The following is a 572542-nucleotide window of genomic DNA, read 5'->3' on the forward strand; positions in this document are numbered from 1 at the left end:
CCAAGTTTCTTGTTTCTTCTCTCTCTCGTAGCTCTTTTGGTTTGGTTCTGAGCTGCAATTTCTGCCTTTTTTAAATTCGTAATCGATCCAGATCTTCGAAACATCTGACAGTATTTTTACCTATTCTGACACCAAGTTCCTGTAGGCCCTTCAGCCTTCTAACATTGCCATCATTAAATGTTACTACTGCATCCCATATACCCAACTGTAATGTTTTCTTCCCAACAAAAACATTTTTAGGAATACGAGACCACACAACATTGTTAAATGGCTCGTTGGGATTTTGAGTCTTCCCATGTAAGTACATTCTTAACAGTTCTGTTGCTGCCAGATCGTGGTATATTTTATTTTATTGCTTGCATAACAGATTCTGGCAATGCATTCTGTGGTGGTAAGTGTCAATAGTTCCAGCTGCCTCAGCTTTCCTATATTTGCACCAGGTTTCTGGAGGAGAAGGACATAGATGGTGAACTGGATTCTCATCAGAAGAACTCTTATGAAAATACGTGGCCCAAACTGCTCTTCTCATAGCCTGTAAATCATTGCTATTGTCTCTGACTGCTTTTTCATAGAAGTTTTGAAGTTCAACTATAACCTTGTCAGTGAGCCTTCCAGAATGTTTTATGGTTTTACCATGTGACAACTTTTTGTCCCCATATTGTGCTTTCATTTTTTTGTTAGTTGCTTTACGTCGCACCTCTCAGATAGGTCTTATGGCGACGATGTGACAGGGAAGGGCTAGAAGAGGGAAGGAAGCGGCCGTGGCCTTAATTAAGGTACAGCCCCAGCATTTGCCTGGTGTGAAAATGGGAAACCACGGAAAACCATTTTCAGGGCTGCCGACAGTGGGGTTCGAACCTACTCTCTCCCGAATACTGGATACTGGCCGCACTTACGCGACTGCAGCTATCGAGCTCGGTATTGTGCCTTCAGTTTGCGAAGAAGTGTCCCCATTCTCTTTTGGACATGGCCTACACATTCCAACTTAGTAATAACAGCATCACCGTAGGGTTTAGTCTCCATTACTGCCTTGAATGATTTAGAGACTCTATCTCCCAGGTATTGGACATAGCGAGCCCCTCGAGCTTGTTCAGAGCGACTGCAAATAGCTTTCGCTGCAGCTGTCTCCATGCCCCCACTTGTACCTTCATAGTTTTGGTTACACACTGATTGATGGACAGCCTTTTTGTCACCATTGTTGTAGAATATGCGAATCTAAGTAACATGAATATTTCACACCACAAACAAGTAATATTGAAAGTAAAAATACTGGGAAGATGCACAATCTTTACGACAAAAATAAACACATTTCCTCCATTACTGTTTTGGCAATCCTGCCAACCTAAAATAAATGAATATACCATGTCACCTGTTTTGGCAATCCTGCCAACCTAAAATAAATTAAATTACCATGTCACCACCTTTTACATAAAATACTTTCTGAGACAAGCTTTAGAAGAAAGTGTTGCAGTAAGGGTGTGCCTCACAAATAAAAATGAAACAATGTAAGCCGTATTTCAATATTATTTTAAAAATACTTAGAACCATCATAATTTAACAAATGATACACCAAAATGAGCATAGAAGACCATGCTACAACTTGAGGCGAAAAAAGAAAAAGTTATATTTTCACCAAAAGGGTTTTCAATCTCCCCTTAAAGGAATTGTGATATTAACAAAATTTACAATTCATTTGCGGTTATCGTCATTTGGTGTAACGTTCCGACGTGAGACTTTTTCTGAAAACTGTCCAACACGAGAAGGGCCGGCTATCGAAGGAGGGGCCCTTGTAGATTTCTCCAAACCGTTCGTATCCAATCTTGTACGAATGACGTGCCCATCCACACTTTTTCTTGGATATGAATGAACGTGGATCCCTCGTGGAAATTTTACGTTAGGCATTGTTTTTCGTTTTAGAACAACATAAGGTGCAAGCTTTCTGCTATCACCTGTTACATCAAGCATTGCAGTACATAGTTGGTTTTTCGCTTCCGGTAGTGTCCACCATAACACTCGATGTCCCTTTCTTTTCAATCGACTTTGTGGTATATAGAAACTGATTGGCGTCTGACCTGCAGTTCCTATTTTTCACTTTACGCTTCTCAATCACAAAGCGATGAATATCAATTACATTTTGGTTGGAATCATTCGGCACTTTGGCATAATGTTGTTCTTCGTCGAAGAAAAAGTTCCTTTCTCTTCATAAAATGAATCATCCAGCCTTGGCTAACCTTCAAATCCGAGACATGTGCTGCAGCTATTTCTCGTCCTTTAAAATACAACATTTCGTGAGAAACGGCATATCCAACGTTGCGTAAAGAAATTATATTGAAGCAGATCCTCCTCTACTTTCGGAAACTTCCCGCTTTTTGGTCCGCGAAATCCTATGTGAGAATTGTTGGTCGCTTGAAGTGCACCTCCCTGTCACCGCGGTAGTGCACGTTGCATTCGGACACTGAATACTTGCGGCCTGCGGCCCTATTCTCGTACGTTTCAGCATAACTGATCACACCGTGAGTTTATATGATGCAGTATTACTCGAATACTTGTCCATTTTGGACTAAAATAATTTAGAGATCACAGAAAATGCATGTTCCGTACCCGAAACACTTGTAAAATATGTTTGTACCAGACTGGAATATAGAGTCACTAGTTACTTCTGCGCTGATTCTCTCACTGAACATGTGCAGTGGTATCTTAGAGGTGAAGCTTCCACGGTGTATAGAATTAGTTTATTTTCCGGTTGCACCGTGTTGTTGTTATCTGTACATTACGTACAGTTTGCCGACGTTTCGAATACATTGCATTTTTTTTCAAGGCAACTGAAATACCCCTACCTGATCCGAGGTAGTCAATCCCCAGGCAGCAATCACACTATAAGGGTGGTTCCTGACCTTGGTCTTTTATATCCTAGCCTTTCTGACTGACGTAAGCCCCCTGGCTGTCTCGTGAGAATTCTGGGAGGTATGTGTCACAGCCAGGTAGTGGGGCATGCTCGCGCTGTTATGTAATTGAAGGTTCGGACAGCGTGTTAATGTTGCGGTCTGTATGTCGAACTGTGAATGATAGGCATCCAAGAATTACTGATTTTATATCCTTCTTAATTCATATTGTTCGGATGTTTCTTGATTTGGATAGCCTCGCGGATTTTCTATTCCAGATTCCAAGGGAGAGCTGCAAGGATCTTGGTCTTGTCAAATGATATTCCGTGCCTTGTTTCGTAGGAATGCTTGGCTACCGCAGAGATATCTGTGTTTTGGTTCTTGGTGTGACGGATATGTTCTTTTAGGCGGGTGATCAGACGCTTTGATTCACCAACATAACACGCTCCACAGCTACATTTAATGTGGGATACTCCAGGAGCCTGTAATTCTATTGTGTCTTTTACTGGTGGTAGATAACGGGCTAGCTTCCGGTGTGGTTTATAGATGGTTTTTATGTCGTATTTGTCCAGTATCTTGCCGATCCTGTCTGTAGTGTTTTTAATGTATGGCAGTACCGCTGTTTTAGGGTGGTGATGTTCCAACTGTTCTGGTTAAGAGGGCCATAGCGACATCAAACGCAGAACTCCTCGAAGAAGAGAAAGAACACCTCACGAGAACCCTCAAGAAAATGGCTACTCGCTCAATAACACCCGATTAGCCTTTAGAAAATCAGAAGGGAACAATGACAAGGCCGCCGCAGGAGAAAACGACGGGAAAGAAGAGCTAACCTACCCGAAAACAGCGATACTGCCATACATTAAAAACACTACAGACAGGTTCGGCAAGATACTAGACAAAAACCATGTATAAACCACACCGGAAGCTAGCCCGTTATCTACCACCAGTAAAAGACACAATAGAATTACAGTCTCCTGGAGTATCCCACATTAAATGTAGCTGCGGAGCGTGGTATGTTGGTGAATCAAAGCGTCTGATCTCCACCCACCTAAAAGAAGATATCCGTCACACCAAGAACCAAAACACAGATATCTCTGCAGTAGCCAGGCATTCCTACGAAGCAAGGCACGGAATATCATTTGACAAGACCAAGATTCTAGCAGCTATCTCTTGGAATCTGGAAATGAAAATCCGCCAGGCTATCCAAATCAAGAAACATCCGAATAATATGAATTTAGAAGGATGTAAAATCAGTAATTCTTGGCTGCCTATCATTCACAGTTTTACACATACAGACCACAACATTAACACGCAGTCTGAACCTTCAATTACATAACAGCGCGAGCAAGCCCCACTACCTGGCTGTGACACATATCTCCCAGAATTTTCACGAGACAGCCAGGGGGCTTACGTCAGTCAGAAAGGCTAGGATATAAAAGATCAAGGCCAGGAACCACCCTAATAGTGTGACTGCTGCCTGGGGACTGACTACCTCAGATCGAGTAGGGGTATTTCAGTCGCCTTGAAAAAGAATACTGCAATGTATTCGAAACGTCGGCAAACTGTACGTAATGTACAGATAACAACAACACGGTTCAACCCGCAAAATTAACTAAATAATGTGCAGTGGTGTTTCCTACTAGCTGACAACAGCACGTTGCCCAGTATTTAGAATGCCCGGTTTCACAATAGGAAGGCTGCTACCTGAGTATATGACACCTTTATTTTGAAAAGCATCCGAAGTTGCGTGATGGATGTTCGAAAAAGTGGGTGCGTCAAATATGGGAACATTTCTTTTTCTCCACTTTGGACCCAAAAAGTATTGGGATGCGTGAATTATGCAAGGCCGACAATTATGCGAGAAAATAAGGTATATTTTTTGGAAAGGGGGAAAACTAACTTTGATCAGGAATACATCACAACTGCCAACCTTTAGCTAAAAAAGGTGTGGACTGAATATTGTAAGTCAGTAACATGGGCTACACAAATTCTACACTCTTGATCACTACTTTCGGAACAGAGAGTGCAATGATGGTATCCTCTTATCAGTTCTAGTAAGCTTGTAAAACCATAGGAAATGGGTTTGGGATGGATATAGTGTGGTGCTGATTAAATCACACCCTTTGCATTTAGAATATAAAGGAGGTCTTCAAGACTTACAAAAAAGAATACAATATTGTTATTCCGAAGACTTCCCTATGATAATATAATAAATTTGACAGAAAGAGAAATAAAGAACATCTTTTTGAAATAAAATAAGATAATTTATGGATTATCATACAAATAAGTACACATAAATAAGGCAAAATACAATATATTCACAGAGTACATTAGATAAGTTTTAGCTCTCTTCACTCGATGTGCTGTCCTTTCTTTTTGCTCGTTCTTGGATACGAAAACACTTTGGACACTGATGGTTTTTCCTGGTCCAGCAATTTTTGTGAAAAACAGTCAAACATTTCTGACAGCTAACAGCCACGGAATCAAAGGCAAAAATTACATCATCGTCGTCATCACAGAGCTCACAAACGAAACCTCTCCCGTAACACACCTGAAAAATGAAATGCAGACAATTTTACTTTTGTGTAACAATGCATTCAACTGTCAAGTTTAGCCATACATACGGTCACAAATTTTGGCTTAGACTATAGAACCGGTTTTCCAGGTAACGAGCAACCCTTGTGCGTAAGGTTAGTCCTGACCACTGCGTGTTCAACAGTGAAAGAGTGGATCTTGTTTGTTTAAGCATGGAGTGGGGTGGATATGAAAACAGGGAAGCTGCAATTAATTGCCTTGCACGAGGTCGAAAATTCACCAGCTGAAATTTTCTAAACCCTGAAACAGCTGAAAATCAGCGAGAGGTTCGTTTACTGGACAATCCAGAGATTTACTGAAACAAGCAGTGTAAATGATCACACAAGGGTTTGTTGTCCTCGCAGTGAGAACAGTGACACGCCGTATCCATGAAATCCCATCCGGAAGCAGGAGATAATGGCATGGGAGCTCAACATTTCACCGCGGCCAATATCCAGGGTACTTTCTGAAAACATTGGGGTTAGAACTTATCGGCAGAGCACCGGACATTTCCAGACACCGCAGCTGAAGTAGCAGAGCAGACTGGAATAAAGGCAGCTCTTGCAGCAGTACGCCAACACTGGGCATTGGTGAATTATCTTCACCGACGAAGAAGTATTCACCATTGAAGAGAGCTTGAACAGCCACAGCGACAGGGTATATGTGGAAAGCTCTCAGGAAGCTCATGGGAGAGTTCTAAGGTTCAGGAAAGTCACCACCCCTCCCTCATCAGCCATGGTTTGGTGGGAGAGTGAATTTTGAGGACCTCATCAGTGTAATTTTTATGAAAAAGGTGTAAAAAAGAGTGTTAGAGTGTATGGGGAAACTGTTCTGGACCCTCTAGTGAAAGATATGGGTAACATAATGTTCAACAGTGAGCACTGGACCTTTCAGCCAGCTCATAAAACAAGGATGGCTCAAAAGCAGTTGCAGGCTAAAGTATCAGACCACTGGGTAGCCCCAATCTTAATCCTCTGGACTTCAAACTAAGGTCAAGTTAGAAGGAATGGTCCATAAGACAAAGGCACCCTTCGCTTGAAATTTTGGTGTTCCATGGTGGCAGCAGTGGTCAATTTCCCGACTGATACTATATGTTTTGCGATAGATGACTGGCCAAGGAGACTCCAAGCCTGTCTGCATGCTCACGGTGGATATTCTGAAGAATGCCTGATGCAAACTGTGAGTAATGTATGTGTCTGTAACATATTAAAATGAGATTGTTAAATCTCAAACCATATTTCACTTATTCAGAAAACAGTTTGTGACAGTATCTATGCCTAGAATAATTATAGCTGTGTTGAGATGAGAAGTTGTTTCAATGGCTGACAAATACATGCATATTATACAAGATGGGCGAGAAATCCCCGTACCCCCTATCGTATTCACAAAGACGCACACAAGAGATTCTGTCAATTGTGTACACTGTTTTATTTACAAATTATACACATTAATAGTTGCACATCAATTGAACCACCATCTTGAACTCAATCGACTGCCACATTAGTATGTCAACCAACTAGGGAACACACAACATAACCAATTCAACGGCAAACCCACAGCATGAGTTCACATACTTAACTCGTCTAACGAATCTCATTAACAACTCGACTCAACAACGCAAGACTGTACTTATATATACCTTACCTGGGGCTTCCAGAAAAGTATGATACAAAATTATTTCTCGTATCTTCTTGAGTCTCCAATAACCTATATACAAATGAATAGAACATTCTGTAAAACCTGATTTTTTTGCTAGTTGCCTTACGTCGCACCGACACAGATAGATCTTATGGCGACGATGGGACAGGAAAGGGCTAGGAGTGGGAAGGAAGCGGCCGTGGCCTTAATTAAGGTACAGCCCCAGCATTTGCCTGGTGTGAAAATGGGAAACCACGGAAAACCATTTTCAGAGCTGCCGAAAGGGGATTCGAACCTACTATCTCCCGAATACTGGATACTGGCCGCATTTAAGCGACTGCAGCTATCGAGCTCGGTTAAAACTTGAATAACATGATGACAAGGGTGCTTTATTCTAGACTCTTACCCTGTGTTGCACAACATTACATCGAATTTATACATCATATTTACACGTAACAATAAATTATATACTATCAATTATGTGTTCTTACATTAAATAAAGTCGTATTAATGAACATAAGCAGAAGTATCGTGACATAACCTCACATGTTCTGTTACATAAGACAGATCATACATCAAACAAACAAATGATACAATAATAATGTTATTTGTTTTACATCCCACTAACTACTCTTTTACGGTTTTCGGAGACGCCGAGGTGCCGGAATTTAGTTCCAGAGGAGTTCTTTTACGTGCCAGCAAATCTACCGACACGAGGCTGACGTATTTGAGCACCTTCAAATACCACCTGACTGAACCAGGATCGAACCTTCCAAGTTGGGGTCAGAAGACCAGCGCCTTAACCGTCTGAGCCACTCAGCCCGGCAACAAATGATACAACCATGATTTATACGAAATAAAGCCTGTGATGACAACCTATCGTACATAACTAGGTAGATAATAATAATAATAATAATAATAATAATAATAATAATAATAATAATAATAATAATAATACCACCACCTACTAATCGAGCTCTATATTTTCACTATTTACCCATGGGTTTAGAGAATTGTTTCTAAGTTATACTAGCCCATTACACACTTTCATCAATATCCCCCCTATAACATGAAACAGTTTCAACAGTCTATCACACTGGTCGTAGATTATACCTTCCTTCTTCCTCGACGTCGCTGGATGTGCTCTCCGCATCTTGACCGGATCGTGCTGAGTCGGGGGTCAGTGTCCCCTCGCCGCCAGCCTCCTCCTCGGTGGTAGTCGATGCGTTCTCCTCATGACCAGATTGGCCCTGTCATCAGTAGCCTCTCCTCCGGGTGGACCTGTGGTAATACCAGGCTGCTTCTGTATGCGCAGCGGTTGGGCGACTCGCCGCAATTCTAATGCGCGGACCTTGACAGAACGGATGGTCTTTAGTACGTAGACACCATGGCTCAGCTGCTTATTGACCTCGACGGGACCACCCCACTTAGGTACGAGACCTGCGTAAAACCCTTCATTCTTATTACTAACCGAGTGGTTACGTCGCAGTACTTGTAGGCCTGGTAGGAGGATCTGGGTCTCTTCGACATCTTGAGCCTTGGCCTGGGCAAGTGATCTCTTCTCGGCCAATGCTTGCTTTTCCTTTATGTCCTGGTGCTGTTTATGCTGCCACTCTGCTAGGGAAGCAACTGCATTAACTTGACCAGAAGTGGGTGGTGGGCGAATCTCCCAATCCTCGGTGCCGTATAGCTGTCGACCAAGGAAAAGCTCCGCTGTGGAATAGCCAGTAAGATGGGTTATCGCAGGGCAAAGGGTGACTGGTATCTGACGGTCCCACAGTCGATGTTCCTTGTTTATTAGGTGGACCGGTAGCATCGTTTTTAGCTCCTGGTTCCGCGTTAAGTTGGACTGGCCCTTGAGTCGTAGAGAGGGGTGGTCCAGTGTTTCACACCCCATTCAGTCATCATTTGTTGCCACTTCCTTGGCGTGAACTGACTCCCGTTGTCTGATAGAATGCACTGTGGACAACCGTACCGGTTTAATATCTCATCCTGTAGAAGACTGGCAATGCATCTCATCGTGGCTTTTGGTATCGGAAACGCTTCAATCCATCTTGTGAAGAGGCTGGTGATTACTAGGAGTCCTGTTTTACCCCTTGGTGTTCTAGGGTAAGGACCCATCAAGTCCAGGGCTATGACCTCCCAAGGGCGTTGGCCATCCTCCTCGCTGATTGGAATCTGCCACCCTGTTGCTCGCCTTGGTGCAGGCGCAGATGTAGCATCCTTTCACATAGTCAAGGATGTCTTTCCGCATGTTGACCCATAAGAATCTTTGTTGGATAGACTGATATGTCTCTTCTCCCCCTGGATGCCCGGCTTCAGTGCTGTCGTGGTGGAACTTCTCAAGGATGTCCGCCGTGAGCTGTTTAGGGATCACCACTACTGCAGGCGTGTCGGAGAGGTGAGATCTGTACACTGAGTCCTCCATCAACCCGGAAGTTCTTGTGGCACGTCTTGAATTCCCTCAGGACGAGTCGTCTATCGGTGTTCTGTCTCCAAATTCACTGCGTCATGGCCCTACAAGGCTTGTCTTATTCTTGCCATTGCTTGATTACTCCCTGATCAAGTGCCTTCCTGATGATCATAAGAACAGGTTCATTGGGTTCGGTCTGGTGGTTTTGTGGATATTCGCTCTCGACAATGGTGCTCCTAGCTTCAGGATCCATCGCCGGGTGCCTAGATAAACTGTCTGCTCTTATGTTTGTCGATCCTGGGACGTGATACAGATCAAAATCAAATTCTGCTATTAACGATGCCCATCGCATCAGTTTAGATTTTGAGCCAGAGACCGAGTTTAACCATAGGTGTACAGCTGGAACATCCCTCCAAGTAGCCTCTGAATTTGCCTATTGCCCACACCATGGCTAAGGCTTCCTTCTCGGCAGTGCAGTAGCGTTATTTGGTAGGAGATAGCTTTCAAATGGCATACTCGATGATGTCCCTTCCGCCGTCACTCCTCTCCTGGAATAACACTGCTCCTACGCCGGAGTCGCTGGCGTCCATCTGCAGGCACATCTTCCGTTGAGAGTTGGGATGGGCTAGACCGAGAGTGTTGCATATCGCAGCCTTAATGCCTTGGAATGCTGCCCCTTACTTGCTGGTCCATCGGAACCGGCGGTTGTTATGGAGTAGATCGGTGTGGCACGAAGCTGATATACCATCCACACAAGCCAAGGAACTGATGTACTTGTCGCTTGGTCCGCGGGCGTTCAGCATCTTCGATAGCTCCGATTCTTCTCCGGTTGCCTTTCTAAACCTTCAGATGTTAGGACAATGCCAAGATATCCTATGCGGGACTGGGTGAATGACACCTCTCCAGTTGGCAAGTCAGTCCATGAATTTTCAGTCGTTCCAGGACTCTCCTCAGATGTAGCTTAAGACGTCGTCGAGATACACTTGGCAGAAATCTCCAATATATTCTGACAATACCTCATCCATCAGTCGCATGAAGGTTGCAGGAGCATTCTCCAGTCCAAAAGGCATTACTGTAAACTGGTACAATCCTCTCGGTGTCATGAAGGCGGTCAGTGGCCTAGATATTTCCTTGACCTCCACTTGCCAGTATTCGGTGTTGAGATCCAGTGTGCTGAAAATCCTAGATCCACTAACTTGTTTCAATGAGTCTTTCAAGGTCAGGCATTGGGTAGGCGTCACTAACGGTCTTCCCGTTCAACTTACGGAAGTCCACACACAGTCAATGCTACCCATTCTTCTTCTTCTTCTTCTTCTTCTTCTTCGGTAAGACGCTAGGCGAAGCCCAACAGGATGTAGAGGGTTCGATGAGACCTTGTCGTTCTATCTCTTAAATCTTCTGAATGACAAAGTTGCGCTTATCCGGGTTGATTGGATATGGGTGTTGCTTGATGGGTGAGGAAGTGCTGCATTCAATGGTGTGCGTTACAGTATAGTCCGTCCTATTTTATTGGTGATGACTTCTGGAAAGTCCTTTAAGGCGTCTTAGTTCCTCTTCTTCACTTGGCTGAATATTTGTTAACTGGATATCTCGCAGGTCTACGTTGACTTCCACATCATTGCGAGTCCAGACATTTCCATCGTGCCAGGCGACCCTCAGACGTCTGTCTTTTTCCAAAAAGACTTAATGAGCTGCACAGTCTAGGATCACCTTGCATTCTACCAACAAGTCATTACCTAATATAATGTCAGGTATTATTTTCTGAATCACTGCAACATTAACTACAACTGGCAGGTCCTTTAGCGGTTAGGACAGCCTGTCCTTGGATGGAATAGGTTACCCCGTCCGCTGCTCCCATTACCCTTCCGAGATGGTGAGACTTCATAGGCGGTAGTAATCATGCAACAGTCCCATTTACGAATGAGTGGCTTGCTTGGCTGTGGAGTATGGCTGAAAAACTCTCGTTGCCTATCCTCAAGATGATAGTTGGGCAAGGTTGGTATGTTCTGCTCACAATCTGACCAATCCCTTTCCTACTTGTCCAGGGCTGCTTGTCTGTCGGGTCTTGTGGCACATTCCTCTTCCCGGTTCCATCCCCCCTCAATCCAGAATGGGCCGGACCTAGTTTTTCCGACGTCGAAGTTTGGCATGTGTTCTTCAGGTGTCCCGTTTCTCCACACTGGTATAGCTGAGACGGGCTACGCGTACCAAGCGGCATTCAAAGAGTTCGGCAAACGTTTGATCTCCCTGGCAACTCACTTGCCTAGTAGGGGGTGGTTTATGACGGCAGTGGGCTTTAAAACGGAAGTTCGCATTCCCCTTCAGAAATCCTCACAGCTCTGTTGCCAATGCACCTCTTGTTAAACAGACGTAAGTCTCTCTTTTCAGCTCAGACAATTCACACTTGCTTTGTTCGCTGTTTGAAAGTTTTGGATTATTTCTTTGCTTCGTTAATTAATATTTGTGAAGTGTGTTGTTTTTCACTTCGCTTCACGCAGTAATGTGGAGGCCGTGGGAATCACACCTGGGAATTATCGCATCAGAAAATCCTGAATTAAATCCGCCAGTGCAGGCAAAGGATCCTCAACCGAGCACCAGTAACAGTGATATTCGACCGAGTAGTACTGGTTCCGTGTCCGCGAGTGATACTCAGCCGAGCAGCAGTGGTTCCACGCCCGCGAGTGATATTCAGCCGAGCAGCAGTGGTTCCGTGTCCGCGAGTGATACTCAGCCGGGTAGTAGTCGTTCCGCGGAGAAAAGAAAGGCGACTAAAACTTTAAGTAAGCAAAGTCAACGGCAGGTATGTAACGCATACGAATACGTTATGAAGAACAACGTTCGCAAGGGTTATATTTCTGAGACAGCTAAAATGTTGAAACTTAACAGGAAAACTGTAAGTAAAATAGTAAAGAGGGGACCTATAACTCCGAAAAAGTGTGGTAATAATAGGGTTATCTTTAATAAAATTGATATCGTTGCCATAAGACCTATCTGTGTCGGTGCGACGTAAAACCCCTAGCGAAAAAAAATTAAAAAAATAAAATAAAATAGATGATTTTTGCTGTGACTTGGTGAGACGCGAGTTACGTAGCTGCTTTGAAAAGTTCTCGGAATGTACTAGAATTAATTATCTTACCTCGGTGGGACTGCTTTTATTTTTCAACATAGTCTCCCTGTAGACTAATGTATTTGGTCCAGCGATGTTCCAATGCCTTGATCCAATCTCGAAAATGAGATTCCTCCAGGCCTGCAAAATACCTCTCCAATTTGGCTGTCAGTTCTTGTAGAAAATCTCCGTCCACCGAGGAAAATTTTCAGCTTGGGGAATAGATGAAAGTCTGATGGTGCCCAATCAGGTGAATAAGGTGGATGTGGCAACAATTCGTACCCCAGTTCATGAAGTTTTGCCATGGCAATAACACTTGTGTGCGGCGGAGCGATGCCCTGATGAAGGATAACATTTTTCCTTGCCAAACCACGCCTTGTTTCGCGTATCGTTTCCTGTAGTTGTCTAGGAGGTTTGCACAGTATTGCCTCTTAATTCTTTGGCCGGTAGGAAGATAACGTATCAGCAGAATGCCTTTTGCATCCCAGAAAACTGAGGCCATGACCTTTCCGGCCGAACGCACTGCCTTTGCTTTCTGTGGTGGTGGTGAATCAGCATGTTTCCACTGCTTTGACTGCTGTTTTGTCTCTGGGGTATAGTAGTGGACCCAAGTTTCATCTGTAGTCACAAACCTGCGCAAAAAATCTTGTTGGTTGCACTGAAAACGGGCCAGACTTTGTTCGGACATTTCCAATCTGGTGCGTTTATTGTCCAATGTCAAGAGCCGCGGCACCCATCTTGCGGATTATTTTTTCATACCCAATTCTTCGGTTAAAATATAATATACCCGTTCAGAAGACATCCCTACAGCTTCAGCAATCTCCCGCACTTTCAGTCGACGATCCTCCATGACCATTTTATGCACTTTTGCGATAAATTCTGGGGTCGTAACACTTATTGGCCGTCCACTACGCGGATCATCATCCAAGCTCTCCCGACCAAATATAAACTCGCTGGTCCACTTGGGAACAGTTGAAAATGAAGGAGTAGAGTCCCCCAGTGTGTTCTGAAAGTCGGCATGAATTTCCTTTGCTTTCATACCTTTCTTTACAAAGTATTTAATCACTGCTCGAATCTCAGTTTTTTCCACTGTCACAAATCACTACGCGGGAACAACAACAAAGAGTAGTCACAACTACACTCCTGCAGCTAGAGCACTGACGCGCCACGTGTTCACTCACAAAGGATGTGTGATTATTGCGCGGGAACCTCGTTGCTCTAGCACTGACATCTAGCGGTGATTTCGAGAACTTTTCAAACCGTCCTCGTATATGCATTCTTTACTAAAGGTAAGTCACCAACCGTACAGGAACTGTTAAAAAAATTGAAAAAATGTGTGTGGCTTTCCTTATGAAAAAACTACTCTACGACAGCTGTTGAAAAAACTTGGGTTTTGTTTCCGTATTCTGAAGAAAAAACATATTGTAATGGAATCTGCTAGAATAGTAGCTTGGCGATATAAATTCACAGACCGTCTCCGGAAGTTGCGTTCCGAGGGATGCAGATTTGTCTATCTAGATGAAACTTGGTACGATACTCATGACATTGTGAAGAAAGGGTGGGATGATGGAACTTGTAATTGCATACTGAAAGCACCAACATCGCGAGGCAAGCGTATTATGGTATTGCATGCTGGAGGCAGTGAGGGCTGGGTTGAGAATTGCCTTTATTTATCGGCTAAAAACATTGGAGACTGCAAAGCTGATAGCCATGACGAAGTGACAGCTCAAGTTTTCGAAAACTGGTTTAGGTCTCATCTTCTAGAGAACCTACCACGTGACCGAAAATGTGTAATTGTGATGGACAACGCAAGCTATCATTCGCGGCAGCTGGTTAGGTTTCCTTCCATGAACACTAATATTAAGGACATTATTAAGTTTATGGTGTACAATAACATTCCCGTGCCAAAACCTGTACCCATCAAGGCAGTTATGTTGCAGGAAATCAAATCAGCCAATATCAGTAAAAGGTACGCTGTAGAGGAGATCGCAGCCTCACGTGGACACGAAGTTTTGCGACTCCCTCCATATCACTGTATTTTAAACCCCATAGAAATGATTTGGTTTCAGCTGAAGACGTATGTTAGGAAAAATAATGTTACGCAATCGAGATAGGTTTGTAATTCACCTAGCAGACAATGACGAGGACGAGTAATAGAGGTAAGGTAAATACTGCATTTGTTTTAAAAGTAGCTATGTATGCTGGCTATTTTTTGTCCGAACTACATACTCCGATATTTATTATTATTATTATTATTATTATTATTATTATTATTATTATTATTATTATTATTAATCTGCTCACCCTCTAAGGTTGGTTTTTCCCTCTGACTCAGAGGGATCCTACCTCTACCGCCTCAAGGGCAGTGTCCTGGAGCGTGAGACATTTGGTCTGGAGCGTGAGACATTTGTTTGGGGGATACTACCGGGGAGAATGACCAGTACCTCGCCCAGGCGGTCTGACCTGCTATGCTGAACAGGGGCCTTGGGGGGGGGGGATGGGAAGATTGGAAAGGATAGGCAAGGAAGAGGGAAGGAAGTGGCCGTGGCCGTAAGTTAGGTACCATCCCGGCATTTGCCTGGAGAAGAGGGAAAACACGGAAAACCACTTCCAGGATGGCTGAAGTGGGAATCGAACCCACCTCTACTCAATTGACCTCCCGAGGCTGAGTGGATCCCGTTTCAGCCCTCGTACCACTTTTCAAATTTCGTGGCAGAGCTGCGAATCGAACCCGGGCCTCCGGGGATGGCAGCTAATCACACTAACCACTACACCACAGAGGCGGACAATTATTATTATTATTATTATTATTATTATTATCCCAGTCCCTAGTTTGTGATTTTACTTTTCCTTTGCTAGGCGAGTTGGCCGTGCGGTTAGGGGCGCGTAGCTGTGAGCTTGCATCGGGGAGATAATGGGTTCAAGCTCCACTGTCGGCAGCTCTGAAGATGGTTCACCGTGGTTTCCCATTTTCACACCAGGCAAATGCTGGGGAAGTACCTTAATTAAGGCCACGGGCACTTCCTTCCCACTCCTAGACCTTTCCTAGCCCATAGTCGCCATATCACCTATCTGTGTCGGTGCGACATGAAACAAATTGTAAAAAATGGTTGCACTTTTCATTTCTTTACTGAAAGCGAGACACTGATATTAGCAGCATAAAATTAATATTTTAATGGGCCTACTTTGGTATCAATTTAAGTTTAGTCTTTGTCGGGTTTATTTGTCAATGCCCTCTTCCTGTTTTTTCTTTCTTTCTTTCTTTCTTTCTTTCTTTCTTTCTTTCTTTCAACATCTGCGACCACCGCACGGGTTAAGCACGAAACAAATTATTCTGCGATATTGGTTTGTGCTGTGGTTCATTGTCAAGTTTTTATATTTATATTTTGACATCAGAATAAATTAAATGTTAACACGTTTAAATAATCGACGCAAAATATGACAACCTTGCTTTTGACACAGCTCACTTGCCTTTTAAACGACACGCGCCTCTTGTGTCCAGAGGTAAGGAGCCGACTGTCAACCCTCATTATCACTAGGGCGGGCAGACTGACAACCCTCATTATTACCAGGGTGGGCCAAGTTTTGAGATCAGAAGATACCGCTTGCGTATGCGTTGAGCGTCAGGACTATAGCATTTTCTAACCGAGCTGGTCTTTTCCGTGGCTTTACTCTTGTGTTCTTCTTCCAACTGGGTGATGATTCTACGCAGATCATAAAAGGATCTCGGTTGCGATACCTTCCCTAGGGGTCGTGGAGTAGCTCTATAATGTCTGGTAGGATCTCGTTTCCTTCAGAATGCAGCCGCTAGATGAGCTGGTACTTCTGGAGGACGAATGCTCGCATGCCGGTGGGTGTTGCATCAGTCAGTAACTTCCTTTTCCCTTCGGAATTACATCTAGGAAGGGATTCCCTCTTGAAGTCAGCCCAGTTTAAGTGCAAGCCCTTCGAGTTATTCCACCAAGTATCGGCTTGCCCCCTTAACTGCGGTGTGACGAGTTGAAGGAAGATGTCCTCCGGTAGATTAGTCCTCCCTAGTAGACTGACCGATCCCTCGATGAAGCTAGTCAGATTCTCTTCAAGTCTCCCGTGGAATTCTAGAAGGCTCTCCTTAATCCCTAGGGGTTGTAGTAAGGATGTAAAGGAGAGGGCATATAAGTCTCTGGTAAGACCCAAACTAGAGTATGGTTCCAGTGTATGGGACCCTCACCAGGATTACTTGATTCAAGAACTGGAAAAAATCCAAGGAAAAGCAGCTCGATTTGTTCTGGGAGATTTCCGACAAAAGAGTAGCGTTACAAAAATGTTGCACAGTTTGGGCTGGGAAGATTTGGGTGATAGAAGGCGAGCTGCTCGATTAAGTGGTATGTTCCGAGCTGTCAGTGGACAGATGGCGTGGGAGGACATCAATAGACGAATAAGTTTGAGTGGTGTCTTTAAAAGTAGGAAAGATCAAAATATGAAGTTGGAATTCAAGAGGACAAATTGGGGGCAAATATTATTTTATAGGAAGGAGAGTTAGGGATTGGAATAACTTACCAAGGGAAATGTTCAATAATTTTCCAATTTCTTTGCGATCATTTAAGAAAAGGCTAGGAAAACAACAGGTAGGAAACTGCCACCTGGGCGACTGCCCTAAATGCAGAACAGTAGTGACTGATTGACTGAGTGATTGATTCGGGTCTAAGTGTCCTGTATTGCCGGTTAGGTTTGAGGGGGTTGAAGGTGTGGTGAGAGGTCTTGTTCGAATTAATCTATCTTCTACCGCGTGAAGGACGGTCTCTCTCATATTCTGAACATCTCCCTTGATGGTCGAAATCCGTTTTACTAACGTTCCTTCAATGGCAGAAATATGGCTCCCAAAATTTCCATCCACGGCAGAGATACGGCTTCCAACATTTCACTCGAAGGCAGAAATTCTCCCTTCAACCTGTTGTTTGATGTCCGAAACCTGGATTTCCACCTCCCTTGAGGTTCGAGATGTCCCCTTCCAGCTCGCTCACCCTACTATCGAGCTGCTCAACTTGCCCGTTTTGACCTGATGTCCAATATCCGCTGCGTTAATTGGTTGGCGACGTCGCTAATTTGGGATTTGACCCGCGAAATGTTATGTACGTTGGAATTTTTTTATTCTAGGCACAGTTCTACTTTGTAAACCTGCATGTACACTGGAGATATTTGTCCGGTTAAAATTGTATTAGCTTGAGAAATTTCGCCTGAAAGTTATTGACTTTCGAAATGCTGTTCGAAATCTGTTCAGTTAAGGCGGAATTAACTTGCGAAATCTGTTCTGTTAAGGTGGAATTACCTCATGCGATCTTGCTATTGAGTGTCTGTATCATGCTCATTTTGGAACATATTGTGGTCATATTTACCTCATTTTCCGATGACGAGTCCGGCTGTTCGTCCATCTCGATGTAAAACCTTTCGGGATCTTCATTATTTTTAACGAGGTCTTCTCGTAGCCGTGTCTTCAATGATCTCTTACTGCCGTTCGTCGGAAGATTTCGTTTTGCGAGTTCGTCTTGAAGTTGTTTTACAGACATATTTTTCAGTATCGCTTTCATTTTATTCTGATTTCCACTTACACTATTATTCACTACTGAAAATTATTCTCACATCCTGTAACGGTCGTATCTTATCGTATTCACAAAGACGCACACACGAGATGCTGCCAATTGTATACACTTTTTTATTTATAAATTATATACACATTAATAGTTGCACATCAAATGAAACACCATCTTAAACTCAATCGACTGCCACATTAGCATGTCAGTCAACTACGGAACACACAACATAATCACTTCAACGGCAAAAACACAACTTGAGTTCGCATACTTAACTCGACTAACGACTCTCACTAACAACTCGATTCAACAACCCAAGAGTGTCCTTATATATACACCTTGCCGGGCCAGGATTCCAGAAAAGTATGACACGACATGCTTTCTCGTATCTTCGTGAGTCTCCAATAACCTATATACAAATTAATAGAACATTTTTTTAAAATTCAGGTGACATCAGGACAAGGGTGCTTTGTTCTGGACTCTTACCCTGCGTTGCACAACATTACATCAGATTTATACATCATATTTACAGGTAATAATAAATGAAATACTATTAATTACGTGTTCTTACATTAAATAAAGTCGTATTAATAAACATACAGCAGAAGTATCGTGACATAACCTCACACGTTCTGTTACACAAGACAGATCATACAAGACACAACTAAATGATACGACCACGATTTATACCAAATAAAGTCCGTACTGACAACCTGTCGTACATAACTACGTAGATGATAATAATAATAATAATAATAATAATAATAACAACACCCGTGAGGGGATTTACCGGTTACCTCCATCGGGCGCGTCCCATTGGAATTGGGGAAGCTCGCTGGCTCTGCCGCCAGTATCTAGGTGTTAATATAAGGAAAGATCTTCACTGGGGTAATCACATAAATGGGATTGTAAATAAAGGGTACCGATCTCTGCACATGGTTATGAGGGTGTTCAGGGGTTGTAGTAAGGATGTAAAGGAGAGTGCATATAAGTCTCTGGTAAGACCCCAACTAGAGTATGGTTCCAGTGTATGGGACCCTCACCAGGATTACCTGATTCAAGAACTGGAAAAAATCCAAAGAAAAGCAGCTCGATTTGTTCTGAGTGATTTCCGACAAAAGAGTAGCGTTACAAAAATGTTGCAATGTTTGGGTTGGGAAGAATTGAGAGAAAGAAGAAGAGCTGCTCGACTAAGTGGTATGTTCCGAGCTGTCAGCGGAGAGATGGCGTGGAATGACATTAGTAGACGAATAGGTTTGAATGGCGTTTATAAAAGTAGGAAAGATCACAATATGAAGATAAAGTTGGAATTCAAGAGGACAAACTGGGGCAAATATTCATTTATAGGAAGGGGAGTTAGGGATTGGAATAACTTACCAAGGGAGATGTTCAATAAATTTCCAATTTCTTTGAAATCATTTCGGAAAGGGCTAGGAAAGCAACAGATAGGGAATCTGCCACCTGGGCGACTGCCCTAAATGCAGATCAGTATTGATTGATTGATTGATTGATTCGAGCAGAGTCAGAGGGTAGTAGGGAAATAAAATACCACCGGGAAAAAAAACTGGTCCCTCGCCAGGGTTACGGCGAAGACTGGTAAATGACCAGAAGCCAGAAAACATCTTGAGGCAACCTCTAGGGCTAACAACCCTAGCTGTAAAAGGATGGGTACCCGTCCAAAGCAAAGTCAAGTCAAAAAGCATGATGGCACAACATTTCAAGAAACATACCCCAGGGGGTAAATCTTCGGATAAATCCCTCGTCGTGAATGCCACGGCGCACGAGTTTCGTTCGGATTCTGGGGGAGACTCGACATCATGCAAGAGACGAGTTGGAGCGTCTCGGTGTACCCCGAAGAGTCAAAAACTCAGGCCAAAATCTAAAACCTTTCTAGCAACTTTCAACATAAATTCACTTACACAAACTGGCAAGCTGTAAACCCTCACCAAAGCTCTTCACGAATATCAGATATCCATAATGGCCCTACAGGAAACAAGGTACCCAGATGAAGAGATTTTTGAATCCGAAGGCTACCGATTTTTCAAGAGCAAAGCGCAAAGAGGAATCCTCAATGGAGCTGTGATGCTTGGAACCGCGTTTACTGTTAGAACCAAGATCCTTAAATCGGTTGCAAATTTCGAACCTGTGAATGACAGATTGTCTATACTCACAATTAAATGCGCGAACAAAACCTACGCCCTAGTTAACGCACATGCTCCTACAAACGATAAGAACAAGTCTGATCCAGACGAAGTTGATAATTTCTGGGACCTACTGGATGAAAAATTAAACAAAATCCCCAAACACCATGTCAAGCTTCTTTTGGGTGACTTCAATGCCCAACTAGGTCGTGAACAGAAGTACAAGAAAATTATAGGAAATTACCCTGCTCACAAAAGAACCAATCCCAATGGCAAAAGACTGGTGTCCATTTGCGAAAATCACAACCTGCAGGTCATGTCGACCCACTTTCGCCATCTACCCAGAAAGCAAATGACTTGGCGTTCTCCCGTCCAAGCTCTCGGAGAGTTCCAAATTGATCATGTTGCAATCTCCAGAAGAAACAGACCTAAGATTATGAATATCAAGGTAAAGAAAGGCATCAATGTGGCCTCAGATCATTATATGTCTCTTATCAAATTCAAACCAATTCCCGCAAACACAAGGAAGACAACCAAACAGATCACACGCTTCGACAATGATAAACTTCGGCAACGGGTCGAGGAGTTCCAGGAGAAGGCTAGACTAAATTACTGTGACTTTAACAACGCCAAAAGTCTCCTTGTTGAGGCCGCCAAAGACGTTGCAGAAATCAAGAGAAGCAAAAAGCATGCCTGGTGGAATGGTACCTGCGAATCAGTCCTCCAAGAAAGACTCAATGCGTGGAAACAGTACTACTCTACAAAATCAGAAAATGATTGGGAAACCTACAAAACCCAATGTGCCCAAGCAGCTAGGGTGTTCAGAACTGGGAAACGTAAATACGAAAAATCTCTCATTGAAAAGATAGAACAAAACTTTAGGAAGAATGAAAGCAGAGAGTACTACAGAGCCTTCAAACGCAAACTCACTGGCTATAAACTACCATCTCTATGCTTTGAGCGAAAGGAAGGCACACTGGCGACGTCAAATGAAGAAAATTGCAGCATTCTGGCAGATTACTTCAAGAATTTACTCAATTGCTCTAAACCGTAAAGCGCCATTGAGACCAAGGAACCCTTACTCAGGTACCCAGATTCCAGACCACCCGACAGCGATGAAATCAAGCGCCACATTGCCCGTCACAAAAATAACAAAGCGCTGGGGGAAGACTCAGTAGTAGCAGAACTATGGAAATATGCCCCAGGGGAATCACTTGATATCTTGCAAAAGCAAATAGAAGAAATTTGGAACAAGGAGACCCTACCCGAAGATTGGAAAATAGCTTTGATCCATCCATTACACAAAAAAGGCAGCGTGAAGAACATCAACAACTACAGAGGAATATCTTCGCTACCCGTGACTTACAAAATTCTATCACTTGCCATCCTGGAGCGTTTGGAAGCACAAGTCGAACATCAAATAGGTGAATACCAAGGAGGGATCAGAAAAGGTCGCTCAACAGCTGAACAGATCCAAAATCTCAAAACGATCATCAGATATTGTACACTAAGGTCCAAGCAGTATGTGTCTGTCTTTGTGGACTTCAAGAAAACGTACGACTCCATTGACCGGGAAGTCCTGCTAAACACCTTAAATGAATTTAGAGTTGATTTGAAACTGCTGGCATTAATTAGAGCCACCCTGACCGATACAAAATCCAAGGTGAAGTTCCACGGAAGTCTCTCGCATTCCTTTGACATTAAAACAGGAGTCCGACAAGGTGATGGGCTGTCCCCGATACTCTTCAACTGTGTTCTTGAAAAGATCATCAGAACCTGGCGGGTTAGCAGTGGCGGTGGGCTCTCAGGAGCACAGGAGCACGTGAACACCCAGTTTTATTACATATTTACGCATTCATTCTTTTCTTTCGACCTGATTTCGACAATCGATCGAAAGCATTCGACAATCGACTTATATCGAAGCTCCGTTACACCGACAATTGTTCGTTTTGACTGACAGTGCAGCGAGCACACTGGATAATGCGCTATTGTGCTGAAGACTATACGCATGCGCAAAGCAGATGACGTCATGGTTTTCTGCACTGATATTCCCATTAGCGAGGAGCACGGTAAGGTACGTGCCTTGTCGTCTAGAGCCACCCTCAACCCAGTGGCAGTATTACAGTTGACCACAAGGGCCCGCCACCTCCCCTATTATGGTTAGCCACAGCCTCCCAGGAGCTACTATTGCATTACATTACCGGCAGATTTCGCTAGTACCCTAATTCTGAATAGGCATTTTGGTGTCTGTTCAGACTCTTTTCCAGAATGAGAACTGAATACAATGGCGCATATGTATCCCTGCCTAAATAAGATACAGCTGAAGACTGAACTAGAAGTATTGTATATGAGAAATGGCTTTCAGAAAGATGATGGGGCCATTTCCATGTTGCAGTTTCTGCTTGACAATGAACTAGATAGGGACACATTTCCACAAGTATGCGAATTACTCCGAATTGTTGTCACAACCCCAATTACGACAGCGGAGCCTGAGAGGTGTTTTTCTACTTTGAATACGAATTAAAACGTTTCTGAGGAACACCATGACTGGAGAACGACTGTCAGCGCTGGCTATGCTTGCTATTGAGAAGAGATTTGTCAACAACATCAGTGACTTCAATCGTAAAGTGATTGAGAAATTTGCGCGCGATTGAAAGACAGAAGGATTGCTTTCCTGTACAAATAATCAGCATTTACGTGAGTTGCTAATCTAAATCCTATCATTTAAATAAGCATGATCTAGTATTGTTGGTTGTACTGCATGCTAAATTGTTTAGAGTAGTGGCTATAATTTGCAAAACGAGAATAATTACCATTTGATACAGTAGAACCCTAACTAACCGAGATAATGTGGAGACTATTGGGGCCAATTCGGAAATAATTATTTTTAAAAAAATTACCGGTAAATGCGGTACATATTCCTTCTATGCTTCTCGTCATACCCAGGTGAACTTCGTGCTGTTTAAAAACTAGGAATAGTGCTCGCATCCTAAAGTGTTCGCAGTGCAGTAAAGCTATTATGAATTTTACTATTGTTCTACACTAAGACAGCCACACTAAGACAGCCGGCCCGCGGTGTAGGGGTAATATGCCTGCCTCTTACCCGGAGGCCCCGGGTTCGATTCCCGGCCAGGTCAGGGATTTTAACCTGGATCTGAGGGCTGGTTCGAGGTCCACTCAGTCTACGTGATTACAATTGAGGAGCTATCTGACGGTGAGATGGCGGTCAAAAAAGCCAAGAATAACGGCCGAGAGTATTCGTCGTGCTAACCACACGACACCTCGTAATCTGCAGACCAACGGGCTGAGCAGCAGTTGCTTGGTAGGCCATGAGGTTTGGTTTGGTTCTACACTAACACCCAGGTGAAATTCGTGCTGTTTAAAAACCAAGAATAGTGCTCGCATCCTTCAATAATCTCAGTGTAGTAAAGTTATTGTGAATTTTACTTTTGTTCTACACTAACAAATTAATCTCGTATAAAATTTATCCTCGGTTACAGGGGTTCTACCAAAGTATTTGTGAAGAAGGAACCGTACAAGGAACTGTTAGTGAAATGATTTATGTACCTACGTTACTCTTTTGCTGATTTGAGACATGAACAGAAATGTTGTGAACCTCCTAAAAATTTTGTCACGAGCCGCCACTGCGGGTTAGATTACAGGAAACCAACTACAGTCCACTGAGAATAGGAACCAAATCAAACGGGATCGCAACAGACTGCTTAACATTTGCCGATGATATTGCTGTTCTCTCAAACGTCATAGAAACAGCTAGAGCTCAAGTTGAAATTTTAAAGGAAATTGCCGAACAAACTGGTTTGCAGATATCGTTTGAGAAAACAGAAGTAATGACTAACATCAAAGAGGCTCCACCAAAACTCCACACAAAATATGGGTACATCACCCGAGTAGACAAATTCAAATACCTGGGTGAGATCATCATGAAAAATGGACTGGACAAAGAAGCACTTCAGGAGCGAGTACGCAAACTGGAAATAGCCTACCAAACATCCCGCACAATCTACAACAAAAAAATGCCTTTCCCAAAACACCACGATACGTCACTATGAAACAGTTCTGAAGCCAGTAGTTCTATATGCAGCTGAAACCCTGTCTCTAAATGCCAACAAAGGAGTCCTTGAAGAACTGGAGAAAAGAGAACGCAAAATTGTGAGAGGAATCTTGGGATCAAAGTACAGAAATGGAATCCATCAAAAGAGATCCAACAAGGAAGTCTACAGCAAAATAGAGAAAATTACCGACACAATCAGAAAAAAGACGGGCACGGTTTTACGGTCATCTGAAAAGAATGGACGGAAGAAAGTTAACTAAAGAAATCTTTCACTTTTTTGATTCAAACCCCAAAACCACAATTCCCTGGTTTAGAAATACCAAAGAAGACCTGCAAATGCTACATATCTCAGCTGAAGACGCCCTTAACAGAGATCTCTTCCGCAAGAAAATATTGACGAACGGGCTAAACCGAGACGAGCAACCGAAGAGAAGACACGGTGCCCCTTGGACAGAGGAGCGTAAGCAGGCCCACTCACAAAGAATGAGGGAAATTTGGGCTCTAAAGAAGGCCAAGTTCAGTGTCAAATGCAACAAGACTTAACGTGGTCCTTGATGGCCCCAGCGAATCTTATATAATAACAAGACCTACTAATCGAGCTCGATATTTTCATTATTCACCCATTAGTTTAGAGAATTGTTTTCAAATTATACTACTCCATTACACACTTTCATCACCCTGTAACAGTTTAGTATCAAATGTTATTTATGCTAAGTTTATGTGCAGTTTGGTAGCTATATTACGTACGGTATGTTATTTATGCAGGTTAATAGCTATATTACTTCCTGTTAATTGTTGGAATCAAGGGTTGGAATACATACTGTCACAGCCGAGTGGTAGTTTGAAGCCATGGCAGATGTGAACAGTAAGAGTTTCACTATTGAGGAGGGGTTAGTGGCAAATGTGTGGTTGCATGAACAACAGCACACAGGGTAGAAAAATGAGATAGATTATGGGAGCATTCCAGGAAAGATTTGATAAGTTCCACCAAATAAGCAACACTTATTGATTGGGACATGATGATGATGATGATGATGATGATTTTTGTTTAAAGGGGCATAGCATCTAGGTAATCGGCCCCTAATGGTACACAATGAGACTAACTGCAATGACAATTTGAAAGTATTAAATTCAACCACTGACCAGAATTCAAAACATGATGATGAAGTTTGAATGGATGAATGTGAATTTAAAACAATCCGTGGATCCGACCCGCAATGCCTAACCTTACCAGAAACAATATTACTAACCACGGGATTGCTTCGAAAGCACAATCCTGAATCGATGATGCTTGTTGTCTAAAGGGGTTCAATATGCACGTCAACGGTCTGTCATAATGGCACTTATCGCTAGTAAAGTAGAACCGTGGTATTTCTCAAGTTGCGGTACTAATCAAAGGTAGCGCAGCGTAAACTCACGGTGTTATAGATGTTGATTCCCATAGGGAACCTGAAACATTTGTTCCGAATGAGTAAATTTATAATCTATATATATAAAATAAGAGTTTTGTCTGTACATTGCTCAGAATTTGAAAATAATGGTATTTCTATATCGGTCATGTCCATAGTAACAAGAAAATGCACTTTTTGCTTTTCCGTAATTTCTGTCTGTCTGTCTGTCTGTCTATCTGTCTGTATGTATGTACACGCATCACGAGAAAACGGTTGAAGAGAATTTAATGAAAATCGGTATGTGAAGTCGGGGGATGAGCCTCTGCAATCTAGGCTATAAATCGTTTTACTCACGCAGAGTGAAATGGTAGTTTAGGGGAAGGCCTAAAATTGAATTCTCAACTATTTATGTTATTAGTGGTCTAATAAAAATCGGTATGTGAAGTCGGGGGATGAGGCTCTACAATCTAGGCTATAAATCATAAGAAACTACAGTTTACGGTATAAAATATTTTACAAATCACAGAGTCGAAAGAAAACTAAATGTGAAGGCCTACAATATAGAAAGCTCATAACATTGATCAACAATACCATTACATTTACCATTGTTTGTCGTGATGTGCTTTGTATCTTCTGTTGCGCCTCATCTCCGGTAGATAGGATGACTGCTACGTACAGAGTACTTTTTATTTGATTTATGTCGCACCGACATAGATAGGTTTTATGGCGACGATGGGATAGGAAAGGGCTAGGAGTGCCTTAGGTCTTAATTAAGGTACAGGCCCAGCATTTGACTGGTGTGAAAGTGGGAAACCACAGAATACCATCTTCAGCACTGCCGACAATGGGGTTCGAATCCACTATCTCTCGGATGCAAGCTCACAGCTGCGCACCGCTAACCACACGGTCAACTCGCCTGGTCGTACAGAGTGCAACAGCCTGCCTGAATATTGATGGGAAGTAGCTGGGGAGTTAGATAACTTTCATCTTTAGCATGCCATTCCCTGGTTTATAAATTTTCTTATACTACTGGTACGTAACACACTGGATCATCATAGCATTCGGGCTATTCAATCCCTACTCTGAGGCACTGATTGGAATGAACAGTGTGCATATTTAGCGGAATAATGGCAGATGAGTGTTCATGGCAATCTGCGGCCTGGTCATCCCAGCTCTGGAACTTTGGACTATTAGATTGGCACCGCAATCTAACCGCAGCACTGTTCGTTAAAAGTGATAAAACGTGCGGCTTTCCATTTGATCGAGTATTTTATATGATAGCATTGCTTTTAATCGCTACATTCATACTTACGTTTTTGTAATGACCTATGTTGATTTCAGTTAGGAAAACCACAAAGTCAGTCTTTCTGAGAATCCCGTAGCGAAGCACGGGTACATCAGCTAGTACCAATATAAATGGTCCGTTATTGGACATTATAAATTTTCCAGCTAACTCATTCCTGGTTGCCAGCGTTTCGCCCCCGTGTGCTAGGCTGGGCTCATCAGTTGGTACCTAGCACACCTACCAAGATGCATGGCTAGTGCATACCGTGGAGGCCACTGCGTAGGCTAATTGCAGCCACCGGCATGCCAGCCGGCAACCAGGAATGAGTTGATTCTTAGGGTGCCATATATGTTAAGGACACTAGGTTCAGGGCCCTGACCTAACTTTAGGCTAAGATTTATTTTCGGCTGATGATGCTTACGACTGTTAAGCGAAACATGTCCCATCTTACAACTCCTGTTGTAATGTTTATTTCCTAAATATAAGAAAGATAAGTATTGGAAAGGTGGTGTTAACTATTATTCTTGTTTTAAATTGAGATCACCCGCTACGATCACGTTCCTTTCCTTATCGTTTCCCACATAGCTGATTATCTTATCAAATAATTCTGAATCAGTATCTGCACTACCCTTTCCTGGTCTGTACACTCCAAAGACATCCAGTTGCCTATTATCTTTAGAAATGAGCCTTACCCCTAGAATTTCGTGCTTGTCATCTTTTACTTTTTTGTAGCTTAGAAATTCTTCTTTCACGAGAATGAATACTCCCCCTCCTACCTATCCTATCCTATCTCTACGATACACCCTCCAGTTCCGTGAGAAAATTTCTGCATCCATTATATCATTTCCCAGCCATGATTCAACTCCTATTACAATTTCTGGTAAATATATATCTATTAAATTACTTAATTCTATTCCTTTCTTTACAATACTTCTACAGTTGAGCACTAACAATTTTATGTCATCCCTACTGGATTTCCAGTTCCCTGTTCCGTTAACACCGCTGCCTAGCGCACCCTGTTTTCCTGAATGTACCTCCCTATAACCCTTCTAAACAAATTTCCTAACTTATATGTACCACTGCGGTTTAAGTTAAGGCCATCTGAGCGCACATCCCTATCTCGTACCCATCCATTAGGATCTAGAAATTTCACTCCGTTTCCCACATACCCACTCCATAGTCTCATTTAAATCCCCAATCACCTTCCAGTCAGTATCCCTCCTACACAGTATTCCACTGATAACAATCTCCGCTTCCTTAAACTTTATCCATGCTGCATTTACCAGATCCCACACATCCCCAACTATGCTTGTCTTACGTTGTTAGTACCAACGTGAAACACTACCACTTTCTCCTTTCCCTCCTCCTTCTCTTCCACTTTCTTCAACATCTGTCTTAACCTAATTCCTGGATAACACTCTACCCTGGTACCCTTTCCTCCACACACGTTCCCGACATGTCTAACGATAGAATCCCCCATGACCAGAGCCTCAACCCTACCCACCTCATTTGATCCCCTCCCCTCCTGGTCAGTCCTATCTTTCCTGACAGCTGCAGAAGCTACTTCCACCTCCCTTTTCTCCATCCCATGACCCCGTTGCACCTGTCTTTTCCTATCCACTACTCGACATTTCCCTTTCCTACCTCTTCCCTTTCTCCTATTTCCAAACTTCTCGGCAACAGTTCCCTGTTCCTCATCTTCCCTCGGTTGTTCTACCTGCAGTGACTCGTACCGATTTCTCACCGACACCTGTCCTGAATTTTGATCCTGAATGGAACCCTTAGCCTGCAATCTCCTTCCCCTTAAAACATTAGATCACCTGTCTTCCACAATTCCCCCATTTCCTTCCAATCCCTCTATTTCACCTACTGTATCCTGTACATTGTTTGGAGGCCTACTTTCCTCCCTGTCCTCTGAGAGTATCCTAATTATCTCCCTCAAGCTCTCCAACTCCTCCCTCATACTCCTTAATGCCTGGCCACACCCACAGTTCCTACACTCGCACTGCGTAGGCATTTTTTAACAAAATCATGAAAAGAAAAAATAAGATAACTTATTCTGTGCAAAATAAAAATGAAAGGAAAGAAATATTGTCTAGGTTAGTTCACAAAGAACACACGACAGTAAGTTATGTAACATAGGCTACTACTACACTACAATACTACTTAATTGTACTATTTTTATTCCTACAACACGCTAACACAATGAAAATTGCTGTTAATTACTGGAAACAGAGAATAATACACAAGAATTACACAATTCTTAACTGCAGTTAAGTCTACCCTAATTACAACAACAGAATTTTAGTAAGAGAGTTACTACAGATACCACAGAAACGGTACTATACTATACAAATATTTCACAGCAGTAGAATAAACACACTACTTTCTAATAAGATGCTATAATACACTACGATAATCTTAAACTACGTTCAGACTAAGTACAGATACTACAATACACTACAATAATTTTTAAACTACGTTCAGATGTATTCTAATTACAACAGGTTATTACCAAGAAAAAAAAAAAACCCAGAAAATTACCATTAAAGTTCGAAATTCGCAAAACTACTCAAAATTATAGAATAGGCACTCTAATTTCTAATAAGTTACTATACTACACTATAACAAATACAGTAGAGACAATACACGACACTGAGCGAGATATCGAGGGACAGCTATTGGAGCTCACTCTAGCGGATAGACCTGAACAGTACTGATTCTCTCATAAGAGCACGTGTATTTTTGTGTGAAGTTTTTGGTGTTATTTATGCGTTTTCAGTGAGTTGACATAATTAAATAGTAGCGTGTGCCATTCCTTGATATCTCCTCTCAACATGAGGGGAGAGGTATGTGCTATGTTTGGCTGCAGCAATTACGAAGTAGAGAAAAATGCGCGGTCGTTCTTCAGGTTCCCTCGTGACAAGAACATGTAAATAATATTGTGTTTGCATATATATTCTTCCAGTGACAGATATTTTTATAGTAGGCTACTTCATAATCTTCTGACCTGCTCGACCCATATTTTAACTAGCATAAAATGTAATACGCATATTTTATTGTATAGTGCAGCAGTTAACCTTCAATACCGATGTGTTGTTGTAGGTGTGATCTGTGGTTTATGAAATGTCACAGAAGTGATTTGGATAAGGTGTACAAGAAAGAAGACAATACGCTTTAATCTGAGAAGAGGGATTACAGAAAGAAAAGTATGAAAATGTTGTCGATAGTGATGATTTGAGGAATATTTACGCACAATTAGAGTAAAAATGTAACATACCCTTGGCTGTATAGTCGAGGATTTTTAAAGTCGCTGGCCTGGAAATGATCTGAACAGATCTTATAATTCTTACATACATGTAATGTCCCTTCTTTCTTGTACACCTTATCCAAATCACTTCTGTGACATTTCAAAACCCACAGATCACACCTACAACAACACATCGGTATTGAAGGTTAACTGCTGCACTATACAATAAAATATGTGTATTACATTTTATGCTAGTTAAAATATGGGTCGAGCAGGTCAGAAGATTATGAAGTACTATAAAAATCTCTGTCACTGGAAGAATATATATGCAAACACGAGGGAACCTGAAGAACGACCGCGCATTTTTCTCTACTTCGTAATTACTGCAGCCAAACACAGCACGTACCTTTCCCCTCATGTTGAGAGGAGATATCAAGGAATGACACACGCTACTATTTAATTATGTCAGCTCACTGAAAACGCATAAATAACACCAAAAACTTCATACAAAAATACACGTGCTCTTATAAGAGAATCAGTACTGTTCAGGTCTATCCACTAGAGTGAGCTCCAATAGCTGTCCCTCAATATCTCGCTCAGTGTCGCGTATTGTCTCTACTGTATTTGCTAGTAATGATTGGAATAAAAGAATCAGCTGATTTTTATTTATATTTCCTTGATACACTACACCCTTTGTTCACAGACTGTAGCCAACAATGCCAATATTTGAATAAGAAGAACGACAATAATCAATAACAATTACGACTGTTAACTATTTCGCCAGTGAAATACTGTCTATTCTGTTGAAATCCTTTCTTTAAACAAAATTTACAACAGTGTCGCGTTGTTAAAAGAAATTATTACCTTTGTGAGGTGGGACCGTTGAACTGCTATTTGAAATACCCTGTCAAATGCCTGCACTAATAGATATAACCGCTGCCGAAGTTACGACTCTTTTTAATATCCCGTCTTTGTAAGTACCGTATTTTTATCAACAAACCTACTGATATTTTAATAATACTATTAAAAAGAAAGATATATTTCTTCTTTTACACAGACCTAAATTACCGCTTGTAATCTAGTGAACACCTACGGAGCTACTCAGTGTGAAAACTGTAAATAAATGCCACTAATCGCAGATTACTACAAATAAACACTAAACACAATTATTTGTGGAGCTAAATGTGTCGCACGCACACAAAATTTGGTTAATTTCTACAATTATTAACTACGTTATCACTGAGATAACACAGAGCTCTTGGAACAGTCAACCACTCGCTAGCGCATCCAACAATGGAACCCATGCCCTGCTTTGTCAACTAAATTCCCAAATGCAGAGATGTTTTCAGATGAATGTGCTATTTATCGCAGCTTGCATGCTAAAAATGTTGTCATGTGGGCCAAAGGGAATCCTCATTACAGAGTCGAGGTGGAAAGAACCCTCCTCACGTAATGATTTGGGCAGCGATGACATCACAACATCTGTTTGGACCGTACTTTTTGAAACGATTGTGAATGGCACAAATTATTTACACATGTTACAAATATGGTTAATACCCCAGCTTGAGGAAAGGGGCCTCACAGAATGCATATGGTTGCAACAAGACTGAGCACTTGCTCACTACGCTCTTGCAGTGAGCAAGTTCCTAAACCAACATTTCCCAGGACGGTGAACAGGTCATGGTTCACTAGCAACACAAGTCCCCTTGAAATGGCCACCAAGAAGTTCTGACCTCACCATACCTGACAACTCATTATGGGGAGTCATTAAGGTGCATGTATCTGCATGTCGTTATGCTACAAAGGAAGAACTGCGCAACGCTGTTGTGGACACATTTGGGACTATAGCAACGGACATGGTCGGAAATATGTCAAGAAGAACATGGAGGCTTATAGAACTATGTTTACAGCATGAGGAGAACGTTCAGATATATTGGACACTTAATACGAAAGTAACATAAACTAAATAAAATTTGATATTAGGAATTGATGACATTCCCTCTGAATTACTGACTGCCTTAGGAGAAACCAGCATGGCAAGGTTATTTCATTAAGTGTGCAAGATGTATGAGACAGGAGAAGTCCCATCCGATTTTCGGAAGAATGTTGTTATACCTATTCCCAAGAAAGCTGGTGCTGACAGGTGTGAAAACTACCGCACCATTAGTTTAGTATCTCATGCCTGCAAAATTTTAACACGTATTATTTACAGAAGAATGGAAAAACAAGTAGAAGCTGAGTTGGGAGAAGATCAATTTGGCTTCAGAAGAAATGTAGGCACACGTGAAGCAATACTGACTTTGCGTCTGATCTTAGAGGATCGAATCAAGAAGGACAAGCCTACGTACATGGTATTCGTAGATCTAGAAAAGGCATTCGATAATGTTGATTGGACCAAGCTATTTATGATTCTGAAGATGATAGGGATCAGATACCGAGAACGAAGAATTATCTACAATCTGTATAAAAATCAGTCCTCAGTGATAAGAATCGAGGGCTTTGAAAAAGAAACAGCAATCCAGAAAGGAGTGAGGCAAGGCTGCATTTTTCTCCTCTCCTTTTCAATGTTTACATAGAACAGGCAGTAAAGGAAATCAAAGAGAAATTTGGAAATGGAATCACAGTCCAAGGAGAGGAAATCAAAACCTTGAGATTTGCCGATGATATTGTTATTTTATCTGAGACTGCAGAAGATCTCGAGAAGTTGCTGAATGGTATGGATGAAGTCTTGGGTAAGGAGTACAAGATGAAAATAAATAAGTCCAAAACAAACGTAATGGAGTGCAGTCGAACGAAGGCAGGTGATGTAGGAAATATTAGATTAGGAAATGAAGTCTTAAAAGAAGTAGATGAATATTGTTACTTGGGTAGTAAAATAACTAACGATGGCAGAAGTAAGGAGGATATAAAATGCAGACTAGCACAAGCAAGGAAGAGCTTTCTTAAGAAAAGAAATTTGCTCACTTCAAACACTGATATCGGAATTAGAAAGATGTTTTTGAAGACTTTCGTGTGGAGCGTGGCATTGTATGGAAGTGAAACATGGACGATAACTAGCTCAGAAAGAAAGAGAAGAAATGTGGTGTTACAGAAGAATGCTGAAGGTGAGATGGATAGATCGAATCACGAATGAAGAGATACTGAATCGAATTGGTGAGAGGAGATCGATTTGGCTAAATTTGACGAAAAGAAGAGATAGAATGATAGGACACATCTTAAGACACCCAGGACTTGTTCAGTTGGTTTTTGAAGGAAGTGTAGGTGGTAAGAACGGTAGGGGTAGACCAAGGTATGAATATGACAAGCAGATTAGAGCAGATGTAGGATGCAATAGTTACGTAGAAATGAAAAGGTTAGCGCAGGATAGAGTGGCATGGAGAGCTGCATCAAACCAGTCTATGGACTGATGACTCAAACAACAACAACAACATTAAACACTTACATGGGACGAAAGTAACACAACCTAAATCAAATTTGATATTAAACACTTACATGGGTACAGATACTTCTCGCCTGTCCTGTACACACAACATTACAAACAGTTATACATGTTATGTTCACTATATAGTTAGCAAGAATCTGGGAATAGAGTAAGTGGTTTGGTAATCATCTTTCTGCAATATTAGGACTGTGACTTCTGCTTCCATGCTTCAGAACCATATTATCTAACAACTGTCTTCCAGATTTCTGTTTGCTTCTCTTACCCTCAGGGTTCAACTCCATCATTATCCGAGGTAATTTATCCTCATCATTTGTTTCACAAATTCCACCGCAGAAGTCAATGCACGTGCACAGCTTTGTCCAGAATACACTACATTCATGAACTTTTTACTATGAACTTATATCCTTCAATATTTAGTTTGCAAATCTCTAAATGAACTAACAGACTCCTTGATCCTCATTTTGTAGATTACCCCATAGTCTTATCAGCATCCATGTATTTCAAGCTTGAACAGACTCTAACAATGGTCTTCAAGATTCTACATGTCCATTAGTTTCCGGGTAACTTATTTGAATCATATGGTTTCACAATCCAAATGGACTTGTACACACAATTTAATCCAATGTCATAATGTACAGAATAAAAAGTGTAAGCAATGTACAAGTTGCTGTGGTCTGCTGCACAGATGGTACTGCTAACACCAAAGATCTTGTGCGGTGAACAGTGGCATGCATAACATTTTAATCTTTTGCTAGTGGCTTTACGTCACACCAACACAGATAGGTCTTATGGCGATGATGCGATAGGCCTAGGAAGGAAGCAGCCGTGGCCTTAATTAAGGTACAGCCCGAGCATTTGCCTGGTGTGAAAATGGGAAACCACGGAAAACCATCTTCAGGGCTGCTGACAGTGGGATTCGAACCCACTCTTTCCCAGATGCAAGCTCACAGCTGCACCCCGCTAACCACACGGCTAACTCACCCGGTGCATGCATAACCAATGCCAACTTCATAAGGAATAAATATGAAGCCATGTCCGCAAAAATTGACCAACTCTCAATATCAAATTTTTTGGGATATGTGTTGCTATCTCTTGCTTGGGTCAGGAACTAACTATTAATGAATGGTTTAACATCAGAGAACCCCGTGGTGGGTAAATAAACCACCTCAATATTCTCGCTTGCTTGGCAAAATTTAACAGTGGAGCGCAAGAATGGTCTAACCCTACAAGAGATGTAACCAAATGCGTGTGAATATGTCATCTGTAACTGTGATGATAAAAAATTATTCTTGTAGATGAACAATTAGGTTATTGGTAGAGGTTAGTTATTTTAGAAGAATATGATTATTGCAAAACCTGAATATTGCTTGAAAATGCAGCATTCCAGCACAGTAAATCCTATAAAGAGGAATATTTATCTCCAATATTGCCCCACATGACAAGCTTTGTAAACATGGAAATGGCGGCAGTAAACAGTGAGGAGCACATGAGTCATGGTGAAGATACTTGTGGGAATTATTGTAAAAGGAAAAGGAATGAGGTAAAGTGGCATAGAGAAATAATGATAAAGAAGAGAAATAGTAGCGAGGAATACACCATGCACAAAGGTAACATTATTCCGAAGAAAGTTATCAGTGTTGCGTGTTCGTGCCCGCAAAAGTGTTTTGTGAACGTTCCAAAAAATAACAGTGAACAACCTTTTATGGAATTTCGGAACATGGGAAATAATGATTTACAGAATATCTATATAGGCGGCTGTGTAAAAATTTGTAATGTTAAACATCGGTACTCAGGTGTAGGAAACATGAGTAGGAGGCAAGCATCTTTTGTGTACATACACTGAGTAGCCAAAAGTCACGGGAAGGGGTGTCCCATTAGAAAATGTGCTGTGTATGTCCCTTATTAAGCGTTGTGGCTGGCTGCGGCATAGCTGAGCAGTCTGTCACAGACACCAATTGTGAAGATGGCAACACGTCGCAAGTTAACCGGCTTTGAAAGTGGGATGATCATCGGCGCATGGGTCATAGCATTGTGGAGATTACATGTGAATGCAGGTTTCCGAGGTCAACAGTGTCGAGGGTGGATCTTCAATATTGCAGAGAGAATGTTACCACCCATGTAAACCGCCGCACGGGAAGACCACAGGTGTTTAAAAAACTGACATCACATTGCCTCTGCAGAACCATACTGGGCGCTCAACAGGCTACTGTGAGTCAGATCCCTGCCCAGTTGAATGTTGGGGGTCAGGAACTGATTACTACCAGGACTGTAAGGGCAACTGCACCACACAGGCTTCACCAGTCGACGACCAACTCGTGTCCCTTTGCTAACAACTCGACAGAGAATTCAATGATGTGTATGGGCCTGCGAACATCGGCAATGGATCATGGAACAGTGGTGGCATGTGGTATGGTCCTATGAATCCTGGTTCCAGTTGTATTGAGCTGATGGGTGCGCGAGAGTGTGGCATATGCCCCATGAAGCTATGGATCCTGCATGTCAACAAGGTTGTGTCCAGGCGGGAGGTGGCTCAATTCTGGTCTGGGCGGCATTCTCAGAGTCGCAATTAAACCCCATTGACCGGCTGCAGGGAGCGCTGACAGGTGCACATAACGTGGACATTCTTTCACACCATCTACATCCCTTTCTGGCCCTAGAGTACCCTGATGGAGATGCCAGCTTTCAACAGGACAATGCGCCATGTCAGCGCCCTGTGGTGGCACGCAGGTGGTTGGAGGAGCACTTCAGTGAAGTTACGACCATGGACTGGCCCTCCAGATCCCCCGATCTTAATCCAATTGAGCATTTATGGGATGCTGACGATGCTGGTGTATGCTCCATGAATCCCACACCAACTATACAAGACCAATTGTGTGTGGGTAGCAGTGCAAAATGTGTGGGTCCAGATCCCTCCTGAAGGATTCCAACACCTTGTAGAGTCGATGCCTCGCCATATTTCTGCCGTTTTGAGAGCTCCCAGAAGAGCAACTTGTTATTAACATCATATTCAGTACCTTCCCATGATTTTTGGCCACTCAGTGTAGTTGTGGTTGATGGGAGGGAAGTTCAAATGTGCAAGAAGGTATTCCTCGCAATATTCAGAGTGAGCAACAGCAGGCTCGAGGGTGATTCAGCAAAAGAAAACTTCAGGCATTCCCAAGGTAATGATATATCTTTATCTGCATGTGTAATAAAAACTGTGTTCCTTTGCTTTGACACACTGCTCACTGTCTGGTGTTTCCTTTGTAGGTGGACATGACAGGAAACAATAAAAATCATCCTAACAAAACCAATGATGCAAATGTGCAGTTTGTTAGAAATCATATCGCAAGTTTCCTGCCCCAGACCTGCCATTACTCAAGAAAAAAGAAACAGGAAACACCGTATTTACACGAATAATCCCCGTACCCTAACTTTAGGAAGGCTGATTTTGAAAAACAAAAAAATGCCAACATTGATGCAGACAAAACCTGCACCCCACATTCCACTCTAACGAGTCTAGTGTCAGACCTAAGACAAAACGCTGGTTAATAGAGCAAATGCCTGAAAAGCCATACATCTAATTTTTTATATGCTCTATTGGTGGAAAAATATCTAATATCTAATTCCCTCCATGGGAACTTAGAATTTCCATTCGGAATTGCTAGGCGGGCATTAATTCCATTGTGGAGTTTTATCTCCCATATGCAGTTATCAGACTGTGCCTCTTAAATAGGCTTCTGATAAGTTCACCTGCATACACCCCAGCATCAGTGGGTAGGGTCTAACACATCCCACTCTGACGAGTCTAGTGTCAGACCTAAGACGAAACGCTGGTTAATAGAGCAAACGCCTGGAAAGCCATACATCTAATTTTTAAGCGAATGTATATTAATAATCTCAGAGAGGTGACTGATTCAAATTAGGATTGGGGTCTCGATAGGAAACCAACAAATAGGGAATCTGCCACCTGGGCGACTGCCCTAAATACAGATCAGCAGTGATTGATTCTTGATTGATTGATTGATTCAATTGATTGATTGATTGATTGAATGTTCTGCCATATAATTTAAGTTTCATAAGCTTCTGATCCTCTATACAATGCCTGTGTAGTATAATTGATGAATTTTATGCCATGTGCTGAGATCTTGTATGAAATTGTTGGTTGTTTCACTACTTTCTAAACCCTCTGAATTAAAACTCTGATAATATTTTATCCCATTACCAATAGATCTACTGAATAGTCAATCAAATGTTCATTCATTGGAATAAAATAGGTTCCAAATGAGCACATCTATATGATAATTTATGCCATAAGGGCATTTAAGGCACTTCACCAGTTATCCTAAGTGAACATCAGAAGGCAAAGGGAGCAACTCATGATTTAAGAAGTGCCTTTGGGGGACTTTAATCTTAAAAGAAGAAGATTCAAGAGAAACTCACTACTGTATTTCTTCTTTCCTTTTTTTTAGTTCTAGCTCTAGCAATGTTTAGTTTATTCTGGGTTCTGATCAAATTATGTTTTCGATGCTTCAATCTCTTCATTAACAAAGTAATTGGTTTTACTACAATTTACAACATCAGTGGTATCTTAAACTGCTAAGCTGAAGAACTCTTCACTGACACATTCTGATTATTATTATTACATTTATTATATTATTATTATATCGAAAAAAAAAAAAAAAAAACATCATCTGTTTGCAAGATTGCCCTTTCACAGGAGAGTTACGCTTCTTAATTGTTTTTTGTTGTTGCTATTTTACTTTACATCGCACTGACATAGATAGGTCTTAGGGCGACGATGGGACGGGAAAGACCTAGGAATGGGAAGGAAGCGGTCGTGACCTTAATTAAGGAACAGCCCCAGCATTTGCCTGGTGTGAAAATGGGAAACAAGAGAAAACCATCTTTAGGGCTGCTGACAGTGGGGTTCGAACCCACTATCTCCTGGATGACAGCTCACAGCTGCGCGCTCCTAACCGCACGGCCAACTCGCTTGGTCTTAATTTTTTTCAAGTTGCTTTATGTCGCACCAACACAGATAGGCCTTATGGCGACGATGGGACAGGAAAGGGCTAGGAGTGGGAAAGAAGCATCTGTGGCCTTAATTAAGGTACAGCCCCAGCATTTGCTTGGTGTGAAAATGGGAAACCATGGAAAACCATCTTCAGGGCTGCCGACAGTGGGGTTCGAACCCACTATCTCCCGAATACTGGATAGTGGCCGCACTTAAGCGACTGCAGCTATCGAGTTCGGTGCAATTGTCTTTGGAGGATATTCAGTCATATTAGGAAATACATACGGCAGACTACTCCTGGTTTTAATTCCCAGCTCTGTATTAGAATCTCTACTCTTTCATCATTTATCAAGAGTATGTCTACTTTTACTATGAAGTTATCAGAAAAATCAATATCATATCCAGATCTACATCCGGATATGAAACACATGGGCATGTTGCAGTACCTAGCCTTCCCATGTTGCTCTCCTCAAACACAATGCTCACCAACTAATTAAGTAATAAGATGACAACTCTACTGCCTACACTCTTTCGCACTGAAGATGAATAGCAACAAAGTAATCAGTGATTATCACAAAAACTTGAGATAACCATAGCCGCACGCTTATGGCAAAGCTAGCATACTGCCATCACAAGTGACAGTGCTGCAAGTGTGTGGCAGGGCCACGGCGCTCTTCAGTTGGCCAACGGGTAGAAGTGGAATGTAATGTATATGTTGTGCCAATGTATTTATCCTTAACTTACCAGATTTTTTAAATTTCATGGGACAGATATAAACACAAGTAAAAGCTACTTTTGTATTGTGATGTATGTTCTTTTTCCACCAAAAGTATCATTCTACTTACATACTACTCATTTATTTACTTCTTGTTACACCCTTCATAACTCAAAACACTTTCATGCTTTTCTGTTCCCACGTGTTATACAATAGATTCATTTACACCCTGAAGGAGAAAAGGACTCTTCTTCAACGCAGAATAATTCACTAAACTAAAAAATTTACCAAACTTTCGGTTTTTAGACATTTTCAATTTGTATAAACTAATTCTCATAATATTTATCACCATGCAAGTGTACCATGTGGTTACAAACATTGCAAACTCCTACAAACTAAGCAGAAGTTACACACTGGGGAACTGACATTCACACATATGCAAAAAGCAAACTGCATGTGAGTGCAAGAAGCAGACCAGAGAGCACAATGAAGGGAAACAATAAATATTACTCTATTATTTTTATAAAAATGAAGAGTTACCAAGTCACAAAAAGTTACTATTAATGTAAAACCACACTAATAATGAACATTGAACAGCCGAGGATTTCTGGGGTCAAGTGAATAAATCCAAGGACAAAATTCCTCCAGGGTCTAAATGTGAAATTTTGGAACTGGTCCTAGACAACATGGATGTCTGGTAACCTTAGCCTAAGTTAATATTTACCCTTTATTAAGGATTACCTCCCACCATTGCTCCCACAAGTCCTTACCAATAATCGCTCTTGCAACTGAATAGTTAATTACTTCCAAACCTATAAATGTGACATCCTAAATCCATCCAGCTTTTACTACTGTACTGCAGTGTCAGACAAAAAAATAAGCAATGAATGGAAAATTTGGTGAAACACAGTAGACTGCAACTAGCTGCTCACTGCATAAGCTTTCCTACATTATGGGAAAAGGCAAAACTCTAATACTTGAAACTGTTCACTAGCTCTAATTTGGTATCTCCTACCTGGTAATCAATCTCCCTAAATTTTGCCAACTAACAATATTTTCACTATGTTCATCAATGAATAATCCACACCAACAATAAAAAGTGATTTCAATTTTTTTAAATTTGCTTTATGTCACACCGACACAGATAGGAAAGAGCTAGGAGTGGGAAGGAAGCAATCGTGGCTAGCCTTAATTGAGATAGAGCCCCAGTGTCTGCCTTGTGTGAAAATGGGAAACCATGGAAAACTATCTTCAGGGCTGCCAATAGTGGTGCTTAAACTTACTACCTCCTGAATGCAAGCTGACAGTTATGTAACCCAAACCACGAAGCCACTCGCTTGGTACAGTGAAAAAGTACAGTTTGATCACTGACATAACCTGGCTCTACAAACCATGAAGATAATGGTCTATACCTCACATTTAAATCACTTCATGCATACACACAAAGATCTTCATTATACACTGTTATGCCTTTCAGCATTCAGTCTGCAAGCTTCAGTGAACTTACTAACCTCCGCCACAATCCTCTATTTGTAACTAGTTCAGTGGCCTCCTTAATTTCTATACCTCTTATGTTTAAATCGTTAGGAACTGAGTCTAACCATCATTGTCTTGGTCTCCCTCTACTTCTCTTACCCTCCATAACAGAGTCCGTTATTCTCCTAAGTAACCTATCCTCCTCCATTTGCCTCACATGACCAAGCCACCAAAGCCAGTTAATGCATACAGCTTTATCCAGCAAGTTAATTCCTAACTTAGCATTTATCCCCTTATTTGGAGTACTCTCCTGTCATTGTTACCACCCGTTTGTACCATTGATCACTCTTGGTACTTTTGTCTGTTACTTCTAAATAATGAATAGGATATCCTGACTCCACCAAGCTTTCACTCCTGTAAAGCAAAGTTGGTCTGAAAACAAACCGGTGTAAAGACAATTTCATCGACGAGTTAACCTTTGCTTGCACAATAGTGCTGATTGCAACTGCGAGCTCACTGCATTAGCTTTGCTGCACCTTCATTCAATCTCGCTACACTACCATGCTGGGAGAATACACATCCTAAATACTTGGAAATATCTACCTGTTCCAGCTTTGTATCCCCAATCTAACATTCAATTCTGTTGGATTTCTTGCCTACTGGCATCAATTTAGTCTTGGAAAGGCCAATTTACATACCATACTCATTGCACCCATTTTCAAGTTCCAAGATATACTGTAGCCTTTTGGCACAATATGCCATTAAGACAAAGTTGTCAGCATATGCCAAACTGCTTACTACATTTTCACTTAACTGAATCCCTATCTGAAACTTAATACCTTTCAGCAGATGATCCATGCAAACTATGAACAACAAAGGTGAAAGAAACCCTGTAAGTACCTTAAACCAAAAAGTCATTCTGCCATCAATTCTCACTGCAGCCCAATTGTCAAAATAAATGTCTTTAACTGATTTTAATAATCTCCAGATCTACGAAACATTCCTCTATTCCTCTCATAGTATTTTTCAATTACCTGGCACATACTTAACATATGATCCCGACAGCCCATCTGTGGTCTGAAACCGCACCGATTGTCATCCAACTACCTCATAACTACTGATTGCACCCTCTCTTCCAAGATGCCAGTGAACACCTTGCCTGGTATACAGATCAATGAGATACCTCAATAGTTGTTGCAATCCTTCCTGTTTCCTTGCTTATAGATAGGTCCAATTACTGCTTTTGTCCAATCAGAAGGTACTTTACTAACACTCAATGCTAATCTTATTACTTTATGAAGCCATTTCATCCCCGCCATATTTCACCATTTCAGGTCTAATTTCATCTATTCCTGCTGCTTTATGACACTGGAGTATATTTACCATCGTTCCCACTTCCTCAAGCGTTATTTCACAAACATCATTGTCTCCCTCCCCATGAACTTGGTTGTTCGCAACGTCACCAGGAAAATTTCCTTTTATGTTGAGAAGATTTTCAAAATATTCCTTCCACCTGTCCAGTGATTCCTCGGGATCTATTATGAGTTCACCTAATCCTGATTTACCCCAAACGGTATTCCTTTTTTTTTTTTTTTGGTCCCCTTTCTAATATTCTTTATTACTACTCAGAAATGTCTCCCCTGCTGCTTGACCTAGCCCCTTTCCAGGTTATTGCCAAAATCTTCCCACAACTTCATTCTTCTTCTTCTTTTTCTCCTCCTCCTCCTTCTTCTATTCAACAACTATTTGTTTCGCTCTGTTTCTTTCATCTATGTACAATTCCCTGTCTGCATCAGTCCTTGTTTGCAGTCATTTCTGATATGCCTTCTTTTTATGTTTTATAAGCTGCCCTCACTTCATCATTCCACCAGGATGTTTGCTTTTTCCTATCTTTACACACGGTTGTTCCTAGGCATTCCCTTGCTGTTGCTACTACAGCATCCCTGTATGCCACCCATTCTCTTTCTATATCCTGAACCTGCTTACTATCTACTGTTTGGAACTTTTTGCTAATAATATCCATGTACTTCTGTTTCATTTCCTCATCTTAGAGATTTTCTACCCTTATTCATCTGCAGACAGCTTTTGCTTTCTCTGTTCTAGGCCTAGAGGTATTTAGTTCACTACAAATCAGATAGCGGCCCGTATCATCAAAGAATCCCCAGAAAACATGCACATTCCTAACAGATTTATTGATTATTATTGATCTATTATCTATCAACTAGGTGTTCACACTTTGCTCTGCTTATGCCCTCGATGTTAAGCTGGCATATTTTCATTGAAGGGCCAATGTTACGAACTTGAGGGCCCTGAGAAGGGCCTCTAGGTATGATTCTTCTCCATTTTCCTTGACCGGGAGGTCGTATACGACAGTTCGGTCTCATCTTATTCTGATGTTGCTCACTTAGCACCACCCGGGGGACATGTGTAGGGTAATTTAAGGTTAAACCTACGGACATGAGCTTATGGAAAGGCTGATATATAACAGGATTTTTGCGACAATAAACCAGCATATTCCAGTCGAGCAAGCTGGATTTAGACCTGGACGAGGATGTGAAGAACAGGTTTTAGCACTAGTTACCCATATTGAAAATGGATTTGAGAACAAAATGGTAAGCACGGCCGTCTTCTTAGATCTGACAGCTGCATATGACACCATGTGGCAAGATAAGCTCCTTCTCAAATTTATCAGCATCATCCCTTGTCTGAAACTCTCCACATTACTCAGTAACATGCTGAGTAATAGGTACTTCCAGATTTTTTCCGAAGACTCCAGAAGTAAAGTACATAAGATAAATGGTGGACTCCCTCAGGGCTCTGTATTGGCCCCTCTTCTATTCAACCTGTACACACATGACCTTCCTGTAACTAAATCCAGGAAATTCATCTACGCAGATGACATCGCATTGGTTGCCCAACATCAACGCTTCGATGAGTCTGAGTCGACGCTTACATCAGACTTAAAGATTCTAGACAGTTACTTTTATCACAACAACCTTAGACCAAACCCCAAGAAAACTGTTGTGTCTACCTTCCATTTGCGGAATAGAAGTGTTGGGTACAAACCAACCATACCATTCAAAGGAGAGAATCTACAGTATTGTAGTAACCCAAAATACCTGGGAGTCACCCTGGACAGGTCCTTGACCTACAAGAATCACCTCTATAATGTGTCAGCCAAGATCAAGACCAGAAATAACATCCTCCAAAAGCTGGCAGGTACATCCTGGGGTGCTAATGCCCAAGTCCTGAGATCCACTGCTCTTGCACTCTCTTATTCCGCCGCTGAATATTGCTGCTCTACCTGGCTTAACAGTGCTCACACTGGATTAGTAGACACCCAGCTGAACCAAGCAATGCGTATCATTACAGGATGCATCCGACCAACTAACACACACTGGCTTCCCACCCTAAGCCACATACCACCTCCATCCCTAAGAAGATCACAGTCACTGCTTAACTTGTGGAAGAAAATTGAAAACAATCCTCACCTTCCTATTCATTCTGACATAGCAGCTTCCCCAGCTAAACGACTGAAATCCAGACACCCTTCTTGGCGTACTGCAATGAATTTACAGGACACCTCCTTCAATGTATCGGACGCCTGGAAAGAACAATGGCAACAGCAATCCGCATTACCACATCACCACACCATTGAGAACCCATGCAAGTGCCCAGATGGTTTTTCTCTTCCCAGACGGCAGTGGAGGATGCTAAATCGAATTAGAACCGGCCAAGGTAGATGTGGAGCCACTCTCTTCAAATGGGGATGGAAGACATCACCGCAATGTGACTGCGGACAAGGGGAACAGACAGTGGAACACCTTGCATTTGAGTGTCCTTTGCGTAGTTACAGAGGCTCTATTGAGGACTTAAACTGTGTCTCAAACGAAGCTCTTCTCTGGCTATTAAATTTTGACATGGAACTTTAGTTACGAGCTTGAGATGGTAGTTGTATATATTGTAAATAATATTGTATTCATCATACGCTAAATAAATAAATAAATAAATAAATAAATCTATCAACTATTTATTATTGATCTATTACTGATCTGGTGCCTCTACCCTCCCTTGAGTAGCAGTAAACAGCATTATGCTTGACAAATGTATTCACAACTGCTAATCCCACAGCATGCAAGTCCAGCAAGCACTTCCATATTCCCCACATTTGCCAATCACCCTTTTGTATCCTTCAGTTCTATTTCCAACTCTCGCATTGAAATCGCCCATTAGCACTATTCTCATTGTTGCCCTGACTATGATGTCACTCAATGCTTCATAAAACTTGTCAATTTCATCCTCATCTGTATTCTCACATCGTTAATAAACCGAGACAATTGTCGTTCTAATTCCCCCAACTGCCAGATCTACCCACATCACACGCTCATTTACATGCCTAACAGAAAATATGTTGTGTGCAATTCCTGATGAACAATCCTACCCCACACTCTGCCCTTCCCATTTTAACACCCGTCAAGTACACTTTATAATCTCCTATTTCTTCCTCATTATCTTCCTTGTACAAATATCATTAACTCATAATATCAGCCAGTAATACTTTCCTTTTTCCATAAGACCCATCAATATTGATAGCTCCCATCAAATTCCATTTTGTTTGGCAAGTTGTTTCCAAGGAGTCCCTCGCCTGTCAAATGCGAGTGGGATTCCATTACTCCCATACGTCCAAGGCTTGCTTAAAACGTTCTGAGCATGCTCGGAGAAAATTCTGTGAAGCAGGAAACTACCCTTACTTACATATAGTCTTAATGATGATCCCTCTTCTAATGGGTCAGGGACCATCAGCAAATTTTTTAGTCACAGCCACCCGACGAGGGATATCTCTCGGCTCTAACAGGAATTTGTTTTTAAAAATTGGTACATGACCCAACTCATAATTTTAATCGAGCCTTCGAAGGAATTTGATTGTGTTCCAGTCTGGATTGTACACGACAGTGCTTGCACTCTTAGAGGAGGGAGAGTTACAACTTCAGTCAAACAGTTCCCTCAACAAGTAGTTGACGTGTTTACTATGTGTGCATCAGCATTTTCATACAAATACAGCAAAAATGAATGAACCATTAATATTTGGAATGTTTTAAATATTGTGACATACAACTTATGAAGGCCTTACCCAATGGAAGAATGTGTACGACAGGATGATTACATTTTTGCAATGTTTTTGGAGGATTCGATTAGTCAGAAACATGAAAAGTCTTTTGACTGCTCGACTGAAAATACATCGGATAAGATAGTGGACAAAGAAAAAGACTTTGTGGACGATAACGCGATTAGTACTGTTAAAGATTGTAGTGCTAGTGTCAGTTAAAGAAACAGTACTCCTCAAAGAGAAGCTAACAGTGTTAGTGACGATGAACCTTCACAAAGAAAAAATCCAATACTGTTAGTATTTTAGCTAAATATTCAGAAGAACGTCTTGAACGTATTTATGATGTTTATCATACATCTCCACGTAAAGTTTCGACCTACAGCTCGTTATTTAAGGGACATCATCTATGAAAAGCACATCGAACATCAAAGTAATATTTGATTATGGATGAAAACAGGATGTAATTGTTACGGAGTTATCCGTGGTAGTCAGAGGTGAAAGAACGTGCGGGCTGGAATAGGTCTCAACTACAAAATTAAAGTTATTTTAAAACTTTAACAAAGGTTATATTTTCTTTTCAAAATCAACAAATAACAGATAACAACATTTAACAATTTCCACTAGGTGAAATAACAACGAAAGGCAGGTACAAAATAAGTTTTACCCGTTCAGGGTTTATTTTTTATTTTTACAAGATTTTGGGTTTCGAATCTCCCAGTCACAATCCTTGAGCTATTAGCCCAACTTTACCAAGGTACAAAAAAACCCCATCATGCCAAGGAGCACTTGCTCCTAATTACAATGTTAAGCCTCCTAGAGGCACACAGAGATCAAATTTAGGAAAGAGCAGACCTGCTCTCAATAGTTCAAGCCTATCAGAAGGCCATAAACAAACTTTACACTTGACTGCCCTTAAGGCATACTTATAAATAAACATGGGTATCTCGTACCCAATCTACTGGGCCTTAGAGTGGAAAAACCATGTTGATTTAAATGGCCCAACACAAAAGGATGGAGACGTGAATTTGCACTCCTAAATCTACATTTTAAAACCTAAGTGGCTCTAGGCCGATATACAGGGGCTAATCCCAAGCTAGGGAGGTGACTCGTATAAAAAAAAAACTTTAATACATTAAGGGAGAGAAGAAACGGTTATGAAAACATAGTCACCTCAATTTCAAAATGAAGGGGAGCTCGAGAGCGAGAAGCACTTTCTATCCCTGCATTAAAGTTCAAGAAAACTGAAGTTTACCAGGGAAAGGGGTTACATGTTTAATAGGTTACATATTAAAGGTTTCGAACCCTCCCCGAGAGTTAGACTGCTGAGCTAGCAAGAAATTAAGATGTTAAGAGGCCATTACCTTGTAGAAGTACTGCTGTCAGAAGAACGAGGCGCTTCCCGCCCCCTGCTACATATTCACACACTGAGTTAGATGTTATACTAGTGGCCCGGAGACAAGAAAATCAGCAGTTTTTATACCCTCGTGGAAAATTCGAGACCTTTCAAGAATGAGCAGACACACCCCCTCAACTTTATTGGATAGCTTAGAGCTACATATCCATATCGAAGAAGACATACATGATTGGCTGAAAATTAATCAAAGAAATTCGGGATTGACTAAGTTCAAATCTGGCGGAAGGAAGGATTAATATTGCTAACCCAAAAAATAAAAGAACAAAATTTAGTAAAGACAACAACTTTTGAATACAAAATTTCTTCAAGAAGGTTCATTCCATTGCACCAGAGTGTATTACCATAGTTTTTGGTAGAGACATCTGTAAGAGAATGTCCACACTTCTTGATCTATGATAAACAAAAACACATCAAAATTCACACAGAGCCATCTTCGGAGAAACTGTTGAGTTAATACAGTTTTTTAAAGTTCAGGCTTTCTCCTGTAGAGGAGTTCCAATTGGCGCAATATTTGAACTAGCGGCGGGGAGGTGTACCTCCCCCCCAAAAGTCCTTCTAAGGGGTGACACAGAAGAGAAGAGAGAGAAAAAAAATCCCAAAACAAAGTCCAAGTTTGTTGCTGATTAGTAGAAGAAGAATTTAGAAGAGAAAATCTAAATTTTTTTTTGTAGTCTGAGGTCTCTTAAGTAGTTTGATATAGATGGATGTGACTAGTTTAAGTCCAGCTTTAGAGTTTCTTTGTAATAGCAGAATTGCGAAACCAAAACATTACATCAATTTCGAGAAAACAAGGCAATGAAGGAACTAGCAATAAAACAACAGATTCTATCTCAATTTGATATGGCAAGGAATGAAGGAAAATGTGTCCATTACTGGCACCTGAAATTTTGGACAATGCGAAAATCAAGAGAAATGGGGGCACACAAAGTTTAAATGTTCTGCAGCTTCCATAGCACGTCTTAAGAAAGAATACATAACGTGCCATAGACAGATCACTGCTTTCATGACAACCAGAGATATACAAGAAGACCAAGATAATCACCAGTCTGGGGCCCGTGTTTTCAAAGAAGTAAACCAGAAAACTGCAAGTTTCCCAATACAGCCACACTGCATTTGGAACATTGATCAATGTGGAATTAATTAGGAACTAACTTCTAGAGTGTTTTTATCTAAAAAATGGAAAAATGAACAGTTGCCTTGGTTCAGCCTGCACACAATACTACTCATAGTTATACAATAGATGTTGGACTTTCAATGAGTGGACACCTATCCAAAAAATGTATATCTGTCTTTCGGCCCAAAAGTTAAAAATGAATATAGAAGACAATCTTCCACCAAACAAATGAATACGTATTTATTCCACCCAAAACAACAAAATATGTACAGCCTTTGGACGTATATTTCTTCCGGCAATATAAATATATTCAAGAAGGATAACAGACTATATAAGGACTCCCTGCAGTGACTTCGATACTAAATTAAGAAATAGAATTTTCATTATGAAAATGCATTCTATTATTCATAACCAGTTGCCTGTTTCAGTGTATCAGCCTATGCTTCAGTATTCCTGGCAAGCGGCTGGATACAATACTCCTACACATGTTGCTGAATTCAGGAATGTGATTCAAGTGGCATTTGACTTTTCAGTTCAAGAATGTGATTCTGAGCATTGTCAGGATATTGCTTTTGCCAAATGTGCCTACTGTGCATTTCCATATTGTTTCATGCATTTTGTAAAGGAACCTCATACATTTTTAAGGAACCTCATACATTTTTAAAGTCCAATATTGGGTAAACTAAGAGTAACACAATTTAATGCTTTCACCATCCTAATCACAGTGGTCCATAAAACTTCTAAATAAAATGGGACACAAAATTCCTTTTCGAGCCAAGAGACATCCCTTGTGAGCACAAAGAGGGCCATGACTCAGAATATATCCGAGATGCCCATTTCCATTCCATAGCAAATGGTATCCTGACTCTCAGGACCACTTACTAGGCCACCAAGCTGTTGACCATAGTTCATGAACTAGGACATGACTACAGTAACCCACACCACAAACCATCTAAATGACTACATATACACATATTTTTCTCTTTGTTGTACATCACACCGGCATAGATATTATGGCGATGATGGGATAGGACAGGGCTAGGACTGGGAAGGAAGCAACTGTGACCTTATTTAAGGTTCAGCATTAGCATTTGACTGGCGTGAAAATCAGAAACTATGGAAAACCATCTTCAGGACTGCCGACGGTCGGGTTTGAACCCACTATATCCCGAATGCAAGCTGAGAGCTACGTGGACCAAACCATGTAGCCAACTTATTCGATTTCACACACAATTAGAGTATGAACTGGGCCCTGTTTCATAAAACTAACTAATACTATTACCTAATAATATTAGAACTCATAAAAAAAATATTAGTTAACCAAATTCTGTTTCATAAAGATTTACACATGACTAATAAAATATCTTCACTAATAATATTAGTTCATTAGTCAGCTGATACAAATGGAGGTTAGAATCGGTCTGTTGCATATGTTCTTGGTTTGGATTTGTTCCTAGCAGTAGGCTAATACTTGACTACAACTGACTATTCATCCACATGTTCGAGAGGCTCACTTGATATTTTCGTTGTTGTGAATTTGATATGTATGAAAATGGATAAAAGAAGTGAAAATAATGTGAGAGAAGAATGTTTTTCTTTGCGAAAAGTGATTGAGTTAAAGAGTCAACTATTCGCAGCCTTTTGCACACTACAACCCTCCTTGTTCCTTTTACTGTTTTATTTCATATGCTCTTAAAAATCTCTGTTGAGATGGACTAGCAAAATCTTTGTTTATTAACCCCTGTTGGTGGGGGCGGTAGAATAACAGCCACGGCATCCCTGCCTGTTGTAAGAGGTGACTATATGGGGTCCCAGGGCTCTCAACTTGAGAGCGTGGGTTGGCGAACATGGGGCACTGAGATGAGTCCTGCCATTACTTCAATTTACTTGTGCCAGGCTCATTTTCATCTACCTTTCCGACCTCCCTTGTTCAACTCTTGTTCTTTTCCGACCCTAACAGTATTACGTTGCGAGGCCGAGAGAGTCTTTCATTTTCACGCCCTTTGTGCCCCTTCTCTCTTTGGTTGATACTTTCATTTTTCAAAATGTCAGATCCTTTCCATTTTTCTATCTGATTAGTGTTATTATAGATGATGGTTGATTAGTTGTAGCCTACTTCCTCTTAAAACAATAATCATCACCACCATCATCTTGGTTTACTTGTGACATAAGCCAATATTTTAAAGGATACCTGGAGTGTCCGAGCAGAACTGCACTAGAGAAACACAATGATACAGTGTATCACTACCAACCGGTGGAGTGCAATGCAAAGCTGGTACTTTAAGGTTATGCTTCATTCTTTGCAGTGGAATGTTCTATTACCAATCCTGTCAAGCAAATACTCAAAAGTTCTGTAATCTAACCAATATCTCCCATTGTATTCATATGTTTGTTACATGCCAGTACAGGCTGTTTTTGACGTAACATTTACTGAACGGTGAATACCTACACTAATTCCTTATCACTATCTGAATCAGAGTCAACCATTTCAGTGATCTTCATGATTTTATGCCAAAATATTAAATTACCACTCACTTTGGTTTCACTAATAATATGAGTAACTTTTATTAGTCATGTTGTCTATGAAACAATTTACTAATATTATTACGGATATCTACTAATCATTATGACTCAAACTAATTACTAATATTATTAGCTAATAACTCTATGAAACATAATACTAATATTATTGGTTTCTTACTAATAATATTAGTAAAAGTGTTTTATGAAACAGGGTCCTGGGGTAACATACAGGCTACTTACTTTAATGCTGTCTCTAGCGGGGGGGGGGGGGGATTCAGTGAAAAAAAGAAAAAAGTGAAACAGGACAGAAGAAAATGTATGCCTGTGACCCTTAAAAGTGCATATGCTGCCGAAATGGTTGGTCTGATTAAAAATGGAGCCTATCAATGAATTTAGAATTTACATTGCTACAAAAATGAACCTATGCATTTTCTTCCTAACTCTAACAGTTTCCCAGGAAAATGTAATATTATAAGTTTTGGTGCATGTCAGAGGTGTACACATTCTGCTTTTAACTTGCCAATGCTTGCCTGGAGAGCAGGCAAGCTAGTTAGTCGCATCTAAACAACAGCTGTTCTCCTTTCCAGGTCAAGCTCAGCTCAACTTGGGCAGGTTGCAGGTTAACTAGCTAGCTAGCTTGCTTGGTTGCTTTCTTCTTCTTATTACACTATAGTCCTATTAAAACAACGTGCATGTTCCGACAGCTTGCAGCACGTGACACCGAGCAAAGGAGCGGGAGTGCTGTGTTGCCACATGATATGGCTAGAGTTACTACAACTGCAATGAAAGCCTCTTGAACTGTTCTACATGCTGAGAAAATAATATCCATGTATGGGGATCATGAAAGCGTTAGAATAACATTAGATATTGTTGCTATTATTCCAAGGTGGCTCAGCAGTAATTTTATCAGTTCAAATATCGTAAGACATACTCGTAATTTCCCTCCCTCACAGGCTTTTATCAGTCTATCTCCAGACGATGGATTTCATTTTTAGGTACATTCTGCTGAACATTCTGGGTTCAAATCCGGGTGAGGATGAGAGAAATATATAAGATAATTTTTGTATACGTAAAGAAGGGAAATAGCTCGTAACCTGCCATAGGCATTGGCTATAACTGCAACGTGAATTGTGATAGGTAAAAGCCCATCTTTCACTTTGTCATATCGAGCGCCTTTAAACTTGCGATCATTAGTTATGGGACCTATTTTTATTGAAATCCGAAGCAAGGCATTCTAACCACAGGTCGTGATTCTTAATTTCTAAAATCTCACATGCATTGTCCAAAATTCCAAAAATCGAAGCCCATCCACTTTAATGAGAAGGAAGCAAAGAAATAATAATAATAATAATAATAATAATAATAATAATAATAATAATGTATAATTAATATTTTAAGAAACAAAAAAATCATAATTTGGAACGGTGCTAGTAACACCTGTTGTACTTCAATTTAACTATTAACTTTTCATTTTCCAATTTTGGTGACTTAAGGCTAAAACCGGAAAAACTGTATTACCAATTTTGGAGAAAAATCTGAAATTACATTTTATGAATATTATACTATGTAAAATTTACACTGCACTAAAATGCCAGTCTTGATAATGATACACTTATTAACTTATTAAAATGAACACAATAGCACTATAAATATTTAGCTGATTTCAAAAAACACACTATACAGATAAAATTTCAAGATGGCAGCAAGTGAGAGTAACTGTATGTTTTTCCTCTGTGTTCTTTTAGGAGTTTTGGTGTCAAAACAAGTAGTGTGCTCAAAAGAATATAGTGATGTTCATCTAGACGATCCAGCCAGTGATTCCTTGTGTCGTGAAGTGCTCGGAAGTAATTCTGTACAATTTAAACAGCTTTGTTTATATTCCATGGGCTACGGCGGCTGCTGGCGTACCCATGCGTTCCTTGCCGGGAGTATATGACTCGCCGTCTCAAGATTGAATATACCTCAGGTTGAAAACTGGTTGACTCCTGTTCGTGAGTTTCATTTTCCTTCACTGCCGACTGCAAACCTCCCTTGCATTCTTGTAGCACCGGCTTCGATTCCAGCCTCCAGTAAATTATCTCGGTTTTCTACTCGGTCTACTTTAAGTCTGTTGTTGACATTCCTACTGTTAGCTGGAGATATGGAGATAAACCCAGGACCTGCGGCGGATAGTGCGATCTCAGTTTACCATCAGAATATCTGCTCTCTTAAAAACAAAATTACTGACTATGGGCTCTACCTACAAGAACTATCTTCTTTCGATATTGTCACCTTCTCTGAAAGTTGGTTAACTGACTTTGTTTCAGATACAGAAATCCCTCTTTACAAAGAGTTTTCCATTTTCAGAATGGACCGTGAATCTCGGGGCGGGGGAGTTCTCCTGGCCGTTAAATCCAAATGGCACGCTAACCTACGTACTGATTTAAGTAGTGACTGTGAAGCCATTTGGGTAGAAGTGAAATTTCAGCATTCCAAATATCTATTTGCTTATTTTTACAGACCACCTCGATCAACCCTCAATTATTCTGAAAATTTTCTCTCTTCTGTAATGAAAGCCATTAATCTGAATCCTAATGTAATTATACTGGGCGACTTTAATCTCTCTATATCTTGGAATTCCCCTGCGCAAGGTGTCCCTTCTAATAGCCTTGACAAGTGGTATCTTGTATTATTATTTATAAATTTCATTTTCCGTATTGATAGATTCAATGTATAGACAAGAAATGTGTTTTTCCACCAATGCATACTTAATTTATTGTAAATAGATTACACTAGTACCGGTTTCGGCCCTTAGCGGCCATCATCAGCTAGTACATGATTAGTTTCCAGCCATTAGACAAAATCACAAGTTGTTATTGTGTTAGACATCCGGATGTCTAATGGGGGATGGAAATGCAATATACAGTGGCATGAAGTTAAAATATCTGTGGTCAAAGGTAAAAAGTTACAATAAGTTAGAACATGAGTATACAGAACACATTAAAACACATGGGCCACAATATAAAACACTTAAAAAGTTTTTTTTTGCTAGTTGTTTTACGTTGCACCGACACAAATAGGTCTTACGGCGACGATGGGACAGGAAAGGTATAAAAATGGGAAACCACGGAAAACCATTTTCAGGGCTGCCGACAGTGGGATTCGAACCTACTATCTCCCGAATACTGCATACTGCCCGCACTTAAGCGACTGCAGCTATCGAGCTCGGTCTTAAAAATTTTAACACACTAAAATTCGGTATGTACAGGTTAGACACTTATTAAAATTTAAGTTCACGTTGCTTAGATTCCATTCTTCTATCTTCTGTGTTGTTCTCTTGCTTCTATATCATGTTGGTTTAGCTGTGTGAAGTAATCTTCGAGAATGTTCTGAGGCTGATATGTGTCATATTGGTATGGACCTTTGTCATGAAATTTTTTTTGTGTATTATATAATCCAACCGTGATGTACTCCAGTAAAATTTTTAAATATAATAAATTGCAGGTCTTGAGTTTGAATTTAGAAGCTGTTGGTGGCGACACCTCTCTCATCTATGTTCGTTTGTGGTTGTAATTATTGTTGTGGAGGTCTTGTACCAATACGTCTGAAGGCTTGCTGTGTTAGAACACAGAAGCAAGAGAACCACACAGAAGATAGAAGAATGGAATCTAAGCAACGTGAACTTAAATTTTAATAACTGTCTAACCTATACATACCGAATTTTAGTGTGTTAAAACTTTTTAAGTGTTTTATATTGTGGCCCATGTGTTTTAATGTGTTCTGTATACTCATGTTCTAACTTATTGTAACTTTTTACCTTTGACCACAGATATTTTAACTTCATGCCACTGTATATTGCATTTCCATCTCCCATTAGACATCCGGATGTCTAATACAATAACAACTTGTGATTTTGTCTAATGGCTGGAAACTAATCATGTACTAGCTGATGATGGCCGGTAAGGGCCGAAACCGGTACTAGTGTAATCTATTTACAATAAATTAAGTACTGATTGGTGGAAAAACACATTTCTTGTCTATACAAGTGGTACCTCTACCATTATATTACGGGCCTAGGCCTCCAACAGTACGTCCTTGAGAACACCTGTGGGGATAGTCTTCTTGACTACTTGCTCTGCTCCGTTGAGCCTTCAGTTATTTCTGCGAGACGAAATATTTTTAAATCGAACCACATGTCTGTAGAGGCAACATTCTCTATTGCACCTCCTCGGCCCCCCGAAATGTCATCGACCCTATACCAGGAACTGTGTACCCACGTGGAGAAAGGTTGATTGGCAGGCTGTCAATCACACCCTCTCTCTTCTACCCTGGCACTTGCTGCAAGTGGGTGAAGTCCAAGAAGCAGTGGACCTGTTCTATGACTGGACCTGTGCTGTGATCCGTGACCTTGTTCCCACTCGTAAAACATCTGCCAGATGCCCACCTTGGAAGAAAAGTGACACTAAAATTGCAGAAATTAATAAAATGAAAGCATGGAAAGACTGGAAAATGTCACCTTCTGAAGCCAGCTATAAAACTTTTTCTGACCTTTGCAAACACCATAAACAGCTTCTAAAATGGGATTACCAGGACTACATAAACTCTGCCTGTCTAGAAGTGAAAAATAATAGCAAAAGATTCTAGTCTCTGATAAACAGCAGGAAAAATACAAAGCGTGTGCCAGACACAGTGACTTGGGGTGATAATTTAGCCAGTGGTAGTAATAGACCGGAAATTTTCAACGATTACTTTGCGTCCAATTTTGTTTCACCTGTTCAGTTCCCAGATTTTCCGTGTATTGATTCTGTTCCTTCTCATAGTCTCAGTAATCTTTCCACCTCTGAGTCAGAAGTCTATTCTTTACTTTCCTCCCTGCCAGAAAATAAACCTACTGGTCCAGATGGTCTCAGTCCTATCTTTCTTAAGAATACCGCTACGACTCTTGCCCATCCCATTGCTGTTATATTTAACCGTTGCTTCTTAGCCGGCTACTTTCCTGACGACTGGAATATTACTAACATCACTCCGGTTTTAAAAGTGGAAAGAGGTCTGATGTCATAAACTATCGTCCAATTTCTATGTTACCCACCCTGTCACTCATCTGTGAAAAGATCATCCGTCAGCATCTTCTTTCTTTCACATTTCCTTATATATCGTCCCAGCAGCATGGTTTTCTTTCTTGTAGCTCCTGCCCAACTAATCTGGCTGTTCTTCTCCGTCGTGCAACATCTGCTCTTAATGCCGGTTCTCAGCTGGATGTGTGCTACATTGATATTGCAAAGGCTTTTGATACCGTAGTCCACGCACTTCTTTCCTATAAACTCTCAGAACGTTTTAATATCCATGGTCGCTTTCTAACTCTCCTGCAGAGCTTCCTCAATACCAGAACTCAGCATGTGGTTCTTGATGGGTTCAGTTCGACTCTTGTTATGGTACATTCTGGCGTCCCACAGGGCTGTGTCCTAGGTCCGCTTCTCTTTGTCTTATTTATTGACGATCTCATTAATACTATATCCTCCGTTCCCTGTGAAATTCTACTATTTGCAGATGACTGTAAAATATTCAAACAAATCGATTCATTATCAGACGTAAACTCCTTACCAGAGTGGGCTTAACTCACTCTCTGAATGGTGCTCCAAATGGTGTCTTAAGCCTAATCCTACCAAGTGTTCCTCTATTTCGATCACGCTTCGTAAATCCCCAATTCTCAGCAAATACTCCCTCCTCGGTAACCCGTTCCCAACTCTAACAGAACAAAATGACTAAGGAGTGTTGTTTGACAGCAAATTGTTATTTGTCCCCCATATACAAAAGATAACCTCACGAGCAATGTCACTTCTCGGTTTGTTATATAGATTTTCTGACATCACCGATTTAAAGTAATAAACTTCACGGTTTATCAGCGGTCCATGCCCTCCGAGCCTACTATGCATCTTGCATCCTACTGATTATTGAATTCGCATCTCCTATTTGGTCTACCTCTTCACCCACTAATCTGAATCACATAGACCGTGTGCAGTCATTCATCTGTGTCATTGTTAGAGCCAGAGTATCTGATTGTCGAAACTTGAGCAGTAATCAGATACTAGATAAGTTACACCTTCACCTGTTATCTAGTCGCAGGAAAGTAGCCGACCTTAGATTCCCTATATAACGCTGTTAACGGTTTATTTCGTTCTCCCGAACCTGCATCCTTCTTTTCCTTACATGTTCATATTACGTATTCCTGCCTCTCTCTCGTTCAAAGAAGTTTATTTATCTGCATACCAACCCTCCTTAACTCTTTATCTTCTGCCAGGAACATGGACGTTTTTTCTTCGTATGCCTCCTTTAATCGATTCTTAATTAACTTAACCTAGTACATTTTCTTCATATTCCTTTTTCCCTTCTGATTGCTGTCTTCTCTTTTGTACATAATGTAATATTTATTTATTTTTTACTGTACTATACCATTACTTATGTGGTATATCTGTATTTATCTTACTGTGCCTAGCTATAAGTTCTTCTCTTCGTTTTACGTTCAATCTTCAATTTTCCTCGTAGTTTCTTTTGCCTTTATGTTTTGTTCTTAATTGTTGTGTCTCTTGTTATTTTGTTAGTTTTTAATATTTTCCTCTATTTTTATCATTAGATGTTTTTCCCTCATTGTTCTTCCACTTACTTTTTATGTTTGCCTTGTGCTACTCCACTGTAAATATATTTTTCCTTCGCGGAACTCTGTAACTCGGCTTCTTGCTGTTTTGGTTTCCCAAATAATTTTTTTTTTTTTTAAATCACTTAAAACAGACACTGTTATATAGTCTGGCCCGGGTACAGTATAACAATTGGCAATGTGGAACTTAGACCGGCCTCCTCACGGAGCTTTAAGACAGAGAGGGTAGGTAAAGGGTGAGAGCTTATCTAGCTGGAATTGGCTTAAACGGGAGGCATGTACTGGTTGCCATAGTAACTGCCATTCCTTACTACCACGCTGGGAGCTGTCAGAACACACACATTGTTTTAATTGCACTATAGTCAATGTAGCAAACCAAAAACCAAACCCCATGGCGCAAGAGCACCAAAGGGCCATGGCCTACCAAGCGACCGCTGCTCAGCCTGAAGGCCTGCAGATGATGAGGTGCCATGTGGTCGACACGATGAATCCTCTCGGACGTTATTCTTGGCTTTTTAGACCAGGAATCAATGTAGCAGTTTATTTTATTTTTGGTTGCTCATTGTATTGATATGAGACTTGCATGAATGCAAATAAGAAAGGTATTATTTGCCTCAATTTATATAGGATTCGTCAACACAAGTATTCTTTTATTTAGTAATGATCACTTAGTACTATGCTAGTCATTACAAAGTTATGTTTAAATTGATTTCATTATACAGACGTCTTATGTAACTAATTAACAAGTAATATTTCTCTCTGACAAAATAATAAAAACTATGCCCTCTGAATAAAATATTTCAATGTTTAAATATACATAATACAACTGATGTAAGTATAACCATAAATTTAATATACTACGGAATTATTCAAGATGTTTAGAAGGAAAGAGATACATACTGTAGGTGTATGTTTAGTCATCAGTCCGAAGGCTGGTTGGATCCTCAACAGTTTTGCCATGAGCTGTCATAGATGGCCTTGACATCACTGAAAAGGCATACTAGGGAAATGAGGAGTGAGGTAGTTTCCCGCTGCTTTCTTCACCGAGCCAGAAGTTGCTATTACATATCAATCTGCCAAGCCCACTGAAATGCATGCACCAACAGACCCTATGAGCAACAGTTTCACACCATTCATAGCAGGGACTGGCTGCGTAAGGAATGGCATTACTAGCATCGCACGTACCTTAGTCACTTTCATATTGTCAAAGCCAAGGATAAGACAGAGACAGATCAATGAAAGTAACAAAATTGCTCTAGGCCATACCAGAAGACTTAGTGCAGATACTGTAGGTACAAGTGATAAATGTCTCAAAAATAATTTTAACTGTTTGAAATACATTTAATAATTTAGGAACCCCTTTCCCACAAAAACAAATATTTATAAACTTAATCACTCAGTTTAGAAGCGTAATTTTGCCGCTTGCTCTCTTGCATACCAATATTTAACCTCTTCAGTGGCACACCAGAGAAATTCTCATTTAACTGCAGTATTCATTTCGCGATCACCCAATAATTTCTCAGGTATTGTAATCTATGTGGAAAATGTTTTCCAGCATTCTCATGGCAGGAGGGTTTCCAGCAGCATTCATGAAATCTTAGGCCTAAAACATGTCTTATTTCCTTTCCTTGACATACATTTCCTGACCTGCTGACGAGGTAAACATAAATGGCGATAGTGAAACGAAAGAGATGTTCGACTGAAAATAAAGTAAGGGACTACATCAAAGAAGAATCTCTAAGTGATATTAGTATTTCTGCTAGTAGTAATAACGATTCGAATAATTGTTCGGAAGATCTTGTTGGTATTTCTAGTGAAATGAAGAAATTATTAATTATGTTGGAAAAGCAATGGTGATGGTAGGAGATGTAGAACACAACATTGTGTGGAAAAAAATGTTAGCCTGGAAATATGGCACGATCTTATATAATGCCATTTACTGGAAATCCTAGTGTAATGGTTGAATTATTACCAGAAGTGAGCGCGATTAACTGTTTCAAACTATTTATAATGGAAGACAATGTCAGTTTGGTAGTGATCAAAACCAATTCTTATGCTAAAAAGTATGTGTTAAAAAACTTGTATATAAATCTCCACATACAAGGGCATGATTTTAGAAAGAAACCAACTCTTGTGTAATTTGGCAGTTTATTGCATTAGTTTTGTTCAAGGGAATAATTCAAAATCTAGAGATAAATATGTATTGGTTATAAGAAAGTATTTACATAATACCAATAAAATGCCAAAAGAAATGTAAAAAAGTATAACTGAACTGTAGGCCTTTATTAATCATTGAAGAATATATTAAAGTGTTAGCATAATTTTCCCTCAATAACTAACATTAATTCCATGCTTCCTACAAATATATAATTTCTGCTGAAAAAATTTCACCTTTCTGCATACAAGCCCTGTGAGAACCCATCACTAACAGGATTGATGCATGGACACATTACCATGTGTGTGTATTACTATGAGGTCATTAAGTCCTTGTGTATCAAGACGTGAATGTTTTTTGATGGTTAAATTTCCTGAGCAACTAAAGACCCTCTCGCTGGAGGCACTTTTGCTACACAGGTAAATGCCTTTGTGAATTATTTTTTTTACCACTGCAGTATATTTTTGTCACTAATAAATCTTTCTTGCTAGTACCTACTGACCTCATCATGTAAGCATTGCGGAATTTACTGCCCAATCATCAAATTTTGCTTCCTTATGTTGATCTGAACTTGTCTTTTTGGTTGTGTAGCTGTTCTGAAAATACGTATTTTCAAATTATCGACATTTTATGCTAAATTCTAATTCATCACAAATAATAAATTATAATGAAGAAAAACCACAGAATCTTATCTTCAGCACACATTTATTGAGCTGCCTCAAAGACAGACATCTGTTCTCCTACATTTAGTTCACTTCATGCGAGATATTTAGGAATTAAAAAAGTTGTAATTTTGTGTAACAAAGTGACTCCCATTTTCTAGTTGAAAACCTCCAATTGAATGACAAGTGTGTAGTTTGAACATGGTATGGGAACAATGAACGAGCATTTTTACAGGAAATTTATAACTTATTGCTATTACTCCGTGAAACTATGCCACTCAGTAAAGTTAATACTTTAATTATTTTGGCGGTTAAAAGATAGCATTCTTACATATAAACATAGTTGTTTCAAATGCATCAGATACTGAAAATTCTTTTACTATGAAAAAATATTTTCTCTTAAATATATGAGAAGACTGGCATTAAAGTTTAAAAAAGGAACTCTTCATTCTCATCCTGTAGGGTACGATCGGCTTTCACAGCATAAATCCATCGAATGACCACATGTAAAGTCAGCTCCTCATCACCTTCAAGATCAATTATGGCTTCCTTAAATGGCTTAAGAAATGCCAGTAACATCCTGATCATAACTGAGTATTTTATCAGTGACACCTTCATTCTCTGTAACAGTTTTCACAGCACCAGTCTGGGAGTGAAATGAATGCAGCATGCCAAAATAGCTGTTCCACTGAGTGGAAACATGCAACTTCAAAAGATGATTGTAATTTAATTCATAGGCATTTTCTCTCAAAATATGACCAGAGATTTTACTGAAAGTATAACAGCTAAGAGGAACACTTTCTTTCAAAAAGGGTTCGCTCATAAGATGCTTCAAGAACGCCCTAACCCAAACAATGCTAAATCCGTATATATACATTGTGCAATGACGATCTGCCTGTGCTAGACACGTAAATTTAAGTTTCTCTGCAGGCTCACTTTGCTAATCCCATAAAAATACGTGCAGCGACCAATCAGTTGAAATGCTGCGCCAGGAGTTCAGGGAAGTTGTACAGGAAAGACAGTTCAATTTTGCTCATATTTAAGTTAGGATTTTTGTTTTCTAGTAATGATGAAATATATATCATCTGTGCTTCCGACTAGCCCCGTTAATGGAATGGTAGTTTACAGAGCGGAGGCTCTGCGCACTTTTAATCAGTGTCTCTGAAGAGCCTCCAATTGAATGACAAGTGTATAGTTAGAACAGGGTACGGGAACAATGAACGAGCATTTTTACAAGAAATTTATAACTTATCGCTACTACTGGATGAAACTATGCCGCTCCGTAAAGTTAATAATTGAATTAATTTGGTGGTTAAACAGATAGCATTCTTACATATAAACATAGTTATGTATCAGAACCTCCGATTACCGAGCGAGTTGGCCGTGCGGTTACAGTAGCGCATCTGTGAGCTTGCATTCAGGAGATCGTGGGCTCAAATACCACCATTAGCTGTCCTAAGAATGGTTTTCTGTGGTTCTCCATTCTCTTGCACCAAGGTGAATCCCAGAACAGATCCTAGTATAGGCCACAGCCACCAAGCCTTTCACCATCACAGAGCATCTCCTTCATCGTATAAAATTTTCCTGGCCAGAGAGATGGTGATACCGTCTTGGAGGCTCAGCATCCCCATCAGGGACAGAGTGAAAACTTGTGTAGTATTAGTAGTTATATCCTCTTTCATTGAAACTCACGTTCAACCCATATTATTGTGAACAACTGAAAGTTTCTAGTGCTCTCAATTGAGCAGAGATGCACTTTCACTCACAATTTTCCGATTTAATTGTGCCATGTTTAGCAGTGCAGCACTTACAGACTTGGACTTCTCTGTCATCTTGTAACTAATCATCCTAAATTTTTGGTCATGTCTTTTGCATTCTTGACATACATCCAGAAAATAAAAATGAATTGAAATGTAAGTGGAATCTAATGTATTCTGTGCCAATGCAATGGGAATATTTCCATAATAATAATTGAAGGGCCCCTCGGAAGAAGGGTCTAAGCCACATTTTTCAGCAAGTTGAGTTTTTTGCTGAATAAGGGTCTATATCATCTCAGGTTATTGCATGCGAATTATGATAGTCATACCTTTAACAGGAATAGGTCATTTTTCTGTTAAAAAACTTCTTTGCCTGGAAGAAGGGTCTATGCTACTCATTCAAGATGGCTGCCAGTGTGTTGAATGTTTCGTCCAACCAGTTAAAAAACTTGAATAAAACCAGAAAAACTAATTTAAATATGGATAACTGGAAGGATAATGAACGTAAACAGAAACAAAATAGGGGTGAGGCTTATAAGATAACGAAAGGCATTATAAAAGAAGCAAAAATGAGGCCACAACAGGTGAGTGGAATAAGGGTCTATAATAAATAGGTTATGTTGTGCTAAGGAAAGTCCTTAGAATAAATTTGGCCATTGTTTAATACATAATGCATTATACAAATCAATCATTTAATTATCATTACGGTAAAATGGTATAGGGTATAACATTATAATAATTTTCTGCTTCTTCGTTGTTTCGGGGCTGTATGTATGATCCAGAGTTCTGTAACAAGAATGGGTGTATTCAGCTCGCTGACTGTGAAAAGGAGGAGTAGTGTACAGAATAGGCTACTATACCATGGACCTTAATGAGCAGTCTTTGTTTCTTGTGAATAAGTGCCTCAAAATCTCTGAACCGAAAAGGAGGTGTAATCAGAGAACAGATGCCAATCACATCGGAAAGATTCTTTTGAATACCACGTTCCAGCAAAAGGTAGTGACAGTAGTTCACTGCAGGTATGTAAAAGAACTTTTCCAGACATGTTTAGTCTGTCTGCTCAGAGTTCTGACTTCAAAGACGCGAAATGTTGGTCAAAGACCCTAAATTCAAGGTTACTGAAGCAATGTGACTGAAGTTTTCTGTGTTTATGCGAAGATGCCACAATTTGATTGCTCCTCGGGAAAGATATACCTCAGTTAAAGGTGTCAAGAACAAACGGAATCAGCCACTATTCCTCCCTCAAGAATTGCCACAACTCTACGGCTCAACATTGCCCATTAAGAAAGAAAAAAGAATAACCTACTGAATATGTGTGACTATATGTCTCAAGAATTCAGAGGATTCTATAGTGATTTGAAGTGATTCATCTCGCAATAAGTAACACTGTATTAAACTGTGAAAATGTGGTTTAGACCCTTATTCCATGATTTCAAAATGAGAAAGTGCTTTTTTACTACATAAATAAGGTTAATTTGTGATCATTCGGTTTTCAAGTGGTCTTTAAGCATTCTGATTTATTTCAAAATACATATATTTCATTTTCTCATTATTGAGACGTTTTTTCTGTTTCCTGAACATTTTAGTTTTGTGGCATAGACCCTTATTCCGGGGGGACCTTCAATTATTATTATTATTATTATTATCAACTAGGTGTAATAAATATTATACTTTTCACCCATTAGATTGAAACTTTTCAAATCCATAACTACAGAAGATAGTCATATATTATATAGCAGAAAGAAATAGGGAAATAGTATAATAGTGTAAGAGAGGGCCTTAAGCCCTAACTTTGCCACTGTAAAAAGGCACTAATAAATAAATAAATAAATAAATAAATAAATAAATAAATAAATAAATAAATAAATAAATAAATAAATAAATAAATAAATAAATAAATAAATAAATAAATAAATAAATAAATAAATATCATAATCGAGAAATACATCACAATACTTTCAGTGCTTTTGTTTATCGAGGTATATGTGATATTGTTCTTCAGTCTACGATAGGGCACAAAGACACTTATAACATGGCGTTCTGTTACACTCAGCTGACTTCATTCGTATAGCCATACAGTAGGCTACATCATTATTTGGTCAATCATGACGCCAGTCGGAAAAATCAGAACCTTTTCACTGTGTTTTAACCCGAAATGTCAATTTAATGGGATTAAATAGATACATTAAATAATTAAAAGAGAAAACTGTTTACACATTCCACTGAAAAATACAATGAAACTGGATTAATTTACCTCCAATCCATTAAATGAATTACGTTCTTGCATTTAAAAGAAGTTTTTAAAAATATCACAGAATTCTGATTTTTCTTTAGGAAAATTAACTTACAGGCAGTTTCAAATCTACTTGTTCCACTCTCCTAGATACAGTCAGTAATGTGAGATTACACAGATTTATCACGCTGATGCACACACATTGTTGCTGTCGATGACCAGTGTTCACGATTTGTGATAGAAAAGCCAGTTTTTTTTTCCTTCAAGAATATGGATCTCTCAATTTCACACCTCTTGAAACTGAATAAACCTTGAAGACAGAAAGTAGTTTTTCCAGTAAGTTCACTCGACTTATTCCTTTAATTCCTAAGTGGAACAAAGGGCCTCGACAAAATTCTCCAGATGTTCTATCTGCCGCCAATGGTTTCACCCCTCTCCATATCTTGTTGACTCCAGCTATCTCCCTGTCTATGGTTCTCTTCCAGGTGATCCTCGGTCTGTCTTGCCTGCAATTGCCTTGAAGATTCCAGCTCAATGCCTGCCTTATGATATTTTCTTGTGGTCTTCTCTGTGTGCGCCCAATCCATCTCCATTTTCTCATCATCTGTTGACTTGTGGCCTCCCAAAAGTCCTTGCTTGAGATGGTCTTTGGCCACTAAATTCTCATAATGTACCTCATGCAATGATTTATAAAGGTCTGTAACCCTGTGGTAATGTCTTTGGTCACTTTCCAGGTCTCACCTCCATACAGTACCACAGATTTAAAATTTGAGTTGAATATTCTCAGCTTCCTTTTTATGTGAATGTGAAGGGATCTCCATACTGGTCGTAACTGTGCTAAAGCTCTTTTGGATTTATTTATATGATTCACCTTCCTAAGTAGCAAAATTCCTCAACACTTTCTATATCCATTCCAACTAGAGTAAAGCTAGAATTGTTACAATAGTTTATGCGCATTTCCTTAGGTTTTCTGTTATTTTATCTTTAAGCCTACTTCCGTAGCTTCTATTTTTAAGCATTCAGTTTGATTTCCATGTCGCAAAAACATTCTGCAAGAAAACAGAGATCATTTGCATAATCCAGTTCTTCCAATCCGTTATTTAGTCCCCACTGAATGCCACACTTTCTATTCGTTGCCCCCTCTCAACATACAATCTCACATTCAACCAATATTATTGTGAACAGTTGAAAGTTTCTAGTGCTCTTAATGGAGAGGAGGTCATGATAAACAAGACTGGCGACAGTAGACATCCTTGTCTTACTCCAGATTTCACAGAACAAGGTCCCGACAGCTTCCCTTTATGTTCTACCTGACTTTTATATCCATCATACATTGCCTGTGTAAGACAGACTATCTTTTGTGGGATTCCAAACTTTTCCATAGTTCTCCACATTTTCCTGTGGTTGACAGTATGAAAAGCCTTTTCAAAAACAATGAAAAGTAAGGTACATACAAAGATGTCTGATACTCAGCAGTGTGTTAATCTAATCCACAGTAAACCGACCTTCTCTGAAACCTGCTTGTTCTTGACGGAGTCTCTTATCAATGGCACTGCTTATTCAGTTCAATATGACTGTTGACATAACTTTTCCCCCAGATGAGATCACCATTATTCTCCTCCAGTTATTACAATCTGAGGTCACCCTCCTTCCATTCCTCAATAAGGTGTTCTTCGTTCCATATTAGTGTTACAAGTGGCTCCATAATTTCTCCTGTTGAATATGGATCTACCTTTAGGACTCCTGGGATAAAGTTATTTACACTAGATGCTTTCTACCGAGATATCTGGATCCTCCAAAATGGTTTCACGTCCTTTATTTCTTTGTCTCCTGACTGAGATTAGAGTACCGCACGCGCACCTTTTAGCGATACATGGACAGCCTGGTGCTGAATAGGTCGACCTCGGGTATCTTCGAGATTCGTATTGGCAACATTTGAAATACAAACTGTGAATCGCTTATGCAACGCTGTGCGACATCTGGCGTACACTTTACGTACTAGTACTGTTGTTGTTTACACGGCAAAGCCAAACTATAGAATTCATGCTGGGAACAAGATTCGCATCGAGAAATGTTATATAAAGTGTGTATCATACAGTTGTTGGCTTAAGATAATAAAGGTTTAGAAACTTCATATTGATCGATCATATTATCGATTGAATTCAGATTTCATTTTCATTCAGTTGGCAGTATTACTGGAACCATGAGAGCTCCCTCCTTACTCCACCGCCCCGTACAAAGAAATATCGCTAAAAGGTGTGCGGACTATACTTCCATGAAGTGCTGTCTCCATCTTTCCAAATGTTGTATCCAAGATGTCAAGGCTATTCTGTTTGCATTTCTGACTGGCTTCTCCCCTGAAAAGTTCCTCCTAGAAAGCTTTCTTGTAATGGCATATACTTCCTTGCTATTGGTGACCCTTGCTGCTTCTTCTGCTTGTGTTGCCTGTTGGTCTGTAAACACTTGTTTAACTTTCCGCACTCTCTTCTTAACCTCCTTGATGGCCTCCCTGTATTTTGTCATGGCTGCTGCTTTCTGGTTTCTTGTTCTGCTGGAAATGAACAGTACCTTGCAATCTCTTCGCTTTTGGATTAATTCCCAAGTGCCATCCGATATCCATTCTTTCCTGCCTGGTTCTCTGTAGCCCACTATCTCTTCACATGTGTCAAGAAAGAGTTCCTTGACTGTGTTCCATTCAGTATTTACCTCTTCATCTGGTTGTTCAGCGAGGGCCTCAAACCTATTCTGCAATTGTATCTTAAATTCATTTTGCACTTCAAGTTCTCCAAATTACCCTGAGTTGAAATGTTTCATTCGTTTTACTGGTGCTGTCACCTTCAATCAAATATCAGCAATCATAAGATGATGGTCACTCCATACATCTGCTCCAAGTTTATTTCTCACATCCAGGAGTGGAATATCTCCATCTTTTACTTACTGCCAAGTGATCAATTTGGTTTTCTGTCCAGAGACCAGGTGACACCCACAAGATCTTGTGGCAGTTCTTCTGTGGAAATAGTGATCCACCTATAACCAATCCAAAATTACTTCATCCACTTCATCTTCAGCCATGCTCCAATTTGAATACATATGCTGACATATAACCAATAATAAAGTAAACAATCTAGAATGTCACAATTTACAATCCAAATTTAAAACATTGATGACCCAATATAATGGGGTCGAAACTAGTCCCAGTTATATAGGACACTATACAAGCTATATACCCTTTGATACTATAGTACAGAACAATACTTAATGAGTCAACTGTTTATGTCCATAACACATTATTCTACCAAATTCGTATGGGCACATGGGAGTTCATCTCTAATTTCTAGCAACAAATATCATGCTAAGTCACTGTTAATTGCACTAAACATGGGTTGGGGGTACTGTATTCCAGGAGCATTTTGAGATTTGTAACCTTTCACAAGCAGTTTACTGTATAAGTTCTTCACTAGTACACTTTTCTGAGAAACAACTGAACCTATACATACTGCTGGAAGAAAAAGACCCATGCAACATCCTCAAGGAACGTGTTCAGTGGCACCAGGGTATAATATGTGCATACAGATGAGTTGCTGTGTTAGTGATTCATTTGTCACAGACATCAGCGATCAGATAACACTCAGCAGGCCTGTCCGTGCGCACTATATTCTGACTCTGCAGACAGTAACTGTGCTGAGGTTAAAGGTGAACAGTTTTTAGAACATTCCTCCAGGCTACATCCATGCCCTGCCGACAAATGCGTGCTCCTGCTGAACAAGTGCAGCCATTTGAATGGGGTTGTATTTTGGGCCTGCAGGAAGCTGGATGGACGTACCGATGGATTGCTGCACATGTTGGGCACAATATATTGGTAGTGTGTCGCTGCTTTCAGCAGTGGTCTGTGGAGCATTCCCACACCCGTAGACCAGGCTCCGGACGTCCGATTGGTACAGACGCATGTCAAGATCAACGCATTGTGCGAGCAACGGTGGCTAACCAAACATCATCCAAATCCAGTCATGTTGAACCTGTGTGTCACCAAGGACCATTGGGAACCGTCTGCTTGCAGCAAGATTATGATCACGTGTGCCTCTGGCCAGCTACCACTGACACGACGACGCTGCCAAGCTATTCTGGTGTTGTGACAGAGTCAACTGGAGAGAGGAATGGCGCTCTGTTGTCTTCACTGATGAGAGTAGGTTCTGTCTGTATGCAAGTGATGAATGTATATGTGTTTGCATAGTCCTGGTGAGTGGCCTATTCCAGTGTGCATTCGCCCATGACACCCAAGTCCCACCCCAGGCTTCATGGTGTAGGAGGCCATCAGTTACAACTCACAGTCACAGTTGGTGTTTTTGCAGGGTAACGTAACCACTGCCCGCTACATTGCACAGGTTGTTGTCCCTGTGCTACTGTAATTTCTTCAACAGGAAGGTGATGTGCTTTTTCAGCAGGACAATACACATCCACATGCAACTTTTGCGACGCAACGTGCTCTACAACAACCGCCCTGGCCAGCAAGATCACCAGATCTCTCGCCAATTGAACACGTATGGGACATGATGAAGCGAGAACTTATGCATTCTCCAGAGCCTGCAAGAACCATTGCCGAATTTCATCAATAAGTGCAAGATGCTTGGGACAATCTATCGCAGGGTGCCATTCGGCACCTTTATGATCGTTTGCATGTGCGAATACACGCATGCATTGCCACCAGATGGGATACACGATGCAACTGTTTGGGCACCCTTTACTGTGACGTGTTTCATTTGGTCTGAATTTGTAATTATATACTTCTGCAATGATGAACTACCTGTCACATCGCTTGTGAATAAAATGACCTTGTACTTAAGGATGTTGCATGTTTTTTCCTACCAGTGTAGATTGTTGTGGGTATTCACAGGGTCTGTATCTAGCCTACATCAGATAGGAATTGTATTTCGATAAATTAACATTTTTTGATAAAAAATATTAAATGCTTGGATGCATTTATTTTTCTGAATGACTATACGTTTTATGTTAAGTGGTACTCTATGAAATGTCAGTGACGTAGATCAATTTCTGTGTATGTAGGCAACGCTTTATATAAGGTGCCTGCATTCATGGACGTGTGTATGAAATCAAAGCCCAATATGTCCAGACAGTCAGAAGTAGTGCTGTGAACAGGAGGTGGGCCTCGGGTTAACCTCCGAAGTTCCGTAACTGCTTTGTCTCTGTCGGTAGTAGAGGAGACCACCAAAGGAGCACTGTAATCGCATTATACGATTCAATCACCCACATGGCTGCCTCCTTTCCACACCACTACTTACGACCATAACAACAAAAATGGCTGCGCTGTGAAAGAGGAGGTGCTGTGGCAATGATGAAACTGAACAGTTTTTAGTCGATAGTGATGTAGATAATGACTTTCTGGACAATAAAAGTGACAGTGAATGTGATGTTGGAGGTGATGTGATAATAAGAGACTGTGAAGATGCAATAAATAAATAAATAAATAAATAAATAAATAAATAAATAAATAAATAAATAAATAAATAAATAAATAAATAAATAAATAAATAAATAAATAAATAAATAAATAAATAAATAAATAAATAAATAAATAAATAAATAAATAAATAAATAAATAAATAAATAAATAAATAAATAAATAAATAAATAAATAAATAAATAAATAAATAAATAAATAAATAAATAAATAAATAAATAAATAAATAAATAAATAAATAAATAAATAAATAAATAAATAAATAAATAAATAAATAAATAAATAAATAAATAAATAAATAAATAAATAAATAAATAAATAAATAAATAAATACACAAACAAACAAACAAACAAACAAACACACAAACAAATAAATCAATCAATCATAATTTTCTTGGACTGCTGGTCAGTTTACTCCAATACTTCACACTTTCTGTTTATGCAATTCAGGTGTTTTAGACAATATATTACGTAATGGCTCCATGGCTAAATGGTTAGCGTGCTGGCCTTTGGTCACAGAGGTCTCGGGTTTGATTCCCGGCAGGGTTGGAATTTTGCTGGCATGGGTTCTGGGTGTATGTGTCGTCTTCATCATCATTTCATTCTCATCACGACGCACAGGTCGCCTATGGGTGTCAAATCAAAAGACCTGCATTTGGCAAGCCGAATTTATCCCCGGACACTCCCGGCACTAAAAGCCATATGCCATTTCATTTTTCATTTACATGATAAATCTCTGAAAATAGACTTCTTTCTGTGTTTGTTCAGTTCTGGGGCCTGTTTCATAAAACTAACTAATAATATTAGCTAATAATATTAGAACTCATAAAACAAATTATTAGTTGTCAAAATTCTGTTTCATAAAGATGTATGCCTGACTAATAAAATGGCTTCACTAATAATATTAGTTCATTAGTCAGCTGATACAGTTTGAGGTTAGAATCGATTTGTTGCATGTTCTTACAGTAGTTTGTTTTCGTTCCTTGCAGTAGGCTAGCGCTTGACCCACTCATACTCTGTGCTTTTTGTGTTTGACTACATCCGGAACCGGCTATTCAGTGCAGTTTCAGATTCTTGTCAGTTTATATAGGCTACAATGGGTAAAAGAAACGACAATAATGTCAGGAAAGAAAGTTTCCTTAGAAAAGTGCTGGAGTTGAAGGGGCAGTTGTTCGGAGCCTTTTCACTAACCGTGACAAAGGACTCGAAGAGGCAAGCATGGATGGAACTGCGGGATTATGCTGTGGCTATTGGGCTGGTCACAGCCGACAAAGATCACACTTATGTGCGGGATGCTACTTGGCCTAACATGAGGAGCAGAACAGTGGTAAGTTTTAGCTGTTGTTTTTCTCTAAGTTGGAGGTTATGTTAGTGTTTATTTACTAACTTCAAGCCACCCTTTTCTCAACTGGGTGTCGATATTTTTTAAAGGGGGAGAGGGGGAAATAAGGAGACTATTAGCTCCGCAGTATAGTTTACTGTGCTGTATACTACGCATAGTCATTTAATTTTATGCATCATACAGCCATCCTTTGTGTTTTTATGACTGTGACTGAGCAGAACATAACCTGAAATGAATTCCAGTGATATTTATAAATCTTTGTTATAATATGCAAAAAAGCATACAAAAATTATTGTATACAATAGATGTAGGTAGTACTTTACTATAGACAGTTACAACAGGATGTCCTTCTTCTAGACTTACATGGTTTCTTTTATTTACAGGCAAAAGTTGATAATGCTTATCAGACAGGAAGTGGGGGAGGAAGTAGCAAAAAATCAGATGTCATAGACCACCTGGTTCTTGACATTATCGGAAGAGAATCTCCTGTTTTACAGGGATTCGGAACAGAAGATTCTCTTGGAGAAATCGTTCTTCCTACAATGGGACCAACTTCCGCTTCAACCAGTGACTATATAGTGGCGTTGGAAGAAAGTAGGCCTATATCTGCCACTGAAATTGATGGAAGCTGGCAAAATGGAGAGCTCCAGCATCAGCAGGAGACACCTAAGGCTAGAGGTAAGCTGGAAATGATTTAACTTAAGACTGTATTCTGGTATCTAATTCCACCTCTTGACTGCGACTTCTTTGTGTGACTTTAAACTTACAGGCTCAGGCTGCCCGCTAGTAACCAAGATCTGTTTTCCCTGGATTACATTTAGTGGAACACTGTACATAATAATGTGATGCTTGAGCATGTTTATCATACTCTGGTATAGTCATCTTGAAACATATTTTGCATGAACACTAATGGCATAAAGAAGTTGAAATAAATGTATCATATGTCAAAAAAGCTACACTTCATCATAAAATATAAATCTGTGAAGTGGATCATCGGCAATCCCATTGTACACAGCCACTACAACCAACAAAAATTGACTACATTGCTCACAGCAAGCCATCAGTCATTCCTCTAATGCCTGTGCTCATCAGGGACCCTTTCTTGAAATTGGCACGAGTGAGCATGCCAGTTTCAAACATGCTCATAACAGAAACGTGTGGATTATTGTTCAGAAACTTGGGTACGTTCCCAGTTCTTGTTGCAAATGGAAGTGTCGTTAAATATGTAAGCTGATCAACTAGTGTGTACAAAAGAAACACACCACTGACACAGTACTTTATTTGTAGAATTCTTTTCTGTGATAATTTCCTTTTTCTATAATATTTTCTCCTTAATAGCAAGGGAAAATCTGGAACAAATATTCGTTTATAGGAAGGGGAGATGCCTTTGCTGGCAGGACATAGTGTTTACAGTGCACTATGTCTTCTGGTATGGGCTAGAGCAATATTGTTACTTTCATTGATCTGTCTCAGCTTTCCCTTGGCTTTGACAAGATGAAAGTGACTGAGGTATGAGTGATACTAGTAAAGCCATTGCTTATGCAGCCAGTCCCTGTTATGAATGGTGTGAAAATGTTGCTCATAGGGTCAGTTGGTGCATGCATTTCAGTGGGCTTGGCAAACTGATATGTAATAGCAACTTCTGGCTCAGTGAGGAAAGCAACGGGAAACTACCTCACTCCTCATTTCCCTAGTACGCCTCTTCAGTGATGCCTAGGCCATTTATGACAGCTGATGGCGGAGCTGTTGAGGATCCAACCAGCCTTCGGGCTGAGGACTAAACATACAGGAAGGGGAGTTAGGGATTGGAATAACTTACCAAGGGAGATGTTCAATAAATTTCCAATTTCTTTGCAATCATTTAAGAAAAGGCTAGGAAAATAACAGATAGGGAATCTGCCACCTGGGCGACTGCCCTAAGTGCAGATCAGTAGTGATTGATTGATTGACAATACTTGAGCACCTCTACGGTATGTAAATTATATGGGCAGATTTTAAAACATTGGGCGTTTGAAAAAAAAACATTAAGAAGATAAGAGTTATTGTCTTTTTAATCTGTAATATTATAATTTAAATTTTGGTTCAACGATTACAAGGAAATTAGGCCTACAAATTTATATTATTATTCCTAGCATTTACCCGTTGGTGCAAGGTTCGCCATTTTGCACGATCTTGGGCATCGTGTGGTCTTAACATGAGAGTCTTCGTATCATTTACTGTGTCATGCCAGCTTTGCTCTGGACGTTCGTGTGGACGTTGCCCATTAATTTCAAAGGAGTGAGTTAAATTGGCTCCGGGCGAGTTGGCCATGCGGTTAGGGGCGCGCGGCTGTGAGGTTGCATCCGGGAGATAGTAGTTTCGAATCCCACTGCGAAAGCCCTGAAGATGGTTTTCTGTGATTTCCCATTTTCACATCAGGCAAATGCTGGGGCTGTACGTTAATTAAGGCTACGACCACTTTCTTCCAACTCCTAACCCTTTCCTATCCCATCGTCGCCTTAAGACCTATCTGTGTTGGTGCGACATAAAGCCGCTAGCCAAAAAAAAAAAAAAAAAAAGGAACAAACTGTTCCAGATGCGGCACACAGGACATGACCATACCATTTGAGATGCTTTTCCTGTGCTTTCTCAGTGATGGGTGCAATGCTCATTTGCTAGTGAATGGTGTCGTTTTTGACATGATACAAGTGTGATGCCATTTCCATATTATACAATTTATTAACTTCATTATATATACCCGCATTGACTTTTGCTCACCTGTAATGGAGTGTGTTCCACCTTCCAGTACCTATTTTATTGTAGGCCTTTATATGTTTAGGACTAACACATTACACACGGTATTGATAATAATTAGGACAAAAAATAGCTGAAGATGTCTCTAATAGAGACTAAAACATAATAGCCGAATATGTGTCTATTACAGATTATTTATAAAGGCTGGTGTTTAACAATTTATTCCTGTCATTAGTCTTAGGGTACCCATTTTCTGGAAAAATAGGGAAAGCATGGAAAACACAGGGAAATGACTTGTCACATCAAAATTAATCTTTCAGTGTAATACTGTACCCAAACGTAATGATCGAGTGAGACTGATATTAGGCGCGACACGAGCCGAACGCAGTGAGTAGTATTTTGAGAGAGAGATAGAGACAGATAGTGAACACATGCAGTAATGAAGAAGAGTGAATGAAAAAGAGAGACATACTTGCACGAACCGCTCAAATGTTCCATCAGCCGTATTGTTCCAAATACAGTGTGTCCCACTCCCAGCATGGCCGGGAGACTACATGCATGTTCTGAGCGGTATATTCATAACCTTCTACGTATTCTGTGTCCACTATTACTACATTTATTGCTTACTCATGCACCCAACAGCCTTCATCATGAGTACTAACCTCTTTAATTTCACTGTGTATGGAGGATTTTGAGATACCGACTTCTTGTGCAACACATTGTACAGATGTAGTGGGAGATCGTACGAATGATGTGTTCATGTCGATATTTTTTTCTAATAGAATCCCTCGTTTCAGTTTAGGAATCACAACATTAAGTGATCCTCTTAATTTATTCACGAGATATCTGTTTCTTTACCTGGAAGAGGAACCCCGGGAAATCTCTTCTGAAATTGCCTACTCACCTCTTTATGAGTCGGTTTTTACATCTGTGTCATACATAAGAATTCTTTGCTCTAGTATGAATTTAACTGGCATTTCAACATTGTAGTAATGTAATTAATCTAATTAATTCTACTGTAATTCAGCCCCACATGGTCTTGTAACAAATGTATCGCTTCACGGCTTCCCACGACACACAAACTCGAGTACTATACGCGAACTTTTTCTTGAGCCCGATTTTTACGGGGTGAGGGGTAAGGAGGGAGCATTGACGGTTCCGGTTATACTGCCAACTGGATGGAAATGAAATCTGAATTGAATCGATAATATGATCGATCGATATGAATTTTCTAAACATTTATTATCTTACGCCAACAACTCTGTTAAACATACATTATTTAACATTATACAACATTTCTCGATGCAAATCTTGTTCCTAGCATGAATTATTATATAGTTTGGCTTTGCTGTGTAAACAACATCAGTACTAGTTCGTAAAGTATACGCCAGATGTCGCACAGCAATGCATAGTTTGTGTTTCAAAGGTTGCCAATATGGATATCGAAGATAACCGAGGTCTACCGATTCAGCACTAGGGAGCTCAGGGCTCAAGAAAAGGTTTGCGTATAGTAACTGACCTCCTCATGGCAATGCAGTGAGTCAGCATGAGATTATGAATACACCGCCCGGAGTGTGTATGTCGACTACCAGCTCCTCTGGGAGCGAGACACACTGTACCAGCTTCTCCACCGTAGCTACCATTGTGGACTTCACTCATAACCCTGGCTGGGGCCCTCCGTACTTATTTGGGGATGCAGCCTCTGAAGGTTGGCGGGCTCCCCCGAGGCAATCACAAATCAATGGGAAAAAGTTATTATCTATGAACATTTAATTTTTCTATCAAGGTCTGGAATTACGTTTCATTAAGAGTGAATTTTAAGCTACACCACATGTAATACTAGATACATCACACGTCTCTTGCGCTGCCTCCTTTAAGCGGTTACCACAAGTACCGGTATGTCTTTTTCATTAAATGTCTTTCGCTACCACACGTGCGCACTCTATCTGTCTCCATCTCTCTCTCTCTCAAACTACTACTCGCTGCGTATGACTCACGTCGCATCTAATATCAGTCTCTCTCGATCATTGCATCTGGGGTACAGTCTTAAATTGAAAGATTAAATTTGTCCATAAAATGGGTACCCTGAGATCAATAGTGGGAATAAATTATTAAACATTAGCCAATATAAATTAGCTTAACTGTAAGTCTTAACTTTCACCTAATTTTCTCCTTTTTTTATAGGTACTGTCAAGAAGAGGGTACTCTTCCAGCATCCCGAGGAAACTAAAGAAATAGAGTCCCTCAAAAAACGGAAGCTTCAACTTGAAGTCCGGAAGCTGGAGCTGGAGGTGTGGGAGAAGGAAAATTTACTCAATATTGAGCATTCACCCCTCACAAGTGGTGTTCAGGAACGTGGGAAAAAGGAACTTTCTGTACCAAACGAATATTTAATTGTAGAAAACAATGATGGTAACTTTGTTGTAGTTCAGCCTCAGATGTAAAAAGTGTAAATAAAAATCATAAAAAGCACAAAATTACTGTGTTGGGTGTTCATATGATTTGTCTTTTATGCATCACAATGTCTGTTCACACGAAGTGGTCGTAAAGGAATTGAAGTTTTTCTTGAGCCTGGACTGGAACCTCCTCACCCTCCTGAATATCCTCTTGCTCCAAATGATCCTCTTCCATTTCAGGAGCCATGTAGTTATCTAGACGTCTTGACAGGTTACAAAGTACTACACAAGCATTGATAACTTTACAAGCAAAGGTGGGATTTAATCGCATACCAATGCTAAGGACAGGAAATTTTTCTTTAAGGAGTCCTATTGCACACTCTATAACCCTCCTTGTTTTTTTATGTGCTCTTAAAAATCTTTGTTGAGACTGACTAGCAAAATCTCGGATTACTGGTGGTATGAGCCAAGATTTTAAAGGATAGATGGAGTCTCCAAGCAGAACTGCACCAGGGAAAGGTCTCCAGCCATTAGCCATCCTATTGTTCAAGCCACTTAATCTTAGAACCCTAGCATTGCTGACACTGCCAGGCCAGTTTGCACATACATAGTAGAATTCTAAATTTGGCCCACATACTAGCAGAACATTCAAGGAATGTTTCCCATGTCGATCAACAAATGCCGGTTCATATGCACTTGGTGCATCAATTTTGATAAGTGTTCCATCAAGTACTCCACAAATTAAAGGAATACCACCAAGTTCAGTGAATCTGGCAACTACTTCACCACAGTCAGCTGGCCAACGTACAACATCCTGAAGAAGAGTGTTATTTATCGCAGTCACAACTCTGCAGACTGTTGCTTTTGAAACACCATGCATATCAGAAATACAATGATACTGTGCACCACTACCTAACCAGTGTAGTGCAATCTGAAGCTGCTGTTTTGAGGTTAGTGCTTCATTCCTTGCAGTGGGAGATTCTAAGATATTACCAATCCTATCAAGCACATATTCAAATGTTCTGTAATCTAACCTAAATCTCTCATTGTATTCATATGATTGTTCCATACCAGTATAGGCTGTTCTTGGTCTAAAAGTTCTTGGACGGCGAATATAAACTCTCTCCTCATCACTATTTGAATCAGAGTCAACCATTTCACTGATCTTCACAATTTTATGCCAATATATCAATATACCACACACTTTGGTTTCACTAATAATATGAAATATGAGTCAAAATACACCAATAGAAATAATCCCAATAATATGAGTAAATTTTATTAGTTATGTTGTATATGAAACAATTTACTAATATTATTAGGAACATCTACTAATAATTTAGACTCATAAACTAATAACTAATATTATTAACTAATAATTTTATGAAACACAATACTAATATTATTAGTTAATATTATTGGTTTTTACTAATAATATTAGTGAAATATGTTTTATGAAACAGGGCCCTGCACTGGTACGGGTTATTCTGGAGGCTACCAATGAATATTACAAGAAGATCTTAACAGTTTACCCAATTTCTACAAATAGTAGACTTCAGAAGTGGTATGATACGTAGTTGTTGTTGCTATTTTGCTTTACGTCGCACCGACACAGATAGGTCTTATGGTGACGGGGTATGATACGAATGTGAACAGAAATTTGTGTATCTAGCACATAAAGAAGTAATCATTGAGTGAAATTTCAACTCTGTCCAGTGAACGTTTCGGAGTAATGAATATTTTGGTTTTCCTACTGCCTTCCTCACAGCACCAGAAGGTGCTATTACATATCAGACTGCTAAACCCAATGAAACATATACATCATCTGATCCTAAAAGACACAAACCATTCATGGTGTTACTAACATTCCTGAAATCTCTGTCACATTCATACTGTCAAAGCCAAGGACTAGACTTACAAGGGAGGGTAATGATATATTGTTGTGCCAATTATATTAATATACAGGGCAGTTAACAGTGAAACAAAATACACACACACTATATAAATTTTAGCTGTTATATTACAATTAGAGATCATCACAGTGGTGATGAAAATACTATGACTATGGAGGCATCATATGAATTATTATGAAATAAATGAATGACATATGACAAGTAGTCAAAAATATGATATCAAACACTTGACAACAGGGTTTTCTGACCTGACGAGATGATCAGAGACAAAAAATACGCAAGTCAACAACAAAAGTATGGTCCATGCATGCACATTTCTCGCAGTGAACACATCTGAAGAAAGCAGGTTGGTCACATTTCTCACAGAAACACTCTTTTGTTAATCCTCCTCCAAGGCAGTACTTCAGGGGTGTTTGAAAAATGCAGGAAGTCGTTGGTGTGGCTGCAGTGAAAAATAAAAATAAAGAAGAAATGCAAATCTGATTGATATATTACTGCTGAGAACTAGAAAGAGACAAATGATTGAAGGTATAAGAAGTGTTGTCTGTGCCATATGTTAATTGACTATTTTCACCGTTTTGGTCCATATTGACTTATATACAAATTTCTATAAAATAATTTTCTGCCTTGTCAATACTTTATACACTTTTATTCTATTTAATTACCGTACATGTACATGTTTCGAGAGCCTCTGCTCTCTTCCTCAGCAGTGCCAAGTACTAATTATCTTAGGACTATGGTTCATTGTTATCATATTTCAATTATATATTAAAATATATGAATTTTAAATTAGTCACAATATTACTCTAAGTTTTTCTTTTGCCCATTTACATTGTCATTTGTCACATATTTTACCAGAATTTTACCAATCATCAGTGATAAAATCTAATTAAATTAATCTCTCTATGTTAATTTATGTCCTTATTAATATCTGAAAATAGTAACTCTTTCTTCATCTTCTATAAAATCTATCTCTATCCTGAATTATAAAATAACAAATAATAAATAGCCACTTTGTAAATTAAATTAATAAACTACATTTATGAAGTTCGTCATTTTTTAAAAATATTTCTTCTCTCTTCTTTCTTAACGTCTGCTTTAATTTTCTAGACTTCTTATGAATCAAAAATTTTCTCCTCTTACTCTCTTCCAATTCTTCATTCCTTTAATTTATCCGCAAACTGAAATGATGTGATGTCATTGACAAGGTCATTGACAGCAGAGAGTAGAACATGTTTGTTTTCAAACTAGCATAAATATATATTGAGAGCAAGGTTAAAATTTGACATCAAGACGAACTGAATTTGTTTATTTAAGGAATTTGACGGTTAGAAACAACGAGCAGATCATCGCGCAACCAATAGCAAAGTAGCAACAAGGAGGGAAGGAGGACATATTGTTTGGGTTCAGACAAACATCACATCATTTCAATTTGCGGATAAATTAAATGAATGAAGAATTGGAAGAGAGTAAGAGGAGAAAATTTCTGATTCATAAGAAGTCTAGAAAATTAAAGCAGACGTTAAGAAAGAAGAGAGAAGAAATATTTTTAAAAAATGACAAACTTCATAAATGTAGTTTATTAATTTAATTTACAAAGTGGTTATTTATTATTTGTTATTTTATAATTCAGGATAGAGATAGATTTTATAGATTTTGTAGAAGATGAAGAAAGAGTTACTATTTTCAGATATTAATAAGGACATAAATTAACATAGAGAGATTAATTTAATTAGATTTTATCATTGATGATTGGTAAAATTCTGGTAAAATATGTGACAAATGACAATGTAAATGGGCAAAAGAAACACTTAGAGTAATATTGCAACTAATTTAAAATTCATATATTTTAATATGTAATTGAAATATGATAACAATGAACCATAGTCCTAAGATAATTAGTATTTGGCACCGCTGAGGAAGAGAGCAGAGGCTCTCGAAACATGTACATGTACGGTAATTAAATAGAATAAAAGTGTATAAAGTATTGACAAGGCGGAAAATTATTTTATAGAAATTTCCATATGTCAATGTCAGAAGATACCATAACTGCATCGTGATAAATTTCACAATATTTTTGCATGGATGGAAGGGGAAAACTTTGGAAGACTGTATAATGCCTGTACACTTTACTGGAATTAGCTTCTTGATGAATTCAATGCCTTCAGTAACTATGTAGTTACATAGTTCATCACCTCTATTGATTGCCCAGGAGTCAATCAAAAGAAGAATTTAAGTACATGCCTGTATACCTGGACACATTGCTTATTCTAAGAAACCTTTTAAATTTCATTTGGTGACATTATCAGATCTGCTTGCAAACGCTTTGATGTTCAGTAAACTGATGGTCATATTTACTGGAAAATGGTCAGTAGGCTCCAATACAAGGACATACAAAGTAGGTAGCAGCTGACCATCCGCCACAATTCCTGGAATCATCATATGAGTGTGTGTGGTTGCCGCTATGGATCCAACTGCACCAAACATGTGCTTGCTTCCCTTCGCTGCAGAGTTTGTCCAGATAGCAACTATCTATCAAATCTTGATTGTTTGGCATTCACAACTTGATCTAGTGACAAACATTTTTCCTCAAAGAGAGACCTGATTTCTCTCATGAATTCATGAGCTCTTTGTTCAATATCAGCAGTCCCTTCACCTAATCACTTCCCATCTTTGTGGGTTATTTTCCAATGAAAGATCTTATTATGTCATTTAAACTTTTTTTACTCATGAGTTGGAAGCTTTGAACAGCCAGGAATTGTTTGGGTCAATTCTCTTCTTAAATTTCCTTGCCCAGCGTTGCAATGTGTGGTCATCCATCATGGCATTTTCCTGTCTCTCTGCTATAAAATGGTCACGCACTTCACGGTTTAGGCAAGCCATTTGGAGCTGATGAGTACGGTTGTTTGAGTGAGTTTTCGATGTTTTGTAACACAGTTCTACTCTATTTTTCCTTTCTGTACCGAGACTGTTATAGTTTCAGGTTAGGTGTTACATCAACTGCTAATCCAGGATAACATAGATGGTGAGGATCAAAATTTCCATCTTTTTCCCCTTGGTTGTTTTGTGCATATCTTGTATGCATCAGCCAGATATCAATGGAGGTGATGGCTCATAAGGTGAACTGCTGCTTTCCTCGGCACCCACCACAGGTGACTTAACTTCACCACTCACCATCATGACACTATCACTTTCTTCATGCAATGCCTCCTCATCGATTACAAGTGATTATGATTACGATACTTGTTGTTTAAAGGGGCCTAACATCTAGGTCATCGGCCCCTAATGGAACGAAATGAGACGAAATGTAATGACAATTTAAAAGTCCAAAATCATCCACTGACCAGAATTCAAAACATGATGACAAAAAATGAATGCATGAATATGAATGTAAAATAATCAGTGGATCTGACCCGCAATGCCCCACATTCCCACAAACTAGCGTAAAACAATAGTATTACTGACCAAGGCACTGCTTCTAAAGCACAATCCTGAACCGATGATGCTTGTTGGCTAAAGGGGTCAAAAATTCAGGTCATCGGCCCTTCATAATCGTACTTACCGCCCAGTAAAGTAGAACCATGGTATTTGTCATGTTGCAGTACTAATCCGAAGTAGCGCAGACTCATGGTATTCCACACATTATGGTACTACGTTTACTCATGGGTAATGTAATACGCACATGCAACGCAAACCTATGGCATTTCTCACACTGCGGTGCCACTTATTTTGCAATGCAAACCTCTGGTGTTCCTCACATAGGTGTACTAATCACAGGGACTCATACTATCCCGTGGTGTTCCTCACATAGTGGGTACTAATCATAGGCAGTGCAGACCCATGCTGTCACTCATATAGTGGTACTAATCACAGGCAATGCCCAGACCTGTGGTGTTTCTCACATAATGGTACTAATTACAGGCAACGTAAGCCCATGGTGTTTCGCATGTAGTGGTACTAATCATGGGTGCTGTAAAACCCATCCTGATTCACATACTGTTGCTACTAACCACAAACCTACTGTGTACCTAACTTAGTGGTACTACTCGCACGTAAAGGCGACCCATGGTGTTCCCCGCATGATGGTACTAATTAGAAGTAGTCTGATGGTCCTAATTCGATCATCCCTTGGTCGCCCCTTTTAGTGGCCTCTTACGCCAGGCAGGGGATACCATGGGTGTATTCTTCGCCTGCGTCCCCAACCCACAAGGGGTTGTGTGTTTAGTCAACGAGAGCAATTTTATTTCGCTCAAGTCCACCGGCAAGCCGGTTAGGACCCCCCCTATCCGCCACCTGGGAGTATCACCTCGACCCCTGCTACGCCAGCGTAGTAGGTTCGTGGTCGATTATGAGTGTACTCACCTCTGCTATTACAGCTTCTTCTTCTTCTTCTTCTTCTTCTTCTTCTTCTTCTTCTTCTTCTTCTTCTTCTTCTTCTTCTTCTTCTTCTTCTTCTGAGGACAACTGTTTCTTTATTTGTTCACAAATAACATGCTTTTCGCCTGTAGGTGCATCTCCAAAAATACTAAAATAATCCACCAACAGTTTCACAAGTACTGCCACTCTCATTGCCAAGGGTGACCGTAATGTAGAAACTTACTCACACTGTAAACACACTCCCACACCACACAGATGTGATCTACTCTAGTGGACAACACAAATCTGGCTTGCGAGTTGTAACCGCTGTGCTGCTTGCAGGTAGATTAGGAGAAACATACACTGTCCCTCCTATTCCTCTCTCTCCCATCCACAGCATTGCACCACAGCAGTTAAATCTTTGGAAGGAGTTTGTGTTTCTGTTCATTAACAAAACGAAAGTAGTTTTGTTCTATTCTCCTAAACAACTGCCATCACCCTTCCTTGTGCGACATGATGATGAAAGCAACAATCTTGTTCCAGCACACCAGAAAACAGCACATTGTAAGAATTATATATCACCACTGATGTACCGTGACTTAATTTCCCCATATAATCAATGTCGTTATATATTACATAGACAGCTTAAATCCTTCCGATATTATGTATGCCGAAGGTTACGATCCACCAATACATGCTAAGAGCTGTGCACTGGTAGTCTGACACAGAGAAAAGAAGCTACACTAAATATTTTGGAAAGAACTGTCCATGGAGCATAGTAGGAGAATGATGATGATGCTTATTGTTTAAAGGGGCCTAACATCGAGGTCATCGGCCCCTATGGTATCAAATGAGACGAAATGCAATTTAAAAGTACAAAATTCATCCAATAACCAGAATTCAAAACGTGATTATGAAGAATGAATTGGTGAATATGAATTTAAAACAATCAGTGGATCTGACCCGTAATGCCTCAATTCCAGAAACAATATTAATGACCAAGGGACTGCTTCCAAAGCACAATCCTGAATCGATGATGCTTGTCTAAAAGCATTCAATATCCATGTCAATGGTCCCTCATAATTGCACTTCTCGCTAATAAAGCAGAACCACAGTATTTCTCAAGTTGTGGTACTAATCAAAGGTGCGTAAACTCACGGCGTTCCAAACATTATGGTACTACTCACAAATATTGTATGTCGTACAGGTAACGCAGTCCTCTGGGGTTTCTCACATAATGTTGCCACTCATAGGCAACGCAAACCTATAGTGTTCCCTACCTAGGTGTACTAATCACGGGTGCCGGTATTCCCGTGGTGTTCCTCACATAGCGGGTACTAAACATAGGCAACGAAGACCCATGGTGTCGCTCATATTGTGTTACTAACCAGAGGCAATGCCCAGACCTGTGGTGTGTCTCACATAATGGTACTAATCACGGGACGTAAGCCCGTGTTGTTCCGCATTTAGTGGTACTAATCACAGGTACTGGAAACCCACAGTGAACCCCACTGGACTGCTACGAATCACAAAACTATTGAGGACCAAACAGAGAGGTACTACTCGTAAGTAAAGGTGACCTATGGTGTTGCCCGCGTGATGGTACTAATCACAAGTAGTTTCATGGTTCTGAGTCAATCATCCCTTGGTCGCTCCTTTTAGTCTCCTCTTACGACAGGCAGGGGATACCACGGGTGTATTCTTCATCTGCATCCCCCACCCACAGGGGATTAGTAGGAGAATGATAAATGGTGGATCTGGACAAATGCTGAAGTGATGGTTAACAATGGTATCATAGATTCCTTTTTGACCTAACCCTTTCACTAACCAGTTATTTCATTCTTCCTGATTTCTTCATATAGATTGCTTTCTCTTCATTCCCACCTACATTTATGTAAATCTTGTTTTTCTTTGTTTTTACTTTCCATTACATTTTTTCTTCTTTCTGAGTAGTCTGATGACACTATATTCTATGATATTTAATTTCATCTATCCGCCTAACTCACTACCAACACTTCGAGCTACATAACACTTCTGAGTAACATGGTAACAAAAAATAATACTCCATAGTGATGGCATAATCAAATACAAAATAATAGCTTATATGATTATTTCATCTTATTCAATTATTTTTGGTTATTGGTTTCTTTCCATTCAATTATTTTTTCGGCTATTCATTTCAAATTCCCTCAAATGAACAGGGCAATTGAACAGCGAATGCTTTTGAAATAATCAAATGAAAAGTAATCCAAATGTTGTCATCAACTCATCAATCCCATCACAGGGAAATTAAAATTACCTATCTCCAATCCCTTACAGGAAGTGTGCGGGTAGGACAAATGGTCTCTGATAAGCCTTCCGAAAATAATATGTTACGGGCTTTACGTCGCACAGACACAGACAGGTCTTATGGCAACGATGGAACAGGATAGACCTAGGATAATTATTCAATTATTAAAAATATTCAATTATCCCATCACTAATACTCCATATAAAGTGGTACGTAGTGGACAGTCTGGTGATGAACGAGATATATCGGCAAAATTAAATTTATAACATTTAGCACTATAAGTTTAGTCATGGTTTCTTCAGGAAATTATGAAAGTTATTAATAAAAGATCATGTTTACCAGCAGGTTGTTTCATTTCAGATGGCACAAACCTGTAAGACTACCATTTCTAACACAGTTTTTGTATTACAAATAAAGAAAGAAAAAAACCACTGTTGAGGTGGCTAAGACATGTGGACAGGATAATAGAAAAGGGAAGTGAAGACGTTGTTCATCAAATCTGGTGGAAGGAGGAAGATGGGCTGTCCGAGGAAGAAGTGGTTGGAGAACTGGAAGTTGCTTGGTGCGAGGCAATGGATACAAGTGGCAAAAAAATTGCAAGGGGGCTCAAGCTAATTCAAGGGCTGCAGTATCAGGAGGTAAGATAACTATCAACATCTTATTCCATAGCTACACAAAGCCCATTTATTACTATTCTAATCTCTGATAAACCTTGCTAGTGGGGCATCAGACAAACGAGAGAAAGGTAAAAAGGTGCAGTTCCTGAATGCTTCAATGGACCTGAGCACCAACCAGCTGATGTCCCACTTTGGAATCTCTAAGGGTGAAAGTGTGGGAAGTTGGAGGTAAATATTTGAGGATCTTAATTGTGAAACATTAATCAAACATGGTTTGATGGTGCTGGGTGTAAATGGGAAGAGGAAGATCAAATTTTGGGGTTTTGCAAGTATTGCAGTGACTACATATACGTTTAGCTAGTGTGTTGCTAGTTATGCCAATGTAGAAAACAGGACAGAGTCTGTATTGAAGCTGGTAGATGATGCTTAATGAAGTACAGTCAAGACGACCTCGTATGAAGCGAGACTCGTTGGCGATGCTGCTGGTAAAAGTGGTGCTTGGTATGTGTAAACGGCAGGTCTTACAGTGATTGTGGTCACAGGGGACAGAGCAAGAAGGGGTAGATGTTGATATGGGTCCTGTGAACACAGCTGCTGTAAGACCTGCCTTTCTCTTGTCTGTCTTTCCTCCTGCTCCTTTAATCTCGCACAATGTCTACTTGCCAGCAATGACTCTACCATTATTATTCTATCCTCCATTGCTGAAGGCAGCAGCAGAAAATTGTGGACCCATTTTGAGTTTTTACTGTGGTCAACTATCACTGCTAATACACTCATGTTCATAAAAACCAGAACACCTTGAAAGACTAGAGACCGAGCTCGATAGCTGCAGTCGCTTAAGTGCGCCCAGTATCCAGTAATCGGGAGATAGTGGGTTCGAGCCCCACTGTCGGCAGCCCTGAAGATGGTTTTCCGTGGTTTCCCATTTTCACACCAGGCAAATGCCGGGGCTGTACCTTAATTAAGGCCACGGCCGCTTCCTTCCATTTCCTAGGCCTTTCCTACCCCATCGTCGCTGTAAGACATATCTGTGTTGGTGTGACGTAAAGCAAATAATAACAACAACGAAAGACTAGAGATAGGAAGTTTATATTCACAGGACACGTGCAATAGTATATTCTGAAGAAATGATTAGCATTTGAACCACGTTGGCCCTCAGGTTCAAGGTCCACATCGATATCTCAGCGCACTACCACCGACTGGTAAAATGAGCCTGCAGCTCTCGTTGTTGCTATAAACCAAAGGTAATGGATCAGTGTGACTTGAGCAGCCGTGCAGGATGCCTTGCAGATGTATGCGAGAACCGTACCGTCAAATGAGCGAGTTTGAAAGAGGGAGCATTATTGGCATGAGAGAACACGATGCTCGTGTGGGATGAAGTGTGTCGGCAGTGCAACGGGTGTGTACAGAATGGTTCACAAAAGGCCACAGAACACGACGAGATGGGTCTGGTCGCACCACACAGACCACCCCTCGAGAAGATTGACACCTCATCCGAATGGCATTCCAGGACAGATCTGTGTCCTCAGCTCAGGCGCAACAGTGGAACAGTACACTATCAGGAGTGACAGTCCGCCGCCGTATATTACAGTCTCGGTTACTGTCGCGTTGTCCACTTCTCCGCCTATCATTGACTAATGTGCATAAACTTGCTAGACTGCAATAGTGTATGGAACAACGTCAATGAAAACAGAAATGGCAGCAGATAGTGTTTTCGGACGAATCCAAGTTCTGTTTGTTTGAAAACGATGGCCGCATTTTGGTTTTCCGCAGACAAGGGGAGAGACATCACACTGATTGCATTCGCAAAAGACGTACAGCGCCAACTCAAAGCCGTATGTTGTGGAGTGCTATTGGGTAGAACCACAAATCACAGCTGGAGCGTGTCCAGGGCACTGTGACCAGTTTGACCTAGGCTACATGAATGACCTCCTGCGACCCGTAGCCATACCCTTTCTGCACGACACCCATGACACCATATTTCAGCAGGACAATGTGCGACCACATGTTGCTGCATGAACATGTGCCTTCTTGTTGTCACAGGATGTCAGACTGTTGCCCTGGTCCGCCTGATCACTGGACTTGTCACCAATCGAAAATGTGTGGGATATGGTGAAACGACGGGTGCGGTGCTGTGACCCAATGCCACCCACCAAAGATGAACTGTGGAACCAGGTGAATGCAGCATGGATGGCTATACCCCAGGATGTCATTCGCGCCTTTTACGCGTCAATGCCATCAGGTATGAAAAAGGCCAATGGAGGACCCAGTGCCTACTAGGCAACAGGACACATGCTGAACCTAGGTGAGTGAAATGCTAATCGTTTCTGCAGAACATAATAATGAACATGTCCTGTGAATATGAACTTCCTATCTCTAGTCTTTCAAGGTGTTCTGTTTTAATGAACATTAGTATACAAGGCAAGTACTACCAAAGCTCCAATGACTTGGGAAGAAAAAAAGTATTGAGAGTTATTACTTTTAGAGAATGCCGAACCACTTGAAGTCAAAGATCTACCAAATTGCTGTACGTCCAGTGGTGTTATATTGCACGGAACGCTGCCCTGTGATAAAATTAACTAAAGTCGACTTCATGCAATGGAAATGCGCATGGTTCACTGGAAAATGGGCATCTCCCTCTAGGATCACAACCGAAATGATACTCTCACGCAGCAGTCTGGTATCATTCCCATTCCAGATAAAATGTGAGAAGAGCGATTACGATGGTTTGGCCACATCTTACGAGCAGCACCTAGACCAGTTGCCGATACAGCCTATCACTTTTGTGTCGAAGGCCAACTACCACGTGGCAGACCCAAGCAAAGATGGCAGGAAAGTATCAACAAGGACCTGAGAATCTGCAGCACTCATCCAGGTGATGCCCAAGACTGAGTGAAGTAGCAATCGAAGATCCATAAAAGTGGACCCTGCTGCTGTGGGACAACAGATGATGATGATGATGTTTAATTTTAGAATAATTCATATCAGCTAAACCGGAAGTGTTTGCAGGGAAATTTATAAATAATCGTCTATGACGAGAACTTTTCCTTTACCTTCTAATTCTGAGTGTAGCATATAGCATATAAACATTGTTTTAACAAGAAAACATTGTTGTACTGGTAACATTAATAGTCAGCAAATTATTGTTGTTGTTGAAGTGTAAGATTTCTCTAAAGTGAACTGAGTTGAGATGGAATACAGTATTGAAAACAATGTTTCCTGTACCAAAACGTGCTGATTGGTCACCGAGTAAAAGAACTAAGGCAACAACACTCCGTGAAGAAGGTTATACTTACGAAGAAATAGCAAAAAGGTTGGGAGGAGGTGCTACGAAGTCGGGTGTGAGGAAAGTTTGCATCGGCCCTATCTTTACTGACAGCTGCAGAAGCTACTTCCTCTTCCCTTTTCTCCCTCCAATGATCCTGTTCCACCTGTATTTTCCTATCCTCTACTCTACATTTCCCTTTCCTACCTTTTCCCTTCCTCCTACTTACACACTTCTCAGCAACAGTTCCGTGTTCCTCATCTTCCTAATGTCGTTCTACCTGCAGTGACTCATACTGATTTCTCACAGACACCTGTCCTGAATTCTGATCTTGAAAAGAGCCCTTAGCCTGCAATCTCCTTCCCCTTAGAACATTAGAGCACCTGTCTTCTACAATTCCCCTCCTTTCCTTCCCATCCCTCTTTTACACCTACTGTATCCTGTACATTGTTTGAGGGAGGCCTACCTTCCTTCCTAACTTCTGAGAGAATCCTAATTATGTCCCTCAAACTCCCCAACTCCTCCCTCATACTCCTTAGTGCCTGGCCACACTCACAGTTCCTACATTTGTACTCCTTAGCCATTCTTTACAGAAAAATGAAAAGAAAAGGAAAAATAAATAATTTTTATGTGCAAAAAAGAATTGAAAGTAAAGAAATATTGTCTAGGATAGTACACAAAGATCACACGACAATGAGGTAATTAATATACTACTATAGTACAATACCACTTAGTTGTACTGTACTCTATTTTTAACTACAACACCCTAACAGAATAAAAACTGCCGTTAATTACTGAATACCGAAAGGAATACACAAGAATTACACAATTCTAAACTGCAGTTATGCCTATCCATGTTAAGATGTTTATGTGCAATGGATTTTATGTCCCCTGGGAGAAATGAAGAACTAATATTTATCAATGCAATCCACCTTCAGTAAACAAGGCTATCAATCACTCATCCAGTTTTCAAGAACTATCAAACAATGCAGTAAATATTAACTTCCCCAAATAACTGCACTACACAATCTAAAACTAAAAATAGATAACATACATACTTTGCAGTCTTCCTTGATGTGTTTAATAAACACTGATCGAACATTTTCCAGGTACTCCAGAAGTTTCCCAGAATTTACATCAATTAGGTCTTGTAAGCTGTACATATCCATGCCATCTATGAAATGATGATGATCCTTCAAATGCCACAGTAATCGATTTTCAGAAGCATCTTTGCAAGAGACAAAATACTTCTTCATCAACATTATATCCTCTCGAATTTTCTGAAATGAAAAAAAAAAAAAATACAGTGACACATAGTAAATGGATTAATTCCAGTACTTCAGTATCTACCACAACAGATTAAACTATTGGCAAGGACATGCAGTAATTAAAAAAAAAAAACCACCACCACTTTTTTTTTTTTTTTTTTTGCTAGTTGCTTTACGTCGCACGGACACGGATAGGTCTTATGGCAACGATGGGACAGGAAAGGGCTAGGAGTGGGAAGGAAGCGGCCGTGGCCTTAATTAAGGTACAGCCCCAGCATTTGCCTGGTGTGAAAATGGGAAACCACGACCCCCACCACTTCCAATTATATAGTAACATTCTTTAATTAATGACCATTTATTCACAACACAGTGGAATCCGCTGGGCAGAATTCTCATTATCGAAACTGTATTTTCTCAGTTCTCAGTGGACTTTAAAAGCTAGATTTGTGTCATTCAAATACGAGTTATATAGTGACTTTCGTGCACTGTCTTGGATGAGAATTTTTCTTCTGTTTTTCCTTCTCTCACCCAGGGAACCCAGTGATGTTCTATGCAACACTTTACCGTAGGGATAGGAATTCTTGCTAACGAGTCTCGAGACCGGCAAACAAAATATCAAGAATCTCATAACCCCTTATGAATCAAAATGAGAAGTGCTGCGCTCTCTGTGCTATTCGCTGTGAATGGAAGACCAAACACCTCCTATCTCACCCGGTTCACCACGATGTCACTGCTCTTCGTGCATCACGTGAAGTCAGAAGTGTGCTTAGTCTTTTTGAGAGGCTCACGAGACGTGCCTGTCAGCAAAACATTGAAAAGTTCTCAAAGTTCTCAAGCTTCTCAAGACGCACTCTCGTTTCTAAATATCTTCCCTATACTGATACAAAATACTGTATCTAATATCCCCACGGCCATTACTATGACCACCTAACCCCTATGGAGCAGTAGAAGAAATTGCTATTCAAATACAATTCTTTCAGACAGACAGACAGACAGACAGACAGACAGACAGACAGACAGACAGACAGACAGACAGACAGACAGACAGACAAAGTATAACATTTATTTGAACTTATACAAATATTCAGTATACCGGTAGTGTATATTTACTTCTCAACCTAATGAAGATTAATCATATCTGTCAATAATTACACCAAGTTAACATAATTTTGGCACTAATCAATGCTAACAATAGAGCTGTCTTAGGCAGTGGGGAATGAGTACAGAAATGTGGCCAAGTCAACATCAGGAAATAATCCTCATAGCTGGAAATGAATTCCAAGGTATTATCATTATTGTTATTATTATTATTGTCATTAATTTCCTGGTAATGTTTAACCTTGAGATAGTTAACAAAAACTGAAGATATGTCTTGTTAACTTCTTCAATACAATATCCTAAACCCTTCCTCAAAGTAACATGCATCAGATCTCAGCAACGATAGTGACTGGTTTAAAAAGGTAATTATCGTAAGCAGCAGGCTGCAAAGCTCAAGGTTTCATAGTGACGGGCCCAGTTTTTATATCACTTTCAGAAGGTATCTGCAATGATCATACACATGCTTTTAAGTAGCCAGTCAGAGTTCGACAAAGGTAATGATGCATGTCCACAAATTGAAACAACTACTGCTCATATTTGAAATCAGAATTCTAAGGAATTTTTAATGTATACTTGTTAGCAAATGAATTAGAGATAGCTACCACAGTGGAGAAATTATGCTGTAATAATAATGTTACTGATTTTACGTCCCACTAACTACTTTCATGCTTCTCGGAGACACCAAAGTGATAGAATTTTCCCCCGCAGGAGTTACTTTTCATGCCAGTAAATCTACCGACATGAGGCTGAGGTATTTGGGCACCTTCAATTAGCACATTTTATTGTGGCCAGACTATCAGTGCCAGAAGTATGGGCCACTCCACCCGTGGGGGTTTTCTTGCCTGTTCTCCTATCGGGCGCATCCCAGGTGGCAGATAGGGGGGCCCTCCAGACTTGTCTGGAGGATCTGAGGGAAATAAAATACCCTCTCGCGGACCAAACACTGGTATTGCCAGAAAACATCTTGAGGCAGTGTGATTGTTACAAGCCCAAGCAAAGGCTTGGAAGTGCAAACCTCACCCATACATGATAGATAGGCATCCATGTTACCTCCGCATGAGTGATACGGTGGTTCAGGTGAAGTGGGTGCTGCTGATTGAGGTGAAACTGCGGTGTGCTGGAACCAACACATCAGTTTGCCCTACGTAGCCTGAACGAGCCGCGGGTTGGGAACGGGGCGAACCCAACCCAGGGGGAACCCATGGCTGTGAACTCAGTCATGGGAATGCCACGTGGGAACCACGTGAGTAGGTCTAGTGAAGGTGGAACAAACCTGGTCGGGTTCGGGCCAGGGGTGGACTGCTGGAGGAACGGCTGAGGGGCGTGGCGCCTGCTACAGAGAGCCTGAGTTGCGGGAGGACAATGCCTGGCGGAATGCCTCATCACGGATGGTGAGAATGCCGCACAAAACCCTAGAAGGGGCAAACACCCTACGTCATATGGAACCATGAACATTCCAAATGAACCACCTAAACAAATACCAAGGGAAGCTATGGAAGCTCCAGAAGAGCAGAAGAAGCAACAGGAAAGCAGACTTCTGGACGAAAGGAAACAGGAGATTTTACTGAGAAAGACCTGAAGATATCAGCATCGAAACTAAATAGGATGCACTTAGGTAGACCACATCACACAAGTGCTTATTACAAGGAAAAGAAGAATTAAATTGAAAACAAGAAATAAAGTGTTTCAACCTATTCAATAGAAGGAAAATAAGAAATGTAACATTACATTTTCTCATTTTCAATTTAATTGTGATACAGTTCAATAAGGAACATTATGAAATTTCTATCTTTAAAGGAAAAGAAGAAGGCGAGGAAAGAAGCTGAGATAGCGGCTGGGACATGGATGGAGAAGAAGCCAAGGAACAGGGATCGGTGAGATGCTATGCCAATGACTACGCCCAAAAGACGAAGGTCGGAGGAAAGCACGACATCAAGTTCAGCTACAAAACCATCCTCCAAGAATCAGAAGGAAGAAAAAGTCATGTCCTTTTCAGAAAGACTATCCTCAGTTAAGGTCGCAATAATACCTAAGACCTTTCCAGATGGACAACTCAAGGAGGAAGACGTGACTGAATTGTCATCTGCTCTGATAGCACAAATGAAGCCGCTGTCAGATGGATGTCTGCCAGGCTTTCTTGAGTCACCAAGGCTGGAAAGTGGAGCTATGGTACTGATCTGTGCAAATCCAAAAATGAAAAGTTGGCTGGAACACAGTATCAAATTGTAACTCATGGAAAGGGGAGACCCTAGAGGTGGTGAACGCAAAAAAGGTGCTTAACACGACCAAGGTCCTCACCAAGTTCCTATCTCCATTTGACAAGATGGAAGTGGAGGATGTTCTTGTCAGAATCAATCAGCACGATACCAAACTTGTAACATTAGAGTGGAGAGTGCTGAATGCCACTTCAATCGACAAGACAGGAAGGACAGTAGTTTTAGCCCTTGGTGAAAGAGACTTTGAAGAGCTCAAAAAAGAGAAGCCTTGCTTTGAAGAGCTCAAAAAAGAGAAGCCTTAAGGCTAAGCTTGGACTTGGGCAGATCAAGTTTCAGGTCATCAGGGGAGAAACGGAACCCAATGTTGATAAAGATGGTGCTGAAGGTCCTTCAGGCCAATCTTCAACATAAAAAAGCACCTGTGGCCAATTTCGCCTGGATGTTCAAGTCTGGGACTATTGACGTGGCCCTTATTCAAGAGCCTTGAGTAGTCAAGGGCAGAGTAGCAGGACTGGCGGAATCTGGAGGTAAGCTGATGTACGATACAACATTGGAAATACCCAGAACATGTCTTCTTGTGAACATGAAATTAAAATGTCTTATGTTGCAGGAACACTGTTCATGGGACTTAACCGTGGCCAAGATTAAACTTGGAGGGACCCAGAGAAATAACCGTAGGCTCTGCATACCTCCCATATGACTCAACTAATCTGCCCCCATCAAAAGAAGTTGAGAACATAATTTGCAATGCAAAGGGAAAGGTGAACACCTAGTCCTTAGAGCACATACACATTCACACCACACGGCATCGGGCAGCACAAACTGCAATGCAAGAGGTGAGTCTTTACTAGAGTTTATTACTGGAACTGAGTTGACGATACTAAACTTAGGAAAGAAGCCTATATTTATACATAAAAATCATAGGGAGGTAATAGACATTACATATTGCAAACTTTATTAAAGACTGGAAGGTGCTGGAGGAACCATCATTGGCAGATCACCAGCACATCCAATTTGCAATACATGCAAGACTATGTGGGACTGAGATGTACAGAGACCCAAAAAGAACTAACTGGGATACATACAGAGAAGTTCTGGGGAAGGCTGTCAAAAAATTCCAACCAACGTGAGAGGACAGAAAGAATTGGATGAGACAGTGGAACTATTAGCAGAGGCCATTATAGACTCATTCCATGACAACTGTCCTCTCAAAGAAATGAAAAACACCAAAAAAGTAAGGTGGTGGAACAACAAACTAGCCAAAATGAAAAAACAATATGTATAGAATATCATCTAGAAATGGTGTGTGGGACGTATATCATAGGACACTCACTGAGTATAACCTAGAGATATGGAAAGCAAAAAGAAAATCTTGGAGACTGTTCTGTGAGAAAGTGGAATCTCACACTGAAACAGCAAGGCTCCAGAAGGTTCTGAAAGCAACCCATATTAATCAAGTGATCACACTGGAGAAACCAGATGGGTCATTTACTCAGGCGGGGAGGGCCACACTGGACATACTAACGGCGTGTCACTTTCCTGAGGCTGAGGCGATGACAGAAGAAGAAACAGTTGAAACAGAGACCGGAGCTCAAAGAGCAGAGTGGAACTGAGCCAACAAAGTAATAAAACATAACCATGTAAAATGGGCAATCGATACGTTTCATCCTATAAAGGCTCCGGGGCCAGATGAGATACTTCCGATATTCCTACAGGAAGGACGGGAGATACTCGTCAATGCCCTGACAGACCTTTTCAGAGCTAGTCTAGCTTGAGTGTACATGCCGAAATCATGGTCTGAAGCTAAAGCGGTATTCATACCTAAGCCTGGAAGGGAAAATTATGTCCAAGCCAAAGCATGCTGAAAGCAATGGAGAAATTTCTGGATAAATATATCAGAATAACGGTGCAAATGAACTCAACGTTACATGAAAATCAGTCTGCATATAGACCTGGCAGATCCACTGAAGTAGCACTCCACCAGTTGGTTTGTAAACTAGAGGAAAGCCTAGAATATAAAGAAATTGCACTGGCAGCATTTCTAGATATACAGTAGGAGGAGGCTTCAGCAATACAACCTATGACTCCATGATCAAAGCATTGGAAAAGAGCAAGGTGAGTACAACCGTCGTCAAATGGATTAAATCCATGTTAGACGGAAGGAAGATAAAAGCAACCCTGTTTGAAGAAACGCTGACGGGTAGGGCCACCCAAGGCTGTGCTCAGGGAGGAGGTCTTTCGCCTCTGCTGTGGAACCTCGTGGTGAACAAAATCACAGCTTTGCTCAACGAATAGGGTTTTTATACACAAGGATACACAGATGACCTAATGATTGTGGTATGAGGTAAGGTGATGAGTGTCATTCAGGACCTCATGCAAAGATCACTTAACCTTGTGGAGAACTGGTGTCGGGAAGAACAACTTTTTTCTTTTACAACTTGTTTTACGTTGCACCGACGCAGATAGGTCACATCGCGACGATGGGAAAGGAAAGGGCTAGGAAGTGGGAATGACGCGGCCATGGCCTTATTGAAGGTAGAGCCCCAGCATTTGCCTAGTGTGAAAATAGGAAACCACGGAAAACCATCTTCAGGGCTGCCGACGGTGGGGTTCAAACCCACTATCTCCTGAATACTGGATACTGGCCGCACTTACGCGATTGCAGCTATCGAGCTCGGTGGAAGAACAACTATCAGTCAACCTGAACAAGATAACTCTGGCCCCTTTTACAAGAAGGAGAAAATTAGAGGGAAAGAGAGATCACTGAAGCTATTTGGACAAGATATATATATGGAAGAACAGGCACTGCACCTAGGTGTAGTGTTAGATAAAAAACTAACCTCGAATCCACGTACAGAAAGGAACATAACCAGGGCCAAGAACTTGCTGTATGCATGCAAAAAAGCCGTTGGGAAGACATGGGGCGTAAGACCATCAATGGTAATGTGGATATACACAATGATCATTAGACCGTTGATGGCCTATGCTGCAATCATCTGGTGGCAGAAAGTAAGTCAAGGGAAAGTTAGCAGTAGATTGGATAGCCTACAGATAATGGCTTGCATAGCCATAACTGGGGCTATGAGAACTACGCTGACCGAAGCCTTGAATATCTTACTAGACCTCCCATCACTATGCAATTTCATAAAAGGACAGGCTAGAATGAGTTCATATAGATTGGCACAATCAGAGTGCTGGAATGCACAAAGACCCAATCCAGGACACTGTAAAATTAACAGAGTAATAACAGAAGAAGTTCTACACATACCTTCTGATCATATGATACCAAAGTACAATTTTGAAAAACCGTTTGAGACCCAGATATTAAAAAAAGAAGACTGGGATATCAACAAATGGAATACTGAAAAAGAAGATATAGTGTGGTGGACTGATGGCTCAAAGACTATGGATGGCACAGGAGGAGGGATCAACGAAGGAAAATCTGAGAAATCAACCCAGATGAGCCTGGGCGAACACACTACAGTCTTTCAAGCTGAAGTGATAACTATCACATGTCTTGAAGAAAATCTGAAAATGAACTATAGGGATAAGAACATTTTCATTTTTACGGACAGCCAAGCAGCCATTAAGGCACTAGAAGCAGTCCGGATACTATCCAGAATTGTCTGGTATTGCCATTCACTTCTCCTGAAGCTCTCAAAGTTTAACACTGTCAATATAACACGGGTACCAGGGCATGCAGGTATAGAAGGAAATGAAAAGGCAGATAAACTGGCTAGGAAAGGGGTAGAAACATATTTTGTAGGTCCAGAACCTGTATGCGGGATTTCCTATGGACAAGCCTGACAATACATAGGAAAATGTGTACAAAAGAAACAAATGGAGAACTGGAAAAATATTCCAGGATGCAGGCTTGTAAAGGAACTGATAAAAGGACCAAAGCAGCAGCATACTAAAGAACTGTTGAAACTCAGCAGAGAAAATTGTAAGATGGGTATTAGGACTGTTAACAGGACACTGCAATTTGAAAAAAAACCCACCAACATAGAATTGGAGTATTGGGCGAGTTGGCTGTGCGGTTAGGAGCGCGCAGCTGTGAGCTCGCATCCAGGAGATAGTGGGTTCGAACCCCACTGCCGGCAGCCCTGAAGACCTATCTGTGTCAGTGCGACGTAAAACAAATAGCAAAAAAAAAAAGAATTGGAGTAATAAGAGACAATATATGTAGGAAATGCAATGAAGCAGAGGAATCAGCTGAACACATACTTTTCGAATGTAAGGCGCTGGGTAGAATCAGACTCTCCACTCTAGGACTACCAGGTGAAGAGAGAGAAAAAATCCAAGAAGACCCAACAAGAACAACCTGCAGCTTTGTGAAGGAAGCAGGTATATCTAGGTGGGAATGAAGGAAAAACATGGTAGCAAATGATCTTAGAGGTCGACGCTAATTAGGAACTAATATTTAGAGGCCCCATGAAGAAGATGATGATGATGATGGGCCACTCCATCTCTAAAGTTGTGCTGGCCACCGTATCAAGAGTGTACTGCAAGTACACAGATTCGAACAAAACCACAGTCCCCAGGGTCATGTTGTACAACATGTTAATGACAGGGGTCGGCATCAGCTAGGACGGGTTGTAAGAGAGGATAGACGGGCAACAGTGCAGTAGATCACTTGCCAATTCAATGCTGGATGACGACTACTTATGAACAGCCATATCATACAGAATTATCTTCTTACCATGGGGTACGGAAGCAAGTGTCCCACGAGGGTACCTATCCTGAACACCTGTAACAAAGCACAATGACTGACATGGGCAAAGGAACACCATCGGACACTCGAAGCATGGAAAAAGATCAACGGGACAGATGAGTCGAGGTACCATCTCATACATGCTGATGTGGTGGTCTCTTCATATACGTACTGTTCACGTGGAATGAAATGGGACCCCTGGTACATCTGGCAATGGCATTCACCAACAAACGTTACAGGAACCTGCTGGTAGATCATGCTCACCCCTTTGTTCACCTCCAGCATACTGCAGAAGACCTGCACCTACAGTAAGACGATGCTGCAGCCCATCCCGCCCAAAATGTGGCTGACTGGTTCGAAAAGCACTCCACGGATGTGAAGATGCTTGCCTGATGCCTGTGGAGGCCCGATCTCAATCCCACTGAGCACATCTGGAATGCTGACGAGAGGGATGTGCGTACACTGGACCCTGCTCCAACCAATCTTCATGGATTATGGGAGGCTGTGCGGCAATCTTGGACCAGTAGGGGTCTTGTGGAGTCCACGCCACGCCACGCCACGCCACGCCACGCCACGCCACGCCACATCATTGCCATGATCAAGGTGAAAGGGGGTGCTACACGCTACTAACCAGATATCTCTAATTCAATCGCTTATTTTCCTATTACAATCTGCTTTACTTCGCACCAACACAGATAGGTCTTAAGGCGACAATGGGATAGGGAAGGGGTAGGAGTGGGAAGGACGCAGCTCTGGCCATAATTGAGGTACAGCCCCAGCATTTGCCTGGTGTGAAAATGGGAAACCATGAGAAACCATCTTCAGGGCTGCAGACAGTGTTTGAATCCACTATTTCCCCCAATTCAATTGCTCATGAGTGTAGTAATCTAATGTGAAATAAAAATAAAAATAAGAAGATATTTAGTAATACATAAAGATTGATTCTCTGATAATGCACTGAATCTGTTAATAAATAAAACTTCTTGTTTTGTAGACAGGCCTTGGGACATTAGGTCATGTTCCCAGCATGCATGAAATGTTCTAGATATGTTGTGTGACTGTGGGTTTGCCCTAGTGTGTACATTTTATTTTATTTTTAATTCTAGGGAACATCTGACTCCATTGCTAAATGGTTAGCATGCTGGCCTTTGGTTCAAATGGCCTTGGTTTGATTCCCTGGAAAAGTTGGGGGTTATGTTCTTTGGTTAATTCCTCTGGCTCAGGGGAAGTGTGTTTGAGTTGTCTTCAACATTGGAATTCATTTCAGGTAGGTGTGCAGGTCGGCGTAAACTTGAAATAAATAAATCGTTCAATCATCAAAGATCTGCATTTAGGGCTGTCGCCCAGGTGACAGACACCATATCTGTTTTTTACATAGTCTTTTCAAATAATTGCAAAGAATTTGGAGATTTATCAAACATCTCCCTTGATAATTTATTCCAATCCCTTTCTCCTTGTCCTATAATCCGGGAGTGGTGGCGTGGAGTATTTTGTGACATAGCGCAAATTTATTTTGTTAGATTGCGTTTATTTTTAAACTTACAGACCTCGGCTGCGACATATCTCTCTCCACATTCCTTGCCTTTTGTCTGAGGTCAGTGGCATTGTAGTGAAGGGTCTTCATTTTTAGAAACATGGGTTATTGTCAAGCGGTGTAATAAAGTGACTCGTTAGACCCCGCACCACCAGTCCTGTTCGTCAGAAGTAGAACAAGAACAATGTCTAGTGTACCCAGTGAGTTACTTGTGTAATCATGTTAGGAATTCTTTCAGGCAATTCCTTATCGCTGAAATGAGTTATGAAGAGTATTAGGCAAGGGTATAATCTCTTTTACAGTCTGTGGAAGAGGAAGAAGTTTTAGTGAGAGCATGAATTAGAGAAGTAGTAGACTCTAACAGGGATATGGGACAGAGTGCTAATGAAAATGTAAAGGTAGATTAATACTGCCCTGCAGGACCCTTCTCTTAATCATTACAGGATCAGATAACACTTCACCTACTCTAATTCCCCAAGTTCTATTTTTGAGAAATTCAGCCACCCATTCAACCACTCTCTTGTCTAGTCCAATAGCCGAAAGACCTGCACCCGGCCTTTGCAGAGGCCACATGCCATTAATTAATACTAGGGAATAGAAATGGCAAGAAAGAGGCTATGGTCTATATGTTAGATAAAATCCCATGGGGAGAGGTACAAGTTTTCAATGATTCAGATTAACTAACTAACATTTGTACTGCAATAATAATTATATAAATGATTGGCTTAAGGAACAATATTAGTATCTCCTTAGCTTCTAAAAAAAAAAAAATTAAGACACCTCTCTTTTATGAATTAGTATGTTTGAAAATGTACTAGATTAAATTTCCTTTCTGCAACCCTTGGAACCAACTAGGAAAGATGGTGTAAATGAGCAAATTCTACCAATGCAATGCAGAGCACTATCATGGGCTACCAGTTTTCATGTGTTATTACTTATTTCTGTTCAACAAATCTTACCAATTTCTCCAGTTTTACTGTGCTGCAGGAGAATATTAACAGATAACATGACTGGGCAATGTAATTTACATGTTCTTCCATTTACATGTTTCTTTTCTAGTAATAATTGTCTTAATTATTTTTAAATTTGTTTTACATTACACAGACACAGATAAGTCTTACGGTGATGATGGGATACGAAAGGGCTGGGAGTGGACAGGAAGCAACTGTGCCATTAGTTATTAAAATACAGCCCCAACATTTGTCTGGTGTGAAGATGGGAAACGACGGAAGACCACCCTCAAGGCTGCTGACAGTGGAGTTTGAACTCGCTATCTCCATTCAGGAATGCAAGCTGACAGCTACATGAACCAAACCATACAGTTACTCGCTCGGTTTTAATTTAAATTATATTTTTAATGAGCATAAAAATAATAAATTTATCTTATTAAACACCGAAATGAACATATGTATTGCCCCCATTATTGCCGAGCTAAGCCCAGCCAATGAGCGAGAGATCCCGGGGTGGACCATTTGTTCCCGGCTTTCTGTTTTTTTAGAGGCATTTAAGGGAAAAAGGGGTGACGACCAAGCAAAAAAATAAAATTTAAAAACAACACTCTTACATTTATTAACATAAGCATCCAAAACACAAAAATATCCTTGCTAGGATTTCATTACAATAATCTTTCATGTCTGGTCTTCCTATAGCAATTAACAACCAAAATGTAATCCTCGTCCTCCAGTTTTACTGTTCTGGAATGAAAATTAACAAAAGATTAGGCCTTCACTTGCCTTCAAAAATTAAAATATTTAAATGAAAGTATCCAGAGACTTCAATAAGGATTTTCACAAAATTATTAGGCAGCTATCTCGCTTATTATTCCACAATAAAATTAACTTAAGGTTCCATAAATTTATAGTAATCTCAACACATGGTCAATGTTAAATTCTGATGAATTTCAATAACTAAAGTGTGTAACGTTCAAAACACCTTGAGTGCCACGTGAGACCAACGTTGACTCACAGAGCTTAATGCCATTCGGGCCGCGTGAGTCCGCTGTGGACTCACATGCACTCTCCAAGTCTCAGGCCCCGTGGTGCCATACTGTCATCACACTTCACATGTAAACGTATGTTAAATGAAAGTAGGTGGCCAGTACGTCATGAATGTATTCTTGGCCTGTTCATTTGCGAGTCCGATGTGGCACCACGTAGCCTGTACGTCACTGTAATATATCAACCACAACATATAAATTATGATGACTTTTTTTTTCTTCAGATCATGTCATGTGTGCAAATAACAAAAGATTGTATAGTGTTCTCATTATTCATTGTCTCATATCAGGATCTATAGACAAATTTAAAACATAGGGCATAAAATTACATGAACTTTCTAGAAAAAATATTTGTGACTTTGTCTCATTTGCCATCACACCACAAATTGGTACACTTTTTGCATATGAATTTAAAGTATAACAAATGAGACTTTCTGAAGAAATATAATTCAAACTGTGTTTCACAATCACACTACAAATGTGTGCAATTTGAAGAAACAGTCCAAACAAGAATTTTTCACAAGCTGGGCATTTGAACTATGATTGTGGAGTTTTCCTCATGGCATATTGCCTTCCTGATTCCCAATGGATCTCTTCATAACACTTATTGAATCTTCGTCTTCCCTGTCAGCCTACATCCTCCAGTCGGTGGGGTAATACCTGTTCTTCTGGTACTTGTGGGGGAATGTGAAAATCTTTGATACCGGTACTGGTACCTTTTAACTGTTCAACAATGTCCTCTTTGAACTGGGTAACAGATATACTCTCATTCCCAAGTTGATTGTAAATATAGATGGCATTTACTATACTTGTGCCGATCAGTATCTCTATAGCTAGTTTTCTGTACCATTTTACTCCCCGTCTCAGGGAAGTACTATAGCTCTTTTTATGATCTGATAAATCAATGTACGGTTTGCATTTGTTATACTCTATAACACTCCATGGTTTTTGCACTTCACCATCCCTCCTTCCTGATTCCCAATGGATCTCTTCATAACACTTATTGAATCTTCGTCTTCCCTGTCAGCCTACATCCTCCAGTCGGTGGGGTAATACCTGTGTGTTTAGTTGTCTAAATTAACACATCTCTTTTATCATGCCATTTCTGAATAAGCACACCAGTGTTACTTTCATGTGCTCTTGTCTCTCCTCTTGCTAACTTCCTTTTAGTAACATCGGTTGGATTATCCTTCAGATTAGATTTCAATGATCCAAAGATATGAGTTTTATTCTTTAGTAGTTCATGAGCTAATGAGACAGACGTATATCAGTGCGTCAGGAAGGTGAGAACTGTGCTAGGATACGTGGTGACACATTGGTCTCACGCGGCCTATACAGCTGGAAGGTAGTGTCAGTGGCCGTGTGAGACCAATGTGTCACCACAAATTCAACACAATGTTATGGCTACAATTTTGCCCCAAGATGACTAAAAGGTACATTTCTGTAATAAGATGCACTATTTTATACTCTATAGTAAAAAAAAAGAGAATGGCCTGGATGGAAATTCCTTTTACTGAATATGTGGCACTTAAGGTGTTAATAACACCAGTAGAAACTCAAATGGAAAATCAAAATTAATTCCAAAATTTATAATTTATTATTATTATTATTATTATTATTATTATTATTATTATTATTATTAATCTCTAACCTCATCTATGTAGCATTTACTTTTATCATCACACATGTTTGCAAATTAGTGTATCTCACTAAATAATTCTCATGGTAATTATAGTTCACATTTTCCTAATTAAGTATCCTTCCAATTAATTGTGATCATCATTACTCGTTATCGCTAAATTCAAGCTGATTATGCCGTTTGTGAACATTAAATTCATATTTGCATGGTATTTAAAGTTTCAAGTCAGTTGAAAATATTTTCAAATTTTTATATAAATGCATTGAAAATTTTCTCATATCCACTTGTGAGTTAGTTAAAGATTAATTTATAAATCGTTTGCCTTTGTGGAAAAATAACGAGAAGATCTTTCACCTAAATTTTTAGAAAATGTAAATTAAATCTTAGCCTAGTCTTACTTGACACTAATCTCATCAAATTGTTCCTTAAGGTGTGCTAAACAAGTCATCATGGTGGCAAACAACGTTGGACACAATCCGTGCCGTTGCAGTAAATGCACGACCAGATCAAATTACATTAAACAATGGAAAAACATGGAAAATATTCATAATTACAACACACACACACCACATTCACACGTAATTTTTATATACAATATTTACAATGAATCCTGCCAATATAAATCAGTTAATTATTTTTAGCATGGTCACGTCAATAATATCCGGAGGATGAATTTGTGTCTGGAAATATTCTTACTCCAATAGTGGCTAGTGATCAAAATTCGTGGTATCACTTGAATTGAAATGCTCAATAAACAGCGATGGAGATTCATCTAAATTTCTGAAATTAATTTGAAGATTCTAATAGAATTCCATAATCATCACCATCACATGGGTTACAAGTCGCAAATGTAGCGTTCGTGAGCCTTAACACATTATTATTATTCCCTATTCATGAAATGTATTCAACGTCTGCTCCACTTATAATAAATCACATTGTGCTCCCAAAGACACAACAGCAAGTCATTCACTAATAAATCATCCAATTAATAAATTATTCAATTAACATCCTGCAGGACTGCCATATTCCAGGCGCATCATGAACTGAGCACATTAAATCTCACATATAAGGAAACTAAGATAATTTATAGCTCACGACCGTTTAATTCCATTCTTAAGCCGATCTTTACTTAATTTTATTATTATTATTATTTTAAGTGATTATTAGATCTATCAGTCCTCCTGAAATGTCGTGAAAGTAGATGACTCGATCCTACAGAATGCAAGTGATCTGAAATTCGACCCTATCTCACAAATTTTCACATAACTCCAATCCAGATTATTTCCAATATAACAGGTAAACAAATGAGGTTTATCGCGTGGTCAGTGATTTTTAAATCTGTCTAAATCCTATGTAAGAGAACTCATTCAAAGACAGACTACACAGCTAATCTAATAGGTTCCAAAATTCAGTCACACACATGTAACTCGACTACTATGACACCTCAAGAAATGGAAAATGAAATAACTCAATCTACAACAAGAACTAATAGAGCTACGATTTAGAGAAGAAAGATCCTCCAGTTGTACAAAGATGAGACAGAAAATAAAAGGTTAAAATGGTACTCAAGTTTAGCTGAGGTTCGATTCCAGGTTGAAGTCAGTCATTCCGGCATTTCCCCGGTCAGTCACCCTCTCCGACCAGAAGTGCCTTACATGTCTAGAAGGTCATTGAGACATGGCAGTAGACATCCCACGATGAAATTAAGATGCACATTGTAGAGGAAGAATCCATCTTGATGTACACAGCGATTCACTGGGATGAATTCCGTCACGTTCCAGAAGTGTAGGCAGTAACTAATACAACAGATATTAAAATGTGTATACACACGCTGGAATACTAAATGTTCTCATGGAGAAATAAACTTAACTTGGATCGCTAATGTTGAGATTCACTCCATAAGATTTGGAAATCAAATTGCACTAATTTCAGCAGAGCAGATGTCTGCGGGCACGGCAGAATTTTCTTCCCACGTGGTTCCGATTAAAAGTTGCATTGACCAGAGCAGAGTAACAGAGCAGAACACAGCAGAACAAAGCAGCAGCAGCAGAGAGAGTGATTTACTGCGAATATGACATTTTATAGTCTTCGCTCGGGAGGCGTGTACTTTTTAGAGATGATCATTGGTTCATGGGATCTCTTGTAATTGGCTGTGACTGTTTCTCGAAGTTTGCTCGCAGCACAGGTTTTCGGCATGTGGCTCGCTGGGAACACTGATCAATACCTTGTTTGTCTCTCTGAACGACAGAAAAAAACCAGTTTGGTGCTCACACACAGCTTTCCAAATGAGGAATACAACTCCCGGTGAACAATAAAACTTTTAATGTCGGCTCGTCGTAAATAATCTCAAGATAGCCAAATTTGAAGGGGACAATAAATGTACAAATATTAAAAATCTCATGGGATGGTTTTTTTGTAGTACTGAATTTACAATGCATAATTTGTTAGTTGCATTTTAAAAATAGAATATGCCATAGCATCTAGTAGTAACCACATTAAAATGAATATGATTAATGACAGGAATTGATTTGTTCCTTTAGAGCATAGCAACTTCATAATTTCAGTTTAACTGGCTTGTATCTTTCTTTGTTTTTCTTACAAGTTGCATGCATAATTTAATACAACTATTATTTCTACTTTTTTTATTTTTCTTTTCATACATTACTTGTTCAAGGTTATAAACTTCATTATTGGTTCCGTATTGAATTAAGATTACATATAAAATAAAACACAATTTTTTTTTTCCACCTACTCAATACGATACAGTAATTGCAATGTTTATAAATACATTACAATATATTAACAAGGTACTAGTTTCGACTCTATATGGGTCATCATCAGCCTAACTAAGATACTTATGGATATGCCAAAGTCCTAAGACAGAATTACATTGTGGAAATGAGATTTAAAAGAATGAACTGTGTATGTGATGCAATGATGTACATGTAAAATGGTAGATTGATGAACTGTTATAGATGAAATAATGTTGTGCTTATCAGTGACAAATAAAATTTTAGGATTTACGTCAAATACAATTAGACTGTAAGAATAGTTATCATACAATTGTTACAATAATGATTAAAATATGCCCATTGTTGGTGAATGCTCTAAAATTGTACTTTAAAAACGTAATATGCCGGTTGAATGCAAAGTCCAAATGCTTCTACTGAGTTCTAGAATTCCGAGCACGTCTTCAGGTGGAGAATTAAAAGTTGAACATTGGCGTGGAGGGTATCTGTCTTGCTTGAGGTCCAATATATCTAATACAGAAGTTAAACGTAGATAAAACCTTACAACATTCTTGTAATATAATGAATTCTTGCTGTACTGTGAGGAATATTCCCAATCCAAGTGGGAACCAATAGAACCCGATGATGATAACTATTCTTACAGTCTAATTGTATTTGACGTAAATCCTAAAATTTTATTTGTCACTGATAAGCACAACATTATTTCACCTATAACAGTTCATCAATCCACCATTTTACATGTACATCATCGCATCACATACACAGTTCATTCTTTTAAATCTTATTTCCACAATGTAATTCTGTCTTAGGACTTCAGCATATCCATAAGTATCTTAGTTAGGCTCATGATGACCCATATAGGGTTGAAACTAGTACCTTGTTAATATATTGCCGGGCTGAGTGGCTCAGACGGTTGAGACGTTGGCCTTCTGACCTCAACTTGGCAGGTTCGATCCTGGCTCAGTCCGGTGGTATATGAAGGTGCTCAAATACGTCAGCTTCGTGTTGGTAGATTTACGGGCACGTAAAAGAACTCCTGAGGGACTAAATTCCGGCACCTCGGCATCTCTGAAGACCGAAAAAGTAGTTAGTGGGACTAAAGCAATAGCATTATTATTATTATTATTATTATTATTATTATTATTATTATTATTATTATTTGTTAATATATTGTAATGTATTTATAAACATTGCAATTACTGTATAGTATTGAGCGGGTGGAAAAAAAAAAGAAAAAAAAAGTACTTTATTTTATATGTACGTTACTTGTGTCCAATGTGAGATAGTTTACTAAAACTCTTAGAAAAAGGTACCATGAACTTTGCGATAAAAATGAAGTGCATGGACCTCCCTACAAACGTACTATGTTATTTTAGGCATGTACGTACACAGACTATTATCCTGGTATTAGCGTCGAGACGAAAAGGGAAAACTACATTAAACGAATTCTAGGATAGCAACGAAGCACAATTTCAAACCAATTTCATTCTTATTTATGTTACTAAAAGCAATACATGGGGAAGTGGAACATAAAATTATGCATTTTAAAGTATGACTAGCAGAATTGTTTGAATTATGTGACACTTGTATTCAAATAGAAACAGATTATAGAAATCTATCAACGGGACCCAAGATGACAGGTCAACTATCTAAACAAGGCAGTATATGATATTTGATTCATTATTGCTTTTGGGTAGTGTAGCTGCAAAGTTTGCATTTGGAAGATGTTACGTTTGAACCCGACAATTAGCAGCACTAAAGATTGCTTTTCATATTTTTCCATTTTACACCAGATAAATATTGATACTGTATCTTGATTAAGGTCATGATCAAAATCTTATCAGTCCCAGCCTTTTCTTATGCCAGTATTGCAAAAAACTTATCAGTGAAAGGGCTTCATTGAACGTAAGAAACAAAATCAAACAAAGGAATACAAGTCTTACCTAAATAATAATAATAATAATAATAATAATAATAATAATAATGACTTGAACTTGTAAACTTCCAAAGAATTCTGTTTTCTTGCGTTAGATGGCTATACCATTGATTTGTAATTACTTTTTTTTTCTTTCTTTTTTTTTTTTTTTGCTATTTGCTTCACGTCGCACCAACACAGATAGGTCTTATGGCGATTTGTAATTACTTTCTATTTGATTTACGTCGCACCGACACAGATATGTCTTATGGCGACGATGGGACAGGAATGGGTTAGGACTGGGAAGGAAGCGGCCGTGGCCTTAATTAAAGTACAGCCCCAGCATTTGCCTGGTGTGAAAATGGGAAACCACGGAAAACCATCTTCAGGGTTGCCGACAGTGGGGTTTGAACCCACTATCTCCCGAATACTGGATACTGGCCGCATTTAAACGACTGCAGCTATCGAGCTCGGTGATATGTAATTACTTGACAGAGTAATGTTTATTTAAGGAGTTGGTAAAACTGTGTCTTAGGATTGATTTTTTTTTTTTAATGTACCGAAGTTATCAAAACTTCAGCTTGTTCCATCTCGATTGTAATAAATAGGGGGCGGATTTCTATGACAAGTCATATTTTTCCCCTTAACATGATATCTTATAGTTTTGTATTTTCAACACGTTTCCAAGCATGATAATCAAAATTAAACAGGTTTTATTGGGCATATAAATGCATATTTAGGCTTTCTTAAAGTTTTTGGAATATTTTGAACAAAATATCATTATAACGGCATATTTTGGTAATTTTCATTTGAATTTCGTTTTATAAAAATCAGAGTAAGCCCTAGAAATTATTTTTCAGGATAGACTGGAATATACTACTGAAGAACTATTCTAAAGTAGTGTATGGAATGTTTCTAACAGGTAGGAGCTATTGTTTGCTAGCTGGGTCAATTCCTGGAAATCGGGCTATTGTTTACATGGAAGCAGAGGTAATTCTGCAGTTATTTGTCATTGTTCTTATCTCTCCCCTTAGCCCTTCCCTCTTCCACCTTCAACACACTGAACGACCTTGGTCATTAGGGAACTTGTCATTCATTTCCTTTCAATATGCCTAAAACGAGAGTCTCAATTTGTGGGAAGTTGCGATGTTTTGTTCGCGAGTTCGATGAAAACATATTCAGTACGGATGGAGTGATATTATTATGTAAATTGTGTGAGGTAAAAGTTACTGCCGAAAAATGCTTCTTCTGTGTAACAACACTGTAATACTGTAAAACATAAGAATTGTGTAACTGGATATTCTGCACTCAAAAATAGACAACGTCTGCTATTCGAAACCCCGACATCAAGTTCATAGTGTTCACAATTTTCACTAGATCTCTGCAAGATGATGGTTTTGTCTAATATTCCTTTAAAGAAATTAACAGCCGAAGCTTCAGACAGTTTCTTGAAAAATATACAAAGCATCCTGTTCCCAACGAATCTACTCTCAGGAAGGACTATCTGACCCCTTGCTATGAAGAGATGTTGGATATAATAAGGCGTGGCATGGGAGACAGTAAGATATGGGTTTCAATAGATGAGACCACAGATGTGGATGGAAGATATGTAGCAAATGTGATCGTTGGCACGCTGAAGGAAGACCGGCCAGGAGATACGTTTCTTCTGATGTGTGAAGTGCTAGAGAAGACAAACCATTCCACCATTGCAGTTCTCTTCGACAATTCAATGGATCTGTTGTGGCCAAACGGGGCAAAGAGAGAGCACATTTTTTTATTTGTAACTGACGCTGCTCCGTATATGGTGAAGGCAGCCAAGGGACTTAAAATGCTAAACCCGAAAATGATACATGTGACATGTCTTGCACATGCCTTGCATAGAGCAGCTGAAGAAGTTAGAAGTAGCTATCCTGAAGTTGATATGTTAATATCAAACTGTAAGAAAGTGTTTCTCAAAGCTCCACTTTGTGTTCAGAAATTCCAAGGGAGCACCTTCACTACCCCTACTTCCCAAGTCAGTTATAACGTGATGGGGGACTTGGCTTGATGCCGCAGTGTATTATTGCAGTAACTTAGATGTCGTGGAGAAGATCATGAAGTCTTTTGATCCTGCAGAATCGTCCTCCATAAAAACCACTCAAGATTCATTTTCAAGCACTACATTAAAAGCGGACATGGAAAGTCCAATTTTAATTCTTTATCTGGAGCAATCACACAACTGGAAGTTTCAGGTGCAGAACTAAGTGATGCACTGGATGTTGTAAAGTGCACTGAACAGGAATTAAAGCATGCGAAAAGAACAATAGCATCTAGGGTGTGTAGAAAAAAAAAAAAAAAAAAAAAAAAGCGGACTTGTGTACCTGCGTGGAATAAGTGACATTTTGACATTCTTTGTGGAAACCCTTCATCTGCAGATTTTCTCCAAGTGATTTAACTCTATTCAACAAGTTTTCTCGTTGCAACAATTCTTATAACGGAGACTAGATCATCTTTTAAGTTGATTTTGGGTTAAAGATTTCGGAGCTGAATCGACGGACTCTTAGAGCTTTTTTAAGTGTGCATATAATTTGCCACGACTACAACAGTCACTCGTCTGTTATTCAGGATCATATCACGTAGTTGTTCAATATTGGCATCAGTTACAGCTTCTGATGGACACCCGGATCTTTCCTCATCCTTGATGCCCGTGCGACCCCATTTGAACTGTTCAGTCCACTGGTAAACACTTTGCTATGACAAAACACTGTCCCCGTATTGTGCTGAAAGTCTTCTAATGCATTTCTGCTCCTGGTACACCCTCATACCACAAAAAACAGATTATGGAACACTTGTTCTTCCTTTGTGCAAACAGAAAGTGGCATGGCCATCTTTACATCGCAACAGCGCAAGCTGTACTCATCTGGTGACGCTGAAACCTACCACAGACACAGACAACGGTGCCATCTAGCGGCTGGTGAGCAAAACTGCAGATACTTATTGACTTGCCTACGTATTTCTCCTTTAGTCACCCCCGTGTAGTATAGGATTAGCCTCTGTATCTTTGGGCCGTGAGCCCAATTAGGGTTTTAGAGATTTATACAGGGTGGCCCACTTAAACCTTTCACCGCAGATATATCTGGAACAACAAAAGATATTGAAAAATGACTTTCACAGGCATGAAGGCAGAGAAGGGGCTAATTAAAGTAAATACTATGAGCCAGTCTAAAACGTAGGAAAATAGTATTTTCAACATCAACTTACGTTTTTTTAAATGGACACCCTATATTATTTCGTACGCAATCGTCAACATAAAAAATCACATAAGTAATGGTGTTTATTTCATCGCAATAGGTCAATTACATCCCGAGATATTGCAACGTGAAGTTGACGCTTGAGATAAACGAAACGCGCAGCAGTTGCACATCCCAAGATTCCAGCACGAATCTCGCGGTCCTCTTACTCACGATATGACTGCCGTACTACGATGCGACAGGCACTGTACTTGTTACCTCTACTACAGTGGTAACACCAAACAAGGTACAAACAGAGTTAAAAGGGGAAGGTAAGAGCAAACTACACAATATAAGAAAACACTACACACTCGGAAAAACAGTAGCTGGCATTACTCGGATCTCCAACAAAACATGTACGAAATATCAGTAGGGCCAACTAGTGAACAACAAACCAGGAAGATGAAAGGCCTGGGAACCTACCAAAGGCATGGACATGGCTTAGATAGCGGATTCTGAAATGAATCACCGTGATCCTTAGTTTAAAAAAATATTATTTACAAGATAATTTTACAAATACATTCCAAGTTATGAGCTAAAGTTCAGTGATATACATAGGTTATTCGTAGCAATGTAAATTCAAATTTCAAATCCAGTTACCAATGCAGTAGTACAATGCAATTTACAGGTTATCCAAAATCTAGCGTACCTCAAGTGATACAGAACTACCAGAGGCAACCCCCAAGGGAAATAATGTTAAACTACAATATACATATTTTAGTGAAACAAGGAATGGGAATGCCTCGGAAACGAACAGGTAAGTCCAGCTGAAAAACTAAGGCGTCATAAGTAACTAATTTGGTGAATCTAGGCGAGATTAGGGCAGACTCCTGTATGAAAAGCAAATCGGAACATTACGGAAATTTTAGCAGGAAAGGAATTCAAGAATGCTTACCCGAGGAGTGTGCCATCCCGGAAACCGGGGGACGTCAAACAGATAGGCTGCTCGCAGACAGATAAACCGAGACCGACAGAATTCAGGATGCAGAATTCATTCGAACACTGCCTCGCTCACTATATATAGGAATTACTGGCCTTGGAGGCAGCCAATCAGCGTGCACGAGTTCCCTATCACCACCTAGACTCACCAATCACAACCTTACTTTCGATCGCGAACTTTGACTAACATTCTAGAATACGCATGATAGCGAGTCGTATTTTTCCAGAATAGACAGAACACACTTTCTAGAACACATACCAACAAAGTAACACACCCTGTACAAAAGTTATGTAACTTTCTGGATCTTTCCAGGAACTATAGACAGAATTCTACTATTTACAAATGCCTATGTTACAACATTATACAGTACAGGTTAGGTCAATAAAAATAAATCATCATATCGTATTTTTCAAACAAGGTCTTCAAAAAAATACATTCCACTCGCATTACATAGTTCACCTGTAACAGTACTTAATGCTATTTGCACTGTTATCAAGAGGGATGAAAATACGAGAAGGGTTTCCTGCCACAGCAAAAGGATATGTAAATAACGGTTTCTCTCTTGCGTGTTTTATTTACCTACACAGTACAATGCAGTACTCTGTACTGTACTACTTCAGAATGTACATATAATTCGTACAGCAAAGTTACTGTAACGAAATTATCTTATTTTCATCCCTCTTGATAGCAGTGCAAATAGCATTAAGTATAGCGCCTGTCGCATTGTAGTACGGCAATCATACCGTGAGTAAGAGGACCGTGAAGTGCGCGCTGGACTCTCGGGATGTGCAACTGCTGCGCGTTTCGTTTATCTCAAGCATCAACTTCACGTTGCAATATCTCGGGATGTAATTGACCTATTGCGATGAAACAAACACCATTACTTATGTGATTTTTCATATTAACGACTGCTTACAAAACAATACAGGGTGTCCATTTAAAAAAAAATAAGTTGATGTTGAAAATACTATTTTCCTACGTTTTAGACTGGCTCATAGTATTTACTTTAATTAGCCCCTTTCCTGCCTTCATGCCTGTGAAAGTCATTTTTCAATTTCTCCTGTTGTTCCAGATATATCTGCGGTGAAAGGTTTAAGTGGGCCACCTGTATAAGGAGTGCGAGTGTTTCGCCTCCTTTCCTTTTGTTTGTGGCCGGTTATGTGCAACCTTTTCTTTTTACTATTACCAATTTTACCATGAAGGCCATGTAGTATGTGTAATATAACTATATAATTATTATTATTATTATTATTAATATATATATATATATAATTCGCTGGGGCCATCAAGGACCACGTTAAGTCTTGTTGCATTTGACACTGAACTTGGCCTTCTTTAGGGCCCAAATTTCCCTCATTCTTTGTGAGTGGGCCTGCTTACGCTCCTCTGTCCAAGGGGCACCGTGCCTTCTCTTCGGTTGCTCGTCTCGGTTTAGCCCGTTCGTCAATATTTTCTTGCGGAAGAGATCTCTGTTAAGGGCGTCTTCAGCTGAGATATGTAGCATTTGCAGGTCTTCTTTGGTATTTCGAAACCAGGGAATTGTGGTTTTGGGGTTTGAATCAAAAAAGTGAAAGATTTCTTTAGTTAACTTTCTTCCGTCCATTCTTTTCAGACGACCGTAAAATTGTGCCCGTCTTTTTCTGATTGTAATACCAATATAAATGGTCCGTTATTGGACATTATAAATTTTCCAGCTAGCTCATTCTTGGTTGCCAGCGTTTCGCCCTCGTGTGCTAGGGTGGGCTCGTCAGTTGGTACCTAGCACACCTACCAATACGCTGGCTAGTGCATACCGTGGAGGCCACTGCGTAGGCTAACTGGAGCCACCGGCAGTGCCAATGCACTAAGAGACTTTGTCTCATCACTAAAAATTGATGCCTGCTAGGCCATCAGATGATATAGATGTTGATTTCCATAGGGAATCTGAAATATTTGTCCTGAATGAGCAAATTTATAATACCAATATAAATGGTCCGTTATTGGATATTATAAATTTTCCAGCTAGCTCATTCTTGGTTGCCAGCGTTTCGCCCTCGTGTGCTAGGGTGGGCTCGTCAGTTGGTACCTAGCACACCTACCAATACGCTGGCTAGTGCATACCGTGGAGGCCACTGCGTAGGCTAACTGGAGCCACCGGCAGTGCCAATGCACTAAGAGACTTTGTCTCATCACTAAAAATTGATGCCTGCTAGGCCATCAGATGATATAGATGTTGATTCCCATAGGGAATCTGAAATATTTGTCCTGAATGAGCAAATTAATAATACCAATATAAATGGTCCGTTATTGGACATTATAAATTTTGCAGCTAGCTCATTCTTGGCTGCCAGCGTTTCGCCCTCGTGTGCTAGGGTGGGCTCGTCAGTTGGTACCTAGCACACCTACCAATACGCTGGCTAGTGCATACCGTGGAGGCCACTGCGTAGGCTAACTGGAGCCACCGGCAGTGCCAATGCACTAAGAGACTTTGTCTCATCACTAAAAATTGATGCCTGCTAGGCCATCAGATGATATAGATGTTGATTCCCATAGGGAATTTATTTATTTTTACCATTTATATTGGTATTATAAATTTGCTCATTCAGGACAAATATTTCAGATTCCCTATGGGAATCAACATCTATATCATCTGATGGCCTAGCAGGCATCAATTTTTAGTGATGAGACAAAGTCTCTTAGTGCATTGGCACTGCCGGTGGCTCCAGTTAGCCTACGCAGTGGCCTCCACGGTATGCACTAGCCAGCGTATTGGTAGGTGTGCTAGGTACCAACTGACGAGCCCACCCTAGCACACGAGGGCGAAACGCTGGCAACCAAGTATGAGCTAGCTGGAAAATTTATAATGTCCAATAACGGACCATTTATATTGGTATTATAAATTTGCTCATTCAGGACAAATATTTCAGATTCCCTATGGGAATCAACATCTATATCATTTTTCTGATTGTGTCGGTAATTTTCTCTATTTTGCTGTAGACTTCCTTGTTGGACCTCTTTTGATGGATTCCATTTCTGTACTTTGATCCCAAGATTCCTCTCACAATTTTGCGTTCTCTTTTCTCCAGTTCTTCAAGGAGTCCTTTGTTGGCACTTACAGACAGGGTTTCAGCTGCATATAGAACTACTGGCTTCAGAACTGTTTCATAGTGACGTATCTTGGTGTTTTGGGAAAGGCATTTTTTGTTGTAGATTGTGCGGGATGTTTGGTAGGCTATTTCCAGTTTGCGTACTCGCTCCTGAAGTGCTTCTTTGTCCAGTCCATTTTTCATTATGATCTCACCCAGGTATTTGAATTTGTCTACTCGGGTGAAGTACCCATATTTTGTATGGAGTTTTGGTGGAGCCTCTTTGATGTTAGTCATTACTTCTGTTTTCTCAAACGATATCTGCAAACCAGTTTGTTCGGCAATTTCCTTTAAAATTTCAACTTGAGCTCTAGCGGTTTCTATGTCGTTTGAGAGAACAGCAATATCATCGGCAAATGCTAAGCAGCCTGTTGCGATCCCCTTGGATTTGGTTCCTATTCTTAATGGACTGTAGTTGGTGTTTCCTGTAATCTCACCCGCCAGGTTCTGATGATCTTTTCAAGAACACAGTTGAAGAGTATCGGGCATAGCCCATCACCCTGTCGGACTCCTGTTTTGATGTCAAAGGAATGCAAGAGACATCTATGGAACTTCACCTTGGATTTTGTATCGGTCAGGGTGGCTCTAATTAATGCCAGCAGTTTCAAATCAACTCTAAATTCATTTAAGATGTTTAGCAGGACTTCCCGGTCAATGGAGTCGTACGCTTTCTTGAAGTCCACAAAGACAGACACATACTGCTTGGACCTTAGTGTACAATATCTGATGATCGTTTTGAGATTTTGGATCTGTTCAGCTGTTGAGCGACCTTTTCTGTACCCTCCTTGGTATTCACCTATTTGATGTTCGACTTGTGCTTCCAAACGCTCTAGGATGGCAAGTGATAGAATTTTGTAAGTCACGGGTAGCGAAGATATTCCTCTGTAGTTGTTGATGTTCTTCCGCTGCCTTTTTTGTGTAATGGATGGATCAAAGCTATTTTCCAATCTTCGGGTAGGGTCTCCTTGTTCCAAATTTCTTCTATTTGCTTTTGCAAGATATCAAGTGATTCCTCGGGGGCATATTTCCATAGTTCTGCTACTACTGAGTCTTCCCCCAGCGCTTTGTTATTTTTGAGACGGGCAATGTGGCACTTGATTTCATCTCTGTCGGGTGGTCTGGAATCTGGGTACCTGAGTAAGGGTTCCTTGGTCTCAATGGCACTTTGCGGTTTAGAGCAATTAAGTAAATTCTTGAAGTAATCTGCCAGAATGCTGCAATTTTCTTCATTTGACGTCGCCAGTGTGCCGTCCTTTCGCTCAAAGCATAGAGATGGTGGTTCATAGCCAGTGAGTTTGCGTTTGAAATTTCTGTAGTACTCTCTGCTTTCATTCTTCCTAAAGTTTTGTTCTATCTTTTCAATGAGAGATTTTTCGTATTTACGTTTCTCAGTTCTGAACACCCTAGCTGCTTGGGTACGTTGGGTATTGTAGGTTTCCCAATCATTTTCTGATTTCGTAGAGTAGTACTGTTTCCATGCATTGAGTCTTTCTTGGAGGACTGATTTGCAGGTACTATTCCACCAGGCATGCTTTTTGCTTCTCTTGATTTCTGCAACGTCTTTGGCGGCCTCAACAAGGAGACTTTTGGCGTTGTTAAAGTCACAGTCATTTGGTCTAGCCTTCTCCTGGAACTCCTCAACCCTTTGCCGAAGTTTATCATTGTCGAAGCGTGTGATCTGTTTGGTTGTCTTCCTTATGTTTGCGGGAATTGGTTTGAATTTGGTAAGAGACATATAATGATCTGAGGCCACATTGATGCCTTTCTTTACCTTGACATTCATAATCTCAGGGCTGTTTCTCCTGGAGATTGCAACATGATCAATTTCAAACTCTCCGAGAGCTTGGACGGGAGAACGCCAAGTCATTTGCTTTCTGGGTAGATGGCGAAAGTGGGTCGACATGATCTGCAGGTTGTGATTTTCGCAAATGGACACCAGTCTTTTGCCATTGGGATTGGTTCTTTTGTGAGCAGGGTAATTTCCTATAACTTTCTTGTACTTCTGTTCACGACCTAGTTGGGCATTGAAGTCACCCAAAAGAAGCTTGACATGGTGTTTGGGGATTTTGTTTAATTTTTCATCCAGTAGGTCCCAGAAATTATCAACTTCGTCTGGATCAGACTTGTTCTTATCGTTTTGTAGGAGCATGTGCGTTAACTAGGGCGTAGGTTTTGTTCGCGCATTTAATTGGGAGTATAGACAATCTGTCATTCACAGGTTCAAAATTTGCAACTGATTTAAGGATCTTGGTTCTAACAGCAAACGCGGTTCCAAGCATCACAGCTCCATTGAGGATTCCTCTTTGCGCTTTGCTCTTGAAAAATCGGTAGCCTTCAGATTCAAAAATCTCTTCATCTGGGTACCTTGTTTCCTGTAGGGCCATTATGGATATCTGATTTTCGTGAAGAGCTTTGGTGAGGGTTTTCAGCTTGCCAGTTTGTGTAAGTGAATTTATGTTGAAAGTTGCTAGAAAGGTTTTAGATTTTGGCCTGAGTTTTTGACTCTTCGGGGTACACCGAGACGCTCCGACTCGTCTCTTGCATGATGTCGAGTCTCCCCCAGAATCCGAACGAGACTCGTGCACGTGGCGTTCACGACGAGGGATTTATCCGAAGATTTACCCCCTGGGGTATGTTTCTTGAAATGTTGTGCCATCATGCGTTTTGACTTGACTTTGCTCTGGAAGGGTACCCATCCTTTTACAACTAGGGTTGTTAGCCCTAGAGGTTGCCTCAAGATGTTTTCTGGCTTCTGGTCATTTACCAGTCTTCGCCGTAACCCTGGCAAGGGACCATTTTTTTGTTTTTCCCGGTGGTATTTTATTTCCCTACTACCCTCTGACTCTGCTGGCGGTAGAGCCAGCGAGCCTCCCCAATTCCAATGGGACGCGCCCGATGGAGGTAACCGGTAAATCCCCACACGGGTATTATTATTATTATTGTTATTATTGTTATTGTTATTATTGTTATTATTATTATTATTATTATTATTATTATTATTATTATTATTATTATTATTATTATTATTATTATTATTATTATTCTGGAACATGAAGAGGCTGTTGATGCTGATGAAACGGGAGACCCAATTTTGAGGTCAGAGTTTGACAGAGCTGTGAGTGACCTCAAAATAGGAACAAGGCACCTGGAATTGATGACATTCCCACTGAATTATTGACTGCCTTAGGAGAAACCAGCATGGCAAGGTTATTTCATATAGTGTGTATACTGTGTATATAGATGTATGAGGCAGGAGAAGTCCCATCCGATTTTCGGAAGAATGTTGTTATACCTATTCCCAAGAAAGCCGGTGCTGACAGGTGTGAAAACTACCGCACCATTAGTTTAGTATCTCATGCCTGCAAAATTTTAACATGTATTATTTACAGAAGAATGGAAAAACAAGTTGAAGCTGAGTTGGGAGAAGATCAATTTGGCTTCAGAAGAAATGTAGGAACACGTGAAGCAATCCTGACTTTATGTCTGATCTTAGAGGATCGAATCAAGAAGGACAAGCCCACGTACATGGCATTCGTAGATCTAGAAAAGGCATTCGATAATGTTGATTGGACCAAGCTATTTATGATTCTGAAGATGATAGGGATCAGATACCGAGAACGGAGAATTATCTAAAATCTGTATAAAAATCTGTCTGCAGTGATAATAATAAAGGGCTTTGAAAAAGAAGCAGCGATCCAGAAAGGAGTGAGGCAAGGCTGCAGTTTGTCCCCTCTCCTTTTCAATGTTTACATATAACAGGCAGTAAATGAAATCAAAGAGACATTTGGAAAGGGAATCACAGTCCAAGGAGAGGAAATCAAAACCTTGAGATTTGCCGATGATATTGTTATTTTATCTGAGACCGCAGAAGATCTCGAGAAGTTGCTGAATGGTATGGATGAAGTCTTGGGTAAAGAGTACAAGATGAAAATATATAAGTCCAAAACAAAAGTAATGGAGTGCAGTCGAACGAAGGCAGGTGATGTAGGAAATATTACATTAGGAAATGAAGTCTTAAAGGAAGTAGATGAATGTTGTTACTTGGGTAGTAAAATAACTAACGATGGCAGAAGTAAGGAGGACATAAAATGCAGACTAGCACAAGCAAGGAAGAGCTTTCTTAAGAAAAGAAATTTGTTGACTTCAAACATTGATATCGGAATTAGAAAGATGTTTTTGAAGACTTTTGTGTGGAGCGTGGCATTGTATGGAAGTGAAACATGGATGATACCAAGCTCAGAAAGAAAGAGAATAGAAGCTTTTGAAATGTGGTGTTACAGAAGAATGCTGAAGAATGGATAGATCGAATCATGAATGAAGAGATACTGAATCGAATTGGTGAGAGGAGATCGATTTGGCTAAATTTGACGAGAAGAAGAGATAGAATGATAGGACACATTTTAAGACACCCAGGACTTGTTCAGTTGGTTTTTGAAGGAAGTGTAGGTGGTAAGAACGGTAGGGGTAGACCAAGGTATGAATATGACAAGCAGATTAGAGCAGATGTAGGATCCAATAGTTAAGTAGAAATGAAAAGCTTAGCACAGGATAGGGTGGCACGGAGAGCTGCATCAAACCAGTCTATGGACTTATGACTCGAACAACAACAACAACAACAACATTATTATTATTATTGGTTTTACATACACATACACAAATTAAGCCAGTGTTCAATCATCAGAGCCACTCAGCCCAGCAGAGGAGGAATAAAGGTTGTATATATTTCATACTATTCAAACTATTCAGTGTAGCAAGTACCAGGGTTGAAATACTATTTCTAATACAGTATTACAAATATATTAGGTAACTCCATTTTCTAAGAAATTAACAGGAAGAATCTGGGTCTACATGTGAATAATACATTATGGTTTCTCGTAATTATCTCGTAACGTAGAGTATGTGGTCTTAGAAGTGTAAATAACTATGTATATCTTCAAGTTCCGGATTCATATTTGGAGGAAACCTTAAAAGAGTAAAATTAACTCCCTGAACATACAGAAGATCACTTGTCTGTCCACCTATTAGTCCTGTTTCCTGATAGAGCCAAAAATGAAGCGAGATTAAATTAAATGGCATGATTTTAGGACCAAATGCATTCCTGATGCCAGTCTCAGTTGAGGAGCTAATGAAAATGAAATCAATGACTGTAAATGAAATTGAGTAAGGAGATGGAAGGAACTGGCTGTGGGCTGTGAATAGGAAATGTCCCAGCATTTGGCTGGAAGTGAAAATGGGAAACCATAAAAAATAATTCTCAGAACAGCCAACAGTGGGGTTCGAAGTCACTTGTCACCCAAATGCAGAGTTTGGCTACATAGCTGTAGTGTGTTAATACACATGCCCACTCAACTTGGTGTAGAGAACATCAGTTATACGTTGTTTAAATATTTATTTTTATTTATGTTCTGCTTGCTGCAAAAACATATGTTAGAACTCAAATATTTGCTGCAGGCGACTTTTCCTGGTAACCATCCCTTGACGTCAAGAGGGTGATGTCATAGCTTGCCCGAGCAAAGACCTTGAAGATGTTGATGGAATATATTGATGGAATATATTCACAAGTGATGGACAGTCCGAGATGCAAGAAATGTTGAGAGATCTCTATAGCATTGTACCCACTTTGTGTGCGGCAAGCAGCGAGTTGTAGACCTACAGGTAGACGGAGCTGAATGTTGTTTGTGCGGAGTCTGCGAATAGCCAGCCACGGGCCTTCTCCATTCCCTAAATATGTGTCAACAAGAGACAAGGACGTTCATTTCTACCGAGGTCTATTAGTGACACAGTATAACATAATTTAAAAAGATACGCATTCTGGCATTGCATGCAGCCGTAAGTACAGAAATGAGTAGGCAAAGTACAGAAACTGATGACTTTTGTAGGTGTATATCGTTATCTTTTCTTTTTAGTGAGTTGCTTTGTATTGCACTGACACAGATAGGTCTTATCCACTCATAATTTATCAGACCCCGCATTCGATATCCATTTGACCAGTGCTTGTGTTTACTGACATGGTGATGAAGGAAATAATTCCTTACGATGTTATAGAGTATTCATGTTATAATTAGGTACTTCGGTATGTGATGGTGCAATGTGTAATTATGTCTAACTGTACGCGACAATTTTAAGACTACGTCCGAAATGTAACATAAGTCGTGGGCGTGAGATTATTTTGAAGAGATGCCACAAAGCACAGTCCGCTCTGTTGTTTGTTCAAAAGAAGTAACATATACGTCAGCAAAAAATACTTCTGGGATGATCCGGCACTTAGAAACATATCACTGAAGGGGAATCACACAGAGAACACCTCCCGCCTGGTCTATATCACAAGAAGGTACCCTGTTGACAACAATTGCAAGGTATGCAGGTAGGTATATATCCTATCTACAGTCATTAATCAATTATACAGGGTTATTAAGCTAAGATATCCACATCAAGTAACTCGTGAACAGTTTAAGATACTGACATTCTGTTTTTGGTTTCATAATGGTATTAAGGGGCTCACAGTTCAACATGCAGTGCTTTTCCAGGCTTTTGACAAAATTTATCACCACATACATTTCCTTATGACGTTATTTCACGCAATAACTGCTAATGATATACTATCGAGCGTATCGAGCTTACGCTCGATAGTTACTGGGATATCACACAGATTGCAACACAGGAGAATCGGTCTCAAGATCTGTGACATCAGCCTTCAAAGACTCATCACTGCTATTCACTACTCAGCAAGCATGAGTACATAATCTGTTACCACTAATATCATTGTCCGACTCGTTGGCTGAATGGTCAGCGTACTGGCCTTCGGTTCAGAGGGCCCCGGGTTCGATTCCCGGCCGGGTCGGGGATTTTAACCTTCATTGGTTAATTCCAGTGGCCCGGGGGCTGGGTGTTTGTGCTGTCCCCAACATCCCTGCAACTCACACACAACACATAACACTATCCTCCACCACAATAATATGCAGTTACCTACACATGGCAGATGCCGCCCACCCTCATCGGAGGGTCTGCCTTACAAGGGCTGCACTCGGCTAGAAATAGCCACACGAAATTTAATTTTTTACTAATATCATTTACACGTCATTAATTACAATGCATCCGTCGACAACATGAAACAGATATAGATGTTAATTCCCATACGGAACCTGAAATATGTATCCCGATTGAGTAAATTTATAATACCAATATAGTTGGTCTGTTATTGGACATTATAAATTTTCCAGCTAACTCATTTCTGGTTGCCAGCGTTTCACCCCAGTGTGCTTGCTAATTTGGGCTAATCAGTTGGTTAATAGCACACCTACCAAGATGCATTTTTGAAAATGAGACAAAGTCTCTCACAGTGCACTGGCACTGCCGGTGGCTAGAAGTAGCCCACGCAGTGGCCTCCACGGTGCGCTAGCCATGCATGTACACTGTTGTGTGTGTCCTCCGCGCCTACAATCTCCACAGCCTGCCCGACACATGGATGTTTCCAGAGATCACGAGGCATACTGCAGTGCGCTGACGTGATCGTCGGTGACGTCAGCCAGCGCTATAAAAGGAGCACCATTTCTTGCCTCTCCAGGACTACCACAGTGTCCAAAGACCAGACTACACCGCAAGTCAGACACGGAGGCACCCTCTTAAAAATGTGTTCTGAATAGGCCGTGATTCCTGGCCGTGAGGTTTCACCTCTGGACATTGCCTCATTCATCCTGCATCCCGTAGCCACGCCGAGCACTCATCCAAGCATTCTGCTACTCACTCAAGTCCCCTACAGTGCTACAGTTATACGCCTCCTGTTAGCATTCTTCTAATACGAACTCTCTCTACAAGTTCCACTTGTTATTATTCATGACCGATAGTTTTCAACATTCTCTCATTTGAACAGACTGTCTCATCAAGACAAGATTGAATGTATATAGGAATCTCAATTTGTAAATATTATTCAGGCCCTCAGCCTACTACCTTATATTAACATTAAACGTGAGCAACTCCACAAGCTTCAAGAAAAGTTTCATTCTATTTCATGTACATATTGTATAAATGTGTTGAAGCAATAATCTTTTATGTTGTGCCTTGTATACCAAGTTCCTTGTATACAACATAGACCAGACTCAGCATAGATTTTCATGCCACATCAGGCTGGCTGCATTAATTTAAGGTTACACATGGAATCAGCAGCAAGCACGTGTGGTGAAAGTACGACTGTCGACATTAACCCTTTGCCGTACCCCATTTAAAGTCAGATGCCCGGCCGTAATTACCGTGTTTTCTGACAGAGTCCTTTAAATCCCAATAGGCACAGCAGCATAAATACTACCCTTTAAAAGAAAATAACTAGAAGTCAAGTGAATAAAGATATAAATGTAATTTCTTTTGCATTTTGTTCCTAAATGATCAGTGCATACAAATGTATAACTCACCCAATTTTGAACATCCACATTTTGCTCTGGATGGTATTCCAAAAAGCACCCCATGCTGCACTGTTCGCACTGCTTACATTTGAATGTTGTTTATTTGCCTCTCCTAGAAGCTGACCTATTTTTCATTTGTAAACACAAAGCACACACTTCAGCACGATCAGGTACCTTCACAAGAGAATGAAATAATTTAGGGGATGTACAGCCGATGGGTAAACTTCTTTTCCTACCCGTACGTTTGCGAGACATAAAGTTTCCAATCAGCTGTTGCAATCAAGTTGCACCGGAAGTTCAACTGCCTGTTTCCATGAGTTGTGAGAGCTGGTCGGTTACTCATATCATAAAGAATGAAACTGTTCACAATGCACACTTTGATCACAAAATGAAAAATAAATTTCCACCATTTTTTAGATGATTGCCCAACCCTGTAGTATTCTCTTTTCTGATCACTGATGTCCATGCCACCCATATGTTTTGTGTAATTTATGACAGCACGGGGACATGCAATTTCTATTTCTTCATTGCCTTTACCAGTTTTTCATTTCGCTGTACCATCTTTCACAGAATCTGAATTTGTTGACAGCATAAGAACCTTTCAACACAACACTGCGATTAGACGACATGGTGTGAACTTGAATAAGAATGATCTCTAACTAAAGATGATGTTTAAACCCACCAACCTGGGCCCAATGTTTGGGAAGCCAGGCTCTGCCTGTCACAAGTCAGGACAAAGGGCAAGTGATAGAGGAGTAACACCTCTTTAAAAAACCTTGATCCAGCTGACCCAGCTGGTAGTCCCATGTAAGGGTCCCTTGCCAGGGTTACGGTGAAGACCTCAACGGCAGTGAAGACGGAGAAGACGGACTTCGGAATGGTGGAACTGATGGACGAGGCAACCCTCCTATGCGGGGAAAATAGAATAGAAACTGCTGCCTTGTAGTCAGAAGTGGGAACTTCAAAGGCTAAGGGAAGAAACCCTGACAGAAAATCAGTAGGCCTGGCTACTTAGAAGGCAGCCCCTTCACCAGGCTTTGGGTGCTGAAGGCCAATAACCTACACGCCCGAGATTAACTTATTACAGAAACATCAACGAATAGAAGCCGGATGGATAAAATGGATCTGACTTTTAGCATGAAATCGGACACGAGAATTGGAATGTGGAATGTACAGACAATGTGGCAGGCAGGAAGTTTGGCTGAAGTATCTAAGGAGATGAAACGATACAGGTTGGACATACTAGGCTTGAGTGAGACGAGATGGACTGGGTTCGGTGAGATAAAGACCCAGGAAGGGGATAAAGACAACATAGCAAGACAAGCCCTGGAATGGAACCCACAAGGTAGCAGGAGAAGAGGCAGACCAAGAAACACATGGAGGAGGAGCGTAATAGCAGAAGGGATGGAGAAAGGACGGAAGACCTGGACAGAGATCAGGACGAAGGCGCAGAACAGAGTCCGGTGGCGGAAGTTCATTGATGCCCTATGCTCCACTTAGGAGATACAGGAATTAAGTCAAGTTAAGTCAAAGATGATGTTTATAAAGTAGGTCTGCTTGGGAAATATACACAGGAAATGCTGTCAACAAGGTCCTGACAGCTTGCTGAGTCAAGCAAATACAGTATGGTTTCACAAGACCCTTCAATATCTCTCTCAACACACTTTGAATTAATGTGAATGTGACTAGCGCTTTGGAGCGTTCAGCACGGCAGGCGAATGATAATATTTGAGTGCTCTGGAGTGTTAGGGACAGCAAGTCGTTTGAAGGAATTGACATATCAGTATGCCTCCAAAGACATATCTTTATTACAAGTGACGAAATTCATAATCGATTCCATACTGACTTAACAATTCACGACAATAATTCTTCATAAGAATTTATTTATAATGGTGCACTTATTCAATAAAATACAACTATCCACTTAAATTGAAATGGTATATATAGTCATATTAAAAATTATTACATGCCTTGACCTGTGTTAGGTAATTTTGAGCTAATAAACAGTTATGAAAAACATCTTGAAATAGATAAAATATGTTTAACAAGATATATAATGATATTAAATTTTGAAAACATTAACATACTATTATTTAAAAGACAAGATGCAGTGTCTTCCTGGGTCTTGAGTACCTCTTCTTGATTGTGATGATCGATAGTGATGGTGTACCCGTGCTAAGGAGTTAAAGAATAGGCTGGAGGGAAAACTTTCCTTTTTTTTTTTTCGAGGTTGGAACTTAGTACCTGACAGAATGCTTTCAACCATGAAAACATCAAGGCAGGGCATTGAATGTGTTGTCTAGTAGTGGTGACTTAATATTATAGCTCTTCAATGATTTAATATAGATGGCTTAGAAAACTGAAAATAAGTAGTATGCTAATGAAAATATAAATAGCAAGAGTGAAAAGGCAAGCTGAGTAAGTAATAAGGCAAATACTCACTCCTTCTCCTCCAGCCGTACCGAGTGGACTCTGTCAGGTCATGTTGACATTTGAATGAGCACTAGCAGCCTTAAGCTGCTGCTATTGAGGAGAAGCGGCAGCAAAGGGGAAGGAAGGAAGGTTAAAGAAAAGGGAGAGGCTTGCTGTTGTAAATGTATCTTTATTATTTTACTGAAAAGGATATTTACTTTCTCTGAAATTTCTTTGAAGTTGAAGTTAGGATTATTTCTTTGGTCCAAGAGTATGAAATGTCGTATGGCTTTTAGTGCCGGGATATCCCAGGACGGGTTCGGCTCGCCAGGTGCAGGTTTTTCTATTTGACACCCGTAGGTGACCTGCGCGTCGCGATGAGGATGAAATGATGATGAAGACAACACATACACCCAGCCCCCGTGCCATTGGAATTAACCAATTAAGGTTAAAATCCCCGACCCAGCCGGGAATCGAACCCGGGACCCTCTGAACCGAAGGCCAGTACGCTGACCGTTCAGCCAACGATGTGGATACTTTCAAGTATGTTGAGTAAGGTGCCTTTGTTAGCTACATAAGCAATATCCAAATCCTGGTCCATGGAAGAAGATGCCAGTCATATGATCGTTCATCACTAAAAATCTATTATGCTTTTTGTCATTCACATGCTCTTTTACCATCAGCAATTGTTCGATAATAGCAAAAATGTCATTGACATATCATGGACAATGAAAAATCCCATTTATTTTATTGATAATTTTATTTTTTTCCAAATTGTCTACATAAATTTAGACTAAGATTTCCAATGCTGGTCCTTGGGAGTCCTTTTTGCTGGTAAGTAACATTGTTGAAAGTGAAATAATTGTTCTTCAGGACTAATTCCAAAATTCCTCTATTTCTAACTTACTTAGCTTAGTGTGTTTATTTACATTTTCTTTGATAAAATTCACAGTTTCATAATAATAATAATAATAATAATAATAATAATAATAATAATAATAATAATAATAATAATAATAATAATAATAATATTGTTTTTATGTCACACTAACTACTTTTTAACGGTTTTTGGAGGAGCAGAGGTGCCAGAATTTTGTCCCGCACAAGTTCTTTTACATGCTAGTAAATCTACTAACACAAGGCTGACGTATTTGAGCACCTTCAAATACCACTGAACTGAGCCAGGACCGAACCTGCCAAGTTGGGGTCAGGAGGTCAGCGTCTCAACCGTCTGAGCCACTCAGCACACCACTGATGTGTAAGTAAATGATTACATTTACAAGGATCTTTAATGTGTAGAACGTCCATGAGAGTGCATTCATGATGGCACCGTCCTGTTGTTGATAAGTTGTTACCAGTCAGATGCTGTGAGTCAGACAGTTAAGCAAGATGTGCAGAGAGGACAACATGCAGTACAGAGCACCTTCGATGCCTCGCAGATGCGTTAGACAGCCTATCCATCAACTGACAGCATTTGACAAAGGTTGCATTGTGGGACTGCACGAGGCTGGTTGGTCATATCGCGCAATTGCCAGACATGTTGGCCATTCAGATGTCACAGTGGGCCGATGTAGGACTCAATGGGTACATGAGGGCACCCACTCACGTCGTGCAGGTTTGGGTCAACCAAGAAACACCACCCTGAGGGACGACCGTTGTATGGTGCGCCAAGCATTGCGGGATCCCATAACTTTGGTACCCGCCATATGCAACATGTACTGGAGACTCTACAACATCCTGTGAGTTCCCGCAGTGTCTCGACGACTCGCATCTGCCGAATTGGTGTTCTACCACCCCATGCATCGGTTGCCATTGACACCAGAACACCATGGACAGAGGACAACTGGCATCTCATCATGTTCAGTGATGAGTCCCGCTTCTCCATAACCTCCAATGACCATCGTGTGCGGATTTGGCAGCGTCGAGGGCAGATCTTGCCCATATTGTGGAAAGACACACAGGCGTAATCCCTGGCATCCTGGTGTGGGGAGCTATAGGATATGCGGTCAGGTCACCTCCAATAGTGCTTTGGCAGACTTTGATGGCACAGCAATACATCACAGACATTCTGCATCCACACATCCTACCCCTCATGACACAGCATGTGTGTCTATAGATAGCCTAGAGCATGTTGAAGTCCTCCCGTAGCCAGCAAGATCAACGGACCTCTCCATCATTGAACACGTGTGGGATGACATTGGAAGGGGACTCCGTCCCAGTACCAATCTGCGGGACCTGGAGGGACAGCTACAACACCTGTGGATGAACTTGCCTGAGGAGAGGATTCAAAGGCTGTTTGACATCATTCCAAACCACATAAGGGCATGTATTGGGGCCGGAGGGTTGCGAAACCCTACTAACTTGGCGCCAACATTCCACCTGTAACTGCCAATGGCCTTGTCTCTTTCATCCCATATTGTAACCAGTTCAAAAAGGCACAGGGTTTTTCAGCATATGTAATTTCATTCAATTTCAACCACTCCTACTGCGTGCTTAACTTTTCTTTGTCAGGCAGTATAATAAACTACTACAACATCTAGAGTGGCTAAAACACTGTGCACAAATTCAGAGAATTTACTACAGATAAGAATATCCTAACACACATTCCAGACATTTCAGTCAGAGTAACCTCCTGTGGGATATTAAGCACTAATGCAAAAAGTGTGGAATATTGATCAGAAATTAATATGTTGTGTGAAGAAGGGGGAAATTTTTAAATGAGTGTTGTCATTGAGGTTGGCTTGGTTAGCTCTTAATTTTTTTTCGATGTAAATTTTGACAGCTTCCTTCATGTTCAAGGCTTTGCTTTTCTTTTTGATATGTCAGTTTTTAATAGGTATGTTATAGTGTTATAGGTGTTATAATTGGTGTCTGACAGACTGAAATGCAGCCTTAACTGAGTCAAAACTGGAATTTATGGCTTCCTTCTTAACAAATCACAATATCACTCGACTAGAGTGGCCGCCGTGTTGCCTGGACATGAACACTATAGAATATGCCTGGGACACATTAAAGAAGGCTGTTTATGAATGCCATGACCCATCAACCTCTCTGTGAGATATACACTGAAATCACCATTGAGGAGTGGGACAACTGGACCAACAATATCTTGATGAACTAGTGGACAGTATGCCAAAATAAATTCAGGAATGCTATTTGCTTTACGTCGCACCGACACAGATAGGTCTTATGGCAACGATGGGATGGGCAAGGCCAAGGAAGTGGAAGGAAGCGGCCGTGGCCTTAATTAAGGTACAGCCCCGGCATTTGCCTGGTGTGAAAATGGGAAACCACGGAAAACCATCTTCAGGGCTGCCGACAGTGGGGCTCGAACCCACGATCTCCCGATTACTAAATTCAGGAATGCATCAATGCAAGTGGATGTGTTAAAGGTACTGGTGTGAGCTATATTCAGTAACAACAAATGAGAAAGCAAAGTTGTATTGTTGTAGGGGGTCTCATTTGTTGTTTTGTTAGGCAATATATAACAATGATATGGTACCTCTGTATGTCTCTCTTTTTAAAGAGTGCAAGGTGTTGCAAAACTTTTGTTTTGTTGTGTGCAGTATAAAATTTGTTTCCTTCATGGAGTGCAATGAAGTATAATGTATTCATTTAATGCAATAATACACACAGTCCAATGGTAATATCTCTACCCAGTTCACTGCACGTTCAAAAACCTATTGGGATGGATTACTAGGACAAGGTTTCATTTTCTCTGTTCCTGAAACTGTACACAAGTCACTTATAACTGAAAGAGGTTTAATAATCATTTCACATATGAGCCGCTGAGAGCCAAAGTGGTCTAAGTCAAGAAATGTCAGTTTTTGAGTTATAATGCATGAAAATTTGTTGTGAAGAAGTGGTATAACGATAACTCCCATGGGAGACGCTTGAGAGCGCTAGATGCATTCTTTTGTCATAAAAGGAAAAGAAAAACTCCACCTGATCAATACTTTTTATTTGCATGTAATGCAGATTATCACATGTCTAGGACCGGTTTCGACCCTCTATAAGGTCATCCTCAGCTACATTAGAATCTTATTTGCATTTTCACCTTATGCCTCATAAAGATCTTTTTGACATACTCTATTATTTAACAATTTAAAAAAAAAATTATACTCTTGCTAAAAAATGTTACACCATAACTGAAATTGTGACAAACTAACAAGCTTATATCTTAATATACAGATGCGATTGTAGCGGAATGAATTCGTCTTTAAGCTTATTGAGTGTAAATGTTTACCATAGGCGTTTTGCCTATTCAGTTGAAGTAAGCCCCATTTTACAAATGTGTAGTCATATTTGAAATGAGCTTTGTTTATATTCGTGAATGTTATAGCAATAAGCTACCGTACCAGTAAAATATACTAATTAACTAGAGTTGCATGTTGACTTTAATAAAATATTATATTACATATTCACATTAAAATACTGATGTATGACAATGTACTTAATGGACTAGAATTGCGTGTAATATAAGTATATAATTTACATATGTTATTTCACATAGCAACAAGATATTCTTCAACGATCGGCACAAAATAATAATTTTTAATTTAGAAACACCAAAAAAGTATATTCTTATATGTGTATATGTGTATTCATGGAAATTTATGTTTTTTAATAATAGTGATTTTGACTAGAGTCCACAAATTTTAACTCAACATGCATGTGTGATACTATGATCATATGCTTTCAACAGTGAGTTCCTGACTAGCGGTGACAGACAGGATTTTTTTTTGCTAGTTGCTTTACGTCGCACCGACACAGATAGGTCTTGTGGCGACGATGGGACAGGGAAGGGCTAGGAGTGGGAAGGAAGCGGCCGTGGCCTTAATTAAGGTACAGCCCCAGCATTTGCCTGGTGTGAAAATGGGAAACCACGGAAAACCATTTTCAGGGCTGCCGACAGTGGGGTTCGAACCTACTATCTCCCGAATACTGGACACTGGTCGCACTTAAGCGACTGCAGCTATCGAGCTCGGTACAGACAGGATTAGACACCTAAGTAACATTTAGGGTTTTTAAAATTACATATATAGTTGTTTTCATTTTTTGTATTTTGATGGCTGAGGATATCATTTAACCAAGACGAAACATGTACCGTGATTCACTGATGTTATTCTGGAAAGAATAAATTAAATGGTATTGTAAAGGTGGAATTTCCTTAATAACTGAACCATAACACTTGTTAAGACAGATAATACAATAGGGCTAAAAAATTAATTTCTTTTCTTTAAAAGAATAGTGTTACAAAAATGTTGCAAACTTTTAGGCTGGGAGGACTTGGGAATAAGCAGATGAGCTGCCTGACTAACTGGTATGTTCTGAGCTGCCAGTGGAGAGAGGGTGGAATGACATTAGTAGACAAATATGCTTGAGTTAAGCTTTTAAAGGTAGGAATGATCATGATATGAAGATAAAGTTGGTATTCAAGAGGACAGACTGGGGCAGATCTTTATTTATATGAAGAGGAATTAGGGATTGGAATAATTTATCAGGGGAAATAATTGATAAATTTGCTTTGAAATCATTTAAGGGAAGATTAGGTAAACAGCTGATAGGAAATCTGCCCTGAATATAGACGAATGATGATTGATTGATTGATTGATTGATTGATGACTCTCTTCTAAGAAATAATAGAAGGAGGGAGTTATTTTTGCACAAGCCAACATGGAAATAAAGTAATGTGATGGATAATGAAGTCTTTTACACTAACTACTACACAACAACTTCATTACATTATCACAGAAATTTAAACAAATAGTTATATCTATAACTAGGCACATGTTCACTGTTAGCACATAATCAGCATGCCATAGTTCTCCTTTTTTGCCAAAATAAAAAAATCACTAACCTTTATTCCTAAACTTCACCACATACTTCAGCAACTTCAGAAAGCAGCTTTATTTATTTGCAAGCACTAACTTAACTGCAGAACACTCACCTTGACTAAACTTAGTTCCTCCACAAATCCAAACAATCTGGGATTGAGATCTTGCAATTTAAGAATAGGTCTATTTATCATGAGCTGAAGAAGCTGTTTCGATACTTGAGTAACTCTGCGCTCTTCAAAATCCCAGTTGTGCACAACACGAGCAGGTATTACTGCCAACGCATTCCAGTGACAGTTAGGGCAGTAATAATGACCATTATAATCACATAGTCGGGGCTCTACCCAACTGTTCTCTGGGGAATAAGCAAAGAAAAAATTACAAAATGTGAAATGAAACCCAACCACGTCTGCAGAAAACACTTTAATAATAATAATAATAATAATAATAATAATAATAATAATAATAATAATAATAATAATAATAATAAAAACATAATAATAATGTGTATACATTATGACATGCAAGATGTTCATTACTTACAAGTCAATAGCTACTATTTCATATGCATAGTAATTATTGAACTTCTTCAGACTTAATATTACTCATCTTAAATCTCTGTTTAAAAAAAATTGAACAGAGGTCATATACAATACAGATGTTATCCATAACCAAAATAAGGATATAAAACTGAGCTAATAATTAGTAATGAAAAATATTCCAACAGAGAGAACTAACCTATGAATTACACAGCATGCAAAGAGGATCACTGTATTATCTAAAACTGGGAGTAGAGGACACGATGATGAAATTATCAATAAAATATAGAGATTACTCTAAGGGTTACAGAGGAAAAATATAAGTAACAGAAACTGGCAAAATCAATTTAATTTGCCAGCATTTTCATGCAGCAAACAGACATGTGAACAGGACCAGTCCCCATCCAGTAAACGATCTCTTGCTTTTAACATACTAGGCATTTGTTGGTATCAAATACAACTTAAACATGGCATAATTACCTCACAGTCTGTAGTGATATTGTTGAGCCACATAGGGAAGGAAAAGCACATAGATACTGCTGTCATCATTACTAAGTACTGTATGTAGAATGGAGAAACCAGGCAATAACCTCTGTTACTGTGTTGTCAGTGGAAGTGCACATAACTGTTATACCTGGGACTTCTAATGTGGTATTGTATGAGCCAGGCAGAAGCGTAGAAAACATAAGGATAGCCTCCAAATGGACCACAACCTGGGATCAAACTACCTTTCCACCGGGCGAGTTGGCCGTGCGTGTAGAGGCGCGCGGCTGTGAGCTTGTATCTGGGAGATAGGTTCGAATCCCACTATCGGCAGTCCTGAAGATGGTTTTCCGTGGTTTCCCATTTTCACACCAGGCAAATGCTGGGGCTGTACCTTAAGGCCACGGCCGCTTCCTTCCAACTCCAAGGCCTTTCCTATCCCATCGTCGCCATAAGACCTATCTGTGTCGGCGCGACGTACAGCCCCTAGCAAAAAAAAAAAAAAAAAAACCTACCTTTCCAGTCCTATCAGTGAGAGCAACTTGATACACCCAACTTCAAAGGTGGGTCTGTAAATTCATTGAAGAAATTAACAAGAATGTTGTCAGTTCCGATTGTCAAACAAAGAAGAATTGAAGTGCAAATCGAGTTACTTGAAAACTATGATCATATGTTCAAAGAATCCTCTTTGGGCTTGTATGCAGGCTTTACAACTCCGATTTCAGTTGTAATAGACCAATTTTTAGACACAATGGTTGGTCCCCATGTCAACTAATGGTTGGAAAAGAAGTTCCAAGAGGTTAATCATATCAAGACCACATCTCCATGTTTTAAGTGAAAGTACAGCTGTCAAAAAAAAAAAAAAAAAAAAAACCCACAGGCAATGTTACAAGTTGTTGGGCCACAGCATGTCATGACCTGATATCTATTGTTATAATGGACCAGTTCTGCATGCTACTATTGTGGCATAGTGGTAGCGCGTTTGACTGGTATTAAACGTTTGAACAACCTACTGTTTGTTATTTCTTTAAGAGAGAGAAAAAATATAAATGTTCCTGTCTCTTATAACCAGGGCCCGGATTTTGATGACAAGTCATCTTTTAACTGGTGCATCATACACATTGTTATCATATATATAAATCCTGATCATGGCCCCCTGATTACAGAAATGTGTATTTATTAAATCATTTTGTCAAATTTTTTTGCCTGTTTTTACTTTTAGGATTTTTTTTCCAATTCTGTCTCATTTTTTCAGTCTCAGAGATTCATTAAGATGGCGATGGAGTGAATAAGGCAGGTAGGGGAGCTCTGGAAAGTTTATGTACTTCTAAGTGTAATAGTGGAATCAACCTGATTGAAAGTGGCGCAAAGTTTTCCAGTTACACCTTCATTGTGTTGAGTATACTTATTAACCTGTGCTACAAATGCATACATAAATATTTTCAGTTTTGTGCGGAGCCAGAGCTAACCAAAACAAAACATGCCAGGGTGTGCCATTTGCAGTGGCGATCTAAGCAGGAAGAAGGTACAGTGTATACCCTGTGAAAAGTGGAACCACCCCCGAGTGCACTGAGAGTAAGCAAGGCAAGTGTTGTGGAACAGTTAGTGCAGCTGAGCTTCATAAAATTATAGGGATACTACGTGAACTGCAGTCTGAATTCAGGGATTTTAAAAACGAGCGAAGAGAACGTGAAAGGGAGTTGGGTAAATCGTTGGACCTGTGTCACAAGAAACTGGACAGTTATGCCAAATATATGGCTATTCAAGAGGGACAAATAAAATGCCTTAGTGAAAATGTGGAATCGCTAAAACAGGAAAACTTTGATTTGAAGTCCCGTGTTAAGTCTCTTGAGTCCCGAGTTACTGACACTGAACAATACTCAAGGTGAAATACAGTGGAAATATTTGGGATTCCTGAATCGAAAAATGAGGACATCCTTGAGACTGTGAAATTGGTGGGGAAAGCTTTAGATATAAATATCCAGAATGAAACTGTGGACATTTGTCATCGGCTTTCTAAACGTGAGGGCCAGACTAGTGGAGGAATAATTGTGCGTTTTGTCCGAAGAACTGACAAAGAAGCCTTCTTGCAACGTCGGAGAGTGGAGCGCAATTCATCTACACGACATCCTGGCCTTATTACATGTGATATAAATAATTTTTGGTTCCGTATTAATGATATTTGACTTTATATAATAACAATAAGTTATTATTTTATCCACCTAATCAATACATTAAAAGCACATACAATCAGGAGCTTGTTCTTGTTAAATTGTTCGTTGACATATTATTTAAAGATATGGTATATGCTTCGCCTTAATTATGCAGGCATCATCAGTCATGATTTGACCTTAAAATAAAATCAGGCACCTGATTACCATATGAACTATGTTAAAATAGGACAGTATTAAAAAGAATCCTAAAAAGTCGTGTGTGAAAATTGACATAAGACAATAATTTTTTTTTTTAATTAATAGCTTTATCAGGCTTGTAACTATGAATGAGGTGATAACACAACAGTTGATTGTGAACTTGTGATTTAAGGAAGTTGATACATAATAACATTTAACTAGCAAGTGGTTAAAAACGGAAAAACATTCAGAATTATCAAATCAAACGCCGTCTTGTTGAACTGTGATGATAAATATTAACATTTAAAATGTCATTAAATCAAGTGAGACAGTTCAAAGGAGTCCAAATCAAACTTTAATATCAACCAAGAGCTACCAGCTTTCACACCACCAATAAAGTGAAAATATTATACCATATGCTAATAACATTTAGCCTACCATCATTTAATGACCAATGAGATGTCTTTAAGTTGATTTAGGACCTCAGGAAAAGAAGTAAATCTCTAATGTCTGATGTGGAACAAGCACTGACTTGTAGGAGTCAGATTAAAGATCATAACTTTAATTTTTATTATATATAGTTTAATGTTATAATTATTCCTAAAACATTGTCTTTGTCTGGTATACACAAGTTTTAGGTATCACATGATTTGTTTAATTTTTATTTGGCTGAAGATGGGCACTAAGTGGCTAAAACTAATCCCAAGACTTATGTTATATCATTTTCTTGATATACTGTATTGAAATCGTATTGTCAATTTATTCTTATAAAAATGACTTTCTATAGAAAGGTAATACAATAATATTAGGAGACATTAACCTTCCTTTAATTACAGGAAAGAACTTCAATCTGTTGCAAGGAGGTCCTAGGCATAGAGCCCTTTCACATTTCTTACAGTTAAACAGAATATCATTAAATAACATTGAAAATTCTTACAATGTAACATTAGATTTAATTTTGACAAGTTTAAACAAAAGTGTTAAACTGACAAGAGAATCAGAATATCTTGTACCAGAAGATCCTTACTATCGTTCTTTGTCTGTTGAATTAGATGTGAAACAAAATGCAAAATCAATTAAAACTCAGAGAGTTAATAGTTATAATTTTCATAACGCTAACTTTCGTGAAATTTACACCCAGTTATGTGATGAAGATTGGGGTGAATTGGAAAGTTTCAAAGATCTGAATGAGCACTGGTTTGTTTTTATAGGATATTTGATTCAGTAATAGAATCAACGAAAATATTTGAAGAAAACAACGTATCTATGTTGGTTTACTAAATAAATTATTTCCTTAATAAAACTAAAGGAGTATCATAGGAAACGCTCAAAATTTTCTGAATTTAATCTAAATAAATACAATCAGAATCAAGTATTTGCAGTAACCCTAAATCCTTTTGGAATTTTATTAAATGTAGAAAGAAAACCAGTAAACTTACAAGTCCAATGACATTCAATGGAGCTATTTTGAATAATAGTAAAGAGATTGGAGACGGCTTTGCTTCATATTTTAAAGGAGTGTATTCTCAACAGGAACCTTTTTACTCTATTACAGAATCGGATATATTAGAGACACCTCATGTTTTGCCAGTTTTTATTATTGATGAAAATGAATATTCAAAAGCAGTAAAGAAACTAAAGCCTAGTAAATCAAGTGGCCCCGACAGTATACCACTATGTATTGAAGGGTTGTGCTGAAGTACTAATGAAACCTTTATATATCATCTATAATTTAATTATAAAAACTCAAATCCTTCCAGACATTTGGAAACTAAGCAGGGTTTTTCTGGTCCTCAAGTCAGGAGATGACATCAAAGTGGAGAATTATAGACCAATTTCTATAATTAATGCTCCAGCTAAGGTTTGAGCAAATAATATTCTGCAGGATTTTAAGACAGGTTAAAAACATTTCCTTTCATCAGCATGGATTTTATCCAAGAAGGTCCACTGTACCTAACCTTACAAACTTTACCCAAGATATTTATAATGCACTGGACAGTCAAAGGCAGGTAGATGTGATCTATACAGATTTTTCAAAAGCCTTTGACAGACTGGATCGTAATATATTGTTACATAAGCTGTCAAATTATGGGTTATCATATTCCTTTTTGACTCCAGTTTCTTCTCACCTGTCTGGTAGAAAACAGTTTGTAACATGCTTTCAAACCAAATCCTTTGTGTATGCTGTTAATTCCGGTGTACCTCTTTCTTTCACAATCTTTATTAATGACCTCCCACGGGTTATTAAACATTCAAATTGTCTCTTATATGCTGTTGATTTAAAATTATACAAAACTATTACTACTTTCCAAGATTCATTTGAACTGCAAAAAGACATTGACAATATTTATCTCTGGAGCATCAACAATAAAATGAAGTTTAATATTAATAAATGCTTAAGTATAACATTTTCTAGGCAAAACACTCAAATTTTATTTAATTATAAAATGAATAATATAACCCTTCAGAAGACAAACTCAGTAAAGGATCTAGGGCTCATAATGCTCAGTACGATGTCTTTCAAAATGCACATTGAAAAGGTCATTAATGAAGGATACAAGGTCTTTAGGTTTCATAATAAGAAACTCTAGGGAGCTGAAAAACACACGTACTTTTACCGCACTTTATAATACATTTGTTTGAAGCAAACTTGAATCTGGATGTGTTGTGTGGAGTCCGTATTATGAATCCTACAAAAATGATATTGAAAAGGTTCAGAAGAAATTTCTTAGAATTGTATACTATAAAATTCATAAAATTTCAGCTCTACAGGAAAGAGTATCTTATAAAGACTTACTCCAGGAATTTAAATTTTCCACTCTTATTGACTGAAGAGAAGTTAATCAGCAAGTATTTCTGTATAAAATAATAAATGGTATAATAGATGATAGCAATTTACTTGCTTGGGTGAACTTCAGTGTAACGTTAACTAATTTAATTTGAGGACTTGGCGACCATTCTACAGTGGACGTTCCAAGTCAGTTAGTCAAAGAAATTCATCATTGGTTAGAATATGTGAACAGTTTAATCAAATAGCCTTGAATGTTAATAATATTGATTTTGCAATGTCAATTAGTGAATTTCTGTTTCACATTGGTTTACACATATTTGATTCTTGAAGTTTCTTTATGGTCAGTATTGGCTGTTGTTACTAAATATTACCAATATATTTCCAATTGTGTACATCACTTCATTGTAAATTTTGTCTTATGAATAGAATATCTCCTATTACTGTAGTTCTTTTCACTGATAATATTAACAAATGCACTTATTATAACTTAAAAATAATATACTGTACATCACCTCATTGTAAATTTTGTATTACTGGTAGAGTATCTCCTATTAATATAGTTCTTTTTCACTGATAATGAAATATTATATATAATGCACTTATTATAATTTAAAAGCTATATACTATACATCACTTCACTGTAAATTATCTCTTATGAGCAGAATATTTCCTGTTACTGTAGTTCTTTTTTATTTTCACTGATAATATTAATTAATGTACTTACTATATTTTAAAAACAAATTATGGTTGTAAACATAGCTGGTCTGTTTGCCAGCGAGACAGACTCACTTTATTTTGTTTTGTTCGGCTCTCTTTTATTTTATTTTTCTTCAATATTTTTAAACTTTGTATGTTTTTTAAATGTTCTGTGTATGTACTATGTACTGCCTTTTGTAATTGGAGGAAACCTCTATAAAAGGCAATGTTTAAATAAATTACATTCATTTCTTTTTTCAGTTATTTTTCTTTGTTCCATGTCATTATTTAATCATTTTTAAACATTTACTTTGGGTAATCAACATATCCTAATATTGCCTGAGCTTTCAATAAACGAGAATGCTCCAGCATCAAAAGGTTCAGTACTCAATTCAAAAACAGTACAATAAAATAACCTGCTATGCCCCTTATACACACCATTTGGAAATCTACATCCCTAGAGAGCAAAAAAAGAGATTTTTTTTTCAACAATGGTCAGATACCCTTCTGAGAAACATGCAAAGTGAAAGGGGCAGTAGATAAAGATTTACCATTCTGCAACACATGGGTCACAACAAACAAGTGGTATCCAGAATATCAGTGGATCGCAAGGACTGCATAATAATATCCTAATAATGATGAATAGATGCTCAGTTAATTTGCTTAGAAGAAATGTATTTTAAAAATGGACTTAGATATTATTTTCTCAGGTGTTCCTATATTTCTTCTCATTATTATCGACGACAAGGGGGTGTGATTAGTTCAGCGGCTTAGCTGTTGGCTTCCCACCCAGAAGGCCACAGTTCGAATCCTGGTCGATACTGGGTTGAGATTTTCATCTCAAAGATCACATGGCGTCAGGAAGGCCACCTGGTCTTAAACCCCCGACCAAAACCAAAATGAGCCTGGGAGACTCCAGCGACCCGAGAAATAACTGGGACAAGCTGAAGAATGTTTTATTATTATTATTATTGATGACACTTATTAACTGTATTTACCCCATTAGGAGTAAAAAATAATGTGAACAGTGCACATATTTACTATTTTGGGTCATTTTCTAGCTCATTTTAACACATTTCTTGATGATTTTTCAATAATTTTATAGGTCATTTTTTTGGCACTTGTTAGGTCATCACTATACCACAATGCGGCATGAATGGCAGCATATCTGTCAGTGCACTGAGTGCCAGGAGGACAATATACCAAATTGGGTCCTTTCTATGGAGTGGAAAAGGAGACTTAACCAGAAAAGATTACCCTTTACCAAACCCAATCACAATTTCCCACTGCAAAGACTATACACTCGTCTATATACTTAAGAACTTCCCTAGGAATGGCACGTCGAGATCTCAAATTGGCGGTCCTTAAATTATTTCTCATGATCTAGTCATGGTCAGGAAAATTAACAACTGCCTGGAAAAGGGATTCCTTTCAACCTCTGCCACTAATCTGGCATCCTGATGTGAAGCTAAGATTTTCCTTCTATCACTTAGAGCTTTTTGGACAAAAATACCCAAACGTCTACAATTTTTCACCCATCTCCAAGCTGTCCTTTCTGAAACACTGAAACGTCTAGCTGCTTTGGATGCCGAAAAAAACAAGTTCAATAACAGCCCATATTACGCTCTTTTGTCCCCTCACCACTTTGTGGAGCCACGTTGAACAGTCAACTGCAAAGTCTCAGCCAGAAATGGCATCGTTGGTTATCCTGTAGGTCTGAATATAATGGTAAAGTACTCAAAATGATACAAACATAAATAAATTTTGGAATTGAATAATATAAACACACTTGAGTCTTGTTAATTACTACATTAATTGCAGACACAAATTCCAAATATTTAGAAAACAATATAGATCAAAATCTCGACCTCGCAACAGTAATTCGCTTTCTGAAAACCTGCATTGAGAGTAACTGTATCCACAAAATACGAAGGTTTTTTCCGACATCCGATGGGTTATTAAAAAAGGACACATTGACATAACAAAATGATTTTATCTCTAAACGTTTAGTAGTTGCAGACTTATTTTTCAACATAATCACCAAAAAGGTTTAGGCATATGTCGTATTGTGACACCAGCTTTCCGATGCCCTCTGCAAATAACTTTGCCGCCAGTGAGGTAATGTGCGTCTGGATAGCCTCCGGAAGTTCTTTGTTTGTCCGCCACAAGTGGAGGTTTATGATCAGTGAACATTCTACAGTAATCCCAGATATTTCAAGGTCTTTTCTGTACACAATTGTGACTCGACACTTAGGATATTGGAAACTTTGTTCAAGTTGGGTCCCAACAATTTTGACTGATGACCATAAAACTCAGCGAATGACGTCAGCCGTAATGTTTCTCACATGTTACCATAGTGATGGGGAAGATTTAGAGTCTATCATTACTGGCAATGAAAACTGAGTCCTGTATGACACTCCAGAAACCAAAGAACAGTCTAAGTAGTGGATGCATCCGTCTTCTCCAAACAAGCCAAGAAAAGTTTGAACTGACACTGAGTAACAGGAAAACAATGGCTATCGTTTTTTTGGGACCATAAAGTTGTCTTGTTGGTGGACTTCATGGAGCAGGAGGTTGTCCAGACGAACACTACCTCACTGGCGGCAGGCATCTTTGCAGAGGGTATCGGAAAGCTGGTGTCACAATACGACAAATCCCTAAATCATTTTGCCGATTATGTGGAAAAATGAGTATAAAACCACTAAACTTTTAGTGATAAAGTAAATTTTGTTATGTCAATGTGCCTTTTTTTCATAGCACATCAGAGGATGAAAAAATCCATCCCTCTTAATTCCTTAACAATTGCTTTGATTAAGTTAAGGAATACTACTGCAGCTGCTACAACAACTACAAAATAATATTAGTCATAAAATAAACCTATTTGTATTATCAAATAATCAGAATATAATCTAAATGAATATTAAATTGCAGTGGTTCGGTAAATGCACTTAATTGCATCAGTATGACATAAATCCCATATAGCTCAGTCGGAAGAGTGACAGAATTTAGATGGCAACACCTCAGGTTCAAATCTTCATCACTACTTTTCATTTTACTTTGTTAAATTTTAGTACAATGTAATAATATAAGAAAAAACTAACACTAGTATTATGCACCTGTACTGATCTAAAACTCACATTTGTAACATTTATTTCCTAAGAGAAGGAGAAGCAAATGCCGAATGACTCCTCCTTAAAACACCATAGGTCAGCACAGTTCACACTGCTTCTACTGTACATCTACAAGAACGTGTATTGTGTAACAGAACAGGGATTCGAAGTGGAACATAGAATCTATTAACAGTTCAAGCGTGGACACTTGTTTTTTAACAGCTGTACAAATGGAAGGAAGGGGAACAAGGCAGGGTTGCAGATTTCTGGCTTTGGACTCTGGACTACATAACGGTGCACAGTTCTGTTCCAGAACATCGAGTGTTAATTGTTGTGAAACATTCTCCAGCAAGACCGAGATAATGAATCGCTATCCTGTTAGAAGCGCCACTATGCACTGCCCTTCGCCTACTAGCTGACTGTCGATACCGGCTGTGTGCCGCAATGTGTTGGAGTGTTCCGTGTTCTGTCACATCCTCTTTGTTCTGTGAGTTCCGTTGCACCGGCAACGGGCCTTCGGACATGCAAATAACGTAATGAGTTCCGTTTTGTTTTCAACTGTTTTGTAAGTGTTTTCATTGAAGCCTAGTAATATACACACCGGGCGAGTTGGCCGTGCGCGTAGAGGCGCGCGGCTGTGAGCTTGCATCCGGGAGATAGTAGGTTCGAATCCCACTATCGGCAGCCCTGAAAATGGTTTTCCGTGGTTTCCCATTTTCACACCAGGCAAATGCTGGGGCTGTACCTTAATTAAGGCCACGGCCGCTTCCTTCCAACTCCTAGGCCTTTCCTATCCCATCGTCGCCATAAGACCTTTCTGTGTCGGTGCGACGTAAAAGCCCATAGCAGTAATATACACTGACTGACAGAGCAAATGCAACACCAAGAAGGAGTGGTCAGAACTTTATGCCAATTGCAGGGTAGACTGACGTCACTGAGGTATGCTCATGATGTGAAATGCGCCGCTGTGCTGCGCACGTAGCGAACGATAAATGGGACACGGCGTTGGCGAATGGCCCACTTCGTACCGTGATTTCTCAGCCGACAGTCATTGTAGAACGTGTTGTCGTGTGCCACAGGACACGTGTATAGCTAAGAATGCCAGGCTGCCGTCAATGGAGGCATTTCCCGCAGACAGACGACTTTACGAGGGGTATGGTGATCGGGCTGAGAAGGGCAGGTTGGTCGCTTTGTCAAATCGCAGCCGATACCCATAGGGATGTGTCCACGGTGCAGCGCCTGTGGCGAAGATGGTTGGCGCAGGGACATGTGGCACGTGCGAGGGGTCCAAGCGCAGCCCGAGTGACGTCAGCACGCGAGGATCGGCGCATCCGCCGCCAAGCGGTGGCAGCCCCGCACGCCACGTCAACCGCCATTCTTCAGCATGTGCAAGACACCCTGGCTGTTCCAATATCGACCAGAACAATTTCCCGTCGATTGGTTGAAGGAGGCCTGCACTCCCGGCGTCCGCTCAGAAGACTACCATTGACTCCACAGCATAGACCTGCACGCCTGGCATGGTGCCGGGCTAGAGCGACTTGGATGAGGGAATGGCGGAACGTCGTGTTCTCCGATGAGTCACGCTTCTGTTCTGTCAGTGATAGTCACTGCAGACGAGTGTGGCGTCGGCGTGGAGAAAGGTCAAATCCGGCAGTAATTGTGGAGCGCCCTACCGCTAGACAACGTGGCATCATGGTTTGGGGCGCTATTGCGTATGATTCCACGTCACCTCTAGTGCGTATTCAAGGCACGTTAAACGCCCACCGCTACGTGCAGCATGTGCTGCGGCCGGTGGCACTCCCGTACCTTCAGGGGCTGCCCAATGCTCTGTTTCAGCAGGATAATGCCCGCCCACACACTGCTCGCATCTCCCAACAGGCTCTACGAGGTGTACAGATGCTTCCGTGGCCAGCCTACTCTCCGGATCTCTCACCAATCGAACACGTGTGGGATCTCATTGGACGCCATTTGCAAACTCTGCCCCAGCCTCGTACGGACGACCAACTGTGGCAAATGGTTGACAGAGAATGGAGAACCATCCCTCAGGACACCATCCGCACTCTTATTGACTCTGTACCTCGACGTGTTTCTGCGTGCATCGCCGCTCGCGGTGGTCCTACATCCTACTGAGTCGATGCCGTGCGCATTGTGTAACCTGCATATCGGTTTGAAATAAACATCAACTATTCGTCCGTGCCGTCTCTTTTTTTTCCCCCAACTTTCATCCCTTTCGAACCACTCCTTGGTGTTGCATTTGCTCTGTCAGTCAGTGTATACCGTACGAAAGACGGTAAACTTTGCATAATGTCGAACCGGAGTCCTGTTTAGGACTTTCTTACAAGAATAAAACCAGACAGAGTGAAATGCAATTTATGCTCTTCTATTTTGTCTGCAAAGGGATCTTCAACCGGCGCAATGACAAGACAATTCAAACTAAAACATCCCACAATTTTTATTTTCGTGTTCTGCTTGTACAGTTTTGCTTTCAATCTCCTGTTCAGCTTGTATATAGTGTTTAATTTTTATCTTCGTGTTTTGCTTGTATGGGTTAATTTTTAATTTTGTGTTCTGCTTGTATATTGTGTACGTAAATAGAGTATTGTAGAATGTTTCTTCAACTGTGCGAGTAGATTTTTAATTGGTGAAAATAACATTGTGACATTTGTAAACACACCTACTGCCAGTGTAATTGTGACAGGTGTATTTCAGAATGAATGAAAACATTTTAATCCTAAAAACAACATTCTGACATTATTTTTTGGGTGTGTATTTCACAGTTCCGACTGCTTTTTCACGAGCCGTGAACCTTCATCCTGGCCCGAATTACTCACAAATCAGGCCGATACATTCAACTGCCTCCTCTGCGAACCATGTGACCTTGCTGCGGTGGGGAGGCTTGCGTGTCCCAATGACGCAGATAGCCGAGCCGCAGGTACAACCATATCGGATGGGTATCTGTTGAGAGACCAGACTAACAAATGGTTCATCGAATGGGGGGTAGCAGCCTTTCGGTAGTTGCAAGGGCGGCAGTCTAGATGATTGACTGATACGGCCTTGTAATAATACTCAACATGGCTTAGCGGTGTTGATACTGCTACACGGCTGAAAGCAACGGGAAACTACAGCCGTAACTACCTCCCGAGGACATGCAGCTCTCTCTGTATGAATGATGTACTGATGATGGCTTCCTCCCGGGTAAAATATTCCATAGGTAAAATAGTCCCTCATTCGGATCTCCGGGTGGGGACAACATGATAGGGGGCATCATCAGGAAGATGGATACTGACATTCTGCGAGTCGGAGCGTGGAATGTTAGAAGTCTGAATCATTGTGGTAGGTTAGAGAATCTGAAAAGGGAGATGGATAGACTAAATATAGATGTAGTTGGTATAAGTGAAGTACGTTGGCAGGAAGAACAAGATTTTTGGTCAGGCGATTACCGAATTATCAACACAAAATCAAACAGGGGAAATGCAGGAGGTGATTTAATAATGAATAAGAAAATAGGGCAGCGGGTAAGCTACTATGACCAGCATAGTGAAAGAATTATTGTCGTTAAGATAGACACCAAACCAATGCCCACCACAATAGTGCAGGTCTATATGTCTACTAGTTCAGCGGATGATGAAGAAATCGAAGGAATATATGAGGAGATAGAAGATTTAATACAATTTGTAAAAGGTGACGAGAATCGAATTGTGATGGGAGACTGGAATGCAGTGGTAGGCCAAGGAAGAGAAGGTAGTACAGTAGGAGAATTTGGATTGGGACAAAGGAACGAAAGAGGAAGTCGGCTGGTTGAATTCTGCACTGATCATAATTTAGTCCTTGCCAATACCTGGTTCAAACATCACAAACGACGGCTGTATACGTGGACGAGACCAGACCAGGAGACACTGGAAGGTATCAAATAGACTTCATTATGATTAGGCAGAGATTCAGAAACCAGGTGTTGGATTGCAAAACTTTCCCAGGAGCAGACGTGGACTCTCACCACAACTTGTTGGTCATGAAATGCCATCTGAAGTTGAAGAAATTGAAGAAAGGAAAGAATGCAAAAAGACGGGATCTAGACAAGTTGAAAGAAAAGAGTGTGAGGGAGTTTCAAGGAACATGTTGCACAAGGACTAAATGAAAAGGCTGAAGGAAACACAATAGAGGAACATTGGAGAGTCATGAAAAATGACGTCAGTAGGGCTGCTGAAGAAATGTTAGGAAGGAAGAAAAGATCAACTAAGAATCAGTGGATAACTCAGGAGATACTAGACCTGAGTGATGAACGACAAAAATACAAGAATGCTAGAAATAAAGAGGGCAGAAAAGAATGCAGGTGATTAAAGAATCAAGTGGATAGAAAGTGCAAGGTAGCTAAGGAAGAATGGCTGAAGGAGAAGTGCAAGGATGTCGAAGGCTGTATGGTCCTGGGAAAGGTAGATGCTGCATACAGGAAAATCAAGGAAACCTTTGGAGAAAGGAAATCCAGGTGTACGAATGTTAAGCGCTCAGATGGAAAGCCACTTCTAGGGAAAGAAGGCAAAGCAGAAAGATGGCAGGAGCATATCCAACAGTTGTATCAAGGTAAAGATGTAGATAATTTGGTTCTGGAACATGAAGAGGCTGTTGATGCTGATGAAACGGGAGACCCAATTTTGAGGTCAGAGTTTGACAGAGCTGTGAGTGACCTAAATAGGAACAAGGCACCTGGAATTGATGACATTCTCTCTGAATTACTGACTGCCTTAGGAGAAACCAACATGGCAAGGTTATTTCATTTAGTGTGTAAGATGTATGAGACAGGAGAAGTCCCATCCGATTTTTGGCAGAATGTTGTTGTACCTATTCCCAAGAAAGCCGGTGCTGACAGGTGTGAAAACTACCGCACCATTAGTTTAGTATCTCATGCCTGCAAAATTTTAACACGTATTATTTACAGAAGAACGGAAAAACAAGTAGAAGCTGAGTTGGGAGAAGATCAATTTGGCTTCAGAAGAAATGTAGCAACACGTGAAGCAATCCTGACTTTACGTCTGATCTTAGAGGATCGAATCAAGAAGGAGAAGCCCACGTACATGGCATTCGTAGATCTAGAAAAGGCATTCGATAATGTTGATTGGACCAAGCTATTTATGATTCTGAAGATGCTTTTTTTTTTGGTTTGTTTTGTTTTTTTGCTTGTTGTTTAGAGGGGCCTAACATCGAGGTCATTGGCCCCTAATGGTACGAAATGAGATAACAAAAAATGAAAAGCATCCACTGACCAAAATAAAAAATAAAATAAAAAAAATATCATGAAGAATGAATGGATGGACTTGAACAAAAAAAACAACAACAGTGGATCAGACTCAAAAAGGATTGTAAATAATAGTATTAGTGACCAAGGGACCACTTATAAAGCACAATGATGCTAATGGCACTTATCGGTAGTAAAGGAGAACCATTATATTTCTCAAGCTGCGGTACTAATCAAAGGTAGTGTAAACTCACAGTGTTCCATACATTAAGGTACTACTCACAAGTATTGTACGTCGTAAAGGTAACGCAGACCTATGGTGTTTCTCACACAATGGCGCCACTCATAGCCAACGCAAACCGATGAGGTTCCTCACCTAGGTGTACTAATCACGGGCGCCGGTATTCCCGTGGTGTTCCTACAGAGTGGGTACTAATCACTGGCAACGTAGACCTATGGTGTCGCTCGTATAGTGGTACAACTCACAGGCTACGCCCAGACGCGTGGTGTCGCTCACACGGGTACAACTCACAGGCAACGCCCAGACCATCGGTGTTGCACACATGGGCACGACTCACGGGTACTGGAAACCCACACTGAACCCCACTCGAGTGATACGATTCACAAAACTATAGAGCACCTAAAAGAGTGGTACTACTCGCAAGTAAAAGCGACCGATGGTGTTCCGCGCGTGATGGTACTAATCAAAAGTAGTTTCATGGTTCTAATACAATCATTCCTTTGTCTCCCCTTTTAGTCGCCTCTCACGACAGGCAGGGGATACCGTGGGTGTATTATTCGTCAGCCTCCTCCACCCACAGGGGGTGTGTGTTTGGTCCGCGAGAGGTATTTTATTTTCCTCAAGTCCGCCGGCAAGCCGGTTAGGACCCCCCTATGCGCCACCTGGGACGCGCCACGTGGGAGTATCACCTCTCCCCCTGTTACACCTGCGTAGCAGGTTCGTGGATTCTGAAGATGATAGGGATCAGATACCGAGAACGAAGAATTATCTACAATCTGTATAAAAATCAGTCTGCAGTGATGAGAATCAAGGGTTTTGAAAAAGAAGCAGCAATCCAGAAAGGAGTGAGGCAAGGCTGCAGTTTGTCCCCTCTCCTTTTCAATGTTTACATAGAACAGGCAGTAAAGGAAATCAAAGAGAAATTTGGAAAGGGAATCACAGTCCAAGGAGAGGAAATCAAAACCTTGAGATTTGCCGATGATATTTTTATTTTATCTGAGACTGCAGAAGATCGAGAAGTTGCTGAATGGTATGGACGAAGTCTTGGGTAAGGAGTACAAGATGAAAATGTATAAGTCCAAAACAAAAGTAATGGAGTGCAGTCGAACGAAGGCAGGTGATGTAGGAAATATTACATTAGGGAATGAAGTCATAAAGGGAGTAGATGAATGTTGTTACTTGCGTAGTAAAATAACTAACGATGGCAGAAGTAAGGAGGACATAAAATGCAGACTAGCACAAGCAAGGAAGAGCTTTCTTAAGAAAAGAAATTTGCTCACTTCAAACATTGATATAGGAATTAGAAAGATGTTTTTGAAGACTTTTGTGTGGAGCGTGGCATTGTATGGAAGTGAAACATGGACGATAACTAGCTCAGAAAGAAAGAGAATAGAAGCTTTTGAAATGTGGTGTTACAGAAGAATGCTGAAGGTGAAATGGATAGATCGAATCACGAATGAAGAGATACTGAATCGAATTTGTGAGAGGAGATCGATTTGGCTAAATTTGACAAGAAGAAGAGACAGAATGATAGGACACATCTTAAGACACCCAGGACTTGTTCAGTTGGTTTTTGAAGGAAGTGTAGGTGGCAAGAATGGTAGGGGTAGACCAAGGTATGAATATGACAAGCAGATTAGAGCAGATGTAGGATGCAATAGTTACATAGAAATGAAAAGTTTAGCACAGGATAGGGTGGCATGGAGAGCTGCATCAAACCAGTCTATGGACTGATGACTCAAACAACAACATTCAACTGATGAGATTATCCTTGGATTGGTTACTTTTAAACACAACTGTACTGCCATTGTAACCATGTTATGTGTATTTCATTTGACCAAAAAAATCTTAACTTAAAAGCAGCCTTTAAACGTGATTATTGGGCGCGAATTTCGGTGTTTCAAATGTTCCTTGACGCTCCGTGCAGCTTTATGCTGGCTGTAACTACACACAGCACATCCGGTACAGCAGCACTTTCCCGCTGATGTGGAGCATGTCATCTTGCCTCACGAAGTTCTCTCTACTGCACAGTTACAGTCCCGTGTGCCGGCACACTGTACTGAAACGCTCCACCCCAAGCTCCTGATGTTCCGGAACAGCTGACTGTTCTAGTCTGTCCAACCCTACTTTGTAGTCAGTATCAAACCACCTGATGTCTGAGGCATGGTCATTCAGGGTGCTTCAAAGTGCTCCGTAACAACTTCAGGTGCCAATATTCTCGAAAAAGTCAGTCAGTCAGTCAGTCCGTCGGTCAGTCGGCTGGCCAGCCAGCCAGTCCTTCATTATAGACTGTAATACTTTTCAGCGTTCAATCTGCAAGCCTCTGTGAATAAGTAAGTGCCTCCACAGTCCTCTATTTACAAGTAGCTCTGTGGCCTCATTTTGTTCCACACCTCTTATCATTAAATGGTTAAAAAATGAGTCTAACCACCGTTGCCTTGACTTTCCTCTGCTTCTCTTACGCTGTATGACCACGTCCAACGTTCTCCTAGGTGACTCCTCATCCATTTGCCTCCCAAGACCTTGCCACTGAGACCAGTTTATGTGTACAACTTCATCCACCAAGTTCATTTCTAATTTAATCTCCTCATTCTGAGTACCCTCCTGCCATTGCTTCCACTTGTATGTACCAACAGTCAATCTCACTTAAGTTATGGCTTTATTAAGATACAGTACATAATGACTTGTTGTGACAGACAGACAGACAGACAGACAGACAGACAGACAGACAGACAGACAGACAGACAGACAGACAGACAGACAGACAGACAGACAGACAGACAGACAGTAATCCTCAGTGAATTAACTAAAAGTCTCAACAATCCTCTATTTGTAACCAGCTCTGTAGTCAGCCCTTATTGAAGTGCTCATTTAATTAATCAGTCATTTATTCAAATGTACAGAGAATATATCATTTTTATTAAGTCTTGGTAACTGGCAGGGAACATCTACATTCATCAATATATGTCACAATTTCTACAGGAAGCTTGGAGCCCTGGTCTATTTGCTCGCCAACTATGTTTAGCAGGAGGAATTTCGACATGAGGTACACAAAGCAGAACAAGGAAACAATGGAACTCCAACGGCCAGAACCAACGGAAAACATTTTGGAAGCCCAGCAAGAGGCTAGGAAAGCTAGCAAGATATGTTTGAAGTAAGCGTCAGGTACGCGATGTGTGGAGCCAATGATATGATAGCATCACTGTCATTTTGGCTAGGCATTGGTCTATGTAAGTGCCCCGAACGAGCATACAACAGCGTTTGAGAGGACGAATAAATAAAAGCGACTAGCGCGTGGGCTAGCTACCCTTTATTCGGCAAGATTCCGCGCAGGTAACGTGGTGAGTAGAAGTATTATTTATGCGAGTGCAGGTCAGGACTTATGCATCTTGATCATGTGGGGACTTGAACTTTTTTTAAGACGCTCAGTCTGCAGTTAATCTAGTCAAGATTTTAAGCTTTGGGAGAATGGCATTTACCTTTCAATTTCCAGAGGGAAAGAACAGTTTCAGATAATCATTTTAATACATAGTAGCCTGCCTGTGTAAATAGATTTTTCGAGGCCATAAACTTCAGTAATTTCCAGTCCCGCATTTAAATGGGAAATATTTTACCTAGTTACGGGGTTAGATAAGAGTTGTTCCACGAATGAAGCAGGCGGCAAGAGTCAACAAAATAGACGAGTACTAAATTTTCAATGTAATTCTATATGTGTGCACATGGTTTAATGTAGCAAAAGGGGATAGGTTAGTTTTGATATTTAATTTCAGTAAGTTTAGCTTTTGTTCGGAAGGACTACGTCCTATTAAAGTAAATGTTAGGAAGCTTGTAAATGTAAATATTATTGTAACGTAAATGTGGACCGATTGCATGAAGTCGCAGCTTGCTTTCTTTCCATTTTATACAGATTTTTACCCGAGTGATTAACGTTTTTCTTTTTACGAGTAAGTTTCTTGTTTTAGCCTCATAATTTTTTTTATTTGTTTTGCTTTGATGTTTGAGATGCAATGTACATCTCGGGGCTTAAAGATAAATATAAATAAGGATTTAAATTGAAGTCAGGAAGGACTAGATTAAAGTATTATTAATGGGTGCTCAAAGTGTACGGAAACATGCCGTCATGCTTTCTGGGATTTAGTGCATGATGTGTGAACGAGAATGTGTGAGATGATGGAGTCTGAATCCTCAAATTTTGGTAGCGTCATCTTCATGATTATTTGAATATCAAGATGAGTGTAAATTGGATGGAGTTATGCATCAATAGACTAAGCGCTTGAACTACTTATAATAAATTCCCCACTGTCTTACATTACAAGAGGGCATTAGTTGTCAGTAAACTGAAAACCTAAACGACATAGTGGGAAGCAGTTAAACCATAAATTGCATCAGTAGACTATGCCACGTTCCATTTTGCATCATTAGACCAAGCTCCTCATTCCTCACATTGCGTCATGGATGACAGCGAGGGAGCCCGCGTTTTCGATAGTGCTAAGTTATTGACATGTTGATACATTGAGTGGTTTATCCAGTGATGAAGTTCAGCGATGTATCAAGTACTTCCGAAAGTAAGGAGGACAATGCTACTAATGCAGCTTGCTAAAATGGTTACATCGGAGAATCATTCTAGAAGAACATTCTAAGGTTAGTATCAAAATGAGATTGTTGTGCGGTATCTAATACGGTAATCTGCAATGTAAGTAATACTAGGGTTGGGGCAAAAGTCATGGCAACTATTTTTTTTCTTGAAGATACCAGTCCAGTTGGAAAATGTGACATATACAGACGAAAGGACAAGGTGTTAACTACATGTGTGGACAATGAATAGCACTGAAATATCGTAATGACAGGCAACACAGTATACATAAAGTTGACATTATAATCATTATAAAATATTAAAGCCATTTCTTGACAGTGCTGATGTAGTTATTTTTTTATTATTATTATTGATTATATACAGTCGTATCAGCACACACTTTATTCCTAAATTTAAAGGCTTTGGATGTTTCTCGACCAATGAATGACGAATTATAATCATTATAAAATATTAAAGCCATTTCTTGACAGTGCTGATGTAGTTATTTTATTATTATTATTGATTATATACACACTTTGTGTGTGCTGATACGACTGTATATAATCAATAATAATAATACAATAAAGTTGACATGACAAACCCGGTCCTAAAGACCCTCAAAGTACTCCCCTGCTACTGACACCACATGCTGCTAACGATGTGGGAGGTGCTGATTACCATCTGCTTCAGCATTTGCTGCACCATGTGTGAATCGGGTCACCTGCTGGCGCACAGCATTAGCAATGTCCTCTCATGTTGCAAACCGCCTACCACGCAGTGGTGCCTTAATCTTTCGAATGAGATCAAAGTCACAGGGCGAAATGCCGGGAGAGTACAGTGGGTGCTCCAATTCTTCCCATCCCCAACGTCACAGTAGCTGCCCTGCACACTCTGCTTTGTGTAGTTTTGCATTGTTGTGCAGAATTATTGCACTGTCCACAAGATCCGGACATTTCTCCCGAACGCAATGTCGTACCTGTCACACCAACACCAGGAAGTCCCTGTAGTACTGTGCGGTCACTGTTCTTCCATGTGGAACAAAGTGGCAAACAATGACACCCCTGCCGCCGTACGCGACAATCAACATCAATTTGACTGGGGAAGGATTCTGACGGACCTTCTGCCTCCTTAGTGATCCAGTGCGGACCGACGTTTCAGTTCTGGTTCGTATGCCCTGGCCCAAAATTCATTGATGGCGATTATTCGTGACAAGAATTGATCGCCATCCTGTTGCCAGCGTGCAAGGAGGTCGGAGCGTATTGCATAGCGCGCCCACCTTTGAACTTCCGTCAGTGCGTGCGGTACCCACCGCGGAGCAATTTTGCGCAGTGCAGCTCATTACGCAATATTCTGTGGACGGTGCGTTTCTCGATACCACTTGCCCTCTCTAATTCCAGTAGCATCCATCATCTGTCTTCATCCAGGAGCTGCTCAATGACGGCACGTGCCACGTCGGTCCACACACTGAGAGGTCGTCCCGAACGTTGTTCATCACTGGCTGACACACGTCCTTACTGAAACTTTCCTATCCACCGTGCTACTGTACGGTATGGTACAGCATTATTCCCAAGGGCTTCCACTAATTCACTGTCACATTCCATCGCATTTCTGCCTCGGAGAACGGCTATTTTGATGTAAGCGCGCTGCTCAACACGGGTTACTTCTATCTTGCACGACACTCACCAACTGACTGATTTCACAGCCCTCGCTGCGCTACTACCAGCTATCACAGAGCCATCTGTTGTTCTGCATAGACACTATGCCTACAGAACTTCCACATGACACATATACATTTGTGATCCGTTCACATATCTACAAAAAAAAAAAGAGTTGCCATGACTTTTGCCCCAATCCTCGTATTTCTGTATCGATATATTTATTTGAAGGAGCTGCGATCTTCACTGTAACCGTGTTTTAACATGTTATGCTAGGTAATATGCGCTAAATAAGTGAATTCCAGATCAGAATAATGAATGCAGTGGCTCTGCGGATATTTAGCATGCCCTGAAATTTCATCACTGCTTATACACTGCAGAGAACTACGTAAATGTAATGAGAAACTGCAGGTGGAGAAACCTTATTGTAGTTCGCCAGCTAGAAGACACGTCGTTCTTCAGTTCAGCAGAACATGAAAAACTGATCGTGAATCGGGAAACAGATGTCTATGGTTGCAAGATAAACTGGCAAGAACTAAAAGAAATCCAGTTCTTGAAATCACAGCTGTTCAGTATGTATGTCAAAACTAAATTTGATGGTGAATATATAGAAGTAAATCTAAATACGTCAAGACTGGTACAAACACGGGTAACTAGAGTTCCCTTTAATCAGGCATTAATACCTTTGTGGCCAAATGGAATACCTATCTCTGAAGCCAAACTTGGAGACCTTTAGTCAATGATGCACCTAATACTTGCAGATGCCAAACAATTTTACCAGGAACTTTAAGTATATTCTGACATCATGGACAGCATAGATGGATTCAATGGAGATTGTGATTTCGAGATTGAATGTACTGTGAGTAACAATCTTATTACCTGTCTAGTGTTTCATATGAATTTATGGGAGCAACTATTTTAATCTCATTTTCTGTTCCTGTTCTATTTAACTGAGATAAGTAATTCAAATTTTATACTTTCCTTCAGAATCGCTTTATTTTTCTTAGAATAAGGTAATCATAACCGCATATACCGGCCTCCATATCCTTTACTTAGTTTAAGCGACTGCCATTCTGATGATGATGATGATGATGATGCTTGTTAAAAGGGCCTAACATCTAGGTCAACGTCCCCTAATGGTTTGAGAGACTGCCATTCTACTTAGCAACTAATGTGTGCCTAAAGCAGAACAATACTTACCCATAGGCTTGAAAATATTACGTCAGTACTGTATTCTCAGAACATAATAGGCCTATCGTGAAGGAGTATCCATAAAATAATATGTATTGCATTGTATAGACTATAATGGCTCAGTTTTTACCATTTGTATTTGACTCAGATCAGTTGAAATTCGTCAAATCAGCAAGTGGTTATAGCAATGACTTTGCTTGCTTGTTATTTAAAGGGGCCTAACATCGAGGTCATCGGCCCAGCAATAACTTTAGGGAATAGTTCCCCTTCTAAAGTTCCTCTATCTAAAACTTGAATAATGTGCCGGAGTTGTGGCGTGGCTCGCGATGGTTCAAGCACCTTTGGCAGTAGGGGATTCAGGTTTTAATCACGACTGCGGTCACATATTTTCTGAAGTCTTACTCAGTAGATACTCAACAGTAAGGGGTTATTGGTGTAGCATTGTGATGCATTATTCGCAAGAGAGAAATACCTTAAATTGAATCAGTAGACTAAGCACAACTTTTTCAAGAAAATATGTGAACTGTGAGGATAAAAATGTTGAAATTTGGTGAGAAGGTACAATATATTATCCAATAATACCAGGGATACTATGTTCATTAAAATTATGTTTGCTCGAATTTACACCTAAACCTAAAGTTAAACTCAAATATCCCGAAACCAACTTTTGGCGCTTGGTCTAATGACATTACAAAGGTGAAAAATGAGAGTATCCTCCTAATTTAATACAATAAATATTCTGTCATTAGACGGAGTAAACAAATTCAAACATGTTTCGGCTAGTTTGAGCCATCTTCAGTGAAAAATGAGGGGAGTTTGAAATAATTTACATAATATAAGTTAAAAAAATGCTAAAAAACATAATGAAGGAGCAAATGAAAAACAAACAAAAGAGAGCCTAGATGGAAACAAAATCAGCACAAATATACAATATTTTTTAGCATTTTTTCAACTTATATTATGTAAATTATTTCAAACTCCCCTCATTTTTCACTGAAGATGGCTCAAACGAGCCGAAACATGTTTGAATTTGTTTACTCCGTCTAATGACGGAATATTTATTGTACTGAATTAGGAGGATACTCTCATTTTTCACCTTTGTAAAGTGAAAACCGTCAATACGGAATGATTCTAATATCTTGTAATGGTCTAATGATGCATAACGGCATCCAATTAGTGACTGATTTCAAGAGTTCTTCGAACGCAGTTTTGTATTCCAAGTTCCGAATTTTTAGCATAAATTTTCTGTACATTTATTATTATTATTATTATTATTATTATTATTATTATTATTATTATTATTATTAATGCGAGTTTCTTGAGTTGCAAAGATAAGATATTTCAGTAACTTTCAGATGTTCAGACATGATCGATTGTCCATGTGGCAATTTTTTAGTTTCAAGTTATGATGATATTGCAGAGTTGGCCACTTTATTATTCAAGTTTAACTTTACGAGCGGGAGAAGTTTTTAAGTCGTTTTTCAAAGAGTCCCACTGATGAAAACTTGAATTATTATTTTACTGCATATTTAAATTCTAGACGTGTGATGTGTGACATTAGCACTTTGTACTAAATCCTCTAATTTGAAATTATTCATCAACTGAATTAATGACTCAGGAGTTACAGTACTACATCAAAATTCTCAAAGTTCTGTTCAAGAATATTTGGTAAAATTTGGTTACGCTTCTCATAATGATTTTTGGATTCCATGTAAATTGTCACAGAAAAACAGTATAGACTAGATTCCGGTTGCAATATGCAATTAAATGTACTCGATTTCAAATAAGATGGTAGCTAGAGATGAAAATGAATTGTTTACAACAATGCAGTAGGATAAATATTTTGGTATAAAGCTGCTGAGTCACAAAAGTAATCAACAAACAACAAAAATTTCAGCAAGACAGGTGGTTGCTGAACGAAAATTCAACAGTACCATTACTGTAGTTACCACGTAATTTTTGTCAGCAATTTTTTTTTCTATGTCTACAGTTCTCTACTGTTTTGATCCGCAAGACGAATAAACACTAGAGCACTGCAATGTATGTTTTCACTTGCTCGTATTCGTTCAAAGGTCCTGGACTCGAGTGGAGAGCGCTTGAAACTATGTTGACAAGCAAACTATGATCGCGAGAAAGACAATCACAGGAAACAACATGCAATCATTTTAAATTTTATTAGAAAGCGATAAAATAATGACATAACACTTACGTTTGTTTTGAATTGTTTTTTTATTACTTGTAATTTATACTCAGTGCCATCTTCATATTACAGACACTAAATTAATGAGAAATATGCAATTTTTATCTTGTAAACAACACTAAATTTAATTATCATTTTAAACAATACATTTGGATAAAATATATATGAATTAGAACTCTGAACAACGAAATAAAATAGTAAATTGCGTTCCTTCTGTTTATTTAATTGAATTCCTTATATTTTGTTTGCCGTTGAAATTGTTTAACCCTAGATTACTAAGCTCTGCTATGAAGTACGTTATCATTAAGCATTCGTCTACGAGACTACGAAAAAAATCTTCCATAACTCTTACAATTACTATTCTTAAAACTTAATAACTAACCCAGAACATAACACATTCTATGTACAGACAGATTTTTCCATTTTTCACAAACTTGTGCCATTTCAACACTCATCACTTGTTGATCGGTGGTCACCGCACATGGCTCAATAGCAAACAGTACAATAAAACCGTGTCATTCTTTGTAGCTTTGAGGGACAAAATGCACATATTTCCTTTTTGCCAAGTTTTGCTTGGTCTGGCCTGTGTACTATATGGTTTTCATTGAGAATCTCACAGATCATACCACGTAATGACTGCTGCAAAGTGGGTTGCGTAAGGCGGAGCTGGAGGGGAGGTCTAATCAGGTCACCACTTAACTGTTGCATGAATGCCCTTCTCGAGATAGGTTTTTCTCCCTTTCGGAGGATGTTGTGGCAGAAAAAAATATATCCATTCACTAAGAACATATTGATCATAGTGAAGAATACACACAGAGGCCAGCGCTGGGTCTTTTTACTACAGTTCATGCTGCAACACATTTGCATGAAAGAGTCTGTTGCACCTTTTGTTTTATTTAAATCTAAGAATTTCATTTTTGTCCGTATTGAACTGAGAATGGAAGATAGGAAGATAGGTGGACCCTTTTAAGTTTCCTATCTTCAACCTTTTGTTTTGTTATAAAATTTAATTGTTGCACGTTTGCCACTGTTATCCCTTATTATCATGCCCTCGTGAGTAGTGGATAGCAGCAAAACAACTTTCCCCTGCTTTGGTTTGTACGATACAAGAGTTTTGGTTCATCAAAACAAAAATTTGATGTGCCAATTTTTCGCTTCTTCACTTCAAGGAGCACAGGAGGTATCTCGCATTTATTCTTTCTTATTGTTCCTAGAACTGTCAGAGTGCAAGGTGGTTTCAAAATGTCTTCAGCGAGTGGGACAGAGGTAAACCAATTATCCATGGTTACATTCCTATTCAAACCATAGATGGTCACAGTCAGTTCTTAACGAAATAATGAGCGAGAGGTTGACCAGACATATTCGTATTTTCCCCCAAATATGGCTTAGCGTCCATCGTATATTTGGTCCCAATGTCGTTCAACATAACAATCTTAATTCCATATTTTGTGGGTTTGTTGGGGATGTACATCCTGAAAGGACATCGTCCACGAAATCCAATTAGTTGTTTGTCAATGGTTGTGTAACTTCCTGGCTTGTATGAGTCTTGACAGTTCTTGGTAAACTCATCCCACACTTCTCGAATGGCTGCACACTTGTCGCTCGCTCGTCTCTCTACCCTAGTAGATTTATCATCGAATCTAAGACACTTCAACAGAAAATCAAAATGGTCAATTGACATTGTCACCTTAGTTCTGTATCAACAGGAAGTTGGATCAAACAGCTCTCTTGTAGGAAGATGATCGGTTTTCATGGCTGCTGGTAACACATCCATACATCATCATTATAGACTGTTATGCCTTTCAGCGTTCAGTCTGCAAGCCTCTGTGAATTTATTAAACGTCACCACAATCCTCGATTTGCAACTAGCATTGTGGCCTCATTTAGTTCTATACCTCTTATCTTTAAATCGTTAGAAACAGAGTCTAACCATCGTCGCCTTGCTCTACCTCTACTTCTCTTACCCTCCATAGCAGAGTCCCTTATTCTCTTAGGTAAGCTATCTTCCTCCATTCGCCTCACATGACCCCACCACCGAAGCCGGTTTATGCGTACAGCTTCATCCGTCGAGTTTATTCCTAACTTAGCCTTTATCTCCTCATTCTGAGTACCCTCCTGCCATTGTTCCCACCTGTTTGTACCAGCAATCATTCTTGCTACTTTCATGTCTGTTACTTCTAACTTATGAATAAGATATCCTGAGTCCACCCAGCTTTCGCTCCCATAAAGCAAAGTTGGTCTGAAAACAGACCGATGTAAAGATAGTTTCATCTGGGAGCTCACTTCCTTCTTACAGAATACTGCTGATCGCAACTGCGAGCTTACTGCATTAGCTTTACGACACCTTGATTCAATCTCACTTACTATATTACCATCCTGGGAGAACACACAACCTAAATACTTGAAATTATCGACCTGTTCTAGCTTTGTATCACCAATCTGACATTCAATTCTGTTGAATTTCCTATGTACGACATCAATTTAGTCTTCAAGAGGCTAATTTTCATACCATACTCATTTATCTATTTTCAAGTTCCAAGACATTAGACTGCAGGCTTTCGGCACAATCTGCCATTAAGACCAAGTCATCAGCATAGGCCAGACTGCTTACTACATTTCCACCTAACTGAATCCCTCCCTGCCATTTTATACCTTTCAGCAGATTATCCATGTAAACTACGAACAGCAAAGGTGACAGATTACAGACTTGTCCAACCCCTGTAAGTACCCTGATCCAAGAACTCATTCTACCATCAATCCTCACCGAAGCCCAATTGTCAACATAAATGGTTTTGATTGATTTTAACATTCTCTCTCCAGTTACTGCTGTGTTGTCGCCAGTGTCATCTACTTCTGTCAAAAGTTGTAGTATTGTATGTGGGTCATCTCTGATATTCTCTGCCATCTGAAATATATTTCAATTTTCTGGAGTGGATTCCCAATTTCAACACACAGTTACAGTAAATGATAACGTAACAATGAAATTATATATTCCGATGTTAATAATGGAAGTACTCACCGACACAGTGTGCAATAAGCTATTGTTTATTTTCAGAATATAAATAAATAAATAAATAAATAAATAAATAAATAAATAAATAAATAAATAAATGCTCAACTACATATAAAATTTAAAAGTAACGTTGTCACTAAGCATTCGTACCTCAGATGACGGGGGTCCCCGTAGAGATGGAATGAAGCAATGTACGGTGACACAACTGTTCTTTACAAGGTCAGGACTCACACAAAAGGAGCTAGACAGAAAGTGAAGCAAATACCTTTGCAGGAGGGGGAAGGGGGAGCTCTAATATTCATGCACGTCATCTGGCAGACGAAAGCTTAGTAATCCAGGGTTATATATATATATATATATATATATATATATATATATATATATTGTATTTTTGTTCTTGTACACTAGACCAAACATAAATTATGCCTTGAGGTAAAAAGTAACAATGATATGGAATAAATGCATTTTAAAAAATAATTTGACTGAACAAGTTGGCCGTGTGGTTGGGGTCGCACAGCTGTAATCAGGAGACAATGGGTTCAAACCCCACTGTCGGCAGCCCTGTAGATGGTTTTCTATGGTTTCCCATTTTCACACCAGGCAAACGCTGGGGCTATATCTTAATTAAGACCACAGCCGCTTCCTTCTCACTCCTAGCCCTTTGATCTCCCATAGTTGCCATAAGACCTATCTGTCCTGGTGCAACGTAAAACAAATTACAAAAAATAAATAATAATAATTTGCTTACCTACATGAGATTCAAGGGCCTTCAAGATATTTGATCCTCAATCCGACGTGAAACAGATGTCGTGTAAGTTCAGGCTCTATTCCCGGTTTGATGAGTTTGTCTTTGATTTCTTCTCTGACATTTTCTCTAATTTCTTCCCTTGTCTGGGAAAACGGATGTCGTTAACACAAGGCTTTTCACTGTCCATTTAGGATCAACGTAATGAGCATCTTCCCACTTATTTCAGCGGCTATTGTTTGTGTTATGAGAGATGGTTTTAGAAGGGGGTAGAATGTCATCCCCATTTACCTTCCGTACTGTGCACAAATATTTACCATTTGTTGGGACATCTCACGAAAGCCATCACCCGACAGGAAACTAAAAGGACGTAAATCAGAAGTGCACATTTTTACACATTTCTGTGTAAGCAATTTTTAACAGTTTGTGGTATACTGTACTCTGTGTTCTGTCGACACATACTTTACAGACGTGTGACCTCATTGGTAATGTTATTGAATTTACGTCCCTCAGATGTGGTGTTGTAGCCTTATATGTTTACAATGAACAACACTGTTCACAGGATATCATTTACTCGCTTATCATGTTTTTTTTTTAAAAAAATTCATTAAAATGGTATTTGTTCGGGGCGTCGACCTATAGAGATCTTTTGCCCCTACTTGCACCATGTGATATGAACCTGCATGTAATTGGAATGGAGGAAGTGTAGATTGTTGAATGTGAGGAAAGGAACGTTAAGGATGACACAAACACCCAGTCCCCAAGTCCAGGGATATTAATCGTTTACAATTAAAAACCCCTGACCCAGCTGGGAATCAAACCGGAGCCGCCGGGTGACAGGCGGACGCATTGCCCCCTACGTCGCGGAGCTGGACATCATCATGGTTAATTGCTATAGAAAACTTTTCCCACACAACTTATGAAGCCTACTGGCTTCCCTAAACTGTATTCGTGACTTGTAAGTTTATCCTTCACCACCTCTTTAGTTTCCTGTTACATGATGACTAAGCAACTACCACCACGAGTGTTCCTTGCTCATCACTCGCTCCTAGCTCCCCGGCGGGCGAAAAAGCCTTGCAGGTTCACACCATCTAGCGGTGTACTAGTCAACAAACTGATCTCTTGCTCACCCTTGAGAGAAACACGACAATGCAGGGCTCTAATACACTCCTCCCCCAGAATGAGACTGTCAGAAATGACCAACTATACTGAGTCCACAGAAGTAATTTTCATAAGAACTTATTACCTTAATTAAGGCCGCGGCTGCTTCCTTCCCTCTCCTAGCTCTTCCTTATCCCATCGTTGCCATCAGACCTATCTGCGTCAGAGCGACGCAAAGCAACTTGTAAAAAAAAAAATTAGATCTTTCAAAAGAAGTTTGTCATATTTCTTTGACTCCTCTGTAACACTGTGCCAAGGTTTGTGAAGAAACCTGAAGAAGGATTTTAAGCTGCTATGCTATGTGGCTACTTATCGTTGCAAACAGCACCATTAAGAAGCTACAGCATGCTAAAATGTTGAGAATGATTATTCAAGAATAAGGAGATGACTTTAGTTCAGGTTCGTACTACAGGAACTATTTTTATATTGGAATAATAGAGTAGGCACAAATATAATCTTCTGCATAACTTCATCTTTTAGTAAAATATGAAATATCATACGAGATATAAAAAAATTAAAGTAACAAAACTGCAAGTTATAGAAAATACTTGACACGCAAGATTCTGCTAGGAAAGGAAATTTTTTTCAAGATACCGAAAATTTGAGTCACAGACGTTTGACTTGTAGCTGACTGTATATAAATATAAGTATAATTATCACTCCAAAGTTTTGCCTCATTTCTTTTTTTACCTTTAATTATATACACAAAAATAGAAAATAGTTTCAGTTCAATTCTTGTGTGTCTGTCAGTCTATTTGTTCGTTACATCACGGGAAAACATCTGAACAAAATTTCTCAAAATTGAGGTATGTAAGTTTGGGGATAGCCACGTTGTATACTAGACAATATAATATGGCATTTGAATAACACACAGTGTTGTAGCAATATTAAGCAGGACAAGACATGAAATATCTGAATTCTCCATTTATATTAGCTGTACTGAAAATTTGTACAAAAAAAGTCATGCAAATTATAATTTCTAATCATGCATGTTTCATACATCTTTAGTGTGCATGGAAATATTCACTACAGACTTCCAAATATCTCTGGAAATTTAGCTCCTCCAGGGTCACGGTAGAATTGGAGTTTACCGGGCGAGTTGGCCGTGCGCGTAGAGGCGCGCATCTGTGAGATTGCATCCGGGAGGTAGGGGGTTCGAATCCCACTGTCGGCAGCAGCCCTGAAGATGGTTTTCCGTGGTTTCCCATTTTCACACCAGGCAAATGCTGGGCTGTACCTTAATTAAGGCAACGGCCGCTTCCTTCCAACTCCTAGGTCATTCCTATCCCATCGTCGCCATAAGACCTATCTGTGTCGGTGCGACGTAAAGCCCCTAGCAAAAAAAGCATTGGAGTTTAACAACAGTAAGAAATTGAGACGAAGCTCCCTTCTCAATTAGTGAACGGCAATCAGCTTTAAAGTTCCGCATTAAACTCAATTTAAGACGCATTAAGTAAGCTCAAAATAAATAACAGCCAACCTGGAAGGAGTGAAAGAAGTGAATATTCAACAATATTTAGAACAGTGTCAAGGAGTCATACATTTTAAAAAACCTTTTAACTGGAAGACAAACAGATATTTTTTAGTGTAACAGAGTTTGAAACTTTTAACAACAACTATTCAAATGAACAGATATAGTTTTTTTTCAGTAGGCTAACTATATATTCATCCTGTCTCATTTCACCAACCCATTAACCACCACATTGTTTTAATATCATTTTAATTCAATTTATATTCAAATAGTTTTTAAGAGGAACAAGGTACCTGAAAATAATGTACTCAAAAACTCAGTGATTCACCTAAGCTATACAACAGCTGAAGACGTTCTCAAATAAGAACAAAACATGTACTGTTTATAATTAATTAATTTGCTAAAAAGCAAATAAAAGGTATCAAAAAGGTGGAAGATTTTCAATATTGTAAGTCACTGTGAAGTTGCTTTATGTCGCACCAACTCAGATAGGTCTTATGACAATGATGGGACAGGAAAGGGCTAGGAGTGTGAAGGAAGCGGCCGTGGCCTTAATTAAGGTACAGCCCCAGCATTTGCCTGGTGTGAAAATGGGAAACCACGGAAAACCATCTTCAGGACTGCCGACAGTGGGGTTCGAACCAGCTATCTCCCGAATACTGGATAGTGGCCGCACTTAAGCAACTGCAGCTATCAAGCTCTGTATCATGAGAGTAAAAGCAGTGTGCACGTGAGGAGTGGAAACATTTTTATACAGAAAAAGGTCTCAAGCAAGGAAGTGCACTGCCGCCATTATTGTTTATTATATTGATGGATGAAATCATAAACGTGTAAAACAGAGTATCAGTAGTGATGAAGTGAATACTTTGGTATTTGCAGATTATGTGGTGATTTGAGGAAAGGGAGAAAAGGAAGTACAAAGGAGACTGGACGTTTGGAATGAAAATCTGAAGGAGTTTGGAATGGTAATTAGTAAAAAGAAAACTGTAGTCATACACTGTGCAAAAGAGAAAAAGATAAGCCAAGTAAACATAGATGGAGAACGGTTAGAGAATGTAGAACAGTTTATATATCTGGGTAGCATTATTAATGGAAGAAATGAAATCAACCCTGAAATTAATAACAGACTAAGTAAAGGTACAAAATTTTATCATCAAGTCAGAGAGCTTTTATGGGATGACAAAATACCCAAGAGAACGAAATTAACATTATGTAAACAGTATTTCATACCAATTGTAATATACAGACTAGAAACGCTGGTAACTAGTAAGAGCAAAGACAGTAAGATCCAAGCAGTAGAAATGAAATTTTTAACATCAGTTAAAAAGACAAGAAGAGATAGAATTCAAAATATTAAAATCAGGGAAGAGCTAAATATAGAACAGTTAGTACAGAACATACAGAAAGCAAGACTGAGATGGTTCGGACATGTAAAAAGAATGGGAAAGGAACGGGTAGCAAGAAGGGAATTGGAAAGAGAAGTTAAGGGAAAGAGACCAGTTGGAAGACTGAGAAGAAGGTGGATGGATCAGATTTGGAAGGACATTAGAGAAGCTGGATTGGATGTGGTGGAAGTAATGGAGCAGGGAAAGTGGAAGGACAGAAAGGAGTGGAGGAGGCTTGTTAATCACACCTGGGCGACTGGAGTGGGACATTGATGATGATGATGATGATGATGATGAACACTGCACTGACTGACTATTGTTGTTTGTTAAGGTGTGCTCTGTCTTTTCTGCTGTCACTCATCTCTGCTATATACCACTGTTGCTGCAATTACAAAAACACTACCCTGTCAATAATGGGAACATAACAGCTAGAAATTTTTGTATTTATTTATGTAATGAATTGATTCAATTAAAGTAAAAATTCTGAAATATATATACCTGTTTGAATTGATGAGTTACACCCACACAGATGACCAATTTGGATGTGCGCTACAGCCAGTAGCATAAATGATACCAGGACATTAAACAGTAATCTAACAGAAAGGGTATTGTGCTCCATGAAGCCAATGCGAGGGCCATAGACGTTTTTTATCACCCATAGAAAGTAGCATATGAGTGGCCAGGATATCCACAACACTGATTGGATTCTGCACCATTCGCTTTCTGTTTATGTTAGTCTCTACGAAATTCTTCAACTAGGAAATAATTTGCAAACACAACACTGACAAAATCCTCTTTTCCTTTTTTTTCCTTTCCTTCAGCCCACTCTAGTTCTAAGCAGAGAGATATTTACAGTTTCAGAAATATCAACAAAAGCCAAGGAAATAACAAGAAGAATACTCTAATAAAAGGAAGTACCCTTCTTGTTGCCTGGGTAAATCCTTTGGATCCAAACAGCTCCTTCATCGGCTGTCAAATATGCTGAACATCACTCAAGAGGCATACTAAGTAACATGTGTGAGGTAGTTTACCGCTGCTTCTGGACAAAGCTAGAAGTTGCTACTACACATCAATCTACCAACCCTACTGAAATAAATACACCAGCTAACTCTACAAGCAAGTCCTTGGCACCATTCAACACAGGAACAGACAACATTGCTTATAACTCTGCTAATGATGAGATTAAGGCAGATCAATCAAAGTAACAAACTTGTCCTAGCTCACACAAAGAGACATAGTACACTGTAAACACTATAACTTGGCAAAAACACATTTGGCAACAACCTTTTCTCTACCCTAGACTGGGCAAGTTGGTTGTTTTTGCCAACCAGCGCACTATTTTACGCCGTAATTCCTAGAACTGTCAGTCTTTTGCCATCTCGCAACTAATATCTTTGCTCTCACTTTTGACCTTCATTTCAGTCGAGTTTCAACAAGAGTGGAAGTGATACGTGTGTAATTATTTCGAGTAAACTCTTGGAACCTGAAGCTGGTTGACAAAGTCAATCGCGTGCCTGGTCATGTAAGTAAAATTTATTTCTTTAAAATTTCCTTTCCTCTGTACTTTTCAGGTAATTAGGCGAAGTCAGGCATAATTACATGGAGTATATTACTATTTTAGATCTCGTTTTGTCAATGATGAAGACATACCTGACATTTTGAGCGAGTTGTCCGATGAAATAGAGGACTCTGCCTCGGATTTTTTGGATGGGGAGGAGGAAATTATGAACGTATCGGATCAGGATCATAAAAGTGATACGGAGTAGGAGGCCGATTCAGACAGTGAGATCTGTGAATATGATAATGAAATGGAATTTATCTTCGGGAGAGATGGAGGAACAATGTGCTCCATGACGGACTTTTCAAAACTTACTTCGAGGGTAAAAGCAGGGAATATTGTAAAAATACTGCCAGGACCAGAAGGGGAGGCAGAAATTGACTGTTTCATGCAGTTGGTAAACGTTGAGATGGTCGATGAACCATTATACTGGAGTAATTTGTACATTTCTAGGAAGCGGGAGGAAGTGAATTACAGCCGTGAGCGCGATGCTAAATTTGCGAACTGCAGTCAAATTATGGCATTGCTCGGGGATAAGGTGTGAAAGATTTCTTGGACATGGCAACAAAGTTTATTTTTCATCCAGTCATTTTTTTCTATTATATCTGATCATTTCATTGTATAATATTGTGCAAATGTTAAAATATGACCATTACATTAATTTAATTATGTATCTACTGCTTAACTCATTTTAAATAGGCGCAGTATTCATGTCCCTATCTGACCTAGTTCACGTGTTCATAATTATCCATATTAATCACTAATACAAGTTTTTGACTTTATTTGGAGAATAACATTGGAAAAAAAGATAAAACGCTGTCAATTGAAATGTTTATGTAATTGGAAACCTGTAAATGACTGAAAACGTAACTGGTTGACAAAGTCAACCGCGCGCCTGGTAGTATGACAGAAATTGGCACACCCGGTCTAGGGTTAGACACAAAATCTGTTCCATTTCTACTTAAAAGAAATACTCAGAAATTTCCAGACTACCCTGTAAAAGATCATACAAAATATATTATTCTCTATTAGTCACATCACTACCTAAAAAAGATGCACATGAACCACAACTAAATTAAATTGAACACTTTAAAAGTTTTGAGTCATAATTCCAAGGTAAACGGGGTCCTTGGCACATTAGTAGAAATTATTTTAGTGTAAGATTACATCACTCTATTACTTAAATCTCCATCTATAAACTGGCAAACACTTTAAAAGCCTGCCATCACTTAAGTATTAATCATCATTGTACTTTTGCCAGTTTTACAAAAAAAACAACTCATCACATACAAGTACATTGTTACCAGTTAATTCAATGCAAGGCTCAAAAACATGTACATGCTGACACTTTTAGCTAGTTTTTTTCCTAACTGTGGGTTTATGATTAAAATTCAAGATGGGTATATAATACTTTTTCTAATGATGATGATGATGCTTGTTCTTTAAAGGGGCCTAACATCGAGGTCATCGACCTCTAATGGTACGAAATGTTATGACAAATTAAAAGTCCAAAATCCTCCACTGACCAGAATTCAAAGCGTGAGGACGAAGAATGAATGGATGGATGGATATGAATTTAAAACGATCAGTTGAACCAACCCACTGTGCCTCACATGCAGAGAAGCTGGCACAAAACAATAGTATTACTGACCAAGGGGCTGCTTCTATAACACGATGCTGAATCGATTATGCTTGTAGTTAAAACGGGTCCAAAATCCAGCTCATCGGCCCATCATAATGGTACTTATCGCTAGGAAAGTAGAACCATGCTATTTATCATTTAGCGGTACTAATCAAAAGCAGCGTAGACTCGCGGTATTCCACACATTATGGTATTATTCACAGGTAGTGTAATGCGCACATGTAACACAGACCTATGGTGTTTCGCACAGTGCGGCGCTATTTACAGGCATCACAAACCATTAAAGACAACGCAAACCTATGGCGCTCCTCACATAAGTGGACTAACCACAGGGACCTGAAGTATCTCGTGGTATTCCTCACATAGTAGGAACTAAGCATAAGCAAAGTAGAACCATGGTGTCGCTCATCCCATGGTGTTGCTGATATAGGGGTATGAATCACAGGTACTGTAAGACCCTCACCCTGATTCACACACTGTCGCTACTAATCACAAACCTATTGCGTACCTAACATAGTGGTACTATGCGCAAGTAAATGCGACCCATGGTGTTCCCTGCGTGATGGTAATAACTACATGTACCTGTAGTCTCATGATTCTAATTTGATCACCCCTTGGTCGCCCCTTTCAGTCGCCTCTTACGACAGGCAGGGGATACTGCAGGTGTATTCTAAATATGCATCCCCCACCCGCAGGGGGTAATACTTTTTCTAACAGTGGGTTTATCATCATCAACAAAACACGTTACACCATAAATTTCAAATCATCCTTCTGGCAAGTATGAGATTAACTGATACCAAACAAATATGAGGCACACCCAACATCTGAACGATCTCTAGGAACCATTATAAAAGAAATTAGTACATATATAAAGTTTCCACAGTTTCCTTGGATGTTAAACAACTTTCCATATTTTCAGCATAAGATTTACACTGACAAAAGCACATTGTATTGTGAATATTGGCTCTGTGTATAACAAAGTCCTCATTTGTAACTTAACAACATTAAATGCATAATCCAAAAAGCTTTCATTATCTTATAATCAATATTGTATCAGGAAGTACACAAACCAAAACTATAGCTTAAATATTATACCTTTACCATTATTAAAGCGAAAGCCAAGGATATGTTATTTTATGCCATATTTATTCACGTAACACACAACTTTCTCCCAAGTACAGATTTAAAACTTAAAGTGTGTATGCTGTGAAAGGATTTGTTAATTTTTCAAGCACGTAAACTGAATGGCCTTTGTTTCAGTTTACTGTGCCCATCCCATACATTCCATGGTAGGCTGGTGTCTCATAAGAATTGTGTACTTAAAGCTTTTTTGCTCCTCTTAGCATTCTTCAGATTCTGTGGAAAATGATTAAAAATTATGGAGCAAAGACAGAAAACATTTGGAATTCATGGGAAGATTTTATTAATACTGCCATTAAACGTTTGAAAAGATGTAAAACATGCTGATTTTGAGATTTGTCCATTGTCTGCATCAAGGCAGCTTCCAGCAAAGAAAACATAAAGGAAGCATAATTGAATCGATGAGTTTGAAAACCAGTCATCTCCACTATCTTACAAAATCTAGTTCCTTTCACTTTCTAACTCTACTGATGTAAACACACCATTTAGGCTGAAAACAAGTCATCTCTTCCTACTGGGTATAGAAAATATTGAGAAGTAAAATCTCTGTTTAGTTTGAAAACATGCCATATCCTGGAGATGACCTGTTGTCTAACTAAAATGGGAAATATTGAAAATGCTCACATTGTAAAACAAGAAATGAGAACCTGCCATTTCAGGTTTACAGTTACAGCAGTTTTACTCAGAAAAGCACGACAGCAGGTAAAGTTGAAATATCTAATTTCATTGGCAGTTTATGCACATTCATATTTGCTCGGGATAAGAAAAGTGCCCTGAAAGTGGTTCTACTACCAGCAAAGGGAGCCTATTTTGAAAAATTGCCATAAACCAAAAGAAAGTTGCAGACATCAATTAAGTTCTACAATACGTTCCAAATGAATTTTTGTTTTCCTATGAAGAAATTTGTATGTGGCCAACCACAGACTGTCATGCTCTAGAAAAGGATTTCTGAATATAGAAACTTAGTTTGCTACCATAGATTATAACTATGCTCCAACATGGTTTATGACTTAATAGACTTAGTTTGTGTTGATACTATTTCATTGACAAACATCCATACATTGTAGGAGCACTTGGGCATGGTCTGTCAACTGAGTATTTATTCAGAAGATATTTTATTCTACAGCTAATTACTGTGTAAGATTATTAATAGTGCTTTGTAATATGAGATTTATACCAGGTGGTTCACCTGCCCCTTGTGAACTAAATTTATGCAACCTGCTGGGTTTACTAAAAATCTGAAATACACTGCCTGACAAAAAAATTGAAACACCCAGACGAAATGGTCAGATTTCAATATGACTTTGTACATGTATACATTATCGGTAGGTATATAAATGATTAGAGTTGCAATTCTCTGCAAGAGGTAGAACTGCCACCAGAGTGCTTTAATGTTGTTCATGTTTAGTGTTATTTTTTTTTTGCTATGGGCTTTACGTCGCACCGACACAGATAGGTCTTATGGCGACGATGGGATAGGAAAGGCCTAGGAGTTGGAAGGAAGCGGCCGTGGCCTTAATTAAGGTACAGCCCCAGCATTTGCCTGGTGTGAAAATGGGAAACCACGGAAAACCATTTTCAGGGCTGCCGATAGTGGGATTCGAACCTACTATCTCCCGGATGCAAGCTTCACAGCCGCGCGCCTCTACGCGCACGGCCAACTCGCCCGGTTTTAGTGTTATTACCAGGCCTGGTAGGGTATATAAGAGGTGTAAACAGTGTCAGATATTGAGTGATCACTATGAAGGACATGGAAATGCCATGTACTCGTGTGAGACAGCGTTATCAGCACCTGACAGAGTTTGAAAGAAGCCTCATTATGGGTTTCCATTTGGCCGGCTGGTCGAATCATGTAATATCCAGATTTGTGGGGCATTCGGATGTGACAGTGGCCCGATGTTCGACTGCATGGGAACGCAAGGGCAGGCGTACTTGTTTTCAAGGTTCCGGTCAGCCATACCTGACCACCACAAGGGAGGATCGCCATAGTGCACACCAAGCACATCGTAGCCCTTTCACATCTGTGCCTGCCATCCGAGAACAAGTAGTGGACTCCCTGCAACATTCTGTGTCACCCCACACCATTGGTCGGAGACTAGCAGCAACCAGACTAGGGAATTACTGTCTCATGCATAGCCTGCTGTTAACACCACAAAACAAGCGGCTGTTTTTGGAGTGCTGCCGTGACTGGGAAGCATGGACTGCTGATGAATGGCATCACACTGTGTTCAGCGATGAATCGCTGTTCTGCACTACCCCGGATGACCATTATCTGCAAGTATGGCGGCGACCTGGGGAGAGCTTTCATTCTTCCAATGTTTTGGAGAGGCACAGCGGTGTTACTCCTAGTGTCATGGTGTGGGGAGCCATCAGATCTGACTTCAGGTCATGGCTGGTAGTGACTGAGGGAACTCTGAGGGCACAACGGTATGTCACGGACACCCTGTGTCCTCATGTGTTATCTCTCATGCGACAGTATTGTGGTGAAATTTTTAACAGGACAATGCTCGTCCACACATGGCACGTGTCTCTATGAACTGTCTTCGCGACACTGAGGTTCTTCCGTAGCCAACAAGATCCCCAGATCTGTCCTTGATAGAACATGTGTGGGACCAGCTTGGACATCAACTCCGTCCCAGAGACAGCGTCCATGATATCAAGGACCAGTTACAATAGTGGTGGGCCAGCTTGCCTCAGGTAAGGATACAACAGCTTTACGACACCCTTCCCAACTGCATCAGTGCATGCATCCAGACCAGAGGGGATGCAACTTCATACTGATAAGTGGGTGCATACTGTCTTGTTCTTTGTAAATTTGACTTGATTTTGTAATCACTGAAATGACACGACACACCCTCTCAACATGTGAAGTTTCATTTTGTTTCCTCCTCCTCTTCTTGGTGCTTCAAATTTTTTTGTCAGGCAGTGTACATCGATCCCTCTCCCTAATGCGGGGTAATATAACAAGATGTGTCGCTATGGGCTAGAAAACAGCAGCAGGAATAGTGAGCGCCACTGTTAATTCATTATGAGTACCACAAGTGAACCCGTAAAACTAGCACAGATACAAAAAACACGTATGTTATACCAGGAGGAGCGCACACAGATCAGGAACAGGTATTGTATATGCTGGGAAATGTCCACTGCATGCCAAGCCTCCCAATAGCTTGCTTGGCAGTGGGGCAGTTGGAGATCTGAAAGAGAACCGTGCTCGAGGGCTAAGAGGTTCGAATTCCCAAGCAAGTTTTTATTTTTTATTTTTTTTACAGCCAACTGCCTGAGATGTGACAAGGCTGCATACTTAATACTTTCCACAGACTGATTTGTTTATTTGTCTCTGGTATGGTGGCATATGGTATGGAGCTGGGTTGGAAGAGGCTAGGAAACATGCGACAGAATTTCAGTTACCTATGTTGTTTAATGCAGTACCTCCTCGAACTGACGACCACCGAGGTCAATACAGAGCTGCGTGTGATGTTGTAAGGACCATTTGGCACGCTGCAACATCTCCAGCAAAACAGATCGGCATGCCTCGGTGATGAGCTATCTAAGGTACTGGCCTACTCCTGTGCATATTCCAGTTGTTTTATTTGGCCCTGCAGGAAAAAATCCAGGGACATAAGAACAAGCAGGCCAGGGGACAGGTCCCCTTCCTAACCATTTATCAGGATATGTTGCATGCAGATGGTTCCAGTGCGGTGGAGCTACATCATGTTGACACCCCATCCTGCAGTGACAAGGAGTGGCACATGTTCCAAAAACGGTGGTAGTTCATCTTGGAGAAACCTCACATAGCATTCTTCTGTCAGAGGTCCATCAAATAAATGGGGACCAATGAGGCGATGCCACACCATACGTTAATGCCCCACTGTACCTGAAAAGTTGCCTGTTGTACCCAATGAGGATTATCTGCACTCCAGTAATATATACAGTATTATGGTGATTAATGGTTCCATTGTTGTGGAACAGCACTTCGTCTATAAATGTCGCTAAAAAGGCAGCATCAGTGTCCGCATGCTGTAGGGTCCATTAATAGAACACCACCTGGGCTTAGTAATCATGAGCATGGAGCTTCTAGTGAAGTGCAGATAGTACAGACACGGGTGAAATATCCGCAAAACAGACACACGGCTGATGTATCTGTAGAAACTCTCTTACTAAAATTCTGTTGTTGTAATTAGGATAGGCTTAATTGCAGTTTTGATTTGTGTAATTCTTCTATATACCTTTCGGTATTCAGTAATTAACAGGTGTTGTAGGATAAAACTAGAGTTCGACTAAGTAGTATTGGAAATCAAGTAGGGATGACATAAAATTGTTAGTGTTGAACTGTAGAAGTATTGTAAAGAAAGGAATAGAATTAAGTAATTTCATAGATATATATATTTACCAGATATTGTAATAGGAGTTGAATCATGGCTGAGAAATGATATAATGGATGCAGAAATTTTCTCACGGCACTGGAGTATGTATCGTAGAGATAGGATAGGATTGGTGGGAGGGGTAGTGTTCATTTTGATGAAAGAAGAATTTGTAAGCTACGAAAAAGTTAAAGATGAGACACATGAAATTCTAGGTATAAGGCTCATTTCTGAAGATAATAGGCAACTTGATATATTTGGAGTGTACAGATCGGGAAAGGATAGCACTGACGCGGATTCGGAATTATTTGATAGGATAGTCGGCTATGTGGGAAAAGAAATGGAAAGAAATGTGATTGTAGCGGGAGATCTGAATTTGCCAGATGTCAATTGGGAAGGAAATGCGAACGACAGGAAGCATGACCAACAAATGGCAAATAAGTTAATATGGGAAGGACAGCTGATTCAGAAAGTGATGGAACCAACCAGAGGGAAAAATATTCTGGATGTGGTGCTGATAAAACCAGATGAGCTCTATAGGGAAAATGAAGTAATATATGGTATTAGTGACCATGAAGCTGTTTTTGTGGTAGTTAAAAATAAATGTGATAGAAAGGAAGGTCTTAAAAGTAGGACTATTACGCAGTACCATGTGGCTGATAAAGTAGGCACGAGGCAGTTTCTAAAAAGTAACTATGATCGGTGGAAAATGGTAAATAAAAATGTAAACAGACTATGGGATAGGTTTAAAGAAATTGTTGAGGAATGCGAAAACAGGTTTGTACCTTTAAGGGTGGTAAGGAATGGTAAAGACCCACCTTATTATAATAAGGAAATAAAGAGACTAAGAAGGAAATGCAGACTGGAAAGAAACAGAGTTAGAAATGGCTGTGGAAGTAAGGAGAAATTGAAGGAACTTACTAGAAAATTGAATCTAGCAAAGAAGGCAGCTAAGGATAACATGATGGCAAGCATAATTGGTAGTCATACACATTTTAGTGAAAAATGGGAGGGTATGTATAGGTATTTTAAGGCAGAAACAGGTCACAAGAAGGACATTCCAGGAATAATTAATGAACAAGGGGAGTGTGTATGTGAGGATCTTCAAAAGGCAGAAGTATTCAGTCAGCAGTATGTAAAGATTGTTGGTTACAAGGATAATGTCAAGATAGAGGAGGAGACTAAGGCCAAAGAAGTAATAACATTTACATATGATAACAATGACATTTACAATAAGTTACAAAAGTTGAAAACTAGAAAAGCGGCTGGAATTGATAAGATTTCTGGGGATATACTAAAGATAATGGGTTGGGATATAGTACCATATCTGAAGTACTTGTTTGATTATTGTTTGGTCGGAGGAGTTATACCAGATGAATGGAGAGTTGCTATAGTAGCCCCTGTGTATAAAGGAAAGGATGATAGACATAAAGCTGAAAATTACAGGCCAGTAAGTTTGACATGCATTGTATGTAAGATTTGGGAAGGCATTCTTTCTGATTATATTAGACATGTTTGTGAAATTAATAACTGGTTCGATAGAAGGCAATTAGGTTTTAGGAAAAGTTATTCCACTAAAGCTCAACTTGTAGGATTCTAGCAAGATATAGCACACATCTTGGATTCTGGAGGTCAAATGGACTGTATCGCGATTGACCTGTCTAAAGCATTTAATAGGGTGGATCACGGGAGACTACTGGCAAAAATGAGTGCAATTGGACTAGACAAAAGAGTGACTGAATGGGTTGCTATATTTCTAGAAAATAGATCTCAGAGAATTAGAGTAGGTGAAGCTTTATCTGACCCTGTAATAATTAAGAGGGGAATTCCTCAAGGCATTATTATGGGACCTTTATGTTTTCTTGTATATATAAATGATATGAGTAAAGGAGTGGAATCGGAGGTAAGGCTTTTTGCGGATAATGTTATTCTCTATAGAGTGATGAGTTACAAGATTGTGAGCAACTGCAACGTGACCTCGATAATGTTGTGAGATGGACAGCAGGCAATGGTATGTTGATAAACGGGATTAAAAGTCAGATTGTGAGTTTCACAAATAGGAAAAGTCCTCTCAGTTTTAATTACTGCGTTGATGGGGTGAAAGTTCCTTTTGGGGATCATTGTAAGTATCTATGTGTTAATATAAGGAAAGATCTTCAATGGGGTAATCACATAAATATGATTGTAAATAAGGGGTACAGATCTCTGCACATGGTTATGAGGGTGTTTAGGGGTTGTAGTAAGCATGTAAAGGAGAGGGCATGTAAGTCTCTGGTAAGACCCCCAACTAGAGTATGGTTCCAGTGTATGGGAACCTTACCAGGATTACCTGATTCAAGAACTGGAAAAAAATCCAAAGAAAAGCAGCTCGATTTGTTCTGGGTGATTTCCGACAAAAGAGTAGCGTTACAAAAATGTTGCAAAGTTTGGGTTGGGAAGAACTGAGAGAAAGAAGAAGAGCTGCTCGACTAAGTGGTATGTGATGTAGATGTTGATTCCCATAGGGAACCTAAAATATTTGTCCTGAATGAGTAAATTTATAATACCAATATAATGGTCCGTTACTGGACATTATAAATTTTCCAGCTAACTCATTCTTGGTTGCCTGCGTTTCACCCTTGTGTGCTAAGTTAGGCTCGTCAGTTGGGACTTAGCACACCACCCAAGACGCAAGGCTAGTGCATACCGTGGAGGCCACTGTGTAGGCTATTTGAAGCCACCTGCAGTGCCAATGCACTATGAAAGCTATGTCTCATTTCCAAAAATAGATGCCTGTGGTATGTTCTGAGCTGTCAGCGGAGAGATGGCATGGAATGACATTAGTAGACGAATAAGTTTGAATGGCGTTTATAAAAGTAGGAAAGATCACAATATGAAGATAAAATTGGTATTCAAGAGGACAAACTGGGGCAGATATTCTTTTATAGGAAGGGGAGTTAGGGATTGGAATAACTTACCAAGGGAGACGTTCAATAAATTTCCAATTTCTTTGAAATCATTTAGGAAAAGGCTAGGAAAGCAACAGATAGGGAATCTGCCACCTGGGCGACTGCCCTAAATGCAGATCAGTATTGATTGATTGATTGATTGATTGATATTACCTTATTGTCGTGTGATCTTCGAGTACTATCCCAGACAATATATCCCTCTGTTAACTTTTTTTTCTGCACATAAGTTATTTTATTTTTCCTTTTATTTTGATTTTTTTCCCCATAAAGAATGGCTAACGAGTGCAAGTGTAGGGACTGTGGGAGCAGCGAGGCATTGAGGTGTATGAGCGAGGAGTTGGAGTGTTTGAAGGAGATAATTAGGATTCTCACAGAAGAAAGGAAGGAATATAGGCCTCCCCCAAACAATGTACAGGTTACAGTAGGTGTACAAGAGGGAGAGGAAAGAAATGGGGGAAGATGTAGAAGATGTAGGTGGTCTAATGTTCTAAGGGGAAGGAGATTGCAGGCTAAGGCCCTATTGAGGATCGAAATTCAGGTCAGGTGTCTGTGCAAAATCGGTACGTGCCACTCCAGGTAGAGCAACAGAGGGAAGATGAGGAACGGGAAACTGTTGCTGAGATGTGGGGAAGTAGGAGGAAGGGAAAAGGTAGGAATGGGAAATGTAGAGTAGAGGATAGGAAAAGACAGGTGAAACAGGGTCATGGGAAGGAGAAAAGGGAGGAGGAAGTAGCTTCTGCAGCAGTCAGGAAAGATAGGGGTAACCAGGAGGGGAGGGGACCAAATGAGGTGGGTAGGGTTGAGGCTCTGGTAATGGGGGATTCCATCGTTAGACATGTGGGGAAAGTGTGCGGAGGAAAGGGGACCAGGGTAGAGTGTTATCCAGGAATTAGGTTGAGGCAGATGTTGAGGAAAGTAGACGAGAGCGAGGAGGGGAAGGAGAAGGTGGTAGTGCTTCACGTTGGTACCAACAACGTAAGGCAAGCTGATATAAATACCGACATAGTTGGGGATGTGTGGGATCTGGTAAATATCAGCACGGGTGAAGTTTAACGATGCGGAGATTGTTATCAGTGGAATTCTGTGTAGGAGGGATGCTGACTGGAGGGTGATTGGGAATTTAAATGAGACTATGGAGTGGGTATGTGGGAAACTGGGAGTGAAATTTCTAGATCCTAATGGGTGGGTAAGAGATAGGGATCTGCGCTCAGATGGCCTTCACTGAAACCGCAGTGGTACGTGTAAGTTAGGAAATTTGTTTGGAAGGGTAATATGGAGGTACATTTAGGGAAACAGGGTTGTCTAGGGAGCGGTGATAAGGGTACAGAGATCAGGAAGTCAAGTAGGGATGACATAAAAATGTTAGTGTTGAACTGTAGAAGTATTGTAAAGAAAGGAATAGAATTAAGTAATTTCATAGATATATATATTTACCAGATATTGTAATAGGAGTTGAATCATGGCTGAGAAATGATATAATGATGCAGAAATTTTCTCATGGAACTGGAGAGTGTTTCGTAGAGATAGGATAGGAATGGTAGGAGGGGGAGTATTCATTCAGGTGAAAGAAGAATTTGTAAGCTACGAAAAAGTTAAAGATGAGAAACATGAAATTCTAGGTGTAAGGCTCATTTCTAAAGATAATAGGCAACTTGATGTCTTTGGAGTGTACAGACCGGGAAAGGGTAGCACTGACATGGATTCAGAATTATTTGATAGGATAATCAGCTATGTGGGAAACGACATGGAAAGGAATGTGATTGTAGCGGGGGATCTGAATTTACCATATGTCAATTGGGAAGGAAATGCGAACGACAGGAAACATGACCAACAAATGGCAAATAAGCTAATAAGGGAAGGACAGCTGATTCAGAATGTGGTGGAACCAACTAGAGGGAAAAATATCGTGGATGTGGTGCTGGTAAAACCAGATGAGCTCTGTAGAGAAGGCATGAGGCAGTTTTTAGAAAGTAAATATGATTGTTTATATTTTTTTTTTCCGTTTTCCACCAGACTATGGGATGGGTTTAAAGCAATTGTTGAGGAATGTGAAAACAGGTTTGTACCTTAAAGGTGGTAAGAAATGGTAAAGACCCACCTTATTTTATAGTACCATATCTGAAGTACTTATCTGATTATTGTTTGCTTGAAGGAGCTATACCAAATGAATGGAGAGTTGCTATAATAGCCCCCTGTGTATAAAGGAAAGGGTGATAGACATAAAGCTGAAAATTACAGGCCACTAAGTTTGACATGCATTACATGTAAGCTTTGGGAAAGCATTCTTTCTGATTATATTAGACATGTTTTTGAAATTAATAACTGGTTCAATAGAAGGCAGTTCGGGTTTAGGAAAGGTTATTTCACTGAAGCTCAACTTGTAGGATTCCAGCAAGATATAGCAGATATCTTGGATTCAGGAGGTCAAATGGACTGTATTGCGATTGACCTGTCTAAAGCATTTGATAGGGTAGATTATGGGAGACTACTGGCAAAAACGAGTGCAATTGGACTAGACAAAAGAGTGACTGAATGGGTTGCTATATTTCTAGAAAATAGATCTCAGAGAATTAGAGTAGGTGAAGCTTTATCTGACCCTGTAATAATTAAGAGGGGAATTCCTCAGGGCAGTATTATTGCACCTTTATGTTTTCTTATATATATAAATGATATGAGTAAAGAAGTGGAATCAGAGGTAAGGCTTTTTGCAGATGATGTTATTCTGTATAGAATAATAAATAAGTTACAAGATTGTGAGCAACTGCAACGTGACCTCGATAATTTGTGAGATGGACAGCAGGCAATGGTATGTTGATAAACGGGGTTAAAAGTCAGGTTGTAAGTTTCACAAATAGGAAAAGTCCCCTCAGTTTTTTTTTTTTTTTTTTTTTTTTGCTAGTTGTTTTACGTCGCACCGACACAGATAGGTCTTACGGCGACGAAGGGACAGGAAAGGGCTAGGAGTGGGAAGGAAGCGGCCGTGGCCTTAATTAAGGTACAGCCCCAGCATTTGCCTGGTGTGAAAATGGGAAACCACGGAAAACCATTTTCAGGGCTGCCGACAGTGGGGTTCGAACCTACTATCTCCCGAATACTGGATACTGGCCGCACTTAAGTGACTGCAGCTATCGAGCTCGGTCCTTTCAGTTTTAATTACTGCGTTGATGGGGTGAAAGTTCCTTTTGGGGATAATTGTAAGTATCTAGGTGTTAATGTAAGGAAAGATCTTCATTGGGGTAATCACATAAATGGGATTGTAAATAAAGGGTACAGATCTCTGCACATGGTTATGAGGGTATTTAGGGGTTGTAGTAAGGATGTAAAGGAGTGGGGCGTATAAGTCTCTGGCAAGACCCCAACTAGAGTATGGTTCCAGTGTATGGGACCCTCACCAAGATTAGTTGATTCAAGAACTGGAAAAAATCCAAAGAAAAGCAGCTATATTTGTTCTGGGTGATTTCTGACAAAAGAGTAGCGTTACGAAAATGTTGCAAAGTTTGGGCTGGGAAGAATTGGGAGAAAGAAGACGAGCTGCTCGACTAAGTGGTATGTTGCAGGTTATAAATTTCTTTTTTTGTCTGTATTGAAGATTTACTTGTGATACAAATTCTTATAATTTTGTTAAACACCACCTATTCAACACAATAATAACGTAATAAAAACGTACATATTTATTAAGTTGTTAATATGGTACATGTTTCGCTCCTTTTTCATGAGCATCATCAGCCAATTATCATTTACTTAAGGTTATATAAGATTGTGAATCTATTCTATTGGATTAAATTATGCTTGTAAACCTGATTGACAAATCTTATAATATTTTACAAGTTATATAACAATAAAATTATGTCCAAGTTAAAACAAATTTGTCTAAAATCCATCTAAGTATAACATTATATTGACGAAACTCGCCTGGTGAACATCCTTTTATAATTATTTTAAAAACCTTTTGAGATCTAATTGGCTAATTGTATGGATTCAATGTTGCTTGACTTGTATGAATGTCGTTGAAACTTCGTTAACTATATTAACAATTTTCTACAGTTGATAATTGCCCATGTTATGAACATTTAACTTGTTCTCGATGTTGCTGGAGTAACATTTGTACAAAATGTATTGGCATTAATCTTATGTTGTCAGTACGAGAGTACTGTTTATGAACAAACTTGTTGGTGAATAAAAACTTTCAAATGTGGGGTAGAATTTGAATGGTTCTCGTATGTTCCAAACTGGGCTTGTTGGTATATGTGTAATGAAAGAGAAAAAAATATATATTTATGGTTTTGATTATAATTCTGTATAAACTTCTTATCGAAAGAATTGTCACTTACTTTTCTTTCTGCTGCATAATTGTCTGGTATTACTCCTAGCCTCTTAAGAACTACTTGTTGTACTGTATGCATTCCTTGTGTTATATGAGCGAGTGTGGATGAGTTTACGTTTAGGCGGGGAGTTGGAAGGGGAAGTGGAGGTAGGCGGTGCATTGATAGCTGCAGTAGATTGTAGAGGGGACTGCCTAGAAGAAGTAAGGGGAGGAGTTGAGTTTGTTTGTGTCAATAAGCCATTAACTTTTGTTGGATTAAAATGTTTATAGAATTTATTTATATCAGATTTAAGCATTTGTATTAATTCCAGTAATTGTACTAAGATGGGGTTCTTTATTTCAATGTCGTCATTTAGGTTTTAATTTTTGTTGTATTGCTGATCTAAATGAATGTATGTGTTTCCCAATTCCGTCATTTCTTTTCCTTTTTCTACTCTTCTTAAAATTCTTAAATCTCTTTCAATAGTTGTAAAACTGTGTCCAGTTTCTTGCGAGTGTGCCAGATCTCAAAAGGTTTTTAAAATAATTTTATAAGGATGTTCACCAGATGAGTTTCGTCAATAAAATGTTATACTTAGATGGATTTTAGACAAATTTGTTTTAACTTAAAGACATAATTTTATTGTTATATACCTTGTAAAATATTATAAGATTTGTCAATCAGGTTTACAAGCATAATTTAATCCAATAGAATAGATTCACGATCTTATATAACCTTAAGTAAATGATACTTGGCTGATGATACTCACGAAAAAGGAGCGAAACATGTACCATATTAACAACTTAATAAATATGTACTTTTTTATTACGTTATTATTGTATTGAGTGGGTGGTATTTAACAAAATTATAAGAATTTGTATCATAAGTGGTATGTTCCGAGCTGTCAGCGGAGATATGACGTGGAATGACATTAGTAGACTAATAAGTTTGAGTGGCGTCTTTAAAAGTAGGAAAGATCACAATATGAAGTTAAAGTTGGAATTCAAGAGGACAAATTGGGGCAAATATTAATTTACAGGAAGGGGGATTGGAATAACTTACCAAGGGATGTGTTAAATAAATTTCCAATTTCTTTGCAATCTTTTAAGAAAATAATAATAATAATGTTATTTGTTTTACGTCCCACTAACTACTCTTTTACGGTTTTCGGAGACGCCGAGGTGCCGGAATTTAGTCCCGCAGGAGATTTTTTACGTGCCAGTAAATCTACCGACACGAGGCTGACGTATTTGAGCACCTTCAAATACCACCGGACTGAGCCAGGATCGAACCTGCCAAGTTGGGGCCAGAAGGCCAGCGCCTTAACCGTCTGAGCCACTCAGCCCGGCCTTTTAAGAAAAGGCTAGAAAAACAACAGATAGGGAATCTGCCACCTGGGCGACTGCCCTAAATGCAGATCAGTATTGATTGATTGATGTCATCACTTGTGCAATGACTTGTGTGTCAGTATGACGGTTATGCGATATAGTGTCCATGACAACCCCTTGATTGTGAGCAGACATGGGACGATCTCGAACAGGTCGTGTCCTTCCCAAGGAAGCAGTAGCCTGCAGATGTCTTTCCATATACCCGAAATAACATGCCTGTCAGTTGTCGTCTATCAGGATAGCATTCTTGATACAGGCATTGTGCCTGCTATGCATTCAGTCTAGCTTCTCCACAGATGAGTAACATATCCCCATAGTTGTTGCTGGAATACATCATAAGGCAGTGACTAAGCTTTGTGTTGTGTTGTGACTTGCCTTGAAGGAGGGGAGTTTGGACACCTACAGGCCTACCTGCCATCACATGTTATCGTTCCAATGGGGAACACTTTGCTCTACCTGTGGCCTACGAAGCTTGGAATATGTATGACGTAGTTAACTGGTTGCCTCTGTCCCAGCTACAGACCACCACCTCCCCATCTTCATCCAACCCAACTCCATACTCTATGCAATGATACATATGGCCCATTACAAGGCAAATAAACAAATGAGTCTGTGGAAGCTATCAACCTTACAACATCCCAGGCAACTGGCGGTAAAAAAAAAAAAGCATTGTCTACTATCACATTTTCCCCCTGCACTCTTGCCATGCGAGCTACTGAGAGGCTTGACATGAAGCGCACAGTTCCCACTTTATACAATACCTTCTCCTGGTCTGCGAGTGCAGCTCCTGTTGCAAGGTACGTGTTCGTCTTATCTGTGCTCGTCTTACAGGTTCATTTGAGGTACCCATAATGAATTACTAGTGGCGCTCACGATTCCTGCTGTTGCCTAGACTGTAACCACACATCTCATTATATTATCCCGGTTTCGGGAGAGGGACCGATGTGTTTCAGAATTATAGAAAAAGCAGGGGGGGATGCATAAAACTAATCACAATGGGTTGGTGAACCTCCCAGTATAGTCTATTTTTTAAAATAGAATGTAAAGTAAATTTAAAGGTTTTGAACGAAAACAAGTCATCTCCAAATTCTATTGTTTAAAAATATAAAACGATAAATATTATCATCACAATACAGAGATGCCTGCCTCTGTAGCATAATGGTTAGCACTATTAGCTGCCATCATAGGGGACCTGGGTTCGATTCCCGGTACTGCCAGAAATTTCAGAATGGCAGGAGGGCTGGTATGTGGTTAACACGGTACATGCAGCTCACCTCCATTGGGGTGCCTGATAAGAGCTGCACCACCTCAGGACAAGCACTCGAGTTTACACCAAGATGGGATCTTTAATAACAAAGCATACGAACGGGACAGTTACTCTGAGAATGCCAGGCCGTTTTCAGAGAACGACCACCTTCTAAATAGTATTGGAACTTCATTGACGGTTTCCACTAGGTCAATTACAGTTTCTAATGTTATTTGTTTTACTTCCCACTAACTACTCTTTTACGGTTTTCGGAGACGCCGAGGTGCCGGAATTTAGTCCCGCAGGAGTTCTTTTACGTGCCAGTAAATCTACCGACACGAGGCTGACGTATTTGAGCACCTTCAAATACCACCGGACTGAACCAGGATCGAACCTGCCAAGTTGGGGCCAGAAGGCCAGCGCCTTAACCGTCTGAGCCACTCAGCCCGGCGCTTACAGTTTCTTATGCATCTGTCATCTTCTCTAACACACCTTCTCAATTTTTTGTCGTGGCCCTCCCGACCTTTTAAAGTAAGGCAAACAAACCTGCCAACATTGTGAAACAATAATCGAGAACAGGACCGCTAGATTGAGAAGATATTGGGAATGCTGCTGTTCTAAAGTTTTAAATTTCTTCGGCATTTTTTCCATCAGTTGTCACATGCATTTCGCCTGCACGTTATCTCAGGCTTGGTTTCTCAAACTTTTTCACTCCCGCTCCCCTCCTAGCCATTCAATGTGATGGTGTTTCTACAAAGGCAGACATTCGACCTGAATTTTTGACACAGTGATTTCGTCCTGTTTTGAATTGTTATAAAACCAAAATTTTGTAAACTAAGAAGTCCACAACCTCGCAATGTGCACTTACTGATCGTATCCATCTGTATCATTTGTTTTCATTTCTTTTCTTCTTAGGTTAACACAGTTTCTAGATTCACTTATGTTTTATATTGTACCGGGAACACCGCTACGGAAGCGAAGTTCGAAGTATGTTTATTGAACTTTGCGCGAGGCAGAAGATATGCAGCCCGCCAAACTCAATGACGTACGCAGCGAGTGACGTAGCCGCCTCGGGTGTCCTCTACATGACCATATATGGTCGTGTTCCACCCTACCTGCAAAAGTCTATTTTGCGTTAAAATATTGCTATTTTGACACTGCCATCGTAAAGACCATTATAATGGATGCAACCTGTCAACATTTCAAGGGAATCTACCGTATACTTTAAGTTGTAAGGGTCGATAATACCCATGTTCTAAATACTTCCCCACAATCGGGTATAAAAGGAGGACGACCCAGACTACAAATTCAGTATCTGTCACTCCACCGTCTCTGCAGCATGGGTGATGGGAGGAGCGCTGTGAGTGCAGACCGAACCTATAGTTGGAAAAGTCTTTGAAATCCGAGTGTTGGAACTTTGTTATTTTCTTCAAGTGCCACATTGGAACTTTGTTATCCAGTGACTATTGAAGGAACTTAGAATTCTCGCGAGTGTCGTGACTTCTGCAAGTACCATGTTTGAACTTATATTTCGAACTTGTGCTTTCGTGGATGAATTTCAGGAACATAGAAACTCTCCGAGTGTGTAAGTTGGACTTGTGTTCTATGACAAGCTGTGTCAACGTAAACTTTCGTGTGAATGGTATGATTTTTCTTCCAAGTACCACATTGAACTTATGTCTTATGACAAACTGTGGAACTTAAGGTATTTTTAAACATTGCGTTCGATTGTGAAAATATGAAATACTTTCCGAGTACTGCATCAGGACTTGTGTTTAGGCTCGTGTCAACATGATAGACTGTGACAACTTAGAATACACATGCCATGTTCCGAGGGAAAATAGAACTTTCTAGCGTTATAAGTGAACTCACAATTTGCAAAGTTAGACTTTTTCCAAGTACCATTTTTCTTTAATGATTATTTACTTTGCTTGTCGACGGAATAAGACATTTTCCGAGTGCTATTTCATTTACTAAGCTTATTGCAAATGTGCCAATGTGCTCCGAACCTTCATAAACTGTGCATTAAGAACTGTTGTGACTATAAACGGCAATCCTATAGAACATTCTAGTCTACTGTGCCTGTGTTAGTAAGCTCACGTCACGAACTTAACGAACCTGAAAACTATTAACTGGGATGGGAATGCAAACGATAAAAAGCATGACGAACAAATGGTGAATAAGTTATTATGGGGAGGACAGATGAATCGGAAAGTGATTGAACTAATACATACATACATACATACATTATCATTATAGACTGTTATGCCTTTCAGCGTTCAGTCTGCAAACCTCTGTGAATACACCAAACGTCGCCACAATCCTCTATTTGCAACTAGTGCTGTGGCCTCATTTAGTTCTATACCTCTTATCTTTCAATCGTTAGAAACTGAGTCTAACCATCGTTGTCTTGGTCTACCTCTACTTCTCTTACCCTCCATAACAGAGTACATTATTCTCCTAGGTAACCTATCCTCCTCCATTCGCCGCAAATGACGCCACCAACGAAGCTGGTTTATGCATACAGCTTCATCCACTGAGTTCATTCCTAAATTAAACTTTATCTCCTCATTCCGAATACCCTCCTGCCATTGTTCCCACCTGTTTGTACCAGCAATCATTCTCGCTATTTTCATGTCTTTTACTTCTAACTTATGAATAAGATATTCCAAGTCCACCCAGCTTTCGCTCCCGTAAAGCAAACTTGGTCTGAATACAGACCGATGTAAAGATAGTTTCGTCTGGGAGCTGACTTCCTTCTTACAGAATATTGTTGATCGCAACTGTGATCTCACTGCATTAGCTTTACTACACCTTGATTCAATCTCCATTACTAAATTACCACCCTGGGAGAACACATATTCTAATGTAAAAAAAATTACAACCTCTGTATGTCAGATGAGTATTGAAAAATGTAGGTTTTTGTCTCTCACGCACAATTAGTTTAGATGGAGATGACGACTCAGTTATAGCAAATCTTATATTCCACGAGTCAAAATTTTGATCTGAATGGTTCAGGACTCTCATATACTAATGCAATCAAGTTTTTAGCATGGTGGGTTGTTTGCAATGAGACTATGTTGAATTAAGAGTACATTAACTTCCATACAAGCGTCTTCATCATAGACTGTTAAGCCTTTCAGTGTTCAGTCTGCAAGCTTCCATGAATTAACTAAATGCCTACACAGCTCATTATTTCTAACTAATTGTGTGGCCTCATTTAGTTTCACGCCTTTTATCATGAAATCATTAAACGTTACATTAACCAAAGGAAATTCCTGCGTCATCATTCAAGGATCACAGGATAAAAATAAAAATGAATTTCATATTCTGACGATTCTTATACATACAATGTGGATTTTATCAAAGAGATGACAGATGACAGATCTGTAAGATCCCACAGTGTAACATAATTATCTCCACCTTGTCATATGGAGCTTGTCCAAAGGACCTTCTAATGAGGTGAACTGACCGTAACATATGAGCTATTGTCAATTGTATTTGAAGTAAATATCAATCAAACATGTAACAGAGGTAAATATTAGGACATCATACACACAGCACTATCAAATATAGTACGTTGTGTAATAAAAACAAACAACAAACCTGTGGTGCAACAGCCCATTAGAGCCTTGGCCTGACAACATTCTTAGCGATATTGCTTGGCTTTTTTGATAGGATCCGCTGTCTTGCATCAGATGGCTCTTCTGTTGGTCTCACGAGGCTTAGTTAATCCACATTTCAGTCCTCAGTTCAGAATTAAAATTCCTGAAGATGTTGGGAACTGTATCCAGAGTAAGAAGCAAGCATGCAACCCCGAGACCACTGTTGCTGGCTGTGGTGTAATGCATTATTACAACAGAAGGTATAGCTAATCACCTTGTATGCCAAAACTTGGATTATACACGTAAATGTTTTAATGTATGGGTGGAAATGCATTTCTCTTTCAGATATCCTTCAGTTTCTAGTATTTCCTTTGCTTAAATTTTCAAGTCATTTTGTATTTTCAGTTTTAGTCCATTTGTTTTTATTCATTCCCCTTGTTCAGTTTGTAAATATTTGGTACTGTGAAGATCTGCCTCTTAGAGATCATCTTCATTTTCCTGTGTTTCTTCTAGAAGTCTATGTGATTTTTCATTGCATTTATATACTATCAATTAGTCACCTAAGTACCCAGGATCTTAAATTTTATAAGAAATCAATTCACAGGTCCTTATACAGTATCTACTTTATGAACCATGTTCTAAGGGTTGGTGGCGATTATAAAGTATTGCAAAGCACACGTATTGCTTTAACCATATTCTTGTCTCCCCTAAAATTTCCGTAACATTTGTTGTCAGGTGGCCTAATACCTTCCCTTGTAAGCTGTCATTTACAGTACAGTAAATGTTGAGTAATAGAAATCATGAACAAAACTGTGATACAGGTTTTGTGCCATTATTAAGAATTTTTTTTCCTGCTTTATCAACAGTTCTCTTGTAGAAATTCTTAAGTATCTGTTACAACATTCTTATTGTAACAGAATACGAATGTACTTTTCCCTGGTGTGAAAATGGCAGACCATGGAAAACCATCTTCAGGACTGCCAACAGTGAAATTCAAACCCACTATCTCTCAAATGTAAGCTCACAATTTCACAACTGAAACACGTGGCCAATTTGCTCAGAATTTATACTCTGAATAAGGTGGTTGGTAAGTTAAGATTGTGTGTGTGACCTGTTGACTATTCACTTATTTAGTCTTTGACTAGCCTTTAGCTAGTCCTTAATTTGTTCTTGTGCAAATCATGTATGAGCTATTTAAGCAGGTACATCTAAAGATGGTACAGTTCACCCTCAAGAAAATTCAGGCTAACTAGCAATAAGTATGCTCACACTCAAAGTACAGTAGCTTACAAATATCAATAATTATGTTCAAATACTCCAAAAAATGCACAACTGCAACTGACGATGATGCTGCTGCTTGTTTTTTTTTTTTTTGCTTTTTTTTTTTTTGCTATTTGCTTAACATCGCACCGACACAGATAGGTCTTATGGCGACTATGGGATGGGAAAGACCAAGGAATGGGAAGGAAACGGCCGTGGCCTTAATTAAGGTACAGCCCCAGCATTTGCCTGGTGTGAAAATGGGAACCACGGAAAACGATCTTCAGGGCTGCCGACAGTGGGGTTCGAACCCACTATCTTCCGATTACTGGATACTGGCCGCACTTAAGCGACTGCCGCTATCGAGCTCGGTGCTTGTTGTTTAAAGGAGCTTAACATCTAGGTAATCGGCTCCTAATGGTACGAGACGAAATGTACTGACAATTAAAACTCCAAAATTCATCAACCTACCAGAATTCAAAACATGATGATGAAGAATAAATGAATGAATATGAATTTAAAATAATCAGCAAATCCAACTCAATAGTGAAAGTTAAAATAATTCCAAAATCCATCCACTGACTAGAATTTTTTAAAAAAGACAATGAAAAATGATTATGAATCAGTGAATCTGACCTGCAATGCCCGACCTTCCCATAAAATAACTTAAAACAATGGTATAAACTGAACAAAAGACTGCTTCCAAAGCAAAAGCCTAAATCGATGATGCTTATTGTCTAAAGGAGTACAAAATACAGGTCACCTGCACCTCATAATGGTACCAATCGCTGGTAAAGTAGAACGATGGTGTTCTTTATGTAGCAGTACTAATCACAAGTAATGTAGACTCACAGTGTTTCTCACATAGTGGTACTAATCACAGGTAATGTACTACTCACAGATAATGCAGACCTATGGTGTTGTTCACACGATGGCACCACTTATAGGTGATGCAGACTCATAGTGTTCATCACATACTGGTACTAAACATAGGAGCAGCCCAGAACTGTGATGTTATTCACATAGCGGTACATACCACGGGTGATGCAGACCCGTGGTGTTCCTCATATAGTGGTACAAATCACTGGTAATGCAGACTTATAGTGTTCCTCAAATAATGGTACTAATCATAGGTAGCGCTGACTCATGATATTCCTCACAAAGTGGTGCTAATCACGGGTACTGTAAACTCTGATTTATAAATTTCATTTTGTTCCATGTTGATAGCCACCAAAGGTCACAAAAGAAAGAAAAGTTCCACCTGATCAACACTTATTTATTATCACGTGTATGATAGAATTCACATGTATATTAGGACCGGTTTCAACCTCTTACAAGGTCATGGCGTGGAATGACATTAGGAGACGAATAAGTTTGAATGGCGTTTATAAAAGTAGGAAAGATCACAATATGAAGATAAAGTTGGAATTCAAGAGGACAAACTGGGGGAAACATTCCTTTATAGGAAAGGGAGTTAGGGATTGGAATAACTTACCAAGGGAGACGTTCAATAACTTTCCAATTTCTTTGAAATAATTTAGGAAAAGGCTAGGAAAGCAACAGATAGGGAATCTGCCACCTGGGCGACTGCCTTAAATGCAGATCAGTATTGATTGATTGATTGATTGATTGATTGATTGTTTGATCCTCAGCTGCATTAGAATCTTATGTTTGCATTTTGTATTATGCCTCATTCTTGAAAGCTTTATCACATACTCTGAAATTTAACAACATTATGTTGATTACACTTTTGCTAAGAGTTCTAATGTTACAACATAGCGAAGATTATAACATGTTAAAAATACTCTTATTACATAATATAATGACCCAATGTACACATATAATTATAATAAAATGAGTTTGTCTTTTTTCTTTTTCTAATGCGTAATGAGTATGTAGGAATAGTTTACCATAGGCGTTTGCCTATTCAGTTAAAATAAGCACCATTCTTATAAATCTTTAGTCATGCATGAGGCGGGCTTTGTTGATACTTGTGAAGTGATTAATGTTATAGCAGTAAATTAGCAGTAAAATACGCTAACCAAATGGAATTATATGCTGATAGTTCAATAAAACATATTATATATCTACATTAAAATATTAGCAAACATGGTTAAACGTGCTTGAATGCATTTATGAAAGTTTAAAACAGCTGATAACAATAAATCTTGCGTTGTTTTGCAGTACGTGTTACATTGAAATAATGTGAAATTTGCCCATTATACAAACACATAAACACATTAAAATATTAAAACATTGTAAGATATGTATCGACGCGAATGTCTGTTTGTAGTCTAAATTAACAAGTGACAGCACATTCTTATGTTGTTTTAAAAAGATTAATGAACATGCGAGTTACAAGCCTGAATTTGTATAAGCTTAGCCGATACACTTTGTGTATAACTCAACCACTTTATCTTTCTAATTTTGTTTTTGTGACTTGAACATAATCCTGGCTTGTTTGACGTGGCTGATGTTCTGGAAATTGTTCAATTTGAATAACAAAGTCATAATTATTGGTGGCTCTTTCCTTTCTTATGATGTTAGTATTGGTAAATATCTGTAAGTCGAAATGAATGAATTAGAAATTTTTGTTGAATTAAAGTTTGCGTACTATTGTATGAGTTCTGTGATAATCTACTTACTGTTGTGAAGTGGTTGAGATGTATGCTGCTTGGCTGTCTGTTGCGTATTGTATTTCGCACTTCTTGTGTTGGTGTCGCCTGTTGTGAGGGGGTGGAGGGATGAGTGGGGGAAGTTTCGGCGTGTGTATGGGCGGAGCCAGGTATGTCCGCTGTCTGCGCTATAGCTTGCGTATGACGTTGTTTGTTGACTTTTTTTTGCTAGCGGCTTTACGTCGCACCGACACAGATAGGTCTTATGGCGACGATGGGATAGGAAAGGCCTAGGAGTTGGAAGGAATCGGCCGTGGCCTTAATTAAGGTACAGCCCCAGCATTTGCCTGGTGTGAAAATGGGAAACCACGGAAAACCATCTTCAGGGCTGCCGATAGTGGGATTCGAACCTACTATCTCCCGGATGCAAGCTCAGAGCCGCGCGCCTCTACGCGCACGGCCAACTCGCCCGGTGTTTGTTTGTTGACTAATCTGAGGTAATCATTCTTTATGATAGGGATAATCTTATTAAATAAAATATTAGTTTTCTCAGTTATTTCATTAATATTGTAATTGGAGTTTGTATATTGATCAAATGTTATGTATAATTCTTCGTTTATATTAAGCAAGGGACCTTTGGGATTTGTATTTAATATTTTCAAATCATTACCTATATCCGTAAATTTATGCTTGTACTCGTGCATGTGCTGACCTATTGTAGAAAAATGATTATGCCTGATGGCAATGACGTGTTCATTATATCTGATCGTAAAATTTCTACCAGTACGCCCTATGTAACTTGTTAAGCAGTTGTTACAACTAATTCGATAAACTCCGACTGAAGCTATTTATTGTTACTGTTGACTGACTTGGTATTATGTATGCTGTGCCTGCTATTATGTGTAGTTCTGAAAGCTATTTTAAGATTATGCTTCTTAAAGATATTAGTTAGAGAATATATACATGCGTTATTAAAAGTGAAAGTTGCGTAATCTTTCTTGGGTTGATCTAGTTTCACCAGTGTAGTTTTGGGTCGGGATTTGATCTTTCGAATAATGGAATTAACCATTTCTTTTTTATAACCATTTTTTCTGGCTATTTCATGAATTAATTGTAGCTCTTCGTTAAGGTCTGTTTTTGATAACGGTATACTAAATGCTCTATGAATCATGCTATGGTATGCAGATTTTTTATGGGAATTAGGGTGAATGGAGTCCGTTTTTATAGTATTTATTGTATGAGTGGGTTGGCGGTAAATTCTGAAGGTTTAGATCATACCTGAATAAACGATCCCAGTTTGTTGACATTACACATTGTAACAGTAAAGGGCATAATGAGACATATCACTCTCAGGTAAAAAGCATAGACTTAGGTATTCCGCAGGGTAGTATTTTGGGGCCTGTTCTTTTCTTGATCTATGTGAATGACCTTCCTCACAATAATCAAGTAGAAACAGCAGTTCTGTATGCTGATGATACAAACATAATTATTAATAATCCTGACCCTACGTCTATAGAAACTACAGCAAATACAGTCCTGTCTAGGTTAGAATCATGGTTCAGGAAAAACAAATTAACATTGAACTTTAAAAAGACCCAATACATGGAATTCAGGGCATCTAACTACCATGACAAAACTGCAAAAAAACACAACCTTATATTAAATGCAAATGCAATTGAAAATACGTTGACCACAAAATTTTTAGGTGTCCATATAGATGAAAAATTAAGATGGGATTGTCATATTAAAAAAATAGGGAAGTCTCTGAGTTCTGTTTGTTTTGCCTTAAGGATTTTGTCTAATAGTTGTAGTAAAGAATATGTTAGAATGGCATATTTTGGATATTTCCATTCAGTCATCACTTATGCTATTGGTCTCTGGGGCTGTTACAAATCAAATCTTGATGTTATTTTTCGAATACAGAAACGAGCTATCAGAATTATGTTGAGACGTAACAGGTTAGATCATTGCAGACCATTATTTAAGAGACTAAGGATACTCCCAGTACCAAGTATATACATCATGCAATGCATTCTACACGTGAAAAAAAATATTGATCACTTCAGAAAGAATTTTGACAATCACAATTACCAGACGCGAACAAGAAATAATATTTTTATCGAACACAAGAGTAAAACCATTGCCTTGAGACATGTAGACTCTGTTGGAATCAGATTGTATAATAAGCTTCCAAATACGATTAAAGATATGAGTCCCGTCAGTTCATTTACCACAGCTTTAAAAAATCTCCTGCTGAGTAGCTGCTTCTACAGTACAGAAGAATACATGATGAAGTGCTGGTAATAATGCTACTACTTATTAACTTGTAATCTAGTATATAGCCTTAAAAATATGTTAATGTCACATTGACTATGTTCACATTATTAACACCACACCAATATATTTTTATTTTGTCTTGTAAATATTGGTTATTAATATTATTTAAAAAAATTAAGATGTGCTGTCCTAACATTGAGGTATGTGGTGTTTCTGTTCTTCTTCTTTTTCAAAATGTTCATTGTTGTGCATATATTATTGTTAGTATTGGGAAATCACTCGACAACTCCTATACTAAACTGTATATAGGATAATATCTTTTGTTTATTTCCACCTATTCAATACATTACAAGAAGTTGGCATTTATTTTAAACCATTATTCAGATGAGACATGTTTCGCCTCTCACTTTGAGGCATCTTCAGTCATTATCAAAAACCTTATTATTTTACCAGGCATTTGGTTAAAGATATTCAAAAATGTGTTTGATGATTATAAGAGAGGTAAGATTTACGTTAGTTATAAACATGTACATGAAGTAACTAAAAATCCAATATATTGATAAAAACATGTGTAGTTCTTTGTTGAATAGGACTTGTTTGATTCTACTATAGTAAGAGAAGGTGGCTTGAAGCCGTAGTCGTTAATAGATGTCTAATACATAGTGGAAGGCATAAAATATCAGTTCTATGAGAATATACATTACATTCAAAATGATACTAAAAACTAGTGGATTCAAAGGTAGTACATATAAAATGTTCAATGAAATAACTATTGATCTAATAAAATGATAAACACATATGTAGTTCTTTGTTAATTAGGACGTCGTGAGATTGTACGGCTTAAAGCCGTAGTCATTAATAGATGTCTAATACATAGTGGAAGGCATGTGAAATCAGTTCAATGAGAATATATAATACAAACAATTGATACATAAAAAATGGTAGATTCATAAGAGGTACATTTAAAAATGAAGGCGTCATGTGACTATAAAAGACAGTTGATGGCTTAAAGCCGTAGTCAAGGTTTGAAATGTAGGTAAATAACTGCTAAATATATGGTAAAAAGATATAAAGTCAAAATATACAGCTTAGTATAAAAAAATATGAAGGAAAAACATTCCAATTGCTTGACAAAAGTTACTTGACGTTGGCATGTGTATGTCCGTGATATTTATTGGTCAACATATATGATATATATGATATGACCAAATAGTAACATTATTCAATAATGTAAACCTTCAGGACAAAAAGTTTTTTAATATTTTCAAAACAGTATCAACAAACACCCCTACGTCAACAAATACATCATACCCCCCTCCCCCTCCCATCTTACGTAATTCCCCTTCACGCGCCATTCAGAAACCAATAAATGATACACGCCCCTCCGCTTCCCCTACCATTCACAACTCCCTCCCGTTCACGAATCACAAGCCTACCACTCCCTCCCCTCCTACCCACCCCCCTCTAGCCAGACGACATACGTACAACACAAGGAGTAACAACCGTTAGTGACCATTAGTATCCTAATAGCGCCTTACACAGCTTGTTAAATGGGCCTACAACGCCATAGGTAAGCACCAACATTTTCTCACTAACAACACTTAAACAAAACCTTCCCATGTTTTCTTTCATTTTCGTCAAAATTAACTACAGTTTTTTTTTTTTTTTTTTTTCTTCATTTCAGAACCATTCTATAACAACAATAATTCAACAGCTTCATCAAACTTCCATAATACTCTTCAATAGTATAAATTATTTACAATCAACGTTTTATAAAATATATTGTCATCGAAGAAGAACACAACAGCTCTCCAACCTTCACGTCAAACAAACCATACCAACGTTGAGAATTTCCACCCATCATCATCTCTGCAACTTTCTTCTTACAAATTAGGCCAACTATAAACATCTTGAACTTCTTGTCAACGCAATCTTGCCGAATAAATCTAAAATAACCTACGAAATGTTGACCAATAAATATCACGGACATACACATGCCAACGTCAAGTAACTTTTGTCAAGCAATTGGAATGTTTTTCCTTCATATTTTTTATACTAAGCTGTATATTTTGACTTTATATCTTTTTACCATATATTTAGCAGTTATTTACCTACATTTCAAACCTTGACTACGGCTTTAAGCCATCAACTGTCTTTTATAGTCACATGACGCCTTCATTTTTAAATGTACCTCTTATGAATCTACCAGTTTTTATGTATCAATTGTTTGTATTATATATTCTCATTGAACTGATTTCATATGCCTTCCACTATGTATTAGACATCTATTAATGACTACGGCTTTAAGCCGTACAATCTCACGACGTCCTAATTAACAAAGAACTACATATGTGTTTATCATTTTATTAGATCAATAGTTATTTCATTGAACATTTTATATGTACTACCTTTGAATCCACTAGTTTTTAGTATCATTTTGAATGTAATGTATATTCTCATAGAACTGATATTTTATGCCTTCCACTATGTATTAGACATCTATTAACGACTACGGCTTCAAGCCACCTTCTCTTACTATAGTAGAATCAAACAAGTCCTATTCAACAAAGAACTACACATGTTTTTATCAATATATTGGATTTTTAGTTACTTCATGTACATGTTTATAACTAACGTAAATCTTACCTCTCTTATAATCATCAAACACATTTTTGAATATCTTTAACCAAATGCCTGGTAAAATAATAAGGTTTTTGATAATGACTGAAGATGCCTCAAAGTGAGAGGCGAAACATGTCTCATCTGAATAATGGTTTAAAATAAATGCCAACTTCTTGTAATGTATTGAATAGGTGGAAATAAACAAAATATATTATCCTATATACAGTTTATGAAACTTTCAATACGGACGAAAAATGATTTTCATCACTTGTAACTCCTATACTGTTGGCATATTTCAAAATATGTAATTGTACAGTCTATGGAAGCTAAATAAATGAATGAATGAATGAAAGGTCAGGTGTTTTTCGTGCCTAGTAATCTTCAGATCAAGATAGTTTAGCTTACAGTTATTCTCGGATTCTGTAGTAAATTGTATATGCGTGTCTATGGCATTTATTTTGTCCAATACAGTGTTATCGTTAGTTGTTCTGTTGTCGATGACGACAAAAACATCATCGACAAATCTGCACCAGAAAAAAATCACGTCTATTTTGCAAAATGAAGTGTATTCTAGGTGATCTATGTATATTTCTGCTAGTATGCCAGACGCGGGAGACCCCATCGTAAACCTGCTTGCTGATAAATTGTATCATGAAATCAAAAAAAGTTGTTATTAACTGCAAATTCGAGTAATGTCCTGAATTCTTCAATTTCTAAGGTACTTAACCAGCTGTAAGTTTTGAGATTGGTTCTAATTATATTTAAGGTTTTTTTTAGTGGGGATATTTGGATGCATATTAGTTGTATCGTAAGAGGCTATGCAGTGGTATTGTTCTAACTGTAAATCTTTTGTTTTATTACAGAAGTCTATTGAGTTACGTATGCTTTCATTGGCTTGGAAAAAATATTGGTTTTTAACAAATTTTTGAATATATTTGGAAAGCTTATATGTAGGACTAGATCTGTAGTTTACTATGGTTCTCATCGGTGTGTTTTCTTTATGAATTTTAGGAAGAGCTTTTGCAATCGGTAGCTGGGGGTTCATTGATATTAGATAATTTGCTTGTTTCGGTTAGCAAAAAACGTGTGTTTTTGAGTAAGCTTTTTAGGTTTCTTTGTATTGTGTTTGTGGGATCTTTGCGTATAATACCAAACGTATCATTGTTGAAACATTCTTTTGCTTTTAATGTATTCATCCTTGTTAAAAACTACTGTTGTATTTCCTTTGTCAGCTTTTGTTATAAGGAGATTATCTTGCTTGACTTTGTTCTTAGACTATTTATGTGCCTTTTGTTCGCTTTATTGTTATTAGAGATGTTATCTTTACTTTGTTGACGTATTGTGGTGTTTTTTTTGCAATATCGTGCCTGACCTCCTCTCGTATTTCATGTGGGATACTTTGTATAGCTAATTCTGTTTCTGTTACAGCGGTTGTGATGTTCTGTATATTGAGGTGTTGTCCCAATTATGTTTAGGTCTTTTGCTTAATATTTCATTTTAATATATGAAATATATGAATATATATATGATATATATATATATATATGAATATATTTATTGTTATCAGCTGTTTTAAACTTTCATAAATGCATTCAAGCACGTTTAACCATGTTTGTTAATATTTTAATATAGATACATAATATGTTTTATTGAACTATCAGCATATAATTCCATTTGGTTAGCGTATTTTACTGCTAATTTACTGCTATAACATTAATCACTTCACAAGTATCAACAAAGCTTGCCTCATAAATGACTGAACATTTATAAGAATGGAGCTTATTTTAACTGAATAGGCAAACGCCTATGGTAAACTATTCCTACATACTCATTACACATTAGAAAAAGAAAAACTCATTTTATTATAATTATATGTGTACATTGGGTCGTTATATTATGTAATAAGAGTATTTAACATGTTATAATCTTAGCTATGTTGTAACATTAGAACTCTTAGCAAAAGTGTAATCAACATAATGTTGTTAAATTTCAGAGTATGTGATAAAGCTTTCAAGAATGAGGCATAATACAAAATGCAAACATAAGATTCTAATGCAGCTGAGGATGACCTTGTAAGAGGTCAAAACCGGTCCTAATATACATGTGAATTCTATCATACATGTGATAATAAATAAGTATTGATCAGGTGGAACCTTCCTTTCTTTTATGACATTTACTGTAAACCCATAGTGATCCACCCACAATGATACAAATCACAGACCTATGGTGTTCCTCGCATGATGGTACTAATCACAGGTATCTATTGTTCAAAATCCATCATCCCTTGGTCAGTCCTTTTATTCGTCTCATACAATAGGCAGGAGATACCACGAGTGTATTCTTCATCATTGTCCCCCACCCACAGAGGATACTACTGCAACTCTCACTGTATGTTTATATCTGCAAAAAACTGGATTATATGCAATTACAAGGATCTGGATTTTTTTTTTTTTTTTTTTTTTTTAGTAGAGTAATATGTAATAATAATGTTAAGAAAGTTACCAAATAATTCACAAAATATATATAGAAAATATTTAGGTGATATTCTACTAGAATGAGACTTGATTTGAAACTATTTGAAACAAGATTCAGTTTGGCACAACTGAGTCAGTAAGTGCCAAACAAGGACAGTAAAGACAGTATGAAGATCTTAATTGGGGTAACCACATAAATGGGATTGTAAATAAAGGGTGTAGATCTCTGCACATGGCTATGAGGGTGTTTAGGGGTTGTAGTAAGGATGTAAAGGACTGGGTATATAAGTCTCTGGTAAGACCCCAACTAGAGTATGGCTCCAGTGTATGGGACCCTCACCAGGATTACTTGATTCATGAACTGGAAAAAATCCAAAGAAAAGCAGCTCGATTTGTTCTGGGTGATTTCTGACAAAAGAGTAGTGTTACAAAAATGTTGAAAAGTTTGGGCTGGGAAGACTTGGGAGAAAGAAGACGAGCTGCTCAACTAAGTGGTATGTTACACGTAATTAATCTCATAATAGAACCGTATTGAGGATAATATATTAAAATTATAATCCTTTTATTTACAACCACCTACTCAGAATTTTATAATTTTAATAAGTGGTATGTTCCGAGCTGTCAGTGGAGAGATGGCGTGGAATGACATTAGTAGACGAATATGTTTGAGTGGTGTCTTTAAAAGTAGGAAAGATCACAATATGAAGATAAAGTTGGAATTCAAGAGGACAAATTGGGGCAAATATTCGTTTATAGGAAGGGGAGTTAGGGATTGGAATAACTTACCAAGGGAGATGTTCAATAAATTTCCAATTTCCTTGAAATCATTTAAGAAAAGGCTAGGAAACAACAGATAGGGAATCTGGCACCTGGGTGACTGCCGTAAATGCAGATCAGTATTGACTGATTTGATTTTAGAAATCACCGGTATTCGTTCACTTCAGGTGAATCACAAAACTAAAAAGGAGGTCTGAAATATATATGGATTATGGTGACATTACACAGAGTAATTCAATTCAGGTTTGAACACCTGTGGAATCTATGATGAACATACAACATAAATGGAACGCTGCTTCTTTTGACAGACTTTTGTGTTTATGTCGTATGAAAAAATGAGGAACGTAATATCTGGTAATCATGAAAACAATGCTCAGTCGCGATCTATCACACCACATTTCATTTCAGAGAAGAAAATAACCTGATTCAACAAGAATATGGTATCATTTGAGAAATGAAAACAGATATCAAAGCCAGTTCTACAGGAGAGGTTGTGGTCAGTGATGATAACTGAAGATACGTAGAGAGCACAATATAATAGTTACTGAATATCTTATATTTACTACACAAAGAGAAAACATTGTAGAATTAACTTCTGTTAATTACTGTAATGCTGGGCTGCTGAAATGAGAATCTGATTTAAGTGAAATATTTTTTGCAGAAAATTTTACATCTTTCTTTCCTTTGTCATTTGTTTTACATCACACCAACCTGGACATGTTTTATAGCAATGATGGGATAGGATAGGGCACAGATCAGGAAAGAAATGATTGTGGGCTTAATGAATGTATAGCCCCAGCATTTGCCTGGTGTGTAAATGTGAAACCACAGAAAACCATCTTCAGAGCTGCTGACAATGCGGTTTGAACCCACTATCTCCTGAATGCAAGCAAACAGCTACGTGACCCAAACCTCGTAACGAACTTGCTTGGTAATTTGATATCTTATTATACCATGGTCATTAATTACAAGACAAAACAACTATATATCAGTTTTCCCTCAAAACCTCTCCGAAGAAGCTTATATACCGGTAAAAATAGCGGTTACGTGAATAAATACAGTACACAGACAGAAACAGCATGAACTAACTTCCCCATGCAATGACAACTATCAATAAATTTCCACAGTAGCTGTTTTTTAATACCTGAGGTGAATGGGCGTCCAAAACATGATAATCCTTTCGGGAAAGCTAAAGTAACAAAAACATGCATATTTATCAAATCAGTTCATTTCAAATTTATAACTGTATTCTCAGAAATACAAATTATATACACAGATGCTTACTAAAAGTAATATGTGCCTTACATTCTGCACACCTATAAGATTGTGCAGATAATCCAACTTCTGGGCATATGTCGGTAATATACGTAGGGCATTCAGATGCAGTAACGTGGGCACACACTCGACACACCTGTGCAAGGCACTTGACATGACAGCTGTACTGGCAATCTGGAAAAATAAAATTAAAAATTGCAATCATTTAAATTTCAAAGAAGCCAAAATTTAATGTTCTTGCTTCACTATACTCTCCTTATGCGTAAGCAATTTAACATTTGCCAATGATACATTTTGCACTATATTTTCAAAACAGTTTATAGGTTAGGAAGGATAGGAGGGGGAGTGTTTATAATGGCGAAAGAAGAATTTGAAAACTTCAAAAAAGTTAAGGATGAGGAACATGAAACTTTAGGTGTAAGACTCATCTTTAAAGACAATAGACAACTTGATGTTTTTGAGGTGTACAGACATGACAAAGCTAGCACTGATGCAATATTACTTGATAAAATAATCAGCTATGTGGGGAACGACACAGACAGGAATGATTTGAACCTGAAAACTATTAACTGGGATGGGAATGCAAACGATAAAAAGCATGACCAACAAATGGTGAATAAGTTATTATGGGAAGGACAGATGAATCGGAAAGTGATTGAACTAATACATACATACATTATCATTAAAGACTGTTATGCCTTTCAGCATTCATTCTGCAAGCCTCTGTGAATTTACTAAATGTAGCCACAATCCTCTATTTGCAACTAGTGCTGCGGCCTTATTTAGTTCTATTCCTCTCATCTTTAAATCGTTAGAAACTGAGTCTAACCATCGTCGACTTGGCCTCCCTCTACTTCTCTTACCCTCCATAACAGAGTCCATTATTCTCCTAGGAAACCTATCCTCCTCCATCCGCCTCACATGACCCCATCACCGAAGCCGGTTTATGCGTACAGCTTCATCCGTCGAGTTCATTCCTAACTTAGCCTTCATCTCCTTATTCTAAATACCCTCCTGCCATTGTTCCCACCTGTTTATACCAGCAATCATTCTCGCTACTTTCATGTCTGTTACTTCTAACTTATGAATAAGATATCCTCAGTCCACCCAGCTTTCGCTCCCGTAAAGCAAAGTTGGTCTGAAAACAGACCAATGTAAAGATAGTTTCGTCTGGGAGCGAATTTGCAATGTTTCAGATTAGACGGATCCGCTCTTTTTGAAATTATTCCAAAGGAAACATTTGTACCATAGCCACCAGTCATTCAAGGAATGAAATGGCATATGGCTTTTAGTGCCGGGAGTGTCCGAGGACAGGTTCAGCTCGTCAGATGCAGGTCTTTTGATTTGACGCCCGTAACCGACCTGCACGTTGTAATGAGGATGAAATGATGATGAAGACAACACATATACCCAGCCCCCGTCCCAGTGAAATTAACAAATTAAGGTTAAAATTCTCGACCCTGTCGGAAATTGAACATGGGACCTCTGTGACCAAAGGCCAGCACGCTAACCATTTAGCCATGGAGCCAGACATTCAAGAAATGAAGTATGGGTAAGTCATAACTTTTAAATGCATGAATGTGAAATTAGAGTGATTTATTTATTTATTTATTTATTTAGGTGGCGAAGTTAGGGCTCTTGGCCCTCTCTTACACTTAACCACTGTAGTGATACATCATTAAGAGCAGAGTTTGAGTACATAATATTATATAGTAAATAATAACCTACACAAAAATACATTACACTTTTCTAACTCACATTCATTCGATCTTCCAGGCATACAAGTTAGTCAACTGCATTCAGCAGGTATTCTCGGCAAGCAGTCTTAAATTTAAGTAATGAGGTGGAATGGTGGAATTTCTGACACTGACAGGCAGGGAATTCCAAAGTCTAGAACCCGCCACAACAAAGGAATTGTTGTACATAGAGGATCGGTGAACAGGAATAGAAAGGGAGGAACCAGAGCGGGTATTACTGCTGTGAAAGGAGGACAAATACTTAAGCTGGGATGAAATGTATAGTGGTCTGTTTTCAGAGAGCAGTCTGTATATCTGTATCAGTATGTGATACGTTCATCGTTCGTCAGGTTTCAGCCATGAAATAGTGTGATAGTATGGGGTGACATGTGTATCATAACTCAGACTGTATATAAATCTAAGGCAACAATTAAGCGCTCGCTAAAGTTTCGAAGTCTGCCCTTTTGTTGCGTCTACCAGAATGACGTCACAGTAGTCGAGGACGGGAAGCACTAGCGTTTGTATGAGTTTGACTCTCACATTACAAGGTAAAATATCTCTGTTTCTTTTAACCGAATGAAGTATCGAAAATATTTTTTTTTACACACATTCTTAATATATTCAGACCAATTTAAAGTTTCGTTCATTGTCACTCCAAGATTTCTCACAGTTTGGCTGAATGGAATAACTCTACCATTCAGTATAACTGGAGGAATAGTTTCGTATCTTAGTGTGGTCAACAATTTTTGAGAGGCAATAATGATTGCTTGTGTCTTGGAGGGGTTAAGAAGAGGGAATTTTTCAAGGAGTAAGCATTAAGTCACTGAAGGTTGGCACTGATGCCTGTTATGGCATGAGGCAAATCAGAGGTCTTACAGTGACAGTAAATTTGTAAGTCGCCTGCATAAAGATGGTAGCTACAATTCTTTAAATTAGATGAAATGTCGTTTATGTACAGGATAAAGAGCAATGGGCCTAAAACACTACCCTGCGGCATGCCTTCCTTCCTGGTTAGCCAGTGAGAGGTTTGATCAAGGGTTATAAATTTTGCGCGCGATTTTTGAGGTACGATGAAAAGAAATTAATAGTTCGTTGATCGAAGTAGTAAAATTGCATCTTGTTTACTAGAGTCTGAATGTTTATAGTGTCAAATGCGCTACTGAAATAGAGGAGAGTAAGTATTTTTTGATAATTGCTTTACGTCGCACCGACACAGATAGGTCTTATGGCGACGATGGGATAGGAAAGGCCTAGGAGTTGGAAGGAAGCGGCCGTGGCCTTAATTAAGGTACAGCCCCAGGATTTGCCTGGTGTGAAAATGGGAAACCACGGAAAACCATCTTCAGGGCTGCCGACAGTGGGGCTCGAACCCACGATCTCCCGGATGCAAGCCCACAGCCGCGCGCCTCTACGCGCACGGCCAACTCGCCCGGTGAGAGTAAGTATTGTCACCAGTCTTTGGTCCATTACGTGCCGTATGTCATCAGTCACTTTGAGCAGGGCAGTTGCTATGCTGTGTCCCTTCTTGAAGTCAGATTGCAATGGGTCTAGGAGAGAATGGTTGTATAAGTATTCTAACACCTGCTCATGAACCAGACGCTCGAGTGCTTTGGAAATCGCTGGTAAAATAGAAATTAGTCTGTAGTCGGATGGTAGGGAGGGGTCAGGTTTCTTAGGCACAGGGATAACATTAGCTAGTTTCCATAGTGAAGGAAAGGTTCCGTTTTTAAGGCAGTAGTTGAAAATGTGGGTAATAATTGGTAAAACAGCACCAATAATGTTGTGTAAGAAAGTTATAGGGATATCATCCACTCCTCTGGCTTTTGATTTGATAGAATATAATATTTTTTTAACTTTATTAGCAGTAACAGGGTGGAATGTAAAATGTTGTTGGTCAGGTAAAGGGTTCATAACGGAGTTGGGTACTGAGTTTGGGGAATTTAGTATATTAGGGGGTGCTCTTTCTTCAGTAAAAAACTCATTTAACTTATCGAGTGGTATGTCTGGCACACGAGGTTGTTGCCAAGGTTTCCCTATGCCTAAGGAACGAAGCGTGCTCCAAGCACTGCTAGAATTCATGTTTGCAGTCATGTTTTGCAAGTAAGTAAATTTACGGTTTCTAACGAACTGGTTAACTCTATTTCCAAGGACCCGATAATTTTCGAAGTCACTTTGGTCACGAGTTCGTTTAAAGCGTTGGTAAAGTGCATCGCGGTGGGCCATCATGTTTTTAATTTCATTATTTAGCCAGGGACAAGATGGGCGAGTAACTTTTATCTGTCGCTTAGGGGCGTGTTTATCGTACAGAGTGATTACAAGGGAATTGAACTTGTCTACTTTTGTGTCTATATCGTCCAATAGGAGTATGTCATTCCAGGGTAGATTGTAAGCGTCATGTCCTAACTCGTCCATATCCATGTCTTTTGTGTTTCTTAGGTTTATATTTTGGCATTCGAAGGGAGTAGGATAGGTAGATAAGGTCATGAGTGGAGATGGCTGGGACTGGAATCTGGCCGTGAGTTATAACTTTGTTTGGGTTATTTGTCACAATGTGGTCAATGAGCAATGTGTGTTTCGTAGTTTTCTGTGTAAGTGTGATTAGTAGGCTCTAAAAGGAGGATGGTCATATCACAGGAAGAAAACATGTCAATAAATTGTTTAGTTTCGTGCGTTTTAGTACGTAGGTTAATGTTGAAGTCACCTACGGCAATAATATGCTCGTAACTAGGCAGTAGGTCAAGTAAGCGAAATTCGAATTCAGTCATATTTGTTATTTTGGGCGGCTTGTATACAACAACTATAAGGAGTTTCTGTTGGTTAATAATGACTTCAACAAATGACGTAAGAGGGAATATCGGTCACGTTGTACTATACCAGAGGGTATGTTCGGTGTAAGCCAGCTTTCGCTAATAGCAAAAATATGGATATTATTTTCCCTCATTATAGCTTGAATTTCGTCGAAGTGCGCTACCATGGAGAGTGCGTTGACATGGCAGCACTGTACGAGGACGGTTTGAAAAGTTCTCGGAATCACCGCTAGATGTCAGTGCCAGAGCAACGAGATTCCCGCGCAATAATCACACATCCTTTGTGAGTGAACACGTGGCGCGTCAGTGCTCTAGCTGCAGGAGTGTGGTAGTGACGACTCTTTGTTGTTGTTCCCGTATAGTGATTTGTGACAATGGAAAAAACTGAGATTCGTGCAGTGATTAAATACTTTGTAAAGAAAGGTATGAAAGCAAAGGAAATTCATGCAGACTTTCAGAACACACTGGAGGACTCTGCTCCTTCATTTTCAACTGTTGCCAAGTGGACCAGCAAGTTTAAATTTGGTCGGGAGAGCTTGGATGATGATCCACGTAGTGGACGGCCAAAAAGCGTTACGACCCCAGAATTTATCGCAGAAGTGCATAAAATGGTCATGGAGGATCGTCGACTGAAAGTGCGGGAGATTGCTGAAGCTGTAGGGATGTTTTTTGAACAGGTATATTATATTTTAACCGAAGAATTGGGTATGAAAAAATTATCCGCAAGATGGGTGCCGCGGCTCTTGACATTGGACAATACACGCACCAGATTGGAAATGTCCGAACAAAGTCTGGCCCGTTTTCAGTGCAACCAACAAGTTTTTTGCGCCGGTTTGTGACTAAAGATGAAACTTGGGTCCACTACTATACCCCAGAGACAAAACAGCAGTCAAAGCAGTGGAAACATGCTGATTCACCACCACCAAAGAAAGCAAAGGCAGTGCATTCGGCCGGAAAGGTCATGGCCTCAGTTTTCTGGAATGCAAAAGGCATTCTGCTGATAGATTATCTTCCTACTGGCCAAACAATTACTGGGAAATACTATGCAAACTTCCTAGACCAACTACAGGAAAAGATACGCGAAACAAGGCCTGGTTTGGCAAGGAAAAAGGTCATCTTTCATCACGACAACACTCCGCCGCACACAAGTGTTATTGCCATGGCAAAACTTCATGAACTGGGGTATGAATTGTTGCCACATCCACCTTTTTTACTTGATTTGGCACCATCAGACTTTCATCTATTCCCCAAGCTGAAAATTTTCCTCGGTGGACGGAGATTTTCTACAAGGGAAGAACTGACAGCCAAATTGGAGAGGTATTTTGTAGGCCTGGAGGAATCTCATTTTCGAGATGGGATCAAGGCATTGGAACATCGCTGGACCAAATGCATTAGTCTACAGGGAGACTATGTTGAAAAATAAAAGCAGTTCCACTGAGGTAAGATACTTAATTCTAGTACATCCCGAGAACTTTTCAAAGCACCTATGTAAAAAGTTGGTAGAGGGAGATAATGCCTGTTTGAGGAGCAAGCCGGTGGTGAGAGGTGACGGGGTGAGAGGGGGAATGTTGCTAAGGTCAGTGTCAGGTACAAAGCTCTGGATCAGCTGAATAACGGAATTTAACGAAATAGTATCACAGAAATAGCATGCAACTTACCTCGACGTCCTGATATATGCTTACACTGACTACCACTAACACACACACACACACACACACACAGACACACACATAATACACTTACAAAAACACTTATGAATAACAAGCAGATGCACTATCGAGCTGTGCTGTTTCATTTTAATTGTCACAGTTATCTCGCAGATTTTTAATGCTGTCCAGTTCCGCAACAGTGGTGATGGATCTTTTCGTCCCATTAGGAAGGTGAATCACGATGTGTCCGTCTTGGGTCCAGAGACGGGATGGCCCAAAGTGATCCCTAGCAAGGTTTAATATGCACTTTCGAGTTTTGGTGAGGGACTCGGTGATGAGTACCTTTGTGCACTTCAGGAGCCGCTTAGCCTTCCACACTCGGTCACGTTCGTGGTAACGGGTAAATTTAACTATTATAGGGCACCTGCCTGTAGATACCACGTCAGCTGCTGAGCGCTGAGGCCACCCAATCCTGTCGCACTGGTCGAAACTCTCCATTGTGAAATCCCCGTTTAACTTCGTTTGGAAGGTTTCCTTCACTTTTTCGTAAATGTTCTCCCGCGGTTCCTCGGAGACTCCATGGATAAGGAGGCAGTTTCTACGGCTGTACTGCTCTCCTTCGTCAATGAGTGCTTCTTGATGGTCGAGCTGCCGTGCTAACTTGCACAGCTCTTCTTTCAGCACGGCAAGTTCGGAGGAGATGGCGCCTCGAAAGTCTCAAAAATTCTGACTCAGCGAGTCTAGGGACTCTTCCCTGGGGTTGGCAGGGCTGGTTAACAACTGAAGGCGCGCCTCAAAGTCCTTCATCGTTGCTTCAAAAACATTAATCCGTATAGAACTAAATGAGGCCACAACACTAGTTGCAAATCGAGGATTGTGGCGACGTTTAGTAAATTCTCAGAGGCTTGCAGACTGAATGCTGAAAGGCATAACAGTCTATAATGATAATGCATGTATGTATTTATTAACTTTTTGGACGGACATATCTGTTATTATTTATGTCCAACTCGAACCACACTTGTACAAGATCACTTAGTACACACTTGCAGGACAAATATGCTACCAGTTATGCGGCTTCTGCGAGATATAGACAGAACACTCCTACGCGTACGTTACAGTAGACGCCATATTGGTTAGTATTTTATGCATGTTTTATGTGACAGGTACACTCAAACTACTGGTGGGCAAATTAAATCTAATTCCACAGTCAACAATGTGGTCATTATTTTATGACCTGAATGGGTTAATTTTACTGACAAAGCACTTAGAGATTCCCATTGCTTCTGTCATTCTCGCTAGAGCTGACTGCAGTGGTACAGTGAGTCTCTTGCTTGTGCATGCAGCTTTTTATATATTTTCCTTTAGTTTATGTTAGTTGTTTTACGTCGCACCAACACAGATAGGTCTTATGGCGACGATGGGACAGGAAAGGGCTAGGAGTGGGAAGGAAGCGGCCGTGGCCTTAATTAAGGTACAGCCCCAGCATTTGCCTGGTATGAAAATGGGAAACCACGGAAAACCATTTTCAGGGCTGCCGACAGTGGGGTTCGAACCTACTATCTCCCGAATACTGGATACGTCATCTTCAATACGGAACAATAATGAGAGTTGTTACTTGTACTGGATACTGGCCGCACTTAAGCGACTGCAGCTATCAAGCTCGGTTTTTCCTTTTGAGTTCACAGGTTACATTGTCTTACATGTAACTAATATTACAGTCACTAAATCTATTTAACAAACCCACACTAAATGACTTTACTTTTAACACTATCACTTTTCGTAACTCACTAAGAGAAGAACCTCATAGTTTGTCCAGGTTGGCTATAAGTACGTATGTGTACCTAATGCTATGTAAATACTAACGCAGCCTACTTATTTTTCTTTCGGCTACAAATTAATCGTGTATTAATATTATCAGTAAAGCAGGATGAACAAATTTCACATCCTCATCTCCTTGGAAAACAAGTCACTTGAACAAAGCTACAATTACCAGGCATGGTGAATTAGTTTGCTTGTCAACATGCACTGACTCATGCTGGGATAGTGTTCTGCAGCGAGATGTGAATGATTGCAAAGGCTGGCAGAGTGATCACTCAGAGACATACTGAAGTAGAAAAAGTTACGGTGGAGGTGCTTGGTCTTTCACGCATGTGCAGAATCTCTCTGTCTCTTTCTTCAGTCAGCTGTCTCCCTTGCACACTTACCGTGGCCCACCTCTAAAAAAATTGGGCAGGTAGAGAAACAAACAAGTGTGAGACTTAGTGAAGGAGGAACCCATGTAGGAAAGAATTTTAAAAATCCAGATTATAATGGTATGAACACAAAAGAATGAAGAAAGAACACCATGAAAGACATTTTTAAAAACTTGCCAAAGGTACCAAAGTTCTAGAGTTCATGTTTAAAATATTTTCCATCTGATAAATCACTGTTGGTGGCAAGGAAAAGAACAAATGGTTGTATGAAGCAATATGATACCTCTATTCTTCATCCAACCTTAGAAAGACACCTCACAGAAATAAAACCGTGTGTTACACTTCAGCAGAGCCAAGAGTATTAAGAACATTGTTTAATAATATACTACCCTGTGTATATAAATACATTCTTGATTTATCTATTTCCTTTTATTATTTTTATTTAAATAAAGCAACTCTTTATTCAATAACATATAAGGTAATATTTAAACAATGTAAAATAATATGCCAATTGGAGTGGCCTTATGCCCTTCAAATGGTCAGGTACAAATACCGTTATTATGAAAACAAAGCAAGTACAGAAGTAATGCACAAATGCAGAAAATTATTAGAAAAAAAAAAAAAAAAAAAAGGGTCATTAAAAAGGTTTTCAATTTCCATATTTTCTTGCGTAAATTTTGACGAAAAAATGCAGGCGAAAACTTCAGATGCATAACTTATTCAAGGAATTCAGATATTCAAAATATTATTTACAATCCATTTATATTTAAAAGATACATCAAATACAGTATAAACACAATTAGTTCAACTCATTTGCAGTTATCGTAATTTGGCATAAACTTCTGGCGAGATTTTTTCTGAAAAGTCAAAGAGAGTACATCAGGTAAGTTGGACACGTGGGTTTGAAGTACCGACACTGGAAAATATTCTTTCCGTTACGAGATGACAATACGACCTGAAGTGAAATAAACATGAACTCAAGACCAACTACAATATTATCAGACCTGAATGCATATATCGATACAAAAATTAAATTAGCGGCTCCGGTAGCGAATAGAAATTGGTGAGGCTTTGAGAGGATGTTGTTGGGGATGTCCAGAGTAGGGTTCATGATGCGTCACGCATCACAGAGCGACTGCTCCCTTCAGTATTCTAGTGAATAACCGATAAGCAATCTGCCACTTGGGTGACTGTCCTAAATGCAAATCAGTGCTGATTGATTGATTGATTGATTGATTGTGAGAGCGAGGGCCCCACATGCCGGCTAACATGTGAAAAGTTCCAAACAGTAGACAGTAAGCAGGTTCAGGATATAGAAGGAGCATGGGTAACTAACAGGGATGCGGAGGTAAAAACAGCGAGGGAACGTCTAGGAACAACTGTGTGTAAGAATAGAAATAGGCAAACATTTTGATGGAATGATAAAGTGAGAGCAGCTTGAGAAAGTCCATCTCAGACTAAAGTTTGTACATATTTGTAAACAAAAAACAGTCTCTTTTGTAATTTGTGTGCTTGTAATAATGTAGGGATGTTTTTCAGTAATACAGGTGAAGGGAGTTGTTAGTCAATGGGAAGTATAGCCTTGTCATTGTTTCGTGTAAGCTCTTAAAAACCGAACCCAAGTCCCCAGCCTGTCCAGTCCTTAGGTTCACGACAATTCTTTATTATTGGCCAGAAAGGTTTCCCAGATGCCTGACCTGGCCTTTCCAAGTTATTACCAAAATCTTCCCACAACCTCTTCTTGGATTCATCAACTACAGTATTGGTTTTGCTCTGTTTCTTTCCTCTATATACAATTCCCTGTCTGCATTAGTCCTTGTTTGGAGCCATTTCTGGTATGCCTTCTTTTCAAGTTGTCAGGATGAGGATGAAATGATGATGAAGACGACACAAACATCCAGTCCCCGTGCCAGGGGAATTAACCAATTTTGGTTAAAATTCCCGACCCTGCCGAAAATCGAACCCGGGACCCCTGTGACCAAAGGCCAGCATGCTAACCATTTAGCCATGGAGACGGACACAATGATAAATAATACGGGTGACAAAGCACTACCTTGTTGTACTCCCCTTTTTGTCTCAAACCAGTCTGACAGTCCAGAACCGACTTGTATACAGCTTCTGGTTTTCTCATAAAGCACCTTAACTTTTGAAATTAGACTGTCTCGAACTTTGAGCTTTCTCAGGTACTCCCAAATAAGCTCCCTTGGTATGCTCTCACAGGCCTTTTCGATGTCAAGGAAAAGTAGATATAAAGGCTTGTCGTTTTCCCAATGTTTTTCCATTAGCATCCTGACAGCAAATATAAATTCTGTTGTTGATCTTCCATGCCTAAAGCCATATTGTTCCTCTTCTAAAAGTGGTTCTACAATTTCTCATAATCTATCCTTTATAATTTTTTCCAGAATTTTTAGTCCATGAGAGAGTAGAGTGATGCCACAGTAGTTGGTACATTTCCGTCTGCTGCGTTTCCTGAATATAGGTACAATTATACCTTTCTTCCAGTCTGCTTGGGTGGTATTTTGCTGCTATACTACATTTAGGAGTCTATATAGACATTGGATTGCTGGGGTTCCTCCTGCTCTCAACATGTCCACACCTAACTCATCTATTCCTGCAGCTTTCCCTTTCTTTATACTCTTAAGGCTCTTCTCTATCTCCAACCATGTGATTGGTGGCTCCATATTTTTTCTGGGCTCTTCACTTTTTCCAGATTCCTCTCTGTTTTGAATTACATTTGATGCCTCTCCATTCAGGAGCTTGTCAAGGAAGGTCTTGAATTCTCTCCTGATTCCATCTTCCTCTTGTACTACTGATCCATTGTCCTGCTCTATTACCTTGATGTCTTCTAGGTTATTTTGCTTATTTTTAATTACTCTGTAAAGAAGTTCCTTGTTTCCTCTGCTGTCCTCTTCTAACTTTTCTACAAACTCATTCCATCTTTTCTCTTTTTCTTCTCTTACTATCCTCTTAGCTGTAAGTCTTTTTGTCCTGTAGCGTTCCTGTAGTTTAGTCATATCTTGGTCACCGGGATCTTGTGCATCTCTTTGCTTTTCTTTGTCTAGCATCTTTTTTGCCCAATTTCTCTCTTTTATAGCCAATCTGACTCTTCTGTTTCTTTCATGATCGATCCTGTTACTTCACATAGGTCTTTAGCTTCAAGCATCTTTAAAAAATTTCCATTCTTCTTCTACTGTATTCATTTCCCCTTTTGCTAAGTGTCTCTGTATCCTTATTTTATATTCTTCCTTCAGCTTTGCATCTTTTAATTTCCAAGTCTTCTTACATTTTATTTTCATTTTTCTTCGGGGTTGTGTTAGCCCTATATTTTAGGTGTGCAAACAATAATCTATGATCACTGTCCATACTCTCACTGGCTTTGACCAGAGAAACAAGCAGTTCATATAACGCAATATCATCATTGTGCCATTCATAAAGCAATTCTAAATGACACATAAATTGAAATAATTGCAGACATCTTGGAAGTCTGATAGAAATTAGAATTATGCAAAGCAATCTTAAACGAAAATTAATTGTTATAGTATGTTAGAAGGCATTGATATCATTCATATGCTACAGCTGATTCCATCAATGTTTTTAACTTTTGTAATTGAGCAATTCAAGATCCATATGGCTCTCTAAGAAGATATGAGATGGGCTACCTGGATAAACCTGAGCTGGACCAACATTGCAGATGTCCGGCCCCGCAGTGTAGGGGGCAACGCGTCCGCCTGTTACCCGGTGGCCCCGGATTCGATTCTCAGCCGGGTCAACAACATTCCACACTACCGCCATTCCAATTACACACAGGTTCATACAATATGGTGCCTGTAAGGGCAAAAGATTCACATGGGTCGACACCTCGAACAAATATAATTTATAATTAAAAAATAATAAAAAACACTGCAGATGATAACTAGATGACCACCCACGCAAGATGAACGTCACCCACGATTGCGGAGGATAAACGAGCAATGATTTCATTCCAGAAGCGAAGGAAAGAGAGATAAGTTTCTTAAATAAAATGTATATAGATTGGTAGATCAATATCTGCAGTTTCCAGCTGTTGGCCGGGTCTGCTTAGATTGGTAGATGTTAACATGAATTGATGTGTTGTAGTCAAAGCTTCATATATTTTACCGTTATTGTCTTCAAAATAACTTATATTGTGTTAGATTCTCGTGAGTGATTTATTTATTATATCAATATAAAAGGAATAGAAGGGAATAGGTAATCTTCTTAATGTAATATAGTAATGTGATAATAGTATTTCAGTGAAAGCAAAGAATCCAAACATATTATGCCATATCATATTTGAAATTCTTATGAGGAAAATATGTTATTATTAGACTAAGTGATATGTTAATGGGTTTATAGGTGATACGTCATCATAATGAGTTAGAATAGCACTAGATATGGAAATGACAGCAGACAGAAGAAATGTTGACATTATTTAAGAAGATATCCAATGATATGAATATACAAGGATAAGGTTATTTGTGCGTGAAGGAAGGTAAATACGTGAAATATATGGAATAATAAGAAGAGATGTGATTTGAAATGAGTAATGAAGATGATGTAATGTTGTTATATGAAAGAAATGAAAGATGACTTGAAGGAATGTGTGTTGCTACGATGAAATAATAGATGGAAATGGAATATTTGAAGAGAGAGATGAGATAATTCATGCAAATTGGGATCACATATGTCCACGATTTAATCACATTATACTTCGTCGAAAATCCATATATTCTGATAACGATGATGTGTTTTCATTTTCATTGAATATTACGATAGGATAAAATAATCAGTAACATTCCCATAAGATTGAGTATTTGTTCACTTGGACTTTTTAATATGGAATTCCCACTGAAAATCGTATTCTCTTAAACTAATTATGGCATACTTAGATTAATATGGATGATTATTGCTACTTTGTATAGAGGTAACTGAATTTATATCGCACAATGTCTTCGAAGATGATGTTCCCTAGATATTTGATTTGACTCGCGCGAGATCACATGTTGATATTTAAGCACACTTAAGGATCTGAATACATTGTTACACTCAATGATTAATTTATGCTGTAAAAGGAAGTTAATAATAAGACATGAATTTGGATTATATAGTAGCTTTAATTGATCAGAAGCAAACTTTTGCTAGTAAATAAGAAACTTATCGCTTTTCCGGATGCTTATAGTGGGATATTCCAACGATATCTTGAGGTAATCCAACCAGAGATCAATAGATCTTATTTTAATAGATTGTCCTAAGAACAGCTAAGAATGTTAACAGTAATAGAAACTGATGTATATATATACACTGACTGACAGAGCAAATGCAACACCAAGAAGGAGTGGTCAGAACTTTATGCCAATTGCAGGGTAGACTGACGTCACTGAGGTATGCTCATGATGTGAAATGCGCCGCTGTGCTGCGCACGTAGCGAACGATAAATGGGACACGGCGTTGGCGAATGGCCCACTTCGTACCGTGATTTCTCAGCCGACAGTCATTGTAGAACGTGTTGTCGTGTGCCACAGGACACGTGTATAGCTAAGAATGCCAGGCCGCCATCAACGGAGGCATTTCCAGCAGACAGACGACTTTACGAGGGGTATGGTGATCGGGCTGAGAAGGGCAGGTTGGTCGCTTCGTCAAATCGCAGCCGATACCCATAGGGATGTGTCCACGGTGCAGCGCCTGTGGCGAAGATGGTTGGCGCAGGGACATGTGGCACGTGCGAGGGGTCCAGGCGCAGCCCGAGTGACGTCAGCACGCGAGGATCGGCGCATCCGCCGCCAAGCGGTGGCAGCCCCGCACGCCACGTCAACCGCCATTCTTCAGCATGTGCAAGACACCCTGGCTGTTCCAATATCGACCAGAACAATTTCCCGTCGATTGGTTGAAGGAGGCCTGCACTCCCGGCGTCCGCTCAGAAGACTACCATTGACTCCACAGCATAGACCTGCACGCCTGGCATGGTGCCGGGCTAGAGCGACTTGGATGAGGGAATGGCGGAACGTCGTGTTCTCCGATGAGTCACGCTTCTGTTCTGTCAGTGATAGTCACCGCAGACGAGTGTGGCGTCGGCGTGGAGAAAGGTCAAATCCGGCAGTAACTGTGGAGTGCCCTACCGCTAGACAACGCGGCATCATGGTTTGGGGCGCTATTGCGTATGATTCCACGTCACCTCTAGTGCGTATTCAAGGCACGTTAAATGCCCACCGCTACGTGCAGCATGTGCTGCGGCCGGTATCACTCCCGTACCTTCAGGGGCTGCCCAATGCTCTGTTTCAGCAGGATAATGCCCGCCCACACACTGCTCGCATCTCCCAACAGGCTCTACGAGGTGTACAGATGCTTCCGTGGCCAGCGTACTCTCCGGATCTCTCACCAATCGAACACGTGTGGGATCTCATTGGACGCCGTTTGCAAACTCTGCCCCAGCCTCGTACGGACGACCAACTGTGGCAAATGGTTGACAGAGAATGGAGAACCATAGGACACCATCCGCACTCTTATTGACTCTGTACCTCGACGTGTTTCTGCGTGCATCGCCGCTCGCGGTGGTCCTACATCCTACTGAGTCGATGCCGTGCGCATTGTGTAACCTGCATATCGGTTTGAAATAAACATCAATTACTCGCCCGTGCCGTCTCTGTTCTTTCCCCAACTTTCATCCCTTTCGAACCACTCCTTCTTGGTGTTGCATTTGCTCTGTCAGTCAGTGTATATATATTACATTAACGTAACTTATTTCCCATGCAGATTTAGCATATTTTAACAGTTTTCTTTAAGATTATTGTATAAAGATGAAACAATAGCACATTTCAGTTGTGATGAAAAGATGATAAATAATAAAAATGATCATTAACAAATACTTTAAGCCATCAGATCAAGTTAATGAATCATTTTTTATTTTACTGTTGAGATTTCATTTTCCTTTATCAGCGTTTCTATTTTTGAATAAATAATAGTAATTAAGATTTACATGAGGTGTTATTTAAAATTGTCTGCTATGGTGTAAGCTTACTTAGAGTTAAGACGTCGAATTATCGAATATTCTTGCAATCCAATGATACGTCGGATGGTGACGTCCATCAACTCAGCTGATAGATGAAATATTACTTGGCGTATCGGTGTATATTTGATCCCATGTAAAAAAAGTATATTCATGAACCCTGAGAGACTGGTCAGAATTTCTCTTACGTGACCCATCCTGGAAGTGGGAAGGGCGTACTACCAACGTTCCAGAACTAGAGCCACCCTTCCCTCAATATCCCCCTCCCGTACCTTATCTTACCCCTCCTCCTTCCCCCTTCCTCTTCCCCACCAAACCACATCAGCACAGACACGCTGTAAGCTATACACAAGCTTAGTGTCAATGTGAAATGAGACTGACAAGCTCGTACCACTTGAGATGACAGACTTTTAACGAGTAAGTTGATTGAGCCTTTTCTTTTCACGCAATATTTTTGGTTTTGTTTTCATCCATTCGATCTCTTTTTTCCTATTACAGATGATGCACACTTATAAATCCCGTTATTGACGGTCTCACTACGCTGCACAACACAGTGTCTCATTTTTTAAAACAAAATCAGCAAGTTTTATGTCAATCAAACGGTTTTTCAGACAAGAGGATTTTTTACCTCAACATATTTTTACTTAGTCTTTCATGATCTCTGTATTTTAATTCCACTTCATCAGTATTTTTAATTTGTTTGTATAATGGTTTTTTTTTTGCTAGTTGCTTTACGTCGCACCGACACAGATAGGTCTTATGGCGACGATGGGACAGGAGAGGGCTAGGAGTGGGAAAGAAGCGTCTGTGGCCTTAATTAAGGTACAGCCCCAGCATTTGCCTGGTGTGAAAATGGGAAACCACAGAAAACCATCTTCAGGGCTGCTGACAGTGGGGTTCGAACCCACTATCTCCCGAATCCTTTGTATAATGTAATAAGTGAACTTCCACTGAGGATGGCCTTTAGATTAGGCCGAAACATGCATAGATATCGTCCCATCTAATATAGATGGTTGTACTGTATTGAAAAGGAAGATCATATAAATACTTTTTATTTGTAAAGTGATAACCGTCAATACGGAATGAGATTTATAACATGCAATTATACATTATATACAATAAATAAATACAAATCCATACGATACGTCCTTGTTTGAGTACAACATTCTATTTAACAAGATATCACATACAAAATGCTATTGCATCATATTCTTCTTTGTGGACAGCGTTATAGTGACGCTCAGGAATAAATTTCCGGTGTCCACCGATCGTCTGATGGCAAAATAAGCATATAGAATTGGTTCCGTCAAACATGAAAAAGAACTGCAATTCCCAGCCTGTTTTAAAGGACTGCAAATTTTCACCACTTCTTCTGTTTATTGATGTTTTTTCCATAATGCAATGCGTTTGCAACAGCACTTGCAACGAACCGCCATCCTGAACCGTGTATGCTATATTCCCTAATACTCGTACAATACACATGGCTACCTCTACAGTCAGTGCTCCCCACCACATTACGTCTCTCTCTTCCCAAGAGCAGACATGTCTAGCAAGCTCTTCACACATGCAAAGTCAGTGTGCGATAACTGTACACACTGTGAACTGTGTAGCGTTTAGCCACCACTGATGAAAAGTATTCAATTATTCCATCACTAAACTGAATGATATTTGAAACTAATTCAATTATTTTATTCAATTATTTATGGAATTTATTCAGTTATTAAAAGTATTTCTAGAGATAGGATAGGAATGGTAGGAGGGAGAGTATTCATTCTTGTGAAAGAAGAATTTGTAAGCTACAACAAAGTTAAAGATGACATACATGAAATTCTAGGTATTAGGCTCATTAATAAAGATATCATTGAACGTGATGTTTTAGGAGTGTACAGGCCGGGAAAGGGTAGCGCTGATGCTGATTCAGAATTATTTGATGAGATAATCAGCTGTGAGGGAAACGATATGGAAAGGAATGTGATTGTAGCGGGCGATCTCAGTTTTATTACAAGTAATAAATCTCATTGTAGACCGTATTGGACATCAGATTATGAACATTAAAATAAAAATAATAGTTAACACCACCTTTCCAATACTTAACTTTCCATATATTTAGGAAATAAACATTACAACAGGCGTTGTAAGATGGGACATGTTTCGCTTAATTGTCGTAAGCATCATCAGCCGAAAATAAATCTTAGCCTACAGTTAGGTCAGGGCCCCGAACCTAGTGTCCTTAAAATATATGGTACCCTAAGAAACAACATTTATATTTAGAAAATCAAATAGGCTTAAGACTAGTGTGAAAAAAAAAAAGTATTACAACATGGCTAAGAGAAAAACACACAATCGTGTTGAAACAGAGGATAAAAACAGAAAGTACATTACAGAGCTGGTAGTGAAATAATTAAAAACATTAGGGTATCATTGCTACCAGTCGGTCAATCAGAATGTTCAAACATAAAACAAGAGTGAAAATATGTAAGTGTTCATCATGGCTAAGTGAGAAAAAAAACACGTAATCGTGTTGCCAGGGGTTAAAAACATAAGGTACAACACAGAGCTGGCAGTGTAATAATCAAACTCATAGCTGCCAGTCAGTTAATAAGAATGTTCATCACGACAAAAAATGATTATATTCTTTTGAATGAAGAAATAATTAAATCACACTCTTGTATAGATACGTGAGACGGGCAAGAGAAATCACATATTGTAGCAGACATGGAGTAGTAACACTTCAAACAGAAATTGATCACGCCTGAAGCCGCTTCATTTTTACTGGGAGTTCAAGATCGAAACGGAAAAAATAAGATGCCAAGTGCGTGAACTGAAATCTGAAAAATGGAAAAAGGAAAAAGATGCACTTTCTGTTTTTATCCTCTGTTTCAACACGATTGTATGTTTTTCTCTTAGCCATGTTGTAATATTTTATGTTTTTTTTTCACACTAGTCTTAAGCCTATTTGATTTTCTAAATATAAATGTTGTTTCTTAGGGTACCATATATTTTAAGGACACTAGGTTCAGGGCCCTGACCTAACTTTAGGCTACGATTTATTTTTGGCTGATGATGCTTAAGACAGTTAAGCGAAACATGTCCCATCTTACAACGCCTGTTGTAATGTTTATTTCCTAAATATAAGGAAAGTTCAGTATTGGAAAGGTGGTGTTAACTATTATTCTTATTTTAATGTTCATAATAAGATCTCAGTTTACCAAACGTCAATTAGGAAGGTAATGCGAACGACAGGAAGCATGACCAACAATGGCAAATAAGTTAATATGGGGAGGACAGCTGATTCAGAAAGTGATAGAACCAACTAGAGGGAAGAATATTCTCTACGTGATGCTGGTAAAAGCAGATGAGGTCTTAAAAGTAGGACTGTTAGGTAGTACCATATGGCTGATAAAGCAGGCATGAGGGAGTTTTTAAAAGTAACTATGATTGGAGGAAAATGGTAAATAAAAATATAAACAGACTCTGGGATGGGTTTAAAGCAATTGTTGAGTAATGTGAAAACAGGTTTCTGCCTTTAAAGGTGGTAAGGAATGGTAAAGACCTGCTTTATTATAACAGAGAAATAGAGATACTAAGAAGGAGGTGCAGACTGGAAAAAAATAGTTAGAAATGGCTGTGGAAGTAAGGAGAATTTGAAGGAACTTACTAGGAAATTGTATCTAGCAAAGAAGACAGCTAAGGACAACATGATGGCAACATAATTCGCAGTCATACAAATTTTAGTGAGAAATGGAAGGGTATGTATAGACACTTTAAGGCAGAAACAGGTTCGAAGAAGGACATTCCAGAAATCATTAATGAACAAAGGGAGTGTGTATGTGAGGATCTTCAAAAGGCAGAAGTATTCAGTCAGCAGTATTCTAAAGATTGTTGGTTACAAGGATAATGTCCAAATAGAGGAGGTGACTAATACTAAAGTAGTATTAAAATTTACCTATGATATAACAATGACATTTACAATAAAATAGAAAAGTTGAAAACTAGAAAAGCACCTGGAATTGATAAGATTTCTGGGGAAATACTAAAGACTACGGGTTGGGATATAGTACCATATATGTAGTACTTATTCGATTATTGTTTGCATGAAGGAGCTATACCAAATGAATGGAGAATTGCTATAGTATCCTCTGTGTATAAAGGAAAGGGTGACAGACACAATGCTGGAAATTACAGGGCAGTCAGTTTGACATGCATTGCATGTAAGCTTGGGAAAGCATTCTTTCTGATTATGTTAAGCATGTTTGCAAAATTAATAACTGATTCGATAGAAGGTAGTTTGGGTTTAGGAAAGGTTATTCCACTGAAATAGGTAACAGGTAGGGACCCTCTTAGAGGCAGCCATGCCCAGGGAGTGTCTGCTAAAGTGTCTCAGCTCAGGGTAACGAGTGAGGACCTCAACGGCAGCAAAAGCGGAGAATATGATTCGGTATGGTGGAGCTGGCGGAGGAGGCAACTCATCTTCTAGGGGTAATACAGATGGAACCCACTGCCTTGTGGGGTGAGGAGGGATCCTCAAAGGCTAAGGGAGTAAACCCCAAAAGAAAATCCTCAATTACGTTAGGCCTTGCAAGCCAGTAAAAGAGCTTATTTGTAGTTGCTTTCAAAACACATAAGAGCCTCGGAATGCATTTATCAACTAAATTAAGATGTCAGCATCAGCAGACTCATGTCAGGGATGATGGTTTATGTCCTGATGATAGAGTCTTGCAAAAATGCAAAAATCCCGGAGGAGACTAACACGGATTGGGACCATCAACTTACTCTGTCTCACAGGAAAATGTGAAGAACTAATGGACCTCACGGAAAGGAGGAAATTAATGATACTGGGGCTGATTGAAACCAAATGGAGAGGGAAAGGAATGAAGAGATTAAATGACAATGGAAATGACAAAGAGATGAGGAATGGTGTCAGTTTCATCATGAGTAAAGATCTAGAAGGAGTCGCTGACATTCAGTGTGTTAGTGAGAGAATAATACAGGTGACTGTGCATTTAGGGAAAGAAAAACTAACTTTGGTACAGGAGTATGCACCTCAAACTGGATGTTGTCAAGAGGATAAGAACCAGTGTGTTGATGATTTGGAAAAAGTTATTAGGGAGAGAGAGTAATCATTATAGGAGATCTGAATGCACAGATTGGGACAGATAGAACAGGATATGAGAACGTAATGGGACCTCATATTCAGAGATATAAACTTCATTGTTTTTCCATATTGAACTGAGATTACAGAGATAAGTTTTAGTGAGGTTCAACCTTTTCAATATAAACACACAGTAAAAAGAAACTTCTAAATACTTCAACACACTCAAAGCATAAAAATAAAAAGGTTGAAGGTACAGCTAAGCATGTTAAAATTTTTAATCAATGTATTTATTTGGTGAAAAATAGTGTATGAAGATGTGTATCCCTATATGTCACCACGGCTATTTTAATTAATATGTAGTTGCTCAATTTGTGTGATTTGTGTGATTTGTATGATTTAGGCTGATGATGACATTTGTATATGTCAAAACCAGTACCATTATTAAATAAATGTTGTAGGTATCATCTTATACAACTTGTAATTTGTATTGAAAAGGTTGAACCTTACTAAAACTTACCTCTGTAATCTCAGTTCAGTATGGAAAAACAATTAAGTTTATATCTTTGAATAACGAAGCTCATCAGCAAAATTCAAGGCCTGTCAATATAGGAACATTAAAATCAAAATTGCAAAATTGGGTAAGGACATTAATTTTTTGAAACAATGCATAAAACGTAATCTAATGCCTAACTTCCTCGAAGTGAATAAAAAAAGACACCAAAAGTCACCACAACACAAGAGTACTCAAAATAAAGTTAATAGGATATGGATTAGGAATGAAATCAAATTCTTGTACAAGAAAAAATCTTTTCTAAATGACCAACTATATGTGACACACTTTGAGGCAACGTGCCTCCTCTCAAAAGCCCAATGGAACATTTTTCTTGACCAAAATAGAAAATTGTTCGAAGTGTTAGCTCAAAAACAGCTCATATTAGACAAGAAGCCCAACGCACTTAAGGCTAATGCGATGGAAAATAGGAGTACTAAAGGAACAACTAAAAATTTAAAAAAATCGTTACCATTTAGACAACTTGATTGAGAAATTCCACCCTCCCATTATAAATTTGTTAAAAACAGTTTTAACAGAGCAGAACAATATGATAATAGAAAAAGGTCCGAAGCACAACTGGCCGAACAAGAACGTAATCAATGCCATCACCAAACTGGTCACAGAGTTGGAAGTAGCTGTTAATAAAATGCCCGTTAGAAATACAAGATGAGGTTAGATTCGATATTAGGAGAAAACTGAATAAAATCCGTACAACAAAAAGAAATCCATTACCCACTATTAACAATAAAAACCATGAATATTTCGTAGAACGGGAACATGTAGTAAATCTCAAAAAGAAAATTCAAGACGAGAACCTTATTGTCACTAGGGCAGATAAAGGGAATACGACCGTAATAATGGATAAAACAGATTACATTGTAAAAACTGAAGAATTTTTCAGTAAGGGCTCTTTTTTCGGTGATTAAAAAAGATCCAACTTAACAGATACGTCTTTTAAAATCAACCCTAAAAAATACGTCATTCTTGTTTACAGAACAAGAGAAGACAAGCCTAAAAATTATGTACCCCGGACTGCCAATAGCGAAAGCTACGCCCCATCATCAATTATAGGCCATGCCCGTTATATAAATTAGCACAATTTATCCAGAAATTTCTAAGAATGAATTATAATTTTCTGTCGAATAAGTCGGTAAAAATACTACTGTGATAATTAAAAAACTGGATAGCTTCGAAATACAACCTTTCCACTCGTTGCATTCTTTTGATATAACAAATATGTATCCGAGTATCAATACTAACGAAAACCTTTTCCTATTATCTGAAACAATTTAAATAAATATAGCGGCCTCAGTGAGCTCAAGATCCAAGATTTCATGGTAATTTTGAAACTAGTAGTCAAGAAAATTACTTCTCTTTTAATGATTGCATATATCAGGAAGATGGTTCGGCTCAGGGATATTGGCAGAGATATATATTCACTATTTGGAGCATACGGCAATTAATAACAGTAGTGTCATCGCGAACATAAAATTCTGGGCCAGGTATATACATGACACTCTAGTTATTCTCAATGAAAGAATTACTGATGCAATCTCCACTCTTGGTAATTTAAATAATATTGATCTGCAGATAAAGTTCACTCTAGAATCCGAATCAAATGGAAGCATAAATTTTCTAGATCTCACGTTAAACAGACTTCCTCCTTCTATAGAATATAAAAAGTACAGGAAGCCCCAACACAGACAGCCACTACCATTAGGAAAGATTCTTCTCATCCCAAAGCACATAAATGCGTTACCTACAGGAGTATGGTAAACAGGGCATTCAAAATACAGTTAACTAAAGAAAATCTAGATAAGGAATTGAATACAATTCGCGCCATAGCTAAATATAATGGTGATAATGCATTTATAGAGTGCATCATCAATAAACACAAATACTGTTTAAACACAATATTAACTAGAGAAAAAAACAAACCTGATTATTATTCAAACTTTAGTTTGAACCATGCCTGTGGCATGTTCACTTAGGTGACATTTCTCTATGCAAATGGCTTCTATCAGTCTCAATTTCCAATAACTTATGTATCTCTAGTAATGTCCAGTAGAGGGCAGCACCTTCAGTGGTAAAACAGGGAGATCGTTCATTTTACGAGAGCTGTAACATTTTTCTCTTTGAAGCTCATCTTGTCATTCTGTATGTGGCAGATAACAACAATGGGAGCCAAGATGATCGAGGTGGCGTTTCAGTGTCATAAATATTCATTTAACGTCTTCAAGCTTTGGACGTACATGCATTTTTCTTTTAATTTAAACTATTGATAATTACAGGTATGTTGGTTTGTTTTAAATCTTTGGTTTTGCGATGATTCATTGCTTACTTTCACAGTTGGTTGACATACATCTTTTCTACTCCGTTATATGATATGGTTTGTGTGGGTGTGTTTGAAATCATTTAGGAAAAGGCTAGGAAAACAACAAATAGGGAATCTGCCACCTGGGCGACTGCCCTAAATGCAGATCAGTACTGATTGATTGATTGATTGATTGATTGATTGATTGATTGTCTGTTTGTGATCTTGTGATGTTGGCAAATGGGTCTCTGCTTGGCTACGTTTTGGTGCACTGCATGCTTTTATACTTCGTCATCCCAATAATAATCCCTTCGTCTCGACTCGAAGCTACATTCAGTTCGGACAAGGTGCGCAATACTGATGGATTTGAATGAAGTATTCAACCACCCCGGCCATAAAAAATTAATTGCACGGTGCACGCTGATACTTGAAATATGTGAGACCTGTTGGTGATGACCGTGTGGGTCGTAAGTTATGAATCGTATTTGACTTTCTTATCTGAATGGCCGTTCGCATTTTTATTTCCCAATACCCTCATGTGTGTGTGTAAATGCTGGATGTGTGTGCGTGTTAATGAGTGAGGGGAGAGAAAAGGTGATATGTCGGTCGACCTGATTTATTGCTTTCTTTATATCTGTGCCCTATTTTGTTCTCCGTACAGATTTGTTTATTTTTCGTCCCGTAGCGTGTGCTCGCCCGAGTGGCCTGTAGTATTCTTTGATTTATCATCTTTGATTTGGTCCAGGGATGTTTTTCACAGTCTTATACCGATATCTCCATTCTTTTTATCTGCCTTTTGTTCTCCGTGCTGGGCGGATTGTTGACAAGCTATTGAGATTGTTGATTGCATAATGGTGTAAGTAAAGAGGTGCTATGAATGGAAAAGCTTCTCGTTAAAGGGGCGACCTAAATTGAGATGTGAGAATGGTAATTGCGCTGCCCTATGATGTAATGAAGGTGTTCTTGGAAGGCGCTGAGCTTGTTAATATGTGTGATTGAGTATTGACATAAGTGTAATCTTGCGCTCATGCCTTGATATGGAGATATTCATTTTTGAAAGGTACGTTCTTGTTCATAACTGTTACAAACTTTTTTATTTTCAATTATGGGTTCTTGTTTAATATTTGATTTCAATCTTAACCCTAATTTTAATTCATTCTGTTTTTCATTGGTGGTAGTCGTAGTTTTTACCCCTTGTTCACCGACAACGAGGGTCATTTCCAGCTCAGGGCTATGTCTCGGCCTTTCCTAGCCGGGGTCCAAGCCTCAATTATTCCCGATGTATGTGTCACTTTCGGTGTAATATCATCGTATTGATTTTTTTGGGGACAGTATAGGGGGTGGTTTGGCATAAATGGTAGCAGAAGCGTGCTCGACTAGCATACCTCCTCTGAAACGGAATCAGACGAGGTAGAGCTGGAAATGCGCTTTAAGTCAGTTCTGTTTGTCCCTAGTTTAGCCTTATGATGCTGTTATTTTCTGGCCTTAATCTTAAGTTTTATTTGTAGTTTATGTGCATTGTTGTCACCTTGCATATGTGTCTCATGTTTGTTATCTCTAAAACTGTCTACGATATGGAAAATCAAAAAGCTTTAGAAAGGAGTAAAAATAGTGAAAGTTTTACCGGAGATATGTCGAACCTGGAAAATGAAATGAGAAAAGGTATGAATGAACTCGATGGTTCGCCTGTGGGGAGTAGCAATAGTAATAAATGCCCTGATGATAGAAATGCTGTTGCGTGTCGTAATTGTGCTCTCGGCAAGAATTGTGTGGAGCCGATTACCCCCATTTCTAGGCCTATATCTGATCGCAACGCTAACGTAAACCCTGTATGTGATGTGGTGAGGAAATAGAAGTTGAATTTCTCTGGGGAAGGGAATAGCTCCAGTGTAATCGAATTTTTGGAACGGGCTGAAGATATTGCTGAATGCAGCTCGCTACCCCTTGATTTATTTGTCCCTGTTATCCCGAGAATGCTGGAGGGGCCAGCTCTAAAATGGTTCAGGCTTATAAAAACTAGCGTTCTGACGTGGGACAACTTTGCTAACCGCATCAAACAGCGCTTTGGGTTGTCCGACATGGACTATTGTTTGAAACAGGAAATCTTCCGGAGGATGCAAGGAGTAGGGGAAGGAATTGACGATTATGCCATCGGTATTTTAACTTTATTTAACCACGTGTGTTAAGGTGCCTGAATCCGAAGTCTTTCACCAGTTCTACAGAAATCTAGCGCCTGACTATAAACTGCACATTAAACGGTCTCAAGCTGAAAGTGTTGAGGACATTATTAACCTAGGTCGCAAGTTCGAGTCCACTGTGAGTCTAAACACATTGTACCGTCCGCCTGATTGTTCATTTCCTGACGTTGCTTATCGTGCGCCCATCAAATCTGTTACCTTTGGTACCCCCCCTTCTCCATCTCGTCCCGTCCGTAGCCCCGAGTGCAGGTCCAACTTGGAAACTCCGCACCAACGCTACGTTAATGTAATCCAACCTTCTAACTCGCCTACTGTAAGTTACACTAGAGCCAGGTTGTGCTGGAATTGTGGAAAATTAGGGCACGTCTTGAAGAACTGTTGGTCTAAGTCTCCTGTAAAACGCTCCCAGTGTGGTCTTGCTGGTGTCACTCAGCACGTATGTCCTCGGTGCAACTCTCAGAGGGGAAACAAGGGCGCGCCGGCGTGATGGCCTGTTACTGGCGCCTGATGTTGGTGTTAATAGAGGGATCTGGGGCCTTCCCTCGTCTACACCCTGGGCCAAATTTTATATTGGATCTTGCATATTGTATGCCTTATTAGATACCTGTTCGTGTGTTTCCCTTGTGAACTAATCCCTTGTGTCTTCTATGAATTTAGAGTATCTCCAAGACTGTAAGAGCCTGAGAAAGTTCACGTCTGTCGATGGCCGTGAGTTGAACCAAGTGTCATATAAAAATTCATGGTCTTTCGTGGGATTGGACGTTCAATGTTGTACCTGATCTGTCCGTGCCAATCATATTAGGAACTGATTTTGTGCTGGCTACCGGTTTATCTATCAATTTCATCAATCGCACTTTCGCATTTCGCTTTAAATCAGGTGTTAGTTACCCTTTTGAAGCCCCATTTCAGCGTGCCACTATATGCGCCCTGTCAAATTCTCAACTTCCCAATGCCTCGTGTGAACTCACTGATAATCAAAACCTCATGTTAAACAGCTTGTTGTAAGAATTTTCTGATATTTTAACTGATAAGCGTGAGTGTGCTAAAAATTTCTCTTTTTCCATTGAACTCAAAGATGATCTGCCTGTTAGATCCCCTCCGTTCGGTTCTTCCCCCACAAAACTGTCCGCTATGCGAGAATATGTCAACGACCTGTTGGATAAGAAGGTTATCAGTCCCTCCAAGTCTCCTTTCAGGACGGTAGATTCAGGTTTATAGTTGACCATCGAAAGGTGAATAAAAACATAGTCCTTGACAGCTTCCCCTTACCCACCACTGAAAGTGCCTTCCAACATTTTCATGGTGCAAAATACTGTACCGTGTTTGACTTTAATTCGGCATACTACCAAATCCACTTGGATCTCAAAAGTTGCCCTTGTACTGCCTTCGCTACTCCTTTTGGATTATTCGAATTTAATAAAGTACTGATGGGCATTTCAATTGGTGGACAAGCGCTTAGCCGCGCGATGGATTTGATCGTCGGAGACCTGAAATTTTCATGTGTCTTTAATTTTTTGGATGATCTTCTAATTTTTTCACTGAGCTTTGACGAGCACCTGGCTCATCTTTGTGAAGTTCTCAGTCATTTGCGCAAGCACGGTTTCACAATTAACCCTAAGAAGGTGTCTCTTTGTTCCAAACGTCTAAATTTCCTAGGTCACATCATATCCGATTCCCGAATCGCTGTGAACCCCGACAGAGTCAAATGTATCAAGGAGTTTCCTCAGCCTAAGAATGTTCGCGATTTGAGAAGACTCCTAGGTATGGTTGGTTTTTACAGCAGTTTCATCAAAAAAATTCTCAAATTTCGGCCCCCTTAAACCTGCTAAAAAAAAAACTGTCGCTTTGTCTAGAGCCAAGATCAAACCTATGCCTTCGAGCAACTGAAAAAAGCACTTTGTGAAGCCCGTGTCCTGCACAGCCTGGAGTTCTCCCATGATTTTGTCGTGCAATGTGACTCCAGTGAGCTCGCTGTCTCTGCTGTACTTAACCAAGCCGATGAGGAAGGCAGGCTAGTCCCCTTTGCATACTTTAGCAAACTGTTGCATGGAGCTGAACTGAGGTATTCCATTTATGAAAAAGAATGCCTGGCCGTTGTTTTGGGTGTCGAGAAGATTTGCTCGTATTTGGAGCACCGTCATTTCTACGTCCATACGGAAAATCAAGCCCCATCATGGATGAGCGCCAATGTGCAAAGACTTGGCCGAACTGCCAGATGGATCCTCCGGTTGTCTGCTTACAAATACACGGTGGTACATGTTCATGGGAAAGAGAATGTAGTGGCCGACTGTCTGTCGCGTATGTTTGACAGGGTAAAGGAGAGTGAGGTCGAGCCTGGGGAAGACTGTGTTCTGACTGAAGAGGTTGATAGTATTAACATTTTTCAAAATTACCTTTGGTCCTTCACGGACATTTCCGAATACCAGAAGGATGACTCAGAGTGTCAAGAATTGCTGAAAGGTATCGCGGATGGGTCTCTTCAAGACGAGTCGTTTAGTGTCAAACGAGGGTTGTTGGTTCGTCGAAATCGGAAAAACGGTAGAGACAAAATTTACGTTCCTCTCAAATTAAGGTCCATGCTCCTCCAATTTTATCATGACTCTTACCTGGGTGCTCATCTGGGTCAATATAAAACCTTGAATCGTATCTCTCGTGATTTCTTTTGGCCCAACCTCAAAAGGGAAGTTTTAGAATATGTGAAAAGTTGCGACGTTTGTCAAAGGAGTAAAACTATGCTCTGCTACCACTTATGTCAAACCACCCCCTATACTATCCGCCCCCCCAAAAAATAAATACGATGATATTACACCGAAAGTGACACATACATCGTTAAGACGTGGACCCCGGCTAGGAAAGACCGAGACATAGCCCTGAGCTGGAAATGACCCTCATTGTTGGTGAACAAGGGGTAAAAACTATAACTACCAGCAATGAAAAACAGAATGAAAATTAGGGTTTATTAACAACATTGAAATCAAATATTAATCTTTTTTTTTCTAAGGGCTTTACGTCGCACCGACACAGATAGGTCTTATGGTGACGATGGGATAGGAAAGGTCTAGGAGTTGGAAGGAAGCGGTCGTGGCCTTAATTAAGGTACAGCCCCAGCATTCGCCTGGTGTGAAAATGGGAAACCACGGAAAACCATCTTCAGGGCTGCCGATAGTGGGATTTGAACCTATCTCCCGGATGCAAGCTCACAGCCGCGCGCCTCTACGTGCACGGCCAACTCGCCCGGTACAAATATTAAACAAGAAAGGAACCTATAATTGAAAATAAAAAGAATGTAACGGTTATGAACAAGAACGTACCTTCCAGAAATTAATATCTCCATATCAAGGCGTGAGCACAAGATTACACTTATTTCAATACTCAATCACACATATTAACAAGCTCAGCACCTTCCAAGAACACCTTCATTACATCATAGGGCAGCGTAATTACCATTCTCACATCTCAATTTAGGTCGCCCCTTTTACGAGAAGCTTTTCCATTTATAGCACCTCTTTACTTACACCATTATGCAATCAACAATCTCAATAGCTCGTCAACAATCTGCCCAGCACGGAGAACAAAAGGCAGATAAAAAGAATGGAGATATTGGTACGAGACTGAGATAAACATCCCTGGACCAAATCAAAGATGATAGATCAAAGAATACTACAGGCAGGCGCAAAACAGAATACACGCATCAAACATAGCAGCCACTCGGGCGAGCGCACGCCACGGGACGAAAAATAAAAAAACAAATCTGTACGGAGAACAAAATAGGGCTAAACAAAGCAATAAATCAGATCGACCGACATATCACCTTTTCTCTCCCGTCACTCATTAACACGCACACACATCCAGCATTCACACACACACACACGAGGGTATCGGGAAATAAAAATGCGAACGGCCGTTCAGATAAGAAAGTCAAATACGATTCATAGATTACGACCCACACGGTCATCACCAACAGGTCTCACATATTTCAAGTATCAGCGTGCACCGTGCAATTAATTATTTTACGGCCAGGGTGGTTGAATACTTTATTCAAATCCATCAGTATGGTGCGCCTCACGCGACCTGAATGTAGCTTATTATTGGGATGACGAAGTATAAAAAGCATGCAGTGCACCAAAACGTAGCCAAGCAGAGACCCATTTGCCAACATCACAAGATCACAAACAGACACACCCACACAAACCATATCATATAACGGAGTAGAAAAGATGTATGTCCACCAACTGTGAAAGTAAGCAATGAATCATCGCAAAACCAAAGATTTAAAACAAACCAACATACCTGTAATTATCAATAGTTTAAATTAAAAGAAAAGTGCATGTACGTTCAAAGCTTGAAGACATTAAATGAATATTTACGACACAAAAACGCCACCTCGATCATTGTGGCTCCCATTGTTGTTATCTGCCACATACAGATGAGCTTCAAAGAGAAAAACGTTACAGCTCTCGTAAAATGAACGATCTCCCTGTTTTACCACTGAGGGTGCTGCCCTCTACTGGACATTACTAGAGATACATAAGTTATTGGGAAATGAGGCTGATAGAAGCCATTTGCATAGAGAAATGTCACCTATGTGAACATGCCACAGGCATGGTTCATCTTGTGCCAAACCACCCCCTATACTATCCCCCCCCCCCAAAATATCAATATGATGATATTACACCGAAAGTGACACATACATCGGGAATAATTGAGGCGTGGACCCCGGCTAGGAAAGGACAAGACATAGCCCTGAGCTGGAAATGACCCTCGTTGCCAGTGAACAAGGGATATAAACTACAACTACCAGCAGTGAAAAAACAGAATGAATTAAAATTAGGGTTCATTAATAAGATTGAAATCAAATATTAAACAAGAAAAGAACCCATAATTGAAAATAAATAGAATGTAATGATTATGAACAAGAACGTACCTTTCAAAAATGAATATCTCCATATCAAGGCGTGAGCGCAAGATTACACTTATACGAGACTGAGATAAACATCCCTGGACCAAATCAAAGATGATAGATCAAAGAATACTACAGGCAAGCGAAAACAGAATACACGCAGCAAACATGGCGGCCATTCGGGGAGCACACGCCACGGGACGAAAAATAAATAAACAAATCTGTACCGAGAACAAAATAGGGCACAGATATAAACAAAGCAATAAATAAGGTCGACCGACATATCACCTTTTCTCTCCTCTCACTCATTAACACGCACACGCACACACACACACACACACACACACACACACACGAGGGTATCGGGAAATAAAAATGCGAACGGCCGTTCAGATAAAGTCAAATACTATTCATAAATTACGACCCACATGGTCATCACCAACAGGTCTCCCATATTTCAAGTATCAGCGTGCACCGTGCAATTAATTTTTTACCGCCGGGATGGTTGAATACTTTATTCAAATCCACCAGTATGGCGCGCCTCGTGCACCTGAATGTAGCTTCGAGTCGAGACGAAGGGATTATTATTGGGATGACGAAGTATAAAAGCACGCAGTGCACCAAAACGTAGCCACGCAGAGACCCATTCGCCAACATCACAAGATCACAGACACACCCACACAAACCATATCATATAACGGAGTAGAAAAGATGTATGTCAACCAACTGTGAAAGTAAGCAATGAATCATCGCAAAACCAAAGATTTAAAACAAACCAACATACCTGTAATTATCAATAGTTTAAATTAAAAGAAAAATGCATGTACGTCCAAAGCTTGAAGACGTTAAATGAATATTTATGACACAAAAACGCCACCTCGATTATCGTGGCTCCCATTGCTGCCACATACAGAATGACAAGATGAGCTTCAAAGAGAAAAATGTTACAGCTCTCGTAAAATGAACGATCTCCCTGTTTTACCACTGAGGGTGCTGCCCTCTACTGGACATTACTAGAGATACATAACTTATTGGGAAATGAGGCTGATAGAAGCAATTTGCGTAGAGGAATGTCACTTGTGTGAACATGCGACAGGAGACACAATACTAAGACTGCATACACAACTGATAACAGAATTATGGATATCATATATAATACCAGCTCAGTAAATAAAGGTGACATTTATCTAAAGTCGGGCGTCTATATATTCCAATGTAACAGCGGTGAGTCTTCATATATCGGGATGACCGGGAGGAGCTTCAAAATCAGATATATACAGCATGTAAATGCTATAAAATATAGTAGATATTCGGCAGTCGGACAGCATATCCAAGATTCAAAACATAGCTTCAGCAACATAAAACAGGATTTAGAGGTTCTCATGAAGGTAAACAATGGCCCCATTCTCGATGTTACAGAAAGTTGCTTCATTCACTTGGATCAGTTCTTTAACTCCAGTTCAAACCTGAATGAAATCTCAGAGAAAACCAACATTCTCTTTGATTTTTTATTTAGGTGTGTATCTTATGAATAGACGTTCAATATTCTGTGCGATACACAATACTCTATCACGTTACAAACCCCCACCACACTGTTCAGAAGACACGCCTTAAACACTACCCCTCCTCCCACCCCTTCCTTCCCCACACCACTCTCACCCTCAACCCTCACCTCTCCAGCCCAAATCTGCCTCACTACACTCCACATGCTAGCACGTTAGTCCGCACCTTCGTTTCACAGGTCAAACATCTCAGCAAGCTGTCCAAGGTGAGCCACATATACCGTATTTACATACACCATTAGCTTGCCCAGGCCCATTAAACTTTAAAACTTATTTCTCCTTTGCTTTCGTTTCTCTTCAGGCTTCTTTAAATCTTCCTAATTGGACTGAGAAATTTTAGATCACCTGTATTACGCGCAAAGAGAAGAACGGAAGGGCAAACAATTACCGTATTTAGACAACACCGTTTTATACTATACAATTATATACATGTCTCAATTTTAACAAGTGTAACAAGCCTTTCAAAGACAACGTGCTTTATGAGATATACAAACGCATAGTTCCACAAGGTCCATTACACAAGCAATGTGTTATCGACTAAATTTCTCTTCTTACTTGGACGACATTTGAATAACAAGTAGTTTTAATGAATGACAAATAATCACTAAAGATTTTAATAGCAATTGAAAAATGACGTGTGATCATTTGGGTATTTGTACGTAAATAGATCAGCAAGATCAGATTATTATGTATTTGCTATGAGTGTATCAATTTAATCTTAACACACAGTAAAAAGAAACTTCTAAAGACTTTCACACGTTCAAAGCGAAAAATAAAAAGGATGAAGGTACAGCTAAACATGTTAAAACTTTTAATCAATGTATTTATTTGGTGAAAAATAGTGTATGAAGATGTGTATCCCTAATGAAGATGTGTATCCCTATATGTCACCACGGCAATTTTAATTAATATGTACTTGCTTGATTTGTGTGATTTGTATGATTTAGACTGTTGAAACCGGTACCACTGTTAAATAAATGTTGTAGATAACATCTTATACAACTTGTAATTTGTATTGAAAAGGTTGAACCTTACTAAAAATTTATCTCCGTAACCTCATAGATATGGCGGAAGAAGTATAGAAGGTGAACATCTCCTTGACTTCTGTATGAGGAATCGGTTGGTGGTGAAAAATAGTTGGTTCAAGAAGAGACAGAGCCGTAAGATAACACGATACAGTTGGGATGGACTACAAAAGACTATTTGAATATGTCATCTCAGATGAAGAAAGGAGCAGAATGGTAACAGATGTCAGAGTAATACCCAGCGAGAGTCTTGACAGTGACCACCGTCTATTAGTAGCGGACCTGAGAAACTTCTATGTGCCAAAAGTACAGAACAAATCAAAGTATGGGAACTCAGAAAACAGATAAGAGAACTGAGTATCAGAACCGGATAAAAATCCTGTTACCGAGAGATGAAAGGAAAAAATGGAGAGGCAGAATGGACCAGACTAAGGGACACATTGGTTAAGGAAGCAACTTAAGTTTGTGGAAAGACAAGTATGAAGACAAGGGACAAGAAAACGCCTTGGTGGAATGAAAGAGTGAGAGCAGCAATCAGGGAAAGAAATCTCTTGCGGAAAGAATATATTCACTCAGAAACTGGAGGAAGACAGCACAGGCAGTAAGAAACTACTGTATAGTGTTAGCAGAGGTAAAAGGAAGCCAATGAATACCATAAAGGCACTTGAAGATGAAAATAGAAATCTGGTTAGGACAGAAAGTGACATGAGAGAAGTCCTGAAGAACCATTTTGACCACCTGCTGAATAGACCAGTTCAAGAACAAAATACAGAACCGGAAATCCAAGTCTACAATAAGGAACCTCCCATCACCTAGACAGAAACTGTGACAGCCTTAAAATCTATGCCTAAAAGAAAACCTTCAGGTGCAGATGAAGTGAATGCGGACATGATAAAGGCAGCAGGCATCCAGGGTATACAGTGGCTGCACAGAGTACTAAATGCCGTATGGACAGACAACAAAATACCTGCAGATTGGAGCAAGGGTGTTATAATTCCCCTGTTTAAGAAAATTAGCAGGCAGAAACCGAAAACCTGCTGTCTCACTGGCTAAAAATTCTAGAGAAGATCATAGAAAGGAGATTGAGAACCATAATTCAACCACAGTTACAGGAGGAGCAATATGGATTCCGAAGTAACAGATCAACAATGGATCTAATTTTTAGCACCTGCATGCTGATTCGAAAAGTATTGGGAGAAAGGCAAGAACCTGGTCATGTATTCCTGGATATAGAAATGGCCTATGATAGTATTATAAGAGATAATGAAATGTGCCTGAAGGACTGGTAAGGAAAATTCAGATGTTGTACAAAGACTGTACTAGCTGTGTACAAATTGGGGAAGGTCGATCATCATGGTTTGAGACCAAGAGTGGAGTTCAGCAAGGAAGTGCACTGTCCCCACTATTGTTCATCACTTATGGACAATATGATGAAGAACGTCAAGGAAAAGTTAGGTGAACTGAATGCAGTGGCTTTTGCTGATATCATGATTTGGGATGAAACAGAAGAAGAAGTACAGACCAGACTCAACATATGGAAATCCCAGTTCCAGGAATATAACCGCAACATCAGCGAGACCAATACATTGGCAATGGCAGTCAACAGAGAAGGGTGTCCAGCAAGTGTAAAACTAGGAAACCACCAGCTAGAGTGTGTGGATAGCTTTCCTTACCTTGGAAGGTTAGTGTAATCTCCAGTGATAATTTGGTCAGAAAAGAAATTACAAATAGAGTGCAAAAGGGATCAGAATTCTACCAACAAGCAAGAACACTTTTATGGGTTGACATTATTCCAAAACCAGCCAAACTGATGATATTTAACAGCTATTTCATACCAATATTGACCTATGGTATTGAAGCGTGCACCCTCACAAAAAGAGATTCATCAAGACTGCAAGCATCAGAGAAGAAATTTCTTAGATCCACCATCCAGAAGACCAAGATGAACAAGTTAAGAAATGATTATGATGATGATGATGATGTTGCTTGTTGTTTTAAGGGGCCTAACATCGAAGGTCATCGGCCCGTAATGGAACGAGATGGACAACATGATAGATGATAGTTAAAATTTTAAAATTTATCCACTGACTAGAATTTAAAAAAATGGTGATGAAGAAAAATGAATATGAGATTAAAACAATCAGTGGATCTAATTCACAATGCCTTATTATCTAATAAAATAAGAGGAAATACGGGAAACAAAGGAATAAGGCATTGCCTGGAAGTACAGATATATATTGTACAATTACATTACATTAGCGGCCGTAAATGTCATGGAAACAGTGGACAAATATGGCGTACAATAGCTTCAGGCAATGTGCAAATGCACAGAGTCGAGATATAGTAAATCGATATCGACCGGTCGCAAAGAAAAGAGTCTCAAGATTAAATAATGGACTATAAAAAAATTTGAATGGAACCGATTCTTGACTACATTGAGAAGAAGTTACGAGTTGAAGAGGATCAGCACAACCTACGGAAGGAGAAGAAAAAGGATTAGCGCAACATTAAATATTAAAGTATTAATATACAGACATCGTTGAAGACTTCATCTGCAAAATATCGGCAGGAAAATCGAAGATTTGAAGGAGAATATTTATTATTGCAACAGCCAAATTCAGAAGCAAAAAGAGACTACAGCCGAGTCAAACATTGCCGAAATCAATATTATAGCGGCAAATTTATGCTAAGGAAGGCATAATTTATTGTTTCCAAGTGGGAAACAATATCTGTTTAGGCTAAAGAATTAACAAAAAGTAGGCTGAATTAAAGAAATTACCAAATTAAGAAAGATATTTACGACCAATACGAAAATCACAAGGCAATTAATACGTATTGAATAACCTACTATTCACCAGTGAAATATGCATTCTACCATGTATTTGTTGTTTTATCATTTTATGAGAACTGGTGACAAGATGGAGTCAGCTTAAACAGATGGAATTGATCGCTCAAGATGAAATAGCTCAAGCCAAGATTCCCAGCCGGAGCCGCAGATGACGTAATCTTTGGACTGCAAGGGCTGCCTGTTCCAAGATGTCCTAGACCAGGAGAAATCCAGCAGCAAAATCCCATTACGAGATAAGTATTATGAGTTGCATCGTATTGAATTTGAAATTAGTTGATGAAAAATATTTCGTATGAGTGCAGAAGTGCTAGAAGTAAGAGATTTAGTGCCAATGAACGGATACTAGAGTATAAATGCCAATTATTAACCGAGGATATGTGCCAATTTCTGCAGTATAACTATGAGATAATTTTAGGTTAATGGAAACAAGATCAGACTGAGCATTTGTGCATGTTTAGTGCCAATCCATACGAGCAGACCGTGAAACATTAAACCAGTTGTGGTTGTAGAAAATGCATGCGAGATACGAGACGTAACCTAATATTTGAGGTCAATATGAGTTGAAGTCATGGCCAGTACGATAATTGTATTGTAAGGAAATGTTGAAATATTACGGAGTTGCAGTGTGCGAAAGAATATTCAGGCTATTAAGTATTTCTACCGTAACACAGAGGTTATTAATGGAGTTAAATGAATATGTTTTTTAAATATGGAGGTATATATAAAGGAAATGGAATTTTAATGTGGCAAGATATAGTTAGAATGAGGAGATACGTTTTCTGTTCGTTGCATGAGTAAGGGATAGCTGATTGAATTGCGAATTCCTGTGTTACATATAATATTTATATTAGGATTAGCACTGCAAGTGAAGGATTCAGGCCATGTTAAGTTGAGTGTATGACTTGAGCCAAACATATGTTTCGTAGTGACTTTCAAGCTGAAGTATTGATAGGTTACTTGTTTGTTATACGTTACGTAATATAAATATACAAGAATAAAATGGAGTCTCGCATATATATATATCTGAAGTTCAGCGCATCAACGCTAATATGAAGAACGGTTTTCTTTGACAAAATCTTGGCACAGCGAAGAGATATTTGAGAATAAGTAAATACATTGGCATATGATTAGGAATTCATGGCACGATTTTCGCAGGTTAGACTGATTTACTATTATATCTATGGCACTCTGTAGTAAGGATATTTGGTTTTTTATGTACATATGATGGTGTACAGTTTTAATTTACTCAATTTTGGCTATGATAGGAATGTTAATAACTGCATTGGTGTTTTTGAACCCAGATTTAAACAACGTAATGCTTATCTCGTAACGTGATGAGTCAGAAGTGAGAATCCAAACAAGTGTCCAAATAAATTCAGACAAATAGACCGAAAAGAAAGATGAAACCTAAATGATGCCCCAAAGACAATCCCAAACAGTATTAACAGGAAGATATTCCACTCCTCCTTGATGAATAAAGTTTTGGTCCCTACTTTTCCCCATGAATCAACTTAAATACTGAAAATATGATATATTATTGAAGGTTAACGTAAATGTAAACAAATATAATGGTAATTTAAAGATTTTCAACTATGTTTATCTCAGAAGTCAAGAATTTAAGAATGATCTTTGTAACTTCGTATGATTTTCTTTTCTTTATTGCCGATAGATGCATGGATATTCCATTTTATAATATATTAGCATGCTAATAAACTAGATATAGTATTAATATTGCGTTTCTATTCCTAGAGTAACTTATGGTACGTAGTAATAAGATAATATATGGATCAATTGAGTTTGATTATGCCGAATACTAAGCGTTGGTCAGGCAATTTCCTAAATGTATGGAGACTGAATAACTGGTTGAGCATATAGCGACTCTTCAACGGAATCTACGACTTATCTAGACTATATGGGAATACAATGAAAGTAATTTACCCTGAGAAACGAATATTGCACCATATTGTTATTGCTCGTGTTCATACATGATATCCCAGTTTCATGTACATTATCCGTAAATGATATAATACAGAGTCTAGGTATGATTCTTGACCCGGTGTTGTGAATTTCGTAGCCGGAGCAATGTTTAAACAGGTGTATATTTAATTAATGCTCCAACGCGGCGTAATAGAGGAAGTCACCGCGGGAACATTAATAAACCAAACGGTGCAATATATTACGTTAGACGTTAAAATAACACATTAAAATACACAACACAAACTAAAACGAGGTCAATGGGATAAAAGCGCAATTAACACAATACACTAGGACAAAGGACATCATTACATACAATAAAAAAGACCACTATCCCTCATAAAGCGGATGACGAGGTCTGCTGACTGCTCGTCATCTCGCAGGATAAGGGAGATTGTACTCGGGAGGTTAAGACTACGGCGCAGATCGACCAGGTACACACCCCGTAAGGAGGTGTACCACGGCATACCTGCCAACTTTACAAAACCAAAAATCAGGAGATTTTGATATGAAAATCAGGAAAAATCAGGAGATACAATGGGTCAAAACTGCTTATTCTACACACCTTGTGCAATACAATACTATGATGTATTTATAACAATTATTGTCTCAAAGCCCGACTGTTGCTATAACAAGGCTACAAGGCTAAAAATTACACATCTCTATTTAACTCACAGGAAGTATGTGAGTAAGATGATCAGTCTCTGGTAAGCTTTCTGAAAATAGTATGAACTCATGCTCCACACGTATGAATCGGTCATGCACTTAGATACCATTACTTAGCAAATGCATAGATTAATATATTGCATCAAGCACCTGCGCGATTATGTGAAGCGCAATGTTATTTGTATCAAATAACTAGCTGTTGTACCCGTGCTTCGCTACAGAATCCTCAGAAAGACTGTCCTTATAGTTTTCCCAACTGAAGTCAACATAGATCATTACTATGACATCAGTATGAATGTAACGATTAAAAGTAATGATGTCATATTAAGTATTCGTTAAATGCAAAAACAGCACATTTTCTCACTTTTAAAGATAAGTACCACAGTGTCGATCTAACAGTTCAAAGTTCCAGAGCCAGAACGACCAGTGTTAGTGGCGTGGGATTATCAATAGTTTTTTTTGCTATGGGCTTTACGTCGCACCGACACAGATAGGTCTTATGGCGACGATGGGATAGGGAAGGCCTAGGAGTTGGAAGGAAGCGGCCGTGGCCTTAATGATGGTACAGCCCCAGCATTTGCCTGGTGTGAAAATGGGAAACCACGGAAAACCATTTTCAGGGCTGCCGATAGTGGGATTCGAACCTACTATCTCCCGGATGCAAGCTCAGAGCCGCGCGCCTCTACGCGCACGGCCAACTCGCCCGGTTTATCAATAGTTAATCAACAGCAGTGCACAGGAGTAGTGGTAATGTACATACGATACTGATATAGTATAGTATAGAATTAGTAAATATGTATAGCTTAAGCAAAAAGGTCGTAGAAAAAGAGGCACAGATATTAATAATTAAACGATGGAAACGCGCAGTAAGGAGCTAGGCCAAGAAATGAAAGAATATAGGAACAAGAGAAAACCAAAAAATAAAAATATAAATAAGATATATTTAACAATAAACACATAAATAATGAAACATTTTGCAACAGAATAATAAACCAAAAACAAGAGTTTGACAGGTAGTGAATTATATAGAAGAAACCTGAGAAGAAAAGGAAAAAACAATATAGATTATAAGAAATGTATCCAAAAAAACCTTATGACCAAATACAAAGCATACAATGAAGAATATAAAAGCTGAATAAAAAAGGAGCAAAACCTGAAAGAAAAGAAATGCGAAAAGAAGGGAAAGGGGAAGTGGGGTGAGGATCGAACTGGGGAAAGGATTTTCTTCACCGGGTGTGTCTATGCTGTGGGATCTGTTGTTATGATATTTATAATACAAAATAGCATACATCCTAGGAGACGGATGAAGAGATTACAATTTTTACATTGTCCGTACCGCAGTTAGGGATTGAAAGGTTTTTGCAGAAATAAAGTCTTGCATATGTGATTTGAAGATACAAATTTGAGCTGGCGGAAGAAAAGTTTGGCTGTGGCAGAAGGCCCAATAGAAAATATAATGTCCAAATAACATAATGATAAGTCTTGCTCACTAAATTACTTGAAGGAATAACAGTCCAGATGGAAGTGACATTATACAACGTAGCACAGTTATTTTGGTGCCTCACCACTCCAAGACGAAGGCAGACTCGATTTTTGGAGCAGCGGAGTGGGGATATATAGCAGTACAGAAAGATCAAGAAAAGCAAAGAGGCTGAAAGCCAGCAAGTTCCAGAAGCGTCATTATCACATGTCCAATAGGTAAGCACCAGCACACACACAACGGAGAGGGCGAAGCGTGGAGAGGATGACGTCAGAGTCATGTGATGGAGTAGCCAGACCACAGGTGAGCGGAGTAGCTGAATGCGTGGAGCACCGGCGACATGATCGGAGAAAAAGCAGCATTCAAGGTAGGGAATATACGTAGTATAAGCGGAGATCGTAACATATTCCCCACGTGCCGACGAGATGATGCAGATTTAAACCTAAGATGATGCAGAGACGATAGCGTGGAGGTCTTCACAAGGGGCGCCAACTTGGAAGAGCGAAGATCGTGCACTGGAAGGAGAAAGCAGACTGGCGAGACATGGTGTACCCAAGCGAAGAAAAAAAAAAAGGGGGGGGGAAGAAAGGGTGGGGGAAGGTGAGGAGATGGACCGGTCCAAAAAGAGGAAAAGGGAATAAGGAGGAGGGAGGGAGTTCAGAAAATTGAGCGGTGATATATAAACGTTACACAAGTAGTACAATATAAAGTATACAATATAAAAAATACGTATATGGCACAAGAAAATAATATAAGTATAGTTAAGAATAGATAGGTTTCCAAAATTAAGTCCATGAGGGGCAAAGTAGGAAAGAGAAAAGAAAATTATTTAGCCTCTCATGGGGACTCCGGGTCGAAACGGAGTGATGGAGACCAGAATCTGACGAGCAAGATATATTAGAAAAAGGTCGGAAACCCAAGGACCCAAAAAAAAGGGGAAACATTAAAATAACCGAACAGTGCTAGGACCAAAGAACAAATCCCATAAAAAAAAAGGTGGTTTGAAAGGAAACAATCACTCTGGGAAGGAAATCTTTCCCCAAAATAAACAAAAGGAGGGGGAAGGAGGGAAAGAGAGAAAAGAAAATATCAGTTTTCAGAAGTAGGAGCATGGACATCTTTTAGCTGAGAAATATGAACACGTTTGACATTAACGGAATCAGAAGTGGACTGTAAAAGGGCATTAGCAGGAGTAGGCAGGGAAATTATGCGAAATGGGCCTATCCACCGAGAAGCTAATTTAGCAGAAAACTGATCACTGGCGGAACCACATCACCAAGTTTAAAGGTAGAAGGTCGATGACGGGAATCACGTGTTTTCTTGGAAAGTAAACGAGCAGCTCGAAGATGAGAAAGAGCTTCGGTCCAAAGAGATTGAATAGATTTAGAGTCATCAGAATCTAAAAGGGTGTGAAGATCCCAAGTAAGTGATAAGGGAGTATGAAGATCGCGGCCCAAAAACAGTTTAGCAGGGGTTTGTTGGGTAGAAGAATTTATGCTCGAATTGAAAGCAAGGACTAAAGCAGAAAGATTTATAGCCCAATCCTTATGGTAGGAGTTGTGAAAAATAGAGAGAGCGATTTTAAGGTTTCGGTGATAGCGTTCGACGTCATTAGCCTGGGGATAATAGGGAGAGGTATTTATCTTCTTAATTCCCAGTTGGAAACGCATTTGAAAGAAAGCTTTGGAAGTAAAAATAGAGGCATTGTCCGAAACTAAATTAGAAGGCAACCCAATAAGGGGAAATATGATGTTGTGGAGAAGATTAATAATAATGGAAGAAGAAATTTTGCGTAAAGGGTGAAGTACCAAATACTTAGAAAAACCATCCAATAAGGTAAAAATATAGGTGTTATCACGTGATGAATGAACAAGAGGTCCAACCAGGTCAATAAAAAAGGTTTGAGCTGGAGAAGTAGGAGGAAGAGCAGAATGTAGGCCGGCAGATCTAGAATTTAGAGGTTTAGCTAACTGACAAGGTTGGCAAGTAGAAACATACTGACGAATATCTTTACGCATATTAGGCCAGAAATAAAGAAAAGCAATGCAAGCATAAGTCTTGGCAAATCCAAAATGCCCTCCCGCAGGAGAAGAATAATAATAAGAAAGTATCATGGATTGAAGGATAGATGGGACAACAAATCTGGCAGAAGATTTAGGGGTGGGTTTAACAAGAAGTAGACCTTTGGAAAACACAAAGGGACCGCGATAGGAAGGGTCAGAAAGCAAAGCTTTTGTCTGAATGCACAATTCATCCTGAAGTTGATGAGATTGGCAAGACTGAAAAGATAATGGGAAACCAAGTAATAAACAAATTAAATTATCCAAAGGTGGTGAATCAGAGGTGGGGAGCGACTGGAAAGTGGTAGGAGCAGGAGAAGCGTCAGAGGATGAAGGATCAAATAGATGAGATTGAGCATCTGCAACACAATTCTGGGTACTGGAGATGAATTTAATGGAAAATTTAAAGCGAGAAAGACAGAGCAACCAGCTGCCAGTTTTGCCAATTTTTGGAGCATTAGAGAGAAGCCATGAAAGGGCTTGATTATCGGTTTTGACAATAAATTCTTTATGATTGAGGTATTCAGAAAAATGTTCAAGGGTGGTCACTAAAGCCAAGGCTTGTCGTTCATAGATGGAATAGTTACGTTCAGTGGGGGGAAGTAATTTACTAAAATAAGCAATAGGCAGCAGGGTAACCTCAACAACTTGATTAAGAACTCCAGAAATAGCATAATCAGAGGCGTCAGTGTGAACTTCGAAGGGTAAAGAGAAATCAGGGAAATGAAAAATGGGGGCTTTAATAAGAAGAGATTTAAGAGTAGAAAAAGCATGTTGTTGAGTAGGAGTCCAAAGAAATTTAACAGTCTTACGTTTGAGATAGTGCAATGGTTCAGCAATATGAGAGAAGTTGGGAATAAAACGGTTATAAAAAGAAACCATGCCAAGAAAGGTACGCAGTTGTTTGATGTTTTTAGGGGGGGAGAGTTGAGTAATAGCAGCAATAAGATCAGGGTCAACAGAAACACCTTGGGAGGAAATGATGTGACCTAAAAATTTAACAGAAGTTTGGGCAAGAGAATGTTTGGAAGGGTTAATAGTGAGACCTGCCGTACGAAGACGAGAAAGTACTTCGGTAAGATTAATAATATGGGAGTCAAAATCAGGAGAAAAAATCAACAAATCATCTACGTACGGATAAAGATATTTGTACTTAATATCAGAAAAAAGGGAGCCAACAAGGCGTTGCATGACCTGGGATCCTACATTGAGACCAAAAGGAAGCTTAGTAAATTGACAGAGACCATTAGGTGTAATGAAAGTTCAGAACTAGCAGAATCTAAGGGAATTTGGTGAAAAGCGGAGTTACAGTCAAATATGGAAAAATATTTAGCATTAGCAAAAAATTGAAAAGCGTTTTGCAGCTTAGGAAGGGGATAAGCATCATATTTAATCTTACTCTTGAGATGACGACAATCTATGACAAAGCGCGTGGAATGATCAGGCTTATTGACCAGATAAGCAGGTGAAGCATAATTTGAAGTAGAAGGGATAATGGTACCATCAGCAAGCATCTGAGATACGTGTTGCTCCAAAAGTTGCATATGAGGTGGACGAAGATAAGGGGGAGATCTGATGGGAGAGTCGTCCAAGAGATCAATATGAGCCTCATAATTGCGGACAGTACCAAGATGTTCCGTAACAACGTCAGAAAATTGGTTGAGTAGCGAGGTTAAAACTTCCTGCTGAGACTCAGTAACATAAACATGCGAGTTAGAAAGATGTAATGAAGTGGGGTAATCAGAAGGGTTAATCAAAATAATGCTAGTCAGAGAATCAAAATGAAAAGAAATAGAAGAGGTTTGAGTGTGGAGAATTAAGCCAGTATGGAAAAAAAAAATCATATCCGAGTATAAGGGGAATAGGGGGATCGTGAGTGACGTAAAAGGGAAAGGACCATGAAAATTCAGAAATCTTTACTGTAAGAATAAGTTGACCAAGAATATTTAAAGGGTGACGCGAGACAGAAGTACATAATAAGTCCGAAAAACGTAATTGACGGTGTGGATGAAATTGAAGTAGTTGCTGAAAGAAAGAGGAACTTAGAAGTGAAATAGAAGCTCCGGAGTCTAATAATGCAAGGGAGGGAATATTCTTAAGTACAGCAAGAATATAAGCAGATGGAGCCTGACACGGAGAGGTGAGTGGCAGATTTTGCCCCATAGACCGAATGCTGCCTACATACGGCGCGAGAGAGCGTTTCCCGATCGTGGAGTTGGACAACAGCGAGCGATATGACCTCGACCTTGACAGCGAAAACACGAGAGAGTGGAAGTGGGTGGATGAAGAGAAGAAGTAGAAGAAGAGGGGAGGGAAGAGGGAGGTGGGGTGGGGTGGGATGGGGTGGGGTGGGATGGGGTGGGGTGGGAAGGATGGAAGGAGGAGGGGGAACAGAAGCATAATATGAAGCACTACTATAAGAATTGAAAGTGTCCATTTGAGCAATATGATAGATGTGGGAGGAGAAAAAGGGTTAATTAATTGCCAAAATGGAGGAGCAGAATAAAAACGAACCAGAGAGATGATTTCCTGAGGGTGTTCACATATGGCAAGAACATCAGCAAAGCCAATGGGAGAATACAAAAAGTCCTAAGTCGTTTCATCAGAACGTTAATGACGATGTAAGAAAACAGAGCTTCACTGCTGGCGAATTTCATAGGGAAGAAAGTAATTGTGTAAAATAGAACGAAATTGAATCCAATCGTGGCAATCAGACATGTGTTGTAAAAGAAAATTTACTAAAATGACCAGAAGTTATAGAATACAAGAGAGAAAATAATTGAGAAAATGGGGCCAAGTTTAGTTTTAAAAATTTATGAGCGGCAAACAACCAGAGTGTAAATACTTGTGGATGTGTCAAAGTGAGGTGGGGGACTAAGTCTAAAGATTTCTTAATAAGATGGAAGTTAATAGCCTGTGAATGAGAAGAGGTACAAAAGGGATTAGGAGATTCATACACAAATTGTCGAGACGGAGTAGGCGGTGGTGTAGGCTGGGGTGGGGAAGCGGTTAAGAAAGGTTTGGGAGGGGGAGGGGGTAATTGACATAAAGGGGATTTTGGAGTAGGAATAAAAGTGGCATAATCAAGGGATGGTTCTTTCGGCGGTAAAGAAGTTTCAGAAGAGAGTAGGTCAGAAGACAGTGTAGAATCCGTAGTGGAAGAAGAATTATGAGAAAGTAAAGCATACGCAACAAAAGGGTTTAGAGCCGAGAAATTGACAGGATTGGAAGAAAAGGTAGAAGTAGTGTCGGATTGATAAGGAGAAAAATTGTCTGAAAAATAAGCCACAGTAAGAAGACAAGCAAAAAGGACAAAGACTATACCAAAAATAAGAATAAACAGAAGAGACGGGAATCGAACCAGAGTTAGTCTGCTATCATACTGTTGTGTAGCAGTGGAAGCGTACTGGGCCCATAACCCAGAGGTCCGTGGATCGAAACCACGCTCTGCTACCATACTGTTAGTGGCGATGGAAGGAGCTAGGCCAACGAATGAAAGAATATAGGAACAAGAGAAAACCAAAAATTAAAAATATAAATAAGATATATTTAATAATAAACAAATAAATAATGAAATATTTTGCAACAGAATAATAAATCGAAGACAAAAGTTTGATAGATAGTGAATTATAAAGAAGAAACCTGAGAAGATAAAGAAAACTTGCCACATTTACAATATAGATTATAAGAAATGTATCCAAAAAAACCTTATGACCAAATATGAAGCATACAATGAAGAATATAAAAGCTGAATAAAAAGGGAGGAAAACCTGAAAGAAAAGAAATGTGAAAGGACGGGAAAGGGGAGGTGGGGTGAGGATCGAACTGGGGAAAGGATTTTCTTCGCCGGGTGTGTCTATGCTGTGGGATCTGTTATTATGATATTTATAATACAAAATAGCATACGTCCTAGGAGGCGGATGATGAGATTACAATTTTTACACTGTCCGTAGCGCAGTTAGGGATTGAAAGGTTTTTGCAGAAATAAAGTCTTGCATATGTGATTTGAAGATACAAATTTAAGCCGGCGGAAGAAAATTTTGGCTGTGGCAGAAGGCCCAATAGAAAATTGAATGTCCAAATAACATAATGATAAGTCTTGCTCACCAAATTACTTGAAGAAATAACAGTCCAGATGGAAGTGACATTATACAACGTAGCACAGTTATTTTGGTGCTCCACCACTCCGAGACGAAGGCAGACTCGATTTTTTGAGCAGCGGAGTGGGGATATATAGCAGTACAGAAAGATCGAGAAAAGTAAAGAGGCTGAAAGCCAGCAAGTTCCAGAAACGTCATTATCACGTATCCAATAGGTAAGCACCAGCACACACACGGCGGAGAAGGCGAGGTGTGGAGAGGATGACGTCAGAGTCATGTGATGAATGGAGTAGCCAGACCACAGGTGAGTGGAGTAGTTGAATGCGTGGAGCAGCGGCGACGTGATCGGAGAAAAAGCAGCATGCACGGTAGGGAATATACGTAGTATACGCGGAGATCGTCACACCAGGCTACAGACAGCCGCGAACACTCCTGTGTCACTATTCCATTTAAGATGATGCTTGTTTAAAGGGGCCTAACATCTAGGTCATCAGCTCCTAATGGTACAAAATGAGAAGAAATGTAACAACAATTTAAAAGTCCAAAATAATCCACTGACCAGAATTCAAAACGTGGTGTTCCTCACATAGTGGCTACTAATCATAGGCAAGGCAGACCCATGTTGTCGCTCATAAGAGTGGTACTAATCACAGGTACTGTAAAACTCACCCTGATTCACACACTGTTGCTACTAATCACACAGCTATTGTGTACCAAACATAGTGGTACTACGCGCAAGTAAAAGCGACCCAGCGTGGTGATAGTAATTGTAAATAGTCTCATGGTTCTAATTCAAACATCCCTAGGTCGCCCCTTACGACAGGCAGGGGATACCATGGGTGTATTCTTCGCCTGCGTCCCCAGCCACAGGGGGGGTGTGTTTGGTCCGCAAGATCAATTTTATTTCGCTCAAGTCCGCCGGCAAGCCGGTTAGGACCCCCCCTATCCGCCACCTGGAACGCGCCACGTGGTAGTATTACCTCTCCTCCCTACTACACCAACGTAGTAGGTTCGTTATTCCATTTAAGTTGCACACTGCTCATTCCAATCACTGCCTCAGAGTAGGGATCGTATAGCTGGAATACTATGATGATCCAGTGTGTTACGTACCAGTAGTATCAGAAAATTTATGAACCAGAGGAATGACATGATAAAGAAGGGAGAGATCTAACTCCCCAGCTACTTTCCGCCAATATTCAGGCAGGCTGTTATACTAGGTACGCAGCAGTAATCCCATCTATCGGAGATAAATGCAGAAGAATACACAAAGCACATCACAACAAACAATGGTCAATGTAATGTTATTGTTGATCAATTTTATGAGCTGTCTATATTGCAGGCCTTTACATTTAGTTTTCTTCCGACTCTGTGATATTAGAGCATCTAATGTAAAGTGAGTCGTCCTTTCTTTTCTTTTTTTTTTTCTTTCTTTTTTTTTTTTTGCTAGCGGCTTTACGTCGCACCGACACAGATAAGTCTTATGGCGACGATGGGATAGGAACGGCCTAGGAGTTGGAAGGAAGCGGCCGTGGCCTTAATTAAGGTACAGCCCCAGCATTTGCCTGGTGTGAAAATGGGAAACCACGGAAAACCATCTTCAGGGCTGCCGATAGTGGGATTCGAACCTACTATCTCCCGGATGCAAGCTCACAGCCGCGCGCCTCTACGCGCACGGCCAACTCGCCCGATCTTGTGCTGTTATTCAAGCGATCATTCCTTCATGACTTTCTCATTCTTATAATCATCTTCACAATATTAGTATAGTCGGTATGGTAAAACTGAATAAGACATAAATAATCAGAAATTATACTCTCTATAACTTTTATTGTGTAGTACTTTTTGATATGACCAATTAGATAGGTAATTTAAAATTAAACTTTGGCACCTCCCCCCAAACTACCATTTTGAACAGGGTGAATAAAATTATTAATAGCGTAGACTGTAGTTCCTTATTCCCCGACTTTATATACCGATTTTCATTACATTCTCTTCAGCCGTTTTCTCGTGATGCATACGATATCTCTCTCTCTCTCTCTCTCTCTCTCTCTCTCTCGAAAATTAAATCTTGCATGTCTCCTTGTTACTGTGGTCACGACCAGTAAAGGAATATCATTCATTATAAATTGTGAGCAATGTAAAGACACTCTTATTTTATTTATACTGAGATAAATTAAAATTAGAATTCTCTACACATGGCTCCTAAAATCTCTATAAAAGTCACTAGTCGTTATCATTGAAATTCTATCTCTACAATACTAAAAAAAGACTCCATATCTAGCGACTAGTCTCTAGAATCGACTAGGCTGATGTGAACCAACACGAACATAGCACGCGAGAACGAGAGATTGACGATCGATATACGCGTCGCTATATGCAGGTTTCAATAAATATCGCACATTCGCGCACATTTCTCGCATTAATAAACGTAGATATTTCGTTTGAAAGCGAAGGACTTCCGGCCGCTCGCGTAACCAAGTTGAAATGGCGGGATTTGAAAACAAATGTTTGAAGTTCACCAAAAACGAAGCTAAAATCGGGAGAAACAATAGAATAATCGGGAGGCGGGAAAAACTGTCGAAAATCGGGAGTCTCCCGCCTAAATGGGGAAAAGTTGGCAGGTATGCCACGGTAAGATGATCGCCGCAAGTACACACCGGAGGGGGTTCTTACAATAGATGGGAGTGAGTCAGGATACCGTGGCCGATCCGAAGACGACATAATACCACTTCTTCCCTCCACGAAGCCCGAGGGAAGTCCTCCATACATTCGTTGTTCCTTTTATCGCTCTCAGCTTATTTGGAAGTGGAATGGCCTGCCACTCCATCTCCCAATGGGACATAACCAGGCAACATCTCAGCTGAGTGCGAATATCACTTGCTGGAACCTTGAAATTCAATGGGGCAGTGGGAAGCCACAAAAACGTAATTCTGGTGCCGGCATCCGAACACCCGGCCAGCAGGTCCTGGAACCGCTGCATCAAAGGGTGCCGAAGGAAACAGGTATCAACAGACTGTAGCGAGCTCAAGTAGTCACTAACAGAAGAAAATGTCGGCACTCATCGGACAGTGCGTACCGCAAAGCTTCACAGATGGCATAGAGCTCCGCTGTATACACACTACAAGTTTCCGGGAGAGCAAAAAGAAACCTAGCACTGTTGACAACGAACGCACAACCCACTTTCGTGTCTGTTCTCGAGCCATCCGTGTAAACTACGACTGAACCTGGATACCGGCCAACAACGGACAGGAAGAGCCTCCGATAAATCGAAGGGTTCGTGTTTTCCTTCGGGCCAGTGTGCAGATCCAGGAGTATTTCAGGTCGTCGCACTACCCACGGAGGTACCCCACTTGGTTGTCTGACAAGGCAAGGAACCGAAGGTACATGAAACAATCTGTGACTGCTATCCAAGCGTATTCCAACCGGCTGCGTTGCTCGGGGACAAGCAGCGTACAGCCGACTGTTTCCATTGTTGAATACGCAAGGATAGCTTGGTTGAAGTGACATCTGTCGCAAATTTGCAGCATACGATAGAAGCATTTGCTGGCGTCTCAAGTGTAAAGGCAGAACACCAGATTCAGCGAGCAGGGTAGCGATGGGGCTTGTACGAAAAGCTCCCGTCGCCAACCTAACCCTGCTGTGGTGGATGCTGTTCAGCTTCGCACGGACGCTTGGTCTTGCTGAGCCATATGCTGCACTGCCGTAGTCTAAGCGTGATAAAATCTGTGCTCTATAGAATTGTAGGAGCACCGTGCGGTCACACCCCCCCCCCCCCCCCCCCCAATTAGTGTTGCTAAGAAACTTCATGATATTCAGCTTCGTAGTGCATTGCACTTTTAACTGCCGCACATGTGGCTCCCACGATAATTTGCTATCGAAAAGGAGCCCAAGAAATCGGTGTCAACTACAGGAATAGTTACATTTCCTAAATAAAGTTCAGGTGGAGGGTGAAGAGAACATTGACAACAAAAGTGGATAACACAGATCTTCGTGGTGGAAAACCGAAAGCCATGTTCGAAGGTCCACTGCTCCACTCTCCTAATAGCTTGCTGTAATTGTCGCTCTGCAACTGTCATATTACGCGAGCTATAGTGCAGCGCAAAATCGTCCACATATAGTGACGGTATGGCTGCTGAACCAGCAGGAGCAACAATACCTTTTATGGCAATCGCGAACAGAGTGACACTGATGAACCGATCCCTGTGGGACTCCATTTTCCTGAACATGGGATTGCGAGTATGTCCTCCCTACTCGGACACAGAATTGACGGAGGGACAAGAAGTTCGCAATAAATACCGGCAAGTTACGTCGGAATCTCCATTGATGCAGGACTAAAAGGATACCATATCGCCAGGTGGTGTCATAGGCCATTACTAAGTCCAAGAAAACAGCTATCAAATGCTCTTTGCGGAGAAACGCATCCTGGAAAGAGCTCTCCAGGCGTACCAAGTGGTCAGTGGTCAAGCGAGCGGCTCGAAAACCACACTGGTACTCGGACAAGAGTCCTTGTTTCTCCAGACACCACACAAGTCGGCGATTTATCATCATCTCAAATAGCTTACAAAGGCAGTTTGTAAGACAAATCAGTCTGTAACTTCCTGCGTACTTAGGATCTTTGTCAGGCTTGAGGACTGGAATAACTATGCCCACTCACCACTGAGACGGAAAATCACCCTCTATCCAGATTCGGTTGAAGACACGAAGGAGATATAATAGACTATCCTCACTAAGGTGCTTCAACATCTGGTTATGGATATTTTCTGGTGCAGGAGACGTGTCCTTGCAAAGCGCTAAGGCACTGCGTAGTTCCCACTCCATAAAGGGCACGTCATAGTCCTCTGAAGCTCGAGTGGCAAAACTGAGGTGATGACGTTCTGCCTCCAGCTTCAGAGCGAGGAAATCACGATGGTAATTCTCGGAACCAGACACATCCGCGAAGTGGCGAGCTAGATGGTTAGCAATCGAGAGCAGTTCAGTGACGATATTGCCTGCAATGGAAATTCCTGGTACAGAAGATGATCCTTGGATACCCGAAATACGTCGAAGTTTAGTCCACACTTGAGATGATGGAGTATGTGACGTCATAGACGACACATATCTCTCCCACGAAGCTTTCTTACTTTGGCGAATAAGAACTCGCGCCTAACGCTGCCTATGATAACGTTTATGGGCACGACGGCGTACTTTGATAGCTGCTGCAATTTCTTCGTTCCACCAAAGAACGAGTTTTCGGCGAAGAGTCCTCGAGAAGGACGGGATGGACTCCTCGGCAGCAGCAAGAATAACTCGGGTGATGTAAGTTATTTCCTCCTCGCCGATGTTCCGCCTGATATCGTCGTTAAAGACAGCTAGTGATGTGTACTTTGGCAAATCAGCATGTTTAAGACTCCATCGAGGGGGAGCCTCTACGGATTTTTGTTTCAACAAAGTTGGGTTACTGTAGTCACATCCTAGTTCGTGAACCATGGGCAACGGCTGAGTGGCCAAGTAAGTGGTCCTGAGAGTCGGGATACCAGTTGCTATGGAATGGGAGTGGGCATCTCGGACATATTCTGAGTCGTGGCCCTCCTTGTGCTCAGGCGGCTAGGACTATACAATTCACCAGTGGCCCATAACCTGTTAGAGGAGAGATCCTCACTTGGACTATGTGCAAGTAGGGTAGCATCCTGCTTCATGGATTTACCGAGCTCAGAACACTTTAAGCAAGCCTCGGACCTATGGGAGTATCGGAGTCCCACTCCCATTTGACAGGCGAGGGACTCCTTGGAAACAACTTGGCGAACGAAATGGAATTCAATGGGGAGCTATCAATATTAATGGGGCTTCTGGAAGAAAGAAAGTAGAACTGACTGAGTCAGCAAAGAGGATGCATCTGGATGTGGTAGGAGGAAGTGATATTCGGGTAAGGGGGGATAACGAGGAAGACATAGGAGATTATAAAGTGTACTTGATGGGTGTTAGAAAGGGAAGGGCAGAGTCTGGGGTAGGGCTCTTTATCAGGAATACCATTGCACGCAACATAGTTTCTGTTAGGCACGTAAATGAGCGAATGATGTGGGTAGATTTGTCAGTTGCAGGAATTAGGACTAGAATTGTGTCCGTGTATTCACCATGTGAGGGTGCAGATGAGGATGAAGTGGACAAGTTTTATGAAGCATTGAGTGACATCATGGTCAGGGTCAACAGCAAGGATAGAATAGTGCTAATGGGCGATTTCAATGCGAGAGTTGGGAACAGAACTGAAGGATACGAAAAGGTGATTGTTAAATGTGGGGAAGATATGGAAGCTAATGGGAATGGGAAGCGTTTGCTGGACTTCTGTGCTAGTATGGGTTTAGCTGTTACGAATACATTCTTCAAGCATAATGCTATTCACCGCTACACATGGGAGGCGAGGGGTACCAGATCCATAATAGACTATATCTTAACAGACTTCGAATTCAGGAAATCTGTTAGGAATGTACGAGTTTTCCGCAGATTTTTCGATGATACAGACCACTATCTGATCTGTAGTGAGCTAAGTATCTCTAGGCCTAGGGTAGAGAAAGTGAAATCTGTCTGCAAACGAATAAGGGTAGAAAATCTCCAGGACGAGGAAATTAGACAGAAGTACAAGGATATGATTTGTGAGAAGTTTCAAACAGTAAACAGTAAGGAGGTTCAGGATATAGAAAGTGAATGGGTGGCATACAGGGATGCTGTAGTAGAAAGAGCAAGGGTATGCCTAGGAACAACTGTGTGTAAAGATAAGAGAAGGCAAACATCTTGGTGGAATGATGAAGTGAGAGCAGCTTGTAAACGTAAAAAGAAGGCTTATAAAAAATGGCTCCAAACAAGGGCCGAGGCAGACAGGGAGTTGTACGTAGATGAAAGAAACAGAGCGAAACAAATAGTTGTTGAGTCCAAAAAGAAGTCCTGGGAAGATTTTGGTAACAACTTGAAAAGGCTAGGTCAAGCAGCAGGGAAACCTTTCTGGACAGTAATAAAGAATCTTAGGAAGGGAGGGAAAAAGGAAATGAACAGTCTTTTGAGTAATTCAGGTGAACTCATAATAGATCCCAGGGAATCACTGGAGAGGTGGAGGGAATATTTTGAACATCTTCTCAATGTAAAAGGAAATCATCCTTGTGGTGTTGCGAACAGCCAAGCTCATGAGGAGGAGGAAAATGATGTTGATGAAATTACGCTTGACGAAGTGGAAAGGATGGTCAGTAAACTCCACTGTCATAAAGCAGCAGGAATAGATGAAATTAGACCTGAAATGTTGAAGTATAGTGGGAAGGCAGGGATGGAATGGCTTCATAGAGTAGTAAAATTAGCACGGAGTGTAGGTAAGGTACCTTCAGATTGGACAAAAGCAGTAATTGCACCTATCTATAAGCAAGGAAACAGGAAGGATTGCAACAACTATCGAGGTATCTCATTGATTATTATACCAGGCAAAGTATTCACTGGCATCTTGGAAGGGAGGGTGCGATCAGTCGTTGAGAGGAAGTTGGATGAAACCCAGTGTGGTTTCAGACCACAGAGAGGCTGTCAGGATCAGATTTTCAGTATGCGCCAGGTAATTGAAAAATGCTACGAGAGGAATAGGCAGTTGTGTTTATGTTCCGTAGATCTAGAGAAAGCATACGACAGGGTACCGAGAGAGAAGATGTTCGCTATACTGGGGGACTATGGAATTAAAGGTAGGTAGATTATTAAAATCAATCAAAGGCATTTATGTTGACAATTGGGCTTCAGTGAGAATTGATGGTAGAATGAGTTCTTGGTTCAGAGTACTTACAGGGGTTAGACAAGGCTGTAATCTTTCATCTCTGTTGTTCGTAGTTTACATGGATCATCTGCGGAAAGGTATAAAATGGCAGGGAGGGATTCAGTTAGGTGGAAATGTAATAAGCAGTCTGGCCTATGCTGACGACTTGGTCTTAATGGCAGATTGTGCCGAAAGCCTGCAGTGTAATATCTTGGAACTTGAAAATAGGTGCAATGAGTATGGTATGAAAATTAGCCTCTCGAAGACTAAATTGATGTCCATAGGTAAGAAATTCAACAGAATTGAATGTCAGATTGGTGATACAAAGCTAGAACAGGTCGATAATTTCAAGTATTTAGGTTGTGTATTCTCCCAGGATGGTAATATAGTAAGTGAGATTGAATCCAGGTGTCGTAAAGCTAATGCAGTGAGCTCGCAGTTGCGATCAACAGTATTCTGTAAGAAGGAAGTCAGCTCCCAGACGAAACTATCGTTACATCGGTCTGTTTTCAGACCAACTTTGCTTTACGGGAGCGAAAGCTGGGTGGACTCAGGATATCTTATTCATAAGTTAGAAGTAACACACATGAAAGTAGCAAGAATGATTGCTGGTACAAACAGGTGGGAACAATGGCAGGATGGTACTCGGAATGAGGAGATGAAGGCTAATTTAGGAATGAACTCGATGGATGAAGCTGTACGCATAAACCGGCTTCGGTGGTGGGGTCATGTGAGGCGAATGGAGGAGGATAGGTTACCTAGGAGAATAATGGACTCTGCTATGGAGGGTAAGAGAAGCAGAGGTAGACCAAGACGATGATGGTTAGACTCGGTTTCTAACGATTTAAAGATAAGAGGTATAGAACTAAATGAGGCCACAACACTAGTTGAAAATCGAGGATTGTGGCGACGTTTAGTAAATTTACAGAGGCTTGCAGACTGAACGCTGAAAGGCATTACAGTCTATAATGATAATGTATGTATGTATGTATGTATGTATGTACAAAGTAAGGACGATGGGAAAATGGTCACTGTCACAGAGATCATCGTGTGTATTCCATCGGAACAGCGGAACCAACGTTCGGCTGCATAGACTTTGCGAGAATATGTGCCGTAAGTACACTAAAGTGAGTCGGTTCCTCTGTGTTCAAAATACATAAATCCAGCTCTGTTACTAATGTTTCCAGCTCTCTTCCCCAGGGGCAAGGCGTCTCAGAGCCCCCAGTGGAGTGATGGGCGTTAAAATCTCCCAATAAGAGGAAGGGAGGTGGAAGCTGATCTATAAGATCAGTGCCATCATTTATATTAAGAGGCTGGCCTGGTGAAAAATAAACATTACACACTGTTGCTACGACAGGCAGGGAACACGAACAGCTACTACCTCCAGCGGGGTTCTTAATGGAACCTCTTCACTGTGGGTATCAGGACGGACAAAAATGCCAATGACACCGGAAGCCCGGTGAGCATAATGTCGTTCTGTCGAGTACAGTCGGAAATTTCTCAAGACCGTATGATGACCTGGTCTGAAGTTTGTCTCCTGAATACAGACTATACTCGCTGCATACTCACTAATGAGCTGACGTAGCTCAGCAAGATGTCTGTCATAACCATTACAATTCCACTGTAACAGTGCCACAGTGTCTGTGTGGACTTCCGAGGTTTAGGTTAGAAGCAGCGTAATGCTACCTAACCTACACTCACATCCCCATCTGAAGATGGAGATAAATGCTCCATGTGCATCACCTCGTCTGGTGAATGCCTTGAATTTCTTCGACCTAGTCCGGGGGCGGGGTTTCTTCCTACGAGGGGAGCGTGTAGATTTTCCAGGAGGAAGACCCGCTGGTGCAGAATCGGGCCCTCCAGGTGGAGGGTGTGAGGCCCCATTTGTAGGAGATGTTGAAGAATACCTGGTAAGGACGCTTTTATTCCCCGCCATCAATTCTTGTTTAGACGGGCTGGGAGGTGATTTCCCAGCCCTGGTCGATGGTGCCGCCTCCGTCGGCTTAGGCGCGACTTTCGCCGACCTAGTGGAGGAAGGAGACGTTGTCTTCGAGCTCGTTCTCTTTGCGGCGTTGCTCAGAGGAGCAACTGCAGCCTTGGGCGCAGCAATATTCTTGGAAGGTGTTTCAATAGAAAATGACGAACCTGAGAGAGAATGTGCTATCATGCTGAAGTCTAGTGTCTTGGCCGGTGCATTCACAGAATTAAACTTACGGCGCACTTCCTGGTAGGAAAGATCATCCAGGGTCTTGATCTCCTGGATCTTCTTCTCACTCAGATAGGTCGGACAGTTCCGATCTCGAGGAGAATGAAGACTAGAGCAGTTAGTGCACTTGTACGGAGGTGTGCACTCCTCCGCGCCGTGAGCTACTTTCCCACATGTACCACTCACACTGACTCGAATGAGATACCATGTGTCCGAATTTCTGGCATTGATAGCACCGCATAGGAGGCAGGATGTATGGCCTCACATCGCAACGATAGGTTGTTACCTTGACTTTCTCTGGCAACACTGATAATTTGAAGGAGACTATGAATGCACCCATGGCAACATCTTCATCGTTGACTTTGCACGTAATGCGGCGGACGTGTGTCACGCCACGGTGCTTCACGTCTTCCATCAATTCATCGTCAATGCTCAGAATAAGATCACAGGGGAAAATAACTCCACAAACCAGATTCAAGGTTTTGTGCTCTTCCACTTTGATGGAGATGTCGCCAAAGTGGTCGCACTTAAGGAACTGATTGGCTTGGAGCGCAGTGCTCGTCTTCAGAAGCAAACCACCATTGCGCATTTTTTTTAGATCCTCAAGTTCACCGTATACACCTTCGATGTGTCGACTGAAAAGTATCGATTTAACCAGCTTGAAATCATGCCCAACGGTTCTGGTAGCAACCAAGAACCTAGGGAAACTGGAACCCAGACTAATATGCTGCGCTTGTTCCCAAGGGGTTGCCCCCACTTAAGGAATCAAAAGTTAAAGACTTGGATAGCCAACTACCCGAGGAGGCAGGCGGAAGTTGTTTCGACACCATGCCCGAAATCATCCTCCAAGCAGCCAAGGCAATACCCACCTGGTCATAGCCAGTACTGCCCGGGGTCCGATGTTGGACGATGCCTAATACGGGAGGACTGAGGCGATGAGTACTAGGACTCCCTTCCTCCAGTCTCCCGCAATAGCATGTACCCCACAGCGTGTACAAAGCACTAAATATAGGTAAAAATAAATAAAAATAATTAATAAGAATATGTTTTTCTGGCATTCGGCTGTGCAGGGACCTGTGTTGTCAGGTGGATACTACTGCCCGGGTACATGACACTCCCACCCGCCGCTTCCTGGGTGGTTACTGACACGGGCTTTCGAGTGTAGTCGCGCACTTAGGAGCTCCATCGCCAAGCAGCACGCACATCAAAAATTTTGAAATGTACAACTAACCCTAAAAAATAAAAAAATAAAAATAAAGAGGGCACCATGGCCACATGACCCTTTTAGTTGCCTTCTACAACAGGCAGGGATTATCTGTGAATGTATTCAGCCCCTCCCATCCACAGGAGGTCCAACACATTACACCAAAGCACAATCCATGTCCGCACCTAGGTTGCCCCTTTTAGTTGCCTCTTACGACAGGCAGGGGATACCGCGGGTGTATTCTACATGTGCGTCCCCCATCCGCAGGGGGTAGTTAAGAAATGAAGAGGTGAGGAAAGAAGCCGGAATAAAGACATCCCTGTTAGACCAAATTGGCACATCCAGACTATGGTGGTACGGGCATGTGATGTGGATGGAGCCTAGAAGAACAGCCAGAATAAATTTGGAAAGACAGGTGGAGGGGAAAAGACCTGCAGGAAGACCTGAAACCCGATGGATGGACATGATCAAGGTTGATCTAGTTGCCAGAGGTTGGAGAGTGGATGATGTTCTCCATGACAAGTTGTATATGGAGAGGAAGAAGTGGAAGAGGCTCATTAACAGTACCTGGGAAACTGGAACTGTACATTGATGATAATGATATTCCACTGAAGCTCAACTTGTAGGATTCCAGCGGGATATAGCAGATATCTTGGATTCAGGAGGTCAAATGGACTGCATCGTAATTTACCTGTCTAGGGCATTTGATAGGGTTGATCATGGGAGACTACTGGCAAAAATGAGTGCAATTGGACTAGACAAAAGAGTGACTGAATGAGTTGCTATATTTCTAGAAAATAGAACTCAGAGAATTAGAGTAGGCAAAGCTTTATATTGACCCAGTAATTAGAGCCCTGCGCGGATATACAAAATAATATTCACATCCGCGAATGGTTATCCACATCCGCAAAATGGTTATCTGTGGATATTGTAAATATTTAAATACAGTGTATTACACCCAAAGTACTGAAACGGATAGATTTGTCAACATAATACAACAGGCCCGATACCTGGCACCAGAACCCCTTCAGTAGCAGATTTATAAGGGTTTTCTCTTGCAACAAGTACTGACATATTGACCTTTGTTCCTTCCTTCCATTAATTGCGAGCAGGAGCCAGTTATGCTCAGGTCATATTTACAGCTTTATGGTCTCAAGGCTTTATATATATATCACCCTTCTTCCATACCAATGTCACACACTAAGGCAAAACGCTGGCAACCAGGAATGAGTTAGCTGGAAAATTTGTTTATAGGAAGGGGAGTTAGGGATTGGAAAAATTTACCAAGGGAGATGTTCAATAAATTTCCAATTTCTTTGAAATCATTTAAGAAAAGGCTAGGAAAACAACAGATAGGGAATCTGCCATCTGGGTGACTGCCCTAAATGCAGATCAGTAGTGAGTGATTGATTATCCGCTCATTAGTATAAAGTAAATTGCTGGTTAGAAAATCGTAGTTCATATTTGATCTCAGTTCAGATTTTAAAAATATGCATCACCAGAAATAGTAACACACAATGTCTGTGTAGTGCGGGTATGTTATAACATTGCACATTCATTGGTTTACATGCGAAAAATTGTATGAAGTATTTCAGTTGTGACATTATGGTGTTTGTAATTGTATCTTAAGATGAGTATGGAGAAAGGTGAGAAGTTTTATGTTCTAACTTCACAAAAAATGGGAAGGACATTTTGTTTACCATTTTCCTGGAAAACTATAAAGAATTAATAGATCAGCAGACACTAGAAGGAAAAACTGTGGGGGGAAATAGTCATGGAGTTGAATTTCCAATCATATGTTGACTTGTTCAGGGCTTGGAAACTTTTCAAAACTCTATGAGAATATTAAAAGATGAACAGAGAAATCTGCTGCATACAAGGTAAGTCCCATAATAATTTACAGCATAACTGCTGAAAAATATATGTTGAGTAAACACACATACTACACTATTGTTCAATTTCCAATTTTTCATTGTTATTGATTTCGTTTTAGGTTCAGAACTGGTGGTGTTCAGCTCAAATCTTCCACAAGTATGAAAGTGGGTGGTGGGTGGACTCGTACTCGTCGATTTCTTCATGTCTTTCACACATGTGCCTACACTTTAGGCCATTCCGCTACAGTGACGGGTACAACTTCTAGAGTTCCACTTTAATTAACATGCAATGACAGGTACAACTGTCACCGTGTACTCATGTCAGAAATACATCTGTCTGACCATTGATTTCTTTCGACTGTGATGTTGTGCTTTAGAATTACGTTCCTAGATAATGCTCGCATGTTTACATGCCAGTGTTATTTTCCAAAGGCCATTTTGTCAGTGTATATTTTTCTTCTAAAGTTGGTCATCTTGTTCATGAAATGAATGCTACTGAGCAAGATGTTGTGTAAACATTGTGAGGGGGAAGAGGAAAGAATTCTACAATTCATTTTTGATGGTGATTGAGATATCTCAGAATTATTCGATAGCAGTTTTAGCAGTGATAGTGTGTTTGAGAATTGTGACTCTGGTCATGAAAACGATAGTGAGGATGAAGATAACTCCGTACATATCCTCACCACATCGAACATTTGGAACTAGAATTTGGCCAGTAACGTTCTGAAAAAAAAGGGTACAAGATAATTGTACTTCTACTTGCTGGATGTGACATTGTAGAATTCTAGCTACATACATGACAGGCTGAGCGCGAGGAAAATGAGAATGAGCTTATTATTCCGAGTCAACATTGCAGAGCAAATTCTGGAAGATGTCACCCTTCCTGATTACGCCACCTGAGGTTGTTCATCTCAGATAGCACACCAATGGCACTACAGGGAGAGCACTGGAGTCATTTTCCTGAGAAGATTGCTCATACAGCATGTAAATCCGCCCCATCGAGATGTAAGGTCTGTTTTCAGCGTGGAATCCGGAAGGAATCTTGCTTCTAGTGCAACAAATGGAAAGTTAGTGTCCACGTGGAAGGATGTTTCAAGGTGCACCATACCTTAAAAGACTTCAATTAATTGTAGGGAAGTTAAATTGTAACAAAAAATGTTGTCATTTTGATGCAGTATACTGTTGTAACCATTTTAGCATCCAAAACTTAAAATGTAAAAGAATAATCGCATTCCAAGGTACATTTTTCAAGGAAAATAATTGCATGGCAATGGGTTAACACAGTGGCACTGCCATGTACATATTAAGATCGCACGACTCAGTCGGGAAAATGAAACATTCAGTTAGCACGCACCCTATGTCTGAAGAAATGTTCCTCCAAAGTTCAACTGTGCTAGGACAGTTATGTAATGTTAAAGTCTCTGCTGGAGATCGAATATAGTACTTCGACTGCTAACAGACTGGTAAAATGATATTGATAGTGTTGTGTGTGTCCTTCCGCCGCCTGAAAGTTCCGTAACCCTCACCCACATCGACGTTTCTGGAGCCCACGAGGTGTGGACAGCAGCGCGCTGACGTAATCGTGTGACGTCAGACAGCGTGTATAAATTGGGCGACGTCTTCTCCGCTCCAGGCACTCTGCATTGTCCAGCGATCAGACTACACCATATGTCAGACACGGAGGAACCCTCTTAAAGACGTGTACTGAACAGGTGGACTAATTCTGATCGGGAGGTCTCACCTCAGGACAACTTCGCCTCAAGTTATCCTGCCTCCCGTATCACAGACATACGTCCTGTCTAGCATTCTGCTACTCATGAACTTTGCTCCGAGTTCCCCTTCAAGTTCTCAAACTTCTGTCTAGCATTTTGCTACCAAGAACTCTACTCAAAGTTCCCTTTATAATTCTCCAAGCCACCAAGCTCGATAGCTGCAGTCGCTTAAGTGCGGCCGGTATCCAGTAATTGGGAGATAGTGGGTTCGAATCCCACTGTCGGCAGCCCTGAAGATGGTTTTCCGTGGTTTCCCATTTTCACACCAGGCAAATGCTGGGGCTATACCTTAATTAAGGCCACGGCCGCTTCCTTCCCATTCCTAGGCCTTTCCTATCCCATCGTCACCATAAGACCTATCTGGGTCGGCGTGACGTAAAGGAAATAGCAAAAAAAAAAAAAAGTAATTCTCCGAACTACAGATAGTCATCAGCTATCATGAATATTCATTCCTTTGGACTTCCTATCTCATCAAGATAGATCTCAGTGTACATATAAATAGTAAATTGTACAAATGTCTATATCTCTCTGACCATCAGTCAACTAGCTTATGTTGTTATTTAACGTGTACAGCACTTCAAGCAGCAAGTCTAATTTTGTTCATTTTTGTACATACTGTGTGAATATTTACAAACTAATAAACTTTTATGTTGTGCCTTGAATATAGTGTTCCTTGTATACAACAGACAGAAAGATAAAAAGAATGATAATGATACTTCGCACTCTGAGCTGGCACTTTTATCACTTCTGTTACTCTTCCTATGCTTGATTTTCAGATACAGCTCCTGGGATCTCTTCCAATCAATTTCAGTCCTTCTTCCCATGCTATTTCTCATTGGTCCAAGCTTCCCTTTTCTGTCAGGTGGCTTGGTCACCAAGTACGATTCCCTCCTGGCATCTTTTTTTTTTGCTATTTGCTTTACGTCACACCGACACACATATGTCTTACGGCGACGATGGGATAGGAAAGGCCTAGGAATTGGAAGGAAGCGACCGTGGCCTTAAGTAAGGTACAGCCCCGGCATTTGCCTGGTGTGAAAATGGGAAACCACGGAAAACCATCTTCAGGGCTGCCGACAATGGGGCTCGAACCCACAATCTCCCGATTACTGGATACTGGGCGCACTTAAGCGACTGCAGCTATCGAGCTCGGTCCTCCTGGCATCAGTTGACTGGGGTCTAGTATCAATCTGCCCTTTTGTTCTCGTCTTCCATCCCTTCAGCTTAAAAGATGTTTCCGAACTCTCGTCTCTCTCTCTCTCTCTCTCTCTCTCTCTCTCTCTGTCTCTCTCTCTCTCTCTCTCTCTCTGAGTTTTTTTCTTTTTATGACACCATTCCGGAGTTCTTTACAAAATCTTATAATATTGCGCACTATTTTTTATCAAGCATATTCAGTCGGTCCAGGCTTTGTCTCCTGAGTTGTATTGTTTCACAGGGCAAGCAATATGCTCCTTCATCTCTACAATCTCTAAGCCATGGTTTATGATGGGTCGGGGCGGGTTTATGAGCTGTATTGTCATGTGTCTTCCTGTCCGTCATTTTTCATGCAGCTGTCTCTTTCCTTCCTGGCTCGCCGCTCACGTATTCGCTGAATTTACATTTATATTTCATGACTCTGAGAAAAAACCGCAATTGATACTTCTTTGTAATATAATGAGCACGAATGCATAAGGGCTCAGTACAGTGCAAAATCCTCCCATATTTTTTGACAGCATATGGGCTATGACCTTGACTGAGAAGTGAAAATAATGCCTTCTGTTTCTGTTGCTCTATCTCTCTTTCATTAGCAGGCATACAAAGAACAGCTTGTGATTATTTCAGTGATGCGTATTGTGTTTGTTAGTTCATTCAGTGTCATTGTAACAAAGGTTACATGTTGTTGTTTGAGTCATCAGTCCATTGACTGGTTTAATACAGCCCTCCATGCCACCCTATACTGTGCTAAACTTTTCATTTCTGCATAACTACTACATCCTACCTCTGCCCTAATCTGTTTGTCATATTCTTATCCTGTTCTACCCATACTGTTCTTACCATCTACACTTCCTTCAAAACCAACTGTACAAGTCCTGGGTGTCTTAAGACGTGCCCTATCATTCTATCTCTTCTTCTCGTCAAATTTAGCCAAATCTATCTCCTCTCACCAATTCGATTCAGTATCTCCTCATTTGTGATTCTATCTACCCATCTCACCTTTAGCTTTTATCTGTAACACCACATTTCAAAAGCTTCTATTCTTTCTTTCTGGCCTAGTTATTGTCCATGTTTCACTTCCATACAATGCCACACTCCAGATGAAAGTCTTCAGAAACATCTTTCTAATTCCTATATCAATGTTCGAGGTGAACAAATTTCTTTTCTTAAGAAAAGCCTTCCTTGCTTATGCTAGTCTGTATTTTATGTCCTCCTTACTTCTACCATCATTAGTTATTTTACTACCCACTTAACAATATTCATCTACTTCCTTTAAGACTTCATTTCCTAATCTAATATATCCTGCATCACCTGACCGTGTTCGACCTCACTCAATTACTTTAATTTTAGACTTATTTATTTTCATCTTGTATTTCTTCTCCAAGAGTCTGTCCATACTATTAAGCAATTTCTCTGGATATTTTGCAGAGTCAGATAAAATAACAATATCATCTGCAAATCTCAAGGTTTTCATTCCCTCTCCTTGGACCCCTTTCCAAATTCCTCTTTGATTCCCTCTATCGCCTGTTCTATGTAGACATTGAAAAGGATAGGGGACAAACTGCAGCCTTGCCTCACTCCTTTCTGGATTGCTACCTCTTTCTGAAAGCCCTTGATTCTTATCACTGCAGACTGATGTTAGTATAGACTGTAAATAATTGTCCTTTCTTGGTATCTGATCCCGATCCCCATCTGAACCTCAAACAGCCTGGTCCAATCAACATTATCAAATACCTTCTCTAGATCTATGAAAGCCATGTACATACCTGCCAACTTTCCCTATTTTGGGCGGAGACTCCTGATTTTCGACAGTTTTTCCCGCCTCCCGATTATTCTATTATTTCTCCTGATTTTAGCTTATTTTTTGGCGAACTTTAAAAAGGTGTTTTCGATTCCCGCCACTTCAGCTTTGTATGCAAATGGCCGGAAGTCCTTCGCTCATTGCTGCTTTCAAATGAAATATCTACGTTTATTAATACGAGAAATGCGCGCGAATGTGCTATGTTTATTGAAAATGGTATTTCGTGACATGTATATCGATTGTCAATCTCTAGTTCTCGCGAGCTATGTTCTTGTTCGTAATTACTTGTAATCTCATCAGTCTAGTCGATTCTAGAGACTAGTCGCTAGGTTTGAAGTCTTTTTTAATAATTTAGTGACAGAATTTCAAAGATAGCGACTAGTGACTTTTCTAGAGATTTTAGGAGCCATTCGGAGATAATTCAGACAAATTTTTATTTATGACTTGATTAAAATGACTTTGTGCTTCGCACAATCGCGTGGGCGCGTGATACAATATATTCTATGTATCTGCCAAGTACTGGCATCTAAGTGAATGACTGATTCACACATGTGGAGGATGAGTTCATACTATTTTCGGAGGTCTTATCAGAGACCGATCATTTCACTCACATATTTCCTGTGAGGGATTAGAGATGTGTAATTTTTAACCTTGTAGCCTCGTATAGCAACAGTTGGGTTTTGAGATAATAAGCATTATAATATACCATAGTACTCCTGTATTGCGCAAGACATGTAGAACAAGCAGTCTTGACCAATTGTATCTCCTGATTGCTCCCAATTTTTCCTGATTTTCATATCTAAATCTCCTGTATTTGGTTTGGAAAGTTGGCAGGTATGCATGTAAGAGGGCTTGTCTTTCTTAATTTGGTCTTTTAAGATCAAACGTAAAGTCAGGATTGCTTCATGTGTCCAACATTTCTTCTGAAGCCAAACTGATCTGCTCCCAACTCAGTTTTAACTTGTCTTTACATTCTTCTGTAAATAATACGAGTTCAATTTTGCAGGCGTGAGATACTAAACTAATGGTGCAGTAGTTTTCACACTTGTCAGCACCGACTTTCTTGTGAATAAGTATAACAACATTCTGCCGAAAATCGGATGGCACTTCTCCTGTATCATACATCTTACACACTAAACGGAATAACCTCTCCATGCTGGTTTCTCCTAAGGCAGCCAGTAATTCTGAGGGTATGTCATGAATTCCCGGTGCCTTGTTCCTACTTAGGTCTCTCAAAGCTCTGTCGAATTCTGACCTCAAAATTGGGCCTGCCATGACACCAGCATCAACAGCCTCTTCTTGTTCCAGAACCCTATCATCTACTTCTTTACCTTCATACAATTGTTGGATATATTCCTGCCATCTTTGTGTTTTTCCATCTGAGCTTTTAATATTCATACACCCAGTTTTCCTTTCTTCAAAGATTTCCTTGATTTTCCTGTATGCAGCATCTACCTTTCCTAGGACCATACAACCTTCAACATCCTTGCACTTTCTTTCAGCAATTCTTTCTTAGCTGTCCTGCACTTTCTATCTACTTCATTCTTTATTTGTCTGTATTCTTTTCTGCCCTCCTCATTTTTTCCATTCTTCTACTCCTGTCGTTTGTCAGTCAGGTCTAGTATCTCTTGAGTTATCAACTGTTTATTACTTGATCTTTCCTTTCTTCCTAACTTTCCTTCAGCAGTCTTACTGATTTCATTCTTCATCTACTGTGTTTCCTTCAGCCTTTTCATTTAGTCCTTGTGTTACATGTTCCTTGAACTATCCCTCACTCTCTTTTCTTTCAACTTGTCTAGATCCCATCTCCTTGGATTCCTTCCTTTCTTCAATTTCTTCCATTTCAGATGGCATTTCATGACCAACAGGTTGTGGTCAGAGTCCACATCTGCTCCTGGAAAAGTCTTGCAATCATAATAAAGTCTATTTGATACCTTCCAGTATCTCCAGGTCTCGTCCATGTATACAGCCGCCGTTTGTGGTGTCTGAACCAAGTGTTAGCAAGGACTGAATTATGATCGGTGCAAAATTCAACCATTCGTCTTCCTCTTTCATTCCTTTGTCCCAATCCGAATTCTCCTGCTATGTTACCTTCTCTTCCTTAGCCTACCACTGCATTCCAGTCTCCTATCAATATTAGATTCTCTTCAGCTTTTACATCATCATCATCAACTTTCCACCCCAGTTTCGCGGGTGTGGTTTACAACCACCATCCTTTTACATATTGTATTAAATCTTCTATCTCTTTGTATATTTTTTCGATTTCTTCATCTGCTGAACTCGTAGGCATATAGAACTGCTCTATTGTGGTGGGCATTGGCTTGGTGTCTATCTTGACAACAATAATCCTTTCACTGTGCTGGTCGTAGCAGCTTACCCGCTGCCCAATTTTCTTATTCATTATTAAACCAACTCCTGCATTTCCCCTGTTTGATTTTATGTTGATAGTTCTGTAGTCGCCTGACCCAAAACATTGCTCTTCCTGCCAATGTACTTATACGGGGTCTTTTTTTTTTAGCTGGTTCCGCAGCATCACTCAGAGCACGGCACGGCTGGCGCAGTGACACTCGGTTGCCAGCTGATATAATGCGCGCATTTCCTCCCCACTACGCACGGCAATTCACACTTACAGAAATCCATTTCTAGTGAAACTATAAGTCTAAAACCTACCTGGCATTACATTTGATGTTCAAAATGTTGTCACTCAGCTGTCAAACAAGCCTGACACCCCGTAAATATGTTTGCAGACACTCGGCGAATCTCAGCCTGTGTGATGTTCGAAATAACTTGTGTAATGTTCTCTTGTAGTTCTTCTCTTGTGTGAGGGTTGATCACACACACTTTTCCCTTACACATCCCCCACAGGTAATAATCACAGGGATTTAATTTCTTTTTTTCTAGTTGCTTTTACGTCGCACCGACAGAGATAGGTCTTACGGCGACAATGGGACAGGAAAGGCCTAGGAATGGGAAGGTAGCGGCCGTGGCCTTAATCCAGGTACAGCCCCTGCATTTGCCTGGTGTGAAAATGGGAAACAATGGAAAACCATCTTCAGGGCTGCCGACAGTGGGGTTTGAACTCATTATCTCCCGGATGCGAGCTCACAGCTGCGCGCTCCTAACCACATGGCCAACTCGCCCAGTGGGATTTAAATCAGGAGATCTAGGGGGATAATTTACAACACATTCTTTGAAAATTTCTTGTATTACCTCCATAGACCGATTAGCAGTGTGTGCCGTAAAGTAACCATTACTCCTTTCATCTTCCATCGGCTCTTGAAAGAATGGTCTGAGAATGAGGTCTATTTATCGATCAGCATTTATTGTTTCGCGAAAAAATATAGACCCTATAATTCTGCAAGCACTCATTGCGCACCAAACTCCTATTTTTACATCATGAAGTGGACAGACATGCAGCTGGTGGGGATTTTCTGCACACCAGTAGCGATTGTTTTGACTATTTACATAGCCACTTAAGTGTAACCATGCTTCATCACTATAAAATAAAAGTTCTGGGTCAACATACCCATCGTGAACTGACTGAAGCAACCAGTTGCAATAGTGAACCCTAGCAAAACTGTCAGGTCCTGTTAAATATTGGGCAGGGGTGGGTTTGTATGGTTTGGCTTTTAACAGTTTTGTTGCTTTGTGGGCAGAAGGTAATGACACATTAGCTTGTACGGCAAGACGCGACAGGAATTTTGTTGGAGTTCTTTCCAAGAGAGATCCTATTTTATCAAGCTTTTCCTCTGTTAAAATGGTTCGACTCCCGTGTGATTTCTTGTTAAGAAAGGAACCGGTGGTACGGAACTTCTTCACTAATTCACGTACCGTACTCCTATGAGGAGGGAGGATGCCAGAAAATTTGTGAATGAATCGAAAGCAGCTTTCCGTATAAGGAGAATGCTTCGCATAGCACAACACAGTGAATACACGCTGTTCTACTGTATACATCACTCGTTAAACACACAATTAGTATTCTTACAGAAATTACGCTATGTTAAAGTGAACACATTGAACACACTACCAATACCGCAGATGAACTGAACTACTGCTGTGAAGCAATGGTTATCGCTGTCGTTCTTCATTAGATCATCTTAGCCGGTCATGAAGCAATATATATCTCGGCAAATGAGTCACCCGGCCGCGCTATTGCCTTCCGTGCATGTTCCCCTGACACACGGAACAAGCCATAAAAGAGACCCTGTACCAGCTACATCTAACTTAAGTCTATTCATCACCTTTTTCAGATTCTCTAACCTACCACAACGATTCAAACTTCTAACATTCCACGTTCCGACCCGCAGAATGTCAGTATCCATCTTCTTGATGATTGCTCCCTCTCGTGTAGTCCCCACCCGGAGATCCGAATGGGGAACTATTTTACCTTCGGAATATTTTACCCGGGAGGAAGCCATTATCATTACATCGATCATACAGAAAGAGCTGCATGTCCTCGGGAGTTAGTAACGGCTGTAGTTTCCCGTTGCTTTCAGCCGTGTAGCAGTATCAACGTAGCTAAGCCATGTTAAGTAATATTACAAGACCATTTCAGTCAATCATCTCGACTGCCGCCGTTGCAAATTCCAAAAGGCTGTTACCCTTCTTTCGATGAACTATTCATTAGTCTGGTCTCTCGACAGATACCCATCCGATATGGTTGTACCTACAGCTCGGCTACCTGCTTCATTGGGACACACAAGCTTCCCCACTGCAGGAAGGTCACATGGTTCACAGGGGAGGGAAAGTTACATAATGTGTTTTTACTTATAGAGAAAAAGAAAGCGTGGTGGATAACCAATTATGAAAAACTGACGTTCATTCAAGAATGATGATGATGATGATGCTTGTTGTTTAAAGGGGCCTAACATTGAGGTCATTGGCCCCTAATGGTACGAAATGAAAGAACAAAAAGTTCAAATTCATCCACTGATCCAAAATAAAATAAAAAATGTCATGAAGAATGAATAGATGGACATGAACACAACAAAAAACAAACAAAAAAAAACAACAACAGTGGATCAGACTCAAAAAAGGATCATAAATAATAGTATTACTGACCAAGGGACCACTTATAAAGCACAATGATGCTTGATGTCTAAAGGGGTGCAAAATCCACGTCTAAGGCCCCACACAATGGTACATGTCGTGAGTAAAGTAGAACCATGGTATTTGTCATGTTGGGGTACTAATCAAAAGTAGCGAAGACTCACGGTATTCCACAAAAGATGGTACTACTCACAAGTATTTTACTCTGTACAGGTAACGCAGACCTATGGTGTTTCTCACACAATGGCGCCACTCATAGCCAACGCAAACCGATGAGGTTCCTTACCTAGGTGTACTAACCACAGGGACTCGTACTATCCCGTGGTGTTCCTCACATAGTGGGTACAAATCACAGGCAACGCAGACCCACAGTGTCGCTCATATAGCGGTACAACTCAAAGGCAACGCCCAGACCCGCGGTGTTGCTCACATGGGTACGATGCACGGGTACTGGAAATCCACAGGAGAACCCCCTCTTCTGCTACTAATCACAAACCTATTTCGTACCTAATATAGTGGTACTACTCGCAAGTACAGGCAACCCATGGTGTCCCCCACGTGATGGTACGAATCAAAAGTAGTTTCATGATTCTAATTCAATCATCCCTTGGTCGCCCCTTTCAGTCGCCTCTCACGACAGGCAGGGGATATCGTGGATGTATTTTTCGTCTGCGTCCCCCGCCCACAGGGGGTAAAGAGAGATAAAAAAGAAGAAGAAAGGATCCGTCACTTTGAAAAATGAAGTAACGGACGATGAAAGGCAAGGGCCACGAAGGGCGTGAAAATGAAAGACACCTTAGGCCTCGAATGCTCTAATACCGTCGGGGTCGGAAAAGAACAAGAGTTGACCAAGGGAGGTCGGAGAGGATAGACGAGTGAGGAGCCTGGCACAAGTAAGTGGAAGCAAGGCCAAGACTCAGCTAAGGGTCCCGTGGTCGCTAATCCACACTCCCAAGTTGAGAGCCCCTTGGGCCCCTATTAGTCGCCTCTTACGACAGGCAGGGGATACTGCGGGTGCATTCTACATGTGCGTCCCCCACCCGCAGGGGGTCATTCAAGAAGTGGACTGTAATCCTCAGAGGAAGCATGTGGATATTGCACAGAAATCAACATTCCTCCATAGGCTTGCCAACTTCTCAATTCGGCATTCCAGGAGAATATAGTACATTCTAAATCTAAACATTTTCTTAAAAAACTTACATGGGATAATTGTGTTACCACCGTTAGAAGAGTCTTTGGTAACTGAAAAATATTTAACCTTTTTTAGAACTTGATTAGCCAGGCTGAGTGGCTCAGACGGTTGAGGCGCTGGACTTTTGAACCCAACTTGGCAGATTTGATCCTGGCTCAGTCCGGTGGTATTTGAAGGTGTTCAAATACGTCAGCCTCGTGTCGGTAGAACTCCTCGGGACTAAATTCTGGTACCTCGGCGTCAAGGATCGCCTAAGCACAAAGAAAAGTAAGAGTATACCTGAGTGAAAATCAATAAACGTCGTCCAATAACGGACCCTGAAATTGGTATTATAAAATTATCCGCACTGCCATAACAGTTTGTATCCGCGAAGACACTAACATGTACGTGTAATTGCAGAAGTGTAGAGAGTTGAATGTGAGGAAAGGAATGTAGTAATGTTAAGGACAACACAAACACCCAGTCCCCAGACCAGGGATATCAATCATTTACACGTACACGCGGGTTCTTATCATATGGTGAAAGTAGTGGCAAAAGATCTGCAGAGGTCGACACCACGAACAAATATCATTTATAAAAATAAAATAAATGTACCTTTCATGGGATGCTGTACATTACAAACTGACCACCACTTTTGAATTAATTTTTGAAACTGGATTGTGCCATCAGAAACATCCACACCTTGACTTTTTAAGCAATTCCAAACCAGCAACATTCTTATGATCAAAGACTTAACTGCTAATGATACAATCTGTCTCTATTGTTGTTGGGTACAGAGCCTTCCTAGATAAATTGACAGGCTCCTTACTTTCAACTATCCTAACCAGCCTTCCTTAATCACCTTTTGTTCTTTTCCAATCCCTATGATATTAGGTTTCCGAGGCCAAGGGGGTCTTTCATTTTCTTGCACTTCGTGGCTCTTGTCTTGGCCAATACCTTCATTTGTTGAAGTGTTGGACACCTTATTGTTGCCCACTTGTATTTCCTCTTAAAACAGTAGACTAATCACTACCTCCACCTTTTCCTTCATTGTTTTCAACCCTTATTGATTTGTATTGCCTATTTACACATTTTCTTGGCTGGGGAAAGATGGGGAAAGAACCACTATCACAAAACATCATCATCATCATCATCATCATCATCATCATCATCATCATCATCATCATCATCAGTGTTGCAAACTTTAGCGATCTGGAGTAGTTTTGAGGTCATTTAGTGATAGAATATCAAAGAGAGCAACTAGCGACATTGCCATTTAAAGAAAATTCTGGAGAATTTTAATTTATGACTTTATGAATTTGGTGAGCAAAGTAGTCAACACTAGTATTACGGTTCACGTAATCGCGAGGGCATGTGATGTAATGTACTAATTTATGCATTTTAAGTAATGGCATCTGAGTACATGATTCATTCGCACATGTGGAGTATGAGTTCATATTATTTTCGGAAGGCTGATCAGAGAACGATCCTCCCACATACACATTTCCTCAAAGATAACGAAGACAGGTAATTTCCCTGTGATGAGATTGAGGAGTTGAGTTGATGACAACATTTGGATTAAATTTCATTTGATTATTTTAAAAACATTCACTATTTCATTGCCTCATTTATTCAAATGGAATTTCAAATGAATAATAGAAAATATAATTGAATGGAAAAATAATCCAAGAAACAAAAAATTATCAAATGGAATAATAATCAAATTAAATTACCTAATCAAATAAGCATCAACAACTTGGGGGCTGCAGAACACTTGTATCTGTCACAATCTGGATGAGCACAAATAGGATGTTGAGTCAGAGTAAGAGAACATAGAGAAATGTTTACTACATGCCACATTCCATAGGAAGCAATATTCAGGAAATTCTAGGCCTTGCTACATACACTGAACCAGTAGATGATTCTGAAGAATTTTAAGGTGGTTCAATTAATGAACGAATTTATTTATTTATTTACTCTCAGTATATTCACCATGTGAGGGTGCAGATGAGGATAAAGTTGTGTTAGTATGGGATTAGCAGTTACAAATACATTCTTCAAGCGTAAGGATGTCCACCGCTACATATGGGAAGTTAGGGGCCACCTGTTCCATAATAGACTATGTCATAACCAAATTTGAATTCAGGAAATCGATCAGGAATGTGAGGGTATTCTGGGGATTTTTTAATGATACAGACCACTATCTGATATGTAATGAACTAAGTACCTCTAGGCCTAGGATAGAGGTAGTGAAATCTGTCTGTAGACGGATAAGGGTAGAAAATCTCCAGAATGAGCAAATTAGACAGAAGTACATGGATATGATTAGTGAAAAGTTCCAAACAGTAGACAGTAAGCAGGTTCAGGATATAGAAGGAGCATGGGTAGCTAACAGGGATGCTGAGGTAAAAACAGCAAGGGAATGTCTAGGAACAACTATGTGTAAGGATGGAAAAAGGTGAACATTTTGGTGGAATGATAAAGTGAGAGCAGCTTGTAAACGTGAAAAGAAGGCATATTAGAAATGGCTCCAAACAAGGACTAATGCAGTCAGGGAATTGTATATACTGTAGAGGAAAGAAACAGAGCAAAACCAATACTGTAGTTGATGAATCCAAGAAGAGGTAGTTGGAAGATTTTAGTAAAAACTTGGAAAGGCCAGGTCAGGCAACAGGAAAACCTTTCTGGCCAATAATAAAGAATTGCCATGAACCTAAGGACTTGACAGGCTGGGGACTTGGGTTCGGTTTTTAAGAGCTTACACGAAACAATGACAAGGCTATACTTCCCACTGACTAACAACTCCCTTCACCTGTATTACTTAAAAACATCCCTACATTATTACAAGCACACAAATTACACAAAGAGACTGTTTTTTGTTTTATGTTTACAAATATGTACAAACTTTAGTCTCAGATAGACTTTCTCAAGTCCTTGTCTTCTCAAATTCTCTCTACGCACGTTACTTACAAATGCTAAAAGCATTGAGAAACTTGGTGAATATCTAGCTCGTGTTCAGGGATCTTCTTTCTTCTCTTTCTTCCGTCTTCTCTCTTGATTCTTTTCTCTGAAACACCGTAGCCGTCTCGGACGCCATGATGACTAGTTGAAGCGGAAATGCAAATCCAGAAACTGAAACTCGGCAGATTCAAACGACGTCAGTCAGCTTTGATTAATTTCTCTTCACTACTGGTGGCAGGTTTATTATGTGTTGCTGAATGTAATGGCACATTACCATTACTTGAGTCTTTCTAGCAGTTGGGTTGGTATTCTCTTTCGGTCTCTATGGCTCACTGACACAACACGTAATTCACCGTCGCAGGTCAGGTTCTCCTTGTGGCTTACTGACACACACATCTTACACAGTAGCTGGACAGATTCTCTCTCCCTCTGTCGCTCACTGCCACACACGACTTACACTGTAGCTGGACCATTTCTCCCCGAATCTCTCTCTCAAAACTCCTGCCTATATGCTTTGTTCGTGCTTTCTCAAATCTCATCCCCTACTCCTACAGGGTCTCAGTCCGATTGGCTCACGTGTTCCTCCCACTAAACTAGTGGGAAGTGTCGGGGAACACTCTAGAACAAGGTATTTTTCTGATGCGTCAAAATCACTGAGTTGGCCTATGCAATATTTCTTTCCACTCGTTTCTCGAACTACTCCCAGGCTTCTATTGCATTTCTGTTTCTACATTGGTGCCATGCTGTCGAATATTTCACAATGTTGCACACACACACACACACTCTGGGCTTTCTTCCACTAAACTTCTTTTTATGTTAATTTGCATTGAATTATTTGCTATGAATATTTTGAATTTCAACTCAAATCAAATTATCACTCACTTAAGTATTCGAAGCACTGTAACTTCTTGCCACTGTTATACATTCACTTAGGTTCTAGACCATTTCTCCCAATCTCTTCATTCTCAGAGGTCCCAGATTCGAGAGTCGCTCGGCACTGAGATATGAAAAAGGCGTGTCACGACACACAGTTGTGACAAAACCTTAGGAAGGGAGGGAAAAAGGAAATGAATAGTATTTTGGGTGAATCAGGTGAGTCAAAATAGATCCCTCGGAATCACTGGAGAGGCGGAAGGAATAATTTGAAAATCTTCTCAATGTAAAAGGGAATCTTCCTTGTGATGTCGCAAACAACCGAGCTCATGGGGAGGAGGAAAATGATGTTGGTGAAATTACTCTTCGTGAAGTGGAAAGGATGGTAAATAAACTCCACTGTTATAAAGCAGCAGGAATAGATGAAATTAAACCTAAAATGGTGAAATATAGTGGAAAGGCAGGGATAAAATTGCTTCACCGAGTAATAAGATTAACATGGAGTGATGGTAAGGTACCTTCAGACTGGACAAAAGCAGTAGAAGGATTGCAACAACTATCAGGGTATCTCATTAATCAGTATACCATGCAAGTGTTCAATGGCATCTTGTGGCATCAGTGGTTGAGAGAAAGCTGGATGAAAACCAGTGTGGTTTCTGACCACAGAAGGGCTGTCAAGATCAGATTCTCAGTATGTGGCAGGTAATTGAAAAATGCTACGAGAGGAATAGACAGTTATGTTTATGTTTTGTAAATCTAGAGAAGGCATATGACAAAGTACTGAGGGAAAAGATGTTCGCCGTAATAGGGGACTATGGGATTAAGGGTAGATTGTTAAAATCAATCAAAGGCATTTATGTTGACAATTGGGCTGCAGTGAGTATTGACAGCAGAATTAGTTCTTGGTTCAATGTACCTACAGATGTTACACAAAGCTGTAATCTTTCATCTTTATTGTTCACAGTTTACATGGCAGGGTGGGATTCGGTTAGGTGAAAATTTATTAAGCAGTCTGGCCTATGCTGAAGACCTGGTCTTAACAGCAGATTGTGCTGAAAGCCCGCAGTCTAATATCTTGGAACTTCTAAATAGGTGCAATAAGTATGGTATGAAAATTAGCCTGTGTAAGACTACACTGACGTCAATATGCAAGAAATCCAAGAGAACGGAATGTCAGATTGGGAAAACAAAGCTGGAACAAGTAGATTTCAAGTAATTAGGATGTGTTTTCTCCCAGGATGGTAATATAGTAAGTGAGATTGATTCAAAGTACAGTAAAGTTAATGCAGTCAGCTCGCAATTGCGACCAACAGTATTCTGTAAGAAGGAAGTCATCTCTTGGACCAAACTGTTTTTAAATCTGTCTGTTTTCAGACCAACTTTGCTTTATTGGAGTGAAAGCTGGGTTGACTCAGGACATCTTATTCATAAGCTAGAAGTAACAGACATGAAAGTAGCGAGAATGACTGCTGGTACAAACAGGTGGGAACAATGACAGGAGGGTACTCGGAATGAGGAAATAAAGGCTAAGTTCCGAATGAACTCGATGGATGAAGCTGTACACACAAACTGGCTGCAGTGATGGGGTCACGTGAGGCGAATGGTGGATATGTTACCTAGGAAAATAATGGACTCTGTGGACTCTGTTATGGAGGGTAAGAGGGGTAGAGGAAGACCAAGACAACAATGGTTACACTCAGTTTCTAACTATTTAAAGATAGGAAGTATAGAACAAAACAAGGCCACAGTACTAGTTACAAATAGAGGATTGTGGTAGCGATTTTTAAATTCACAGAGGCTTGCAGACTGAACGCTGAAAGGTATAACAGTCTATAATGAAGATGTATGTATGTATGTATGTATGTATGTATGTATGTATGTCTGTCTGTCTGTCTCTCTGTCTGTATGTTCGAGGGCAGATCAGAAAATAAGTTGCACTTCCCAGTTATGGCCATTTATTACACCACCTATACAACAGCAACATGACTATAATGACATACACTGTAACGTCACTTTTCCACATAGTTTCCAAGAGACTCCAAACATTTCTGCGAACGCACAACCAACTTGTCGATGCTGGATGCATAGAAATTTCCTCCAGTGTTCTGCAACCACTCGGAGACAGCGGCCTTCACTTCCTCATCGGTCTGGAAACGTCGACCACCGAGCTCCGTTTTGAGCTTACCGAACAGATGAAAGTCACATGGCGCTAGGTCGGGACTGTTGCCAGACCTCCCACTTGAAACGCTGCAGAAGTTCTCTCGTTTGGCGAGCCTAGTGAGGTGTTGCGTTATCGTGCAACAAAATCACACCGGTGCTCAATTTCCCCCGGCGCTTCTCTTTAATTGCTTTACGCAACCGGTGCAACGTTTGACAATACGACGCTGCGTTGATCGTCGTTCCTTTCGGCATGAATTCCACGTGCAGCAAACCCACCATGTCAAAGAACACTGTCACCATAACCTTACCGGCTGAAGGTTGAACCTTGACCTTCTTCAAGTGGTGGACCCACGTTTCGTCACCTGTGACGATTCGCCGCAGAAACCTGTTGCCGTCTGCCGCATAGCGTTGCAAAAATACCAGGGAGGATTGGAAACGTTGTCCCTTGTGCTCATCGGTGCAAAGACGTGGGACCCATCTTTGACACAGCTTACGATATCCGAGGTCCTTGTGAACAATGGCGAACACACTGCCATACGACATGTTCAGCTGCATCGCGATTTCTCTCAGTTTAATGCACCGGTTCTGTCTAATGATCACATTCACACTGTTGACCTTTGCACTGGTCCTGGACGTTGCGGGCCTGCCTTCGCGATGGTTGTCCGTGATATCCGTGCGTCCGGCTTCGAATTGCTGACACAACTTTACGATATCTTGGCGGGAAATGGCCCGCTCCCCATACACAGCACTAATTTCACGATGAATGTCCGTGCAATTCTTCCTTTTGGCCCATAGGATTGTCGCACGCACCTCACATTTGGAGTGATCGTCCAGTTGACGCGCCATTGCATTTGGCCGCTATTCCCACAATACTAGATAAGGCACCAGAGCGACCTGCCTAACAGACGTGTGGGCAGTGTCTGTCCCTTTCTCCGCTGTGCCCACGTTTGCGAGAGACAGCGCGCTGCTGCGGCGCATTATTGCAACTAACCTTTGGATCCACCTACGTATGTATGTATGTATGTATGTATTTATCTGTCAGATCACAGATAATGAAGAAAGGTTAACTGGCAACACAGTCACTTGTTTGTTCAATGGTCAATATTCTGACCAAATTTTTTAAACTGGAAAGTGACTGAGATTTGCAATAATAAAACACCACTTGCTTTACCAATGGATTAGAACCGAAACAATATTACTGAACTCTCACAACAAATGTAAATCAATTATCTTAATAAGTAAAAAAGCATAATTTTGGTTTTTTGCAGATATTTCACCTTCTGTCACAGCTCCTTCAGAAATCGTATGCATTAAATTCCCACTCTTCCATGAAAAACACAATGTGTTAATATAATTGGGAGAAGGTTTCCTTATGAGAAAGGGAGGTATGCTCTCACTGACATTCATCAAATACAGTAGTTACAATACCAAAAGTAGACCTTTTTAACTTTTGAGGAACTACATAGCCTATCCTGGTCTCTTGGCCACCTGAGTTCTCAGTTGTGATTTTTTTTTGCTTTACGTCGCACCGACACAGATATGTCTTATGGCAACAATGGGGGATAGGAAAGGCCTAGGTAGTGGAAGGAAGTGGCTGTGGCCTTAATTAAGGTACAGCCCCGGCATTTGCCTGATATGAAAATGGGAAACCACAGAAAACCATCTTCAGGGCTGCCGACAGTGGGGCTCGAACCCACTATCTCCCGATTACTGGATACTGGCCGCACTTAAGCGACTGCAGCTATCGAGCTCGGTAGTTGTGATATTAGAATGTAAAGTTTTGCAAGCAAGTGGCCATGAGGTACAAGTGGTAAGATTCTCATGTTCTGTACCCAAGATTGCAGGATTGAATTCCAACACAGTATTAAGGAGCGTTTAAATACCAGACCTTAGACTTACGGTCACAATGAGGAGAAAATTTCTTTTTCAGTGTTCCTTAACATCATCAATAGTTACAGGAATGTAAATTAAAAACAAAAAGAAACAAAAAAATGGAGTGGTTGTTGTCCTTATAATTTAGCAAATGTTTTATGTATTTTCAAATTACATGAAAATTTATCATGAAATAAAGACCCTTACAAATCTGTTAAATAATAAACTCACCTGCACACTGATACCACGAATGCACCACACTCCATATCATTCCACTGCATCGATCACAATGTTGTTTTGCAGTTGCACCTGGTTGACTATGAAGAAAAAAATGGTGACCAAGGACTACTCTAACATCAGAATGTTGTAATGATGGGGATAGCTTCTCTTCTTCTGCAGCCTCCTTAGCTTCTTGCAAACGCAATCGTAATTCAATTAGACGACGTACCAGCCATTTTCTTTCTTCTGAGCATTCTGCACTTTCCAGAACCATTTCCTTACAATGTTCTACAGCCTTCTCCAAGTCTTCAATCGAAGAAAGTGCTAATGCTTCCTGCAAATAAGTAAATGTATTTCTAGGTCTCAAAGAACATAAATCACAATGTTCAAATCTACCTTCTATTTTTTCCTCGCTTAATACAGCTGCAAAGTGCAAATCTGAATGGGAAGTGACAGAGGAAGACAGACTCACACTAATCTGTTAGGGGCTAATAAATACACTCAATCACAGAAAAAAGCAGAAAATAATTGTTTTATTTGAACTACAATTACAGGACACAATGTATAGTCAACCCCCAAATAGAGCATCATGGTCATGGTAAAATAATAATAATAATAATAATAATAATAATAATAATAATAATAATGTTATTGACTTTATATCCCACTAACTACTTTTATGGTTTTCGGAGACACCGAGGTGCCTGAATTTTATCCTGCAGGAGTTCTTTTGCATGCCAGTAAATCTACTGACACAAGGCCGACGTATTTGAGCACCTTCAAAAATCACCAAACTGAGCCGGATTGAACCTGCCAAGTTGGGGTCAGAAGGCCAGCACCTCAATCGCCTGAGCCACTCAGCCTGGAATATGACAGCAGAAATTCTGAACAAGTGCACACTGAATAGATCCCCTACATCTCACAAGTACAAAAAAACTGAAGTTCCTTTCCAATAGCACTTTAAAAGCCCAGCAAAAAATAAGAGGCCTACAACTGATTACTGAAAGAAGAATATTTTATTTAAAGAAGCCCATCTGACTGAAGAAAGCCAAATTTAATCTTCAGCAAAGTGACCAGATATCCAGATTCACATGGATGGTCCTGCAAAATTAGAAATGAAACAAATTTTTAGATATCAGTTAGCTGTGGAGGGATGTGTGGATGTCTGATACGAATGGTAACGAGAAGCCAGGACAGAGAATATAACAGATTTGAGTACATTTAGGCAGCAAAAGTAATGTAAAGGTGGAAAGGTTACAACACAAAGGGACAGCATGGATATCTACACCATACTCTTATGGTATGTCTGGCTCCATGGCTAAATGTTTAGCGTGCTGGCCTTTGGTCACAGGGGTCCCGAGTTCGATTTCCGGCAGGGTCGGGAATTTTAACCATCATTGGTTAATTTCTCTGGCATGGGGACTGGGTGTATTTGTCGTCTTCATCATTTCATCCTCATCATAACGTGCAGATCGCCTAAGGGCGTCATATCGAAGGACCTGCACCTGGTGAGCCGAACATGTTCTCGGACACTCCCAGCACTAAAAGCCACATACCATTTCATTTCATTTCTTATGGTATGGATGATGAACACTACCACCTCATGACTCCAGCCAAAATTGTGTTAAGATATACTATTATTTCAATGATTAATTATTGTATCAACTAGATAACCTGTTATATCAATTACATCAATATCAAGAGATAAAATAATGGATGAGGGAGACACGTGTAGGCACAGGGAATGAGCCATGGAGAGGTATAAGAGATAAATTGGCATGAGTCACAGCAGGTAGAATAGCACATGGAAGATGGAGATAAGGGAAACATTACAGGGGAGGTGTGAGGCAAGAGGAAAGGGAAATGTAGAGTAGAGAATAGGAAGAGGGAGGAGGAACAGGATAGTGAAAGGGAGAGAAGGGAGGAGGAAGTACGTTCTGCATGTGTCAGGGAAGTTAAGGTTAAATAAGGGGACATGAGAATCGGCTTTCATTAAACAATGTTCGCAAAATTTATTGTACGGTGACATCACTTCGACAACTGTACTTGTGGAAGAGTCAATTAGAATCTATGTCAGTAAGTCTCATTGAACACAGGATGTATAAAAAATTATTTTCCCGCTCTTACAGAAGCGGGAAGGTTGAAGCAGAATGTTTGTGATGAAGACCTGCGAAAAGAAAAGTGCAAAATCAAAAGTAGAAAAATCACAAAATTTGTATCTCATGCATATATCCAAGAAGAGGAAACGGATAAAAGTCGCAAAGAAATTTACGGAAGAAGCTACAGAGCAAATTTTAGACTACAACGCTTCTTCAATATACAACACAAATCAGAGTGGCTTTGTGCACGAACTGAAAACTAAAATGGACTCTGGTTTGTTGGTGAGAAACATACAGAAACAATGGCTCAATTAGTTAGTGCACTCACCCATTCGTACACAATTATGCCAATTGTTAGTACTTCATTTAAAATTTCCTTGTAGCAACTATGACAAGAGAAGATAGTATGGGATGATGGGCTTCCACAGAAATTCTTATTACATGGAATGATCTGTACAATCAAGTGTCATTAGGTAAAAATTCCTTCGTTCATTTATGTGTAGCCATCCCAATGTAAATTATCATCAAACTTTGAATCAGTACGCAAGTCCAGACTAATGTACCACAAGGGTTAAACTTGGAACTCTTGTTCTTTTTAATATGGACCATGTTATGCATCACTAGACCAAGCGCCATTTTGTAAAAATCAGTATTTGTGCGCATTCTGTTGAGAAACAACGTAACTTAAATGGACAAAAATCACTGTACATGTCCTAGTAACAGTTGCCTTAAAATATATGAAAAATCTAAGTGCAAATTTACCTATGTTTGATTTTGTGTTTTGCATCACGAAACCAAAAGCGATAAGCCAATGTTTAGTTATGCAACAGTAGACCAAGCGCCTTTTACAGGTCTGTGGTCTAGTGATGCTAAACGAAACAGGTGGCTGCACTGGTTCACAACAGACCAGACAACATCAGCTGTGTAGTGTTTACTAACCTAGTATGTTGTTACTGTGCATGTTTACATGGTAAACGATTGTGCTGTCATATTTCCTACATTATGGTACCAGTAATGGAGGCTATCAGAGCAAGAACCGAATGCATTGTTACAAATGCAATAAGGATTTCTAATAACTATGAGGTTTTACAGGTAAGAAAACGAACGATTTTGAAAACTCACCCCAAGCTAGAAAAGATTACTTTGCGCTATGTTCTCCCAGAACACAGTTTTTTGCCAAACGACAGCAATTTTGGAGACATAGAGTGCGCGTTGAAGCTACAACAACAGTTGTACACTGTGAATGACTATATGAATGTGATGCAAGTACGTCGTAGAAAGAATGCTTTGGCTGTTCACAGAATGGAACAGAAAGAATTCTTTGGAACACAAATGCTGGAAAAACAGATAACAAACCGTAAAGTTGACAAGGAAAATCCCAAAATAAACTGGCTGAAAACGAGAGAACTTGAAATCAAAAAGACAAACCTCTAAGCATTTTCATGAAGAATGACTTTGACCAGGACACTGGAGTTGAATTAAGTATTCAAAGAAAAGAAAGGAAAGAGAAACTTCTGCGCAACCAGTTCATTTGAGTGAACACTTAACTCAACTGTGGCCAGGAGGGAAACCAATTTCAAGACCTAAACTTGAAGACTTGAAGTCTCTTCTGCTGCTGATTCCAGAAGATGCCAGACCAATGTATCGGTCTTTTTTCACCGATAATAGTGTGGAAGACGATATTGATGGGTTCAATGGACAACTTGACTTTGAAATAGAAAGTGAATAATGACAGATTTTGATTTCATTTATGTTTCTTTCTGAAATTTTGTTTAGTTACTGAGCAGTATTGTGTTTCATGCTAATTAGTGAAAAAGACTTCCAATGGCACCTTTTAATTTTAGGGGTTTTGTTTATGTTTATAAGATTAATCAAGTATCTTTCACTATAATTCATTTTTTACAGTATTGTAATTCAAGCCAGGTAATAAAAAGCTTTAACGTGTAAAATATATAATGTCCGGGTTCATTTTGGATTTGTTGTTGTCGTCTTGTAAGCTTTATTATTTCCATTTTTATTCAGTTGTTTTACATTACATTACTATGTTTTGTGCCAATTAGTAAAGAATAAAGTACTTTTTATTGCAAAATTGTGCGTGTTATTGCTATTCCCTCACACTACCGGTAAGAAAAGGAATTTCTACAAAAGTCTTGAGAGCAAAAATAACCGACTTATTTCATAATTCCATAACGTTAAATTGTAGATTTCACAAATGATTTGTATCTTAGGTAATGTAATTTACAACTTCATTTACGATTATGTGTCCAATATAGTGAAATGATTATTTATTTATTGAACTGTAAATTTCAGAAACGTCGTGTAGTTTACTTATGCTTTATCACAGACTATTCCAAATGCACTGTTTAGTTATGCATAACGCAACCAAAGGACTTAAAAGTCACTTAGTCTGTTGATGCAAAACAAAAATGCACAATCAAACAACAAACGTAAATAGACTAACCACCATTTTATTTATTTTTAGCGTTGTTTGATAAGTAATTAGGTTGAGGTTTTACAAAAGAGTTCAAAAATAATAATTCTTACTTATTGCAAAAAATTGGGAAAATTTAACAATAAATGGATTTTTAATCGACTGGAAACTTTGAGATCAATTATCTCAGAATGGTGTTTTGGCGCTTAGTCTAGTGATGCATAACATGGTCCATATACACTAACTAGCAAGAAACCCATGCTTCGCTACGGTATCATACTGAAACTTATAATTGAGTGCTTATTGTTTTATATATAATCCGCAGAAATTCGCGATATGACAACTTTTCTGAGAGAATCTGCCAAAATTCGCGATCTGACTCGTTTTCTAATAGATTACGGCAAGTTTCCCCCCATTTTTCAATCTTTATTTCCAGCAATCGATTTCATACTTCCCGGGCTAGGTCCAGGTATTCCACCCGGTCAGTTGAGTCCCTAAACCTTTACCATCTTTTCCTATAAGCATTTTTAATATGGATAAAATCCTTCAAGAGATCCGGCATGGCGTCGTCTTGGGTGCCTTGGCGGTACTGAACCCGCGGCCGGACTGCATTCTTAGTCATTACCCGTCCAGGACTCGTTTCCAGCGCGGTCCGCACATCTGACGACAGTCCAGAACATTATTATTATTATTATTATTATAATAGATGTTCTACACCCCATAGCAAGATGCAAGACCGCTACTTGGTGGTAAATTACATTTGCTCCCATTGTCATTGTTGACAATGTGACCAGCACCATTGTCGCGCGTACGCAAGTGTGCGGGATTTCCGGCGATACGAATGACATACTTCCGTGCATTATTGACCTTATTATAGAGGTGAACAATTGGACGGTCAATTTCATTCCTATCGTTTATTTAAAAGTTGTTTAAATTTTTATTTATATGCCAGGAGAATATACTGTAATCTAAGAACGTTCTCCGAAGAAAAAGATAGCTCTTGAAAACGAACCCAGGAAGTATTAAAAATGATCGGTTTGTGATCAGAATAAGTACATCAAAAATCTACAGCCTGTTTCCAGTCATTCGACGGGGTCAGGAATGGAATGAATAAAGCCCCCATCTAGCGGCGACAATAGGAATTGTGCCGGCTGCCGAAGCCTGTTGCACTCTTCTGGGGCAATGGATAATGAATGACAAATGAAATGAAATTGGACAGTGTTGCAGGAATGAATGATGACAGGGAAAACCAGAGTATCCGGAGAAAAACCTGTCCCGCCTCCGTTTTATCCAGCATGAATGTCACATGGAGTGAGCGGGATTTGAACCACGGAACCCAGCTGTGAGAGGCCGGCACGCTGCCGCCTGAGCAACGGGGGCTCCTTCTAAGTACATTATGAACAGTTAAATCAATTGGTCTCACCTCCTTTTACACCCCACCACCGTTAAGTTTATTTACCCCCCCCCCCACATAAAATTAAAAGAAGGCATGTTCCTTTATGTTTAAAGGAGATTCCAAACACCAATGTTCATGTCCATTACCTTAAGTTTTGAGATAATTCACTTTTTTTCACTTCGCTTCACACTCCCCCCCCTAAGTGAATTTTCCGGCAAAAAAAACTTGTTCCTTTAATAGTAAAGGATCTTCTAAATACCAATTATCACGACTCTAACTTCTTCAGTTTTTCATTTATGTCTCCGCATGAAAGGAATTTAACTCCTTTTCAGTCCCGCCCCCCAAGATGATTCCCCCCCAAATGCGTTTTTCTTTGTTTTTAAAGGAGATCCAAATACCAATTTTCACGTCTGTAACAACTTTAGTTTTTATTAGATGTAAGTATTCTCATACAATTAAGTCAGTTAATTTTTCAATTCTTTCACTCCCCCCCCCCCCCCCCATTTCATTCGATTTTCCGAGAATACACGTTTCTTTACTTTTAAAGCAGATTCCAAATATCATATTTCACGTCTGTAATATCTTCATTTTTGAGATATCAGTAGCCTAATTAAAAGAATTCAACACACCATTTTCAGTCCTTTTTACACCCCCCCCCCCTCCACCCAAGTGGTATTTCTGAGAACTAAAAATACACGTTTCTTGATTTTTAATAGAGATAAAAAATACCATTTTTCACTTCTGTAACATTTTAAGTTTTTTGAGATATACTGTAGAAATTCTCATTTTAAAATTTCATCCCCTTTTTAGTTCCCCTTAAGTGGAGTTTCCAAAAACAAATCACCTATGTTTCTTTCCATTTACAGGAGATTCCAAATACCACTTTTTATGTCTGTAACATTTTACGCTTCTCAGGTATTTTGTAGATATAGTCTCAACTTGTGAAAATCTAACTTTTCACAAGTTGATACTTTGACAATACGGGCTCTAATATGAAATTTATAACGTGCAAAGATATAGTCTTTCAAAAAATTCACCCCAAATTGTCACTCCTGTTTAACCGCCATTAACTGGATTTTCCAAAAACAAAAAATACGTGTTTCTTTATTTTTAAAGGAGATCCCATAGGCTATACAAATTTTCACTTCTGTAATATCTTCAGTTTCTGAGTTATATGTATCCTCATTAAAGGCATTCAATCCATTATTCACCCTTTTTCACCCCCCCTATTGGGATTTACAGAAAACAAAAAAAATATGTGTTCCTTTATTTTTAAAGTCGATTCTAAATATCAATGTTTACATGTGCAAACTTTTAAAGTTTTGAGATATAGATACAGTCATTTTAAAAATCCATCCCCTTCTTAACCCTCACTATTTGGATTTTCCAAAAGCAAAGAAAATGTTTCTTTATTTTTAAAAGAGATACCAAATACCAATTTTCAGGTGTGTAATATCTTCAGTTTCTGAGATATAAGTATCCTCATTAAAAGCATTCAACCCGTTTTTCACCCCTCCTACTGGGATTTTCCGAAAACAAAAAAATACGTGTTTCTTTATTTTTAAGGGAGATTCTAAATACCAACTTTTACATCTGTAAACTTTTCAAGTTTTAAGATGTAGATACACTAATTTTAAAAATTCACCCCCGTTTTCAGGCCCCACATGTGAATTTTCCAAAAATGAAAAAATATCTGTTTCCTTACTTTTAAAATAGATCCCAAATACCAATTTTCAGGTCTGTAATATTTTCAGGTTCTGAAATATAAGTAGCCTCATTAAAGGCATTCAACCCATTTTTCACCCCTTTCCACCCTTCCTATTGGGATTTTCCAAAAACAAAAAATACATGTTTCTTTATTTTTAAAGGAGATCCCAAACACCAATTTTCAGGTCTGTAATATCTTCAGTTTCTTAGATATAAGTATCCTCATTAAAGGCATTCACCCCTTTTCACCCCTCCTATTGGGATTTTCCTAAAACAAAAAAATACATGTTTCTTTATTTTTAATGAAGATTCTAAATACCAATTTTTACATCTGTAAACTTTCAGAGTTTTGAGTTATAGATACACTCATTTTTAAAATCCCCCCCCCCCACCGTTTTCTTTTTTTTTTTTTTGCTAGGGGCTTTACGTCGCGCCGACACAGATAGGTCTTATGGCGACGATGGGATAGGAAAGGCCTAGGAGTTGGAAGGAAGCGGCCGTGGCCTTAATTAAGGTACAGCCCCAGCATTTGCCTGGTGTGAAAATGGGAAACCACGGAAAACCATTTTCAGGGCTGCCGATAGCGGGAATCGAACCTACTATCTCCCGGATGCAAGCTCACAGCCGCGCGCCTCTACGCGCACGGCCAACTCGCCCGGTCCCCCCCGTTTTCAGCCGCCCATTATTGGATATTAAAAAAAAATACAAGTTTCTTTATTTTTAAAAGAGATCAAATGTACAAATTTTCAGGTCTGTAATATGTTCAGTTCCTGATATATAAGTACTGGTATCCTGATTAAAGGCATTCAACCCCTTTTTCACCCGTTTTCACCCTTCCTATTAGGATTTTCTGAAAACAAAAAAATATGTGTTTCCTTATTTTTAAAGAAGATTCTAAATACCAATTTTTACATCTGTAAACTTTTGAAGTTTTGAGATATAGATACACTCATTTTAAAATTTCGCCCCCCTTTTCACTCTCTTAGCGATCGAATATCGAAAAATCCTCTCTTAGCGAGCACCTACATCTTAATACGAATGTATCCCCAAAATTTAATTTCTTTATGTCCAGTAGTTTTGGCTCGGCGATGATGAATCAGTCAGTCAGTCAGGACAAGTTATTTTATATATATAGATGACTAGCAAGGTATTATATTGAAATTTAGAATTGAATGCTTATTGTTTTATATATAATCCGCCGAAATTCGCGATCTGGCTCGTTTTCTAATAGATTATGGCAAGTTTACTCCCATTTTTCAATCTTTCTTTCCAGCAATCGATTTCGTACTTCCCGTGCTAAGTCCAGGTATTCCACCCGGTCAGTTGAGTCTATAATCTTTGCCTTCTTTTCCTATAAGCATTTTTAATATGGGTCAAATCCTTCAGGAGATCCAGCGTGGTGTCGTCTTGGGTGCCTTGGCGATACTGAACCCGCGGCCGGACTGCATTCTTAGTCATTACCCGTCCAGGAACAGTTTTCAGCGCGGTCCGCACATTTGACGACGGTCCAGAACATTATTATTATTATTATTATTATTATTATTATTATTATTATTATTATTATTATAGATGGTATGGACCCCACAGCAAGATGCAAGACCGCTACTTGGCGGTAAAATATATCTGCTGCCATCGTCAGTGTTGAAAATGTGACCAACACCATTGTCGCGCGTAGGCAAGTGTGCTGGATTTCTGGCCATACGAATGACATACTTCCGTGCATTATTGACCTTATTATGGAGGTGAAAAATTGGACAGTCAATCTCATTCCTATCGTTTATTTCAAATGTGTTTAAATTTTTATTTATATGCCAGGAGAATCTACTGCAATCTAAGAACGTTCTCCGAAGGAAAAGATGGCTCTTGAAAACGAACCCAAGAAAGGTTAAAATGATCGGTTTATGATCAGAATAAGTACATCGAAAATCTACAGCCTGTTTCCAGTCATTCGACAGGGTCAGGAATGGAATGAATAAAGCCCCCATATAGCGGCGACAATAGGAATTGTGCCGGCAGCCGAAACCTGTCGCACTCCTCTGGGGCAATGATTAATGGATGACAAATGAAATGAAATTATATTGGACAGTGTTTTTGGAGTGAATGATGACAGGAAAAACCGGAGTATCCGGAGAAAAACCTGTCCCGCATTTGTTTTGTCCATCACGAATGTCACATGGAGAGACCGGGATTTGAACCAAGGAACCCGGCTGTGAGAGGCCGGCGCGCTGCCGCCTGAGCAACGGAGGCTCCTTGTAAATACATTATGAACAGTAAAATCAATTGGTCTCACCTCCTTTTACACCCCACCGCCGTTAAGTTTATTTAGCCAACCCCCCCCCCCCCATAAAAACTAAAAGATGGCGTGTCTCTTTATGTTAAAGGAGATTCCAATCACTAATGCTCACGTCTATTACCTTCAGTTTTGAGATTAAAATAATTCACTTTTGTTCACTTTCACACTCCCCCCCCCCCCCTTAAGTAAATTTCCGGCAAAAAGTACTTGTTTCATTAATAGTAAAGGATTTTCTAAATACCAACTATCACGACTGTAACTCTGTAACTTCTTCAGTTTTTTATTTATGTGTCCTCATGAAAGGAATTCATCTCCTTTTCACTCCCGCCCCCAAGATGATTTGCCCTCCAAAACGCGTTTATCTTTGTTTTTAAAGGAGTTCCAAATACCAATGTTCACGTCTGTAGGCCCTAACAACTTTAGTTTTTAATAGATGTAAGTATTCTCATACTATTAAGTCAATGAATTTTTCAATTCTTTCACCTCCCCCCCCCCCCCCCCTAATATTCATTGGATTTTTCGAGAATACGTGTTTCTTTACTTTTAAAGCAGATTCCAAATATCAAATTTCACGTCTGTAACATCTTCATTTTTGAGATAACAGTAGCTTAATTAAAAGAATTCAACACCCTTTTCAGTCGCTTTACCCCTCCCCTCTCCACCCAAGGGGTATTTCTGAAAACTAAAAGTACACGTTCCTTTATTTTTAATAGAGATAAAAAAATACCATTTTTCACTTCTGTAACATGTTCAGTTTTTTTTTTTTTTTTTTGTGTGTGTGATATACTGTATAAATTCTCATTTTAAAATTTCACCCCCTTTGTAGTTCCCCTTAAGAGGAGTTTCCAAAAACAAATCACTTATGTTTCTTTACTATTACAGGAGATTCCAAATACCACTTTTTACATCTGTATCATTCTATGTTTCTCAGATATTCTGTGGATATAGTCTTTCAAAAAATTCACCCCAATATGTCACTCCTGTTTAACAGCCATTAATTGGAATTTCCAAAAAAATTCCTGTTTCTTTATTTTCAAAGGAGATCCCATATACAAATTTTCAGTTCTGTAATATCTTCAGTTTCTGAGATATATGTATCCTCATTAAAGACATTCAACCCATTATTCACCTATTCGGATTTACAGAAAACAAAAAATACGTGTTCCTTTATTTTTAAAGGAGATTCTAAATATCAATTTTTACATGTGCAAACTTTTAGAGTTTTGAGATATAAATACACTCATTTTAAAAATTCACCCCCTTTTTCCCCCTCCCATTAATTGGATTTTCCAAATAAAAATATGTTTTCTTTATTTTTAAAAGAGATCAAAAGTACCAATTTCCAGGTCTATAATATCTACAGTTTCTGAGATATAAGTACCGGTATCCTGATTAAAGGCATTCAACCCTTTTATACCCGTCCTATCGGTATTTTCTGAAAACAAAGAAATACGTGTTTCTTTATTTTTAATGATGGTTCTAAATACCAATTTTTACATCTGTAAACTTTCAAAGTTTTGAGATATAGATACACTCATTTGAAAAATTCACCCCCCTTTTCACCCCCCGATTAATTGGATTTTCCAAAAACAAAAAAAATACGTGTTTCTTTATTTTTAAAGGAGATCCAAAACACCAATTTTCAGGTTTATAATATCTTCAGTTTCTGAGATATAAGTATCCTCATTAAATGCATTCAACCCCTTTTTCACCCCTTTCCACCCCTCCTATTGGGATTTTCCGAAAACAAAAAATACGTGTTTGTTTATTCTTAATGAAGATTCTAAATACCAATTTTTACATCTGTAAACTTTCAATGTTTTGAGATATAGATGCCCCCTTTTTAAAAATTCACCCCCCTTTTCCCCCTCCCATTAATTGGATTTTCCAAAAACAAAAAATACGTGTTTCTTTATTTTTAGAAGAGATCAAAAGTACCAATTTTCAGGTCTGTGATATCTTCAGTTTCTGAGAAATAAGTACCGGTATCCTGATTAAAGGCATTCAACCCCTTTCACCCTTTTTCACCCGTCCTATTGGGATTTTCTGAAAACAAAAAAATACGTGTTTCCTTATTTTCAAAGAAGACTCTAAATACCAATTTTTACATTTGTAAACTTTTAAAGTTTTGAGATATAGATACACTCATTTTAAAATTTCACCCCCCTTTTCACCCCCTTAGCAACGGAATATCCAAATATCCTCTCTTAGCGAGCACCTACATCTTAATATGAATGTATCTCCAAAATTTAATTTCATTATGTCCAGTAGTTTTGGCTCGGCGATGATGAATCAGTCAGTCAGTCAGGACAAGCAATTTTATATATATATAGATTTAACAGCTGCTATACCAAATTAAATTTACTGAGAAGAGTGGCCAAGAGCATTAATGCACTACAGCTATGGAACCAAGGTCAGCATTCGGGAGATATGTTAGTTCGAACCCCACCACCGTCGGCTGTTCTGAGAATGTAGGGATTGTTTTTTGGGTGGGCTTCATTTTCATTTCCAGGTAAATGCCAGGACAGTTCCTATTTTTAGGCTACTTCCTTATCCAAATTCATTCACCATCATTCATTTCATCTTCATCAGCTGAGTATGGCATCAGAAGGGGCATCTGGCCAAAATAAAACATGCTATATAAATTTATCCCAACTCATCCCTGATCCCATATCAAGAAACGGGACTAAAATCACAATTAGATTTTAAAAATTGTTATAACAGGAGTGTCACAAATATTCAAATATACCTCTGTTGGCACATAATCGAGTAAAAATGAATCAGTCAATTCATATATTTCAACATAATTTTTGTAGTTCCAATTCTCTGGCGTAGTTTTGAGAAAAATTATTAAGAAATTATTGTAAATATGTTCCTTTGTACGTCTGATCTTGTGGGATTTAAGGACAGTTTTAGTAGGTAGTAGGTAAACAAATACATTGTTTACAATTTTGCTTTACATCACACTGACACAAATGGGTCTCATAACGACGATGGGATAGGGAAGGGCTAAGAGTAGGAATGAAGTGGTCGTGGCCATAATTAAGGTACAGTTTAGAATTGTAGTGTAGTTACTTTATCAGATGATATCTTGCCTGCTTTATTGCTGTATAATTCTTGTGTAATACTTTCGACACTTCAACATTAATGGAAGTTTTCATTTCTGCCAGCACATAGTAGAATAGTAACAATATACTAAATATATGCCTACGTAATATCATAGTTATTTTATTACTAAGGATATTGCTTGTTTTTCTGTCATGTAACCTTAGTGCGGTATACATAATTTCTTTCTTTCTTATTCACAGATGATGTGTGTTAGTTTTACTATTCTTTCATGCTTCTGTGAAGAAGACTGAAAAATGCTGGGCCTGTACCTTAATTAAGGCCACAGCCGCTTCCTTCCAATTCCTATCCCATCGTCGCCATAAGACCCATCTGTGTCAGTGCGACATAAAGCCACTAGCAAAAAAAAAAAAAATCAGTGGGGAGGTCAGAGGCAAGATAAAGGAAGGATAGGGAAATTTAGATTAGAGGATAGGAAAAGGAAGGTGGAACAGCATCATGAGAGGGGGAAAAAGGGAAGAGGAATTAGGCTCAATCAATCACCAATGATCTGCATTAAGACAGTGGCCCAGGTGGGAGATTCCCTATCAGTTGTTTACCTAGTCTTCTTAAATGATTTCAAGGAAGTTGGAATTTTATTGAACATATCCCTTTGTAAATTATTCCAATCCCTAATTCCTCTTCGAATGAACAAGTATTTGCCCCAATCTGTCCTCTAGAATTCCAAATTTATCTTCATATTATGTTATTTCCTGCTTTTAAAAACTCTCCTCAAGCTTATTAGTTTACTAATGTCATTCCACACCATCTATCCACTGACATCTCTGAACATACCACTTAGTCAAGCAGCTTGTCCCCTGACTCGCAAGTCTTCCCAGCCAAAATTTGCAACATTTTCGTAATAATATTCTGTTATCGGAAGACGTCCAGAAAAAAATGTGCTGCCTTCTTTTGGATCTGTCTCAGTTCTCGAATCAAGTAATCCTGGTAAGGGCCCTACATACTGGAATGATACTCAAACTGGGATCTTACCAGTAACTTGCACACCATCTGCTTCAGGTACTTACTACAACCCCTAGATACCCTCATAACCAAATGAAAAGATGTGTAACCTTTATTTATTATCTCATTTATGTGATTCCCAATGAAGATCTTTTCTTCTGTTAATACCCAGGTATTTACAGTGATCCCAGTGAGGTACTTTTGCCCATCAACACAATAATTAAAACTGAGTGTACATTTCCTTTTGGGGAAACTTACAACTACAGCCATCAGGGAAGATAATGAAGGCCAGGAAAGGAGGGAATCTTTTTTCTTTCTTTTTTGCTAGTTGCTTTACGTCGCACCGACACAGATAGGTCTTATGGCGACGAAGGAGGGAATCTAATGAGATGTGTAAGGTTGAGGGTCTACTCATGGGGGGGTTCCATTATTACACGTGGGGAAAATGTGTGGACTAGAGGGAATCAGGAAGTAAGTTAAGGCAGATGTTGAGGAAAGCAGCAGGTAGGGGGGGAGCAGGATAAGGAGAAAGTGGTTGTTTTTTACATTCGTACCAATGACATATGGCAAGTTGGAATAGGCAGCAGCATAGTTGGGAATGTGTTGGATCTGGTTAATGCAGCATGGGAGAAGTTTTTTTTCCTAGTGGTTTTACGTCGCACCGACACAGATAGGTCTTATGGCGACGATGGGATAGGAAAGGCCTAGGAGTTGGAAGGAAGCGGCCATGGCCTTAATTAAGGTACAGCCCCAGCATTTGCCTGGTGTGAAAATGGGGAAACCACGGAAAACCATCTTCAGGGCTGCCGACAGTGGGATTCGAAACCACTATCTCCCAGATGCAAGCTCACAGGCGCGCGCCTCTAACCACGCGGCCGGGAGAAGTTTAAGTGAGCGAAGATTGTTATCAGTAGAGTACAGTGTAGGAGGGATATTTATTGGAGGGTGATCCGGGATTTAAATGAGACTAAGGAGTGAGTACGTGGGAAACTGAGAATGAGATTTATATGTTTTATTGTGTAGGCAGGAGACAGGGATGCGCACTCAGAAGACCTTCACTTGAATTGCAGTGGTATGTATATGTTAAGATGTTTGTTTACAAGAGTTGTAGAGAGGTACATTCAGGGAAATGGGGTGGACTAAAGGATGCAGCAGTGGCCTTCATTAACTCCAGAGTGCTTGAATTTAATGACTCTCCTGCCGTGCTGAGCGCTCCAAAACGCCGTCACACACGAGGTCATTAGAAGTATGTAGACAAAAAATATTGAAGGGTCTCGTGAAACTACGGTGAATTCCCATAACTCAGCAAACTCTCAGCATCTTGTTGACAATCTTTTCTGTGTGTATTTCACAAGCAGACCTAGAGTTTATGTTTGAATTCTCATTATGTCGTCTACTTATCACAGAGAAGTACCACAAGGTTTGAAAGAACGTGAAATTGGAATGTGTTAGAAATTAGTGGAGATAGTAACCTTTCTATTACAGGTTCAGAATAGTATTCTGATGAATGTAGTAGTGATAATGATTCCAAGAATCAAAAAAACATGAACAAATATTTTGTGAAGACAAGGGATAGGGCTACAGAGAAATGTTACTAGTAATATCGCAATAATCATTCTAATGAACTGGAAATATGGGAAAACAATGCTGGTTCAAATCCTGATTACTTTCCGACAGTTCAGAAAAAATATTTTTTTAAATTATTTATGGTATGGGAATTTTATGATCTTGTAGTTAAGCGGATATTCATGCCGAATAATTGCAAAGAAAAACTGGTACCATTGATACTATCTGGCAAAACATGAAACTGAAGATATAAGGGCATATGTGGTGTTCTAATTTATATGGGTTTGGTTGTTTTACCTGAAATTGACAATTACTTCCTAGGAGAATTTTGCATATGCCCATCAGTAAGGCAGGCAATGAAACTGCAATGGTTTAGGAAACTTGGACAATATTTAGATTCAAATTTAGGGTGGGTACAAACTAATATGTATAGGCCTACACACTGATCATTTAGAAATGAAATGCAAAAGAAATTACATTCATATTGTTATTTGTTGGACTTCAATGTTCTTTTCTTTAAAGGGCGACATTTATGCTGCTGCGTCTCTTGGGACTTAAATGCTCCTGTCAGAAAACACTGCAATTCCAGCCAGGCAGCCATCCATAAATGGAGAACAGCAAAGGGTCAAGGTACAGCCCCAGCATTTGCCTGGTGTGAAAATAGGAAACCATGGTAAACCATCTTCAAAGCTGCCGAGGGTGAGATTCAAAACCACTATCTCTCAAATGAAAGCACACAGCTACACGACCCCAACTGCGTGGCCAACTCACTCAGTGCTGGAAGTCAAGTAAAGATAACAAAGTTGTTAACTCTCTTGGTGCCAGGCGGTAATGCGAGCATCCACCCTTTAAATTGCCAGAGCCGATCTGATCGGCCGTTAACAATCCAGTCAGAAGTTGCCAGAGCCGATTACATCGGCCGGCTTAAAATTCTGTGATATACGTAATTTTGAGGCAACCTATAGTGAAGTGCATACTTTTGTTACAACCTGTAGTAAAGGGGCTACACGTTATTGTGTGCCTGGCCTTGCTTTGGCAGTTCTAAGAGGGTGTTATACCTTTCACAAGAGTCGTTTCCTGTGTTTACAAATACCGCTAACCGGTCAGTAAGAGATTGCTCCTTGCAGTGAGTGGATTTGTGACAGGAAAATGGCATGTTATTCACGTGATAATTTTTCAGCAGATATTGATGACAATAAATTAATGCAGTATTTAGAACAGTGCGAAGTTAACGCTGATGATTTATCGGATAGCGATAGGGAATTTAGTTCAGAGAGTAGCGACGAAATTATACCGAACACGTCTGCGGAATCACCGCAGCTAAAGAAGAGACGTTTAATTGTGTCTAACAGAACTACTCTGAATATAGTGGTAGATGAAACTAGTGATAACGAATATGATACTGTCTCTGGAGAACATTTTGTGGAAATTTGTCCCAATGAACCCAACAACATTCCTCAACCTCCTGTCTCCTTCAAGGAAGTTCTTGGACCTAAACATGCCCTACCGTCTGATTCTCCGCCCATATCACACTTCAATTTACTTTTCACTTACTCTCTGCTAAACCTTATAGTCACATATAGTCCTCTATCATTACCTAAATGCCGGTCTCCGTGGGCCAAGTGTAGCGTACCTGCCTCTCACCCGGAGGTCATGGGTTCGATTCCCGCCCAAGTCAAGAATTTTCGCCTGGTCCTGAGGGTTGGTTCGAGGTTCACTCAATCTAAGTGACCCTAAGTGATTGCAATTGAGGAGATATCTGAGGGTGAGAGGACCCCGGTCTGGAAAACCAAGAATAATTACTGAGAGGATCTGTCTCACTGACTATGATTCACCTCGTAAACTGCAGGTACCGAACTGAGCAGCGGTCGCTTAGTAGGTCAAAGCAAATCACGGCTTTAGTGCTATACATTTCTTCATTTCATAAATTCTGTTGTATTGTAAAATTATTTTTCTAATATATACTACAACCGAAAACAAGAAACTATATTTTCTAAAAACAAAAACTATAATATCAACTACTATTTTTTACTTATTTAATAATTCAGAATTATTTTAATACTGTGTTGTCCGCACGTAGAAAATTTCTTGTCAGTATTTGCCAAGCATCGATACATACACACGAATTTTATCGGTGAGTAAAACTGTCTTGTTTTTATTAGTGACATATGTTTGAATTTTTATTTTTTACGTTTTTATTTTTCTCGTTCAAATTAGTTATTCTACAGAATTATATTTAGAAATACATTATACATAATTACGTATATTCTTTTCTATCGTAAATTATTTTTTCAAAGTAGTTATTGAGAGAGAAAGTGCGAGAATATTTTTCTCTTCCTAAAAATAAACGTTTTCGACAACTATAAATCAACAATAAAACGTCTTTGACTCTTTATATCACTCCAAACCAGTTTCTTATTCTACGTAGTCGATATGTAGAAAATTTCATGCCGGTATTTGCTATACACCGGTAGATATACGCGAATTTTAAAATACATGTATTTCCACTGAAAACGGCCTGGCACTTTACAGTAGTAGAGTGGAGGCGGAGCTCTGGCCTCTTCCAGCTGATGGGGAGCGGCCGACTAGATCGGCTCTTGGCTCCAAGAGGGTTAAAGTAAGACGTAACTCCCTGTAATGCCAATGTTAAATCTGCAAAATTGTTATGCACATTGTACAGTAGTTAGGGACTTGAAATTTTCTGAGGTGGTTTTGTATGTTTGTATGTTTAATAACAATAAGCTGTTTTCACAAAATGCTCTTAGTTTTTATTTAAATACATTTTTGTAAACATACAAAAAATCATGAAAACTGAATAAATTATGACAAAATACAAACTACCGCACTGGGAAAAATTATTTCTATTATTACACTTAATATTAAACACCAGTTTAATATTCAACAGATTCAGGTTTGTAGTATTCGACTAGTCATCATCACGATTTTTCAACTCCAGTTTCCCAGGCGTGGTGTACATATGCTCGCCATCTCTTCCTGTCTGCATAAATACTCTCTTCCAGGACTTTTTTCCATCTGAGACCTCTCTTCTCCACAACTGAATTCACTGTGTCAATCCAGCATTTCTTTGGCCTTCCCCTTGGTCTTTTTCCTTGGACAATAAGATCAAAGTATTTTCTGACAGGTCTCTCGTTCTCCATTCTTATAATGTGCCCATACCACTGAAGTCTGTGCTTCGTTTTTACACTGGTAATAGGGACGTCAATGCCAGCTACCCTCCTGTTTACTTCATTTCTAAACATCGCAATAAGACCTGTCTGTGTCAATCCGACATAAAGCAAAATTGAAAAGAAAAGAAGAAGAAAACTTCATTCCTGATTTTGTCTTTTCGAGTAGTTTGATTCTGTTGCCTGAATTCTGCTGTAGTCATTGTTTAGTAGAGTACATGCTTCTAAACCAGAGGGGCTCACGCTGGGCATTTTGTCCCGGGCAGAAAGGCAGGCAGGTAATGGGCACATGCTATTCAGCCACAGTGATGATGTGGTTATATCACAGGCTGTGATGTTCAAAGCCAGGCAAAGGCCTACTGGTCAGACTCTATCATTGTGGTGATACCAGAGTTTGAAATAGTAGCAGTAACTAATGAAAAGGAAAGGGCCACGCCAAATCTCACTGCAGAGAGTCAGTGGGAAGAACTTTTTTTTTTCCTCCTAGCAGTGGACCGTGCAAGATGCCTACTGTGAAGGCAGTCTGTAATATCAAGAAGGTATAATGTACAACGCCACTACAAAGCAAAACATGCTCATTTGCAAGATGCTGTTGTAGGGGAAGTTTGAACAAAAGTGGTTGAATGTAGATTTTAAATACTATCTTCAGAAACTCAAGGAATATGGGAAGTCACAAAACACTAGAACACTGCACAAAACTTTTTCTATTATGTATTACGTTTTACTGTATGGATAACAGGGGTTGTACTTTCTTAGTGTAAATTCCGTCATTCCCATGAAGAAATTATAAATCGTAGTTTGCATGCCGTATCTTTGTACAGTCACACAAAAAAAAGTTAATAGTGCTGTAAAAGTTCCTCTCAGATACATTTTTTCAAAACAACTGAACCTGTAGATATAATGTTTGTTGTGGGTATCAACATGGTTATTGTCTACATGGGATATTAATTATACTTTGATAATAATGAAAATTAAATCTGATAAAATATTAAGTGCAAGGAACTACAATACCATGCGCGCTCGTTCACTTTTGGAATGACTATGCATTGTAGCAAAAATTGTAACATGTCAGTTTTCTTTGAATGTATAAATATAGGAAAATGAAACAATATCTGTTAATATTGACCGCAGTATAAATCACACACGAATATTTGAAAATGTAGGTTTTTCTTCTGATTATAGTGTCTTTCTTTATCAGTACTCCAATAAACATCTTGCTGAAAATGGTGTGAGGAAAGCTCTGTAGTCACAATCGAATGGCACTCCTCCTCTTCTGTAGCGAATATGTTCGCTCTCTCACTTGACTGTGACGAATACTCAACATGTAAGCTGTCCGCAGTTACATCAAGCCTGCCCAGCTACACTGGCCTATTCTAAACAGGTGCCCAGGTGAGCAACTCTGCTCTAAACCATATGTTGGTACGAAGTAGGTGTGGTAAAGGATTGTTTTTGCCTTTTGTGGTATTTTGCAGTCCCAGAGTGGATTTCTGCATTTAATGTAAAGGTTTGATGCTTTCTGTATCCTGCTGGGCATTTCCTGCTTAACAGCATTGTCTTTAGTGATTGTCGTTCTGAGGTACTTGAAGTGAAAGACTAGGTAATTCTAATTTTGTCCCTTCCAAAAAGAGGTTTGAGTTTCTTCCTTTCTTGTTGATTATTTCTACAGTCTTTGTTTCACTTATCTTCATCTGAAAGTTACTGAACATATTGTTTCACTCTGTCAGTTTTTTCTGTACTTCAGCTTCTGTTTCTCCCCATAATAGGATATCATAAGCAAATACCAGGACATTTGGTCTGCTGTCCATTTACTCAATAGACTTTATGATTTTTTTCTATTACTATTATAAACAAGAGTGGTGATAGGGCACTTCCTTGTTGGACACCTCTTTTTGTCTCAAACCATTTTGATCGTCCATTGCCTATCTGAGCAATTCAGGTATAGCATTTTTACTTTGTTAGTCAGATATTTTGACACCTTGAGGTCTTCCAGACATTCCCAGATCTTGTTCCAAGGGACGATATCAGAGGCCTTTTCAATGTCCAATAATGTAACCAGAAGATTTTTTCCATGTTCCCAGTACTTTTCTGTAAACATTCTTATGGCAGAAATGAGACCATAGTACTTCGATCTTTCTTACTTTTGTCTTGTTCTTCCTAGAGTAAAGGTTCTACTATGTCAAAAAATGTGGAACTGAGAAAATATGCATTAAAGTTTTATTTGTGTGTGCTATTTGCTTTACATCGCACAGACACAGATAGGTCTTATGGCGACGATGGGATAGGAAAGGCCTAGGAATGGGAAGGAAGGGGCCGTGGCCTTCACTAAGGTACAGCCCCAGCATTTGCCTGGTGTGAAAATGGGAAACCATGGAAAACAATCTTCAGGGCTGCCGACAGTGGCGGTCGAACCAATTAAAGTTTTACATTCGATTTGTGAACCTTAAATCATTCCAGCTCTGTATTTTGTATTCTCTTCAACTTCTTTTTGCTTCTCATTTCTCTTCAAATTTCTAGCATTCTTTACCATTTGCTGAACCACCATGTCAGACTTGTAGACATGCAAATTGTCCAAATCCTTCACAATAGTGGTTGTGTTCAAACCAGGTTTTATGCCTAACATGTGTATAACTTTTCTTTCTACCTGCATTTCCATCATTGCATGTTATAATTGCATCGTAAGGTCCTAATTTAAGGGCTTCTGCCCTAGCAAACACAGTTTTAGGTATTCTACCGCACAGAACATTACTAAATGCTTCATTGGAATTTTGCATTTTTGCTTTTAAACATTTTTTTCAGTAGATCTGTATTAGATTAATCTCTATAAATGGGTTTGATTTCATTCGTGATAGCCTCTGGTAGTGCACAGTGTTTAGAGGTTGATTTGTATTTACACCATGATTTGTCACCTTTCAGACAGAGCCAATGTTGAGGTTTGTCATCAGTTGACAGAAGTAAGTGTCCCATATTGCACACTGCATAGTATCGAAATTCTCAAGATTATTTATTATTTCTTGGCCACAATAACTCTGTAACTTGTTAATAATACTATCTGTCAGTCTATTTGCACGTCCAATACCACATAATTTATTTCCTGTTATGTCTTTTGTCAGCATGCGCAGTAGACAGCCCACTTGCTTTTGAACATTGCCTATGCATTCAAGTTTCTCTATTTCTGTGTCACCAACATAAGGCTTACTATCAAACACCTTCATAAAACTTTTGCTATCACTGTCACCTAAATTATGTATGTATTTCACCCCATAAGTCTCTTCCGATCTGCAAAAAATCTGCACAGCTCCTTCAGCCTCCATTCTGCCACTGGTTCCGGCAAAATCTGCAGCACTATTTTCATTGTCACATGAAACCTTACAAAATGACAATATTTTTAAAAACATCCTGCATCTTTGATTTGGCCTGTGGCAACAGAAGTAGTTACAACTACTCCATTCTCTGAAGTATGGCCTCTCTTTTTCCAGGTCCCTTCTACAGCAACTGCAATATTATCATCGTTGCACTGCACTGCTTCCTTACCTGCTTCTATCATACATTCTTTTGCCACACACTCAGCAGATTTTAGAATGCACTTATTTATTTTGCTGAATGTTTTAGACAGATAAGGTGGGTTCATTAGGTACCAAAATGGGTTTTTAAAAAAAGCAATGTACATTTAATTTAAAATTTAGCTGTTGAGAACAATGTATTTTTGTGTATGATTTGCCACCTCATCTGCAAATAAAGTATTTTGATTGATTGATTTGATTATAGTCCAAGGTTTTACCAGGAGATTGCCCTTGCCCAATACACCACATTCCATAAACAAACTGGGTGTTTACGTCATATCTCAGAGTGTCTACAAGTCATGGAATTCATGAAAGTCCTGAAAAGTCATGGATTTTTTTTCAGGTCATGAAAACAGCAAACGAACTTAACATATGTGAAGTTTACTAGTATCTACAGTGCGTAAACCGTCAGTGACATGCTGCTTCTCATAAACACATTCATTTTTATCATCATCATTTCTCCTTTTCCAGTTGGGTCGGGGCATTTATGGTATTACTCCAACTTCCTCTCTCCTTCCACAATTTTCTTTTTCTTTCTTTAATTTTGTTCCATTAGGTATCAGCAAATACAGTAGAGACAATACGCAACACTCAGCGAGATATCGAGAGACAGCTATTAGAGCTCTCTCTAGCGGGTAGACCTGAGAACTACTGATTCTGTCATAATACCACGTGTATTTGTGTGTGAAGTTTTTGGTGTTATTTATGTGTTTTCAGTGAGTTGACATAATTCAATAGTAGCGTGTGTCGTTCCTTGATATCTACTCTCAACATGAGGGGAAAGGTACGTGCTGTGTTTGGCTGGAGTAACTATGAAGTAGAGAAGAATGCGCGGTCTTTCTTTCGCTACCCTCATTACAAGAAAATGTAAGTAATATTGTGTTTGCATATATATTCTTCCAGTGACAGAGAGATTTTTATAGTACTTCATAATCTTCTGACCAGCTCGACCCATATTTTAACTGGCTTAAAATAGAATACGCATATTTTATTGTATAGTGCAGCAGTTAACCTTGAATACCGATGTGTTGTTGTATGTGTGATCTGTGGGTTTTGAAATTTCACAGAAGTGATTTGGATAAGGTGTATAAGAAAGAAGGGATGCTACGCTTATATAAGAATTAAAAGATCTGTTCAGATCATTTCCAGGCCAGCGACTTTAAATATTCCTCAAAGCATCACTATCGACAACATTTTCATACTTTTCTTTCTTTTATCCCTCTTCTCAGATTAAAGCTGGGATTTTATAGATTTTCTTTCTGTTAGTAGGCTTCATGTTAAGAGGAAAATTGTCCAGCTTTCAAATGTTAATTCATTGCATCGTGTGTGTAAGGAATGTGCTGATATTTTTATTGACAAGTGTCTTAATGTGATGATACAATGTTTTTTAAATGAGAAAAAAGACAAATCTAACCGTAAAAGTTCAGGCAGGAATGCTAAAGCAAAAAAAAGTAATGCATAAATGAAAGATCAACCCATTTCACAGCAGTCCATTTCACAACTTGTTTATATGTCTACTTTCAGTCTTTAAATAATAACCTTTTAAATAATTCTTCATTCATTTATCCAGAATTGCTTTAGCAACTTCGAAGTTAATATCTCAATAATACTTTCTTTCTAGACATAATTTATTTATCCATTTTCGTATATGCATTTCCACTGATATTTGAATTTAGCGCGACTTTTCAGGTCAAGTCACTAGGAGTGCCACCGTCGAAATGTCTCCCATTTTAACAAGGCTAAATCCGTAAGTGTCGCGTATTGTCTCTACTGTATTTGGTATCAGTCCTCGTGTGGATTTCATCAATGTCTACTGCTTTCCTCAATTTTATCCTTTTAACTCTTGATTCCACCATTAATATTATTATAGGTCTATACAGTTTTCTGTCTTCATACTGTACCACTATTTTTCTCTCACACACTATTTCTCACATTCAGAAATTTGTCAAAATAGTCTTAAAATGTTTTCTTTCTCTCTTCTAGCTAAGTTAGTAACTTTCAACCTTCATTTTTCCTCAGTTTTGTGCATACTCTTCTCTTGCTTCTTACAAGCCCATATGGCATTGTTTCGCTCCCCTCTACATGCTCTTCTATCTCGCTTGTGAATTTCTCCCGGCTGTCCTCTTTTCTTCAGTTGCTAAATTTTTACATCTCTTTTTAATTTCTTGATACTTCCTTTTATACTCTTCCTTTTTATCTCTAATCTACTCCTGCCTTCCTTCTTCTTTTCTTTCACAACTTCCTTCACTATCTCTTTCCACCACAGTGTCTCCTTTCCTTTTACTCTTGCAGATGTTCTAAGATAAGTGTTCTCCATACAGCTTACAAATATCTCTTTAAACTTGGACCCTTGCACACTTCGGACTTCCATTCCTGGAATTTTTTGTTTCAACAACTCTACATTTTTATCTTTTAATTCGCATATTTTTATTTTCTCTATTATTTCCTTTATTCTGTCACTCTAATTTCTTCTCACTGTTATTATTGCTACCAGTACTGGATGGTCTCTGCCAAATCCTTCTCCCAGTAGAGCCATCCATCAACTGTGACTTGCACCTTCCACCATGAAGTAATCAATTACTCTCTTTGTCCTTCTGTTACCCCAACTATAACGTGTACTTGATTCACTAGTACTCTTTCTAAACCACATATTTTGTCATATGGTTGAAAGTGTAAGACGTGTAATGAACAAAGTAACACCCATAACTCAAAATGAATTATTAAAAAATGAAATGAAGCCTTAAAAGAAGTAGGTGAATATTGTTACTTGAGTAGTAGAATAACTAATGATTGCAGAAGTAAGGAGGACATAAAATGCTGACTAGCACAAGCAAGGAAGCCCCTTCTTAGGAAAAGAAATTTGCTCACTTCAAACAATGATATATGAATTAGAAAGATGTTTTTGAAGACTTTCATCAGGAGCGTGGCATTGAATGAAAGTGAAACGTGGATGATAATGAGCTCAGAAAGAAAGAGAATAGAGGTTTTTGAAATGCTGGAGGTGAAAAGGTTAGATCGAATCACAAATGAAGAGATACTGAATCGAATTGGTGAGGTGAGAATGATTTGGTGATATTTGACCAAAAGAAGAGACAGAATGATAGGGCACATCTTAAAGACACCCAGATCTTGTTCAGTTAGTTTTTGAGGGAAGTATAGACAGTAAAAGCAGCAGGAGTAGACCAAGGTATGGATTTGACAAACGGATTAGAGTAGATGTAGGATGTAGTAGTTATGTAGAAATGAAAAGGTTAGCACAGGATAGGGTGGCATGCAAGGCTGCATCAAACTAGTCTACGGACTGATGATCCAAAAAAACAACAGCAGCAGCAAAGGATCGTGAAGATATTTTTGTCATAAATAAAAATAAATGCAATAGAAAGGAAGGCTGTAAAAGTAGGAATATTAGGCAGTACCATATGGCTGACAAAACAGGCTCAACAGAATTTTTTTTTTGCTAGTTGCTTTACATTGCACCGACACAGATAGGTCTTATGGCGACGATGGGATAGGAAAGGTCTAGGAGTTGGAAGGAAGCGGCCGTGGCCTACATTAAGGTACAGCCCAAGCAATTGCCTGGTGTGAAAATGGGAAAACACGGAAAACCATTTTCAGGGCTGCCAATAGTGGGATTCAAACCCACTATCTCCCGGATGCAAGCTCACAGCCGCGTGCGCCTGACCGCACGGCTGCCCGGTAAGAGAATTTTTAGAAAGTAATTATGATCAATGGAAAATAGTAAGTAAAAATGTAAACAGCCTATAGGATGGGCCTAAAGCAGTTATTGAGGAGTGTGAAAACTTCTGTTATAGTGGCAGTCATTTTTTTTTTCAGTTTCAACTTAGTTAATATAAGACTGCGAAGATTATCAGTGTGTTGAAACCACTGCAGGATCATATGAAGAAGAATACACTTAATAACATAGGCACCTGAAGAAGATAACATTTGACAAGTTTCATTCTTGAAACATAAGCAGATTCTAACCAATCAAATCTTCAACTTTTATCATCAGGTGTTTTTTTTAATTTTTTTTATTGCGACTACATGGGTGAAGCACTGGAACATTCCTGAACAAGCTAGAACTAAGTAGCGAAGTAGATTTGAATTTCATTGGCAGAGAAGGGAGTCTGATTTAAACGGTGTATTTCTATTGGCCAGACCGAGCGAGTTGTCCACGTGGTTACGTTCACACTGCTGTGAGCTTGCATTCAGGAGATAATGGGTTAGAACCCTACTGTTGGCAGCCCTGAAGATAGTCTTCCGTGGTTGTCCATTTTCACACCAGGCAAATGCTGTGGCTGTACCCTAATTAAGGTCATGGCCGCTTCCTTCCAATTCCTAGCCCTTCCCATTCCATCATCGCCATAAGACCTATCTGTATCGATGCAACGTAAAGCAAATTGTTTCAAACAATCTATTAGCCCTCAGCCAAATCTTCTTAATCAGGTTTTCCTGCCTCGTGCTAGCAAGCTTGACTGACGCGTCTCTTTTTGTGGTGGACTTATAACTTTGCTCTTGAAGGAGGTGCTCCATGAAGCTCCTGCTCCACTGGGGGCCTTAGCTGAACTTTAGGTAAGATGTACTGATTTTCGGGCTTTGTACATACATACATACATACATACATACATACATCATTACAGTCCGTTATGCCTTTCAGCGTTCAATCTGCAAGCCTCTGAAAATTTACTAAATGTTGCCACAATCCTCTATTTACAACTAGTGTTGTGGCCCCATTTAGTTCTATACCTCTTATCTTTAAACCATTAGAAACTGAATCTAACCATCGTCGTCTTGGTCTCCCTCTACTTCTCTTACCCTCCATAACAAAGTTCAATATTCTCCTAGGTAACCTATCCTTCTCCATTCGCCTCACATGGGCCCACCACCGAAGCCGGTTAATGCGCATCATCATGTAAAAATAATCTAATTTCTTGTGCCACTTCCGTGGATTTTCTCATTCAATGCTTTTTGGTTAAAATGACAATTTAGTGGCAGTGTCTTCTAAATAATGATGTTCGTCTGTCTAGATAAGGTAACCTTTTAAAACAACTCTGTTATTTCTACCAGCTATTAAGTGTGAAAGCACACTTCAGTATTTTCAATTTGTTGGCAATTCCCGTTAAATTCTCTTACTAAGCAATTACGTAATTATGTTTGTCTTATTTTATATAAGACTTCTTAAATCTCTATTATTTCACTAAAAGCATCAAGATGCAAAGATACATAGATAGAAAGATACATACCCATGCCCTGTCCTGTTCACTTCCATGTTTCTTTATACATCCATGTTCTGGTTTAGCCATATGCATTTGTATTTGTTTTAAATGTTTTACCTTCTTGTGTGTAATTCACTGCTTAACAATTACATTGCTTTTAATTCTTGTTATTATTATTATTATTATTATTATCATCATTGTGTTGTATTCGGGGGACGGCTGCACTGGTAACAAGAGCATGGATTTTGTAGATTGATGCTTTGGGCGAAGTAGTTAAATTTAGTTAGGTTAGAGGTAACTAACTTATGTACTCTGTTAAACTCAGGCCTTTTCACATTATTTTTCACAATGGCCATTCAGGGAAATCCTATTCCATCATACTTTAGGACAGAAGAGTTAGAACATGAAATCCATATCAATAATCAGGCTTCTTCTGGTACTGTGGCTGGTGACATACAGATTTTGAATTCATGTCTTGAGGACATTCTATGACTGAGGATGATTTTTTCTTTCCTGCTAGCAGTTTAACTTTGCACTAACACATTGAAGGTTTTCAGCGACGCAAGGATCAGAAAGGGCTACAATTGGGAAAGTAGCGGCCATGGCCTTAGGTGAGGTACAGCCTGGTGTGAAAATGGGAAACAATGGGAAATCATCTTCAGGGCTGCCGACAGAGGGATTCAAATTCACCATCTCCCAAATCCAAGTTCCCAGCTACATGACCCTAATCGCATGGCCAACTCGCTTGGTGATGAAATAAGCAAGCACCTACCCATGATTGAAAATGTAATTTCTGAGATGAATTCAACAGTTTCTAATTTTGAAATTTGTAAACTGGCTGTATACAAGACGAAAGATACAAAGGGTCAATTAGTGCACTACACAGATGGTGTCAGGGATTTATTAACTTTACAACTGTCCAAGAACCATTGTCAAGTGTGTGATTCATATCTTTGATCTTGATCTAACTTATATGTCAAAATTCTTGCCTTAATAAAAGGTCTGTTGATGTTGATGGTTGGTATTCAAGTTGGTGTCTGTGAGAGCTTGAAAATACTGCTGTTTCTCCTATTGTCATTGTAAACATCTATTGACTATAATATGGACACTAATATTGGTGCTAATCCTGCCTAAATGTTCACCGTGCCTGTTTTGTCTCAAGCTAATGCTATGCCTGTTCAAATATTTACTACTGCTGTTATGCCTGCTCAAGTGCTCACTATTCCTCTGTCATCACAAGAAAATGCTACAAATGTTCAAGTGTTTAATTCTCCTGTTTTGCAAGGGTTTACTTGTCCTATTTCACAAATGTTTGCTGCTCCGACTTGTGTGCAAGTGTTTAGTAATCTACCACATCCATTGACATTCATGTCGAAATCTGTATCTAAATGCTCTGTAAACCCTACTGACGAGGTGATTTCTTTGCTTCGGTCCCTGGTTGAATTCAAAGACCAAAGTATTGTCTACAATCTCAGGAATTAACAGGTTTTTCAAATACTATACCCATATATGTCTCGTTCTTTGTCAAAGCACGTCTTGAAAGCTATCTTTGAAAAGTGAACTGCCAGCACTTGTCATGCTCCTGTACTTCAATACGCTTTCTACTAACACCTATTTTTAATGTTTTAATGTAAATTATGACATTTATTTTATGCTATTTTTACCTAAGCTACATGTAAAACAGCTGATGACGATTGCTAAGCAATCGAAACATGTTCTGTGATTATTAATGTCTTTATAAATAGCCCAAGGCTAAATTTAAAAAAAAGAGAAAGAATCGATTAGGTGGAACCTTTTTTCATTTATTGATTGGATTACATTATCAATACGGGAATGAAGTGGATAGTTTGTAATGACCATTTTAGTCATGTTTAATTTAGGACATGCAGTATAATTTTTTCTACTTTAATTTAGGACATGCAGTATAATTCTTTCTAATTTAAATTTCCTAAAATAATCTATCCATTGTGTAAACATTCTTCTGTCAATCCTTCCGACCATTCTAATGCTCTTCAGAGTGATGATGATCCATGTGCATTTAAGTTTTATTATTATTATTTTTTTATTATTTTTTTTAATTTTTTTTTTACAAGTCGCTTTACTATTACAAGTTATATATCTCATCGGGCGTATTGAGCAACTTATATTTTTCCAAAACAACACTTTTTGAAAGTCCTTCAATACAATAAGGTTTTTATTTACATAAAAACTTTACATTATTAATGTTTTCAGGGGACATGTTTGGCCCACATTTTGGGCACCATCACCCATTGTTCCTATACTCAATGATCAAAATATCCAGGATCCTGAGTATTTCTACCTTGATAAAATATTTAAAATTGTAATGCTAACCTAGATGTTATTTAATAAAATATGTTTCTGTATAATTATATGATTTGTGGAAAGAACTGGCTATTTTTTATTATTCTGACTAGTGGACTATGCTATATGTAAAAACAATCATATTATGTAGAATCATTCTGTTAAAAAGCGAGTCTATACTTGTTAATCATTCAACAAAAAACCCAGATTGCCATGTTTCGTATCTTATTGGATGACACTGGTTGGTTTGATTGTACAGTCTTTAAAGTCCAAATAGCTTATTTTTTCTGGTTGATTGGATGTCTGAGCTTGAATTCTAAGGTGAGTGATGATCCATAGCATATTCTTCATGCAGTCTCAAATCTGCTGGAAGGAATTATCCCATCTATGAGTTGAAAGTTTTATCTGTTGTGTTTCCCTTAGAGAAACTCAGAATGTTATCTTGAGCATCTCCCATTTGAACTTGAAACTGATAACCAGGCATTGAGTTAGGTCCTAGCCAAGCCAAGATATACAGGTAGTGTTGCATGTTGTGCTGTGTGCATATATGCATTTCAATTTCATGCCCGCCACATTCGTGTTTCTGAAAATTTGGTAGTGTATGGCCTAACCCGAATGTTCTATCCTGGTGGTTCTGATGATCAACTGGGTTCTACTGGTCTTCCTTCTCCTAATCCAACTGAAGCTTTTATTAACATCGTGCTGACCAATTGCCCATCTCTGTTTAAAGATACGGTATTTCGTAACATCAAGATGATGAACCTGATTTAAAAGCTATTACTGACTGTATTACATCTGGTGTGCTAGTTAAACCATATATTCTGAAGAACGGTATTCTGTGTTGTCCATCTCATGGAAGCTGAGATCCCAAAAATGTAATTCCTCACGAGTCTCCTGTTCATGGACACTTAGGTGTATTCAGAACTGGAAAAAAAATTTGCAAGCATTTCATCTGGGTAAGTACCGATGTGAAATTCGTACTACGGGCAAAACTTGTAAAACCTGTATCAGTAAACCTGCTGTAAACCTGCATGCAAGCGACCGGCTGGATACAATGGGAGAGTAAGTCAAAACATACTTTCGCTCACAATGCCCATTATCTAGACATTCTCTAACAAAAAAATCCTTTTCTCTTTCTTTTATTTTAGATATTCCGATACAACTCGTTGCCAGTTACCAACAGATCACAATTTATACAAACAAAATCAAAGGGATGTTCTCACTATTTTATTTCCAAACTTTGGACAATTAAACCCACAAAACAAATCTGAGGTCGACAAGCACCCACGTTTAGTGATAAAAATATTTTAACTCATTATAACAAAGTTTGAATCCTTCAAAACATGTTAAAATACGTACTTGTTTTATTATAGAAGTGTTTGTGAATGGAGCATCAAGGCCATATGAGTGACTTCACAAATGAACTTTTAGACATAATTTTAGACCTTTATAACTAATTTGATGAAAGTTTTATCACAAATTGTATTACTTAAAAATTATAAATAAGTAGTGTTTTAACATTATTGCACTGTATGTTGTTTTATCAAATTAAGGTACTTCAGCAGCTGAAGATGGCTCTAATAGAGGCTGAAACCAGTACTGCTAAATGTATTAAATACATCAATAATAAATTAAGTATTGATTAGGTGGGAAATCCGGGTTTATAATTGTGACTGCTCTTAATACACGTATATATCTGTTTTCATATGAAGAAGTGTCTCGTTCAATGGAGAGATGATTTCAATGTTACATGGTCCATTTCCACAGTCTAAGAAAGGTCATCGCTTTGAACTTGAATGTTTTAGGTGGCTGCTATCAACCCACATGGCGAATACTACCATCTCTTGTTTGAAACTAATCTTCATTTCTTTTCGTCCTTCTCAATTTTTAGTCAGTATAATAATAATAATAATAATAATAATAATAATAATAATAATAATAATTTTATGTGGCTATTTCTAGCCGAGTGCAGCCCTTGTAAGGCAGACCCTCCGATGAGGGTGGGCGGCATCTGCCATGTGTAGGTAACTGCGTGTTATTGTGCTATGTGTGGTGTGTGAGTTGCAGGGATGTTGGGGACAGCACAAACACCCAGCCCCCGGGCCAATGGAATTAACCAATGAAGGTTAAAATCCCCGATCCGGCCGGGAATCGAACCCGGGACCCTCTGAACCGAAGGCCAGTACGCTGACCATTCAGCCAATGAGTCGGACGTTTTTAGCCAGTGATAATGCCAATGCTTATTCTTCAAATCAGTTTTTTAATTTCTGTTTTAATTTGTCTATTTCTCATGTGACTACTACTCATTACTACCCCAAGCTCAACTACACAGAAAGGCTAAATCACAATCTCAGGTCTGCTCTTATTGTATATCACTCATCTGACTACGCAAAATGGAATTCATCACTTCACTGGCTGTCCTATGCAATTAATAATGCAGTGCATGAAAGTCACAAGCAAACTCCTGCTTCCTTGATATTGGATTTTACTCCCAATTCACCATTGTCTGATCTTTGATCTATCAACCCTTCCTGAAGTTGTTAATCCAGATGCGATCCATGAAACATCGCAATGTGCCAGTAAAAATTTGAAGATGTCTTATGCCAAAGCACAACGTAGGTATGATCATGGACAGAGACTACCTAATTTATCTGTGGGTGATCAGGTCTATGTAAAGATTTACCCAACGACTAATGGGGCAGACCATATTATTAGTAAACTGTCCTCTAGGTTTTGAGGTCCTTGCACCTGTTTAAAAATGTGATTAGCGATCCTCAAAGGAAGCAGAGTCCATTTATCCCAAATTAAAGAATCATAGTGCGAGGTATTTGTGTGTTTCATTTGTGATGAATTGTAAAATTTTGAGGTATGGTAACACCTGTTACAGTGAACTGAAGGAGAAGCATTTCAAACTTGTGTCCAATTGGCTGGTCAGCCAAGCAATTATCGCCAAGTTAAAAGTTATATGAGGTATTTTTTACGTGATTAGCAATGTGTAATGTATGTAACACGGGGGTAGTGTGAAATAGTTGATAGTGGAAGGGGCCAATTGTGAAAAGGTTGTTTGTAATGATGTAACTGTAAATAAAGGGTTTATTGTAAACAAGTTTGTTGTAAAAAGGATATAGGATATTCTGGTTGTAAATTAGAGTATATTATATGATTTTTTTCATTTGATTTTTATAAAATTGTAATGATTGTTCAGCAATTTGTTGTGGGTTATCTAACTATTTGAGTTGTAACATTGTAAGGTTTTATTTATGTTAGGTTATGGCAGAATAGGTTTGTTCTGCCAGTTTTTGACTCATTAATTTTGTTATTACCTTCTGGATGTGTGTTCTGTTTTGTTACAGATGGCTGCTTCATGTGCCTGTGTTGGAGTTGTGGGACTGAAAGATGACATGTGAAATATGGTGGCGACAGCCGTGTCAACAATACATCATCTATTTCAGCAATATAAGTCTCCACCTCACCTAGGAGCAGATTAATGAAAGGAATTTTCTGTTTCCCTAATCAAGATTATAAATTGCGTCACACTGTCATCCTCTTGTAAATTTGTTGTTAAACTTGTGGGTGCTAAAAAAATTGTTTGTTTCAAGCCTGACCTCAAATTTAAATGGGGGAGGCTTTTGACGAGTCTGACACAACACTGCACAACAATGCATAAAATTCTGGGACACAGTGTTCCCTCGTGTGATTTCCTGGCTAGTGACAAAACCATTCGACTGTGACGAATGAAAGGGGATCTGGGGGTGTAAGCCCCCAAGTTAGGGCCGCGAAGTGACTTTTAGGTCTCTAGCATTCTGTAGGGCGATAGCAGCACGTTCTATGTTGGACAGTGTGAAAAAGATTAATTAACTTATACAAGGTGATTTCTTCCACCATGTACAAACTGTAGGGATTGATCGCGGAGAGGATACGGAACAAAAATAGTCTAATGAATGTATGCTCGGGTATGCATGGTGTCCATGCTAGTGACCATGTTAGGCCTATTCAATCATACTTTGTTACAGAGACTGCAGTCCGACTCGTTGGCTGAACGGTCAGCATACTAGCCTTCGGTTCAGAGGGTCCCAGGTTCGATTCCCAGCCGGGTCAGGGATTTTAACCTTAACTGGTTAATTCCAAGGGCACGGGGGCTGGAGGTGTGTGTTGTCTTCTTCATCATTTCATCCTCATCACGACGCACAGGTCGCCTATGGGAGTCAAATCAAAAGACCTGCACCTGGCGAGCCAAACCCGTCCTGGGATTTCCCGGCACTAAAAGCCATACGACATTTCATTTTTACAGAGACTGCAGGCCAATACGCGCTGTACCATGCCGCCACAGTTACAGTACACATGGTTTCCTCCTAGAGGGTGGTACTGTTCCTCATACATCATGCCCTAGTGCCCTCTCCTGCCATAGTCATTGGTACCGTTGTGTCAGAGTCACTCGTGCTGATTCAGCAGGTAGTGGATGTGTTACAGCGTTGTACACAATGGTTCCGTATTCGACTTGAGAGCTTGCTGACATGGTGTTTACTTACAGCAAGGCAAATGTCAACGGGCAGCACAGTTATATCAGGAGACCTATCCCCGCCGACAAAAAACCACAGCATTCAATGTTTGCAACACTGTTTCGCCATTTGTCTGAGACAGGGTCGTTTAACACGTTGAGTGCCGAGCCGATTGTAGCACACTATTCCACTGGTGCCAGGCATGTTTTTGAATTGCATTCCGCTGGTGCCAAAGCAATGTTGTAATCTGTTTATATAATCTTGGGATGTATTTATATGATGTACTAAGTAAATTTTATCTCACCATACCATGGTCATGTGTGACGCCATATGGTGTCACATCAATTTTTAGGAAAGATAATATATAGCGTGACGCCATATGGTGTCACAGAATATTTTGTCACGGAATGTGCAATACGAATTTCAAATACGGGATATGTATTTGCTAACTCAAATTAACGCAATATTTATGAAAACCTAGTAAAATGCAAAACAAGTACTTATATTACATTACATATTGTTGTGAACAGTTTTCTGATAACTCTAAACAATGAAAATATGCGTCTCGGCACGCCCGAGTTCTTGTTACTCGTAATTTTTCAAACCTTATTGGCATCGTTGTTCAAACATCATCCTTTGTACACTTGTTTCATGTGCTATTTTCATATTTACATTTTGCACATCTGATCGGGAAGTTAAGGGGAACGCGCTAACTATACGCTACCTGGCTGCTAGCGCAGCTCGACGCAGCCCGGTTGGTTCACGTCCGCTGCTTCGCTCCTCCCTACCTCTCCGCCACACCCCGATACTCCCGCGACACTTCTAATTTTATGACTATTTATTTGTTTAATTTTGGCGTTTAAACTTGCGCTGGGTACATGCAGTTTTCACCTTAGCATTCTACTGCCTCCCACGAACATTCATACCAAATTTCAACCGAATCCGAGTGTAACACATGTATGTATTCCCTCGTAAGATTATTACCAATATCTTCCATTTTTTATATTTTTGCACAACTATATAAACTGAGTGATAATACGTACGTAAACGAGGAATAAACAATGCCTGGCGCGCTTTCACCTGTGACAATGATCACTGGCCAGTCAGTAGCTTCGGAAGAATACTGTGGCGCCACATAGTGGCATTGAGTAAAAATACACAGCTGGAATAGACCCTGAAGTTCGCCCTTCACGTAGTACCAATTTTACGCGCATAGATGTCACAGCTGATTATCTATGGTGCATCGCCTGAAACTCAACTGTGCCGCCATATGGCGTCACGCCAACTCTGATTTCAAGAACGGTGTGCCGCCATATGGCGTCACGCCATCTCAAATTTGAAGACCACCGTGACGCCATATGGCGGCACATGGCACCCAACGTGTTAAGGAAGTAGGAAATCACGAAGGACATACCTGCCCTGTTCAGACACTAGACGTGGAAGAAAGTGTAATTAACACTGTGGAAGCCGTGTCAGTATCAGACAGTTGGCCCGCCAGTACAGGGTAAGCCAGACGACCGTGTGGAACATTTTCCAGGACAATTGTTACTATCTTATCACTTACAGTGTGTGCAGGGCTTACTAGCGACAGACTTTCCACATGGGGAGCGGTTTTGTCACCAGGCAACCACGATTCCGGGACTTGCAGCATAAATCCTATTCACAGATGAGGCCACCTTTACGCGGTGTGGTATCTTCAACTTTCATAACAGTCAACTGTGGGATTGTATGCAGAACCCCCATGGTTTGGTGCCAGAATGTGTGGGCCGGTATAATTAGCGACGGTGTTTTGGGACCAGTCCTCCTTCCACGTTGCCTAACGGGCCGGAACTATCCGCATTTCTTGCGGGTAACTGCCGCCCCTGCTGGAAGATGTACCATTGAAGATTAGCAGGATTATGTGACTGCTACATGATGGTGCTCCAGCCCACTTCGCAGTAAACGTCCGGAGGTATTTCAGTCGTGTCTCCCTGGTCGATGGATTGGATGAGGTGGTCCAGTTGCATGGCCTGCTTATTCACCAGATCTCAACCCATGCAATTTCTTGTTATGGGGCCATCTCAAAAGTATTGTGTATGCAGAGCCCATTCCAGATGAGGATACACTGGAGCAGCATATTCATCCTGCCTTTGACACTGTTCGGATGCAGCCTCGCCGATGTGAACATGTGAGACAGAACGTGCTATGGCGCATACACGCATGCGTGGAGGCACGTAGAAACCATTTTCAACACATACTGCAACTGTGGGTGCGTGGTACAGCGCGTATTAGACCGCCGTCTTTGTAATAAAGGATAATTGAATAAATGGTCCCTAAGAAACAAACCATGCATATCTGGACATATGTTCATTAGTCTTTTTCTGTTCTGTATTCTCTCCTCGACCAATCCCTAGAATTTGTACATAGTGGAAAAAATCAACCTGTATAGCTATTTGTCTAGATTGGTTAGGTCCAGCTAGTGAAAAAGTGATTGGTCTGGATTGGGTGGATCCAGCTAGTGACAAAGCGATTGGTCTGGATTGGTTGGGTCCGGCTAGTGACAAAGTGATTGGTTTGGATAGGTCCGGTTTGTGACAAAACCATTGGACTGTGACCAAGCAAACGGGGTCTGGGGGCAAGCCCCCAGGCTAGGGCCACAAAGTGGCTTTTTTGTCTCTAGCATTCTGTAGGGCGAGAGCAGCGCATTCTCTGTTGGACAGTGTGAAAAAGATGAATTAACTTATATTTCGGGTCAGTAAGAAAGCAATTGGTCTGGGTTGGTTAGGTCCGGCTAGTGACAAAGCAATTGGTCGGGATTGATTAGGTCCGGCTAGTGATGACAAAGCGATTGTTTCCTTTACATGGTGTTTTTTCTTTGTGCTATTATTCAGCTGGGGTTGGTAACACAATTTAATTATCCGCAATGATGGCAATGACGTCACATTCTACTCACGTTGACCAATAGGAATGCAAGTAGCTACTTCAGCCATAGATGATGGCAAGTGCTGCTCTTTTTGAGGTTATAAAACTAAATGTACATCTGGGAGTGGGATGGTGGGTTCCTAGAGATCGCAATGAACACATCTCTCCTCTAAAAGGAATTCCAAGTAAGATTTGCAATATTTCCACTTCCTTATGTTACAAACTTTGGGCTGCACGGTGTTAATTTTTTTTTTTTTTTTTTTTTTTCCATTTATTTACCATCAAAAGATGGAAGTGAAGTTGGCACAATTCCTTTTAATTGTTTACACCACAATGCAATGGGCAACAACATTAAATAAAATTTCTATATTCCAGACAGATCGTCAGCATAAAGTACCCCAGTCCTGGATCAACATCAGAACTGGGAACACATTTTCAGACCTTCTTGTCTGTTATTCATAGAGCTACAATCCTTATGACTACATCAACTGAACTAGTTTGTGGAGTTCACACAACTGTAGGTACTCTGACAGCTGTTTCCCCACGATAATCATTCCACTGGAACCATTCCAGACACTTTAAAACGTCACACAATCAATCTCAATTATCCTCACCGGACATTTAAAAACACAGAACGTCAGAGTGATAACGAAAGATAGCAATAATGTTATGACTAAGGTAAAACTACATTCCAGCTGCAGGAATAAAACTAAACTGTCTTTCGAATATGACACACATGTCGATCCTCAACTTTCCCTTTCTTACCTCTGAGATAGTCAGATAATTTTCAGCAGTAACCAGGCTGGCAGGAATACCGAATTTTCCATCAGAGTTGTCATCACCCGACACACAGCCAGAAGTAGACGAAGACGGAGTAGATGCAAATGTTTGGTTAGTTACGGAGCATTCTTCGAGGTTATTATCACCATCCAAAAGTTTGTTCTCCATCTCTCATATACAAACTAAAACTGTTCTAAATGATCTAATTATCACACCAGCCAACTCACTTGACATTCATATTCGCCCTATTAGTTCAGATCATGGCTGCAAAACTGCAAATCCCTCACACAAAGCCGTTCAACAGTTCATATCCAGAAACAGATACCTATACGCAACCCAAAACGTCAACACGCATGTCAATAAAACAGCATCTGTACGTCTTGTCTCAAAGAGAATATTATTATTTACAGAATAGCGCATAAATGTGCAAAGTTTATTCCTTGCTGTAGTCCATCAGTGACTTTACTCTTCTTCTTGATATATGGTTGGGCTCGGTTTTTAACTAACTAAAACCCAGTTCCGATACTTTTTGAATGAAACACTTCACAACACTCGTAGCCACTTATTTATGTTGAATAATAAACACTTTGTGGGAGCCTCCGTGGCTCAGACGGCAGCGCGTCGGCCTCTCACCGCTGGATACCGTAGTTCAAATCCTGGTCGTTCCATGTGAGACTCGTGCTGGACAAAGCGGAGACGGGGCAGGATTTTCTTCGGGTACTCCGGTTTTCCCTGTCATCTTTCATTCCAGCAATACTCTCCATTCTCATTTCATAGCATCTATCAGTCAAAAATCACTTTGGTTGTGGCGACCCCATCGTACTATTAAAAAAATGATTTTTCACGAGAGTTTAATCCTGATGTCAACAAATAGGCGGAGCACCTCGGCTTTGCACGTGGACATAGAAGTAGTTGATTGGAGAAGCAACCGTCGCACTCACTCGACTATATGCGAGCTAGAAGAAAATTAGTGCGTCGCATTAATTTAATTTTATCTTAATTTATTACATTTAGATAGTCTGAAAGAGTATAGTACGCGCACCTTTTCTTGAGCCCGAATCTCCATAGTAACGAATGGGAACCAGGGCTCAAGAAAAGGTGCGCGTATACGTAATCAAATTAAAATATGGTTGTCATATATACCGGTATATATCTATATGTTTTTTCAAATAAAACAGTGATTAAATAACGAGATATGAAGGCAGAGGGCGTGGTGTAATGCAGGAAGTCTTCTCATAGTGAGGGAAAGTCCCAAGCTGTACAGTGTGGAGATAAGGTGTTGCATCTTGCAGCAGCTGTCAGTGTCAGTATTCATAGTGAGAGAAATGGAGCAAGAGGTAGGACCATCCCGAAGCACAAAAGAGGAAAACCGCTCAGAAGTGACCATAGGCAGTGCGTTGTGAATGTTTTAAATAAAATAAGTGAACAGAATCCAGGTTTAGCCGTAAAAGAGGTAGAGAAACTAAGTGCAGAGTTGTGTGGTGTGTCTGCTAGTTCGGTTCATAACATGCGGACAGAGTTTAAAAAGACAGGGAAATTAACAAAGCCGGAAAAGGAACGTAAACGACCTCAAAGAGTCGAGAAGTACGACGATATCGTCAAAAGTGGTATTAGAAGGAAAATTCATGAATTATTTTTTCGGAATGAACCACCTACTTTACGCAAAGTATTAGACAGTGTGAATAAAGATAAAACTTTACCCACCTTCACTTTAACTACATTGTACAGACTTTTAAAGGACATATGGTTCCAGTTTGTTAAAAGAGAACGTAAACCTGTGTTAATGTATCGTATTTATTAATGAACATAACAGGCGTTCAGCCCCGAATACATGTTCACAATAATAATAAATAAATAAATACTAACTACTGCTACTGTACACCTTGGCCATGTCATGAAGCCCGTCAGATACCCCGGAAACGTGACCTCAAAAGTTAGGTCACCACGGTAGTCATCCTCCGTCTCTTCATGCCACGTCCCGCTACTCCCCTGTCTAATTCTAAATTCACACTTTCACAATAGAGCATAATACTAACTAACTACTACTACTACTACTATCCGGCCATGTCATCACCCTTGGAGAGAGAAAGGCCACCCTCCCGTCGATGACACGGCCGGCCCTCTCCCTGGGGTCTAACTATGGACCCCCATACTCCTTTGGGCGCGCCGTGGAGTCCATCAGATGCTCCGGAAACGTGCCTTCAAATATAGGTCACCACGGCAGCCATCCTTTTTTCCCCATGGCACGTCCATACTTCTCTCCTAAAAAATACTCAATTCCTAAGCCACACCTACACTATCACGTCAAATAAATAATTAGATGAATAAATAAATAAATACTAAATATAAAATACCCCCTACCCACATATAAAATAATAATAGTGATGTCAATAATAATAATAATAATAATAATAATAATAATAATAATAATAATAATAATAATAAAATAATGGTAATAATCATAATAATAATAGTAATAATAATAATATTAATAATAAACTGGCCAACGGTAGATTCCCTCTATGAACCGTTTGCCTTACCTACAGTAAATAATAAACCTAAAATATCACATATGCGATCCCGGAGCAAGACTATACCTTACTCAGCACATTCCCACACCGCCATTGTTTTTCTGCTTGACCTACTCTGCTTAGGTGTGCTCAGGCCAACCATGCCTATGTTTACCTTACACCTCACCTGTCGCAACTTATTCTTGCTTAACCAAGCTTGATCCACTTAAGGACCGCAAAACCACAATTTGCTTACTCTCACACATACACATAGACCGCTATGCCAACTTCTCTAATTACAATCTAGTTAACAGACATACTTCTACTCTCACCACATTTTAACAATGAATACCCCATCATCACAACATTTCAGCCTCCACAAATAAATACCATAATAATAATAATAATAATAATAATAATAATAATAATAATAATAATAATAATAATAATAATAATAATAATAATAATAATAATAATAATAATAATAATAATAATAATAAACCACTCAGATCACCAAAAAAAAGAAAAAGAAAAAGAAGAAAACAAAATTATCGTATCCCCTGGGCATGTCATAAGGCTCGTTTGGACATTCCGGAAACGTGAAACCCCTAAAGTAGAGCCACCACAGCAGTCATCCTCAGAGCCTCGTGCCATGCCCCTCATTCCGTAGAATTAACACCCCAGAATCAATAGAGTAGAACTACAAAAAAAAGAGAATCATAGTAATAATAATAATGAAAGTAATAATAATAGTAATAATAATAATCTATGTATAAGAGTATTATTCGTAACAGTCATTTACTGTAGCAGTCTCTTACTCAATATTCAAGCATGCCCCTCAAGTGTCCTTATTTCGTTCTGCGCTTTCGTCACTTTATTGTTACTGACCTACACCTAATCAATACTGCAAACAACACCACTCAGCATTTATACCAGACACCAATACAACACTAACATTGCTTTCAATCTTTCAGATTCCACCTCCTATAGTAAAGGAAAATTTATAACAACAATATTCCGTCATTACATTCCAATCCATCATACCACAGCTTTTACCAATCCGCGTTAACTTTGCTTCCTTTCATTTTATTCCGCCATAACACTCCATAATAAAATTTACCTCTCCATCTCCCAAAAATTTCGGCAATGAATAACAAATACCAATCACGCATATACCAACACCTCTCCAACCTCATATTTCTTCCCCCTCACCATACAAACGACCCAAAATTTACAAAATGATAATAAACTCACCTCTCTCCAGCTCCAAAAATTAAATACTCATACCAGACACAAATACAATAATACCACCTCCCAAATCCCACTAAATTAGCCGTAAATAAACCATCTCAATACCAAACCATACATCACCTAATCATAAATACTAAGCCTTCAATACTTCCAACACCACATTTCAGCAATAAATAAACCATCTCAATACACTCATGCCCTTAATTACTTACTTACTCGCTATATTATTGTTTTTGCTTCTTGTTACAATACTCTCATTACTTCTCGCAACTCTCCACATGTCCGTTAAGTTTCTATTTCTCCCTCCGCTAAAACTCTGATTCTGTTCGAAAATCTCACGGGTTAACTCTGGCCTTACTTTTTTACCCTGATCTTGCCTTACTACACCACTACACTCGGCTCTCTCAGCTTCTTGTTGCTTCCTCTCCTTGCCTCCATCACCCATTTGTTCTTTCTCACTTCGCCTCTCTACCAGCACTTCTTCACACCGAACACTGTTATTGGTCACTTTAGTACTTGGCACTTCTCCCTGCCTCTCTTCACACGGTACACTGATACTTCTGGTATTTTGCCTATCATCTCCACTAATCGCTGCACTACTCTCTTTTTCTTCGGCCTGCTTTGACTTCATCCCTACGTCCATCCTCAGCACACTGTTATTTGTATTTCGCCTCATTTGCCTACAGTTTATTGCACTACTCTCCTTTTCCTCATCTTGTTTTAACTTCAATTCTAAATCCATCAATCTATCCACAGACCAGATCCTCTTCCAGCTTCTGTCTGACACCACTAGATTTTGACCTCTAATAGTTGCCTTCAGCCCCTGTTTTACAGCCAGTATCCTGTGTTTTCTGAGTATCCTCTCTTTTTTGATCGCGTCACTTCCCACGTCTCTCTTTATCCATATTTTCTCCCTCTGTACGTTTCCCGCATTTGTTAACACAACATCCGCCATCAACGTTGAAAACAATTGTAACTTTATAGGCCTGTTGCCTCTAGTTCTCCCCACTCTCTGCACATCATCAATATCTACTTCACTAAAGTTTATTTTCATTTTTCCCTGTATTAGATCCACTACTTTATAAGTTGTAAGTACTTTGCCTTCTGTCGACTCCTCAGGCACTCCATAAATAAACAAGCACTTCTTCCTTCTGTATAAAGTATTTGCTTCCACTTCTGATTTCAGCTTGCAATTCTCCTCTTCAAGTCGTCCTACCTTTTCCCTTAATGCTACCACTTCCTCGGTGTTATTTCTCGCCTGTGCAGCCATGTCGTCCGTTTTTCTCTTATCTATACTTCCATTTTTTCAATCTTACTGGTTTGTTCTTCAATCATCTCTTTTATTTGCCCGAAAGGGCAAACTTCTGTCAACACCTCTCTTACAGCTCTTTTGATAGCGTCCATATTTTCCCTTTCCTCATTTCTACTAGATGACGGGCCTGGGTTCAACTCGACCCCCCCAATACATAGTAAAATTATAATCACTGCTGCCGATAACAATAGTTCTCCTTTCCTCTCCATATTCATTTTACACCCACCTGGCTTCTTTTCTTCTTTCTTCATTTTCCTCTGCCATCTTCCTATCGTCACTCTGTACTGTTCTATACCAATCATTGTCGGCCCACTTCTCGGTGACCTTCCAACACTCCACACTCTCGAACTCCACTCCCCTCCCGGGACCCACAGCTCACTGCGACCTCCTTCGTCCGTGGCTTAGGCAAGACTGACCTGTGTTAATGGATAGGGAAGATATTGTATTGTGGAGACGGAAGTATTTGCGTGAAATTAGGAGATATCGAGCAGAAGGTCGCAAAATTTATTACTTGGATGAAACGTGGCTTAACGAAGGACACGTAACTTCGAAAGTATGGGTTGATTTCACTGTTAAATCCAAGAAACAGGCCTTTGTTTCAGGACTTTCAACTGGCCTGATGCAGCCGACTGGAAAAGGCAAAAGGCTTATCATTGTTCATGTAGATAGTGACTCTGGTTTTGTGAAAGGTGGAGCTCTCGTGTTTGAATCTAAAACGACACGAGAGTATCATGAAGAAATGACAGGTGACGTTTTTTCAATCGTGGTTTTCGTCTATCCTACTGAACCTCGAACCCGGGAGCGTGATTGTAATAGACAATGCATCTTACCATTCTGTTCAAGAAGAACGAATCCCTACAATGGCAATGCGGAAAGACCAGATCATTGCTTGGCTCGACAGTCACCAAACAGGCTGATATGGTCAAAGCAGAACTCACTGAACGGGTGAGGTCAGTGCGAGACCAGTATGACAAATACATTTGCGACGAAAGAGCACAGAAAGCGGGCCACTGTGTTCCACGATTTCCAACCTACCATTGCACTCTGAATCCCATTGAACAGATATGGAGTCAAGTGAAGGGTTACGTTGTGAGAAACAACACGACCTTCAAGCTACAAGACGTACGAGCTCTTCTTTGCACAGCCCTTGAAAATGTGACAGCAGGTAACTGGAAGGACTGCATTAGAAACGCAAGTAAAGAAGAAGACCAGATGTGGGAGCTAGATGGCCTAACAGATGAAATTGTCGAGAGATTTATCATCACTGATAGCGGCCAGATTAGTAGCTACTCATCAGACAGTGACAGTAATGAGAATGGAGGAGATACATCGTGTGATATGGAAGGAATTGTGCCCCAGTAGGACTACTAAGAAAGGTAAGCATATACAGTATACATGGACTTCTTACTTTGTTAAGACCGCAAATACCTGTGTTTCTTGTCTTTTTGAGTTGTTTCCTTTCGATAGATGTTGTTACAGAATTATCAACAGTTCCGTCTGACATGTCCAATCATGCTATATGCTCTATCATGATAGGAACTCTACAAGATAAGAGATATACATTTCAGTTCGAAAGTTGGTATTCTATTAGGTTACAGTCTACCGGGCGGACATTTCAAACAGCTGTCCTAAGATAAACCTTCCTACGTGTGTAATTTTGTGCTCTAGCCTACGATAGCTTTCTTTAATATTCAGAAATAAATAAATAACGTAGGCCAAAATCTTCAGCAATAGATCTCCCTTCAAACCCCTCCGTTTCGTTTCACACAGCTCAAAAACTGTTCCTCGTCTATTTCAGGTCACATGCGCAGCGCTGTATGTCCGAACACGAGACGTTGACGGGGTGGAGGTCGATACTACACGCTCAGCGAATCACAACTCTTTCTTTGGCTGAGGCGTGGACATGCCTTGTTTACATCAGGATTAAACTCTCGTGAAAAATCATATAATAGCCTATATCTGCTTCATTCATTCCATCCCTGACTCGGGCAATGACTGGAAAACAGGTTGTAGGTTTTCATTTTCAATAAACACTTTGTCTCACAGCTTTTAAAGCTGGTAAAACTGTAAACTTCTTGGTTATTACTATGTAGGGATCGCACCTTAGTATGTGGAAAATCTACATCGCGGTGGGTATAAGGGGAATAGACCTAGGAGTAAGCACGTGCACACAAGGTACTATATCTTCACGCCGAAGTGATCCATCTTGGCGTCTTGCTACTATAACATACCTGACCGGGTCTACAATTGGGAAGGACCTAGAATATAACTAAACTACAAAGGGAGTTAGTATTGAGGAGGGGATAACACAAATCAGATTGTTGTGATGTAGATATTGCTCAATGTGTATGTGAAAGTACCAATAACGTGTGTTATTACGAGCGACGTGTTAACCTAATTCTTACCTACTGAATTTTGATCTTGCTAACAAAAGAACAACGCACCATAATACGTAGGATAGAGCCGACAAGTGACAGTAGCTGTGCGAACAAGGGTCGAATTAGCTGTAGTAGCTGTATATCACACAAAACCGAAACAAATCTTAAATAGGCATAGTAGACAAATGAGAAGTAAGACTTCTTTAAATGACACGACTATTTATGAAAACGTTAACCGGATGGAATGACTTGTAATATGATTTGCGTATCATCTAGAAATCTGTTTAATATGTATATTACCTCGGGTTGTAAACAAGACAATCAACACTTGTTGGAAGCGGTAGTCGTAAACGTATTAGACTAGTAAGTAACCGTGTTCGAGCCTGAATATATAACGGACACTGTAGAATGGGGTGATTTGTATCCGCCTCATTTGAACCACACTGACATACCGGTTGGTTGCCAATGTTGAAACGATATTTATACATGGGCGTAAGCGCATGGTTGAAACGTAGCCTAATAATATTTATTATTATATGACGCCGTGTGTATGTTGTTCCTTTATACCAGTGTTTAATTGGCAGAGAGGGTTGGATTCTGTGATAGAATTTCCCTTTTATACTAGCAGTTTCATTCCAAAACTGCTGCCATGTCGATTTTTTATGTTTCTTTAGTATTGGAATTACATCAGTTACTAGAGTCATAAATGTCATTGTAGGGGTGTGGAGCATTGATGCTTCTTTGCCAGCTTTATCCGCTCTTTCATTACCGAGAATGTTTTTATGCGCCGGAATCCATATAATCGTAATCTGTACACCATCATTATGTAAGTCATATAGTAACTCCTTAACATTATAAACATACCGGATAGGCGTGAATTTAGAGGACTGGATAGATTGTAACGCTGAGAGGGAATCTGTGAAAATATTGGCATTTGGAATTTATTCATTTTTATATATAGTAGTGTTTGCCTTATCGCTATAAGTTCTGCTGTGAATATGGAGAAATATGGGTGAAGTTTATATAGTTCGATGTGTTGTATTCGTTCATAATAAAACGCTGCGCCTATTCCACAGGCATTCTTATATCCATCGGTATAGAAATTATGACCAATATTAGGGTATGATAAACGAAGTTTTTTCCATGTTGATGAAAACATATACATGTTAAACAGTAGTAAAGCAAAACTAGTAAATGTAGCTTTTATAGTATCTGGGTAGTATTGGACTACGTCATACGATACCGTATAATGGGGAGTTTAGTGCTCCTTTGGATATTAGTTTTTAGTGTCGATACGTGTTGGAATACACTTATTTGAGCCGGCGTCCCTTTATCTCTTATATTATACGAATGTATCGTTCATATAGTAGTTAGAGTTTCGGTATAAGAGGATTAGAAACTGTTATTAAACGTCGTAGTAGGTACTTGGATGCAAGGTATTGTCGGCGAATACGGACTGGTGGTTCTCCCGTTTCCACTTGCAAAGCATTCGTCGGTGTATATTGTAATGCCCCAAAGCAAGTACGTAATGCTTAGTGTTGTATAGTATTTAGCTTATTCAGTGTTGAGGGATTAACAATATCAATGATATTTGCGCAATAATCTAATCTTGACCGAATTGTAGCGCAGTACACTGACTTGGCTGTTGTAAAGTCTGCCCCCATGATCGTCTCGTTATAGCTTTGAACAGTTATATATAATGAGCAGCCGTATTTCGGAGATAGTTGATATGTCTAGAAAAATTTAGTTTGTTATCTAGGATGATACCTAGATATTTGTGATGTGTATTTATCGGTATCTCATAGGAAGCCATTGTTAGTGGTTCAGTGTTGTAGATCCGTTTCTGCGTAAAAATGAGTGCTGAACACTTAGATGGAGATAGTGATAAACCATGGGCACTTAGCCAGTTCTGTACTTCAAGCATTACTTTAGTAATAGTATTTCGTGCACTATCAATATCTCTCTCTCTGATGTGTAAATGACTATATCATCCGCATAGAGTAATATACGGGCATGTTGTAGTACAAGTTGTTCGAGGTTTGAGAGATACAAGGCAAATAATATGCCACTAAAAATACCACCCTCTGGAATTCCATCCGTAGCCTGACGTGAAAGAGGTGGAGAATCGGGGTGTTTTATTATGAGCGTTCTATATGTAAGGAAGTTTCGGAGTAGTGTGATGAACGAAATAGGAATGCCTTTGCATGATAATGAGGCCCATAACATATGTAATGAGACGGAGTCAAACGCCCCGCGTATATCCAGATTAATTGCAATTGTGTGTTGTTTGCGTGTTTTATCAAGCAATATGTCAGTTAGTAGGGTATTAATGGCATCAGGCCCGACTCGTTGGCTGAACGGTCAGCGTACTTCCCTTCGGTTCAGGGGGTCCCAGGTTCGATTCCTGGCCAGGTCGGCGATTTTAACCTTAATTGGTTGGGGTGTGTGTGTGTTGTCTTCATCATCATTTCATCGTCATCATGACGCGCAGGTCGCCTACGGGAGTCTAATAGAAAGACCTGCACCTGGCGAGCCGAACCCGTTCTGGGATATCCCGGCACTAAAAAAGCCATACGACATTTCAGTGGCATCATGTGAACTGCGACCTTTAAAATATGCATATTGGTATTTGGGAACTGATTCATGATATTTTAAGTACCATAAAAAACTTTGAAGTATTATTTTTTTAAATGTTTTGCGTATACAAGATGCTAACACTATTCCTGGAATATTCTTTTGATCACTCAACGGTAGACGTGGTTTGCAAATAGGTATTAAGAAAAATTTATTCCAGTCGTCTGGAGGGGTAGAGGTTTGTAGGACTTGGTTGAAGTGATTCACAAGTTCTTGTAAGGCCTCATTGGGGAGGGCTTTTATCATCGTGTAATTAATGTAATCCGGACCAGGTGTGGATGTTGTACATTTTTGTAACGTAGCTGTGAGATCACGTAGTGTGATGATCCGTAGCAATACCGAAGATGATCGTGAGGAATCGTTTTATTCAGGGAAACCTGTGGGACTACCGTATTCGGAGTTAATGAGTAATTTGTGTGGAGACACGCGTCACAGCTCTGACCGCGTTCCACAAACTTGCTCCTGATATATATTTATTGAAAGAATTGATAAATGTTTGCCAAGCTTTGCGTCTTTTTTGGTGGAATATGCGGTGTAGTGTAGCAGTATGGTGTTTCAGCCGAATATAATTCGTTGAGGTTAATGTTTTCCGATAGATTTTTAAAAGGCGTTTCCGTTCAAGAATTAAGTGGTGACATTCATTATCCCACCATCTGAGGCCACCAATATTGTGGGACAGGGCGTTAGATATTGGTTTAAATGGGCGATAACATTCCAGATATTGATACATCATTTGATAGAGAGTATTATAATTAAACTCATCGGCAGTGTGTGTGTCTCAATCTGTTTAAGTATAAATATCTTGAACGCCTCAGGATCAAACTTATGTAAGGAGCGTGTTGTACTCGTTACTTTATGGGACCGTGGGGGTTGCACTATTGATCCGGAACCATGAGTGGTAAATATTGGAAAGTGATCACTGCTATGGGTATCACTTAATGTACGCCAGGTAGTTGTGGATGCTATATTATACTTGCATAATGAAATATCCACTGCACTGGGAGGTGCTCCAGGGGGGGGGGGGTAGTCTAGTCGGTGACCCATCATCGAAAATGACTAGGTTACTTTGCTCTAGTGCATTCAAGAAGTTAGTTCCCGTAGGTGTATCAACTTGGAAACCCCATTGAGTATGGTGAATATTCATGTCTCCTAAAATAAGTAGCTGACGGGTATCGGCTAATTGTTGAAAAAATTGTTGCCATTGCATATATGATATATAGTGATCAGGTGGGCAATGTATATTTATGACATATATATTGTTAGATATTATACCAAGTACATATGTATTAGGTATTTGGTATTGGGGATGAAATAGCTGATATGTGAATGATTGATGGATGAAAAACGCTACTCCATCATACCCCTAGTCGTCTTTGCGTTCAATTTGGAAAGAAGGTATAGAAAGAACATTATCGGGCGCAAGCCAAGTTTCTTGTGGGACTACTATAGCCGGTGTTGTTTCTTTTATCAAGATTCGCAATTCATTATATTTATTGCGAATACTTCTAGCATTCCACTGAATTATTTTCATTGTCTTCATTAAATAGGAACTGGAGGCTGTCGCAGAATTGTCCAATCATGTTAAAATATTAGGTTGATCCTTAAGTAAGGGTGGTAGTAGCAACATGAGCATATGTATACAATGTCGGACTTGGTCCTTTTGCGTATAACGTTGAGTGGGCAAAACAGCTGGGTTTACCGCTTGTTGTGGTAAGTGTTGTTTCGACGTAGATGGGAGCGGCTGAGGTTGTGAAGGGGAGTTTTGCTGAGACTGCATTTGTACGTGTCGAGGAAGTTGATAGTGTTGCAGAATTTGCATATGTCCCATTCGATAATAACCTGGAGTTGGTTTGGGTGGCAAATCTTGAACAATAACCTGTGTAAATTTCCACTTACGCGGAGCTTCAACAATAGTTGCAGACGCATGAGTATGTAAGGGGGGGGGAGGAATTTTGAAGAGTATCTTGTGGAGCTATTGGCTGTGGATATAGACGAGAAGCAGCCTCAGAAAAGGATACATTCTCTAGGCACATTAATTTTTTTATGTCGACTTGGCGTTTACGTACATCACGTTCAGTAGAACCCGTTACATGTTGTTTATTACAGTGCAAACATTGTATTACATTAGATAGACAATCAGCTGTCGCGTGATTTAATGCACAATTCCTGCATCTAAAGGTGGAAGATTGGCAATTTCTCAGAGTGTGGACATATCTTAGGCATTTCGCACAAATAATTGGATAAAAATGAAATGGAGTAACTTCTAACACTACTTGAGAAATAGAGACATATTTGGGTAGATGTTTCGCACAAAAACAACTTTGACTGAACCAGTCGGCACATATATTACCTTCCCCTCTTCTATAGTCTTACGATTTAGCCTTTGTACAGAATGTGCCTTTATATCACTTTTAATTAGGGCTAGTATGTCAGCTTCTGTAAGATTTTTCTCAACCCCTCTAATTATACCAATCCGAAATAAGTTTGAATGCGGTATGAATGCCTGTAAATTGTGTGAGGCAAGAAAATTACTCTGTAAAAATGAGTTAGCATGCAGAGCAGATTGAAATGTGATCTGAATCCTGTTTCTCCCTTTTGGCTGAATAGAGTGAACATGAAAATTACTTTCATGTAGAAGTCTGCCGAGTGCCATTGGATGTAAGTTGCCAATGTTATTCGTGTTTTTAGCGGACGCAAATGCAATATATGTACCTTGGTGGTTAGTTGGGTAGCTATAGGAGGCACACATATTGTTACTGGTTTTAGTAGATGAATTATTAGCTTTATTTGGTGTAGGATTATCAGCCGCAGAGTTATACTTATAGTTATTTGATGAATTTTGATTCGTCTTTACTTCTTACTTCATATTATCCCACACTGTACACTTTATCAATCTTCAAGCACTAAGTAGAAAAATCGAGAACCGACCCGATACTACACACCCGCACGCGCTATACAACCGCACCACTCAACTGTGTGAACGAGACTGGACTCAAGACCTCTGGACATTACTCTTTTTGCACAATTGCTGAAATGATATCTTTCACCACGGCCGACTGGATCCCTCGCTGCACTCCTTATACCGGCCTTGACAATCGCATGTGAAGCCCAGCATAAGGTTGTAATTGGAAAGTTTCACCACAATGCCGCTGGAGTGCTGGCCTCCTACTAACTGACAACTGTGTACCGCAAATTGCCGCATTTCCAGTTTTATTTATATGTTCTGTTGTCGTAAATGTTGGCAATGTGTTCGCAATAAGGTGCTTGTTGGCTTGATATTGAGAGCTGATAGTTATGCGCTAGTGAGTTTATTTGTTATTGTGTAGTGTGGTGATAATATTTTTTAAACTGTGATGAAAAATCTTGGAATTTGTGACATTATTGTGCGCCTCTTTGTACTTCGAGAAGCAAAATTTTCTGCAAACAAGAACACATGTAATGAGTGGCTCAAATTGATTTCTCGCTGTAACTTCGTCCTAAACAAGAAATGTAATTGACGCGCTAATTCGTTTCTTAATGGTGTAGTGATTTGCTTTTCTATAATTGCGTTTGTAAATATTCGAATATTTATTGCTGTGTGCCTTTTTGTTTTTCGAACAGGAAAAAAAGAGCAAAGGGACACTATCATTCCATGAATTCTCTATAGAATAGGACAAAACAACGGAGTGGCTCAAAGCAAATAGCACTTTCATCTTAATTTTCCGTTCTTCTTTCGGGTATTTATCATCTTCCTTCCTTCCTTCCTTCCTTCCTTCCTTCCTTCCTTCCTTCCTTCCTTCCTTCTTTCCTTCCTTCCTTCCTTTCTTCCTTTCTTTCTTTCATAATCTGTTTACCCCTCCAGGGTTGGCTTTTCCCTGGGACTCAGCGAGGGATCCCACCTCTAGCACCTCAAGGTTTTTTGCAAACTGCTTTAAGTCGCACCGACACAGATAGGTTTTATGGCGACGATGGGATAGGAAAGGGCTAGGAGTGGGAAGGAAGCGATCGTGGCCTTCATTAAGGTACAGCCCCATATTTGCCTGGTGCGAAAAAGGGAAACCACGAAAAACCATTTTCAGGGCTGCCGAAAATGGGGTTCGAACCCACTACCTCCCACATGCAAGCTCACAGCTGTACGCCCATAACCGCACGGCCAACTCGCCCGGTCACCCCATGGGTAGTGTTCTGCAGCGTGAGACTTCGGGTCGGAGGATAAAATAGGGAAGGATGACCAATACCTCGCCCAGGCGGCCGTAGCGGCTATGCTGAACAGGGGCCATGTGTTGGGGATGGGAATATTGTAAGGGATAGACAAGGAAGAGGAAAGGAAGCGGCCGTGGCCTTAAGTTAGGTACCATCCCTGCATTTGCCTGGAGAAGTGGGAAAATGTGGAAAACCTCTTTGAGGATGCCTGAGGTGGGAATCGATCTCCTCTCTACTCATTTGACCTCCCAAGGCTGAGTGGACCCAGTTCCAGCCCTCGTACCACTGTTGAAATTTCGTGGCAGGACCAGGAATCGAACTCGGACCTCCGGGGGTGGCAGCCAATCACGCTAATAGGGTATTTTCCACCCCTTAATATTCCTTCATTGAATAAACCTATATGCGGAGTGGTATTTGCCATATGACAGCAACACAACAGATATTTGTCCAAGATAATCTGAACTTTAACATTTAAACACTGACAAGTAACAACCATTACCGTTATGATGGTAAGGCCAACGTACGAAGTGTTGTTATCCGGGCAATGAACAGTTTACAATGTATTTACTAAAATACTTTTCTCTCACTGAATAGGTCTTGCTTGTGATGATGCTTGTCGTTTAAAGGGGCCTAACATCGAAGGTCATCGGCCCCCAGATAGGTCTTATGGCGACAGTGGGATGGGAAAGGGCTAAGAGTGGGAAGGAATCGACCGTGGCCTTAACTAAAGTACAGCTTGACGTGAAAATGGGAAACCATGGAAAACCATCTTCAGGGCTGCCGACAGTGGGGTTCGAACCCAGTATCTCCCGGATGCAAGCTCACAGTTGTCCGTCCCTAACCGCAATGCCAACTCGCCCGGTGTTTAAAATTCTAGTGTAAGGTATGAATGAAATGTAATCTGAAACTATATATATAAATTAAAATTTAAACATGCTTGAGTCAATATATGTTATCCATACAAGGAATATAGAAAAAAGGAAGACTTTTATGTTTTGTCCAGTCCCTTACCTGAAAGTAGCACATGAAGAATTTTAAAATTCTAATTGAGCAATGACTCTTAGTCTCAAGATTAACATCAGAAGACGAAAGTGTTGTGGTAATTTCTACTATGTATCTAAATGCCATGATAATAAAAGCGATCACTATTATTCCTCACAGTTAACGAACGTCAGTGGAACAACGCCATCTCTCCGCAGTTCTATTTCACGACGTTAATTTGGTACATATCAATGAAAGTAGCCTTAAGGATTAATCATTCTAACAGCATTAGTCAATGTAACATACTCCTTTATTCCCTAAATTAAGATAAATCGGTAATCAGTATCAATATCAGAACGTCAGCTGGACTACTCCATCTTTCCGCAGTTTCATTTCACATTATTTTTGGCAAATATCAACGAAAGTAACCTTTAGGATTAATCATTTTAACAGTATTAACCTATTTAACATTCTCCATAACTCCAAATTACGATAAATCGGCAATCAAAGTCAATATATTTTCCATAAAAAAGTATGCATTTCTACCGCAAATAGATAGGCCGCCAGCGCCACGTATCAAGCTGTGTAACTACTGTAATTACAGTGCGTGGACGCGATTGTCAAGGCCGATAAGGAGCTAGCTAGAGCGACGTATCAAGTCGGCCGTGCTTTCACACTGTTTACCGTACAGGATATACATACAGTCTGTTGAGGGCTCATGGAAAACTTTTCGTGAGCATAATTTATGATGAAGGCCGTGAATTGCCAGAGAATACGTACTTCTTCTCCTTCGTATGTGTTATTGGGCGCTGCGTGAGGATGCTGCACACGGCAATTAATACAGTCACCCAACTTTCTTACAGCTATGTTACTTTTAGTCACCTAGGTCCTCATTATGACAATATTTATATATATATTAATTAACGAGTTCACACATGTAACACCTCCTAGCTTTTTTATTTCATATAGTAGTTTTTTTACATTAAAATGATCCGCTCAAGCTTACACGTCTAATAATGTAATCGTATGCCATCTCTCCACTGACAGCTCGGAACATAACTTATATTTCTGAATATATTTCGAGGCTCGTGAAATAATACAGTTTCCGTGTTCCGATGTACAGTAAAAGAGACAAAAATGTCGGTCGGTCACTTGCTTTCTTGGCTTACGCTGCGTGAACCATCAACGATAGACCCCAAGTGTAAGTGTACGAATTGTAGAGCATAGAAACCTCTACAAAAAAGTCCGCGATGGTATATACCTATTTCCAACCGTTTGCCCTCTAGAAGCGATTTAATGCTATACTCAGCGGTAAAAAATATAACTCCTTAATATTAAATAAATATTTCGATGTGTTGTTGTTTGAGACATCAGTCCATAGGCTGGTTTGATGCAGCTCTCCATGCCACTCTATCCTGCGCTAAACTTTTCATTTCTACGTAATTATTGCATCCTACATCTGCTCTAATCTGCTTGTCATATTCATACCTTGGTCTACCCCTACCGTTCTTACCACCTACACTTCCTTCAAAAACTAACTGAACAAGTCCTGGGTGTCTCAAGATGTGTCCTATCATTCTATATCTTTTTTCGTCAAATTTAGCCAAATCGATCTCCTCTCACCAATTCGATTCAGTATCTCTTCATTCGTGATTCGATCTATCCGTTTCACCTTCAGCATTCTTCTGTAACACCATATTTCAAAAGCTTCTATTCTCTTTCTTTCTGAGCTAGTTATCGTCCATGTTTCACTTCCATACAATGCCACGCTCCACACGAAAGTCTTCAAAAACATCTTTCTAATTCCGACATCAATGTTTGAAGTCAACAAATTTCTTTTCTTAAGAAAGCTCTTCCTTGCTTGTGCTAGTCTGCATTTTATGTCCTCCTTACTTCTGCCATCGTTAGTTATTTTACTACCCAAGTAACAATATTCATCTACTTCCTTTAAGACTTCATTTCCTAATCTAATATTTCCTACATCACCTGCCTTCGTTCGACTGCACTCCATTACTTTTGTTTTGGACTTATTTATTTTCATCTTGTACTCCTTACCCAAGACTTCACCCATACCATTCAGCAACTTCTCGAGATCTTCTGCAGTCTCAGATAAAATAACAATATCATCGGCAAATCTCAAGGTTTTGATTTCCTCTCCTTGGACTGTGATTACATTTCCAAATTTCCCTTTGATTTCCTTTACTGCCTGTTCTATGTAAACATTGAAAAGGAGAGGAGAAGAACTGCAGCCTTGCCTCACTCCTTTCTGGATTGCTGCTTCTTTTTCAAAGCCCTCGATTCTTATCACTGCAGACTGATTTTATACAGATTGTAGATAATTCTTCGTTCTCGGTATCTGATCCCTGTCATCTTCAGAATCATAAATAGCTTGGTCAAATCAACATTATCGAATGCCTTTTCTAGATCTACGAATACCATGTACGTGGGCTTGTCCTTCTTGATTCGATCCTCTAAGATCAGACGTAAAGTCAGTATTGCTTCACGTGTGCCTACATTTCTTCTGAAGCCAAATTGATCTTCTCCCAACTCAGCTTCTACTTGTTTTTCCATTCTTCTGTAAATGATACGTGTTAAAATTTTGCAGGCATGAGATACTAAACTAATGGTGTGGTAGTTTCACACCTGTCAGCACCGGCTTTTTTGGGAATAGGTATAAAAACATTCTTCCGAAAATCGGATGGTACTTCTCCTGTCTCATACATCTTGCACACTAAATGAAATAACCTTGCCATGCTGGTTTCTTCTAAGGCAGTCATTAATTCAGAGGGAATGTCATCAATTCCAGGTGCCTTGTTCCTATTGAGGTCACTCACAGCTCTGTCAAACTCTGACCTCAAAATTGGGTCTCCCATTTCATCAGCATCAACAGCCTCTTCATGTTCCAGAACCAAATTATCTACATCTTTACCTTGATACAACTGTTGGATATGCTCCTGCCATCTTTCTGCTCTGTCTTCTTTCCCTAGAAGTGGCTTTCCATCTGAGCTCTTAATATTCATACACCTAGATTTCCTTTCTCCAAAGGTTTCCTTGATTTTCCTGTATGCAGCATCTACCTTACCCAGGACCATACAGCCTTCGACATCCTTGCACTTCTCCTTCAGCCATTCTTCCTTAGCTACCTTGCACTTTCTATCCACTTCATTCTTTAATCGCCTGTATTCTTTTCTGCCCTCTTCATTTCTAGCATTCTTGTATTTTCGTCGTTCATCAATCAGGTCTAGTATCTCCTGAGTTATCCACTGATTCTTAGTTGATCTTTCCTTCCTTCCTAATATTTCTTCAGCAGCCCTACTGACTTCATTCTTCATGACTCTCCACTCTTCCTCTATAGTGTCTCCTTCAGCCTTTTCATTTAGTCCTTGTGCAACATGTTCCTTGAAACAATCCCTCACACTCTTTTCTTTCAACTTGTCTAGATCCCATCTTTTCATTCTTTCCTTTCTTCAATTTCTTCAACTTCAGATGGCATTTCATGACCAACAAGTTATGGTCAGAGTCCACGTCTGCTCCTGGGAAAGTTTTGCAATCCAACACCTGGTTTCTGAATCTCTGCCTAATCATAATGAAGTCTATTTGATACCTTCCGGTGTCTCTAGGTTTCGTCCACGTATACAGCCGTCGTTTGTGGTGTTTGAACCAAGTATTGACAAGGACTAAATTATGATCAGTGCAGAATTCAACCAGCCGACTTCCTCTTTCGTTCCTTTGTCCCAATCCAAATTCTCCTACTGTATTACCTTCTCTTCCTTGGCCTACCGCTGTATTCCAGTCTCCCATCACAATTAGATTCTCGTCACCTTTTACATATTGTATTAAATCTTCTATCTCCTCATATATTCTTTCGATTTCTTCATCATTCGCTGAACTAGTAGGCATATAGACCTGCACTATTGTGGTGGGCATTGGTTTGGTGTATATCTTGACGACAATAATTCTTTCACTATGATGGTCGTAGTAGCTTACCCGCTGCCCTATTTTCTTATTCATTATTAAACCAACTCCTGCATTTCCCCTGTTTGATTTTTTGTTGATAATTCGGTAGTCTCCTGACCAAAAATCTTGTTCTTCCTGCCAACGTACTTCACTTATACCAACTACATCTAACTTTAACCTATCCATCTCCCTTTTCAGGTTCTCTAACCTACCACAACGATTCAAACTTCTATCATTCCACGCTCCGACTCGCAGAATGTCAGTATCCATCTTCCTGATGATCGCCCCCTCTCGTGTAGTCCCCTCCCGGAGATCCGAATGGGGGACTAGTTTACCTCCGGAATATTTTACCCGGGAGGAAGCCATCATCAGTACATCATTCATACAGAGAGAGCTGCATGTCCTCGGGAGTTAGTTACGGCTGTAGTTTCCCGTTGCTTTCAGCCGTGTAGCAGTATCAACACAGCTAAGTCATGTTGAGTATTATTACAAGGCCGTATCAGTCAATCATCTAGACTGCCGCCCTTGCAACTATCGAAAGGCTGCTACCCCCTTTCGATGAACCATTCGTTAGTCTGGTCTCTCAACAGATACCCATCCGATATGGTTGCACCTGCGGCTCGGATATGTGCATCATTGGGACACGCAAGCCTCCCCACCGCGGCAAGGTCACATGGTTCGCAGAGGAGGAATATTTCGATATTATCCTCGAATTCCTCATCGAAATAAATTGTTTGACCTCCTCCAGTATTTTATAAGGATTACAATAACCTTGTCAGGACATTATTTGCATGAATGTTTCAGAAGTTATGGCTATTTTAGACTGTGGTGGTAATACGTGTCAGCAGGACGGGCGAGTGACCTTTTTTAAACTTTATTTTTGTTACTATTATTGGAATCACATTTTCCGTTCATTTTTCTAAATTATCTTGGCTGATAAACGATGTATAACCTACGTACAAGTCCATCAATCATAGGCTACGGATGTAAACAAAGATGAGAATTGAATCATTGCGCATGCAACTTCGGAGATGTTCAGCTTAGTAAAGCTGCACATACTCCCCCTACTGTGAAACTCGTACTGTTTAAGCCAAAGAGTAAGCCTTGCTTAAGCGGCGTGCGTGGCTTACTAAAGCTTCGGCTTAAACTCAAACTGTGAAACCGGGCCTTAGGCGAGCAGCTCGTCTCCTTACTCCCCAAGTTCTCCAGGCTCAATTTTTGTAAAATTTTCTTAACAATACTCCTTTGCCGAAATCGACCCAGAAAAAAAAGTATTGCTTTCCTTTCGATATTTTCCAGTTCTCTCGTCAAGTGGTCCTGGTTTGGGTCCCATATAATGGAAACATATTCTATTTGGTTTCTTACCAGAGACTTACACGTACCGTCTTTTACATTATTACTACAACTCCTTAATACCCTCATTACCATGTGAAGGGATCTGTAACCTGTCTAAACAACCTCGTTAATACGATTATCCCAATGAAGATCATTCCTTATAATAACACTTCAGTAGTTACACTGATTCTCATGAGATACTATCACCCCATCCGCACACTAATCGAAACTGAGAGGATTTCCCACCTTGGTGAAACTTACAACCTGAATTTTCATCTCGATTACCATTATACCATCGGGCGCTTTCCTTCTAACAATACCGAGCTCGATAGCTGCAGTCGCTTAAGTGCGGCCAGTATCCAGTATTCGGGAGATCGTGGGTTCGAGCCCCACTGTCGGCAGCCCTGAAGATGGTTTTCCGTGGTTTCCCATTTTCACACCAGGCAAATGCTGGGGCTGTACCTTAATTAAGGCCACGGCCGCTTCCTTCCCACTCCTAGCCCCTTCCTGCCTCATCGTCGCCATAAGACCTATCTGTGTCGGCGCGACGTAAAGCAAATAACAAAAAAAAACTTCTAACAATACAATACCATACAATACAATACAATACAATACAGTACAAATCAATCAATCAATCAATCAATCAATCAAACAATCAATCAATCAATCAATCAATCAATCAATCAATCAATCAATCAATCAATCAATCAATCAATCAATCAATCAATCAATCGATCGATCAATCAATCAATCAATCAATCGATAAATAAATAAATAAATCAATCAATCAATCAATCAATCAATCAATCAATCAATCAATCGATGATCTGCATTTAGGTCGGTTGCCCAGGTGGCAGATTTCCTATCAATTGTTTACCTCATATTTACATTTATTTATAATTATTTACTTAGGTTTTTCTTAAATATTTTCAACGAACTTAGAAATTTATCGAACATTTCCCTTGATAATTTATTCCAACCGCTTACTCCTGGTCCAATAAATGAATATTAGGCCCAGTCTGTCATCCTGAAATCCAACTTTTTCATATTATGATCTTTCCTACTTTTAAAAGCTCCATTCAAGCTTATCCTTCTACTTATGTCATTTCACGCCAACTCACCACTGACAGCTCGAAACATACCACATAGTCGAGCATCTCGTTTCCTTACTCCCAAGTCTTCCCAGTCCAAAGTCTGTAACATTTTAGTAACACTACTCCTTTACCGGAAATCACCGAGAGCAAATCGTGCAGTTTTCCTTTGAATTTGTCCTAGTTCTCGTATCAAGTAGCTCTGACGAAGGTCACATACACTGGAGCCATACTTTAAATGCGGTCTTACCAGAAACATATACGCCCTCTCCTTAATCTTTACCACAACCCCTAAGTAATCTGATAACCATGTGAACAGATATCCATCCTTTCTTTACTACCTCGTTAATATGATTACCCCAATGAAGATCATTCCTTACATTAATCCTTATATTAATCCCCATGAGGTACTGCCACCCCATCAATACGATAATTAAGACTGAGAGGTATACTGTCTATGCCCCACTGCAGTCGCTCGCAATCCTGCAAGTAATTTACTACTCTATACATTATAACATCAAACACAACTAGCCTTATCTGTGAGTTCAGTTCTTTACTCATATCATGTATATACTAGAAAACGTAAGGTCCTATGACATTGTCCCGTGTGGCTCCTCCCGCCCGTTGAATACATGAACTACGCTAGACAGACTCGCAGATAAAGAGATGGTTCATTTCCGCCGGTATGCCCATCATTCCCTGGATACTTAAAATGCAATTCTATAACACTTCGTAGGCCATCAAAATATCGTGCACCTGCAATCGACCCTACGCCTACCAATGAATCAGATCGAAATTTCAATAGGGACGATGATTCCAATTATTCTTCTGAACAGGATCAATGTTTTGAACGTAATGTTCAATTATTATGCAATAATGTAGAAAAACTGACCTCACGCCTCAAAAAAGGATGTTGGAACATAAAATATATGAGTGGAATAGTGCTGTAATTAGTGAAAAGAAAAAAATGAAAATGTTGCAACAGAAAGTTAGGTGGAGAGACGACTTGATTGAAAGAAATGAAGAAGTAATTGATGATCCTGTGAACAAGAAACCATTGTTAGAAACTGCAGCTGACATTTTAGAAAAAAATCCGATGTGGTTACAGCCTTGACAAGAGAGCCAATGTGAACGAGAGTGTTCAGAGTTATCCGCTTGATACAGGTGGAAATAACATTGTCATGTTTTTGCCCAGTAAGCATCTAGAAATTCGCATCCACCAATGTGTACGTAAACAAAAAACCTCTATCACTGGGTATACAATAGATTGGCGATATTTAAACATCTGTAAAGTTTGTAGAACTCTCAATTGTCCATTGAGAACCTATTAACACATGTTGCACATAATTATACTGTATACTATTATACAACACAAGCTAAACAAATAGATTTCAAATGCATATTCTAAGTTGCCATGCCCAATTCCCTTCCAGTTGAGGCTGCCTTGATGATCGCAATATGGTGGCGAATTCCCTGTTTACTTCAGTCCCTTTCCTCTCACTGCCAATCTAGCGACACTATGTCTGTGACTATTGCAATACCGGCCAGCAGTACGCATAGGAATGACTAGTGTAACGACTCCCTGTACATTACACGTTAAAAGGCACGGCGTGTAGGTTCCCCGCCTTCTACAGCGCTGCTTTCAATCAAAAGGGAAGTAGGCGCACGTATTTTGGCTACTGGCGGAAGTGTGTAAACATTTTCCTATCTATTTTGGCAGTCGTAAATGCAGGAAATATGTGACACTAACATGTTTTGAACTGAATAGTGGAAGTATTTGAGACGTAGGACGATTATTTGGGCTTATCCTTAAAAATTACTACCGCATGTGACTATGCCTACAACTTGCTATGTCCCGGGTTTCAAGTCGGGTTACGATAAACATTCGAATGAAAAACGACTCTCCTTTCCAGTCCCAAAATCCCACTCTATTCTCCAAAAGGCCAAAACCACTAGTACCCGTACAGCTGAGGAAAAAATTGCCACAAACTTACCTTTGATCAACCACCATTATCCAGTTGGTAAGATGAACCAATAACTCTTTTCAACAATTCGAGGATGAGCATAATTCATCACTTCGGTAGATATAGTATTAAATGAAAGCAAAGTGGCCGGCTGTGGAGCAGGAGTCGGTTCTCTGCAAAACAATTCAGAGCAGGCAAAAGGCAGTCCATGTTCAGCTCTATCCAGTCTATAAGAACATAGTAAATCATCCAACTATCACATTTACCCATCAGATGAGTAGTTAATGATGTTTCCTTATGCAGGGAAAGTTGTTGTGAGAAATCTTAGTGTACTAGGGATATTATTGGGAGAAATATTTTAAGAATGCCTGGATACTTCACATTTAATTCTTGTCCTCATGGACTAGGTTGCTGTACTGAATATGCTCAGGACTTGTTTCTAAAGTTAATTTCCACTGTACAAGATGCCGATTCTATTTTCGAATAAAAGAAGAATCGTTGCCATTGATGCTTTCGCGGCCCGTACTTATAGACATGATATAGGCTTTTGCGCTTATGCCGTGTCAAGGAAATAAGGTAAAATTCTTTACGTTTCGCAGAGAAATTTGCTCTGCGTCATCAGAAGAAAATCTCGACTGTCCACGAGAAACGCTTCCTAAACAATGAGGTTTGAATTTAGATGATGTAATAGAAGTGGAAATGGTATATTCTTTCGTCAACAGATGGATCCCCGGACGTGGTACAGCGCTAGCGTTCGAAGCGGAAGCTGAACGAACCATCAGAATCAGTCTGCGAGGGCCACATAACATAACAGGTGTACGCACATATGAAGCTATGACATTGAAACATGCCTGTAACAGTTCTGCTTGGACCAGCGTGCGTGCAAGTCAGGGAAGATAGAGAGCTCTCGAACTGAGTGTACGGTCTAACGAGTCGGTTTTTACTTGTGTGTAAGTCACTACCTCATAAACTCTTGACAGTCGTGCCAGGTAGGGTTCTTCAAGGTATCTATGTGTTCATAGTTAAACGATCATCGTGATAGGGGAAGGGAAGAATACGATTGTGATCAACTTCACCGAAAGAGACACGCCCCGACCAGACTCATACGAAGTGATTGACTGGATTTTTAACACCTTGCATCTGGAAGAAAGTGACATCGAGATGATCCAGCTTAATGGTATATCGCGGCAAGTGTACATAAAATGCACGAAGCAGGAAACAAATGAAAAACTGCTACAGGATTATGCAGGTGAGCACTCCTTCTTACACAGCAATGGGTTCCGTAGCAAGGTGACTATTGATTCTGCCGGTCTTGGTACAAAGTTGGTGCGAAGTTTTAATCTTCCGATGGAGGTACCACATAGAATAACTGTGGAAAAAATTAGTAAATATGGGACCATTTTTTCGATTCAATATGAAACATGGAACTCAGGTTTCCGGTACAACTTTCATAATGGTGTACGAGCAATTCGATTAATGTTAAAGCAACATATACCGTCTTATTTAGATATTGGTGGGTATAACGTCCTGATCAGTTACGAAAATCAGCCTACTAAGTGTTCATCTTGTAATGCAGTGAGACACTTACGGGGTCAATACGAACGGCGTAAACAACCTGTCTAACTAAACGAACAACCTGCTAGTCCCACCTGGGCGACCTTGGCGAGTGGGAAACTACCGACACAGCACATTCCGCTGCAAGCTACGCAGTTGACACCTGAAGACAACTCACACAGTTCGTCACCTAGTGACTTACACGAAGCTACACAGGAAACGCATAATGATCACCAGAACACCATGCCGGCCACTTCTGTGACGCACGGGGGGACAGAGTTGTTAGGTCAACACGTGAGGGATCAGATAATTGAGAACGACAATTCTTATAATTTTAATCAAATACCGCAACCGGAAAGGCTACCTACGATCGAGTCGGATGCGTTACTGCCAGCACAGTTATCCCACGAAACAAATCGTAAACAGTTAGAGCTTCCACTAAATCAGGATATGAAAACAGAGGGTGGAGATGTATTGACACCACCAACATTCGTCAAAGACAGTAACATGCAAAGAAGCAAAGAGCACAATACATCACCGATCTTCGAAAACGAGAGACCGCCTTCGGTGAAGAAATGGGTAATAGAGAAGTATTTCCAGAAGGGTACACAGTCTATCGTAGAGACCGAGGAGATAAAAAGGGAGGGGGTGTTTATTCTGGTGAAGGAAACTTTTTGTTCACATGAATGGTTTACCGATGAAAGGGATGAAATATTAGGGATAAAATTAGTTTGTGATAATATGAAGGAGGTGGGAATTATAGTAACATACAGGCCTGGAAGAGAGGAAAGAGACGTAGAAATATTTGAGAAAATAATAGATTACACTCATAAAAACAATAATAATGGTATGGTAATAATTGGGGGAGATCTAAACTTGCCTGAAGTTGAATGGAATGGAGCTGAAAGTGAAGCCCATGAACAGAAACTGGCAAAAAAGTTAATTTGGGAGTGAGGATTTACACAAGTAGTACAAGAACCGACTCATCTCAATAACTTGCTAGATGTATTCTTGGTTAAACTATGCGAAATTGTTGATAAAACTGATGTGATTGAAGGACTTGGTGACCATAAGGCTGTAATAATGGATGTAGGACTGGTACCAAAAAGGCTTAATAAGAGGGTCACACAAGACAAGAAATTGTACAGAAAAACTAAGGTTGATGAATTTGGGACTTACCTTAAATCACAATTCACTTGTTGGATAAATGAAGGGAGTAATGTGGATACACTTTGGGCTAAATTTAAAGGAATCATTTGGGAAGGAGAGAAGAAATTTGTACCTGTTAAGAAGGGTAAAATGACCTCAGACCCTATTTAATATACTAGGGAAATACAAAATTTAAAAAGAAAATGTAGAATAGTAAACAGGAAAATCAAAGAGCGTAGGGAGAGTAGAGAAACTAGAAAACAGATAATGAGGGAACTGAATAGAGTGAAAAAGGAATCAAAAGAGAATTATATGAATGGCGTACTTCAAGAGGGTAATGACCACAAAGGGAAATGGGAAAAGCTGTATTCATATATTAGGAATCAAAAAGGAAAAGAAATCCAAAAACCTACAATCGTGGGAGAAGGGGGTGAACACTATTAAACAGATACTGAGAAAGCAAACCTATTTAGTAGGGAATTCAGAGATTCAGTAGATGATTGTCAGGAGTTGGAAACCGAAACAGAAGATAGAGAGGGAGAGACACCGAGGGAAGCAAGAAGCTTCTCATTCACAAATGAAGATATTTTGAGAGAAATCCAACTGCTTCAGCAAGGAAAAGTAGCAGGAAGTGATCAAATTACTGGGGAGGTGTTAAAGACAATGGGGCGGTATATAGTGCCTTATTTAAAATTTCTCTTTGACTATCAAATCAAATCAAATCAAATCAAATCAAATCAAATCAAATCAAATCAAATCAAATCAAATCAAATCAAATCAAATCAAATCAAATCAAATCAAATCAAATCAAATCAAATCAAATCAAATCAAATCAAATCAAATCAAATCAAATCAAATCAAATCAAATCAAATCAAATCAAATCAAATCAAATCAAATCAAATCAAATCAAATCAAATCAAATCAAATCAAATCAAATCAAATCAAATCAAATCAAATCAAATCAAATCAAATCAAATCAAATCAAATCAAATCAAATCAAATCAAATCAAATCAAATCAAATCAAATCAAATCAAATCAAATCAAATCAAATCAAATCAAATCAAATCAAATCAAATCAAATCAAATCAAATCAAATCAAATCAAATCAAATCAAATCAAATCAAAATCAAAATCAAAATCTTTTTATTTGCAAATGAGGTGTCTACCGCGGTGCCAAATGGTACACTAAAATACATTATTGTCAAGCACTAAATTTTAAATTAACAAGAGAAGAAGAAAATTTTTCTAGAATACAATAATATACAACTTACGCTAACAACTTTTCTATTAAACAAATAGATGATCATCCTTAATAAATTTATATTGTTTACAAAATTCTACTTATAATATCACCTATACACTACAAACATAGTCAACTCATATACAGTATGTGGAATTACTTCAAATAATACTATGCAACTGGTATAAGATTAAAATTTATATTGCAATATTTACTTATTTTTTTACCCATTTTGGAACCTAAGTAGCATAACGACCTGCTGCGTCTTAACCAGAGCCCCTTTAGTCACCATTTTTCAGAGTTCCTGAAGGGCCTTCACAGCTACCGTAGCGGTCCCAGGGCCCTCAAAGTCCCCACTGTTCTTCACCCCTACAGGCAGTCCCCTACTTTGGCTGTCCAAACTCCATGGACCAGGGGATGGTATTAATTTTTTCACACACATTTTTTATTTACAATAGCCTGTACTGGTCGTATGCCCTCTAATATTTCATTTATTTTCCCCGTTGTTGTTTATTCTCTTCTTGAATATCTGTATAGATTTTGGAAAAGGATCAAATACTACCCCTGGTAAACTGTTCCACTCCGTCACGCCCTTCCCAATGAATGAAAATTACCCCAGTCGCTTCTGCTAAAATTCCTTCTAATTTTATACTTGTAGTCAGTTCTGCCGATATAATTATTTTCCAACTGAAGCCTCTCACGGATTTCTCCCCAAGCTCCTTCTCCTGAATAGGCTCTACATAATCCCATAAGTCTTGTACCATTAGGAGAATACCTGTTATCGCGAAAGGATATTGGAAACTAAATAATGCGTTGCTAGATGACTGGCAAGTGAAAGAGAATTTTCAACAGATGTGGTCAGATATGCTCAGTCGTCTCACCAAACAGGGGCTTTTAACTGTACACAAATGGCTGCACAATGTTAAACCGGCTATTCAAAACAACTTTAAGAAACATGGAGCAGAAAAAGCAAGTAACAGACGGAAAACTCTACACTCGTACGACACTATACTAACTGACATTCTGGTGCGTCAACAAGCAGGTTACAACGTAAACAGTCAAATAGCCGCAGTTAAACGAAGAATAACTTATATTTAGGAGAACATCTTACAGGGTTCCTTAGTTCGTTCGTGTTCTAATTCACCCTTAGCAGAAGAGAAAGCTCAGTTTTATCATGTAGCCCATGAAAATAAGAAACGGGAAGAGCTAAATAAGATCTACTCTTCATACAGATGTCAAAAGACGACTCTTATCTACTAAGGACTGTCTAAATTAAACTGAGAAATACTGTAGGGAAATGTTCCTGGTCTGTGAGAATTCCCCAATAGATCAAACGACCATTCTGTCTTTCGTCGAACAAAAACTCAGTAATAATGACAGGCAGCAGCTCCTCCGTCCAATTGAAGAATGAACAATTCGAGGCCCTACGAACGGCCAGTAACAGATCAGCTCCAGGCCCTGATTGTCTGACTTATTTTTTCTATAAAAAGTACTGGAATATCATGAAAACAACCCTTTTAACACTAATGCAAATATTGTTCGCTCTTCTAGAAGATTGCACAGGCGTTAATGAAGGAATTATAATCCTTATACACAAAGTCCTCGCAGCACGAACTGTATCGGATTTCCGCCCGATAACACTCCTCAACACCGATTACAAACTAATCATGAAAATACTGGCGAAGAGAATATAACCCTACCTCAATAATATTATCAAAGTAGGGCAAACATGTACTATTTCCGATAGGAAATAAACCCACATCCTGCAGGCAGTAAGAAATGCAGTGTTACACTTTCATTCATTTATTTATTTCAATTAATTCCAACGAGCTTGCAGGTTCATACATAGGAATTGTACAGGACATTACATACTGGTGGGTACTTACATATCAAAATATAGCTTGTGTATATAAGATTTTTAGTAAACGGTTGAGCATATAAACACATACAATATATGAAATATGTATGAATATTGAATGTTCACGACCTAATACGTTGAAAGTCTGTTTCGATTATGAAATATGTACATCATCAATATGAGGATTAAAGAGAATTATTTCTGACTGTATTTACGTTTACATAACATGAAATTTGCAAAGGTACAAAAATAGATTAGGGAGTATTTTCCTTTACATAACATAAGAGTTGCAGAAGTACAAGAATAGATTTCAGATTATTTACAATTACATAACATAAAAGTTGCAGACGTACAAGAATTGATTACAGAGTATTTACAGTACATATACATAACACAGAGTTGCAGAGGTACAAACACAGATGACAGGGTATTTATATTTACATAACATAAAAGTTGCAGAGGTACAAGCATAGCTCCGGACAGTTTGCAAGCTTGTTTTGGAGAATGACTTAAATGACAACTGATATTTTGATTTAAACCGCACTGTACCTTTCCCAAAAATAACGCTTGACTGTTTGTTTGAATTTTGCCAAAGTTGGTGATGTTTTTACCTCCACAAGGATGTTAGTAAATAATAGGATCGCAGAGAACTTCAAGCTGTTTATACCATATTTATAAGAGCGAACATTGTATAAGGCAAAGTCATTTGCGTGCCTAGTACTATATGGATGGTTGTCAGAATTCAGAGTATATGTAGTGTTGTGGTGTATAAATTTATGTTTTATTTTATAAATGAGTACAGCTGTACTGAATTCTGTACTCATGCTTAGGGGTGGTATCTTAGCACTTAGATATAGATATTCTATTGCGTTAAGTAGGGAGGATTAAGTATATTTCTAACAGCTTTATTTTGTACCACCATTAGCTCATTCAAGTCAGACTTCTTACAGTGCATCCAGATTACATTCAAATATTGTAGGTGACTGTGAACTAAAGAGTAGTAGATCTGTTTTGGAAGATGTTGTGGGATAAGGTAACTTAGTTTCTTTAAAATTCCTGCAACAGGTGTGGTCTTTTTATTAATGCATTCAACATGGTCTGACCAGTTCAAGTTCCTACCAATTACCAACCCTAGATATTTGACAGTACTAACTAGTTTTATTTCAGTATTCTGCATATATATTTTACTGTGTGGTATTTCATTCTGACCTTTTTTGTCATTATCATATAATTAGTCTTTTGCACATTAATTGTTAATTTATTTGCTTTAAACCAAAAGCACAGAGTATTGAGGTCTTCCTGCATATCTTTAACAATGGAGTCTATATTGCAACCAGTACAGAACATGTTTGTGTCTTCGGCATATAGTGTGATACGTCCTTTCAAACGGCAAGTTGCAATGTCGTTGATGTAGACTAGAAAGAGTATCGGCCCCAATTCCGACCCCTGTGGAACGCCATGAGTTACCCTAATTGCTGAGCTCCTACAGTTATTCAGCACTACATACTGTTTCCTATCAGACAGATAATTATCAAACCACTTCAAAGCAACACCACGAACTCCTGCTCTCTCTAATTTAGCTAACAGTCTTTCATGGTCCACTGTATCAAAGGCCTCCTTTAGTTCTATAAACAACCCACCAGCAAAATTATCAAAATCTATTGACACTTGCAGCATATTTATGAGATCTGCGGTTGCTATTTCAGTGTTAGACTTCTCAGGAATGCCATATTGTGCATTGTAAAAGAAATTACTTTTGTTTAAAAGAGTGAGAAGTCTGTTTTTAACAATAGTTTCTAATATTTTGGAGATTATGGAGAGAATGCAGATAGGCCTATAGTTACTAGTATTCCTCCCATCCCCACCCTTGAAGACAGAAACTACTTTAGCTTCTTTTAGCTCACTAGGTAATGTACCAGATGCCAAGGATTCCTTAAAGATCTCCGCTGGCATCCCGCTTAAAAGAATCCTGGAAATCTTTTAGAAAGTTGGCAGTTATACCATCCTGCCAACAGCTACTCTTGTTTTTAAGATTTGATATTATAGATCTTACTTCTGTTACATCAGTTGGATATAGGTAAAATGAGTTCAAGTAACTAGGAACCCCAACTGTTTCAGTGCTCTGGGGAGTGCTGAAGCCAGGGATTTAGCAATATTTGAAAAATATAAATTTAATGATTCACGTATTTCCTGACTGTCTGTAATTGTCTTGTTATCTATTTCTAGAAATGTACAATTATCGCCTTTTGTTGATGTATGATTTCATTGATTATTTTCCACGTTTTCTTTGGGTTCTTGTTATGAATTATAAACTTTTCAGAGTAATATTTTTAAGCTCCTTTTAAAATTTGTTACATTGTCTCTACACTTGCGATATTCCTGATTGAGATTGATGTTGAACTTTAGGGTGGGATTTTTAAGTTTCGCATGTAAAATGTCACGTCGCTTAATAAGGCTGAGAAGTTCAGAAGATATCCCTGGTGAGCTACCGGTTCTTTGTGTTCGATGACTTATTGCTTTCTGTTTTTGTGTACTAAGCGGTAGTTGGTCAATAAAGGAAATATATATTATGTCAATCCTACTAGTAGTGTTGTTTATGACTTTGGTGTTATGTTCAGTGATATTACTACTTTCAGGTCTACCATCTTTTTGGTCTACATTAGTTGCTTTCAGCCTTTTCATTTCAAATGATTGTGATGGAGATTTAGAATTTGGCAAAAGAATAGCAAATATCAACATATTATGATCTTTGATAAATAATAAATAAATAATAAATATTCCAGAATTATTTATAGACACATGATCTATTAAAGTGCTTGTGGTATCACATATTCGTGTTGGATATACTGTAACTTTTTTGATGATAATAATAAATAAAATCATTAATAAAAATATATAAATAAAATTACTCAAAAACTTAATAAAATTAATAAGCATAATTAACCGAAATGTCCGTAGTATGGGCGCCAGAGTTCACCAGAATGGATCCCTCGAATTTAGATAAGAGCATGATAGACTTTATATCCCAGGGCGTGTACATAATGCTGCGTACTGGTACATCTGCTGCAGGCCTTACCTAACCTCCTGAAAACGACTAATTAGGTAGGAACTGCACCTAGGTTTATCAATAACACTGATTCTAAAATAGCTAACTATATTCTGAACAAATTCCGTGCATGAGCACCTCATCAACATACAACATTATACATATAATACACACATAAAATATTGCTGGAAGACTCCATATTTACAACAACAATAATAATAATGAAAATCGTGGGAAAACGAAAGCGAGAACTAAGCTACCATTTGTAGATAGTCCGATGAACAATGTACATGTATGAAGATAAATACCCTTCACTGTCTCTATATCAATTCGACCGGGCGAGTTGGCCGTGCATGTAGAGGCGCGCGGCTGTGAGCTTGCATCCGGGAGATAGTAGGTTCGAATCCCACTATCGGCAGCCCTGAAAATGGTTTTCCGTGGTTTCCCATTTTCACACCAAGCAAATGCTGGGGCTGTACCTTAATTAAGGCCACGGCCGCTTCCTTCCAACTCCTAGGCCTTTCCTATCCCATCGTCGCCATAAGACCTATCTGTGTCGGTGCGACGTAAAGCCCCTAGCAAAAAAATATATCAATTCGACTTACCGATTCTCATAATCGGCAGTTATCATATCACACAGATACTGTACCTTGTACTACTGTGTTCACATATTTTAACACTTGTTGTAAAGATATATACACACGTCTGTCGATCCTCAACATATAAATTTATGGAAAGTCTGAGATAGCTTTCACCAACATATAATGCTAGGCCTCCACAAGTGCTACAATACTTAATGCGCAAGCACTCTCCACAATCATCCACTTTCCACAAACATAACAAGACTACGCTCCACGAACGTTTGAAGTCCAGTCCATTGCAGCCGTGTCACTCCAGTACCGTGTATCAGCAACACTTCCTTCCCGTACAGTGCGTCAGTTGTAGTTGTAGTTATCTTCCTTCTCGTTCCTTTACAATCACCTCTACAATCACCCTTACAATGTCCCTTACAATGTTCTCTGGTTGCCGCCGTATGATCAACCTTTATAGACATCAACATCCCCCTTCTCTCAGATGAGACGTCTTGATTGGTGCTTGCCAGCCAATCATGGATGGTCCTCTTCTCAAGCCCAAGCCCTGAACTACTTCTTCCTCCCAAGACAATAACAAACTCTGGGGTATATTCCATGAATCACCAAATTTCCCTGGTACAACAACAAGCTCATCTCATCAGGCTGGGATATATACATGACTCATGAATTTCCCGACACAGGTACATCACAACAGACACTGGGGTAGCCATATGACTCATTCAAATTACCAGAGTTATTAAAGCAATGTTTTCCCACTCATGCAAAACAAATTACTCATACCTACATATGTGGATATCTTCCAGCTTACCAATATAAATGGCAAAATATGCAAATAAAATACCGATAATAATAATAATAATAATAATAATAATAATAATAATAAATCGAATACAGACAATAATATCTCTAACTTCTACATATAATTCGGGGGTGTGATATATGTACTATCACAATACATTATTGGATTGCTTGAAATCATAGCAAAAAAGCAGGTTCAAGTATTTTCTTTTTAGTTGGTCACTAGTTAAGAAGCATCAGAACCAACTGAAATGGGCACGATTCTAAACCTGGACTTCCGAACGGCTTTCGACAGAGTGCATCAGGGGTACTTGTTAGCGGTGCTGCAACGCTTGGGTCTCCCAACCGCACTATGCAATCTTATTCGAACCCTTTATAGTTTGGCGCATTCTCGAATACTTCAAATCAAATCAAAATCTTTTTATTTGCAAATGAGGTGTCTACCTCGGTGGCAAGTGGTACACTAAAATACATTATTGTCAAGCACTAAATTTTAAATTAACCAGAGAAGAAGAAAATTTTTCTAGAATACAATATTATACAATTTAGGCCAACAACCTTTTCTCTTTAACATACAGCTCATCCTTAATAAATTTACATTGTTTACAAAATTCTACTTATAATATCTCCTGGTCTTACAAACATAATCAGCTCATATACCGAATGTGGAATTACCTCAAATAATACTATACAACTGGTATAAGATTAAAATTTACATTTCACTTATTTACTTATTTATTTCTTAAAACATTTTGGATCCTAAGTAGCATAACGACCTGCTGCGTCTTAACCAGAGCCCATTTGGCCACCACTTTTCAGAGTTTCTGAAGGGAATTCACAGCTACCGTAGCCGTCCCAGGGCCCTCGGAGACCCCACTCTACTTCACCCCTACAGGCAGTCCCCTACTTCGGCTGTCCAAACTCCATAGACCAGGGGATGGAATTAATTTTTTCACAAATATTTTTTATTAAATAACCTGCACTGGTCGGATGCCCTCTAATATTTCATTTATTTTCTCTGTTGCTGTTTATTCTCTTCTTGAATATCTGTACAGATTTTGGAAAAGGATCAAACACTACCCATGGTAAACTCTTCCACTCCTTCACGACCTTCCCAATGAAAGCAAAATTTACCCCTGCTTCTGCTAAAATTCCTTCTAACCTTATACCTGTGGTCAATTCTGCCGAAATAATTATTTTCCAACTGAAGTCTCTCGCGGATATTTCCCCATGCTTCTTCTCCTGTATAGGCTCTATATACTCCTATAAGTCTAGTTTTCTCCTTTGTCTTACTTAAAGTTTCCCACCCAAGTTCCTCTAACATTTCTGATACACTACTCTTTCTCCGGAAATCCCCTGTTACAAATCTTGCTGCTTTCCTCTGCACACTATCTATTATTTTTATTAGGGATTTTTGGTGAGGATCCCAAACACTGTTTGCATATTCCAATAATGGACGAACCATAGTTAGGTAACTTTTTCTTTTAATTCTTTGTTGCATCCTTTAAGTAGCCTCATTATGACAAAAATAACGATCTATATGCTTTCCCAACAATTTCATCAACATGACCCTTCCAGTACAAATTACTTTCAAATGTCACACCTAAATATTTGTGCACTTGCCACCTTTTGGGAAAACGACCTCATCCAAAGTATATTCAAATTCAGTTTTAAAGCACCTGTTTGTAAATGTTGTAACAGTTGATTTGCCTCCATTAACCTTCATATTATTTTCTTCAACCCATTGTTGGATACACTCAAGGTCCCTTTGTAATTCTGAACAACACTCAATGTTATTTATTTCCCTACAAACAATTATGTCATCTGCATACAATCTTATTTTTGTTGTTATATTGTTCCCTAAATCATTTGAACAAATTTTTATCCTCACATATCACTCTGATATACTTTGCTATTAAACTCTCCGGTATTTTGCAAACTATACTGGTCAGGCTGATTGGTCTGTAGTTCTCTGGTTTACTTTTATCACCCTTTCCTTCATAAATTGGTATTATTATAGATTCCTTCCATTCCTTTGGTATTACACTATTATTTATGATATAGTCAAAGAGAAATTTTGAATAAGGCACTATGTACCACCCCATTGCCTTGAAGCAGTTGGATTTCTCTGAAAATATCTTCATTTGTGAATGAGAAGCTTCTTGTTTCCCTATGTATCCCTACTAAATAGATTTGCTTTCTCAGTATCAATTAAATAGTGTTCACCCCCCTTCTCCCACCATTGTAGGAATTTGGATTCCTTTTCCTTCTTGATTCCTAATATATGAATACAGCTTTTTCCATTTCCCTTTGTGGTCGTTACCCTCTTGAAGTATGCCATTCATATAATTCTCTTTTGATTCCTTTTTCACTCTATTCAGTTCGCTCATTATCTGTATTCTAGTTTCTCTATTCTCCCTACCCTCTTTGATTTTCCTGTTTACTATTCTACATTAGCATTTTAATTTTCTTATTTACCTTGAATAATAAACAGTGTCTGAGGTCATTTACCTTCTTAACAGGTAAAAACCTCTTCTTTCCTTCCCAAATGATTCCACTAAATTTAGCCGAAAATGTATCCACATTACTCCCCTCACTTATCCAACAACTGAATTGTGATTTAAGGTAAGTCCCAAATTCATCAACTTTAGTTTATCTGTGTAATTTCTTGTCTTGTGTGACCCTCTTATTAAGCATTTTTTGTACGAGTCCTACATCCATTATTACAACCTTATGGTCTCATATTCCTTCAATTACCTCAGTTTTATCAACAATTTCCCTTGGTTTAACAAAGAATACATCTAGCAATTTATTGAGACGAGTCGATTCTTGTACTACTTGTGTAAATCCTCCCTCCCAAATTAACTTATTTGCCAGTTTCTGTTCATGGGCTTCACTTGCAGCTCCATTCCATTCAACTTCAGGCAAGTTTAGATCTCCCCCAATTATTACCATATCATTATTATTGTTTTTATGAGTATAATCTATTATTTTCTCCAATATTTCCATGTCTCTTTCCTCTCTTCCAAGCCTGTATGTTCCTATAATTCCCACCTCTTTCATATTATCACAAACTAATTTTATCCCTAATATTTCCTCTCTTTCATCGGTAAACCATTCATGTGAACAATAAGTTTCCTTCACCAGAATAAACACCCCCCTCCCTTTTTATCTCCTCGGCCTCAACGATGGACAGTATACCCTTATGGAAATACTTCTCTATTACCCACCCCTTCTCTCAATCACGATTCCACTCCTACCACCACATCAGTCTCATAAGGTTCCATCAATGTACCGAATTTTAATTGTTTATTTACTACATTCTGACAGTTTTCCAAGAGCAATCTCAGACCCCCTTCCTCCCTAAAACTTGACTTTTGCAATTGGGTTACTTGATATTCCTTACTTTCCTGAGTTTCATTTTCTAGTTGACTGAGCCAGCTTGAACTACAGCCGGCTCTTTATACTAGTTTTCCTGGTCAATATTATAACTAAAGGGAGTTGCCATTTTTTACACTACATATCTTATGATTAATAAAATCTAGGACAATATTTGCAATCTGTATTAACACTGTACACGCGAGCACAGAAATGGTGTCCCGGTATAAACAAATCATGGCATGCCCCCACCTCCACGCTTAGCGCATTGCTGCAGGTAGACAGCCCGCTACAAGACTGTTTCGATTGAAATGGGCACAGTGGTGGATGTATAGCAATACACGCACTGTGTCTTCAGCACTACCCGTTCACTCCCTCCCCTCTTTTTCGGTACTGGAGTGGACTTCGACACTACCCCTTCACTCCCTCTCCTCTTTTCAGTACTGGAGTGGGGCAGTGTTGATTGTTTACGTCGGGACACCATTTCTGTGCATGCATGTACACTTCAATATTCACACACGAGTCTCTAATCAAATCATGCCAGTGGGGCACGTTCACTACAAAGATGTTAGTGTGAGTTAGCGTACCTAGTGTACATTTAAGTTGAGATATGATATTCTTAGCGTCGTTGTGTGCTACGTCGTTCGTTCCGCCGATGTTCACTACAGCATCACGACTTCCGTGATTTCTTGCTGCCTGCCCCGTGTTTTCCAGTACCTTCTTGATTGGGGCTCTAGGGTAGATGACGGCCGATGCTGCAATATCTTCATTGTTCATTTCCTTCGCAATTCCTCTCGCCTGGCTATCACCAAATATAAGAATGCTCAACACTTTCGCCGGTGCACTGTGTGGGATTTTAGGTCTAAATTTGCCGCGTCTCGTAACGGAGTTTGTGCTGTACGTTTGACTGCTTCCCATACGGATAAGTTCTTGCGTATCACTTACTTCCCTCAGGGCTGAAAATCTATTGCTTAATGGACAATTTTCCAGACCAATTCCAATTAAAACATCGGTACGACAAGGATGTCCCCTATCAATGACTCTTTTTGTTGTAAGTATTGAGCCCTTTATTCGGGGAGTCCACTTTGTAATGTGCACAATTCCCAACCCTAAAGCCTGTTCACGGTTGCAGCCTATGCTGATGACGTCACCATATTACTGCAGACCCCAACCGTTGCCCCACAGCTGAAGTGCATAATAGCAACTTACGAGAAAGCCTCTAATGGCCAAGTCAGTTATAAAAATCCTCGATACTACAGCTTATTAGCTGGTCACAAGAGAGGACAATAGCTTCCATACCTATTAAAGATAAATGTAAGATTTTATAATTGGTGTTCACCCCTAATATGGCCCAAGATATTGACGTAAACTGGACAACCATAGTTTCAAGGGTACGCGCCACAATGTCAATCAGATTGAGTTGAATATTGAACATCATCCAAAGGATGTGGCATATAAACTTGTTTGCCTTATCTAAATTGTGGTATGTGGCACAAATTCTACCCATTCCGGTAAAAATAATCCAGCGAGTTGAACTACTTATTCGTTATTATTTATGGCGAGGATATATGTTTCGTGTTGCAAGATCACAGGTGAGAAAATCAGTAGAGAGAGGAGGCCTAGGTCTCATAGCAGTCGGCGAAAAATGCCAAGTGCTTTTAATGCGTGAGTTAATGATCGCAAAGACAGGAGTAGGAGCTGCTCACCATATTAATTTTTGGAATACACGTCAGAAAAATCCAAAGTATTTAGTGCCGACACAATGTTTTAGAAGAGAGCTGCAAGCGATAGATACGATACGAGTGACAGGAAACAACGTTCCTCCTACAAGAATAAAATACAATCATCTATTAGAGAAAAACGAAGCACAACTCCAGATCACGGAAAAGTACCCAAATAGGAAATGGAATGAAATCTGGAGAAATATCAAAGATCCTCATATACCAACTCACTGGAAAGCAGCCGCATATAAAGGTATAAACGAAATTATTCCAACAGAAGGTAAAAATTCCGTCACAACATCAGCCACTCTGTAAAAAATGTCTGGATGTGGACACACAGAGGCATAAACTTGCTACCTGTTGAAGTGTCAAAGTTGTCTGGAAATGGTTTTGTTCTGTGCTACGACAGACGACAGGATTAGCTAATTCTAATGCAGTTCAGAGAGCAGCCTTAGAGCTAGACTTCGGTACGCAGCACTTGAAATTTGCGAAAACCCGGCTTGTCATCGGGTATCTCTATAATGTCCAGAAAAACGAACAGTGCTTCCTGAACACATTCATCCGACTTCTAAAAGATGCCAAACAAAATTATTGAAACGTGTGCCACCGACAGCGAAACATCACGTTAAGGAACTCGAGAGTGTTTCATTATAAGTGTCGAATGGTCGTGCAATGTTTTGCACGCAATGTGTTTTGTGCCAATGGCTCTTTTTCTTTCTCTTTTTCTCAGTTGAAATGACTATTTTCTAGAACAATAGTATACGAGAAAAAATGTAAATTTTATTTGTTTTTCAAGGACAGAAGGACATGTGACAAGTGAATATTATGCTGTAATAAGAGATTGAGTGATTCGCTTGTTGTGTTACATTTTAACGTTAATACTGTATCTTGTTATTTGTGAAAAATGAAATATTAAAAAAAACATCGTAAAATGAACCAACTGACGACAAGGAACGTTCGAATTTCGGAGAACACCGAAATAATAATAGCGAAGGGGCAGGGAATCGAACTACCTATGTAAATCTAGCCATTAAGGATTAACACATTTTCTGATTTTTGGTCATCCAGAATAATATATTTTAATTCTCCCAGGGCTCGGAATAGTTTCACATATTATTAGTCAAGAAAAAGGGAAAAGGAAGCCTTCGGCACCTTAGGCATAATTTATGAGATAACAGCAATAGGTCTTCTGGGATTTGTTGTATGGGCTCACCATATGTTTACCGTAGGTTCCTCATCGCCAGATGTTTTATTCCAGGCTTGTGTCAATGTCATAGCCTCATATGGGCGTACACCTGTTACGTTATGTGACCCTCGCAGACTGATTCTGATGGTTCCGCCAGCTTCCTCTTCGCTAGCGCTGTATCGCGTCGGGAGAGCCATCTTGTGAACAAACGAACGAAAGAACGAACGAACGTTCCATTTCCACTTCTACTATAACGTCTAAATTCAAACCTCATTGAATAAGAAGCCTTTCTTGTGGACAGTCGAGATTTCTTTCTGATGACGCAGAGCAAAATTCTCTGAGAAACATAAAGAATTTCACCCCATTTTCTTGACACGGCATAAGCCCAAAAGCCTATATCATGTCTAAAAATAATATGTTACGAAAGAAATGCAAGCTTGAACGACCGCAAAATATACTCAGAAAATGTCCAAGGTGTGCAGTAAACTGACTGCTGGGGTGTAGTGCTAGTAAGATTTATGATTAAGTTGAGCATGTTAACATATAAATTACATCTGTACGACATACATAACATACATGTGGGTGCATGCAGATATTTAATATATTTATATCCGTTGTAACCAGCGAGTAGTGCTGAGTGTGTGACAAGAGTGCGTACGCAGAAGATGGAAGTGTCAAAGGAACAACACAGGTGTGCTATAGGGAAGTGGCATTGTAGGATGAACGCGATATTCATTTGAATTTTCAATAGTCCCTGCAACTTTATACAAATTCTATCAACATCATTTGTTCTGATGGTGCTAATGGTGATCAGTTGTGTGGAGTTTAACCCGGGCCCTGGGCTGTCGTGGGAGAATATTGAAAATCTCAAGGATGTTATGAAAGAACTATTGATGGACAAAAACGAGGAATTGCAAGAAATGAAGATAGATTTGAAAAAACGAAAGTAAGTTAGATCAGGGAGTGTTTGATTCAAAATTAAGAATACTGTTTTGATCTTACAAGAAAGGGTAACGAAGCTTGAGATGACGGAATTGACATGAGAACGGGAAGATAGGAGGATAAATACAATTATATATTGTACCAGTAACTGTTACGCACTCATTGACGCGTGTAATGGAGCATGACGGTTTCGCAGGACGTGTGTGGTCTTATGTTAGGAGATTTTACAGAGAGGGAGTAAAAGATTGCATAGACTGGCCACATAAACGTTATTAAAAACAATCAAAATTAACGAACGGCCTATCATTTCCTTGAAAACTTGTCAAATTCGACTCTCATCCACATTTAATAATCAATAAATTGGCAATAGGTTGTGTCAAAATTATTAGCGACAAGTTAATAACATCTCTTCTTGATATAATTAATTAACTTGGATAAAGAAAGTTCATTCTTAAAGTTTATAAATGACAACATTAATTAATATCACCTTGAAATAATTAATTATGTTAAATGAATAATGTTCATTCTTGAAGTTCATAAATAACGACATTAATTAAGTTCACCTTGAAATGAATAAAGATCATTCTTGAAAATGGAACTAACGAAATTAATTAGAATTTCTTTCTGAAATGATAAATTGGTGCGATCAAATAAAGTTCAATCTTGATATGCCTATAAAATAGCAAGCTAAAGTTCATTCTTCAATTAGCTAACTAACTAACTAAGGTTAACGATGTGGTTAAGTTTTAAAGTTTCCACTTGCTAGCAAGTTTGTCGATACGAATTAATATTACACTGGCTTTAAGAAATGGCAAGTCATTTGAAAATTGGAATGTATAAGTTCGAAATCAGAAGAATTAAAGTTGCTAGAAAGTTTTAAAATGACTTGCTGAATTTAAAAATTACTTGATAAGCCACAGTTCACATCGTTCCTTAATGACACAGATACATATCACCTTATTGAAGTGCTGTCTCCGTTTGACTGTGTCCTCACAGTCCATAGTACCACGTCTACCATGGATCAGGAACACCATCACCACGTCCCTCGAAGTTAGCACGTCCACCACAGATCAGGAACACCATCACCACATCCCTCGAAGTTACCACGTCCACCAGTGACGTATGCTGCAATTAAGACATGGGCTATCACTAGACTTAGGTTACACATTTTCGATAGTTGGTTTAGTGAACGTCGAGCCTTAAGGGTTTTGAGCTGCAGCTAATGGCCATCGGAGTAGCCTGCTGTGTTAAGGATGGTTCACAAGCCCTAGCCTCTGCTACTGCCAATACTCAACACCTGATCAATGTAGATGGTAGCTAAAGAATCAGCTTCCTCGAACTCTTAATTCCCCTAGCTCGGGGACTGGGTGCTTATTACGTCTTCACCATTCATTTCATCAGGTCACCAATTCTTTCTAGAGGCTATCCATTATTATTATTATTATTATTATTATTATTATTATTATTATTATTATTATTATTATTATTATTATTATTATTATTTCTTTATCCGTTTGTCCTCCGGGTTGGTTTTTCCCTCGGACTCGGCGAGAGATCCCACCTCTACAATCAAGGCCAGTGTCCTGGAACGTGAGACTTTGGGTCGGGGGATACAACTGGGAAGGAGGGCCAGTGCCTCGTCTAGGCGGCCTTACCTGCTATGCTGATCAGAGACCTTGTGGGGGATGGGAAGATCGGAAGGGATAGACAAGGAAGAGGGAAGGAAGCGGCCGTGTCTTAAGTTAGTTACAACCCGGCATTTGCCTGGGGGAAAAGTGGGAAACCACGGAAATCCACTTCGAGTTTGGCTGAGGTAGGAATCGAACCCTCCTCTACTTAGTTGACATCCCGAGGTTGAATGGACCCCATTCCAGCCCTCGTACCACTTTTCAAATTTCGTTGCAGAGTTGGGATTCGAACCCGGGTCTCAGCTAAACACACTAACCATTACACCACAGAGGCGGACATTATTATTATTATTATTATTATTATTATTATTATTATTATTATTATTATTATTATTATTATTATTATTATCTCAGTTGCAAACAATAAGTATGGTCAACAATAAAGTTTGTGAAGTTCGCATGAGCCACATAACCACAAATACTTTTCATAGTTACTTAAGTTGAAATACCCTTTGTATGGATTCTTGTTTTTCTCCTCCTGTTCACAATGTAACTGAGTAAGAGGTGGGGTAGGCTTACCATTTTTAATTATCAGCAATTTATCTTCATATTTCAGTTGCGAGAATGGTTTATCCAACAACTTACATACGGTTCAGCCATTTCACAAAAGTAACATCACAAAGTCACAGTCACGTTAAAGACTACAACTTCAGATAAACTAAAATTGTTCTATGATCAACTGAAGTAATTTCCAACTATAAGCTACCAACAAGATGTCCTGCACATGCAAAAACAAACTCGTGATACTGTAGCACATGGGTGAATCCCATCAATTCGGACACTTCCGGAGAACTTCGAGTCTTTGGGCCTTCTCTTTCCACCGCTGTCTCTCTCGTTAGCGGCGGCGATTTGACAGACCGAAGCACAATTCAAGGTTAGCATCCCCTCGTTCCCTGCACCGTTCAGACATTCGCCAGCAAGCCTCGCGCGGTGGTTCGAGGGGAGTGGGCCGAAGGCCTGGGCTGCGATTTTAGTCTCCGATGCCTTGCTCTCAGAAATACGAGCGACGTTCTTTCTCAATGCTTTCAAGTTTTGTAAATGGAAGAATGTGTCAGATGCTTACATTATAATATGATTTAGATTTCCATCGTTCTCATTTGAGGCTTGGGCTTCACTGATAGCCTTGGTAGCCCACAGTATACGCCACTGACGTCCACCATAGTTCAGGAACACTATTACCACGTATCCCTCGAAGATACCACGTCTCCATCGGCGGAAGTTCACATGATAATACGGGCCGTCGGAGTATGCATGGGGCGGTGGTTTACACACGTCATTTGGGGCACTGTTTGTTCCAAGTAGCACGTCTAATATGCACAGTAATTTGCACCAAGTTCATTAATAAGGTGATTGACTTGTCATGAGACCCTGAATTTCCACTCGCCAGTTTTGTGCAATTCAGTAAGTTTAAACAAAGTCTATAATAAGATAATTAACTTTCACGATGCCCTGACTTCACTAATTTCTGACTGTCAGGTTAATGCAGCTCAAGGAAATTGAAATAAAGTCTATTCAGTCACCTTCACACGCGATACTAGTGTAGATTCAGTCTATGTTCCCTATGTGTTGTGAAACAGTCTTCTGTCACTCTATCACCATTAAATATTTAATGGCACCACTGTCTTTACTTCTAACCATGAAGTGTTAGGCATGTAGTTTCCATAAACAAAGTCCTAACTGGTTAATTTACTCGTAGAATTTTAACACGCAGATTCGTCGTATTAATTGACAAGTTAATCAACTGTTCTATCACACTCGGAATTAACATGTCCGATTTCTAACACGTGTATATTATAAGTCACGCAAAATGTTTAAGTACTTGGAAAGACTTAGAACGCAGGATTAATACCGCTGTCGGGGTTAGAGTTCTCGGCTGTACCTCGCAGGTACATAGTTCGGCGTTCGGACCTGACACTCGCGCACAAAGTTAAACTTTACTTCCGGCACAACCTCGGGCAGCATGTCTTCACTATTCTGTGCTGTCCCTACACTGACTTCTGGATTTTTCGGGGGCCCTGCGAAGTCCGCTCCCCCCGCGTGGCAATCAGCTCAATCTACATTGCCTCCGGCATGCTAGTAATTTCTAATTAGAAAAGAGATAGCAGGAAGAGTGGGTAGTGATACAAGGAGTATCTGCCGGTTTCCGAGTTAGACTCGCCACCACGGCAAGAGTTTGTGTTTGTAGGTGGTGTTAAGGCGTGGTATTAAGGGTCAAGGAAAAACCACGTCGGCAGAAAGATCCGACATGTAAAACCTGACATCTTTCGATAGCACATGCAAGGATCTGGGCTGGAAAAGTCCAGAGGTTTTGTTAGTTAGGAATATGTGTCATGCAGTCATAAACATTTGCTTGCGTTTGTCAATGATTATGGGGATCAGTCCTTCTTGTCACTGCCGTAACGGCTCGGGTCCACTAGCGTCTGGGCTTTGGGCCACAGGGTCGTCCCACTGTCCAGCAGCCAGTGGTCTATGGAGTCTTGGTTGTAGACAGCTCCACATCGTTCATAAATAAACCAGTCCTCATGGATAATAAGATTTATTTACACCACACACAGTTTTAGTACACCTTTGCATGTGAGATAGGTTACACTGATTACACCGACAAGACACAAAGAGGCGTGATGCTCATGCTCACTCCACGCAGCCGAATCACGCTAGTTTTTGCAAGCTATACCCTGATGCAATGTTGCATCGTGCACAAGGGTGCGTTCTGTATGTGGGGCGAGTTCATTCTTCCTGATGCCGCCACATCACCCCCCCACGGAGAAGGAAAGTTCACAAATCGAATGGACGGGCAAAGCGAACTCTGCGTCCTGATCGTGTTGTGTACTTTCTGGGTGGTGATGACGCATCAGGTAAGTCAGGTGTAAAAGAAGTGCTAGGTTGACTGGATGAAATGGGGGTAGCAGATGTGTCAGGTGTGTTGGTGCGGGTAGGAAGAGCAAGGTTTGTTTCTATGTATGCAGGTTTAACACGGTCTGTACTCACTACTACTTCTTTGTTTCCGATCATTAGCGTCAAAGTCTTCTCATTACGGCTGACTACAGGGTAAGGACCAGAGTATGGGGATTGCAAGGGAGGCTTCACGTGATCAACTCTCAGGAAAACATGGGAGGCAGTTGCCAAGTCTTTGAAGACGAATATTTTCTCTTGACTATGGCGGGAGGCAGGAACAGGTCTTAGTTCGGCCATTACCTTCCTTAGGTGATTTACAAAATCCGCAGGGTCAAGTGGAGTAGGAGAACTGGGCGAAGAAGTAACCATTTCTCCAGGGAGGCGTAGAGGCTCCCCAAAAACTAGTTCGGCGGGGGAAGCTTTCAGATCTTCCTTTAGAACCGCACGCATGCCAAGTAACACTAGGGGTAAGGCTTTTATCCACGTTGCACTATGACACATCAGAGAAGCTTCTAGCTGTCTATGAAGACGCTCCACCATACCGTTAGCGGATGGGTGGTAGCTGGTTGTACGGATTTTTGTTGTACCAAATTGTGTCATAAGTCTGCGAAAGAGTGTAGACTCGAATTGTCTTCCTTGGTCAGTAGTTATACGAGTTGGGACACCAAATCGGGAGATCCAACCACTTATTAGCGTATCGGCTGTTTCTTCAGCAGTGATGGTGCGCATCGGCCATGCCTCTGGCCAGCGAGTAAATCTGTCAACAGCAGTGAGGATATAATTATAGCCTTCGCAGACAGGCAGTGGACCAACAATATCCAAGTGAATGTGGCTGAAACGGCCTGTGGGTGCTCCGAAATTCCCCAAAGGAGATATATTATGCCTCGTCACTTTATTGCGTTGACAGGACAAACAAGCACGAGTCCAGGCACGAGTGTCTTTCTGAATAGATGGCCAAACAAATCTATCTGTGACTAGACGAGAGGTGGCTCGAATACCTGGGTGGCTTAAGTTATGGAGCTTTTCAAAGAACTTGCGTCGAAAAGGAAGTGTCAGGAACGGACGAGGTTTTCCTGTTGATGTATCGCATACAATGGTAGTCGTGGTGCCCGGAAGGGTTACTTTTTCTAATGTCAGCGACGTACCACCATGCAATAAGGCTTTGAGTTCATCATCGTCCGCTTGGGATCGAGCCAGCGCAGCGTAGTCATCTTCTAGTGAGATGGCTTCAACACGAGACATTGTATCAGCGACAACGTTATCTGCTCCCTTTATATGCTGAATATCAGTTGTGAACTGGGATATGAAGGACAGCTGATTTAGTTGGGCTGGGGGTAGTTTTTCTCTGCGTTGAGAAAATGCATAAAGCAGAGGCTTGTGGTCCGTATATATGGTGCAGTGTTGTGCTTCCAGTATATAGCGGAAATGCTGGACAGCCTCGTACACAGCCAACAGTTCCCTGTAATAGGCCGGCCACGTTGTTTGACGCGCTGAAAGCTTCTTACTGAAAAATGCTAGGGGCTGCCAATGGTGCCCATCTTTCTGTTGCAAACACGCTCCAACTTGAGTATTTGATGCATCGGTAAAGAGACCTAGAGGCGCATCTGGCAATGGATGAGCGAGTTGAGTGGTTTGCGCTAGGCTTTCTTTGCATTCGTGGAAAGCACGTTGCAATTCTGGAGTCCAGGGGACAGGTTTAGAACCCTTAAGCTTAGAATTGGCTAGGACGTTCACCAACGGCGCCTGCAATTCAGCCGCATGTGGTAGGAAACGTCTGTAGAAGTTGACTATGCCCAGGAACCGGCGGAGGTCCTGGACAGTCTTCGGTAGAGGGTATTCCAAGAGAGACTGGATTCTCTCTGGTGGAGGTTTTGTACCGTCTTTTGAGAGCCGATAGCCCAAGAAGGTTACCTCACTTGCACCTAATACGCACTTGGATGGATTTATGACTACACCGTAATCAGCTAATCTCTGGAAAAGTATGAGGAGATGGTGCATATGCTCTTCAGCATCCCGTGAGAACACCAGGATATCGTCGATATACGGGAAACAGAAGTTTAAATCTCTAGTGACCTCATCCATAAAACGCTGGAAAGTTTGTCCAGCATTTCGTAACCCAAACGTCATATAGGGAAATTCAAACAGCCCAAAAGGGGTTGTTATGGCTGTTTTGCAAATGTCACTGGGGTGAATTGGAATCTGTTGGTAGGCCTTGATGAGGTCAAATGTACTGAAAATGGTTGACCCAGCAATGTTATGGCAAAAATCTCCTATGTGTCGTACCGGGTAGCGGTCGGGTATTGTTCTTGCGTTCAATGCCCGGTAATCGCCACATGGACGCCATGAGTTGTCCCGCTTAGGTGCAAGGTGCAAGGGTGAGGACCAGGGACTATTAGAAGGTCTCGCTGTACCACACCTCACCATGTCCTCGAATTCTTTCTTCGCTATCTGCAATTTTTGGGGTCCTAGACGACGAGGTCGACAAGAGACTGGTGGGCAATCGGTTGTCCTAATGTGATGTACAGTATTGTGTTTAATATCACGTTGGATCCCAGGTGGGCGAGTAATGGACTGAAACTCAGCGAGCAACATGCTGAAAGGTGAGTCGGTGGATACTGCAGCAGTCTTTACGCTGGCCTGTTCGATAGAGGCTACAGATGCCTTAACGTGTAGGCCGGTGGTGCCGTCGAGGAGGCATCTGTTACGGCAGTCAGGGAGTAAGTTATAGTAAGCCAGAAAATCAGAACCAATGATGGCTGTGCTAACATCAGCAATGACAAATTGCCAACGAAAGTCACGACGTAAACCAAGGTTGAGGTTCATGGAAAGGCTACCATATGTCCTGATTGTACTACCGTTTGCAGCGCTCAGCTCATACCCAGAAGCTTTGCAAGTGCTTCCCAGAAGCTTACGCGGGAAACAGCAAAGGTCAGATCCGGTGTCAATCAGAAATTTTGCTTTGGTATTCTGATCAAAAATAAATAGATGGCGGCCCGATGTAGAACAGACAGTTGCCGTCTTCACTGGCTGTTCGTTCCGTTTTCCGCCTGCCAGGAACAGGGACTAGTACATTTTACAGCTTTATCTTGGAACTTTTTGTGGTACCAACAAAGCCGGCTCTGTGGAGTAAGGGAACGGTCACGGCTTTTAGATCTCCTTTTACTGTGACTCCTGCCTCGGGGCTGGTTACGGGCCAGGGCATCGACTTTACGTGTCAATTCCTCCATCTGGGCAGCTAAAGTATTCGGCGCAGCTGTAGCATGTACGGCCAAGTGGCTATATGGTGGTGTGACAGTAGGTGAAAGTTCCAAGATCTTGTCTGCAAGCTCTGCTATATCAGCTAGAGGCATTAACTGGGCCGCTAATATAGCCTGCAAGTGCTGGGGTAGTCGACGCATGAAAAGTTGTTTTAATATACTTTCGTCATGAAGTGAGCTACCGGCTAATGACTTTAAGTGACGTAAAAATTGTGATGGTTTCCTATCACCGAGTTCTTCGTCGCCAAGAAGTTGGCGAACTCGTTGCTCTTCGGATACGGAAAGAGGACGGACTAGTTCAGATTTTAGTTTTTCGTAACGTCCTGTGGTAGGAGGGTTAATGACAATGTCTTCTACCTCGGCTATGACCTTGGTGTCAAGCTGTGAAATTACATTATCAAATTTAGTCTGGTCGGCCGTGATGCCTGCGAGCCTGAATTGAGTCTCAACCTGGGCGAACCAAACAGTTGGTCTGTCATACTAAAACGGTGGTAGCTTTGCAGAGATTTTGGCAACTTGGCCAACATTGCTAGATGTAGCATCGGTACCAGTAGACTCATGCTCCTGGAGCCGGGCTAGTAATGCTTCGTTCTGCTCTTGCAAAGGCTTCGTCAAAGCAATAAGTTGTTGGAGTTGGTTCTGCAAGTTGTTATTTTGTTCCTCCAAAGCTTTTAATCGATCCTCCGCCATAATCAAGATGGGTACACAACACAAGGGCAAGGAGAAAAAAATCTGAAAATACCGGACAAGGTGACAAAGAAGTAGTCAGAGGTACGATGTGTAGTTGTGTGTGTAAGTGAATGAAGATGTGAGGATGAGCAACACAAGCACAAATTTACAAATGGTTTGAAACAATCTTATAGGTTAGCTGGAAACGAAATATTATGCAGGTAGGCCTAGCATATGATAAGAGATTCACGAACATATAAACTATAAGTTAACAAAATAATCTTGCAGATGTTACACAATGATTTTGGTTATAAATGAAAATATTAAGCATAAACCGTGGGTTCCAATGTCCATTTTAAGTCTTGAGGAATGTCCATATAATGAAACTGTATGTTATACCTGTAATGTAACAACTTAGAAACCACTAAAAGGCACGATTACGATTTATATATATATATATAGTACAACAATTCAAGCAGTTGTAATGCATGAGAAGTAGGTTATTTTAAAGTAATTTTACTTGTTTGAACAGCAAATAGGGTAGGCCTATGTTGTGGAGTAGTCTGTATCTTAGGCCTTAATTAGCAAAAAGAGAAAGAAAATTGCACAGAAGATTGCTGGATTACGTACATCAATTTAACACCAAGATTGTAACTATGGTTAGAAAACTAGGTACTCTCCACTGTAGGCCTATACATTTCTTTGTGATGTTCGTACAACTTCACAACGAATTTATGTTGTGAATAATTTGCAATATTCCGGAACAAGTAAAACGTAGGTTATATACATACAAGTTTTTAGATGATATGTTGCGTTCTTGAAGAGTAGCAGATGCGGCGTAACAAAGAGAAGTGGCGTAAAGTTGCCGCGTGCGGACTGAAGCGATGCGTATCACCGACGGCCGTTAGGATTCTGGCGACTGTTTTTGTCGTTTGTCGATTTGATTTCATACTCGGAAGAGGTGGTAGTTCCAATGAAGTAAACAGTCTAATGCCTCTTTGAAATAAAGTGGGGTAACATACCGTGATCTGTGGTGAAGCACGCGGTCCAAGATAGGTTATGGTATGAGCGTGTTCTCCATACTCGGGGTCACCATTTATGGAGTCTTGGTTGTAGACAGCTCCACATCGTTCATAAATAAACCAGTCCTCATGGATAATAAGATTTATTTACACCACACACAGTTTTAGTACACCTTTGCATGTGAGATAGGTTACACTGATTACACCGACAAGACACAAAGAGGCGTGATGCTCATGCTCACTCCACGCAGCCGAATCACGCTAGTTTTTGCAAGCTATACCCCGATGCAATGTTGCATCGTGCACAAGGGTGCGTTCTGTATGTGGGGCGAGTTCATTCTTCCTGATGCCGCCACAGGTCCTTGGTGCCAAGTCTCCGTTTGGAGAAGGGTGTTACGAGCCAAGCCTTATGTGGTGTAAGGGGTTATCTTCCTCCGCCTGGCGATGTCACTCCCATGCAGCGCTGTTGGAACACACTTGTCACTGCAGATCTGTAACTATTCTAAGATTATTAGTACAATACATATACAGATATATATACAGATGTTCGTTGGAGTGCCGGCCTGCTTGCCTGATCTCATGTCCAGGGTTCTACCTAAATAAGAGCAATAAAAAATAACACAAATAACTACTATAGTAGTACTGCTGTCTTCGTTATAGGGCGCGGGCTGGTGTTACTTTCCAGTGTCTCTGTCGGGGGGCGGGTGGATTGATTCGCCCTTGGCTGTCTGGCTGTGTTGCCGTCGTCTTCTTTTGTTGCGGTTCTTATCAATCTTATCAATCTTCCCTCGCCTGGATCTCTGGGGATAAATACAGCTGTAATCATAGGAGCATATTTACATAGTTACATGATGTCTGTAGTGTAGCGTGTATTTGTGTGATGTGTAGGTGTCAGCTTAGGGAGGGGGCCGTCCATCGGCCTCCCGCCTCCCAACCCTGTGGCCTGAGAAAATGTGTTTCGGCGTGGGGTACTTGGTGTAAAGATCAACGTCGTAGCGTCCTATCCCATTTACTAGTGGTTTGATCTTGTTACCCCATGACTTGGTGTACATTCCGAGTGTTTGTTTACGAATGTGGTGCCTTATCGAGCTGACTTTCGCAATAACGCGAAGGTGGCGTATTGGTGTTTTGAATGGGAGTCTAGCCGCTGCTCGAATGCATTTATTTTGTATTCGTTCCAGCTTATCCAGGTTCGTCATTGCTGTGTACCCCCATGCAGGGGCTGCATACATGATTATTGGCCTAATTAAGGCTTTATGATGTTTATAGCTACGTTCGTGTTTATACTGGAATTCTTGTTCTGTATTGTGTACAGCTGGCTGAGTCTTATGTGTGCCTTTCTCTGGATGTCCTTGATGTGGTACAGCATTCTAATCTTTCTATCCAGGACTACTCATAGGTATTTGGCTTTGTACTGCGTCTGTTCTTTCTTGTGAACAGCACGGCTTGGCACTTACCAACATTGACCTTGATGCGTCATTTCGTTAGACATGGTTCGAGAGTTCGCAGCGCTACTTGTAGCCTCTTCTGAGTGCATGCTAGTTGTGGGTGCTAGACTGTGATAGAAGCGTCGTCAGCGTAGAGGTGTGTGGTAGTAAGTTCCGCTGTTGGCATGTCATTTGTATATAGGACGAAGAGTATTGGGCGTATAAAGGACCATTGGGCTACGCCCGCTCCGATTCTTCGCGTGCTTGATAACGTGTTATGTACGTCACCTTGGAACTCTCGGTCCTCCAGATATTATTTTATTAGCCTTATACAGCCTGGGTGGAATTCAAGGTCTATTAGTTTTGCTAGTAGGCCTTCGTGCCAGACTTTGTCAAGTGCTTTCTGGAAATCAAGGAATACCGAGCCCGTGTCGCTTCGTTTACTGAAACCTATAGTAGCTTGTTCTAGGAATCGCGTGAGTAGTTGTGGGGAGGAATGCCCATTCCTGAGGCCAAATTGCTCGTTGCGAATTATTCCTTTTTCCTTGATATGCCCTATTAACTTTTCAGTAGTATTTTCTCGAATACTTTACTGAGGGCATCCAGAAGCCTGATGAGTCTATAATTGTTTGGGTCTGACTTGTCCTTGCCTGGTTTTCCAAATACGAGTTCCTAGACCTCTTCCATTGTTCAGGGTAGTACTGGAGCCTGAACATTGCATTGAAGATACTGGTGAGCAGTGTAAGGGATTTGCTCGTTAGTTTCTTAATTATAATATTCTGGATCTCGTCTGGGCCAGGCGCCTTTTTGGGGTTAAGATGACATATAATCCACTCAACTTCGTGTATATTTGTCCTCTTAACCTCTGGCTTAGGTGCCTTTTCGAAGAACTCTGCTACCTTTGCCTCAGTTTGCCTGGTGAAGGCGGAGTCAGATGGTGTTTCGTTCAGTGTGAATGCCGCCTCAAGCGAGTCCGCAATGACTTTCGCTTTATCACGATTCTCGTATACCGGGCCATTTGGTCCCTTAATAGTAGGGATGCTGTGCGTTTCGCGAGTGAAGTGTCTCGCTAAGGTCCACACAGGCCTCGTGCTTGTGTCGAACAGACGTCGTTTGTTGCTCCATGATTGCGATCTGCATTCTTGCAGTTGTGTTTGTATTTCTGTGTTAAGTTCGTTTTTCATTTCGCGGTCGTAGTCTCCATGGTGTCGTGCCCAGTTACGTCTGTGGCTGTTGCGCTTGCGTATAAACTCCTTAATGCGGGCTGGAATCTCGAAATGAGGGTAATCTTTGTGTTTGCTTACTGGTATGCTCGCTGTTGCGGCTGCCCGAATTGCTTCTACTAGAGTTTTGACTGCTCCGTCAATTTGGACTGCGCTGTCTAATAGCATGCCCTCGCTTCCCTGTAGACGTGTGTCTAGCTTGTGTTCGAATTTACCCCAGTTGGCTGCTTTACAGTTCAGCCGACGCTTGGGGTTGTTCTCATATTCCTCTGGGTTCGCATTTAGTGCAAATATCACATGTTGATGCCTCGACCTAAGGTCGTTCACTACTGTTATGCTATGCCCTTGAGGAATATGTCGCAGTAGGACTATGTCCAATATGACGGATATCTGTCCGTTTGGTGCTAGGAACGTTGGCCCCACTGGGGGCTGTGGCCACATAGTCCTCGGATAACATGTGATTATACAGCCTTGTACCTGCTGAGTTAGGGCTCAGGTAGCTCCAGCTGGAGTGTTTCGAGTTTAGATCACCTCCCAGTATCGTGTTTCGATTAAGCCTTAGTTCTGCTTCTATGTCGTGTGCGTTTTGGCTTCTCGGTCTGGAGTACGCCGCTATGACATTTATGATAGTTCCTCGCACTGGCATGTCAATTCCGCACGCCTCCAGTTCGACAAGCTCTGGAATGTCCATCAATTAATCACTATTGATCTGCAGTTAAGGCAGTCGCGCAGGTGGCGGATTCCCCATCTGTTGTTTTCCTAGACTTTTCTTAAATGATTTCAATGACATTGGAAATTTATTGAACATCTCCCTTGGCAAATTATTCCAACCCCTAACTCCTCTTCCTATAAATGAATATTTGCCCCAATTTGTCCTTTTGAATTCCAACATTACCTTCATATTGTGATCTATACTACTTTTGAAGACGCCACTCAAACTTATTCGTCTACTAATGTCATTGCACGCCATTTCTCCGCTGACAGCTTGGAACGTACCACTTAGTCGAGCTGCTCGTATTCTTTCTCCCAGATCTTCCCAGCCCAAATTTTGCAAAAAACTTTTTGTAACGCTACGGTACTCTTTTGTCGGAAATCATCCAGAACAACTCGAGCTGCTTTTCTTTGGATTTTTTCCAGTTCTTTAATCAAGTTGTCCTGGTGAGGGTCCCAAATAGTGGAACCATACTCTAGGTGGGGTCTTACCGGAGACTTATATGCCGTCTCCTTTACATCCTTACTACAACCCCTAAAGACCCTCATAACCATTTGCAGAGATCCGTATCCTTTATTTACAATCCCATTTATGTGATTACCACAATGAAGATCTTTCCTTATATTAACACCCAGATACTTACAATGATCCCTAAAAGGAACTTTCACCCCATCGAGACGCAGTAATTAAAACTGAGAAGACTTTTCCTAATTGTGAAACTCACAACCTGACTTTTAACCCCGTTTATCATCATGCCATTGCCTACTGTCCATCTCACAACATTATCGAGGTCATTTTGCAGTTGCTCACAATCTTGTAACTTATTATTTACTCTATACAGAATAACATCATCCCCAAAAATCCTTACCTCTGATTCCATTCTTTTACTCATATCATTTATATACACTATGTGATCAAATTATCCGGACATCCAGAAAAACATACGTTTTTCATGTTAGGTGCTGCCACCTACTACCAGGTAATCCATAGCAGCGGCCACAGTAGTCATTCGACATCGTGAGAGAGCAGAATCGGGCGCACCGCGGAAGTCACGGACTTCGAACGTGGTCAGGTGATTGGGTGTTACTTGTGTTAGAAGTCTGTGCGCGAGATTTCCACACTCCTAAACATCCATAGGTCCACTGTTTCTGATGTGATGGTGAAGTGGAAACGTGAAGGGGCATGCACAGCATGAAAACGTACAGGCCGACCTCGTCTGTTGACTGACAGAGAACGCTGACAGTTGAAGAGGGTAGTCAAGTGCAATAGGCAGGGATCTATCCAGACCATCACACAGGAATTCCAAACTGCATCAGGATCCACTCCAAGTACTATGACAGTTCGGCGGGAGGTGAGAAAACTTGGATTTCATGGTCGAGCGGCTGCCCATAAGCCACACATCACGCAGGTCAATGCCAAACCACGCCTTGCTTGGTGAAAGGAGCGTAAACATTGGACGATTGAACAGTGGAAAAACGTTGTGTGGAGTGACGAATCGCGGTACACAATGTAGTCATCCGATGGCAGAGTGTTGGTATGGCGAATGCCCGGTGAACGTCATCTGCCAGCGTGTGTAGTGCCAACAGTAAAATTCGGAGGCTGTGGTGTTATTGTGTGGTCGTGCTTTTCATGGATGGGGCTTGCACCCCTTGTTGTTTTGCGTGGCACTAAAACAGCACAGGCCTACATTGATCTTTTAAGCACCTTCTTGCTTCCCACTGCTGAAAAGCACTTCGGGGATGGCGATCGCATCTTTCAACACGATCGATCACCTGATGTGAATGAATACCGGTAATTTCTAAAATCAAATCTATCAATACTGATCTGCATTTAGGGCAGTCGTCCAGGTGGCAGATTCCATATCTGTTGTTTTCATAGCTTTTTCTTAAATGTTGGCAGAGAAATTGGAAATTTATTGAACATCTCCCTTGGTAAGTTATTTCAGTCCCTAACTCCCCTTCTTATAAACGAATATTTGCCCTAATTTGTGATCTTGAATCCCAACTTTATCTTCATATTGTGATCTTTCCTACTTTTAAAGACACCACTCAAACTTATTCGTCCACTGATGTCCTCCCACGCCATCTCTCCACTGACGGCTCGGAACATACCACTTAGATGAGCAGCTCGTCTCCTTTTTCCCAAGTCTTCCCAGCCCAAACTTTGCAACATTTATGTAACGCTAATCTTTTTGTCGGAAATCGACCACAAAAAATCGAGCTGCTTTCTTTTGGATTTTTCCAGTTCTTGAATCAAGTAATCCTGGTGAGGCTCCCTTACACTGGAGCCATCCTGTAGTTGGGGTCTTTCCAGAGACTTATATGCGCTCTCCTTTACACCCTTACTACAACCCCTAAATTCCCTCATATCCATGTGCAGAGGTCTGTACAATTTATTTGCAATCATGTTAATGTGCTTACCCCAATGAAGATCTTTTCACCTCCATATGTTTGGTACCAAGCTCGATAGCTACAGTCGCTTAAGTGCGGCCAGTATCCAGTAATCGGGAGATCGTGGGTTCGAGCTCCACTGTCGGCAGCCCTGAAGATGGTTTTCCGTGGTTTCCCATTTTCACACCAGGCAAATACCGGGTATGTACCTTAATGAAGGCCACGGCCGCTTCCTTCCACTTCCTAGGCCTTTCCCATCCCATCGTCGCCATAAGAGCTATCTGTGTCGGTGCGACGTAAAGCAAATAGCATATGTTTGATGTCCTTCCTTACCAGAACTGCCACCCCTCCAACTCCGTTGGCCTTATCGCTTCTGTGTATTTTGTAGCCTCTTATGGTGAACTTCTTCCCCGGAGGGAGGAAAGTTTCTGTTAGGAGAGCTGCATGTATGGTGTTCGCGGCTAGGAAGGCTTCGAGTTCGTATTTTCTTTTCCTGACGCCCTAGCAGTTCCATATTAGTACTCGAAGCCATTGTGTGTTATTATTATTATTATTATTATTATTATTATTATTATTATCATTATTATTATTGTTATTATTATTAATCTCGTTGGGTTGTTCAGCCATCTTTGGTTAGGAGGTCGGAGATCGCATTCGCCAGGTCCCTTAGCCATGGGAGTGATAGGGTCGCGGCCAGCAAATTGGCCATCACAAATCCAGTGGTTATGATTGCCGTTATGTTCAAGTTCGGGAAGACGTTTTTTCAGAATTTCGTCTAACCTTTCCTTGAACGCCCTTCCTACCATGTTTCCTTCTAGCTGTTGTACCTGTTTTAGTGATTCAGGTGTAGGTGGTGAGATGGGTGAGCTTGGTGTGGTGTGGGGGGCGGGCGTTACGGTCGTTGCAGCGGATGCCAGCTTCCTAGCGGCAGGTTCCCTGCGGGGGGTGGTGGAGCTGGCCTGGGGCTGGCCCCAGGGCAGCTTGCGTGGGCTTGTCCTGCCTTTTGTTAGTTGTAGTGGGCTGGGCCTTCTTTCTCTTATGGTTGAAGGTCTTACCATGGACGGTGTTGGGATGGCTGGGCTGAGAGCCCTGCGTTGTGTTCACACTCCGTCCTTGGGAGTTGCAAATTGAGTTTGCCTCCTCCTGATGGGCCTGGTTTGCCTGATGGGCCTTGTTTTTGGCCCCTTTTGCCTCAGGGGCCTGCGCGACCTGAAGGGTCCTTTTTGCCTGAGGGGCCTGTGTCTGAGAGACCTGTTTGGGCTTTTGGATAACCACGCTTGTCACACTTTGGCTCTTTGCCTTGATAAGCGGCTTCGTAATACCTGCAGCTGGGACATTCCTTTAAATTAGCCGCATATTTCCCCCGCAGTTAGCGCACTTAGATTACGTGGGGTCGCTGCCGTGGGGGCAGTCGCGAGGCAAGTGTGAGGCGGCGCATCTGCGGCATCTGGGATCTAGTCGGCACGCCGCCCCTGAATGCCCGTGCCTCTGGCACACTCCATATTGGGGGCCAGTGGCTGTGGCCGGCACGGCTCGACCGACACCAGCATATTCGCGAGCAACTGCATTCTCCTCAGGTTGTCCGCTCCTGGGGTGTCCGCCACGGCAACCAGTAAGAGGCAGCCTTTGGCTGGCCTATTTCCTGTTCGCATCCCCGCCACGTGGAATGCGGGGTTACCCTGCGATTTCCTCCGCATTGTATGTGTTAATGGGCGTCCTTACCACGAAACGCTTCATTGTGCGGTTGGGCAATATCCTTACAAATTTGATATGTAGGCCCGTTCAGCACTCTGATAGCGATCTCATAGCTGTCATAGCTGGACATGTGTAGCTGGACTGCTTCATGCGCAACTACTCTCGGCCTGCAGAAATAATAAATTCTCTGTTCATGAGCCAGCATTTTGAGGAGCTCCATTTCGATTACCTTGGTGCCCTTAGTGTACACCGTAAGGGGTGTGGGGTTGACCCCTTACGGGTGTTTGTTTGTGTTGGCTGTGGTGGTGGAGGTAGTTGCTGCCGTGTCTACCTCGTGCATGTTGTGTTCTGTAACATTGTGTGTGGCTGCTGAATTGAGCCGATAGATGTGTCGGTGGAGCTATCGGCTCGGTTACTCTGTTCATGAGCCCCGCCTTTCTGGGCCTTGCGGTTCAGGGGCTTAGGTTCTTTCCCTTTCCGTTTCTCCTTCCTCTTCTTCCTCCCTTTAGCCTCCTTATAGCCGTCGCCCTGGTCTCCGGGCTGGGTGGCTGGGTCCAATGTTTCGGTCACACAATGCTTACGCTGCTCCTCTCCCTCCGAACTTTCAGAGTCTTCCTCCTGCGATGAACTTGAGAGGTCCATCACCAGTTTAGCTTCGTCCGAGTCCGAGTTCGAGGTGCCAGCTTGCTCAGGGGGATTGGACTTTTGTTGGCGCCATCCGCCGAGTCAGGTCCTTTTTCCCCTCTTTCCTTACCTGGGGACCGCCTCTTCGCTCGGGTCGGTGGGACTGGGTCCCGTTTTCCCAGCGTCCGGCTGATCAACCACTAGGTTGGGTAGGAGGCGGTGTTGGGGGAGTGGTGCTCTCCGTTTTGTTTTTGGCCCCTTGGGCCACCGTTGCGATATGGTAGGAGGGGTTTTGGGGGTAGTGGTGCTCTCCGTTTTGTTTTTGGCCCCTTGGGCCACCGTTGCGATATCTCATTATATAAAATAGTTATTAACACGAAATTTGGACATGAGCTCTTTGTTATTGTATGCCACGCCAGCTGCCGGCTCAGCTATACAGCGTTCAGCGTGGGCCGGCATTGGTTTGACAAGAAGGTGCGAGCCTAGGCTCCGGTTAGTTTTCGAGGCCGCGTGTGTGTTTGTGTTAGGTATGCCGGTCATGTGTAATATGTAGTGCATCGTGAGTGAAACACACCTGTCACATTTATTCCCTGCTCTATGGGGTCAGTGTCCGGAGCGAGGGTTATTTGTGACCTGTTGGGATCGCGCGTGGCACGGCTACACGTGTCAGCCTTAAGAAAGGCTGACTTGTTGTGCCTGCCAGCGGCCATGGCTGTGGGCCTACCCTCAAACTGCGTTCAAGGAAATGTGGTGTTGAGGGTGCAACGCTGTGAGAACAGCGTCGACACAGTCGAATATAGAGGTGAGGGGGTCTCACTCTCCGCCGTAGTATTGGCAACTGACGATTGGTCAGCGCTGTAATGACAGCGGCTCTTCCCTTTCGGTCTCCTCTGGACGTTCTGGATGATCGGCGGTTGTGTCTGTAACGGTCTGAGGCTCGCCGACAAATTGCTCTTTCCGAAGCGTATCATTGCTCTTTCGGGAATTGCGAGCCTGGTTCCGCGTGTGTAGACGTGGGGACACTCTAAAAGCGAACTAGTGGACGCGGGTTGATCCGATGTGAACGGTACCCTGTACAGAGAATGCCTTATCTAACCCTGGGTACAAAGAATCGTTAACCGGTTGGGACAGGTGGGGTAGCCTCTAGAAATTCTTGGAATGAGGAGAGAGAGCGGAGCGAGAGGCATGTACGTCCTTTCACTTCCACTGTCGAACTTCTCCTCTGAGTTGCTGGAGAAATTGGCCTGTCTTATACACCCGGGCTTGAACCTGAGCATGCACGTCATTGAAATTACTTGATATTTTGACGTTGCGATATCTCCTTAAATAAAATAGTTATTAATACGAAATTCGAACATGAGTTATCTGTTATTATAGGCTAAACGATCCCGTTGTCCGTTAGTCGATATCTCATCAGGAAGCGGCGATATAAAAAAGGTTCCAGTTGGTTCCCTCTGACGTGTGGGTCACGCGCTTCGTGACGTCGTAGTCGTGTCTTAGCAGGCTGCCACAAGCTCGCTCGCCGGAAGCCTGGCATTATAGCTCACAACGCGCACAATTTAAAAAGATGAAGCAAACCGCGCGATCGCCAGTTCGATCCCAGACAGTTCCTGTTTCAGTATAGACTGGCTGATTCGGAGAAGCAACATTTTAACGAGATCTTAATACGGAAAAGTCAAAGTTGGGTGCAGTAAGGGTAGCATTGATTGTGCTTTCAGATTAGGAAAGAATACGGGAAGAAGGTCAATTTAAGTATGTATGGCGTCAAGCCTAAAAACCAGAAAAAATTGGTTAACGCGAAACACTTGAAGAAGGTACTGTTAAGTGAAACAGTGAGGGATAAATTTCTCGTACAACTTTTAAATGTCCGGTCAAGGTGATTTCAAATGTAATGCCCAGAGTTTCTTTCAGTTGTAATTTCAGAATTTTATACTATCATCTATATTATCGCAACAAGTCTTGCCATTTCAATTATAAATTCAAAGAATATATTTTGTTTAGTATCAAATACAATTAATTGTTTTATTTCAATAGTAGATCAGATAACCTGAATTTTAATGGGGAAACCAAACTTCAATGTCCTATTAATAGAACCCATATGTTATGCTGTCAAAGTAAGCTTATTACCTCACAATCAAGAGATATTCAAGATTTTCAATCATATATAGTTACATGTATTTGTGACCTTAAGCACAAATTGGCGCCCAACGTGGGGCTCGAATAATTCAGAACTTGTTCTGAATGACTGCATTCCACAGGTTGATTTTGGGCAGAATATGCACTTTTCAGCCATCGAAATTATAACCGGTAAATGTGAGGAGTATAATTTTGTGTTACATATTTGTATTTTGGTGACATATCAAGGGATTTGATAAGGGAAATCAATTTGAAACGCGTACGATTACTAGTGAACCACAGATGAATAAGGAATACAATTATAAATCACGTGATGAGGAGGCTTTTGCTTCTAAGGATATTCAAGGTGAGGTTGAGAATATGGAGCTGGTGAACACGATGGAAGGTTCTGAAGCAAGTCAGGAATGTGCAGAAATTGAGATGGACATTGAAACGCAAAAGGGAGTCGCGGGGGGGTATGAACCAAGATTATTTTAGTTTTAGTTTCTTTAGTTTGCTGATTTCCAGAATGGAACAAATGATTAGTACCTATTACTAACGAAAGATGTAATAAACAGATTGATGGTAGTAACGAGCATTTTAATAAACAGATTGATAGTAGAAACGAAAATTTGAATAAACCGATTAATTCCGTAAGTAGCAAAATGGAAGAATTGATTGGTAGTAACAGTGCGATCATTAGTAAAGTAGATACTAAGATGTTAGAGGTAACGGATCAAACATCTAAGTTAGTGAATAAATAAAAAAAAAGTGTGTATTGAAATTGGAGGTGAATTGAAGTTGAGTCGGAGCAATCTTCATACTTAGACCGAGCAAGTCAAGGAGACAGGCACAGAGAACAGTAACAACATCGTATAGTTAGGCAATAAGATTTCTAGTAATCGGGAAGAAATTCATGAGGTGGTCAAGAAAAATTGGAAAAGATTTAGAATGCAGTTGGGCAAGAGACGAGGGAACAGGTCAGTAGAATCGAACAGATTGAAAGTAAACTTGGGGGTGTCAGTAAACTACGGAACAAACAGGAAACGCTACCACAGGAGGCGACAGAGTAAGAGGAAAATTTACAGGAAGAAGTGCGAATAGTGAAAGAGAATGCAGAGAGATTAGCGGAAGAAGAAGTTTTGAATTGTCAGAGAGTGCTAAGGCAAGAATTTAGAGGTAGACAAAAAGAGAGGTGGTAGTAGCGAGTCGTTTGTTCAGTAGAGAACGAGATTTACCTAGGTTTTCTGGAAAACTGTTCAATCCTATGGAATTTGTTAAACTAGTCGAGAAAAGATTTGAAAGTAAGTTGAGGAATAATATTATTGAATGGGAATGCGTGTTGGAGTTCTTGTCGAATGTTGTTATAGGTAAAAGTAAAATATGGTTTTGAGTGTACCGGAATAATATGTCTAATTTAGGAGAATTTAAAGAGAAGTTCGTTGACATGTTTTGGGATGAATATGTACAAGATTGTGAAAGATAACGTATAATGTTTGGTAAAAGTAGAGCATTAGAGGGAGGGGGGTGGAACAGGTCAGATAATTATCAGAGAAAATGTAATAATTATGATCAGCAGAAGACTAATAGTAATTTCAATGGTGATAGGGATCAGCAGAGTTACCAGAGACTATCGGAAGATGGGAGGCGTGTCATTTAGAGTTATCAGAGAGATAATGATAGGCCGAATACAAGTGGTATCCAGGAGTCGTTATCAGCCAGAGTTTCAAACTCTCAGGGGATCGGATAAAGTAGGTCACGTGGACAGGCCGAAGCTCGAAATTGAAGAGGTATTTGGTGTAAATAAGTGTGTAGTGAAAGTGGATTTAAGAGAACAGTGTGATTGTGACCTAAGTAATGTTATGTGAGTTATTTTAAGTAATGATGGAGTCATAGGTAATAAAGTAATTAACGGTAGTAGTAGGTTAGACGTAAGAAATGATCTATTAAGATATGTAAGTTAATAAAGGCAAAATTGGACGAATTCAGGTGCTACTCAGAGTTCCATTTAGTTTAATAGCCGAGGCGGGAGATATGTCTAAATGATTTCTTTTGTATCAGGGGTATTTCACGATTGTGAACCTTATCGGTATGTGTGCACATTCCTTACAAGATTAGGAAGGGAATATTGTCGGTAATTATAACATCAGTAATTTAAAGAAGTAAGTCACGTGAGATTTGTTGATATATTAGTAAGATGATTGTTTTTGTACGAAGCTGGGGAAATAAATGTAACCTCGGCGAATCTGCGTGTATATCAAGAGTTGTATTGGTGCACTGAACTCCAGTACATGGAAAAATAAGTGCTATATCGTTGTGAATTGTATAATAAGAAGAGAACGGGACACTTCACACAGCCATCTATGATGACAATATGCCAGAAAAATCTCATAAAGGTCATATTGTATAAAATGTGTTGCTATGTTAAAACATTGTTGTGTACTCATTTAAAAGTGTTTGTATATGTCAATTTCAGTGTTATATATTATGTTGTTATGAATCAATCGATTCTTTGTTCTTCGATTTATTTATGAGAGAGGCGAATTGTAACGGTTCAAATCCCGTTACAAATATTGCTTGGTTTTATTATTGTTACGGGGATTTCTTGGTGGACAGAGGTGAAAGAAGGTGCGGGAAGAAATTGGTCTCTATGATGCAATCAGAAGATTAATTTTAAATTTTTAAATCAGATCTATATTTCTTTTTCTGCTGTGTTTTTCTTCAGATGCAAAATTTTAACCAAACAATTCGCTCAGCGACGGAACAAAATATCAGGTACAGAACTAGCTCGTTAGCATAGATACACGGTAGAAGAAAACAGAAAAATCAGCAAAATTGCTAATTAACCATATCAGCTTACAGCTCACAATTTTACAAATGTTACTTGAGCGGAATTGCTCCATCCACTCAATATTCAAGGAGACAGGTCTCCCAATTTCATTTACAGAGTATTTACAACGAAGAGCACCTTTTGCTCCACAAAAGTATCTAGGAGACCACTATGTTACCGCCTTCCAAAAGGCACCATTTAATATTTACACTAACACCTTTACATGAATAGAAAGAGCCTTTATGCCTATGAATTTATCCACGAGACTGTGCCTTCATTTTAGGAGGAGATAACCTATAAGGAGGAAACCTAACTGGAATAGAATCGGTTAGTTCAGTCTTGTACTCAACAAGGTCATGACGCCCAGGGTTTCTGAAAATACGTAAGGAAATGACTTACACAACCTTCTAATATTTTCAGCCTGATCCTTAGGTGGATTATTGCTATTATTGTAACTATTATTGTTTGATTCGGTTCTATAATCTGATGTCGCTATGTATAACTTAATTATCGCTTGCTTTATTGTATTTCATTTAATATATATATATATGTGTGTGTGTATTATAAATTACAAATTTCAAATAATTCTTCAATTTTAATTCTGTCATAAGGATTATCTATTAAGGCAACCTTCAACTGTTACATTTACTACCAGAGCATCTTTGCACAGTAAAATTTACACTTTCCAGGCCTCTCTAGGCACAACCTACTTTTAACAAGACCGTATCAACAGTCTGCCTATTTATACAAAGGAAATGATACAGGGGTATCGAGTACCCATTCTACCGGGCCTTTGTGGGAGACAAAACACTGGTTAAAGTTACTGGCCCAAAATAATTAAAATGATGCAGAGGCAGACACTTGCACTCCTTGAAATTTGCACTTAAGAGATTAAAACCCTATTTGGGCTTCAGGCCCGAAGTTACAGAGGCTAAGCATGTACTACCGAGCTGACTAGATAGAGAAAATTTAATTTACAAAAGTTACAAAAAAAAAAAAGGTTACGAAGTCATAGTCACCGCGAAGTCAAGTTGATAGGGAACTCGAAACGGTGTCACGCTCTCTATTCCCAAATTTCAGCTAAGTTTCTTAGGCTACTTTTGAAATTTACATTAGAAGATGAAATTTGCATTATAGAAGATTGGAAATTTAAGGTTACATTATTAAAGATAGGAAACATTCCCCGCGAGCCAACTTTCAGATTTTATCGCATAGTTGTTAAATGGTTGTCATTACCTTAATCTGATGGTATACTTGATGATTAACGCACACTCAGTAGACTGGACGATCAATAAAACAAGGTAGCTCGAAAAAGTGCCAGCTTTTATACCCGAGAGGAAGGTTTTAGAGAGCTCTTGTCTAAGACCCGACACACCTCCAAATTTTATTGGATAATTAAATAGGTACAAGGAAACGATTATTGGTCAAATATTGAATACACAAAAAGTTTATTGGCCAACATCACAAGCTGGCGGGAAGAGATAGAAGTGCAGCAATGTGTGATACACAAACAAACAAAGACTAATCAACTCAGTTTAAGAAACCTTAAAAATAAAAATTACTTTAGGATTTCAATAGTTCCTCTTCACACTAGAGGGCATAACATAAATTTTTTGGGAGAGACGTCTGTATAGAATAGTCCACACTTTTGCATTAGTTGTTGCACACTTCGTATATCCGATGGCCTTCCTTAAGGCGCTTCATTTAAATGAACGGGACGGTTGTACTTCCCGGTACAAGTGTTATTATTATTATTATTATTATTATTATTATTATTATTATCATTATTATTATATTTGAATTATTATGATTGTATCTGTATTAAAATTATTACTATTACTAGCTGATGTACCCGTGCTTCGCTACGGGATTCTCAGAAAGACTGACTTGGTGGTTTTCCTGACTGAATTCAACATAGGTCATTACAAAAACGTCAGTAGGAATGTAGCGATGGAAAGCAATGTTATCATATAAAATACTCGATCAAATGAAAAACCGCACACTTCCTCACTTTCAACGAACAGTACTACGGTGCCGATCTAAGAGTCCAAAGTTCCAGAGATGGAATAACCCGGTCGCAGACTGCCGTGAACACTCCTCTGTCATTATTCCGTTAAATATGCACACTACTCATTCATCAGTGCCTCAGTGTAGGGATTGAATAGCTCGAATACTATGATGAACCAGTGTGTTACGTACCAGATATATCAGGAAGTGTATGAACCAGAGGAATGGCATGCTAAAGAAGAAAGTTATCTTACTACCCAGCTACTTCCCGCCAATATACAGGCAGGCTGTTACAGTCGATACGACCAGGCGTGTTGCCCGTGTGGTTAGGGGGGCGCAGCTGTGAGCTTGCATCCGGGAGATAGTGGATTCGAACCTCACTGCCGGCAACCCTGAAGATGGTATTCCGTGGTTTCCCATTTTCACACCAGTCACACGAGGCTGTACCTTAAAGCCAAGGCCGCTTCCTTCACACCAATATTAATTTCCTATCCCTTCGTCGCCATAAGACCTACCTGTGTCGGTGCGACGTCAAAAAAATTTAAAAAACCTCGGTACGCTGCAGTAATCCTATCTATCGGGGATGAGAGGAAACAGAAGACAAAAAACACATCACAACAAACAATGGTCAATGTAATGTTATTGTTGATAAAGTTTATGAGCTATATTGCAGGTCTTCACATTAGTTTTCTTTCGACTCTGTGATATTAGGGTGTCCTACTAAATTATTTATATCGTAGACTGTAGTTCCTTATTCTCACACTTTACAAACCGATTTTCACTAAATTCCGTTTACCCATTTTCTCGTGACTCATCGCTGATATGGACTTAGTAACAAAAATCCAAATTCATGAGTATCTCTGATTATATGCGGTACGGTAACAATGTCTAAGACATAAGTGATCGGAAATTTAATAACTTCTTACATAACTACTACTAACTTACGACATAACTAAAGTTATGTTAGTTATGTAGTATTTGTCGATACGACCACTAATAACATAAATAACTTATTTGAGAATTACATTTCAGGCCTTCCCCTAAACTACCATTTCACTCAACGGGAATAAAATAATTTGTAGCCTAGATTGCAGTGGTTCATCACCCGACATTACATACCGATTTTCATTCAATTCTCTTCAGCCGTTTTCTATTGATGCGTGTACATACATACCTACAGACAGACAGACAGACAGACAGACAGACAGACAGACAGACAGACAGACAGACAGACAGACAGACAGACAGACAGACAGACAGACAGACAGACATTACGGAAAAGTAAAAAAATGCATTTCCTTGTTACTGTGGACATGGCAGATACAGAAATATCATTCATTTCAAATTCTGAGCAATGCACAGCCAAAACACTTATTTTATATATAGATTACATTTCAGGCCTTCTCCTAAACTACCATTGCACTCAGTGCGAATAACATTATTGATAGCCTAGATTATAGCGACCTATTCCCCGACTTTGCATACCAATTTTCGTGAAGATACGACCACTAATAAAATAAATATTTGACAATTAAGTTTTAGGCCTTCCCCTAAACTTCCATTTTTCTCAGCGTGTATAGCCTATATTGTAGCGAATTTTTTTCCATCTTTGTCTAGGTATTTTCATTAAGACACGACCACTAATAACATAAATATTTGAGAATTAAATTTTAGGCCTTCCCCTAAACTACCATTTCACTCAGTGCGATTAAAATAATTTATAGCCTAGATTGTAGCGGTTCATCACCCGACTTTATATTCCGATTTTCATTAAATTATCTTCAGCCGTTTTCTCGTGATGCGTGTACATACATACATACATACATACATACATACATACATACATACATACATACATACATACATACATATATATATATATTTTGTTGTAACTATTATTATTGTTTCATTCTATTCTATAATCGTATGTCGCTATATATTAATTAATTATCGCTTTCTTTATTGTATTGAATTTATTATGTATGTATGTGTGTCCATGTTAGCATTAAAATAATATAGAGGAGACTTACTGCCTAATATCAAATGTGGGTATATTATTTGTGATACTACTTTTAAAACATTGCAACATATGGTGCAATAGTGTTACAGTACCTGTCGAGTCATCGCTCGGTCATTGTGTGCTTTTAGCAATGAGATAATATTTAGGGAGTTCCTAATTTGCCTGAGACTATTTCAACCAAATATGTAACATTTGCAGCTGGGTGGATGTGACATCATATCTGTTTCTAACACTGACGTGGATGTAATATCATGTGACAACTAATGTCTTTATAAAGGGCTGTATCCTACAGCTGGAAGGAGAGTGAGGCTACAGTTGTGAGGGGTTGAGTTGAATGGAGAGGCTTTCCATTATGTATTGTAGTCAGATGGATGGAGCCTTGGTCGATGGTTAGTCATTCGGAGAGTGAGGCCACACTTGGTCAGTCAGTCAGTTGAAGATAGAGCAGTGATATGCATACGTAATCGTCAGTGACCAAATGGACTAAATGTCCGGAGTGTGTTTCGGGTATCTATTCGGTCGAGTGCTTGTGTCAGTTCGGAGACAGCCGAATATTGAGCCGTCGTAATGCAGACTAAGAGTTATCAGTGAATCATTGTAAACTTGATTGTGAAGTGTGAATATAATTTCAAGCCATGCTATACCTCGTTTGTGAAACTAAAAGGATACATCAGCAAATTAAGTTCGAGATTCCTACAGCTGATACCAATTGAAAGGAATACGTCGTAATAACACTCAAAGTGATGTAGATACTGTTATGTGAACCAGTGTGGGATAAATTTCTTGTACAACTTTTAAATGTCCGGTTAAGAGGAGTTTCTTTCAGTTGTTATTTCAGAATTTTATATTATCATTTACATTATCGCAGCAAGTCTTGCCATTTCAATTATAAATTTAAAGAATTTATTTTGTTTAGTAACAAATACAATTATTTGTTTTATTTCAACAGTAGATCAGATAACCTCTCATTTCAATGGGGAAACCAAGCTTCAATGTCCTTTTCCTAGAACCTATATGTTATGCTGTCAAAGTAAGCTTATTACCTCACACCCTGGAGGTATTTAAGATTGTCATCCATATTTAGTTACATGTATTTGTGACCTTAACCAAAATATTTCTTCTAATACCTTCATAAATTATTTTGAATCCAATAATAGATTTGTAATAATCCCAACTTAATTTTCTTTTTTATTTATCTGGTAATTTGAAAACTATTGCATCATCATCTTCTACAAAATTTTATATCCTTTCCTAGTATTTCGCTCACAAACATCAGTTATAAATGATTCTTCATTTTCATTTAAATCACGTAACTTTATATATAACTTCTTATTACATATATCGCTTAGGTTGTGTTTAAGTTGTTGAGTTTCGCTTGTCATTTATTGGGATATAAAAACAATTTTTACATAATCTTAAACTGATTTAAAATATATTCTTTAATCACATTTTTCTTTTCAATTATCTCTAAATGTATCATCTCTAAAATTCATTCCATAAATTAATACTCCTTTGAAAGTTAATAACACTAATATTATGCTTAATATCTAACGAATCAGCAATTTTTAGAATAAACATCTGTAGGATAAAGTTTTTTCTATAAGTATCACTGAAAATTTCAAATACGTCTTCAATTTTAATTCTATCATCTTTATCTATTAATTGTAACACGTATTAATGGAAAAGTTTCCGTCTATACTTATATTTGTTATGGGGATTTACATTTGGTGGATAACAATTATAACATTGGTTATCTAATATACTAGAGTTTCTACAGATGTGACAATATTCTAAATTGTTATCCATTTATATACGAAATTTTTCATCACATAATGTACAACCAAACACTTCTTTTATTACATAATGCAATTAATAATGTCCCAACTGAGACACGACGTTCTTCAAATTATTAATAATAGCCATTGGTATAGAACAAAAATCTTTAAAAGTATTAAAATTGAAACAATATTTGCAGGGTGAGGATCATCACCCTCCAGAATTACTGAATATTTTAATAAATATTATATTTTAAAAATGAAGATATGGACCCTCCAGAATTACTTGAATATTTTAATCAAGAATTATATTTAAGGTTTCATATGCTATTTCATTATATGTTAAACCCGTCTGCGAGACGGGGTTTAAATTTGCAGGATTTTAAAATGTTATTCCTAATAAATGGAAGCAGTTATCGATATCCAAAACAACGAACTCGTTTTCAATGGCAAAGGAGTGTTTATGATTAAGGAAGAGAAAAATAATTCATGGTTTAAAGCTAAAGATGTTGCAGAAATTTTATTGTACAAAGATACAGGTGATGCAATTAGAAGACAAGTTGATGAAGATGATAAAAATATGAATTAATAATTAACCCCGGTGTTTTTCCGGGGTTAAGAGGTAACGAAAAATCATCAAAATTTATCACAGAATGTGGTTTGTATGATCTAGTTATGAAGTTCTCCAGAATTACCTGAAAATTTTATAATTTCTTTTGCTAGGGGCTTTACGTCGCACCGACACAGATAGATCTTATGGCGACGATGGAATAGGAAAGGCCTAGGAGTTGGAAGGAAGCGGCCGTGGCCTTAATTCATTTGCCTGGTGTGAAAATGGGAAACCACGGGAAAACATTTTCAGGGCTGCCGATAGTGGGATTCGAAACTACTATCTCCCGGATACAAGGTCACAGCCGCGCGCCTCTACACGCACGGCCAACTCGCCCGGTTGAATATTTTTAAAAATATTAAAAAGACAAAGACAAATTCACCTCCATACAGGCCATGAAGACCCTTGGAGGAGTGGAAGGTAAAGGCTCCCACCATTGTTAACCGCGGCACGTGATGGAGTAGAGTGGTTAGCTCTACGCCCGTCCATATTTGCCCCCAGGAATTAACCTGGTACTCATTTTATTGTGTAGGCTGGGTGAACCTCAGGGGTATATGCACCTCCGGAAGTGGAAATCTAGTTTCTTAAATTTTACGATTTCCTGACGGGTATTCGAACCCGCGTCCTTCCGGGCGAACCGAGCCCGAATTTACCACCTCGGCCAGGCAGCCCCTTTTAAAAAATATTACATTTTTAAAATGATTTAGGGGCACAGATCTGGTCCCTCAAAAATTAACTGAATATTTTAATCACTAATGATATTTTATGTTTTATATGATATTTCATTATATGTTAGACTGTGATACGGGGTTAAAATTTGAAGGATTTTAAAAAGTTCGTTCCTAATAAATGGAAGCATACATACATACATACATACATACATACATACATACATACATACATGCATACATACATACATACATACATACATACATACATACATACCTTTATTACCCACCCTAGTGTACACAATCGGCTTACAGGTAATAAAGACAGACAGAGCGAAACAAAAAAACAAACCATCAATAGGCACTACATCTCTACTAAAACTACTTAACTATATTATCTACCTCTATATATACTCAGTTTCCTCCCACACGTACGCGGATAGCCAGCATACGTGCAGGAAGCCACCGCACTACAAACTACCCTAATCCCCTACTCCAACCTACCACCTAAACAAATTTAGTAGTCTGATCGCTGCGTCAGCCCTGGTATGGAATACATGCCCACCAACACGCTGACAGCAGCCACCAGCCTCGCCACTTGAGAACTGATCTCATATCTCACGTACAGTTGCTGACACTGTATTCCTTCCCTACCATGTGACAAGTCAGCTTGGCGGAAACTAGACCCAACACATGGCCTGCCACACTCTTCCGCTATGTACGTCACACCTACTCTATTCCATCGTCAGCTCACTACCTTCCCTCTCCTTTTTATTCCTGTGCAGACATGCTCAAGCCTAACTTCTTTGGGATGGGTCAAGTCCCCATCCCATCCCTCCCTCTTGCCTTGATACGTCATCCTCTCCTCTCTCGCACTACACCCACTCACTACATCTCACCTTATTAAGCTTAAGACTTAAACATCAACTAACAACCATTTAGTATCCCTCAACAGCGCACCTAAAACTATTTAAGACATTTTCTACACCTCACTTACACAAAGACAAACAGTTTCCATTCCAAGTCCGATAGTTCACTCAGTCTTCTGAATCTACAGCACCACACTTACACACATCAAACCGTTGGACTTATCCCACTTCTTCCATCTTATTGAACTTAGGACATAAACATCAAGAATCCAACATTTTACAACCCTCACCAAGGCATCTACAACAATTTAACATTTTTATATGACCTACTTTCATAATTTTTATACTGCCAACATTTTCACCTTAACTACAGTCCCACTTAATCTACCTAAATTACTATTACATACACATTCTTTATCCTTCCTCCTCACACAAATACACTTGAACAATCAATTTTTTTACACCTCATTTTCACACAAACAGACAGTTCTCCATTCCAAGCCCATTAGTTCACTCAGTCTTCTCACTACATTTTTTGCTTCCACCTAAGCGTCATTTCAACCATCCACGATAAACTTAAACAATATACCAGCTTCTTAAATTTACACTACCCTCAGAGCCTAATCAACCTCCCCTTTTCTCAACTCCAACCTAATTTTTTTTAGGCTTTCCCTTATTACCAACTCTTCTCATCAACAATCCTCCCATCCTAATACACCTCGATCTACTTTCCCACAACTTGCCCCGGGCGGATCACCTTTCCACAAGGCAAGGTCTCTCTCTCCCTTCCCCTAATACTACAGCCCCCTCTTCTGATAGCATGGTCACCCTGATACACTTCCCGCATCTGCTCAGGGCGGATATCCATTCCTCTGAGCAAAATGTCTTCCCACTTACTCCCTCGGCATGAACCACATTATCTGCACAACCCCTGTTATTCCCTCAGTTTCTTTATAAATCTAGCTCTGGCCACATTTAAGAATTTCGCTATATTCGTTCCTTTCTTCCACTCTCTACATAACCAAGATGTCATCTTATTGCTTTCCCCTACCATATCCAGTTCCTTCTTACTTAGTAGTTAAATCATTATCTCCTCCAAAGCTCGGCATTGATTGAAAATATGTAGGTCCTCGCACCTCTCTCCACATAGCACACGTCTCTCACTATTCTCACTACCTACCCATCCCCTGTTCCTCGGAACTCCCAATATCCACCAATACAACCTCTCTTATCCCTTCTACCTTCAAATTCCGTTTTCGGGTTTATTACTTCCACCAATTTATTTAATATCGATAAAGAAAATCTCTCTACATTCCCGTATTAAAGCTCTGTCTTTCAATATCTAGTAGTTCTCCCTTTATCCTTTCCCATACCCATGTATTCCTACCTCCCTCCCAGACCCCTCCATATACCCCCAATTCAATCTGTTGTAATCACTTTTTGCACTTATTCACCCAGGAACATTCATTCGTGATACCTTTCTGAAAACTAAACGTTTCTTGTACTAATGCCCCACCCTTCCCTTCCTCCAATCTATTCCAATACTTGAACACCCTCTTAGCTATTTCAACCTCCATCGATTCTTCTCATGATCTTACTAAATTTCGCCACCACCTGATTTAGTTCACCCCTTCCCTCCTCCATTCTCCATACTTCCATCCCAAATAGCATTTGACCCATTATCAGTGATTTAATCACCGTTTTCTGGATTTTATGTTTAACATCTGGAAATTTCTTTTCTAATACACCCACTGCCGCAAGCGCTACTCTTCCTTTAAATTTTGCCCAATTACACTGATTTTTCCAAGAACCATTCTTACTAATTATTACACCTAGATACTCAATTTCCCCCCTGGTTTATTTTCTTCCTGATATAGCCTGAAGACTTCCTTATTCTTTCTCGCACCCCTTTTGATACACACCATTATCTGAGTCTTTCTTACGTTTACTCTTAGAGACCACTTCCTAGTATACTCAACTACCTTGTACAACCCTTTTTACAACCCACTTGCCGTCAAAGCCAAGATCAATAGGTCATCCGCGGTATCGGTGCGACGTAAGGCAAATGAAAAAAAATACTCGGTACGCAGCAGTAACCCTATCTATCGGAGATGAGTGGCAACAGAAAACAAAACACATCACAACAAACAATGGTCAATGTAAAGTTATTGTTGATCAATTTTATGAGCTTTCTATATTGTAGGCCTTCACACTTAGTTTTCTTTCGACTCTGTGATATTGGGGCGTCTTATAAAATTATTTATAGTGTAGACTTTAATCCCGCATTCTCCGACTTTACATACCGATTTTCATTAAATCCTGTTTACCCATTTTCTCGTGATTCGGCGCTGATACGGACTTGGTAACGAAAATTAAAATTCATGAATATCTCTGATCATAGCCGCTATGGTAACAATGTATAATACATAAATGATCGGAAATATAATACCACATAACTAAAATATTATGTAGTCTTTATCGATACGACCACTAATAACAATTATTTCGGAATTAAATTTCAGGCCTACCCCTAAACTACTATTTCATCCAGTGTGAATAACATTACTTATGGCCTAGATTATAGCGACTTATTCCTCGATTTTGCATACCGATTTTCATTAAGATAGGACCACTAATAACATAAATATTTGAGAATTCCATTGTAGGCATTCCCTTAAACTAATTTTTCTCAGCGTGAATACAATTAATTACGGCCTAGATTGTAGCGACTTATTCCTCGACTTCCCTTACCGATTTTCGTTAAGATACGACTATTAATAACAAATATTTGAGAATTAAATTTTAGGCCTTCCCCTAAGCTACCATTTCAGTCAGCGTGAATAAAATTATTTATGGCCTAGATAGTAGTGGCTTATTACCCGACTTTGTATACCGATTTCCATTAAATTCTCTTCAGCCGTTTTCTCGTGATGCGTGTACAGACAGACAGACAGACAGACAGACAGACAGACAGACAGACAGACAGACAGACAGACAGACAGACAGACAGACAGACAGACAGACAGACAGACAGACAGACAGACAGACAGACAGACAGACAGACGGAAATTACGGAAAAGCAGAAAGTGCATTTTCCTTGTTTCTGTGGGCACGACTGATACAGAAATACCATCCTTTTAAAATTCGGAGCAATGTACAGACAAAACTCTTATCTCTATATATAAAATAAGGACTCTTATCTATATATATCAAATAAGAGTTTTGTCTGTACATTGCTCAGAATTTGAAAAGAATGGTATATCTGTATCGGTCATATCCACAGTAAAAAGAAAATGCACTTTTTACTTTTCTGTAATTTCGGTCTGTCTGTCTGTCTATCTATCTGTCTGTCTGTCTGCCTGTCTGTCTGTCTGTACATGCATCACGAGAAAACGGCTGAAGAGAATTTAATGAAAATCGGAATGTAAAGTCGGGTGATTAACCGCTACAATGTAGGGTATAAATTATTGTAATCACGCTGAGTGAAATGGTAGTTTAGGGGAAGGCCTGAAATTTAATTCTCAAATACTTGTAATTAGTGGTCGTGTCTTAATGAAAATCGTTAGGCAAAAATGGGAAATAAGTAGCTACAATATAGGCTATACACGCTGAGAAAAATGGTAGTTTAGGGGAAGGCCTAAAACTTAATTGTCAAATATTTATTTTATTAGTGGTCGTGTCTTCACGAAAATTGGTATGCAAAGTCGGGGAATAGGTCGCTATAATCTACGCTATCAATAATGTTATTCACACTGAGTGAAATGGTAGTTTAGGGGAAGGCCTCAAATGTAATCCATATATATTAAATAAGAGTTTTGTCTGTACATTGCTCAGAATTTGAAAAGAATGGCATTTCTGTATCGGTCATGTCCACAGTAATGGGGAAATGCACTTTTTTCCTTTTCCGTAATGTCTGTCTGTCTGTCTGTCTGTCTGTCTGTCTGTCTGTCTGTCTGTCTGTCTGTCTGTCTGTATGTACACGCATCACTAGAAAACGGCTAAAGAGAATTTAATACAAATCGATGTGCAAAGTCGGGGAATAAGTCGCTACAATCTAAGCCATAAATAATTTTATTCACACTGATAGAAATGGTAGTTTCGGGGAAGGCCTAAAATTTAATTTTCAAATATTTATGTTATTATTGGTCCTATCTTAACAAAAATTGGTATGCAAAGTCGGAGAATAAGTCGCTACAATCTGGGTTATAAATAATTTTATATTTACGCTGAGTGAAATGGTAGTTTAGGGGAAGGCCTGAAATGCAATTCTTAAATATTTACGTCATTAGTGGTCCTATCTCAAAGAAAACTGGTATACAAAGTCGGAGAATTAGCCACTACAATATAGGCTGTACATCATTTTATTCATGCTGAATTAAATGGTTAGTTTAGGGGAAGGCCTGAAATTTAATTCTCAAATATCTGTGATATTAGTGGTCCTATCGATAAATACTACATAACCAAAGTTATACAGAATGACATTTCCGACCATTTATGCCTTATACATTTTTACCGTACCGGCTATGATAACACAGATATTCATGAATTTGTATTTTAGTTGCTAAGTCCACATCGACGCCGAGCCACGAGAAAATGGGGTAACAGAATTTAATGAAAATCGGTATATAGTGTCGGGGAATAAGAAACTACAGTCTAAGCTATAAAGAATTTTATTCACACTGCATGAAATTGTAGTTTACGGGGCGAGTTGGCCGTGCGGTTAGAGGCCCACGACTGTGAGCTTGCATTCGGGAGATAGTGGGTTCGAATCCCACTGTCGGCAGCCCTGAAGATGGTTTTACGTGGTTTCCCATTTTCACACAAGGCAAATGCTGGGGCTGTACCTTAATTAAGTCCACGGCCGCTTCCTTCCAACTCCAAGGCCTTTCCTATTACATCGCCGCCATAAGACCTCTCTGTGTCGGTGTGGCGTAAAGCCACTAGCAAAGAAAACCAAACAAGAAACTGTAATTTAGGGGAAAGAGCCTAAAATTTAAATACCTATGTTTTTGGTCCTATCGAAAAGTACTACATAACAAAAGTTATGGAGAATACAATTTCCGATCATTTATGTTTTATTCAGTTTTACCGTACTGACTATGATGAGTGGTATTTCAGATTCGGGAGAAAACTAAATGTGAGGGCCTACAATATCGAAGGCGCATAACATTGATCAACAATAACATTACATTGACCATTGTTTGTTGTGATGTTATTTGTTTCTTATGCTGCCTCTCAACTCCAATAGATGGGATTACTGCTGCGTACCGAGGATAACAGGCTGACTGAATATTGGCGGAAAATAAAAGGGGAGTTAGAAAACTTTCTTCTTTAGCATACCATTTCTCTGGTCCATACATTTTCTGATACAGCTGGTACGTAACACACTGGTTCTTCATAGTATTCCAGTTATTCGATCCCTACTCTGACGCGTTGTTTTGAATGAGTAGTATGCATACTTAAGGCAGAGGCTGACTTAGTAGTAGTAGTAGTAGTAGTAGTAGTAGTAGTAGTAGTATGACCTGGTCTAGAATAACAATTTAGGCACATTCCGAATTATAGCACCACAATCTATATATATAAAATAAGAGTTTTGTCTGTACATTGCTCAGAATTTTAAAAGGATGGAATTTCTGTATCAGTCGTGCCCACAGTAACAAGGAAATGCTCTTTCTACTTTTTCGTAATTTCCGTCGGTCTGTCTTCTGTCTGTCTGTATGTATGTACACGCATCACGAGGAAACGGCTGAAGAGAATTTAATGGAAATCGGTATACAAAGTCAGGTAATAAGTCACTACTATCTAGGCCATAAATAATTTTATTCACGCTGACTGAAATGGTAGCTTAGGGGAAGGCCTAAAATGTAATTCTCAAATATTTGTTATTAATAGTCGCATCTTAACGAAAATCGGTAGGGGAAGTCGAGGAATAAGTCGCTACAATCTAGGCCGTAATTAATTGTATTCACGCTGAGAAAAATTATAGTTTAGGGGAATGCCTACAATGGAATTCTCAAATATTTATGTTATTAGTGGTCCCATATTAATGAAAATTGGTATGCAAAGTCGAGGAATAAGTCGCTATAATCTAGGCAATAAGTAATATTATTCACACTGAATGAAATGGTAGTTTAGGGGTAGGCCTAAAATTTAATTCCGAAATAATTGTTATTAGTGGTCGTATCGATAAAGACTACATAATATTTTAGTTATGTAGTATTATATTTCCGATCATTTATGTATTATACATTGTTACCATAGCGGCTATGATCAGAGATATTCATGAATTTGGATTTTCGTTACCAAGTCCGTATCAGCACCGAGTCACGAGAAAATGGGTAAACAGGATTTAATGAAAATCGGTATGTAAAGTCGGAGAATGAGGGATTACAGTCTACACTATAAATAATTTTATAAGACGCCCCAATATCACAGAGTCGAAAGAAAACTAAGTGTGAAGGCCTACAATATAGAAAGCTCATAAAATTGATCAACAATAACATTACATTGACCATTGTTTGTTGTCATGTGGTTTGTTTTCTGTTGCCACTCATCTCCGATAGATAGGGTTACTGCTGCGTACCGAGTATTTTTTTAATTTGCCTTACGTCGCACCGACACAGTTTGGTCTCATGGCGACGATGGGATAGGAAAGAGCTATGAAAGTGAAGGAAGCAGTCTTGGCAGCATTTGCCAGGTGTGAACATGGGAATCCACGGAATAACATCTTCAGGGCTGCCGGGAGTGGGGTTCGAATCCACTATCTCCCGGATGCAAGCTCACAGCTGCGCGCCCCTAACGACACGGCCAACTCGCCCAGTCGTACGAGTGTAACGGTCTGCCTAAATATTGGCGAGGAGTAGTTGTGGAATTCGGTTAACCTTCTTCTTTAGCATGCCATTCCTGTTTCATAAATTTCCCGATACTACTGGCACGTAACACACTGGTTCATAATAGCATTAGAACTATTCAATCCCTACTCTGAGGCACTGACTGGAATGAGAAGTGTGCATATATAAAGGAATATTGGCAGAGGAGTGTTTACGGCTGTCTGTGGCCTGGTCATTCCAGCAGTGGAACTTTGGACTGTTAGATCGGCACCGTAGTACGGTCCGTTAAAAGTGAGAAAATGTGTAGTTTTTCATTTGATCGAGTATTTCATGTGATGACATTGCTTTTAATCGCTACATTCCTACTGACGTTTTTTAATGACCTATGTTGACTTCAGTTAGGAAAACCACAAAGTCAGTCTTTCTGAGAATCCCGTAGCGACTTATTCCTGGACTTTCCCTACCGATTTTCGTTAAGATACGACTATTAATAACAAATATTTGAGAATTAAATTTTAGGTCTTCCCATAAGCTACCATTTCTGTCAGCGTGAATAAAATTATTTATGGCTTAGATTGTAGCGACTTATTCCCCGACATTGCATACCGATTTGTATTAAATTCTCTTTAGGCGTTTTCTAGTGATGCGTGTACATACATACATACAGACAGACAGACAGACAGACAGACAGACAGACAGACAGACAGACAGACATTACGGGAAAGTAAAAAGTGCATTTCCTTATTACTGTGGACATGACCGATACAGAAATACCATTCTTTTCAAATTCTGAGCAATGTACAGACAAAACTCTTATTTTATATATATAGATGACATTTCAGACCTTCCCCTAAACTACAATTTCACTCAGTGTGAATAACATTATTGATAGCCTAGATTATAGCGACCTATTCCCCGACTTTGCATACCAATTTTCGTGAAGTTACGACAACTAATAAAATAAATATATGACAATTAAGTTTTAGGACTTCCCCTAAACTACCATTTTTCTCAGCGTGTATAGCCTATATTGTGGCAACTTATTACCCATCTTTGTCTACCAATTTTCGTGAAGATACGACCACTAATAAAATAAATATTTGACAATTAAGTTTTAGGCCTTCCCCTAACTATCATTTTTCTCAGCGTGTATAGCCTATATTGTAGCGACTTATTTCACATCTTTGTCTATCGATTTTCATTAAGGCATAATGACATAAATATTTGAGAATTAAATTTCAGGCTTTCTCCTAAACTACCATTTCACTCAGCGTGATTAAAATAATTTATAGCCTAGATTGTAGCGGTTCATCACCCGACCTTACATTCCGATTTTCATTAAATTCTCTTCAGCCGTTTTCTCGTGATGCGTGTACAGACAGACAGACAGACAGACAGACAGACAGACAGACAGACAGACAGACAGACAGACAGACAGACAGACAGACAGACAGACAGACAGACAGACAGACATTACGGAAAAGTAAAAAAGTGCATTCTCTTGTTACTGTGGACATGACAGATACAGAAATACCATTCATTTCAAATTCTGAGCAATGTACAGGCAAAACACTTATTTTATATATAGACTAGGTGATGTACCCGTGCTTCGCTACGGAATTCTACATTGTACACAGAATTCTAGGTTAGGTAGTGTACGCGTTGTGAGCAAGATTGTATGAAATTGCATAGCTCCTTACGTTACCCTAGAAATGCGACGGGGATGTCACCAAACATTTTTTCTCATGAAGACTGAATTAGGGAATTTTCACTGTTGTGGTAGATCCGCTTGCATATCATCAGTCACAATCAGGTTTGGGAGCTTTCATTATAATTGTAGACACTCATTCTCCAACTGCCTTTTAACATCCTCAGAAAGACTGTCTTAGTAGTTTTCCCAACTGAAATGAACATAGGTGATTACAATGACGTTTGTAGGAATGGCGCGATTAAAAGCAATGCTTTCATACGAAATTCTCGATCAAATGAAAAACCACACATTTTCTCACTTTTAACGAACAGGTATAAGCTGCCGATCTAACAGTCCATTGTTCAAGAGCTGGAATGACCAAGCCGCAGACTGCGGTGATCCGTGAACACACTTCATCCCTCTTCGGCGGGGAGTGGGACGAATAGTGGCGACTCCTAGGGCAAAAGCTATGCTCTTTTACTAATCTGTTTCCTAGGAGTACCAGATGAGTCGGAAAGTATCAATTCATTACACTGGCGGCGGAAAAATCTATCTGACTTATAGGCAAATTTTCCCTCCAAGCCAGAGGAGAAACCCCCTCTTCACTGCTAATTTGGAATAAAATGAATGTAGAGTTCAATAAAAATGAAGAGGAAGAAGCTTTTCTTAAGAAACGACTCTTTTCAGGGTTGAGTTTTGAGTTATTAATGAATTGTGTTGCTATAATTTGGAATAGCCCTAATTGTTATTCTAGATTAGGCCATACTACTACTACTGCACAGCCTCTGCCTTACGTATACTCATTCAAAACAGCTCGTCAGAGTAGGGATCGAATAGCTGGAATACTATGATGAACCGGTGTGTTACGTACCAGCCGTGTCAGAAAATGTATGAATCAGAGGAATGGCATGTTAAAGAAGAAAGTTTTGTAACTCCCCAGCTATTTCCCGCCAATATTCAGTCAGGCTATTATACTCGGTGCGTAGCAGTAATCCCATCTATCGGAGTTGAGTGGCAGCATTGGAGACAAAGAACTTTACAACAAACAATGGTCAATTAATGTTATTGTTGATATATGTTATGCGCTTTCGACATTGAAGGACTTCACATTTAGTTTTCTTTCGACCCTGAAATACCACTCTTATCATAGTCGGTAGGGTAAAACTGAATAAAACATAAATTATCGGAAATTGTATTCTCTATAACTTTTGTTTTGTAGTACTTTTCGATAGGACCAATAACATAGGTATTTAAAAATTATATTTTAGGCGCCTTCCCCTAAACTACAATTTCATCCACGGTGAACAAAATTGTTTATAGCTTAGGCTGTAGTTTCTTATTCCCCGACTCTATATACCGATTTTCATTACATTCTGTTACACCATTTTCTCGCGGCTCGGCGTTGATATGGACTTAGCAACAAAAATAAAATTTCATGAATATATGTGTTATCATAGCCGGTACGGAAAAATGTATAAGACATAAATGGTCGGAAATTTAATTTTTTACCACTTTGGTTGTGTAGTATTTATCGATACGACCACTAATAATACAAATATTCGAGAATTAAAATTTAGGACTTCCACTAAACTACCATTTCACTCAGCTTGAATTAAATGATTTATACCCTAGATTGTAGGGGCTCATTCTCCGAATTTTCATATCAACTTTCAATGGGATAGGACCGCTAATAATGTAAATATTTAGTAATTAAATTTTGGCCTTCCCCTAAACTACCATTTTACACAGCGTGAATAAAAGTTATAGATATCCTATATTGTAGCGACTTATTCCCCGACTTCGAATACCAATTTTTATTAAGATAGGACCACTAATAACATTAATATTAGAAAATTAAATTTTGGGCCTTCCCCTAAACTACCATTTCAATCAGCGTGAAAAAAATATTTATGGCCTAGATTGTAGCGACTTATTCCCCGACTTTGCATACCGATTTTCATTAAATTCTTTATAGCCGTTTTCTAGTGATGCGTGTACAGACAGACAGACAGACAGACAGACAGACAGACAGACAGACAGACAGACAGACAGACAGACAGACAGACAGACAGACAGACAGACAGACAGACATTACGGAAAAGTAAAAAGTGCATTTCCTTGTTACTGTGGACATGATCGTTACAGAAATACCATTCTTTTCAAATTCTGAGCAATGTACAGACAAAACTCTTATTTTATATAAATATAGATTACATTTCAGGCCTTCCCCTAAACTACCATTTCTCTCAGTGTGAATAACATTATTGATAGCCTAGATTATAGCGACCTATTCCATGAATTTGCATACCAATTTTCGTGAAGATACGACCACTAATAAAATAAATATTTGACAATTAAACTTTAGGCCTTCCCCTAAACTACCATTTTTCTCAGCGTCTATAGCCTATATTGTAGCGACTTATTTCCCATCTTTGTCTAGCGATTTTCATTAAGGCATAATGACAAATATTTGAGAATTAAATTTCAGGCTTTCCCCTAAACTACCATTTCACTCAGCGTGATTAAAATAATTTATAGCCTAGATTGTAGCGGTTCATCACCCGACTTTACATTCCGATTTTCATTAAATTCTCTTCAGCCATTTTTTCGTGATACGTGTACAGACAGACAGACAGACAGACAGACAGACAGACAGACAGACAGACAGACAGACAGACAGACAGGCAGGCAGACAGACAGACAGACAGACAGACAGACAGACAGACAGACAGACAGACAGACAGACATTACGGAAAAGTAAAAAATGCATTTTCTTGTTACTGTGGGCATGACCGATACAGAAATTCCATTCTTTTCAAATTCTGAGCAATGTACAGACACAACTCTTATTTTATATATATAGATATAAACACATTTATAATTATCTTGAATATCAAACTCTTTCCACATCTTCTTCTTTAACGTTGTATTAAATCTTTCTACAACAGAATATTTTAATTCTGAATCAGTAGAATAATGATAAATATTATATTTTTTCATTAATATAGAAAATTCTTTAATAAAAATTATTTACCTTTATCAGTTTCAGATTTTTGGAATTTTTTTAAAAAGCATTAACAATATTTTACCAGTTTTATTTTCAACAGGAACAGCCCAAGAATGTTTTGAAAAACTTCTATAACTGCTAATAAATATTTATATCCTTTATTAATTTTAGATAAACCTCCGTGGCTCAGGCGGCAGCGCGGCGGCCTCTCACCACTGGATACCGCGGTTCAAATTCCGGTCACGCCATGCGAGATTTGTGCTGGACACAGCGGAGGCGGGACAGGTTTTTCTCCGGGCATTCCCGTTATGCCTGTCATATTTAATTCCAGCAACACTCTCCACTATCACTTCATTTCATCTGTCAGCCATTAATCACTGCCCCAGAGGAGTGCGACAGGCCTCGGCAGCCGGCACAATCCCTAACTTCGCCGCAAGTTGGGGGGGGGCTTCATTCATCCAATCCCTGACCTGGTCATTGACTGGAAAACAGGTTGTAGGTTTTTCTTTAATTTTAGATATACCTTTTAAGTTTCCAGAATCCATTTCTACTAAATCGGCTTGCCAAAGATCATCGATATCATAAGTTATAAGTTTTTGCCTTGGAAAAATTTTTCTCATGGATTTACTAATTTAATTTACAATTTCTTCTCTAATATTTAAATTTTCTAATTTTTTACACATTTGCTCTTCTTACTTTTACATTCTGAGCATAAACCTTCAATTCTAGTTCGTCCATTTCAGTCGTAATGCTATTAGGATGAACAGTTTCAGTATTTTTGTGCATTTCTAACACAAAATATGATCATGCATTTATTAGAAGAAAACCATGATTGATTAAACAATATATTCATCAGGATCATGTTCAGTTGCATTAAGTATTATTTCACCAAAAATAATATCTTTTACTTGAGTAGGTAAGATCTTAAGACAATCACTAATTTTAAAATTAATTTATGTAAGGGACGAAGTTTAAATGATTTACTCAGATCTGTATGTGTAATATTAGTGTCTTTTGATATATCTCTTGTAAGATATACAGGACAACATTTTTGTATACCAGCTCCTGTGTATATTTTTGGATTAGAATTTTTAGAATCAGTAACTGAAACAAATACTTTTCTTACATATACTTCATACAAAAATGTGTGTACAATTTCAGTATCTTCCTTTGTTCAAAAGGTCTTACTTATTTCAATTTTATCAAATAATTTTCTTTCTAATTTATCTACCTTTTCTTTGAATTAATTTGCTTTCGGTTCGATAGCTGTCGAATGTGCTTTAAACACATATTCAACTTCTTCCTTTGGATAATATTTTAAAACTCATATTTAGACATATGTTTCGAACAGGTGACTTTTCATAATGCGTTATTAAATTGTTTCATATTAACTATATCAATATCTTCAATACCCTCATCAATATTTCTTAATATCTTTTTCCTGAATCCAAAATAAACCTCTGTATACCGGATTATATTTTTGAATTCTTCATCAAATTTGTCTTTAGGTATCAAATCTTTAATTTTATTATCTACATCTGTCTTGTTATAAACGTTATCATCAATATAATTTATTAAATTAGATATTGTTTTGGATTCATCGTCTAATATTTTAGGTAACAAATCTTTAATTCTGTTATCTACGTGTGTCTTTTTATAAACATTATCAGCAATATTATTTACTAATTTTGATATCTTTTTGGATTCATCATCAAAATGCCTTTTAGGTAAAGAATCTTTAATTTTATTATCTTCATCCTGCTTTTCATAAACATTATCATTAATATTATTTATTAATTTTGATATACAGTATTAATTTGTTGATTCATTATCATATTTCTTTTTAAGTAACAAAATCTTTGATTGTATCATCAACAGCTTCTTTATTATAAAAACTATCATCTATAGATCACAACAGACTGTGGAAATCTTCACCAAATTCCTTTCTAGATAACAAATCTTTAATTTTATAACCTATAACTATCTCTTTTATAAACACTTCTTTCATTATTTCTAATGTCTCATCAAATTACTTTGTAGGAAGCAAATCTTTAATTTTGTTATCTACATCTGTCTTTTAATAATCAAAATAATTTATAGTTCTTAACAGACTTGTAATTTTTTGTTAAGTGGCGATATTTTTTGATTATCGTCACCTTTAATTTTATTTCCCAATATATCCATTTATTTCATTTAAAATGCCATTACAGTTATACATTTCTGAAAACAGTTTTAAAATAAAAATACACAAATGACCACATATATATTCATCACTATTTTGAAATCTTTATGTATTATAAAACAAATTATTTAAACCTAGATAATTAACTAATGGTTTAAGCATATTACCTCCAAATGAATAGAAAACAAATTTGTCATTATTTATTTTAAAATAAAATATCCAGTGATTGTCAACATGGTCAGAAGTATCTAAATTAACAATTCCTGATTCAAATATTTATGATTTAAATTGTAATTCATCAGTCATAAAAACATTTCTGAAATATTTTTTTAATTCTTTAACTGATTTTTCTAAATCGAAATTAATCTGTGGTGTATTATATCTTGTAATTATCTTTTCAAATTTTTTTACAGCTTTGTCTTCTAATTCCACTGTCTTTATTTTCCATATCCAAATTATGTCTTTTTTGTTCAGCTAGTTCAGCATCATATTTTGTTTATTATGAACAGAAGTTGCAATTCCTGCTGCTCCACGAACCAATGCGCCAAGAGCATCTAACGCAGCAATTTAAATAGTTAAAAATCCTCCTTCATGTTTTGTTAAACCAGAACCTTCTTATTTCTTTTTAAGATAATCATATACATGTTTTCTTTTTGCTAGGGGCTTTACGTCGCACCGACACAGGTTGGTCTCATGGCGACGATGGGATAGGAAAGGCCTAGGAGTTGGAAGGAAGCGGCCGTGGCCTTAATTAAGGTACAGCCCCAGCATTTGCCTGGTGTGAAAATGGGAAACCACGGAAAACCATCTTCAGGGCTGCCGATAGTGGGATTCGAACCTACTATCTCCCGGATGCAAGCTCACATATACATGTTTTACAATTAGCCAATGTAAATAACAAACTTCCACATTTTCTAACTTTATTTGATTCCCGATTCTTTTGTGTACATGTTAAGTATGTATCTAAAAGTTATTCGTCTTTAAATATTCGTTTGAGATTTTTATTTTATTTTTCCGGCATTTCCTTCACCGTGAATAACCATTAATCTATCTATTAAATCGCTAACATCATTCATCCAAACATATTCAATTGGTGCTTCTGAATATTTTTAACAAAACCAAATCCAGATTTTGGAGGAGTGGATATAGATGCAGATCTTCATGCTCTATTTGTTTTTTCTTAGCGCCATATATCACTTATCAAGTAATTATACTTTTTACCCATACTTCTTTTAGGTTTTGGATTATTCTGATCATTATTTTGATGCATTGCGTTTGCCCTTTTTAAAATTTGCTCGTAAGTAGTTTTGTCTTCATCAGTATAATCAGCGTTTGGTATATAATTTGATGTTTAAAATAACATTAAACCTTTTGTGTCTTTAAAATTATTACCTTTAATTATAATATCATCATTATGAAATTCAAATTTTGAATAACCTATAAAATAATTATGGATATCCTCATCATATATTAAGCCAGAATTAGAGAATCACTCATTAAACGCAAAAAATTTGAAATTATTGGTCCTAAGTGCGTAGCAGAATAATCAGTTATTTCATTTGGAAATTCTGATTCTAAATGTTTTCTGACTTCTCTTGCTGAATTTAAAGCATCTTTTTCCCGTTACTAACATCCATTTCATCCATAACAACGGAATCTTCAGAACTAGAACGAATGAATTGTTTTGCAGCCTTTCTATTTTCTTTTAGAGCTTTAATAACATTTTCACCAATATTATCACTCTTATTTCCCAAAACATTAACAGCATCAATAACATGTTAATCTTCTATTTTATATTTCTTATATGCAATTATAGGTCGCTTCTTCCATTTTCGACATTCTTCCTTCATTTCTAAAAATATCTTCCTATACATTTTCGCTTTCTTTTTTCTAGTTGCTTTACGTCGCACCGACACAGATAGGTCTTATAGCGACGATGGGACAGGGAAGGGCCAGGAGTGGGAAGGAAGCGGCCGTGGCCTTAATTAAGGTACAGCCCCAGCATTTGCCTGGTGTGAAAATGGGAAACCACGGAAAACCATTTTCAGGGCTGCCGACAGTGAGGTTCGATCCTACTATCTCCCGAATACTGGATACCGGCAGCACTTAAGCGACTGCAGCCGTCGAGCTCGGTCTTTCGCTTTCTTAACAGCCTCAGCATCATAATGAGCAAACATTATTTAATAACAAAAAATAGTTTAACGTTTATGATTATGTTTATGTTAACGTTTATGTTAACGTTCTATATCTGTAGAAATGTTTTAATTTTATTTCTGTATCTGCTATTATTAATTTCGCGATTCATATCATTTGTAATAAAACCAAATTCCTCATTCCAACATTTGCTAGAAATAGAGTTAAAGTCTTCAAATCCATCCCCACAAATTCTTTATAAATATGATTTAAAATGGTATAATTTTGTCTGAATATATTTAAAAATTTCAAGATATCTCTAACCAACAGTTTTTTTACTTTCGAATATGTTTGAGCTAAATAAAGACAATCAATGGCTTTATGTTTTCCCAGAGTAAAAATTCACGAACGATATCAGTAGTATAATACAGGGATTCGGCGGCCTCCTCCTCCTCCCGCGGGAAATTTTAATTTTGGGGGGAAATTTGAATTTTGGTGGGAAATTTGAATTTTGGCGGGAGATTTGAATTTGTAAACAAAGCCAGGTGCTTTTTGACAGCTGTCATCGACAACAACGCATCGCTAACCTCACTGCTGCCATCTTGACGGGCCTAAACCTCAATAGTACCAACTTAACCTAACTAGCGCGAGGTAAACAAATCCACGTGTTTTTTGACAGCCACGTGCTTTTTGACAGACAACAACGCATCGCTAACCTCACTGCTGCCATCTTGACGGGCCTAAACCTCAGTGGTACCAACTTAACCAAACTTGCGCGAGGTAAACAAAGCCACGTGCTTTTTTGACAGTTGTCATCCGCCATCTTTAAACTATAGAGCACCGTGCAGCCCTCTTTATCGCAGTAGCCGCAAATTCGTCACCTGTCATCGGCAGTGCTGCCATCTTGGCGGGCCTAAATCTTAGTGCTACCAACTTAACCTCACTAGCGTGAGATAAACAAAGCGACGTGAATTTTTGACAGCTGTCACCAGCCATCTTTAATCTATAGAGCGCAGTGCTGCCCTATTTAGATACTTACCTTTGAAATGTGGTGGCGGATAGTTTGAAAAATGCTTTTTTGACAGCTGCCATCCTTAAGCACCGTGCTGCCCTCTTTAGCTACCTACCTTTGAAATGTGGTGGCGGTAAATTCCACGTGCTTTACAAACCTATAACCTTTTCTGACAGCTGTCATCCGCCATCTTTAATCCAGAGAGAACAGTGCTGCAATCTTTAGTTGAAATGTGGTGGCGGCAAATTCCACGTGCTCTTGTTTGGAAACAAATCAACATGCTTTTTTTGACAGCTGTCATCCGCCATCTTTAATCAACAGAGCACCGTCCTGCCCTCTTTAGCTACTTACCTTTGAAATGTGGTGGTGGTAAATTCTACGCGCTCTTGTTTGGAAACAAACCCATGTGCTTTTCTGACAGCTGTCAACCGCCAGAGAGCACCGTGCTGCCCTCTTTGTGCCGGTGGCAAATTCCACGTGCTTTACTAACTCACGTGCTTTTTGACAGCTGTCATCCGCCATCTTGCATCACAAACCTCAGTGCTGTACTCTTTAGCTAGATACCTTTGAAATGTGGTGGCGGCAAATTCCACGTGCTCTTGTTTGGAAACAAAGCCACGTGCTTTTATGACAGCTGTCATCTGCCATCTTTAATCAATAGAGCACTGTGCTGCTCTCATGCGGGTAATTTCGTCAGCTGTCATCCGCCATCTTTAATCCACAGAGCACCGTGCTGCTCTCTGTAGTAGCGGGCAATTTGAAAAGTTCCGTTAGCTGTCATCCGCCATCTTTAATCAAGAGAGCACCGTGCTGCCATCTTTAGCCAGATACCTTTGAAATGTGGTGGCGGCAAATTGAAAAATTCCACGTGCTCTTGTTTAGTAAACAAACGCGCTTTTTTGTCAGCTGTCATCCGCCATCTTACATCGCAAACCTCAGTGCTACACTCTTTAGTTGAAAAATGGTGGCAGATAATTTAAAAAGAAAAATTCTACAGCAGCCATCTCTCGACGCTAATTGCACAAGATGGTGGCTATACATGACTCCTTAAAGGTGCTTATGCAAGATGATCGCTATACATAGGTTCTTATGAGACTCCCTTGGGATGCTTGCGCAAGATGGCGGTTATGCAAGGCTCCGTATGAGACACCCTAGGGATGCTTGCGGAAGATGGTGGTTGCTCTTATGAGGCGGCTTAAGGATCCTTGCACAAGATGGCTAGAGACGCCCCCTAAGGATGCTTGCGCGAGATGGCGGAGGCAAGATGGCGGCTATACATAGCTCCTTATGAGACAGCCTAGGGGGTGCTCGCACAAGATGGAGGCTACTCTTATGAAGAAAGCTAGCTTAGAGGCTACTGCGCAAGATAACGGTTGCTGTTATGCATGCGGTGGAGAGAAAATTGAAATTCTATGTGCTTAATCAACAGAGCACCCTGCTGCCCTCTTTAGCTGAAATGTGGTGGTGGATAATTTGAAAAATTCTTTTGACAGGTGTCATCTTTAAACAATGACGACTATACATAGGCTGTTAAGACCTTATCATTCTCCTCCTCCTCCTTCTCTACCTCCTCCTCCTCCTCCTCCCCTTATGTCAAGGCATAGCTTTATATCGAACAAGTTTAAACCTGCATCGCGAAGGCAAGCGTGTGCAGCGATAACATTATTGTACATGTTTAGACTTGCGAAACATAAAAAGAGTAGAATCAAACGCTGTACTCGACACAACATGTGATCAGAACATTGATTGATGTGTTCAGAACACAAAATAAGTAGAACCGAACACTGTACTCGAAACAACATGTCAGGGGATATCCTTGTTCTAAGAAGATCAGATTGAAACATAACAAGACTTGAATCGAACACTGTACTCGATGTCGTTAACTTCAACATGTGATTAAAACATTGTTTGGTGTGTTCAGAACACTACATGAGTAGAATCGAACGCTGTACTTAATACAACATGTTAGGGGATACCTTTGTTCAAAGAAGATCAGATTGAAACATAACAAGACTAGAACTGAACACTGTATTCAATACAACACGTCAGGGGATAACTTGGTTCTAAGAAGATCAAATTGAAACATAACAAGACTAGAATCGAACACTGCACTCGATGTCGTTAACCTTAACATGTGATTCAGAACATTGATTGATGTGTTCAGATCACTAAAAACTAGAATCGAACACTGTTCTTGATGTTGTTAACTTCAACATGTGATTAGAACATTGTCTGATGTGTTCAGATCACTATACAACTAGAATTGGACACTGTACTCGATACAACATGTTAGGGGATACCTTTGTTCTAAGAAAATTAGATTGAAACATAACAAGACTAGAATCGAACACTGCACTCGATACAACATGTGATCAGAGCATTGATTGATGTGTTCAGATCACTAAACAAGTAGAACCGAACACTGTACAACATGTCAGGGGATACCTTTGTTCTAAGAAAATTAGATTGAAACATAACAAGACTAGAATCGAACACTACACTCGATGTCTTTAACCTTAACATGTGATCCGATACAACATGTTAGGGGATATCTTTGTTCTGAGAACATTAGATTGAAACATAGCAAGACTAGAATCGAACACTGTACTCGATACAGCATGTGATTAGAACATTGTTTGATGTGTTCAGAGCAAAAGTACAACTTCAATGATTTACCTAGTGTAAAAATAAAAAATACACACTGTGCACATATCGCATAGCTATCTCACCTATCACTTGCCTAGTACGAAAATCAAAAAACACACTGTGCACATATCGCATAGCTAACTCGGCAACACATCAAATGATTTGCTTAGTGCGAAAATAAAAAATCTATACCGCGTAGCTAACTCGTTCACCGCACTGCTAAGACGCTTAGTAATTGCAAATACACTGATATATGTCATGCGAAAATCAAGAAAGCACACTGCGTAGCCAACTCGCTCGGTCACTCGCTTAGTAATTGCAACACGACTAGAACACTGATACACGTTACTCTTTTTTTCCTCGAAACACACACACACGGATAAGAATGCTGTGAGATACTACATACTCACATGTTTTTTTTTAAAAATAGGGGGGATGAAAGATCATAAATTATATATACACATGTTGTCTCCTCCAAGTTGTAAGACGAAATAGACGCAGTACCGCGAGTTTCCGCTATAGCTAGCGAACGGAAGTAGCATGATATCTCAGCAAAAAAAATACGCGTGAGCTTGCATACACGCAAGTCAGACACAATGATGGATACCGCGATTCAAATCCTGGCAACTTATGCCGTCAGGAAGGGCATCCGGCTAGATCATGTAATTACACGTTATGACGATCGCGCAGGTCCCTCGCCTAGCATTTGCTATTTTTTACGGCTTCCGACAGTAGGAGTTCGAACCTGCTATCTCCCGAAGTAGCGAGAATGATTGCGGGTACAAGAGTGGTGAGGGTGATTCATTCGTCGGATGGGGGCGATCCTACTGTTGCATATTACATTCTCAGGTAGTTTCGAGGGAGTGCAAAAAGCCAGCATTAAGTAAGGGCTGTTGATGGGGACGTTAAACCTTGTGCAGACTCCTTCCAAAATGACTGTGAGTACAAGATCTTGATAGTGATTCATCTCTCGCATGGAGGCGATAAGCTGTGTGCAGGCTGAGGTCGTGCAAAATGCCAGCATTAAGTAAGGGCTGTTGATGGCGGCGTTAAACCTAGTGCAGACTCTTTCGAAAATGATTATGAGTATAAGATGTTGATGACGATTCATCTGTCGGATGGAGGCGATAAGCTGTGTGCAGGCTTCTTCGGTAGGAGTAGGCTATGTACCGGCACCGGGTTTTACCCTCTCCCTACTATTGTATATTACATTCTTAGGCAGTTTCGAGGGCGTGCAAAAAGCCAGCATTAAGTAAGGTCTGTTGATGGGGGGTGTTAAACCTTGTACAGTCTCCTTCAACAGGAGTAGCCTATATGCCGGCGCCGTGCAGGCTCTTTCGATAGGAGTGGGCTATATGCCGACACTGGGTTTTAACCTCTCTATACAATCATAATATTTTATGTTAGGAACTTACACCAGCTAAATGCTACACGGCTAAGAAAACGTTCCGTGAGTTACAAGTGGCTTATCAGCACGCAGTGTCCTCGTTCAAGGTTACTACAGCCGGAAGATGAGTGTACAATTTCAGTTAACGCATGCATTCCGCACATCGCTCTGAATGACTGCGCCGATACAACTTCAAAGACTTTGGAACAAGAAAATGTAACCTATAGCCTACAGTTTGGTTCAGTGTGCTTGCCTCTCACCCGGCAGTCTCGGGTTCGATTCTCTTGGGATTAAAAGTATGTTTTACAGCCGAGTGCCCCCTGCTGACGCAAGTGTTTAAATCACAAGAATCTGTTTTACAGCCGATTGCCCTTCCTGACGCGAGATTTTAAATCACAATAACCTGTTTTACAACTGGATGCCCTTCTAGGATTTTAAAAAGCAGTATCTAGCCTCTAACATCATACACTGTTGTTTTACGGTACGGCCAGATGCCCTTCCTGACGCAAGAATCTGTTTTATGGCCAGTTACCCTTCCTGACACAAAACTAGCAGTATCTAGCCTCTTACATCATACACTATTGTTTTCGACCGGTTGCCCTTCCTAACGTCAAAGAACTGGGATTAAAAATCTGTTTTACAACTAACACGAGAATCGGGGTTTTACAGCTAGATGCTCTTCTTAGATTTTAAAAAGCAGTATCTAGCCTCTTTCATCATACACTATTGTTTTACAGTACGGCCGGTTGCCCTTCCTGACGCGAGATTTTAAATCACAAGGATCTGTTTTACGACTGGTTGCCCTTCCTGACACAAAACTAGCAGTATCTAGCCTCTTACATCATATATACACTATTGTTTTACAGTCGGTTGCCCTTCCTGATGTTAAAGAACTGGGATTAAGAATCTGTTTTACAACTAGATGCTCTTTTTAACACGAGAATCGGGGTTTTACAGCTAGATGCTCTTCTTAGAATTTTAAAAAGCAGTATCTAGCCTCTTACATCATACACTATTGTTTTACGGTACGGCCGGTTGCCCTTCCTGACGTGAGATTTTAAATCACAAGGATCTGTTTTACGGCTGGTTGCCCTTCCTGACACAAAACTAGCAGTATCTAGCCTCTTACATCATACACTATTGTTTTCGACCGGTTGCCCTTCCTGACGTCAAAGAACTGGGATTAAGAATCTGTTTTACAACTAGATGCTCTTTTTAACACGAGAATCGGGGTTTTACAGCTAGATGCTCTTCTTAGATTTTAAAAAGCAGTATCTAGCCTCTTCCATCATACACTATTGTTTTACGGTACGGCTGGTTGCCCTTCCTGATGCGAGATTTTAAATCACAAGAATCTGTTTTACGATTGGTTGCCCTTCCTGACGCGAAACTGGCAGTATCTAGCCTCTTACATCATACACTATTGTTTTCGACCGGTTGCCCTTCCTGACGTCAAAGAACTGGGATTAAGAATCTGTTTTACAACTAGTTACCCTTTAAACACGAGAATCGGGGTTTTACCGCTAGATGCTCTTCTTGGTGCAGGAGCTAAGATTTTAAATCGCATGAATTTGTTTTAAAACTAGTTACCCTTCGAGATGCAAGAAATAAGATTTTAAATTACAGTATCTAGCCTCTTACATCACACACCATAGTTTTACGGCTATTTACTCTCCTTGACGCGAGGACTAAGATTTTAACTCGCGAGAATCTGTTTTACTGCTAGATACCCTTCCTAACGCGAGAACTAAGATTTTAAATCACAAGAATTAATTTTACAGCCGGGTGTTACTTTTGATGAGCGAAACAAGATTTTAAATTGTGTCCCACACCACAAACTATTGTTTAATAGCTACATGCCCTTCTTGACGCATAAACTATTAGTACCTAGCCTCTTACATCATACACTATTGTTTTACGGTCGGTTGCCCTTCCTGACGTCAAAGAACTGGGATTAAGAATCTGTTTTACAACTAGATGCTCTTTTTAACACGAGAATCGGGGTTTTACAGCTAGATGCACTTATTAGATTTTAAACGCAGTATCTAGTGTTACACTTCACAAGAATCTGTTTTACGACTGGTTGCCCTTCCTGACACAAAACTAGCAGTATCTAGCCTCTTACATCATACACTATTCTTTTCGACCGGTTGCCCTTCCTGACGTCAAAGAACAGGGAATAAGAATCTGTTTTACAACTAGTTGCCCTTTCTAACATGAGAATCGGGTTTTTACAGCTAGATGCTCTTCTTGGTGCAGGAACTAAGATTTTAAATCGCTGTATCACGAACTATTGTTTTACAGCCGGATGCCCTTCCTGACGCAAAACTAAGATTTTAAATCGCAAGAATTTGTTTTAAGACAAGTTACCCTTCGTGATGCAAGAAATAAGATTTTAAATTACAGTATCTAGCCTCTTACATCATACACCATAGTTTTACGGCTATTTACCCTCCTTGACGCGAGGACTAAGATTTTAACTCGCGATAATCTGTTTTACTGCTAGATACCCTTCCTAACGCGAGAACTAAGATTTTAAATCACAAGAATTAATTTTACAGCCGGGTGTTATTTTTGATGAGAGAAACAAGATTTTAAATTGTGTCCTACACCACAAACTATTGTTTAATAGCTACATGCCATTCTTGACGCATAAACTATTAGTATCTAGCCTCTTACATCATACACTATTGTTTTACGGTCGGTTGCCCTTCCTGACGTTAAAGGACTAGGATTTTAAATCGCAGTTTACGCGACAAATCTGTTGTAGCGGGTTATATAACTAGATGTCCCGGTACCGACACATAGCCTACTCCTACCGAAGAAGCCTGCACAAGGCTTATCACCTCCATCCGACAAATGAATCACCCTCAACACTCTTGTACCCGCAATCATTATCGCTACTTCGGGAGATAGCAGGTTCGAACTCCTACTGTCTGAAGCCGTAAAAAATAGCAAATGCTAGGCGAGGGACCTGCGCGATCGTCATAACGTGTAATTACATGATCTAGCCGGATGCCCTTCCTGACGGCATAAGTTGCCAGGATTTGAATCGCGGTATCCATCATTGTGTCTGACTTGCGTGTATGCAAGCTCACGCGTATTTTTTTTGCTGAGATATCATGCTACTTCCGTTCGCTAGCAATAGCGGAAACTCGCAGTACTGCGTCTATTTCGTCTTACAACTTGGAGGAGTCAACATGTGTACATATAATTTATGATCTTTCATCCCCCTATTTTTTTAAACATGTAAGTATGTAGTATCTCGCAACATTCTTATCCGTGTGTGTATGTGTTTCGAGAAAAAAAGAGTAACGTGTATCAGTGATCTAGTCGTGTTGCAATTACTAAGCGAGTGACCGAGCGAGTTGGCTACGCAGTGTGCTTTCTTGATTTTCGCATGACATATATCAGTGTATTTGCAATTACTAAGCGTCTTAGCAGTGCGGTGAACGAGTTAGCTACGCGGTATAGATTTTTTTATTTTCGCACTAAGCAAATCATTTGAAGTGTTGCCGAGTTAGCTATGCGGTATGTGCACAGTGTGTTTTTTATTTTCGTACTAGGCAAGTGATAGGCGAGATAGCTATACGATATGTGCACAGTGTGTGTTTTTGATATTTACTTCAATCTGATCTTCTTAGAACAAAGGTATCCCCTAACATGTTGTATTGAGTACAGCGTTCGATTCTAGTCTTGATCACTTATGTAGTGTTCTGAACACACCAGACAATGTTTTAATCACATGTTGAAGTTAACGACATCGAGTGCAGTGTTCGATTCAAATCTTGTTATGTTTCAATCTAATTTTCTTAGAACAAAGTGAAAGGTATCCCCTAACATGTTGTATCGAGTACAGTGTTCGGTTCTAGTCTTGTTATGTTTCAATCTAATTTTCTTAGAACAAAGGTATTCCCTGACATGTTGTACAGTGTTCGGTTCTACTTCTTTAGTGATCTGAACACATCAATGAATGTTCTGATCACATGTTAAGGTTAACGACATCGAGTGCAGTGTTCGATTCTAGTCTTGTTATGTTTCAATCTAATGTTCTTAGAACAAAGTGAAAGGTATCCCCTAACATGTTGTATCGAGTGCAGTGTTCAGTTATAGTCTTGTTATGTTTCAATCTAATTTTCTTAGAAGAAAGGTATCCCCTGACATGTTGTACAGTGTTCGGTTCTACTTGTTTAGTGATCTGAACACATCAATCAATGCTCTGATCACATGTTGTATCGCGTGCAGTGTTCGATTCTAGTCTTGCTATGTTTCAATCTGATCTTCTTAGAACAAAGTTATCCCCTAACATGTTGTATCGATTACAGTGTTCGGTTCTACTTGTTTAGTGATCTGAACACATCAATCAATGTTCTGATCACATGGTAAGGTTAACGACATCGAGTGCAGTGTTCAATTCTAGTCTTGTTATGTTTCAATCTGTTCTTCTAAGAACAAAGGCATCCCCTAACATGTTGTATTAAGTACAGCGTTCGATTCTAGTCTTGATCACTTATGTAGTGTTCTGAACACACCAGACAATGTTTTAATCACATGTTAAAGTTAACGACATCGAGTGCAGTGTTCGATTCAAGTCTTGTTATGTTTCTTTCGTAATCTGCAAGTCTAAACATGCATATCGCTGCATACTCTTGCCTTCGCGATGCGTGTTTGATAAAGCTATGCCTTGACAGAGGAGGATGAGGCGGAGGTGGTAGGGGAGGAGGAGGAGGAGGAGGAGGAGGAAAGCAGGAGGTAGAGGAGGTGTCGTATAGTCTCCTTCAAGATAGTAGATGAGAGGTTAGGTTAGCGAATGCACTAATGTTTAATGACGATAGCTAACGGAATTTCAAATTATCCGTCACCACAATTCAAAGGGATAGCAGCACGGTGCTCTGTTGATTAAAGATGGCATCTAGATAGAATTTCAAATTGCCGCCACCACATGTTAAATGTATGTAGCTAGAGATAACAGCACGATGCTCTGTTGAATAAAGATGGCGGATGATAGCTAACGGAAGTTTTTCAAATTATCCGCCACCACATGTTAAATGTATGTAGCTAAAGATAGCAGTACGATGCTTTGTTGATTAAAGATGACGGATGACAAGTAACAGAACTTTTCAAATTGCCCGCTACTACAGAGAGCAGCACGGCGCTCTGTGGATTAAAGATGGCGGATGACAGCTGACGAAATTACCCGCATGATAGCAGCACAGTGCTCTATTGATTAAAGATGGCGGATGACAGCTGTCAAAAAGCACGTGGCTTTGTTTCCAAACAAGAGCACGTGGAATTTGCCGCCACCACATTTCAAAGGTATCTAGCTAAAGAGTGCAGCACTGAGGTTTGTGATGCAAGATGGTGGATGACAGCTGTCAGAAAAAGCACGTGAGTTTGTTTCCAAACAAGAGCACGTGGAATTTCCCGCCACCACGAAGAGGGCAGCACGGTGCTCTCTGGATTAAAGATGGCGGTTGACAGCTGTCAGAAAAGCACATGGGTTTGTTTCCAAACAAGAGCGTGTAGAATTTAGCACCACCCCATTTCAAAAGTACGTAGCTAAAGAGGGCAGCAAGGTGCTCTCTGGATTAAAAATGGCGGATGATAGGTGACAAAAAGCACGTAGCTTTGTTTCCAAACAAGAGCATAAAGAATTTCTCAAATTGCCGCCACTACATTTCAAAGGTATCTAGCTAAAGAGTGCAGCACTGAGGTTTGCGATGCAAGATGGCGGATGACAGCTGTGACGTTCCACATTTCAAAGGTAAGTAGCTAAAGAGGGCAGCACGGTGCTCTCTGGATTAAAGATGGCGGATGACAACTGTCAAAAAAGCACGTGGCTTTGTTTCCAAACAAGAGCATAAAGAATTTCTCAAATTACCGCCACTACATTTCAAAGGTATCTAGCTAAAGAGTGCAGCACTGAGGTTTGCGATGCAAGATGGCGGATGACAGCTGTGACGTACCACATTTCAAAGGTAAGTAGCTAAAGAGGGCACCACTGTGCTCTATGGATTAAAGATGGTGGATGACAACTGTCAAAAAAGCACGTGGATTTGTTTATCTCACGCTAGTGAGGTTAAGTTGGTAGCACTAAGGTTTAGGCCCGCCAAGATGGCAGCACTGCCGATGACAGGTGACGAATTTGCAGCTACTGCGATAAAGAGGGCAGCACGGTGCTCTGTAGTTTAAAGATGGCGGATGACAGCTGTCAAAAAGCACGTGGATTTGTTTATCTCGCGCTAGTTAGGTTAAGTTGGTACTACTGAGGTTTAGGCCTGTCAAGATGGTAGTACTGAGGTTAGCGATGCGTTGTTGTCTTTTAAAAAACACGTGGCTCTCAAAAAACACGTGGATTTGTTTACCTCACGCTAGTGAGGTTAAGTTGGTACTACTGAGGTTTGGCCCGTCAAGATGACAGCAGTGAGGTTAGCGATGCGTTGTTGTCTGTCAAAAAGCATGTGGCTGTCAAAAAACACGTGGATTTGTCTACCGATTCAAATCTCGCACTAGTTATGTTAAGTTGGTACCACTGAGGTTTAGGCCCGTCACGATGGCAGCAATGAGGTTAGCGATGCTTTGTTGTCGATGACAGCTGTCAAAAAGCACGTGGCTTTGTTTACAAATTCAAATCTCGCGCCAAAATTCAAATTTCCCGCCAAAATTCAAATTTCCCGCGTGAGGCGGAGGCGGCGGCAGAATCCCTGTATTATACTACTTATATCTTGGTTTTCCAATATAAAATAATCAATAATTACAACCGAATTTTTTCACATTCAATTAAGGGAATTATGCTTTTTGTCATCACTAATAAATTGAACAATTGATTTTCCTAGGTTTCTTCGTTTTTTACATTCTTTCATAAACTCTTAATACTTTGGTTGATCCAAACTTTTAGAATAAATACAAAGTTTATTTATTTTACTCCAGTTTAACCACCCAGGTTTAAAAATATAATTATCAATCAATAAAGTTGTTTTGCCGCAGCCCCTAGGACCAATGGTTCCGCAACGAATAGAATTTTTCTAAAGTCCTCTATGGCCATGTTTTACTTTTTTTCTCAGGAGTATTACTGTTGGATCCACATCTACATTTTTATTTTTACTCTTTTATCCATTTATTTATTTATTTATTTATTTATAAATGAATAGAATTTTTGAATGAATTGGTACATAATCAGTTTTAGAAAAAGATTTTAAATGTTCCATTGCCAGATGAATTTAAAAATTTGGATTAACATGATTTTATTCAACTCTCTTAACTCGAAATATTATAACAAAAGTAATAAAATACACTATGAAAAAGCATCAGGTACGATAACTCGAATGTTTATTCCACCAGGACAATATAATGTAGAAATTTACAAAAAGCTATTCAAAGTCAAGAATCCAGGATAAGTATTGAACAAAATAATATTCTAAACAGATTAAAATAATTAGTGATTATAAAATATATTTTGATAAAGAAGGAAATATTGGAAATATTGGTTCAGTTTTAGCTTTAAATAATCAAATTTTAGAACCAAAAACCAAGACACTTGCTCTAGACTTACCAGAAATAATTCATTTTGGGATTATTAAATGCCTTTGTAAATATGCTGATGGTATATTTATAAAATATTCTGAGAATTTTCGTCGTGAAACAAATATTATTGCTTCTTTTAAGCCTGATATAGTATATGTGGTACACCAATAATTTATCAACCAAAATACCCAATATTTTGTTCATTTTTCTATATAATTCAAAACTTAAAAGTAACTACAACCGATGAACATGATGAATTAATAGATTTTAATGGTGCAAATACAAAGTGATTTTGGAAAGGAAATAATTATTTCTTTTATTAATATTTTCACTGTAATAAATGGATAAAGTCGCAAGTTGCCAGTGGCAGTCATTTCCTCTCAATGAAAAAACTAAAAACAATTTAAATTTGCCTAAAAAGGACATAAAAACATATATTATAGCTGGCGATTGTTCGATTTATAACAATGCCTATATGTAAATTACTTTCGATGCAACTCATGCTGATGGGAGTGATTATACTAATTATGGAGGAAAATCAAATGTGAAACTAATCGAAAATTTTTCCACTCAATTATGCCAAACAGTAACAGGATATACACTAGTGTCCAAACGTTAAGCGTAAGTTACGAGTAAGCAGAGAAACAGGAAATACACGGCCAAATGCACGACATATGCACCTACTAACCTTACGTGTTCGCTCGGTATAGTAAAGGAGTGTTCCCTGCTTTGACTAGCGGCGTAACTGCAAGGTAAACACAGCCAGTACCTGCGCCCCATATTCCCTCAGTCATGTTTGCCCTGTTATAGTGTTTGCAGAGTGTAGCCTCGTGGTGAACGTGACAACATCAAGGCACGACGACGCCATTTGGACCCGTTTTGCAGGGTAGAATACTCGGCCGCCTGGAAGCAGGCCAGACACAGACCGAAATCGCCATATCATTGAATGTGCCACAAGTGTCATTTCACGCTTTGGAGACGATTTCGAGACACAGGAGATGTTAGTCGTAGGCCAGTACCAGGTCGACCAAGGGTAACCACCCCACAGCAAGACCGATATCTGGCCTTAACTGCCGGACGAATTCGGAGTGCACCTGCAAGGCAATTGTCGGTGGAGCTTGGAGCCGTCTCAGGGGTTGCCGTTTCCCGGCAAGCTGTGCACCGGAGGCTCAGAAAAGCAGGGCTGTTTGCCCGACGTCCAGCGGTGTGCGTCCCGCTCACTCCAGCACAGAGACGGGCCCGGTTACTGTGGAGGCGTCAACATCGAAACTGGACCATGAATGAATGGAGGCATGTATTCTTCACAGTTGAATTCCGCTTCAGTTTGCAGAACGATTCCTGTCGCACATTGATCTGGAGAGAACCGGATAGCCGATACAACCACAGGAACATCGTGGAACGGGACCAGTATGGCGTTGGTGGCGTCATGGAGTGGAGCGGTATCATGTTAAATGGCCGTACGGACCTGCACATCTTCATGGGTGGTCCGAGGAACACTGTTAACGCTCGGAAATACAGGTATGAGGTACTGAGACCACATGTTCGACACTTCCGAGGTGCGGTTGGTCCAGACTTCCTCTTAATGTGCGATAATGCCCGACCGAAGCCTCCTCAAGAGTGACGTTAGGATTATCCAGTAACTTCTGACAAATATTCTGAGTTGAGAAGGCCGGCATGAAAGCATCGCTAATACAATAACCTCTGTTCACTTCTGCCATCACTGTCACAGCTTTAAATTTGCAATCCTTACTCAGAAGCTTTAAAGATTGTATATATATATATATATATTGCAATAATTAATTCCAACAAGCCAAAGGCTCATACAGAGGAATTGTACAATGAATAATATATTACAATACAATAAAATGGATTTATTTTGTCTGGCAAGATTAAGGCCAATAGGCCCTCTCTTCCATCTAACGAGAAAATATAGTATTGAAAAACCTTGCAACTAGTAAACAATAAAATATTATGATAAAGAGCAATAATAACAAACAAAGAAAAGGAAAATAATGATGATGATAATAATGATGATTATTATTATTTACACAATTTTGACATGATTAGCTGACTTCTATTCACCTTAACAATAACAATGTGATTATATAAAGTCGATAGTTTGAGGAAGGCTAAATCTACAATATCTCCACATCATACGAATAACAATTTAGCACTTCATCTCTTACTTACTAGGTATCGGTGGCAAAGTTGCCTAAAATTATCAGATGAGGCTTCTCTGACAGAGACAGGTAGTGTATTCCATTGTCGTGCCGAAGAAATAACACAGGAGTTTATATATCGCGTGGTGCGGTGAGGTGAAATACATAAGGGTGTATACTCGAGAAACTGTGATTGGATGGGAGGTGGTGAAATTGACTATACAAGTAGGGATGTGAGCATGAGGAGAGTATTCGATGAAGAAGGCTTAAAGCAAGAATATGACGGCGCTGCTTGTGTTTTAGCCAACCGAGTTCATCGTAGGTCATAGTAACGTAGGTCACATATATACCGAACATAGGCGTTTAGCGTGCGTTGGAGTTTGTCGTTAAGAATAGCAGTCACGTCGTTGTACACGGTGTCACAGTAGTCGAAATGAGGTAATACCAGAGTGCAAATGAGGCGTACTTTTAATACTCGAGAAAATATGTTGCGGTATCTTCTAAGTGAGTTAAGTGTCGCAAATACCTTCCCGGAGACCCTGGTAACCTGTCGCTTCCAAGAAAGAAGTTTCGTCTATCATAACACCGAGATTTTTGACAGATTCACTGAAATCACTGGGTGAATTTTGTATATAGAATTTTGGTTAATTGAAAGTGCTTGTCGTTTTTTAACAAAGCCGAGAATGAGGAATTATTATAGCTTGAGATTTTACGTTATTTAATCTAAGTCCATGCGTGTCAGTCCAGTTACAGATTTCTTGTAATTCTCTCTTGAAATGTTTAATTTTATCGGTTAGACTTTCCGGTTCACAGTGCAAGTATAATTGTATATCGTCAGCGAACATGTGGTGTCTGCAGCTGTTTACCGACGGCGTAATATCATTGATATAGACAGAAAATCGAAGCGGACCTAGGACAGATCCCTGTGTAACACCAACCTCTACGGGTCGTCAGGATGAATATACATTATTATTATTCCTTACATACTGCAGACGATCGCGGAGGTATGAATTCATCCACTGAAGATTGTTTGTCGAGAACTGGAGTTTAAATAGTTTGGAAAGTCGTACGGTATGTCTATGTCAACTGAGTCAAAAGCGTTAGAGAAGCCAAGAAGCGGTAGGATGGTAACTTGTATTTTGTCTATCGCTTTGCGAATGTCGTCTGCAACCTTAAGTAGTGCAGTACTAGTGCTGTGGTTACGTTGAAAACCAGACTAGTGTTCGTCAAGAATATCATGTGTTTGAAAGTATTTGGAGACTTGTTAGTGTACAATGAATTCTAGGGCTTTTGAAAGGACAGATAGTATGCTCACTCAGAGGTCTATAGTCGGTTATATCTTCAGGTGGTGATTTATTAGCGAGCGGGACGACAAAGGCAACTTTCTACAAGGAGGGTTACGCGCCAGTCAGTAGTGAATAGTTAAATATGTAAGATATAGTAGGTAAAATTATGTCAAATATTGTCTTAATAAGTTATATTTCAAAGCTGTCTATCTCTTTGGGCTTTGATTTTATTCTAAATAAGGCTTGTCTAAACCTTTATGTCCTATCGTCCCGCTACGAGATGATTCGGATCCGGGCTCAAGTGCTATAGTCTCGCAGTGAGACGATTTGTGAAATCGATATAATAACTTGTAAAATCAGTATAACAATCGATTTTACGAATATTCTCGCTGCGAAATGAAATTCTTTATCTGTTAGGCAGTGCGAGTTTGTCTTTGGTTGGGGAAGGAAAGCAGTAAACGGAGATCTTGTACCATCCTCTTTGATCTTGTCAGCTGTGAACTGGTCTTTGTTTACGTCTACTCAAACTGTCCAGTTGCGTCTAGCGTTTAAAGATTATAGTTTGCTAGCCAATTTTTGATAATTGTGTGCCTGATTTACCATATTCTATTTGGTTTATTTTAGTTTAGTGATTATTATAATATAAACATGAGTGAAATGAGTGGTTCAAGTGCAATTAGAGAAGCACTGGAGGGACTTGGAAGTGATGAAAGTGAACAAGACATTGGTAAAGTAACAGATTTTCCAGGTGATTTATCATTAGACTACTTTTCTTCTGGAAGTGGGGAAGAATAGACTAATTTAGATAGCAATCACTATAGTGGTGCGTCAAGTAGTGATGTAGACAATCCAAACATGCTAACCCTTCCAGGCACATCTAGACCTAATGACGCACCACAACAAACTCTCTCCGAGTCTTTTTATCTGTGACTGTTTAATTAACCATTGTAGTTTCTATTATTATATAGCAATGTGCTTGAAATAAAATTTGGCACATTTTGTATATCTTGGAATTTAATTTCAGCTAATGTAGTGTTTGTGATCAACCTCAAAAATTGGAATATATTTTGATCAGTTTTTTAAATATGATTTATCATCCATTATACTTTCACTGGCTACTTGAAAGTATGTTCTGTCAGTCGACCGAACCTCCGCCAGAACGAAGCCAGAGTTGTTGAAACCAGAAGAGATGTATGTAATTAACATATTTGTGCAGGATGCATGGGAAAACATGTTTGCTACAGCCAGGCAGTGATTGCTCATTAGAAGCAAATAGTGATAGGGAAACCGAGTCAAATAAGGACCGGAAGCTATAGACAGATAACTTTGCGGCAATCTTAAGAACGGCACCGCTATCGGGAATAACAAATTAGTCAGCCGCGCACAGAGTATAAAGAGGGTAGCTAGAGGAGATAAGAGGTCTTCTCCATTAGGTCACGTACGGAGATTCTTCTCTACCGGTGAGGATTGTCCGGAAGGCCATCTCCAGCAGAGCTTCTCAGGCAAGTCATGTAAGTCTTGAGCAGAGAGACGGTCAGCTAAGAAGTAGTTAGCATACAGCTATGTAGTAAGAGAGATATTAAGACGTCAGGGTTTGAGTCGAGCTTGTACTCCAAGGAACTTTAGAAGCAATAACCAGTTATTCAAGAGATAGAATACAGTCTCAGGGAGACTATAAATATTGGCAGTATGGAGACTGATAGAGAGAATTAAATCAGAAAAAGCAACTTGTTTTCCATGCTACCTAAGAGATTATTATCACGTGTAAATATTGTAAATAAGAAGAAGCCAATATACAGAGCTATTCATTTTGGAGAAGGGATTCCGAAGCTGTTTTCACTTAGTATTCTCCGAGACCACCCATCCAGCTCCCACACCAATTTGACAAGCGACACACCGCTCGGTCGCACGACAAGTAAAATATCCCACTATTATCTTATTCTCTAATTCTTCCTGAACAAACTCATAATTATATAATATGCCATATGTAGTTACAAATTTGTATTTATTATAATTTTATAAATGTATCTGCATGCTGCCTTAAGAATTCTCAGCACTTTAGAGTGAACCGATCAGCACTTGGAGGGTTAACTTGCGAGGGTGTCACATGTGAAAAGTAGAATTTTTCTCTGTCAGGTGCAGGGTAGTTGTAATTGCTGTATGTGTTCTATGTTTCCTTTCTTTGTCAATGGTATGTCCGGGAGTGGTAAATTATGTATTGAGGGACTCTATCGGTACGTATATAGGATAATCGTCTCTTTGTTTACCTATTCCCATGTGTCTTAGTTCTTTTCAAATCATAGCAGGTCTAGTATTTTGTTTTTTAACCGGGTATGTGCATGTCTAGTTCTAGCGTTGCGTACTGCCTCCGTTGTTTTAGTTCGTAGCCGTTTAAATGCGTCAAAATTGTCTTGTGTCGGTTGTCGCTTAAACTTTCTGTATGCGGCATCTCGTCTTGCCATTAACTCCTATAACTCCAAATTTAGCCACGGTGCTGGGTCTCGTGTTACCCGTACTGTCTTCGGCGGGCGTGTCGATCATAGAGCGCTGTCAGATATTCGTTAAATATGTCGAATGTCAATGTCGTCAACTGTCAGTATATGGTGCCTTGGAACATCTAGTGCGTCATCAGTTAACATACTGTAGACAATTTTAGAGATATCTCTGAATGTAATAGTTCTTGATTTTATCTTTCGGGTCTTTAAGGAGTAGGACATATATATTAGTTCATGAGCTGAAATTCCTGGTACAGATGTCTGTCCGAGTTGTAGTACATTGTTCTTATTCTTGACAATCAATAAGTAGATCTCCGTGTGTGGTGTGCAGGGAGTGTTTGCAAAACGCTCATATCGCAAGACGTAGTCATGTTTATAAGCTGTCGACATTCGGCAGTGTTGTTTCCGGTGTCCTTGTTAAAGTCACCCATGACAACTAAACGTTCGTATCGCAGAATTACGCGTAACAGTACGTTCGCTGCGTCCTCCAAATGTCAAATCGCAGGTGGCTTGTACATCACACAGACAGCACATTTCTGATGGGCTACGATTACTTCCAAAAGCAGGAACTCGGGTCGTCTATTGTATTCGCTATCTGAACATGATATTTTCGTAGCCTTTAAACTGGTTTTGACGATCGCTGCCACACCTCCTCCCCTCTTTCCTGCTCTGTCGTTCAGGAGTAAACAGTAGCCAGGTATGTTGAGAGTCTTGAAGGGATCAGATCATGAAGCCAGGTACCAGTAAGAAGGCAAACATCAAATTGGTCCGAGACAAGTTCTTTAAATTCGTAGAAATGAGCAGACAATAAATGTACATTCGGATGAGCTATATGGAGACCTTTAGGGAAAGAGACAACTTAAACTGGGAGCAGGTCTTTAATTGTGAGGGAAGGAATGGGGTAATTCCAAGAAGGGTCAGTGGACAGTTGCGTTTCTTACGAGATATACAAGTCCGGGAAGAGGACCGATAGAAATGAGGGTCGCAAGTAGTTTTACGAACGTCCGCTAGAAGTCTCGACATTGCGGTATGCTGTTCGCGCGAAATGCATTCAATTAATAGTACATGTTGGTGTTTGAAGATAAAAACTAAAAATAATGAAGTTAGGACCACCTAAATGTGATTTAGAGCGATTGGATGTAATGTAAAGCACATTTAACTGATATTTGGAATTATTTTAGGTGAAGTAAGTGCAATTAATAATAAAAGCAATACATTAAAATGACTTACCATGATAACTGCTCGTATCACTCACATTTTTAAGATCTTCCAACTTAAATGCTTTGTTCTGAAGTTATTTTACATGTCTAGAGCATCTGTAATTTTATGAGCTTCATTGTCGAGTATTGGTTTTAAAAGTTTTGTAATGAGAGAGATCACACCCGTCACATTTGAATTCTTCAATGAACTTTGGAAAAACCAAAACGTTACGGTTTTAAAACTAAATTCCTGCTGCCCAGATAACGTAAGGGGTGACGCGTAAAATTCAACATATTTTGTAGAAAGTAAACAAATTTTCATGAGGGGTAGCGTAATGCTGCATGATCTTTCATCCTAATGATGCACATCAGCGGACTGTCAGTAGTGGCTGAGGATATCTGTCCCAAGCATGATTGACAATTTGAATTTTCTTCCGCAACTCGAACAAGATAACCACTTATCATGGCCAAGGAAGACAACTCCAGAGTGACACGTTTCTCTGAAATGGCATTGTGTCTTTCTTAATATCAATAGCGTCTAAGAAAAAATAAAACTTGCAGATATCTTAAGCCTATTAAAAATAGTACATCTGAAAGAAAATACAATAAACGCGAATTGATTATTTAGCTTACCTTCGAGCGTCTCATCAAATAATTCCAGAACAGTTGTTGGTCAAGTTTACGAATATAATGTACTCTGAGCTTGATAGCCATTTCATCTATGATAAGGGATTCTAACGTTTTCTCCACGCATGTCAAATTCATGGCTTCGTAATGGAGCTTTTCTTTAATGGAGGATGTTATTCCAGTTTCTCCATTCGAAGAGCCGACATAATTCTTAAATGTCTTTTGATGCGGAAGTGAAGTGAAGTGACCTAATGAATCTCTAGCCCATAAACTGAAGTCTCAATATTTAAAATGTAAATTACAGACTCTGGATGATATTCCAGGTGACCAATGGAAACCTAATATGCCCCCTGTCTGGATATAGCAATTCTCCACTTTTCCTTTAAAAATGGATCGGCAGGAAACGATTGAAATCCAATGTTCTCCTTTCTTTGACGAATTGGACTTACAGTACGATATACAACATTTTATAGTGTATATGAAATCTAATTGGAGTTCATTTGAACACTAACAGTAAGTGAAATTTATACGTAAACGTATTAAAAACTCTTTTATCCATATCTTACTACACTACAGAACGTGCAAACTATAGCACTATGTCAATACATCTAGCGGTGGTACTTCGAACCTGGTTGGGGACGGTTTTTATGCTCGGAACTAGCGTACACTTCCCGGCCTTGTATATCTCGTAGGGAACGACAGTTGTAACAAGGTCGTGTTCTCTTTGTGGAGAGTGGAGTGGTGAGTGTGGCCTTGAAAGGGATTGTGACTGGGAAGGAATGTCCGCTACTGTCAGAGGAGAGTGGCCCATTAGTTCTCGCAGCCACCTTATGAAACATTAATAATTAAGTAAATGAATAATCTGAAGTGGGCTAATCAAATTAAATTACACTAAGGTGGTATTTAAATAAAATGATATATAGTAAATAGAGGTCATACAGTCAAGCGAATTGTCCGTTTAGTTGCTATCTCTATTCTTCGGTAAGTCACACAGCCGGTTAATGCGCACTATGCCCCCATCGGTTTTCTTAATGATGATATCACCGTCTGCAACCAACAGTTGCTTACATGGAAACGGTGAATGGCGGCCTTCAGTATGGAGAGTCTAGTGTACTTGAGATCTTCGCGGTTGGTAACATGAGTGCCCTTTAGTCTCATTTTCTTACGGGATGCTTCCTGTCGCGTACGATAAGAAGTAAACATGACAATGATAGGCCGAGTTTTCCCTACTGATTTAGGCCCAAAACGGTGACTTCTATCAATATCATTGATATTTATATCCACATCTATATCTCTGAAGACGTTTGTGGAAAGTTCGTCAGTATTACCTTGTGAGCTCTCCTGCACTCCAAAAATTATAAGGTCATTTCTCCAACTATATTGTACGAGAGAGTCACTTCTCGCTGCGAATTCTTCCCTAAGTGCCTGGATTTCCTTGTCCCGACACTCAAGTTTATTTTTTAAATCCGCTACAAGTTCAGCGTTGAACTGGACAGATTTCTCCAGTTCCTTTATGACAATTGTGGTCATTCATTCCGATATCGCCTCTATAATTCTGTGTAGAAACTTACCCAAAATGACAGCCTCATTCACGATCCTCGTGACGGTCACTTCCACGAGGTTGGCACTACCGTTCGTTTCCTTGCTGTTACGCTTGTTGCTCCTGGTCATCTTATTTCACAATGGAATATTTTAATGAACTGATAATAATATGGCCATGACAGGGAGGCACTTTCACATTAAACACGTTCATACTATGTTTGCACATTTTATCACAACGTTTGATATACCTTACTAGGAAATAACACCTGCTAATATAATTTGACTGAGGGGCTTATCTCACGCACGTCCGTTAGCCATGAGAACGTGGACTCAAGCGGCGGGTCTGCAAACTCTGATATTTACAATGATAAAATCAGGTGACTTAATTTAAAAGTAGAGACATCAATAAAGAGCCAAAAATAAAATTAATCTCTTACCATTCTACAGTTCCCTTAATTACCGTATGCCAAGATACTTAAAACATTTAGTACTAAAAGTGAGTAAGAATGCACAGAATGATTGACTGAGGGGTGGTTGTTTTAAACATTACCTAGTTATATACATTGACCTATGATGTAACTATTCCATAAATTTTCCTTTGCCTTTCGTTTGAAAGTTTTTAAAAGTAGGGGAAATTTTTATGTCAGCGGGAAGTTTGTTGTATGCTTGAATCCCTGAAAATTTAAACTATTCTTCCCATATTTTGAAGAGTGGGTGTGATACAAGGCCAAATCATCTGCATGTCTATTTTGATACCTGCAGTTGTCTGAATTAGTTATTAGTGTTGTGAAATATTATGTTTATTTTAATTATATACATTAGTATGACCGAATTATGGTGTGTAATTATGATAGGAGGTAGAATTTTGGTCTGAATGTAGAGGTCATTTAGTGGGGTGTATAATGGTAAGTTAAATATGTTCCTTATTGCCCTGTTTTGTATCACCATTAGTTCATTCAAGGAAGACATTATACAATGTGACCAAATTACACATAAGTACGGCAAGTGGTTATGTACTAGTGAATAATAAATTTGTTAGAGGAGGTGTTTAGGGATTAAATATCTAAGTCTTTTACTAACTCAGCAAACTCGGGCGATTTTCCTAGTTATGAATTCAACATGATAATTCCAGGTCAGGTTGTCATCAATAATTAATCCAAAATTCACGGTAACAAGTTGATTTCGTCCTGTTAAGTAATTTTAAACCAGTTCAGGTTATGATCACGAATTCCAGCCTTTTCTAATTGACTTAAAATAATTCTATGATCAACAGTATCAAAATCTTTGGTAAGATCTCTAAATAAGCCTGCTGCAATGTTGTTGTTATCTGCGGTGGATTGTAACATTGTAATGAGATCAACAGTAGCTACCTCAGTACTAGACCTCTCCCTAACCCCATATTGACCCTTAGAGGAAAAATTATTTTTGTTTAGAAAGGCCAAAATTCGCTCCACAACTGTTTCCATAATTTTGAAAACAATTGATAAAATAGAGATTGACCTATAATCACTTGGATTAATCTATTTCCTCCCTTAAACACATGGATCACTTTAGCTATCTTTAATTTATTGGGTATTATACTAGTAGTCAGGGACTCATTAATGATCTCTACCAGTAATCATATTATAGGGTTCTTTACTTTATTTAACAATGAGGTAATAATGTAATCTATTCCGCAGCTATTCATACTTTTAAGTTTAGATATGATGGACTTTACTTCTGTTACATCCGTTGGGTACAGGTAAAGGGATTCAAGACTTGTAATTCCAAAGAAAGACACAGTATTATGTTCAGGAATACTTGGAGCTAGGTTTTTGGCAATGTTTATAAAAAGACGTTGACTGAGTCACACAGATCCTGTTTATCACTTATTAATTTGGTTCAATTTCAAGCGTGGTATACGCACACACATTAATGGTGTCCCGATATAAGGAATCAACACTGCCCCACTCCAGTACTGAAAAGGAGGGGAGAGAGTGAAGGGGTAGTGTTGAAGGCCACTCCAGTACCGAAAAGGAGGGGAAGGGAGTGAACAGGTACTGCTGAATACACAGTGTGTGTATTCCGTGGCGCCCTACATTTCGTTATACTGTAACACTGTAAGATGGCTCCTATCTTATCACAGGTGATTCGAGGCCGTATTATTAGCGTGTGGGAGGCCCACATGGTCCACCAAGCAATAGCTCAAGCAATACCATGCAGTATCAGACAGTTTGGAGATAGATAGAAATATGGCAAATACGATGTGAAGAAGGATCGTTAGATCATAGGACACATAACAAGGCTCCTAGCATAACTACTCCGAAACGGCATGCTGGAATCGTTCAAACCATGGACAATTCTCCGTTTGCAACTATCGGTAATGCGATAGCCTAATTGGAATTGCCAATCAGCCGGACTACCGTGAGTCGCCGACTCCACGCGATAGGTCTTTACAATCGCCGAGTTGCGAAAAAGGGGCGACTTCTTCCTATCCACAGAGAACTTCGCGTAGGTTTTGCACTACAAGAAAGTGTTACACCACGACAGGAATGGGAAATTACAATTTGGTTGGATGAAAAGTTATTTTGCACCGATCCAGGAAAGCAGCTGAAGTGCTGGCGTCCAGTTGGAAAGCGTTATGAAGAGCCTTTTGTCCAGGTAACAAATCAGTCGGGTCGCGTCACATGTGGCGTATTGGGGTGGATAAGTTGTGCTGGTCCGGCGAGTTGATAGAGGTCACTCCACATATGACTGCTTGTGAATGTGTGGACGTTTTAGAAGGTGCCGTTCTTCCTAGTGTTCGAGCTATTTACCCTATAGAAGAAGTCCCCCTTATCAGGTTTGTGCAAGATAACTGCTCTGTTCACACTGCACATTCTGACGTTCACGTGCTTGACTGCCCCCCCCCCCCCACAAAGTCGGCTGACTTAAATATAACAGAATATGTTTGGGCACGAATGGTAAACATGTGGGTTCTAGGTCAGTAGAGGACAAGAGCTGCTCAGTTAATGCATTGCCATCGAGTTTCGGCGAATCTAAGGAATGAACCAGATGTTTCCAACATCTGATAGATTCAATTCCCAAGCGGCTAGAGCAAGTGATAAACAAGAACGAGGCATGAACTGATTATTATTTCTGGGAGGGAGGAGGAACCCGTCATTTACACTGTAAAGTCAGTATTTGACACAAATCTTTAGTTATTTAATAACCATTTCACAACTAGTTTTGAGTTAATTTCAATTTTTCTTGAAACTATGTATCTATAGACAGTGCATTATGTTTATTATTTTACCGTACGGTTATTTTATTTATATATTTTCAAGGAAGATGCGATACGTTCATATTTTTGATAAGATATTTCTGTAAAAATGTGTTAATTTTATAATAATTAGTTATGTTGAGATGTTGCAATAACAGCCTTTTTGTTGTATATTTTAAGACACGACTTTGTATTTTATGGAAATTGAATTTGAATAATATTAAATTATTTTCAGATGTATTTTCTTATTGCTCAAGAAGTAAAAATGTATCTTCAGTTATGTTTATAAAGACATGCTTACACAATTATACATCAATATCTTATTTTAGTGTATTAATTTTCTGTTTATGGAATTTATTTTAATTCTATACACGAGGTGGTAAATAATGATGATATAACTTCAGTTAAGTCCAAAACAAAGTTACTAACTAGTAAAAGATGTTTTCAATTACGACCCGATATAACGCAGCTAGAGAAAATTTCTAACTAGTATAACATGCTTTCGGTTAAAAACATCCTTTACCTCTGATACTGTAATTATCAGAGTAGGTTACCTAAAGGTGTACTTCAATACATCCACCACTGTGCCGATTTCAATCACAAAAAAGTTGTAGCTGGCTGTCTTCAAGCAGTAATGTGTTAAGGGAGAATGTGGGTCATTGTGCCTTCGGCACTACCCCTTCACACCCTTCCCTTTTGTTTTGTACTGGAGTGGCCTTTAACACTACCCCTCCACTCTCTCCCATTCTTTTCAGTACTGGAGTGGGGCAGTGTTGCTTGTTTATATCGGAGCACCATTAATGTGCACGTGTGTACACGATACATTCGTTACTTTTTTATGAATGATTTCGTTCATTAATTGTCATGTCTGTTTTGTATTGTTATTACGAGATTTCAATTGGTTTGAGTAGTAGTCATGTTTGAGACTTCTTTTTAAAGTAGTTACTGTATTTCTACATCCGCAGTATTCTTGTCTCAGAAGCATGTTGGTCTTGTTGTTTGAGTTTAGCACGCACTAATCGCGCAACTTTTAATGATATTTTTTTACAGTGATGAGGAGTAAGGAGGGAGTTCTCCCGGTTCAGGTAATCCTGCCAACTGAATGGAAATGAAATCTGAATTGAATCGATAATATGATCGATCGATATTAATTTTCTAATTTTCTAAATCTAGAGCAGTCATACATTTCTTTCAAGGTCAAGTGCTACTTTATTTAGTGGAAAATCACCACGAACTGTACCGAGTGCGTGATCAATTTTCAGTTTCATTATTTCTATTCATGAACTATGCTTTATTTTCTTCCAATCTCGATGCTACTCGCATCTACATCTTTAGTGAACTTTAAAATTATATTTACAAGATTACGAGTGAATTCGACGGCATATCCCAACCATATTAAATGAAACAGTGCTGTTAAACCAAAGTGTCGGGGGACTGTGTAATTCTGGACACTCGGATAAGTTATGTGACGAGTGATTACCCCGCAACATCGTCGGAGATCATCCGAGAACGTCGGAGAACGTCGGAGAACGTCGGAGATCGTCCAGAACGTCGAAAGTACGAGACTCAAACCCATATCAAACCAAATTGGATGTTCCGATCTTATCTCAACGTAATATTGGCAACTTCCAAAACGAGTTCCAGCCCCGTTCATCCTGGTGAACTGGGAGCACGGGTCATCAAAAGGCGATGTTGAAGACAGCGACTATCAACAGTAAGGTGATGTGCACTTTGAAAAGCATTTTCTGAATAAAAACTATTATTCAATCTATTTAAACAGTTCTTGTAGATAGGACCCTGCCTCCTGTACCAAGCCCTAGCTAGAAACTACCCGGAATTGCCCTGAGACCTACTTCGTGCTAACTTTAAAGTTAATTCATAAAGTCGGGCTATTTTACTTGTACAATAGGTGTCAGGTGTTCGCTCATGTGGACGGTTCTAGGGGCAGGTTGAATGACTATATCACTCGACTTGACGTTTTCATCTTCTTGGCCGAAAGAAATCATTTCTTGAAGCGGCTACAAAATTTCACAAGGAGCGGTGTTGGGAATTCAGGCTTTCTGGAAGGCAGTCTATGACATGCATCGGTATCGCAATCGGATACGTCGACATCCAGTGATTTACCAAGGCACTTCGCTATTGAATGTGGATTCTCATTTTGAATTTGATGCAGGTCGTGGATTTCCAAATTATTTCTACGAACATATTGTTGCAATTCCTGGTTTTCTGTCTTTTGTCTTATCACCTCTTCTTATGTTATTTCATGTTATTTCTCAAGATAATTCACCTTGCATTTTAAAATTGCGATTTCGGACAACGCCATCCCGAAGTCTTCTATAATTTTACGAAGAGAATCGTTTACCTCATCCAACGAGTCCGCGCAAAATGACACTGCCTTGAGAATCTTGCCCTGCTCCGATTCTATTGCCTAAAGTTTTGAAAGTCTGTTGTGAATATAATCACGTGATTTATATCATTAAAGATACACTTAACAAAATGGAAATTGCAACACCATGAAGGCATTGGTCGTTTGTGTTGATTTTCATAATGTGGAACCATTGGATTGTTGCTACAGGTCTCCCCACGTGGTTGGTCGCGGAGGAATCAACTCCAGTATACGGAATCTGGTGTAGCGTAGTTGACTTGCAGTCTGTGCAGTGAAGTGTTCCCCGTCAAACGTGCCTCGACGACAGAGAAGAGCACGCTACCAACAACTTTCGCCGTTTGAGAGGGCTCGGATAATTGGGGTGTGTGAGGCTTGATTATCGCTAAGGACTGTCGCTGCACGTGTTGGCCGACAGGCATCTACGGTACAACGTTATGGCAGCAGTGGTCAAATGAAGGTACCCACACTCGTAGACCTGGCACAGGCCCAGCGCGACAGACAACTGTGAGAGAGGATCGCCGCATCATTCGGATGGCCCGGATGGAACCCCATGTAACTGCAGCGCAAATTCGAGCACCTGTAGCACCCCACGTTACACAACAAACTTTTGGTTATTGCCTGCGTGCAGCTGGCTTGCGAGCCCGTGTCCCTGCAGAAGGTGTTCCATTGACTCCACAACAGCGACGTGTAAGGCTCGCCTGGTGTCGAGAAAGATCGACGTGGGTCGACGAATGGCATAGGGTCGTCTTTAGTGATGAATCGCGCTTCTGTCTTGCCCGTAGTGATCGTCGGAATCGTGTGCGCCGACGTACCGGGGAGAGGGGCCGCCCAGATCTTATTGTCGAGAGGCACACAGGGCCAACACCAAGCATTATGATCTGGGGAGCTATTAGCTTTAATGTGAAATCACAATTAGTGCTTGTTGAGGGCACTATGACTGCTCGACAGTACGTTGATAGGGTACTCAATCCAGTGGCTGTCCCTATGATGGCGAACATTGCTACTGGGATGTTTCAGCAGGACAATGCCCGGGTTCACACTGCACGCATCTCCAGAGAAACTCTCCACGACATCACAACCTTAGAATGGCCCGCCAGATCCCCGTACCTCAGTCCTATTGAGCATGTGTGGTACATGATGGGTCGACAACTGGCCAACCGTCCTCAGCCACCCACAACTCTGGAACAACTGACCCGTGCAGTGCAGCAAGCATGGGCCACAATTCCTCGGGAAGCGATCCAGGGCCTTATTGATTCAATGCCTCGAAGAATTCATCAATGAATTGCAGTTCGTGGTGGGCACATCCTGTATTGATTTTTGTCCAAACTTGCGGTCAGATGAACCTGAAAGTGTAATAATCGAATCACAACCGAACACTCGTCCTGCATGTTCCATTGCAGCAATGTAGCACCACACCTTCTGCGTGTTGCAATTTCCATTTTCTTCAGTGTAGATACTCACTCAGTCTCATTTCTAAGACATGCCGTATCGTCACACCTACCACAGTAATACTTTTTCGCCTTATCAGTAAGTTTTTGAAATCTTCCTTATTGATTTTTACACACACTCTATGATTCCTTCTACATTTTCCGTCACATATTGCGTAGTCATCTTCTGATTTTATGTTTGCGTTGCACAAGCCACACATACCGATACAGTTTCGCCAGATAGCTGCTTCCTGGTTGCCAATTTGTGTCCCGCAAGTATCTCGTTCACGGGCTTGGAAAAAATACTAACCAAAACACTAACGGCGTCATTGTAAATTTTGGCTTTATTGATATATTCATAAACGGTAGGTGAAACATGGTTGATCAATGTTCGTAATTTGTCAACGTTACATATTTGATACGCCAAAATGAATTTTTTGAAAGTGCTGTACCAATGCGTCTATTCTTGTTGACCATTACTCGAAGTAATTTTTCCATTATCTTGCCCTTTATTAAGCTTAATAAATTGAAGTGAATGAATTTGTTATCACTTGTCATAAGATTTTATTAAACCTAAGACGACCAACTAGTACTTTAACAAATTCAATTCAATTGCAACAGTAACACCGGACCAAGAAGTGTCAGGGAAAGTATACAAATAATGCAACTTTAAAATCGGAATAAGAAATATCAAAGAGATCATACAAATATGAATATATCATGACCCTTATACTTTTGTAGTCCCGTTAGCCACCGCAACATACCACTTACTCCTCTGTCTGGAAGCATTTCTTCCTTAACTGAAATTTTTTCAGTAATTTCACAGAATTCTAATAACATCTTCTAGCCTTACATTCTGCCATAAGCATTTGTTTCTCAGTACTTTTCACTCTAATCGTTACTTTCTAGCACGATTTTGTGTCTTTGTTCTGAATCTCTCTATCCCAGTATTCATCCATTCCTATTCTATCAAGCATCCATTTAACTTTCGCTAACCATTATTCATCAGTAAAATGTTTCATCAGGTGTTGGTATGCTAAATTCAATTTTCCCCTTTTCTCCTTCTTAATCTCAACCAATATTTTAATAATTTTTCAGTTATATCTGCTCCTACGCTTAAATAGTCACGTAGTATTATGACTCCGCTCTTAGCTGTAATTTCTGATAAATCCATTATCATTTTATTACTAATTACGTCTAGTTCTTTCTTATCTACTTCAATACCCCATAAGTCTGCCCCACACAATGCTCTTGATATCACAAGAGTGCTAAAAATATTTTTATGTAGCTTATAGTCAGTGTTTGGCATGTTCCTTTCCAAACATGCCGTGCTAGATAGAGCAGCCAACCCTTTTGTTTTAGCTCGCCTTATTTGTCGATTTCACATTCCAATTGATTTTAATATGATACCCAAATATTCTATCCTTTTGACCACTTCAAATTCTACACTTTCCAACTGCAACCTTTCATTTTTCTTTAATTTGTTTCCCTGTTTACAAATCATTAGTTTCGTTTTTCTTAATGTTTGTTTTCAAATTCCAATAGCTGCAATATTCATCAGCTTTTTTTATGACACTATTTTTCATACCGGCTGGTGTCAACGCAACAGAAGGATGTCATCTGCGAAAATCAGACCAGGAATTTCTCTATCGTTATTAGACATGGGCATCTCCTATCCTCCTTCCCTTCATAATCCAAAATATCGTTAATAAAATGTATGACTTGTATTGGTGATAATTTATATCCTCGCTTTTGACTAATATTTGACTGTATCTTTCCTAACGCTTGATCATCCTTTATTTTAATAGTGCATATCACTTCGGCACATACATTTTCTATACCCCTAATCCTTTTATTCAACACGTCTATTCTAGGCAGCCTTGACATTACAACCAGTCTGCAGACCGAATCAAAAGCTTTTTTTCAGATCTATAGCTGTAATATATAATCTAGTCCATTTCTTTATATATATTTAGCACTTATTGTTCTTAATTATAAATAGATTTTCTATGGTTCTCATTTCTTACCTGAATGTCAGCTAGTATGCGGAGAGTACAGGGCTATCCTCTTCCCATTTCATAAGTCTTTTTGTTAATATTCCGATATATATCTTACTCAGTGTATCCAACGTAGTAATTCCCCTGTAATTATTTGTATCCAATATGTTTCCCTTCCTTTTGTATATAGGACAAAAGTTTGGGGTTTCCGTACCATCAAGAATTTTGTTAAGTATTTAAGTTATTATTCTCAGCATCTGTCTGTTCTTACCTAGCTCTTTCCAAAATTCGTATGTAATTCCACTAATAGTACCTGATTTACCCCTGTTTCCTGTTTTCAATGTCTATACCGGTAATACTTCAGTCATGTTTGTTGGATGGTCTAGAACGGCCAAGGTTTTCCACATAATTCTCAGTACCGGTATACCAGTCTCTTCGTTATTAATTTTCCATTCGTCCCTTCCCCCTAGTAGCCTCTTAAAGTACCTTATCCACTCCTCCTCTCCTACATTACCTTGGTTTCTTCCGTTATTTTCTTTACAGATTGTGTAAATTCTATACTAGACTTTCTTAGTTTCTTTATATTTACAATACTTATTTAATAATTTTACCTCTCCTTTGTGTCAGATCCTTCTATTTTTACTTATTAGATCTTTGTATTCCCTTCTTAATGTACAAAATTCTAATCTAAGCTCCTGTGATCACTCTCTTATGTAAGCTCTTAATGTCCTTATCTCTTCAGATTTATTTTTATAACATTCCTCATTATACCACAGGTTTTGTTTGTTTTCCTTTGTCTTTCTTACCATCATTTTCTACCAGCTATTATTATCGATCTTACAATTGTTATTATTACTTATTCTATGCTTAACTTCAGAATTTCAAATCACCCCCCCCCCCGAATAACCTCTAAATTCATCTCTATGTTTCTCACTCCATCTATACCTTACCAGCTCTTTCTGTGTATAATTAATCTTCTTTGTTTCTTTTGCTTTTCCTTCACTTCTTAGGAAAGGAATAGCCACTGGAAAATGATGAGAAGCTGACCAGTCATTTACCTTTATATCTATAATATAGCTCAGTGTCTCTCTCTTTGCCATAACTAAATCTATGGTACTCTCTCTTTTATCAAACTAGTATATACCGGTACGTTGAATTCCTTTTTCATCCTCCAGCCATCCAACATTCAGTATGTATAATTCTTCTACTGCATACATTTCTAGTAGTTTCTCTCTATTATTGCTGCATTCCTTAGCTTTACTTTTCCTTCTTTCTATTAATGTGTGGTATTTCTCTATCGTATAATGGATTTTTTCACCCAAGCTATATATAAAATAACATGTTCTGACTGACTGACTGATTCATCATTCCCAAGCCAAAACTAATGGACAGAAAGGAATGAAATTTTGGGGATACGTTTAAAATACAGGAATGAAAACGGGGATAAGTTGTTTCATTGAATATATCCGTATCTTAAAAACTTGACAGTTTAGAGATGTAAAAATTGGTGTTTTAAATCTTCCTTAAAAAAGAAACACGTATTTTTTCGTTTTCTGAAAATCCTCTTAGGGGAGTTGAAAAGAGGTGAAAATTTGTTCAATCATTTTTATGAGGATACTCATATATCTCAAACTGAAGATATTACAGACATTAAAACTGGTATTTGGTATCCGCTTTAAAAATAAAGAAACATGTACTTTTTCGGAAAATCCACTTAAGGAATTGAATAGAAGTGAAAGAATGCGTGAATTTTTAAAATGAGTAAACCTACAGTATATCTCAAAACCTAAAGATGTCACAACGCGAAAATTGGTATTTGGAATCTCATTTAAAAATAAAGAAACATGTACATTTTTGTTTTCCTTAAATCCACACAAGGGGCTTAAGGGGGTACGTGTGAAAAAGATTGAATTATTCTTATATGAGGATGATTATACCTCAAAAACTGAAGATGTTACAGACGTGAAAATTAATATTTGCAATCCCTCTTAAAAATAAAGGAACACGCATTTTTTGTCCTCTGCAAATCCACTTGGTGGAGGGGTATGGAGAAGTGAGGAAGGACTTGAATTCTTTATATTTGAATACTTATATCTTTAAAACTGAAGACGTTACAGACGTGAGAATTTGTACAGTATATATCTATATAAAAGGCAATAGGCACCCACTAACGGAGGGTTTTGAAAAAATTCCACACCTAAGGGGATGAAACGGAAGTAAAACCCTAAAAATCTAAATATCCATTCCTCCTAAAATGTAGACCAGGCAAAGTTGAAATTGCGCTCAATGATTGCTTCCTTACATACTAAATGTTAAATAAGACAAGTTTAGAAAACTATTCAGGCCTTACGGGTGAAATGGGGGTTAATACCCGAAAACAAATATATTCCTTTCTCTGAAACTGTTTGGCATGCGAGGTTGAAATTTCACATGATGATTTTTCCTGTATGTCTTAGAGTTTCAATAAATTGTGGTCTTAAAATAATGCACCCGTAAGAGTTTTGACTGGGGGTTGTTGCTGACAAAATAAACATTATTTTTTCTCCAACCGTTTGGCATATGGTCTTGAAATACCAAGTGATTACTCTGCTATATAAGATTTTGAATAAGAAGTGTTCTTAAACAATACACGTCCTAGGCTTGACTAGGTGGTGAGGTCTTGACGACATAAATATTAATTTCTCTAAACACCAATTGGCATACGAGTTTGAAATTTCACATAACGGTTGCTCCTGCATGTCATGGGTTTTAAACAAAAAGTGGTCTTAAAATAATACATACCTAAGGGGGTTTTCACAGTGAGAGTGAGGCCTAAAAACACAAATATTCATACCTCTGGAATCGACTGGCATATGAGGTTGAAATTCCACATGATGTTTGCTCCTTTATGTAATAGATTTTAAATAAGAAGTGGTCTTAAATCAATTCAACCCTAAGTGTGTTTGACTGGGGATGGGGTGTAGCTGACCACATAAATATTAATTTCTGTCAAACCCTTTGGCATACGAGCTTGAAATTTCACATGATGATTATCTATATGTCTTAGATTTTAAATAAAATGTGGTCATAAAATAATACGTCCCTAAGGTGTTTTGATCGGGAGGTAAATGCTTGAAAACTAAATATTCACATCTTTGAGACTGTTTGACTTACGTATGGCGTTGAAATTTTACATGATGATTGCTCCTATATGCAAGAGATTTTTAAATATAAAGTTGTCTTAGAACAATGCACCCCGAAGGGTCTTGACTGAGGGTGATGCCCGATGAGAAGCATGTTTATTTCTTTGAAACCGTTTGACATACGAGGTTGAGACTAAAATGATTGTTGCTCCTATTTATCTTAGAATTAAAATGAGAAATGGTCTTGAATCAATTCATTCCAAAGGGCTTTTGACTGGAGTTCGTGGCCTGATGAAAAACATATTCATTTCTCTGAAACAGCTTGACACACGAGGTTGAAACTTCACATGATGATTGCTTCTATGTGCTTTACATTTTAACTAAGAATTGGTCTTAAAACAACACACCCTTATAGAGTTTTGACTGTGGATTAGTTCTGATGACATAATATTCATTGAAAGCGTCTGGCATACGAGGTTAAAAGTTCACAAGATGGTTGCTCCTATATGTTTTAGATTTTAAGTAAGAAATTGTCTTAAAACAATACACCTCTAAGTGGTTTTGGCTGGAGTGTGACGACTGATGACAAAATTATTCATCCCTCCAAACCGTTTGACGTTTGAATTTGACATTTTACAAGATCATTGGATGTTGTAGCTGTGAAATAAGATATAATTCAAAATATTCCACGTATAAGGATTGGGATTATGTCGAAGTTGTTGAAATTGCAAAACTAATACTCCACAACAGCCGAGGTACTCGACGGAATTTCAGACTCCTTTTCTTTATTGTAAAAATCAGGATTTTAAATGAAATAATCTTTAGCTTGATACAAAACTTAAAGAACATATTTTGGACACTGTATACCATTAGTGCCACCTACGAATTCTTGCGGACGTTGAGTGTCTAATATTAAAAGTTTTAATGTAAATCTCTAAAATTACTAATCACTTTCCACAAGCGTAATACATATAATAGGCCTAAATAATAAAGGTGGGTTCAGCTCAGTTTTTATTAGTAATCAGTGCTGCGTTCTATACACAATAATTCTATGACCTAGATGTTAAATAAAAATTTTCTTCAAAGAATAAACTACTAAGGGGTTTTGACTGGGGTGAGGAATGGTGACATAAATATTCACTTCTATGAATTACGAAGTGAAAGTATCAAATCGCATCCTAGGTGTTATATAACAGAAAGTTTGAAACAATTTTAACCCCTCACAGAGTTAAATGGGGATTAAGATCCGAAAACAGACAGGCCTACATTCATTCCTTCCTCCGAAACCGTTAAACGTACGAAGACAAAATTCCAAACAGCGGTATATATTTTAGATCGTAGGTGTGTATTAGAAAATATGTTTAAATATCCCACTCCTAAGATGTTCAATGGGGTTTATTCATTATTCATCAATCCAAAAACGCTTGACATACAAATTCGTAATTTTACGAGAAGGTTCTTGGTTTATGCCCTAGAAGTGAAATACCGGGCGAGTTGGCCAAGCGGATAGAGGAGCGCGGCTGTGAGCTTGCATCTGGGAGATAGTGAGTTCGAATCCCACTGTCGGCAGCTCTGAAGATGGTTTTCCGCGGTTTTCTATTTTCACACCAGGCAAATGCTGGGGCTGTACCTTAATTAAGGCCACGGCCTCTTCCTTAAAACTCCTGGGCCTTTCCTACCCCATCGTGGCCAAAAGACCTATTTATGTTGATGCGACGTAAAGTCACTAGCAAAAAAAAGGTAAAATATCATATACCGGTACTTAAAATGTTTTTCTCCAAAGGGGTTTAGATGGTGGTTGACCCTCAAAAAACAATATCCATTCTTCCGAAACCGTTTCGGGCACGATCGTAAAATTTTACATGAAGGGTTGTCTTCTATTTCCTAGGTGTTAAATATTTTTAAAACATTCACCGCCTAAAAACATTCATTCCTTCATAACTCATCGACGTACATATAAATTTCACAGGTTGATCGCTTTTACATCCCAGGTGTTAAATATGATAGGTATTAAAAACATTCCAGTTCTTCTGAACAGAGTTCAAATGAGTATTAGATAAGAAAATAATTATTCCTCCAAAACACTTTGAAGTACGAACTGATGGTGTATTTTACGGGCTCAGGCGACAGTAGACTCTCCAAAATGTAAAATTTAGAAAAATAACTTTGAATTTAAAACCGTAGCGAAGCACGGGTTACTTGTTTTGCAATAAAATCTCCCATTATAATTATTCCCGATTCTTCATATTTTATTTTAATCTAGTTTAGTACGTCAATAAAGTCATACATATGTTCTCTTCAAAAGGAGATCCCATTGGATTATTGTAGCAGAAACCTATACAAAAATTCTCCCCCTCCCTACTTTTCGTTATCTTCAGGCAATCACAGTGACGTTGTGGATCCGTCATTGGTCGTGAAAGATGAGCGAATTTCTAGATCACTGCAGCGATACACTAGATTGAAATGAAGGCAGAAAGTAATGAAACAAAAAGGGAAGAAATCCAATTCAATTCCAATTTACGTTGTAATAAATAAGTTATTTATGTTCATTGCAGTTTATGTATTTTGATCGGATACAATGAAACTCAATTTTTTTGTAATGTACGTAATGAATTGCAATTTTCACTATTACATTTTAAGAGGTGCTTCAGAAACAGTTCTAATACAATACGGAGTCAAGGTTGATAAGCTGTGGCGTATGGTTGTTTGGGTGTAAATTATCTGTAAAACTCACCAACAATCCAATCATATTTACCTGGAATAAAATCAGTGAAGTTATTTATTTGAATGCATATTGTACATCTGTCTGGTGGATACATTTACATTGTTGTTGTACTTTAATCTTGGATAGTAATTATCGATGTTCTTATTTATGATGAAACTACCTCTTGCCGTTTAGAGGCTAGCTATTATCACCGGATGCCTGTTAAATTTTAAATACTATTTTCAGACTTTCAGTGGAGAAGGAAAGTCACACAACACTACAACACTGTGCAAAATCATTGATGCATTATGCAATTATATTACTTTTTGTTAATGAATAACAGGAATTTTAGTTTCTTTAAATGGAAATACTGTCATTCCATTCCAAGGAAGTGTAAATCTTAGCTTGCACGCCTAAACCCTGCACCTATCAGAGTATAACACAAAAATTATACCGTGTCAGTTTTGTTTGAAAAAAAAACATAAGAAAATGAAACTGATTGTTTACATCGACCGCAGTATAAACCAAACCAGAATATCTTAAAAAAGGTCAGTTCTTGTTGCGATTATAGTTTTGTTTTAAATAATGTGCTGACATAATCACAATCGAACATCAGCGCTCCCTCGCTTCCCTGCAAGGTGTGTTCTCTCTCTCTCTCACTTCACTGTGATATATGCTTGCTATGTATGCTGCCGGTATTTATATTGGGCCAATTCGACTGCACTGGGTAAGCTTCAACCGGCGCCTAGCTGAGCACCTATGATCTAGAGTGACTATTATGGTGTCTTATGAAAATAATATACTGCTCAAGTATTGCACCCATGTGCAAATAGACGAAGGAATGATTTAATTAATTTATCAATTTTATATAGAAGATATATACACGAAAAATCCCTGAAGATTCTCTCCAGGTTTAGTAACAAAGAGACAGCCTTGGAGCCAGAGAAAATCCTCTGAACTTGCTTATAGTCACGGACAGGAAGCTCCAATAAGCTACAAACCCCACAAATATAATTCAATGGACCGTCCTGCAATACTTCGATTTGGAATTTTCTCACGAGAAGGGGAAATGGCAAACAATGGAAACCGCACCCAGAAATTAGACGGAGACCACTACTGCAGAATGAGATGAAATGACACATTCCGCCCCTTTGGAAGTTTGGTTCCGTCCTTGTTCGGAGACACTACTAGAGCCCTAGGCAAAATGCAGCCAATCACAAAATTCCAAAATATAACCACCCAGCCGAGATAAAATTGTTAATCAGTCATTTTCAAAATTGTGAACTGAATTACAGACGAAATAACGTGCTCTCATCTTTGGATACTTAAAGAATAAGTTTGTGATGATTTCAGTGATTAACTACTTCATAGTTAATTAATTACCGGCATCCACGCCGTAAATGTAAGTGGAATGGCCTCGTCCAAAATGGCAACTTACATGGCGGTAAACCGTAGGAAATCCACCTGCCAAATTAACACCAGTGACGCTTGTGAGCTTATGCAAAAGTGTACAATTGGTTTCCATAATTGAGTGAAACGTTGGAACTGCACAAATTTATGGAATCACGACCCATAATTTAATATTAATTTTGGTGACGGTCATTAAATTAATTCGAAAGTAAGTGATAGATATTGTCCGCCATCCCTACACTAGGATAGTTTTGGGGCGTGGTAAGGAAAATACACAAAAGGACCGGTGGAAGCTAAGAAACAGACAGTTGTATGGAAGTGTGAAAACAACTCTGTGTGTGACAAGTGACACCCGGTCGCGATCTATGATTCGATACGCAGACTTCAGTTAGCGGCAGTGCGTATCCATATCGGCCGATGTGAGTGTTAGTCTATAACACAGACAATCGTCAGTACTCAAATAGACTCAGAATTAATTATGCAGACGGTATTAAGCATTCAGTGTAACCTTCTTTAAAGAACGGTTAAAATGTAATCGGCTAGAGTGATTTGAACAGTATTATCAATCAACACGTATAGCTTATATAAATTTGAGCAAAATAAATGTTGCTTTTCGCTATTTGACATGCAATCTAAGAACAGTTTACGAGAGTTAATTGAACTATGTTCTACCTAAAGTAACAACATTGGAGACACATACAGTCATATTTATCCGCAAATTTGATAGCGGTAACAATTTATTAGTCAGCGGCAATTGTATGCAAGGGAGTTATCGATAAGGAAACTGCAGTTATATACAGCAATTCCTAACATGTATAAAGATTTTAGTAATGAAAGACTAGACGTACACCAACAGTTTGGGCCGATACGAGAGGGATATTTCTTAGCAGGTAGCAGGTAACGGATTAAAGCAGCTCGTCAAGGACAAATTCCGTGAACTCCACAGAGACAGATTAATAAACGGAAAGTTTCTGTTTACAAACATTTGAGCGGGAAAGGAGACCAGCAGAAAGGGGACAGCCACCCACTGAATGTGACAGAAGTAAAGGTCTGGCAATAGAAATTAGGTCACTACAAACTACAAACGTTGGTCTATTTTATGTGTAAAAACTTTATTTTGTGTGTAAGCTATGTCTTAAGTTAACACATCAATAATTGATAGACAAGAGATATGCGTGTGCAACGAAATATCAAGATGTGTTTAATTAGCGTGTGTGACGTGTATTCCGCTGCGATCATGAAATCCAACTTGCAGTAATTACCATGTAACGAGATCCAGCAGGAGGAGGAGTGTAGCCAGTAAATCAAGGTAAAGAGATCTTGATTATATCTTTATGATATCAAGACCGTTGAATTTCGCGTTTTCCGCGAAGAATAGGAATTTTAAGTATAGTTGATATGTGGATTTCAAGCACCTGATTATAATAATATCGGAGCCTGAATGTTGTAAGCTCGTTTCGTGTGTAATAATAATAATAATAATAATAATAATAATAATAATAATAATAATAATAATAATAATAATAATAATAATAATAACCGTGCCCGGTCAGCTTACGTGGGGGTTTAGCTCTGAATTTAGTAAGAGCTAGGCATAACCCTGCGTAAGACACTGGGGTGGGGGCCCTCAACCCCGACACGGCGCGTCCCAATGGCTGATAGGGGAAGCTCCTGTAGATATGCAGGAGAGGTGCGAATAAGGCTTCGCCAAATAAGCACTCGCGGATCAACTGAGGTGTCAGGAAAAATGGTCAACGGCTTCAACGGCAGAAGAGGACATATCCCAATGGCAGAGAGGGCGGAAGAACCGACCCAAATCCACTTTGCGTCTGACTTGCGCAAGCGGCAAAGTGGTCAGCGTCTGTCTCCAATGGAGCGGCTGAACAGCACATCACCTGGCTGTAGGTTATAAAAAGCAAAAATCAACTATGAAGAGTTCTAAAACTGTGCCTCGGAAAATCCCGCTGCCTGGGGTACGCCAGGGCATCTCTGGAGCCACCGCCAGAGATGACAGCATGCGAGCCGGTGGTGGTGGGAGCGTAAGCTGCTGGCCTCCCATCGGGTCACCCGAACAAGCTACAGTAGCTCAAGACGATCATGGCGGAACACAAGAACCTGATTATCATACCGCACCTGGTGCGAGTGCTTTTGTGCCAAGTACGACCTCTCGTATCAGTAAGCCCAAAAAACGCATTAAATGGAACAATGATATGAATGAATTTATCTTGCGGGCATATCTTCGAATAACTCGCCTTGAAAATGAAATTGCAGGATATAGGCAACAACTACACACAGCCTTTACAAAACAGTACCCAACAATGAAAGTTACTGAACAGCGCATTGCAGATCAACGAAGATCAATCATCAAGAACAATTTGATCCCGGGTCCTGTTCTTAGTAGAATCAGACAAGAAGTAACACAAGAACTCTTTCCACATCTTGTAAGTACCGAGTCTGACTCAACGGTTAACAGTCCACCTGATACTGATATAACAGTACATACAAGTACTCCCGAAGTGATACTTTCAGATAACTCTGACCTCCATGACAAGACACATGTTGAATTCTACAAGGCCCTTCTAGAATATTCTGGTACCGATCCTACACAACGACCCATACTGCCAAGGCAGCAATCATCCAAAAAGTGGTCAGCGTCTGTCTCCAATGGAGCGGCTGAACAGCACATCACCTGGCTGTAGGTTATAAAAAGCAAAAATCAACTATGAAGAGTTCTAAAACTGTGCCTCGGAAAATCCCGCTGCCTGGGGTACGCCAGGGCATCTCTGGAGCCACCGCTAGAGATGACAGCATGCGAGCCGGTGGTGGTGGGAGCGTAAGCTGCTGGCCTCCCATCGGGTCACCCGAACAAGCTACAGTAGCTCAAGACGATTATGGCGGAACACAAGAACCTGATTATCATACCGCACCTGGTGCGAGTGCTTTTGTGCCAAGTACGACCTCTCGTATCAGTAAGCCCAAAAAACGCATTAAATGGAACAATGATATGAATGAATTTATCTTGCGGGCATATCTTCGAATAACTCGCCTTGAAAATGAAATTGCAGGATATAGGCAACAACTACACACAGCCTTTACAAAACAGTACCCAACAATGAAAGTTACTGAACAGCGCATTGCAGATCAACGAAGATCAATCATCAAGAACAATTTGATCCCGGGTCCTGTTCTTAGTAGAATCAGACAAGAAGTAACACAAGAACTCTTTCCACATCTTGTAAGTACCGAGTCTGACTCAACGGTTAACAGTCCACCTGATACTGATATAACAGTACATACAAGTACTCCCGAAGTGATACTTTCAGATAACTCTGACCTCCATGACAAGACACATGTTGAATTCTACAAGGCCCTTCTAGAATATTCTGGTACCGATCCTACACAACTACCCATACTGCCAAGGCAGCAATCATCCAAAAAGTTTGGAAAAATCATTGAAGATCTTAATTCGAAAGTCTTGGCAGAATATCTGAAAGAGCATCAGACGTTCCCTGAAGTACATACTGCTATATACTGTGCAGCACTTTCCGCAGTACGACTGAACAATGGAAAGCCATTTTTGCCTAACAATAAGTCTGTCAAGAAAAAATTGAGAGAACCACCTTGGGCAAAACGCCTGAAAGAACGCATCATCCAAATCCGCCAGGACGTCAATCGCCTACAACAATACAAGAATGGAGTAAGAGGGAAACGCCTAAATAACAAAATTATTCGAATTCTGAAAATCAGTTCAAGGCAGAGTCTGGAGGGACCTGGAAGCACAGTACTACAAGAAACCCTCGAAACCATGAAGCAAAAGTTTGCCGCATTATCCAAGCGCCTCAAAAGATACCAAAACACCACAGAGAGAAAATCACAGAACGCAATGTTCGAAAGAAATGAGAAACAGTTCTACAACAATCTGAACGAGAGAACACAAGATGCAGCACAAGATGGAAATACGCCCAGCGAAGAAAAAATTCACAGCTATTGGTCGGGTGTATGGTCGAACCCAATAGAGCACAATGCGGAAGCCCATTGGATCAGTGAACTGAAAGATAGAACTAATGAAGTGAAGCATATGGCAACCAAGGCTGTTGAGATCGGAGAAGTACAACAGAGCATCAAGAAACTGCAGAACTGGAAGGCCCCAGGCATTGATCGTATACACAATTATTACTACAAGAAATTTACATGTACTCATTTCCTTCTGACTCAACATTTCCAGAAATTTTTAGACAATCCGGCAACTTTCCAGCTTTCCTGTGCACTGGAATCACATATCTGAGACCAAAGGATGAAAATATGCAAAATCCAGCGAAGTATCTACCTATAACATGTCTATCTACTCTATATAAGATATTTACATCTATAATAGCCAACAGAATTCTGAAACACTGCGAGGAAAACCACATCAGTGCCGAGGAGCAAAAGGGTTGCAAGAAGAATACCAAGCGGTGCAAGGAGCAACTGATTATCGACACTGTGGTCCTGGAACAAGCACACCATAAATCCAGGAACCTATAACGTGCTTCATTGACTACCAAAAGTCCTTTGATTCAGTACCACACACATGGATCATACATGTTCTGGAACTATATAAAGTTGACCCCTCAATCATTCACTTCCTGACGACGGTAATGGCAGACTGGAACACCTCACTTCACGTTTCTCTAAGAAACTGCAGTGTTGCAACAAGACCCATACCAATACGACGAGGGACCTTCCAAGGGGACTCACTGAGTCCATTATGGTTCTGCATGGCATTAAATCCACTATCCTACCTACTGAACACAAGTGGGTATTGATTTAGCATTAAGAATAAGCGAGAAGAGCTATTCAAAATCAGCCACCTACTCTATATGGATGACATTAAGCTGTATGCCTCTACCAAACCCCATCTCCAACATCTCTTCTCAATTACCAAGACGTTTTCTTCAGATATAGGCATGCGGATTGGATTGGACAAATGCAGAACCCAAACTGTAATCAGAGGATCCTACTCAGCACAAGGGACACCTTCGAGTTTAAGCGACGAATCCATACAACAGCTGGAGGAAGAAGAAATGTACAAATACCTCGGTTTTCATCAGAGCACTCGTATGAAACATGCCGACATCAAGAGAAATGTCACGCAACAATATATAACACGTCTCAACAAGGTACTATCATCAAAACTGACAGCTAAACATCTTACCAAAGCAGTCAATACGTACGCCGTACCACTGCTCACATACTCCTTTGGTATCATAAAATTGACCCAAACAGAACTCCAGCATTTACAAACGAAAACAGCAGTTTCACTCACCCGGTACCATATGCACCATCCTAAGTCTTCAACCGAACGTCTTACACTCCCGAGATCAAAAGGTTACCTTAGTAACACTATTTTACTATCTCCGATTAACATTCCTTGCATTCCTATTCTCCTACACTGAATTAAAATTAACTTTAGTTGGTTCCTTCAATCGTACTTTTTTACCCCTCCTATTAACCTTTACTGGAGTTTCAACATTGGGGTTACCCTTTAGTTCCCTTATCCATTGTCAATTTACATAGCAATCTGATATCAAGTCTAAGAGAATATTTCCACTCGAGAGCTGATGCATCGTGTCTTCATCATGCTGTTTGCAGAGCTGATATAAACTATACACCTCTCAATCTGCCGTCGCCAGAAATGCCTGTTTCTACCCCACCTACAAAAGAGATGAATATGGCCAAGTGGAAGCAAAAACCTCTTCACGGGAAATACCCCCATGAACTGGATCAGCCTCATATCGACAAACCTGCGTCGCACGCTTGGCTGACCTACTCCGGTCTCTTCCCAGAAACAGAAGGATTTGTTCTGGTCATCCAAGATCAAGTAATTGCTACACGGAACTACCGTAGATTTATCATGAAGGATCCAACAGTTGTCTCAGACAACTGCCGCCGCTGTTCCAGAACTACAGAGAGCATACAGCACATCATCTCTGGTTGCTCACACTTGGCAAACACCGATTATAAGCACCGACATGATCAGGTAGCAAAAATCATTCACCTGAATTTTTCTGTAAAATGTGGATTTCTTCAGTCATCAACTGCATATTGGAAATATACACCTCCACCCATTCTCGAAAACTCTTCATATAAACTACTATGGGACCGAGAAGTCATAACCGATGTCACGCTCAGCAACAATAGGCCAGATATTATTCTAATCGATAAATCAAAAAGATCCGCATCCCTTATAGAAATTGCTTGTCCAAATATCTCCAATCTGCAAACAACAATAGCCACAAATATATCAAAATACACAGAACTGGCAATAGAAATACAACGCCTGTGGAAACTAGAATCAGTCACCACAGTTCCAATAGTAATATCATGTACCGGTGTTATTCCATAATGCTTGCACAGCTCTCTGGCTGCATTAAACCTGCATCATCACACATACGTACAACTACAGAAAGCCACCCTCCTGAGCACTTGCCACATCGTGAGGAAGTTCCTAGGAACGACTTTTCCTCTGACTCACGCCAAACAGCATGAAGATCTAGGCCGCAGTTCCAGTAATACTGAAGAACAGATTCCCAAAACGGGGACATAAGAAGTCTGAAGTTGTTTGTATTTATTGTATAAATGTATATGTTGTAATTATTTCTGTTGTAAATATTTGTACATATATGTACCTGTAGTTTCATAATCAAGAGGGTGACTCCTTGCTTAGGCCGAGTCAGCCCATTATGTTACCGGCACAAGTCGAGCCTTCCTATAATAATAATAATAATAATAATAATAATAATAATAATAATAATAATAATAATAATAATAATAATAATAATAATAATACGTGTTCGGGATTTAAATAGTTAAACTGTGCCACTAAACATGAATTTTAGTTGGAGAATAGTGGAAACTATTGCTAAGGCAATCATATTAACAATAGATAGCCATGCTACATTTTTATGGAAGGAGTCATTCTTAGCTCGCACGAGATATATAAATGAGATGAAAATGATAAACAGGTCCGATTGAAAGATAGTAAAGGTGATCAAAGGTGCAAAGAAAACTGATGTCCCTGAGAACTTTTAGAAATGAATTTCGTCTTATAGAGACTAGTGAAATTAAAGATAAGTAAAATTTAAAAAATGCAGACAAGAATCGGCTACACAAATACGCGTCGTGAAAAATATATGAATTACGTCTCTTACGAGAGCGGACGACAAACCAAGGTTAATAGCTCGATGGAATAGAGCAAATATGCGATGAAAATTGAGAGATAAATATAGTTATAGAAGACGCCAATAATGAACAGGGATAAGTGAATTAAGGGAACTAACGTGCTCATAGATAACAATGGTGAAGAAATAGCTGACCAGAATGAGATAATTAATAGAGCTAGGTAACAATGAGAATTATGCGATGTCAGCAAAGAGATGTTGAAATGTATGATGAATTTGATTATATAAGTAAAGTTTAGCATGTGCGAAATATTTGCTAGCAATAGTAGCTTGATTCCATATAAATTATAACATTAAATATTTAAATCATACTGTATGTGAATATCTTCATAAATTGGGATGATAATCAGTATGTGATTAACCGTGGTAACACATGGCATTAAAAGTATTGAAATTAGTAATTGAACTTGTTGGACATTAAAATTATACGGTTATTTTTGCCATTCATTAAAAAATGGTTAAAATAATCGACATAGGTCAACATAATGTCATGCGAAAATTTTGTGATATTTAAAATATGTTATGATTGATTGATTTTGATTATTATAGTCAGAGAGGAAGCCCTCGTGAAATTCAAGTTATGTAAATAATAGTCATTGTAGGTAAATTCAGTTTTTGTGTGCTGATTTTTATGCTGACAGTGTTATGTACATACTTTGTAAATGCATGTACAAGAGTTTTATTACTTGGATGGTAGAGTTAGATATAAAGGATAGCACGGTATTCACAGTCTAAATAATCAGCATTTACTTTTATAACCTGCAAAGATAATGTAGGACATATAAAAGTAAAATATCACAATCAAACATCTGTAATATGAACGTAAGTCAGGTCAACAAACCGATTGTGTTTAAGTGTATAAGTGGACTTATTTGCCGCAAACGTAGTTGATGAGTGTAAAACGTATCGCTAGAGTGACTGACGCATAACGTTACATAAGCAAACAGGATTGTTAATGTAACAAGCGGCAGTAGTAATAATTCTCACAATTAGAATGAAGGGTTCAGTTGACCACTGACATTACAAGTGCACTGTGTTTTTTTTGAGAAATATTGTCCAGTAAGTTCACAGTGAATAGTTATATTTTTATCATGGCTGATAATTTTAATTTTAATGCCGTATTTATGTCAGTTGGAAAGACACCCATGAAAGACGACATGCAGTCATTGAAGAGTAGAACATTTCTATTAAAATTATGAGATGAATTAGTTGTTCAATTAGAAATAAGGGTGTGTGTTCACGGTATTATTTAAATGTAAGGTCACACGTCCCTTATTACATCATAAGTCCATTTGTTCGACCAATGTTGGAGACATATTTTATAGCGTGACTTATCAATTTAATTATTTTTATATATAAACATTTATCCATTTAGGTTGATTTGAATCATCTAATTTTATGGGAGGTATTCTTTCTGAGTTCAGTCTAAAGACTATTTTGAGGTCGATAATGTTTATTTGTAACCTGGTTTTCAGGTGATGTTTACCCTACTTCTATTTTTCGTATTTTTATGTCAAGTGATAGAATATCAATTTTCTTTTTTACACGTAATTTCAATTATATTTCATATTTCTGTATCGTAGAATTCATATCCTTTTTGCTTATGATTAATAAATTCATTTTTTTAAAAATTTCAAATCAGTCTGTGGGTTACATAATTTTGTAGCTTAGGTTGACCCTTAGTTAGTTGTTTTCACCCCTATCTGCCAATAATGAACGAGGAATCATCGGACGGTCCAGCCCTGAGAAGAGAATCTACGTGGGGGTAAGTATTTGTTCTTTTGCAATGTCAACTGTATAATGAAAATTTTTGATATGCCTACACATGAGATTACAATGACAACGAATAATTTAAGTCCTGATTTCCTCATATATACTGATGGATCTAACAATATAGTTGGAAAAGGAGCGGAATATTACATTCTGTCCCACAATGTATGTGCGCAATTTATACTACGCACTGCAGAAACTTTTGCTATAAGGCAAACAGTTCTCCATATAAAACAAAAACTCATAAGAAGCTATAATCTTAACGTATTCATTGCATGTACTTCAAAGTATGCCTTACAAATATGAAACAGTTGGTATATATGTAATATTAGACAGCGATTATATGGATTATATAATATTTGGTGTGTTATAACACTCATTTGGATGAAAGACCGCTCCAGTATTAAGGGTAACGATCGAGCTGAAAATTTAGCCAAAAATGCAGCTTGTGGGAAAGGTCTAAATGCAACAATTGCCCTTCCATCCACAGATTATATTCAATTAATAAAACAACACATCAGACTAGAGTGGCACCGACACTGGACAAATTCACTGAAGTTAAAAGGCTAGGATAATTATAAACTTAAACCTTCAGTACCTAATCATTCGTGGTTTTATAAAACTAAATATTCTAGGAGACACATTCTATTATTATCAGGCTACGGTTTAATCACGCTCTTACCCATGACTAAAAAATTCAAATTTCAAATGATAAATACATGTTCACGTAGTAATAGTATTGCTGACATTAATCATATACCTCTTCACCGCTCCAAATACGCACACCATTACACTAAATTTTTAAATCAACTGTTATTACACAAAGTAATTAATCTTGTCAGGCAATCTACACATTCAATTTATTCCGCATTTCAAGAATATTTAGACCATACTAATAATAATATATAGTTTTGGAATCGTGAGTCTCATAAAAATGCTCTATTCTAATTTTCCTTTGCATAACCTGATAACGTAATATTCAAATGAGGATATAGTAAAATTAACACACACATTTCTACACGCGAAGAATACTTCAAGAACTACCGTGTGGACGTGAAAATTGTTCGTATGAAGATAAAGTGATAATAATGTTTAGTGACTAGGCAATGGCTTAAGGCAGAGCTCAAAATTTTCTACTAAGAATAATAATTATTTCCCCCACTAGGCTTTTGTCTCGTATTAAATTTCTACACCTGAATGTTTCATGTGCCGTATGAGAGGAAATTTGCAAGGCCGCGACGTCCAAGTTAGTGGGCTACTGCGGTAGATGGAAATTCATTCCCGAGATACAGTCAGCTGTTGGCTCAAGGAAAGTAAGCACAGCGGGACCACCAGGGAAACTCTATAAGTGATATAAGTAAAGAAGTTGAATCAGAGATAAGGCTTTTCACAGAACAGTTATTTTGTATAGAGTAATAAATAAGTTACAAGATTGTGAGCAACTGCAAAATAACCTGGATAATGTTGTAAAATGGACAGCAGGCAATGGTATGATGATAAACGGGGTTAAAATTCAGGTTGTGAGTTTCACAAATAGGAAAAGTCCTCTCAGTTTTAAATACTGCGTCGATGGGGTGAAAGTTCCATATGGGGATGACTGTACGTATCTAGGTGTATAATAAGGAAAGATCTTCATTGGGGTAATCACATAAATGGGATTGTAAATAAAGGGTACAGATTTCTGCAAATGGTTATGAGGGTGTTTAGGGGTTGTAGTAAAGATGTAAAGGAGAGGACAATAAGTCTCTGGTAAGACCCCAAGTAGAGTGTGGTTCCAGTGTATGAGACCCTCACCAGGATTACTTGATTCAAGAACTGGAAAAAATACAAAGAAAAGCGGCTCGATTTGTTCTGGGTGATTTCCGAAAAAAGAGTAGCGTTACAAAAAGTTTGCAAAGTTTTGGCTGGAAAGACTTGGGAGAAAGAAGACGAGCTGCTCGTCTAAGTGGTATGTTCCGAGCTGTCAGTGGAGAGATGGTTTGGAATGACATTAGTAGACGAAAATGTTAGAGTGGTGTCCTTAAAAGTAGGAAAGATCACAATATTAAGATAAAGTTGGAATACAAGAGGACAAGTTGGGGCAAATATTCGTTCATATGAAGGGGAGTTAGGGATTGGAACAACTTACCAAGGAAGATGTTCAATAAATATTCTATTTCTTTGAAATCTGTTTAGAAAAGGCTAAGAAACAACGGACAGGGAATCTACCACATGGGTAACTGTCCAAAATGCAGATCAGTATTGATTGATTGATTGATTGATTGATTGATTGATTGATTGATTGATTGAACTCCTTTAAACGCATTACCAACAAGTTTACTACTCGAGATATATCTTCAACTTTGACTTCTGAAGGAGTTTCCCCAGTCCACGTATTAAAATGTTTTAAATTTTAGGTCCACGAATGTCAGCATTATGTTAAGTAAAATTTATATTTAGCTACAACAGTACAGGTTCCAGCATTTTTGAAGAAAGGAAAACTACTTTGTACACACATCTAACACAAGGACATAGTTTTATTACGAACTTCAACAGACATATTTTGTGTGTTTTAGCGTAATATAAAACCATCTTCAACCTCAATCTCACCATATGTTTTAAACTATATACCCTGTCACTTTTCGCATTTACATTTATAGTTGAAGATGTTACATATTTTAGGAACGAAACATGTAACTTAAGTTTAGTTATGTAGTTGGACATCAAGCAGGATTATGTTTGTATTTTCATAAACTACCGATTAAAACATATAAAACCTATAAAATTTATAAAAGCCATAAAAACATATAAAACCAATAAAAATTGTAGTCGACCACATCAAGTGCCGAATAGCATTGACTACAGAAATGTTTGGCTTAAGAACAGCAGCTAGACCATTCGTATTTACTCCCGAGACATAGTCATTTTGCTGGTAGCAAGTTGGAACTAACGAGTGATTCCTTCCGCTGATATTTTGCAAATTGCCCAAACACCCTCTGCAATGCTCGTCGGTCCCTGTCCATCATTAAATGAGGTCTCCCTGGTCTTGGTTTAGCTGCGTTTGTTCCTTCGTGTATTCACTTAACTACAACATCACCAACAGTCGATTTCGTTTACTATTTTAACTAATCTTTTGAAAACGTCCTTTTTAGTATAGTCCTGTATAATATTATGGTTTCTTATAGATTTCACTACCTACTTCATGTAGGTAATTGGAAAGGTTGAAATGTCCCTGATGGATTTTTTACTCAAGTGAATTCCAATGACTAGTTAAGTCACTGAGTTATCCTGACCGACCCATTCTGCATTTAATGCTTCCCCTACTGTCAGAACAATACTTCCTGCCTACCTTCATACAAGCGGATCTGCCTCTCATGACATCTATGGTTCAAGTCTGCATATCATGGTGGTGTCATACGACATAAATTAATAATACGATTAAATTTTTATTAATATTACATGGGGTTTCTGGATACCATTGATCACGTAGTGTATACAATTGATCACTCTTAATTCTATGTCTATGCGTTGTTCTAAGCCAAATTCAATTTTAACTACCGTACTTTTCAGGTTGGCCTACTTTTGCTATCAGAATTATTGATAAATTTATCAATAGCCATTCGTTCAACTATTTTAACTAATCTTTTTAAAACTTACCTTTTTTGGTATAGTCCTGACGATATTATGGTTTCTTGTAGCTTTCACTGCCTACTTTAAGTAATGCGTTTTTCTGCCATCTTGAGATATACATGCCCAGCGTAATCCAGCCAACAATAAATGAAATTATTTGTTTTATTGGATAGTAATGGAAATATTTCACTCAGAAACTGATGAAAAATCAGCATCAATTGATCCTCTTATGTGCACATTCCAATCAGTGGCTTTTATATTTTCTTCAAATTGAGATATGTTTTCTTTATTGTATATCCATATATTCATACATGTAGGAACAAGTTAAGTTTCCTTTGTATGCTGCTTTTTGAGGAAGAGAGATAAATAGGCCTTACTGCTTTGTGATCAGGTAGAAAAGAGTCATGAGTAAAGGCTATTACTGTATTTATGCGAATAATCCCCGCACCCTAATTTAGGAAGGATCATTTTGAAGAAAATGAAATGAACTAAAATTCCTTCCATCGAAGGAGTAAAGTAGGTAGAAACAATCATTTCATATTACTCCGCGTGGTCCACGTCGTCTTCACGCAAATATGAACGTGTAAATTTACGGATATAGCTGCTTTTCTGAACATATTTGAGATCATAAAGATATATAATCACTGCTATAAAATATATTTGCTATGAAAATTAGCAAGTAGGCCGTGGTATGTCATTGATCTGAACTTGCAATAGGCTCGATTACCTATAGATCGGAAGATTCGTTGTCTGTTGCATCCCTAGAATTATCTCCTAAATTATTTAAAAATTCGTCACACTCCACGTCTAAAACACTTGTCACACGCGGTCTCTTTTTAATCGGATATTAACACGACCGGTTGTGGACAATTATTTTCGTGAAACGTAAACACTTGAAACAGACACACCGGCGAACACTGATGTTAGTTTTGCGATACAGTAAAGCCTCGTTAATCCGAATTCTTTGGGACGCAAACTTCTGTTTCGATTTACGTAATTTGGAATTAACTGCCAATACGTGCTTCAGAAATGCCAACATTTGCCGGGTCACAAAATATTCCAAGACCCATTACTGCATGCAACTAACATTGATTCACAGTTTGAACCTTTAAATACTATGGAAAATAATATTTCCAAGATGTGTCCAACAAGGTGCGTTTACATTACGTACATACATACATTATCATTATAGACTGTTATGCCTTTCAGCGTTCAGTCTGCAACCCTCTGAGAATTTACTAAACGTCGCCACAATTCTCGATTTGCAACTAGTGTTGTGGCCTCATTTAGTTCTATACCTCTTATCTTTAAATCATTAGAAATCGAGTCTAACCATCGTCGTCTTTGTCTCCCTCTATTTCTCTTACCCTCCATAACAGAGTCCATTATTCTCCTAGGTAACCTATCCTCCTCCATTCGCCTCACATGAGCCCACCACCGAAGTCGGTTTATGCGTACAGCTCCATCCATCGAGTTCATTCCTAAATTAGCCTTTGTCTCCTCATTCCGAGTACCCTCCTGCCATTGCTCCCACCTGTTTGTACCAACAATCATTCTTGCCACTTTCATGTCTGTTACTTCTAACTTTACAGTATTCAAATAATCCACTTGGATAACTTAGTGGCAAAAATAACCCCACGCAGCGAAAGAAAAAAGAAACACGATTCAAAGACGAGGAAAAATTATTCTGGCTCCCCTGTGAGATGCTTTTTGGATTACTGTACTGTTAGCATTGTACATTCACGGAAAGTACCAGACGTCCTTAAAACATCGTGGTTTATAGAGCTTTCCTATGACGCGTGGAGGAAGTCTTTCGCTTCCGTCTGCTTAGTAACACAATACAGTTACCGGCCCCGTGGTGTACAGGGCAACGCGTCTGCCTGTCACCCGACGGCCCCGTGTTCGATTACCAGCCGGGTCAGGTTTTTTAACTGTACATGATTAATAACCCTGGCCTGTGGACAGGGTGTTCGTGTCGTCCTTAATGTTCCTTTCCTCACATTAAACACTTTACACTTTCGCAATTTCCGAATACACGCAGTTTCATATCATATGGTACAAAGTAGGGGCAAAAGAACTTCTTAGGTCGACGCCCCAAATAAATAGCATTTAAAACACAATATAGTGACTCCATCTCCTTTAAAAATGCCCGTTTTTGCTAGGCATAAAAATGCAGTGTCATTGGCATTGACAGTATTGACCGGTGCGTACGTATTTATTATAATTATGAGCCACGAGTTTTCGCCAACTTACGGCATGACCAGTGTTCTTGGATTCTGCTTCTACGCACATTGACTGTTACGTGATATTGTTGCGTTCCTTACACTCGAATTTAACAACTATGAAACACATTGTCGATCACCGCCATCTCAGTCAGTAGTAGACCAAAGCATGTTCTAAAACAATGGGTGCTACGTCAGCATTTTCCGACGCCTTTTGCTTATTCGGCATTTTTGTGCAGGCGAGTTCATTGACCCCTAGTCAATGACGTCATTGTGATGTCAGACCTCACCTACGTGAGCAGGCCTAACCTAACATGCAAACACGGACGCTAACATAACCTCATTGGGTTAGGATAGGAACCGAGGTTTTGGTTTTTTGGGGCGGAGAACGTCCTCTCCTCCCTCCATGGGGGCTACCTCCCAGCCTCATCAAAAATAGGGGAAGGGTGAGAGAGATAGAGAGATAGTTCTCTCTCTCCCAGAGGACCACCTCCCGGTGGTCGACCAAAAATATTGCCGGCTTCTTAGCCAGGCATGGCCGTCTTCCCTCGCGGGAAGACTGGTAGTGATCTTTCTGTGTTCTGTCTTTTAATGCATGGTCGTGCGTGCGTGCATGGATGTGGATGGAGCATGGGCGAATGGTAGCCCGCCTGCGCGCTAACACATCACTCTCGCGGCGATTTAGTGAGTTACTGTATGCGGGGAGAGGGTAGACATATCAGCGCGCTCTCGTAACGTCTTCTTGAGTTACTACAAACTAATATCCCGCTAGAGAGGTAAGAGCTTGCTCTTGTATCGACTTTCATGTGTTAATGTAAGCAATTGACAATTGGATCCCGCTAGATACATATCAGTGCACTCCCACGAGGCTAAGAAGAGAAGCAGGGGTTGCGCTGCCTAGCAGCTAGTTGCTAAAACGGCTAGCAGATCGCGAACTGGCAGTTGGTTCGCTTTTTATCGCTTGTAAACGCATGCAAACAAGTAAGGAGGGGGAAGTCCAAGTCTACGAGGAGCAGGAGGATGAGTACGTAGTTATAAGCTACTAGTTCAATAAGGAGGATAGAACTCTCTGTTAGGAGGAGGGGAGGATTTTCAGATAGATGGGATAAGGAAGTAAAAGAAAATAGAATAAAGAGCGTTAAGTACAAAGGTTACTTGTAACATGCTATATCTTGCATAAGAAAATGGATTTAAAACGAAATGCGTTAACACACGTATTGACGTGACAATCAGTTTTACTTATAACGGAGGGTCAGCTGTTATTCTACTACCTGAGTAGAATAATGCTTGAAAAAATATCTCACTCCGACGTGTAAAAGAAGAGAATACAATTATAGGAAGAGCGTCTTGCCTGAAAATATTATTTTACGTTTCGTTAGATCAGGGCGTCTCAGGGTGCATGCAGCAGTGCATTGCGCTTCGCACGGTGCAAAAACGACTTCGCTTAGTTTGCCATAATGCAGACCCCCACTCCTCGATTTGGAGCAATAGCGCTGTCTCTCCCTTTCCCTACGCCTGTCTCGCTCGCTCCGCCTGTCTCCCTCTTCCTCACTTGCTCCGTAGCGCTCCTAATCCAAGCCAAGTAGCCCAGAGAAGAAGCGTTAGTCCGAGCCGATCCGAGTGGGACCGATGCACTGTGCACAGGAACTCTGCGCCTCAGTTTGCACGCGTGAGATTTTATGCGTTGGAAAAGCCCTGCGTTAGATCATCAAGTAAACAAAAGAGAAAGTGAAATTAAAACTATATGGATATCGTCACCAACCACGCTCCTGATTTTAGAGAACCTAGGTTGGACTCCCTTTTAGTCTCGTCTTACGAGAGGCAAAGGGATACCGTAGTGTTATTCTAAAGCCCCTACCTTCAGCGGTCGGATTACCCTTTTAGTCGTCTCTTACAAGAGGCAAAGGGATACCGCGAGTGTTATTCAACTACCTCAGTAGAATAATGTTTGAAAAGTCTTACTCTCGTGCATAAAAGAGCAACATAAAATGATTATTATCTACGATCGCTTCCTTCCCTATTTCTTGAATATCCCTTCTAATCTTCTAATCGTTGAGGAATACGGGGGCGAATCCAACCCGCGATCCTTGAACCGAAGCACCCAACACTGGTCATTCAGTCGAGGAGTCGGAAAATTAATAATAATAATCATAGCCGGGCTGAGTGGTTCTGACGGTTGAGACGCAGGCCTTCCGACCCCAATTTGGCAGGTTTGATCATGACTCAGCCCCGTGGTATTTGGATATGGTCGATTTCACCGGCCTTGTGTCGACAGATTTACTGATATATGAGAGAACTCCAGCGAGATTAAATTGCGGCACCTCGGCGTCTCTGAAAATCGTCAAATTTAGTTAGTGGGATGAGAAGCCAATATTATTATTATTATTATTATTATTATTATTATTATCATTATTATTATTATTTCACATCGTTATGCCAACTGAGGAGTACGCTTGACTATATTTAGCTAATGATTTTGCTTTCTTCTCCTCCCAAAATCTCTTCATCCTCTCACTGAAATTCTTCTTACGTTCTTCTGACTAGGTTTTATTACTTCTAGTTTTTGGCTCCGCGAAACAATGATTATTAATCAGTGTTCTGAAAGAAGATCAGTTCTTTGCAGTTTCCTGGTTGATGTTTATTTCCTGGAGATCTGATTCTATTTCATTTAGCCAGTTGTTCTTGACTTTCACTCTGAGGGCAAGATTTAGCGTTCCTTTGGTCAATCTATCATTGTTCATTCTGAGAATGTGACCATAGAATTTCAACCTCCTTTTTCTGATAGTGTATAAGGTGTTCCCATTACGGCAATAAATTTCATGAGATTTCCTTTTTATCCATACCACCTCTGTGCAGACTGAGCCGACAATTTTCCATAAAAGTTTTCTTTCTCGCTTGTCGATAGCTTTTATGAGTGATCTTCCGCCAAAGATAAGGTTTCCGATGCGTATAATGCTTCAGGTTTTATTACTGTATTATAATGTCTTTGTTTTGTTTTCCGAGATAATGATTTTTTGTATTACGTGTTCCAAGTAATTCGATAGAATTTCTGTAATTTAGTAACTTTCTCCTTATTTGCTTCACGATATAATAATAATAATAATAATAATAATAATAATAATAATAATAATAATAATAATAATAATAATAATAATAATAATAATAATAATAATAGCTCTTCATCCTACTAACTACATTTGACGGTTTTTAAGACGCCGAGGTGCCGGAATTTAGTCCCGCAGGAGTTCTTTTATATAGCAGTAAATCTACCGGCGCAAGGCTGACGTTTTTGCGCACCTTTAAGTACTACCGGACTGAGCAATGATCGAGCTGTCTCCGAGCAGTCAAAATTTGAACCCGGGACCCTCTGAAGCGAAGGCTTCAACGCTATTAAGCTAAGGATTTGAATAATAATATTAAGAAGAAGTATAAGTAGAAGGAGGACATTCCAGAAATAATTAATTAACAAGGAGAGTGTGTATGTGAGGATCTTCAAAAGGCAGAAGTATTCAGTCAGCAGTATGTAAAGATTGTCGGTTACATGGAAAATATCCAGATAGAGAAGGTGACAAATGCTAAAGTAGTATTAAAATTTACATATGATAACAATGATATTTACAATAAGATACAAAAGTTGAAAACTAGAAATGCGGCTGGAATTGATCAGATTTCTGGAGATATACTAAAGATAATGGGTTGGGATATAGTACCATATCTGAAGTACTTATTTGATTATTGTTTGGTCGGAGGAGCTGTACAAAATGAACGGAGAGTTGATATAGTAGCCACTGTATATAAAGAAATGGGTGATATACAAAAAGCTGAAAATTACAGGCCAGGAAGTTTGATATGCATTGCATGTAAGCTTTGGGAAGGCATTCTTTCTGATTATATTAGACATGTTTGCGAAATTAATAACTGGTTCGATAGAAGGCAATTCGGTTTTAGGAAAGGTTATTCCACTGAAGCTCAACTTGTAGGATTCCAGCAAGATATAGCATATACTTTGGATTCTGGAGGTTAAATGGACCGTATCGCGATTGACCGGTCTAAAGTATTTGATAGGGTGGATCATGGGAGACTACTGGCAAAAATGAGTGCAATTGGACTAGACAAAAGAGTGGCTGAATGGGTTGCTATATTTCTAGAAAATAGATGTCAGAGAATTAGGATAGGCGAAGCTTTATCTGACCCTGTAATAATTAAGAGGAGAATTCCTCAAGGCAGTATTATTGGAACTTTATGGTTTCTTATATATTGCACCCATAAGGCGATTAGCCTGATGGATGCGTTAATTAAATTATTAAAAATCATACATGTGAATACTGCAGATAGCAAGGAAGGGCTAGCATTTTCACAAAGTTCCACGCAGAGACCACACAGGCTGAAAATACACTGACTGACAGAGCAAATGCAACACCAAGAAGGAGTGGTCAGAACTTTATGCCAATTGCAGGGTACACTGACGTCACTGAGGTATGCTCATGATGTGAAATGCGCCGCTGTGCTGCGCACGTAGCGAACGATAAATGGTACACGCCGTTGGCGAATGGCCCACTTCGTACCGTGATTTCTCAGTCGACAGTCATTGTAGAACGTGTTGTCGTGTGCCACAGGACACGTGTATAGCTAAGAATGCCAGGCCGCCGTCAACGGAGGCATTTCCAGCAGACAGACGACTTTACGAGGGGTATGGTGATCGGGCTGAGAAGGGCAGGTTGGTCGCTTCGTCAAATCGCAGCCGATACCCATAGGGATGTGTCCACGGTGCAGCGCCTGTGGCGAAGATGGTTGGCGCAGGGACATGTGGCACGTGCGAGGGGTCCAGGCGCAGCCCGAGTGACGTCAGCACGCGAGGATCGGCGCATCCGCCGCCAAGCTGTGGCAGCCCCGCACGCCACGTCAACCGCCATTCTTCAGCATGTGCAAGACACCCTGGCTGTTCCAATATCGACCAGAACAATGTCCCGTCGATTGGTTGAAGGAGGCCTGCAATCCCGGCGTCCGCTCAGAAGACTACCATTGACTCCACAGCATAGACGTGCACGCCTGGCATGGTGCCGGGCTAGAGCGACTTGGATGAGGGAATGGCGGAACGTCGTGTTCTCCGATGAGTCACGCTTCTGTTCTGTCAGTGATAGTCACCGCAGACGAGTGTGGCGTCGGCGTGGAGAAAGGTCAAATCCGGCAGTAACTGTGGAGCGCCCTACCGCTAGACAACGCGGCATCATGGTTTGGGGCGCTATTGCGTATGATTCCACGTCACCTCTAGTGCGTATTCAAGGCACGTTAAATGCCCACCGCTACGTGCAGCATGTGCTGCATGTGCTGCGGCCGGTGGCACTCCCGTACCTTCAGGGGCTGCCCAATGCTCTGTTTCAGCAGGATAATGCCCGCCCACACACTGCTCGCATCTCCCAACAGGCTCTACGAGGTGTACAGATGCTTCCGTGGCCAGCGTACTCTCCGGATCTCTCACCAATCGAACACGTGTGGGATCTCATTGGACGCCGTTTGCAAACTCTGCCCCAGCCTCGTACGGACGACCAACTGTGGCAAATGGTTGACAGAGAATGGAGAACCACCCCTCAGGACACCATCCGCACTCTTATTGACTCTGTACCTCGACGTGTTTCTGCGTGCATCGCCGCTCGCGGTGGTCCTACATCCTACTGAGTCGATGCCGTGCGCATTGTGTAACCTGCATATCGGTTTGAAATAAACATCAATTATTCGTCCGTGCCGTCTCTGTTTTTCCCCAACTTTCATCCCTTTCGAACCACTCCTTCTTGTTGTTGCATTTGCTCTGTCAGTCAGTGTATATCCCCAGAAACTATTTAAAATCACGTACCGGAAAAGGTTTGGCTAAAAGCTTTCTCCAATAACATTTTATGATGCCGCTCAGTGCGAAACTTTCTACAAAGTTTTCTCACGGGAAACGGGACAACAGAATGCGCCACACCCTACTGTGTGACAGAGACAGAGGGAATACCTGTCACCCCTTGACGAAAAATGGTTTCACCCAAGCCAAGACACGCGGCAAGATTTTAGCCAATCAGAAATTCCAAAATTTAACAGCTCTGTTCCAGTGGGAGTATTTATCCAGCATTTCGTGATTTGGTGACTAGTGAAGTAGAAATATATCGTGTCCTAATCTGGAAATAATATTTGGAGGATCATTTATGTGGATATGTGATTAATTATTCCGTATATAATAAGTTATCAGCATTGTGTGGAAGAATGGTTTCGCCCATGAAATTGAATCTCATGGCGGGAAAGCGCCATGTTGCGAGAGTAAATAGGCCCTATGACGCGTTTCGATTTATAAAGAAATCAACGATCATTTCTGATAGTGGAGTGCAACAGGTGAATCATACCAAATTTTGGAATCATTAGAATGCAGTTACTGAACGTTAAATCTACGGGCAGTTGAAAACTTACTCCAAGGTGTCATATCACTACGCCACACCCCTCCAGTTGGATCACTCGGGAGGCGGAGTCTCTCGAATTTACAAAACTGGTGGCGACACTTTGCCGATCACTCAGCCTTAGTTGCAGTTTCTGAGCCTACAGTCAGGTCTTCAAAAGTGCAGCGCAGGGTGATGGTATGTGAACCTGCTACTCATATTAGTCATCGCTTAGTGTGATTCGTGAGTTTAATCAGGTGACGAACATTTGGGAGAACTCTGATAATATTAGGAGACCAGGTCATAGAAAATGTGGACACACTTACTACAATCAAATGTTGATGATATTTGTTTTGCTAGAATGTTTTATAAGTGAACACTTAACGTGGAAAGCTTCACGGAGAACACAGATTGAACTATGGGATGTTTCAGAACATTTAGTTTCACAGCAATTTTCTAGCTCACACTAGTAATTGGGTGAAGAAGTCATTACATTCTGTAGGACAATGTTATTTTTATATGGTTTTCCTCTGTGACTGATCAGAAAAACATTGCAATTAAATTTGCGCATTGTATAAAAATTACTGTTTCATTTAGAGGGAGAGACTTGGTTGCTATTGGAATGTAACGGGAGAAGGACTGGACGTACACATTCTATTTCCGAGCGAGGTGAATGACTTTTAATCCCTTGTACAAACAATGGAAGGGGCGAGCTTTGCAGACCTAGTGGGAAGGACATAAACAAGCTAGGTAGTCTGTTCCTGACAATGAACACCAACTCTTTGTGTGCTAATTCCGTGTATACAGTGTAAACTATATTTCTGTGTAAAATTCAAGAGTGCGTGTGCTTCGACAAATCTTACGAGTGCTACATAATTAAAATGGATCCAAACCGTGTGCGCGAAATGTCAGATACTTCCAGCAAGATGAGCAAGATGGAATAAACACCATTTAACGGAGGCTGATGAGGATATAGCCCACCTGCCGGCACCTAAGGTAAAGAGCATGTTGTATTTATGTGATATGTAATTGATGATGACGTGAATGATTCGTGGTCAATTTCAGGTTAGTGATATCAGGTATTCTTGTATATAGAAAAATTCACATACCGAAGGGAGCTTAGTTTTTGTAGGAGTGAGACCAAGGCAATTACATCTAACGATTCGGGATGTAAATGTCAGGGTGTCAGTAAAATCATAATAATTATTAAATAATAATCATATTCTCTTAAGTTTCTCGTTAATCTTATTTGAGTCATTTTTGGACATGAGTTTTATGTTGTTGACGTAATGGAAAATTTTACTTTACAGTAGGTGTTTCTTGCACAATGTATTTTCGAGTCTTATCATAATAATAATAATAATAATAATAATAATAATAATAATAATAATAATAATAATAATAATAATAATAATAACAGGTATAAATAGTAATATTTTTTATTATTGTGGATGTTGCCGAGTTATTTTAAAATCAGCTGATGTGAAATTACAGCGTATTTGTGTTATTGTCTTCTTACGTGATCACAGTTTGACATCCAGTTTTGGATTTTCTTTTGTTTTGATGATGTAAGTTGTTAAATGCACGATATTATTTCTTCGTGGGTACATGGCTTCGAGTTTTCGACAGTTGAGTGTGGCAGGTAATCTTGTTTGTTATATTCAATTTTAGAGTTAGGAATCGTTGCCAGCCAGCTCTGAAATTCATGGCAGCTAGTGAATATGAAATGAACGATCGAATACACCGAGAATAAAGATGCAGTAATGTCCCTGATGGTAATAATTGTGAGATGAAAAATAGAGTCTTGAGGACCATATCGTATAATAATGTCGTATTTATGAATATGAGAACGACACGATGAATTAGTAAAGTTATTGAGCCCGTGTGGGTATGAGTAGGGGTCTGTTGACAAATAAGTGCTACGTTGAGAGTAACGAGATAAATATGAGAAGTGAATGATAATCAGTTTGACTAATAGAGTTAAATATACGACAGCACATGTGTCAATTACAGGCGGAATGTTTAAGTAGGCAAATATTTTCCAGGGATGACATAACACACGGAGACATTCCAATAAGAGGCCGAGTGGAGGCAGGAAACAGAGCGAGCTAGCAGTGTATAATTTTGAAAGTTAAGTTGTGATCATGATGTCGCATATTTCTCATTCATTGTTCTTTAAATTCGAGAATATCGTTTTCAGATATTTACGTCTTGTGTTTTGGGATTGCCGCTAAATTCAACTCAGTGGTAGTGGAAGTTCATTTTTGATAGCGATGTTTGCATTATGAAATTTCCGGGTTTTTGATTAATTTTGGATAGGCAGCGATCACGTTGTTTTTGAGAATTTTGTTCCTTTTCTTTTCTTTCCTTTTTGATATTTTTATTTGTTGTGTTTAAGCATGGATGCCGAAGGTACGTGACTCTGACTGTATTTGTTTGATTTAAATGTAGGAGTAGTAAGGTTAATTTTGCATTTTGATTTCTTCTTTTGTTTGGAGCACATTGTTTCTCCAGTACTGTGTATATTTTTGTAAACACGAATTTTAAGTATTAATTTAAAAGGACCACGTGTTAATCATAGTCAGAATCAACTGAAACAACTTCTTTACGCTGACATGAAGGCACCGTAACAAACGAATAAAATTGGACGCCACTACTGATTAATTATGCAAATGAACCGACCTTTGGTAAAAGGTTATGTGACAAACGCCGCAAACTGACTAAATAAGATGGAATCTGCCTCCATTAACGGTAGAACAACACAATTTTGTTATTCTCAGTATAAGCGGCAGTGTAAAGTAAATTAATGTTGTAAAAAGGCGAGTTCATTTGATAAATGTAATGACTGAGGCACTTGGCCTAATTTATTTTGTTTTGAGTGTCCATAACTATCACAGGAAGTTAATAATGGCATAATAATTGAGTTGTTCATAATTAATATTGTGTTCTTGGTGATTTTTCTTGGTTTAGCCACCAGTTACTTTTTGTTGTGGCAAAGTTGTATAAATACTAACGAGATATTGTCCGGCATAACGGGAAGTGTTCATGGATTTTTCTTGTCTTGTCCACTTATTTTGTTCACATAATTATTGGTTTAACTGTTGGGCAAATTGACAAATTGATAAGTATTTGGAATTATGAATTTAAGATACCCGTTTGCGATTTGAGAGTATTTGGTTAATTAATTAATTAATTAATTAATTAATTAATTAATTAATTAATTATAAAATTGCATTTAGTCGAATTTACATTTAGAATGTAAGTCATGGGATATTTTCTGTGAGTGCCAAGTCTTGGCAGACTATTGGTTCGTTTTATTGGAGTGTCAATGGACATTGGATTCATTAGTTCGATGGTGATGATTGTTATTTCAAATTGTGACCTTCAGTCAAGTTTACGTAAGGTAGATTTTGATTTTAGGTAGATTTGAGTTTTGTTACTTCCAGTTACTTTTCTTTATTTTTATTCCATTTCATTTTCAATCATTTAAATTTTTGTTTTGTTTTCTTTTTTGCCAATTTTTGTTAATAAATTTTTGCTCATTTAAATTCATTTCAGTCTTTGGGTACCGTTATTTGTAGTTAGCTGAACCATTGATATTTTACTTCCTCACCCCTAATTTTCTGGGGCCCGAGGAACTCGAGGAAGCTGAGGGACGGTACCACGCCCAAGGAGATGGAGTCTACGTGAGCAGTACGTATATTTAGATGTTTTTATTTACAGGAGCAGCCGGTGCAACAGTCAATCAAGAGGTGTACCGCCACACATGCATTGAGAAGGGCACAATATATATATAAATGATTTGAGTAAAGGAGTGGAATCGGAGGTAAGCTTTTTGCGGATGATGTTATTCTCTATAGAGTAAGAAATAAGTTACAAGATTGTGAGCAACTGCAGAGAGACCTCGAAAATATTGCGAGATGGACAGCGGGCTATGGTATGTTGATAAATGGGGTTAAAAGTCAGGTTGTGAATTTCACAAATAGGAAAAGTCCCCTCAGTTTTAATTACTGCGTTGATGGGGTGAAAGTTCCTTTTGGGGATCACTGTAAGTCTCTGGGTGTTAATATAAGGAAAGATCTTCATTGGGATAATCACATAAATGAGATTGTAAATAAAGGATACAGATCTCTGCACATGGTTATGAAGGTGTTTAGGGGTTGTAGTAAGGATGTAAAGGAGAGGGCATATAAGTCTCTGGTAAGACCGTAACTAGAGTATGGTTCCAGTGTATGGGACCCATAACATGGCAATACGTCAACACAAAACAAAGAATAAAAACCTACCTCTCCCATCCTGGTTGAATCAGCAAGTATTGACCTATTTAAATTCCGTTCCACGTGCAAGAGCCCAGCAACTCTTGTCCTGAGTCATGTTTCATTGTTTCTCGGCAAGGCTGCTTGCTTATTATCGTGACCTGCCTCACTGTATTACACTTGCAGATCCACCCTTATCATTTCTTTACTTTGCTGAGTTTCGTGCCTGCCTTTCACCTTACTTTTAACTCACTACTTAGGTACTCAGTATAAACCACGCAAGATATTACATACACAGTCCTACTCGTATAATTTCATGTCCAATTGTCTCATTAGCCCACTTACGCAACCACTTCCTTTAGCCACTTCTTGTAATATTTACACGAATACCAACTCAGATCCCCTACCCTAAATGAATTTACAAAGCATCTTCCTTTAATTTTTCAACCCATGCATTTTTTACAGCACATAAATAACAATTCAGATTTCCTACCTTTTCCATTCTTTAATCACCCACCCAATAATTTCCTGTTCGTAACTGTCTTTTAGTAGCTCTTGCTGCCTTATGCTCAAAAGTTTCACTCTTATTTTTCTGTTCCATTACATCGGCTTAACAAGTGCATATCCTTATTCACTTCTCCACAAAATATACATAGTGAGTTATATTCATTTCTTATCCACCCCTTGTTTTTGTATAAGTCCAACATCCACCACAATAAATCTCCTCTCACTGTTCCATCCACATTCCCAATATTAATCCTTGTTACTTGGCTTACCTTGTTAAATACGCTTAGAGATGCCCTTTTTCTCATTCCTCCATCTGTCGTTGCATCTGTATAACCTTAACCCTCTTTAAAATCGCTCTCCGACTGCCGCTACCCGTTTCATTCCAAACCACATGCCATATGTTTCCCACGCCCAACCTTTCCACATACAGTTTGAACTTCGGAAGCCAGCTCCCAGGATACATACATTTCAGGTGTTGCTGTTAGGCCGATTGTAAAACTATACCCCCTCCCCTCTCTTTAATGGCATCCAATAGTTCAATACCCTCATCGCACATTCAGCTTCTATGTAATCCCCACAAAATAAAATCGCCGCAGCATTTTGCAGTACACTACGGAAGTCGCGTCAACGTCTTACTTAATTTACAAATAATCTGATATATTATTGCTCTTCCTTCCTCTAGACCGCATAGTTCAGCTCCATACATTACTCTGCTCAGCACTAATGACTTTAACACGATCCTTTGAATACCGTACTTTACACCCTGGTACCTGGTATCCAAGATTTTTACCACTACGAGAGCCGCAGCACCCGTCCATTTCGCCCTCTTCATTTGATCCTCCCATCTCCTTATTTTGCTTAAAAGCACTTCTAGGTAATCCAACTTATCTACCTCTTCGAACATCTCCCCCAGGACCACACATTTCCTCTCCTTCTTTCCCGCCCTGTTCTACCAGACTGCCTTCGATTAACTACATTTAATTTTCAGGGAACATATCCTAGCATATTCGGAGGCCGCCTTTAAATTTCTCTGTAAACCCCACCCTGTTATGGTCATTAATATTACACCATAGGCAAAAATCAATCCCGGGACCTCTTCATCGTTTACCACCGGCGATACCAAGTTATTCTCTCGTGACCTTGCAAATTATAATTTATGAATAATAGCAATAAAATCGGCGATATATTGCATCCCTGTTTTAAATCCATCTTACATTCTATCAGACTGCTTACTAATGTTTTTCTAATTTAATACAGCAATAAACTTTATCATATATAGCCTAAATCCCTCGGATATCCTTTCCTGAAACCATACACTTCCTAATGTTTCTAATAACGCGTTTCTACTCACCGTATCGAACGCTATTTCAAAATCAATAGCAGCCTTCTTTACTCAAATATTTCTCCAGAATCATCTTGACTGTCATTATATTATCTGTTGTTCTTCTACCTTTTCTGAACCCACTCTGTAAAATTGACAGTATCGACTGCTCTTCCGCCCAGTCCCTCAGTATGTTCGCCAGTGCAACGTTATTTCTGTAATCTTTTACAGCCTTCGTGACTGCTTTCCTCATTTCTTTGCACTCTTTGTTGTACCACACTTCTTCCCCTCCGTCTTTCTTCTCTTCACATCTATCTATCTATCTATCTATCTATCTATCTATCTATCTATCTATCTATATATTGAACCATACTGTTCATGGACTAACAGTATAGATTTTAGTATTGGATATTGGGATTACATAAGACCACCCACGAAGTCATTGTCTTATAGTATATTTCATAAAAGAGTCCAGAAGAAGCGTTCTTGTGTGAAGAGAGCTAGCTCGTCATTATGAGAAATCTCCAGAACCTCATTAAAGGGAGTTATGTCCCAAGCCAAGCCTCTTAATGAAGATTGGGGACGCTTCCCGGATCCCGGCAAAACTTACATTAGGAGGGAAGAAAGAATTAAATTATTATCTTTGATTACAGAAGAGTTGCATTGGATTTGAGACAAGAATTGCAACCTGCATAATTTCTGCTTAATTTTTATATGCATTAGGGCTGCAATCATAAATGCATTCGTTAAATAGAGTACTTGACGTGCATTGTGCGGGAAAACTTCGAGTCGCGGGCGCGCGTATCCTGCACGCGATCAAGTGGCGTGGTTACGCTAACCTGATTATAAAAACGAGGCCGCCTGGCGTATCAGTCTCATTCTTTGACCGTAAGGCTGCTTGGACGAAGTCGTCATGCTACAAGTCGGCACTGCGAACAATACTTTGTCTTCGAGCTGCACATACAACTAGTACTACTGTATCTGCGAGGAAGTAAGTAATCAACTTGAATATTCAGCTAAATTCTCGATTTTACCGGTGTTGATATGCTATGGTGATATGAGGTACTGCCTGTAAGAGATTGATGAACTAGAAGCTTCATATTTCTGTGAGGTCAAGTTGTAACGGACGTAACGCTAGAATAAATATAGGCTCAGGGTAATTCAAGCTCTACTTGTTGTCCGAGTGAAAGGACGGAATAACAGTGTTAATAAGAGTAGTGAAGAAACTATAGTGCATCAGGTTTAAAATTCTGAACAAGACTTGGTCAATGTAACGTGTGAGACACGATAGCAGTGGAAACAGGCATCGAGTTTGGACAGTCTGTAATGAATGAATTTGTTTTCAGTTACCCCTGCATCAAGCCAGAACGAGCTTTTACATCATCATTTCGAGGAAGCCACAACCGGAGCTGAAGCCATCACGACATCGGGAATCGATCCAGGAACGTTGGGCGTACGTGATCAGCGCGACGTCGAAGGGGACATCTTCCAACCATCTAGGGAGGTGTACGAAGGAGTCACGCAAGAAAGAATGTCTCCAAGTGGTCAACAGTATCTGATGCAAGCGTCGCAGTCTGTCATGATGTGGTAAATTCAGTGGTCCACAGGGAGGGCCGCTCCGTCATGTCATCAATCACATAAGGTCAGAGCTTTCCAATTCTGTTTCAAGCATGTCATTTAAATTTAGATAGGAATAGGAGGACCGTCAGTCAACAGATTAGTTATGGTAGAAAAACATTTCTTGGTAATAAAGAGCTAGGCCTCAAGCTCGAACCCCGTACATTAGGGTAGATGATAGTTTGTAGATTCCTTGTTGGTGTGTTTATATTTCCTTTGATTGTATTATTTTAGCGTACGTGTTATCTTCATGGGTCAGGTCGAACTCCCTTGGTCATAGTAGGTTAGTCTAACAGGCAGGCATTTTTTATTGTATCGCGTTTAGGCGTTTGTTTCTGCAGACGTAGGTTGTATAGTTGTGACCAGGATATAACCCGTAATTCACCTAGCTTCACTGACAGGGCGAGCGAATCCGAATATTTGAGAGATATGAGCATTATGCATGTAGCTGACTGTATGTATTGATATGAAAAAGCCCAGCACAGTTGAGAGTATATTGGATGTATTGGAGATGCCTTATTATGGCCATGTGACTATCACTTAGTGATTTGTGTTTTGTATTATCAAGGTTGAGCCCATGGGAGGCGGAAATAAGATTTGTTATAGTGCAGGTGATATTGAGATGAGGGCGGACAGCCCAGGTGTATTTAAAGAGTGCTTTTAGCAGCCAGAGTACGTGAGTTGATAGGCGAGATTTCTTAGCCTGCTGCCAGCTGAGCTCGTTAATTATGTGGACTGTCGCTTGTGAAGTGGTCGGAGGGTGAGGGTTGTTGTGCCTGACGTTACAGTCTTGAAACTTGGTTATAGTGCCGTCTGCAGCTTGTCGAGTGTGTTAAGGGGAGGAGACGACCTTGATGTTTTGAAAGGAGGGAGAGATTTTTTTATGTTCTATTTGTTCTACGTTAATTTTAACACTGGCCCGTTTGATATTGACACCCTTGGTTATGTTGGTTGTGTTCTTTTTATATTGTTTGTATATGAATATTATACGCCTTACTCTTCATGGGACTAGGGTTCGAGACCGAGTCAGGACACAGTACATTATGTGTTGATATTTGTTTGCACCGGGGTTCGATGGTACGAGGCATAGTAAATTTTATGGGAATTATTGTTAGATGTGTATTTCAGCAGAGATCCGTTTTTCTAGATTTCGTTACTTACACAATTGTAACATGCTTGTTACAGCACAGCTGTTGCGTGAAGGCAGTGAACTGGTTGTCATCGGCTCAACATTATCTTGACCCAAGCATTTTGAAAGCTCTTATATTTGTAAATAATTTAATTTTATGTAATAAATCCGTGTTTGTTAAGCTTTGAATGCAGCGATGTTTTCTGTTAGAAATTTTTATTTTAATTTAGCTGATTCTTACCTGATTAGTCACATATCCTAGTGTTTTATCTTCATGTTGCCCATTGATTCCCATGTTATCCCTGAGAAGAGCGCAATCATCCGGCTGAGCGAGGATATGTGTTCAGGTAAGACTATGTGCACCAGCTCACGTTTGTGAGAGTTCTTTCACTACTGTACTCTGGGTTCGAGACCGGCTTTCGCCTGACCGGAACTTTAGAGTCCTGTAGGGCACATAGTATTTATGGCGCCAAGCAAGTGTGGGGGTCGATATGTCCTTAAATGAGGGCTACCCAGGCATAGTAAATATAGCGCCATGGTATTAATGACGCCGAGCAACTTGTGGCCCGATATTTCAGTAAAAGGGACCATAGCGTCATAGTAAACATGTCGTAAGACATCTGTGGGGCCTGATATTTCTGTAAATGAGGGTTACCCAACATTGTGAACTTGGTGTGGCTAACTGAGGACCCGATATTGCAGTAATGAGGGTCATACAGCTTGTTTTATTATGCTGTCAGGTGATGCTTGATATTTGTGTAAACGAGCTCACACAGCCAAGTTTTATTTTGGTGATGTTCTCCGTAAATAGGGCTATAGGTCATAACGTGTGTCTATAAAGGCAGGACCTGATATTTCGGTAAATAAAGGTCGTGCAAGGCTTGATTTCAGGCAGATGTTATGGCAGCTGCATTCAATTATGTGTAGTGCAGGTATACCATGTTTGGTCTTTGATCTGTACTGTTAGCATTGTGTTATATGTGGAGTATTTTGTTGAGACTTGTGATGTTGTATGACTGCCAGTTCAGAGAGATATTTCGTGACTTATATGTCCCTTGGTTTTATCATTAGAATATGGATATTGCAGTTGATGTTGATTAGCGAGGATGTGCTGATTTAGTGGTTACCGTGGAGTGTAGGATGAGATTCGTGTGGAGATTTGACCTGTAGGGTGTTGTGTTTAATAGGTGTATAACCATATAGCTTTGATTTTTGCATGTTGTAGTTTTTTGTTGTTTTTATGACATTTTTTGGAGAATTTTGTGTTTGTGTTGTATATATTTTGTATCATAGTGTTGTGCTGACGGTTACCCTATGTTTGAATGACATGATGTTATATTGAGGTAGCCTACTGAGGCTTTGGAAGTTCGAGAGTTTAGCAGTTAGGAACCTTTTTGATAAATTAGAATTGAGGGAAGTTGAGAATACTTGAAATTTAATCGGTGACATACGGAGCGGTTTTTCCGCCGGACCTTATGAAGAGTGAGGGTTGAATGTCGGTAGACATGGGGGAGGTGCTGAGGCACCTGAGCGATCAGCTAAAGGAGCTATTCAATGAACAGTGTGCTAAAAGCGAGGCACAGCTTGTGGCGCTTAGAGAGGATGTAGGAGTTATTAAAGGACAACAGACTACGCTTAGAAAGGAACTTAGAGAGGATGTAGAAGTTATTAAAGACACGCGGATAGGAATAGTGAGCTATTGGTTCAGAATGGTGAGAGTTTGAACGACCAAGTCAGTGCAAAATTTAAGGAACAGGAAATTAGGAACTCGGAACAGGTGAAAGAACTTAAGGAACACTTAACCGAGCAACTCACAGAGAAATTCGCGGAGTGCAAAGAAAAGGTGACCGAACAATTAGTACTCACAGAGACACGGGTAGCGAACCAAATAACTGAGCTAAAGGAGCACACTAGCATTCGTTTGGAGCAATTGGCCTCTGAAAATGAAGCGACTAGGGAAACCATAGCAGAATTAGATTCGAAAATAGAAAACGTACGTCTGTGCTGTGTCGCAACGACCGAGAAGTTGAGTCAGCAGGTTGAAGAGTCGCACAGAACGGTAGAGAAACAAATTCGTGAAGTAAAGGACAGTATCGAGGGAATAGAACAGCGTATGGAAGAAAAAGGCAAGGAGGCTCAGTCGGAACTAGGAACATTTAAAGAAAACCTGGTGGCAGTAGTAGTCCGTATGGACCGTACCCAAGAAGAGCTGATAAGAATAGAAGAAAAACTAGAGGCTAGGACTCAAGAAGTAGTGGACAGATATGAGAAGACGACCGAGAAGAATAAGGCTAAGATTGCTGGAATAGAACTGAGTTTACAACAGACTAGGAAGGAAGTCAGCGCTGAGGTCCAGGGTTTGAAGAATTGCCGAGAGCAGGAACAACGGACAACTGAGAAGCGATTACAGGGGTTAGAGCATGAAATGGAGAATATGCGTGATAAGTTGGACCAATTGAAACTCGAGGAGGAAAACGGAGTAAAGAAGCGGAAGCTGAGTAGGACTCACAGCCCGATAGAACACCAGTATGGAGGTGACAGCCTAAATGAAAGTCAGGATGAGGGACATGAACTGCTAGGAGAATCATTTAGGGCTAAGCCAAGAATAGGAAATTCTACCCTATTCAGTCAGGACAGTGTTTTCCCGGGTTATCATTGGATTAGGGCACCCGAGGAGAAACCTAAGAAATTCGAGGGAAATGGGGAGGTCACGCCCCGTTCATTCCTTAAAGAGTTAGAGACATACATGGACGAATGCCAGATACCACCAGAGCGCAGATTACGCACAGCAGAAAAGTATCTTGGAGGGATTGCTGGAGCCTGGTTCAAGGCATTTGGGCAAGCATTTAAAAATTATGAAGAGTTCAAACGCGCATTCCTAAATAAGTTCTGGAATCAGGGGCATCAGCTGGCGCTTAGAATGGAGCTCTACGCTCGTAGGTATGCCAATAGTACTCCCACAAGACTAAGCGAGTTCTTTATTTCCCAATACTTACGTTTGCAAGAGCTAGATCATCCGCCTGAAGAAATGGAGATCGTCACGTCCATTATTAGGCAGTTGCCTGTAGAGGTACAAAGAGCTCTAATCGCTGCAAATGTTACGACGGCAGTAGCCGCTGAGGAAATGCTTAGGCTCTGGGACCAGACGTCTGCACTGCATCAGCCACGTATACGGGCCATCGAAACTGTCCATCATGTGAACGTTCATGCGGAAGAGCAGATTGGAGAAGGAAGCCACAAGGAGTGTCAAAATTCCGGCACTCAAACGCCAACCCTGAGGGAACGAGAAGAAGAAAACCCTAAACCCAGAGGAGACACGAACTGGCGACCTCGAAGTTGGAGCACATAGCAGGATGAACCGGACCGATGGAGAGGACAAGAACGCCGAAGGAATTCATTTGAACAGCGAAGGAATGACCGGCCGTACTGGAGACGAGACGGAGATCGTTACAACCCCAGAAATAACAGCCAGCGGTGGAATGGAAACCGAGCGAGGTATAACAGACCTAGGGAGAGTTCACTGCGCCCGAGAGATGGTGACAGACAAGAGGGCGCCTTCCACTCAAGAGTAAGAGGATCGGGGGATGTATCACCACAAGACACATGGCAGGAAGCAATACGAACCCACAGTGCTGCCAACTCTCCGGGAGCTGCGAGCTTGGCTTACCAAGAATTCCACAACGGAGCCAGGCAGAAGAATCTAAACCCTAGTGCACCCAGTTTTGTAGAGATCGAGAGGGAGGATAAAAAAACGAGAAATTTAGTGCAAGGAGATAGAATATTTCGCGGGGGTGCCGGTTGGGTGACTGTAGCTATTCATAATTGGGTTATCACTCCAGATGATCTACTAGAGGATCCTATTAAAAGTAACTTACCCCGACCTAAAGAATTACCAGTAATTTATACTAGAATTCACGGTATGAATGTATGCTCGCTGGCTGATACAGGAGCCACGGTCAGTGTGGTATCACAAGCCTTAGTATCGGAAATTCAAAGCCGAGTTCGTATCCCGTCCATACCAATTTCGAAAGTCAAAATTAAAGGTATTATACCAGACAAAGCAACGTCCTGTAAGGAGCAGGTATTACTAGACATCCAAATTGGAGACTTACTGGTGTCCCATCCATGTATTGTGCTTCCCAAAATGGAATATAATCTTATATTAGGAGCCGATTTCTTAAGAGAATACGAAGCTGTTATTGACATGGGTACAAACTCTATCCTGTTAAATTTAAATGGTAACCAGGAACGAATAGAGTTAAACAAGAACCAGGATTACCAACCCGGTGAACGTATTTGGACAATGGACATGCAGACGGAAGAACTTGGTTCAGAAGGATGGCTGCAGGGTCATGAAGAAATAATACCAGAGTTTGAGATCATGGTATCCGAATTGGAAAAACAACGAGAGAGAGAACAATTTTTAGATCTGTTGCCGGGTAAAATCGAAGAAGCGAAGATTAGTCCGGAAGACAAGGGGCGGCTGCAGGAATTATTGAAGAGGCATGAGACGGTCTTTGGTTCGAGGCCCGGAAAGATCCCTAATTACCAGAACAAATTGTGTGTGAATAACTGGGAGCCTTTCAAACAGAGACCTTATCCGATTCCAGAGAAAATGCTACCCCAGGTCGGAGAGGTAATCGAAGACATGGAGCGGAACGGGATAATCGCCAAGTCACCGAGTCCGTTTTTAAACCCATTGTGTGCAGTGCCCAAAGCAAATGGAACTGTCCGCGTGTGCCTAGACGCACGATCTTTGAACCAGCGCCTAGTCCCCGAGTATGAGAGACCTCCAAACCTTAAAGACATTCTTAAGAAGTTCGGAGGTATGGAATTCTTCAGCACGGTAGACATGACCTCAAGCTTTCATCATATCATCTTGGATCCAAGTACTAATATGCTTACCGGATTCTTATTTGATAATCAGACGTATATTTTCTTACGGCTTCCCTTTGGCCTGGCTTCAAGTTGTGCCGCTTTGATACGGGCACTGGAATCGAACCTCAGTCCCGAGGTAAAAGAGTTTACGATTAGGTACATCGACGATATTTTAATTTGCACTAAAACACTAGAAGAACACCTGGAAAAAATGAATTTACTCTTTCAGGACCTCGAGCGATGCAATTTCAAGGTCAATTTTGAGAAATCGCACTTCTGTCAGCGCAGGGTACTGTTCCTGGGACATGTTGTCGACGGTCAAGGCATTCGGCCTAACCCAGCTAAAATTGCAGCAATACAGAATTTTCCTAGGCCAATCAAGATTAAACACGTTAGGCAGTTCTTGGGCCTAACGAACTTTTTCTCCAATCATTGTCCCGGTTACACGGAAACCGTGGCGCCACTTCAAGACATGTTAAAGTCTAACAACAGATGGAAATGGGGAGAAGAGCAAGAAAAAGTTTTCGTAAACACTAAAAGGCTTTTAGAGAATTCCGTAAAATTGGGGTACCCTAGCTTCGATAGAAAGTTCATAATACAGACGGACGCTTCTGCAGTAGGGGTCGGAGCAGTGCTTTACCAGGAAACACCCGAGAGGGAGCATAAAATATCCTATTTGGCTTTCATGAGTAGAAAATTACGAGGACACGAGTTGAAATACACTACCACCGAGTTGGAGATGTTAGCCATAGTTACTGCCTTGGCACACTGGAGAAAGTATGTGTACGGGTTCCCAGTAGTGATTAGAACAGATCACAAAGCCCTTACATTTATTCTCAAGACGGACATGGCTAATGCACGGGTCAGTAGATGGGCACTTTACGTCCAGCAGTTCGACCTCACGGTAGAACATTGCCCAGGGAAATTGAACGTACTTGCTGACGCGTTAAGCAGAAATCCAAATCCGGAGGAGCTCACAATACACTTAACTATGTTAGACCAAGAGGATCAGAATATACTGGAGAGACTTCGAAATATTCAAGAGGAACAGGCAAATTACCCAGAGACCGGACGGCTGATCCAGTACTTTCGGAAAGAACTTCAAACCGGGACTCCACAGTACGCTGAAGCGGAGCGCAAAGCGGCAAATTATCATTACTTTAATAATATTTACACAAATTTGTGGATGAGAATCACACGAAATTTAGAATTGTTGTACCTCCTCGATTTCAGATTGACTTGGTGTGGATAGCTCATCACTCTACAGGACACTCGGGAATTGATAAAGTGGTAGCAATACTGCAGGAAACTTTCGTTTGGCCTAAAATGAGGACAATGATACAGAAAATCCTGCGTACCTGTGACATCTGTCAGAGGGTGAAACCAAATCCGTACCTTCTGAAGCAACCACCCCGACCACTGATACCCACGGGACCACGTAATTTATATGCAACAGACTTCTTCGGTCCCTTGCCCTCTGCTACTAGGGGCTTAAAGTACATCCTTGTCTGTATGGACGTGTTCAGTAAATTTGTAACGTTATGCCCTATTCAGAAGGCGAATACTCGCTCGGCACTATCGCAGATCAAAAAGAAGATAATACCCATTATGGGTAAGCCAGAGAGCATCTTGAGTGATCATGGGAGCCAATTCACTGCTGCAGGGTTTAAGCGTGAATTAGAAAGACTGGGAATTAAGCATGTCTTATCCAGTATCAGACATCCGCAAGCTAACCCGAGTGAACGTGTCATGAGGGAAATATCCAAGTATTGTAGGATATACTGCCCGAGAGAACATTATAAGTGGAACACTGTAGTGCCCATTATTACTGAGTGTATTCACTCAACCAGACACGAATCCACTGGTATGATTCCGGCATGGCTTCACAACAATGTGCTGCCCAAACGTCCTTGGGAGAATGTAATTCCTTGCCCTAGGGATCCTCAACTAGCTCGAGAGATATGTATTAGGAACGTCACGGATCACTTAAAAGCACAGGCTGAAAAACGGCTGCGAAGAACAAGGAACAAGAGGTTTCATAGACCCCTACAAGTGGGCGAGTTGGTTTTAGTTAAGACACCCACTGTCTCCAACCCTACAGAGAGATACTACCACAAGTTTGCTGAGCTATATACTGGACCGTATAGAATAATTCATAGTTATGAAAATAACTCATACAAGGTACAAAGCTTGGACGCTACGGTGACTAAGGCCTTTAACTCGGCAAATCTTAAGCCCTTTTTCAGACCAGGCCAATACCAATTTAACAATGAAGAAGAAGAAGAAGACGAAGAAGAGGAAAAAGAACAGGGGGAAAACACCGAAGATATTGCAGGAGAGGAGGTTGTCATTCCGGAAGAAGATGAACATGACGGCGGAGAAGAACAACCAGAGGTACCCAGTGGTGAAGGACAAGAAGAAGAAGAAGAAGAAGAAGGAGAAGAAGAAGTATATATGATTTCTTCAGGAAACCATCATAAACACCTATCTGAGCAGCGAGAAGAAACGGAATGTCAAGGCTGCGAGAGTAACCACCGGAGATTTCTAGCACTGCTAGATGCCTATTACCAAGTTAGGAAGGATAGGGAGGCTATTATGTCTGTAGCCGGAGATAGTCCCGTGCCATGAAGTTTTGAAAATTTACAGCATAAAGGATTGCAATGAGAAGATGATCTCGACATTTAGGAAAATAAAATTTTTGACAAAATTTTATTTTGTCGTTCACGGAGGGCTATGAACCATACTGTTCATGGACTAATAGTATAGATTTTAGTATTGGATATTGGGATTACATAAGACCACCCACGAAGTCATTGTCTTATAGTATATTTCATAAAAGAGTCCAGAAGAAGCGTTCTTGTGTGAAGAGAGCTAGCTCGTCATTATGAGAAATCTCCAGAACCTCATTAAAGGGAGTTATGTCCCAAGCCAAGCCTCTTAATGAAGATTGGGGACGCTTCCCGGATCCCGGCAAAACTTACATTAGGAGGGAAGAAAGAATTAAATTAATATCTTTGATTACAGAAGAGTTGCATTGGATTTGAGACAAGAATTGCAACCTGCATAATTTCTGCTTAATTTTTATATGCATTAGGGCTGCAATCATAAATGCATTCGTTAAATAGAGTACTTGACGTGCATTGTGCGGGAAAAATTCGAGTCGCGGGCGCACGTATCCTGCACGCGATCAAGTGGCGTGGTTACGCTAACCTGATTATAAAAACGGGGCCGCCTGTCGTATCAGTCTCATTCTTTGACCGTAAGGCTGCTTGGACGAAGTCGTCATGCTACAAGTCGGCACTGCGAACAATACTTTGTCTTCGAGCTGCACATACAACTAGTACTACTGTATCTGCGAGGAAGTAAGTAATCAACTTGAATATTCAGCTGAATTCTCGATTTTACCGGTGTTGATATGCTATGGTGATATGACGTACTGCCTGTAAGAGACTGATGAACTAGTAGCTTCATATTTCTGTGAGGTCAAGTTGTAACGGACGTAACGCTAGAATAAATATAGGCTCAGGGTAATTCAAGCTCTACTTGTTGTCCGAGTGAAAGGACGGAATAACAGTGTTAATAAGAGTAGTGAAGAAACTATAGTGTATCAGGTTTAAAATTCTGAACAAGACTTGGTCAATGTAACGTGTGAGACACGATAGCAGTGGAAACAGGCATCGAGTTTGGACAGTCTGTAATGAATGAATTTGTTTTCAGTTACCCCTGCATCAAGCCAGAACGAGCTTTTACATCATCATTTCGAAGAAGCCACAACCGGAGCTGAAGCTAACACGACATCGGGAATCGATCCAGGAACGTTGGGCGTACGTGATCAGCGCGACGTCGAAGGGGACATCTTCCAACCATCTAGGGAGCTGTACGAAGGAGTCACGCAAGAAAGAATGTCTCCAAGTGGTCAACAGTATCTGATGCAAGCGTCGCAGTCTGTCATGATGTGGTAAATTCAGTGGTCCACAGGGAGCGCCGCTCCGTCATGTCATCAATCACATAAGGTCAGAGCTTTCCAATTCTGTTTCAAGCATGTCATTTAAATTTAGATAGGAATAGGAGGGCCGCCAGTCAACAGATTAGTTATGGTAGAAAAAAAATTCTTGGTAATAAAGAGCTAGGCCTCAAGCTAGAACCCCGTACATTAGGGTAGATGATAGTTTGTAGATTCCTTGTTGGTGTGTTTATATTTCCTTTGATTGTATTATTTTAGCGTACGTGTTATCTTCATGGGTCAGGTCGAACTCCCTTGGTCATAGTAGGTTAGTCTAACAGGCAGGCATTTTTTATTGTATCGCGTTTAGGCGTTTGTTTCTGCAGACGTAGGTTGTATAGTTGTGACCAGGATATAACCCGTAATTCACCTAGCTTCACTGACAGGGCGAGCGAGTCCGAATATTTGAGAGTTATGTGCATTATACATGTAGCTGACTGTATGTATTGATATGAAAAAGCCCAGCACAGTTGAGAGTATATTGGATGTATTGGAGATGCCTTATTATGGCCATGTGACTATCACTTAGTGATTTGTGTTTTGTATTATCAAGGTTGAGCCCATGGGAGGCGGAAATAAGATTTGTTATAGTGCAGGTGATATTGAGATGAGGGCGGACAGTCCAGGTGTATTTAAAGTGTGCTTTTAGCAGCCAGAGTACGTGAGTTGATAGGCGAGATTTCTTAGCCTGCTGCCAGCTGAGCTCGTTAATTATGTGGACAGTCGCTTGTGAAGTAGTCGGAGGGTGAGGGTTGTTGTGCCTGACGTTACAGTCTTGAAACTTGGTTATAGTGCCGTCTGCAGCTTGTCGAGTGTGTTAAGGGGAGGAGACGACCTTGATGTTTTGAAAGGAGGGAGAGATTTTTTATGTTCTATTTGTTCTACGTTAATTTTAACACTGGCCGTTTGATATTGACACCCTTGGCTATGTTGGTTGTTTTCTTTTTATATTGTTTGTATATGTATATTATACGCCTTACTCTTCATGGGACTAGGGTTCGAGACCGAGTCAGGACACAGTACATTATGTGTTGATATTTGTTTGCACCGGGGTTCGATGGTACGAGGCATAGTAAATTTTATGGGAATTATTGTTAGATGTGTATTTCAGCAGAGATCCGTTTTTCTAGATTTTACTTACACAATTGTAACATGCTTGTTACAGCACAGCTGTTGCGTGAAGGCAGTGAACTGGTTGTCATCGGCTCAACATTATCTTGACCCAAGCATTTTGAAAGCTCTTATATTTGTAAATAATTTAATTTTATGTAATAAATCCGTGTTTGTTAAGCTTTGAATGCAGCGATGTTTTCTGTTAGATATTTTTATTTTAATTTAGCTGATTCTTACCTGATTAGTCACATATCCTAGTGTTTTATCTTCATGTTGCCCATTGATCCCCATGTTATCCCTGAGAAGAGCGCAATCATCCGGCTGAGCGAGGATATGTGTTCAGGTAAGACTATGTGCACCAGCTCACGTTTGTGAGAGTTCTTTCACTACTGTACTCTGGGTTCGAGACCGGCTTTCGCCTGACCGGAAATTTAGAGTCCTGTAAGGCACAATATATATCTACCTATCTGAGCCACACTCCTAATTGGGCATTCAATTAATTCCAGCGCTCTGTCCACATTGTCTTCCCTAAGGGTTGCCTCCCATCCATATTTAATTAATTGCAGTTCATTTTCTATGAGGGCATCAAAATCCCGTTTCACATTTTCCGACAGTTTGTAATTAATATATCTACTACCCTTCTCAACACTCCTCTTTTCCCTCCATTCTTGTCCTCTCTCTCTCTCACTTCTTTCCATCATCATCCAAACAGGGGCAGGGGCATGGTGGGATTCAATCCAGTCCCCTATTTCAATCCTCTTAATTCTCCTTAACATGCTCCGAAACTAATAACTAAATCTATAACACTTCTACCCTGCGACGTAATATACGTCAACTTTCCTTCCTTCCCTATCCCCTTCCCACCAGCCATTCAAAATATAAAATTTGCCTGCTGCACATAATTCTAAGAGTTTTAATCCATAATTATGTCTTTCTTTATCTTCGCTACATCTTCCACCCCTAACCTTCATCTCATCCACCTTGCTGAATGTTGGACAAAGATCAACTATCCTAGCGTTCAAATCACCAAATAGCACCATTCCATCTTCTTCATATTTTCATATTTTCCCCCTATGACACTTGTTTTCAGTAATGAATCCTCAAAAAATTTATTAGCGTATGTGGAGCTCTAAGGGTGACAGTATAGAAAAGCCATGCATACCTTCTTTTCTCTCCCTTTCTCGCTCCCCATATTAAACCTGACCCTGACCACCTCTTCAAATCTCATGCCCAATGTCTTCGATTAACTCACTAATCTCTTTCTTTATTAAAACAACAATACCTCGGCGACCCCCCTTTGTCCGCTCTTTTCTTTTAGATTTGCACTTTACCACAAAACCCCTCCACGTTATCACATTCCCTATTTCTATCGACGTCTCTAGGAGCGCCACAACATCAAAGCTTTCTAACAATTTTATAACTTATTCATAACACATCTTACTTAGCAATCCTTCAATATTTACAAATCCTATCTTCCAGTCTAGTTATAACCTAGCCTCCCCTGCATCTCCATTTCCTCCCTTATTCTAACTCCCCTCTGCCACATTACATGATTTACTTCTCGTTATTATGGCCCTCTAATTTTCCACTTCTATTCCACCTTTTTTTGGAAATTTTGTGAAGCACTTTGCCCTCCTTGTCCTTAACACCTTTAGTTTTCTTTCTGCACAGGTCCCTTAAACTCATACTTCTCCCTTTGTACAAGACCTCTCTTCCTTTTATAACTTCCCGCGTACCTTCAACTTTAACATGCACGTGCACACTGATGACTGGACTTGCAGATTCTTGAGTTTTTCCCTCCACCAACAGCTGCTGAATCCTCGTTTCCGGTCATAGGCTACACTGAACACTGACCACTGCCCACTGCCCTAGGCTCGCCTCTTGCCTCGTCACACCCCTCCGTTCGCACTGCGGTCTGCCTGCCATCTTGTCTTGTCACCATGCACTCTTCCTGCATGAGATTCTCATCAATTTATTGAAGATTGGCTATTGTCCTCGTTCTGACCCTCAGTCCTTGGTGCCTGGCTTTCATTAGGTGTCTCCTTAAAATTTTCCAGCTCTTGCTACCTTCACTACCCAAGTCTCTTTTCACCCATACTTTCTCTCCTTGTAAATTCCCAGCGTTTCTCACGACAATATCGGCCATCAAGTTAGATATTACCCTTACATTTATTGCTCTGTGCCCTCTCAGTTTGCCTACACTTTCTACACCATCAATGTAAATTTCGCTTAAGTTAATATTCATTTTGTTCTCTATTGCCTCCACCACTTTGTATACAATGTTCAACATACTTTCTTTCACACCGTCAAGGACACCATACATATACACTTCCTTGAACGATCCTAAAAATTACTGATTGCTTCCTCTTTCTTCAATTTAACCACCTCCTCTTCCAAATCTTTTACCGTCTTCCTCAATAGCGCAATATTGTCCTCATTACTTCCCATCTTGGACACTGACTCACCCATTTATTCCTGGATCCACCTCTTCATGTTTTCAATCTCCTTTTTTTAATCCTGGATAATTTACTTAATCTGGTCCAATTGGCACGCATCTTTCACCACCTCTTTAACCACCCCTTTAATGGCTTCAATGTCGTCCCAGCTGGTATTTCCGCTTGAATTCGGGCCTGGATTCAATTCCACGCCCCCAATCATTAGTAACACTGTCACCACAACTGCCACCAGAATCACCTCATTCATACTTCGCAAATCACCCCCGCACTCCATTCCTTTTCTGTTTCCCTCTTCACATTCCTCTGCCGTCTTCCAATTGCGGTTCGATATCGCTCCACTGCAATCATCTCTGGGTATTCGCCACTCTCCACTCAGCACGTTCGCTTTCACTGCTTGCTTAGGCTAGACTGTAGTAGTTAATAGTGTAGCGTGTTGTCTGAATATGAAAATGTTGGGACAAACACAAACACTCAGACTCCGAACCAGAAGAATAAATCTAACGAGAATAAAATCTCTAACCCAGAAAATAATCGAAGAGTTTAACGCTGACTATCGAGCTAAGAATTTAGACAATAATAATAATAATAATAATAATAATAATAATAATAATAATAATAATAATAATAATAATAATAATAATAATAATAATAATAATAATAATAATAATAATAATAATAATAATAGCCGATCTGAGTGGTTTAGATGGTTGAGGCGCTAGCCTTCTGACCCTAATTACGATTAGCTTGACGTCAGGAAGGGCATCCAGTTATAAAAATCCGCCTCGACAGATTCATCTCACCTCAAAACAAGACACCGTAGAGAAACGGGGCAAGGTTTGTGTAAAGAAACGTTTTAAATAGTCTTTGTTAATTATTTTTATTGTTTAATTATGTTTCCCTTCACGCTGTACTGTAAGCGAGGAGCAAGAAGCAGTAGTGAGTTCATGCAGTGCACTGTGTGTGTGTGTGTGTGTGTGTGTGTGTGTGTGTGTGTGTGAGAGAGAGAGAGAGAGAGAGAGAGCGAGAGAGAACGCATTGTCAATGAAATAAAAACTTCCGTTTCCGGTCCTCTCGGCAAACAGTATGTTGAGAAGCAGAGGCATTCACTTCTTAAGACCACTGAATGCAGTCCACATGCATTATTTTAAACATGATAAACAACTTATTTTTTTACTTGTAAGTACGGGTATACATATATTGCTAATATGAGGTAAGTAATTAAAAACTAAAAACTGATTCTTGTGTGTGTAGAATTAAACGATGATGATGATGATGTTGCTTGTTTTTTAAACGGGCCTAACATCTAAGTCATCGGCACCTAATGGTACGAAATGAGACGAAATTTAATGACAAATTAAAAGTACAAAATCCTCCACTGACTATAATTCAAAACACGAGGACAAAGAATGAATGGATGGATATGAATTTAGAACAATCGGTGGATCCGACCCGCAATGCCTCACATTCACAGGAACTGACGTAAAACAACAGTATTACTGACCAAGGGACCGCTTCTATAGCACAATACTTACTGAATCAATGATGCTTGTAGCCTAAAGGGGTCCAATATCCAAGTCATCGGCCCCTCATACTGGTACTTATCGCTACGTAAGTAGAACCAGGGTACCGGTATTTGTCATGGTGTGGTACTAACCAAAAGTAGCGCAGACTCGCGGTATTCCATACATTATGGTACTACTCACAGGTAATGTAATGCGCACATGTAACACAGACCTATGGCGTTTCGCACATTGCGGCGCCATTTACAGGTAACGCGAAACTATGGTTTTCATCACATAAGTGCACTAACCGCAGGGACTCGTACTATCACGACACTTTCCTAATATAGAGGATACTAATCGTAGGCAAGCCAGAACCATGGTATGGTTCACCCATGGTGTCGCTCATATAGTGGTACTAATCACAGGTACTGTAAAAGCAGACAGCGCACTCTGTCGCTACTAATCACAAACCTACTTTGTGCAAAACATAGTAGTACTACGCGCAAGTAAAAGCGACCCACGGTGTTCCCCGCCTCGTGGTACTAATTACAAGTGGTCTCATGGTTCTAATTCGATCATCCCTTGGTCGCGCCTTTTAGTCGCCTCTTACGACAGGCATGGAATACAGAGAGAAAGAAAAGAGAAGAAAAGGAATGGATCCGTCACTTCGAATAATGAAGTAACGGACGAAGAAAGGCAAGGGCCACGAAGGGCGTGAAAATGAATGACTCCCTAGGCCTCCAATGCTCTAATACCGTCGGTGTCGGAAAGGAAAAAGAGTTGACCAATGGAGGTCGGACAGGACAGATGAACGTGAAAAGCCTGGCACAAGTAAGTGGAAACAATGTCAGGGCTCAGCTGAGAACCCCGTGGTCGCCAAACCATGCTCAGAAGTTGAGAGACCCTTAGGCAACTTTTAGTCGCCTCTAACGAGAGGCAGGTGATACCGTGGTTGTATTCATCGTCTACGTCCCCCACCCACAGGGGGTTAGAATTAAACGCGTTTATAAAATCTGTTTAAGCGTTATGCTTCCGTAAATGCGTCGTTTTCCATTGCTTTCTTCACTAGGCTCTAACGTGTAGCCTATACAACATTAACCGTATTCATAGAAAATTTAAGCAGTGTTATGTGTTGCGCTTCTGTAAATGCAAGGATTTATATCTATATATAATGTCTGTCACCCGGCGGCCCCGGGTACGATTCCCGGCCGATCAGGGGTATTTAATTGTAAATGAATATTATCCCTGACCTGGGGACTGGGTGTTTGTGTCGTCCTTAAAGTTCATTTCATCACATTCAACACTTCCACAATTCCAATTACACGCAGGTTCATATCATATGGTGCAAGTAGAGGCAAAAGATCTCTATAGGTCGAAGCCCCGAACAAATAGCATTTTTAAAATGTCTATAGAGAGAGCTATCGTCGCTTTCTTCACTGACCCAGAAGATGCTCTTACATATCAGCGTGTTAAGACTAATGTGCCGTTACTCAATTTTGTGCGGTATTCTAGCTAAGTCCAACTGATTATGACATACTGCAATGCGTGTGTAGCTTTCCCCTACTGTTGCTTTTCTCACAAAGCAAGGGGGTGGAGGAATATGGAGTGAAGTAAATTATTCTAAGTTTATATTACGTTAACTATGGTAAGTATGATGTGGATAATTACTTGAATATGATCGACATGTGTATACTATTAACGGTGATCGTAGTAAATGTAAGCAGTATTACGCTTCTGTAAATGCAGGGAATAATTTCTATATATATTGTACAATTACACTAATCCAGAAATGAAAGTTCAACCAGGTCAGTGTAAAAACGTAGCGAAATTAAGTAGAACGAATTACTTCATAGTTTGTCACACACATTTTAGTGAAAAATGGAAGAGCATGTATAGGTATTTTAAGGCCGAAACAGGTTCCAAGAAAGACATTCCAGGAATCATTAATGAACAAGGGGAGTGCGTATGCGAGGATCTTCAAAAGGCAAAAGTATTCAGTCGCAGTGTGTAAAGATTGTTGGTTACAAGGAGAATGTCCAGATACAGGATGTGACTAATACTAAAGAAATGTTCAAATTTACTTATGATAATGACATTTGCAGTAAGATACAAAAGCTGAAAGCTAGAAAAGCGGCTGGAATCGGTAAGATTACAGGGGATATACTAAAGGCAATGGGTTGGGATAGAGTACCATATCTGAAATACGTATTTGACTATTGTTTGCATGAAGGAGCTATATCAAATGAATGGAGAGTTGCTATAATAGCCCCTGTGTTTAAAGGAAAGGGTGATAGACATAAAGTTGAAAATTACAGGCCAGTCAGTTTGACATGCATTGCACGTAAGCTTTGGGAAAGCATTCTTTGTGATTATATTAGATGTGTTGCGAAATTAATAACTGGTTTACAGAAGACAGATTGGGTTTAGGAAAGTTTATTCCACTGAAGCTCAACTTCTAGGTTACTATCAAGATATAGCAGATATCCTGGATTCAGGAGGTCAAATGGGCTGTATTGCGATTGACCTATTTAAGGCATTTGATAGGGTAGGTCATGGAAGACTACTGACAGAAATGAGTGCAATGTGACTGAATGAGTAACTGTATTTCTTGAAAATAGTACACAGAAAATTAGAGTAGGCGAATCATTATCTTTTTTTGCTAGGGGTTTTACGTCGCACCGACACAGATAGGTCTTATGGCGACGATGGGATAGGAAAGGCCTAGGAGTTGGAAGGAAGCGGCCGTGGCCTTAATTAAGGTGTGAAAATGGGAAACCACGGAAAACCATCTTCAGGGCTGCCGATAGTGGGATTCGAACCTACTATCTCCCGGATGGAAGCATTATCTGACCCTGTAATAATTAAGAGGGGAATTGGACCTTCATGTTTTCTTATATATATCAATGGTATGTGCAAAGAAATGGAATCACAGATAATGCTGTTTGGAAATGATGTTATTCTCTACAGAGTAATAAATAACTTACAGGATTGTGAGCAACTGCAAAATGACCTCGATAATGTTAGAAGATGGACAGCGGGCAATGTTATGATGATTAACAGGGTTAAAAGTCAGGTTGTGAGTTTCACAAATAGGTAAAGTCCTCTCGGTTTTAATTAGTGCGTTGATGGGGTGAAAGTTCCTTTTGGGGATCATTGTAAGTAACTGGGTGTTAATATAAGAAAAGATCTTCATTGGGGCACATAAATATGATTGTTAGTAAAGGGTACAGTTCTCTGCACATTGTTATGAGGTTATTTAGGGGTTGTAGTAAGGATATAAAAGAGAGGGCATATAAGTCTCAGGTAAGATCCCAACTAGAATATGGTTCCACTTATGGGATTCTCACTAGGATTACCAGATACAAGAACTGGAAAATACCCAAAGAAAAGCAGCTCGATTTGTTCTGCGTGATTTCCGACAAAACAGTAGCGTTTCAAAAATGTTGCAAAGATTGGGCTGGAGAGACTTGTTAGAAGGGACACGGGTTGCTCGACTAAGTGTTTTGTTCCGAGCTGCCAGTGGAGAGATGGCGTGGAATGACATCAGTAGACGAATATATTTGAATGCTGTCTTTAAAAGTAGGAAAGATCAAAATATGAAGATAAAAGCTGGAATTCAAGAAGACTAATTGGGGAAAATATTCGTTTATAGGTAGGGGAATTCGGGATTGGAATAACTTGCCAAGGGAGATGTTCAATAAATTTCCCATTTCGTTGCGATCATTTATGAAAAGACTAGGAAAGAACAGATAGGGAATCAGCCACCTGGGTGACTGCCCTAAATGCAGATCAGTAGTGATTCGAATTGATGATGGATTGAATTTCAGATTGACGCAATATCGAAATACACAGACTGACAGAGCAAATGCAACACCAAGAAGGAGTGGTCAGAACTTTATGCCAATTGCAGGGTAGACTGACGTCACTGAGGTATGCTCATGATGTGAAATGCGCCGCTGTGCTGCGCACGTAGCGAACGATAAATGGGACATGGCGTTGGCGAATGGCCCACTTCGTACCGTGATTTCTCAGCCGACAGTCATTGTAGAACGTGTTGTCGTGTGCCACAGGACACGTGTATAGCTAAGAATGCCAGGCCGCCGTCAACGGAGGCATTTCCAGCAGACAGACGACTTTACGAGGGGTATGGTGATCGGGCTGAGAAGGGCAGGTTGGTCGCTTCGTCAAATCGCAGCCGATACCCATAGGGATGTGTCCACGGTGCAGCGCCTGTGGCGAAGATGGTTGGCGCAAGGACATGTGGCACGTGCGAGGGGTCCAGGCGCAGCCCGAGTGACGTCAGCACGCGAGGATCGGCGCATCCGCCGCCAAGCGGTGGCAGCCCCGCACGCCACGTCAACCGCCATTCTTCAGCATGTGCAAGACACCCTGGCTGTTCCAATATCGACCAGAATAATGTCCCGTCGAATGGTTGAAGGAGGCCTGCAATCCCGGCGTCCGCTCAGAAGACTACCATTGACTCCACAGCATAGACGTGCACGCCTGGCATGGTGCCGGGCTAGAGCGACTTGGATGAGGGAATGGCGGAACGTCGTGTTTTCCGATGAGTCACGCTTCTGTTCTGTCAGTGATAGTCACCGCAGACGAGTGTGGCGTCGGCGTGGAGAAAGGTCAAATCCGGCAGTAACTGTGGAGCGCCCTACCGCTAGACAACGCGGCATCATGGTTTGGGGCGCTATTGCGTATGATTCCACGTCACCTCTAGTGCGTATTCAAGGCACGTTAAATGCCCACCGCTACGTGCAGCATGTGCTGCGGCCGATGGCACTCCCGTACCTTCAGGGGTTGCCCAATGCTCTGTTTCAGCAGGATAATGTCCGCCCACACACTGCTCGCATTTCCCAACAGGCTCTACGAGGTGTACAGATGCTTCCGTGGCCAGCGTACTCTCCGGATCTCTCACCAATCGAACACGTGTGGGATCTCATTGGACGCCGTTTGCAAACTCTGCCCCAGCCTCGTACGGACGACCAACTGTGGCAAATGGTTGACAGAGAATGGAGAACCATCCCTCAGGACACCATCCGCACTCTTATTGACTCTGTACCTCGACGTGTTTCTGCGTGCATCGCCGCTCGCGGTGGTCGTACATCCTACTGAGTCGATGCCGTGCGCATTGTGTAACCTGCATATCGGTTTGAAATAAACATAAATTATTCGTCCGTGCCGTCTCTGTTTTTTTCCCTAACTTTCATCCCTTTCGAACCACTCCTTCTTGGTGTTGCATTTGCTCTGTCAGTCAGTGTATATTATGATAATGGCAGTGTAAAAAAGACAAAGAACGTGGGATTTGTATTGTTGAGAAGACCCAACACTGTGAAAAGAAGATGACACTAAATGATTGACAATCTTAGCATATAGACGTATCGCAGGTAAGAGTCGGAAATAATCAGATTAAACTTCAAAAAAGGAAGAGGATTGGACAAAAAGGATATACCAGCTAGAATAATACATTGAGTTATCGCGACCGTATCGCGATTGACCTGTCTAAAGCACTTGATAAGGTGGATCATGGGAGTCTACTGACAAAAATGAGTTCCATTGGACTAGATAAAAGAGTGACTGAATAGGTTGCTATAGTTCTAGAAAATATATTTCTGAGAATTAGAGCAGGTGAAGCTTTATCTGACCTTGTAATAATTAAGAGGAGAATTCCTCAAGGCAGTATTATTGGACCTTTAGGTTTTCTTATATATACATGATTTGAGTAAAGGGGTGGAATCAGAGGTAAGGTTTTTGCGGATGATGTTATTCTCTATAGAGTAATAAATAAGTTACAAGATTGTGAGCAACTGAAAAATTACCTCGATAATGTTGTGAGATGGACAGTTGACAATGGTATGTTGATAAACTGGGTTAAAATTCAGGTTGTGAGTTTCACAAATATGAAAAGTCCTCTGAGTTTTAATTGCTGCGCTGATGGGGTGAAAATTTCTTTTGGGGATCATTGTAAGTATCTGGGTGTTGATATAAGGAAAGATCTTTTTTGGGGTAATCACATAAATGGGATTTTAAATAAAGAATACAGATCTCTGCACATGGTTATGAGGGTGTTTAGGGGTTGTACTAAGGATGTAAAGGAGAGGGTTTATAAGTCTCTGGTAAGACCCAACTACAGTATGGTTCCAGTGTATGGGACCCTCACCAGGATTACTTGATTCAAGAACTGGAAAATATCCAAAGAAGGGCAGCTCGATTTGTTCTGGGTGATTTCCGACAAAAGAGTAGAGTTAAAAATTTTTGCAAAGTTTGGGCTGGGAAGGACTGGGAGAAAGGAGGCGAGCTGCTCGACTGAGTGGTATGTTCCGAGCTGTCAGCGGAGAAATGACGTGGAATGACGATAGTGGACGAATAAGTTTGAGTGGCGTCTTTTAAAGTAGGAACGATCACAATATGAAGATAAAGTTGGAATACAAGAGGACAAATTGGGGAAAATATTCGTTTATAGGAAGGGGAGTTAGGGATTGGAATAAATTACCAAGGGAGATGTTCAATAAATTTCCAATTTCTTTGAAATCATTTAGGAAAAGTCTAGGAAAGCAACAGATAGGGAATCCGCCACCTGGGCGACTGCACTAAATGCAGATCAGTATTGATTTATTGATTGAGCGAAGGGAAACACAATTACAAAACGCGTTATTTCCTTCCGAATTATTTGTAAATAGTTGGAAACTGGCCATCTAGAAAACGCTAATAAAATTGTACCGACCAAAGAAGCAAGAGGCCAAAATAACGCAATAACATCCAAGTGGAGACCACGTGGGTAGGCCTAGCGAAGGGGGGATAAACCTGGCTACTTTCAGGCCAGGGGCGCAGCGCTGGATGGACGACTGATGGGCGTGGTCTCTGCTACGAAGAGCCTGAGTTACTGGAGGACAATGGCTGGCTGTATGCCTCACCACGGATGATGAGAACGACGCTCAGGACCTTAGAAAAAGCAAACACTCTATGATTGATTGAAATATGAAAGCTAATATAGAACCAATTTCAAAAACTTCGGCATCAAGGGAAGCCAAGCAAGCTCCAGTAGAGCAGATCCCGGAGCAAGCCCAAGATGAAAAAATGGAAACAGAAGTCCCAATTGGACAGGCTGTCGCCGACTCAAAACAAGAAATGGCAACATAAGTTCCAGTAGAGCAGACTGCCGTCAGAATCAATCAGCATAATATAAAACTTCTAACACAAGATTGGACAGTGCTGAATGCCACTCAAATCGACAAGACAGGAAGGACAGTCGTTTTAGCCCTTGGTGAAAGAGACTTTGAAGAGCACAAAAAGAGAAGCCTTAAGGCTAAGCTCTGACTTGGGCAGATCAAGTTTCAAGTAATCAGGGGAAAAACGAATCCCAATGTTGACAAACATGGAGCTGAAGGACCTTCAGGCCAATCTTCAGCAAAAAAGGCAGCTGAGGCCAATTTCGCCAGGAAGTTCAAGTCGGGGGCTATTGACGTGGCCCTTATTCAAGAGCCATGGGTAGTTAAGGGCAGAGTAGCAGGACTGGCGGAATCTGGAGGTAAGCTGATGTACGATACAACATCGGAAATACCCAGAACATGTCTTTTTGTGAAGAGGAAATTAAAATGTCTTATGTTGCTAGAACACTGTTCACGGGACTTAACCGTGGTCAAGATTAAACTTGGAATTTGGGAGGGACCCAGGGAAATAACCATAGGCTCTATATACGTCCCACATGACTCAACTAATCTGCCCCCATCAGAAGAAGTTGAGAACCTAATTTGCAACGCAGAGAGGAAAGATGAACACCTAGTCTTGGAGTAGATGTAAATTCACACCACACGGCATGGGGCAGCACGAACTGCAATGCAAGAGGTGAGTCTTTACTAGAGTTTATTATTGGAACTGAGTTGACGATACTAAATCTAGGAAACAGGCCTACATTTATAAATAAAAATCGTCGGTAAGTAATAGACATTACACTAAGCACTACGCATATTGCAAACTTTATAAAGACTGGAAGGTGCTGGAGGAACCATCATTGGCAGACCACCAGCACATCCAATTTGCAATAGATGTGAGACTATGTGGGATTGAGATGTATAGAGACCCAAAAATGAACTAACTGGGACAGATACGGAGAAGTTCTAGGGAAGGCTGTACAAAAAATTCCAACTAACGTGAGAGGAGAGAAAGAATTGAATGAGGCAGTGGAACTATTAGAAGAGGCCATTATAGACTCATTCCATGAAAACTGTCCTCTCAAAGAAAAGAAAAACATCAAAAATGTAAGGTGGTAGAACAACAAACTAGCCAAAATGAAAAAAGAATATGTATAGAATATCATCTAGAAATGTTATGTGGGACATCAGTGGCGGTTCGTGACATTTTACTGTGGCAGGGCTGTGCCATCATCTCCTCCCCCCCCCCCTCCAACTGCCCAGTTTTCACTGTCCAGCACCACGATAATTGTAGATGAAATATAATAATAATAATAATAATAATAATAATAATAATAATAATAATAATAATAATAATAATAATAATAATAATAATAATAATAATCCGATGACACTGGCTAAATACTGTATGTATCTTCTTCCGAGGCAGAACGATCACGTAGCGAAAATCAGATAATATCGCGAAGCGGAAAAAAGTATAAACATAAAGCATCGCGAATCCGGAAGCATTACAATCTACATATGCTTAAAACATCGACAATAAACATATACTTATGTTCACAAAACCACTAAATTCATGACTCGATATACTTTTCAGGTTGAGGTTCAAAAAAAACATAGGCTAGTATATTACAACACATGTAGGGAAGTGAAGTGAAGTGAAGTGAAGTGAAGTGAAGTGAAGTGAAGTGTGAAGACATCTAAGCGAACACCACTAACAAGAAAACTCAACAACTGTATCCGAAAAACAATTCTAGTAGATTACTAAATGTCAGTCAATTGTTATTATAAGTATACAATTCGTACTTTGATGATGATGATAATGACGGGATGAAGATACACATGAAAATAATACAAGAATGTAGGTAACGATACCTTAGCTGACTTGCTTGTATACAAAATCCATTCTCCTCTCCTTCTGCTCTGCGAAGTGGTTGATGACACGTTCGTTGAAGTTAGGAACTGCCAACAGCTGTTTCTCGATGGAGCACATAGCAAGTGCGTTAAGTCGGTCTTCCTCCATGGTATTCCTAGTGAACGACTTAATCCTTTTCAGCGTAGAGAAGCACCTTTCATTTTCTGACGTTGTCATGGGAATTGTACAAATAATTCGTAATAACTTAATTGACTCGGGAAGAAGTACTTCCAGGTTGTTATCACAAATGCATGTCAGAAGAGTTAGGGCACCTGAAGCGTTAGCAAAATCACTTCTGCCGTATAAAACTGAGAGTTCATGCCTTAGTTCAATTTGGTTAATAGGAAATAATCTAGCAGCAATTTCAAATTCAGTTTGCGGGAACAGTATCCTATACCTCGGAAATAAACTAGGCTGGAAAAGTTTGGCAACAGACAGATGGTCACTGAACAAAAAACGGTCCTCTATCTCGGATAAAATAACATCGCACACCTCTCTCGCTGCAATCTTTCTATTATCTTCAAACCGTGCGCGTTTCTGACTTGAGCCTGCTGGATTTCCATCGGTGGTGTCTGTGCCATTAAGCCAGTGATGGTCGTAATCGAGAGAGTTTCTGACTCGTTGCACCGATAACTTGAAATCATATATACTTTTTTGAGCTTTTATACTATCAATTTCGCGGTGCTGAAGCTCGTTGAATAGAAAGTCACAGTGAGGCATAACTTTAGAGAATAGCTCTAGTCAGAATAGAAAATCGGGATCCTTCAGTAGATTCCTTAGGCCTACAGCTTTTCTCACTGTCGAATAGTCATTATTGTCATCGGCGATCTTCTCGAGACACTCCGATATTTCATTTCTGTACATAAAAACCGTACTTACACATCGTGCCTTGAAGTTCCACCTTGTGGCGGCATTTTTTGGGATGCGCCTTTTTACCACTTCGTCCAAAACAGCAGTTCGTTTCGCAGATTTAAAAAAAAAATGATGAAAACCCTTCTAAATTTCTAAAAAAGATCCTGACCTGCTTATTCTGAGTAGCACATCGCTCAACAATTAAATTTAATTGATGCGCGTAGCAGTGCACAAAATGAGCGTTTTTGTAAACGACCTTGACCCTTGCTTGAACGCCAGTCTGCCTTCCACTCATTACTGAATGGCCGTCGTACGTCTGCGCAATGACTTTGTCCGGAGTTTGGTCCAGCTTAAGTTTTTCCAACTCCTGAAATACTGCAGAGGTAATGCCTTCTGCTGAGTGATTATCAGGCGACACAAATCTAATGAATCTTTCATTTATTTTGCTACCCAGCTCGTACCGTACAACAAAAACGAGTTGAGATAAGGTGGAACAATCGGTGGTTTCATCAACTTGAATTGCCACAAAATTTGTTTGAGAGATTTCTTCCGAAATCATTTGATGACACACGGCATAGATTGAATTCAGAAGCTCGTTCTGTATGGTATTAGATAACCCAACAAATACTCTGTTATTTGCTCTTTCGATATGTTTTTTCAGTGTGCTGTCTAGCTCTGACATTAAATTGACTAAACCTCGAAAAATGTCTGGGTTATCAGACATGTATGTCTCATCGTGGCCCCTGAGCGCTAGTTCAATCTTCCCACAGAACTTAATAGCATCAATTAATTTATTAAGAATGTATCGATTCTTTGAAACCAGTTCATTTGATTGTTTAATTTTAAGTCTGTATGCATTGTCTAATTGGCATCGAATATCAACTCTACCAAGCATAGCAAATTCAATACCAGCGTTTATATGTTTCTCGCTCATTTTATGCTTTTTCACTTTTTCCCCTAGGTGTTTTATGTCTGATACCCCGACTGATGTCCATGGAGCGTCAACGACATTCATTGCTAAACAAGAGTAACAGAAGAATCCTTATCTCACATCCGCACAGCCAATCAGCCTGCTTATAAAGTGACGGACTGAATTTCCTAGTATATGCATTTTTGTTCTTGTAACCCTTCTGTTCTTGTGCAATATTTAAATTCGGTCGAGGAGGCCCTAATTTCTTTAATTCTATCCTATGTTCAAAACTTAAATTTCCGTCACTACTTAAAATACTATTTACAGAATTCATCTTCCTTGTCTTCCTAAATTAAGACTGTAACATTTAGTTTTCAAATGGGCAGGTAAGTACTAAACACACGAATGAAGATATTAAAACGACACTTAAAACTGAAGGTAGAATTTACAATGTTATTTAAACTATTCTGGTACCGTAGTTTTATCTACTGAACACTTGCACAGCAACACTACACTACAATGGCATTTAAACACACATACATTAGCCGGCTAACAGCTACTGCAATCACGGCTACTCCTGTTTCACTGATCACAAGCGACAATGACATTCACGAGAACAAATAAACAATGCACGCCAGAATTCCTTTCGGCTTCCTCAAATCTCAAAGCAATGTGACCAACGTACAAATAGTGCCGTCACCTTATGATTAGATTTTAAATCTTTATTTTAGCTTATTTTTAGAACTGAATTCTTTAAATAGCCAGTCTAATGGAATCCATTGTTTTGTAAACAGTTTTAGAATTAACCTCTAACAACTGTTAACGTAAGACGTGTGAGAAAAGGCCTAGGTACATTGTAAAGTGGTTGGCGACTTTGCTACGGGCTCTGCCGGACAGACCAAGTATTAAATGCTCTAAGCATACACCCCGCCTGCACTCTTCCTTCCCCTGACAAGCCCATATCGTCTTCCAAGGCTCCTCCCGCACCCCTCACCCTTGTCAAACTCTAGGAGCTTACTGAGGGCTCTCCTGCCAGCACCCGACCGCCTAATGTCTAAAGAGAAAACATTGTGCTGGACTAAAGAGAAAACATCGTGGTTGCTGAACGGATGCCATGTCTTTGAAAATAAAAAAAGCGAAACGTTTACAGCCAAAAACAATAAAGATAACATTGTATAACTGAATAACACACTACCATAAGTTAGACTTTGCTACATTGTCCATCTCGTTATATAATCAGCTACGGAGTGAAATTATGTTACGTGTTTTAGTAAAGGCGGTGGGGCGGCGCCCAAAAGCCCTTCATACACGAATCGCCACTGTGGGACATATATCATAGGAAACTCAATAAGTATAAACTATTGATACGGAAAGCAAAAAGAAAATCTTGGAGACTGTTCTGTGAGAAAGTGGAATCACACACTGAAACAGCAAGGCTCCAGAAGGTTCTGAAAGCAACACGTATAAATCAAGTTGGGAAACTGGAGAACACAGATGGATCATTTTCTCAGGTGGGAAAGACACGCTGGAGATAATATTGGCTTGTCACTTTCCTGAGGCTGAGGAGATGACAGAAGAAGAAACTGTTGGAACAGAGGCCGGAGCTCGAAGAGCAGACTGGAACTGTGCCAACGGAATAATAAAACATAACCATGTAAAATGGACAATCGGCACGTTTCATCCTATAAAGGCTCCGGGGCCAGATGAGATACTTCCGATTCTCCTACAGGAAAGACGGGAGATACTCGTCAATGCACTGACGGACCTTTTCAGAGCTAGTCTAGCTTTACGGTACGTGCTGAAATCATTGTCTGAAGCTAAAGCAGTATTCATACCTAAGCCTGGAAGGGCAAATTATGCCCTAGCCGAAGTATACAGATCATTATGTTTAACCTCATTCATGCTGAAAGCAATGGAAAAAGTTTTGGATAAATATATCAGAAGAGCGGTGCAACTGAACTCAACGTTACGTGAAAATCAGTTTGGTGCCTGTTCCACCAACGAACTTTGCAACTTTTCACTTTGCACTTTTCAGTTCAGATTTTGTTCCACCATCACTTTTCAGATTTAGTTTGCAAAGTGAAAAGTTAGGAATCTTTTTACTTTTCAAACCTGTTATGTTCCTTCATTGGTACAGAAACGCTAAGTGCAAAGTAATGAAGTGAAATGTTTTCAGAAATTTTGCAAAGAGATTATTCTTTCTTCAGTTGTTAATTAACAAGTATGTACATTCGTTTCTCGGCCTAAAATTTGGTTTAGTGATATAAACATGTGACGAAGAGAGCTTTTGTTATCATCATGTGAGGACAGTGATGAAAAATCCAACAAGAGAACATACAAAGGCAGGATTAATTTTCATAACCTCACTTCGACGGAATTTCGCGAGTGTTTTCGTCAACACAGACTGACTATATTCCTATATTCCTGAAATGATTGGTCATTTATTGAAACCTGCAACAAAAGGAGTCAATCCATTTCCGAAAAAGAACAAATTCTGATATGCTTACATTGGTTAGGAAATGGTGCCCAGCTCACCGTGTGGCAGCAATGCATGGGATATCAAAATCAACTATTTTCAGAACTGTTACTAAATTCGTAGATGCTATAGTAAATGTAATATATCGTAACATAGTACGTTGGTCTGATAATCCACGTAACATAACGACGGAATTTCTAATGAAGGGTGGCTTTCCTTCTGTGTGGATGTGTTGACGGTACTCTCGTTAATATTGATGCTCCTACTGAGCATGAGGAGGTATATGTTGATAGACATAGGCATCATTCTCTGAATATTATGGTGATTAGTGGCGCAGACTTGATCTTCTACAGTGCTAATGCTAGTTGGCCGAGTAGCGTGCACGATTCCAGGGTGCTAAGAAACACTGCCGTTTGTAGACGTTTTGACACAGGTTGGAGGCCGTCCCAGGAGCAGTTATATTAGGTGACAGTGCCTATGGACTAAAAGAGTGGCTAATACCCCCTCTTAATAGAAATCCTGAGTACGCTGTTGAGCAACGATTATCAAGGCACTTGAATCAACAAGGCGTATTCTTGAGAACACTGTCGGAATTTTAAAGGAACGTTTTCCCTGCTTAAACCGCTTACGATTACGTCCAACAAAAGCGGGAAAGGTGGTCTTAGCATGTATTGCATTGCATAATATTGCACGTAAGGCTGGAAGAGAAAATGAAGAAGAATTACTTACCTTAATGGATGAAAATGAAGACCCCAATCCTGGAAATGATGAGGCACCCGATCTAGACGCCGTTGCTAAACTCAATTCGTTGTTGAGATATTTCGCTAACTGAACTGAACAATAATATCTGTTTATATATTAATAACATTCATTTTGTTTACTATATTATATTTCTAGCGATCTACATACAATAAACATGTTCCTGTGAAATTTAAGTTCAAATCAATCACTCAATAATTTCGTTGGCAATGTATTCTATGCATTCGTCTGTAGCATATACAAAATTCTGCGAAGCAGAAGCTGCAATGCCACTAGTAATTTCTGAAGGTGGTATCCCCAATTCCCTTTCCAACTTCAGAGTTTGCAACTTCCTATGGTAAATTTCCACACGGAGAAGTTCCTGCCCTTTTTTGTCATTGTATCTTCTTCACTGTTAGCAATAGGACGTGGGAAATTCGACAGGTTCCTTTTCCCTCGGTGTATTTTGTAGGTTTTCGCCACTGGGAAGTTCACCAGGAGTCGGTATTGGCTCCATGGTCACTTGATCTTACATGTAGCTTTCTGGAAGTTTCAACCCGTCTAAAACGGCCGAATATTTCTGTAGGATGTCAAAGATAGCAGCATCCAACTCATCCAATTGCTTACCTTTCCCTCCTTCACTTCCAGTTTTCTTGGCATTATCTCTTTTTGCCTAAAAACAAGAAGTTAATGCTTCAGACGTGATATATAGGTAAGACGAAATTATTACATATATTCTTCAATCACTTCTACATCACAATTGCATGTAATATGCTGCGTCGACATATGTGAGGTTATACAAATTGATTTAAGCGATATATTCTCGAGTAATGAATTTAATGGAAAAGTAAATATTTACTTACCAGTGCACGACATTGCCATAATTCAAATAGATTATCCCTCGCGCGTACGTCCAAGATTTTTCGGCTCCAGCTAACTGCAGTGACTGACCTTTCTTAAGAACTTCAGTTCAAGCGGATCGCTTGTCATCATGTGATAGGTTATTTTTGAAGTTGCCAAAAAGGATGTCCGTTTCTCCCCGATAACTTCTAACACCGCTAGATTCTATAGTTTTCTTTCTTTCCCGTGAGCAAAATTTTACAGCTCCCAGTACCATAATTATCGTCAAATTCACCGCGAAAAGTTAAGTATTAAAATCATGGAGTATTATACAGTTTGCCCATGGAATAAACATGATCGGATCACTCATACACAAAGAGTATTCACTTTGCAAAGAAATTGAAAAGTAAAACCTACATCATGGTGGAACTGAAACACTTTGCACTTTGCAAGAATTGAAAAGTGAGAAGTGCAAAATTGCAGAGTGCGTTCGTGGAACAAGCCCCTGGCAGATCCACTGAAGTAGCACACCTCCAGTTAGTTTGTAAACTAGAAGAAAGCCTAGAATATAAAGAAATTGCACTGGCGGCATTTCTACATATGGAAGGAGCCTTCAGCAATACAACCTATGACTCTATGATCAACGAATTGGAAAAGAGCAAGGTGAGTAAAACAGTCGTCAAATGGAGTAAATCCATGATAGACGGAAGGAAGATAAAAGCAACCCTGTTTGAAGAAACGCTGACAGTTAGGGCCACCCGAGGCTGTGCACAGGGAGAAGTTCCTTCTCCTCTGCTGTGGAACCTCGTGGTGAACAATATCATAGCTGCGCTCAACCAACAATGTTTTTATACGCAAGGATACGCAGATGACCTAGTGATTGTGGTACGAGGTATCAGGGACCTCATGCAATGATCATTTAACCTTGTGGAAAACTGGTGTCGGGAAGGCACCTCGATCAATAACATTCATTTTATTTACTATATTATATACTATATTATATTATTAATTTACAAGAAGGAGAAAATGAGAGGCAAAGAGATGACTGAAGCTCTTTGGGCAAGAATATATATGGAAGAACAGGCACTGCACCTAGATGTAATGTTAGATAAAAATCTAACATGCAATCCACATATAGAAAGGAACATAACCCGGGCCATGAACTTGCTGTATGCATGTAAAAGAGCCGTCGGGAAGACATGGGGCCTAAGACCATCAAAGGTGATGTGGATTTAGACGAGTACAATTATAATTAGCCCGCTGATGGGGTATGCTGAAATTATCTGGTGGAAGAAAGTAAGCCAGGGGAAAGTCAGTAGTAGATTGGATAGCCTACAGAGAATGGCATCCATAGCCAAAACTGGGGCTATGAGAACTACGCCGACAGAAGCCTTGAATACTTTAGTAGACCTCTCATCACTATGCAATTTCATAAAAGGACAGGCTAGAATGAGTTCATATCGATTAGCACAAACAGAGTGCTGGAATGCACAAAGACCCAAACTAGGACACTGTAAAATTAACAGAGTAATAACAGAGGAAGTTCTACACATGTCTTCTGATCATATGATACCAAAGTACAACTTTGAAAAACCATTTGAGACCTAGATAATAAAAATAAGACTGGGATATCAACAAATGGAATACTGAAAAAGAAGATGTAGTGTGGTGGACCGATGGCTCAAAGACTGTGGATGGCACATAAGGAGGGATCAACGGGAGAAGACATGAGAGATCAATCCAGATGAGCCTGGGTAAACACACTACAGTCTTTCAAGCGGAAGTGATAGCTATCACAACATGTCTTGTAGAAAATCTGAAAATGAACTATAGGAATAAGAACATTTGTACTTTTACGGACAGCCAAGCAGCCATTAAGGCACTAGAAGCAGTCGGATAATATCCAGAATTGTCTGGTATTGCCATTCACTTCTCCTGAAGCTCTCAAAGTACAACATTGTCAAAATAATATGGGTATCGGGGCATGAAGGTATAGAAGGATATGAAAAGGCATATAAATTGGCCAGGAAAGGCGCAGAAACACATTTTGTAGGCCCAGAACCTATATAAGGGATTTCCTATGGACAAGCCAGACACTACATAGGAAAATGGGTACAAAAGAAAAATATGGAGAATTGGAAATATACTCGAGGATGCAGGCTTGCAAAGGAACTGATAAAAGGACCAAACAAGAAGCATACTAAAGAACTGTTGAAACTCAGAAGATTAAATATAAGATGGGTAGTAGGACTGTTGACATGACACTGCCATCTGGAAAAACACCTACATAGAATTGAAGTAATAAGAGACAATATATGTAGGAAAGGCAATGAAGCACAGGAATCAGCTGAGCACATACTTTTCGAATGTGAGGCGCTGTGTAGAATCAGACTCTCCACTGTAGGACTACCAGGTGAAGAGAGAGAGAAAAAATCCAAGAAGACCCAATGAGAACAACCTGCAGCTTTGCGAAGGGAGCGGGTATATGTGGGAATGAAGGAAAACATGATAGCAAAAGATCTTAGATGTCGACGCTAATTAGGAACTAATATTTAGAGGCCCCATGAAGAAAATAATAATAATAAGAACGCAATAACATCACTAAAACCTATAAAACAAACCAACTTAACATAGATTTTGAGAGTATTACGGACATTTTGGAGGTCTGATAATACAAGCGCCTAGTGACAGGATCGTACTATGAACCAAACACAAAAGGCGCATGCGCGCTTCCATGCTGTACCTCTAGCTGAACGAGACCGCGCCAATGTAACTATTGGAGTTAACAAGTGCTATTATCGTAAGGTGGCTGTCGTTATTCGGTGGTTTTATTTCGTTTTGATCTTTCCTTTTTCTGTTCCTTCGTTTTTGTTGTTCTGTTAATTTCCTTTTCTTTTCTTTCGTTGTTGTTATTGTTCTGTTTTCTTCATTTCGTGTGGTTTTGTGAATAAGCAGATAGGCAATACGCCTACTCTGTAAGTTCAGTATGTTTACTTGCTCTGAATGTGGTAGTGTGTACGAAGCAAGAACTACTTTGCGGAGGCATGTAAAACAGAAACATCCTCTGAAACTGGAGGAGATAGCGCCAAACTCACGGAAACTACAGGGTAGTGGGATTCATACGTGAAACGTATGTAATAAAACTTTTGCTCAGCAATCGTGTCTGAAACGGCATCAGCGTAACCAGCACTCTGATACTGTTGGTGGCGAAAGTGAGAGGGGAAGGTGTTCATTTAAGTGTACTATGTGTGATTATACTTCACCAGTAAGAAATGCTATACTTGATCATTTCCAATCGTCCCATGATATTCACATTCACCGTGAGAGGAAGGAATTTAATACATTTTCTGATTTTGTGGCTTGGAAAGAAGAAAATGAACGGGGGACCAGTTCTTCTTACGTCAGGAATATGGGGGTAAAAAGATGCCGAGATGGAACGAAAATAATTAACTTCTCTTGTAACCGCTCCGGTTATTATACGTACAAAGGGACTGGGCAGAGGCACTTGAAAACCCAAGGAACGTCAAAACTTAATGGCTTTTGTCCGGCCGGAATGAAGGTAGAGTTGTTCACGGATGGGAAGTGTCACGTTAGTTTTACATCTACGCACATAGGATATAAGTGTGAGCTGGGTCATTTGAGTATTCAACAGAAAGGCAGAGAAATGTTAGCTTCCAAACTTGCTGCCAACATACCGTCACACACTGTGCTTGATCAAATACGGTGTTCTATCAGCGAGGAAAAATGAGATCGAGTGCATCTTCTAACTCAGAAAGATATGCAGAACATTAGTCAGTCTTACAATTTATCCTCCGATATACTGAAGCATCAAGAGGACGGAACTAGCGTAAGCGCCTGGGTGAATGAAATGAAAGAAAGTGAAAATCCTTGTGTACTGTTGTACAAAGAACAAGGGAAAGAGCATCCAGAGCTCAGAACCGAAGACTTCGCGCTTGTGATCATGAATAACGCGCAACGTGAAATTTTACAGAAGTACGGTTCAGACTGTATATGTATGGACAGTTACGGGTTTGAACTGGTCACTTTATTAGTTTTAGCTGATATAAGGCGGGGCTTTCCGTGCGCGTTTTTCATACCAAACAGAACAGATGAAGCGGCGTTATCTCTCTTCCTGAAAACCATCTGACAAGAATCTGGTGATATTATTCCGAAAGTATTTATGTCAGACATGGCAGACGCGTTTTATAACGCGGGGACGAATGTTATAGCTCTCCCTCAAAGACGGTTATTTACCGAGCTCGATAGCTGCAGTCGCTTAAGTGCGGCCAGTATCCAGTATTCGGGAGACAGTAGGTTCGAACCCCACTGTCGGCAGCCCTGAAGATGGTTTTCCGTGGTTTCACACTTTCACACCAGGCAAATGCTGGGGCTGTACCTTAATTAAGGCCACGGCCGGTTCCTTCCCACTCCTAGCCCTCTCCTGTCCCATCGTCGCCATAAGACGTATCTGTGTCGGTGCGACGTAAAGCAACTAGCAAAGAAAGAAGGTTATTTTGTGCGTGGCACGTGGATAGAAATTGGAGGGAAAATTTAACAAAAAGAAAGACAAAATCTAAGCAGGAAGAAATATATAAGCTTGTAAGGACTATACTGGAAGAACGAGATCCCGAGTCTTTCTCACTTCTGTTAGAGTCAGGGGTGAAAATGATGTGTGAAGACAGTGATACCTCTGACTACGGAAAGTATTTTCTTCAGCATTATGTGCCGTGTAAAGAAATGTGGGCGTACTGCTATAGACTGCATTGCGTTTTAAACACCAATATGCATATTGAGAGAATGCATAGGACGATTAAATACATTTATCTAAAAGGAAAGAATGTAAAACGCTTAGACAAGTCAATTCACGCAATTATGAGTTTTGTGCGAGATAAACTTATTGACAGATTAACTGTCATACACAAGAGCAAAATAACTTCGAAAATTGCTGACTTGAGAAAGCGTCACAGGACAAGTTTACAGTTGGAGGCTGACTCCATCACTCAGCAAGATGGGTATTGGCAAATCATTTCCTGCTTGCAAGTGAAGGAACTGTATGAGATCAGGCAGGTACTCCCTCAGTGTGATTGCAAAATTATGTGTGTAGAGTGCAACGCTTGCATTCACATATTTGCATGCAGTTGTCATGAACATGTGCAAACATATTCATTTGCTGTGTCGTACTTTTAAGCCTTGTACACGACTTTCAACTTCAGTGAGTGGCCCGTCCCCTTCTCTAGTTATTGACTGCAATGAGAACACAGTAGAAACAGAAGTAATTACAGCTGAGCTAAGCAAACGAAAAGAGGTCATAAATGCAAACTTGGCAACAAAAAATCGTCCTTGATATCGAAAGTGACAGAAATTATTGATTCCATTGAGACAGAAGAAGAACTGAATGCACTAGCAAAACACATTGCTCCTTTGCCTGCTGTTCTAAACGCACTTCGACAAACCAAGGACCCAAGCATGAAATTAGTGACGTCTGACAATGTCTCTCCAGCAAACAAAAACATACCACATTCCAAGACCACATTAACAAAACCAACTCCAGCTGGGACCCAGAAAATTGCAGCGAGCATTATTATTCAGAATAGGCCTAAGTAGAACCGTGATGAATGCTGGAAGACGCATGCAGGTTATGGTGGTGCCCAAGATTCATGTGTATGTCCTTAGTTAACGTTGTATTTGTAAAAATATATAACATTCATGTACGTAGATAAATGTGCGCGTAAACTATAATGTTCACTTTCTTTAGGACATTGTGTGTGTGTGTCGACTTCAACGTTCATAAATTCTCGTGATGCTGTCTTGTAAATAAACTCCCCTACTTTATGAATGATTTTATGATAGTGCCTAAGATGTGTCCGTGTCCTTAATTAACTTCGTATTTTTAAAGAATTTATAACATATCTTTTTGTAGATAAATATGCGCGTAAAATATATCATGTTCGCTTTCTTAAGAAATTGTGTGTTTGTTTTCGAAGTTCGCAAGTGCTTGTGTTGCTGTCTTCTGAGTAAACTCCCAGTCGAATATAACTTCAAGCAAAAATTTGTGTCCATTCAACAGCTTGAAAACACTGTAAGTACCTGTACTGCTTTTTATTGCAGTTTCGTTTCCGCTGTCATAATGCGTGCCTGTGGCATGCTGTTTCTCGCTACTCGCTTGCTGTCCCCTATTCTATGTGTAGTTTTATAATAATGCCTAAGGTGAGTGTGTGTCCTTAATTAGCTTTGTAGTTTTAAAGAATGTATAAAATACCATTTTGTAGATAAATGTGCGAGTACAGTACTGTATTATACGGAATATTACCGACGTGAGTTATTCCGTAGACTGTATTGCTTTTCATTTCTATTTCCCTTTTGCTGTCGTAATGCGCGCCTGTAGCATTCCGGTTCTCGCTGCTCGCCTGCTGTGTTACGCATGCGCACATTGGAAGCGGTTCATAGTACGGGCCTGCCTTTAGGCGCTTGTTCTGATAATGAACATTAGAGACCAAACCAAGAAGTTATAAAAGAAAGAAAATTGTCCAATTAGAAGGCTTTGATAATATGAACGTGTTGCAAGCCATCCACTTCATGACTTTATCGATGAGTACAATCAACAAATTAATTTAAAAACCACCCAATCGATAATTTATTTTTTGCCTTGGGCAAAATTAAAAATACATTAACACACACAGAACATGTTTCGACCACTTAGTGGTCATCTTCAGCTGTATAAAGATAGTTGAGATGAAGAACATTTGGACAGTACGCACATTAAACCTTAAAACTTTGTCCCATGGGATTTTGAAAACTATTGTTCTAGATGCTCTAAAAGAAGGGGGGGCGGGGAGGGTTGGGGGTAAGGTCATATGTGTGGATGATACTTAAATTACAATTCGCGTTTACAATTGTGTTGAAAAAACTTGTTAACTAATATACTCCTTAAATATTACTCATTATGTTATGGTAAAAGGCCGTGTTGACTGTTTGATTTGCAAATATTTCTCTTTAGATTGTGGTGAAAGGATGTGTTGATTGTTTGAATTGCAAAGGTCTTTTGGTAGCTTCTCTGTTACATAAAATGGCGGTCTTCTAATTAGGCAAGCTTGCCTCACGATCTTAACTGGAAAGATGTTTATTCCGCGCCGCCTTGGGGAACTGTCTTTGTACACGCCCTAGTGTAGTAGCGATGTGACACAATCAATACATCCTTTCACCACAATCTAAAGAGTAATATTTGCAAATCAAACAGTCAACACGGCCTTTTACCATAACATAATGAGTAACATTTAAGGAGATATCATCACAAAATACAAACAAGAAACACCCGAAGACTGGAATATACTCTGCATAGATTTTTATTCAAGACCAAGTGTCTTTAACAAGTACCTCACCATAGACGCTTGAAGATAAAATTTTAAATATGTTTATTAGTAAAGAAGTTTTTAACATCATGTAGACGCGAATTTTAATTTAAGTAAACCTCTCATAAATGCCTGAAGACTGTTACAAACAATGACTTTTTATTCATGCCACCTAGCGTTATTACGAAAAGTGTATCACCACAGACGCTTTAGATATTTTAAAATATGTATATTAGTTAACAAGTTTTTTCAACACAATTGTAGACGCGAATTGTAATTTAAGTATCATCCACACATATTACCTTGCCCCCAGCCCCCTCCCTTCTTTTAGAGCATCTAGAGCAATAGTTTTCAAGATCCCATGGGACATAGTTTTAAGGTTTAATGTGCTTACTGTCCAAATGTTTTTCATCTCAACTATCTTTATACAGCTGAAGATGACCACTAAGTGCTCGAAACATGTTCTGTGTGTGTTAATGTATTTTTAATTTTTCCCAAGGCAAAAAAATAAAATATCGATTAGGTGGTTCTTAAATTAACATGTTGAATATGAACGTGTATCAGCTGATCTCATATGTGCCTTCTATTTCCATAAACGAGCATCTCAAGATCATATCTCTTTAAGAAGATGCGCGACAGGCTACCTGGTTTTACCTGTGCTGAACGTGATGAACTGACATCGCAGATTACGACCACATAGTCAGCCAAGAACCACGAGGATCGCTCCCAGCAGAAGAGAATGGATGAGACTAAACCATTCCAGAAACGAACAAAAGGAGATAAGTTTCTTGAAATAAAATACATAGTTTGGTAGATAGTATTTGAGTAGATGAATGTGCAGTCAAAGTGTTGTTATTGTGCCGTTACAATAATCAAAATTAACCTATATTATGGTAGATTCTCGCGAGTGATTTCTGTATAAATCGATGTAAAGGAAGTAGGTAGTTATCTATAGAAAGAAGCAAATCTCAGATATCAAAAGAAATATGTAATCCAAGTAATATTATGCCATAGATAAAGACGAAGTTCCTATAAGAAGAAGATGTTATGAGACTTCATAGATTCCAAGTAATAGTTTGTTACGAATGTAGGTTTATATTCAGAGAATATAAGTAGGTGATACTATGTTATTATGAGATAGGTTATGAGATATGAAACTATCACCAGACAGGGGGAAAGTTATTTTGGATTAAGAAGCAGTTGATCCGATATTGAGAGTATATGAGAATACAACTACTTGTGCGTCAAGAAAGGTTATCATCACTATGAAGAGATGAGGATATTAAGAAGAAATACGAGTCGAAATGGGCAATTTATGAAAGTATAGGCTTGTTATAGGAAAGAAATGAAGGATGGTTTGAATGGTAGTATATTCTACGACGAAATGAAGAAAGAGATGGAATGTTTAACGTAATTAATGTAATGATTGATGAAAATTAGGATCGCATGTGCTAGTAATTGAGTAACATTATATGTTATCACGAATCCATATATTACAATAGAAGAAACGTACCTTAACCTTCATAGAAAAGGATGATATGTGGTGGTCATCTAAAGATATCCCTATGAAAACAAATGTTTATTGCATTTGGGCATGTTAAGAAGAACTTCTTGTAAATAGCTACATTCTGTTAAATTGAACATCGCACAATTATATTCATATATAGGATCATTAATACCGCATGTATGAGAGTATATATGGGTTGATATCATATTATGTCTTCAAAAATGAGATTTCCCTAATGTTAATTGATTCACGCGAAATCATATAGTCCTATTAGAATCATTTAAGGTTAAGAATACCAAGCTTAATGATCATTTTACCTTGGATAGGAATGTTAATTTAAGACATGATTTTTCAATGATAGAATAGTATTTATTTATTGACAGCAAATTTTGGCTGAAGTTAACAAGAAACTTATCCGCTTTTCAAATGCTTATTAAGAAAGAATATCTACATTATGAGATAATTCCGGAGTAAAGCTACCAACATTATTTCAACGAACTGTGATATGATCAAGTACGACTACTGTAGGTAACAAAAAATGTTAACTATAAAGGATGTTAATATAACGCAACCCTTTTTCCCAGGAGGAGAATGCAATTATTAATAATTTTCTTTTATTTATGTTGTAAATAAGATGAGATGTAGTCAATAGTGATAGAAAGAGATGAAATAAAAAATATGATTATTAACAAATGAGCTCAACACACCAGATGTTTAGAAATCAATCAAGTTTGAATTTTAATCACACTACTTTATTTTTCTCTTCCTAGATTTTTATATTTTTCCTTTATAAAATAAGAATAGTTAAAATTTACTTGAGGTCTTACTTATACATTTCTATAGTAGTGTAAGGTACATTAGAGTTAAGGCGATGAGTTTCAAACAATCTAATCATCTATTGATGCGCCGGATGGAGACGTCTATCAAATCTACTGATAGATAGATTAAATAGTACTCGGCGTATCAGCTTTTCGTTGATCCAAGTAAAAAACTAGACATTAAAGAACCCTGAGAGTCTGGTCGGGATTTCTTTTACGTGACCCATCCTGGACGAGGGAAGGGCGTAAAAAGAAAATATGCCTCCCGAACGTGAAGCAAGAAAAGAAGACCACAAAAGGTAAGAAGAAGATGGAAAGAAAATTCATAACCAACATCGAGCTCGAATTAAAACTGACAGAAAAGGTGAAGCAAGGAGTGAAAGACAGAGGTTAAAAGAAAAATATGACACACAACGTGCAGCTTAAAATGCGATATTGATGCCCAACGTCGAGTCAAGAAAGAGATAAAAGGGAATTATGGCGCCAACCTGCAGACAAGAGAAAGAGAGATAGAGACACGTATACTAACAAGAAATTATGACACCCAACGTTGGAGTAAGAAGAAAAAGACCGGGCGAATTGGTCATGCTGTAAGAGTCGCACGGCTGTAAGCTTGCATCCAGGAGATAGTGGGTTCAATTCACACTGTCGGCATTCCTGAAGATGATTTCCGTGGGTTTACATTTTCACACCAGGCAAATGCTGGGGCTGTACCTTAATTAAGGCAACGGACTCTTCCTTCCAACTCCTAGGCCTTTCCTATCCCATCATCGCCATAGGACCTGTATGTGCCGGTGCGACGTAAAACTACTAGCAAAAAAGGAGAAAAAATTGATTTAAGCGGCAATAGGGAATAATTTGCAAAATTTAGACGAAAATGGCGGAATAAAATATAAATGTTACTAATCTGTGAGGTTTTGCTAGGTTGTCATTTGATATAACGCTACCCAAGTATTTGAAAAATGGAACGCTGTCCAGTCGGGCTTCATTTAACATGACTATTGGTTCTGCTCCTTCCTCATACACTTTCATCACCACCGTTTTGGACTTGCTGATGTTTAAACCATATTTCTTAAACTCCTCATTCCAGCTTTGTATTCTGTCTCCCAATTCCTCTTCTGAGTCTTCTGAGGCTTTGATATCTCCATGTTCTTTCCTTTTAATAGATTTCATTACTACATCCATTACAATAATAATATATAGAGGTGGTGACAATGAGCTGCCCTGCTGCACTCCTCTCTTTCCCCGACAAACCACATCCTACTTGAATACAGCTTCTATTCCCACTATATTCAATAGTGTAAGATAAAACTGAAAAAAATTCTGTTCTTTCTATAAACCCCCAGTCTGTTCAGTGATTTTTAAATGATATGCATATTGAAACCTGCTCTTGATTGAGAAGACTCTAAATATGAAGTTTTTTAGAGATTTATTCACCCGTGATAGTTGAACAAACAGACACGAAAGCTAAAATCTACTGATACAACCTTGAATTGACCTGAAACGGATAAATATACCAAAATTTGGCGAAATAAGTGACATTACAGACAGCCGACACCCTAGAATGTTATTTATAAGATAAGAGTTGCCCTCACTCCATATGAGCACTGCGGAGAGGTTCGGAATTTAATCCAGGCTTTTGGCACGCAATCTAGTGATTAGAAATTGTAAACAGTAGGAGTCCGCTATAGTGAGTACGGCATATAACGAGAACTCCGCTATAGCGACGATTGTTTTCTGTCCCTTCAAAATTCCTATATTAAACTGTGTACCATCCTTCGGTTACAGCGAGAGCCCCATCACTGACGTATCCGTTATTACGAGCGATTAAGCGTGCACGATTTTTTTCTGTTACCGATATTTATGCACCCAAGCGATGATATTGCATGCGATCGATGACTTTCGGTATCGTTTCCTCGCTATGTGCACTAGCGAGTTCTTTCGTCGACATTCGAAGACGATGTCGGAGTCGATTAGTAATAATTGTCGACTGCTGTTCCGTAAAGGAAATTCTAAATGAAAGAGAACATGTTTTCGTAATAAATGCTTAAATAATGTGTCCGATAACGGTTGTTTCGTTAAAAATTAAGGCTGACTAAACGACCGCTTCATTTTGAGGTTAAATACTGCAATTAAGTAAGAATGGGATACACCTCGATATATGGCAGAGTGCTTAATTGATTTCAGATGTTAGTTTATATTTTCTCGCGTCTGATTACATTACGGGAAGGCTATTATGAAAATGTATAGCGAGAAAGCAATGAGCTAGAAAGAGGACTATTTCTAGCTCGTTGCGAGAAGCTTATCATTTCTCTACTGGCGCTTGAAATGTGTTTTCATCATACGTATAGTACGGTTAAGTTTGGAAAGGTGACGCCGTTTGAATAAGCCAACTGAAACGTTTGCAACAAAATGCGATCGATCATCTTCGATATGGTATATTTTTCTCACTTTGTGCATTTGCGAGCTCTCTCGTCGACATTCAAAGGCGATGTTGGAATTGATTACTAATACCCGTCGACTGTTGTTTGCTAAAGAAAATTCGAAATGAAAGAGGATAACACGTTTTCATAATAAATGCGTAAATAACGTGGCCGATAGCAGTTGTTAACTCGTTAAAAGTAATGACTGAAGTAAATGATATCTTGATTTGAATGTTATATACGGAAGTTAAGTAAGAATGTGATTACACCTCAAGATATGGCAGAGTTCATCACTGATTTCAGAGGATATTTCATATCTTCTCTCGTCTAGTTAAATTTCGGAAAGGCTATTTACATGTAAATATTTCGCGAGTAGGTTATCATTCCTCTACATACGTTTCAAAAATGTTTTCATGATACATATACGGTTATGTTAGGTGACGCCGTTTGAAGAAGAAAACTGAAGTGTTTGCCACAGAAACCTCTGGAGTGATACTGTATTTCTCCGAATCCAAGACTTTTTTTCTCAGATTCTCGTGCGAAAACTCAAGGGTTGTCTTGAATTTGCGGCCTAACAGCAAGTTAATGGATACCACTGGCAACTACCGCGGTAACCACGCTGCTTCTTTTCACGCGCGCACAAAACTCGTTGACAATAAACGACCTTCTCTTTAATATAGCCTACATCGCTATCCACGACAGCCGGTTGTACAGTGCTTGTGTGTAACATTACTGGATCTCAGGAAATAGTGAAGAGAGTAGTTATGACGTTCTATTAGCTTCTACAAAAACATTTCTCAAATCTGCAGAAAGGCCATGGCTACTCATTGGCAGAGTTATAACGCGTCTATTGTACTTGACGCTTAGTAAAATTAAGTTTTATAGACAGCAGGAATATTTTCGTGATGGATAGTCGTATTGTAAAGATGCATGGAAAAGGTATTGCCGGCAAATTTTCAACGGGTTCTAGTCGATATTATGATGCCAATTTTATTGTAAGTGGAAATACGACATAGGCCTAACTAAACACAATATTTGGCGTTAGCGTGAAGAAAAGAGGTAAAAAAATTCGTACTGTAAAAAAATGCATTCAGTGGTCCGCAACAAGGACGCTTTAAAGAAGTTGAAGCTGAAATTGTGAGGTATGTGCACGAAAAACGCAAGGGCGGAATGGCCATACCGTGGAGCAATAAACTCATTCATTGACTTTCAACGTCCGTGATTAGGCCTATATATCGCCAGCCGCTGAATTTGGCCAAACCCGGCAAGCGGGACGTGCGCGTAGTGGTTGCCGGTTATATCTGACGCTGTGTAAAAGTAACAGTTTTTTAAACAGCAAGAATACTTTCCTGATGGATCATCGTAATGTAGAGACGCATGGAATAGGTATTGCCGGCAAATTTTCAACGGGTTCTCTTGGTATTATGATGCAAATTTTAAGTTAATGGTCCTTAAACCCGCCAAAAAAATGAAAAATTGTGCAGCCGCAAAAAAATCCGGCATGACGAAAGTCTAAAAATGCGTGGCCTATTGTACAACAAAGGCATTCATATGATTTTACAAAGTACTTTTTGAGCCTGATTTAAATTTTTTGAAGGAAAATGTGGGGTTCATCATGGATTCGGAGAAATGCAGTACTATCTTTTTTCAGAATAAAATTAAACATACACTCTCACCTAGTATCGGATTTTGAAAAATAACAAACAAGTGAGCCGGTGTGCATATCATCTGCGGAAAAGCAAGTTTTGAACAAACGTATTGCCGTTTCATACCGATTTTAATGTATATGGGGGTTTCCCGACTTTTATACAAAATCGGATATAACGACAATCCGTTATAGCGAGTAAATTCTTCGCTGTTATGAATTCTCACTATGACGGACTTCTACTGTATCACCACCTCCATTACCTTTCCAGATAATATTCTGATGGTAAAATATTTTCAACCAATGGGATTCGAACCGGATAACCACGGTGTCAGACCGTAAATTAACGCCTTAGCAATCAACACAAACTGTTTGCTTTTCTGCTTATCAATGGAGATACAGCAAAACCTCGTTAAGACGTTTCTGTAGGAAACAAGGAAAATTAATTTGTTAAGTGTTACTACTGAATACACTAATAAAAACTATCCAACAGGGATATGTAAACACTAGATATGATTTTTTCTGACATAAGGGGATTTTTAATACCAATATAGTTGGTCCGTTATTGGACATCATAAATTTTCCAGCTAACTCATTCTTGGTTGCAAGCGTTTCGTCCCAGTGTGCTAAGTCGGGCCCACCAGTTGTTAAATAGCACATCTACCAAGACGCGCATGGCTAGTGCATACCGTGGACGCCACTGTGTAAGCCACTTGGAGAACAGGATGCATAGTATCAATCAATCAATCAATCAATCAATCAATCAATCAATCAATCAATCAATCAATCAATCAATCAATCAATCAATCAATCAATCAATCAATCAATCAATCACTACTGATCTGCATTTAGGGCAGTCGTCCAGGTGGCAGATTCCTATCTGTTGTTTTCCTAGACTTTTCTTAAATGATTGCAAAGAAATTGGAAATTTATTAAACATCTCCCACCAGCAGTGCCCACTATGAGACACTGTCTCATTTTCAAAAATTAATGCCTGCCTGGCCATCAGATGACAAAGATATTGATTCCCATAGGGAACCTGAAATATTTGTTCCGAATGAGTAAATTTACAATACCAATATAGTTGGTCCGTTATTGGACATTATCAATTTTCCAGGTAAGGTGATTTTATGTCTTATATACGCGGTTAAAGTGAAACTCTTTGAGAAGATTTAATCGTACAAAATTTCAACCCCACGTCAAGTCCTTTTTTTGTATTTACGACAATATTTACGCCATGGTATAGGTTATATATTTATTTTGTACTAGCTGATGTACCCGTACTTCGCTACGGAATTCTACATTGTATACAGAATTGTAGGCTAGGTAGTGTACACGTTGTGAGCAAGATTGTATTAAATTGCATAGCTCTTAACGTTACCCTAGAAACGCGACGGGGAAGTCACCAAGACTGTGTTAGGGAATTTTCATCGTAATGATAGGCCCGCTTGCCTACCATCAGTCACCACCAGGTTGAGGAGTTTTCATTATAATGGCAGACACTCACTCTCCACCAGCCATTTTACATCCTCAGAAAGACTGTCTTAGTGGTTTTTCCAACTGAAATGAACATAGGTCATTGCAATGACGTCAGTAGGAATGGCGCGATAAAAGCAATACTTTCACATGAAATACTCCATCAAATGAAAGACCACACACTTTCTCACTTTTAACGAACAGTACTATGCTGGAATTGCCAAGTCGCAGACAGTTCTGATCCGTGAACACTCTTCGTCTTTTTTCTGCGGGGTGGGGGGGAGTGGGGGCAAGGCGAATAGTAGAGAGTCCCAGGGCAAAAACTATGCCTTTTTACTAATCTGTTTCCGAGGAGTACCCGATGAGTCGGAAAATCTCAATTCACTACAATGGCAACGGAAAAACCTATCTGATTTGGAGGCAATTTTTTCCTCCAAGCCAGAGAAGCCCCCTCTTCACTGCTAATTTGGAATTAAATAAATGTAGAATTTAATAAAAGTGAAGAGGAAGAAGCTTTCCTTAAGAAACTGCTCTTTTCAGGGTTGTCTTTTGAGTTATTTAGTGAATTGTGGTGCTATAATTTCAAATAGGCTTAAATAGAATTTCTAGACCAGCTCATACTACTACTACTACTACTACTACTACTGAGCCTCTGCTGTAAGTGTGCATACAGCTCATTCAAAACAGCGTGTCGGAGTAGGGATCGAATAACTGGAATACTATGATGAACCAGTGTGTTACGTACCTGCAGTATCAGAAAATGTATGAACCAGAGGAAAATGAAAATGAAAACCTACAACCTGTTTTCCAGTCATTGGGCGGGTCAGGGATGTAATAAATGAAGCATATATATATAGGCTGTTAGTACGATGGGGTCGCCACTCCCAGTGACACATTAATGACTGATAGATGCTATGAAATGATATTGGAGAGTGTTGCTGGAATGAAAGATGACAGGTAAAACCGGAGTACCCGGAGAAAAACATGTCCCGCCTCCGCTTTTTCCAGCACAAATCTCACATGGAGTGACCGGGATTTGAACCATGGTTACCAGCGGTGAGAGGCCGACGCGCTGCCGTCTGAGCCACGGTGGCTACATGAACCAGAGGAATGGCATGCTAAAGAAGAAAGTTTTTCCAACTCCCCAGCTATTTCCCGGCAATGTTCAGTCGGGATGTTATACTCGGTACGCAGTAGTAATCCCATCTATCGGAGTTGAGCGGGACCATAAGAAACGAAGAACATCACAACAAACAATGGTCAATGTAAAGTTATTGTTGATCAGTAACAAACAATGGTCAATGTAAAGTTATTGTTGATCAGTGTTATGCGCTTTCTATATTGTAGGCCTTCTGAAATACCACTCTTATCATAGTCGGTACAGTAAAACTGAATGAAACATAAATGATTGGAAATTGTTTTGTCTAACTATTGTTATGTAGTACTTTTCGATAGCACCAGTAACATAGGTACCGATATTTAAAAATTAAATTTTAGGCGTCTTCCCCTAAACTACCATTTCATCTCGGGCGAATAAAATTATTTACAGCCTAGACTGTAGTTTCTTACTCCCCGACTCTATATAGCGGTTTTCATTACAGTCTGTTAACCCATTTTCTCGTGGTTAGGCGTTGATGTGGACTTAGCAACAAAACTACTAATTCATTAATATCTGTGTTATCAGAGCCGGTACGGTAAAAATGTATAAGACATAATTGATTGGAAATTTAATTCTATATAACTTTAGTTATATAGTATTTATCGATAGGACCGCTAATAATATAAATATTCGAGAATTAAATTTAAGGCCTTCCCCTAAACTACCATTTCGCTCGGCGTGAATAAAATTATTTATAGCCTAGATTGTAGCGGCTCATCGCCCGACTTTACATACCGATTTTCATTAAATTCTCTTCAGCCGTTTTCTCGTGATGCGTGTACAGACAGACAGACAGACAGACAGACAGACAGACAGACAGACAGACAGACAGACAGACAGACAGACAGACAGACAGACAGACAGACAGACAGACAGACAGACAGACAGACAGACAGACAGACATAAATTACGGAAAAGTAAAAAGTACATTTTCTTGTTACTATGGACATGATCGATACAGAAACACCATTCTTTTCAAATTCTGATCAATGTACAGACAAAACTCTTATTTTATATATATAGATTGTCATTATCATTTATTTCATAATAGGAATATTGTATGTATATATTAATGTATCAGAAACATTATTAGGCATTGTAAGAACTCTGTATTAAATTGGTGGCATTCTGTAGCCGAAAGTGGGAAACCTTGGTTAAGCATGAGGACTAAATATAGAGAAAGTTGGGTAAGATGTTGGTTTGTGTCTCCCGACAGTTTTCAAGGCATCAGTACGCCAATGTTGAGCGTCACAATTTCGAAAACGGCGTGTCACATGTGACAGATATGGAAGATTCTGATTAGCTAGGTCAGAGAAAATCATGTGACTTGAAGAACTTAATTTTATGGCTGGTTTGCCGGAAGGTTGGTCTTATTGGTCTTGAGTAGATTGATAGATAGATGGATAATGCCTTTATTGGTGGCGAAGTTAGGGCTCAAGTGCCTCTCTTACACTTAACCACTTTAATAATTACAAACACAGATAAACAAATAATAATAATAATAATAATAATAATAATAATAATAATAATAATAATAATAATAATAATAATAATAATAATAATAAAAGAATCCTTAATTTTAAAATACACGAAATAAAGTACACTTAAATGACGTAACTACAGTAATTCATTCATTCATCTCATTCATTTCTTCATTCACTCAACAATTATCCAGCAAGTCAGCGGAATCTACCCAGCAAATGCTCATGGCAAGCCACTTTAAACTTGCGATGAGAGGGATTGTCTCTAATATTTGCAGGTAGCGAATTCCATGATCTGGACTCAGAGATTATGAAAGAGCGGTTGTAAACAGGACTGCGGGTAACAGATATTGCCAGGGAGGAGCCAGATCTTGTATTGTGGTCATGATAAGACAAGAGGTAAGAAAAAGATGAAGACAGATAGTGGGGGGTATTAGTGGGAAGTATTTTAAGCAGAAGCGAGAACATGTGAAGTTCAGGGCACTGATGCACTCGAAGCCACGGCAGCGCTTTATAATAAGGTGATATATGAGCATCATATCGCAGATTAAAGATATATCTTCCGCAGGTGTTCAGGCACCGGGCCAGTTTCTTGTTACTGTCACAGGTTTTTTCAGGGAACCCAGTATCACAGTAGTCAAATATAAGTAGTATCAGAGAGCGAATTAGTTGTACTTAAGTCAAACAGAGAATACATTACAGAACCGTTTCATTGGATATAAGCATTTATGTACTTTATTACATGTGCGTATCACCTGTTGAGTCCAATTTAGGGTGTCAGTCATAATAACTCCTTAGTCACTGAAGCCTCCTCTGCGAACCATGTGACCTTGCCGCGGTGGGAAGGCTTGCGTGTCCCAATGATGCAGATAGTCGAGCCGCAGGTGCAACCATATCGGATGGGTATCTGTTGAGAGACCAGACTAACGAATGGTTCATCGAAAGGGGGTAGTAGCCTTTCGGTAGTTGCAAGGGCGGCAGTCTAGATGATTGACTGATACGGCCTTGTAATAATACTCAACATGGCTTAGCTGTGTTGACACTGCTACACGGCTGAAAGCAACGGGAAATTACAGCCGTAACTACCTCCCGAGGACATGCAGCTCCCTCCGAATGAATGATATACTGATGATGGCTTCCACCCGGGTAAAATATTCCGGAGTAAACTAGTCCCCCATTCGGATCTCCGGGTGGGAACTACACGAGAGGGGGCGATCATCAGGAAGATGGATACTGACATTCTGCGAGTCGGAGCGTGGAATGTTAGAAGTTTGAATCGTTGTGGTAGGTTAGAGAAACTGAAAAGGGAGATGGAAAGGCTAAAGTTAGTTGTAGTTAGTATAAGTGAAGTACGTTGGCAGGAAGAACAAGATTTTTTGTCAGGCAACTACCGAATTATCAACACAAAATCAAACAGGGGAATGTAGGAGTTGGTTTAATAATGAACAAGAAAATAGGGCAGCGGGTAAGCTACTACGACCAGCATAGTGAAAGAATTATTGTCGTCAAGATAGACACCAAACCAATGCCCACCGCAATAGTGCAGGTCTATATGCCTACTAGTTCAGCGGATGATGAAGAAATTGAAAGAATATATGAGGAGATAGAAGATTTAATACAATATGTAAAAGGTGACGAGAATCTAATTGCGATGGGAGACTGGAATTTTGTCGTAGGCCAAGGAAGAGAAGGTAGTAAAGAAGGAGAATTTGGATTGGGACAAAGGAACGAAAGAGGAAGTCGGCTGGTTGAATTCTGCACTGATCATAATTTAGTCCTTGCCAATACTTGGTTCAGACACCACAAACGACGGCTGTATACGTGGACGAGACCTGGAGACACTAGAAGGTATCAAATAGACTTCATTATGATTAGGCAGAGATTCAGAAACCAGGTGTTGGATTGCAAAACTTTCCCAGGCGCAGACGTGGACTCTGACCACAAGTTGTTGGTCATGAAATGCAACCTGAAGTTGAAGAAACTGAAGAAATTGAAGAAAGGAAAGAATGCAAAAAGATGGGATCTAGACAAGTTGAAAGAAAAGAGTGTGAGGGATTGTTTCGAGGAACATGTTGCACAAGGTCTAAATGAAAAGGCTGAAGGAAACACTATAGAGGAAGAGTGGAGAGTCATGAAAAATGAAGTCAGTAGGGCTGCTGAAGAAACGTTAGGAAGAAAGAAAAGATCAACTAAGGATCAGTGGTTAACTCAGGAGATACTAGACCTGATTGATGAACGACGAAAATACAAGAATGCTAGAAATGAAGAGGGCAGAAAAGAATACAGGGGATTAAAGAATGAAGTGGATAGAAAGTGCAAGGTAGCTAAGGAAGAATGGCTGAAGGAGAAGTGCAAGGATGTCAAAGGCTGTATGGTCGTGGGAAAGGTAGATGCTACATACAGGAAAATCAAGGAAATCTTCGGAGAAAGGAAATCTAGGTGTATGAATATTAAGAGCTCAGATGGAAAGCCACTTCTAGGGAAAGAAGACAAAGCAGAAAGATGGCAGGAGCATATCCATCAGTTTCATCAAGGTAAAGATGTAGATAATTTGATTCTGGAACATGAAGAGGCTGTTGATGATGATGAAATGGGAGAACCAATTTTGAGGTCAGAGTTTGACAGAGCTGTAAGTGACCTAAATAGGAACAAGGCACCTGGAAATGATGACATTCCCTCTGAATTAATGACTGCCTTAGGAGAAACCAGCATGGCAAGGATATTTCATATATTGTGTATAGTGTTTATATAGATGTATGAGACAGGAGAAGTCCCATCCGATTTTCGGCAGAATTCCCAAGAAAGCCGGTGCTGACAGGTGTGAAAACTACCGCACCTTTAGTTTAGCATCTCATGCCTGCAATATATTAACACATATTATTTACAGAAGAATTGAAAAACAAGTTGAAGCTGAGTTGGGAGAAGATCAATTTGGCTTCAGAAGAAGTGTAGGAACACGTGAAGCAATTCTGACTTTACGTCTGATCTTAGAGGATCGAATCAAGAAGGACAAGCCCACGTACATGGCATTCGTAGATCTAGAAATGGCATTGGATAATGTTGATTGAACCAAGCTATTTATGATTCTGAAGATGATAGGGATGAGATACCGAGAACGAAGAATTATCTACAATCTGTACAAAAATCAGTCTGCAGTGATAAGAATCAAGGGCTTTGAAAAAGAAGCAGCAATCCAGAAAGGAGTGAGGCAAGGCTGCAGTTTGTCCCCTCTCCTTTTCAATGTTTACATAGAACCGGCAGTAAAGGAAATCAAAGAGAAATTTGGAAAGGGAATCACAGTCCAAGAAGAGGAAATCAAAACCTTGAGATTTGCCGATGGTATTGTTATTTTATCTGAGACTGCAGAAGATCTCGGGAAGTTTCTGAATGGTATGGGTGAAGTCTTGGGTAAGGAGTACAAGATGAAAATAAATAAGTCCAAAACAAAAGTAATGGAGTGCAGTCGATCGAAGGCAGGTGATGTAGGAAATATTAAGTTAGGAAATGAAGTCTTAAAGGAAGTAGATGAATATTGTTACTTGGGTAGTAAAATAACTAACGATGGCAGAAGTAAGGAGGACATAAAATGCAGACCAGCACAAGCAAGGAAGAGCTTTCTTAAGAAAAGAAATTTGCTCACTTCAAACATTGATATAGGAATTAGAAAGATGTTTTTGAAGACTTTCGTGTGGAGCGTGGCATTGTATGGAAGTGAAACATGGACGATAACTAGCTCAGAAAGAAAGAGAATAGAAGCTTTTGAAACGTGGTGTTTCAGAAGAATGCTGAAGGTGAGATGGATAGATAGAATCACAAATGAAGAGATACTGAATCGAATTGGTGAGAGGAGATCGATTTGGCTAAATTTGACGAGAAGAAGAGGTAGAATGATAGGACACATCTTAATACACCCAGGACTTGTTCAGTTGGTTTTTAAAGGAAGTGTAGGTGGTAAGAACGGTAGGGGTAGACCAAGGTATGAATGTGACAAGCAGATTAGAGCAGATGTAGGATGCAATAGTTACGTAGAAATGAAAAGGTTAGCACAGGATAGGGTGGCATGGAGAGCTGCAACAAACCAGTCTATGGGCTGATGACTCAGACAACAACAACAACTATAAATGTTATTTCCTTACGCAATGATCACATTAAAATGGGCTAAAACTGAATAATGTAGTTAGGACGTGGATTACCTCATGATCTGGTATGATTTAGTATTTTACAGCAAGGGAAATTTAGGGTAGTCTACCCACCCGCATCATACATACAGATTAATAAAGATACTTAGTGGTTAAGTCATACAGTAGGTATGAAGTTTAGTACAAGATATTAGAGGAAACCTAGGCATTCTTAGAGTATCCCGAAAAAATTAGAGAAATAATAAACTTAGAGTTGGCAAACCCGAATCAGATGAGGGCGCAATTCGAAGAATACCAGAATGAACAGGGAGAAGAACTGCAGAAGAGGAATGAAGCAATAAATTGTAACGGGGTAGAGATAGAAAAGACGAAGGAAGAGCAAAGAGGTATATTAGAAATTCTGAAGGAAATGATAAGAAAGTGAGAAGAGAAAGAGCAGGAAATGTTCGAAGAAATGAGGAAGGAAAGGCGAGAAGATCAGGAAAAACAAGATAAAATGATGGAAGAAATCAGAAACATGAGAGAAGGACAACAGAGGCAGGAAGAAACGAACGAGATAGTTGGAAACACGAAAGGACAACAGAAGCAAGAAGAATTTTGGCAGAGGCAAGAGGAACTACAACAGAAGCAGATAGAAGAAATGAGAAACATGGAGGAAAGGCAAAAGGGAATTGTAAAAATAGAGATTGAGAAGATGAGATCAGAAGTCACAGATATTAAGACCTGCGCGGCGAAATGACGGATATAATGGACAATAAAGATTAAGAGGTCCATGAAGAGGTCAACAAAATCACAGAAGAACTGTCAGAAAACCGAAAGCTTGAAAGAAGAAAATATAAGGAAACTTACAGAAAACATCGAGGGGTTGAAAATCAATTCGCCAGAAAATTGGGAACAATGTCAGGAGAGAATGAGCAAATTAAATGAAGGGATCGAAATCACAAATCGATGGAGCTGAATTTCATTGTAGCTCGTGATCAGATTGGTGACAAGTTGGACATCATGAAAGAAGAGATGGAATGCAACGAAAATGAAGCCAGGGAAAGTATTGACAAGGCGGAAGAAGGATTAAACCTTAGCACTCAAGCGGCGGGCCATGCCCGACAACGAGAATATCCCGCATAGGTCCTGTGTCGGGCGATGCCCGATATGACATTCTTCCGTATATAACTCCTTTGTCGGGTTACGCGTGCATGAATTAGAGGTACAGTAACGTACTGCAAACCTTCGACGAAAATTTGAAGCCATGTATAGCTATAATCTCTTTGAAATCAGGCTTTGTGCAGATTCTTTGCAGACCATATGAGTTTGTAAACAAACACTGCTTAGCAACATGGCGTCATTCGAGCAGCGTGAGAAAGAAATCGCCAAACTTTTAGGTGAAAGTAACGTTGATTTCAGCGATAATGGGAGTGATTTTCAATTAAATGGTGGGAAAAATATTGCGGAATGAGATTGTGTTGGTGAGTTGAGTGATAAAAATCCCGATAATGTGAAAATTATGATGAATGGAAACGCTGGTACCTCTTCTGATGGATGGAGGAAATACCGCGACACTGACTTGGATTTCAAAAGCTCATTCGCAGGTACGTCAGGTTATAAACATCCGCATGGTTGAATGAACTTGACTTTTTCCAATTATTACCTTTGACTGACGAGTTATTGTCGGAAATTGTGCGCGAGACAAACCGGTATGCTAGTGTAAACATTCAAAAGGTTACGCCCCTCACACGTGAGTCTATTACGGGGTCGTGGATAGATGTTACTTTTCCTGAATTCAAAGCATTTTTAGGCGTAATCCTAAATATGGCAATGAACAGTAAGCCTAAATTACGATGCGAGAGTGGTTTTTTCAGCAATACCTGCAGAAAAAAGCCTGGATTACATCCCGGCGAGTGTTTTGGGAAGTTTCACACAATGCACTATTACAGACGAAAAGTGACTGTGTGAGAAAATTTTAGGTTTGAAAATGCTGAAAATGGCACCTGAATACTGTATTGTACTTGTATTACATTTATTTTGTGTTTGCTTTAGCTGATTTTTATAAATATGCTTTCAATATGTTTGTGCTCTCTGTTATCCCTCTGCAAGCAGATTCTTAAATGGAGCTGTAGAGGCAGCAGTGTTCAGAAGAAAAAGAGGGCTAAGGGTTAAGACAGGTTCGGAAGGAAGTCCAAAAAATAAGAACGGAAAACCAGGCGACGAAATCTGTCATATAAATTATAATGAAAACAAAGAGCGATTGAAGTCCAAATCAACGAGAGGGAAACAACGACTAAAGTTACAGTAGAATCGAACCTGAATAGCAACGACGTAATAATGGGGAACAACAACAACAACGGAAATCCCGCAATTATAAACATCATTAAAACATATGTTGATAGGCCTAAACATTTTAATAGCACAGCGAGCATATCACCAAAACAATTCCTAAGAGAGATAGGGGAATATTTTAGGGAAAATAGATTCCCGAGAATAAGAAATAGCGCATCATTGAAAAGCATTTAGACTCGAATCCTAACGTATGGTACCAAGCATTTAAGTACAGTTTCCATGACTATGACGCATTCAAGATTGCATTCTTGAGGAGATTTTGGAACTCCGAATTACAGCAGAACATGAGATTGGAGTTGTATTCAAGAAAATAGACATCGACTGGACAAACAAGATTTAGTGGCTACTTTTCATACCACTTTCATCGATTTCAAGACTTTGATGCAGCACCTAGTGAACTAGAAGCAATCAAGACGATCTAAAAGCAATTTCCATCAGACGTGCAAAGATTGTTTGCAGTTGCGTATGTGGAATCAGCAGTTGACATGGAAAATATACTAAGACAATTGGACATGACGAAAATACATCGTACGAGTAGAGTCATTCGCAACCCAAGTAATGAGGAGGCAACAAATATAACACAGGAGAATATTGGTAAAACGTACCAGGGAAGAAAAGAGGCATCTCCAGGTGCTACGACGAGAAAAGTGAAGAGAGCAAAATAGAAGCCAATGTAAAAGAGACAACGAATTTCATGAGAGGTGTAATTCGAATAATAGATTCATACCATATTATAGACCGAACAACCGATTCAAAGGGAACAAAAATCGATTCAACTACAGGAGAAGACCGATGTACGACGACAAGCACGAACGGAATTTTAAGGAAAGTATAAAAAGTATATACAGGATCTTCGAGAGTCTACCCAAAACAAAGAGAGATTGGAACAAGCCATCACAGACCAAGATGTTAACGGCGATATAGAGGGCACAGAGAGTCTTGAACTCCAGAGCCCCAATCGCAGAGAAAGAGAAGAGTGTAGATTGAACCCCAGTGCTCCAGTTTTAATGCGAACTCAGAATAGTCTGAAAGGAAAAGTACGCCAATTCTAGAACAGTCAAGAGCATAGAAAAGTATAAGGAAGAGAAAAATGACGAAATTTCAAGTTGGATCATTGGGCAAGTCGACTCGTTGGAAATAGGACCAGACGAATTAATGGATGATATCACAGATAATACAAGGGGACAGCAATTTAATTTACCAATAATTATATTCAAAATAAATGGAATGAGGGTGCCTTGTTTAAGAGATTCCGGAACAAGCATCAGCGTAATATCGCATACATTATTTCAAAAAATCGAGAGGAAAGTTAAATTACCGACAATACCAGTATCAGGAATACAAATCAGAGGAATTATTCCGGACAAAACTGTGGATTGCAAGATGGGAACGTATCTGAGGATCATAATGGGAGCAGAAATTTCGAATATCCATTCATGATAATGAATCGAATTAAGTATAATATTATTTTAGGCATCCTTGGCAACAATAATGACGATTGACATGGAAAAACAATAAATCGAATTTCCAATTAGTGAGGATAATGGCAAAGAAATAGCCGAAAGAATTAGACTGAATGACAACGTGTATGATAACAAACATATGAGAATAGAAGGACAAGAAATTGATAATATCGTGGAAGAAGAGTTAAAACTAGATAAAATGCCGGATGATATCAATGATATGGAGACAGAGATGATCAATACTATTAAAATATCAGGAGCATCGAAAAAGAAGATGAAAATTCGGACATATGGAAGAGTATTGCAGAAACTGGGATCTCGTCAGTGGAAAAAATGAAGCTATACGAAATTTTGAGGCAATATTCAGAAATTCTTAAGAATAAACCAGGACAAATCAGAAACTTTGAATATAAATTACTAGTAAATGATAGGACTCCATTAGGGGGAAAATATATGACATTCCGGAAAAATATGTCCATGAAGTTAAAGAAATCATACAAGAGATGTTACCTGACGGTATAATAACTAAAACAAATAGTCCGTATCTCAATCCCTTGGTAGTAGTAAGAAAAAGTAAGGGAAGCCTAAGAATATGCTTAGATGATAGGAAACTAAACGAAAAACTAATTCCACAATACGACAAGTGCCGAAAATAAAGATATCATAAAGAAATTCAGGAACATGCGACATTTTACTACCATGGATTTCACATCGTCATTCCATCATAATGTTTTAATGATCTTGCTTACTGGATTCATGTTTAACAACAAAACATATGCACACTGTAGATTACCGTTCGGACTTGAGAACAGCTGTGCCTTGCTCGTAAGGGCCTTGGGCAGAAACTTAATATCGGAAGTGAATTATTACGTAACCTGTTGTGTAGAACATCTGATATTCGCAACGCAAATATTTGAAGAGCACTGTGAAATGTTAGCGAAACTCCTAGAAAATTTAAAGGACACAGGTTTAAAGATAAACCTAGCGAAATCACAATTCTGTCAAGCAGAGATATTATTTGTAGGACACGTTATTGATGGAGAAGGGATACGACTGAACCCGATCAAAAATAAAAGCGATATGTGATCTTCCTCCTCCAACGAAAATTAAGCAAATAAGGCAATTTCTAGGGATGATGCCATTTTTCGCGTACCATTGCGAAGGATACACTAAAGTAGCACCACTGTCGCAAGAGCTCCTAAAAGTAAATAACAGATGGGAATGGAATGAAGTAGCAGAACAGGCATTTCCGGAAATGAAAAGATAATGTTAAACAGTATAAAGCTAGGCTACCCAGATTACGAAAAAGAATTTATTATACAATAGGATGCATCGAATATCGGAAGAGGAGCATGAATGTATCCAGAGGAAAAGAACGATTCTAAATGACGGACATATTTGGCATTCAGCAATAGGAGATCAAGAAATCATAAACAGCACTATACGACAACAGAACAGGAACTGTTAGCAATAGTTTATGCACCGCAACAATGGAGAAAAATTATATACGTGTATCCTATAACTATCCGAACAGATCATAAGGCGTTGATTTTTGGATTGAAGGCTGCCATGACAAGCGACAGAGTAACGAGACGGACGTTATTCACGCAGCAATTTCAAGTAAATATTGAACACTGCAGCGGCAAGGATAATATATTGGCAGATGCGTTAAGTCGGAACCAAAAGAATCATGAAGAAATATTCCAAAAGATAGAACTAGAACAAGATGTTGACTTGCTAAATAAATTAGATATAAACATATTACAAATGTCAGATGAGAATGTAGCTCGCATCATTAGAAAACTAGAAGACAACATCAGAGAATCTGAAATGACACGAGTGTATGTAATTAAGAACGGGATGCTAACCTGCTATGTACAGAAGAACCGGGAGAAAAGACGAATTGTTGTATCGAAGGAGCTACTGCAAAACATTATCTGGCATACCCATAGAATTACTGGACATGGAGGCACTGATAAAGTAGCACAGACCATACTAGAAAGATTCGCATGGAAGTGGTTAAGGACAATAGTTAAGAGTACGATTAGGACATGTGACATCTGTCAAAGAACGAAACACAAAACTTTCTTAGCCAGACACCAACCTATCGCTAACCTACCAACCAAGCCAAGAGAAATGTACGCAATCGATATCTTTGGTCAACTACCGACAACAAGAAAGGGGCGAAAGTTCATTGTGGTCATAATGGATGTGTTCTCAAAATATATATCATTGCCTCCGCGGATCAGTGGTAGAGTGTCGGCCTCCGGATTCCAAGATAGCGGGTTCAAACCCGGCAGAGGGATTCTGACTTTTGACGGGCGGAAAAAAGTCCATTCGACACTCCATGTCGTACGATGTCGGCATGTGAATGATCTCTGGTGATACATTTGGTGTTTACCCGACAAAATTCACTAAATCTCGGCCATAGACGCACAAGAGAGTTTCAGTTTACTCGGTCTGCCATCTAGTGGGCCTAGAGTAAAACGGAACGTCGAAATTGACGAGCAGCCAGCCAGATGGCGTCAAATTGAAATGTCTGCACACGGTAGCTGATGCCATACGATTCTTCTTCTTATTATTATTGCAGCCAATACAGAGGGCTAATTCTAATGTCTTGCGATGCCTATTGAAAAACGTATTACCAAAAATCGGGAACCAATAAAGTATTACCTGACCGAGGTACACAATTTACACCTGTACAATTCCGCGAAGCCATGAGAGAATTAGGTATTAGGCATATACAATGCTCGGTCAGGCATCCATCATCAAACCCAGTGGAAAGATGTATGAAAGAATATCCAAATTCTGCAGGATTTACTGTGGAAACTGCCACTGGAAATGGATAGACGTTATTAAAATAATAGAACAGAGCATAAATTCCACAATCCACGAATCCACGTAGCAGATACCCAGCGTACTTCTCAACAACGAATATTGAAGTAGACCATGGGCGCAATTCTATGTGAAATAGATGAAACAAGACATAGTATCGAAGAAATAAATCAAATGGTCAGGGAAAGAATGGAAAATCAGTCTAAAAGAAGAATGAAGAAGATGCAGAATGAAGGATTCCATCCACCGTTAAGAGAAAATGACCTTGTAGTAAGGAAATAACCAAATTAAAATGAATCAGCCAAGATATTTTCAAAATTCGTACATTTATATGACGGACAGTACGTAATTATAAGAGCATTTGGAAACAACACTTGCGAAGTCAAAAACATGAACGGTACTTACAGGAGCATTCACAATGCAGCTAACCTGAAACTGTATTTTAAGACCAGGAGCAGATACCAAATAACATGTTGGAAGTATCTGATGAAAATAATTATTCTGATCTGGATATGGAACAGACAACAGTAATTAGTAAAAGGAAGCGAAGAAACGCAGGCCATATGGCAGCATAAGCATTGCGACGTGAGCATAATAAGAACACGCGTACGAAATAACATTATAAATCACTGTATATTCAAGCCTCATAATATGCAAGAGAGTTAAGGTAACAACTTGGAATAGTGCAAAGTTACATTTGAATGGAAATGAAGTAAATATACATACATAAATACATACATACATACATACATACATACATACATACATACATACATACATACATACATACTGTACCAGGAAAGCCTAGGTCCTGGTCCATATTAATTGAAAGAAACATTACTTCAGCATAAAAGATCCGACCGACGTACGAACATCTATGTAAAGAATGTTCCAGTATGTGCCAGACCCTACGAGTGCACTAGGCGGAGTCAAGTGACGTCACCTGTCGCTTGAAGCTCACCTCCCCTAGAGATATTTCTCGAAAGAATTTTTCTTTTACCAGCTTTTTAACACCTTAACCAATTTCAACGGGACAAACGCTGAATTATAGCGGACGTCATAAAAGTTAATCCCTGTGAATTTCGAATTAATTCATCCCATGGTTGTTGAGTTATAATAATTTAAAGTTTCAACGAAATTACGTAATCACGGTCACATGGCCGAGAGAGATGCTACCCCTCCCAGCGCTGGTATCTATATATGCCAAGGCCAGCCAGCCAGCAAGCCAGTACAAGGACGAGTAGACAGCTGTGTGAGTGAGACAGAGGAGAGACCGGCCCGCGTACAGTATGTTCGCGCAGTCACGGTGAAAGTACTTTCCGTCGTATTTCCGGAACGCGAAATTATATCGCCGACAGAATTATAAAAGACGTCGCACTATATTTAGTATATCGCGTCGCGACTACAGTCTAATCCTAAAGACATTTAAGAATGTAATACGAGTGAACTTATTGAAGTGCACACATTAACTATTTTACGTTCACAGAATATGTCATTACGTGTAGACTTATGATATTGAACTTCTGCAGAAACTAATGTGTAGAATCACCAGAACTCGTTTCTTTCCGAGTATTGAACTGTATTCCTTTATTCATGCCACGTCAGTATACGACTTACAGTAATTTGAGTGAAAATTAAGAACTTTTCTGATTTAATATAACATTATAATAACAGGATAAGCAGAAAATAATTCTTAGTGACTTAATGACTGTGTTCAAAGACTGTGATTATCGACTTGCCTTTTCAAGTGTGAACTGTGCATTTATGAACGTTTCAATAACGACTGTAAATAGTAATTCATACAGGAAGGACTGTGATTCTTTCAATTACGCCATAAATAGTGTTCAACAGTCAATGACAGTGTCAGTGTTAACTACTCGCACTAAGTGAATTTTTCGTGTGCGAAAAATCACCCTAACGAGCTGCAATTCTACATGATCCAGTTCCAGCCGTCATCACCTCATCGGGATCGTCAACATGGTGTGTCAAGGGAACATCGCCGATCCTGATTCTCCACGGAACATTCCAGATGTCCATCCTTCGACATTTTGTAGCAACATTTCTTGCCATAAGTGAGTAGTAACAAACTGACTAAATTTTTTTTTCATTAATTTGTGAACAGTGGAAACTTCAGTGCCGCGTGTGAACAAATATTTCAGAGTTCTCATAATTTCTCAGAAGTGATTAATTTAATTTCAAATTTCAGTTTCATATCTCGTAGAAAGACTTTAGGCTTTTCAAGTGTGTTATATATCAAGGGTGACGAACTGAGAACTGAAAACTATTAACCAAAATTTAATTTCTCATATCAACTTACAATTATAAGTGTGCTTAGGTTTAGAAAGACTTTAGGTGGAAATTCAATACCTCATATTCTCACATATGAAAGACTTTGAAATCAGTAGTATTTATCCCATTTTCATGAACAGAATTCAGGAAGATTACTTTCAAACTTTTAATTTCAATGCCAGATTTGAATCAAAAATCATATCGCAGGGTGAAGAATTAATAAATTGTTTTGAAAAAGATTTTTAACCATCTATTATTCGCTCTGCGAGTCTATCCTACTCTGTATCAGCTCCAAAACCAAGTTCCACTCCCTGAGGTCCTACTCATGCCCTTTGCCCACAACTTTTCCTGGTACAGAAAGGATAGTAAAATAATAGATGGCGCCGCAACTTTAGGGGCCCGAATTTGGAGCCGTGCTATAATAATAGATGACGTCGCAACTTCAAGGACTTGATTTGGAGCCGTGCCATAATAATAGATGATGCGCCAGTAATAATCGCAACATTCAGGGTTCGATTCAAGTCATAATAAATTGCATTTTGAGTACAGGATCCGACTGCAATCATTACGAACACGAACAACTTGATGTATTTGACTTATTCGAATATTCCGGAAACATGGATAACATACTTGCAGCAATCGAAGCTCTCAGGCTTAGCATTAATGATCAGAATGCTAAGATTGATAGGTCTAATAACCAGATAACACAAATGCAGGCTCAAATGAACACGCAAATAGATCGAATTAATACGCAAATGGTAGAGTCTAATAACCAATTGCAGGCTCAAAATACTCAACTTCAACAACAAATGCAGGCACAAAATACTCAACTTCAAGCGCAGTTAACTGAGTCAAATAGTAAGGTTGAAGACTTAACTTCTAAAATTGACAGGACCTTGGACACTAAGTTTGCTGAAATGCACAAGTCGAAGCCACATTGAAAAACATGCGGGATCAGTTTGTTGAAAACTTAGAGTCTATTAAGGAAGAAATAAAGACAGAGGTCGTCAAGTCTTTAGACAAAGATCTTAGAAATGTTCTTCCTTCCGTTCAAGCATTTTCAACTGAACTTAAAGATTTACGGACTGAATTTCAAGAATCCCATGGTAACATCTCACAAACTCAAGTAAAGCTAGCTCAGGTACAGGAAACCTTACGAGATGCATTAAAGAGCGACGTGGGTAAATTACGAAGCGAGATAGGATTAATTAAGAGCACGCAAGGAGAACTCGACAAGCGTATTACAGGACAGCTAGACAGTACGCATACCCAGATAGCTGCTTTCTGTAAAGACGTACAAGTCATTAAAACTGACTTGAGAAATGAAATAACAAATTTAGACACCTCAATTAATTCTAAAATTAAAAGTTTGTCTGAAGAAATGAATCAAATTAAACTCAAAGAACATACGACTGACGTCACAATTCCTGGTTCGTCGAGGGAAGTACACAGCACAACAACACTTATTAAAGTACCAGATGACAAACCAGTCAAATTTTCAGGACGTGATGAGTACACTGCTCGAGAATTTTTGTTAAATGTCGACGATTACCTGGAAGAGAATAGGGTAGATGACGATAAGAAACTTAGAGTAGTATCCAAACTTCTAGAAGGACGAGCCTTATCATGATTCATAGCTTTTAAGAGCAACTTTAAAAACTATGACGACTTTAAAAAGGCACTTCTTAAACGCTTTTGGGATTCAGAAAGACAGCACCTTGTCAAGATGCAACTCTACTCTAGTAAATATAATACTTCAGCCAATACTTCCCGATATTCCGATTATTGCCTAATGCAATTAAAGAAGCTCCAGTTTTTAGACCCACCTTTGCCAGATATCGAACTTATTCAGATCCTGACACTTCAATATCCGCCTCATGTTCAAGAAATACTAGTCGCTGCCAACATTAAAACATTGGAGCATTTTGACGCTACTTTGCGTAGGTTAGATACGGCTAATATCCAATCTAGTCCGAAAACTAACAGGAGTCGAGAAATAAATACGAATTCTGCGGAAATAAAACCGCCGGAGAGAGAGGAACCCAGGACACGTGAAGAAGGCAGATTAAGCCCTACCAACCCAACCGGATTCCGGAATTTTAGACGTCAGAGGAATCAGGATAGACACCCTTACCAACCTAGGAATTTATGGAGACAGCACGAAAGCACTATTGAAGAAAATCGTGAGTCCAGACGACGAGAACTTGAAAGTAGATGGAAGGATACACGGGAATACATCAGGGAGAGAAATCGTAATCCTGATGAGCCTGGAGCTACATCCCTGGAATACCAACGTCAATTCGGACCAAGAGAACAAAGATCACCTGATCCTGAATCAACAGGCGCTATAAAAAAAGGCCGATCTCGCAATAGGGAGATTAACTACAGAACACGATGAGGACGAAATTTCAAATTATTGTACTGCTGTTATCAATTACTGGCATATTGACGATTCCGAATTACTATTCGAAGACGCACAAACACTAAGGCCAATTATTACACGTTCACTACCTGTCATAACAGTACGCACAGGCAACCTACAGGTGATTACGCTCATCGATTCTGGAGCGCAAGCTTCTTTAATTTCTGATAAGCTTGTAGACTCGCTTAAAAATCAGAACAATGTTTTGTTATTGCCTGCAGCTCAGATTAAAGTAAGAGGGATAGTTTCTGATAAAATTATTAAATGTAAATCCCAGGCATTTTTAGAGTTTGAAATTAACAGTCAGACATTCGAACACATATTTTTAGTAGTATCACGTCTTAACTTCAACTTAATACTTGGATCAGATTTTATGATCAAATACAAAGGAACCATTGACTATGATGCCAACCTCGTAAGATTCAAGAATAATTCCGTAGGACTACAGCTGGTAGGACGAAGTGACCTGGAAGTTCAATAGAAGGGAGCCCGTTTCGAAGAACCCGGTGGTGACATTATTAAGCCCGCTGTAAGTGAGGTTGCGCCAGCCGTAGCGGAAAGTAGAAAGGGTGACCAAAGTGAGGACGATGCAGAGTCCCTACTCAATGAGAACTCCATCATAGGTCCGGACTATATAATGTCAATAGCCAGTGTGGTTGAAGACCCGGAAATTAAATTAAAATTGGAGGAGGCCAAAAATGACGTTCTACAGAAATTTGCATGTGTATTCGATGACAAGCCTGGAGAGATAGCTGGCTATGAATATCATCTTGATGTAAATGACTTGTCCCCTTATCAGAAGAAACCATATCCCGTACCCGAGAAATATCGAGAAGAAGTTCGTAACTTAATTCATAAAATGACAATATGTACCACAGGAAGAGTAAAGCCTGGAAAAGAAAATCCTGCGTATTTTCTTTTCGTCCAACCAAGGGGAAGATGTACCAGGAAAGCCTAGGTCCTGGTCCATATTAATTGAAAGAAACATTACTTCAGCATAAAAGATCCGACCGACGTACGAACATCTATGTAAAGAATGTTCCAGTATGTGCCAGACCCTACGAGTGCACTAGGCGGAGTCAAGTGACGTCACCTGTCGCTTGAAGCTCACCTCCCCTAGAGATATTTCTCGAAAGAATTTTTCTTTTACCAGCTTTTTAACACCTTAACAATTTCAACGGGACAAACGCTGAATTATAGCGGACGTCATAAAAGTTAATCCTTGTGAATTTCGAATTAATTCATCCCATGGTTGTTGAGTTATAATAATTTAAAGTTTCAACGAAATTACGTAATCACGGTCACATGGCCGAGAGAGATGCTACCCCTCCCAGCGCTGGTATCTATATATGCCAAGGCCAGCCAGCCAGCAAGCCAGTACAAGGACGAGTAGACAGCTGTGTGAGTGAGACAGAGGAGAGACCGGCCCGCGTACAGTATGTTCGCGCAGTCACGGTGAAAGTACTCTCCGTCGTATTTCCGGAACGCGAAATTATATCGCCGACAGAATTATAAAAGACGTCGCACTATATTTAGTATATCGCGTCGCGACTACAGTCTAATCCTAAAGACATTTAAGAATGTAATACGAGTGAACTTATTGAAGTGCACACATTAACTATTTTACGTTCACAGAATATGTCATTACGTGTAGACTTATGATATTGAACTTCTGCAGAAACTAATGTGTAGAATCACCAGAACTCGTTTCTTTCCGAGTATTGAACTGTATTCCTTTATTCATGCCACGTCAGTATACGACTTACAGTAATTTGAGTGAAAATTAAGAACTTTTCTGATTTAATATAACATTATAATAACAGGATAAGCAGAAAATAATTCTTAGTGACTTAATGACTGTGTTCAAAGACTGTGATTATCGACTTGCCTTTTCAAGTGTGAACTGTGCATTTATGAACGTTTCAATAACGACTGTAAATAGTAATTCATACAGGAAGGACTGTGATTCTTTCAATTACGCCATAAATAGTGTTCAACAGTCAATGACAGTGTCAGTGTTAACTACTCGCACTAAGTGAATTTTTCGTGTGCGAAAAATCACCCTAACGAGCTGCAATTCTACATGATCCAGTTCCAGCCGTGATCACCTCATCGGGAACGTCAACATGGTGTGTCAAGGGAACATCGCCGATCCTGATTCTCCACGGAACATTCCAGATGTCCATCCTTCGACATTTTGTAGCAACATTTCTTGCCATAAGTGAGTAGTAACAAACTGACTAAATTTTTTTTTCATTAATTTGTGAACAGTGGAAACTTCAGTGCCGCGTGTGAACAAATATTTCAGAGTTCTCATAATTTCTCAGAAGTGATTAATTTAATTTCAAATTTCAGTTTCATATCTCGTAGAAAGACTTTAGGCTTTTCAAGTGTGTTATATATCAAGGGTGACGAACTGAGAACTGAAAACTATTAACCAAAATTTAATTTCTCATATCAACTTACAATTATAAGTGTGCTTAGGTTTAGAAAGACTTTAGGTGGAAATTCAATACCTCATATTCTCACATATGAAAGACTTTGAAATCAGTAGTATTTATCCCATTTTCATGAACAGAATTCAGGAAGATTACTTTCAAACTTTTAATTTCAATGCCAGATTTGAATCAAAAATCATATCGCAGGGTGAAGAATTAATAAATTGTTTTGAAAAAGATTTTTAACCATCTATTATTCGCTCTGCGAGTCTATCCTACTCTGTATCAGCTCCAAAACCAAGTTCCACTCCCTGAGGTCCTACTCATGCCCTTTGCCCACAACTTTTCCTGGTACAATACATACATACATACATACATACATATCTTTATTACCCACCCTAGTGTACACCATCGGTTTACAGGTAATAAAGGCAGAGACAGAGCGAAACACAGAACAAACAAACAATAGGCACTACATCTCTCCTAAAACTACTTAACTAAATTATCTAGCTCCACATCTACTCATTGTCCTCCCATACGTACGCGGATAGCCAGCATACGTGCAGGAAGCACCGCACTACAAACTACCCTATTCCCCTACGCCTACCTACCACCTAAAAAAGAAACCTTTAGTAGACTGGTCGCTGCGTCAGCCCTGGTATGGAATACATGCCCACCAACCCGTTGACCGCAGCGACCAGCCTCGCCACGTGGGAACTGATCTCATGTCTCACCTACACTTGCTGACAATGTATTCCTACCCTACCATGTGTGACAAGCCTGCTTTGCGGAAACCAGACCGAACACATGGCTTGCCACACACTTGCGCTATGTACGTCACAACTACTCTGTTCATTGTCAGCTCTCTATCTTCCCTCTCCTTTTTCTTCCCGTGCAGACATGCTCAAGCCTAACTTCTTTGGGCTGGGTCAAGGCCCAACCCCTCCCTCTTCCCTCGATACGTCACCTTATCCTCTCTCGCACTATTCGCTTCATTCGTCATATCTATCTAAAAACTAAACGTTACTTGTACTAATGCCCCACCCTTCCCTTCCTCCAATATAATCCAATACTTGAACACCCTCTTAGCTATTTCAACCACTATCGATTCTTTACAGACTAATCTAGCACCGACATTGGCTGTACAGTTCGGGAGGTCCATCATGATCCTACTAAATTTCGCCACCACCTGGTTAAGTTCACCCCTGCCCTCGTCCATTCCCCATAATTCGACCCCAAATAGCATTTTGCCCATTACCAGTGATTTAAACACCGTTTTCTGAATTTCTTTTCTAATACACCTACTGCCGCAAGCGCTCCTCTTCCTTTAAATTTTGCCCTCTTACACTGATTTTTCCAAGAAGCATTCTTACCAATGATTACACCTAGATACTCAACTTTTCCCCCTGGTCTAATTTCTTCCTGATCTAGCCTCCAGACTTCCTTATTCTTTTTCTCACCCCTTTTCCTGCACACCATTATCTGAGCCTTTCTTACGTTTACTCCGAGAGACCACTTCCTAGTATACTCAACTACCTTGTCCAACCCTTTTTGCAACCCACTTGCCGTAAAAGCCAAAATCAATAGGTCATCCGCGAATAGCAACCCCGGAACCTCCATTTTCACTATCCAGGGGCATTACCATGCCTTTCCACCATGACCCTCTAAAATATTATTTATAAATAATGTAAATAATATCGGGGATAGCTTACACCCCTGTCTCACCCTGCTTTTCGATTCAAAACACTTACTCAACCTTCCATCCTGCAATTTAATCATCACAAACACTTCCTCATAAATTGTTTCTATTGCCACCCTCATTTTCTTCGACATTCCAACCTCCCTTAATCTCAAAAATAGCGCCTCCCTGCTGACCGTATCGAAGACTTTTTCTAAATCGATTGCTGCTATATATAATTTACGCCCTGCTATCCTCACATACTTTGTAATCATAGTGTCCAGAATCCAAACATTATCGACTGTATTCCTTCCTTCCTAAATCCGTTTTGGAACTCAGATATCCTACCGTACTCTTCCGCCCACTTTGTTATCCTATTCGCCAAAACCCCTGTGTACACCTTCGACAACAAGTCTAGGAGTGTAATTCCTCTATAGTTGTTAGGATCACTACTAGCTCCTTTATTTTTATAAATAGGGCATAATACCCCTTTCCTCCATTCTCTAGGAAGCCTATTAAAGAATTTCACAATCCCCCTCAACATCGGTTCATTTGCCCAAACCTCCTTTCATACACTATTGGATATACCATTCACACCTCCTGCAGCCTTGAGTCTAGCATTTTTAATACTCTAATTACCTCCTGCCTTGTTATCTCCCCATCCAATATTGTAATGACTACTTCCAATTCCCTTCCTATATGTGACTTGTCTATTTCTCTACCCAATTTACCCTCCCCTTCTGAAAGCCTTTTAAAACGCCTAACCCACTCGTTTTCTGCTATTTTATCCCCCTTCCCCACCGGTTTCGTTCTTCTGATCTTGTTTATTGACTCCCAAATCCTCTCAAATTTCTTCTCTCTACAATATCTATTTATTTTTTTCAGCTTCTACCTCCTTCCATCCTCTTTTCTTCTCATTCAATACCTCCTTATATTCCCTTCTCAATTTACAATATTCCTTCCTTTTTTCTTGCACACCCTCCTTCCTAAACTCCGCTAGGGCTCTCATTACAACCTCACGTTTTCTCCTGCAGTCTTCATCAATCCATCCATTCATTTTATTCTTTTTTCCCTCTACCCTTCTCCACACTTTCTTCCCCACCCTCCATACAGGGTGTTCTATTAATTTTAGCAGGTTATCCATATCATTCCCTTCTGCCGCCCTTTCAATTCCTACCCTTATATATCTCCCTCCTCTTTCAAATACCGCCTCAATTTCTCTTTAGTATTATTATCCCATACATACTTCCATCCTCCATTCCTATATCTCTCCCTACTTTCCTCCATCTTTCCCTTCTCATCAGCAACCAAAGTTCTCAATTTTATTTTGATAGGCATATGTTCCGTTAACCCACATTCTAACACCTCAAAACTTATTATTCTCCTTAACGCTATCTCTGAGCGTATTCCTATATCCACTACACTCTCTCCATTTGTTGTAATATACGTCAAATCTCCCACACTATCCCCCTTCATCCACCCATTTAAAATAAATAAATGTTCTATAGCACATAACTTTAATAACCTTTCTCCGTAACTATTTACACCATTATCCTTACTCTTTCTTTGCAGTTCCCCGTCTACTTTTACTTCTTTACCGTACGCCGGTACCCTATTGCTCACTCTCGCATTCCAATCCCCCAATAAAATCATCCCATCTTCTACATACATCCCTTTAATGGTGTTTATTGCTTCAATCAGTTCGTCAAAAATGTTTATTTGCATAAACTGAATCGCTCGGATGGTTATAAAGCAGTGCCAGACAAATTGCTTCCGCTGCCCCCTACCACATTTTTATTCTCAACCACACTACCCCTTCTACCCTAGTCTATAACGTCTCCACCCATTCAGCTATCTCGTTTCTTATTAAAACTACTATGCCCCCTGGGTTTCGGGCCCTCTTCCCTATTTTTTTCCTTAACACGTTTACTACTCTATAACCGTCCCATGTAATTTCAACCCCCTTCCCTAACCACGCCTTTACAAGAGCAATTATCTCAGAATCTTTCACTAAATCCACAATTTCCCAATTCCCTAAATTCCCCATCAATCCCTCAATATTCTGCACCCCTATCGCCATCTCTAGTTATTTATTTCCTCCCCCTCCCTCCCTATACTTCTGCATTTCACCACTTTCCCCTTACTTCTCGTGATTCTTCCTTTTGGCTCCACCCCATCCCTCTCCACTTCCCTCTCTTTCTTCTCCCCCCATCCTTCCCCTTTTCCGTGCCAGAGCCTTTTTTCCCACCCCATGGATCTTTTAAACTTAACGATCTCGCCTTATTCAACGCCTGCTTTCTCTCCAGGTTTCTTTCCGCATTTCTCTCATTCGGGGAGGTTGAGTCACTACCCTGACTCGTTTCCCTTCCCGTCATCTCTTCACTACCTATATCCACTTCACTCGGTCTAGTTTCCTACTTGTTGATTCACTCCTTCCTAGGTTGTTCTGACTCACCAAGGACTCTGCTGCCTCCGCCACCTGCCCGCTGACACCGTAGTCCCGTCTTCTCTCTTCCTTCTCCGTACTGATGTCGCCCTGTTCTCGATTTCTGCAACTCATTTTCTCCTCACAGTTTTCCATCCTCAGCAGTTCCTTCTGTGTCCACGATCGCGACCAATTTCTGCCTGAAGCTACGAGACACCTCCCCACTATCTTGACTCGCAATCCCTGAGCTCTATCACGCCACATAAGCCGTTTATAGACATCCAACCGCATCATGTCTTCTTTCTCTATCTCAGCCTTCCAATAAATGTTCGATCCTTTCAGATTTCCAGCGTTCCTCAGAAATATATCAGCCATCAGTGTTGATATTAATCTTAACTTCACCGGCCTATGTCCCTTGTTCCTTCCCACTATATATATATATATATATATATATATATATATCATCTATATCAACATCAGAGAAGTTTATCTTCATTTTATTCGAAACTATGTCCACCACTTTCAATACTAATTCCACTTTTGATTCTGTACCTTCCTCAGATACACCATACACAAACACATTTTTTCTTGCTGATCCGTTCCTCGCTAACCTCACTTCTCTATTCATTGCTGTTAATTCCTCTTCCAGTACCACCACCTTCTTTTTCAAGCTCCCTACCTCATCTTCCATCTCCGCTAACTTGTCATTTACCCCTCCAATTTCTTCTTTTATAAATTTTTTTAAGTCCTTCATCTCCCTCATTTGGGTTGCCCGGTGTTCCTGCATCATTTCCTTTATTTCTTCTCCTTTGCTCGCATCCTTCACCACTCTCTTGATCTCTTCGAGCTCCTCCCAACCGAACGGTCCCTGGTTTAGACCCGGGTTCTTTTCTATACCTCGTACCACCAACAACGTCGCGATAACCGTCGCACACAACATAATCTCCAACAGTCCTTTATAGCCACTAATTTCTCTTCCTCTCTCAGCTCCACCTTCCTTCCAACACTGAATTGCACCATGCCATCTTCCAATTCTTAGCCTGTATTGCTGTAGCGTTATTCCCATATTGTGCACCTCAGCTCACTCACACGTCCGCACTTCCTGGTGTCTCGCTCGTGACTGAATATATATATCAAGCAATATATTTAGTCAAAGTAGGGAGAGAAATGTACCATTACACTATTCCAGAAATGAAAGTTCAATCAAGTCAGAGTAAACGCGATTATCCGTAGCGAAATAAAGTAGAACGAATAACTTCATAGCATGTCGAAGATGTTCAGATTGACGCAATATCGAAATATATAATCATAATGGCTGTGTAAAAAAGCCAAAAAACGGGGCATTTGGATTGTTGAGAAGACCCAACACTGTGAAAAGGAAATGATACTAAATGACTGACAATCTTAGCATATAGACGTTATCGCGGATAAGAGTCGGAATTAATCAGATAAAAACTTCGAAAAGGGAGAGAATTGGATAAAAAAGATATACCAGCTACAATAATACGCTGAGTTATCGCGTACAAAGCGAAACATAATTATACAATGCGTTATTTCCATCCGAAACACTTGACAAGAGTTGGAAACTAGCCATCTATAAAACGCTAATAGAGTTGAACCGACCAAAGAAGCAAGAAGCCACTATAATGCAATAACATCGCTAAAACCTATAAAAGCAAACCAACTTAACATAGATTTTGAGAGTATTGCGGATATTTTGGAGGTCTGATAATGAAAATGCACCATGCCATCTTCCAATTCTTAGCCTGTATTGCTGTAGCGTTATTCCCATATTGCGCACCTCAGCTCACTCACACGTCCGCACTTCCTGGTGTCTCGCTCGTGACTGAATATATATATCAAGCAATATATTTAGTCAAAGTATGGAGAGAAATGTACCATTACACTATTCCAGAAATGAAAGTTCAATCAAGTCAGAGTCAGAGTCAGAGTTGCTATAGTAGCCCCTGTGTATAAAGGAAAGGTTGATAGACATAAAGCTGAAAATTACAGGCCAGTAAGTTTGACATGCATTGTATGTAAGCTTTGGGAAGGCATTCTTTCTGATTATATTAGACATGTTTGTGAAATTAATAACTGGTTCGATAGAAGGCAATTCGGTTTTAGGAAAGGTTATTCCACTGAAGCTCAACTTGTAGGATTCCAGCAAGATATAGCAGATATCTTGGATTCTGGAGGTCAAATGGACTGTATCGCGATTGACATGTCTAAAGCATTTGATAGGGTGGATCATGGGAGACTACTGGCAAAAATGAGTGCAATTGGACTAGACAAAAGAGTGACTGAATGGGTTGCTATATTTCTAGAAAACAGATCTCAGAGAGTTAGAGTAGGTGAAGCTTTGTCTGACCCTGTAATAGTTGAGAGGGGAGTTCCTCAGGGCAGTGTTATCGGACCTTTATGTTTTCTTATATATATATATAAATGATATGAGTAAAGGAGTGGAATCGGAGGTAAGGCTTTCTGCGGATGATGTTATTCTCTATAGAGTGATAAATAAGTTACAAGATTGTGAGGAACTGCAACGTGACCTCGAAAATATTGTGAGATGGACAGCAGGCAATGGTATGTTGATAAACGGGGCTAAAAGTCAGGTTGTGAGTTTCACAAATAGGAAAAGTCCTCTCAGTTTTAATTACTGCGTTGATGGGGTGAAAGTTCCTTTTGGGGATCATTGTAAGTATCTAGGTGTTAATATAAGGAAAGATCTTCACTGGGGTAATCACATAAATGGGATTGTAAATAAAGGGTACAGATCTCTGCACATGGTTATGAGGGTGTTTAGGGGTTGTAGTAAGGATGTAAAGGAGAGTGCATATAAGTCTCTGGTAAGACCCCAACTAGAGTATGGTTCCAGTGTATGGGACCCTCACCAGGATTATCTGATTCAAGAACTGGAAAAAATCCAAAGAAAAGCAGCTCGATTTGTTCTGGGTGATTTCCGACAAAAGAGTAGCGTTACAAAAATGTTGCAATGTTTGGGTTGGGAAGAATTGAGAGAAAGAAGAAGAGCTGCTCGACTAAGTGGTATGTTCCGAGCTGTCAGCGGAGAGATGGCGTGGAATGACATTAGTAGACGAATAGGTTTGAATGGCGTATAAAAAAGTAGGAAAGATCACAATATGAAGATTAAGTTGGAATTCAAGATGACAAACTGGGGCAAATATTCATTTATAGGAAGGGGAGTTAGGGATTGGAATAACTTACCAAGGGAGATGTTCAATAAATTTCCAATTTCTTTGAAATCATTTCGGAAAAGGCTAGGAAAGCAACAGATAGGGAATCTGCCACCTGGGCGACTGCCCTAAATGCAGATCAGTATTGATTGATTGATTGATTGATTGATTGATTGATTGATTGATTGATTGATTGATTGATTGATTGATTGATTGATTGATTGATTGATTGATTGATTGAAAATTAGAGACCAAACCAAGAAGTTATAAAAGAAAGAAAATTGTCCATTTAAAAGGCTTTGATAATATGAACATGTATCAGCTGATCTCATATATGCCTTCTATTTCCATAAACAAGCATTTCAAGTTGATATCTCTTTAAGAAGATGGGCGACAGGCTACCTGGGTTTACCTGAGCTGAACGTGATGAACTGACATCGCAGATTACGACCACATAGTCAGCCATGAACCACGAGGATTGCTCCCAGCAGAAGAGAATGGATGAAACCTAAACCATTCCAGAAACGAAGGAAAGGAAGATAAGTTTCTTGAAATGAAATACGTAGTTTGGCAGATAGTATTTGAGTAGGTGAATGTGTAGTCAAAGTGTTGTTATTGTGCCGTTACAATAATCAAGATTAACCTATATTATGGTAGATTCTCGCGAGTGATTTCTGTATAAATCGATGTAACGGAAGTAGGTAGTTATCTATAAAAAGAAGCAAATCTCAGATATCAAAAGAAATATGTAATTCAAGTAATATTATGCCATAGATAAAGCCGAAGTTCCTATAAGAAGAAGATGTTATGAGACTTCATAGATTCCAAGTAATAGTTTGTTACGAATGTAGGTTATATATTCAAAGAATATAAGTAGGTGATACTATGTTATTATGAGATAGGTTATGAGATATGAAACTATCACCAGACAGGGGGAAAGTTATTATGGATTAAGAAGCAGTTGATCCGATATTGAGTGTATATGAGAATACAACTACTTGTGCGTCAAGAAGATTATTATCATTATGAAGAGATGAGAATTATAAGAAGAAATACGAGTCGAAATGGATAATTTATGAAAGTATAGGCTTGTTATAGGAAAGAAATGAAAGATGGATTAAATGGAAGTATATTCTACGACGAAATGAAGAAAGAGATGGAATATTTAACGTAATTAATGTAATGAATGACGCCAATTAGGTTCACATGTGCTAGTAATTGAGTGACATTGTATGTTATCAAGAATCCGTGTATTACATTACTTGCGAAGTATTTCAGCCTTCATATCTAAAGATATCCCTATGAAAACAAATGTTTATTGCACTTGGACATGTTAAACTAAAACGTCTTGTAAATAGCTGCATTCTGTTAAATTGGTCATGGCAGAATTATATTAATATAGAGGATCATTGCTCCTGCATGTAAGAGTATATATGGGCTGATATCGTATTATGTCTTCAAAAATGAGATTTCCCTAATGTAATAGATTCACGCGAGATCTTATAGTCCTAATTAGAATCATTTAAGGTTGTAAATACTAAGCTAGACTTAATGATCATTTTACCTTGGATAGGAATGTTACTGTAATTTTAGACATGATTTTTGTATGATAGAGAGTATTTATTGACAACAAAGTTTGGCGGAAGTTTACAAGAAACTTATCCATTTTCCAAATGCTTATTAGGAAAGAATATCTACAACATGAGATAATTTCGGACTAAAGCTACTAAACATTATTTTAACGAACTGTGATATGAACAAGTAAGACTTGCCGATTACGAAGAATGCTAACTATAAAGAATGTTTTCATAACGCAAACTAATTTTCCCAGGAGGAGATTGCATTTATTAACAACATTACTTTATCAATGTTGTAAATAAGATGAGATTTCGCGCATTTCAATAGTGATGAAAAGAGAAGAAAGATAAAATGTGGTCATTAGCAAATGAACTCAACACACCAGATGTTTAGTAATCAATCAATTTTGAATTTTAATTACACTACTTTATTTTTCTCTTCCTAGATTTTTATATATTTTTTCCTTAATAAATAGGAATAGTTAAAATTTACTTTAGGTCTTAGATATCGATTTCTACAGTAGTGTAAGGCACATTAGAGTTAAGGCGATGAGTTTCGAACAAACTATTGATCTACAATCTATTGATGCGTCGGATGGAAACGTCCATCAAGTCTACTGATAGATAGATAGATAGATAGATAGATAAATAGATAGATAGATAGATAGATAGATAAAATAGTACACGGCGTATCAGCTTTTCTTTGATCCCACGTAAAACAACTAGACATTCAAGTACCCTTAGGGACTGGTCGGGATTTCTTGTACGTGACCCATCCAGGACGCGGGAAGAGCGCAATATATATATATATATATATATGTCTGTCTTTATCGAGAGATATCGTCGCATTCTTCTCATTATTATTACTATTATTATTATGGGAGGTCAGCGTTGAGCCTTCTGTTCAGAGGATTCCGGGTGCGATTCACTATCCGGGCCCCGGATTTTAATCTCGTCTGATTAAGTCTTCGAGCTCGGGAGATTGGTGTTTGTGTTTGTCGCAACACCTTCCTCTTAATATTCAGATAATACACTATACTACCAACAAATACAGAAACACAATAGTGGTTACATCTCTCCATATAGGGTTGGTGACAAAAAGGGCCAAATCCGTATGTTCTACACATTTCGCATACGCGAACCCGCATATATCGGAAAAATGGTAGAATTATAATTATTGTTATTAATGTCCGACTCCTTTGCTGAATGGTTAGCGTTGTCACCTTCGGTTCAGGGGTCCCGGGCTCGATTCGCAGCTGGAACGAGGATTTAAGGCATCTGACTGTAAAACAGGGCCAAATCCACATGTGCTACACAGTTCGCACACGTGACCCCTCAGGTATGGGAAGTTGTAGAATTATTATTATTATTATTATTATTATTATTAATGTTAATGTCCGACTCCTTTGCTGAATGGTCAGCGTTGTGGTTTTCGGTTCAGAGGGTCTCGGGCACGATTCGCAGCCAGGTCGGTGATTTAGGGCATCCAGTCAGAAAACAGGGCCAAATCCAAGTGTGCTATACAGTTCGCACACGTGACCCCTCTGGTATGTGAAAAGTGGTATAATTATTACTATTATTATTGTCCGAATCCTTTGCTGAAAGGTCAGCGTTGTGGCCTTCGTTTCAGAGGGCCCCGGGCTCGATTCGCAGCTGGGTCAAGGATTTAGGGCATCCGGCTGTAAAACATGGCCAAATCCACATGTGCTACGCAGTTCACACGCGTCACCTCCAGGTATGGGAAAAGTGGCATTATTATTATTATTATTATTATTATTATTATTATTATTATTATTATTATTATTAGTAATGCCCGACTCCACTGCTGAATGGTCAGCAATGCCGCATTCGGTTCAGAGGGTCTGGGCTCGATTTGGAGCCGGGTCGGTGTTTCTAATCTTGTCTGATTAAGTCTTCTGGCTCCGGGACTGTGTTTTTGTTTGTCCCAATACTTTCCCCTTTTATTCAGCCGGGCTGGGTGGCTCAGATTGTTGAGGCGCTGGTCTATGATCCCAAAAGAATCGATCCTGACTCAGTCCGGTGGTATTTGAAGGTGCTCAAATACGCCAGCTTCTTGTCCGTAGATTTACGGGCACGTAAAAGAACTGTGGGACTAAATTCCGGCACCTCGGCATATCCGAAAACGGTAAAAGTAGTTAGTGGGACGTAAAGCCAATGACATTATTACTTTATATTCAGACAATACACTATACTACTGACCAATAGAGAACATGCAATAGTGATTACATCCCTTAATATACGGTTGACGACAGGGAGGGTATCTGACCGTAAAATAAGGCCAAATCCGCATTGCGACGCAGTTCGCGGCCGCAACCCCACAGATGCAAGGAAAACTTTATTACTATTATTATTATTATTATTATTATTATTATTATTATTATTATTATTATTATTATTATTATTATTATTATTATTATTATTATTATTATTATTTATTAATGTCTGACTCCTTTGCTGAATGGTCAGCGTTGCGGCCTTCGATTCAGAGGGTCCCGGGCTCGATTCTCAGCAAAACAGTGAACTAACTGTTACTGCGCGATCTGTTAGCCATTTTAGCAACTACCTGCTAGACAGCGCAACCCTTGCTTTTCTTCTTAGCCGCGTGGGAGCGCACTGATTTGTCTCTAGCAGAACCTGATAGTCATTTGCTTACAGTAACTCACGGAAATAGACACAAGAGCGCACTGTATTCTCTCTAGCGGGATATTTTTTGTAATAACTCGCGAAGACACTACGAAAGCGCACTGATATGTTTCCCCTCGCCCCGCACACAGCAACTCTCCAAATTAGAGAGAGAGAGATAGATATGTTAACGCGCAGGCTCACTACCATTCGACCATACTCCACCCATATCCCCACTCGCACGACCATGCAATAAAATCCAGAGCACAGAGAGATCACTACCAGTCTTCCCACGAGAGAAGACGGCCATGCCTGGCTAAGAAGCCGGCAATATTTTTGGTCGAGGACCGGGAGGTGGTCCTCTGGAGAGAGAGCTATCTCTCTCTCTCTCTCTCTCTCTCTCTCTCTCTCTCTCTCTCTCAACCCCTTCCCCCATTTTTGGTAGGGAGCTGGGAGGTAGCCCCAGAGAGGGAGGAGATAACCCTCTCCACCCTCCCTAAAAACCAAAACATCGGTCCCTACCTAACCCAGTGAGGTTATTTTAGCGTCCGTGTTTTCAGGTTAGGTTGAGACGTTATCGTGACGTCATAACCTTACCTACGTGAGGTTAGGCCTGCTCTCGTAGGTAAGGTTTGAGATCACAATGACGTCATTGAATAGAGATCAGTGACCTTGACTGTACCAGAAAAGGCTGACAGAGCAAAAACCTTAGGGAAATGCTCACGTAGCACCCATTGTTTTAGAACATACTCAGGTCTACTACTTCTATCCTGTATACTGCCTGCTCTATGCTATGCGGTTAACATGTTGCTATGCGTGACCTCTTATTGTCACAAACCTCCGCTAGGGACGCCAGCTAACGCACGCAGTTTATCTCCGTATCCACGTTGTTGAGTTCCCGTGCGTTTGCATCGAGTATCTATGAGTGCGTCTCAGGTTTTAAATTATGCATTTTGTGTTCCTGTCTGTATATCATAGCAAGGAATACAAATTCTTCAGGTGTGAGATTTCATGAAATCCTCCTCCCAAATAAAGAAATTGTCTTAACGCTATATCAAGGAAAGGATCAACCAAGGGTAGTCAATGGATTCTACACCATTATTCTCGTGTTCGTAGGCTGAATTTTGGAGATGGCGATAAAGGATAAAACTAAAAGAAAAATATATTGGAGCAATAGATTGTGCCTAGTCGGTTTTCGAATTATTCCCATTACCTTCAAACCAGAAAAATAGCTCAACAGAAAATCAAAAAGCGACAACATATTTCTTAGAAACCAATCTATGATGAAACAAGCTCTTCAACCTCAGGAAATACATTGGATGATGAGTACGAAATTCATGTCCACAATGATGTCTCATTCCCAGTCAGTATTCCAACGAGTAAGAATGACAGCAGTCATCAGAAAATCACACATTAGAGGCTTCGATCGAGAATTCTGAGATTGGGATAAAAGCTCAACACTATCCATAATGAACTTTAAAGACTACGGAAAAATCGAAGACAACTGTACCGGGCGGTACACCCCTATGCCGCAGTTTTAAATCTAGCGCCAATAAATCCCCCTCTACAGGAGAAACTCTGAACTTTAAAAACTGCATCAACTCATAAGTTTCTCAGAAGATGTCACTACCGTAAATTTTGTGATTACGAAGTTGTCAATACTGTGTGGATTTCAACTTGTTTTGTTTTCCATTGATTAAGAAGTTTGGACATTGTCTCATAGATGTCTCTACTAGAAACTATGATCATGCAAACTGGTGTGAAGTGAGGGAACTTTCTTGAATAAATTTGGTATTCATAAGTTTTCTCTTTACTCAATTTCGTTCATTCATTTCTGGGTTGGCAATATTAATCTTTTCTTTCCGCTAGTTTTGAATTGAGCCAATCCAGGTTTTCTGTAATTAAGTTTTGACCAATCATGTATTTCTTCTTCGATTTTGAGTGTACTGTCTACACTGACCAATAAAATTGAGTGGGTGTGGCTGTTTTATTCATGAAAGGTCTCGAATTTTCCCCGAAGGTATAAAAACTGCTGATTTTCTTGTCTCTCGGCCACTTCATCAACTTATAACCTAGTGTATTGATATGTAGCAGGAGGCGGGAAGCGCCTCTTTCATCATGCAGCAGCTCTTCAATAAGGTAATGGCCATTTAACATCTTTATTTCTTGCTAGCTCAGCAGTTTAACCCTCGGGAAAGGTCCGAATCCCCTTTACAATGTAAACTATCTTTCCGACATGTAATTTTTCTTTGCCGTTTGATGTAAAAACTTCATTAAAATCTGTAACTGCAATTCGGGGATAGAGAGTGCTTTACCCTCTCGAGCTCCCCTTCATATTGATTGGAGGTAACAACGTTTTGTAACTGGTTTTCTTCCTTTCCGTAATGCCTTAAAATTTTCTTATACGAGTCGCCTCCATAGTTTGGGAATAGCCCCTGTTTCATCGGCCTAGTGCCTCAGGTTTTAAGAAGTTCCATGTAGGAGTGCAAGTACACGCCTCCATTCTACTTGGTGTTGCGGGCCATTTACGTAACCTGTTCTTTTCTGCTAAGGCCCAGTGGGTTGGGTAAAAGATGCCCCCGTTTCCTTGTAAGTTGTGCCTTGAGGGCAATTAATGCTAAGGTCTGTTATGGCCTTTAATAGGCTCAGAAATGTGAGAGCGGGTCAGCTCGTTAATGTATTGTAAACGTGCCTCTGGGAGGCCGGATAGCGTAATGAGGAGCAAGGGTTCCGCGTATTATGGTATTTCTGCTCTTGAAACAAATTTTGGTTTTTGAGCTACCCCTAAATTGTAAAACTAAGGTCTTGTAACCGAAATATGTTAAAGATTTAAAATCTTGAATTCCTTTCTTTGCCGAATCTTGTATATTTTTAATTGCTATGCTATTGTTATCTCACTAAGTGAGAATTTGTTAAATTTTCAAATTCTATGTGAAAATTGTTAAGTTTTGCTATTTTCGAAAATATAACCTTTAATGCAATTTTAATTCATATCACGGCCTTGTAGTTAGATCCATTCACCCCGGCACCTTCTTTCACCTCTGCTGTTCCACAGTAATTTCCGGAACAACAACCCAGAAACGTATCGTCTGAATAATTCAAAGGAAGCAGTTAAATATAATGATCAAATGCATCATTTTCGCAAGACAGAATCTGCGCGGTCAGAACAAATCACACGGTACTGTGTGGTGTGGAGAATAGTATACCAAACGGTTACGAATATGGCAGGACACCTGCTCTAGTGTCAGCTCCATCAAAAAGTACTCTGGACAGGTCGTCTAAATGGGAAATGTTGAGGGTGGTGTCGGGAATTCCCAATTAGTGTGGGAATCACTTAGAGCTGAATGTAAAACTCTCCGACCAACACAGAGGAGTGTAACAGTGATTGCCGATTAAAAGGCTAATTAAGTACGGCTTCTCTACGACCGAACCTGCGACAAGTTCGTTTCAGTGGTCAATGGTGAAGGTGAATGACGCACAGATATTGGAAAATCTTCTGCTCTCACGAATAAACTGTTGTGCTTTGTTTTAAAATGGCTAAAGAAAGTTCCCAATACCTGCTGCCTACTTCCTACTTAAAGGCTTAGAAGACTCCGGTTATTCCTTTTAGTTCAGAAATGATTAATGCCGTTGACTGAAAATCATAGAACCAATGTTTCAAAGTTTAAAGATTTTGGAGTGGGGAAACGTGAGAACCTGTATGAGTCATCCATGTGATCCCAGTCGTAAACTTTTCAGTTTTGACTGTTACCACTTGATTTAAAAAATGTGAGATCCCAGTTCCTAGACAGAGAAATGACAGCAATGGCGCCATCACCTCCAAATATGTGAAAGAAGTTTATCGCATCCAGAGGGACTTGACATTCAAGCCTGTTCGATATTACGAAAACACATCGAACAGAGGAATTTGGAAAAGATTAATGTACTGTTGTACAAATATTTCCCCAACGGTTACTGCTATTCGCTTCATAGAAGAAAACCATCCCCGTTTACATAACAGAAGTTTAGACTTTTCAGGCGGAGAATCGACGGTGCGCTTCATGGAATCAATTTACAAATTTTTCACATTTCACGACGTCATTGACATAACTCAGCACATTCGGCAAAACAACCCAGATTATGTACATTTCTATTCACGTGCAGATAAAATACTGCAATGGTTGAATGTTGATTTCATGGAGTACGTTAAAATAATTCAATTGGAATCCAAAACTTGCAAAACTGAAATGTCTGACTAATGAGACGGCAGACGCTGTCTCGCTAACCGTGAAATATGTAATGGAATGCGTGTCTTTTCTGTTAAAAATGGGTTCCATTACGTCTTCACTAGATGATTTTCTGGAGACGAAAAAGAAGCTCTATTTAGTGCAGTGAGATTGGGTGGTGGATATAATGATATGACGGACGCACGCACTGCTTCATATGTTATAAATCGTATCCTGAAATCTGAACATGAATAAAAGGTCAGAGAATTAGTGACAGAAAAATGTGTGCGTCCACTGCCGGTAAATAACAGTAAGAAAAGGACTAAAAATGTGCTCCGATACTCGTGTCGAGAAAATTCTCGAAGTTTTATGTACATGCAGTAGAGGGAGGATCCTAATGTATCTACTGTAACTGATAAAATTATATATATTTTATGTTTCTATATCTTAAGATAAACTCAAATGTTAAATGTTAGTTTCTGTATGTGCATTATCTTCTCAATCAGTAACATGTTTAGGATTATTTTTCACTTGATATTGGTGTTACGGACGAACTCTCCCTTAACCCTTTATAGGGCAAAACCCTGGGGAACAAAATATATTACTTATTTGATTAAATGCCATGTCATTGGGGTCTACTGTTTAGGTTTTGACCAAAATCTGAGACAATACATTGTTTGATTATGCGATATGCGGTGGAAGTATTTTAACCAGAGAGCATTTAGGAGTTTTCTCCCACTGAGTGTTGTAACCCGTCATGGGGGTTATATGCATATATTATATATAAATGATAGTGCCAAGGGAAGATCTCAAAGTATCGATGACACCAAATAGTCAGTAATCAGTAGGTTGAAATATTCACGCCGTGAAGAAAATGCCGAATTGAGAACAGAGGCCGCGGTAATCAAAATCTCCAAAAAGCATTCCAGAGTAACAACACATAGCGCAGTGGAAACAGTGCTTAATAACATTAAAAATTAAAGGAGAGTGTGAGGAGGAATAAGGGACATGACGGATGAAAATAGATGAGAAACCATTATAAAATTTGGAAACAGATATATTGAAATAATTAAATCGAAACTCTAGCAATTTACATGAAAAGAAGAATATACAAATATGGAATTTTCCCAACCACATATACAAAATGCAAATCTATTACACAAAAATAAGATATCCACGAGAAAGAAAGCAAATAAGAGAGAATAAAGCAGGAATGGAAAGGGACAAACAAGGAAAGGATAAATGCGACCATGAGAAGAGAAACCCAGAATAACAACAAGAATAAAAAAACATGTTCACAGTTACAAAATCAGAGTATACCAGCAGGAAATCTTCGAAATAAAGTTCGAAAGTAATATGCAAGTCATAACACTTCAGTTACCACGCGAATTGACACTAAGTAACGTTGTCATGCAGGCAGAAATCACTATATAGTTCAAATGAAGCAGTTTCAAGACATTCAGAAGCACAAATGGCGAAGCACTGATTAAATACGAGTATGTGTAGAGTCGCGGAGTTGCAAATATACCACACGCACAGTTAGAAACAAAGTTGACACTAGGTTCGACAATAGAGATTTTAAATATTGAAAAGACGAGTGAAATCTCGGCCTGGAAATGCCATGCTTCCTGTGAAAAATTCAAAGGAAAGTAGCTCCCGATTCAAGTAGAAGTATTTACAGAAAAGTAATTAAGCGTTTGTCATATCTCATCAAGATACAGGTGGTAGTGCCCGAAAATGGAGACTCCTGGGCACATGTCCCTAAGGACGGAGACGACGTTAGATGTTCCTCCCTCCACACAGGCCAAAGTCCATCTCAAAATATTCCGAGGACGGCCAGGTATTTATAGTGTGGAGTAGAGGGGAAATGATGATAAATATGTCTGGAAGATTCCAGAGGTTACTGGAGCATGCGCGACAAACCAGGCGATGTCGTATGACGTCAGCTGGCGAGAAGGAAGTCAGTTTATCGTAGATCGCAGATGTGGATAGAGCAGAGTTCATGCAAAGTATGATGTGTCGAAATTCACTGAAGTATGTAAGTCCAGTTGCAGAAAAAGTACGATTTATATCATAGTAAGAAAAAAAGGTTATGTGCATGGCGATTTTCATAACAATAGGTGCCGGTGACGTGAGGAATCCGTTACACTATCCGCCGGGCACCAGAAAAGAATCCAAAGGATTTTTTGGTCGTTGTTGTTGTAGTTATAGTTGAAGTAGTTGGTGTCATAGAAGAATGAAGACTGCTGGTAAGAGACGAAAAACAGAAGATACAGTTGAGTGACGACGGCGAGACGGCCCCAGGAACAGCGATGGAGGGCCCTTCCAAGAGCTGGAGCGGGGGTCGAGAGCAGCCGCAACGGTGAAGCAAGGTGCAAGAATACTGAAAGACAAAACAAAAGGCGCCAAAAATATCCAAACACGATAAACATGCCTAAGTATCCAATTAGGAAATACAAAGAGGAAGGGGAGGAAGGGGAAAAAGAAAAAAGGCTAACGCGTTAGCAAAGGGAAAAGTTAAGGAAAGAAGGGTAGTTACAAATTGAGACAAATGTATATAAATATCAAAAACGACAATGGAAAATAAGAGCAATTATAAAAGAGAAAAAAAATGGTTGGGAAGATATATTTACACTCCCGTTACAAACTGTGCCAACTGGGCTGGGAGGGAGACTGGCGAGACCTGTGTGGAGGGGGAGAACGAAAAGAAAAAGATTCCATAAAGGGAGAAAAAAAGGGAGATGAGGTAGACAAAGAAAGGGAAAGAAAAAAAAGAAGAATAAATAACATCGGGAGCAGTAGACATTTCCAGACCAATTGCAGAAGAGAAAAAAGGAAAGAAGAGGAGATAATAACAAGAAAAGGAAAACACAGGGCAAAAGAAATCAAGAAGTAAAAGTTTAAGGATGAAATCGCTTGAGCTGATTCAGATGAAGTCTCTTAGTGTCAAACAAATCAGTAGTAGATTGCAAAAATACAGTGACAGGGATAGGGAAAGACAAAATACGATATTGCCCAAACCATCGAAGAGCAAGTTTGGTAGAGGTAGCATTAATTGCCGAGCTGTTCGGATGATTAGCACCGAGGACTAAATCGCCAATTTTGAAGTTGGATGGCTTATGACGAGTATTATAAGCTTTTTTGTGCACCTGTTGAGCTTTTAGCAATTGATCAAAGGCATCTTTCCAGAGTGATGAAGAGGATGGCTGATCAGAAGATTCAAAGAGGTTGTGCAGATCCCAATTTAGGGAAAGAGGAGTTTGAAGATCACGACCAAGAAAAAGCTTAGCCAGAGTTTGAGCAGTAGAACTATTGATACTGGAATTAAAGGCTAACGCCAAAGAGGAAAGATGAGAATCCCAGTCTTTCTGGAAAGAACTATGCAATATAGATGAAGCAACTTTGAGATTACGGTGATACCTTTCCACGGTGTTGGACTGAGGTTGGTAGGGAGAAGTCAAAATACGTTTGATACCCAGTTGAAAGCACATATTAAAAAACACTAAGTAAAAATAGAAGTATTATCAGAAACAATATTAGCAGGCAAACCGGTAATAGGAAAGAATTGTTCAGTGAGTAAATTGATGATGATCTTAGTAGAAATTTTCCGTAAGGGTCGAAGGACTAGAAATTTAGAAAAGGCATCCAACAAGGTGAAAATATACAAGTTGCCACGAGAAGAACGAACTATGGGTCCAACTAGATCAATGAAAAATGTTTGGGCAGGGTGCGTGGGTGGAAGGGCAGAATGAAGACCAGCATACTTTATGTTTAAAGGTTTAGATTTTTGACAGAATTCACAAGTTTGAACAAAGTTGCGAATAGACTTACGCATTTGAGGCCAAAAGAAAAGAGGGGCTATACGGTTGTACGTTTTAGTGATGCCTAGATGCCCGCCCACAGGGGAGGAATGATAATATTGCAGGATCATGGGTTGAAGAGCCTGTGGAAGCACCACTTTAGGAGAAGCTTTCTTAGTGGGTTTGTAGACCAAGAGATCTTTAAAAATGGTAAAGGGACCCTGATAAGAGGGATCCGAGATAGATTGATGAGCTGGATGCAGAAGTGATCGATGAGCTGATGCGACTGACAAGACTGAAATGAAAGAGGAAAGTCTGTTAACGAAAAACCAGCATTAATGATGGAAGATGAAGGCATCATAGAGACATCCGGGGGTAAATCGTCAGTTGTACTTGACTGGGGAGCGGAAGTTTCAAATAAGCGACTAAGGGCGTCAGCTACAGAATTCTCAGTGCTAGAAATGAACTTAAGGGAAAACTTGAATCTGGACAATCGCATGAGCCATCGGCCAGTTCTACCAATCTTACGTGCATTGTGTAACAACCATGAGAGAGCCTGATTATCTGTCTTTACAAGGAATTCTTTATGCTCCAAATATTCAGCAAAGTGTTCAATGATATTTAATAAGGCCAGGGCTTCACGCTCAAAGATAGAATATTTCCTCTCAGTAGGGGAAAGAAGTCGACTGAAATAGGCGATAGGTAGAGGAACATCATTAACAACCTGATTTAGAACACCAGCAACAGCAAGATTAGAAGCATCAGTATGTATTTCAAAAGGTAGGGAGAAATCAGGAAATTGAAGAATGGGAGCATGCATCAAAAAAGATTTAAGCTGAAGAAAGGCATCCTGTTGAGATTGAGTCCAAGTGAAAGGAACATTTTTACGTTTCAAATACTTGAGAGGCTCAGCAATGTGAGAAAAGTTCGGAATGAACCGGTGGTAGAAAGAATCCATGCCTAAAAAGGTACGCGTTTGTTTGAGATTTTTAGGAGGTGGAATGTTAGAAATAGCAGAAGTACGTTCGGGATCGACAGCTACTCCCTGAGATGACACGATGTGACCTAAGAACTTTATAGAAGTTTGAGCTAGGGAAATTTTAGAGGGGTTAACTGTCAGACCAATAGAACGCAATCTGGAAAGAACTTGGTGTAGATGAGACACGTGAGACTCAAAATCTGGGCTAAATATTAAAAGATCATCGATATAAGGATAGAGAAATTTATACTTAAAATCTGAAAATAGAGAATCGACTAATCTCTGCATAATTTGTGAGCCCAAGTCCAAACCAAAAGGAACTTTTGTGAACTGAAAAAGGCCATTTGGGGTGATAAATGCAGTACGCCTGCTGCTACGAGAGTCCAAGGGGATTTGGTAGTAAGCAGAATTAAGATCCAAGAGAGAAAAATATTTAGCTTTAGAAAAAAGTGAAAGGCATTTTGCATTTTAGGAATAGGGTTAGAATCATTGAGAATTTTGGAGTTCAATTTTCTATAATCAATTACCAGGCGCGAAGAACCATCAGGCTTGTCGACTAAAAATGCTGGAGATGCGTAATTAGAAGAAGATGGGACAATGGTACCATCCTGAAGCATTTTGTGAATAATGTCATCCATTTTGGCCATCCGAGGAGGGCTAACATGGTAAGGAGGCGAACGAACAGGTGTTTCATCAAGTAAATCAATGTGAGCCTGATAATTAACAACAGAGCCTAGAGTATCTGTGATAACATCGGCAAATTCATATTTCAAGGCCTCAACTGCATCTAGTTGGGGAGCAGTGGCATAACTATGCTGATGACTGAAGACGTGGTTCATAGGGAAATCGAGGGGGTCTACCAAAAGAATTTGAACGTGTGGATTGAAAAAAAGAATATAGAGGCCATAGCAGTATTATAAATAAGGCCAGTATGAGCAAAAAAATCATACCCCAGTATAACAGGAAGTGAGAAATTATTAACCACTTGAAATTCAAATGGCCAAGAAAATTTGGAAATTTTAACATTAAATTTTAGTCGACCCATGATTTCAAGAGTGTGTTGAGATATGGAAAGACATCTGAGGGTAGAAGGGCGTAACTGAAGATGCGGATGCGTTTGTAAAAGTTGCTGAAAAAAGGAGAAACTGATTAGGAAAATTGCAGAACCTGAATCTAATAAGGCTAAGGAAGGATTGTTATGTAACTGAACAAGAGTATATGACTGTGATTTAGTAGCAGAAGAGAATGTTGACAAAACATAAGGCAGATTTTGCCCAAGAGGTCGTGAGCTGCCTACTGACGACGGGAATTGAAGTTTCCCAAAGTAGAATTGGTACAATTTCGTGCTAAGTGCCCCATAGCCTGACACCGATAACAGAGAAGACGAGAGATATCACTCTGAGAAGGTGGACGAGTGGTAGAAGGCGTGCGAGTTGTTGAAGTGTTCAACTGAGGAGGTGGAATGGAGAATAATAAGAAAAATTACTATGGGTATTTAGAATATCTAGTTGAGCAATGTTGTAAAGCTGAGGAATAGTAGTGGGTGGCGTAAAGGGATTGATGATTTGACGGAAGGCTGGAGAGGCATAAAATCGAATAAGAGAAATAATTTCCTGGGGATGTTGAGCAATAGCTAACACGTCAGAATAGCCGATAATGGAGTCAAGATAAGCATAAGCCGATTCATCTGGACGTTGATGACATCTGATATATTTGTTACTCAGCTGTTGTCGAATTTCATAAGGCAAAAAATAAGTGCGTAAAACTGAGCGAAAATGAGCCCAATCATGAGAAGACTTCATATATTGAAGCCAAAAATGACTAAGATGACCAGAGGTTTTTGGGTAAAGCAACGAAAACAATTGGGAAAATGGAGCCAAGCCAGTTTGTAGAAATTTGCGAACTAAAAAAAGCCATTGTGTCAAAGTATCAGGATCAGTAGACTGAATGAGGGGTACCTGGTCAAGACATTTAGTCAAAATATGGAAATTAAGTGGCTGATGTGAAGAAGGGGTGTGATGATATGGAGATTCATAAAAATATTGCTGAGAAGGAGATGGTGGTGGAGTTCGCAAATCGGGAGAGTAGTGCTGTGCTGATTAGAGTTTTATTGGCAGAAGGCGGAGGTGCCTGATTAAGTGGAAGTTTAGATTCAGCAGTAAAAAGAGAAATATCAGGATAGAGAGGGGTGTTAGGTTGAAGTGGGGGTGGTAAAGGTTCAGAGGATGAACTAGAAGAGACAGTAGTAGTAAGAGTACTAGATGTGGAAGTAAGATCAGAATTACAAGTAACAAAAGGATTATAAGACATATTAGTAAAAGGATTTGGATCAGAAAAATTGAAATGAGGATCAAACGAAATGTCAGAACTGTCTGAAGTGTAAGGAGAAAAATTGTCAGAAAAATAAGCGATGTTGAAAGAGATGACAAAGAAAAAAGCGAAGTCTAGCGAGGAGAAACACTAAACCTCACAAGAAAGAAATAAGGGAACAACGGCAGTAACAGGGTGAAGATTTAGAGTGGTAGTGAACTGCACGAGTCGTATATTAACTCACTGCGGACCGTGGACGGCGTAAGACGTTTAAGCTTGCTCCTGTGCTGCGGGCCTTGGACGGCGTAAGACGTTTAAGCTTGCTCCTGTGCTGCGGGCCGTGGACGGCGTAAGACGTTTAATGTTCCGCGTGAAGCAATGCTGTTTATATTCGTCATCAATGCATTCTTACACCTTAGTCAGCATTACTGGATGTAGAAGGGAGGTGGTTGATCTTTTTGAGATATCCCTCGCGTTGAGTGGGCTCATGTTTATCTTAGCTGTTTTAGCGGGAATATCTCAGCACTTCCTCGCGCGTCAAGGCGGTACTTGAGATGCCAATTGCAGTGTGTGTCGTTCTTACCGAGTGCAGTATAATGGCTTATAAAACAAAGTTTCTTACGGAAGATTAATTATTGGATATTGTTCACAATGATTATTCTGGTGATGAACTTATTCCTGAAATAGACTCAGATAGTGAGAGTGACGAGGAAATTCCGATTCCCGAATCCGATAGGCCTATAGAGAAAAGTGAAGTGCCTGACATATCATCCTAGTTATTGTCCACTCGTTCCACCATTTACAGAGAATTCAGGTATAAACGTTCAAATAGAAAATAAGCAGGTTATTTTGAGTTACGTGAGTATTTTCATGAATTACGAATTTTATCAGTATGTGTGCGAGCAGACCAATCTATACGCGAGTCAAGTGATAAGTGCGGTGCCCCGGCCTTTCCCAAGGAATTCGATCGTGCAATCGGGGGAACCGATTAGTCCAAAATCCTGAATTATAAATGTACTGGACCGAAGACCCTGTTTTTCATACTACGATGTTTTCTAATACAATGTTCCGAATACGTTTTGTTCAATATTCTTTCATTTATTCACTTCGGAGACAGTAATCATTAACCGAAAGTACAGATAGGCTGTATAAAATTAGACGTATTTTGAAACCTGTGACACCAGATATCACACCCTAAACATTTATTAGAGGTAAGCACAAAGTATCATTTTTCTAACATTTACAGTTTAGGAGTAATTGTAAATTGTATTAAGTGATGCACGTCAAGAGGGCCGGGCATGAAAATGGCCGGTCCAGGCATCAAGTGTCCCGCTCAGAAGCAGGTACTGACCGTGTTAACTGCGACTTTGTACTCTGCTACCATGTGTAACCTGTCATGGGGGTTATATGCATATATTATATATAAATGATAGTGCCAAGGGAAGATCTCAAAGTATCGATGACACCAAATAGTTAGTAATCAGTAGGTTGAAATATTCACGCCGTGAAGAAAATGCCGAATTGAAAACAGAGGCCGCGGTAATCAAAATCTCCAAAAAAGCATTCCAGAGTAACAACACATAGCGCAGTGGAAACAGTGCTTAATAACATTAAAAATTAAGGGAGAGTGTGGGGAGGAATAAGGGACATGACGGAAGAAAATAGATGAGAAACCATTATAAAATTTGGAAACAGATATATTGAAATAATTAAATCGAAACTCTAGCAATTTACATGTAAAGAAGAATATACAAATATGGAATTTTCCCAACCACATATACAAAATGCAAATCTATTACACAAAAATAAGATATCCACGAGAAAGAAAGCAAATAAGAGAGAATGAAGCAGGAATGGAAAGGGACAAACAAGGAAAAGATAAATGCGACCATGAGAAGAGAAACCCAGAATAATAACAAGAATAAAAAAAACATGTTCACAGTTACAAAATCAGAGTATACCAGCAGGAAATCTTCGAAATAAAGTTCGAAAGTAATATGCAAGTCATAACACTTCAGTTACCACGCGAATTGACACTAAGTAACGTTGTCATGCAGGCAGAAATCACTATATAGTTCAAATGAAGCAGTTTCAAGACATTCAGAAGCACAAATGGCGAAGCACTGATTAAATACGAGCGTGTGTAGAAGTCGCGGAGTTGCAAATATACCACACGCACAGTTAGAAACAAAGTTGACACTAGGTTCGACAATAGAGGTTTTAAATATTGAAAAGACGAGTGAAATCTCGGCCTGGAAATGCCATGCTTCCTGTGAAAAATTCAAAGGAAAGTAGCTCCCGATTCAAGTAGAAGTATTTACAGAAAAGTAATTAAGCGTTTGTCATATCTCATCAAGATACAGGTGGTAGTGCCCGAAAATGGAGACTCCTGGGCACATGTCCCTAAGGACGGAGACGACGTTAGATGTTCCTCCCTCCGCACAGGCCAAAGTCCATCTCAAAATATTCCAAGGAAGGCCAGGTATTTATAGTGTGGAGTAGAGGGGAAATAATGATAAATATGTCTGGAAGATTCCAGAGGTTACTGGAGCATGCGCGACAAACCAGACGATGTCGTATGACGTCAGCTGGTGGGAAGGAAGTCAGTTTATCGTACATCGTAGAGATGGATAGAGCAGAGTTCATGCAAAGTATGATGTGTCGAAATTCACTGAAGTATGTAAGTCCAGTTGCAGAAAAAGTACGGTTTATTTCAAGGTGAGGGTAAGTCCACATTAATAGTACAAAAAAAGGTTATGTGCATGGCGATTTTCATAACAATAGGTGCCGGTGACTTAAGGAGTCCGTTACAGTGTGCACTGGTAAATATATTTACCACTTTGCTTACATGACTATTTTCCACTGTTTTTTTTTGCAAAAAGAAAAAAGGTTTCAAAATGCAGATGGAAAGCATGGAACAAGTAGTACATATAATTATAAATGTCACACTGGCTCTGAAAATTGCACTAGAAACATGGGGTCATGGGGTCTGTGATGAAATTGATGATAGTCTCTTCTGAGAGGCCTTTGTTCGTAAAAGACATTGTTGGAACAATATCACAGATACAGAATTAAGGCACAAAGTTCTCCTTACAAACAATACATTTCAAAACAAGCCATCGTCTAATTTTAATTTCTATGATCGTATAAGAATATCTTACAAAATGCATTCAGGCAGGCAAGACGTGCCTAGGGGTGTGAGGGGAATTTTGTGATATATCCCCCCAATATATATCTGATTTGTCAACCTCTCCCCTGTGGGAAGCCCTGATGTCAGCCACTTCATGAGGCAGTCTATTCTTACAACCATAATTACCCTGAAAATGTATTTATTATTATTATTATTATTATTATTATTATTATTATTATTATTATTATTATGATTATTATTATTATTATTATTATTATTATTATTATTATTATTATTATTTTCTATATACGCCCCTCAATTCAGAGGAACTGAATACCATACAAATGGACAAAATTTATGTTTTTCCGAAGTACACTTGAAGTGTTGTTTAGATATAAATCCATTTTTGATAATTTGGGAAGCTAATACATCTTGTGACTGATAAAACGTACGTCCATTACCTGACATTCTTGCTGCATGTTTTCATATTAGTGAATATAACATGTTGGCCAGAATATTGTAGGAAAGGGCAGATGTAAAACGTGTAACTAGAAGCTCTGAAGTCTATTTTCCGATATTTATATTACCAATTGCATTGAAAATGAGTACGTTATCAATATGCAAAACGAGCGCACTAATTCGCCTTTCTTGGTACTTTATGTGTAGGCCAATGATAATTTGGATAAAATCTTTCAAAGTTAACAACAAAATATGCAATCTATGTTCACAAAATAATCAAAATATTCAAAAATATATATTGTTGCCTTATATAAATCAGGGAAATCCAGTATCTCGCTCAAAATGAGCTGTATTTTACGGTCAACACAACGCTTACACGAGTAAAGTTCAAGTGGCGCTCTCTGGTAAACATATGTACCACTTCCCGAAGTTGAATGATTCAAATATCCGTGAAGCGCGAGTTTCGGAAAAAGTGGTAAATATTCTTACCAGAGAGCGTTACTAGACTAGAAAGGAGATAGTTACGGCCACTTAGGGTATTACCATCTGACCAGTTTCTATGGAAACCCAAGTGGTAAATATATTTACCAGCAACCTATAAAGGGTTAACCAACATGTGATCTGGGTGCGGTAAGTACTGCCATCTGCAATGTCTCTGTAAACGCAATTCTCGCGGCACAAAGCCGGCAGTGTATAGAGTTTGAGAGGCAGTGCTGTCAACACACCGAGGTTAAGGAAAGTGCGGAACGCTACCCCTGCACGTTCAGGAAGACGCATTCTATCGTGACACGAAGAAATTTTGAATTTAGATTATTCTGTGAAATACTATTTTTTAAATGTAAATCTAGTTTTAAATTAAAAGTCCGTTTAAATATGACATATGGGGGCAGGTTTCTTCCATCTGCGGTTACGCGAAGCGTAACTCTACATTCGACATCGAAAACTTACCAACCTTGACGCAAGTAAAACCCGCACCCATAGCCGACTACATTTACAAGCCAGAGTCATGTAAGTTTGGCAACGTCCAGTGGAGGCCAAGGTGAAAGCGCGGGATCTACCGTGTAAGTTGATGTCTAGTGAACTTCGTCTCGTGTTTCATTTAAATGTTCACGGATAGGTTCAAGTATATAATATAAGAAGATGAGTGATACAATAAGCATACGTAGAGCCTATTATCGAGATAATGTGAAGGTTAAGCAGGACTGAATAGCTTGGACTGCAAAACTGGCTTTCCAAGCCCAGCTCAGTACGGTGGTATTTGAAGGGGCTCAAATACGTCAGCCACGTGTCGGTAGATTTACTGGCACGTTAAAGAACTTCTCCGTGAGGAAAATCCGGCATCTCGGCGTCTCCCCAAAACCGTAAAAGTAGTTAGAGGGATGTTAAATGAATAACGTTATTATTTTTGAAGGTGCGGGCTGAATTTGGTTTATTAATATAATGTTTCGCATATTTGCAGATGCCCAGAAAATGTTGTTTCCATGTGCTGTAACAACTATAGCATTAAGAAAGGTTTTGTTACCTCGTTTAGTTTCCCTTCAGACGAGGAATTAAAACAAAAATGGATTTGTCATTTTAAACGGGATAATTAGGAACCTGAGAAGGATTCAGTCGTATGCATAAAACATGTCACACACGAAAATTTTTCAACAGGGGATAAAATTTGTGATAGTAAAGTCAACGTAACTATACTACCACGTAAACCTAATAAGCTTCTCCCTGATGCATGTCCAATTAATTTCCCAAATTTGCAAAAATATTTGTCATCGAAAAGTGTTGAAAGAAGAGATCCTGAATGTATGAGCCTAGAAATGTAGAGTAGGGTAAACAAGAAGATGGATGATACGCCAAATGTAACCTATTTACTCAAAATTCACGAAGATATGAATGTCACTGTGAAGAGCCTCCGTGGCTTAGACGGCAGCGCGTCGGCCTCTCACCGCTGGATACCGTGGTTCAAATCCCGGTCGCTCCATGTGAGATTTGTGCTGGACAAAGCGGAAGCGGGGCAGGTTTTCCTCCGGGTACTCCGGTTTTCCCTGTTATCTTTCATTCCAGCAACACTCTCCATTCTCATTTCATAGCATCTATCAGTCATAAATAAATCACTTTGGGAGTGGCGACCCCATCGTACTAACAGCCTATATCTGCTTCATTCATTACATCCCTGACCCGGTCAATGACTGGAAAACAGGTTGTAGGTTTTCACTTTTTTTCCATGAATGTCATTGTATATGTTAACAGTAGTGATGGGCAGTCTGAGACTAGGTCTCGAGATTTCTCGAGTCTAGTGCAGGCGCTATTTCTCGCGAGAAATTTCGAGAGATCTCGAGAGCGTTGTCCGCTCATTGTGCGGCGAGCAGCGTGTCGTAGGCCTAGAGGTAGTCAGAGCTGAATGTTGTTTGTATCGAGTATGCGAATAACCATCCACGGGCCTTTTCCATTTCGTAAATTCGTGTCAACAAGCGACTAGGGCGTTCATTTCTACCGAGGTCTACTTTGACGCAGTATAACAAAATTATAAAGGATGCGCATTCTGGTATTGTATGCACTGGTAGATACACGAATGAGTGGTTTAAGCACATAACCTGACTGCTACTGTAGATACACGTACCTGGATACTAGAGGCGTGCGTTATTTGAACTCGAGGCGAGGCAAGATGCGCCTTGCTGCATATGCTACCACCATTACGCATGAGTGGAATGTGTAATCTAAAATGCTTCAGTTTGCTCCAATATTCTTTCGACTGGTAGGTGTACAGCATTATCAGACCCCACATTCAATAACATATGATCACTGCTTGTGTTTGCCGATATTTTAGTATCGAAGGAAATAATTCCTTACAATGTTATAGAGTATTCCCGTCATAATTAGGTACTTCGGTATATGACAGTGCAATGTGTAATTGCGTCTAGTTGTACGCGACAACTTGAAGACATGTCCGAAATGCAACGTAAGTCGTGGTTGTCGGTTATATTGAAGAGATGCCACATAGCAAAGCCCGCTGTGCTGTTTATTCAAAAGAAGTAAAATACGTCGGCAGAAATACAGGGATGATCCGACACTTGGAAACACATAATATAAATGAAGAGGAATAGTCACAGAACACCTCCGGCCCGGTCTGAATCACAAGAAGCTACCCTGCCGACAACGATTGTGAGGCATCCAGGTAGACTACATCCTAATAACAATTATACGGGTTATTCAGCTAAGATGTCCACCTGAAAAAATTCGTGAACAGTTTAAGATACTGGCATTATGTCTTCACTTTCGTTAATGGTATTTAGGAACTCATAGTTCAACATGCAGTGCTTTCCTAGGCTTTTGACAAAATTTATCGCCACACACGTTTCTATATGAGAACTGCTGATGATAAATATCAAACTTACACTCGTAGTTACTGGGACGTCGCGTCGCGCAGCTCGCAGCACACGAGAATTGGTCTCGAGAGCGTTTCCCATCACCCATGCTGAAAGAATTGGAGCAAAGTCGGGCATTTTAGATTACACGTTCCACTCATGTGTAAGGGGAGTTGCATATGTAGCAAAGCACATCTTCCCCGTCTCAAGTTCGAATAACGCACGCCTCTAATATCCAAGTAGGTCTACATTCTATCTACAGTTATTCACGAATATGCAGGGTTATTCAGCTAAGATGTGCACCCCAAATATGTCGTGAACAGTTTAAGATACTGGCATTATGTCTTCACTTTCGTTAATGGTATTAAGGAGCTCATAGTTCAACATGCAGTACTTTTCCAGGCTTTTGACAAAATGTATTGGCTCACACGTTTTCATATGAGAACGTTATTTCACGCCATAACTGCCAATGATATACTCTATCAAGTTTACAGTCGTAGTTACTGGTACGTCGCACAGCTTGCACTACAGGAGGATCGGTCTCGAGAGTCTCGCGAGAATCTCGAGATCTGTGACGTCAGTCTCGAGAGTCTCGCCCATCACTAGTTAACAGGTGTCGGTAAAAGAAATGGCATGTTTAGCAGATGGTAAAAATCAAAGTGGTCTCAACTAAATGCATATTAATTATATAGGAACCACTTCTTGTAGTGTTAGTGTTAAATGTGTACAAATAAATCTACTTCAAAATCTCATAGAGTATCGTGAGGTAAGCATACTCTTTGTCTTGCCTCATATTTTTAAGGGAACAATTCGAACTTTGCACTAAAAGGGCCGGGCTGGGTGGCTCAGACAGTTGAGGCGCTGGCCTTCTGACCCCAACTTGGCAGGTTCGATCCTGGCTCAGTCCGGCAGTATTTGAAGGCGCTCAAATACGTCAGCCTCGTGTCGGTAGATTTACTGGCACGTAAAAGAACTCCTGAGGGACTAAATTTCGGCACCTCGGCGTCTCCAAAAACCGTAAAAGTAGATAGTGGGACGTAAATCAATTATTATTATTATTATTATTATCACTAAAAGGAAGAAGCGTTAGGACCTACTCAAAAAAGTTTCGTTTGGAACGGTGAAAACAAATTATTTACTGTGAAGAAAGTTTTTTTTTTGCTAGTTGCTTTACGTCGCACCGACACAGATAGGTCTTATGGCGACGATGGGACAAGGAAGGGCTAGGAGTGGGAAGGAAGCGGCCGTGGCCTTAATTAAGGTACAGCCCCAGCATTTGCCTGGTGTGAAAATGGGAAACCACGGAAAACCATCTTCAGAGCTGCCGATAGTGGGGTGCGAACCTACTATCTCCCGAATACTGGATACTGGCCGCACTTAAGCGACTGCAGCTATCGAGCTCGGTGAAGAAAGTTTCAAAGTGTTAACTTAGAAAGAAGGTTTAGTCAGTACTTATAGCTTATTGGTTGTAACGACAATGTTACTGCACTTCCAGTCCTAGAAAGTGAGATGAAAATTAAGAATAAAGGTGTTCTAGGGTTGCGGTGGTGGTTGTAATGGTATAGAAAAGTGAGGTTTGGCTGTAGCCAATTAGAAATGTCTGATTCCATCAAGACAGGTGTTATTGGGCTCAATATGGAAGTAATAAACAAGTTAGACTCACTTTTATCGTGTGAATTTTTGGTAGGCATTTTTAGATGTCAGGGGTAATATGCTGTACATTTCTGAGTATACACTAAGGGCAATATCCACAAGGATAAGCTGTGATACTTGTTTAGGTCTCCTGCAGAGTAATAAAACAGGTGATCCCTATTTTGAAGAACTTCAGAGGTGAGTTAGTGGTGCCATCACATTGTGTGTGTGTGTGTGTGTGTGTGTGTGTGTGTGTGTGTGTGTGTGTGTGTGTGTGTGTGTGTGTGTGTGTGTGTGTGTGTGCAGAACAGTGGTATACGAAGACTACCTGGATTGTGAAAATTATAAAGATTTTCTGTTCTCTCTATCCTGACCTGCTTTAGGAAGAGATCACAATCAACAGTTCTGGTTTGAATGCCGGCATTGTGGGCGCGACAATAATGGCACGATAGATTGTTTATTGTCTACATTTTCCAATGTCGTGTTAAATAAGAGCTGAAAGCAGATGAAGAACACGAGTTATGTCAGCAGTGAAGATAAAAACACTAAGCGGAGAAAGTTATCAACGCTCTACAATAATTGAGCTGGTGAGTACTGTTCGGAAAGTGTTTTGTTTTTATTCGCGTAAAATGTGTATTTCTAATTTCAATGAATGAATTTACTGATGTGTTTCTTAGTACCATTTTACGAAGAGTGTGCATTTATCATAATCATCGTGTTGGTTTCAATGTAGTGAACATGGGTGAAGTCATTAAAAATCGGACACGAACCCTTTTCTCTCGGCCTCCGCTTGACAGATAGATACAGCGTTGCCAAGCGTACCTTCCGGCTTTAACTGTATATGGCTCTGCCCGCACATCGATTATTTAAATATGCGGCGATTATTCGCGTACATACGGTACATATTATCAGTGCATGTGTTTGATGTGCTTGTGATTCAAATAGGATTGTTGTAATTTATCCTAAAACCTAATGATTACACCATGTTCACCACGTTATTTGTAAAATTACTGTATTACACCTTTTATCATCCAAAGTAGTCGCTTAAGTATCCGAGTTATTTGTACTTTCTGAGTTATAATTACTGATATATTAAATAGCTATTATGATTGTTCTCTTTTTGTAATTTAGTTAATAACTCTTAGAAGTCAAATAAAGACACTCTAGTTTGATGATATGGTACTATATAAATTGGCACTATTACTATGTTGAGATTTATAATCCATGATCTTTACTGCTCATTCGTTCCTAGTCTCAGAGATCTTGAGCAATGTTCCTGTGTAAATGGTATAAAGTCAAACATGAAAAAAACGAATGTTATTAACTTCAAGACTGTGCAGAATAAACACAGGCTTGACAAATTAATAATACATTTAGTGTGGTCAAACATACCAAATTACAGTACTAGGAGTAATTGTTGAGGAAATATCGAGTTGATCTGACCATATTCACCATGTTAGTAGGAAGTTGGATGGTGCATTATTTAATGTGTCATGATTGGCTCAGATGACAAGCATGGAAACCAAAAAGGTAATCACAGCTCTTTTCATTTAATCATGGCATATGGCACTGTATTCTTGGATTATACAACAGAGTGAGAATCTGCTTTTAAAATCCAGAGGAATATTTTATGTGTAATGACTCTATAATGACTCGTACACATTAAAGAGCATCATGCAGACAACTATTTAATAATCTAGAAATAATAACTTTTTAATCTCAGTAGGTATCTATATGCCATAATTATGTATGTCTATGACAACTGAAAAAGTTATGCCAGCAGCCAGACTGATCACAGCTGTAACACAAAGAAAACACACATTAAAATATTATACGTACAATGAGAAGTGAGGTAGTTTCCTGTTTCTTTCCTCGCAGAGCCAGAAGTTGCAGTCAGTGTGCCAAGTCCATTGAAAATGCAAATACTGCTCTTAGAAAATTGGGGTGCGGGTTTTATTTGCGTCAAGGTTGGCAAGTTTTCGATGTTGGATGTACAGTTACGCTCTGTGTAACGGAAGATAGAAGAAAACTGCCCTCATATGTCGTATTTATTACTGTGTTCAGATTTATAATCCCTATCATTACTGTTGATTCCTCCCTGTGATGAACACTTTCACACTATTCATCACAGCAACTGGCTGCGTGAGGAATGGCATTACCAGCATCGCTGATACCTCACCGAATTTGGTATCATCCAGGATGAGACTGAGGCAGAAAAATGAAAGTAACTTGATCTAGCCAATACCAGGAGGCACAGCAGAGTCTGGACACTCTTTCTCACCTGAGACAGACCTTGATTGCTGATACAATATAAAAGCACCAACAACCAGCAGTTTTACTGATATGGGGTTGGGGTTGAGATGTGTATATGGCATGCTTTTACGGTCAGATGCCCTTCCTGACAATAACATCAGCACAGGAGCTAATGAGTATGAAATGAATGACGGTGAATAAAACTGGGTAAGGAGATGGAAGGAATCTGAATCAGCTGTGGCCTATGAAGAGGAACTGTACCGGTATTTCCTGGAAGTGAAAATGGAAACCACAGCAACCCATTTTCAGGCCAGCTGACGGTGGGGTTAGAATCCACGCATCTCAGAATACGGAGTTTGGCTCCATAGCCATAGCACATTAACAAGCGCCGCCACTCTCAATCAGCAGTTATTTAAGAATAAAACTTTCTTGCCCAGAAGGCATAGTCTTCTGAACTAGAATATTTAAAGTACGGTACGGTAGACGTACATTACTATATTCTTTGTTGTCGCTATACTGTCACTGATAATTATAACATATTTTGACGGGTCACCTGTTTACGGCATTGAGCCACATAACTGTAAATATTTTCGAGACAACAAACCCATACCCTACATATGTAACCTGCACGTGCCTTCATTTTAATAATTAAAATTAATTATAATTATATTAATTAGTATTAATAATTAACATAACAATTGTTGGTATACAGAAGTACCATAGTATATGACAGCGAGAATAGCGTAGGCTATTGCAAACATTGTAAGTGTGTGTCAAACCATAATTCGTTGTTGAAATTAGTGATGGACAGTCTTAGACTAGGTCTCGAGATTTCTCGAGACTAGCGCAGGCACTATTTCTCGCGAGAAATTTCGAGAGATGTCGAGAGCGTTGTCCCCGCATTGTGTGGCGAGCAGCGTGTCGTAGGCCTACAGGTAGTCGGAGCTGAATATTGTTTGTACCGAGTATGCGAATAGTCAACCACGGGCCTTCTCCATACCGTAAGTACGTGTCAACAAGCGACTAGGAGGTTCATTTCTACAGAGCTCTATTTTGACGCAGTTTAACATAATTATAAAGGATACGCATTCTGGCATTGTATGCACTGGTAGGTACACGAATGAGTGGTTTAAGTACAGAACCTGACGGCTACTGTAGGTACACGTACCTGGATACTAGAGGGGTGCATTATTCGAACTCGAGACGAGGTAAGATGCGCCTTGCTGCATATGCAACCACCAATACGCACGAGTGGAATGTGTAATCTAAAATGTTTCAGTTTGCTCCAATTCTTTCGACAGACAGGTGTACATCGTTATCAAGACCTCACATTCAATAACGTACTATGACCCTTGCTTGTGTTTACCGATATTTTGGTGACGAAGGAAATAATTCCTACTCTATTCGCGTCATAAGTAAAGGTAGCATAATTACCCAACAACTAGAGTACAACAAACAATTCCATGGAATGGAAATATTACAAGAAGTAACTTACTACTAATTTAACATCCTAAATCCAGCATCATCATAAACAAATTCAGTATTTTCAGTGCTTAACACTACCGCTTACACTACTATAGGTTGAGTTTTCTACTAGTTTAATAACGAAAGAAAATATGACAAGTAATACTACTAGTTTAACTTTCTAAATCCAGCATCATTACATATAAATTCACACACAACATAAGTATTTCCATTACTTAACACTACTACAAGTGATTAACGTTAAAACATAACTACCTAGTAGCTACAACAAGAGTACAACCAATTCCATGGAGAGAAAATATTGGAGGAAAAATCCAGCAGAAAATAAAAAAAATCAGTGTCCGTCGTTTACAGCTTTTACTTTTCACTTTACACTAGCACTAGATCATCATCATCTTAAACAACTTGATACCGGAAGAGAATCTGTCAAAGACTGCTGCAGGTAATTTATTCCAATCCCTTATGGTCCTGTTGACGAAGGAAAACT

The 572542-nt window shown here is 39.6% G+C and overlaps 2 protein-coding genes across 4 annotated transcripts; one reads left to right on the forward strand and one right to left on the reverse strand.

Moving 5' to 3' along the window:
* Window positions 1-5130: 5130 nt before the first annotated feature.
* Window positions 5131-317289, reverse strand: DEF8 (differentially expressed in FDCP 8 homolog). 3 transcript variants are annotated; one of them, XR_010859239.2, is made up of 8 exons: window positions 316669-317289; window positions 278673-278994; window positions 200381-200545; window positions 200241-200285; window positions 132158-132399; window positions 89994-90215; window positions 62644-62762; window positions 5302-5433 (listed from the first exon to the last, which is right to left on the reverse strand). XR_010859239.2 is itself a non-coding variant. In XM_067140496.2 (7 exons), the coding sequence occupies exons 1-7, from the start codon at window positions 316849-316851 to the stop codon at window positions 5224-5226; spliced, it is 1389 nt and encodes a 462-aa protein (XP_066996597.1). In that variant the 5' UTR covers window positions 316852-317284; the 3' UTR covers window positions 5131-5223. The 3 variants fall into 3 exon arrangements, 2 of the variants coding, with proteins under 2 accessions (XP_066996597.1, XP_066996598.1); XM_067140496.2 differs by lacking the exon at window positions 62644-62762 and having other exon boundaries at window positions 5131-5433; window positions 316669-317284; XM_067140497.2 differs by lacking the exons at window positions 62644-62762; window positions 200241-200285 and having other exon boundaries at window positions 5131-5433; window positions 316669-317282.
* LOC136864004 (uncharacterized) lies at window positions 70799-76542 on the forward strand. The gene is made up of 3 exons (XM_067140498.2): window positions 70799-71350; window positions 71863-72043; window positions 76283-76542. Exons 1-3 carry the CDS (start codon window positions 71120-71122, stop codon window positions 76540-76542), a joined length of 672 nt encoding a protein of 223 aa, XP_066996599.2. The 5' UTR covers window positions 70799-71119.
* Window positions 317290-572542: the final 255253 nt, after the last annotated feature.

This window comes from Anabrus simplex, chromosome 2 (assembly GCF_040414725.1).
Source record: "Anabrus simplex isolate iqAnaSimp1 chromosome 2, ASM4041472v1, whole genome shotgun sequence".
Taxonomy (NCBI): Eukaryota; Metazoa; Arthropoda; class Insecta; order Orthoptera; family Tettigoniidae; genus Anabrus; species Anabrus simplex.

Coding starts and splice junctions, on each gene's coding strand:
- LOC136864004 (XM_067140498.2), top strand. CDS start 71,120: ATGGGTAAAAGAAACGACAATAATGTCAGGAAAGAAAGTTTCCTTAGA. Junction 71,351..71,862: donor ACATGAGGAGCAGAACAGTG/GTAAGTTTTAGC, acceptor CCTGTTTTACAG/GGATTCGGAACAGAAGATTC. Junction 72,044..76,282: donor GGAGACACCTAAGGCTAGAG/GTAAGCTGGAAA, acceptor CTTTTTTTATAG/GTACTGTCAAGAAGAGGGTA.
- DEF8 (XM_067140496.2), bottom strand. CDS start 316,851: ATGGAGAACAAACTTTTGGATGGTGATAATAACCTCGAAGAATGCTCC. Junction 278,995..316,668: donor ATTATCTGACTATCTCAGAG/GTAAGAAAGGGA, acceptor ACTTATTTGCAG/GAAGCATTAGCACTTTCTTC. Junction 200,546..278,672: donor TTCGTGGTATCAGTGTGCAG/GTGAGTTTATTA, acceptor TTATTTTTCCAG/ATTGCCAGTACAGCTGTCAT.